We start from the raw sequence: 576716 nt of genomic DNA, 5'->3' as shown, positions 1-576716 counted from the left end.
TGGAGGCAAGTCCTTGCCTCCCCACACCAGACAGTAATCCTGTGTACTGCATGAACTGCAGCTGCTAGGGCTTCTGTGCACTTCTGCAAGACTTCCTTCGTGCACATCCTAGCCCATGTCCCCAGCACTCTGTCCTGCATTGCTGCTCGCTGAGTTGGACTCCGACTTCGTGGGACCCTCTTTTGTTGTGCTGAGTCGACTGTTGTGCTCAGATCTTCTAAACACCTGTTCAGGTACTTCTGCGGGTGCTGCCTGCTTCTGCATGGGCTCTCCGTGTTGCTGAGTGCCCCCTCTGTCTCCTCCTCCAAGGGGCAACCACCTGGTCCTTCCAGGGCCCTGGCAGCATCCAAAATCTTTAACCGCAACTCTTGCAGCTAGCAAGGCTTGTTTGCAATCTTTCTGCGTGGAAATAACTCTGCATCCTCCAGCACGCCGTGGTACATCTTCTGACCAAAGGAGAAGTTCCTGGAACCTTCCGTTGTTACAGAATCTTTGGCTTCTTCCACCCAGAGGCAGCCCTTTTGCACCTTCATCTGGCGTTTAGTGGGCTCCTGCCCCCCCTGGACACTTGCGTGACTCTTGGACTTGTTCCCCTTCCTTTGCAGGTCCTCAGGTCCAGGAATCCGTCTTCAGTGTTTTGCAGTCAGTTGTTGTCCTTGCAGAATCCCCTATCTCGACTTTACTGTCTTCCTGGGGTAGTAGGGTAACTTTACTCCTACTTTTCAGGGTCTTGGGTTGGGGTATCTTGGACACCCTTAGTGTTTTCATACACTCCCAGCGACCCTCTACACAGGTCACTAGCCCTGGGGTCCATTCATTGTTCGCAGTCCACTTTTGGTATATATGGTTTGTGTTGCCCCTTGGCCTATTGTCTCCTATTGCATTCTATTGTGTTCTACAGTGTTTGCACTACTTTTCTAACTGTTTACTTACCTGATTTTGGTTGGTGTGTATATTTTGTGTATTTTACTTACCTCCTAAGGGAGTATATCCTCTGAGATACTTTTGGCATATTGTCACTAAAATAAAGTACCTTTATTTTTAGTAACTCTGAGTATTGTGTTTTCTTATGATATAGTGCTAATTGATATAAGTGGTATGGTAGGAGCTTTGCATGTCTCCTAGTTCAGCCTAAGCTGCTCTGCTGTAGCTACCTCGATCAACCTAAGCTGCTAGAACACTACTAATCAACTAATGAGGGATAACTGGACCTGGCACAAGGTGTAAGTACCACTAGGTACCCACTATAAGCCAGGCCAGTCTCCTACATTTATGTCGGAAAGTACCATCTTTCTTGGCATGTTACTCCCAATTTCTGCCTGTTTGTCAGTAAGTTTTGCCTGTCTCACTGGGATCCTGCTAGCCAGTACCCCAGTGCCCATAGTTTGTGGCTTAATGTGTGTGTTGTCAGTATGCTTAACTGTGTCACTGAAGTTCTGCTAACCAGAACCCAGTGCTTATGCTCTCTCCACATCCAAATTAATCACTGTAGTTTAGTGACTTCATATTCCAATTCCAATTGGCACACTGGACCCCCCCTTTTAAGTCCCTAGTATATGGTACCTAGGTACCCAGGGCATTGGGGTTCCAGGAGATCCTGTATACCATGGTGCAAGGGGACCAGTGTAAAGAAATGGGTAGTCCATGCTCATAGCTGCCATATTTGGCAGCTGCTCATGTGATGTGCCACTCCAGGCCTGTGGTTAATTATAGTAGAAATTGGAACTTGTGTTCCCATTTCACTATGGAATGAAAAAGGGTACAAGTCTCAGAATTCATCGTGATCATCTGGCCTGGATCAGCAAATTATAAATGGATATGGGAAACTTGGCAGGACTTTGTGATTAGAAATGGTCTTCCTCATGAATCTGACTAACACCTACCGGTCCTATTCAAAAATGGCTAGGCAGTTTGTAATGTGTATATTGCAGAATGCATCATACATGCAGGTCTAATGTACCCTTATGACGATATGAAGCTGTTCCAAGTAACTTAACAGATACCTTGCAAGAAATATGACATGGAGTGACTGTCACTGTCTGAGCTGATAATGTTGAACTAACACACACGCCCTGCTCTAATGGCACATCTAGGCCCATTGCAGGTACAAAGATGCACTATCCTGAGGCACTCAATGAATAAACTCCATTGGATGTATTCTACAAAGTGTCCCTGGTGCACAACAGGCATATGAACCCGCTCAGTGCACCCCAGGGTACTTATGTATTTCAGAACGATTTGTAGCATTTGTGCTGCTCTTTCCATAATAGCATAGTCCTATGAAAATGAGGGAGCCCCACCATATATTAGATGTGGGCAAAGAGGCAAAGAAGCTGTCAGGAGGCACACCAACAGTGCGCCACATAAAAGTTGGGGCACTGTCAGTTTGCCCATGGTGGCAGTCCCCTGGAGGGGAGAAAGGTGCACACCCTTGATATCCACTTGCAGGCGGGTGCAGTCACTCACTGCACCCACCTGCAAGGGCATCTTTAACCCCCTTAAATGTGCATACAGGTTGATGACTGAAAAATGTTACACAGAGCTGCTGCTTTAAGGCCGGTCTGCTCCTCACTTGACTGCACTGCCCCCAGGGCAGGACAAGTTTGTGGCTGCCCTGGGAGCAGCTGATTTAAGGTAATAGGGCACACGTTCTCTGTTTGTTCATGGCACACCTGCTTTAGCTCTGGCATGGCGCTAAGAGAGAAGAGGCACCCTATATGTAATAAGGCCTTAGATCTCATTGTGCGCTGCAGCACTCATCTGTTCCTCTTGACCCACATAATGCAGAGACTACCTATCAAGTACTCACTCAATTAGTATGGACATATCAGTATCACAGAATGTGTGGGTGCCTTGCCTTCAGGTCCCTCAGCCATGTTGCCTGAGGTGGTTTCAACAGTGCAGCAGGATGGCAAAGGATCCTGCTTGGATGTGAGGCTGACTCAGAATGACCATTCAATGGATTCCTGCCCCTCCATGTATTGAAGGGGGTGGGGCATGGTTCTCCCTACTGAATAAGGATGAAATCCAGAAACACATGTTTGGGCCTGATTCACAATGGGCCCTAACACTTGGAATTCTCATTGTGGAGATTCTGCCCCTAACACAACGACTCCCCATGACTGAGGGGCCTCTGTCACTATTGCAAAGGCCATTTATGAATTAGTCCCTATGGCCCTCATTCCGACGCTGGCGGTTTGAAACCGCCAGGGTGGAGGGCAGAGGAAGCACCGCCAACAGGCTGGCGGTGCTTCCTGGGCCATTCTGACAGCGGCGGTAAAGCCGCAGTCAGAAAAGGGGAACCGGCGGTTTCCCGCCGGTTTAACCCTGGCCCAGGAAATCCTCCATGGCGGTGCTGCTTGCAGCGCCGCCTTGGGGATTCCGACCCCCTTCCCGCCAGCCTGTTTCTGGCGGTTTACACCGCCAGAACCAGGCTGGCGGGAACGAGTGTCGTGGGGCCCCTGGGGGGCCCTGCACTGCCCATGCCACTGGCATGGGCAGTGCAGGGGCCCCCTAACAGGGCCCCACAAAGATTTTCAGTGTCTGCTTTGCAGACACTGAAAATCGCGACGGGTGTCACTGCACCCGTCGCACCCCTGCAAATCCGCCGGCTCCATTCGGAGCCGGCTTCCTCTTTGCAGGGGCTTTCCCGCTGAGCCGGCGGGCGATCTTTTGGAGATCGCCCGCCAGCCCAGCGGGAAAGTTAGAATGACCGCCGCCAGGGTCGGAATGACCCCCTATGTGTCTAGGGTTAAACAACACTACCTGCTACAACTTTGGTGAAACACTACAGTCTGCTTTGATGTAAGTGCCAAATGTGGACCGCATGTACCATAATGCAAAGGGGGAAACTGTGCTGAGATGGGATCTAGTGCCAGATGTATCGCAGTCGCAGCTATGTAGAAATGCTTTTTGCGAGTCGGATCCGACTCGCAAAATGCATTTCCGACTCGCAAATAGGAAGGGGTGTTCCCTTCCTATTTGCGACTCGCAATGCAATTCATTGTCATCACGGTCGCAAATGAAAGCGCAGTTACCATCCACTTGAAGTGGATGGTAACCCAGGCGCAAATGGGAAGGGGGTCCCCATGGGACCCCTTCCCCTTTGTGTCTGGAAAAAAAATATCTTTTTTCAGAGCAGGCAGTGGTCCAATGGACCACTACCTGCCCTGAAAAATACCGAAACTAAAGGTTTCGTTTTTTTTTTTTAAGTGCAGCTCGTTTTCCTTTAAGGAAAACGGGTTGCACTTTGAAAAAAAAAAACTGCTTTATTAAAAAGCAGTCACGGACATGGTGGTCTGCTGTCTCCAGCAGGCCACCATCCCCGTGAGTGCCCATACTCACAATGGGGTCGCAAACTGCGACCCACCTCATGAATATTAATGAGGTGGGTCTTTGCGACCCTATTGCGAGTAGCAGAAGGTGTCTGGGACACCTTTCTGCATCCCAAATTGCGACTTGCAATTTGCGAGTCGCAGGGACTCGCAAATCGCAAGTCGCAATTTGGGAATTTGCTACATCTGGCCCCTAGTGTGTTCCTAAACACTCTTCCCTTCCTGAATTAAACTTCCTGTCCTTCTTTCACATGTTTTCAGATTTTACACTTATTAAACCTTGTTTTCTGCCCGGAGTACGGAATCTCTGCCCCAAGTGTAGAGCCTACACCTCGGGTGCGGAGAGTAGGCCCCAGGTGTGGAAACTCTGCACTCGGGGCAGAGATTCTGAAAATGGCCCAGAACCCAATGTTTTCATACAGTTAAATGACAAGGAGGAAATACAAGGCAAGAAGTTCATGACAGGAAGCTGCAGGCAGCCATTTTATGGTTATTCTGAATCATCCTCACCTCCAAATAAGATCCTGTGCAACCCTGCTGCTCTGTTTATCCAAACTGCCCCCAACACGGCTGAGGGACGTGATAAGAAGGCACCCTCTTTCAGTGAAAGTGAATTGCTGAGTACTGCAGCTGGTGGGCGTGTACCACTGGTGGTCCAGAACATGTTGCAAGTGCTGGGAGCACTTGAAACGCTGGGACCATCTCAAGGCTTACGAATTATTGAGCCAGTTCTCCCATCCTCATGTGCACAGGCTCACCTCATGTGACTGTACAGGAGGATCCTGGCTGACCCTCCATTCCCAGCTGGAGGAATATGAGCAGCAGGTACCTTGTAAGTGTATGGCCTGCATTACGTGTCTGGTAGTATGATGTGAGTGCTGACAGAGCTGTATCATCATGTGTCTCCTGTCACTGTTTGTGAGAAAGTAGCCTCTTTCTAGCATGGTTAACCCCACTTTTGGCCTGTTTGTGAGTATAGGTCAATGTATTTTGATTGTCTCACTGGGATCCTGCTAGCCAGGACCCCATTGCGCATAGTTTGTGGCCTAATGTGTGTGTTGTCAGTAGTGCTTAACTGTGTCACTGAACTTCTGCTAACCAGCTTATGGTCTCTCTGCTTCCAAGTTAGTCACTATAGTTTAGTGACTTCATATTCCAATTCCAATTGGCATACTGGACCCCCCTTCTAAGTCCCTAAAATATGGTACCTAGGTACCCAGGGCATTGGAGTTCCATGAGATCCTTATGGGCTGCAGCATTTCTTTTGCCACCAATAAGGAGCTCAGACAAACCCTTTCACAGGACTGCCACTGCTACCTGCTTGAAATAGTGCCCACGCTATTTCACAGCCATTTTCACTGCACTTAAGTAACTTATAAGTCACCTATATGTCTAACCTTAATTTACTGAAGGCTAGGTGCAAAGTTACTAAGTGTGAGGGCAACCTTGCACTAGCAAAGATGCCCCCACGCTGTCCAGGGCCAATTCCTCAGACTTCGTAAGTGCGGGGATACCATTACACGCATGCACTACATATTGGTCAATACTCTAAGATATTTTTGGCCTTGTGTCACTGAAATAAAGTACCTTTATTTTTGGTAACACTGAATATTGCCTTTACTTGTGTATAAGTACTATGTAACTATAGTGGTGTTGCAGGAGCTTTGCATGTCTCCTAGTTCAGCCTAAGCTGCTCTGCCACAGCTACCTTTAACAGCCTAAGCTGCTAGAGCACTGCTACATTTCACTAATAAGGGATAACTGGACCTGGTTTAAGGTGTAGGTACCCAAGGTACCCACTACAAGCCAGACCAGCCTCCTTCACTGTTCACATAATCTGAGAAATTGCTGCAGCACTTACAAGGCCAGTGCCTCATTGGAGCACATTGAATGCACTAACCAGAGTGCATCCTGGGACATGTAGTCTTCTGAACACAACTGGGCAAAAGACCCTCACAGTTTCATTTGAATTAATAAATGCACTGCCATGACTAGTGAACCAAGGGCCTTATAGCTACTGTGTGCAATGGGAAAGGAATGGGCCAGAAAATGTCGAGTGTGAGAATGAGAAGCCTTTGGGTGTTGGATAATGAAGCATGCAAGCCTTTTTTGTGTGCTTTATCTGTGTAAAATATTATATCATGTGTCTTGGAGTAAAGGCTGACTTTGGGATACTTGTCTCACTGAAAATCGTACCAACATTTCCATGGGGGATCAAATGCAAATATCTGCCCAACAGTGGCTCATATGTTATTTGTAATGTCTTGCTACCTGTACTAACTATGCAAATGTGCCAACTAGGGCAGAGCACCAGCAAGCAGTCTTGACATGCTGAATGTTGTACTTGCCATGAAGTTTTTCTTATGTTGTCAGGGATATTCCAATACTAAGATTCACATTTTAGCAAAGGTCATATCCTAGGTTTTGTTTGTATAGGTAAACCCAATCTAGCTATTGTATGGTATCAGACCATGCTACGCATGTGATGGCATTTGATACTATGTGTAAGATTGTTAAGACTGCACATTACAGGATGATAATAGATCCATGCTGGAGTGTGGACATATCCATCCAGACTATGGCCCTCATTACAACCCTGGCGGTCGGTGTTAAAGCGGCGGTAACACCGCCAACAGGCCGGCGGTAAAAAAAATGGGATTACGACCACGGCGGAAACTGCCAGCATAGACAGCCACTTTCACACTCCGACCGCCAGGGCGGTAGCAACAAACACTGCAGCGGTCACCACCAACAGACAGGCGGAAGACAATGTACCGCCCACCCTATTATGAGAGGCCAATCCGCCACCTTTTCCGGGGCGGTACCAACGACATCAAAAGCATGGCGTAAACAGTACACTGAAGGGGAACCATTCACCTTCTGACACTCCATGAAGAACCAGGACGCCATGGAGCCCGAATTGCAGGTCCTCCCCATGTTGGTGTATCTACTAATACACCAGGAAGTAGAAAGAAGACAACGGTGAGTACAGGAGAGGGGTGGAGGTAAAAGAGTTACACACACATGTGGCACGCAACACCCCCACCCTCACCCACAATACCATACACACTAACACATCCAACAACAAGACAGTCACCCCCTGGAAGAATGCAAGGACAAAAAGAAATGAGTTCAACCAGTGATATTTTGGAACAATCAGATATAGCAAACGAATCAAAATAAATCAGCATATACAAATATTTACATATGTACAGAAGGCCGTACACTGTCCTTTGTAAATGTCCGTGGACCAGTGGTCCAAAAAATCATGGGCAAAGCCCACACATGACACCTGCCTCAAAACAGAGAGAACACTGCAGGGGCATCAGGTCGAAAAACACAGGCACCTCAGGGGGAAGAGGAGGGGGGGCACCTCAGCCGGAAGTTGCTACTATGCCACTGCTCCTCGAGGGGGCTCCATGCCCACAGCGATGTCCTGGGGAGTGCAAAGCCACAGTCTCTCAAGTCTCTATAGTTGGTGGTTTGCCCACAGCTTGGTCGTGGGGAGTGCAAAGCCACAGTCTCTCAAGTCTCTCTAGTGGGTGGTTTGCACACTGCTTGGTCCTGGGGAGTGCAAAGTCACAGTCTCTCAAGTCTCTCTAGTGGGTGGTTTGCCCACTGATTGGTCCTGTGGAGTGCAAAGCCACAGTCTCTCAAGTCTCTCTAGTGGGTGGTTTGCCTACTGCTTGGTCCTGGGGAGTACAAAGCCAGTCTCTCAAGTCTGTCTAGTGGGTGGTTTGCCCACTGCTTGGTCCTGGGGAGTGCCAAGCCACAGTCTCTCTAGTGGATGGCTTCTCCTCTGGTTCTGGAGGGGGCTTGGTGCCCACTGTGCTTCATCCTGCCAAGGATTGGGGGAGTGGATGCCTATCTCCACTGGTTCTGGAGGGGGCATTGTGCTCAATGATGCTGCACCTGGGGTGTGGCAGTTCCCATTCCCTCACCAGGGTATCTCAGCCACGAGATGTGCAGGGAACAGGTAGCATGATACTCCATGGAAGAAGAGCCACACTCCATCCTGCGGCGACTTAGGCTGCAAACTGCTGGCAGTGCCATTGCTGGTGGTGGTGCCTCATGTGGTGTGTGTAGGGTCCCGGACGTCACCTGCAGCCTCGGACGGCTGCCCACTGGGGATGCTGCTGATGTCTGATGTTGTGGCACTCGCTGGGCACGCGGCGGTGGCTGCGGCGGTGTCTGCGGCGGAGATGCTGCCCGTGGTGCAGGTATCTGTAGTAGTGGAGAGAGACACCAGACCGTCTCCGGCAGCTGATCACTGTGGAGGGTGCTGGTGACTGTCGTGGCAGCAGCAGTGCAGGGGGTGGTGCAGATGGCGGGCCAGGTGGCAGTGCAGGTGGCGGTGCAGATGGCGATGCAGGTGGCGATCGTTGCAGCGGTGCTGACAGTGGTACAGGTTGCTGCCCTTTCTGGGGAAATGGTGGTCACCAGCCCCTCACCAGGAGTCTTCATGCCCTGAGGTGACTTGCCCTTGCTTTTGTGTCCCTTCCTCACCTTGGTATTCGATGCTGGGACCTTGGCACTGTCCTCTTTGGGTTTGGATGAGGCCTTGCTGGGTGGGTGGTGCGACTTTTCCCTGCTGCATGCCGGCCCCTTCTTAACCTTGGCAGGTGGCGGAATCAGGTGGTCCTTAGCATCTGTAGGTGGCACACTGGCAGCCCTGACGGGTGCCCCTTCGACCTTCCCAGACTTGCAGGGACCACAGCGGATGTGGATTTGGTGGCTGAGGTGCTGGCCTGGGATCTAGACATTCTGGCCCTAGGGGAAGGACGGGGGAGGGGAGATGTAGGGAAGAGGTCAACGCTAGCTAGGAAAAGTTTTTTTGACACACTGGGACAGGAAGATGGAGGGGGTTTGGAAGTGGAGGAAGAGGTAGTGGTTGTAGGAGGTGTACGTCTGCTGAGTTTGGGTGAAGGTGCATGGGCTGGAGGCTGTTGTGAGGTTGATGGCTGTTGAGTGGGTGTGTGCCTGCGTTTGTGTACTTTGGGAGGAGGGCTCACAGACACACTGGGAGACGACACAGGGGACGTGTGAATGGTTGTGGGGGTGGTGATTGCACGTGAGGGGTGTGTTGTGATGGGCTTGATGGTGATGGAGGCTGTGGCTGATGATGTAGTGCATGCAGGTGTGAGTGTAGACGATACTGGGAGGGAGGTGGAGGAAGAGGAGGAGGGTGACACAATGGAGGCAGTGGATGTTGGTATGTGTGCATGGGTATGGTGCTTGTGTAGGATAATGTGTGGTGCTTATGTTTTCCTGAGCCACTTTTGTGTGTTGATGTGTGTGCATGCTGGTCTTAAGGTGTGCTTGGGATAGGCTGAGGTAGAGGGGATTGGGTCTGGGTAGTGGAAGTTGGAGGGGGGAGGCTGGACACAGGGACAATGGCTGCCATCAGTGCTGAGGCCAGAGCCTGAAATGCTCTCTGTTGGGCCGCCAAGCCAGAATGAATGCCCTCCAGGTATGCATTTGTTTGTTGCAAATGCCTCTCAACACCCTGGCTGGCATTCAGAATGGTTGACTGCCCAACAGTGAGGGATCTCAGGAGGTCCTCCTCACTGAGGGTAGCAGGGCTGACTGCGGCAGGGCCTGAGATGCCTGGGGTGAAGGAGTTGCCCACCCTTCTGGGTGAGCGGGCATGGGAAACACACGGAGGGGCTGCTGGGAGGGCGGCGCTGGTAGGGGGGTGGCAGCTGTACCTGTTGTTGGGGTGGGCACAGGGGTGTCCACCACTGCCAGGGAGCTTCCATCAGAGGAGGAGTCACTGTCACTGGTATCCCCTCCTGTCCCCGTTGTGGAGCTCCCCTCGCCCTCCGTCCCACTGGTGGCTTCACCCTCTGTGGATTCACCCTCATGGGCCATGTGGGATGCAGCCCCCTTCGTCGTCGGTGCCTCTACTCCTCTGCCAGATGATGCTGATGCACACAAGGACAGGGTGACAAAACAAGAAGGGGGGATAGACAGAAGACAAACATGGTCAATGCCAGCAACACCAATACCGTTGGCGTACACAACACACACTGAGCTGCCCTAAACACTAGGCCATGCCCAACCACTCACTAAGGTAGTCACCAGCCCATGGGGTACAATGACTAATGCCAGCACCTGCACACCTGACACCCACAGGAGCCTGCACAGTAGTAGTTGGCCACTTGTGCCATTGGGGTAGGGGTGCTTCAGAGCCTGCAAACAAGGGACCTACCCTGCCATGATCGTCCTGGCCTAGGGGCACCCACAGCCCACATCACTCACCCAGCTGTTTCCTAAAGCGCGCAAAGTCATCTTTCTGAGACTGCACTCACCCCCTTGTGGCTGCGGTGATGCCGTCAAGTGCCCATCCAATTTCGGATAGGCCACCGCAAGGATACGGAACTGCAGGGGGGTCATGGTGCAACGGGCACCCCTTCCACATTGGGCGGCCAGCCCCAGCTGGGCCTCCGCTGGCTTCTTAGTCCAGCGGCGCAGGTCCTCCCATTTCTTGCGGCAGTGGATGCTCTGCCTGTGTTAGACCCCCAGGGTCCGCACCTTCTTGGCGATGGCACACCAAATACCCTTCTTCTGGTGGACACTGACCTAGAGGGTAAAGAAAACGGAAATTGTAATTATTCACCTGTCGGGACCGTCATACTCATTGCCCACCAGTTACCACCCATGCCCTGACGCACATACAATGACCACCTCTCATGCAGCAGTCAGGGCAGGACGCCTTAGCCCCCCCAAACATGTGCCTCACATCCACACCACTCCAAACAGGTATTGCCCACGCATCATGCTCACAGTGGACTCACCTGTTTGTCTGGAGGACCGTAAAGTAGCGTGTACTGGGGAGAACCCAATCCACCAGTTTCTCCATCTCGTCCGCAGTGAAGGCAGGGGTTTTTTCCCCAGACACTTGAGCCATTGTCTCTTCCAGACACAGGTCACAGCAGCACTTGCAGTGTAGGTCCTCTCCTGTTGATGGTCAGGTATCAAGTGAGTGAATGGGTAGAAAATAGCAGTGATGTCCACGGCGGTGCGTACCGTCACCGCCGGTGTACATCACCATTGGCTCCTGGAACCCATAGTGCCCAATGAGGGTCTTCGACCGCCTCTCGCGACGCTGCACAACGTCAGCGCAGTTATATCATTTCCCCTTGTCCCTCCTCACAGGTCAGGCAGCTGCCATTTCAGAGGGTCACATGGCATGGCACCTAACTGCGTCACAGCACAGATTGGCACATATACTGAATCTCGGTTTCACACACTGCTCCTGTAACTGCAATTCAGACACAGTTGTGCTATCTATGTGGTAAAGGAACTTCTACTCACCGTTCTCCTCCATAGGGTACTACCGCTGAGGCAGATGATGAGATGGCGGCATCCTCCGGTGTACAGACCCCTGGTGGACCTGTCGACAATGGAGGACAAACACATCATAATCACATACAGACTTGATCGTAGCACAATCCAAGAACTGTGTGCCCAATTGGAGCCACACCTGATGTCAGCTATCCACCATCCCACAGGTATCCCCCTCTAGTGCAGGTCCTGGCAGTTCTCCATTTCCTGGCAAGTGGCTCCTTCCAAACTACAGTGGCCATGGCATTAGGGATGTCTCAGCCAATGTTCTCTAACGTGTTCACCCGAGTGTTGTCTGCCCTGCTGAAACATATGCGCAGCTACATCGTGTTCCCCCCGGTGGAGGATTTGGCCACAGGGAAAGCTGACTTCTATGCCCTGGGACATATCCAGAAACATAATTGGTGCCATTGATGGTACACATGTGGCATTTGTACCCCTACGCAGAAATGAACAGGTGTACAGGAATAGAAAAAGCTATCATTCCATGAATGTGCAAATGGTGTGTTTGACGGACCAGTACATCTCCCATGTGAATGCCAAATATCCTGGCTCTGTGCATGACCCCTATATCTTACGAAATAGCAGCATCCCTTATGTGATGGGCCAACTCCAGAGGCACCGGGTGTGGCTAATAGGTGAGTTAAAGGTCCCCACACACTATGAGTATGTGTCTGGGTATGGGGGTATCCCTAAGGGTTAGTGTGTGTCTAACAGGTATCCCTCGATATTTGCAGGTGACTCTGGTTACCCCAACCTGTCATGGCTACTGACCCCAGTGAGGAATCCCAGGACAAAGGCAGAGGAATGTTACAATGAGGCACGTGGGAAGAACTAGGAGGATTATTGAGAGGACATTTGGCCTCCTGAAAGCCAGATTCCGGTGCTTCCATCTGACAGGTGGATCCCTGTACTACTCACCCAAGAAGGTGTGCCAGATCATCGTGGCATGCTGTATGTTGCACAACTTGGCACTGAGATGCCAGGTGCCTTTTCTGCTGGAGGATGAGCCCGGTGATGTCCTTGTGGCAGCGGTGGAGCCTGTGGACAGTGAGGAAGAGGAGGCAGAGGAAGAAGATGTTGACAACAGAACAAACATTATCCTGCAGTACTTTCTGTGACACACAAGTAAGAGACTGAAACTCCTCTTCACATTTCAGTATACTTTAGGACATTGTACATGGCAGCCTCTTACCCTCTGTCTATGGCCACTTACTGTTCCCTTTGGGTTTCCTTTTTGCAGATCTGGGTACCCCATTCTGGCTTCTGCTATGTGTACTGCTGCCCAACAACTGTCATACATTGGTATGAGTAACTGAACATATACCTTGCAATGCTTTGCTAATGTTGTACTAATACATTTGTGAATCATCAGACTGACTCCAGATTGGTATTTGTTTCAAGGATGTTTATTTAGGTGCTAATAAGTATAGGGGTATGTTCAAGTGGCTGGGGTGATGGTGGAGGACGGTCCATGGTAGAGTCCAGTCTATTTGTATCACAGGTGCATAGTCCAAGGGGGCATAGGAAGGGAAGCAATGGCAGTTCAAGGTGGACAGGGTAACAGAGTGGGACAGAAGGGTGACAATCAGGAGAGTCCTATTTCCTGGCAGGGGTCTTGGCAATGTTCTCTGTCTTCTGCTTGGATCGCAGGGACCGTTTTCGGGGTGGTTCTCTTTCTGCAGAGGGTGGGGTGCTGGTGGCATGTTGCTCCTGTGGCGGTGCCTCCTGTCCACTAGCGCCGGCGGAGGTGGAAGGCTGTTCATCGGTTTGACTAGTTTCAGGGGCCCTTTGTTGTGCCACTGCCTCCCTCATGGTCTTGCCCATATCAGCCAGCACCCCTGCTATGGTGACCAGGATGATGTAGATTTTTGTGAGATCATCCCTGTTCCCCGTGTAGTGTCCCTCCTGCAGCCGCTGGGTGTCCTGAAAGGTGGCCAGTACCATGGTGGTATGCTCCCATGATGTTTGAGAGTGCCTCGTGGAGGGTAGGTTCCCTGGGCCTGTCCTCCCCCTGTCGCACAGCAGTCCTCCCAGCTTCCCTGTTGTCCTGTGCCTCTGTCCCCTGAACCGTGTACCCACTGCCACTGACCCCAGGTCCCTGATCGTCCTGGATTAGTGGGATTGCCTGGGGTCCCTGTAGTGGTGGACACACTGCTGATTGATGTGTCCTGGGGACAGTGGCATGGGCCCGCTGGGTGGGTGCTGTGGTGGTGGTTCCTGAGGGGGGAGGCTCTGTGGTGGGTTGGTACTTTGGCAGGGTAACGGACTGTCCAGAGGTCCCAGATGGGCCAGGTTGGTCATCGTGATCTAGGCATGCAGAGCTGCTGTCATCACTCTGGGCCTCTTCTGGGGGGGGCTTGGAAGTTGCTGGCAACTCCTGTCCGGTGACATTGGGTAGGGGTCCTCTTGGTATGCAAATGCATTGTTATTGTATCTGTGTGTGCCATCTTGTGCAATGGGTGTGTTTCCCTTATAGAATTGAGCTTTCCCTGTCGCCTTGGCCTTGTGTGAGTGCTGATTTTGTGGGCTGGGTGAGTCTCTCTACTGGGCATGCTGTGGTGATGGGTGTCCATGCAGTCCTGTGATGGGTGTCCATGCATTGTTGTGGTATGCAGGGCTTGGTATTGGGATGTGTGGGTTGTGATGGTGGAGTGGATGTGATGTGATGGAGTGACAGGAGTGAGGGTAAGGGTATGTGATAGCATGCAGGTAGGGTGGGGGGAACAAGTTGTTAAGATTTGCCTTACCAGAGTCCAGTCCTCCTGCTACTCCTGCAAGGCCCTCAGGATGCATGATCACCAAGACTTGCTCCTCCCATGTTGTTAGTTGTGGGGGAGGAGATGGGGGTCCACCGCCAGTCCTCTGTACTGCTATCTAGTGTCTTGAAACCACAGAATGCACCTTCCCCGCAGGTCATTCCACCTCTTCCTGATGTCATCCCTGGTTCTTGGATGCTGTCCCATGGCGATGACCCTGTCAGCGACTCTCCGCCATAGCTCCATCTTCCTTGCAATGGACGTCTGCTGCACCTGTGATCAGAATAGCTGTGGCTCTACCCGGATGATTTCCTCCACCATGACCCTTAGCTCCTCCTCTGAAAACCTGGGGTGTCTTTGAGGTGCCATGATGTGGTGTGAATGATATGTGTGAGATGATGTGTGGAGTTATGTGTTGGGATGTATAATGTGATGTGCGTGGATTGTGTATGAGTGATGGTGTTCTGTGCCTCTGAGTGATTGTGTGCTCTTTGCTTGTCTCTCTGTGCTCGGTCCCTTTTTTTTTGGTTGTAAGGGATTGTGGGTAATGTCGGTGTGTGTTTTATAGTGGTATGAGTGTGAGGGTGTGGTGTGTGTATGAGTGTCAGGTGTGTGTATTTTGAACTGTGCCATGTGGTGTGGTTTTGTAATTATGTGTGCATTTAGAGCGTGGCGGTGTGTACCACCAATGGTTTACCACGGTTGAAAGACCACCGCATTGATTCGTGGGTTGTGATATTGTGGGCGTATTCCTGTTGGCGTGACAGTGTGGGTTTTGCTGTCGCCAGTTTAACACTGACCTTTGGTGTGGCAGACTTGTGTGGGTGTCTGTATTGTGGCAGTATTTTCTTTGTGGGTCATAATACCCATAGTGGAATACCGCCGTGGTCACGGTATGTTGGTGGCCGTCGGCACGGCGGTAAGCAGGATTTACCGCCAGGGTTGTAATGAGGGCCTATGTGTCATCTCCACTTGTAGAATGACATTGGAAGATGTCTATGTAGCATAATTAGGAAACACTGATTGCAATCAGTACAGAGGTGTATACTTTCCACAATTGTGACAGACGTCAATGTGTGAGTTATTTCAGAACATCACAGTGAAAGTATACATACATTTTGGCTCCAAGACACATCTAATTGGTTCGTAACATTAAAGGAGAACAACGTCTACATTTGCTTCTTGTACTTACATGCTATGTTATGAACTATACACCAACTACATAAGGTTTTCCCTTCTATTTCAGTGGACCTAGATGGCCAGGAGCACTAGGAACAGGACCAGGGACAGAGCAGGGCATCCACAGGACGTTGGCGGGTACAGCATCTTTCCTGCACTGAATAAGAGGAAGATAAGGAGGGGCCTGGAACTTTTTTACATCATCTGGCAGGGGTAGTGCACCCACCTGGACAGAAACTACAACATCTCCAAGGGACCGGGTGGAGGCTGAAGGCATTGCAGGGGGGACACTGATCTGAACACCTCTGGTTGACAGGGGAGAGAACTTGTCTCTCCCTCAACACACAAGAAATGGACACAGCTGAGGTGTACCCAGAGTAGGCCTTATCACCAATTGGGCCTTCCACCAACCCCTGCCTACCTCTTGAGCACCCATAACATTGGGGCTTCCAGCTGCACCCCCTGCCCATAGTCTCCCTCCAAATGGCTATCCAGGAGACAAGAGGGAAATCTCTTCCACTGACACCCCACGCCCCTCCTGTATGACCCAAACTCCTCCCTATATTGTCACTCCTACGGATGTATCCCAAAAAGTGATGGTAGCATCCGAGGGGGAGCTGGAGATGTCACTTCAGATCCTATTGCAAAACAGTGAAGAACTGCATAAGTTCCAAGAAGAACATGCTTGAGACATGGCCACCCTCAATGCCAACAAGACTTCCCCCTAATACACTTTGCACCTCTTGTACTCCTCATGTTTCACAATTCCGTGGGGTGTCTGGTCCTACACAGGCCAGCCACGAGGAGGTCACAGAGACAGAGGATATCCTCATCATACAAAAGGAGAATGACCAGGATGACCAGTGACTAAGCCATGTTTGGACAGTGAACAATTTCTTTACTCCTTGCATATGAACTGGTTACCCATATGTTTCCTAATGTGTTTGATGTATTTTGTCCTGACCCTCCAAGTCCCCTTGCCCATTCTGTGTGAAGACCATTATTTGATTTATTTTCTTCCTTTCCAGAGGACAATTATTTAATTGCATTCATTTTTTTTAATTAATATAAAAAATTGTTTCTTTATAGTCTCTCTCTCCTGTGTAGTTCTTTGTGCATGCTAGATTCAAAGTACAGAAGTATACGTCTGGAGAGGTTTAGCTATGCTTTAAAACATGATACAGTTGTACACAGATGGTTCTACTAATACACATCTTACCCACATTTATAAACATGTAACCTACAACAAGATTAACCAATTGACCATCATCAACTATCACTCAACTCATTTAAAATGTGGAATATATCTTTTATTTACAGAGTGTAGTATAAACATATATTCCAGTGATCGTGGGGGATCTCTCTGGCTACTTCTCAATTGTGGAAGTGAGGATCGCTATGAGTAAGTTTGTTTCCTGGGGTACTGAGGTGCTGGTGGGTGTAGTGCCTGTGCAGGTGGGGAAGGTGCTTGTACAGGTGGGGGAGGTGCCTGGACAAGGGGGTGATGGTGGCTATACAGGTGGTGGAGGTGCCTTTGCAGGGGATGATGGTAGCTGTAAAGGTAGGGGACATGACTGTACAGGGGGCAGCGTTGATCGTGACGGTACAGGTGCGGGACGTGACAGTGCAGTGGAGGGCATGTTCAAGGAGAGTGGTACCTTTAAAGATTGGGGTGTGCCTGCACATGTTTTGGTACCAGGGTCTGAGAGTGACATAGTGCAGGTAGATGTGTTGGCTCCCCTCCGTGTATTGACTGTGAAGGCTGACTTGGTATCAGTTTCATTATTCCCTCCATCATTTTCATAACCAATGTCTGGTTTCTTGCACTCTCTTCCCTATGTGTGGCCATGATGTAATTTAGCTTTTGGAGTTGGTGCATGTGCTGTAGTGAGTCTGAAATATCAGACAGAGTAGTCACTATGGCACAAAGGTTCTGCCTGATATCAGGCTGCTGTTGGAAAAAAATCCTCATCCCACTGTATACCATGAACATCTGCCAGCCCCTCCACATGGCATGCCTTGGATGCGACTGCCTGGTCCGTCAGCAGAGGGTGACAGGTCGGAAATTGTTGGGGGGAGGTTGATGCCTAGGGGCTAACTGCTCCTCACCGGGGCTGGCAGGTCCCTCAGATGGTTGAGAGAAGGTCTGGGAGGCACTGTCATGGGAGGAGTGTGTAGGGGAACTACCACATCTGACATGGATGTGAGGACTGAGAGGAGGTGATTGCTGTGTTGGGCTAAGTGAATGCTGTGTCTGGATGGCTGACTGCTGGGAATTGGTAATCATTGGGGATGGAATGGGAGGCACTATGCTGGCCAGAGCAGGTGTGGGCTTAGATGTTTTGCCCAGTAGCCAACAATGGTGAGCAGGGAATCAGCCTCATTATCCATTGCAAACAGTGGCAGATCTTCTTCGTCCTTCTCTACTTTCTCCTCCTTCAGTTGTGCATTTCTTGCAGCTGACAAGGCTGCATAGAAGAGCAGTGGGTTCTCCCCTTGTATTGCCAGTCTCCCGCCACCGGTGGATGGTCCTACACCCGACGCAATTCATCATCCTCAGCACCTGAGAGACAGAGGTTGCCACAGGCTAAGTATTTGCCTAAAAATATCATGTGGTGCAAAACAAGAGTTGAGTCAAATGATCATTCCAATCAAAGGATGTTCCACATGTGATCCGGTTTGTGTACACCTACATATGACAACTCTCACTGTAGCACTGAGATGTTCAATGCAGATGTGCAATGCAAAAGCAAACTTACCAATTCCAGGCACAGCTCTATGTGGTACTTAGATCCCTCTTGATGTAAGCTGCTGGACCTGGCTCCTCGAGTGTGTAGCAGATGATGTGGTACTCCATCCAGAAGCTTGAGAAGGAAGTGACATCATACTTAATCTACTACATGAATTGTAAGTGAACATGCACACTTGACACACACATCACTGATTAAATTGGGGACATTTTACACACCAAATTTAGATGCAATGCAAAAAGTGGCTATATTTTCTAATGCCCTTCCACATGGATTTGTTTATTGTGCACGAGTAGGGAATCAATAATCTACAACACTATGGCACATATTTATGGTCTTTTTGCGCTGTTTTAGCATCATCTTACTTGACACTAAAACGGGGCAAACAACTCCATATTTATATTTTGACGCTAGACCTGTCTAGCATCAAAATATTGTAGTTAGCTTCATGTTGTGGATGCAGCAAGCTACCTTGCGCTAATTAGATGCAAGATAGGCATTCCCGTCCACAGCATGATGCTAACCCCCTATCGCCTTATTAGTACTCTGGTGCAGAAATGCCTCGCACGAAGTAGGCGGACCCAAATAATGGCGCTAAGTCTGCTCAGCACCATTATTTAACGCCTGGGTCAGACCATGGAATGGGCCCACAGAGGGCCCACAGATGCCCACCCCAAGCCCCAGCAACACCCCCACCCACACCAGAGGGACACTATGGGATGGGGGACCACATCCTGGGTAAGTATAAGTAAATATATACATATATTTTTATATGCCATTAGGGGACCCTTACATGGGGGCCCCTGCCTGGCACTGGGTCTTATGGCCTTGCCCAGGGGACACTGGTCCACTGTGCTGGCAATGGGGATGGTGGGCATGACTCCTGTCTTTACTATGACAGGAGTCATTTTGGGTGCTAGAGTGTCAGAAGTAGCACTAGGCTGGTTAGCGGCATATTTATTGCCGCTAACCAGCCTAGCGTCAATTCTGTCCCACTAGTGCCTTTTTCCCTACACCCATTTTATTAGACACTAGCCATTCCTTAGCGCTTGCATGCGCCATTCCATAGATATGGTGCCCGGCTGCCGCTATGAAATGGTGCTAAGGATTTTGACACAAAACTGTGTTAGAGCAGTTTTGTGTCAAAAGGCATAAATATGCACCTAGGTGTTATGCTTACCTGACTGATGGATGGCAGTGGGTTCGACTGCTGCAGGCAGGATGTCTCCTAAGCCCCTGGATGGTGTCATCTGTATCACTGAGGTAGTCCTGCCAGCAGCTGTATTGTGACACACATGTCCATATTTAAATGAAAATAATGATGGTATTGAGTCTACATGTATATATCATAGGTGTAGACCAATGATGTGCAAGTTATGGGTGGGGGGAGCACATGTGGACCTCCTGACCATTACATGTGGCCCCCTGGTCAATAGCAGCACTGGGCAGCTGTTAATTCAGCATGGTCCTGATTTCAACCAGGTATCACATTGACAGGCAAACATGTAATTGAAGGTTACTGATAGTTACCAGAAGGAAGTGACTAGGGTGTCCTATACTGCCTACCTTTGGACACACCTTCATCTTTAGGGGCATCATGCATCATAAGTATTATGTGGTCTCTTCAAATTACTAAAGGAGTTTTCCACAACACGCAGACATGTTTCACCTTTGCACATCAGATTATGTCAGTGCATTGCAGAGTACAAGTTTGATATGTAGAATTATCAACCATGATTTGGGTACAATTCATTCCTCTACCCCCCACCTGGGACAATATTGCCCATTGCAGACTTGGAGGTCAACCATTTATGTTGTGCACTCTTTTGCTGGCCTGTGTTCCCATTATACATGAACAACATCATGGTCTGTTTTACCCGATACTGGATAAGGTTTTGTACAGCACACATCCTTAAGTACTGTATTTCAAGGTTTGCTTATATGAGTTTGTGGAGGAAGATGAGGCAAAGTGAAGATGAACATTTGGCTAGGATACAGTTTGGTCAAGGGGAAATGCTCGGATGATCCCCACCTTTAATGGTTTCATGTTGTGCATTCAGCCACCAGATGTCTATTCTACACTTCTTCTACACCCACCTTACCAGCTACAACCAGACTCAACCCCACCAACCGAAACCGTGCTGGCATCAGCACGGCCCTCATCCACAACAATTGCCTCCCTGATGGTACAAGGACCTCTGCTCCAGTGTGTGACTGTATTCCTGATGTAAGTGTCAATAAAAGGGAAAGGTCACCAGACTCAATCAATAAATGTTGATAATATGCAACTTGTCACATTTGTACGCACTTGCATCTACATGCCAACATTAATGGTAAGTGAATGAGGCACAATATCTCTTGCCATTTACCAGTGTTAAGTGAATGAAGCAGCAGTGATGGGACACTTTTTGGGAATGAGTAATTGGAAGTTGCCATTTCCATCACAAAGGATTTTGGGACTTTTAGTGCAATGAACTAAATGAGACACAGGAGGGGCTAACTCACCAAGCAAATTACACATACTTGGAACTACATCCATGTGCATATTTGTAGCGTATTACAGACATTGATCATTTAGTGTCATTATTAGGATCACCAAATAATACCGAGCACCACAATGAGGTAATCACTCACGGGCAGTCCACGGAGCAGGTGGGGGTGGATGGAGGAGAGAATGTCCCTCTCAAGTGGGGTAAATTGGAGGCAGGGTCCAGTTTGTTCACCTCAGAACTCTGGCCACATCTATCCTGATGTACTTCTACTCACACTCCTCTTCTCATCCTGCCACTTTTCATAATTTCCTAATATCTGTGTGTAAGGACTCGCACTCACACAAACACGCTTCTTGCTGCTCCTTCACAAAATAAATCAGCATGTATGAAGATAGATGAAATGTGTCATGAATGCGTTTACAGCACTGCACTTCCCTGTAACTTGTGAGGAAAATGATTTTCCGTCTGAAGACCGAATATTACATTGCATGTTTGTTTATATTAATAAAACCAAGTGTTGTCCCATTTGTGAACTGTGTGCCAAGCAGTTTATGGAGACTTCAGAAGTGTTTGATGACTCATCACCAGCATGTGTCTGATGACTCATCACCAGCACAGCATCCTCACCCTTCATGATTGATGACTCATCACCAGCATGTGTCTGATGACTCATCACCAGCACACCACTCTGTAAATAGAACTGCCAAGGTGTTTCCTGTGCTTGGCTGTGAGTCTTCCTTCACTCGCAGGTGTTCCCGGGTCAGCTGGAGTTCTGTGATTCTTTCAGGAGTCGTCTTTTCAGTGCGAGGCTTCATCAGAGCTTCCCTCTCTGGAGCGGATTACCTTCACAGCGGCTGGAGAATTTACCAGTAGTATTCCATCTACCTCAAATAATCAAAACATTCCAGGAGAAGTCGTTTTGTGAGTAATTCCCCTCTTGTCTCCCTATTTTCAGCCTTCTTGAGTTTAGTGACCTTTTGGTCCATTATGAAAGACATTCATCAATGCTGAGAAACCTGTGATGGAAGACTATTTTCCAAAGACAGCTTGAGAAGTATTTTCAAAAGCAGCATTGAAGTTAAGTGTTGTAAACTCCTGAAAGCCTCACTTGATATCTATGCAAACTTAAACATTTATTCTGGTTGTTTTGGAGCAAGTCTATTGTGTGAAAACGAATAACATAAGACAAAATAATAAGTTTGATATGATTGTGAGTTACAAAAGCGTACTTAATAGTTGAGCAATCGAGTGCTAGTAATTATTGTGACTTTGCTGAAAGACTAGGTGATTGCCCAATCAAATGATAATAATTATTGCTATTTTGCTGAAAGACTCTGTGATATGTGTAGTTCTTTTGCTTTTGATTTGTTTTTGGTCTTAGAATTCCTGCACCAAGCCCTGAGGCAACTTTCTTAGAACAACAGTGACGCTCCTTCATGAACCAGTGTTTTGTTTCTCTTCCCTTCCCAAATCCCTGTTCCCTATCCAGAGGCTATTCACTCATTCCCTGTTCATTTCAGATACAAGAGAATAGTGTTTAGAGGTGAAGGTTTTATTCTCTTCACTCCTGAGGAACCTAGAATTCAGGTGACTGGACATGGTCTTGTCACTGTGTCTGTATGGACATCCTCCCCCAGTGCAATGACAGCCATGGCCAAATGCTGCTTCAGAGCTGCCTTCTCCTTGGCACTGCTGCTATAGGAGGGAGATTATGAAATCTATGAACTTGCATATCATGGTGGTCTCCACCTCTGTATAATTTGTCTCCCTCCTGAGGAGTAGCATGTCTTCAGTTTTCCCAAACATAGAGCAGGCAGGCTCAGCGTTGCTGTGGATAGACCTGAGCCTTGAATGTGAGCTGCTTTTCCCTGTTTTCTTTGGTGCAGGCTTTCAGGCGGTATTGATAGCATTCAGGTTAGTGGAATTACAATCGTTCTGCCCCGTGTGCGGATTCTTCACCCCAGGGGCACAGATTCCATCCTCGGTGCAGAGATTCTGCCCTGAGTGTGGAGAAACAGCCCCAAGTGTGGATGTAAAGCTACTACTTGTTAATACCCTTTGTGAACACCAAAAGTCATAAACTTAGACATTTGGTCTGAGTTTAGACTAAAAGTCTAACTTTACCTTTGTGAATCGGGCCCAATTTGTACAGTATTTGTGCAACACTTCAAACATAAATAAAGTGAAAACACCACATGAAAAGAATTCCACACCACGTTAGAAAAATAGTACTTTCTTTAATAAATAAACAAAACCAATTCAACATGTTTTTGTGAAATATACCACCAAAAAAACAAGAGTCCACCGTGGATATCTAGTCGCGCTGAACTGGGACAAAGTCACAAGTTCAGACTGATCACAGTGTTGTGTGGGCTGGCTAAAGGGACCAGGCTAAGCCCACTGAACAAAGTACTTTAGATCCTAATTTGTGCAATGTTACAATTATCCATGCTAAAAATGTGTTGTGCAGTCAAAGCAATGTGTTGATTACAAGATGTAGCAAGGCTGCTTTGCGAGGGCCTGTATCGTTATTGAGGGTCCCATTGACAGGGCTTGCGATGCAAAGTTTGGTGTTGAGAGTGTGGCACACAGTTGAGGTGATGTGTTGGTTCTGAAGAGCTGCAAGGCTGTGATGCAGAGTCCATTGTCATGGCTACTGCTGATGAGGGAGACAAGTGCCTCTGCAGAGGATGAATTACGCAGTCATGGGTGATGCAGAGGTTTTGGAGGGCTGTGATGTGATGCAAGTCTTTACAACAGGTCCACTCCATGAAGCAGCAATGATACATCAGTTCTGCTCTGGTTTGTGCCATACGGCTGAGTAAATGAATTGGTTTGCCGGTAAGCAGCCCTAGGCCCACTTCCAAAGTTCCAAGTCAAAGGTGGCATCACTTGGCAGGGTAGATCCACAGGTCAAGAAGTGTAATGAAGTGGTGTGTCTAAGGTTCAATATCTATACACAGCTATGTCTTTGAAATGAGAGGAAGTTTTAGAGACTTGCCTTTGAAGTACACAGGTGCCTTGCCTTCTTGGCTCCAGACTAACTACAGGGGCATGCAGCCCTTTACGTGGAGACAGGACACAGCCTATTCAAATTTAAGTGGGATTGGGCCCAGCTCTCCCTCCCATCCTGCTACACCTAAGTTATCCATTGTGCTTGGCTGTCTAGAAGGAATACACAAAGCCCGATTGCCAGCCACACCCAGTCATATAACCCAGAGACAGGTTACAGACACCAAATGGATTGTGCAAGAAAATGCCAACTTTCTATAAGTATACAAAACATTGATGGATGGAATGCTTGAAATAATCTCAGCCACTGGTAATCACTCAGGCCACATCCCAATCCATTGTTATTTTCCATGCTTTGCACCCCAGTTCAAACCAAGCTATATGCAAAACTTGTTAGTTAACCATAAAAATGCGAACTGAAGTGTTGGCAGTTCACTTTCCAGGTGAAAGGGATTTGGGGAAGAGAGAGAAAGAGAGGTGGGGAGATGGATGGCAAATCCCACACTTGCCAGTTAGACTGTTGGGGCTCACCTCAGACCAGAAGGATGCAACTTAACAGTGGCACCTTGCTGTCTCCTTAAAACTTGTGTTCACTGGAGAAATTATACGTATCAGGGGATAAGAAGGAACATATCAGAAATGCATAATAAAACAAGTCAAGAACATCAATTCTTTCTGTTGATAAATCATTCACTTACCCCTGCCTTTATAATCGGAGTGTACTCTATTAATGTCATAGAGCAACAAATATGAATTGGACAGACAGAAGTGAGATAATATTGTTTCAAAGAGTAAGTTCTCTGCTAAGTTCCCAAAATGTAGGGAAAGTTTGAAATGTACGCCGTTTTTGGGAACAGTGCACTGACCATTGGGTACAGTGCATGGACATTCTCTTTTCCGGGATGTTGACTTGATGGTTCTAAAATGAATGACACGTGCTTCCTTGTATTTTCAGGAGCTTGGATGCAAAGAAGAAGCTGATTACTGAAGAGAAGAAGTTCAGAATAAATAGGGCTGGAACTGAGACAAGAAGATCAGGTGAGGATGTGGGCAGAAAGAGGGATTACACAAGGCCAGGGACAGGCACAGGGCTCCACTTTCTGAAATGAAGAATAAGTCAAACAAGGGCATGGTGACTGGTTGCAGTATTCTTTATTGCTCCCCAATATGGCTGCCAAATTTCACTATCTTGGGAAATCTCAGATCTTGCATTTCAATGGCAATTGCTGTTTACCCTAAAGGTGGAAAGAGGCCATAACTGAAGGCTTCTCATGAGCATAATATGGTCTTTTGGTTTATATGGTCCTGTGATGTAGTGGGTGGCTAAGAAGGACGATAATGGAATATGTAAAGAGATTTTCAAGTGGAGGGGAGGGTGTGACTTAGGCGTTCAAACAGAGTATTGGTGACATGCAGAAAGCAGGGGAAACATGAGATAAAGTGCCTTCTCTACTTTACACTACAAGTAGTAGACTGTTATTTGGTCTGGGATGGCCAGTTAGGCAGAGCAAGCTCTAACAGTACTCCTTCCCAAAGGTTGATTGACAGGATGGGGATTTGTAGGGTAACGAGCATGGAATTGGCAGGCCGGACAGAGGGCATGGACATTATTAGCTGGTACCCACAAACAGTAGGCAGGGGAATAGCCTTTCCAGTCTATTGGATTGTATATTTTCCCTGTACTCTTTGAAATAAAGGATGCACCTAACTTCAATTTCCTCCAGATTTGATATGTGAGTGGGGTAAGTGGGATCAGATTGGGAAGGTAGTACATATGGTTTCAGGAGGGTCATATGGAATATAGGGTGAATTTGATACTCATCAGTCAAAGTCAGTCTCAAGGCTACTGGGTTAATTAGTGTGTTTAATTTAAAAGGACCTCTATGACAAGGCTATGACTTCCTGAGACCTTCCAAACTAAGGTTCTTTGTAGCTAGCCAGACCTGATCTCCTATAGCATAAGGAGGTGTGATTTGCTAGTTTCAATCAGTCTCTTGTTTCTTGAGTTCTTTGGAATGTAGCAAGTTTCTATTAGCCAGTGTCCTAGTTTGTTGCAAGGTCCGAAGATGGGCATCAGCTGCTGATTTGACAGAGTTAATAGATAGCCTTTCTGGAAAGAACCTAGAGTGTTGCACATGGTTACAGAAAACAGGGGAACCACTTGTTGCAGAGTGTACACTATTGTTGATTGTGAACACAGGAATTGGCAGGACCTGCAACCAATCACTGGTCAAGAGGATAATAAACATCTTAGACATTTTTCAATAGATTGATTGACTCTTTATGTCTGTCCATTGGTTTGTACTTTATAGGCTGACAGACTGTGATCAATTTGAAGAGTTGTGCAGCTCTTTTGCAAGAATGTTGCCACAAATTGGGGCCCATGATTGGAGATAATAACCGAAGGCAACCCATGGCGTCAAATTAATTTGAGAATGAACACTGCCGCCAATTCTTGTGATGAGGCTAGTTTCTATAATGGAATGAAGTGGGCTATTTTGGAGAATACATCTATAACCACTAACAAGGTGATATATCTATTAGTTTTAGGAAGGTGAGTGACAAAATCCATGATGATTGTATCCCATGGTTTGCAATGGACAGAAAGTGGCTATAGAAGGCCTGCTGAAGGAGTATGGCGAACCTTACTGCATCTACAAACAGGACAAGATTGAACAAAAGTCTGCACATCACTTGACTGAGTGGCCCACAAAAACCAGCATGAGTACAATTTCTTTTTTATTAACTCTCCTGGGTGACCAGCAAAGGGAGCTGAATGACACCATTGCATTATTTTTAGTCTCAATCTAGGGACTGGCAGAAATATCTGAGAATTATGATAAAAATGATCATTGTGAACAGAATTGGTCCCTTCCCCCATTCACAGAATCGGATTTAAAGACTTGGTGGCCTCCCTTAGTTTGTCTAATGCGTGTTTAATCTCCCAGCTCTCTGTTTTTTGCTCTTTGTCAATATGTGAAAATCAGTTGTAAAGTCAGAGGTACTAGGGGGCATATTTATACTCCGTTTGCGCCGAATTTGCGTCGTTTTTTTCGACGCAAATTCGACGCAAAACTAACTCCATATTTATACTTTGGCGTTAGACGCGTCTAGTGCCAAAGTTCATGGAGTTAGCGTAATTTTTTTGCGTGAACACCTTCCTTGCGTTAATGATATGCAAGGTAGGCGTTCCCGTCTTAAAAAATGACTCCGATGCTATTGCGTCGGATTTATACTCCCGGGCAAAAATGACGCCCGGGAGTGGGCGGGACTAAAAAACCTGCATTTGCGCCGGAATTTAGCGCCTGGGTCAGGGCAGGCGTTAAGGGACCTGTGGGCTCAGAATGAGCCCAGAGGTGCCCTCCCAAGCCCCCAGGGACACCCCCTGCCACCCTTGCCCACCCCAGGAGGACACCCAAGGCTGGAGGGACCCATCCCAGGGAAGAAAAGTTAAGTTGTGGTAAGTTTAAAAAAAAAAAATGTTTTGTGGCATAGGGGGGCCTGATTTGTGCCCCCCTACATGCCACTATGCCCAATGACCATGCCCAGGGGACAGAAGTCCCCTGGGCATGGCCATTGGGCAAGGGGGCATGACTTCTGTCTTTTCTAAGACAGGAGTCATGTTAATGGCGTCTGGGCGCCCAAAAAAAATGGCGCAAATCGGGTTAAGACGATTTTTTTGCCTCAGCCTGACTTGCCCCATTTTTGGACGCCCAAACGCCATTTTTCCCTATGCCGGCGCTGCCTGGTGTACGTGTTTTTTTTTCACGCACACCAGGCAGCGCCGGTCGACTAACGCCGGCTAACGCCATTCAATAAATACGGCGCCCGCATGGCGCTTCAGAATGGCGTTAGCCGGCGCTAATTTTTTGGGCGCAAAACTGCATTAGCGCAGTTTTGCGTCAAAAAGTATAAATATGGCCCTAGGAGTAGGTTTGAAAATTCTGGAGAAGGAGTCTGCTTTGGCTTGCTTCACCCCAGAGCAGTATGTGATTACAAAATCATATTAATTAAAAAAAAAAGGACCCACTGCATTTGCCTAGGGGTAAGAGCTCTGGCAGAATGGAAAATTGTTCATTTTTATTGTTAGAATAAATTGCTGACACAAGCCATACTTTTAGAAGAAAGTGTCTCCATTCCCGGAAGGTTAATTTTATGGCCAGTAGTTCTCTTTCTGTGATTGTGCAATTCAGCTCTGTTGGAAGTAATTTCTTCAAAAATTATGCTATGGGGTACGTTTGTTCAGAGTCTTTGTCTCTTTGAACGAGCACTCCACTGTAGGAGGCTGGCCTGGCTTTTAGTGGGTACCTTGTGGTACTTACACCTTGTGCCAGGTCCATTTATCCCTTATTAGTAGATTAGAGGTGTTCTAGCAGCTTAAGCTGATAGAGGTAGTTATAGCAGAGTAGCTTAGGCTGAATTAGGAGACATGCAAAGCTCCTACCATACCACTTATATCACTTAGCACAATATCATAAGAAAACACAATACTCAGAGTTACTAAAAATAAAGGTACTTTCTTTCAGTGACAATATGCCAAAAGTATCTCAGAGGATATACTCCCTTAGGAGGTAAGTAATATACACAAAATATACACACACAAACCAAAATCAGGTAAGTAACAGTAAGAAAAGTAATACAAACACTGTAGAACACAATAGAATGCAATAGGGAGAAACAGGCCTAGGGGAAAAACAAACCTTATACTCCAAAAGTGGAATGGGAACCACAATTGGACCCCAGGCCTAGTGTAGTGTGTAGAGGGTCGCTGGGAGTGTAAGAAAACACTAAGGGTGTCCAAGATACCCCACCCCAAGACCCTGAAAAGTAGGAGTAAAGTCACCCTATTACCCCAGAATGACAGTAAAGTCGAGATAGGGGATTCTGCAAGGACAACAACTGACTGCAAAACACTGAAGACGGATTCCTGGACCTGAGGACCTGTAAAGGAAGGGGACCAAGTCCAAGAGTCACGCAAGTGTCCAGGGGGGCAGGAGCCCACTAAACCCCGGATGAAGGTGCAAAAGGGCTGCCTCTGGGTGGAGAAGCCAAAGATTCTGCAACAACGGAAGGTGCCAGGAACTTCTATTTTCGACGGAAGGTGTCCCACAGCGTGTTGGAGGATGCAGAGTTGTTTCCACGCAGAAAGACCGCAAACAAGCCTTGTTAGCTGCAAGAGTTGCAGTTGAGGATTTTGGGTGCTGATAGGGCCCAGAAAGGACCAGGAGGTCGCCCCTTGAAGGAGGAGACAGAGGGGCGCTCAGCAACACGAAGAGCCCATGCAGAAGCAGGCAGCTCCCGCAGAAGCACATGAACAGGCACTTAGAAGATCTGAGGATGACGGTCGACTCAGAGCAACAACAGGGTCCCACGATGTCGGAATCCAACTCAGCGAGTTGGGCAATGCAGGACGGAGTGCTGGCGACCTGGGCTAGGCTGTGCACAAAGGAAGTCTTGCAAAAGTGCACAGAAGCCCGAGCAGCTGCAGTTCACACAGTACACAGGATTACTGTCTGGCGTGGGGAGGCAAGGACTTACCTCCACCAAATTTGGACAGAGGGCCGCTGGACTGTCGGGGATACTTGGACCCAGCTCCTGTGCTCGTCAGGATCAGAGGGGACCCAGAGGAACAGTGATGCAGAAGTTAGGTGCCTGCGTTGGCAGGGGGAAGATTCAGTCGACCCACAGGAGATTTTTTCTTGGCTTCCAGTGCAGGGTGAAGGCTGACAGCCCTCAGAGCACGCACTACCAGGAAACAGTCGAGAAAGCCGGCAGGATGAGGTGCTACAATGTTGCTGGTAGTCTTCTTGCTACTTTTTTGCAGTTTTGCAGGCGTCCTGGAGCAGTCAGCAGTCGATCCTTGGCCGAAGTCGAAGAGGGAAGTGCAGAGGAACTCTGGTGAGCTCTTGCATTTGTTATCTGGTGAGATACCCACAGGAGAGACCCTAAATAGCCCCCAGAGGAGGATTGGCTACAGAGAAAGGTAAGCACCTATCAGGTGGGGTCTCTGACATCACCTGCTGGCACTGGCCACTCAGAGCTGTCCATTGTACCCTCACACCTCTGCATCCAAAATGGCAGTGATCTGGGACACACTGGAGGAGCTCTGGGCACCTCGCCTGGGAGGTGCTGGTCATGGGAGTGGTCACTCCCCTTTCCTTTGTCCAGTTTCAAGCCAGAGCAGGGCTGGGGGGATCCCTGAACTGGTGTAGACTGGCTTATGCAAGGATGGCACCATTTGTGCCGTTCAAAGCATTTCCAGAGGCCAGGAGAGGCTACTCCTCTCAGGCCCTTCACACCTATTTCCAAAGGGAGAGGGTGTAACACCCTCTCTCAGAGGAAATCCTTTGTTCTGCCTTCCTCTGACCAGGCTGCCCAGGCCCCAGGGGGGCAGAAACCTGTCTGAGGGGTTGGCAGCAGCGGTAGCTGCAGAGGAGACCCTGGAAAGTTAGTTTGGCAGTACCCGGTCTCTATGCTGGAGACCTGGGGATGCATGGAATTGTCCCCCCAATACCAGAATGGTATTGGGTTGACAATTCCATGATCCTAGACATGTTACATGGCCATGTTCGGAGTTACCATTGTGACGCTACATATAGGTATTGACCTATATATAGTGCATGTGTGTAATGGTGTCCCCGCACTCACAAAGTCCGGGGAATTTACCCTGAACAATGTGGGGGCACTTTGGCTAGTGCCAGGGTGCCCACACACTAAGTAACTTTGCACCTAACCTTCACTAAGTGAGGGCTAGACATATAGGTGACTTATAAGTTACTTGAGTGCAGTGTAAAATGGCTGTGAAATAACGTGGACGTTATTTCACTCAGGCTGCAGTGGCAGTCCTGTGTAAGAATTGTCTGAGCTCCCTATGGGTGGCAAAAGAAATGCTTCAGCCCATAGGGATCTCCTGGAACCCCAATATCCTGGGTACCAATATACTAGGGAATTATAAGGGTGTTCCAGTGTGCCAATGAGAATTGGTGAAGATAGTCACTAGCCTGCAGTGACAATTTTAAAAGCAGAGAGAGCATAAACACTGAGGTTCTGGTTAGCAGAGCCTCAGTGATACAGTTAGGCACCACACAGGGAACACATACAGGGCATACTTTATGAGCACTGGGGTCCTTACCTGCAGGATCCCAGTGATACATAGGCAAAAACAAACATATATACATAAAAAATGGGGGTAACATGCCAGGCAAGAAGGTACTTTCCTACATCTACCTACTGCATATTGTGAAGCATCTGTTTCCACAAGTTATGACAACTCTTGGTCTGGGTGTTGTCACACCGGGGCTGTAGTAAATCAGCTTTTCAATTAGTTGAAAGCCTGATTGGCAACCAAAGTCCAATGAAATGAGACCCCTTTTTTAGTAAAATCATGATTAGGGTTACTATGTCTGAAACCTCTGTGTTGCACTGTCAATAAAAATGGGTGAAGCCCAGCAGATTTTGGGCATCTTTAACACAAGTCACGTTGATCATATAAGGATTGCTTCCACTTTATGTTTATCCATCTGAAGCCCATCAGGGACTATGAAGAACCCCAAGAAATCCACCTAAGTCAATTGCAAAAATTATTTTTCCATTTTCTTGTACAAGTTGTTTTCACATAATCTTTGCAACACAGTTTTGATATTATTGAGACATTAATTATTGGTAAGGGCAAGTAGGTACCAACACTTAGCAATAGGCCACATTCCCCCACTAGGTCTAGTCAAGGTCTCAATAAATTAAGCCTTGCTCAACACTTGGAAGCTTAGCCCACGAGTAATTAGGCTTAATTTAGGAGACAGGAGCATATAGCATTTAATATCAACAAAACAATACATGAGTATAACACAACACAGAATGTAAATCTGACACCAATTTATAACAATAGGAAATGTTTTTATCTTTAAAATGACACCAAAACGACTAAGATCCGATGTAGGGAACCAGAGATATGAATTTTTAAAGATTAAAAATGAAACTAGCACTTAGAGGCAAATAGTGTTCCAAAGGTTCAAAAAGGTTGTGCTGGACTGGAACAAAGGCAAAAATTCCTGCTGCCTGTGATGTAACACTTTTACACTTACTTCCAGAAACGTTTCTTGATGCAGGCAAGTAGTCCACAGCACCAGCAAAGGATTCAGAAACTCTGGTTTGCCTCTTGGGGTCTGGGACTACAGCACCCACAATGCACCTGGTCAATCCAAATACAATCCAGGTGAAGCTTGCCAGCTGGAGTTATCCTTATTGTTGATGTCATAGAAAGCCCTTCCAGTACTTTTCTACCTGTTTCTGATCTGGGAGTCTACTCTTAATCCTTTAAGACAGGCAAAATCCTTTTGTTGTGAAGCCTTGTGTGTACATCAGGTGTAGTCCTTATGAGTGCAGTCCTCTCTTGAACAGTCCAAGGGTCCAGCAAGGCAGTCCTTCTTCTCCAGTTGTTTCTTATGGGTCTTTGGGGGTCCACAAAACAAATCATCATCAAAATACTTTATTCGATTGAATTCAAAAATCATAAAAGCAAATAATACTGATAACATCGATCAACAATCATAAAAGATAAAAGAAACACAGGATAAGTCAAGCCATACAAAAAGATAAGAGACATATAACAGGTTTCATTACAAGAAGTTAAATGAGTTATCATGAGAAGCAATATAAAATCAATAAAACATATGTTTGAAACAGAAGCTATTATCTTGGGTAAAATACTTGTAAAAGTTAAAAGACCTCACTGGATTACCTAATAGTGTGATCTAGCCTTGATCACTGTGCATAGATATAAAGCTAATCCATTACAGATCATGATTGATGGGAGGGACAAGAGGTAAATAAAGGCTGGGCGACATTGTTTAAAATGCATGGATTTTAAAAATGGGATCACAAACACTTTCCTCAAATCTGAATAAAATTTGTAGAAAAAAAGTATGTGCATTGTACTTTGATCAGACACTGAATCACAAGGACATTTTTCCAAAGCTAAAGTCCAGTCATTAATAAGCGGAAAGCTAACAAGACGGGGTTCAATACATTTTTTAAATATGGTTCCATGCCATCTATTTGTTGCAACATAAGGTTCCACCTTACGCTAGGTTTCTTTACCTCAGTAGCCCATCTCAAATCAGCCAAATGAGTAAGGCAAATGTTTTTCAAGTCTTTCCTAGAGATTGTTTCTATTTTATCTGGAGTAAAATATAGCTCAGAATGGCCCAACTCTGTGAGAAAATTCTTCATGTAATTCAGCCATGGGATTTTCAACGAGTGAGTTAATGCTAGTGCATCTTCTATAATGGCCCTGTTCAGCCTAGCAGTGTCAGAAGTCCATACTTTATGCCATAATAAGATTGGTTGAGTGCGAATTAAGTCTGTGAGGTATGTTACCCCCATTTCTATATGGCATACCAATGTTGAGGTAGATTTTTGAACACTTAAAATAGCCTTTAAAAAATCATTTTCAGCTAACTGTAAGGTATTACAATTCCTGTATCCCCAGAAGCACATTTTGCAGTGTACAATGTTATCATGTCCTTAGGGGTCGCTCTACCAACCTTTTTAGATTTTTTTTTTATAGCCATAATAGTTTTTGTAAATAACAATTTCCTCGATTTTATGGCTTGTGACCATATACCTTTATTATCAAACATGATGCCTAAGTGTGAAAAGGTTCCTGTATCATCTAGTTTCGCACTTTTTAACATGATCTGGGGTTTCTTTGTGGAATTTCTACCACATGTCATTGAGAAGGTTTTAGAGTGGTTGTTTCTAAGGCCTAAGGCTACCATATAATTATCAAAAGTTGTTAATAGCCGCTGCAAAGCTACTGGAGTGCGGGCCATCAGAACGGCATCATCCACATACAGGAGTGCTGGGATCTTTCGAGAACCAACTTGTGGGAGATCACTGCAAACGTCAGACAACACCCCCTCTAATTTGTTAATGTATAAAACAAACAATAAGGGAGCTAAAACACAGCCTTGACATACCCCCGCTTAATGGGAAAAGCTGAGGTACATTCCCCCTGAGGCCCATAACGCACCCTGGCATTAGCTCTGGCGTATAGTTCCCTAATGAAATAAACTATTGTTGTATCTACCCCCATGTCCAATAAGATAAGCCAACATTTGCTGTGAACCACACAGTCAAATGCTGAAGTCAGGTCAACAAACACAAGATATAAGGCTCCTGCCTTGGCCTTCGTATATTTACCAAGTATAATGTCTAAATTCAGAGCCTGCTCCATGGTCCCTATCCCAGCCCTAAAGCCATATTGCAAGTCCGAAAGAATATTATTATCTTCCGTCCAATCTCGTAGCCTATTTAGAACAATGCATCCAGCAATCTTTGCGAGAGTATCAAGCAGAGAAATTGGGCGATAACATGCAGGGTTTTGACGATCTCCTTTTTTAAAGATTGGAACAATAATTAACTCAGCCCAGGTCGGAATAAAGGTTGTGGCACAACAGGCACGTAAACCCTGTGTCAGTAATGGACCCCATAATGAAACATTAGACTTGTAGATATCAATTGGGACTCCATCTGGGCCTGGTGCTTTTCCACTTTTACTAGCGTTAATAGCGGCAGTAACCTCATTTAAACTAAATGATGGAGTGATGGGGTAAAAATCTAGTCTAGGGGGATTTAATTCCAAGGCCAAGTTTTTTAAGGAGTATATATCGGAATAAAAAGTGACCCAATCCTCTTCCATGATGGCTATTTCAATTGTTGTTGACATTCCAACACATAAGAGGGTAGCGTTCACGATTTTTCAGAATTTGACATTGTCATTCTGAAGACTTGCGTCATGAAGAGAGTGCCATGCCTCATTTTTTTAATTCTGTTTCCTTTTTTTTATAGCCTTTTTATACTCCTTCCTCCGAAGTCTTATTCCATGTTTGTCAGGATTTTGTCTTTGTAAATACTGTTTTAGATTCTTATGGGCTTGTGTGCATTCGCTATCAAACCATCCTTTATCTACCTGAGGTCTAGGTTTGCCAAAACTAACTGTAAGGGACTGTTTTATTCCGGTGGTGATTGTGTTGAAAGCTTCAATACAATCCTGTGGACTGATATTGTCTGATAGACAGGTTTCAAACTCGTTGGTGAATTTATTCATTAATTGTTTCATAAAACCTATAGGTTCAATCTGTGACCACCGAATAGTGTAACCATTTCTTGCTCCCAATTCAATGTTCACTACCTTCTCTACTGATTCATTGTGTTTGGTTATAGCTTGTGGCAATGCAGCTTAGACTTTGAGGATAATGGTCACTAAACATGATATCTTGAATTTTATACTCAAATAAATGGAAAAGAAAATTATTGGATACTAATATAAAATCAATTATTGTGTTGGCATGTCTGCCATTAAAAGTGGGTTTTAACCGTGATTTACTATAATTTCAACTATTACACAAAAGAAGGTCGAATTTAAATAGTGCTTCGTTCAAAAGGTTACCATAATAATTATGTATAAAATGGAATAAATCATTATCTCCACCTGTGCCGAAAGAACAAGATTTCTCAACAGTTTGAGGGCACAGATGTGTATTAAAATCACCCCCCCACACAATAAAAGTCTATTTATGCGATGAGTTACATGCTCGATCCAGGTCTTCCTGCAAAAGCTTGAGTACAGATAAAAATCTTTGTTGAGGGACATTGTTGTAAAAGTTAATAATCACCAGTTGTGCCATATTTTTTAGTTCACATATAATCAATTGATAAAACGTATTAGAAATTAAGCTAATGTCCTTGATTAAATCAAACTTATTAGAGATGAAAGTGCACAGAGCACCTTTTGCCCTACCCCGTGAACAAGGAACTGCGGGGGTATGAAATGTCCTTAAACCGTTTATGTGAATAGGATCCACAGACCAAGTCTCTTGTAAGCACACCCAAGAAAAAGATAAAATGTATTCTATCCAGTCCTCATTCTTAATTTTAGAACGCAGACCTGCCACATTCCAAAATAAAAATAAAAAATCCTCTCTCCGGGGATTAATACCCTGTCCCACAAGAGAATGTTTTATTACTTTATTTTTTAGTGGGAAGATGTTAATCTCTTTGTGAGGAAAGGAAGTTGATGCAGAGAGGATCGATTGGACAGGAAGTCCACTTGTTAGCACTTCATCATTGACAATTTGTCTCGGTGATGATTCCATGTCCATCCGTTCATCTCCGATACTCTCCACCAGACCATCGCCACCCTTCAATAGGTCAGGGACTGGGGTTGTCAATATGCTTAATCATACCCGCTCCCTGATCTAATGGTAGTCAATCAACTTCTTCCGAGCAAAGAGCGTGGAATCTGTTCTTAGTAGGAATCTTGTAATATCTCTCAGACCTGCTTATTTTTTTTTCATGATTAGGACCAAAACGATCATGACCTAGATTACAGTTATAAAAAAAAACAGAGGGAGCAGTACAATGCCGTGGTCCGTGATCTGCCGCGGGCTTAGGTTTCTCAGAATGTCTTCGACCAGTTTTGGGGTTTTGAACGAGAGTACCACAGAGTCACCCATTTTACCCTTCTAACCATCTTAATATCCTTAAAGAGTGCATCTGTCATGCCAGATTTCATACGAGTTCCTATCCAGTTCAGGGATTTGTTCCTCAAAGCTGTCCATGATTCCCTGTGATCCCCGGATAGGGTAGGAACATTTGCGAGGACTATCACGTAGGGAGTTGCTGCAGGAGGAAGATCTAATATATCTCTTGATGTTGGGGAAAAATCCCGGGAAGGTTTCAATCTGTTCGGTAATTCCCATCTGTTTGTCTTCGCTTTTAGATATTGGGGACTTCTGGTGCTAGCTGATGGTGTACAAGAGTCTACGTATCTTTGGGTAGTCTGAGGAATGAATGGTGGCTGTTGATGCTCTATTGGGGAATTAGAGTTACTGGTTGGGTCTGTATCGCCACAATGTTGAGTAGTTGCAGCTGTTGAGCTTGCAAACTGTGCCTTCATTAAGTTGAGCATTAGCTCCACATTTTCCTCCAATTGAGTTAAATGATTTATCACTAGGTCAAAAGATAACGTAACTAGATGTTCCAAGGCTTTAGTGGTCTCTAGGGGGTTGGTTTTCACTTTCGCTGTAGGTTGTTTATTCTTCTGACCAGATTTTATGTTCTCACAAACGATTTGTACGTATTGCGTGGATTACATGTGTTGAGCTCCAGAAGTACTATGTCTGATATTGTCAGGTGGCTCTTGACTGAAAACTCTGTCCTTCCTAACTAGTTTGGGTTTCCTTATACGTTTAGGTGAGGGTGGATGCTCGTCAACGTCTGAAATAGAATCGATTATATCTTGGATACATCCATTTATACCTTTAGTTTGAATTCCACTTTCCAAGAACTTGGCCGGTTTTGGAGAGGTTATTGCTTGCGGGAGAGGATTAGGAAGTCCCGACGGGCCCTTCTGAATTAGTATCTTTTCCTCGACATTAGTAATCTGTTTATCAATTGTCCCCATGGCTCCTGAGATAAAATTTAATATTGAGGAATGATCTTTCTGAGAAGTAGTATCTTTTGCACTAGGTTGCTTCCTTTTACCCATTCTTATCAATTATTTAATCCTAAAAAGGTTCAAGCAGTAATGCTCTAAAAACGCTCCTTGCTAATAAATAAAAATGAAGGACTAACACAGATAAAACGATCTCTATATAACTATGGCAGTACAAGGTTAAGAATAAAAATTGCCTTCTCACGATGCTAAGAGTTTGTTTCTCAGGGTCGCCAATAAAAATGCAAAGTTAAACACCATGATGCAAGAAATCAAGATAGAAAATACCTGCTTCAAGGCCTGATAACCAAGTCCAGTGGTCGCAGAGGGAATATCAGGGGGTGGCCCAGCCCAGCCTCTGCCAGGCGCTGCCATACGAAGGACGGGCCCGCCCTTGGCCAGGGCTTTGCCCGGGTGCCTCCTGCGCGCGTCCCGCGAAGCGCGGGCGCGTCCAGAAGTTAAATGGGCTCTCCGGCCCTGCCCCTTTCCTCGGTCGTCAGCAGCGCGCCACCAATCAAGTTTCCGGAATCTCTGAGTTGCTCCTTGGGATGTTGGACTACAATTCGCACAATCCCCCTAGTGAAATCCCTAAAAGTTCACTGAACTCTGTCCAGCTGGGCTCTTCTGGCAGGAGTTGATGCAGGGGACTCTTGGGAGCTCCTTTATACCTGTCGCTTACAGGGAGTCCACTCCTGAATCCTTTAGGCAAAGTTTTCTTTTGTGAAGCCCAGAGAGTGCAGCAGGTGCAGTCCTTGTGAGTGAAATCCTTCGGGTTGCAGACAAGGGGTTCACCAGGGCAGTCCTTCATCTCCAGTCTTTTCTTCCAGCAGGGATCTGAATTGTCGGGCAGCTCTGCCATATTTCTCCTTGGTCCTGGGTTGGCAAGTAGGGTGGACCCCCTGCCCAGCTACACTGGGGTCCCTAAACCTACATGCCCTACTATATACTAGGGATTTATAGGTAGACTGTCAGAGCCAATTATGATTAGGCCTAATTTGGACATACCATTTTAAGTAGAACCCAGGCCGTGGGACTGGATAGCAGTGCCCAAGGCACACTCAGAGTCAGAAAACATCAGTATCAGTGAAAAATGGGGGACAAAATGTGAGTGGGCTTCTGCAGTCTTCCCACTTTTCTCACAGATATAGATGATGTGCTCCTGTTCAGACTGAGAATAAATCAGGATGTCTTCTATGCAGACAATCACAAATATGTCTAAAAACTCCTGTAAGACCTCATTGATAAAAGAAAAATGTATAGCCACTGGGGTGTTACAAATGCCGAATTACGTGACACAATATTCAAAAAGGCCATACTTAGTCTAGAAAGCTGTCTTCCACCCATCCCCTTTACGGATGCAAATGAGATGATATACTCCACGCAGGTCTAGTTTTGTGAATATGGTGACTTTTCATATCTGATCCATGAGTACAGGCATCAACGGAAGAGGATATATTTGTTTTTATTGTAACTTTGTTGACTACCCTATAATCAATGCAAGATTGTAGTTCTCCACTCCTTTAGGGCACAAAGAAGAAGGGAGAAGACACCAGTGAAGTGGAATGGTGAATGAACCCACAGGAAAGTTAATGTAGATAGTGCTTTAGATGTTTGGTCTCTTTTTCTGCCAGGGTATATATTCTGCTACACAGTAAAGTAGACTCAGGCACTAATTCTGTTGGACAGTTGAAACTGCAATGATGAGGCAACATTCTAGCATTTACCTTGTCAATCACATCAGCGAACTCCTGATAGTCCCTTGGCAGGGATTACGATTTCCATGTCAATTATACTGCACATGATAAAGAAGTTATGCCATCTGAAGCTTCTTGGTAGCAATGTTGGAGACAGTGTTGAGAGCCCAAAGTTACTGTTCTAGCCGATCAATCTATCTTGGGGTTTTGTTGCTGTAACCAAGGAATCCCTGAAATAGTTCAGAACGTTGGTGTGTGAATAAAATTGAAATTAAGACTTTCTGAACGCCCATTGTTACATATTAGTATGACCGGTTGAGAATGAAAAGAGATTAAGCCTGACACATCTACTGCCCTCACAGGTTTTGGATGTTGGATTTCTAAGGATCATGTGGAGGAGATATCAAGAAGGTTTCAGGTCTCCACAGAGTCCATCAGTATAGGGGTAACTTTTTTAATCTGATTATTTACAACTATTGTTACTGTGATGGTGAAATGCTTAGGAATTCTCATGATCACATGACCTAACATCTGAAGTTGTTTTCCTAGATGTCCTTGACGTATCAACCTCTTCCCTCATTGAGTCTTTTAGTTTTCTGACAGTTTCTGAAGTTTCTACCAAAGCCACAGGCTTCTTGGGTGTTTTCGTATTTATGGGACACTACCTGGAAATGTGACCTCCTTTGTCACAGTATAAACATAAGTTTTGTTTGCATCTTATTTCCTTTTCTTATTGCATAAGGGGATGGTGAACTCCCCCTATCTGCACTGGTTCAGTACTTTCTGAAGTCTTACTTTCATTGGTTCATTTTTCTCCCTGAAATATCAAAATTCTTGTGGTATCACCTTCAGATTTCTTGCCCTTTCTTTCTCCCAGTCGATTGTCAGCCTTTACCACTAAATTAATGAATTCAGAGCAATCATCCATGGGATCTTCAATCTGTGTGAGAACATCTTTTAACTTGTTACAACAACCAAGATAGAAAAACAACAGCCTTTTCTCTACGGTCCAATTTATTTCTGACACTACTCTATTAAAGGTTGTGATATATGTCAAAATGTATTTGTTTCCTTCTCATAAGTTCAGCAACTCATTGTCACTGGACTCTATTAAAATGTGCTTGGTGAATAACATTTGCATTCTTTCCTTAGAGACTGGATCATTCGTATCTACCAATGGAACAAACCATGTAGGTGCATTCCCTGCCAAATGAGAAATTGTGCAAGGCAGCAGGCCTGTACATAAACTGAAGATGGCATTGGTTCATGAAGACACTAAGGAAGTCATTCTGACCTCGGCGGTAAAAGGCCCTTACCGCCGGTCAGAAGTCCGCCATACTACCGCCGCGGCCGCGGTAGACCGCCACGGGCATTCTGACCACCAACTGTGAAACCGCCAAAAATCCGACATCCAAGGAAGGCCGCCACATCAGCGGGCTGCGGAAAACTGGAGATGACCAAACCTCCACCGTCACGCCAACACAAACACGCCCATGCCATTCTGACCCACGAATCCACGCGGCGGTCTTTCAACCGCGGTATTCCATTGGCGGTACACACCGCCGCGGTCAAAATACACACACAGCTCCAAAACACTGCCACATTGGACAATTTGAAATACGCACACCTGACACACATACAAACAACGCTCCCACACATCCAATCAACTATAAAACACACACCCACATCACCCACAAACCCCCACTAGTTGGAAATCGGAGCGAAGGCGAGAGCGAGAGCGAGAGATAGCGATAGCGAGCACAGCAATAGAAAACCCCAACACACACAGGAACACAACTTCATCACCCACACCACATCTACGCACACATCACCACATATCACCACGCACATCACCACAAACACCACCCCACACCTCATCCACACCACCCCATGGCACCCCAAAGACACCCAAGGTTTTCGGACCAAGAACTCCGGGTCATGGTGGAGGAAATCATGAGGGTTGAGCCCCAGCTCTTCGGCACACAGGTGCAGCACACCACCATAGCAAGGAAGGCTGAACTATGGCAAAGGATCGTAGACAGGGTCAACGCTGTGGGACAGCATCCCAGAAATCGGGAAGATATCAGAAAGCGATGGAACGACCTACGGGGGAAGGTGCGCTCGATGATCTCCAGGCACAACATCGCTGTGCAGAAGACTGGCGGCGGACCCCCACCCACCCCACCCCAATTCACAGCATGGGAGCAAGAGGTGGTAAACATCCTGCATCCTGATGGCCTCGCTGGAGTACAAGGAGGAATGGACTCTGGTAAGTAGAATCTCAACTACTTCACCCCCCCCCAAACACCAGCATGCCAACCCCCCCCACCCCCAATCTCACCCCCCAGCACATAACCTCCCTGCCAATGTCTCACCAGCACAACCCACCCTAAACAACACCAACCCCTGAATGCCAACACAAACCATAGACAGCCACCACCAAAGCATGACCATTGCACATACCCATACACCCCCCCCCAAACCCTCACAACACCTCCCACAAGGGAATCCCAGCACTGGGGGACAAGGGCACCCAAAATGCACGCCATGGCACACACAGATACAATAACCATACTCCTTTACCCCTGCAGGACCCGAACGACAACACACCGCCACGGAGGGTCCAGAGATGTCCATCCCACCCCCAGAACAGGCCCCCAGCGAGGACAGCAGCTCTGTCGACCTAGAACCTGACGACCAGCACGGACCATCGGGGACCTCTGGACAGTTGGTTCCCCACACACAGACACAGGCCACAGCAGACCCAAACCCCTCTGGGAACACCAGCACAGCTCCCACCCAGCGGGCCAATGCCTCTGTCCCGCGGACGAGTCAATCAGCGGTGTGTCCGCCACTACAGGGCACCCAGGCTGACCCAACACCCCAACAACAACAGGGACCTGGGGGCAGTGGTAGTGGGCACACCGTCCAGGGGACAGAGGCCCGGGGAAACAGGGCAACTGGGAGCGCTGCTGTGCGACAGGGGGGGGAGGACAGGCCCAGGGAACCGACCCTCCAAGAGGCCCTCACCACCATCATGGGAGCGTATCATCACTCCCAGGAGACGATGGCGACGGTACTGGCCAGGTTCACCGAGATCCAGGCACAGCGGGAGGAACGGAACATGGGGTTCAGCAATGAACTCCGGGCCATCGCTACCGCAATGGGGACCATAGTCCAGGCCCTCAACCGCATTGAAACCACATTGCGGGACCATGTGGCACCGCAAAGGGCCCCTGTCACTAGCCAGGAACAGCCTACCACCTCCGCCGGCGCTAGTGGTCAGGAGGCCCCCACAGAACGACGGGCCACCAGAACCCCACCTCCTGCTGAAGAACAACCACCCCGCAAGAAGAACCTGAGATCTCAAAGGAAGACAGAGTAGGATGCCAAGACCCCCGCCAGTCTAATATCCCCCCGGATGTCATTCCACTGTCCCACAGTGTCACCCTGTCCAACCTTGAACTGCCCCTGCTCCATCCTTCCACTGCCATATGAACAATGCACCTGTGCGACCGAGAACTGGACTCTGCCATGGACATAACTCCACCCTCACCCTTCACCGTTTTAATATCATGTACCAAAATATAGCACTAAAAATAAATCACTCATTGCACATAAATCATTCTGGAGTCAACCTGTATTATTTACAAATGTATAACACATTACTTATCAATAATGTTCTGTTATATATGTATGGACAACATACCGATGTCAATAAGCATTAGTCCATGGGCTAACCAGGCAGAAGTCACGCAGTGGGTTATACAGCACTGAAAAGGGAAGGGAAAAGTAAACTTCAGCTTAAAAGAACTGGGGGGAAATACACAAAGTAAAGATGCAGGGGGCATTCACTAAATGGTAAATGGCGTGGGTGATTCCTACCTGTGTGCTACTGAAAATACTGTAGGATAACTCTGTCCCTGTTGTCTGGGTCATCCTCTTCGTCTTCCTCCTCTTCACTCTCCGCAGGCTCCACAGCTGCTTCAACACCACCATCTGGACCATCCTCCTGCAGGAAGGGCACCTGACGTCGCAATGCCAGATTGTGAAGCATACAGCAGGCCACGATGATCTGGCACACCTTCTTTGGTGAGTACATCAGGGATCCCCCTGTCATATGTAGGCACCTAAACCTGGCCTTCAGGAGGCCAAAGGTTCTTTCAATGACCCTCCTAGTTCGCCCATGGGCCTCATTGTACTGTTCCTCTGCCCTGGTCCGGGGATTCCTCACTGGGGTCAATAGCCAAGGCAGGTTGGGGTAACCAGAGTCACCAATTATCCACACACGTTGTCTCTGTAGCTGTTCCATCACATAAGGGATGCTGCTATTTCGCATCACATACGCGTCATGCACTGACCCAGGGAACATGGCATTCACATGGGAGATGTACTGGTCAGCCAAACAGACCACCTGAACGTTCATCGAATGGTAACTTTTCCTGTTTCTGTACACCTGCTCATCTTCTTTTGGGGGTACTAAAGCCACATGGGTCCCATCAATGGCACCAATTATGTTGGGGATATATCCAAGGGCATAAAAATCACCCTTCACAGTGGCCAAATCAACCTCCTCAGGGAATACAATGTAGCGCCGCATGTGTTTCGTCAGGGCAGACAACACTCTAGACAAGATTTTTGAAAACATAGGCTGAGACATTCCAGATGACATGGCCACTGTTGTCTGGAATGAGCCACTTGCCAAAAAATGGAGGACTGACAGAAGCTGCACTAGAGGGGGAATTCCTGTGGGTTGGCGGATGGGGGACATCAGGTCTGGCTCCAGCTGGGCACACAGTTCATGTATAGTGGCTCGGTCAAGTCGGTATCGTAGTATGATGTGGCGTTTTTCCATTGTCGACAGGTCCACCAGCGGGCGGTACACGCGAGGATTCATCCTTCTCCTCGCAAGTCCCAGCGGAGGGTGCCTAGGAAGGACAACATGGAGCACAGAGTCAAGCAAGTCACAGGTACGTTCACCACTGCATGCACAGTACACGAAAAGGTATGGATGGCTATGTTTGGATGTGTGACAATGCAAGGCCTAGGCCTGTGTGACGCAGTTGAAATTAAGCCATGTGGGCCCTTGAAATGGCGGCTGCCTGACCGGTGAAGTGGGACAATGGGATGTGAGGTCAATGCGCTGGCGTGGCACACCGTGGCGGTAGGCGGTCGAAGACCGCTATACGAAACCGCATTGGTTAACATTGAACCCTATGGGATTCAGGAGCCAATGATGATGTGCGCCGGCGGTCGCGGTACGCACCGCGCGGTACGCACCGCCGCGGGCGTGACCGCCATTTTCTATCTGCCTAATCACTCGATACCTGATCATCCACAGGAGAGGACCTATACTGCAAGTGCTGCTGTGACCTCGGTCTGGAAGTTACAATGGCTGCTGCGACTGGGGAAAGGGCCCCTGCCTTCACGTCTGAAGAGTTGGAGAAACTAGTGGATGGGGTCCTCCCCCAGTATGCGCTACTCTACGGTCCTCCAGACCAACAGGTGAGTACACTGAGTGCACATTGAATGGGTTATGCCTGTGTGGAGTGGGGTGGATGTAAGTTTTTGGGGTGGGGAGAAAATGAGGACTGCAACGCACGACAGATGAGAGAATGGGCCACATGGCAAGGTTGGGGAGGGGGGGGCATGTACTCCAAACATGCCGAAATTTCACGTATTCTCTTTCCCACCCTGTACATGTCTAACAGGTGAGCGCCCATCAGAAAATCGACATTTGGCGTGCCATCGCCAAGGAAGTCCGGGCCCTGGGGGTCTACACCAGACGGGGCACCCACTGCCGCAAGAGGTGGGAGGACATCCGCCGCGGAACCCGTAAGACCGCCGAGTCACTGCTGGGGATGGCCTCCCGACCTAGGAGGGGTGCCAGTCGTACCCTGACCCCCCTGATGTCCCGGATCCTGGCGGTGGCCTACCCTGATTTGGATGGGCGCTTGAGGACATCACAGCAGACACAAGGGGGTGAGTACCTGCACATTCTGCTATCCTTAAGCGCAGTTGAGGCGTCTGGGTGGGGGAGGAGGGCCGTGGGTGACACTAGGCCAGGGCGCTTTCTGTAGTGTAGTCCCCTCCCTTAGACATGGCCCTGTGCCCCCGCCCCCCACCTCTGTAGGGTGCCAAGTACAGCTATCCATGGTCCTGCATCACCCATGTGCGCGTCTGTTGTCCCTAGACCTGTTGGCCTAGTCAGAAGTACTGAGTAGTGTACCCCAATTTTGCGGCTTAGTGCATTAGGCACCTGTGTCTGTCCTCTCTGCCAACGGTATTGACAAGGCATACACTCAACTTTGTATTATTTCTCCCCCCACCCTTATTCTTTGTCTTCTTGTGCATCAGCATCATCAGGCGGAGGAGAATTGGCGTCGGAGCACGAGGGAGCTGCAAGTCACAATGCCCCGGTGGGCACTGGAACAGACACCGAGGGCACCAGTGATCCGGAGGGCGAGGGGAGCACCACAACGGGGACCGGTGAAGACACCAGCGACACGGACACGTCCTCGTTTGGGAGCTCCCTAGCGGTGGCGACAACATCCGGGCCCCCCGCCTCCACAGGTACAGCCGCCAACCAGCGCTCCAGCTCCGCCCTCCCAGCAGCCCCTCAGCCTTCGCTCCGTGCCCGCTCGCCCAGGAAGGCGGGCGTCTCCTTCGCCCCAGGCACCTCAGCCCCTGCCCCAGTTACCCCTGCTGCCCTCAGTGCGGAGCTCATTGACCTCGTGAGGACGCTCATTGTTGGGCAGACTACCCTTTTGAATGCCATCCAGGGGGTGGAAAGGGAGGTGCATCGGAGCAATGCCTACCTGGAGGGCATTCATTCGGGTCAGGCTGCCCTTCAACGATCGTTCACTGCTCTGGCCTCAGCACTGACGGCAGCCATTGTCCCTGTCTCCAGCCTCCCTCTTCTAACTGCCTCCACCCTTTCTCTGTCTCCTGTCCCTCAGCCTATCCCATCCACACCATCAGACCAGCCTGCACACACCTCAACACCCAAGGCCAGATCATCCAGACACAAGCACCACAGGACATACAAGCATTCACCCCAGCAACACCCAGATGCAGACATTCCAACAGTCACTACCACCTCTGTGTCCCCCTCCTCCTCATCTCCCTCCTCCCTCCCTGTGACGTCTACACTCACACCTGCATGCACACCACCATCAGCCAGTGCTTCCATCACCAGCACACCCTCCACTACAGTCCTCACACGTGCAGTCACCACCCCCACTGCCATCTACACGTCCCCTGTGTCCTCTCCCACTGTGTCTGTCACCCCCTCTTCCAAGACACATAAATCCAGGCAGACACACAAACAACAGCCAACCACCTCACGACAGCCTACGCCTCAGTCACCTGCACCCAAAGACAGCACACCTGACTCTCCTACAACCACATCCTCTTCCTCCACTTCCATCACCACTACTCCTACCCTTTACCTTGGTCCTAAGAAATGTTACCTCTCTAATCTTAACCTCTTTCCCTCCCCTGACCCACCCCCTCCATCGGTTAAGAGTCCCAAGAGCACCTCAGCCACCACCAGCCCAGCTTCGAGTGTCCAAGTGGTGCATGGCTTCTGGAGTCCACCCTTTGGCGGCAGTGACACTTCACTGAGCAGCAAGGGGACATCCAGCCCACCCCCAGGCAAGAGGACACGTAAACTGAAGGGCCGCTGTGAGAGGACTGAGACGGCTGCCCCCAAGGAGCCAACAACGGCCACTTCACCTGCCACAACAGCCAGGGGAGGCAAGGGCCCGAGAGCCCCATCTAAGGAGCGAAAGGGCAGCAGGGCGGAGAGGTCATCCATCAGGAGCGCGGAGCTGGAGGGCCCCGCAAGCCCCATCCCGCCTGCAAGGGACGACAGCAAAGGGCCCAGGACTCCGTCCCCGAAGGGGCCTGCCACTGCACAGTCGGAGGGCGAGTGATCAGGGTGTCCAGCCCAGGTCTGGCTCCCTAGACTTCCTGGAAGAGCACCGCTGAAGAGGGCCCCGCCGTGCAGAAGAGCACCGCTGAACAGGGCCCCGCCGTGAAGACAGGCACCGCTGAAGAGGGCCCCGCCGTGAAGACAGGCACCGCTGAACAGGGCCCCGCCGTGCAGAAGAGCACCGCTGAACAGGGCCCCGCCGTGAAGTCAGGCACCGGTGAAGAGGGCCCCGCCGGGAAGACAGGCACCGCTGAACAGGGCCCCGCCGTGCAGAAGAGCACCGCTGAACAGGGCCCCGCCGTGCAGAAGAGCACCGCTGAACAGGGCCCCGCCGTGCAGAAGAGCACCGCTGAACAGGGCCCCGCCGTGAAGACAGGCACCGCTGAACAGGGCCCGCCGTGCAGAAGTGCACCACTGAACAGGGCCCCGCCGTGAAGACAGGCACCGCTGAACAGGGCCCCGCCGTCTCAAGCACCGCTCCGCTGGGCCCTTCCTGTCAAGCACCGCTCCGCTGGGCCCCGCCGTCTCAAGCACCGCTCCGCTGGGCCCTTCCTGTCAAGCACCGCTCCGCTGGGCCCCGCCGTCTCAAGCACCGCTCCGCTGGGCCCTTCCTGTCAAGCACCGCTCCGCTGGGCCCCGCCGTCTCAAGCACCGCTCCGCTGGGCCCTTCCTGTCAAGCACCGCTCCGCTGGGCCCCGCCGTCTCAAGCACCGCTCCGCTGGGCCCTTCCTGTCAAGCACCGCTCCGCTGGGCCCCGCCGTCTCAAGCACCGCTCCGCTGGGCCCTTCATCTCAAGCACCGCTCCGCTGGGCCCCGCCGTCTCAAGCACCGCTCCGCTGAGCCCTTCCTGTCAAGCACCGCTCCGCTGGGCCCCGCCGTCTCAAGCACCGCTCCGCTGGGCCCTTCCTGTCAAGCACCGCTCCGCTGGGCCCCGCCGTCTCAAGCACCGCTCCGCTGGGCCCTTCCTGTCAAGCACCGCTCCGCTGGGCCCCGTCGTCTCATGCACCGCTCTGCTGGGCCCTTCCTGTCAAGCACCACTCCGCTGGGCCCTTCCTGTCAAGCACTCCCCAGGATATGGCAGTGGGCAATCCAACCACTGTAGAGACATTGAGAGACTGTGGTTTTGCACTCCCCAGGATATGGCAGTGGGCAATCCAACCACTGTAGAGACATTGAGAGACTGTGGCTTTGCACTCCCCAGGATATGGCAGTGGGCATGGTGGCCCCTTCGTGGGTCTGGCGTCGTGGACTCATGTGGCTGAGGTGCCCCCCCTTCCCTTCCCCCTGAGGTGCCTGTAGTTTTGTCATCAGATGCCCCTGCAGTGTTCTCTCCAAAGGACTCAGGTCTCGTGTGTGGGCTTTGCCCTTGTGTTGCTACACTTTGGCCCACGGACAAATCGTTACTACGTAAAATGTGCAGGACTGATTTCTGCAGTTGTCCACTGCTGTGTATATAGACTTTTTAAATGTAAATATTCTGACTAGTTGACCAATACTTATCGGAGGCTATTTTGGACATAAATATTTATTGACAATTTTGAAATGTCATTGCATTTTTTACGGGGGTTTGGTTGGTGTCACTGTGACTTGTTGCTCTGCATTGGTGTGTACAGATTGGGGGAGGGGGTTGCATATGTGTGTGCCCCTAACCTTTCGTCCTCCCCCCTCCCGTGTGTCGTAGGTGCTGTACTCACCGTTGACGTCTGCGCCGGAGTTCGTACTCGTGGTAGATGAGCAGGTAGACGAGAGCAGGTATGATGTTCAATTCGGGTTCCATGCTGTTCTCCGTACTCGTGGAGTGCGTAGAGGTGAGCGTTTTCACATTCGTAGTCTGTTTCCGCCGTGTTTTTATCGGCGGGGCTCCCGCCCCGGAAAAGGTGGCGGATTGGTGGGTCATGATAGTGTGGGCGGTACATTGTCTGCCGCCTGGCTGTTGGCGGTGACCGCCGCGCTGTTTGTCGGTCCCGCCGTGGCGGTCGGAGTGTTATTGTGGCGGGCTGTGTTGGTGGTTCCCGCCAGGGTCAGAATTCCATTTTTTGGACCGCCGGCCTGTTGGTGGTTTGGCCGCCGCTTTATCACCGACCGCCAGGGTTAGAATCACCACCCCCTAAATTTGTGGCTACCCCCTCTAAGCATTCTTGAGCTGTAAGAGATATGGGTGATGGGGTTAGAACAATTAAATTGACTCTCTACTGAACCAGTTGCTTGCCCTATAGACAGGTTAACACTGTCAGAAATACTAAAGATAGTGGGTCATATGGCTGGTACTCTGTCTATGGGAGTATCACCAGACCTACTCCCCAAGGATCTTTTCTGGGTCTTCTCTTGGCAGGTTTTAATCATAATGAATGATTTTCTGATTTTAAACATTACACTTCCACTTATGAAGTTGTTGGGGCTTTGGCAAATTGCTCCAAAGATGGTCTAGATTCTACCCCTTTATGGTTTGAGGGAGACCAGCAAAAGGGGTACCCTAATCCATCCTCCATCGGACAGATTAATTATCATTAGCTTGGCTTTCTGTCAAAGTCCACTCACATGAAGTACCAGGCTCCACGGGGGCGAAGACTGTGCACCCTATCCCCTGTTAGTCAACCCTCAACACTCAAACTGAAAACATGCCTTGGTGGTTCATCTTCCAGGGGAAAGGGGGTTAGGGAAGTGAGAGAGGTGGAGAGATTTTACCTGCCAGCTGGAATCTTGTGGCTCACCTCAGATCTGAAGGACATGATTTGACTGTGTCACCCTGTTGTCCTCTTATAACTTAACAAAACAAGTCAAGAGCATCCATTCTTTCCATTAACAAATCATTTACTTACCTCTGCCTTTATACTTGAAGTTTACTTTATTATTTTCAGAGAGCAACTGTTGACTTGATGGTTTTAAAAATAATGACACTGCCTTGCTTGTATTTTCAGGAGCCTGGATGCTAAGGGGATCATGCTGATTCCTTTAGTGAAGAAGTCCTCTGATGACTGGAGCTGATTCACGAAGACCAGGAAAGAAGTTGGGCTGGAAGAGTGATTAGGGGAGGATAGGGATAGGCACAGGGCTCCACTCTCTGAACTGGAGAGTAAGTCAAGCAAGGGCGTGGTGGCTGGACACGGTATTTATATACCACTCTCCAATATGCCTGCAAATCTCACGACAGCCTGCGATTTTGTGAGATCTCTCATCTTGCATTAAAATGGCATGTGGTTTACCCAAGAGGTGCAGAGGGGCTGAAACTGAGGGTTTCTTGTGAGCATTATATGGCCATTCAGTTCATATGGTCCTGTGATGTGATGGACGGGTAAGAAGGGACATGACAGGATATGTAAAGATATTTTCCTGTGGAGAGGAGCATGTGGCCTAGGGGGTCAAACAGAGTATTTGTCAAATGCCTAAGGCAGCGTAAACAGATTAAATGAGATGCCCTCGCTACTGTAAACCAAGGATTGTGGACTGGCATGTTGTCCGGTATGTCCACATAGGTGGCACAAGCTCCTACAGGACTGTTTCCTACAAGACTGATTTGCATTTTGCATCCAAACTGAGGTGGCATTGTGGGCAAAAAACAATAGATTAGGATGCACTCTGAATGATTGCCACTGGCTCCAATTATTACAAGCATTCCATCCATCCCCTAGTTTTTTTTTAGTTTAACTTTCTAAAAGTGACATTTTGAGAATTGCAAGTTAAAATCTGGCTTTATTATAAGTTAGGATTTTGAGTTGTGATTCCAGAGACACAAAACATGAAGGGGTTACTTGTTCCTATTTGGAAACTACACTTACAAATATAGTAAGGTAATTCCAATGTTATCCTACGAGAGAAGTAGGCCCTGCAACAGTGAAAAATGAATGTAAGATTATTTCTCTACCAGGACATATAAAACCTAAACGTGCATGTCTAGCTTTATAAATACATTGCACCCTCCCATTTGGGCTGTCCATGGCCTACCCTGGGTGACTTATATATATTAATAAGGAATTCATAATGAAGGTTTAGGCCTAGCAAATGTCTTACCGTGCCTTGTTTTAGGAAAGGAGCACAAGCACTTTAACGCTGGGTAGCAGTAATGAAGTGTTCAGAGTCCTAAGGCCCTAAAAAATTAAGTCAGCAAAAACAGGAGGTCTGAAGGCAAAAAGTTAGGGAAAAGGCATGCCATGGATACCTGGTCTAGCACTAGATATCTGTATCATTTATAATTGTTACATATTTCCTTAGATTATTAAACTAATTGTTATTTCTTTAAACCTTAATTAATTTAGATGTAACCTAAGGTGAGTTTTGGTGCACATATCAACCAAAACCATCGCCATACAGCAACCAACAGTCTTCTAGACCCCTACTTCAGTGGTTGATCCCCTTACTTCCTTGCAATTGACAAAGTTCACTAGATGGCCCACAGATAAATGCAGCAGCAACGGGATGTCCAACAGCCATGATGTGTCCTCCTTCTGCAGTTCAGTGGTAGGCCCAGGTATTCCCTAGTTCTGGGAGAGGGCAGAGAGTTCTTACAGCTAGATAGATGCCTCAAAAACAAGTATCCTCTGTAATGCCTTAGCATTATCAAGAATTCACAGAGCCCCATCTTCTAACTAGCCAAGTCATCATCATCATCATCACCATCTTTACTCGACTATATATATAATCATAAAAGCACACAAAATAAAACCAATTCAATAAAATATATTTTTTAGGAGAGCATCAGTGAATCAACTTCAAGATATACATCTTCAGCCTGCACTGTTTTCAAACAACCGAATTCCAGTAGCCAATGCATAAATCCATATAGTGTCAGCAAAGGAAATAAAAACACTTAGAATACATAAGATAACATCTACAAAAGAGAGTAAAATGCAAAAAGTGTCTGATCAGATTGACTATTCCAAGGGCAAACACCTAAGTTAAAGCTATTAAACTGGCCCAATCGGATGCACAACTGCTAGCATATGAACCCTGTTGAAAGCGAGTCGGGAGAGCCCTTTTCAAGGTACAAGGCACCTTTCAAGCAAGCAACAGCTCCCAACAAAGTGTTTATGCAGGTCTAAACCCTCCCTGACTTCACGCCTGTTTTCCAGAAACAATTTCTTCACATGTCATTTATAAGGTTTAAAAGTATTGGAAGACATTTAAAAGAGGCTTGACAGCCCTAATGACACCAAAGTAGATTTGACATCAGAAAACCAAATTACACTAAGGCCCTTATTGCAACTTAGGCAGACATTAAAAACCTGATGACTAACACTTGCATGGGGGTTTGACCAAAGTGAAAGCCAGAGTAAGAGAGGTGCCATCTTTATAAGATCCGAAAAAACTGGGAGATTACGTTCCTCATCACACCTCATACAGGGTCACAAAGGAGAAAGGAACAGTAGAAGGCAAGGCAACAATTGTCTGATTGCACAAGATGTGAATTATCATAGCTCCAGATCACTGTGCCATACAATGCTATCTGTACACCATGCCTTTTATATATTATATATATTTATTATAATAATGTAGGTTCTAAGGGCTTACTTCCAATAACCCTTGAGATAAATAACAGAGCATTCTGGCAAACTTTTTGACTCCTAACCAACAGCTATGGGCCTCATAAACTAGATGTATCAAAGATAACACCTAAATAGGGTACTTTGGAGACCTTCAGCAATTTTGTCTCATCAATAGAAAAGGTTCACCAAGTATGTTACATTGCACTGTTTTCTCGATGGAGTACACAAGAAGGACCTCTGGAATATAGAACATGGGGGCTTATTTGCAAGTCCCTTGCGCCACCGTAGCACAATTTTTTCTGAAGCTACGGTGACTCAGAACAGTCCCCGACCCCATGCCATATTTACAAACTGCCGCAATGGGACCATTGCGCAAGTTTTTAAACCCTTGCACCACATTATACCTGTGCAAGGTATAATGTATGCAGAGGAGGCATTCCCCTGCAAGGACTCCCTTAGGAATGGCAGTAGAAAAGCGTGTAGATTTCACTCTGTCATTTTAGCATCATTTCTTAAAGCCTGCTCAGGGCAGGTGTTAAAGTGATGCTGTGATTTGTTCTATGGGCCTCCCAGAACTTTGCTAGACTAGTGTCAAAATATTTGACGACAGTCCAGCAAAGCACCTCAACGGCGTCAGAAATTCTGATGCAGCTGTGCTAACGAGCGCCATGGTGCACTGTCTTGTAAATACAGTGCTACTATGATGTTGTTAGGGGGGTGCAGGGCAATGCAGCAAACTGGCACATAGTGAGCGATGCACCAGTTTCTTGTAAATGAGGCCCAAAGAGTCTTAAGGTGGCTATTGATCATATCAAGAACATAGATCTGCCACCACAGGTCAGTCTGTACTCACCTTGCTGGCCTGGCTCAACCCAGTTTTTTCTCTAAATGGCTCTAAAGGTACTCCTTGCTTCTTCCAAAAATGTAAGTGCTACAATGGTAAATCAAAGCAAATAATTGTGAATTTTGCCCAGTGTTACTAAAGAGCTACGGTTAAATCCATAAAATAACATCCATTCCACTGTCTCACAATATTCTTGAGCAAGTCAAGATGGGGCAGAACGTTACCTTACACATTTTGGGGTGATAAGATATTTGACAAATTCTCAGGAAATAATTTTACTGGTTCTAAGGCCAAAGGACAAATCAGTCTATTGCTCTGACCATATTCATGGCTATTTTCAGGAAAAAATGGTTCCTACATGGTTTGTAGGCAGAATATCTATTGTAGGTCCAACATCGCAGTCCTTTAAATCACCTCTCGCATTCTTCACAGTCAGTCCCCTTTCTCGTTCTTCTGGTTTCCGTATCATTTTGAAATGGTTGAATGACGATTTAAGAAGCTACATCCCTTATCACCCCTAGCCTCTCACTCACTTTTGGATGCTCACTTAGTCTGCACCCCAAATGTTTTTAAAACCACCTAACAGTGACATTAAGGGGCATATTTAAGTGCCTCTAGCACCATCTTAGCACCGTCGTAGCATAATTGTTTTGATGCTAAGACAGTGCTAAGGTGAGTTTTCTGCCACGCCATACTTACAAAGTGGCGCAATACATGCATTGCACCACTTTGTAACTCCTTGTGCCACATTATGCCTGCGCCAGGCATAACATATGCAAGGGGGATGTTCCGGCACTAGGAGGCATGCAAAAATGGTGCAGTGAAATTTAACAGATTTCACTGCACCATGTTTTGTGTCATTTTTGACACCTGCTCAGAGCAGACATTAAAATGACACACTGATAGAAACCTATACGCCTCCTTGCACTTTGCTACACTAGCGTCACTGTTTTTGACACTAGTATAGCAAAGCGCCACAATAGCGTCAACATTTTTTATGCTATTGTACTAATGGTCACCATGATGCGCTGTATCATAAATATGGTGCAACCATGGTGTCGTTAGGTGCCGGTAGAGGGGCACAGAAAAAGTGGTGCATCTTAGCTGATGCGCCACTTTTTCTTAAATATAGACCTAAATGCTTTGTAGGCCAGCAAGAAATAAATTGTAATGCTTCGTCTTTGCTAACCACCCTATAGAGGCGGTGTGGGCAAGGGTCACTTGATACCCTGGTCCAATGTACCAAGTAGTGCACTGCTGGAACAACACAGCAATATCAGTGTATTTCCTTTTACCAATGTCCCAGCAACCAGTTGTTGGAGCAGGGGTGGGTTGCAGAGGAATGGTTGCCAGTCAAAATGGGTTACATGTAGACATACTTAGGGATTGTGGTTGCTGGAGTGTGAATGTGACCGAGTCACTCATGGTGGGGGTATGCTGTTGGTCAGTGTCAAATAGGAGTTGAGTCAATCGATGTTTGGAGTTTAGTGCTCTTTAAGTGCTGTACAGAGGCTGGTAAGAAGGGACCTTGAATGTGTTCTGCACGGAGTGTGCCACTGCCACAGCTGGAACACCCATGGTGCCACAAAATGTTTTGATGCTTGCATTTTAGAGGGTAGATGTAGAACAGAGATGGACATCATTGTAGGGGGGATTGGAGAAATAAATTGCCCTTTGCCCCTTCAAACGGACATGTTTGAGTTTTCATTTGTATTGGTAGAGAGAGGGAATGAGTGAAGAAAATTATAAGCTCTTGGGGACTGATGCAGAGTCTTTAAAGGTTGGAATGGCTTGTGAGAAGTCATTTCAGCATGGCAGGCTAATCATTGACCAGGTTTGCAAATCATTTGCAAATTTGAATGAGGCTAGGAAATTCAGAAATTGAAGTTTAGCCCCCATTGTTATTAGGAGATGCCTGAATACCTTGAAACTCTATCTTCCCTCTATCCAGTTAAACTACCGTACTGTACCTTAACAACAGCAATGGAGGGTCCTGGGGCACCTTCCTTCAAAAATATGCTCCATATGCCTGCCATCCATGAAAGGAATGGACTGGTGTATTTTAGCAGGAGGCTTTCTCAAACATATAGGAGGAAACTTCATTAATGCATAGCATATTCTTTTCTATCGTCCTAATGGGTGACTTTCTCTGACTATCAGCTTCACTAGCAACCTGCAGGACTGTCCTGTTTTAGAGTTTGCTTTTTGCTGTGTTTGAGATAATTTGTGGTGGAAGGTGGTTTATAGGGTTTAGGTGTTCTGCAGATTTAAATGATTGGCTTTCAGGACCAAAGCTATATTATTTAACTGAGAAAAGCCCATCACCCATGAGGATGAGAGTTAAATAGGCTGACCAGTGAGCCATTGAAGGCACAAGTGCTCATGCACCCAGAGAACAAGAACTTGCCTGTGGTCTGTGTGATGGGACAATATTTGTACAGACTTCCAATTGGGAAATGGCTACATAGCATAATTTTTACTACATAATACAGTTTTAGGAACTCCCTACCATTACAAATATTATTAAGGAGGAATATAAACATCAACAGTGATTTAGCACCAAAACAACATAATTATGTCCTTTATTGAAGTTGGGTAGCCATATTCAACCTGATTCCAGTCACCATTATCCAGAATAAATTAATTGCAAGCACCTTCTACAACATCCATTGATCCTCCTGAAGCATAATGGTGACCATAACTAATTGTAATAATTGTAAAAAAGGAAATAAAACTTTATTAATTCAACAAACCTTTCAATCTATCTTTCACTGTTCTAGAGTTTAGTGGTGTAGTTTCTCATTTCTTTACTGTAATCAAAACTTAACAGTAGATGAAGAGGTTAAGAGTTGAGAATGTGCTATTCAAAGTGGTGCACAGTGGCCATTGGTTGTTAACTGGCCCATCAGGTTTTGGACCTGTCCTACAGGTATTTTCTTGGAACTCATCCTCTTATTGAAGTTCTCCCTTAAATAGAAATAAGGGAACAAAATCTTAAGGAGAATGTGATTTCCTTAATATAAAATTATTGGCAAAGTAGAAGAAATGTTGCCATGCAGGATTGCTCTCCTAAAGATTTAAACTTTTCCACTACACAACATGTTGATGAGTAAGTCATGAGACTGTGAAATCCACAGTCATGACTCCACCACACTTATAATCTAGTAAACCTCAGTACACCATCAATAAGTCACACATCACTTGCCAACATAAGAGAACATGCCACATGCCAAACCTTTTTTCACTATGTCATAAATACCTCTGTTGTGTGACCTTCATTTTGAGATATACTTACTTGAGAAGTAGATAAATGATATATAGAGAGATGATCAACATCTTTGGTGTATCCAGGTAAAATTTCACATAATGCCATACAGTTTTTTCAACTTTATGCTGTTAATACAAAATGTAGTTTGCTGGTATCTTTTGCAACACTTTTGACACAAGCGTACAGTTCACGTTAACACCATATTTATACTCCTGTGCAAAAATGGTGCACGGGAGGGAGAAGGGGTCAAAAAATGGTGCAAAGCTTGCTTTGCCCCATTTTTTAACACCTGGGTCAGGGCAGGTGTTAGGGGACCTGCAGGTCTATTTCCATGGTGGAACACCATGGGATAAGCCCACAGGTGCCCTCCTCAGGCCCCAGGGACACCCCCACCCACACCAGAGGGACAGTGGAGGATGAGGGACCCCATCCCAGGCAAGTACAGGTAAGTATTTTATTTTATTTTTTAAAGTGCTATAGGGGGCCCTGAAATGGACCCCCATACATGGCACAGGGTGGATGAATTTGCGACAGAAAATGACTCTGGGCAGGTTAGTCATTTTTTTTACTCTAATGTGCCTAACATAATTTTTGGGTGCAAAACCCCCTTCTTCCATACCACCAGCCCCACCGACTAACGTCATTTTTTTTTTACACTAGCCTACCCTTTGCACCGGCTTGCACCATTCCATAAATATGGTGCCCGGCTGGTGCACAGAAATGGTGCAAGCCGGTGCTAAACTTTTTGGTGCAAAACTGTGTTAGTGCACTTTTGCCCCAAAAAGTATAAATCAGGGACAAAAGTCTTGTGAGATACCAACAGAAAACTAGCTTGAGCAGAAAAATTCTCTTGGCAAAACAGTTTCTAAATAAAGGACTCACTTATTTGCAAAAAATACATTATTTGCTTAGTGCAAACTATCAAGATATTCATGAATTTGAAACCAGCTAGATAAATGATTCAACCTCTATTTTCAATATTTACTAAAAATCTAATTCTATGGTGATGTTAGATTTTCTATTGATATTTCAGAAAAATAACTTACCTTTCCTATGACTGAAGCTCCTGAAGGCTAATTTGTGTTAGCCTGCTAGCAGCAGCCCTTGACCTTAAAGAGGTGTGAGGACTGCTCACAGAGCAGTACAATGGGATTGTGCCTCTTGCAAGATACCATTTACGGTGTACCCAAGAACTTCAGTAACTTGAAAGGGACCTGTCCTTTCACAAGTGAATGTAAGGTATGAAATGAGGAAATAATTCCTTTGTTCCTAAAGTCATACTGGCACCAAACCCAGTGGGAAAGAAGCTACCCTTAAAACCAGTTTTAAGTGGTGACCTTAAAGAAGTGGGTACTTATTTTCTTGAGCACAGTTATGTTATGTTATGTTATGTTATGAAGGGGCAGGTTGTCCAAGGCTCTGGGTGGGCACACAGGCTCTGCACAAGGGAGAATGGCTCTCCCTAACTTTACTTTTGCCACTAACTTGAACTCTGGGTTTTTTGCAGTACACCAGAGAGTAACTGACAAAAAAAGTGTTTTGGTTTGCCCCTAGGGACTTTTAGCCCATTAGTTAGGGAGGAGTTAGGAGGCACCCTCCTCCACTAGCTAGGGACAGCAAAAAAGAGGCCACCCCAAGGCCCCCTCCTGATAACACTTTCTGAACCTATGAAAGAGCAGAATAATGCCTACATCTGCTGTTTCAGACCAGTGAAGAGACCTGAAGGGCTGGACCTGCTCCTACATGTACTCAGGACAAAGAACTGGACTCTGTGGTAAAGAGGCTAAATTGACCTCATCTGTGGCTACAGGGACACCGCAAACTTCAAGAGGCTTTTTCCCTAAGGTTCCCACCTGGCCACTTGCAACTGAACATGGACTGGGCCCTGCTGGTGGCCTCTGCTGGAGTGAGCGTTGACCCCTAAATGCTGTCCCTGAGGTCCTGAGATCACTGCCTATGTCTAACTGAACGTTTTGGATTTCCAGCTGCTAGAGGACCAGAGCCAAGCAATAAACTGAGCTGGCTAGGGCACAACTTTCTCCGGCTAAAGAAAGTGGTTCCTCCTGCTTGGAGCTTTTCCACAGCAGTAAATCTGTTTGAAGAGGCCCTCAGCTACTTGTGGTCAGCTTGCTGCCTCTGTTTCCTACTCCCTGTCGTTTAAATCTGTGCCCTACACCTTCCCTACAACCCTTGATAGAGCGTTCCGTACTAATAATTTACCTGTATTTGGACGCTCTTTAGGCCGATGAATCTTTTGGCTAAGTGGGACTCTCGGCACCCTTTCATCGGTCAATTTCATTAAATCAATAATCAATAACGAACATAAGCAATACCTTGATCAACATAACACTTAACTATTAATCCAGAATACATTTCGGCGAACCCTGACCTTTCAGTCAGGAAATAACCACACCAGTTTATTCAAAGTTAGTGAATTTATTTCCCTATATTAACAAAGCTAGCACAATATAGATGTGTCTCAACACCAAATGATAAACATAAATGAACATTAATAGCTGTCCATAGCGGCGAAACAGGTGCAATCTATGTAGCATTTGAATAACAAGGCATTCAATAATAGCAATGCAAATCACTAATACGATAATCTGTAATGAACTAATTGCATACATTTAGTCAGCATAACAAGGTCTCAAATTGCATCGTGCAACAAAAGGAATCCTCATCTAACCTCAAATTAACATCGGCATGTGGGGCTTCATGCGAAAACAATTTAGTTACATTAATTTGGAAAAACTCCTAACTAGGGATCTTATCAAAACCAGCAGTTGGTTACCTAAAAGAAACACAATGCAATTTTACAATTTCCTTTCATATTTACCAATTACGATCAGCATACAAGGAAGTCTTCGTCTCACAGGTACCGTTTCTCGATCAGCATGGGACGGGGCAAAGGGGCAAGGTGGACGGGGCAATTGCCTCACGGCGGCAAGGTAAAACTACTACTTCATGCAAGGGATTAAAGTTAAAGTCTCTAGGGCAAGAATCATTTAAAGTCTCTTTCTCTCAATTAGAGAAAGCATCAAAGTCTCTTTCAAAATGGCGTCGCAGCAAAGTGGGCCATAATAGCTACGGAATGGCGCAATGTCGGGTAATAGCTGGTAATGGCTGTAATGGCTACTTTCTTCTCGTGCACCTGGTTTAAATAGACAATAGTTCAAATCCAGTAGGGTCTTCCATTGGAGGGTTCATAGGTTGGCTTCAAATTGTCCAATCAAAAACAACAGTTCTCAAGCTTTTACTTAAGCATACATTATCCTTGGAGACGAGTACGCAAGTTGCAACATTTTATACCAATTAACTCACTTTCAGAGCTTCCATTGTCCGCACCTGCAGACTGACCTTGGAGTAAAGAGAGAAGTATGCCAGGCTGGCACGAAACCTTAAGATAAGCATGTGAACGATCTCAGTGGAAAAGTACAGCTTCAAGCAAAAATACACGTTTATTAGCACATTGGAAAAACACGAGCATCTAAACCGTGAGACCAGGCAACTAGGCCGAAGCCTGCACTAAAGTAATGCTAAGCTAAAACATTTCAAACAAGCAAATCGTAGCACACGTTTATGATTATGTTGGATTAATGAAATTCTAATACACCACGTTATATAAAGCACGCTTATAAATGTTGGCAAACTACTCTGAGGGCACATTTTGTCCCCGTACAATCTTTATTAGTTTGGTTAAAGTCACACATGATTATTGCAGCACTACGTTTAAGCGTCAATAAATGAAAATCTTCATTTTCTGCTTCATCAATCCCTCCTCTGATGACTACTTGTCATCACACAAACTATTCCCACAAATTTTATTCCATTAAAATTCTGTCAGTTCTCTTTTCCTTTTAATTCCCCTAGTTTTCGCTTTGTAATCTTCTGCCATTCTTTTCATCATTTTCTCTTCCTTCCTTCTTTTAATTCTTTCCATTATCATTATTATTCCCCTTTTTATTCCCCAAATTCCAAAAATGCAAATTAGAACTATTAGAATTCCCTGTATTATTTTTAGCAATATTCCATTCCAAATGCCCCCAATCCAATTTCCCACTGAAGCAAGTCCTTTTCCAACCTTCTCCCACACTCCTGGTTCTTTCAGTTCCTTCAAATCTGCACTCTCTTTTGTTAGATTAGCAAGCATAGTTTTAATCTTCACACTGTTGTCGGGAATATACGTACAACAGTGGCGCGCACCAAGCATTTTGCAAACGCCGCCATCCTTTGCTAAAAGAATGTCTAAAGCAAGCCTGTTTTGAAGAGTCATAGCTCTTTCCGCTGCAAGTTCAGCATCTATCAGGATTATAGCACCTGAAAACTTTGTCAACATGTTATCTACTATAGTAGACAACTTTCTTATTTTAATGGAATTCAACACAACTCCTAATGAAGGAATCATGGCTCCAAATATATCTCCTACCACAGCAGCTGCGGTCTCTCTTTTCTGGATACGATGGGATCCAGATGTCTTTTGAATCATCGATAGGTCATCCAGTTGATAAACCTTTGGGAACACTATACCCAAATAACATCTCCCCCACCATCCCTTTGGAAGACGATAATAGGCATTATACCCACAAATGTAATATACACCTGGTATGACAGGGTCAAGTCCGTTCATCATGAATGTCCATTTGGCCTTAAAGATAAACGTATGTTTACACTCACTCGCTCCTACAAAAATATTGTCATAATAATATTCACCTCTATATATACAAAATTTCCCTACATGCCAAGCATCTAAAGCTATTCTCCCTTGTGTCTTTATTGCGGCAAAATCATAATTATCTACTGAAGTCCTCTTGTGTAGCTCTTTTTCTAATTTCGCATTCATTTGTGCCCTTCTATCATCTGTGCGATCTAAAAAGCTTATTTCTACTGCAGAGAGCGAGCAGGTAAGGTTTTCCCTATGAGCGTGAGCCGTTTCAAAAGGTTGCATTGGCTCGAAAAATTCCCTCATTATTTTAGCATCCCAATCTTTAGCAATCTGGCTTAGCTGCGCTATTATAGGAACATATGCAAAGGTAACATCATAATTTGAGTAAAAATACTGTATGTTAGTTTGACCATAAAATCTAGACATTACTATACTACATGTAATCCCATATGTAAGAGGCATGTGGTGATAAGTCACCCCTTCCTTTACTGATGTTGGTATCTGTGTACACACATAACAATCTTTCGCATCCATAGTCTCAACATATTCTGTTAATAAGCGATAGAAAACGTTATACGAAAGCTCTTTCTTATCATGCAAGTGTCTCTCATCTAATTCTAGTCTTTTCAGTGCAGTTAGTTCAGTGACAGTAACAGGAGCAAAAGTAGAAGCATCAATTCTCTCATCCTCACCCTTTCCATGCATTGTAAGCACTATTGCCATTATTATTAGTACAAATGTAATTATCAAGCCTATACACGCATATTTACAATATCTCTTTCTACTGTTTTGCGTCATGATCTGTATAGAATCAGAGAGCTAGAAGCACCTATAAAAGAAACGATTTAGCAATTCAGTTACAAAGCTGAACGAGCGCAATGTTCACACAGTTTTCTTCAAGAGGCCAGGCACTTATCGGTTAGCAGCATTTGTCTCAATTCGGCAATAACTCAGTCTTTTATCAGTTCAGCAAAAGTCTCATCCGGTTTAGCAATGTCTCAGCTGGTTGTTTGTATCACGTTGGATTGTAGCAAGCAATATCATTTATTACCCTTTCAATCGACAGAGTCCATAAAACTTTTCTTTTCTATTGGTATCTCTTCTTCTTCGTTCTCGAGGCTAAGAGATACAAACTCGTCAGTCCAATCGTCATGAACTACATATGCCCATTCGGGACCGGAATATCTTCTGTTCGGTATCCTTTTCCTTTTCAATTTTGCTTCTCTTTTCGATTCTGCTTCGCTGGTACTTTCCACTTTTGTCAAGTCTTTTTCTTCACTCGGGGATGGTACCACGACAGTTACTTCTTTTCTTTTCTCTTTCACTTTTGGCCTTTCTCCGTCGTTCAAACTTTCTTCAGTTCTTAGTTTTACTGGTGATATACTTAGTCTCCTCTTTGCACCATGTCCATTTGATGGACCTGCGATCTTTTCTGTGGAAGCTTGAACCTTTTCGTTCTGTTCTGCCTTGTCCCCTCCTTCTGGGGAGTCAATCACGTTCTCTTTTTCTTTTTCTGTATCGTCTGCTTCTGGGAAAGCCCTCCTCTTATCAGGCTCTCCTGCTTTTTCACCTTTTTCGAGCCCTTCGTCACCGTTACTTTCTTCTTGCTCTTTATCACTTTCAGCTGCTTCAGGTTCCTTGTCACCTTCAGCTGCCTCAGGCTCTTTGCTACCCTCAGCTGCTTCAGGCTCTTTGACACCTTCAGCTGCTTCGTCGCTGTCTGAACTTTCTCCTTGGTCTCCCCCAAGTGAGTTGGTCTCTTCGTCCTCAGAGAATATCTCTCTCTCTTCCGTTCCTGCCTGTTCGCTTTCAGTTCGGTTTTGCTTTGTCTCAGCACTCAGCACTGTTTTATCAGGCACTGGCAGTTTTAGCGCTTCAACTTCCTCATCTGTGGGACACAACACTTTCTTTGTGTGACTGGCGTGAATCCAGTTGGGAACCCCCGCACACTTCACAGCGGTAGTTGTCGTCAGGATCACTTGGAAAGGGCCTTTCCAACAGGGTTCCAGACACGACTTCCTCACGTGCTTCTTTACCACGACCCAGTCACCTGCTTTCAGTGCGTGTCCTGGACCTTGGATCGGTGGCAAGGTGGTTGCTTCCACCTGGTGAGAGAAAGAGCGAACCACGTCAGCCAGACCCTTGCAATAGTCTAACACCATATCATCTGTAATATTCAAAAGCGCGTTTGCAGGAACTGCAGGAAGTCTCATAGCCCTGCCCATGAGAATTTCATGCGGAGACAATCCAGTCTTTCTATCAGGGGTGTTTCTCATTGACATTAGCACTAAGGGCAATGCGTCAGGCCATTTCAAATTTGTCGATGCACATATTTTCGCCATTCTTGATTTCAGTGTACCATTCATCTGCTCCACCAGTCCTGATGCTTCAGGGCGATAGCTACAATGTAGCTTTTGCTCAATGTTCAGCGCTTCGCAAAGTAACTTTATCACCTCGTTATTGAAGTGACTTCCCCTATCTGATTCTAAAGAGATCGGGAATCCGAAACGTGGTATTAACTCCCTCAACAATAGCTTTGCAACTGTAAGACTGTCATTTCTACGTGTGGGGTATGCCTCAATCCAGTGACTAAAAATGCACACAATCACCAACACATACTTCAGACCTCCATGCACAGGCATCTCAATGAAGTCCATCTGCATTCGACTAAACGGGCCACTGGCCCTGCCAATGTGGCTCGCATTCACAACTGTTCCCTTTCCTGGGTTCATCTGCTCGCAAGTGACACATCGATGGCAAACTGCTTCTGCAGCTTGACGAAATCTGGGGTTAAACCAATCAGTTTTGAAAAATCTTATCATGGCATCTCTCCCTAGGTGAGCTTGCCCATGATAGAACCGCGCAAGCTGTGATAAGAGACTATTTGGCAAAACAAATTTTCCCTCATTTGAAACCCATAACTCATCTGGTCTCTTTATACATTGTGATTTAATCCAGGACTCTCTTTCATCCTCCCTGACGTTATTCTGTAATGCTTTTAATTCATCTATTGTATCTACAACCTTCAAGGCAAATGCTTCAGCTGGTTCGAGTTCTGGTTCACTTATCGAATTCCATTCATCTCTGTGTAATATACAGTTCAAGGCACAAAATCTTGCAACTTGATCCGCATATGCATTTCCCAGAGAAACATAGTCCTGTCCTTTTGTATGAGCACTACACTTTACCACTGCAACTTCGGCTGGCATTTGAATGGCGTGTAACAATTCCCTTATCCTTTCTCCATTTTTCACTGGGGATCCTGAAGAAGTCAGGAAACCTCTCTGTGACCATAGTTGTCCAAAGTCATGCACAATCCCAAACCTGTACTGACTATCAGTGTAAATGGTGACTTTCATCAATGCAGACAGTTGACATGCTCTTGTAAGGGCTACAAGTTCTGCTACTTGTGCAGAATAGACTCCTTGAAGCCACCCCGCTTCCAAGACACCTGTTACAGTACATACGGCATATCCTGCTTTCAAAATTCCCATCCCATCTCTTAGACATGAACCATCAACGAAAACAATTTGGTCATTTTCATCAAGCTTAGTATCCTTAATGTCAGGTCGAGGTTTTGTGCAAAATTCAGTCACCTGAAGGCAGTCATGCTCGACGTCTTCGGCGTTCTCAATTTCAGCATTTTCTCCTGGAAGCAAGGTTGCTGGATTCAACGTAGTGCACCTTTTCAGCTGCACATTCGGTGAGCCCAGAATTATCGTTTCATACCTTGTGAGTCTTGCTCCAGTCATGTGTTGCGTTCGGGAGCGGGTCAAAAGTATCTCAACTGAGTGAGGGACCATGACTGTTACTGGGTGTCCCATCACTATTCCTTCACTCTGAGTGAGGCTGATACCAACTGCTGCTACGGCGCGCAAACACCCTGGAAGTGCTGCTGCGACCGGATCCAAAGTAGCTGAAAAATACGCTACTGGTCCGTTTATGCCACCATGGGCTTGAGTCAAGACAGACAAAGAACATGCATCACGTTCATGACAAAACAATGTGAAAGGCTTTGTGTAATCAGGCATACCTAAAGCTGGAGCCCTACACATGCATTCTTTCAACTCAATGAAAGCATCCATCTCGTCTCCTTTCAGCTCAATTTCATCCAATGCGTCCTTCTGGGTCAATTTCAGTAAAGGCTTTGCTAGAGTCGAGAAGTTGGGAATCCACTGGCGACAATAACCCACCATTCCCAAAAACTTCCTCACCTCCCTCCTTGTCTTTGGTGGACTCATTTGAAGTACACTTGTTATTCTTTCCTTCATTATTCTCCGTGACCCTTTCTCTATCTGGTGACCCAAGTATTTCACTTTCTTCTGACAGAACTGCAATTTGGAAGGAGACACCTTATGTCCATTCCTTCCCAAATGGTTCAACAGAGCAATGGTATCGGCTGTGCAGCCACTTTCTGTCTTTGATGCAATCAGTAAGTCATCGATGTACTGTACTAGGGTTGACTCGAATGGCAATTCTAACTCTTCCAAATCTTTCTTTAAGATCTGATTGAAGATTGACGGTGACTCAGAAAACCCTTGAGGAATTCGACACCAACTGTACACTCTGTCTAAGAATTTGAAACAAAAGAGGAATTGGCTGTCCTCATGAAGAGGCAGCGAAAAGAACGCTTGTGACAAGTCGATGACTGAGAACCACTCGGCATCGCAAGGGACTTGAAACATTATCACAGCTGGATTCGGTACGACAGGGCAACACTTGACTATGATGTCATTTATTTTCCTCAAATCCTGCACAATTCGGACCTTTCCACTCGGCTTTATTAGTCCCATGATTGGTGAATTACATGGACTGCTCAACACTTCTTTCAGTACTCCCTGCTTTACAAATTCGTCAATAAGTTGGGCAACTTTCATGAGGGTGTCTTGTGCCATGTGGTATTGTGGGGTCTGGGGAAAAGTTGCATTGGGCTTTACAGTCATTTTCACTGGTTCCACTCCCTTCATCAATCCCACCTCTTTCCCTGTCATATCCCACACTTCCTTTCCGACTGTTTCCCGTAATTCGGCTGGAATATCTTCTTCAGTTATCATCGGGAAAAGGCAAATCAGAGGATACTCTTCATCGACAGTTTCCATCTCATCCCCCTCTACACTGTCCTCTTCTTCCCCATCACTGCTCGTCTGTATTTTTATTCCCTCGTTCGAACACATAATCGAACAACCCAATTTGCACAACAAGTCTCTCCCTAACAGTGCTATCGGGCTTGAGTCACATACCACAAACTGATGTACCCCTTGATAGTTACCGATGCTGACTGGTACCAGATCTGTTATTGGGTTCGTCAGGTGCCTGTTTGCTACTCCCACCACTTGAACTGTCCTCCCTGAGAGTGGCAAATTTGGTACTTCAATGCTCTTAACAGTTGAACGTGTTGCTCCTGTGTCAACCAGGAATGAGACACGATGACCCATTACTCTTCCCTCCACGTACGGACCCTTTTGATCAACTTCCAAGGATGCTGCAAGCACACAATCTCCTTCTTCTCCTGAACTTTCACTCTCCCACACATTGTTTATTCCACTCTCACTGTGTAGTGGGAACTGTTGTACGGTGCCATTTGTACTCATTACCTGACCCGAGACCTGTGGAGGAACCATCACTTGCTGCTGACTCATTGGTGCCAAAGGTATTTGCTGATTAGGTACCATGGGAAACTGCTGTTGCATTGGCTGCATTTGCGTCACCTGCATACGAGGCATCTGCATCTGCTGCGGCTGCATAGGTTGTAATCCCTGCAACTGATTTACGGTCTGAAAATTTGGGTTTGGACCTCTCATTTTCGGTCCCCTCATTGTCTGAAATGCATTGACATCATTGTTTTGCTGACCAACACCTGCACCTGCACCTTCCTGCACCACCATCGGGCACTCGCGTTTCCAATGACCGACAATTCCGCACACGTGACACAGCATCACCTTCTTCATTGCCTGCACACCATTCACAACAGTGTTCCAATCCGGACCATTATTCACAAAACCTCCTCTGCCTCTGGCCTGTGGCTGAAACGCCATGTTTCCCTGCAACTGCGGCTGCGGTTGCGGTACCTGCTGTTGGAACCCTTGCAACCCTTGCAAACCTTGTAGACCTCTCTGAGCTGCTTTAAGTTGCATCATCATCACTCTCTCCTTCAACCTTTTCTGTTTCACTTCAATTTCGTCACTACAGTATTTCGCATAATTCAACACTTCATCAATAGGTTTCGATTGCCAACAAATCAAATGCGACTTTATCATCTGACTTATCTCTGGTCTCAGCCCTTCCACAAATCTGAACACAAAATGAAGCATGTCCTTCGCCTCTATTGTTTCCGTGCCGCTGTAATTCTTGAACGCCTTCAACAACCTCTCATAGTAACTATGAATCGACTCTTTAGCCTCTTGGGCAGTTCGATCGATCTTCTGCCAATCCACATTTTTCGCGGCCACCTTCGTCTTCAAATGCTCAATCACCTTATAGTACAGGCTCATCACCATAGGTGATGGTGCACCCGTATCCCTGTCTCTCTCTGGTTCACTTGTCGGCCAACCTACAGCTCTTTTGCAATCCTCCCACAAATCTGCCGGAACCACAATCTCAAAGAGAGTGTTCAGGTCTTCCCAGAGACATTTTGCAAGCTTCACAAACCTGTCAGTCTGTTGATACCATTCAATCGGTTTCTCTCTCAGTTTAGGAAAATCATCCGTAAAAGACTGAATGTCGCTTCTGTGCCATGGTACATGTATTAACTTTCCCCCTGCTGTCTCCCTCATTGGTAACATGGTTACTGCATCACTACTCTGTGGTCTTTTCTCGTTTAGCTCTGGGACACTGTCTTTCCTTTTTTCCTTTCTCTTTACCCATCTGCTTTCCCATTTGTCTAAGCACCTCCACACTTGTGCACTCTGCAACAATTCTCTAAGGTGCGCCTTCATGCCTGCTGACCTCATGTGTTCAAAATCTGTGGTCCCAAAATCCAATCTGTAGCTCCTGCTCAAGTGTTTTGTCTTGTCTATATCAACCCCGTTTTTGTCAGCTATTTCTTGCAAGCTTCTATGTACCTTGTTCACTTCCTTCGTAATCCTGGGACATAGATACCTCAGCTCTTCTTCCGAGTAGGACTCTAACCTATTCACACCCATAGTCCCTTCCACCAATTCTTGTGCTTCCATGTTCAACCTGACCCTATTCAGATAGTCTTCTCCCTTCCCACTGGCTGAGCTTTGTGTGGAATTCAGACTGTTGAACCACTGTGTCAGCTGTTGCGCATTCAACCCCATAAGTGTAGCATTTACATCGACTGCCATTGATGGTTGCGGCAACTTTTCAGTATTCGATGACAGCGGTATCACCAGTGGGGGACTTGACCTCACCAGTGTTGACTGAGCACATATGGGACTAAACTCCATCAAGGACCCAGATCCATTTGGCTGAGCCGCTATAGGGGTTATCCCTGGAGTGTTTTCTATGCACCTCCTTTCGGTCCCATTCTGCAGCATTGATCCCTGACCGCTCATACCTAAGTTAAGCTGACTGTACAGAGGTACCGGTGGACCTACAGTAATGGGTAGCGATATCGCATCTGGGTTTTGTCTATTTCCCATGTTCTGAGGCATGTTCATTCCCACACTATGGGTCATCATTGCCGGCATGCCCATCTGACTCCCCGTCATCTGAGCATGTGCTGTCCCCCCCTGCATCTGCTTTTGAGGCATCAAAAACTTTGTTGATTCGGCTTGTGCCAATGTCGGGTTGTGACCATTCTGTACTCCCCTTACGGTTGGATCTAGAATCATTCCTGCACTGTTGTCACTGCTGTAGTATCCTGGCATCTGCGGCTGATAATTTTCTGCTGGTTTCAACATGGGCACATCTGGATATATTCTCCTAACCTGCGGTATCTGCGGGGTGAACAGTAAACTCGGGTCCTTAGACCCCGACGATGCTCCTGAACTCTGAGTTTCACTGTTCTGTACCGGTGCCGGAGGGGCGGAACTGGTACTTGGACCTTGTCCACTCTCCGCATAAGGTGGTGGACGGTCGTTCAGCAATTGCATTATTAACTCCTCATCCTATAACTCCTCTTCTCTTCTCAACTTTTCCTCGTCCTCTCTATCCTTGGAACACCTCCTGTTTGTCTTACAGGTAGCTTTCTTACCTGTCTCCTCTTCTTCCTTAGTAATTGCGGGAAACAATTTTTTCCCCTGCAATACATCTGACCTCCACACCTTCTGTGCATTATCCCACCTAGCGTCCGCTAGTGTCTTTTCTACCTTTCTTATCCTGGTCTCAAACTTATTTTGCTGTTGCTGTCTAGCCATTAGTTCCCAAATTGCTAGAGCCTCAAACTGGGCTGGCCTTGGAGGCACCTTCATGTCGTACATCGCGAATCTCAAATTCTCTAGAATTCTTATATTGAATGTTCCATGGATCGGGAATGCTACGCTCCCATGTTTCTCTGTCAACTTGTGCCATTGCTTTAGCCAAAGGCACGGAGCTACCCCCTTTTCCTCCATTACAATGTAAGCTGGTGTGCCTTCGGGCGGCGTCTCCTCTCCTACGCTCGCTTTAATGTAAGACTCCCCCTTCATCGCACTCTTGAATGCTTTAAAAAATTTCATTTTCTCGTCTTTTATTTCACAAAGTTTGTAATCAATAGGTGACTTTAGTTCCCGGAATACTCTTCGCTTGCCTTTCCCCTTCCAATCGAGCCCCACGGACTGCGTCCAATCCGTGCGCGACCCTTCTCTGCAACCAACCTATCCCAGCGCGGCTCCTAGTGACGTCACACTCACACACACTGCGGCTGACAAAGCCTCGCGGCTAGTCCTCCTTCACTCAGCTCTTTTCGTAACGACTTCTTGCATGTATCGCGAGCTACCAAAAATATAAAACAGATCTGTCGGTTTACTACAGGAAGGGTAACACAACCGCTTCAGGACCTTAGGGATTTTTCACTAGCCTCGGCAGTTATTCCATCTTTCTCGGTCCCCACTTTCGCAAGCAAATCTGACCCGCAGACCTACTCTCAACTTGTCAATGATCTATTCTAGTGCACTTAGAATTTTGTCAAAGCCCGAAGTCGAAGTTTCTTTCACTCCCTTAACACACGTACCGACTCGTTGACCACGCCCGATCAACCTACTAAACCGCCCAGACCACAACATAAAACAACATACTCCGGAGTCTCTTGACCTCGCAGGGCCCGTCTCAACAACAACAACCACGTGGACCTTTTTCTGCACAAAGCGCCACACGCACATGAAGTTCGACGACTTCCCTACTCTCACACTCGGAGTCGCACCTCCGCTATCTTCTATGAAGTTCGACGACTTCTCTACTTCTACACTCGGAGTCGCACCTCCGCTATTCTCTAAAAAAGAAAAATCCTCGCAACCTTTTCACACACTCTGCGGCAATAAGCTGTGCAAGCGCAAAATCCTAACTTCACTCATACCATCACTAGTACCGCCAACGCCGATTCCACACCTCCATTCTCTCCATTCGCAAGCTCCGAGATCCCGGGAAAGTCGCGGTGGACCTAGCCCATCATCATTTTCCCAATCAGTTTTATCCAAGAAAAATCTAATTCAACTTCTCGAGTGGGGTCTCAAAGGGCGTAACCGTTAATTCAACACCATGTACTTTAAGAGTACAGGGTCCCAAAAGGCGAAACCGTCCTCTGCTACCATCTACTGATAGAGCGTTCCGTACTAATAATTTACCTGTATTTGGACGCTCTTTAGGCCGATGAATCTTTTGGCTAAGTGGGACTCTCGGCACCCTTTCATCGGTCAATTTCATTAAATCAATAATCAATAACGAACATAAGCAATACCTTGATCAACATAACACTTAACTATTAATCCAGAATACATTTCGGCGAACCCTGACCTTTCAGTCAGGAAATAACCACACCAGTTTATTCAAAGTTAGTGAATTTATTTAGCTATATTAACAAAGCTAGCACAATATAGATGTGTCTCAACACCAAATGATAAACATAAATGAACATTAATAGCTGTCCATAGCGGCGATACAGGTGCAATCTATGTAGCATTTGAATAACAAGGCATTCGATAATAGCAATGCAAATCACTAATACGATAATCTGTAATGAACTAATTGCATACATTTAGTCAGCATAACAAGGTCTCAAATTGCATCGTGCAACAGAAGGAATCCTCATCTAACCTCAAATTAACATCGGCATGTGGGGCTTCATGCGAAAACAATTTAGTTACATTAATTTGGAAAAACTCCTAACTAGGGATCTTATCAAAACCAGCAGTTGGTTACCTAAAAGAAACACAATGCAATTTTACAATTTCCTTTCATATTTACCAATTACAATCAGCATACAAGGAAGTCTTCGTCTCACAGGTACCGTTTCTCGATCAGCATGGGACGGGGCAAAGGGGCAAGGTGGACGGGGCAATTGCCTCACGGCGGCAAGGTAAAACTACTCCTTCATGCAAGGGATTAAAGTTAAAGTCTCTAGGGCAAGAATCATTTAAAGTCTCTTTCTCTCGATTAGAGAAAGCATCAAAGTCTCTTTCAAAATGGCGTCGCAGCAAAGTGGGCCATAATAGCTACGGAATGGCGCAATGTCGGGTAATAGCTGGTAATGGCTGTAATGGCTACTTTCTTCTCGTGCACCTGGTTTAAATAGACAATAGTTCAAATCCAGTAGGGTCTTCCATTGGAGGGTTCATAGGTTGGCTTCAAATTGTCCAATCAAAAACAACAGTTCTCAAGCTTTTACTTAGCATACATTATCCTTGGAGACGAGTACGCAAGTTGCAACATTTTATACCAATTAACTCACTTTCAGAGCTTCCATTGTCCGCACCTGCAGACTGACCTTGGAGTAAAGAGAGAAGTATGCCAGGCTGGCACGAAACCTTAAGATAAGCATGTGAACGATCTCAGTGGAAAAGTACAGCTTCAAGCAAAAATACACGTTTATTAGCACATTGGAAAAACACGAGCATCTAAACCGTGAGACCAGGCAACTAGGCCGAAGCCTGCACTAAAGTAATGCTAAGCTAAAACATTTCAAACAAGCAAATCGTAGCACACGTTTATGATTATGTTGGATTAATGAAATTCTAATACACCACGTTATATAAAGCACGCTTATAAATGTTGGCAAACTACTCTGAGGGCACATTTTGTCCCCGTACAATCTTTATTAGTTTGGTTAAAGTCACACATGATTATTGCAGCACTACGTTTAAGCGTCAATAAATGAAAACCTTCATTTTCTGCTTCATCACCCTTGATATGTTGTTTTGTCACTACCCCTCCCTTCTACCCTCAATGGCCCGCTGTGCTTCCACTACCTCTGCTTGCCCTTCATGAGCTGTTGTGCTGCCACTTCCCCTCAGGTGTGTCCTGTGTATGTTCACCTATTTGTCCCTGCCCTATCTCAATTCCTTCCACTGTCCACATCTACACTCTTCAGCCCTCCATGACCCTCTCTTTCCTCCTGACCTCCATGGTATTTTGTGCTGACACTGCCTTTCCTGCTTGCCCTGCATGGTCAGCTTGCTGCCCTTGCCTCCACGCCCTCCAGTGCCACCTCCCTCCTACCCTCCATTTTCTGAGTGTGTGCCCTTACCTAATGTCTCCTGCCCTTCATTGTTCACTGTACTGCCACTGCTCCTGCCCTCCATGGCTTGTTGTGCTGCCACAGCCTCTCTAACCTGTCCTGCATAGTTGCTCTGATTCTCCTGCCCCTCTGCCTTCGATGGTCTGTTGTTCTGCCACTGCGCCTCCCTCCTGCCTGTGTGGTCTGTTGTGCTGTTACTGTCCCTCCCACCTGCACCTTGCTTCCTTGGCCCCTGCTCCCTCCCCTCTGCCATCTGGTGTTGGAGTCCATGCCCCTGAACAATTGATTATTTCTTGAGCAAGTTACTTAGAAGTTTTGCACACTTCTATATTTGGGATCTTTTTCCTTTGACAGTCATCTGGGGAGACTTATTTGTTATTAAGTTATTAAGTTCTCCCATATTTTCATTTACTGCAGTTTCCTGTGTAGGAAATGCTTGTATCTTTACAGCTTTAATTACATCTAAATGACGTTCAGGTGTGCCCCACTTTTGTCATACATACGAATGTTAGCACCCTAGTTGTTCATTAGATTACTGATGGAGGCTGCAGTACAACACTGGGGAAGGATGGACAGGCTGCTGCTGCTACTCCAAGTGTATGTTTTACTCAGTATGTCAGACTTTTTTGTTCTTATATGGCTGAGGATCATAGATTGAATTTACAAAAAATATGCTCTCATTTTAGATTTTGGAGCACATTCCATAACCTGTATGCAAAACAGTTTTCTCTCAGACATGGTTAATCATACACAATCAGAGGATCAACATTTAACACAGGGTGAAATCACCTTGGAATTCACCACCATTTTGAGTAATTTACACTTTTGACTAAGGTCCCCAGGTTTTGGCTATTAACAAGATCTGAGTGTTGGAGCAATGTTACACTTGGATTTTGTGGACAGCCAAGTATTAAATTTACATTAAAGAGTAAATTACCCAGAAGTGTAAGTTACCCAAGTGAATCAGGCCCATAAGCGTTTAAGTATGCTACTGCACGTTCAAGAGTTTACAAAAAATATTTCATATGAAATAAGACAGCTTTCAGTTTTGTATGCAAGTATTGTCTTATATGTTCTGGACTTTACATCATCCTAAATATTTTGTACTGTAACTTGGGACTCAGAAAGGAGCCACTGACTATCACATATGGATGTGATTATTGACGTAACCAAAATGTTAACGCTTTGCGCGTAGCCAATTATTTTAAACATTACTACATGCTATTCAGTTAAATGAGTACAAAGCAATTGAAAATCATCTTTTTGTCAGACAGATGCTCCCTTTTTTCACTGAAGTACTTGAAAAGTCAATGTGTGCCTGGTTTCTCTATTTTTGAATCTGGCAAACTTATATTTCTCGCTTTGCGGCAAGAAGTGGCTGATAAAAATGTCTAATGGTGCTTTTTCACTTACTCACGTCACATTATTGGCAAACTAATTGCTATATGTCACTGTCGTGCAATTCCATTTTAAATTGTGCAATGCTGCACAAGTGAAATAAAATACATATGAGGTGCAGTGACTTGTGGGCCTAAAGCCTAATACAGAGATTGGAAAAACAGTAATGCCTTCACTAAGGCCTGTTTTAGTGTTGTGATGTCAAATGTAATCGTTTTTAATATGTAAACATGGTTTTACATTACATTAGTCATCTGTAAGTGCCTGAAGCAGCACATCCCAGCTGTATAATTCTCATATTTAAATTATGTGGAGCTGTGTCAACTTATATTTTTGAAATAAATATTGTAAGCTGAAATGACATGTTTTCTGTGGAAGTGGCAATTTCTACTGTATAAGTCGGTATAGTTTCAAACCCCAGTCTTTTACAAGTTTGTCGTGGAAGCACTTGGCTACAATATAATGTCTTTTTCATGCAATCTGTGTGTGCCTTTATCATAAAGGGTTTTCAGAATGACATTCTGGCAATTTAGAGAACAGCACAAGCAAATATTTGTATTTGTCAGTACACGGTTTTTGACACGGAATTCCATCTGTATACCATTAACCTTTTATTTTTTTCATGCTGATCTACTGTATTCAAGACAGTGTGACTGGATATTGCCTTTGTACCACACTTTAAGAAACGTTTAATGGCCATAAGCGTGCCGGATATAGACATCCCATTGACCATAAATCCAATGGAATGCCAATGTTTTGCTTGACTCACTCCTTCAATGCATCCTTAACTGTGGCTAGCATTGTTCTGCGCAACTCTGACTTAGGGACCGCGAAATTGCACCTTTAAATGTTGGACCCCTCCTTTGAACCCATCAATGACAATAGGAGGAAGTCAAATGCCAACATTTTGGGCAGCGTTCCTTTGAATAAATGGGCTATTGGACATTGGATGTTTTGGGTGGTCTTTGAAATTCTTGCTGAACAAAGTCCTTATGGAACTGTAATTTTTTGCTTGAGCAAAAACCAACTTCTGTGAACATCATCTGCCTGAAGGTCCCAATAAACCTGAAATACTTGAGGAGGTAACGTATTGTAGCGTTTTGTTTTATTACTTCTATGTTAATATTAATTAATTTAAATGAATTCACATGTTTTACATTAAACTAATTTTAATTCACATTTGTTTTAAGTAATACAATTGAGGAATGTTGATATTTTCCATTATGAAGATCACCGCCAACAGGCTGGACGTTAGTATTAGTAACTTTACAGTTGTAAAATGAGTCGTAAAATACTTCACCCCTTCATATCAAGTCGCGGAGACTCTTAAGTCTAAGTCTTCACTTGGAAATGGTGATTAACAAGGTAGTGAAGATTTATACTTAGGTGTAGGAGTAGATATACATGTAAATACTTCTACTCATATACATTTACATTTGTGAATTGCGCCCGAAGTGGCAGAGTGGTGGAGAGGGACTGTTGTCTACTGCGGTTACAGTCCATTCTCCCAGTGAGAGCTTGACGAAGCCAGTGACAGTATCTTCCACAAAAACGGTTGATGCTTACTGAGCCAGAGTGCCATTAGGGGTCAGGTCTTCTCTAGCCCAGAGTAAGCAAAACCTCATTCAAATGAAAGTCATATCATGTTCAACTTGTTCTGTGATGAGGTGACTGGTGGTGAGAAAATATGGAGGGCTGCTAGGCTGTCAAGGATGGCACTCAGGGCCTCGGCCTCTGAAATTAAAGCAGATAGAGGATGATCACTGGGTCAGATGTGTGAGAGTGAACAATGAACACAAAAGCAAAAGGTTTCCAGTTATGTCCTCGCTTGTTCCTATAATAAAGAGTTAAATGATGTAGGAGGCTGGCCTGGCTTGTAGTGGGTACCAGAGGTACTTACACCTTGTGTCAGGTCCAGATATCCCTTATTAGTGTAGAAGAGGTGTTTCTAGCAGCTTAGGCTGATAGAAGGTAGCTATGACAAAGCAGCTTAGGCTGAACTAGGAGACATGTAAAGCTCCTACTATACCATTGGTGTCATATGCACAATATCATAAGAAAACACAATACACAGAAGTACTAAAAATAAAGGTACTTTATTTTTATGACAATATGCCAAAAGTATCTCAGTGAGTACCCTCAGTATGAGGATAAGATATATACACAAGATATATGTACACAAACCAAAATTATTCAGATAATATCAAAAGGAAGTAATGCAAGCAATGTAAAATTAAAGTAGATTGCAATAGGAGCACATAGGTATAGGGGCAACACAAACCATATACTCCAAAAGTGGAATGCGAACCACGAATGGACCCCAAACCTATGTGAGCTTGTAGAGGGTCACTGGGACTGTAAGAAAACAGTGAGGGTTAGAAAAATAGCCCACCCCAAGACCCTGAAAGGTAGGTGTAAAGTGCACCTACTACCCCCAGAGAGCACAGAAGTTGTGATAGGGGGATTCTGGAGGAAGAACAAACACCAGCAACGCAACAACAGTGGATTTCCGGACCTTTGTACCTGTAAGACAAGGGGACCAAGTCCAATAGTCGCGACAGTGTTGAGAGTGGGCAGAAGCCCAGGAAGTGCCAGCTGAGGGTGCAAGGAATCTGCCACCTGTTGGAAGAAGCTTGGAGTTCTGCAAGAAAGAAGAGGACTAGGAACTTCTCCTTTGGAGGATGGATGTGCCACGTCGCGCTGAAGCTTGCAGAGGTGTTCCCACGCAGAAAGACCACAAAAAAGCCTTGCTAGCTGCAAGGGTCACGGTTAGGGTTTTTGGGTGCTGCTGTGGCCCAGGAGGGACCAGGATGTCGCCACTTGGAAGAGGAGACAGAGGGGGCACCCAGCAATGTAGAGAGCCCTCACAGAACAGGCAGCACCCGCAGAAGTACCTGAACAGGCACTTGGAAGAAGAGTGAACCGGAGTCCACCCGAAGTCACAAAAGGGAGTCCCACGATGCCGGAGGACAACTCAGAAGGTTGTGCACTGCAGGTTAGAGTGTCGGGGACCCAGGCTTGGCTGTGCACGAAGGAAATCCAGGAAGAGTGCACAGGAGCCGGAGCAGCTGCAAATCATGCAGTAACCAGCAATGCAGTCTAGCGTGGGGAGGCAAGGACTTAACTCCACCAAACTTGGACTGAAGAGTCACTGGACTGTGGGAGTCACTTGGACAGAGTTGCTGAGTTCCAGGGACCACGCTCGTCGTGCTGAGAGGGGACCCAGAGGACCAGTGATGCAGTCTTTTGGTGCCTGTGGTTGCAGGGGGAAGATTCTGTCGACCCACAGGAGATTTCTTCAGAGCTCCTGGTGCAGAGAGGAGACAGGTTACCCCCAGAGCATGCACCACCTGGAAATAGTCGAGAAAGCCGGCAGGATGAAGCGATACAACGTTGCTAGTAGTCGTCTTGCTACTTTGTTGCGGTTTTGCAGGCGTCCTGAGCAGTCAGCGGTCGATCGTTTGGCAGAAGGTGAAGAGGGAGATGCAGAGGAACTCTGATGAGCTCTTGCATTCGTTATCTGGTGAGATCCCCAAAGCAGAGACCCTAAATAGCCAGAAAAGGAGGTTTGGCTACCTAGGAAGGAGGATTGGCTACCAAGAGAGGTAAGAGCCTATCAGAAGGAGCCTCTGACGTCACCTGCTGGCACTGGTCAGTCAGAGCAGTCCAGTGTGCCACAGACACCTCTGTTTCCAAGATGGCAGAGGTCTGGGACACACTGGAGGAGCTCTGGGCACCTCCCCTGGGAGGTGCAGGTCAGGGGAGTGGTCACTCCCCTTTCCTTTGTCCAGTTTCGCGCCAGAGCAGGGCTGGGGGATCCCTGAACCGGTGTAGACTGGCTTATGCAGAGATGGGCACCATCTGTGCCCATCAAAGCATTTCCAGAGGTTGGGGGAAGCTACTCCTCTCCAGCCTTCACACCTATTTCCAAAGGGAGAGGGTGTTCCACCCTCTCTCAGAGGAAGTCCTTTGTTCTGCCTTCCTGGGCCAGGGCTGCCTGGACCCCAGGAGGGCAGAAACCTGTCTGAGGGGTTGGCAGCAGCAGCAACTGCAGTGGAGACCCCGGAAAGGCAGTACCCGGGTACTGTGCTAGAGACACGGGGGATCATGGAATTGTCCCCCCAATTCCAGAATGGCATTGGGGTGACAATTCCATGATCTTAGACATGTTACATGGCCATGTTCGGAGTTACCATTGTGACTCTGTACATAGGTAGTGACCTATGTACAGTGGACGCGTGTAATGATGTCCCTGCACTCACAAAGTCCGGGGAATTTGCCCTGAACGATGTGGGTGCACCTTGGCTAGTGCCAGGGTGCCCACACACTACATAACTTTGCACCCAACCTTCACTAGGTGAAGGTTAGACATATAGGTGACTTATAAGTTACTTAAGTGCAGTGGTAAATGGCTGTGAAATAACATGGACATTATTTCACTCAGGCTGCACTGGCAAGCCTGTGTAAGAATTGTCAGAGCTCCCTATGGGTGGCAATAGAAATGCTGCAGCCCATAGGGATCTCCTGGAACCCCAATACCCTGGGTACCTCAGTACCATATACTAGGGAATTATATGGGTGTACCAGTATGCCAATGTGAATTGGTCAATTTAGTCACTAGCCTGTTAGTGACAAATTTGGAAAGCAGAGAGAGCATAACCACTGAGGTTCTGGTTAGCAGAGCCTCAGTGAGACAGTTAAGCATCACACAGGGAACACATGCAGGGCACATACTTGTGAGCACTGGGGCCCTGCCTGGTAGGGTCCCAGTGAGACATAGACTAAAACAACATCTATACAGTGAAATATGGGGGTAACATGCCAGGCAAGATGGTACTTTCCTACACAACCCCCCCCCCCCCCAAACGAAGGACAATAAGACTAGCCATGACCTGATGAGTCTTCATTGTCTAAGTGGAAATATCTGGAGAGTCCATCTGAATTGGAGTGGGTACTCCCAGGTCTATGTTCCACTGTATAGTCCATTCCCTGTAGAGATATGGACCACCTCAACAATTTAGGGTTTTCACCTTTCATTTGTTTTAGCCAAAGTAGAGGTTTGTGGTCTGTCTGAACAATGAAGTGAGTGCCAAACAGGTATGGCCTCAACTTCTTCAGTGCCCAGACCACAGCAAAGGCCTCCCTCTCTATGGCAGACCAACGCTTTTCTCTAGGGGTCAACCTTCTGCTGATAAAAGCAACTGGTTGATCCACAGAGGGAGATCTGTCACTAACTGACTGGACTCTAACAACCTGGCCTCCAGGAACAAAAACACCCCTACTATGATGGGAGCTTCGATTACTAACAGCATTACTAGGTGGTCTGCTAGGGGGCAGATTTGGAACAGAACCCTCCCCACCTTCCTCAAGGAAATCCCCTGAGTAAGAGTGGGAGCCATCTATTAACTTCTCATTTGAAGTGCCTGCTTGGGACTCATCAATCACAATAAGCATGTTATATAGAAACTCTTTTGTGGGGTTCTTTCCTATCACTAAACCTCTATCTAGGCAGAGACTCCTTAGGCTCTTGCAATTCAAATTGTCATAGGTAGTATTGACCATTTTAAGAGCAGACTCTACATCAGACATGATAGAAGGTTTAGAGATAGTGAGAAGAAAGAAAAAGTTTCAGAACTTTTTAAAGAACAGAGAAAAAAACGTTTTCTAACTTTTAGAAACTTTTAGAAGTTTAGAGAAACTTTTCAGAATTTTGTAAAAAGTTTGAGAGAAGAAAAGCACAACTTTTTGGTTAGGTGTACATACACTGAACTTGTTTTGTATATTATTCTCTTATGAAAAGTACACAATGACAAAGTGGTAAGTAGTTACAAGTACTTATCCCACCGCTGCACAACCAGTGTAGGAGGCTGGCCTGGCTTGTAGTGTGTACCAGAGGTACTTACACCTTGTGCCAGGTCCAGTTATCCCTTATTAGTGTTGAAGAGGTGTTTCTAGCAGCTTAGGCTGATAGAAGGTAGCTACGGCAAAGCAGCTTAGGCTGAACTAGGAGACATGTAAAGCTCCTACTATACCACTGGAGTCATATGCACATTATCATAAGAAAACACAATACACAGAAGTACAAAAAATAAAGGTAGTTTATTTTTATGACAATATGCCAAAAGTATCTCAGTGAGTACCCTCAGTATGAGGATAAGATATATACACATGATATATGTACACAAACCAAAATTATGCAGATAATAGCAAAAGGAAGTAATGCAAGCAATGTAAAATTACAGTAGATTGCAATAGGAGCACATAGGTATAGGGGCAACACAAACCATATACTCCAAAAGTGGAATGCGAACCACAAATGGACCCCAAACCTATGTGAGCTTGTAGAGGGTCACTGGGACTGTAAGAAAACAGTAAGGGTTAGAAAAATAGCCCACCCCAAGACCCTGAAAGGTAGGTGTAAAGTGCACCTAATACCCCCAGAGAGCACAGAAGTCGTGATAGGGGGATTCTGCAGGAAGAACAAACACCAGCAACGCAACAACAGTGGATTTCTGGACCTGAGTACCTGTAAGACAAGGGGACCAAGTCCAATAGTCGCAACAGTGTCGAGAGTGGGCAGAAGCCCAGGAAATGCCAGCTGATGGTGCAAGGAAGCTGCCACCTGTTGGCAGAAGCTTGGAGTTCTGCAAGAAAGAAGAGGACTAGGAACTTCCCCTTTGGAGGATGGATGTCACACGTCGTGCTGAAGCTTGCAGAGGTGTTCCCACGCAGAAAGACCACAAACAAGCCTTGCTAGCTGCAAGGGTCACGGTTAGGGTTTTTGGGTGCTGATGTGGCCCAGGAGGGACCAGGATGTTGCCACTTGGAAGAGGAGACAGAGGGGGTGCACAGCAAAGTAGGGAGCCCTCACAGAACAGGCAGCACCCGCAGAAGTACCTGAACAGGCACTTGGAAGAAGAGTGAACCGGAGTCCACCCGAAGTCACAAAAGGGAGTCCCCCGACGCCAGAGGACAACTCAAAAGGTTGTGCACTGCAGGTTAGAGTGTCGGGGAGCCAGGCTTGGCTGTGCATGAAGGAAATCCTGGAAGAGTGCACAGGAGCAGGAACAGCTGCAAATCACGCAGTACCCCGCAATGCAGTCTAGCGTGGGGAGGCAAGGACTTACCTCCTCCAAACTTGGACTGAAGAGTCACTGGACTGTGGGAGTCACTTGTCCAGAGTTGCTGAGTTCCAGGGACCACGCTCGTCGTGCTGAGAGGGGACCCAGAGGGCCAGTGATGCAGTCTTTTGGTGCCTGCGGTTGCAGGGGGAAGATTCCGTTGACCCACAGGAGATTTCTTCAGAGCTCCTGGTGCAGAGAGGAGGCAGGCTACCCCCAGAGCATGCACCACCTGGAAACAGTTGAGAAAGCCGGCAGGATGAAGCAATACAAGGTTGCTAGTAGTTGTCTTGCTACTTTGTTGCGGTTTTGCAGGCGTCCTGAGCAGTCAGCGGTCAATCGTTTGGCAGAAGGTGAAGAGGGAGATGCAGAGGAACTCTGATGAGCTCTTGCATTCGTTATCTGGTGAGATCCCCAAAGCAGAGACCCTAAATAGCCAGAAAAGGAGGTTTGGCTACCTAGGAAGGAGGATTGGCTACCAAGAGAGGTAAGAGGCTATCAGAAGGAGCCTCTGACATCACCTGCTGGCACTGGCCACTCAGAACAGTCTAGTGTGCCACAGACACCTCTATTTCCAAGATGGCAGAGGTCTGGGACACACTGGAGGAGCTCTGGGCACCTTCCCTGGGAGGTGCAGGTCAGGGGAGTGGTCACTCCCCTTTCCTTTGTCCAGTTTCACGTCAGAGCAGGGCTGGGGGATCCCTGAACCGGTGTAGACTGGCTTATGCAGAGATGGGCACCATCTGTGCCCATCAAAGCATTTCCAGAGGGTAGGGGAGGCTACTCCTCCCCAGCCTTCACACCTATTTCCAAAGGGAGAGGGTGTTACACCCTCTCTCAGAGGAAGTCCTTTGTTCTGCCTTCCTGGGCCAGGGCTGCCTGGACCCCAGGAGGGCAGAAACCTGTCTGAGGGGTTGGCAGCAGCTGCAGTGGAGACCCCGGAAAGGCAGTTTGGCAGTACCCGGGTTCTGTGCTAGAGACCCGGGGGATCATGCAATTGTCCCCCCAATGCCAGAATGGCATTGGGGTGACAATTCCATGATCTTAGACATGTTACATGGCCATGTTCGGAGTTACCATTGTGACGCTGTACATATGTAGTGACCTATGTACAGTGCACGCATGTAATGGTGTCCCCGCACTCACAAAGTCTGGGGAATTTGCCCTGAACGATGTGGGGGCACCTTGGCTAGTGCCAGGGTGCCCACACACTACGTAACTTTGCACCCAACCTTCACTAGGTGAAGGTTAGACATGTAGGTGACTTATAAGTTACTTAAGTGCAGTGGTAAATGGCTGTGAAATAACGTGGACGTTATTTCACTCAGGCTGCACTGGCAAGCCTGTGTAAGAATTGTCAGAGCTCCCTATTGGTGGCAAAAGAAATGCTGCAGCCCATAGGGATCTCCTGGAACCCCAATACACTGGGTACCTCAGTACCATACACTAGGGAATTATATGGGTGTACCAGTATGCCAATGTGAATTGGTAAATTTAGTCACTAGCCTGTTAGTGACAAATTTGGAATGCAGAGAGAGCATAACCACTGAGGTTCTGTTTAGCAGAGCCTCAGTGAGACAGTTAGGCATCACACAGGGAACACATACAGGGCACATACTTGTGAGCACTGGGGCCCTGCCTGGCAGGGTCCCAGTGACATATAGACTAAAACAACATATATACAGTGAAATATGGGGGTAACATGCCAGGCAAGATGGTACTTTCCTACAAATCACAGTGAGCATATTGAGCTGAATATGTTCCACTCCAGCAAAGACTGAAAACCCATCCTATCCCATTTATAATATAGAAAGGTTTTTGTCCGTTCATTTAGTGGAATGAATAAGATGAGGGATGTAATGAGGTGTGGCCATGAAGTGTAATAAGCAGTCCTTTATGAAGGGCTTGTCCTATGGCCTAATGCAAGTTGACTATAATATTATGCCTGACAAAAACTTAACAGAGGTTGTTTTATAAAGGAAATAACCAAAATGTGCAAGAACCAATACATTTATTTAACAGTTTATACCGCATTCTTATTTTGGGTTTTCGACCACTTATCTCTTGGCATGGTTTCCCCTGTTATTTTAGCCTCTGACCTCCTGTTTTTGATCCTGTGCTGAGTTTTGTGTTTGCTGGTTTTAGGAGTCTGGGCACTTTACCACTGCTGATCAGTGCTATAGCGCAAGTGCTCTCTCTCTAAACTGTATTGGTGATTACCTAGTAAGTGCCTATTATAGTGCACTATATGTGTCCAGGGCCTGTAAATCAATTACTACTAGTGGGCCTGCTGCACTGATTGTGCCACCCACATGAGTAGCTCTGTAAACATGTCTCGGACCTGCCACTGCAGTGTCTGTGTTGGCAGTTTAAAACTGCCATTTTGACCTGACAAGTGCACCCACTTGCCTGGCCCAAACCTTCCCTTTTACTAAATGTAAGTAACCCCACAGGTAGGCCCAAGGCAGCCCCATGGACGGTGTGCAGTGTATTTAAAAGGTAGGACTTGTACTGCTGTGTTTTACATGTCCTGATAATGAAATACTGCTAAATTTAGTTTTCACTATTGCAAAGATTATCTCTCCTGAAGGTCAACATGGGGATTGCCTCGAAATATCTTTGAAATGTAATTTTCCAAAAACTGCAGATTGACATTTGCAGTCTGGGGTCTCTGAACTCACAATTTAATAATACATCCTTTGGTGAAGTGGTTTTTAAATTGTACGTTAGAAAATACCACTTTTAGGAAGTGGGCATTTTCTTGCCTGACCATGCTGTGCCTCTGCCTGTCTGTGGAATACACATGGATCAGAAAAACAGTTGGGCTGTTTGTGAATTCACTCTAGACAGTCACACAAAGGGAGCTGATGTGTCTTCCTGAGCTACAGTGGTGGGAGGAGCTGACTCTTGCGCCTGAACAGGACAGTGCCTGTCCTTACACAAAGCAGTCTCCAACTCCCTGGAGTGTGTCTGGAGTCAGGGGAGGAAGGACCGGGCCTTGTGCCTTACAAAGACTTCTCATTGAAGTTTGCCTACTTCAAAGACAGACATGGGTATAATACTGGACTCTGATCCTATGAGTGAAAGGACTGGAATTTGCTTTCTAAATCCTGCTTTCCAAGGTACTCCAAGGGCTTAAGTTGTGCTTGCCTCCTGTTAAGAAGTCCCAGGAGCATCAAAGACTCCTTTGCTGAGAGCCCTGTCCCATCAAGTGATGCCAATTCCAGCTTTGGGCCCTTGAAGGAGGAATTTGTTGCTAGAAGAAGAAAATTCACGCATCAACTCACAGCGTAATTCCAACGCAACATATCGCTGTAAGGATTCAACACATCGCCACTGCTTTCACTGGAGCATGATCCCCGCTTGATGCATCAACCAATGCAGGTCCCAGCTTTCCATGGCAGTTTGTCAGAAGAACCACTGCTGCATGAGTTTTGAGCACTGCGTCACTGAAGTCTGTGATACACAGCCCTGACTCCGATTCAGCACCTTCTTCATTGCTATGAGATTATCGCATCACAGCTTGATGACACCACAGTAAGGAACCGACGCTTCATGCCACAAACAACTCAACACTTCCCTGTGGCATTAAGTAACCAATGCATCACCTCCCCTGTCTAGCAGTAAGGAACTGACACATCACTTCCCCTGCGGCCTTCATCATCTTTCTTTTTGATGCATCTCAGTTACTTTGTCTTGGTCAAGTGCCTCATTCATTTCAAGGAACTACAATTACACTTAGGCGGTCATTATGAACCTGGCGGTTCGGCCCGCCATGCCGGCAGTGGCGGCTGAAGCGGCCAGCTGGCATGGCTGGCCGAACCGCCACATAATAAACTGGTTGACGGCCGCCAGCGGCAGCAGTCACCCACCGCCATGCTGCGCTACCCTGCGGATAATGTTTCATATGCTGCCAGCCTTTTCCTGGCGGGATATCCCACCAGGAAAAGGATGGTGGAAGGGGTGCCCCTGCACTGCCCATGCACTTTGCATAGGCAGTGCAGGGGCCCCCGTGCAGGCCCCCGTTGCGCATGTCGCAGTGACATGCGCAACAGGTGCTGCTGCCTTAATCTTTTACAAATTATATCTTTGCTTGTGTATGTTGGATTTTTGTTGATTTGACCTTGCTTTATTCAGATAAATATTGGCTATTGTTCTGCACCGGTGTGGAGTACGTTTGCAGCGTTTTCACTATGTTACTGGGTGTGTGTACAAATATGTTGGACCTTGCTTCTGAGATAAGCCGGACTCCTTGTGCCAAGCTACCAAGGGGGTGAGTATGGGTTATCTTAGCTGGGTGACTCCTTTACCCTGACTAGAGTGTGGGGCCCTACTTGGACAGGGTGCAACCCATTGCCAACTAGACACCCCATTCCTAACATTGGGCCATTAGCAATAATGAGTCTGACATGGTATTCTTCTGAGAAATTGTTTCAATTTTTATACATTGTTCCAGCAACCAAGTCAGCTGCAAAATACTGCCACATTGTTTTCTCCATCATCTCCTACAAACTAACATTTTTCATACACTACATACCCATAATGAAGGTGTTTTAGCTAAAAAAGGTTGTAAAAGCCACTCGCTTCAGCAAAAAATGAGAATGTCTGATCCATAATAGACATGCTTTGTATTTAATGTTTGGTGCTATATTCCCAGAGTATTTTCTTCAGATAACCGGTATAACACTAGACATACTCTGTGAGTAACTAGAAAGTTAGGCACCAAAACCCTACATGCTAGGAAAGCAATTCAAGAGTGCCAGTTAAAGACAGGACAACGGCAGGTAGAATCAGAGGGCTTAGTAGCTGCCAGGGGGAGGGTTCAATAACATCAGCGAGGACCAATGCCTCAAATGGAGAAAGGGACTACAAACATCTAATGGGTCAGGCCATGAGCTACCACAGAAAAATCTACAACGTACGTGGAGTGACTTTCCAGAAGTGAGTAAATGATGGTGCCTGTGTCAGATCCACATAGGGATCACCCCCTCACCATGTGATGGGAAGCTCCAAAGCTGAGGGTGAAGAAAACACCCGGCCTCCTTCTTCCAGCTCAACTGTACAGTAGCACAAGAAAAGCAAGTGGGTGGGAACAGAGAACCTCAAATTTGTCTGAAGACACTAGCAGATATTCACAGAAGCAGTGGACAGACTCTCAGTAACTGGTGAAGGAGTCTTTAACTAAATGCTTTATTCCCTTTTTCAACACATCCTCATTACAGTCCAGTCAGCAGGAATTAGGCAGCTACATTCAGTACTCGTCTATCAAAGCTTTGATGGACAGAGCAGCTGTTTCATTGCTCTCACTTCTTTGAAGCAGACTCTGCTCTATTAATCAATTTAAATAAAATTGTTTTTGCCTTCAACACTGATACCCCATAGGACCACAAAGCAAACATTTTCTTTACATTTACATCTATTTAAAAAAAGCTCACTAATATTTTTAGATCTACCCTTGAGGCAGTGTTAGTTCCTTTGACAGCCTCATGTTTTCCAAAAACATTCAGAATAACAACCCATATTTCCATTGGTCTGTCCAAGTATCATTCACATGTTGCTACCTACTACCACAACATAAAGCTTGGGGTAGTAGGTCAACCCATTTCTTCCTTTCACTATGTTGCACTGTAAAGGAGACATTTTTCTGGTTCACTTATACAAAGCTATCTAACAAAGAGTTCATTTTGACATCAGAGCTGGTGTGTCTGGGTTTCTTGGTCAATCTTTTATGCTAATGTATTTTTTTTTTTTTTTTGCCATTTTTTGACCTTGCATATGTTTTCAAAGACATTTTAAAAAAGAGGAATAGGAAATAAAAAAATGTTTATGGATTACTTACCTAAACAAGCTAAGGCTGCTTAAAACGTTTTCATATGCTGCTACTGCTTAGCAGTAGCAGCTCAGGCTCAGTAGCTCCCTCATCTGCCAGCTTTGGAACCACATCAAGCAATGTGTGGTATATTTATTATTATATTATGCAGCGCAGCAAGTCACCTTTCTGTGCTGAACTATGTGATAGGAAAAGGGCAGAAATGTGCTGTACTTTACATTGTATGGCTCATTCCTGGCTTTTCCCCATGGTGGCGCACAATGTGCTACCTAGCGTCAATGCAGGTAACCTTGTACCATGATTCAAGGGGGCCTGCGCTGAAAGCAGGATTCTCTTTGTGCAGGAAGGGGTACCTTAGTGCACAAAAACAATCCGCTGGGACTTACTCCTCCTTCAATGTGTGCTGAAGAATACAGCACAAATAAAAATAGGAAGTAACAAGGAGAAATACATTTTTTTAATTTTGTTACGCCTCACCTGGGGAAGTGTAGGTGTATGACACATTCCCAGGTTTACACATGATGGTAAATTTTGGAATGCACCAAAATCCGTGGTTGAATGCGTGGGAACACCCACACTCCACCCATGAAATGCCTTTCAAGGGTAGAGTAACTCAACAAAGCGATTTGTGCTGCATTGCATTATTCAAGATTTATCAAGTTAGGTAAGACCACGTAAAGTGCCTTAAGGATTGCATAGCTCTTGCACCACGTTGCACAGTGATATGTATTTGACAAAATAATTATACTGGTTCTAAGACCAAAGGACAAATCATTCTGTAGCATTGACCATATTCATGGCTATTTTCAGGAAAAAATGGTCCCTACATGGTTTGTAGGCAGAATATCTATTAGCAAGCCACATGTTCCAACATCATAGTCCTTCAAATCGTCTCTTGCATTCTTCCCAGTCAGTCCCCTTTCTCGTTCTTCTGGTTTCCGTAACATTTTGAAATAGTTGAATGACAATTTTAGAAGCTACATGCCTTATCACCCCTAGCCTCTCACTCACTTTTGGATGCTCACTTAGTCTGCACCCCAAATGTTTTTAAACCCACCTAACAGTTACATTAAGGGGCATATTTAAGTGCCTCTAGCACCACCTTAGCACTGTTGTAGCATAATTATTTTGATGCTAAGGCAGTGCTAACGTGGGTTTTCTGCCACGCCATACTTACAAAGTAGCGCAATACATGCATTGCGCCACTTTGTAACCCCTTGTGCCACATTATGCCTGGGCCAACCATAACATATGCAAGGGGGACGTTCCGGCACTAGGAAGCATGCAAAAATGGTGCAGTGAAATTTACCAGATTTCACTGCACCATGTTTTGTGTCATTTTTTACACCTGCTCGGAGCAGACATTCAAATGACACACTGATAGAAACCTATAAGCCTCCTTGCACTTTGCTACACTAGCGTCACTGTTTTGATGCTAGTGTAGCAAAGCGCCACAATAGCGTCAGCAGTTTTTATGCTATTGTACTAATGGCCACCATGATGCGCCGTATCATAAATATGGTGCAACCATGGTGTCGTTAGGTGCCGGTAGAGGGGCACAGAAAAAGTGGTGCATCATAGCTGATGCGCCACTTTTTCTTAAATATAGACCTAAATGCTTTGTAGGCCAGCAAGAAATACATTTTAATGCTTCGTCTTTGCTAACCACCCTATAGAGGCGGTGTGGGCAGGGGTCACTTGATACCCTGGTCCAATGTACCAAGTAGTGCACTGCTGGAAAGGCACATCAATGTCAGTTTATTTCCTTTTACCAATGTCCCAGCAACCAGTTGTTGGAGAGGAAGTGGGTTGCAGAGGAATGGTTGGCAGTCAAAATGGGTTACTTGTAGACATATTTAGGGATTGTGGTTGCTGGAGTGTGAATGTGACCGAGTCACTCATGGTGGGGGTATGCTGTTGGTCAGTGTCAGATAGGAGTTGAGTCAATCGATGTTTGGAGTTTAGTGCTCTTTAAGTGCTGTACAGAGCCTGGTAAGAAGGGACCTTGAATGTGTTCTGCACGGAGTGTGCCACTGCCACAGCTGGAACACCCAAGGTGCCACAAAATGTTTTGATGCTTGCATTTTAGAGGGTAGATGTAGAACAGAGATGGACATCATTGTAGTGGGGACTGGAGAAATAAATTACCCTTTGCCCCCTCAAATGGACTCTTTTTGAGTTTTCATTTGTATCGGTAGAGAGAGGGAATGAGTGAAGAAAATGATAAGCTCTTGGGGACTGATGCAGAGTCTTTAAAGGTTGGAATGGCCTGAGAGAAGTAATTTCAGCATGGGAGGCTAATCCTTGACCAGGTTTGCAAATCTTTTGCAAATTTGAATGAGGCTAGGAAATTCAGAAATGGAAGTTTAGACCCCATTGTTATTAGTAGATGCCTGAATACCTTTAAACTCTATCTTCTCTGAATCCAGTTAAACTACCATACTGTATCTCAAAAACAGCAATGAAGGGTCCTGGGGCACCTTCCTTCAAAATAATGCCCCATATGCCTGCCATCCATGAAAGAGAGGGGAACCGGTGTATTTTAGCAGGGGGCTTTCTCAAGCATATAGGAGGAAACTTCATTAATGCATAGCATATTCTTTTCTATCGTCCTAATGGGTGACTTCCTCTGAGTATCAGCTTCACTAGTAACCTGCAGGACTGTCCTGTTTTAGTTTGCTTTTTGCTGTGTTTGAGATCATTTCCGGTGGAAGATGGTTTATAGGGTTTGGGTGTTCTGCAGATTTAAAAGATTGGCTTTCAGGACCAAAGCCATATTATATAGCTGAGAAAAGCCCATCACCGATGAGGATAAATAGGCTGACCAGTGAGCAATTGAAGGCACAAATGCTCCAGCACACAGAGAACAAGAACTTGCCTGTGGTCTGTGTGATGGTACAATATTTGTACAGACTTTCAATTGGGGAACAGAACAGAATTTTTCCTACATAATGCGGTCTTAAGAACTGCCTACCATTACAAATACTATTCAGGAGGAATATACATCAACAGTGATTTAGCACCAAAACAGCATAATTATGTCCTTTATTGAATTTGGGTAGCCATATTCAACCTGAATCCAGTCACCACTATCCAGAATAAATTTATTGCTAGCACCTTCTACAACATCCATTGATCCTCCTGAAGCACAATGGAGACCATAACTAATTGTAATATTTGTAAAAAAGGAAGTACAACTTTATTAATTCAACACACTTTTCAATCTATCTTTCACTGTTCTAGAGTTTAGTGGTGTAGTTACACATTTTGTTACTATAATCAAAACATAACAGTAGATCAGAGGTTAAGAGTTGAGAATCTGCTATTAAAAGTGGTGCACAGTGGCCATTGTTTGCTAACTGGCCCATCAGGTTTTGGACCTACCCTACAGGTATTTTCTTGGAACTCATCCTCTTATTGAATTTCTCCCTTAAATAGAAATAAGGGAACAAAGGGCCAGATGTATCAAGGTTTTTTGCATTCGCAAACGGTGCGAATGCCCGTTTGCGAATGCAAAAAGCCAGTTCAGAATGTATGAAAGACATTCTGAATGCAATTTTAATGAATCGCAAAAATAGCGATTCCTTAAAATTGCGACCCTGTTTAGAGAGTCGCAAATTGCGACTCTCTAAATAAGAAATCGCAAATAAGGATTCCTTCTTTGCGATTTCTTAGCTTTTCTTAGCCATTCCTAAATGCGATTTGGGCATTTAGGAATCGCTATTTACCACCAGGTTGAACCTGGTGGTAACCATGTGCAAAATTAAAAAATGTATTTAAAATGCATTTTTAAAATGTACATGTACAGCACACATGCCCTTTTGGCATGTGTGCATCTTACATGTCCCCCCAAACAATTTTGGGGTGCAGCAGAAGGGGCCTTAGGCCCCCAGCACCCTGGGGTTTTGCATTTCCAAAATTGCGATTTCTGGTTAAGAAATCACAATTTTGGAAATGCAAAATATTTGCAGATATGGGCCAACAGGCCCATAGGTGCGAATGGGGACAGATTCTCTATTTGCGATTCGGTAATAGCATTTACGATTTTTAAGAAATCGCAATTACCGAATCGCAAAAATCATACATACCTTTTTGCATTTCTGAAATAGCAATTTCTTAAAAATCGCTATTTGAGAATCGCAAATCGGTTGTATGATACATCTGGCCCAAAATCTCAAGGAGAACATGATTTCCTAACATCAAATGATTTGGGAAAGTAGGAGAAGAAATGTTGCCATGCAGGATTGCTCCCCTAAAGAGTGAAACCTTTCCACTACACAACATGTTGATGAGTAAGTCATGAGACTGTGGAATCCACAGTCATGACTCCTCCACACTCATAATCTGGTAAACCTCAGTACACCATCAGTAAGTCACACAACACTTGCCAATTTAAGAGAGCATGCCACATGCCAAAGCTTTTTTCACTATGTCATAAATGCCTCTGTTGTGTGACCTTCATTTTGAGATATACCTACTTGAGAAGTAGAGAAATGATATATAGATAGATGATCAACATTGTTGGTGTACCCAGGTAAAATGTCACATAATTCCACACAGTTTTTTCAACTTTATGCTGGTAATAGAAAATGTAGTTTGCTGGTATCTTGTGCAACACTTTTGACACAAGCGTACAGTTTACGTACAAAGGGGCATATTTATACTCTGTTTGCACCGAATTAGGGTCATTTTATTTTACTCTAATTCAGTGCAAAACTAACTCCATATTTATACTTTGGCGGTAGACCCATCTAGGCGTTCCCGTGCAAAAAATGACTCTATGGCCTTAACGCCATATTTATACTCATGTGCAAAAATGGTGCACGGGACGGAGAAGGGGTCAAAAAATGGTGCAAAGCTTGCTTTGGCCCATTTTTTAACACCTGGGTCAGGGAAGGCATTAGGGGACCTGCGGGACTATTTCCATGGTGGAACACCATAGAATAAGACAGCAGGTGCCCTCCTCAGGCCCCAGGGACACCCCCGCCCACACCAGAGAGACAGCGGAGGACGGAGGACCCCATCCCAGGTAAGTACAGGTAAGTATTTTATTTTATTTTTTAAAGTGCAATGAGGGCCCTGAAATGGGCCCCCATACATGGCACAGGGTGGATGATTTTCCGTCAGAAATGACTCTGGGCAGTTTAGATGCTCAATGAAGGACCACACACCAATTATAAATACAATTAGCTTTACTAGAATTGCAGGTAAATGTAGGCATTTAGCACATTAACAATAGTAGAATAAGAATAGCAATGAAAAGCATCTATTTATATATAAGTACACTATAAAGAGCATCTATGCATATATATATAAGCAAAGAGTTCATTGACAGATATAAGTTTTGATTAACTGTATACCAAAATGCATCACACTACGATGTTCAGGAAGCAGAATATAAATGAGTTGAATACTTCAGATAAGCTTTGATTTACTGCACACCAAAATGCATGTTTCAGTTACTGTAGCAGGTTCACACTACGAGGTTTAGAAAGCAAAATATACACAAGCTGAATACTTCAGGTTATAAACACAGTGCAAGCATAAATAATCAGTCATAATAATAGAGCAGAGAAACAAAGGCCTTTCATCCCTGTGTGGAACTTAACTTAGTCCACGAAATGCTGGGAAGCCCTCTACCGCCTGCTTGGACCTCTCTCCCCCTCAAGCATCATGGTCAGCAAAACAGGGAGGCAGCGCTGGGCCATGGCAGCTTTCACAACTCCATCTGCGAGCTTCCAGTCCCTCACCCACACTTCAGTGCTTAAATAACTCGAAGCTTGGATTCTATCTCTTTCTGGCATTTTTCAGCTATGTTATCAGCACTTGGCTGCTCTGCCCTTCCCCAGCCTTTGTTTTCATTCCATCTTCTCCCTGTACTCTCGTTCTCAAGGTTGAGACGGAGTCTTCTACACAAACAAGCTTGAAAATAATATCATGAACTTTTCCACATGGTTCGGGGGGGTTTCACCAGGCATCACGCCCATCTACACTGCTCAAGCTAATTAACCCTTCGCGTCACAATGTCTTCCGCACCTTTGCCTATACTGATCACTCCACCCCTTAGATGAGCGTGATGCATGGTGAAACGGATATCATTTACTTTGACATTCCGCTAGCTAGGTTGCTACTAATACTGGTCAGCGTTATTCTAAGCACCTGCATCTTAGTATAAAGCTGTTTTGTGCATACATATAGTCTACATAGTATAGTCATTAGCGTAACACAAACAATCAATAACCAAATTAGCTGTTGTAACACTATATTTAGCGTCTTCATAGCTCCTAGTGCCCAGCCTAAGAAGATGTCGTACCAATGATGCTCAGTTATTTGCTGGATGCATGAAGCAGTGTGTATAATCTGTTTAGCATTTATGGTCATTAGTATGGCTGTATCCTTGGTGTATTTAGCTGCCATAACAAATTTAGCAAAGGAAACTTGTGTGTAGTGCCTGATTGCCTCTAATCTGGGTAGCTTAACAACAAGCGAGATGTTCCACTCTAACTGCGCATGCATTTGCATCTGTAATGTGGTTATGGTGAACTTAGTCGGTCGGTACAAGATATGAGTGCTTATGTCAATAATGCTGGTAATATTGCGCATACACATTACTTGCTCTCCGGTGGTTTGTATAAATCCGTTAATAAGTAAGGGATGATTAATGACATAACATATGCTCTCTGTCCCTATCTGATATAAATCTGTGCCATTCAATAGGATAAGGTAACCATTCACATTCTACCGGTATTGTGTGAAGACATGAATCTAGCACCCGTCCAGTGTGGGTACATACCCACCCCTTAGACCAATCTGCACATCTAGTGGGATCTACAGTGTGATTTGTTTAATCAATCCACTTTTTGTCAGTGTGAGGTATCCACCATTCTTTTACTTATCACTACGGGGAGCAATATAAAGGAGCACCATATGTCAGGAGGAAGATCACTTCTTGCTATATCAAAAAGAGCATAACACAATTCTTCCTCACAGTGAAATTGTATGGGCTTTACCCATATTTCTTCAGGCAAATGCAATTGTTGTCTCCAATATTCACCCTGAAGCTGTCCCCATTCTGCTTTAAAGTCTGCATACTGTTGTTTAACAATGCTTTGCCATAGTATGCACTGGATGCCCTTGGACACTGCTTGTGTGTTTTAAAAGCTTTATTTTTTTTTCTTCGAATTGTTCATAAGTGAAATTATGCCATTGCCAATTGCGATACAACGCACGCAGGACTTTCCATACTTCTTGTGAGTGTGTGGGCCCCCATTGAGAAATTACTTTTATGGCCTCTCCTGTACTATATCCTATAGAAGATAGCTTATTCCTAATGGCTTCAACATCAAAAGAATTCAGGGCCCCTACCCCGATTCCGGTGGCCCCAGCTATCAAGGACCCTAGATCTCTTCTAATGCGTAACTTTGGCAAGGGCCATAACTGTGATGTCCATGGTGCACATAATGGATCATACTTTGAGACATTCCCCTTGGCAATATTTATCTGTAACACAATACGATGAATTATGCTTGCATGCAGAGCTTGCTTACACCCTATTCTATATCGAACTATAGAAACGTTGCTTAAGTTACTAATCATGCGTCTTTGTGTTACATAAAACATGAAGGCTGGTGGTTTGGAGTATCGAACTCCTTTGGTTTCATAGTTCATTGTAACGACCACCATGTGTCCTGGTTTCACAATATTTACATATCATGTTTAGCATACAACTCAAAGCCTGTACTATTGCTGGCGTCCCCTGCACCTCGTTCAGTCCGTTGGCATGTCGGATTTGCTGTCCAGTTACCTTCCAGGTCACAGCTTTGGCTACCATCCACTTGCCTCCAGGTACCTCCACGTTGCAAAGTGAAACATTTCCCTGGTCATCAGTTACGTTAGCGGCTTGAGGTGCACAAGTGACATGAAGTGTCAGGCGGTACCATCTGTGAACCATGCATTTTGCTGTTCTTTTTCGGTGAGTTGTTCAAAAGGCGGGGCTGTCTTAAATGGGGAGGATTCCATTTCAGAGGGCTCTGGCGCAGGGGCCATTGCCTGCAAGTCCGCTGCCCCTGGCTTATCGTCTTATCGTCTTGTAACTTCGACAATATCATGAACTTTTCCACGTTGTTCAAGGGGGTTTCACCAGGCATCACGCCCATCTACACTGCTCAAGCTAATTAACCCTTCGCGTCACAATGTCTTCCGCACCTTTCCCTATACTGATCACATATGGATGTGATTATTGACATGACCAAAATGTTAACGCTTTGCGTATAGCCAATTATTTTAAACATTACTACATGCTATCCAGTTAAATGAGTACAAAGCTCCCTTTTTTCACTGAAGTACTTGATAAGTCAATGTGTGCCTGGTTTCTCTATTTTTAAATCTGACAAACTATTATTTCTTGCTTTTTGGCAAGAAGTGGCTGATATACAGGTCTAGTGGTGCTTTTTCACTTACTCACGTCACATTATTGGCAAACTGATTGCTAAATGTCACTGTCGTGCAATTCCATTTTAAATTGTGCTATACTGCACAAGTGGAATAAAATACATATGAGGTGCTTTGACTTGTGGGCCTAAAGCCTAATACATAGTTTGGAAAAACAGTAATGCCTTCACTAAGGCCTGTTTTAGTGCTGTGATGTCAAATGTAATCGTTTTTAATATGTAAACATGGTTTTACATTACATTAGTCATCTGTAAGTGCCTTGAAGCAGCTCATCCCAGCTGTCTAATTCTCATATTTAAATTGTTTAAAGCTGTGTCAACTTATATTTTTAAAATAAATATTGTACGATGAAATGCCATGTTTTCTGTGGAAGTGGCAATTCTACTGTATAAGTCGGTATAGTTTCAAACCCTAGTCTTTTACAAGTTTGTTGTGGAAGCACTTGGCAACAATATAATGTCTTTGTCATGCAATCTGTGTGTGCCTTTATCATAAAGGGTTTTCATCATGACATTCTCGCAATTTAGAAAACAGCACAAGCAAATATTTGTATTTGTTAGTACACGGTTTTTGACACGGAATTCCATCTGTATACCATTAACCTTTTGTGTTTTTCCATGCTGATCTACTGTATTCAAGACAGTGTGACTGGATATTGCCTTTGTACCACACTTTAAGAAACGTTTAGTGGCCATAAGCGTGCCGGATATAGACATTCCATTGCTCCACAAATCCAATGTAATGCCAATATTTTGCTTGACTCACTCCTTCAATGCATCCTTAACTGTGGCTATCATTGTTCAACGCAACTCTGACATAGGGACCGCGAAATTGCACCTCTAAATATTGGACCCTTCCTTTGAACCAATCAATGACAATGGGAGGAAGTCAAATGCCAACATTTTGGGCAGAGTTCCTTTGAATAAATGGGCTATTGGGCATTGGATGTTTTGGGTGGTCTTTGATATTATTGTGGAACAAAGTCCTTTTCGAACTGTTATTTTTTTGCTTGAGCAAAAACCAACTTCTTTGAACATCATCTGCCTGAAGGTCCCACTAAACCTGAAATACTTGAGGAGATAACGTATTCTAGCGTTTTGTTTTATTGCGTCTATGTTAATATTAATTAATTTAAATGAATTCACATTTTTTACATTAAACTAATTTTACTCCACATTTGTTTTAAGTAATAAAATTGAGCAATGTTGATATTTTCCTTTATGAAGATCTCCACCAACAGGCTGGAAGTTAATATTAGTAACTTTACAGTTGTGAAATGAGTCGTAAAATACTTCACCCCTTCATATCAAGTAGTGGAGACTCTTACGTCTAAATCTTCACGTGGAAACGGTGATTAGCAAGGTAGTGAAGATTTATACTTAGGTGTAGGAGTAAATATACATGTAAATACAGTATATCTACTCATGTACATTTACCATTGTGAATTGCGCCCGAAATGGCAGAGTGGTGGAGAGGGACTGTTGTCTACTGCGGTTACAGTCCATTCTCCCAGTGAGAGCTTGACGAAGCCAGTGATAAAATCTTCCACAAAAACGGTTGATGCTTACTGAGCCAGAGTGCCATCAGGGGTCAGGTCTTCTCTAGCCCAGAGTAAGCAAACCTCAATCAAATGAAAGTCATTTCATGTTCAACCTGTACTGTGATGAGGTGACTGGTGCTGAGAAAATATGGAGGGCTGCTAGGCTCTCAAGGATGGCACTCAAAGCCTCGGCCTCTGAAATTAAAGCAGATAGAGGATGATCACTGAGGTCAGGTGTGTGAGAGTGAACAATGAACACAAAAGCAAAAGGTTTCTAGTTATGTCCTCGCTTGTTCCTATATTAAAGTGTTAAATGACAGTGAACATATTGAGCTGAAAATGTTCCACTCCAGCAAAGACTGAAAACCCATCCTATCCCATTTATAATATAGAAAGGTTTTTGTCAGTTCATTTAGTGGAATGAATAAGATGAGGGATGTAATGAGGTGTGGCAATGAAGTGTAATAAGCAGTCCTTTATGAAGGGCTTGTCCTATGGCCTAATGCAAGTGAACTATAATATTATGCCTGACAAAAACTTAACATAGGTTGTTTTATAAAGGAAATAACCACAATGTGCAAGAACCAAGACATTTATTTAACAGTTTATACCGCATTCTTATTTTGGGTTTTCGACCAGTTAGCTCTTGGCATGGTTTCCCCTGTATTTTCGCTTCTGACCTCCTGTTTTTGATCCTGTGCTGAGTTTTGTTTTTGCTGGTTTTAGGACTCTGGGCACTTTACCACTGCTGATCAGTGCTATAGTGCAAGTGCTCTCTGTCTAAACTGTATTGGTGATTACCTAGTAAGTGCCTATTATAGTGCACTATGTGTGTCCAGGGCCTGTAAATCAATTACTACTAGTGGGACTGCTGCACTGATTGTGCCACCAACATGAGTAGCTCTGTAAACATGTCTCGGACCTGCCACTGCAGTGTCTGTGTTGGCAGTTTAAAACTGCCATTTTGACCTCGCAAGTGCACCCACTTGCCTGGCCAAACCTTCCCTTTTACTAAATGTAAGTAACCCCACAGGTAGGCCCAAGGCAGCCCCATGGACGGTGTGCAGGGTATCTAAAAGGTAGGACTTGTACTGCTGTGTTTTACATGTCCTGATAATGAAATACTGCTAAATTTAGTTTTCACTATTGCAAAGATTATCTCTCCCGAAGGTCAACATGGGGGTTGCCTCAAAATATCTTTGAAATGTAATTTCCCAAAAACTGCAGATTGACATATACAGTCTGGGGTCTCTGAACTCACAATTTAAAAATGCATCCTTTGGTGAAGTGGTTTTTAAATTGTACGTTAGAAAATACAACTTTTAGAAAGTGGGCATTTTCTTGCCTAACCATGCTGTGCCTCTGCCTGTCTGTGGAATACACATCTGGATCAGGAAAACAGTTGGTCTGTTTGTGAATTCACTCTAGACAGTCACACAAAGGGAGCTGATGTGTCTTCCTGAGCTACAGTGGAGGGAGGAGCTGACTCTTGCGCCTGAATAGGGCAGTGCCTGTCCTTCCACAAAGCAGTCTCCAACTCCCTGGAGTGTGTCTGGAGTCAGGGGAGGAAGGACAGGGCCTTGTGCACTACAAAGACTTCTCATTGAAGTTTGCCTACTTCAAAGACAGAAATGGGTGTAAGTACTGGACCTCTGATCCCACAAAGTGAGACCACTTCTGGACCAAGGGCATTGTGCTAGGAAGAAGGGCTTGATGCTGTAGGACGGACTGCCACTCTGCCTGTTGCTTTGTTGTGCTGGCCTGCTGCTTCTGTCCTGGGAGTGAAAGGACTGGAATTTGCTTTCTACATCCTGCTTTCCAAGGTTCTCCAAGGGCTTAAATTGTGCTTGCCTCCTATTAAGAAGTCCCAGGGGCATCAAAGACTCCTCTGCTGAGAGTCCTGTCCCATGAAGTGATGCCAATTCCAGTTCTGGGCCCTTGAAGGAGGAATTTGGTGCTAGAAGAAGAAAATTCACACATCAACTCCCAGCGTAATTCCAATGCAACACATCGCTGTAAGGATTCAACACATCGCCACTGCTTTCACTGGAGCATGATCCCTGCTTAATGCATCAACCAATGCAGGTCCCAGCTTTCCATCCCAGTTTGTCAGAAGAACCACTGCTGCATGAGTTTTGAGCACTGCGTCACTGAAGTCTGTGATACACAGCCCTGACTCCAATGCAGCACCTTCTTCATTGCTGTGAGATTATCGCATCACAGCTTGATGACACCACAGTAAGGAACCGACGCTTCGTGCCACAAACAACTCACCACTTCCCTGTGACATTAAGGAACGAATGCATCACCTCCCCTGTCTAGCAGTAAGGAACTGACACATCACCTCCCCTGCGGCCTTCATCATCTTTCTTTTTGATACATCTCAGTTGCGGAAATCCACAATGGGTATTATGACCCACACTGAGACTTCCGCCACTATACAGACACCCACACAAGTCCGCCACCCAAAAGGTCAGTAATAAACTGGCGATAGCAAAACCCACACCATTACGCTAACAGAAATATGCCCACAGTATCACGACCCACGAATCAACGCAGCGGTCATTCAACGGCGGTAAACCATTGGCGGTACACACCGCCGCGCTCAAAATACACACACACTAACAAAACTACACTACATTGGACAATTCAAACTACACACACCTGACACACACATACACACACCACACCCACACACTCACACCACTATAAAACACACACCCACATTACCCGCAACCCCTTACACCAAAAAATTTGGAAGAAGCAGAGAGAGAGAAAAGCAAAGACCACACCAGCATCCAGAGGCATACAACACCATCACTTATACACCATCCACGCACATCACACCACACACCCCAATGCATCACCCAAACACATCACATCAATCATCACCTCAAACATCACTCACACCACATCATGGCACCTCAAAGATACCCCAGGTTTTCTGAGGAGGAGCTCAGGGTCATGGTGGAGGAAATCATCCGGGTAGAGCCACAGCTATTCCGATCACAGGTGCAGCAGACATCCATTGCAAGGAAGATGGAGCCATGGCGGATAATTGTTGACAGTGTCAACACAGTGGGACAGCATCCAAGAACAAGGGATGACATCAGGAAGAGGTGGAACGACCTATGGGGGAAGGTACGTTCCGTGGTATCCAAACACCAGGTAGCCATACAGAGGACTGGCAGTGGACCCCCACCTCCTCCCCCACATCTAACAACATGGGAGGAGCAAGTCTTGGCAATAATGCATCCTGAGGGCCTCGCAGGAGTAGTAGGAGGACTGGACTCTGGTAAGTCATATCTTTACTATTATATCCCCCTCACCCTACCTGCATGCCATCATATACTCCCACCCTCACCCTCACTCCCATGACTCCATCTCCCACACACCCCACCATCACGCCCCACCACTCCCACAACCAAGCCCTGCATGCAGCAACAATGCATGGACACCCATCACAGACATGCATGGACACCCATCAACAAAGCATGTACAACAGAGAGACTCACCCAGGACACACTATCACCACTCACACAAGGGCCAAGGCGATAGTGCAAGCACAGTAATAGAGGGAAACACACCCATTGCACAAGATGGCACACACAGTGAAAATAACAATACATTTACACCCCAACATGACCCCTACCCAACGTCACCGGACAGGAGGTGCCAGACATATCCAGTTCCCCCACAGAAGAGGCTCACAGTGACGACAGCATCTCTGCACGCCCGGATCAAGATTACCAGCCTGGCCCATCAGGGACCTCTGGACAGTCGGCTCCCCTGCCACAGTCCCAGGCCACCACAGAACCTCCCCCCTCAGGAAACACCACCACAGCACCCACCCAGCAGGCCCATGCCACTGTCCTCAGGACACGTCAATCAGCAGTGTGTCCACCACTACAGGGACCCCAGGCAACCCCACAAACCCAGGACGATCAGGGACCTGGGGTCAGTGGCAGTGGGCACACAGTTCAGGGGACAGAGGCACAGGACAACAGGGAAGCTGGGAAGACTGCTGTGCGACAGGGGGAGGACAGGCCCAGGGAACCGACCTTCCATGAGGCACTATCAAATATCATGGGAGCATACCACCATTCCCAGGAGACCATGGGCACGGTACTGGCCAAGGTTCAGGAGACCCAGCGGCTGCAGGAGGGACAATACATGGGGATCAGGGAGGACCTCACCAACATGTACACCATCCTGGTCACCATAGCAGGGGTGCTGGCTGACATAGGCAAGACCATGAGGGAGGCAGTGGCACAACAAAGGGCCCCTGACACCAGCCAAATAGAGGAACAGCCCTCCAGCTCCGCAGGCGCTAGTGGACAGGTGGCCCCCCACAGGAACAATAGCCCACCAGCACCCCACCCCCTGCAGAAGGAGAACCACCCCGCAAATGGTCCCTGCGAACCAGGCAGAAGACAGAGAACATTGCCAAGACCCCCACCAGGAAATAGGACCCTCCTGATTGTCACCCTTCTGTCCCACTATGTCACCCTGTCCACCTTGAACTGCTATTACTCCCCTTCCTATGCCCCATTGGACAATGCACCTGTGATAACAAGAGACTGGACTCTACTATGGACCTTCCTCCACCATCACCCAGCCCCTTCCACATACCCGTATACACATTAGCCCCTAAATGAAAACACCCTTGATTCACAAACCAATCTGCAGTCAGTCTGATCTTTCACAAATGTATTATTATAACATTACCAACAAATATCAATGTAAATGTTCATTTGCTCATACCAATGTATGACAGTTGTTGGGCAGCAGTACATATAGCAGAAGGCAGCATGAGGTACCCAGATCTGAAAAATGGAAATCCAAAGTGAACTGTCAGTGTCTATGGACAGAGGTGAAGAGGCTGACCTATACAATGTCCTACAGTATTCAGAAATGTGAGGAGCAGTTACAGTCTCTTACCTGTGTGTCACTGGAAGTACTGCATGATGATGTTCGTTCAGTTGTCAATATCTTCTTCTCCTTCCTCCTCTTCCTCACTGTCCACAGGCTCCACCGCTGCCACAAGACCAACATCAGGCCCATTCTCCTGCAGAAAAGGCACCTGGCGTCACAAAGCCAGTTTGTGCAACATGCAGCATGCCACGATTATCTGGCACACCTTCTTCGGTGAGTAGTGTAGGGAGCCACCTGTTAAATGGAGGAACCGGAATCTGGCCTTCAGGAGGCCAAACGTCCTCTCAATAATACGCCTAGTTGGCCCATGTGCCTCATTGTAGCGTTCCTCTGCCCTTGTCCTGGCATTCTTCACTGGGGTCAGTAGCCATGAGAGGTTGGGGTAACCAGAGTCACCTGCAAATGTCTAGGGGTAACTGTTAGGCACACACTAACCCTTAGGGACTACCCCATACCCAGACACCTACTCATACTGTGTGGGGACCTTGGGCTCACCTATTAGCAACACACCGTGCCTCTGGAGTTGGCCCATTACATAAGGGATGCTCCTATTCCTCAAAATGTAGGCGTCATGCACAGAGCCAGGATATTTGGCATTCACATGGGAGATGTACTGGTCCGCCAAACACACCATCTGCACATTCATCGAATGGTAGCTTCTTCTATTTCTGTACACTTGTTCATTTCTGCGGGGGGGAGACAAATGCCACATGTGTACCATCTATGGCACCAATGATGATGGGGATTTGTCCCAGGGCATAAAAGTCATCTTTCACTGTGGGCAAATCCTCCACCTGGGGACACACGATGTAGCTGCGCCTGTGTTTCAGCAGGGCAGACAACACTCTAGTCAACACGTTAGAAAACATTGGCTTAGACATCCCAGATGCCATGGCCACTTTCTTTTGAAAGGAGCCACTTGCCAGGAAATGGAGCACTGACAGAACCTGCACTAGAAGGGGGATTACTGTGGGATGGCGGATAGCTGACATCAGGTCTGGCTCCAATTGGGCTTGGATTGTGGCACGATCAAGTCTGTAGGTGATAATGATGTGTCAGTCTTCTATTGTCGACAGGTCCACCAGGGGTTTGTACACCAGAGGATGATGCCATCTAATCATCTGACCCAGCGGATGTGGCCTATGGAGGAGAATGGTGAGCAGAGGGTCATGTAGGTTGCACAAGTGTGTTTGCAGTAATGTGAGTAAATCCGTGTGTGGCGTAGTTTTCCGTGTATCTGCCAAATTGTGCTGTGACACAGTTAGGTGCCATGCCATGTGCCCCTCTGAAATGGCGGCTGCCTGTCTTGTGAGGAGGGACAAGGGGAAATGAGGTAACTGGGCTGGCATTGTGCAGCGTCGCGGTAGGCGGTCGAAGACCGCCGAGCAATTCAGCATTGGTTATTATTGGGCCCTATGAGTTCCAGGAGCCAATGACAATGTACGCTGGCGGTGACGGTATGAACCGCCGCGGGAGTGACCGCCATTTTCTATATGTTCACTCACTTGATACCTGACCTTCAACAGGAGAGGACCTACACTGCAAGTGCTGCTGTGACCTGAGTTTGGAAGCAACAATGGCTCGAGTGTCTGGGGAAAGGGCCCCTGCCTTCATTGCAGAGGATTTGGACAAACTGGTGGGTGGGGCCCGCTACTCTACGGTCCTCCAGACAAACAGGTGAGTACACTGTGAGAATGATGCGTGGGAAATGCCTGTTAGGAGTGGTGTGGATGGAAGATACATGTTGGAGGGCTGCATGTGAGGATGATGAGTGTATGTGTGTCAGGGCATGGGTAGGAACTGGTGGGCAATGAGTATGGCGGTCCGGACGGGTGAGTAATTTCCTTTCCTCATGTACCTTTCCTCTAGGTCAGCGCCCACCAGAAGAAGGGTATTTGGCTTGCCATCGCCAAGGAAGTGCGAACCCTGGGGTCTATCATAGACGGAGCACCCACTACCGCAAGAGATGGGAGGACCTGCGCCTCTGGAGCAAGAAGATGGCGGAGGCCCAGCTGGGGCTGGCCTCCCAACGTGGAAGGGGTGCCCATTGCATCATGACCCCCCTGATGTTCCAGATCCTGGAGGTGGCATATCCAGAGTTGGATGAGCGCTTGAGGCCATCACAGCAGCCACAAGGGGGTGAGTACAGTGTCATTAAGCTGACTTTGCACGCTTTATGAAGTGTCAGGGTGGGGGATGTGGGATGTGTGTTCCCCTACGCCAGGGCGAACTTAGCAGGGTAGGTCCCTTGTTGGGCAGGCTCTGAGGCACTCGAACCCCAATTTTTTTTGTGGGCATCTACAACTGGGCAGGCTCCTGTGGGTTCCAGGTGTGTAGCAAATGGTGTTAGGCATTGTACCCCATGGCTTAGTGAATTTCCTAATTACTGCTAGTGCATGGCCTAGTGCATAGATCTGCTCCCTGTGTGTTGTGTCCACCAACGGTAGTGGTGTTGCTGGCATTGTCCATGTGTGTTTTCTATCTTTCCCCCCCTTCTTGTTTGGTCACCCTGTCCTTCTGTGCATTAGCATCATCTGGCGGAGGAGCAGAGGCACAGGCGACAGAGGGAGCTGCATACAACATGGCCCTGGAGGTTGAATCCACGGAGGGTGAAGGCACCAGTGGGATGGAGGGCGAGGGGAGCTCCACGACGGGGACAGGAGGGAATACCAGCGACAGCGACTCCTCCTCCGATGGAAGCTCCTTGGCGGTGGCGGACACCTCTGTGCCCACCCCAACAACAGGTACAGCCGCCACCCTCCCTACCAGCACCGCCCTCCCAGCAGCCCCTCAGCGTGTTTCCCGTACCCGCTCACCCAGGTGGATGGACATCTCCTTCTCCCCAGGCACCTCAGGCTCTGCCCCAGTCAGCCCTGCTGCCCTCAGTGAAGAGGCTATTGACCTCCTGAGATCCCTCACTGTTGGGCAGTCAACCATTCTGAATGCCATCAAGGGTGTCGAGAGGCATTTGCAGCAAACAGATGCATACCTGGAGGGCATTCATTCTGGTGTGGCGGCCCAACAGAGAGCATTTCAGGCTCTGGCCTCAGCACTGATGGCAGCTACTGTCCCTGTGTCCAGCCTCCCCCCTCCAACTTCCACTACCCAGACTCCTACCTCAGCCTATCCCAAGCACACCATCAGACTGGCATGCACACACATCAACACACAAAAGTGGCTCAGGAAAACATAAGCACCACACATCCCACAGGCACTCACACAAGCACCATACCCATGCAGACATTCCAACATCCACTTCCTCCATTGTGTCCCCCTCCTCCACGTCCTCCATCTCCCTCCCAGTCTTGTCTCCACTCACACCTGCATGTACTACATTATCAGCCACTGCCTCCATCACCAGCATGCCCTTCACTACACACCGCTCATGTGCAATCACCACCCCCACTACCATTCCCACGTCCCCTGTGTCCTCTCCCAGTGTGTCTGTAAGCCCTCCTCCCAAAGTACACAAATGCAGGCACACACCCACTCAACAGCCATCCACCTCACAACAGCCTCCAACCCATGCACCTTCACCCAAACTCAGCAGATGTACACCTCCTATAACCACTACCTCTTCCTCCACTCCCACACCCCCTCCATCTTCCCATCCCAGTGTGTCAAAATAACTTTTCCTAGTTAACATTAACCTCTTCCCTACACCTCCCCCGTCCTTCCCATAGGGCCAGGATGTCTAGATCCCAGCCCAGCACCTCAGCCACCAAATCTGCATCCGCTGTGGTCCCTGCTAGTGCAGTACGGTCTAAGGGGGCACCCGTCAGAGCTGCCAGTGTGCCACCGACAGAAAAGAAGGACCACCCTATTCCACCACCTGCGTAGGTCAAAAAGGGGCTGGCTTCCAGTAGGGGACAGTCACACCACCCACCCAGCAAGGCCTCGCCCAAACACCGAGTGGACAGTGCCAAGGTCCCTGCAGCGACTGTCAAGATGGGGAAGGGCCACAAGCCAAAGGGCACGTCACCTCTGGGCGCGATGTCTCCTGGTGAGGGGCTGGTGACCACCATATCATCAGGGATGGCAGCCACATGCACCACAGTCACCACCGCTGCTCCGACTGCCACCTGCACCGCCACCTGCACCGCCACCTGCACCGCCACCTGCACCACCGCTGCCACAACGTCAGTCTGCAGCATCCTCCCCAAGGATCAGCCATCCAAGGCTGCCGGAGACGGTATGGTGTCTCCATCCACCACAGCAGTCACTTGCACTACGACCAGCATTGGCAGCATCTCCGCCACAGACACCGTCACCTGAACCACCATCAGCACCGCCACCTGCACAGCCGATGCTACTCTGTCAGACGTCAGCCCCATCCCCAAGTGTGCAGCCGTCAGAGTCTGCAGGTGATGTCCTGGACCCTGGACACACCACTTGAGACACCACCTCCAGCACTGACACAAACCAGCAATTGTCAGCCTAAGTCGCCGCAGGATGGCGTGTGACTCTGCCTCCATGGAGTATCATGCTACCTGTTCCAGGTACATCGCGTAGCTAAGACACCCAGGTGAGATGAAGTCAACTGCCACACCCCAGGTACAGGTACACTCGGCACAAAGCCCCCTCCAGAGCCAGTGGAGAAAGGCATCCACTCACCCAGTCCTTGGCAGGTTAAAGCACTCTGGGCATAAAGCCCCCTCCAGAACCAGTGGAGAAAGGCATCCATTTGAGAGACTGTGGCTTTGAACTCCCCAGGACCAAGCAGTGGGCAAACCACCCACTTGAGAGACTGTGGCTTTGCACTCCCCAGGACCAAGCAGTGGGCAAACCACCCACTTAAGAGACTTGCGAGATTGTGGCTTTCCACTCCCCAGGACCAAGCAGTGGGCAGTGCACTCCTTTGAGAGACTTGCGAGATTGTGGCTTTGCACTCCCCAGGACCAAGCAGTGGGCAGTGCACTCCTTTGAGAGACTTGAGAGACTGTGGCTTTGCACTCCCCAGGACCAGGTAGTGGGCACGGAGCCCCCTAAAGGAGCAATGGCGTCGTACCATCATCCAGCTGAGGTGCCCCCCTCCACTTTCCCCTGAGGTGGCTGTTTTTTTTTTTTACCTGATGCCCCTGCAGTGTTCTCTCCGTTTTGAGGCAGGTGTCATGTGTGGGCTTCGCCCATGCTTTTTGGGACCACTGGTCCACGAACATTTCATGGGACAGTGTACGGACTTGTGTACTTGCTGTAAATATTTGTGTATACTGATTATTTGCTGTTCTTTTGATCTCTCTGATTGTTCCAATATTACACTAGTTACACTCATTTTGTTTGGTCCTTGCGTTCTTCCAGGGGGTGACGGGGTGTATCTGTGATGTTATTGGATATGTGTGTGTATGTTGTTGTGGGTGGGGGGTGGGGGTGTTGCGTTCTGCGTGTGTGTGTCACTCTCTTTTCCCTCCTCCTCTCCCCTGTGTGCTAGGTGCAGTACTCACCATTGTTGTCACTGCCACTGCTGCCTTCTTTCCACTTCGTGGTGTATTAATAGATACAGCAACATGGGTAGGATCTGCAATTCGGGCTCCATGGCATCCTAGTTCTTCCTTGGGTGTTGAGAGGTGAGTGATTTCCATTCTGTGTACTGTTTCCGCTGTGCTTTTGATGGCGTTGGTACTGCCCAGGAAAAGCTGGTGGATTGGTGCCTTGTAATAGTGTGGGCGGTACATTGTCTTCCACCTGTCTGTTGGTGGTTACCGCCGCGGTGTTTGTTGCTACCACCGTGGCGGTCAGAGTGTTAAAGTGGCTGTCTGTGTTGGAGGTTTCCACCATGGTCGTGATCCCATTTTTTTTACAGCTGGCATGTTGGCAGTATTACCGCCACTTTCACACCGACAGGCAGGGTTGTAATGAGGGCCTTAATCTTTTACAAATGATATCTTTGCTTGTGTATGTTGGATTTTTGTTGATTTGGCCTTGCTTTATTCAGATAAACATTGTCTATTGTTCTGCACCGGTGTCGAGTACTTTTGCAGTGTTTTCACTATGTTACTATGTGTGTGTACAAATATGTTACATCTTGCTTCAGAGATAAGCCGGACTCCTTGTACCAAGCTACCAAGGAGGTGAGCAGGGGTTATCTTAGCTGAGTGACTCCCTTACCCTGACAAGAGTGTGGGGCCCTACTTGGACAGGGTGCAATCCACTGCCAACTAGACACCCCATTCCTAACATTGGGCCATTAGCAATAATGAGCCTGACATGGTATTCTTCTGGGAAATTGCTTCAATTTTTATACATTGTTCTAGCAACCAAGTCAGCTGAATAATACTGCCACATTGTTTCTTCATCATCTCATACAAACTAACATTTTTCGTAGACTACATACCCATAATGAAGGTGTTTTAGCTAAAAAAATGTAGTAAAAGCCACTTGCTTCGGCAAAAAATGAGAACGTCTGATCCATAATAGACACGCTTTATATTTAATGTTTGGTGCTGTATTCTCAGCGTATTTTCTTCAGATAACCACTATAACACTAGACATACTCTGTGGGTAACTAGAAAGTTAGGCACCAAAACCCTCCATGCCGGGAAAGCAATTCAAGAGTGCCAGTTAAAGACAGGACAACAGCAGGTAGAAGCAGAGGGCTTAGTAGCTGCCAGGGGGAGGGGTTGATAACATCAGAAAGGACTAATGCCTCAAATGGACAAAGGGACCACAAACATCTAATGGGTCAGGCCATGACCTCCCACAGAAAAGTCTACAAAGCACGTGAGGTGACTTTCCACCAAACCTGTTGATCTTTTGTGGTTGGGGCTAGAAGTGAGTAAATGATGGTGCCTGTGTCAGATCCCCATAGGGTATAACCCCCTCATCATGTGATGGGAAGCTCCAAAGTTGATGATGAAGAAAACACCCGGCCTCCTTCTTCCAGCTCAACTGTACAGTAGCACAGGAAAAGCAAGTGGGTGGGAACAGAGAGCCTCAAATTTGTCTGAAAGCACTAGCAGATATTCACTGAAGCAGCGGACAGACTCTCAGTAACTGGTGAAGAAGTCTTTAAATGCTTTATTCAGTTTTTCAACATATCCTCATTACAGTCCCGTCAACAGGAGTTAGAGAGCTACATTCAGTACTCCTCTATCAAAGCTTTGATGGACAGGGCAGCTATTGCATTGCTCCCACTTCTTTGAAGCAGACTCTTCTCTATTAATCATTTTAAATAAAATTGTTTTCGCCTTCAACATTGATACCCCATAGGACCACAAAGCATACATTTTCTGTACATTTAAATCTATTTAAAAAAAAAGGTCATTATTATTTTTAGATCTAACCTTGAGGCAGTGGTAGCTCCTTTGACAGCCTCATGTTTTCCAAAAACATTCAGAATAACAACCCATATTTCCATTGGTCTGTTCAAGTGTCATTCACATTTTGCTACCTACTACCACAGCATAAAGCTTGGGGTAGTGGGTCAACTCACTTCTTCCTTTCACTATGTTGCACTGTAAAGGAGACATTTTTCTGGTTCACCTATACAAAGCTATCTAACAAGGAATTGATTTTGACATCAGAGCTGGTGTGTCTGGGTTTCTTGGTCAATCTTTTATGCTAATGTATTTATTTTTTTATTTTATCATTTTTTGACATTGCATATGTTTTCAAAGACATTTTAAAAAAGAGGAAGAGGAAATAAATAAAAAATTATGGATTACTTACCTAAACAAGCTAAGGCTGCTTAAAAGGTTTTTATATGCTGCTACTGTTTAGCAGTAGCAGCTCAGGCTCAGTAGCTCCCTCATCTGCCAGCTTTGGAACTACATTAAGCAATGTGTGGCATATTTATTATTATAATATGCAGCGCAGCATGTCATCTTTTTGTGTTGCACTATGTGATAGGGAAAGGGCAGAAATGTGCTGTACGTAATATTGTATGGCACATTCCTGGCTTTTCCCCATGCTGGCACACAATGTGCTACCTAGCGTCAATGCAGGCACCCTTGTACCATGATTGAAGGGGGCATGCGCTGAATGCAGGATTGTTTTTGTGCAGGAAGGGGTACCTTACTTCACAAAAACAATCCCCGGGGACTTACTCTTCTTTCAATGTGTGCTGCAGAATGCAGCACAAATAGAAATAGGAAGTAACAAGGAGAAATACAAATATTTCACTTTGTTACACCTCACCTGAGGAAGTGTAGGTGTATGACACATTCCCAGGTTTACACATGATGGTAAATCTTGGAATGTACCAAAATCCATGGTTGAATGCGTGGCAACACACACTCCACCCATGAAATGCCTTTCAAGGGCAGAGTAACTCAACAAAGCGATTTGTGCTGCATTGCATTACTCTAGATTTATCAAGCTATGGAAAGACCACGTAAGGTGTCTTAAGAATTGCATAGCTCTTGCACCACATTGCATGGTGTAAGAGCGATGGAAATCTTTGATACACATGGCCCTGTGTATCTGTATTACTTTAGTGTGATACAGCTGCCTTGAGCTCTAGCCCATATTAGGAAGATGGATCCTACTATGTGCACAGAGTACTTTTAGGTGTCACAATCTCCTAGCCTAACCAGGTTTATTTATTTAGTTATTTTTGCTGAAGGTAAGGACAATAACGCAAGCCCAAGTATAGATATCCTATATCCAAACTTGATGCCAACAGCACACGTATAACAGTTATAAACATTCCTAATAAAAATCATCACACATATAGGCCCTCGTTATGACTTTGGCGGTAAAAATCGCCTACCGCCGTGGCAACAGCCGCCACAATACCGTCGCCATGGCTACCATCCGTCTGCCATATTATGACCACAGCTGGATTTTCGCCACAAGAAGGGCAGAAACCTGGTTCTGGCCATACTGCCGAATGGCGGTAAGGTGGCGCTGCTACCACCAGCAGCGCCACACCAATAGACCCCCGCCAGCCATATTATTACAAATAATACGGCCTGGTGGTGTTCTGCTGGCGGGCGCTGCTGGCGGTAGCAGCGCCCCATCCCGTCTCCTGCCAGAGGACCCCTAGATCCAGGTAAGTCGGATCTCCAACAGGGGAGGGGGTGGGGGGGTTGTTTGTGTGTGGGGGGGTGTTTGCATGTATGTGTGAGTGTGTGCGTGAATGTGAGTGTGTGTTTAGTGCTGATTGCATGCGTGTATGAATGTGTGTGAGTGCATCCACGTATGGAAGTGTGAGGGGGTGTATGTATGGAAGTGTGAGGGGGTGTATGTACTGGAAATCGTATGTTTTGATGTGTGCATGAATGTGTGCGTGAATGGATGAATGCATGCGTGCATGTATGTGTGAATGAGTGTGTGTGAATGGGGGGCGTGGATGTAGGGGGTTGGCGGGGTTTGGAGAGGTATGGGGGGGTGGGGGCCTCCTATCAGTGACAGAGAAGGAATTCCCTGTCACTGATAGGGCGTACCGTCATGGTTTTCGTGGCATTACGAAAGCCATGAAAACCATGGCAGTAGGCAGGACATAATACCTCTGGCGGCACAATGGTGGCCGCCGGCATGGAGATGGTTATCTCCAGCCCTGCGGTCACTACCGCCATGGCGGTCGGAGTGGTACATTGGCGGGTTGGCTCCAGCCTGTTGGTGATACTACCTCCACATTAACACCGACCGCCGGGGTCGTAATGACCCCCACAGTGTTCTTGGCTGACTCATTTTCCTTTAGACACATGTGGAAACAAGCACTACTGAAGCATCTTTTCTTTTTACTATAAATTGTGATATCTGCAAGGTGTGTATGTGTGATCATTTATCCTTATTAAAACAAAACAGTACAATTAGTAAAATTAAAGGTTTAAAGGATTCATGTTCCCCTAAAGAGTGTAGCAAACAAAGTAGAAGGTCTAGGACAGTATCACATGAAGCTGAACTCTCAAGTTACCAAGTTACAAGCATGAGTAGTTCATACAGGCTGGAATATTTTAATTCCATGCTGGGATTTGTGGTCCTGGCTAATCCATTATAAAACCACACCTAAAGGTCCAGGAATTTAAAGATAATTCATTAACAGAATAAGCTACTCATGATTGAAACCGGGAAACTGAAGAGCTCTGCATACGGTGAGCTCCGGAAGTGCTAATTTAAGGCAGGTGTCTGCCACCGTTTTGGGTTGGCTATTTTGTGAACGGCTGGAGGAGTGGTATTTTTCCACCTGAGACAGTGGTAAAAGGTTTCTTATTATTGGACATTTAAATGAATGTGTTGTTTTTGGCTAGAAGCATAGTAGAATGTGACGATCCATCTAAATAATATATGAGAAAGAATTACAAATACATATCATACTGTATCATAGCAACAATATGAAAACTTAAAAGGCACAGCATAACAAAACAGCCAAGACAGGGTGCAACACAATTGTAAACAAAGCAGCAATTCAATGATATAAGGCAGCACACAAACACAACGTCACTGTACATGACATAACACATCACCACCACACTGAAAACAACTTAAGAAACACAAACATGTACAAACATTCTTCTCACATATTGCTAGCTTGAGGCATCTTTTTTATAATAGAATAGAAAATGATATTAGCATCAAGTTCTTTCTTCCGTAGCCTTGTTGGAAAGAGGAGTATTGGTAAGGGTGGGTAGGTACCTACACTTAGCAATAGGGCACAAACCCCATCTAGGTCCAGTCAAGAACTCCAGAAGCTCTGAGTTACTCCTTGGAAGTTAGGACTACAGTTCCTAGAACGCACCTGGCCAGAATCCTCAAATGGCCACTGGACGCTGGCCAGCTGGGTTCGTATTGCAGGACTTGATGCAGAGGACTCAGGCCAGCTCTTCTGTACCTGTAGCCTACAGGAAGTCCACTCCTGGAGTTGCAGAAGCAAGGCAAAGTCCTTTTTTGGTGAAGCCCAGAGTGTGCAGCTTGTGCAGTTCTTGTAAGTGCAGTCCTTCACATGCAGACCAGAGTTCAGCAGCTTCTTCTCCAATATCTTCTTCCAGCAGGGATCTGAATTGTGGAGCAGCACTGCCATATATATCCTTGCTTCAGGAATGGGAACCAGGGGGGTACTCCTGTCCAATGGAGTGCAGATGACACTGTCTGTGGAGACCACTTCCTGTAAAGTGTGGCAAAAATCAATCCCAGAAAGAAACATTCTCCAAAAATTCAACATGGAAAAAATTCAACCTTGGAGGTTAGATCTGGTTGAGGCCACCACTGTTGTGGCAAAGTCTCCCTTAGGACACCCCTTACAGCCCTTCTCCTAACCTAATTATTGGGGCTCCCATCTGTCTGGGGAGCTGGAAATGGGGGTGGTCCAGTTTCTGTCCCAAGGGTCTTTCCCTCCTTTTGAAGACCAGTTTGGCTACTCTTCCCCCATCCTGCTCTGCCATCTGCTGCAGCAGTTTTCCTCCCTCAGTTCTCCTCCCACTCCTCGCTCTCAATCCGGGCCACTTCACACCTCACTAAGGTACCTTTGCTCAGGCTGCCAGAGGCGGACCTATCAGGAAAGGGCAATACTGGCCTGAATTTGGTAACTTTCAGGAAACGTTCTAAAACTCTTTCTCTGTGCTAGTTATAATAAATGCAACCTTGCCAGGTTGTTGGATTTATTATAACATTTCAGTTGGTACGAAACTTGCTATATTTAGCTCATCTCTACTGAACATAGGACTTTATTATTTTAAAATAAAGTTTTCCAGTGTTATCCTATGGAGTTCATTGACTACAATGGGGAAAATACATTTGGCTGTTTTTCCCTCACCAGGGTTTATAAAACATGTCTTACAAAGTCCCTGCTTATATTTATGCTGCATCCAACACTGGGGGCACCTAGGGCAGACCTTAGGAGTGACTTATATGCAAACACCAGGTAGCCTGAGACTTTGGAAGTACTTTTAATTCGAACATCGAATTTGGGATCAATTTTAACCTAAAAGCAGCCAGAAAGGCAGGCCTGCCTTTACAATGACACTGGACCTACGGGTACACAAACTATACTGGTGTCCTTAAACCTACATGCCCCACCCTGCATTAGGGACTTATAGGTAGGTTGTAAGAGCCAGTTATAATTAGGCCTAATTTGCATATACCATTTTAAACACTGCACTGGCCCTGTGTCTGGTTAGCAGTGCCCAGGGCACAGTCAGAGCCATAAGACCTCTTTATCATCCAAAAATGAGAGAAAAAGTGAGGGGGGCTTCTGCAATCAGCCCAGTTTTCCTATAACCCTCAATTACTTCTAAGTTCAGGGAAAAAAGTTTGGTGATCCATCCACATATCACAGAAATAAGAATAATAGGGGACAGCTTTTAATTGGACTTTCTTTAAATAAAGTAAAACATGAAACACCACAAAAATGTCTCAGTCTCTTTCATTGACAGTTGCAGTGGCTCAGTGCTGAACTCAGAACTTATTTTTTCATTTTAAGAGGTGCACATATTTAACTTAGAATTACCCTGGATTAAGGGATGGTCTTGATACAGCAGTGCTAGGTAAAGGAGAGAGGCAATAAACCACTGCTCAGTGTTTCCATTGTGTGCGTGCTGTAGTTCATGCAGTAACCTAGAGTAATTCTAAGTTAAATATATTCACTTTTGTAAGAAATCGGGTTACTAATTGAAGAAGGCGAAACCCTGCTCAAGCAGCAACGACAATCTTTCTAAGGGTGAAGTCACAAGCAAAATCGAATTCATCCTAAGCTCAACCCTCGGGCAGCTTGGCACAAAAGCATTCAGGCTTAGTTCAAAGGCAATATGTAAAGTATTGGTACAACACTTCAAACAGTAACACAGCGACAGCACACCACAAAAGGAACCCACAACTGGTTAGGAAAATAGAGTAGTTTTTAATAAATAAAACAAGCACTAAACACCAAAAAACCAATCAGTAGAACCGGAGCTATTCAATTTTAAAGATTTAAGTAAAAATAGTACCACAAGGTTCAAAGCGACAACTGTGGATTTTTGGTTGCATCGGACCGAGACAAAGACACAAGGTCAGACCAACCACGATGTAGTGCAGGACAGCTACAGGGATCCTGTTATGCCTGCTGGACAGAGAACCTTAAATCCTGGTTTGCAGAAAGTTGTGAGGATCCCCTTTGAGAATGTGCTGCGCAGACAAAGCAATGAATATGTTCTGAGATGCAGTGAGGTTGTGATGTGAGGGCCTGCATCATCCTCGAGTATCCTGTAGACAAGGCTTTCAGAGAGAAGTCTGGCATCGAGGATGTGGTGTGTAATCTGGGCAATGGGTTGCTTCCAAAGAGTTGTTAGGTTGCAATGTGGAGTTTGGTGTTGTCATTGAGGCTGATGCCAACAAGGGATGTGAGGGCCTAAGCTAAGGATGTTCTGCTCAGGGTTTCATGGCACAGCAGAAGAGATGCATCATTTCCACTTGATCCAAAGAGACTGGCTTGAGAGCACCTTGAGCCTACTTCCCAGGGGCCAGGACTGAGGTGGCATTATTTGGCAGGGTAGACTCACAGATGACAGAGTACAGGTGCAAAGTTGTTGGAGACTTCTGAAACCTGAGGCTCAATTCAAGAGGCAAGCTAACCAGCCCTTTAAGTCACTCAGTGGTTCTGGGTTCAAGGGCTGTATATCCAGTCATTCTCACTGAGGCAGGAGAGAAGTAGGTCAGCACAGCAAGGTACTAGTCAAGCAGAGTGCAGTTTAATAGAGTGGCAGTTCATCTGCAACTCAGCAGTCCTTCTTCCTGGCAGAGTATACACTGGTCCAGAAGTGTTCTGTTTCGTTGGTGGCTGAGGTCCAGTATTAAACCCAGTTTTGCCTTTGAAGTGGGGGGAAGCTTCTAATGGTTTTCCTTTCAAGTCCTCAGGCATCCCGTCTTCCTTGTCCTGGCTCCAGACTAACTAGAGGGGGTATGCAGCCCCTTTGTGTGGAGGCAAGACACATACTGTTTGAGTTTAAGTGAGCTGCGCCCAGCTCCTTCCTCCCCTCCTGCCAGTGATGGTCCATTCAGGTGCACTTAAGCTCCCTATTGTGTGTGGCTGTCTAGGAGGAATACACAAAATGTAACTGTCAGCTACACCCAGTCATGTGACCCAGGTACAGGCTACAGACACTAAGGGCCAGATGTAGGTAGATATGGTTTTGCGACTCGCCATATGCAGAATAGTGTCCATGACACCATCTGCCAATCGCAAGGGAGTCGCAAAGACCCACCTCATTAATATTAATGAGGTGGGTCACAATTTGCAGCCCCCCTTGTGATTCCCTGCACTCACAGGGATGGTGGCCTGCTGGAGACAGTAGACCACCATGTCTGTGACTGCTTTTTTAATAAAGCAGTTTTTTTTTTTTGTATTTCAGCCCGTTTTCCTTAAAGGAAAACGAGTTGCAATACAAACGAAAAAATGAAACCCTTTGGTTTCATTTTTTCAGAGTAGGCAGTGGTCCATTGGACCACTGCCTGCTCTGAAAAAATATTTTTGGCGACATTCCCAGGGGACCCCTTCCCTTTTGTGAATGAGTTAGCACCCACTTCACATGGGTGCTAACTGCGAATTGCTTTGCGACCGTGTTCGCGGTCACAAAGCAATTCTGCACCGCGTGCTTATCGCAAATAGGAAGGAAACACCCCTTCCTTTTTGCGAATTGCATTCCCATTTTGCGAGTCGGTACCGACTCGCAAAATGGGAATGTGCATCGCGATGCCCGTTTTGCATGGCGCAAACTGCGAATTTCGCAGTTTGCGCCATGCAAAACGGTTCCTACATCTGGCCCTAAATTGCTAAGGCAGAAAAATGCAAACTTTCTAAAATTGGCGTTTTAAAAATTGTAATTTAAATATGACTGCAGCTTGAGCTAGGATTTCACATTCCAATTTCACAGGCACCAAACATGAACTTACTGTTCCCATTTGGAAATTAAACGTATAATATATATTTCCAATGTTATCCTATGGGAGAGGCGGCTTTGCAGAAGTGAAACATGAATTTAAGAGTTTTTCACTACCTAGACATGTAAAAGGTAAAAGTACATATTCTATTTGTTCTAATTTGGTTTTCTGGTTTACAGAGTTATGCACTCTCTCCAAGCAGGATCCACAGTTCTAGTAGGGTAAGTCAAATACACACACTAAGTTAACCTGTGCTCATCCCCTGGTAGCTTGGCACAGAGTAGCCAGGCAATGTGTAAAGTATTTGTGCAACACTTCAAACAGTAAAACAGTGAAAACACCACACAAAAAGATACCACAATGATTTAGAAAAACATTTAATGTAATCAACAAACTAAGACCAAAAGGACAAAAATCCAATAAGTAGAAATTGAGTTATGAATTTTTAAAGAATAAACTTAACTGTAGTGCTTGTAAGCCTAAAGCACCAACTGGGGCTATGTGGGCATGCTAGACTGGGTCAAATCTGAAAGTACTAGTCTACCGAGATGGAACGTGGGTCGAATACAGGGTCCAGCCTTGGCCTGATGAAAAAGTACCATGTTTGCTATGATGTCATGGGAGTTGTAAAGAGAAGGGAAGGCAATGTGTCATTGTTAATCCTTAGGATGTAGGCTATGCATCCGTTCTGAGCTGCGCAAAGTCAGAGATGAGTCTTAAATGGAGGCAATGCGCTGCCCTTTTGGCAAAGCGATGTCCTTGATCCTTGCACCAGAGGCATTGTGTTGGTGTTGATGGATAAGTGCTGGTTCAGAGTGGCGCAACTGCGTTGATACGTTGGTTTTGACTGGAGCAGCACTTTTTACCCATTTCCAAGGGCCCAGGACTGGATTGGCACCACTTGACAGGGCAAGCCTTGCACATACCAGAGTCTAGATGCTGTAGGAGGTCAGCTGTAGGATTTTCGTGTCCCTGAGACTTCAGAAAACATGGGACCCGCCACCTGGCTTTTGGAATCACAAAGTGTGTTGGGCTCAAGTGATGTGGGTCCATCCATCTCACTCAATCAAGGAGAGCAGCAGGCAGCACATAAGCACAGCAAGGAAGCAGTTATTCCAGATCAGCAGTCCAGCAGAGTAGCAGTCCTTGTAGCAGTACAGAAGTCCTTCTTCCTGGCTGAGTATCTACAGGTTCAGAAGTGTACTGAGGGCCATATTTATACTTTTTGAAGCAAAACTGCGCTAACGCAGTTTTGCGTCAAAAAAATTAGCGCCGGCTAACGCTATTCTGAAGCGCCATGCGGGCGCCGTATTTAATCAATGACGTTAGCCGGCGTTAGCCGCCGGCGCTGCCTGGTGTGCGTGGAAAAAAACGACATACACCAGGCAGCGCCGGCGTAGGGGGATATGGGGCTTGGGCGTCAAAAAATGGGGCAAGTCAGGTTGAGGCAAATTTTTCGCCTCAACCCGATTTGCGCCATTTTTTTCGACTCCCAACCCCCATAGAAATGACTACTGTCTTAGCAAAGACAGGAGTCATGCCCCCTTGCCCAATGGCCATGCCCAGGGGACTTCTGTCCCCTGGGCATGGTCATTGGGCATAGTGGCATGTAGGGGGGCACAAATCAGGCCCCCCTATGCCACAAAAAAAAAAAAAAAAATGACTTACCTGAACTTACCTTGATGTCCCTGGGATGGGTCCCTCCAGCCTTGGGTGTCCTCCTGGGGTGGGCAAGGGTGACAGGGGGTGTCCCTGGGGGCATGGGAGGGCACCTCTGGGCTCCTTCAGAGCCCACAGGTCCTTTAACGCCTGCCTTTTCCAGGCGCTAAAAAACGGCGCAAAACGGCCGTACGTCATTTTTTTTGACCCGCCCACTCCCGGGCGTGAATTTTGCCCGGGAGTATAAATACAGCGCACATGCCTCGGAGTCAATTTTTTAGACGTGAACGCCTACCTTGCATCTCATTAACGCAAAGTAGGTGTCCACGCTAAAAAATGACGCAAACTCCATGGACTTTGGCGCTAGATGCGTCTAACGCCAAAGTATAAATATGGAGTTAGTTTTGCGTCGGAATTGCGTCAAAAAAAACAACGCAATTGCGGCGCGAACGGAGTATAAATATGCCCCTGAGTTTGGTAGTGTCAGAAGTCCATTTCTTATACCCAGTGGTGCCTTTGAAGTGGAGGATATTTCAAAGAAGGGCTTTGAAGTGCACAGATGCCCTCCCTTCCTGTCCTGGCTCTAGACTCACTACATGAGGTTAGGAATTCCTTTGTGGGGGGGACAGGACACAGCTTAATCAGTTGTAAGTGTGAGGCTGTGGCCAGCTCCTCCCTCCTATCCTGCCTGGGAATGGCCCATCAGTCACACCTAAGCTCCCTATGTGTGTGGCTGTCTATGGGGAATGCACAAAGCTCAGTTGTCACCCACCCCAGATGTATACTGGAGACACGCTGCAGGGGGCAGGGCTAAAGGCAGGAAAATGCCCATTTACTAAAAGTAGCATTTTCAAAATTGTAACAATAAATCTGACTTTACCATTAAATAGGATTTATCATTACATTCCCATAGGTACTAAACATGACAGATCTACATCCTTCCAATCAGGAGTTACAGCTTCTTAAATGTAATAAGGATTCCTATGTGTTATCCTATGAGAGGGTAGGCCTCATAGTAGTGAAAAACAAAGTTGGGAGATTTTCTTTACCAGGACATGTAAAACCTACCAGAACATGTCCTTCCTTTTAATCACATAGAACCCATACGGTGCACTTTAGTAGAGACTTCTAAGTAAATTACATATGCCAGTTAGGTATATAATTATCAAACCATGTTTTAGGGAGAGAGCACAAGAACTTTAGCATTAGTGGTTTGCAGTGGTAAAGTGCATAGAGTCCTAAGGCCAACAAAAACGAGATCAGCAAAAATGAAGGAATAAGGCAAAATGTTTTGGGGAGGACCACCCTAAGGCTGATAGTTATAACAATTTTGCACACTGCAAACTCAAACAAAAGGCACTTACTTGTTTACCACCAGTGCAGCTATTCATGATCCGGCCTCTGACATGAATAAGTATAGCAGATAGAAAAATTAGATTAAATGCATTGATAGCTGATGCGCAATGCTAGTTGTGACTGGGATAACTGCATTTCTTTTATCTCTCTTATGTATGTCATCAGTACAAGTAGTCATGTAAATATAGTGACTATCTTGTGTGTGTTTAGTTCCATACTTGTACAAATGAATACAACTATTGATTCTGGCTTTGAGTCTAATGCAATATGTTAGTCTGAGGTAATGGAAACAAAGGGGGTCACTGGTTTTGGGAGATAGTGTCAGGGGACAGAGTCTCAGAATGCACCAATACTCAGAAAGATAATGGACTTGGAGCAGGAGTGGCATAGCAGGTAAGAAGTGGAGGTAATCAGGCAGACAAAAGTGACAGAACTCAGAAAAAGATACACCATGAAACTGGCATGCTTGCTGTGCCTTGTGAATCCTACCTTGTTCTATCAGTTGCAGTTTGCAGGTACCACCTCTGGCAGCACTGGAGCTGTGATGCAGCTTGATGCTGTCCCTGTACCCTGCAGAGTCCCATCACTAGCAGCTCAAGTCTTACCCCAGCTTGGATCTTTAATGTAGCTCCCATAATAGGTAATGGGGTGCTTCAGAAGCTGGACAATAGAGCTAGGTCTGAAATGCCAGACATGCTTTTGAAGGCATTAGAATGTGTTTTTTTGTTAGGTAAGAGGAATACATTACAAGAAACATTCCAGGATCTCAAGTTGTCCCATGTCAGGCATAACACACTGCTTAATTAAAAAAAAAAAGCAATAATAAAAATACATGCAGACTTGTAATGCTTTTTCTAAGAAATCAGCTACTGAGGATGGTGGATGACAGGGTTGCCAAATAACAAGGCAGAAAGTGTAACCAAGCAAAGCAGCCTTGTTATTTGGCAACCCTGTCATCCACCATCCTCAGTAGCTGATTCCTTAGAAAAAGCATTACAAGTCTGCATGTATTTTTATGATTGTTTTTTTTTTTTTTGATTCTCTTCAAGCTTTGCTCGCATTCATGTGACGAACTAAATGAGACATTCTTTTTTGTCAAGTCTCTCAATGGCAGACTCCCAGTGGCAATATCTTGTCTGTATCATGAGCTGGCCATGCCAAGGAATGAATATAACATGAAAACATTGTATCTGGCACTTGCAGTTGACAATACTTGCACTTTAGCAGGATCAGGTGTCAGACCCCATCAGAAAAGATATGCCCAAAGAACTTTAGGTTTGTTTTATTGAATTCACATTTCTCAGCATTCAAGGTCAAACCTACATCAACCAGTAACTGATGAACTTGCTTGAGAGCTTTGTCGTGCTCCATCTGTGTAGCTCCAAAGACTCATATGTCATCACTAAAAATCTCTGAAGTTGAAGACACACCAAAACTCAGGCCCATATTTATACTTTTTGACGCACAACTGCGCCAACGCAGTTGTGCGTCAAACATTTTGCCGCCGGCTAACGCCATTCCAAAGCACCATGCGGGCGCCTTATTTATTGAATGACGTTAGCCGGCGCTGCGGACTGGTGTGCGTCAAAAAAAATGACTCACACCAGGCAGCGCCGGCGTAGGGGAAAATGGAGGTTGGGCGTCAAAAAATGGGGCAAGTCAGGTCTGAGGCAAAATTCAGGCCTCAACCCGATTTGCGCCATTTTTTTTTGACGCCCAACCTCCATTGACATGACTCCTGTCTTAGCAAAGAAAGGAGTCATGCCCCCTTGCCCAATGGCCATGCCCAGGGGACTTATGTCCCCTGGGCATGGTCATTGGGCATAGTGGCATGTAGGGGGGCCCAAATCTGTCCCCCTTATGCCACAAAAAAAAAAACGAAAAAAAATACTTACCCCAACTTACCTCAACTTCCCTGGGAGGGGTCCCTCCATCCTTGGGTGTCCTCCTGGGGTGGGCAAGGGTGGCAGGGGGTGTCCCTGGGGGCATGGGAGGGCACCTCTGGGCTCCTTCTGAGCCCACAGGTCCCTTAACTCCTGCCCTGACCCAGGCGTTAAAAAACGGCGCCCATCAGGCTGGGCGCCGTTTTTTAAGGCCTGCCCCCTCCTGTGCGTCAAAATGACGTCAGAGTATAAATATGGGGCACAGGCCTTAAAGTCATTTTTTGGAAGGGAACGCCTACCTTGCATATAATTAACGCACGGCTGGTTCCCCCTTCCAAAAAATGACGCATATGGTGGAACTTTGATGCCCGCGGGGTCGGACGTCAAAGTATAAATATAGGGCAGGGTTTGCGCCGATTGAGCGTCCAAATTTTTGATGCACATTCGGCGCAAACAAAGTATAAATATGCCCCTCAGTCTTTTATATTGAAATAGACCAACATGTGTAGTAAAGGCTGTAATGTACCTTCGATTCTCCTTGAATTCCAGCTGATGAAATCCTTATTTAAATCAAGGTGAGTGAAGACTTTCGCACTAATCTCAGCGTCACAAAGGCTCATTAAAGAGCTAATATTGTATATTAATTTGTAAAAAACATTGTTTTTTAATTTAAAAGAGGGAGGTGCAGTGCTGTGTGAGTTATGTATGACAGAACCCTCTTGAAGGACTCCGTAGAACTGTGATGTAAGTGTTGGAATGTGGTGAAGTCAATGCAGGTTTAGAATGCTGACTTTGAAGTTACACACAGACAAATAATAATGTATAATATACAGCTCTGTGTGTAGCATAGTTGTTGGCAGGAAAGCGGCCTTGGGAACTCGCTACAAAAGGAAGACAATGGAACATTCCATCCTTTTCTCAATAGCAACACAGAGAATACACATAGTTTATTTCTCAAAAAGAAAAATGTGTTTAAAAGACTTTGGATTCTGTTACAGAATGAAAGCCTTCACCCACCTATGGGTGGTATGCTTCATCTTGGGGCTCTTCCTCACTGGCACTGAGATAGAGTGCAGTGTGGGCCATAACCCTCGTGAAGTGGATCCCTTGAGATGCAACTATTGAAGGATGGTCCTCTTTGAGGAGTAGTGTGGGTTTTAAATCAGATGCAAATTTTGATTTTTGTTCCCATTGGTTAGGTGTTAAAAGATGACACATTGGTCAATTCAACCCAACAGGAGAGGTCAACATGTTTCTGCCTCATTCTGGTCCAGTATTTGTGGCAGAATGACGTGTAATGTCGGATTTTGCATTAAACCTATTTGAAATTACTGACCGCTGTCTTCTCGCTCCCCCCTTTGCTTCCACCTAGATGGTGTAAACCGATCCATGCAGTAAATGACTTAATTTCTGTTCCCAATTACTTAACAATGAGTGTCACATGGTTAATTTGCTGAATTGAGCTACAGGTTTTCAAAGGACAGTACCCCACTAGCCACATAAAATCCCTATGCAAGCACACCAATAAGGTCAAATTTTATTTTATAGTGAATTTGTAATGGTTCACCCTGTACCAGCACTAATATTTTGACATGACTTACACTGAGCTTGTCACTGCTTCGGCATTAATACTATGTAACTACCTTGCACTAGGCAGGTCAGATTACATACTTAAAGTTAGTTTGCAACTGCCTTATTTTCTGCAATGCTAGCATTATGACTATGTTTGCAGTACAATATTGAACTGACATTTTTATTATTACTATTAAAGTTTGCAACCACCACATCATGAGTAACATGTCCTTTCCATGTACCAAATAAGAACATAGCACTCCACTATATTTTTGACTACCTAGCTTGCTTATGCAATCTCTGTACGCAGCATAGAGATCCAGCCTTATTTGAGTTGGGTAAGAATGTGGACCAGTCCCAAGAATGAGACGGTGTGTGCTGTGTTCAATTATCATTTACACCGTGTGATTCACTTCTTTACCTGTTGTGTCATGAGTAAGGGTCTCACAAACATGAAGGTGGACTAAGCTGTACATCTAAATCACTAAATTATTAGATGTCTTATGTTTCAAATGTTGGATTCCTTTTACCATTTATATCTGGACAATCACGTCTTCTCCAGCCCATTGATATTACCTGCAGCAAATTAACACTGGTTTGGTATAAAAAAAAAAAAATCATTATCAAAGGGGTGTCAGTTGTGAAGAATGCCTACACTCCTCTTCTTGTCTTTTAATACCTACCAACCGGGAACAAAATAAAACCGGAGTCCACCAAGAGTAGTTTTAACATATTCTCTTCATTTTTATTTCACCTCCGTATAAGTCCATATGAAAGATAAAACCTACCACTAGATTACTCCACTCCACTCCCAGGTTGTAGACGAAAGGGCCAGTTTTTAGTATTGTTTGTAAATAATGTTGAAAAGTCTGCTGGATCCAGTGTATCATAACCCCAGAAATGTAGGGTCAATTTTCCTAAATTAATTAAAAGGGGGTTGCTGTGCTTTTGCATCCCTCAAGCTCATTCTTAATACTGTTGGTGGGGCCCCTGTCCTCCTGGGGCAACCACAAGAAAGAAAGAAGGAAGAATGTATATAAAATTAAGCAGACTGGGCAATATGGGATGCTCTCTCCATGGAGCAATGAACATTTTTTTCGTTTTGAATCTCAGGTGTCTGTGCCCATCAGGCACTTGAGTGCTTCCTGTGTTGGAAGAAGCCAGTGAACTCACTCTGGGCTTCACCAGCTGGATTCCTGCATGGCCGACACTCCTGGTTGTCAGCACGGGATCCAGCTGCTGTGTTCTCCTCCTAGTTCCATGCAGGTAGGGTGATGATTCGCTGGTGGCTGCCTCGCTCCCCTCAGTCATGCACAAGGAATAGGGGCAAGCTCACCATCACAGCGGGGCACAACGGTGCTTACCTTTCCTTCTTTGTTTTATGGGCCCCAGGAAGGGTTCCTGGGCCCGATTTACAGCTTATGCGACGCAATGGTGGAGGCCCCTGGGCTGATTGGGTCTGGGGTGGAAGCCCCATGCACACCCCCGCTCTGGAAAAAAATAATTAAATAAATCTTGTGCTGCTGTATTTAGAAGTAGCTTCAGTGGCGGCCCATGTGCTCCTGGTTTCAAGCAGGGGGGGTCAAAGGGCACCAAACTTTGAAAGTGAATATTTCCTGCCCCATTGGGCTGATATCCACTATTGTGGGTGCACTTTGCTCCTGGTTGTGAGCCCTAGCCACGTGAAGCCTTTTCTGCAGGCCTCTTGGCCTTTAAGCTGACACACTTTGTAGGGAGCTGGTTCCAATGGTTCCCTGCACCAGTTTTCCTCTTTTTTCTTTGGCTCTAGTGCTCCTCTAATCCTGCTGGGGCACAGAAGTCCAGCTCTCCCCATTTGGTCTTTAAGGGGGTCATTCTAACCCTGGCGGTCCAAGACCGCCAGGGCTAAAATGACGGGGGCACCGCCAACAGGCTGGCGGTGCCCCGCTGGGCATTCTGACCGCGACGGTTCGGCCGCGGTCAGAAGTGGAAAACCGGCGGTCTCCCGCCGGTTTTCCGCTGCCCAAATGAATCCTCCATGGCGGCGCAGCAAGCTGCGCCGCCATGGAGGATTCGGACACCCCATACCGCCATCCTGTTCCTGGCGGTTCTCCCGCCAGGAACAGGATGGCGGTATGGGGTGTCGCGGGGCCCCTGGGGGCCCCTGCAGTGCCCATGCCAATGGCATGGGCACTGCAGGGGCCCCCGTAAGAGGGCCCCACTTTGTATTTCAGTGTCTGCTTTGCAGACACTGAAATACGCGACGGGTGCCACTGCACCCGTCGCACATACCCACTCCGCCGGCTCCATTCGGAGCCGGCTTCCTCGTGGGGAGGGGTTTCCCGCTGGGCTGGCGGGCGGCCCTCTGGCGGTCGCCCGCCAGCCCAGCGGGAAAGCCAGAATGGCCTCCGCGGTCTTGGCGGCTCCCTCCAGGCGGGCGGCTCCCGCCGCCCGCCGGGCTCAGAATGGGCCCCTAAGTGTTGTAAGGGAACCTCAATTGTCCTGGAGAGACCCCCTGGTCCTGAGGTCAGCTTTGGGCAGTCCTTAGTCTATTGCAAAATCAGGGGGTCTATCCATCCACCTTTCCATGGTGTTGCCACTTTCAAATTCCAGTGTCCAACTTGCATACTCAACCTTGTGCAAGTGTTTTTAATTTGGAGGTGGAATGTACTAGATGCTAGGCTCCCCTGTCAATCCTAGGGCTCCAAATCATCCCTCCACTCCTGTCCTGCACAGCATGGTGGGATAGTTCAATAGGGCTGGTTCATTCACTGTGTTCTGTGGAGGGCACCCGCAGGACACAGAATTTTACTGCCTGCAGGAGTGCAGGCACGGAATGCAAGTGTGCTTCCACCTAACAAGAGGATTTAAAATACTTCCGCTGGATGGAGGTCTGAGGGGGGGGAGGCATGACCCCCCTTGCATTTTTAAAAAAATGGCCCACAGGAGGGGGCTCTATGAGGCCCAAAAGGCCGGGGTACTTGGCATGCTCCCCATAAAAATAAAGGCTTGGGGAAGGGGCCCTGGAGCCACAAGGCTTGGGGATGTAGCCTGTGCAAACCTTTCCCTTAAAAAATAAAGGCCCAGGGGGTCCTGTGGGGTGGGGTTCACGTGGCCTGAAAAGGCTCAGGTAGGTAGGTTGTGCACCCCTCCCTTTTTTTGACATATCAACCCAGGGGGATGAGATCTGCCTAAGTGCATCCCGGGCTCTGGTGCAACGGGGATTGATTGCCCATGGGCTGATCGCAGGCCGCACCTGGCCGAAGACCGTGCCCTGCGGGGTGTTGGCAGGCCACAAAAGCTATGCACGGCAGTGGTCATCTATACTTATGGTAATAAAATATTACTTTATGTTTAAAAAAACCTGGAAATTAATTGAAAATAAACGTAGGCTAAATTGACGTTTTAGTTAGGTGACGTTTTAGTTAGCTGATTTAGTCAGTGACAACGTAATGTTTTAAACTAAAAAAACACTGCAATTCACCAGTTATAGTTATCTTTAGATCATGCCCTTAGGTAACTATAACTTGCACCCTCGCAATGCACAGCTAACTACCCCACATATATCATTCAGGATGTGTTCTATAACATCATTGATTACATCACTTTATCATTTTAAAAGACATAATTGATGACAACACTGTGCAAGAAATATATTCTCAACATGCGGTATATCTCATAGAAAACGAAGAAAAATATTATTATCACTATTTGGAAAGTGAGACTGTATGTTTAGGGTATCCAATACGGGTTAGAGATGTATAACACATGTAAATGGAGCATTTCAAGTGGATCCCCTCGGGAGCCCCCTTTTGTCGAACTCATTTCTCGCCAAACGCATTCTTTGTAAACAATTCGCTTTATGTCCACTGTATTCACTAAACTGTAACATTGTACCTTTTTTTCAAGTAGCGAAGCGGGGCTGATTTCTGCGGATGAAACAACGCTTGACGCTGTCCACGCACGTACTACTAAAATTCATTTTAAAGACACTACAGCCAACCGCTAAAACTGCTTTCCGTTCAGGAAGTCATTATTTTGAATTAATTCCCAACAAAACTGTCCGGACACCGTTTTTAACAACGGAGCTATTAAATGGCAGATGAAACTGGAGCGGAATAGATAGAGCAAAAGGACGCATGTGAAACAGAATGTGTCAAAGTAAGAAGATATAGGGGGTTATTCCAACTTTAGAGGAAGTGGTAATCCGTCCCAAAAGTGACGGTAAAGTGACGGATATACCACCAGCCGTATTACGAGTCCATTATATCCTATGGAACTCGTAAAACGGCTGGTGGTAAATCCGTCACATTTGGGACGGATTACCACCTCCTCCAAAGTTGGAATAACCCCCATAATTTAGCAATTATTGTTCAATTTATCGGTACATCTATCGGCGAGAGTTGTCGTTTGGTGTGGCGTTCTGCTTTCTGCAATTATGTTGTCAGCCTATATACTTTTCTTCACATATGCTATATAGTCAAATTACAAAGAAACACCAGGGATGAGTTATTAACTGGTATGTGTGATTTTTAAAGGCTATAAGAACAGAAGAGAAAAACATCGCACTCACGTCTTCGACTAATGGCTTCTTGCAGGAAAACGGAACACAATTTCAGGGTGACCACACCCTCGAGCACCGCTTGGTATCATGAAACCATGAACTTGCAGAGAGAAGTATGGGGAAAACAATTTTTGAAATTATGGAAGAACAATAAGTTTAGTGAATCGAGCTGTTTTTAGTACTCGATTGCTTATTGTTTGAAATGTAAATCACACATATTGCTGTTGCGCAAATAACCTATATAGTATTGGATTTTCTACCCGAACAATTACAGTGTATTTAATATAAATCAGATGTATTAATCTGACTGCAAAATTAACAAAAAGAGTTAGATAGAGCAGAAAATCAACAGAGCAAAACTCAAATTCTAGTTAGGAGTCTAGCAAACCAGCAACTGCATTATATAGATAAAGTACAAAGGGGGGGTGTTGCAGGAGCACTTATTTTGTTGACTTTGATCGTTAAATTAATGTTGCTACTCAGCCCATAAGCGTAAGTAGAATCTTTTAGTATGAAAGCGAGTTAAACTGTTTACTTCGATTAGGTTTTAGGAGAGATGGCTCTAGAGCATGGGTACTCACAAACTTTTTCGCAGGGGCCAAAAAGTTTGGTCTGTGACATGCTTGGGGGCCGCATTGATGCCAGGGTGGTGGCGGTCGGGTGGGGTGACTAGGGGGATTGGTGGCAAGGTAGGTGTAGGGGAAGCAAAGGATATACATCTAGTGGGTGAATAAAACCATGGGAAACCTGAAAACCTGGAACTAATCCCGGCTTACTCTCTTTTCCAAATGTTGTGATCCTAGGCAATTGTTTAGTGTCACTTTCCCTCCTTTTTCTGCATTATCACATTTAATATGACCTCGAAATACATGATTCATGGTGTGCACTGCACAAAACCTGCTTCTATGTTTGATTTAACCCCTTCGCTGCCAGGCCTTTTCCCCCTCCTGTGCCGAGCCTTTTTTTGGCTATTTGGAGCAGTTCGCGCTTAGGCCCTCATAACTTTTTGTTCACATAAGCTACCCATGCCAAATTTGCGTCCTTTTTTTCCAACATCCTAGGGATTCTAGAGGTACCCAGACTTTGTGGGTTCCCCAGAAGGAGGCCAAGAAATTAGCCAAAAAACAGTGAAAATTTCATTTTTTTAAAAAAAATTGGAAAAATGGGCTGCAGAAGAAGGCTTGTGGTTTTTTCCCTGAAAAGGGCATCAACAAAGGGTTTGCGGTGATAAAATCACCAGCTTCCCAGCTTTCAGGAACAGGCAGACTTGAATCAGAAAACCCAATTTTTCAACCCAATTTTGGCATTTTACTGGGACATACCCCATTTTTACGATTTTTTGTGATTTCAGCCTCCTTCCAGTCAGTGACAGAAATGGGCATGAAACCAACGCTGGATCCCATAAACCGCAACATTTCTGAAAAGTAGACAAAATTCTGAATTCAGCAAGGGGTAATTTGTGTAGATCCTACAAGGGTTTCCTACAGAAAATAGCAACTGAAAAAGAAAAATATTGAAATTGAGGTGAAAAAAACATCAATTTTTCTCTAAGTTTTACTCTGTAACTTTTTCCTGCAATGTCAGATTTTCGAAAGCAATATACCGTTACGTCTGCTGGACTCTTCTGGTTGCGGGGATATATAGGGCTTGTAGGTTCATCAAGAACTCTAGGTACCCAGAGCCAATAAATGACCTGCACCCTGCAGTGGGTTTTCATTCTATGCCGGGTATACAGCAATTCATTTGCTGAAATATAAAGAGTAAAAAATAGCTATCAAGAAAACCTTTGTATTTCCAAAATGGGCACAAGATAAGGTGTTGAGAAGCAGTGGTTATTTGCACATCTCTGAATTCCGGGCTGCCCATACTAGCATGTGAATTACCGGGCATTTCTCAAATAGACGTCTTTTTTACACACTGTCTTACATTTGGAAGGGAAAAATGTAGAGAAAGACAAGGGGCAATAACACTTGTTTTGCTATTCTATGTTCCCCCAAGTCTCCCGATAAAAATGATACCTCACTTGTGTGGGTAGGCCGAGCGCCCGCGACAGGAAACGCACCAAAGCGCAACGTGGACACATCACAGAAAACAGACCTGTTTTTAGCAAAGTGCCTACCTGTAGATTTTGGCCTCTAGCTCAGCCGCCACCTAGGGAAACCTACCAAACCTGTGCATTTCTGAAAACTAGAGACCTAGGGGAATCCAAGATGGGGTGATTTGTGTGGCTCGGACCAGGTTCTGTTACCCAGAATCCTTTGCAAACCTCAAAATTTGGCTAAAAAAACACATGTTCCTCACATTTCTGTGGCAGAAAGTTCTGGAATCTGAGAGGAGCCACAAATTTCCTTCCACCCAGCGTTCCCCCACGTCTCCCGATAAAAATGATACCTCACTTGTGTGGGTAGGCCTAGCGCCCGCGACAGGAAACACCCCAAAGCGCAATGTGGACACATCACAGAAAACAGACCTGTTTTTAGCAAAGTGCCTACCTGTAGATTTTGGCCTCTAGCTCAGCCGCCACCTAGGGAAACCTACCAAACCTGTGCATTTCTGAAAACTAGAGACCTAGGGGAATCCAAGATGGGGTGATTTGTGTGGCTCGGACCAGGTTCTGTTACCCAGAATCCTTTGCAAAGCTCAAAAATTGGCTAAAAAACACATGTTCCTCACATTTCTGTGGCAGAAAGTGCTGGAATCTGAGAGGAGCCACAAATGTCCTTCCACCCAGCGTTCCCCCACGTCTCCCGATAAAAATGATACCTCACATGTGTGGGTAGGCCTAGCGCCCGCGACAGGAAACGCCCCAAAGCGCAACGTGGACACATCACAGAAAACAGACCTGTTTTTAGCAAAGTGCCTACCTGTAGATTTTGGCCTCTAGCTCAGCCGCCACCTAGGGAAACCTACCAAACCTGTGCATTTCTGAAAACTAGAGACCTAGGGGAATCCAAGATGGGGTGATTTGTGTGGCTCGGACCAGGTTCTGTTACCCAGAATCCTTTGCAAAGCTCAAAAATTGGCTAAAAAAACACATGTTCCTCACATTTCTGTGGCAGAAAGTTCTGGAATCTGAGAGGAGCCACAAATTTCCTTCCACCCAGCGTTCCCCCACGTCTCCCGATAAAAATGATACCTCACTTGTGTGGGTAGGCCTAGCGCCCGCGACAGGAAACGCCCCAAAGCGCAACGTGGACACATCACAGAAAACAGACCTGTTTTTAGCAAAGTGCCTACCTGTAGATTTTGGCCTCTAGCTCAGCCGCCACCTAGGGAAACCTACCAAACCTGTGCATTTCTGAAAACTAGAGACCTAGGGGAATCCAAGGAGGGGTGACTGGCGGGGCTCGGACCAGGTTCTGTTACCCAGAATCCTTTGCAAACCTCATATTTTGGCTAAAAAAACGCATTTTCCTCACATTTGAGTGACAGAAAGTTCTGGAATCTGAGAGGAGCCACAAATTTCCTTCCACCCAGCGTTCCCCCAAGTCTCCCGATAAAAATGATACCTCACTTGCGTGGGTAGGCCTAGCGCCCGCGACAGGAAACGCCCCAAAGCGCAACGTGGACACCACCAAAATTTTGGAAGAAAACAGAGGTGTTTTTTGCGAAGTGACTACCTGCAGATTTTGGCCTCTAGCTCAGCCGGCACCTAGGGAAACCTACCAAACCTGTACATTTCTGAAAACTAGAGACCTAGGGGAATCCAAGGAGGGGTGACTGGCGGGGCTCGGACCAGGTTCTGTTACCCAGAATCCTTAGCAAAGCTCAAAAATTGGCTAAAAAAACACATGTTCCTCACATTTCTGTGGCAGAAAGTTCTGGAATCTGAGAGGAGCCACAAATTTCCTTCCACCCAGCGTTCCCCCACGTCTCCCGATAAAAATGATACCTCACTTGTGTGGGTAGGCCTAGCGCCCGCGACAGGAAATGCCCCAAAGCGCAACGTGGACACATCACAGAAAACAGACCTGTTTTTAGCAAAGTGCCTACCTGTAGATTTTGGCCTCTAGCTCAGCCGCCACCTAGGGAAACCTACCAAACCTGTGCATTTCTGAAAACTAGAGACCTAGGGGAATCCAAGGAGGGGTGACTGGCGGGGCTCGGACCAGGTTCTGTTACCCAGAATCCTTTGCAAAGCTCAAAAATTGGCTAAAAAAACACATGTTCCTCACATTTCTGTGGCAGAAAGTTCTGGAATCTGGGAGGAGCCACAAATTTCCTTCCACCCAGCGTTCCCCCAAGTCTCCCGATAAAAATGATACCTCACTTGCGTGGGTAGGCCTAGCGCCCGCGACAGGAAACGCCCCAAAGCGCAACGTGGACACCACCAAAATTTTGGAAGAAAACAGACCTGTTTTTAGCGAAGTGCCTACCTGTAGATTTTGGCCTGTAGCTCAGCCGCCACCTAGGGAAACCTACCAAACCTGTGCATTTCTGAAAACTAGAGACCTAGGGGAATCCAAGGAGGGGAGACTGGCGGGGCTCGGACCAGGTTCTGTTACCCAGAATCCTTTGCAAAGCTCAAAAATTGGCTAAAAAAACACATGTTCCTCACATTTCTGTGGCAGAAAGTTCTGGAATCTGAGAGGAGCCACAAATTTCCTTCCACCCAGCGTTCCCCCACGTCTCCCGATACAAATGATACCTCACTTGTGTGGGTAGGCCTAGCGCCCGCGACAGGAAACGCCCCAAAGCGCAACGTGGACACATCACAGAAAACAGACCTGTTTTTAGCAAAGTGCCTACCTGTAGATTTTGGCCTCTAGCTCAGCCGCCACCTAGGGAAACCTACCAAACCTGTGCATTTCTGAAAACTAGAGACCTAGGGGAATCCAAGGAGGGGTGACTGGCGGGGCTCGGACCAGGTTCTGTTACCCAGAATCCTTTGCAAAGCTCAAAAATTGGCTAAAAAAACACATGTTCCTCACATTTCTGTGGCAGAAAGTTCTGGAATCTGGGAGGAGCCACAAATTTCCTTCCACCCAGCGTTCCCCCAAGTCTCCCGATAAAAATGATACCTCACTTGCGTGGGTAGGCCTAGCGCCCGCGACAGGAAACGCCCCAAAGCGCAACGTGGACACCACCAAAATTTTGGAAGAAAACAGACCTGTTTTTAGCGAAGTGCCTACCTGTAGATTTTGGCCTGTAGCTCACCCGCCACCTAGGGAAACCTACCAAACCTGTGCATTTCTGAAAACTAGAGACCTAGGGGAATCCAAGGAGGGGTGACTGGCGGGGCTCGGACCAGGTTCTGTTACCCAGAATCCTTTGCAAAGCTCAAAAATTGGCTAAAAAAACACATGTTCCTCACATTTCTGTGGCAGAAAGTTCTGGAATCTGAGAGGAGCCACAAATTTCCTTCCACCCAGCGTTCCCCCACGTCTCCCGATAAAAATGATACCTCACTTGTGTGGGTAGGCCTAGCGCCCGCGACAGGAAACGCCCCAAAGCGCAACGTGGACACATCACAGAAAACAGACCTGTTTTTAGCAAAGTGCCTACCTGTAGATTTTGGCCTGTAGCTCAGCCGCCACCTAGGGAAACCTACCAAACCTGTGCATTTCTGAAAACTAGAGACCTAGGGGAATCCAAGGAGGGGTGACTGGCGGGGCTCGGACCAGGTTCTGTTACCCAGAATCCTTTGCAAAGCTCAAAAATTGGCTAAAAAAACACATGTTCCTCACATTTCTGTGGCAGAAAGTTCTGGAATCTGGGAGGAGCCACAAATTTCCTTCCACCCAGCGTTCCCCCAAGTCTCCCGATAAAAATGATACCTCACTTGCGTGGGTAGGCCTAGCGCCCGCGACAGGAAACGCCCCAAAGCGCAACGTGGACACCACCAAAATTTTGGAAGAAAACAGACCTGTTTTTAGCGAAGTGCCTACCTGTAGATTTTGGCCTGTAGCTCAGCCGCCACCTAGGGAAACCTACCAAACCTGTGCATTTCTGAAAACTAGAGACCTAGGGGAATCCAAGGAGGGGTGACTGGCGGGGCTCGGACCAGGTTCTGTTACCCAGAATCCTTTGCAAAGCTCAAAAATTGGCTAAAAAAACACATGTTCCTCACATTTCTGTGGCAGAAAGTTCTGGAATCTGAAAGGAGCCACAAATTTCCTTCCACCCAGCGTTCCCCCACGTCTCCCGATAAAAATGATACCTCACTTGTGTGGGTAGGCCTAGCGCCCGCGACAGGAAACGCCCCAAAGCGCAACGTGGACACATCACAGAAAACAGACCTGTTTTTAGCAAAGTGCCTACCTGTAGATTTTGGCCTGTAGCTCAGCCGCCACCTAGGGAAACCTACCAAACCTGTGCATTTCTGAAAACTAGAGACCTAGGGGAATCCAAGGAGGGGTGACTGGCGGGGCTCGGACCAGGTTCTGTTACCCAGAATCCTTTGCAAAGCTCAAAAATTGGCTAAAAAAACACATGTTCCTCACATTTCTGTGGCAGAAAGTTCTGGAATCTGGGAGGAGCCACAAATTTCCTTCCACCCAGCGTTCCCCCAAGTCTCCCGATAAAAATGATACCTCACTTGCGTGGGTAGGCCTAGCGCCCGCGACAGGAAACGCCCCAAAGCGCAACGTGGACACCACCAAAATTTTGGAAGAAAACAGACCTGTTTTTAGCGAAGTGCCTACCTGTAGATTTTGGCCTGTAGCTCAGCCGCCACCTAGGGAAACCTACCAAACCTGTGCATTTCTGAAAACTAGAGACCTAGGGGAATCCAAGGAGGGGTGACTGGCGGGGCTCGGAGCAGGTTCTGTTACCCAGAATCCTTTGCAAAGCTCAAAAATTGGCTAAAAAAACACATGTTCCTCACATTTCTGTGGCAGAAAGTTCTGGAATCTGAGAGGAGCCACAAATTTGATTCCACCCAGCGTTCCCCCACGTCTCCCGATAAAAATGATACCTCACTTGTGTGGGTAGGCCTAGCGCCCGCGACAGGAAACGCCCCAAAGCGCAACGTGGACACATCACAGAAAACAGACCTGTTTTTAGCAAAGTGCCTACCTGTAGATTTTGGCCTGTAGCTCAGCCGCCACGTAGGGAAACCTACCAAACCTGTGCATTTCTGAAAACTAGAGACCTAGGGGAATCCAAGGAGGGGTGACTGGCGGGGCTCGGACCAGGTTCTGTTACCCAGAATCCTTTGCAAAGCTCAAAAATTGGCTAAAAAAACACATGTTCCTCACATTTCTGTGGCAGAAAGTTCTGGAATCTGGGAGGAGCCACAAATTTCCTTCCACCCAGCGTTTCCCCAAGTCTCCCGATAAAAATGATACCTCACTTGCGTGGGTAGGCCTAGCGCCCGCGACAGGAAACGCCCCAAAGCGCAACGTGGACACCACCAAAATTCTTGAAGAAAACAGACCTGTTTTTAGCGAAGTGCCTACCTGTAGATTTTGGCCTGTAGCTCAGCCGCCACCTAGGGAAACCTACCAAACCTGTGCATTTCTGAAAACTAGAGACCTAGGGGAATCCAAGGAGGGGTGACTGGCGGGGCTCGGACCAGGTTCTGTTACCCAGAATCCTTTGCAAAGCTCAAAAATTGGCTAAAAAAACACATGTTCCTCACATTTCTGTGGCAGAAAGTTCTGGAATCTGAGAGGAGCCACAAATTTCCTTCCACCCAGCGTTCCCCCACGTCTCCCGATAAAAATGATACCTCACTTGTGTGGGTAGGCCTAGCGCCCGCGACAGGAAACGCCCCAAAGCGCAACGTGGACACATCACAGAAAACAGACCTGTTTTTAGCAAAGTGCCTACCTGTAGATTTTGGCCTGTAGCTCAGCCGCCACCTAGGGAAACCTACCAAACCTGTGCATTTCTGAAAACTAGAGACCTAGGGGAATCCAAGGAGGGGTGACTGGCGGGGCTCGGACCAGGTTCTGTTACCCAGAATCCTTTGCAAAGCTCAAAAATTGGCTAAAAAAACACATGTTCCTCACATTTCTGTGGCAGAAAGTTCTGGAATCTGGGAGGAGCCACAAATTTCCTTCCACCCAGCGTTCCCCCAAGTCTCCCGATAAAAATGATACCTCACTTGCGTGGGTAGGCCTAGCGCCCGCGACAGGAAACGCCCCAAAGCGCAACGTGGACACCACCAAAATTTTGGAAGAAAACAGACCTGTTTTTAGCGAAGTGCCTACCTGTAGATTTTGGCCTGTAGCTCAGCCGCCACCTAGGGAAACCTACCAAACCTGTGCATTTCTGAAAACTAGAGACCTAGGGGAATCCAAGGAGGGGTGACTGGCGGGGCTCGGACCAGGTTCTGTTACCCAGAATCCTTTGCAAAGCTCAAAAATTGGCTAAAAAAACACATGTTCCTCACATTTCTGTGGCAGAAAGTTCTGGAATCTGAGAGGAGCCACAAATTTGATTCCACCCAGCGTTCCCCCACGTCTCCCGATAAAAATGATACCTCACTTGTGTGGGTAGGCCTAGCGCCCGCGACAGGAAACGCCCCAAAGCGCAACGTGGACACATCACATTTTTTCATTGAAAACAGTGCCTACCTTTAGTTTTTGGCCTGTAGCTCAGCCAGCACCTAGGGAAACCTACCAAACCTGTGCATTTCTGAAAACTAGAGACCTAGGGGAATCCAAGATGGGGTGACTTGAGGGGCTCTGACCAGGTTCTGTTACCCAGAATCCTTTCCAAACCTCAAATATTGGCTAAAAAATGCATTTTTCACACATTTCGGTGACAGAAAGTCCTGGAATCTGAGTGGAGCCACAAATTTCCTTCCACCCAGCGTTCCCCCAAGTCTCCCGATAAAAATGATACCTCAGTTGTGTGGGTGGGCCAGGTGCCTCCAACAGAATAAGGCCAGAAACTTGTAGAGATACAGGGGATAGTACTGCGAGTTTATAAGGACATATTCTTTTATACATCTTTAGACTGACTCTGCTTTGGGGACCCACATAGGTGAGGTGTCATTTTATTTGGGAGACTGAGGGGAACACTGGGGAGTAGGAATTTTGTGCTGGAGTGGTGATCGTACGAAGAAAAGTCAGGAAAATATGCTTTTTTTAAGCACATTTTGAGGTTTACAGAGGAGTCTGGGTAAGAAAATGTTGGGGGATCCACGCAAGCCACTCCTCCCTAGACTCCTTGGGGTGTCTAGTTTTAAAAAATGTCTGGGTTTGGTAGGTTTCCCTAGATGAAGGCCGCACACAGGACCAAAAACATAGGTGCCCTCTCCCCCCCCAAACACAGGTAGTTTTGTAATATATCGTTTTGATGTGCCCACATACGTCCGTGATGTGCCAAACACTAAAATTTTGAAAAGAAACACACTTAGGTTATGTGAAAAAGACCCCTCACCCACCAACCAAGTTGGTGGCATGCTTCATCATCGGGGTCCCACCTGAGGCACCTAGCGTGTCATAGGTGTGCTGCGACGCCTGATTACAGCGGAGCAGGTTTGGTCATTTTTACCACACATACTGGTTGGATTTGGCACGAGGGTGAGTGATGGTTCAGTGGATCAAATTTTACTAACAAGAGCTTTCACAAAAATGAAAAGCACTGTTAGTAACTGAAAGGCAAAAAACTGAACCAATGACTCACAGCTCGTGAGCTGTAAAGCCGCGACAAGGCACCAACCGCTTTACAGTCCATTCACACAACTTTCATACATGACACACACAAGGCCATTCACACCGCCAGCCACGGGCCCAGCACATTACAACACTCACATCGACAGACAGCGCCACTCAAGGGCCCATCACTTACATACGCCCACATGCCTGATACAACAATCACACCAGCTGATGGGAGTGTGTGGACTGGTGTTTGGCTTGCAGTGTGTTGCAGTAGCCAACATCAAGTCAATATGTACAGTCTCAGCCAAGCCCCACTCCACACACAATGGCATCATATTTTTTTTTTTTTTAACAGAGGAACCCCTAACTAAGTAGAAAGAATTACAAAACAACAAACACAAAAGCTCTAACTAACAACATGACAGAAATGCTAACCATGAAACTAAACACATGAAAATACAAAACAGACATGAGTTTACACTCATGGTTGTTCCCAGAAATTCTTCTGGGTGTGGTAATTCTTAAAACAAGCACCGACACACAGCCCAGGCTTTGAAGGACAATCTGGGCAGTACATTCGAGACTCCCTCCGGATACCTCTTCGAAAACACACTCTACATTTCTTAGCTGGAAAGTCTTTTTTGGGTGTGGGAGGAATGTGCTCAGCAAAGTGGCGATCTTTCAATCTAGCCACATCCTCCACCACTGCTTCTCTAGGAACTCTGGCCTGTTCCACCACAATAAGGCTCTCTATCACTGACTCCTGAAATTTCACAAATGTCATCTTTGAGTCTGGAGACCTATCCCTAAACACAATAAAAGCATTGAAGGTTGCTAAGTGGAAGAGGTGAAGTGCTAACTTCTTATACCAAACATAAGACTTACGAATAGCAGTATAAGGTTCCAACCTCTGGTCAACTCTATCTACACCTCCCATGTGCTTATTATAATCTAAAATGCACACAGGTTTGCGCACTTCAGCAACCTGGCCCCAAACAGTCACAGGGGAAGTACTCTCATCATGGATGGTACTTAGCATGTAGACATCCCTCTTGTCTGAAAATTTCAAAGCTAGCAGCTCCTCGTTCCGCAAGGCACAGCACTGTCCCCTCTCAAGTTTTTTACAGACAAGCTCCCTTGGATAGCCTTTCCGGTTAGAACGGATTGTGCCACAAGCAACTGTGTCCACTCTAAACAATTCCTTGAACAACTGCACACCAGTGTAGAAGTTATCTACATACAAATGGTGACCTTTGTTGAACAGTCGTCTACCAAGATCCCACACTATTTTCTCAGTAACTCCAAAAGTGGGAGGACAACCAGGGGGGTCAATATTGGAATCCCTACCAGTGTACACACGGAAACTATACACATATCCTGTCCTACTTTCAGACAGCATATACAATTTAATTCCATATCGTGCCCTTTTGCTAGGAATGTACTGCCTAAAAACCAAACGACCCTTGAAGAGGACCAAAGACTCGTCCACACTTATCTCTTTGCCTGGAACATAGACCTCCGAAAACCGATCTACAAAATGATCAAGGACAGGCCTAATCTTAAAAAGACGGTCAGAATCTGGGTGATCTCGTGGCAAGGCTAATGCATTGTCAACAAAATGCAGCATCCTAAGAAGAAGCAAATACCGATTACGACTCATGGTAGCTGGAAATATAGCTGTTGCCATCAAGGGACTAGTAGACCAATAAGAAGCCAGTGACGGCTTCCTTATCAACCCCATCAAAAAAGTCAAACCCAAAAACTTTTTTAGCTCCTCCAAATTTGTGGGAATCCACTGGGCAGCTCTAGAGTGTGGCCTAAGTCTAGCAGCGTTGTCCCTCAAATGCTGCTCCGCATACAAATTAGTCTGCTCAACAATCTCTTCCAAAAACACATCATCCATGAATAACTCAAAGAAATTGATAGGCATAAAGTTCTCTGTATTGGCGTTACACCCCGGGAGACCAGTAAAGGCAGGCAACTCTGGCTGCTCCATGTTTGGGGCAACCCAGACATCAGGTCTTCTAACGGGAAACCTTTCAGCCCCAGGTTGCTGCACTATTGGCACATCAATGTCCTCCTCTAAAACAGAACCTTCATCTGCACTGAGTGTGGCTTCATCATCAGAAGATTCCCCTCCAACAGAAACATCACTGCCAGAATCTCTGACTTCCTCCTCTGCCTCAGATGCAGAGTCCGTCTCATAGTCATGATCAGACTGTGACTCAAAAAGCATACCAACCACCTGCTGAGCGGTCATCCTGCGGCTAGCCATGATCTCTCCTGCTAAAATTAACTGGACAAATTCACCACCAACAACCAGCACTGTGTAAGACAAGTAACAAAGTGTAGCTTTGTTAGTAAGAGTTACAAACTCAAAAACTATACCGCTCACTTGCCTGAAAAAGCTTGATTCACCAGCAACTACACAGCAATCACCAATGATATCCCACTAAAAAGAAAGAAAGAAAGGCAAATTAGAAATAAGACACAACAAATATCATTGTGCACAAACCTAAGGACAATTTCACACACAATCCTGCATTTAGTACACCCCCTACAAACATGTCATTCATGCATGGCAACAATACTCCTTTGGAGTAAATTGTTTTTACTTACCTAAAACATGCAACTGTGCAAACTGCAGGTCAACCACCGCCAAAACCGCAAGGAGCCACAGCAAATAAAGCAAAAGCTTTGAACTAGAACAAAAAGGAGGACATTTTTTTTTATCACAAATGCAAAGACTTCTTCAGTTGACAAACACCCCACCATCAAACATTTTAGAAATTGGTGCCTAAGTGGATTCTGTCATAGGGGCAGATGGGCCTACTAAAAAAATAGGCCTGTCTGCCCCAAGGAAGCCAGAAAATACCTTTAGTACTGTGTCCCCATGGAGAGCGACCCTTGCCAAAGGGGACAGCCCTCAAACAAAAAAAAACAAAAAAAACACACACAACACTATCCCTGGTGCCTAAGTGGCTTCTGCCCCCTTGGGGGCAGGTGGGCCTAAGAAAATAGGCCCATCTGCCCCCAGGGGGTGTAGAAATGGCCAACAGGTCAATGCCCCCCTTGGGGGGGCGCCCCGTGACCAAGGGGACGCCCCCCCACAAAAATAAACACATAAAAAAAAATCCCTGGCGTTCTAGTGGTTTCTGCCCCCCTTGGGGGCAGATCAGCCTAAAAATAATAGGCTGATCTGTCTCCAAGGGGTGCAGAAATGGCCTGGGTACATGTGCCCCCAAAGTGGGGGGCGACCCTTGCCCAAGCCCCCCCCCATCCACTAACACACACACACACACACACTATCCCTGGTGTCTACGTGGCTTCTGCCCCCCTTGGGGGCAGGTGGGTCTAGAAAAATAGGCCCATCTGCCCCCAGGGGGGGCAGAAATGGCCAACAGGTCAATGCCCCCCTTGGGGGGGCGCCCCGTGCCCGAGGGGACGCCCCCCCACAAAAATAAACACATTAAAAAAAAATCCCTGGCGTTCTAGTGGTTTCTGCCCCCCTTGGGGGCAGATCAGCCTAAAAATAATAGGCTGATCTGTCTCCAAGGGGTGCAGAAATGGCCTGGGTACATGTGCCCCCAAAGTGGGGGGCGACCCTTGCCCAAACCCCCCCCCATCCACTAACACACACACACACACACACACTATCCCTGGTGTCTACGTGGCTTCTGCCCCCCTTGGGGGCAGGTGGGTCTAGAAAAATAGGCCCATCTGCCCCCAGGGGGGGCAGAAATGGCCAACAGGTCAATGCCCCCCTTGGGGGGGCGCCCCGTGCCCGAGGGGACGCCCCCCCACAAAAATAAACACATAAAAAAAAATCCCTGGCGTTCTAGTGGTTTCTGCCCCCCTTGGGGGCAGATCAGCCTAAAAATAATAGGCTGATCTGTCTCCAAGGGGTGCAGAAATGGCCTGGGTACATGTGCCCCCAAAGTGGGGGGCGACCCTTGCCCAAGCCCCCCCCCTTCCACTAACACACACACACACTATCCCTGGTGTCTACGTGGCTTCTGCCCCCCTTGGGGGCAGGTGGGTCTAGAAAAATAGGCCCATCTGCCCCCAGGGGGGGCAGAAATGGCCAACAGGTCAATGCCCCCCTTGGGGGGGCGCCCCGTGCCCGAGCGGACGCCCCCCCACAAAAATAAACACATAAAAAAAAATCCCTGGCGTTCTAGTGGTTTCTGCCCCCCTTGGGGGCAGATCAGCCTAAAAATAATAGGCTGATCTGTCTCCAAGGGGTGCAGAAATGGCCTGGGTACATGTGCCCCCAAAGTGGGGGGCGACCCTTGCCCAAGCCCCCCCCCATCCACTAACACACACACACACACACACTATCCCTGGTGTCTACGTGGCTTCTGCCCCCCTTGGGGGCAGGTGGGTCTAGAAAAATAGGCCCATCTGCCCCCAGGGGGGGCAGAAATGGCCAACAGGTCAATGCCCCCCTTGGGGGGGCGCCCCGTGCCCAAGGGGACGCCCCCCCACAAAAATAAACACATAAAAAAAAAACCCTGGCGTTCTAGTGGTTTCTGCCCCCCTTGGGGGCAGATCAGCCTAAAAATAATAGGCTGATCTGTCTCCAAGGGGTGCAGAAATGGCCTGGGTACATGTGCCCCCAAAGTGGGGGGCGACCCTTGCCCAAGCCCCCCCCCCCCATCCACTAACACACACACACACACACACTATCCCTGGTGTCTACGTGGCTTCTGCCCCCCTTGGGGGCAGGTGGGTCTAGAAAAATAGGCCCATCTGCCCCCAGGGGGGGCAGAAATGGCCAACAGGTCAATGCCCCCCTTGGGGGGGCGCCCCGTGCCCAAGGGGACACCCCCCCACAAAAATAAACACATAAAAAAAAATCCCTGGCGTTCTAGTGGTTTCTGCCCCCCTTGGGGGCAGATCAGCCTAAAAATAATAGGCTGATCTGTCTCCAAGGGGTGCAGAAATGGCCTGGGTACATGTGCCCCCAAAGTGGGGGGCGACCCTTGCCCAAGCCCCCCCCCATCCACTAACACACACACACACACACACTATCCCTGGTGTCTACGTGGCTTCTGCCCCCCTTGGGGGCAGGTGGGTCTAGAAAAATAGGCCCATCTGCCCCCAGGGGGGGCAGAAATGGCCAACAGGTCAATGCCCCCCTTGGGGGGGCGCCCCGTGCCCAAGGGGACGCCCCCCCCACAAAAATAAACACATAAAAAAAAAACCCTGGCGTTCTAGTGGTTTCTGCCCCCCTTGGGGGCAGATCAGCCTAAAAATAATAGGCTGATCTGTCTCCAAGGGGTGCAGAAATGGCCTGGGTACATGTGCCCCCAAAGTGGGGGGCGACCCTTGCCCAAGCCCCCCCCCATCCACTAACACACACACACACACACACTATCCCTGGTGTCTACGTGGCTTCTGCCCCCCTTGGGGGCAGGTGGGTCTAGAAAAATAGGCCCATCTGCCCCCAGGGGGGGCAGAAATGGCCAACAGGTCAATGCCCCCCTTGGGGGGGCGCCCCGTGCCCGAGCGGACGCCCCCCCACAAAAATAAACACATAAAAAAAAATCCCTGGCGTTCTAGTGGTTTCTGCCCCCCTTGGGGGCAGATCAGCCTAAAAATAATAGGCTGATCTGTCTCCAAGGGGTGCAGAAATGGCCTGGGTACATGTGCCCCCAAAGTGGGGGGCGACCCTTGCCCAAGCCCCCCCCCATCCACTAACACACACACACACACACACTATCCCTGGTGTCTACGTGGCTTCTGCCCCCCTTGGGGGCAGGTGGGTCTAGAAAAATAGGCCCATCTGCCCCCAGGGGGGGCAGAAATGGCCAACAGGTCAATGCCCCCCTTGGGGGGGCGCCCCGTGCCCAAGGGGACGCCCCCCCACAAAAATAAACACATAAAAAAAAAACCCTGGCGTTCTAGTGGTTTCTGCCCCCCTTGGGGGCAGATCAGCCTAAAAATAATAGGCTGATCTGTCTCCAAGGGGTGCAGAAATGGCCTGGGTACATGTGCCCCCAAAGTGGGGGGCGACCCTTGCCCAAGCCCCCCCCCCCATCCACTAACACACACACACACACACACTATCCCAGGTGTCTACGTGGCTTCTGCCCCCCTTGGGGGCAGGTGGGTCTAGAAAAATAGGCCCATCTGCCCCCAGGGGGGGCAGAAATGGCCAACAGGTCAATGCCCCCCTTGGGGGGGCGCCCCGTGCCCAAGGGGACACCCCCCCACAAAAATAAACACATAAAAAAAAATCCCTGGCGTTCTAGTGGTTTCTGCCCCCCTTGGGGGCAGATCAGCCTAAAAATAATAGGCTGATCTGTCTCCAAGGGGTGCAGAAATGGCCTGGGTACATGTGCCCCCAAAGTGGGGGGCGACCCTTGCCCAAGCCCCCCCCCATCCACTAACACACACACACACACACACTATCCCTGGTGTCTACGTGGCTTCTGCCCCCCTTGGGGGCAGGTGGGTCTAGAAAAATAGGCCCATCTGCCCCCAGGGGGGGCAGAAATGGCCAACAGGTCAATGCCCCCCTTGGGGGGGCGCCCGTGCCCATGGGGACGCCCCCCACAAAAATAAACACATAAAAAAACATCCCTGGCGTTCTAGTGGTTTCTGCCCCCCTTGGGGCAGATCAACCTAAAAATAATAGGCTGATCTGCCCTCAAGGGGGGCAGAAATGGCCCTAAAAGACATGCCCCCCAAAGGGGAGCGACCCTTGCCCAAGGGGGCGCCCCCCCATCCACTACACACACAATCCCTGGTGCCTAAGTGGCTTCTGCCCCCCTTGGGGGCAGATGGACCTAAAAAAAATAGGCCGATCTGCCCCCAAGGGGGGCAGAAATGGCCAACAGTTCTCTGCCCCCTTGGGGGGGGCGCCCCTTGCCCAAGGGGGCACCCCCTCCCAACATACCTGCACAGAAAATATAATTCCCTGGTGATCCAGTGGTTTCTGCCCCCCTTGGGGGCAGATCCGCCTAAAAAGTAGGCCAATCTGCCCCCAAGGGGGGCAGAAATGGCCGTAACTAATTGCCCCCACAAGGGGAGCGACCCTTGCCCAAGGGGCCGCTCCCCGCCAGCAAGAAACACGAGCAAACAACAACAAAAAAAAAATCCCTGGTGTCTAGTGGGCATTCCTGCTGCCCGATCGCAATGCGATCGGGCAGCAGGAATGCTCAAAGAGACACCGGGGGAAAGGAAAAGCCTTTCCTTTCCCCCGGTGCCTCTTTAGCCCAAACCCCCCACCCACCGGGAAGAGGAACTCACCTCTTTCCTCGTCGCCGCACAGGAAGCAAATGGCTTCCTGTGCGGCGAAATCCCCATAATGAAGTCAGCGCGCGATCGCGCGCTGACGTCATTATGGGGGGGTGGGGGGGTCGGGGGTGGAAGGGGAAGGGCTTCCCCTTCCATCCCTGACTTTGGGGGGGTGGGGGGAAGCACACAGAGGGAGCGAGAGCGCTCCCTCTGGGCTGTGTGCCGAGGACGTAGTGGTTACGTCCTCGGCACAGCAGCACTGTGCCGCGGGACGTAACCACTACGTCCGCGGCACAGAAGGGGTTAATAAACTATAACGTTGTTTATGTATGATAGGAACCCAGGCCACCCATAAAGTGCAAATACCAAGTGACTTGCCTCTTTAATTTACTATTGGTGGTGTTCTCAAGGTAAGGGAAATAATTAATGTTTCCAAATTTATGTTTGAAAACTATCACTTTAAAATGAATACATCTGAATGCACTGATAAAATAAATTGTACTAAGGCGAAAAGATTCTGCATGTTAACTAAATACACTTAATTAATTTTGAAGAGACTGTCTTAGTTTTACACTTATGCTGCAAGATGTCTTTAAAAATGAAGGAGTTTCTAAAGTTAAGTGCAGGAGTCCCTAGTTACTTCCTTTCTTTAACACCAGTTAAGTTTGAAATAAATGATTGTGTGTGTATTTAATATTTTTGTTAGTGCGGAGTCGGAGTCGAGCAAGCAGCTGCCCAGTGCTCCTGTTGCCCCAGGGGCCGCATGTAAAGGTCAGAGGGGCCGCATGAGGCCCGCTGGCCGTACTTTGAGTATCCCTGCTCTAGAGTTTCACCACAATTAGTTTTAATGATCTGCCTCCATGTTCGTACAAGCATCGCATGAACAAATTTTAATCAGGGCAGAAGTGACGCTGGTGGAAATGGGGGATACCTTAAAGGTGTTTTAGACATCTCCAAATAATCGCTTTCCAAATCATAAAACAGAAGAAGAATCCTTTGGGCTGCACACTCTTGACTGACCCGCGTTTATCACAGGTAATTTTAAATCTGCAGGCCACGGGGAAAGTGGGTGTAGCCCAATACAGCAATCGGCGCTCATGAGGCCAAGCACATGGTGACAAACACTGAGGCCCATATTTATACTTTTTTAGCGCCGCATTTGCATCGTTTTTTGACGCAAAATCGGCGCAAACTTACAAAATACAATTGTATTTTGTAAGTTTGCGCTGCTTTTGCGTCAAATGTGGGCCTGACAGTTTTCATTCTTCATACAAACACTGCTTTCTTGGAGTACAGGCACATAAGCATACACTTGTACATATTCATAATTAAAATCATTGTGGCATTGTAAGAACAGGATGAATTACATATGAGAATCCAATAACGGATATGCATAAATGTAAAACTTGATTGGATAGATCAACAACACACTTGTGATGGTTTTATTCTGGCAAATGTGGAGTATGCAGATTATTTTAGATTATCATGGTAAGAAGGCCTCTTTGAAATGAATTTGGGAAAATAACAAGACTAGGCTGTTGCAGACTATCTAAGGTAAACTAAAGTTTAATGTGATTTGTGGAGACTGGCTGTGCCCCAGTAGAGGCTAATAGAGCTGTTTCTGATGACCCAAACAGAGGGGGCCAGTGTTCAAGAGTGTGTGTGTGGGGGGCATTGTCCTACTATCAATGACGAGGAGGAGAAGGATAAGTGCATCCCGGGCTCTGGTATAGCAGGTTACTAGATGCTTTTAATGAATAAGCCGGCTTAGCTTGATTTTCATTTTGGTGAGGTATTGGTGCTGTGACTGGAGAGCCTTGCACGTGTCCAGCTAGGAAAGTCTTTGACCTGCAGGCACAAGCCAGGGCAGTGGCATCACAGGGCTGGGCATGATGAGAGTTCTAAGTGCTGAATAAGTTTCCATTTGGGCGTTTAAGCTTTGGCCCAGGGTGGGGTCGGCGAAGCTAAGATGTGTGTGAAAATAGTGCTGTAAATGTACTTATTCAGTAGCTGCGATATCAAGAATGAAGTAATATTGTCAAAGTGTGTTTATTGCTTCACTAGCTCCTTCGATGTACCCCAGAGCGTGTACATCGCTCCATTTTCAAATTTCATCAGCTGCCACTGGACTCATCCAAGTTAAATTGTAAAGATCTAGTACTTCAACATCTACAAGGCCTAAGGTACCTTGTCAACTTGAGATCTGGGGTATCTGTGTTTTTCCTACTTAGGGGTGGACAGGTAGTTAACATGTTGATGAGTAAGGAACCTTAAGGCCTTTGGCATATTACAGCAGGTTGGGGTTAACGCTGTATGCAGAATTCCCTAGAAAGCATTTTAGGATATGTTGGCCCTGAAGAGGACATGATGTTTGCAATGGTCTGGTATAACAAATGCTAACTATAGCTGTTGAATTTTAAGTACTTTATTGTAGTAATCAAAGCTACCGTTGCTAACAATGATGCTGTATTTAAATTTAAGAATTAAGGTGTAAGGGAAGAAGAAAGGAATAGAGATTGTCTTGACAGAGTGGCCATCTCCCTCCTACAATACTATTTACAAGCCAGAGCAGTGTAGTGGGGCTTAACTTGGATCTTTTGTCCAGCCAAGTGTAAGGAACTTAAATAATATTCTGCACCTAAGTAGATTATTATGTGCAGATAAATTTGCAGCATGGGAATGCACATGCCATATATCTCGCCACAGTATCTGCTTTGATTGGTGTCCAAGAAGAGCATTTCCATTCCTTTGGTTTCGAACAGTGTTTTTGTGCTTGAGAGCTAAGCACATAACAGCTCTACCGAGACACACACTGATTTCTGCACACAAAAAGAGTAATAGTTTTTTTGTGAAATGAATACAAGATTCAAAGGTTTAGTTTGTGCAACCTTTAGAAACGCATAGGTGGTTATGAAATGTTTCTCAAGAGCAGGATGGGGAAGACAAAGCTAGATAACAAGTGAAGTCCTAAGGTATTTTTGGAGTAGAATCTGGTCATTTTTAGTGTTTAATGGGCGTGATTTACACGTTAGAGATGGTGGGTTGCGGACTTCTATCTAGGTATCTTCTGTCACTCAGTCAGCTTGTCTCCTAAACCTACTAATGTCTGAGAACTACATATCAGAGGAGTACAGAGTAGATATTGATAGGTGAACTATTTAGCTGCCAGGATGCTTGCACACCCATTTTTCTGGGGCTATTAGACTTCCCCTGAGGTTGTACAAATCTTCCTAGGTGACATAGTTCAGAACAAGGCTAAAACTCTTATCGTAGAGGATTTGTGGTATACACAATTCTTCAGCCTTAATGATGATACTAAGGCCCAGATTTATGCTTTTTGACGCAAAACTGCGCTAACGCAGTTTTGCCTCAAAAAGTTTAGTGCTGACTAGCGCCATTTTTTAACATCACCCGGGCATCATATTTATATTATGATGCTGGGTGGCACTAAAAGTAGGTTAGAGTCAAATTGTTTGATGTTAACCATTGAGCCTTGTCGTAAGACAAAATGAATTTAATGCTGGAAAAATGACTCTAACCCTGTAGGAGGCTGGCCTGGCTTGTAGTGGGTACCAATGGTACTTACACCGTATGCCAGGTCCAGTTATACCTTATTAGTAGAGTGTAGTAGTGATCTAGCAGCTTAGGCTGATAGAGTAGCTATAGCAGAGCATCCAAGGCTGAACTAGGAGACATGCAAAGTTAATGCAATGCCACTTATATCATACAGGTACTATATCATAAGAAAGACAATACTCATAGTTACCAACAATAAAGGAACTTATTTTAGTGTGGGGTGACAATTCCATGATCTTAGACATGTTACATGGCCATGTTCGGAGTTACCATTGTGACGCTGTACATAGGTAGTGACCTATGTACAGTGCACGCGTGTAATGGTGTCCCCGCACTCACAAAGTCCAGGGAATTTGCCCTGAACGATGTGGGGGCACCTTGGCTAGTGCTAGCGTGCCCACACACTACGTAACTTTGCACCCAACCTTCACTAGGTGAAGGTTAGACATATAGGTGACTTATAAGTTACTTAAGTGCAGTGGTAAATGGCTGTGAAATAACGTGGACGTTATTTCACTCAGGCTGCACTGGCAGGCATGTGTAAGAATTGTCAGATATCCCTATGGGTGGCAAAAGAAATGCTGCAGCCCATAGGGATCTCCTGGAATCCCAATACCCTGGGTACCTCAGTACCATACACTAGGGAATTATATGGGTGTACCAGTATGCCAATGTGAATTGGTAAATTTAGTCACTAGCCTGTTAGTGACAAATTTGGAAAGCAGAGAAAGCATAACCACTGAGGTTCTGGTTAGCAGAGCCTCAGTGAGACAGTTAGGCATCACACAGGGAACACATACAGGGCACATACTTATGAGCATTGGGGCCCTGCCTGGCAGGGTCCCAGTGACACATAGACTAAAACAACATGCATACAGTGAAATATGGGGGTAACATGCCAGGCAAGATGGTACTTTCCTACAAACTACAGCTGCTGCCACCCCCACAGACAGGGTTCTACCCTCCTGAGGTCTGGGCAGCCCAGTCCCAGGAAGGCAGAACAAAGCATTTCCTCTAAGAGCAGGGTGTTACACCCTCTCTCTTTGGAAATAGGTGTTAAAGGCTAGGGAGGAGTAGCCTCCCCTAGCCTCTGGAAATGATTTGATGGGCACAGATGGTGCCCATCTCTGCATAAGCCAGTCTACACCGGTTTAGGGATCCCCCAGCCCTGCTCTGGCACGAAACTGGACAAAGGAAAGGGGAGTGACCACTCCCCTGACCTGCACCCCCCAGGGGAGGTGCCCAGAGCTCTTCCAGTGTGTCCCAGACCTCTGCCATCTTGGAAACAGAGGTGTCTGTGGCACACTGGACTGCTCTGAGTGGCCAGTGCCAGTAGGTGACGTCAGAGGCTCCTTCTGATAGGCTCTTACCTCTCTTGGTAGCCAATCCTCCTTCCTAGGTAGCCAAACCTAATTTTCTGGCTATTTAGGGTCTCTGCTTTGGGGATCTCACCAGATAACGAATGCAAGAGCTCATCAGAGTTCCTCTGCATCTCCCTCTTCACCTTCTACCAAAGGATCGACCGCTGACTGCTCAGGACGCCTGCAAAACCGCAACAAAGTAGCAAGACGATTACTAGCAACCTTGTATTGCTTCATCAAGCCGGCTTTCTCGACTGTTTCCAGGTGGTGCATGCTCTGGGGGTAGCCTGCCTCCTCTCTGCACCAGGAGCTCTGAAGAAATCTCCTGTGGGTCGACGGAATCTTCTCCCTGCAACCGCAGGCACCAAAAGACTGCATCACAGGTCCTCTGAGTCCCCTCTCAGCACGACGAGCTTGGTCCCTGGAACTCAGCAACTCTTTCCAAGTGACTCCCACAGTCCAGTGACTCTTCAGTCCAAGTTTGGTGGAGGTAAGTCCTTGCCTCCCCACGCTAGACTGCATTGCTGGGTACCGCATGATTTGCAGCTGCTCTGGCTCCTGTGCACTCTTCCAGGATTTCCTTCATGCACAGCCAAGCCTGGGTCCCAGACACTCTAACCTGCAGTGCACAACCTTCTGAGTTGTCCTCCGGCATCGTGGGACTCCCTTTTGTGACTTCGCGTGGACTCCAGTTCACTCTTTATCCAAGTGCCTGTTCAGGTACTTCTGCGGGTGGTGTCTGCTTCTGTGAGGGCTCCCTTACTTGCTGGGCGCCCCCTCTGTCTCCTCCTCTAAGTGGCGACATCCTGGTCCCTCCTGGGCCACAGCAGCACCCAAAAACCTCTACCATGACCCTTGCAGCTAGCAAGGCTTGTTTGCAGTGTTTCTGCATGAGAACACATCTGCAAGCTTCATCGCGACGTGGCACATCCATCCTCCAAAGGAGAAGTTCCTAGTCCTCTTCTTTCTTGCAGAACTCCAAGCTTCTTCCAACAGGTGGCAGCTTCCTTGCACCCTCAGCTGGCATTTCCTGGGCTCCTGCCCACTCTCGACACTGTCGCGACTATTGGACTTGGTCCCCTTATCTTACAGGTACTCAGGTCCAGAAATCCACTGTTGTTGCATTGCTGGTGTTTGTTCTTCCTGCAGAATCCCCCTATCACGACTTCTGTGCTCTCTGGGGGTAGTAGGTGCACTTTACACCTACCTTTCAGGGTCTTGGGGTGGGCTATTTTTCTAACCCTCACTGTTTTCTTACAGTTCCAGCGACCCTCTACAAGCTCACATAGGTTTGGGGTCCATTCGTGGTTTGCATTCCACTTTTGGAGTATATGGTTTGTGTTGCCCCTATACCTATGTGCTCCTATTGCAATCTATTGTAATTTTACACTGCTTGCATTACTTTTCTTGCTATTACCTGCATAATTTTGGTTTGTGTACATATATCTTGTGTATATATCTTATCCTCATACTGAGGGTACTCACTGAGATACGTTTGGCATATTGTCATAAAAATAAAGTACCTTTATTTTTAGTACTTCTGTGTATTGTGTTTTCTTATGATATTGTGCACATGACACCAGTGGTATAGTAGGAGCTTTACATGTCTCCTAGTTCAGCCTAAGCTGCTTTGCCATTGTGAGAAAGTAGCCTCTTTCTAGCCTTGTTACCCCACTTTTGGCCTGTTTGTGAGTGTATGTCAGGGTGTTTTCACTGTCTCACTGGGATCCTGCCAGCCAGGGCCCAGTGCTCATAGTGAAAACCCTATGTTTTCAGTATGTTTGTTATGTGTCACTGGGACCCTGCTAGCCAGGACCCCAGTGCTCATATGTTTGTGACCTATATGTATGTGTTCCCTGTGTGATGCCTAACTGTCTCACTAAGGCTCTGCTAACCAGAACCTCAGTGGTTATGCTCTCTCTTTACAAATTGTCACTAACAGGCTAGTGACCAATTTCACCAATTTACATTGGCATACTGGAACACCCTTATAATTCCCTAGTATATGGTACTGAGGTACCCAGGTTATTGGGGTTCCAGGAGACCCCTATGGGCTGCAGCACTTCTTGTGCCCCCCATAGGGAGATCTGACAATTCTTACACAGGCCTGCCAGTGCATCCTGAGTGAAATAACGTCCACGTTATTTCACAGCCATTTACCACTCCACTTAAGTAACTTACAAGTCACCTATATGTCTAACCTTTACCTGGTAAAGGTTGGGTGCTAAGTTACTTAGGGCCTGATTAGGAAACTGGCGGACGGCGGAGGCCGTCCGCCAAGGTACCGCCGCTGAATGACCGGGCGGCCATTTAGACATTTCCTCTGGGCCGGCGGGCGCTCTCCAAAAGAGCGCCCGCCGGCCCAGAGGAAATGCCCCTGCAACGAGGACGCCGGCTCAGAATTGAGCCGGCGGAGTTGCAGGGGTGCGACGGGTGCAGTTGCACCCGTCGCGTATTTCAGTGTCTGCTTAGCAGACACTGAAATACTTTGCGGGGCCCTCTTACGGGGGCCCCTGCCGTGCCCATGCCATTGGCATGGGCACGGCAGTGGCCCCCAGGGGCCCCGCGGCACCAACTACCGCCATCCTGTTCCTGGCGGGCGAACCGCCAGGAACAGGATGGCGGTAGGGGGTGTCAGAATCCCCCATGGCGGCGCAGCAAGCTGCGCCGCCATGGGGGATTCTAAGGGCAGCGGTAAACCGGCGGGAGACCGCCGGTTTGCCTCTTCTGACCGCGGCCGAACCGCCGCGGTCAGAATGCCCAGAGTGCTCCCGCCGACCCTGGCCCCGGCGGTCTTAGACCGCCGGGGTCAGAATGACCCCCTTAGTGTATGGGCACCCTGGCACTAGCCAAGGTGCCCCCACATCGTTCAGGGCAAATTCCCCAGACTTTGTGAGTGCGGGAACACCATTACACGCGTGCACTATACATAGGTCACTACCTATGTACAGCGTCACAATGGTAACTCCGAACATGGCCATGTAACATGTCTAAGATCATGGAATTGTCATCCCAATGCCATCCTGGCATTGGGGAGACATTTCCATGATCCCCCGGGTCTCTAGCACAGAACCCGGGTACTGCCAAACTACCTTTCCCGGGGTTTCACTGCAGCTGCTGCTGCTGCCAACCCCTCAGACAGGTTTCTGCCCTCCTGGGGTCCAGCCAGGCTTGGCCCAGGAAGGCAGAACAAAGGACTTCCTCAGAGGGAGGGTGTTACACCCTCTCCCTTTGGAAAAAGGTGTCAAGGCAGGGGAGGAGTAGCCTCCCCCAGCCTCTGGAAATGCTTTGATGGGCACAGATGGTGCCCATCTCTGCATAAGCCAGTCTACACCGGTTCAGGGATCCCTCAGCCCTGCTACTCCGGCTCCTGTGCACTCACCGAGGATTTCCTTTGTGCACAGCCAAGCCTGGGTCCCTGGCACTCTAACCTGCATTGCGCGACCTCCTGAGTTGTCCTCCGGCGACGTGGGACCCTCTTGTGCAACTTCGGGTGAGCTCCGGTTCACTCCACTTCGTAGTGCCTTTTCCGGCACTTCTGCAGGTGCTGCTTGCTTCTGAGTGGGCTCCTTCTCTTGCTGGGCGCCCCCTCTGTCCCCTCACGCAATTGGCGACATCCTGGTCCTTCCTGGGCCACAGCAGCATCCAAAAACCCTAACCGCGACCCTTGCAGCTAGCAAGGCTTGTTTGCGGTCTTTCTGCACGAAGACACTTCTGCACGACTCTTCACGACGTGGGACATCCATCCTCCAAAGGGGAAGTTTCTAGCCCTTGTCGTTCCTGCAGAATCCTCAGCTTCTACCATCCAGTGGCAGCTTATTTGCACCACAGCTGTCATTTCCTGGGCATCTGCCCACTCCCGACTTGATCGTGACTCTTGGACTTGGTCCCCTTGTTCCACAGGTACTCTCGTCAGGAAATCCATTGTTGTTGCATTGCTGGTGTTGAGGAAATTTGATTTTTAATACGATCGTATCGACCCGCCATTTTGTGGCCCGCCGCCATTTTATGTTGCCTTCACTCAGGCAGCACAGCGAACGAAGTCCATTCTGCCTTTTCTGCTTATTCTGCAACATGGTGTTCAAAACAGCCTTCTGCCTCTATCTTTACAAGGCTGGTATTAAGGTCTGACCGAGTACACTAATCCCTGTCTGGTTTTCTAATCCTTGTTTCAACTATCTGTAGGCTCACACTATTTTCCGCCGATCTTATCTTATCGTCTGGCCTTCGCTGTCCTTTGCTAGTATTCTCTCATTTCACAACTGTCCTCCAAACGCACACAAACTTATCACACCACATGCAACTTCGTTGTGGATCGGTTAATGAATTAGTTCAAGGGAGGGGTGACAAACACAGCTGGAGGGGAGGCAACCTTAAGTCACTTGATACTTTGTTTTCCAATTCCTTCTATTGGTGCTGTCTTGTTTTCCGACATTTCTATTGGCTCTGTTCTATCTTTATATTATTCTTACTGGCTCCTTTCTATGTGTTCTGGGAGTGTATGTAGTTAATAAATGGTTTTTATACGGTATATAAGATTGTGCGCCACAAAGTAAAGTGGCAGTCTCCTGAGAACATACCTTGTGTACTTCTTGGACAACTGTACTAGCTGCAGCTAATAAAATCTGATCTTTTACGCCTGACAGAGTGTCCCGTGTCTCTGTTAGTTGAGGCAGGTGAATCCAAGGAGATTTCAGGCGTACCCTGCGCCGCCAGGCCCATAAGGTTCTGGTTCTTCAACTGGCGCCCAACGTGGGGCCGCTTCAGCGGTACCGGTTCTGCCTGAAGGTCGTGAGGAACCCCGCAAGAAAATTCTGGAGGAATCGCGAGCCACGTCAAGCGACCCCTGTATGTCGAAGTGGTCCGAAGGTCTTTTTCAGCGCGGTTACTCCTTCCTGACGGCTACTGACGACTGCTGCCCTGACTGCCGCCCTGCCTTGGCCCTTTCTTTGATGATGTATGGTAAAGCGAGACGATAGACGGGCCTCTGTTGGTGTAAGAAGACATCCTTAGTTAAGTATTTGGTGGGTCGCGCCCACAAATTTTGGTCTTTGTTTTGTCCTTAGGTCCTTAGATTTGGCCATTGCAGTGGCCAAAGCCGAGGGGTAAGTGCATTTGTGCTGTGTAAACTGAAAGTTTTACCCCCTTGATGTTTGTGAACAGCCAGTAAAAATCGTGAGATGTCTGGTCTGACTAAGTTTGGAAAACTTTGTTGCTTTGGTTGTAATAGGGACTCCCAGCTTGAGGACTCCTGTCCGATTCCTTCGGTTGGAACTCCCACATATGAGCTCTATTCTAAACATGGTGTTGGTCCTATTGCCTTTAATAAGACATGGACCCGATATACAAAGAAAGATGGTGTTTTAAAATGGCCAGAAAATGGTAGTTTCGAAACTGATGTGCTAGATAATTTAGAAGCAACGTTATTTAAAAGAAAAGCCCGGCCGGCAATGTTTGACTCTTTTCGCCTTTGGCGTAAGGAAGCCAAACAGAGAGAAATTAAACAAGCGAAACGAGATAGGAAAACACAGGGAATGACGATTATACAGGCTGCTCAGCAATTCAAAGATGATGAAATAGATAATGCAATGGAAATTTCAGACAGACAGCATCGAATGGCAATAGATAAATGCTATCCGACGTTGCCTATCTCTTCCCTTGATAAGAGAAAAGATTTTGAGGAAGATCCCTTAATGTCCCACTTATTGAAATTGCCTCCGCCCTATGTACAAGGTGCTAATGCACCCCCGATGTTACAGCCTGTTCAGCCGCCAGTTGTGCTTCCGCCTGCTCCAGCTTTTCCACATTTGCCTCCTCAAGTATTGCCTATGCCAGCTTTGCCTTTAACTCCTTTGCCTTCTGCTCCTTTGGCAATTCCTAATGCTCCTTTAGTTAATTCACCTAATACCTTGTCCCCTATCCTTATGTCAAATTCTCCATCTATGCGTAAGCGATTTGCAGATACTGTCTCTGGTCTCTTATCACCTTTCTTTGAAGCTTTAAATGTGTCTCCAGCTTTTTCTCGAAGACAGTCTCGTAGTCAATTCCCAGACTCCGAAGAGCGAGAAAAATTGGACTCACTTGCTTGTAGATGGATCAAGAAGGGTCCCCAATATAGTACGTCTGATATTATGTCCACCTTTCTGCAATGGAATGCACCTACGCAGAGATATGTTTTTAAAGGTATGTGCGATACTCTCGCTAAAGAATGGGAGGATATTAATTTGGGTTCGGTCCCACAGGATCTGTTAGATGTTCAGGCTGACTTTGACAAAGGACTTATTGTGGGTCCTAAGGTTGAAAACGCTGTCAGAACACTTATTTCTTTCAGATCCCTACTGTTCTCACAGACTTTTCCTGATTCTGATCCTTCAGTTAGGACAGCACTGAAAAACTATCCCATGAGAGAGGTTTCTCCAATATGGAAGGAAGAAGTTGCAGCAGCAGGTGCTAATCCAGCTATTCCTGCGCATTTTCAGCGCATATGGATACATGTCCCCTGGAAAAGGTCTGAAGTTTTAGCACTTAAACAGTCACTACCAGATCCACGCAAAAATCCTGCTGGTTACTATAAAGAGTTGTCGCAAACAGTTGATGCATGTACTATGAATCTAGCAGATATTGACATGTTGATGGGAAATGTAGTTCCACAGACAATATGGGCTAAAATTCGTAGAGAGGATCACGCTCAAGAATTAGGCGGCGATTGGAACGCTATTATTGCCGCAGATAGAGGTCAAGTAGGTGGTGCATAGCCCGACGCTTTGATCTCAGAACTCCCTGGTAGGATTATTACATTAATGAAAACAATGATGCCTGTTTTGAGAGTTAATTGGGATAAGCTAGCAGCATGTAAACAAAAGAAAGATGAAAGTGTTTCCGATTTCTTTACCCGATTCGAGGAGACATTCATTGATCACAGTGGTCAAGATATGGCTACAGAAGGGGGACAGCGATTATTTGTGGATAAGTTCGTATATAACTTGCTTCCTGAACTATCACACAAGCTAAAAGACTCCGAGAGTTCATGGGCAGTTTCTTCTTCCGCCCAGATATTGGCTACTGCACAATATTATGAAAATAGAGACAAAGAAGAAAGGGAAAAACAAGAGAAAAAGACGAAAGAATTAAAAACTAAAGTTCTCTTGCAACAGGCTTATCCTCCTCGTTATGTTCAGCCTCAGTTTCAACAGCCTCCGCAGTTTCAGAGGTTGTATCAAAAGCCTGAACCATTCATTCCAAGACCTTTGCTAGGTCCCAATCAATGTGCTTATTGTAGGGAGGAAGGTCATTTTAAGAACAGTTGTCCGGCATTGTTGCAGCGTAATGGAGCAACATCTGCTTCACGAGGTCGTGGTGGTCCTCAGTCAGCAAATAGAGGTAGAGGTCGAGGTGTGTTAACCCAAGAGCAGCGTTCTTTTGTTCCTCCAAATTCCGGAAATTACTTTGACCAGCAAAATGTTAGGTCTACACAGTATTACAGTGAGGATCAGTATATTGAAGGAGGGAATGAAAGTCTTCATTTTGAATAGGACAGCCATGGACAAAGTAAGGGGGTTACGTCAATTCCAGTGGATCAGAATGGACCTTATGTTAATGTCACTACAATGGGTGTTTCAGAGCCATTTCTTTTAGATACTGGTGCCATGAGAAGCTCTATCATTCATTCTAAACTCCCTGGCGCACCTTTGTCTGGCTTAACGAATGTATCTGTAGGATTTTCTGGCGCCCCTGTTCGCAATCCAGTTTCTTGCCCTTTGCCTGTTTCAATAGGCCCTTATGATTTAGAAGCTCCGCTTCTTCTGACGAATGGTTGTGGTGAAAATCTGTTGGGTTTAGATCTATTAAAAAGAATGCATGCTACGATATATTGTTCACCTTCTGGTGTATACCTCACTCTAGGACAGAAAATGACTAGTCCAATGTACTTATCAAAAGATCAATTCCCACCTGAATTGCTTTCTCTTCCCGAAACGCTTTGGGCTACGGGTCCGAATGACGTTGGTTGTCTTGAGATCCCACCTTATGTTGTTACTCTTAAGCCCAATGCTGAAATGCCACGTATTCCGCAATACAGAATCTCTACTGAAGGTGAGAAAGCACTTCTGGAAATTGTCCATGATTTGATTCAGAAGGGTGTGGTTGAGGAAACGAGAGGAAATACATGTAACAGTCCTGTTCTTCCGGTTCTTAAACGCACTGATCCTTCTCAGCCTCCTGTTTATCGTTTTGTAATTGATCTTCGGGAGGTAAACAAGATTGTCGTACCGCAGTTTCCTGTAGTCCCAGATATCACTGCTCTGTTGACGATGATACCTTCTACAGCGACTTGGTTTTCAGTTATTGATCTAAAGAATGCTTTCTTTAGTATTCCCATCGCCGAAGAGAGTAGAGATATTTTTGGTTTTTCCCTCGGAGGCCGAAGCTTCCGGTTTAAACGCGCACCTCAAGGTTATTGTGAAAGTCCCTCTATTTACAGTCAAGCTCTAAAATGTCATCTTGATGCCTTTTCCTTACCGTCCGGTGCCGCTCTCATTCAGTACATGGATGACTTATTAGTTGCCGCTGATTCAGAGGAGATTTGCAGAAACGTGACCGTTGCACTGTTGCGTCATTTGTTTGATCTGAATCACAAGGTTTCTCCTTCTAAATTACAATATGTCTGTCACGAGGTGACTTATTTGGGTCATCTCTTGTCAAAGGAGGGACGACGATTGACCCCCGAACGAATTCAGGCAATTGCACAAATGTCAGTGCCATCCACACAAAGAGAGGTACGTGCTTTTTTGGGCATTACTTCTTATTGTAGACAGTGGATTCCGAGTTTCTCTTTATTGGCTAAACCGCTGTTGGCGCTAACTTTAAAAGATACGCCTCAGCCTCTTCCGTGGACTGACGAATGTCAGAAGAGTTTTACTGATTTGCGTATTGCTTTGTGTTCTGCTCCTGTATTGGGTACTCCTGATTACAGTAAGCCCTTTACGCTCTATGTCCACGAAAGAGAGGGTTGTGCATTGTCAGTCTTAACGCAGCGTTTTGGAGATCAACAGCGACCATGCGCATATTTCTCAGCTACGTTAGATCCAGTAGCTAAAGCATTGCCTAGTTGTCTTAAGGCGACAGCGGCAGCAGCAATTTCTATTCGACAGTCTGCTGGAGTAGTGCTAGATAATACTCTCATTGTTATGGTGCCACATGCAGTGGATACTTTACTAAATAGGACAAAAACGCAGCATCTTACGAGTGCTCGGTTGTCCGGATATGAGCTGACGCTTTTGGCTAGTCACATACACATCAAACGATGTAATACCCTGAATCCAGCTACTTTGTTGCCTCTTCCAGAAGAGAGAGATGTCTCTGAACAGCATGATTGTTTTCTCCGTACTGAAGAAGAGACTAAGGGTAGAATTGACCTAAAAGACACGCCATTAGTGAATCCAGATGGAACACTATGGGTAGATGGTTCTTGTTTCAAGCTCCCGAATGGAGATACAGTTTCAGCCTACGCTATTACTACTTTGCATACGATTGTGGAGACAGCACGCATTAGACATAATTCAGCTCAGGCAGCTGAATTGATAGCCTTAACTAGAGCGTGTGTGTTATCCAAAGGAAAAAGAGTAAACGTGTACACTGATAGCCAATACGCTTTTGGTGTAGCGTTTAACTTTGGGCGCTTATGGAAGGAAAGAGGATTCTTTACTTCCCATGGTACTAAGATACAACATGGTCAATTAGTGACTGAACTTCTTGAGTCACTTACAATGCCTACTCAGATAGCGATCGTGAAGTGTAGTGCACACAAAAAGATTGTGGACGATGTTGGTCGAGGAAATGCATTTGCAGATGAGGTAGCGAAAAAGATAGCCAGAGACAACACAAGTCGAATGTATGTTGCAAGTCCCGCAAACTGCGTAAGAGAAAAGGGAATGTGTGAAGATACAGTAGAGAGTGTGAAATCAATTCAAGGAGAGGCTACGGAGAATGAGTTGAGAAAGTGGAAGGAAAGTACAGGAATGTTAGATGAGATGGGATGTTGGGTTGAATTATCAGAACATCAACGTTGGCTGTTACCAGATGCTTATGTACTACCTGTAGTTACTATGGCACATGGTCCAGCTCACCTAAGTGCAAAAGGAATATGTAGACTTCTGGCTCCAGTGTGGCAAAATGAGGGGATCCCAAAGTGTGCAAACAATGTAGTAAAACATTGTATTGTTTGCTTGATGTACAATCCGGGAAAGGGAACCCCAACTCCAGCAGGTCATTTTGCTCCTCCAACATATCCATTTGAGGTGTTGCAGATCGATTATATTCACATGGAACGATGCAACAACCTCAAATATGTTCTGGTGGTAGTATGTGCTTTTTCTAGATGGGTAGAAGCCTACCCTCTGAAGGACAATACTGCTTTATCAACTGCCAAAATACTTTTGAAAGAATTCTTCCCTAGGTTTGGTTTGCCGCGCATTGTCTGGAGTGACAATGGGAGCGAATTTGTGGGTCAAGTCATGCAAAAAGTTTGTGCAGGTCTTGGCATAAAACAGAAGTTCCACGCGGCGAATCACCCACAGTCGGCTGGTTTAGTAGAATGCTACAATGGAACCTTGAAGCTTAAAATTGCTAAGGTGCAAGCTAGCACAGGACTTAATTGGCCTGATGCTTTACCATTGGCTCTTCTGTCCACCAGAACAGCAGTACACTCTCGTTTGGGGCTTAGCCCTTACGAAGTGATATTTGGTCGCCCAGCTAATGTATGGGGAGTTCCTCGCCCTAAAAAATACTCAGACTTGCCATACCCGATGTTGATTGACTACTTGCATGACCTTACAACTAAATTGCGTGTTCTTCATCAACAGGTTCAGAGTGCTCTACCAGAGGCTTCCACAGACCCAGGTCATTCCATCCGACCAGGTGACTGGGTCTGCACGAAAAATTTCCAACGACAGAGAAATTTGGAGCCCAGATGGAGAGAGCCACGCCTGGTTCTTTTGACCACAAGAACAGCAGTTAAAGTCGAAGGAAAGAAAAACTGGGTGCATGCCGTGCACTGCAAGAAAGTGCCTTTGCCCTTGCCTTTCGATCAGTGGGTCCGTAGAGGCATCAGTGACTCTGAAAGTGAGAAAGTTCCGCAATTTGTACCATTCAGTGATGCGCGTCTAATTGGAACACTTTCTGAGAAAGAGGACGACGACATCCTTCAAGAAGCAATACCATCGCATCGTCGCTTGAACACGACAAATCCAGGAACATTGTTTCAAAACCAGACTGCCTCTGGACAGGAACGCTATAATTTGAGACCAAGACCAAAGAACTTGTAAATTTCTCTCCTATGTAGTACTCTATCCCGGTTGCAGGGTCACGGTAGGAGTCTTAGTTACGACCTGAGTAAGTGGCAATAGGCCTGCAGGACCTCACAGTGTCATAGGACGGTAGATAATCGTGACTACAGTGATTGAGGAAGATTGCCGTGAGCATCCACTTAGAAAGATGGAGGCTACATTAGATAAAAGAGAAAGTAAAAATGTAAAGAATAATTGTAAAGAAATATATAGTCATTGTAGTATTGCTCTATGCGTCATTATATTGTTGTGTATTCTTTTGGCATCTGTAAACTGGATCATTATTACTCTGCAGCAAAAAGTTGTCTCTTCTCCTACCTCTACATCTTCTTCTACTATCTCTCCGCACCTATTTCACACTCTTCCCCAGCATGAACTCATCAGAAGAACTGAATACTTTAACAATTCCTTCGTCCAGTTGTTACATCAACATCAGTTAGTGATCAATACAACTGACTGTTGGGTGTGTGGACTCATACCACATACGGTAGAAAAAGGAATGCCATATTTAGTTCTTCCATTCTCCTATGAAGGTTCCGCTTGGGCTTATTTTGTCCTTTTCAATAATGCATATCAAAGTAAAATTAAACAACCTGTCAGTTCACATAGTGTTGGTTCAGATTTCAGTCATAGTTTATTGATAAAGGGAATGGTAGCTATGGCTAAAATCATGGAAAAAAGTGAAGCTTCCATAGATGAAAGAAAAGCATATACCAATTGGAACATAACTAATTACATTTCCAGCCTCAATGATAAGGTTAAGCAAGGAAAATCTCCTCCGATACGGGTCATACCCCAACAAGGAAATTTCTGTCTGCAAATAAATGGTAGAACTCCAAACACCGGACAAAGAGAAAGTTTATGTTCCCATACATATGTTTATTCAGCCCTGAATTCACCGCCGTTAGTACCATCTCAAGGTACATACTTCGTTTGCCACGATAGGGCTTATACATGGTTGCCAGCTGATTTCTCTGGTACTTGTTATATAGCCTTTCTTCTTCCCCCTACATACACCGCTCCTGCGAACCATCATAAAAATAGATATGGCAGAGGGATTGTGGATCCGAAAGACACAGCAGGACAAGAGGGAGGAGATTTCCTCAAAGGATTTCTTCCCTTCTGGGGTCCAATGGCCAACAGCAGAAATATAAGGCAATTGGTTCGTGTCGTAGAAACCACCATAGACATCACTGTAGGAGCTTTAAGTAACATTACAGCTGAACTACAGGCTGATCGTCTTATGACCTTGCAGAACCGTGTTGCCTTAGAATTTGTTCTTGCGGACCGTGGTGGAGTATGCAAATTGATCGGATCAAGTTGCTGTATTTTCATACCTAATGACGCTCCGACAGTATACCAAGCTATCTCTAAGTTACACATAATCTCCGAGTCGATTCATCAGGACGAAGGAGATTGGTCCTTTTCAGAGTGGTTTTGGGGATTACTGTCCAAATGGGGTTGGAAGGTATTGACATTCTTTGGAGTAATTTTAGCTTTTATATTCTCTTGTTGTCTTTGTATGCACTGCGGTCCTGCCATCTGCAACCTATGTGCTACTGCATGTATTCCCAAACCCAAGTCACAAAGAGCAGAGAATATCAAAATGATGGTACAGCAACAGCTTGATGACCTCATGGCCATAGACATCGACTCAGATTAACATGAGTTTGTGTATCTTGCCTGAGTTCTGGCAAAAGGAGGGTCTGAGGAAATTCGATTTTTAATACGATCGTATCGACCCGCCATTTTGTGGCCCGCCGCCATTTTATGTTGCCTTCACTCAGGCAGCACAGCGAACGAAGTCCATTCTGCCTTTTCTGCTTATTCTGCAACATGGTGTTCAAAACAGCCTTCTGCCTCTATCTTTACAAGGCTGGTATTAAGGTCTGACCGAGTACACTAATCCCTGTCTGGTTTTCTAATCCTTGTTTCAACTATCTGTAGGCTCACACTATTTTCCGCCGATCTTATCTTATCGTCTGGCCTTCGCTGTCCTTTGCTAGTATTCTCTCATTTCACAACTGTCCTCCAAACGCACACAAACTTATCACACCACATGCAACTTCGTTGTGGATCGGTTAATGAATTAGTTCAAGGGAGGGGTGACAAACACAGCTGGAGGGGAGGCAACCTTAAGTCACTTGATACTTTGTTTTCCAATTCCTTCTATTGGTGCTGTCTTGTTTTCCGACATTTCTATTGGCTCTGTTCTATCTTTATATTATTCTTACTGGCTCCTTTCTATGTGTTCTGGGAGTGTATGTAGTTAATAAATGGTTTTTATACGGTATATAAGATTGTGCGCCACAAAGTAAAGTGGCAGTCTCCTGAGAACATACCTTGTGTACTTCTTGGACAACTGTACTAGCTGCAGCTAATAAAATCTGATCTTTTACGCCTGACAGAGTGTCCCGTGTCTCTGTTAGTTGAGGCAGGTGAATCCAAGGAGATTTCAGGCGTACCCTGCGCCGCCAGGCCCATAAGGTTCTGGTTCTTCAGTGTTGTTGTTTCTGGCAGAAATCCCCTATCACGACTTCTGTGCTCTTTGGGGAACTTAGGTGCACTTTGCACCCACTTTTCAGGGTCTTGGGGCGGGCTATTTTTCTAACCCTCACTGTTTTCTTACAGTCCCAGCGACCCTCTACGAGCTCACATAGGTTTGGGGTCCATTCGTGGTTCGCATTCCACTTCTAGAGTATATGGTTTGTGTTGCCCCTATCCCTATGTGCTCCCATTGCATTCTATTGTGACTATGCATTGTTTGCACTGTTTTCTATTGCTATTACTGCATATTGTGGTATTGTGTACATATATCTTGTGTATATTTGCTATCCTCATACTGAGGGTACTCACTGAGATACTTTTGGCATATTGTCATAAAAATAAAGTGCCGTTATTTTTTGTATATCTGTTTATTGTGTTTTCTTATGGTATTGTGCATATGACACTAGTGGTACTGTAGGAGCTTCACTCGTCACCTAGTTCAGCCTAAACTGCTCTGCTAAGCTACCATTTCTATCAGCCTAAGCTGCTAGACACCCCTCTACACTAATAAGGGATAACTGGACCTGGTGCAAGGTGTAAGTACACCTTGGTACCCACTACAAGCCAGGCCAGCCTCCTACAGCCATAGCTACCTTCTATCAGCCTAAGCTGCTAGAAACACCTCTTCTACACTAATAAGGGATAACTGGACCTGGCACAAGGTGTAAGTACCTCTGGTACCCACTACAAGCCAGGTCAGCCTCCTACATAGCTGCAGAGAAAAACCCCAGAGAGGTGGTTTGGCAGTACTGGGGCTCCATAGTGGAGCCCCCAAGATGCATGGAATTGGCTCCCCAATAAAAGATTTGGACTGGGGGGATGTAGGAGGATGGCCTGGCTTATAGTGGGTACCTTGTGGTACTTACACCTTGTGCCAGGTCCAGTTATCACTTATTAATAGATTAGAAGTGTTCTAGCAGTTTAGGCTGGTAGAGGTAGCTATAGCAGAGCAGCTTAGGCTGAATTAGGAGACATGTAAAGCTCCTACTATACCACTTAAATCATATAGCACTATAACATAAGAAAACACAATACTCAGAGATACTAAAAATAAAGGTACTTTATTTTAGTGACAATATGCCAAAAGTATCTCTGAGGATATACTCCCTTAGGAGGAAAGTAATATGCACAAAATATACACACACAAACCAAAATCAGGCAAGTAACAGTTAGAAAAGTAGTGCAAACAATGTAGAACACAATAGAATGCAAAAAGGAGAAATAGGCCTAGGGGCAACACAAACCATATACTCCAAAAGTGGAAAGCGAACCACAAATGGACCCCAGGCCTAGTGTAGTGTGTAGAGGGTCTCTGAGAGTGTAAGAAAACACTAAGGGTGTCCAAGATACCCCACCCCAAGACCCTGAAAAGTAGGAGTAAATTTACCCTACTACCACATAAAGACAGTAAAGTTGACATAGGGGATTCTGCAAGGACAACAACTGACTGCAAAACACTGAAGACAGATTCCTGGACCTGAGGACCTGTAAAGGAAGGGGACCAAGTCCCAGAGTCACGCAAGGGTCCGGGGGGGCAGGAGCCCACTAAACCCCAGATGAAGGTGCAAAAAGGCTGCCTCCGGGTGGAAGAAGCCAAAGATTCTGCAACAACAGAAGGTGCCTGGAACTTCTCCTTTGGTCAGAAGATGTCCCACGGCGTGCTGGGGGATGCAGAATTGTTTCAACGCAGAAAGACGGTAAACAAGCCTTGCTAGTTGCAAGAGTCGCAGTTGAGGATTTTGGGTGCTGCTAGGGCCCAGGAAGGACCGGGAGGTTGCCCCTTGGAGGAGGAGACAGAGGGGGCACTCAGCAATACAGAGAGCTCATGCAGAAGCAGGCAGCACCCGCAGAAGCACCTGAACAGGCACTTAGAATATCTGAGGACAACAGTCGACTCAGAGCAACAAAGGAGGGTTCCACGACGTCGGAGTCCAACTCAGCGAATTGGGCAATGCAGGATGGAGTGCTGGGGACCTGGGCTAGGCTGTGCACAAAGGAAGTCTTGCAAAAGTGCACAGAAGCCCGAGCAGCTGCAGTTCACGCAGTACACAGGATTACTGTCTGGTGTGGGGAGGCAAGGACTTGCCTCCACCAAATTTGGACAGAAGGGCCACTGGACTGTCGAAGACACTTGGACCCAGCTCCTGTGATCCACAGACCACGCTTGTTAGGATGAGAGGGGACCCAGAGGACCGGTGATGCAGAAGTTTGGTGCCTGCATTAGCAGGGGGAAGATTCAGTCGACCCACTGGAGATTTCTTCTTGGCTTCCAGTGCAGGGTGAAGGCAGACAGCCCTCAGAGCAAGCACAACCAGGAAACAGTCGAGAAAGCCTGCAGGATGAGGCGCTACAATGTTGCTGGTAGTCTTCTTTCTACTTTGTGGCGGTTATGCAGGCGACCTGGAACAGTCAGCGGTCGATCCTTCGCAGAAGTCAAAGAGGGAAGTGCAGAGGAACTCTGGTGAGCTCTTCCATTCGTTATCTGGTGAGATGCCCACAGGAGAGACCCTAAATAGCCCACAGAGGAGGATTGGCTACAGAGAAAGGTAAGCTCCGATCAGGAGGGGTCTCTGACGTCACCTGCTGGCACTGGCCACTCAGAGCTGTCCATTGTGCCCTCACACCTCTGTATCCAAGATGGCAGAGGTCTGGGGCATACTGGAGGAGCTCTGGGCACCTCCCCTGGGAGGTGCTGGTCAGGGGAGTAGTCACTCCCCTTTCCTTTGTCCAGTTTCGCCCCAGAGCAGGGCTGGGGGGTTCCCTGAACTGGTGCAGACTGGATTATGCAAGGAGGGCACCATCTGTGCCCTTCAAAGCATTTCCAGAGGCCAGGAGAGGCTACTCCTCCCAGGCCCTTCACACCTATTTCCAAAGGGAGAGGGTGTAACACCCTCTCTCTGAGGAAATCCTTGGTTCTGCCTTCCTGGGACCAGGCTTCCCAGGCCCCAAGGGGGAAGAAACCTGTCGGAGGGGTTGGCAGCAGCGGTAGCTGCAGTGGAGACCCCGGAAAGTTAGTTTGGCAGTACCCGGGCTCTATGATGGAGACGAGGGGATGCATGGAATTGTCCCCCCCAATACCAGAATGGTATTGGGGTGACAATTCCATGATCCTAGACATGTTACATGGCCATGTTCAGAGTTACCATTGTGACGCTACATATAGGTAGTGACATATATGTAGTGCACACGTGAAATGGTGTCCCCGCACTCACAAAGTTTGGGGAAATTGCCATGAACGATGTGGGGGCACCTTGGCTAGTGCCAGGGTGCCCTCACACTTAGTAACTTTGCACCTAACCTTCACCGTGTGAGGGTTAGACATATAGGTGACTTATAAGTTACTTAAGTGCAGTGAAAATGGCTGTGAAATAACGAGGACGTTATTTCACGCAGGCTGCAATGGTAGGCCTGTGTAAGAATTGTCTGAGCTCCCTATGGGTGGCAAAAGAAATGCTGCAGCCCATAGGGATCTCCTGGAACCCCAATACCCTGGGTACCTAGGTACCATGTTATAGGGTATTATAAGGGCGTTCCAGTGTGCCAATGAGAATTGGTAAAATTAGTCACTAGCCTGCAGTGACAATTTTAAAAGCAGAGAGAGCATAAACACGGAGGTTCTGGTTAGCAGAGCCTCAGTGATACAGTTAGGCACCACACAGGGAACACATATAGGCCACAAACTTATGAGCACTGGGGTCCTGGCTAGCAGGATCCCAGAGACACATATCAAACATACTGACAACATAGGGTTTCCACTATGAGCAATGGGGCCCTGGCTAGCAGGATCCCATTGAGACAGTAAAAACACCCTGACATATACTCACAAACAGGCCAAAAGTCAAAAGGGGTAACAAGGCTAGAAAGAGGCTTCCTTCCTACAGGGGACAATTCCCTGATCTTAGACATGTTACATGGCCATATTTGGAGTTACCATTGTGAAGCTACATATAGGTATTGACCTATATGTAGTGCACACGTGTGATGGTGTCCCCGCACTCACAAAGTCCGGGGAAATGGCCCTGAGCTATGTGATGTGGGGGCACCTTTGCTAGTGCAAGGGTGCCCTCACACTTAGTAACTTTGCACCTAACCTTCAGCAAGTGAAGGTTAGACATGTAGGTGACTTATAAGTTACTTAAGTGCAGTGAAAATGGCAGTGAAATAACGTGTGTGTTATTTCACTCAGGCTGCAATGGCAGTCCTGTGTAAAGGTTTGTCTGAGCTCCCTATGGGTGGCAAAAGAAATACTGCAGCCCATATGGATCTCCTGGAACCCCAATACCCTGGGCACCTAGGTACCATATACTAGGGAATTATAAGGGTGTTCCAGTATGCCAATTTAAATTGGTAAAAGTAGTCACTAGCCTATAGTGACAAATTTAAAGGCAGAGAGAGCATGAGCACTGACGTTCTGATTAGCAGAGCCTCAGTGACACAGTTAGGCACTACACAGGTATACACACTCAGGCCACAAACTATGAGCACTGGGGTCCTGTCTAGCAGGATCCCAGTGAGACTGGCAAATAAATACTGACATACATGTAAAATTGGGAGTAACATGCCAAGTAAGATGGTACTTTCCTACAAACCTGTTTTACGACACGTAAACATGTCGCAAAATGGAAATGCACCTTTTTTTACCCGCAATAGCATCAAATACAAACCCTAACAGAGAAAACAGTGCAAAGGAGAGGCAAAATGGAGCCAGAAATCCAGGAGAGACATCAGGGTGACCCAAATCAACCAGGAACCAGCCTGGAGGACACAGACAAGACTCAGGCGAGGGAGAAATAAAAGAGAAAGTGTTGTTTCAGTGCGGAGGAGCACGAAATACTGGTGAGAGAGGTGACGGAGCATCAACATCAACTCTTCATCACCTCCTAATTGCCAATTGGCAGAAGAGAGGCAATCTGGCAGCATATAGTAGACAAGATTAACTGTGTGGTAGAGGCGAGGAGAACCGTAACAGAGTGCACGAAACGCTGGCCTGATTGTATGTGAAGGACAAAGAAAAACATGGCAAGGAACAAGAAGGCAGCACTTCAAACTGGAGGTGGTAGTCCAGCACAAGAAGGGAACTCGGGCGAGATGGAGGACATGGTTGCAGCGGTCATCCCGGAGGAACTGGTCACTGGGATGGCAGGACAGTACAGCGCAGACTACCAGGAAACACCACACGTGCAGGGTAAGTTGCATGGGGGAAATTAATGTTAAATTGTCAAGTGCAAGAAAAGGGAGGCACATAGGACTCACACAATGCATGTCAAAGGAGCGCAGAGGGACGCATTGCACATGAAGCAAGTTTCACCATGCTGACGTAAGCTACACATGTACCTAGGCCTTCGTAGTGCCATGCACCACGACACACACACAAACTGGACATATGTCAATCACCAGGCCTAAATACCTACATGTACACATGCAGCACATGGGATGGATGGCATGTATAATGACTGTGCCGCTGGTTGTGGCATCACAACATCCCTTGCATATAGTCATATTAACCCTACTCACACAACCAAGACTTCAGAGACTAAGTAGACAGTCAGTACCATTCCTGAGATTACGTCATGGTGGTGTCCCTTGCAGTAACACCTTGCAACTGCCTTGCCTCATTGCCCAAACACGTGTGGTGTACCTCACAGCACACAATTCATTCCAACCATCTCAACAGTACTCAGACATGTGCCGGTAGCACCACCACCATGCACATTGACAACACATCCACATAATGCAGCCACCATACCATCATGCAGTGAGGATGACCCCTGTGGGAATAGCAGGCTGGTCCTGTATCACGGGAAACATGCCACTACCTAGACACCAAACTGGTGTAGTGTGGAACCACACATCTTGATGCTGAACATAAATGTGCCACTACAGTAAATATGTACCACAGATAGCAAACTGTAGGTCACAACAGTTAAAGGCTGAGTCCACAACTACTCTGCCACAACCATGTGAGACACAGGAATGGGGAACTAAACACACACATACAACACATGGTGTGTGAATGTGAACATAATGGTGTATAATTCCACATTGCCGGGTGGGGGATGGTGCATGGCAAGTCTAGTGTTGGTAAGTCTGCCAGTGAGGTGTACCCTTTGCGGTTGGCAGTGTACCCTTTGCGGTTGGCAATTTGGTATTCAGGGTGGAAATCTGTCTGCTTATGGTAGCTCTGTATGACACTTAGCACCACATTGTTGATGGATCAAATAGAGTCAGTGCCAGTCTTGGGGTGCACTGGGTGTGACAGGACATGGTGCACTTAGCCCTGCAAATCAGGCAGTGGGCAGGGCATGGGACCCCCTTCACTACCCATGCCAAATGCATGGGCTATGCAGGGGCACCAAGGGGCACACCACATCACCACCAACCTTTGAATGGAAGTTTCACCGCCATGCAAAGGCTGGTCGAAAATGGGAACAGACCTGGAGTGTAGCATTGAACGTAATACTGGTGTCACAAGACAGGTGGCATTGCCAGTCTGTAAGCTGCTTGAAACCTGCCAGTGCCAGGCCATTGGCCCATGGGGCATTCCCCATTGACAACAGTTGCCACTACTACCTACGCTGTTGGGGGTGGTCATATAGACAATGGCAATCAGGTGGTCATAGGACTGTCACATTTCTAATGAGGGACCAGTATGACTACCTGCAGAATCACCATCAAACTAGTTTGAGGCCCTGACCTAAGTTTAACACCAGTTAACTGGCTATGTCCATAAACTCTTTTACCATCAGGCACTGTCACATGTATAATGAAGCACACAGCAAATAATTATACCCATGCTGGCCATCCCTGGATCTACCCCTGTGCCTGTGTCAAATTAGCTGCACTGCCAACATGGTGCATCTCTTGTATCATACTGCAAGGATGGCTGCATTGAGGGGGAAATCATAGGTGTGTAGGAAGGCGCACCTACCTGCACAGACAGAAGATGAAATTTAACTTTGCTAGGTCCATTTGTGCTGTGCAATGTAACACACATACACATACATCAACATGAGGAGCTATGAAAGGAAAAAACAGCATAGTGTCCTGGCAATGCCATCCTTGGGGTGGTGAAAGGTTTCAATACCGCATGGGTGTATGTGAAACATGTAAGACTGGGACAGGGGCATATTGCCATGTGTGGTGCAGTGGATTGAGTACTGCAACACCCATTACAAGGCCCCACCATGCAAATGGCTGCACAGGGAGGGTTGAGAATGACAAGATGGTGTCAAGCCACAAAAAGGATATACATCACACCTAGTAGATATGACACAGCCGATTGCACCACCTGAGCTTCCCCTCATCTGACACTCAGGTGGGGCAAAGGGCTGATAGACTGTAACCGTGATGTACAGGAACAATGTTTGGGAAACAAGATAAAAATTAGCCTCCAATAGCAAGTCAGTGACGTGACATAACTGCCACAACACAGAAAGATTGATTTTACTCCATCTCATTGCAAAGGATGATGGCTCTCCTTCTGATCTGCCTGTCATGGAGTACCCTGATGACCTGGATGACCAGCTGACAACCATCAGTCAAAAGACCCTCCAAGAAGTCCTCGAATTCTGCCGGGAACTGGGAGTCCACATCTCCAACCACTGAAGTATGTGTGGCTCCCTCTACTTCCCCACCACTACCATCAAGGGCAGAGGAGACACCACACACATCGGAGGATTAAGATGTGGAACAGATCATTTTCACCCATAAAAGTTCCCGATAGCACCAGCCCATGCCACATGGCCATTGTTTTGCTTTGTCCTGTGCTTGAAATCATACCCGTGTTAGCACAGTTGGATTTTTGCACTCTTCAAAGATACACTGTTGACCTGTCTACTATGGACTGTCATTGTCTCTCACCTACAAATTGGCAAATCATGTTCCTCCTCACTTAACAACTCTTCATCATGCACGTCCCATGATATGTCTCTCAACCCTGGACTTGTATTGTGTCACAATTGGATGGATTTTACTAATCGGTTCACTGACCTGGACATTGTAAATATTGCACTACGACGCCTGTAAATAAACACATCCTACGCAAACAGCATGTCTTTGTGTATTGTGACACATCTACCAAGCTTAGGAATTGTGATGAGTCTAACCATGCCATTAGTCACAGAGTGTCAGTACAGGAGTGCAGGAATATGGGGACCCATATCTACACACAAGGTTCCTACATGTTAAACAACAATGTTTGTCTTATCCCCTACAAGCAATTCACTGAGTATGTCAAAAATGTAGAACACATGTATGCTTCACTCACCACATACAGCAGGAATGGCTGTGAAACAGTTATCTGCAATATCGTCAGCTGGGAGTACCAGTAGAATGCATTGGTGTGAAACAGAGGTACTTAACCTCATATGTAATTGCCACTGGTCCGTTTTGAAGGATAGCTTTTAAATTTAGGCTGTTTTCAGATGTGTCACAGTGCCCAACTTTCTTACACAACCCCCTAATACTGACAGCTGAATTACCACACTTACCTGTCCTATACACAGTACAAATTGTCACCTTGAGTGGTGGGTACACTGGATGGCAGATGCATAGACAAGTAGATGTGTCGTTGCTGCCAGTGTGACATATCAGTTGTAAACAGGTAAATGTAAAAATTTAAATTAGCACTTGTATAGCGCACTACTCACCCGTTAGGGTCTCAAGGCGCTGTACTCATACCGCTATGGAACCCCTCCTGGCTTTTCCCTGTGAGGCGCCCACTCCTGAGCACCCCCAGGGTGAAGCCAGGCATCCAAGCGCTGTTGGGGCCGTTGTGGAGATTAAGCAAGCTATTGCCCAGAGTTGCAGAGTGGGACCCATGAATTAGATTAGGCACTGAGGCGAGAATTATCTGGTCAAGGGGAATTGAGCCCAAGACCTGCCGAAGCGGGACTTGAACGCTGGTCTTGAGCCAGATCTCTGCTTCAGGATCTGCCGCTCTAACCATTGAGCCACACTTCTCCCTGGTGAAGAACATGTCAAGAGAGGGATATGGAGGCAGGACGGAATCCGTAGGCCAACACACAATTTGCACCGTGTACCCATGGGAAGACCCTGAGACACAAGCACATGACACAAAAAGTAAAGGAGTACCCAAAAATATTTATTAATCATGAAACTAAACTAAACAAATCAAGAAAACCTTTCCTAAACTAACCTATTCTAGCTACACTTAACCAACAACTAAAGCTAAGCACCCTATGCTAAACTTACCTAACACATTTAACACCACACTCTAAACATTGGCCCCCCACCCTCCTTAAGTTACGAGACACATGCAGCACAACATATACTTATACTGCACATAAACTAACTACAACTAAAAAAATATGTACTTTAAAAAAAAACATTTATACACTTATATACCCCAACATGACCCACCACCTACTAATTAACATGTAAAAAGTAACCCCCCCCCCCAAATCCACGTATCCTATCTCAACTACATACCTACACTAACCTAACCCCCTAAAACCCACTAAAAACATTGATAAAAATTAGGAATGAGGGGACAGAACTGGGAGGTGACAATTCCGAAGACACTCACAGTTTGGCCTTCATGAGGTTTAAAAAAAAAAATTCAGGTCTTTGTATTGGCAGCCACCTCCTTCTCCAAACTGTTCAACCGTTGTAACACGAGGGAAACGTCCCTCTGCTGATTCTGCAGCATTTTAGGGTCTATGGAAGCAGGTGGTGTGGGCTGTTGCACCGAGGTCAAAGGTGTTGCAGTTGTGGGTGTTGATGTGGTGGCAGCTGTGCCCCCCTGCACTGCTGTGGAGCTGGGTCTCTTCTGTGTGGCCTCTGCCAGTGTGGGGCCTCCTTGTGTGAATACCCTCCATTCCCCCATTGTTTTCTGAGCACGATAGTAGCGAGCTATCCTCTGGAACCCAGATTCCATTGCCAGGATGTGGCAGTACAGGATTGCCATCTTTTAGCTTACACTTCTACATCTAATTACACATGCATTCCAACTCACATGCCAGAAAAGACAATGGCCCTGATAAATGTCACAGCAACGCTGCCCGAGCATCATTTCCTTGACACCAAAGCGATGCAAAATAAGAAAATTAACCCAACACATGGAGGTGTGCATTGCTTTTGCTTAATATGTAATAATGCTAAGGCAGCACAAACTTTACCTAGATCAGGCCCAAACGTCCTCATCATCTGTGTCAGTTTTGAACCATACATCACCAGTAACTTGAACATGTTATTGGGGGGATGGGATGATGTTAGTAACCATAAGGGGTCAAGGCTGATAGGTACATATGAAAGCCGGATCAATATGACTGTCACCTACACTGTGAGCATCACACCTATCTACAAATTTGGTATCCCTCCTCCCCTATGCCTAAGGGGGGATGGCCATGCAATCCATCATCTCAACTGTCCTGGTCATCCACCAAGGCTTGCCCAATCATACATGGAGTCAGGGAGTGGACCATATGTTAGGAGGGCTGACAACTAGGAAGCTGGTATCCATAGGTCTATCACATCTACATTCATGTGTCCAGGTGTAGGCACCCATCAATACCTGATCTTCCAATACAATTCCTTACACACCCATTTCCATGCCAGTACACGTTTGGCCTTGACCTGCTGTGAGAAAGTAGCCTCTTTCTAGCATGGTTACCCCCAATTTTGGCCTGTTTGTGAGTGTGTGTCAGTGTGTTTTTACTGTGTCAGTGGGATCCTGCTAGCCAGGGCCCCAGTGCTCATAGATAAAATCCTATATGTAAGTGTGTTTTGCCTGTCTCACTTGGATCCTGCTAGCCAGGACCCGAGTGCTCATAGTTTGTGGCCTCATGTATATGTTGTCAGTAATGCTTGACTGTGTCACTGAGGCTCTGCTAACCAGAACCTCAGTGCTTATGCTCTCTCTGCTTTTAAATTTGTCACTGTAGGGTAGTGACTTTGTTTACCAATTTCAATTGGCACACTGGACCCCCCTTATAACTCTGTAGTATATGGTACCTAGGTACCCAGGGCATTGGGGTTCGAGGAGATCCATATGGGCTGCAGCATTTGTATTGCCCCCCCATAAGGAGCTCAGACAAACCCTTACACAGGACTGCCATTGCAGCCTGTGTGAAATAGTGCTCACTCTATTTCACAGCCATTTTTCACTGCACTTAAGTAACTTATAAGTCACCTATATGTCTAACCTTCACTTGCTGAAGATTAGGTGCAAAGTTACTAAGTGTGAGGGCACCCTTGCACTAGCAAAGGTGCCCCCACATAGTTCAGGGCCATTTCCCGGGACTTTGTGAGTGCGGGGACGCCATTACACGCATGCACTACACATAGATCAATACCTATATGTAGCTTCACAATGGTAACTCTGAATATGGCCATGTAACATGTCTAAGATCATGGAATTGTCCCCCATTCCAAATCTGGTACTGGGGAGCCAATTCTATGCATCCTGGGGGCTCAACCATGGACCCCCAGTACTGCAAACCAGCTCTCTGAGGCTTGCACTGCAGCTACAGCTGCTGCCACCTCACTGACAGGGTTCTGCCCTCCTGGGATCTGGGCAGCCCAGTCCCAGGAAGGCAGAACAAAGCATTTCCTCTGAGAGTAGGGTGTTGCACCCTCTCCCTTTGGAAATAGGTGTTACAGGCTGAGGAGGGGTAGCCTCCCCCCAGCCTCTGGAAATGCTTTGAAGGGCACAGATGGTGCCGTCCTTGCACAAATCAGTCTACACCAGTTCAGGGACTGCTTGTCCCCTGCTCTGGCGTGAAACTTGACAAACGAAAGGGGAGTGGCCACTCCCCTGTCCATTACCACCCCAGGGGTGGTGCCCAGAGCTCCTCCAGTGTGTCCCAGACTTCAGCCATCTTGCTTTGCAAGGTATGGGGGCACTCTGGAGGGCCCTGAGTATCCAGTGCCAGCAGGTGAAGTCAGAGACCCCTCCTAATAGGTCCATACCTGATATGGTAGCCAATCTCCCTCTCAGGGCTACTTAGGGTCTCTCCTGTGGATTCTCTTCAGATTCTGCTTGCAAGTTTCCTTCAGGAATCCTCTGCAACACCTCCAGGAACTGCTGTAACAGCAAAAAAGTATCCACAAGGGATAGTTTTCCTCTGCAACTTCAGCTCCAGTCAGCAACTGCAACAGTTTCCATGGTGTGCATGCTCTGAGGACTTCCTGTCTTCATCCTGCCACAGAAGGACTGAAGAAATCTCCCATGGAGTGACGGAGTCACTCCCCTGCTCCAGCAGGCACCTTCCAAGAGGACGACCAGTACCCTTGGACTCATCTCACAGTGACGAGCATGCTCCTAAGGACACAGAGGGTGAACATTATAGACATTGAGTCTCATGAGGTCCTGCTGATGCAATTTGGAGGAGGTAAGACCTTGCCTTCCCAGAGAGCGACTGTAACCCTTTGTACTGCATCTTCTTCACCTCCTGTGGCCTCTGTGCACTATTTGCAAAATTCCTTCATGCACTGCCTGGCTCAGGTCCCCAGCACTCAATCCTGCGATGCTCAACTCGCTGAGTTGTTCTACGGTGGCGTGGGACCTTCCTTTGTTGTGCTGCATCAACCGCATTTTGCACCTCCTTTGTACCCATGTCCTGGGACTCCTGGGGGTGCTGGTCGGCATCCTGAGGGCTCTCTAAAGTGCTGAGACCCCCCTCTTCCTCCTCACACAGAGTTGAGGCCCCAAGGTCCCTCCTGGGTCCATCCAGTGCCATTTTGATGCAAAACGCACTTTTGTCATAACCAAGGCTTGTTGGTGACTTCCAAAACAAAATCACGTCTGCATCCATCTTCATATTGTTGGACATCCTTTGCATCATGGAGGAACCTGCTTGCATCTTCCTAGGGTGCATTTCTGCGGTCTCGACTAGCCATGAACTCTTCTTTTGCTTCCTCTTCTGGGTTGGCAGGGGCTCCTGTCCTTCCTGGAACTTCTTTCAACTTCTGGACTTGGTCCCCTTCTTTTGCTGGTCTTCAGGTCCAGGAATGCAGCAGTTGTTGTTTGCAAACTTGATTGGTTACTGCATAAACCCAATCACAAAGTGTAGCGTGTCCTAAGGAAACTTGCAGTACTTTTCTCTGGCTTTATCTGGGCCCTGGGGTGGGGTAATTTACTTACCTGTACTGTATTCTTACTCTCCCAGCAATTCTGAACACACTACACTTGTCTAGGGGGGAATTCATGATTTGCATTCCACTTTCTTAGTATATGGTTTGTGTTGCCCCTAGACCTATTTTCTCCCATTGCAATCTATAGCATTTCCAATTGTTTGCATTGTTCTATGACTATTTACTTGTCTAATTTTGGTGTCTAGTGTATATATTGTGTATAATACTTACCTCCAGAAGGTTTATTGTCTCTAAGATATTTTTGGTACTGCGTCACCCAAATAAATACCTTTTTTTTTGGTAACACTGAGGATTGTCTTTACTTGTATGTAAGTACTGTGTAAGTATAAGTGGTATTGCAGGAGCTTTGCATGTCTCCTAGTTCAGCCTACGCTGCTCTGCTATAGCTACCTTTATCAGCCTAAGCTGCTAGAACACTACTACATTTCACGAATAAGGGATAACTGGACCTGGTATAAGGTGTAAGTACCCAATGTACCCACTACAAATCAGGCCAGCCTCGTACAGTGACTCTTAATGCCAACCGCAAAGGATATACTGCACTGGCAGTCTTACCATCACCAGACTTGCCCATGCACCATCCCCCACCCATCAATGTGGAATTATACACCATTATATTCACAGTCATACTCCATGTGCTGTATGTGTGTGTTTAGTTCCCCATTCCTATGTGTCTCACCTGGTTGTGTCAGAGTAGTTGTTGGCTCAGCCTGTAACTGTTGTGACCTACTGATTGCTATCTGTAGTACATATTTTCTGTAGTGGCACATTTATATTCAGCATAAAAATGTGTGGTTCCATACTACACCAGTTTAGTTGATCTGGGTAGTGGCATGTCTCCAGTGATAAAGGACCAGCCTGCTATTCCCCCAGCACCTATTAGATTATTTTCCCTGCACCCAGGGGCCATCCTCACTGCATGATGGTGTGGTGGCTGCCTTATATGGATGTGTTGTCAATGTGTGGGGTAGTGGTGCTACTGGCACATGTCTGAGTACTGTGGGATGGTTGCAATGAATTGTGTGCTGTGAGGTACAGCACACGTGTTTGGGCAATGACGCAAGGCAGTTGCAAGGTGTTACTGCAAGGGATACCACCATGACTTAATCCCAGGAAAGGTACTGACTGTCTACTTAGTCTCTGAAGTCTTGGTTGTGTTGGTAGGGTTAATATGACTATATACAAGGGATGATGTGATGCCATGACCAGAGGCACAGTCATTCTACATGGCATCCATCCCATGTGCTGCATGTGTACATGTAAGTATTTAGGCCTGGTGATTGACAGATATCCAGGTTGTGTATGTGTTGTGGTACATGGCACTTCCAAGGCCTAGGTACATGCGTAGCTTAAGTCAGCATGGTGCAACTTGCTTGATGTGCAATGTGTCCCTCTGCTGACCTTTGACATGCATTGTGTGAGTCCTTTATGCCTCCCTCTTCTTATACTTGACAATTGAGCATTCATTTCCCCCATGCAACTTACCCTGCACTTGTAGTGTTTCCTGGTAGTCTGCGCTGTCCTGCCCTGAGATTCCAGTGACCAATTACTCCGGGATGACGGCTGCAACTATCTCCTCCAAGTCCTCTTGTGGTGCTGGACTACCACCTCCAGTTTGCAGTTTGCCTTCCTGTTCCTTGCCTTTTTTTTCTTTGTCCTTCGCTTACAATCATGCAGGCATTTCTTGCACTCTGTTACGGTTCTCCTCACCTCTGCCACACTGTTAATCTTGTCTACTATATGTTGCCAGTTTGCCTCTCTCCTGCCAATTGGCAATTTGGAGGTGACGAAGAGTTGATGTTGATGCTCCTTCACCTCTCTCACCAGTATTTCGTGCTCCTCTGAATTGAAACAACACTTTCTCCCTTTCTTTTCCATCCCCCTGGTCTTGTCTGTGTCCTCCTGGCTGGTTCCTGGTTTCCTGGGGTCACCCTGGGGTATCTCCTGGCTTTCTGGGTCCATTTTGCCTCTCCTTTGCATTGGTTTCTCAGGTAGCATCTGTATTGGATGCTAAGGTGGGTAAAAATGGTGCATTTCTGTTTTGCGACATGTTTACGTGTCGTAAAACGGGTTAGAGTCATTTTTTAGGCATAAGCGTAATTTTGCCTTACGACATGGCACAATGGTTAATGTCAAAAATGTGATTTGATTTTAACCTATTTTTAGCGCCACTCAGCGTCATAGTATAAATATGACGCCCGGGTGGTGTTAAAAAATGGTACTAGTCAGCTCTAAACTTTTTGAGGTAAAAACTGCGTTAGCACAGTTTTGCGTCAAAAAGTATAAATCTGGGCCTTGGTGTGCTGTTTTGAATGCCAGTCATTCACTCTGAATGGATTATGAAATAGAGAGTTAATCTTTCATCAAAGAATACTACAACCAAAGTGTACCCTCCGTACATCTGGTAGTAGAGGGCCTAGCACCTGTCTAAAACATTCTACAGTAACCCTTTCCTCTCTTTAAAGGTATCAATAGAGGCCTTCCTGTCTGTAAACCACTCATTCCTACACCATGTTCTCTCATAGGACATACCTTTGAGCATAGGTAAACTACTCAGTAGACCATTTTACTCTCAACCTACAAGTGCTGTAGACCTATTATTAAAGACTTGGAATGTTATGATAACTGTTGGACCTGACCCATTTTGCAGCCTGTCGTCTCGAACCCTCAAGAGCGGGGCACTCCTTCTGCGCTTTGCAGAATTCCTCCGTGGTTGGCTCACCCTCAACTTGCCAGCCAGCAAGCTCAAGCAGGAAACCCAGGGCAGCAATGTCCTCCCCAGTTGGCTCATGGGCCTCCTTCTCAGGGAGCCAGTCAATCACTGCGGGAACCTCTGGGACCAGTATCCCTCACCACTTGCCCCTCTCCTTGGCAGCTGTTTGGGCAATTGTTCCAGGCTCCAGACACCCTTGACTCCCTTCTCCGGCAGCCATGGACCTTGTGGTCATGGAGACCCACTCAGGCAAACCTAACATCTCTAGGTGAGACCTGAGCCATACCTCCTTCCAGGTAGTGTGCTCAAGGCCATTTACTAACAGACATGGCAGGACTCACAGCTACTTTCAGAGTACCAGAGACCCCCCCACTCGAAGGGAACCAGAGGCACCGATAATTGACTCTCAAAATTGTCAGCGACTATGACCTGGTGGAATGTATTGGGGATGACCTGCTCTGCTGACACCAGTTGACCCCTGACAGTAGTCATGCTGGCTCCTGTGTCACGCAGAGCCTCCACCCTTGGCCAATTAATTGTGACCCACTGCTTATACTTGCAAGTATTTGCAGGCATGTGGGCTTTTGGCAACATTTCCTCATCTCCCAGGGGCACTAGGGTTACCTCTTTCTGACCCCCGAAGCTATCTGGGACTACCTCCTCCCTGAGCGCTACGCTAGCCAACCCAAGTGTCTGCCCTCCAGTGGGGGGCTATGCCCTATTTGGACACGTGGAGTCGCCCTTCTAGTGACCATACTTAGTGCACTCCAACCATTAGGGTACAAATCTCCCTTTCTTTTTGTCAAAGAACCCAGGCTTCTTTTCAGAATTAGGTTGGGACTAGTTGCCACTACCACCTGGGAATTATTTTGGGAGTCTTTTGAGAACGCCTTATTCTTAAGTTTTTTTCCCCCCTCTTTCTTCTGATGGGAACCCTGACCACCTTTGTGGCTGTCCTCCCAGATACCTTTTTGGACACCCTGGTGCTAGCCCAAAGGTCCGCCTCCTCAGCAAGCTTCCTACAATCAGTCAACTTATTGTCAATCAAGTGCTGGCACAACTCTGTGAAGCAAACACACCTCTGCCTTGCCATGCCCCATTGTGTCCCCATCATCCTTAGTCATGTTTTGCATTGCAATAGGTGGGCACCCTCTCCCCTCCCGAGCCACTTCTACTCCCAGGTTTTGCCATTGCCCTCACTCCCAGTAGCCTCCCCCTTCCATATGGAAATCTGGAACACCATTCTGAGGCACTCATCATGAGGTGCATGGCGGTGTCCTCCATGATTGCTCAACTACCCCAAAACGTACATTGGTAATGACCAGGATATTCCCTTCTTCTTTGCTCCTGTCGTGAATGCCCCCCACCCACGTGCCTTTGAAGACTGTGAACCACCTACCTCTTCTGCCTCAATCTGCAATTATTTTGTCTTCACTTCATCCTGGTGTGTGACCCTCCGTCCATAGGGTCCAAGCTGCTCTCCATTATTACCTCTTGGGCTCCCTGTTAGAGGCTCTCTGGAGCATCACTTCTGCCCCTCATCGGGGGAGTTAGGCATGCTGCTATTGCAGCAGGTATCCCCGCTCATGTTAACAGTTAGGGACACCTGTCCCACCCCTGCTCGGTGCTGCCTTGCTGCCTTGTTCTCCACTCACCACATTGAGACCTACTTCTGCCTGGGAGCTATTGACTGTGACTTTGCTTTTTTAATATTAATTGTTTATTGAGTTTTTACAAATTGAAATATAATAAAGACAAATTATCACAGACAAAAGGATACCAGTGAGGCTCTGGCCATTTAGCCACCTACGCCTTCCAGAGAATCCTTCCAAAACTCCTTGCGGAGAGACGGTGGTTCCCTCCCCTCCTCGCGGGGCCCTCTTTATCATTTAGCCCTTGTGTAAACAAATAATGATTAGAATCAGTAAAGTGAGGATAAAAAGTATAATTATTTAAAAATGAATGGTTAAAAAGATCCTGACTTAACTAATCTAATACTTAAATAAATTTTCAGAAGCGGTGTTGCTAGGGGATTAATTTTACCCCCAAAACCTCCTGCCAATGAAACCAGAATCCCACTTTCCCGTTTTGATTTAGCATACTTTTTTTGCAGCTTGTCTGTAATCCTTTGGCTCTAAGGACATGTATCTCACCTTCTTTAATGTTTTCTTAACTTGTTATTTCATGACCTCCTCTCCTCCGTAGCCTCCTTTCTTTTTCAATTCTGGTCCCACAACATAGCTCACATTATTTATAAATGCTTCCCATTCAGCACATGAGGGCAAGCTGCTATAAGACGTTTAAAACTCAGCCTTACATGCCTATGAAATAAAAAAACCATTAGTCTTTTTACTCTTCTTGCGGCGCAGGTCTGTTTGAAATTCTGTTATGTCCGTTTCCTCTCTAGTAAGGCCACGTTGTGTCCTTATACAGAGCCATTCCATTATTATTTTTCTAACTCTGCGATTCTGTTCATAATGATTTTCATTTTTATCCATCGTGGTCCTTCCTCCTTAGGCAGCTGAAGTTATGCAGAAGCCGATGGAACCATCCTAATGAAAATATTACTGTTACACTAGGGGGGTCATTATGACTGATGCCGCCCGCCAAGATCTGACTGCCATGCGGCTGCACCCCGCCACGGCCATTTGGAGATCCCCGCCGGCCCAGCGGGGATCACGGCCGCAACATAGGAGCCGGCTCCAAATGGAGCCGGCGGTGTTGCGGCCATGCGACGGGTGCAGTTGCACCCGTCGCGCTTTTCACTGTCTGCATAGCAGACAGTGAAAAGCTGCATGGGGCCCTGTCAGGGGGCCCCTCCACTGCACATGCCAGTGGCATGGGCAGTGCAGGGGCCCCCAGGGGCCCCACGACTCCCCGTTCCGCCAGCCTTTTCCTGGCGGTGCAAACCGCCAGAAAAAGGCTGGCGGTCGGGGACTCGTAATCCCCTGGGCAGCGCTGCAAGCAGCGCTGCCCTGGCAGATTATCACCGCCGGGGCAAAAGTGGCGGAATACCGCCAGCCCGGCGGTGCGACCCCGGCGCTTCCGCCGCGGTTGTAATCCGCCTGGAAGCACCGCCAGCCTGTTGGCGGTGCTTCCATCATTTTAGCCCTGGCGGTCTCGTACCGCCAGGGTCAAAATGACCCCCCTAGGTGTGAAAGCTGGCATTCCTTATTTTAGCAAGAAGTGTGTCCATCATTCTATCTGCACCTTGCTCCCTTCCTTAATCTGGTGACATACATTCCTGAAGTAGTGAAATATTAAAATTGCACATTATATATAACATTCAACTTTACAGCTTTTCTTAAACGAGTCGTCATCCTATACATGTATGACAACCTCAAGTTTAAAATCGGATACACTCGTCCTGGAAGACCCGATTATATTCATCCACTACACAGTAGTCTGCTTTACTTTCTTCTGCTATTTTGTGATCACAGAAAGCTCGAGCTTGAAGAATGCAAATTGGCAATCCGTTCCAATTAAAGTCAAATTAGAATACTGCGGAATCACTCACAATCTCGGCATAGCAAAGGTCCCTGAGGCACGTAGAGCAAAATTCACAGATACAACCCTTCTAGGGATCACATGTATCACGTCAGTGCCTCTCTGTGTCAGAACTGGAGTTAAATCATCAGAAATAGATGATTGAGTTCAGCAAATGTGTCGTTCATGAACAGAAAAGTATCACTGCAACACAAGAACGTAAATATTAGAAAATGTGTAAGGTCTAAGGGAAAGAAGCTCAGAAACACTGGATTTAGATCTAGTAATGTAGGAAATAGCTCCCACCTTGTACAACATACTCCCTCTCTCTAGTTGTCTACGTAGTGGAGCTTGCAAAATGTAACCATGTTTTCTGGAAGAAATATATCAAGGAATTTAGAAAGATCATCAGGTTGGAATTTCGGATACTAAGGGGCATATATGAGGAAAGTGGTGCTGCACCTAGTGCAGCGCCACTTTCTTTGCACCCCTTAGCGCCCCCCTACTGCTACCATGTGTGCGCCGTATCTAAGATACGGCACACCATTGCGCAGGGTAGAGGGCAATAGCATCATTTTTATTGTGCTATTGATGTACACTTCAGGAGTAGTGCCAAATATTGGTGCTACTCCTTTAGAGTATATTGGGACCCATTATAAATATTGAAAGCCCCCTTTTAACACCTGCTCTGAGCATGTGTTAAAAGTGCCATAAAAAAAGGTTGGAAGGACATCTCTTAGATTTCCTTGTGCCATTTTCTCGGTCTCCCTAATGGGGGAACACCCCCTTTGCATAAATTATGCCTGGTATAGGCATAATGTAGTGAAGAGGGTTACAAAGTGGCGCAATTCATGCATTGTGCCACTTTGTAAATATGGCGCGAGGATTTTTGCTAATGTGGTGCAAGGTGGCACTAGAATCTGATAAATATGCTCCTAAATTGGTCCACAATCTCTGCATCAAGGTGTGGTTCATTGGGACAGAAAATTCCATGACTTAGTGGGCCTGGAAACAACAAAAGCACTGTGTATGGAGAAAAATGTAAAATATGCAGTGGGTGGGCAATGACGAATTATGATTAACTAAAAAGAATGGCATAACAAAAGTAGTTATCATAAGACACTGTTAGTAATATTTGGCTTGAAAATAGGGTGTTACGCATTCTGCATTCATGGGGAAATGTGTTGATACATTGAAGTCATTGTTTTGAATAGCTTGAATCTCCATACTTTCACTTAAAACTCCTCAAAAAGGTAGTGTTAGACTTGACATCATTGGCATGGTCTCGCCTAACTTTTTGCCTCTACTTCCCAGGTTGCTTCTGTGAGCTGGACTCTGTTTTTGCTGTTTTGTTTGCTCTGGACACTATACCACAGCTGACCAGTGCTAAAGTGTAAGTGTTCCCTGTTTAAATGATATGTGTTCATTGGCTTATTCATGATTGACATATTTGATTTACTAGTAAGTCCCTAGTAAAGTGCACTAGAGGTTCCCAGGGCCTGTAAATCAAATGCTACTAGTGGGCCTGCAGTACTGGTTGTGCCACCCTTCTTAGTAGCCTTTAAACATGGCCCAGACCTGCCACTGCAGTGTCTGTGAGTGCAGTTTTAAACTGCCAATTCGACTTAGCAAGTGTACCCACTTGCCAGGCCTAAACCTTCCCTTTTTATACATGTAAGGCACCCATAAAGTAGGCCCTAGGTAGCCCCATGGGCAGGGTACAGTGTATGTTAAAGGTGGGACATGTACTTATGTATTTTACATGTCCTAACAGTGAAATACTGCCAAATTCAGTTTTCACTGTTGCAAGGCCTATCTCTCTCATAAGTTAACATGGGGGTTGCCTTTACATTTTATTAAAATGCAGATTCCCTTTGGGGCAGATAGACATACGGAGTTTGGGGTCTCTAAACTCACAATTCAAAAATACATCTTTTATTGAAGTTGGTTTGTAGATTTTGTGTTTGAGAATGCCACTTTTAGAAAGAAGGCATTTGCTTGCTTAATCCATTCTGTGACTATGCTTGTTTGTGGATTTCCTATCTGGGTCAGTTTGACAGTTGGGTTGTTTGCACCTCTCCTGTAGACAGTGACACAGAGGGAGCAGTGGTGTAGCCTGCATATCCTGATGGGCCATCTGGGCTGAGGGGAGGGGAGGAGTGGTCACTTACACCTGAAGGGGCTGGGCCTGCCCTCACACAATGTAGTCTCCAAACCCTTGGTGTGTGTCTGGGGCCTGGCCTGGGCAAGGCAGGATCTTGAATACAACAGAGACTTCTCTTTGAAGTAGGCCTACTTTAAAGGCAGAAAGGGGTATAAGAAGAGCACCCAAACCCCCTGAAAATCAGATTACTTCTGGAACCAAGAGGAACCTCTGCCAAGGAGAAGAGTTGGAGAAGCTGGAGGAGGAGTACTGCCCCTGTGCATGTGAATGTGCTTTGCTGGGTTGGCCTGCAGTAGCTGATTCTGCCTGAGAGAGGACAACGACTGACTTTTGTGTGACTTCCCACTGGTGAAGAATCTCCAAGGGCTTGAAATAGAGCTTGCCTCCTGTTGTTGAAGTCTCAGAGACAACAAAGACTTCTCTCTGCCAGCACTTGGGCTTTCTGCTGAGAGTCCTGCCTGCCAAGTGGTGCCCTAACCTCTCTCTGGGCCCTTAAAAGGTGTAGTTGGTGGAAAAGGACAGAAATCCAAGCAAAGACTGCTGTGCAGGGAAACGTTTGACACACTACCTGCTTGGCGGCTGAAAAACAACATGCCCCTGGCCTCGCGGCTAAAATTGACACTCCACCTGCATTGTGCCTGGGAGATCGACGCAACGGGCTAGAGAAACAATGTGCAACACCCGCAGTGGCTGCTGTTAACGATGCAATCCCCCACACAGCGTGGTTTCTTGACACCGTGCAAATGGATTCCAAAGCAACATCGCTGGGCACGGAAAATCAAAGCAAAGCCTGCCCGGATCCGAGGTGCCTATCCGGAACAATTCACCGCTCTCTTGCGGGAGAGAAGAAATGAAGCACGCCGACCGGACCGGAGGAGGAATGATGCACACCCTCGCTTGCGTGTGAGAAATTAACGCATCACTGGCCTTTTTCGACTCACACTCACTCCTTTGGCTTTATGTTGATGCTATCCAGGCATGCTAACAACATTCTCACTGTTTTCTAAAGGATTTAAGACTCTTTTGCTTTTAAAATTAATAACTTGACTTGTGTATGTTGGATTTTTTGTCATTTTGGTCTTGTTTTGTTTAACTAAGTAGTAACTATTTTTATAAACCTGTGTTGTGTCATTTTGCAGTGTTTCCACTGAGTTACTCTGTGTGTTGGTACAAATACTTTACACGTTGCTTCTGAAGTCTGCCTGCTCGTGCCAAGCTACCAAGGGAGTGAGCAGGGGTTAAGTGAGAGTGATTCTCCTTTACCCTGACTGGAGTGAGGGTCCTTGCTTGGACAGGGGGTAACCTGACTGCCAACCAAATACCCCATTTCTAACAGATAGTGTATGCAGTAGTCATTAGTGCAGATATTTTACTCAGTACATCTGTGGAGTAGGAGAGTCATCCAGGAATATTGTAATTTAACCATCATTGGTCATCAATGGCACATCACAGATTAACTAGTTTGTGATTCTTGCTCTGGCTTCAGGACTGAGTCATGACCCACCTTAAAAATCCATGACTGCTATGAGACCAGCTGACTCATGCAACAATGAGTTGCCAGCAAGTAGTGTAACAATGTTTTTTCTTTAATCAGAGAGACTGTCCTGGTTGTAGGAAAAATATTCTGGGTGAGTCAATTAAATAGTTGTTCAAGAAAAGTGTCATATTCTGTATCAAGGGACAAAATTCTGTGTGACTTCATGACTTCTGTCGGCATTACAAACCCAAGCAGAGGGGTTTGATCCTATAAAGCCTGAGTGGAGGGGATAAAATAAAGCAAAGCACGAAACACATAAGACTCCCCACCATCAATTGATTGACTGCGATCAAGTACTTAAAACAGCACCCTAATCCTGTGTGTAATAATGTATTGTTTACATTTCATTACTTAATTTACATCACCTTCTTAATTACACAAAAATGCCTTGTTATTTGTATATACATGTTCAAAAATCCTTTACAGAGAAAAACACATATTCCAGAGAATCGCATAGGGATTCCCCATTCCCAAAGCAATAAAACAGTACATGGCGCTGACACTAAATCAAAGAAGATTTTTTTACATTTAAGCACCCAATGTCCAGTGTCTTGAAAATGCTAACCCTTGAACAAATCGCAGGTTTTGCTGAAACCAGATCACTGGGAACCCAAATCATGTAATAAGGAGTCAATTCTAAATGTGGTGTGTGTCCTTTCCTCCTGGTCCCGATCCCCTTACTCTTTTCAAACATTTTACTGAGTCCTGTTTCTGTTGTGCATAGTTTCATAATCATAAATGCCTCCTGTCCTAACAGAGACCTGTTGTTGCCAGATTTTACTTGTCTTAAAATGGTCCATCGTACATCTGACACTGTATGCCCACTTGCAGAAAATGTTGGACTACAGGCACTGACGTTTTTTGCCACTTTATTCTGGATTTATATTGGCTAATACAGTTTCGTATTTCCTGGCTAGTTTGGCCTGTATGATTATGAAACTACGCACAACAGAAACCGGACTCGATGAAATGTCTGAAATACATAAAATCTTTGAGAGCACACTACATGCCCCAAGTACTTATAAAACGACATTGGTATACCTCCAGATACACCAGCCAAAAGGTCGAAACGAGATTTCTGGTAAAACGACAGATATTGACCTGATCATTCTCATATTTATTTCCTCACTAATTTTTAGGTACTGGGTGGGCACAACACTTATTACATTTGGGCACCTCTGCTTCAACTGTGAGTTTGACTATCATTTTGAGGCATCTAACAAAATGAAAACTATAAGTTCCAGTAAGCCTTGTGCCACTCAGGGAGTTGGCATCACCACTCACATTTGGACTACAACTCCATTTTACTCTTGATACCGACAAGCTGACGTCATAGCTGTAGGAGGCTGGCCTGGCTGATAGTGGGTACCAATGGTACTTACACCTTGTGCCAGGTCCAGTTATCTCTTATTAGTAGAGTAGTAGTGTTCTAGCAGCTTAGGCTGATAGAGGCAGCTATAGCAGAGCAGCCAAGGCTGAACTAGGAGACATACAAAGCTGATGCAATACCACTTATATCATATAGGTACTATATCATAAGAAAGACAATACTCAGTGTGACTATAAATAAAGGTACTTTATTTTAGTGACAATGTGCCAAAAATATCTCAGAGGATATACTCCCATGGGAGGTAAGTAAAATACACAAAATATACCCAGCAAACCAAATCAGGTAAGTAAAACAGTCAGAAAGTAGTGCAAACACCTTAGAATACAATAGGATGCAAGAGGCCTAGGGGCAACACAAACCATATACTAAGAAAGTGGAATGCGAACCACAAATGGACCCCTAGGCTAGTGTGGTGTGTGGCGGGTCGCTGGGAGTATAAAAAAACACTAAGGGTGTCCAAGATACCCCACCCCAAGACCCTGGAAAGTTGGAGTAAAGTACTACTATTTTGCCAGAAACACACTAAAGTCATGATAAGGGATTTTGCAAAGACTACAACAGACTGCAAAGCACTGAAGACGGATTCCTGCACCTGAGGACCTGCAAAGGAAGGGGACCAAGTCCAAGGGTCGCGAAAGTGTCCAGGGGGGCAGGAGCCCACTAAACCCCGGATGAAGGTGCAAAATAGCTGCCTCCATTTGGAAGAAGCTGAAGATTCTGCAACAACGAAGGGAGGTAGGAATTTCTTCATGCAGAAGATGTCTCACGGCATGCTGGAGGATGCAGAAGTGTTTCCTTGGCAAAATGCTACAAACAAGCTTTGCTAGCTGCAAGAGTTGCAGTTACAGAAAAAGGGTTTTGCCCGGGCCCAGGAAGGACCAGGATGTCGCCACTTGGGAGAAGAGACAGAGGGTGCCCTCACCAATGTGGAGAGCCCATGCACAAGCAGGAAGCACCCACAGAAGTCCTTGAACATGGGTTCAAGAAGACTGAACATGGAGGCTGTCTCAACACTGCAAAAGGAGGTTCCACGACATTGGAGATCACCTCAGGGAGCAGAGCATCGCAGGACAGAGTGCTGGGGACCTAGGCTCGACTGTGCATGAAGGATTTCTTGAAAATGTGCACAGAAGCCCTTGTAGCTGCAGTTCACGCAGTGCAGAGGATTACTGTCTGGGGAGGGGAGGCAAGGACGTACCTCCTCCAAATTTAAACAGTTGGACCACTGGACAGTCTGGGTCACTTGGGTCCACCACCTGTGTTCCAGGGGCCATGCTCATCAGGATGAGGGCGTCCCAGAGTACCGGTGGAGCTGAAGTTTGGTGCCTGCTGAAGCAGGGGGAAGATTCCATCGACCCACGTGAGATTTCTTCATGGCTTCCAGTGCAGGGTGAAGGCAGGAAGCCCCCAGGGCATGCACCAGCAGGAAACAGTCGAGACAGCTGGCAGGATTAGACGCTACAATGTTGCTGGTAGTCGTCTTGCTACTTTGTTGCGGTTTTGCAGGCGTCCTGGAGCAGTCAGCGGTTGATCCTTGGCAGAAGTCGAAGAGGGAGATGCAGAGTAACTCTGGTGAGCTCTTGCATTCGTTATCTGAAGAAAAACCCACAGGAGCGACCCTAAATAGCCCTCAGAGGAGTATTGGCCACCTAGTCAGGTAAGCACCTATCAGGAGGGGTCTCTGACGTCACCTGCTGGCACTGGCCACTCAGAGACCTCCAGAGTGCCCTCACACCTCTGGAAACAAGATGGCAGAGGTCTTGGACACACTGGAGGAGCTCTGGGCACCAGCCCTGGGGTGGTGATGGACAGGGTAGTGGTCACTCCTGTTTCCTTTGTCCAGTTTCGTGCCAGAGCAGGGACTGGGGATTCCCTAACCGGTATAGACTGGCTTATGCAAGGAGGGCACCATCTGTGCCCTTCAAAGCATTTCCAGAGGCTGGGAGAGGCTACCTCTCCCCAGTCTTTAACACCTATTTCCAAAGAGAGAGAGTGTAACACCTTGCTCTCAGAGGAAATGCCTTGTTCTGCCTTCCTGGGACTGGGCTGCCCAGACCCCAGGAGGTCAGAACCCTTTCTGTGGGGTGGCAGCAGCGGTAGCTGCAGAGAAAACCCCAGAGATCTGGTTTGGCAGTACCCGGGGTCCATAGTGGAGCCCCGGGGATGCATGGAATTGGCTCCCCAATACCAGATTTGGCATGGGGGGACAATTCCATGATCTTAGATATGTTACATGGCCATATTCGGAGTTACCATTGTGAAGCTACATATAGACTTTGACCTATATGTAGGGCACGCGTGTAATGGTGTACCCGCACTCACAAATTCCGAGGAAATGGCCCTGAACTATGTGGGGGCACCTTTGTAAGTGCAAGGTTGCCCTCACACTTAGTAACTTTGCACCTAACCTTCAGCAAGTGAAGGTTAGACATATAGGTGACTTATAAGTTACTTAAGTGCAGTGAAAAATGGCTGTGAAATAACGTGTGCGTTATTTCACTCAGGCTGCAGTGGCAGTCCTGTGTAAAGGTTTGTCTGAGCTCCCTATGGGTGGGAAAAGAATTGCTGCAGCCCATAGGGATCTTTTGGAACCCCAATACCCTGGGTACCTAGGTACCATATACTAGGGAATTATAAGGGTGTTCCAGTATGCCAATTGAAATTGGTATAAGTGGTCACTAGCCTATAGTGACAAATTTAAAGGCAGAGTGAGCATAAGCACTGAGGTTCTGGTTAGCAAAGCCTCAGTGACACAGTTAGTCACTATAAAAAGGTATACACATTCAGGCCACAAACTATGAGCACTGGGGTCCTGGCTAGCAGGATCCCAGTGAGACAGGCAAAAACAAACTGACATACATGTAAAAATGGGGGTAACATGCCAGGCAAGATGGTACTTTCCTACACAACACCCCCCTCAAACAAGGGACAATAAAGTTAACCTTGCCCAGATGAGTCTTCTTTGTCTAAGTGGAAATATCTGGAGAGTCTATATGCATTGGAGTGGGCACTCCCAGGTCTATGTTCCAATGTATAGTCCATTCCCTGTTGGGAGATGGACCACCTCAACAATTTAGGGTTTCATTTGTTTAAGCCATAATAGAGGTTTGTGGTCTGTTTGAACAATAAAGTGAGTACCAAAGAGGTTCGGTCTCAACTTTTTCAAGGCCCAGACCACAGCAAAGGCCTCCCTCTCTATGGGAGACCAAAGCTTTTCTCTAGGGGTCAACCTCCTTCTGATAAAAGCAACAGGTTGATCCTGGCCCTCAGTGTTAAGCTGTGTTGGCACTGCCCCTACCCCTGATTCAGAAGCATCAGTTTGAACTATGATTTTTTTTAGAGTAACAAGGGTTTGTTTGAGCTCATCAAAAGCCTTTTGACAGCTAGCTGTCCATCATACCTTTATAGGCATCTTCATTGATGTGAGGTCTTTAAGAGGGGTAGCTATAGTGCCATAATTCTTTATGAACCTTCTGTAGTACCCTGTGAGGCCTAGGAAGGCTCTCACTTGAGTTTGAGTTGTAGGGAGAGCCCATTCCATAATGGTATGGATCTTCCCCGGCAGTGGTGCAATCTGTCCCCCCCTACCAGGTGGCCCAGAAAAAAACACTTTCCCCTGCCCTATCTGGCACTTTGAGGCCTTGATAGTGAGGCCTGCCTTTTGCAGGGCCTCCAAAACTTTCCACAGGTGGACCAGGTGATCATCCCAGGTGGGGCTAAAGACAGCAATATCATCTAGATATGCTGCACTAAAGGATTCCAATCCTTGGAGGACTGTATTCACCAGCCTTTGAAAAGTGGCAGGTGCATTTTTCAATCCAAAGGGCATAACTGTAAACTGATAGTGCCCTCCAATGGTTGAAAATGCTGTTTTTGGTTTAGCATCTTCTGATAACTTAATCTGCCAATACCCTGCAGTTAAATCAAAAGTGCGTAGATACTTGGCAGAAGCCAGTGTATCTATAAGCTCATATGCCCTGGGTAAAGGGTGAGCATCAGTTTTCGTTACTTGATTGATACCTCTATGGTCCACACAAAACCTCATTTCTTTTTTTCCATCTTTACTATGAGGTTTTGGGACAAGCACCACTGGGCTAGCCCAGGGGCTCTCAGAAGGTTCAATCACTCCAAGATCCTACATTTTCTCTACCTCTTGTTTAATACAGTCTCTGACATGGTCAGGCTGCCTATAAATTTTACTTTTGACAGGTAAACTGTCTCCAGTGTCAATTGTGTGCTCACACAAGGTAGTGGTACCTGGAATTAGTAAGAAGATGTCGAAGAACTGGACAAGGAGGTTTATGCAGTTGTCCTTCTGCTCAGCAGTAAGGCAATCTGCTAATACAACTCCCTCCACTAAGCCATAAGCTTCAGTGGTGGAGAAGAGGTCAGGGAGAGGGTTACTCTCTTCCTCTTGCACCTCACCTATGGCCATGAGCAGGGTTAAGTCAACCCTGTCATAGTAAGGTTTCAGGCGATTGACATGAAGCACCCTAAAGGGGCTTCTGGCAGTGCCCAGGTCCACCAAGTAGGTGACCTCACCTTTCTTTTCCACAATGAGATGGGGTCCACTCCATTTGTCCTGGTGTGCTCTTGGTGCCACAGGGTCCAAAACCCACACCTTCTATCCTGGGTGGTACTGAGTCAGGACCTCTTGGCTGGCCTGAAGGTTTTTACCTACCTCTTTCATGTACTCAGCCATCCTTGATCTGAGGCCAAGTACATAGTCCACAATGTCTTGTTTGGGAGCTTTTAAAGGTTGTTCCCAACCCTCCTTCACAAGAGCAAGGGGATCTCCTACAGGTCCAAAGAGGAGTTCAAAGGGGCTGAAGCCCACTCCTTTCTGGGGTACCTCCCATTAAGCAAAAAGGAGCCATGGCAACAGGGCATCCAATCTCCTCCTGAGTTTTTCAGGAAGTCCCATGATCATGCCTTTGAGAGTTTTATTCAACCTCTAAACCAATCCATTTGTTAGTGGATGATAAGGGGTGGTGAACTTGGAGGTAACACCACACTTCTTCCACATTGCCTTGAGATATGCAGACATGAAGCTACTACCTCTGTGTGATACCACTTCCTTAGGGAAACCCACTCTGGAAAATATTCACAGGAGGGCTTTTGCCACTGCAGGAGCAGTATTGGTCCTTAAGGGTATATCTTCAGGATATCTAGTGGCATGGTCCACTACCACAAGGATAAATCTATTTCTTGAAGCTGTTGGAGGGTCAAGGGGGCCAACAATGTCAACCCCTACCCTCTCAAAGGGTACCCCAACCACTGGGAGTGGAATTAAGGGGGGCTTAGGTGTGCCACCAGTCTTGCCACTGGCTTGGCAGGTCACAGGAGCGACAAAACTCCTTGGTGTCCTCTGACATATAAGGCCAGTGAAACAATGGAACCAGTATGTCCCAAGCTTTACTCTGGCTCAAATGCCCAGCCAAAGGAATGTCATGTGCCAAAGTCAGAAGAAACTTCTTATACTGCAAAGGGATGACAAATCTCCTGGCAGCTCCAGGCTTAGGGTCCCTTGACTCAGTATAGAGAAGGTTATCTTCCCAATAGACTTTGTGGCTATCAGCGACATCCCCATTCTGCTGTTTGGCAGCTTGCTGTCTTAAACCCTCTAGTGTAGGTTAAGTCTGCTATGCCACACTCAGCTCTTCGCTAGAAGACTCCCCTGCACCAAAAAGCTCAGCAGTGTCTGCTGCTAGCTCATCTGGTGTAGGTTATACACAGGGAGAGGATTCCTCTTCCTCAAAAGGGGAATCTTCTGGAGAGGGAGGGATAGTGGGCAAGGATTTACCCTTTCTACCCCTAGCTTTTGGGAGCATTTGGTCCATTTGTCTAGGATCCAAGTTTCCATGTCCTCCTTGCTTCTGAGCTTGAGCCCTTGTGAGAGCAAAGATATGCCTTGGAATGCCCAGCATTGCTGCATGAGCTTCCAACTCCACTTCAGCCCAAGCTGATGTTTCCAAATCATTTCCTAGTAAGCAGTCTACAGGTAAATCAGTGGCTACCACAACTTTCTTTGGGCCAGTAACCCCCCCCCCTCCCCCCGGTTGAGATTCACAACAGCCATGTGGTGGCTAAGAGTGTTGTTATGAGCATCAGTCACTTGGTACTGCTGACCAAGTAGGTGCTGTTCAGGGGCAACCAGTTTCTCTATCACCATCGTGACACTGGCTCCTGTGTCCCTGTAGGTCTCAACCTCAACACCATTTATTAGGGGTGGTTGCTTTTACTTACCCATATTAGGGGAGACAAGCAACCAAGGTGGCAAAATCAATACCACCATTAGAGACTAAAACAGCCTCTGTGGTCTCTCTAACAAGGCCAACCCCCACTACATTACCAATGATGAGCCCAGCTACAATCTTTGACCAGCTATTTGTAGTGTTCTTCCCACCACCACTGGTATTACTAGGGGCACTAGTGGACGCAGTTGGGGTTGTGGTGGTGGGAGCCTTGGTGTTTTTCTTTGGACAAGTAGAATCACTTGCCCAATGGCCTTTACTTTTACATGAATAACACCATGGCTTCTTTCGATTGTGTGAAGGGGATTTGGACCCACCTCTCCCAGAGGATTTTTGTGGGGCCTGATGAAGACTCAAAAATTCTTTTTACTTTTTGTCCCCACCCTCATCATGAGACTTACCATCCTTCTTCTTGCCAACCTTGTCACCACCTGTATGAGCTTTTCCGCTCACTGTTGTTCTGATCCATTTGTCTGCCTTCTTGACCAATTCTTGGGGAGAGGTCAAATCAGAGTCTATCAAGTACTGATGCAACAAGTCAGACACACAATTATTCAAAATATGCTCTCTCAAAATTATATTATACAGGCTTTCATAGTCAGTCACTCTACTGCCATGTAACCATCCCTCCAAGGCCTTCACTCAACATACAAAGTCTGTCCAGTCTTGAGAGGACGCTTTTCTGGTATCTCTGAACCTTATCCAGTATTGTTCAGTGGTTAAGCCAAATACATCTAATAGTGCATCTTTCAAAACTTTTTAATTGTTGGCATCACTCTCCCTGACAGTAAGGAGTCTGTCCCTACCTTTGCCAGTGAAAGATAGCCACAATATAGTAGCCCACTGCCTTTGAGGGACCATCTGTACCATACAGGCCCTTTCAAGTGCAGAAAACCACTTGTTTATGTCATCCCCCTCCTTGTAAGGGGGGACATTCTTATGCAGATTTCTTGAATCTGTTTCTCTAACAGGATGACTATCAAGATTGCTGCTGTTGCTGCCACCATGGGGAACTAACCCCAACGCCTGTCTTTCTCTCTCTACATCTAAAGACTCATCATCTAAGGCCAACTGCTGCTGTCTTAGCTTCAGGCTGGACTCTTCCAACCTCAGCTTTCTGAGTTCCCTGTCTAGGGTGTTATCCTCCTGGTGGGAGGTTTTGGAATTCTCTGGCAAAGAGGTAATGTAAGAGTTTTCAGAAGTGGACCTTTCTCTAACTACCTGAACCCTAGTGACCTGGCCTTTTGGAGTGAAAGGTGCACTACTAATGTGTGACCCCCTTCCACTACCAGCTTCACTAGGTGGCCTGATAACTGAAAGGTCTTTGGAAGTACCCTCCTCAGAGTCCTCAGGACCCTCCCCTGATTTTACCTAGGTGCCCCCCTCCTCTGCCTCCTGATCTTGGGTTTGACCAGTCTGACTCTTGTCACTTTCAAGGAGAAGGCAAAGAAGGAGATCCTTAGTAGGGTTCTTACCAATCCCCAAATTTCTATGCAGAGATCCCTCAAACGTTTAAAGTTTAGATTATCATAAGTTGTTTGGGAGTGGCCTCCACCACAGACATGGTGAAAGAAAGAGGTTAGGAGTAAGGGAGAAAGTTTAGAATACTTTTAAAGAAAAGAGAAAAATGTTTTCAAACTTTTCTGAAACTTTTTAGAAAGTTTTTAAAATGAAAGTAAGACTGTTAAGGTTACTTGTGTATATTTCTAAGTATTTGGAATATGGTTTTCTTATGAAAAGCACCAATGACAAAGTGGTAAAGCAGTTACAAGTACTTATCCCACCATTGCACCACCAACGTACGAGGCTGGCCTGGCTTATAGCGGGTACCAATGGTACTTACACCTTGTGCCAGGTCCAGTTATCCCCTATTAGTAGAGTAGTAGTGTTCTAGCAGCTTAGGCTGATAGAGGTAGCTATAGCAGAGCAGCCAAGGCTGAACTAGGAGACGTGCAAAGCTCATGCAATACCACTTATATCATATAGGTACTGTATCATAAGAAAGACAATACTCAGTGTTACTAAAAATTAAGGTACTTTATTTTAGTGACAATGTGCCAAAAATATCTCAGAGGATATACTCCCTTAGGAGGTAAGTAAAATACACAAAATATACACAACAAACCAAATCAGGTGAGTAAAACAGTCAGAAAGTAGTGCAAACACTGTAGAATACAATAGGATGCAATAGGCCTAGGGGCAACACAAACCATATACTAAGAAAGTAAAATGAGAACCACGAATGGACCCTAAGCTAGTGTAGTGTGTGGAGGGTCGCTGGGAGTGTAAGAAAACACTAAGGCCCATATTTGTACTTTTTGACGCAAACCAGCGCCAGCGCAGGGTTGCGTCAAATAATTTACCTCTGGCTAACGACATTTCAACGCGCCAGGCATGTACCTTATTTATGGATTGATGTTAGCCGCCGCTGCGGGCTGGTCAGAGTAAAAAAAATGACTCTAACCAGGCAACGCCGGCGTAGGGAAAAATGGGGGTTGTGCGTAAAAACATGGTGCAAGTCAGGTTAGAGTAAAAAAATAATGGCTCTAAGCGGACTTGCTCCATTTTTTGATGCACAACCCCCATTTGCCTACACCATTGAAATGACTCCTGCCTAAGCAAAGACAGGAGTCATGCCCCCTTCCCCAATGACCATGCCCAGGGGACGTCTGTCCCCTGGATATGGCCATTGGGCACAGTGGCTTGTAGGGGGGCCCAAGTGAAGCTCCCCGTGCCACTTTTAAAAAAAAGAAATACTTACCTCAACTTACCTGTACTTACCTGGGATGGGTCCCCCCATCCATGGGTGTCCTCCAGGGGTGGGTGAGGGTGCCAGGGGGTGTTCCTGGGGGCAAGGAAGGGCACCTGTGGACTGCTTCCATGGTCAGAGACCATGGAAATGAGCCCACAGGTCCCTTAACGCCTGCCCTCACCCAGGCGTTAAAAAACGGCACACATCAGGCTGGGCGCTGTTTTTTAAGGGCCACCCCCTCCTGTGCGTCAAAATGACTTTGGAGTATAAATAAGGCGCACAGGCCTTAAAGTTAGTTTTTGGACGGGCACGCCTACCTTGCATGTCATGAACACAAGGCGGTATCCCGCATCCAGGAAATGACACACACAGAGGAATTTTGACGTCATAGTCTAAATATGGTGTAAGGTTTGCGCCGAATTTGCGTAAAAGTTTTTCGATGCAAATTTGGTGTAAACAGAGTATAAATATGCCCCTAAGGGTGTCCAAGATACCCCACCCCAAGACCCTGGAAAGTAGGAGTAAAGTACTACTATTTCCCCAGAAACTCACTAAAGTCGTAATAAGGGATTTTGAAAAGACCACAACAGACTGCAAAGCACTGAAGACGGATTCCTGGCCCTGAGGACCTGCAAAGGAAGGGGGCAAAGTCCAAGAGTTGCAAAAGTGTCCAGGGGGGGCAGGATCCCACTAAACCCTGGATGAAGGTGCAAAATGGCTGCCTCCGGTTGGAAGAAGCTGAAGACGAAAGGCGGTAGGAAGTTCTTCTTCGTGGAGAAGATGTCCCACGGCATGCTGGAGGATGTAGAAGTGTTTCCTTGGCAAAATACTGTAAACAACCTGGCTAGCTGTAAGAGTTGCAGTTGAAGAAAAAGGGTGCTGCCCGGGCCCAGGAAGGACCAGGATGTCGCCACTTGAGAGAGGAGACAGAGGGGCCCCTCAGCAACGCAGACAGCCCATGCACAAGCAGGAAGCATCCACAGAAGGCCTTGAACACGGGTTCAAAAAGACTGAACATGGCGGTCGTTTCAACACTACAAAAGGAGGTCCCATAACACTGGGGATCAACTGAGGGAGTTGAGCATCGCAGGACAGAGTGCTGGGGACCTAGGCTCAGCTGTGCATGCAGGATTTCTTGGAAATGTGCACAGAAGCCCTTGTAGCTGTATTTCATGTGGTGCACAGGATTACTGTCTGGAGAGGCGAGGCAAGGACTTACCTCCTCCAAATTTGGACAGTTGGACAAGTGGACAGTCTGGGTGACTTGGGTCCACCACCTGTGTTCCAGGGGCCATGCTCATCAGGATGAGAGGGGTCCCAGATTACTGGTGAAGCTGAAGTTTGGTGCCTGCTGAAGCAGGGGGAGGATTCCGTCGACCCACAGGAGATTTCTTTGTGGCTTCCAGTGCAGGGTGAAGGCAGGGTGAAGGCAGGCAGCCCCCAGAGCATGCCCCACCAGGAAATAGTTGAGACAGCTGGCAGAATTAGGCGCTACAATGTCGCTGGTAGTCTTCTGGCTACTTTGTTGCAGTTTTTCAGGCGTCCTGGAGCAGTCAGCAGTTGATCCTTGGCAGAAGTTGAAGAGAGAAGTGCAAAGAAACCCCAGTGTCTTCTTGCAGGTTGTTATCTGAGGAAAAGCCCACTGGAAAGACCCTAACTAGCCCTCAGAGGAGGATTGGCCACCTAGTCAGGTAAGCACCTATCAGGAGGGGTCTCTGATGTCACTTTCTGGCACTGGCCACTCAGAGACCTCCAGAGTGCCCTCACACCTCTGGAAATAAGATGGCAGAGGTCTTGGACACACTGGAGGAGTTCTGGGCACCACCCCTGGGGTGGTGATGGACTGGGGAGTGGTCACTCCCCTTTCCTTTGTCCAGTTTCGTGCCAGTGCAGGAACTGGGGGTTCCCTAAACTGGTGTAGACTGGCTTATGCAAGGAGGGCACCATCTGTGCCCTTCAAAGCATTTCCAGAGACTGGGAGAGGCTTCCCCTCCCCAGCCTTTAACACCTATTTCCAAAGAGAGAGGGTGTAACACCCTCCTCTCAGAGGAAATGCTTTGTTCTGCCTTCCTGGGACTGGGCTGCCCAGACCCCATGAGGGCAGAATGCTGTCTGTGTGGTGGCAGCAGCGGTAGCTGTGATGAAGACCGAGAGGTTGAAACGCGTTGGTGGTGTCCTTTTACACTTTTTTGGATAAAAGCAATAAAACTCTCCTGGAGTGCAATGAATCAATTGTTTGACAATTGTTGGTATTGGATATATATATATATATATATATATATATATATATATATATATATATATATATATATAGATATATATATATATATCTATATAGATATATATAGATATATATATATATATATAAATATATATATATATATATATATATATATATATATATATATATATATATATATATATATATACACATATATGTGTATATATATATGTTGAGGTGGTATTTTATATGATTTTGTTTGATGAGACATTTAGGGTTTAATTCAAGTTATGCTTATTGTTTATACTCATTTTCTGTACTTTCTCTCTACTTACAAAATTATTATTATTGGTACGCTGGAACTTGTTGATTACAGTTGTGTTATCTCTTATTTTGTGAGGGAGTAAAGTATAATGTTGTAATATGTGTAGGCTCAGCTTGCCATTTTTAACATGATTTTGGAAGTAATGGCCCTTGTGCTGACACGCTCAAGTACATTGTTGATGAATGTTATGGTAACCTTTCTAATTCCTTTTTGAGTTTCTGGGTTTCTATATCCTTTGTGACTTTAAAGAATTTAGGAGGCAATAATGGTGGGTACTTTTAACATGTAAAGGTCCTTTGATTTTTTGAATATCTTTATTTGAGTATAGATATACAATAATAAAAGAGTGTATCCTTGTAAAGGTCCTTTGTTGATTTCACTTTTTGGCATTTTATTGTTTCCATTGTGGAGGTATGTGTAGATCTCAGTTATGGTACCGTTTCAATTCTATTTCCATAAGCAAATATATATTGGTAGATAACATTCTGTAATACTTACATGCTAATTCACATGTGGATGTTGGATGGAGTACTCTCTGTTAGTCTAGTATTACAATGCAATGAGTTGGTTTGAATAGTTTATTGGATTTAATGGTGTGCTGCTTACGATGCTATACGCTGCAACTGTTTCTCTGATTTTGGTCTGCTGCTACTGATCGTTATGCCATGTTGAATGATGGATTATTGTTGTTAGGAAAAGGCAATGTATTGAGGGATATTAAGCGAGCACATATTGCATTTACTAAGAGATATTACATCAGATCTTTCCCTTTTTCTAACTAGATGCAGAAGACACATTTACATTACTTGGATAAGGTATATATGACTTCCTTTACACATGTTTTTTTTAGTTCTGATTTGATGTACCCTTGTGCACAAGTGGATGGAAACATTGTTTGGGGTTTATTGATATCTGGTGACATTTTTGTCATATGCATAGGAGATGATAATATTTTCCTGAACTTTGGGTTTCCCTGAGTTGCTGACTATGGATTATTAATATATATGTAACTTTTTTTTCACACTAAGTGTATTTTTTACTTTTTTGGATTGGTGGTGGGAATTTAAAAGGCCTGCTATCACTGATGTCCCCTGGTTAACTAACCCTCCCCCAACACATCCGCCCCAGCAAACCCCTTGTCATTGTTAAAACACCAAACAGGTTCCTTCTATTATGTTAGGGGTCATAAGAACCCCGGCCATATTTATTCACACATAAATACACAACCCATGTATCTTTATGAACAGTAACCCACATTTGTACTGTTGGATTACAGGAATTAATGCCTAGACTTAACAGAGACACTAATACAGGCATTTTGCTAAACAATAACTACATTTTTTGTTTCTGTGCATCCTCAAAATACAGTACAAGTGAGGTCATAACTGGTCCCAGTGTTCTTTCCTTTTAACTCCACCACCTAATAAAACTGGATATGGGTGGGTCCCTACTTATGGGGTCCCCCCCAGCCACCTCCCATAAAGGGATACTCCTGTGAAAGGATCCCATCTGCCCACTGGGATACCTACCTCGGGCACCACCTACACGCATCATTTGAGATGAAGTCGCAGGCATTTGTGCCATAGCAATGAAACACGTGTTGACTCAGGCTCAATATGTATATGGAATTACAGGGGTTTTGATTACAAGAAGTCCTTTGGATAAAATCTGAAGGTCATAATAAAGAATCTTGGAATACACTATTGGACTATTATGATTTTGGATGGCTTGGGAGTCTTTTATTGATTTATGTTTTTATGTTTTGTGCCACAGACTGTTCTTATGCTCCTTTGTATCTGTGTGTTTAACTGGATATAGCTGTCACAAGAGGAGGGGATGGACAGCTGAGGCTTTTTCCCTGGTCCTCACACTTTCAAACAGCCCTGCAGCCACAGTGAATAATGTCTTCATCTGTGTTCAAAGAGAGATCTTTTTCTGGAGTGTGCAGAGCAGAACATATAAAATGTAGCTGGGTGGTAGGAAGAACCAGAGCATCATTGCATCTCAAAATCTAGCACAATCCTTTCTTTTTCAAGCTCACCTTTCTCTGGGTACCATTTACCTTGTGATGTTTCCAGTATGAGGAAAAGCATAACAGACACAAAGTAGAGAGGAAATAGTAATACAAAGGTTGTTGCTTCTTGGACCAAACCAGCAAATGCTGACCCCAGGGCTGCCTGTCCTATGACTGGACAGTAACTACTAGCAGCATAAAAGACCTGTGCTTCACCTACGCTGCTCTGTCATTCAACTACCCATTGCACAATTGTCAAAATGCTACAGATGAGTGTGTGTGATAGAGTGGTCCACACTGAAACACAGAGATTGAGTGTTTTGGTCAGAGAAAAAAGAGATTGTGGGTCTGTGCAGCATGTAGTGCTCCCTTTGTCATGGGTTGTATTGAATAAGCATATGTTTGTGTACATTTGCATGCTTGTGAGTTTGTTTATGTAATAATGCCTTTGTTCTACAGATTGTGTTAAGATACTTGCAACCTACTCCCACACACAGCAAAGTAAAAACACAAGCATTGCTGAGGCACAGAGGGGTGACTTTGTTGAAAATATTCAATTTTCTGCTACTTTTGTCAAAGATTTCATGAATGAGAACCAGAATGAGGCCCCACTTGAAAGATTTGCCCGGACCCACAAAATCTTCTGACATCTGGGCTTAGGACCACGTCCTCGTTTCTTCATTATTCTTGGACCTGACATACTTGGTGTGGCTTTACCTAAACATTTTATCTTCCATCCTCCTGTATTTGCTGGCATTGTTTTTTCTGGCTTCTGGACTCTCCACACCTTACCACTGCTAAATGGTGTTAAAGTACTTGTCTCTCTCCTTTAAAACTTGTAACATAGGCTTACACCCAATTGGCATATTTAATTTACTTGTAAGTCCTTGGTAAAGTGGTACTATATGTGCCCAGGGACTAAAAACTAAATGCGAGTATTGGGCCTGCAGCATTAATTCTGCCACCCTCTTTAGTAGCCTTTTTTACACGTCTCAGTCCTGCCAATTCGATCTGGCAAAATAAACCTTTTTCCAGGCCTAAACATTCCTTTTTAATGCATATAATCATCCCAGTATAGGCTTTGAACATCCCAGAGGGTAAGGTCCGGTGTACATAAAAAGTTGGATTTACATTTACATTTTTGTTGCTTTGGTAGTGAAAAACTCCTAAGTTAATCGTTTGCTAGAACAAGCTCTACCCCTCCCATAGGATAACATTAGGTTACCTTACTACATTTAATAAGTGAAAACCTAAAATTGGGAGCAGGTGGTTATTTTCAGTTTGGTGTCTAAAACATTGTAATTAAACTCTTTAGTGGTATAGTTGGATGTAATGTCATAATTCTACAAAAAAAATCACTTTTGGAAAGTTGTCATTTTCTTGTTCTTACCATTTGGCGCTTGCAGCCTGTATCCAGGTTCACATGACTAGGGGTAGCTGGCAGTTGGTTTTTGTGTATTATTCCCAGACAGTAAGAGAAAATGGGCTTTAGTGTTGGCAGGATGGGCTATGTTTGACTTGATGTGGAGTGGAGCTATCACCTACTACACTCCTACTTCAAAGTGGGCACCAGGAATAAATAATAAACCATCACACCCAACCCTTCAGTACACTTCTGGACCTGTAGAAGGCTCAGAAGGAATGCTGTGCTGCACTTTAAGGAAGACTGTCACTCTGCTGTTCTGCTACACTGCTGTCCTGTAGTTCGAGTTTCTCACAGTTCCTGGCAGTGGGTCAAAAAGGTAAATAATAAAATAAAAATAAGTAGTCAGCCATGTATTCTCTGCGCTTTCCTTTTTGGCAGTCCCAGCACGAGCCTTGGAGCCTCAGCCAACTCCCCTTTACCACTCCAGATGGTGCTGTCATGCTGCTTGATAATTTTAAACAGCACAAGAGAACACCAGGATTGGTTTAAGGCAGGATGGCTCAATGCTACTTTACGCACTAGGGACCTGTGTCTTCTCTACACCCAGCTGTCTAAGACAGCCTGGGTTGGAGAGTTTTAAAGTGTGCATGTCATGCTGGCCGTTGTAAGACAGGCAGCCAGCCAAAGTAACAAGCTCACTTTAAAGAGGAGTGAGCACCACCATTCCCTTGCTGCAAATCAGCAGCAACGGCCCTTCCCTGCCCTGGCTCTTGGCTTAGGCTGAGAGCAGCAGTGAAAAATAAAATAGTAAAATTTCATTTTATTACTATCTTATTTTTCATCTTTGCTGCTCTTGCAGCCGGTGGCAATGCTCCTCCACCCAAATGGATGAATGACCACTGGACAAATACATTTTTATTGCTAATGTCTCTGTTTTCAGAAGGGATGGAGGAGACCAAGGCCCATATTTATACTTTTTTTTGTGTTGCATTTGTGCCATTTTTAGATGTAAAAGCGGTGCAAACTTACAAAACACAATGATATTTTGTAAGTTTGCACCACTTTTTCATCACAAAATGGCGCAAATGTAGTGCAAAAAAAAAAAAGTATAAATATGGGCCCTAGACTTTACAATTATTTGACTGTTTCACTAACCATTTTCTCAGATGGTAATGTTTGCTGTATGTTTCCAAAAGCTCCAATTAGCCCTGGAGGATATGTACTCCAGTTGATTATGGTACTAGACTATTGTAATCAAAACATTATGGGGCATATTTATACTCCATTTGCGCTGAATTTGCGTCATTTTTTTATGCAAATTCAGCACAAAACTAACTCCATATTTATGTTTTGACGATAGACACGTCTAACGTCAAATTATTGGAGTTTGCACCATTTTTTAGATGCATGAACCTACCTTGCATCAATGAGATGCAAGGAAGGTGTTTCCGTCTAAAAAATGGTGGTAACCCTATAGCCCCATATTTCTCCCCATGCTAAAATGATGCACAGGTGGGAGGAGGGGCTAAATAATGATGCAAAGCTTGCTTTGCACCATTATTTAACGCCTGGGTCAGACCAGGCATTATGGGACATTTGGACCCATTTCCATGGTTAAACATCATGGAATGGATTCGCAGGTGCCCTCCTCAAACCCCAGTAACACCCCCACCCACATCAGAGGGACACCGGAGGATAGGGGACCCCATCCCAGGTAAGTAGGGTAAGTATGGGTACGTATTTTTTTTTTAATTAAAGTGCAATCGAGGGCCCAACTTGGGGAACCCTGCATGGCACAGGGTGCAGTGGCCATGCTCAGGGTCACGGGTCCCCAGTGCCGGCCTTTGGGGTGGTGTGCATGACTATGGATGGTTTTACATCAGAAATTGATGCTAGGCTGGTTGGAGGCCTTTTTTTGCCTCTAACCAGCGTAACGTCATTTTTTGGTGCAAAACCCCATTTTCCTATACCGCCACCCCCACCCATCTAACCTAATTTTTTTTATGCTAGTCCACCCTTCGCACCGGCTTGTGCCATTCCATAAATGTGGCGCCCAGCTGGCACCCAGGAATGGCGCAAGCTGGTGCAAAACGTTTTGATGCAAAACTGTTAGTGCAGTTTTGCATCAAGAAGTATAAATATGCCGCCATGTGACATAAATACCACGTCCTAAATATGTTTAACAAAAATATCGCCCCATTTTAGTTAGTAATGAACAATCTACACCCAATGAGACAATATTTTCAGTTGATAATTAGGACCCATTATTTCTGACAGATAATGCTTTTGTAATAATGTTCTGACATATGACCCTGTAACATCCAAACACCCCACCCAAGAGCTTTCGATAGTAGCAACTAATTAAGAATTATCTGATTTGCTTTGTTGTTTCACAAACCTGAGAACGCTTTTTCAGCAGCAATAAATTACGCCATAAAATCATTATCACTCAATGTAAGATTGCAACCCACAGGATCTCAGATTTGTATTCTCAAACTTGGCTGCTAGCATGAACGTACGCAAAAGAAACATTTTACTGTTTTTGATCATGTAAAACACACTATAAAAAGAAAACGCGCGTTTTCAGTTTTCGGTAACGGTCCCGAATTATACTGGATTAAAAAAGAAAAGGCAATTTTTAAATAAGATAAAAAATGTGTGCAGCAGCAGACCTATAGCATTTGACTGTGTTCTCATTGTAATTACTGGATTTATGCTTTAAACGTGCACTGGGTGCATTAGAAAGTGCGAAAGATGACGTTTACCTGTCCAAGAAAATTCTTGGAAATTTTAAGGTACATGATAAAACAGTACAGCTAACACTAAACACTCTATTGCAGTGGCGGCAGCTATGACTAACAAACTGTAGCTTCAAACTCTTTTCAAACTACACATTAGTAAACCGTATCCACAATAATCCCATTTTATTACCACTTTTGCAAAATGTGACTATATCAAATTTGTAGCTGAGAATTTGTGAAAAGCCAAGCCTATTGATGTGGAGTTCAATGGGACGTCAGTGAAAATTTACAGTCTCATTTACAAGAATCTGATGCATCGGCATTGCTGCGTCAGATTTCTTGTGCCCCCTTATGACGCCATGGAAGAGTTGTATTTACAATACAGAGCTCCATGGCACACATTTTCACAAAAGTGTCAGAAATTCTGATGCAACTGTCGATGCTAAACTAACGCATTGCTAGAGTAGCGTTGTAAAAATGCATTAAAAAAATGACGCTGCTCTAGGTAGTTTTGCACCAACGCATCTGACGCATCTGTTGGCACTAAACTCACCCATTGCTGCACTAGCATCCAAAAAATGACTGTGCTCTAGCAATGTGTGAGGAGACCCCCATAGAGAAAAGCCCTGCATCAATTTTTATTCCTGCTCTGAGCAGGCAGTAAAATTCTGACACAATGAAGTTGCAGGATGACGCAGTGAAATGTAAATTTGACTGTCTAATTTTTGCATGGCTTTTCCTGTGGGAACGCCTGCTCTGCACACATACTTGGGGCAGGTATAATGTGATGCAAGGTTTTACAAACTGACGCATTGGGCCCAATGTGTTAGTTTGGAAATCTAGAGCAGTATGGAGCATTGCTAGTGCCACTGCTGCGTCAAAAAAAAATGACACAACTGTGCTGCAAACACTGTGTAAATGAGGCCCTAAATTTGGCTTTTGTCCCTGGTGTTACCAGAACCCTGCGGTGTAAACCATTTCCAGCTACAATGTTATATTAGTTATGGATTCGTATGTAAGTATGTATTTCTGATGCATCTGTTGGCTCTAAACTAATGCACTGCTGAAGTAGCGTTGTAAAAATTATGCTACTCCAGCAATTCAAGGAGACTCCCATTTGAAAAACCCAATTTTACACCTCTTCTGAACAGGCAGTAACATTCTGATGCAGTGAAGTTTTGTAATTAAACAGTAAAATGTTCTAAACTTCACCTCATCAGTTCTGCATGGCTTTTTGCCTGGGAGCACCTACCCTGCATACATTATACCTGGGGCAGGTATAATATGATGCAGGGCTTTACAAACTGGCACATTGGTAAAAAAAATGACACTGCTTTAGCAAAGCGTGGGAACTCCCATAGGGAAAAACCCTTCATCAATTTTATCCCTGCTCTGAGCAGGCAGTAAAATTCTGACACAGTAAAGTTGCAGAATGACTCAGTGAGATGTAAATTTCGCTGTGTTACTTTTTGCATGTCTTTTCCCATGGGAACACCTACCCTGCATACATTATACCTGGTGCAGGTATAATATCATGCAAGGATTTACAAACTGATGCATTGGGCCCAATGCATCAGTTTGTAAATCTGGAGCAGCGTAAAGCACTGCCAGCGCTACTGCTTCATCCAAAAAAAGATGCAACAGTGGTGCAAAGGTCTTGTAAATGAGGCCCTTAGTTTTGCCTTTGTCCCTGTGTCATTCAGAAACCTGCAGTGTAAACCATTTCAAGCTACAATGTTTTATTACTTACATATATATATTTATGTGGTATCTATCTATTATTAACCTTGCAGAAAGGTAGAAGAGCACTGCACAGGACTGACGGCAGTGCTACAACCAGAGATCAATTCTATTCGGGAGCAGGGAATGGAATCTGAAGGGTGATGGACTACTTATAGCATCAAAACATAGGGGGTCATTCCGACCCCGGCGGCCGGGGATGCGGGAGCACCGCCAACAGGCTGGCGGTGCCCCGCAGGGCATTCTGACCGCGGCGGTTTGGCCGCGGTCAGACAAGGAAAACCGGCGGTCTCCCGCCGGTTTTCCGCTGCCCTGGGAATCCCCCATGGCGGCGCAGCTTGCTGCGCCGCCATGGGGGATTCCGACCCCCTCACCGCCATCCTGTTCCTGTCGGCTCCGACCGCCAGGAACAGGATGGCGGTGAGGGGTGTCGTGGGGCCCCTGGGGGCCCCTGCAGTGCCCATGCCAATGGCATGGGCACTGCAGGGGCCCCCGTAAGAGGGCCCCACTTTGTATTTCAGTGTCTGCTTTGCAGACACTGAAATACGCGACGGGTGCCACTGCACCCGTCGCACATACCCACTCCGCCGGCTCCATTCGGAGCCGGCTTCCTCGTGGGGAGGGGTTTCCCGCTGGGCTTGCGGGCGGCCCTCTGGCGGTCGCCCGCCAGCCCAGCGGGAAAGCCAGAATGGCCTCCGCGGTCTTTCGACCGCGGAGCGGCCATTTGGCGGCTCCCTCCAGGCGGGCGGCTCCCGCCGCCCGCCGGGCTCAGAATGAGCCCCATAGTCCTCTTGAAAGAGGTGTATTTTCATTTCTTTCATAAATTGAAGAAGGGTGGGAGCAGTCCTGAAGATTTAGGGTTGTTGTTACAGATCCTCAGGGCCAGATTCACATAGGTAAACTTACACTTCTGTGAAAGTTTACAATTGTTTGTCATTCACAAATGTATTTTGCTAGGAGTATCATTATGACTGCGGAGTATCTGCAGATAAAAGGAAATGACTGTCCTATCATTTTATGTGTGGATTCTCCACGTGTAAAGATACTACTAATAAATAACTTTCTAAAAAGGAATCTGTTGGAAGTGGATTATTGGTAAGGGCAGGTAAGTACCTACACTTGGCAAAAGACCACTAACCCCGACTCGGCTCAGTTTGGTCTCAATAAATTAACCCCATCTCAACCCTTTCTAGTTTGGCTATGAGCAACAAGGCTTAACTTGGAAGACAAAGGTCCACAATTAAGAAAAATGACGCACAACTGTGCTAGCGCAGTTGTGCATCATTTTCTTAACATGAGCTAACGCCATCCCCTAGCACCATCCATTCGCCATAATTAAGAAATTATGCACAATGTCGCTAAGGAATGGTTAGTGTAAAAAAAATTACGTTAACCATTGTGACATGCCATAAGGAAATATGACGCTGATGCTGCAAAAGTGGTGCTAGACCATTTTGCGGCACGTAAATATGGTGCAAAAGGGTTAGCACCACATTAGAATTAAAACAAAATGCACAAGCAGGAAAAAGTGCAATTTTAAGAGAAGATGGAGTTTTCAGGACAGGAGAGATCCCAGGGAGATCCCAATCACCCAAATACCAGCTAGGAGGGTCCAGAAATGTTCCAGGAGAAGAAGAGAAAGTGCAAGTGTCATTTTAGTGAGGAGGAGCATGACATCCTGGTCAGAGAGGTGACGGAGCACTAACACAAACTCTTCATCACCTCCGAATTGCCAGTTGGTAGCAGAGACGCAATATTGCAGGAAATAGTAGACAAAGTCAACAGCGTGGCAGTGGCAGAGGTGAAGAGGACTGCCACTGAGTGCAAGAAGCATTGGAACGATTGCAAGGGCAGGACGAAGGAGAAAGTGACCTGAAACTGAAAGGTAGCACTGCAGACTGGAGGTGGCTGTCAATGACTCCACCCATTGCACATTGTCAAAGCCCCTGTGCCTACACAACATAGATATCAGAGACTAGGACAGAAGTCAGGGGTGGTGTCAGTGTGTAGTCTACGGTCAAAATGCTTCCCTTCCTCCTTGTTGCATTGCCTTTACTCATGTGTGCTGCATCTTGAAACACACATTTAAATGTCACCTTAGAAAAATTAGCTTGTGCATGTGCAGGAAGGGAGACCTCCCATTACATGAACAAATTATCCCCTCAAGGCAGGCACCCCTTCATCATGCTGCAACACTGCCTGTGTTGGTGCAGGGAGAACAAATCTGTGCAGACGTAGGGAGATTTGCAGGGCTGAACCATTCAAGTAAACATGGCACATCCCTGCATATCTAAAATGGTGCAATGTAGTGCAACACATATTGCTGCTCCCCTGAGCTGTTCCACATGAGGAAAATCTGTCCTAAAGCTTGCAATCTGTGAAACACAACCCATACGGGGGAACCCACAACAACTCAGGCGCAACCATATGCACCATTTGGGAATGGCCACGCAAACAAAACACAGACAACACATGGAGCATGTCTGTTAACATCATGTGTGCAGCTGTACAAGTAGCTCCAATCTCACCATCTGACAAGATAGTGGCCCAGATCAAACAGAAAATCATGGTGTGTGGTGCTGTGCCAAATTACACAGCATTACACACCGTCATTTTCAAAATGCAGGGATGCGCCATATTTATAAGAATACTGCGCACTCTTGTGTCCCCCCCCACGCAAGCGGTAAACTAGCTCTTATGCGCCAACTCAGACACTGTTTCCGCCCGCCGGCCCAGCGGAATGCTGTTTATATGGCTGGCGGGGTCTTCAAAGTGCTGGCGGTCAATGTTCCGACCGCCAGCACCAAACTCGGCAGGATTTCCCACTGAGTTCGTAATGAGGGTCATAGTGTTGTCAATAGTGCTGTGACAAAGTTGTTGTCGACCGGCATGCTATTTACATTAACAGCTGCTCTGACACCTACCATGCTAGACACAAATGACTATGTGGCCAGCCATTCCATTTCCTAATACCCACAAATCCATGCCAGCACATGTTGCCCCTTGTGCTACAAGCAAGCCATTCTCAATGCTCAACATTCCAACAGACATGATGCCATCATTCTTACTTCAATTATATCATATGATTATTCAGGCAAACCATTACTTATATCATTCCACACATCAGACTGACTCACACCAAGCCCTGGATTGGCATACATGACGCACAAGATTACACTTACTGGCTGCATCTGGGTCTTCAAATCGAGCCACCTCACCAACAGTGTAGAGTGGAGGTCCACCTGCAAGACATGAATGGAAAACATTGCTTAGAGATATTTGTACATATCAGTTAATGGAAAACATTGTTTGCTCTCCACTTGTTAGGCTGAGTGAGCAAGCCATCCTAGTGGTAGATCAGAGCAACTGACAAATATCTATGATCTGTCAATCACACCTAGTCTCAGATAATGGAGACCCAGGCACCTAGAAGCCATCACTTTCCCAGACACTCCTGTGGTGCTTTTCACTGCACCATACATACATGCCATAGTCATGCAGGTGTTTGTTAGCTCTACACCTCCATGACCACATGGGACTGCATGACACTGTATACTGCACCTGAGGGCATGCAATAGTAGTTGTAGTGGCCACCCCATTCTGACACCCATAGCATTTAAACCTGCCCCAGTGGTAGTAGAGATCTACCTCTTTGTCACCGCAAACTGACAAACAACTGTCAAGGGATTGTGTGGGTATTCCGAAGTGTTGAGAAATACCATGATACATCCTTGTCTGAAGATACTAATATGTGTGTGCCATCAAAAGGCACACACACAAGCAATAATGCCATGGGAGTTTACTCATGTTTAAATAGTTGTACCTACGTGCACCTTGACTGGTTTAAATTACGGACTTATTGCCAATAGTGTGTGGCAAGCCATTGTTGGCATGGTATACCATTATTTGTCCAGGGAGGGATAAGAACATGCGCATAGACATATGCCTCAACACAAACACACTTGCTCTGTGGTTAAAGGATGAATATGTTGGTGCAGGTTTCTGAGTAATGTGCAGATGCAGGACAGCCTCATACTGTCAGTAAGATGTGGCAGGCCTGTGGTACTAAATCAGCACATATGTGTGTGGTAGGTGACATATTTTGGGGTGTATGTGATACACAATGTTCAGGAAGAGGAAAGTGCTAGTAGTCTGGACCCAGTGCGTAGTCAAGGTCCCTTACATGGCCTTGGCCAATGACACAAAGGGGTATATTGAACGACAGTAGTGCAGCACGAAGTGTATCACTACAGTCCTTGTGGCCCTCAGTTCATCCCTTGCCCTCTCCATGTGTGCGCCTAATGAGAATTAAGGCATAGCATGATGCAGGTAGGGTCCAACTGCTTCTATTTATGTGTAGGAAAATGATGTACTCAGCAGAAATTGCAACAAAACAGATCGTCATAACTTCTGCTGAGTACATGGGTGCCCATCTCATACATTTATATGTCCCAATATGACACCTGCTATCAACAGCCGTTCAAAGTGCATGAAATATGGAATTTAGGTATTTCTCATTTTTCTCAGAGGCTTTTACATTTGCCTCCAAACAGGTTTTGGGTTCCCCTCTCATACATGAGGCATGGAGCAGGCCTCATGTTCTTCTGCTCAAAACCAAGTTGCCTTATGCATGCATCACACACTTTGTAATGGTTGTGCAGGGAAGATGGCACATATGCCCTGCCTTGGCTTCATTAATGTACATTAGAACAGCAGCCCAAGGTGGCACTGGGGCTCTTCATACAGGTAACATCTGAAATGTCCAGATCCTTAATCATGACATGCAGCACTCAAACGTATCAGCACCTGTCATACACATGCAAATAATGGACTTTGTATGGAAATGGGATACTTACCAACTGTCACATCAATCTTGATGCCCAGGTGATCCAGCATGCCTTGCTCCCTTCTCATGAGGTCATCCCAGCGGTGTTTCAATTGATGGTCATTCCTTTCTGTAGCAAAAACTCTTGTCAGTTGGTAGAGCACCTTGTCCCACTGCAACTTCCTGGCCACTGTTGGGTAGCCCTGTATGACACGGCCACTCAGTATCACCATCTTGGGGAGACAATGTTGTACCAGCCAAATGAACCCCCACAGCTCATCAGCCAACATCTAGGCCATCCTCCGTTTCCCTGACATAATGTACTGCAAATGCGATTTCATCACTTCCTGGGCTTGTGCGTCACGTTTCCGATCATGCATTGTTTTTTTTGGTGAATGACAGTCATGCGTCATTTTTTTTCCGTTGTGCGTGAAAAGGCCTGTGGACATTCAGTGGCTAGGAGTCTTTTAGCTTAGGAGAAAAGTATGGTATGTGAGTATGCGTGTACATTTTTGACACATGATGGTCATGTGTCAAATTTTTCCTCATTTTGCATGAAAAGACCTGTGGACATGCAATAGACACTTAGGGGGTCATTCTGACCTCAGCGGTAAAATGCCCTTACCGCCGGTCATAAGACCGCCATAACACCGCTGCGGCCGCGGTCAACCGCCACGGTCATTCTGACCCACAACGGCCAAACCTCCAAAAATCCGTCCTCCACTGCAGCCCGCCACATCTGCGGGCAGCGATAAACTGGAGATGACCAAACCTCCACCGTCACGCCAACAGAAATACGCCCATGCCATTACGACCCACGAATCCACACGGCGGTCATTCAAACGCGGTATTCCATTGGCGCTACACACCGCCGCGGTCAGAATACACACACATCACCAAAACACAGTCACATTGGACAATTTGAAATACACACACCTGATACACATACACACACCACTCCCACACAATCAACCAACTATAAAACACACACCCACATCACCCACAAACCCCTGCGACCATAATTACTGAGAGAAGGAGAGAGAGACACAGCAGACAATCCATAGCAAGACACACTGAGGCACACTACACCATCACACACACCACATAGTAGCACAAAGCACCACTCACCAACATACTCCTCATCACATACACCACCCCATGGCACCCCAAAGGCACCCACGATTTTCGGACCAAGAACTCCGGGTCATGGTGGAGGAAATCCTAAGAGTGGAACCCCAGCTCTTCGGCTCGCAGGTGCAGCACACCAGTATAGCCAGGAAGGCGGAGCTATGGCAGCGGATCGTGGACAGGGTCAACGCGGTGGGACAGCATCCCAGGAATAGGGAGGACATCCGCAAAAGAAGGAACGACCTACGGGGGAAGGTCCGATCGATGGTCTCCAGGCACAACATCGCGGTCCAGAAGACTGGCGGCGGACCCCCACCCACCCCTCCCGAATTTACATAGTGGGAGCAAGAGGTCTTGACCATCCTGCATCCTCAGGGCCTCTCTGGAGTAGCCGGAGGAATGGACTCTGGTAAGTCCCATCTCAACTACTATATCCCCCCCACCCCACCAGCATGTCAACCCACACCCCCACCCTCACCCCCAACCCCCCAGCACACATCCTCCCTGACAATGTCTCACCAGCACAACCCACCCATCCCAACACCAACTCCTGCATGCCAACACAAATCATGGGCACCCATCACCTAAGCATGACCACTGCACTAACCCCCCCCCCACTAACTACCCTCACAACACCTCCCTCAAGGGAATGCCTGCACTGGGGGACAAGGGCACCCATAACACGCACGCTATTGCACACACAGAAACAATAACCAAACTCTCTTACCCCATGCAGGACCCGAACGACAACACACCAGCCAGGAGGGTCCAGAAGTGTCCATCCCACCACCGGAACAGGCCCACACTGAGGATAGCAGCTCTGTCGACAGTGAACCTGATGACCAGCCCGGACCATCGGGGACCTCTGGGCAGTCGGTTCCCCTCAGGCAGCCACAGGCCACACCAGACCCGACCCCCTCTGCCAACACCAGCACAGCTCCCACCCAGCGGGCCCATGCCTCTGTCTCTAGGACAGCTCAATCAGCGGTGTGTCTGCCACTACAGGGCACCCAGGCTAACCCAACACCCCAACAACAACAGGGACCTGGGGGCAGTGGTAGCGGGCACACCATCCAGGGGACAGAGGCCGGGGGAAACCGAGCAGCTCGGAGGGCTGCTGTGCGACAGGGGGGGGAGGAGAGGCCCAGGGAACCCACTCTCCAAGAGGACCTCACCACCATCATGGGGGCCTACCACCACTCCCAAGAGACGATGGCGACGGTACTGGCCAGGTTCACGGAGATCCAGGCACAGCAGGAGGAACGCTACATGGGGTTCAGGGAGGAGCTGAGAATCATCGGGACCGCAATGGGGACCATCGTCCTGGCCCTCAACAGGATAGAAGACGCGTTGCGGGACCATGTGGCACCACACAGGGCCCCTGTCACTAGCCCGGACCAGGAACAGCCTACCACCTCCGCCGGCGCTAGTGGACAGGAGGCCCCAACACCACGGCAGGCCACCAGAACCCCACCTCCTGCTGAAGAACAACCACCCCGTAAGAGGAGCCTGAGATCCAAAAAAAAGACAGAGTAGGATGTCAAGACCCCCGCCAGCAGGACATACCCCCTGAACACTTCCCACTGTCCCACATTGCCACCCTGTCCAACCATGAACTGCCTCTGCTCCATCCTTCCACAGGCAAAAGGACAATGCACCTGTGAGACTGAGAACTGGACTCTGCCATGGACATTACTCCACCCCCACCCATCACCCTTATAATCACATGTACCAATATCTAGCCCTGTAAATAAATCACATATTGCACACAAATCAGTTTGGAGTCATGCTGTATTATTAGCAAATGTATTACATATTACTGTTCAATATCTGTTCTGTCAATTAGTGATGACAACATACCAATGTCAATACGCTGTAGTTCATGGGCAAACCAAGCAGAAGTCAGGCACTGCGTCATACAGCACTGAGAAGGGAAGGGAAAATCAAAAATTACCCAAAAATATCTGGTGGGAACTACAGAAAGTACAGATGCAGGAGGCTAGAAGCAATTGGGAAATGGCGTGGGTGATTCTTACCTGGGTGTTACTGGAAATACTGTTGTATCACTCTGTCCCTATTGTCTGTGTCGTCCTCTGAGTCTTCCTCCTCTTCACTCTCCACAGGCTCCACGGCTTCTACAACACCACCATCTGGACCATCCTCCTGCAGGAAAGGCACCTGGCGTCGCAAAGCCAGGTTGTGAAGCATACAGCACGCCACGATGATATGGCACACCTTCTTTGGTGAGTACATTAGGGATCCACCTGTCATATGCAGGCACCTAAACCTGGCCTTCAGGAGGCCAAAGGTTCGCTCAATCACCCTCCTAGTACGCACCATGGGCCTCATTGTAGCGTTCCTCTGCCCTTGTCCGGGGATTCCTCACTGGGGTCAGTAGCCACGGCAGGTTGGGGTAACCAGAGTCACCTATTAGCCACACACGTTGTCTCTGTAGCTGCTCCATCACATAGGGGATGCTGCTATTTCGCATCACATACGCGTCATGCACTGACCCTGGGAACTTGGCATTTACATGGGAGATGTTCTGGTCAGCCAAACAGACCACCTGGACATTCATCGAATGATAATTTTTTCTGTTTCGGTACACCTGCTCATCGTCTTTTTGGGGTACCAAAGCCACATGGGTCCCATCAATGGCACCAATGATGTTGGGGATATGTCCAAGGGCATAGAAATCACCCTTCACTGTAGGCAAGTCACCCTCCTCGGGGAAAATGATGTAGCTCCGCATGAGTTTCATCAGGGCAGACAACACTCTGCTCAAAATCTTAGAAAACATAGGCTGAGACATTCCAGATGACATGGCCACTGTGGTCTGGAATGACCCACTGGCCAAAAAATGGAGGACTGACAAAACCTGCACCAGAGGGGGAATCCCTGTGGGTTGGCGGATGGGGGACATCAGGGCTGGCTCCAGCTGGGCACACAGTTCATGGATAGTGGCACGGTCAAGTCTGTATCGAAGTATTATATGGCGTTCTTCCATTGTCGACAGGTCCACCAGCGGTCGGTACACGCGAGGATTCCTCCTTCTCATCGCAAGTCCCAGCGGACGGTGCCTAGGAAGGACAACATGGAGCACAGAGTCAGCCAAACCACAGGTACGTACAGACAGCTTGCACAGTTAAAGAATGGCAATGGGTTGAAAGGCGTGTATGTGTGGCAATGCAAGGCCTAGGCCTGTGTGTCGCAGTCAAAATTAAGCCATGTAGGCCCTTGAAATGGCGGCTGCCTGACCTGTGAAATGGGACAATGGGATGTGAGGTCAATGGGCTGGCGGGGCACACCGTGGCGGTAGGCGGTCGAAAACCGCGGCGCAAAGCCGCATTGGTTAACATTGAAGCCTATGGGTTTCAGGAGCCAATTACGAAGTGCGCCGGCGGTCGCGGTACGCACCGCCGCGGGCGTGACCGCCATTTTCTATCTGCTTAATCACTCGAGATTGTCCCTGTCTCCAGCCTCCCTCTTCTGATTCCCTCCACCCAGTCCCACTCCCCTGTTCCTCTGCCTATCCCATCCACACCTACAGATCAGCCTGCACACACCTCAACACCCAAGGGCAGCTCATCCAAACATAAGCACCACAGAACACACAAGCATTCACCCAAGCAACATCCAGATGCAGACATGCCAACAGTCACTACCTTCTCTGTGTCCCCCACCTCCTCGTCTCCCTCCTCCCTCCCTGTGACGTCTCCACACACACCTGCAAGCACACCACCATCAGCCATTGCACCCATCACCAGCACACCCTCCAGTACAGTCCGCACACGTGCAGTCACCACCCCCACTGCCATGTACACGTCCCCTGTGTCCTCTCCCAGTGTGTCTGTCACCCCCACTTCCCAACCACACAAACGCAGGCAGGCACCCAAACAACAGCCATCCACCTCACGTCAGCCTCCAGCCCAAGCACCTGCACCCAAAGACAGCACACTTGACTCTCCTACAACCACATCCTCTTCCTCCACTCCCATACCCACTCCAGCTACCCTTCCCATGGCTCCAAAGAAAATTTTCCTCTCTAAACATGACCTCTTTTCCTCACCTGACCCACCCCCTCCATCCCGTAAGAGTTCCACAAACACCTCAGCCACCACCAGCCCAGCAACTCCCAAGAACGTCGTGCCTGGTTTTTGGAGTCCGCCCTTTCCTTGGGCAGGGACATCGTCCAGCAGCAAAGGCACAGCCAGCCCCCCCCCCGGGAAGAGGAGCAAAAAACTCAAGGGCAGGCGCGACAGGCCTGATACGCCTGCCCCCAAGGAGGGTAGCCTTACACCGTCACCTGCCACATCGGGTAAGGGAGCCAAGGCCACGGACAGTCTGCCAAGGAGGGCAAGGGCAGCAAGGAGCAAAAGGCAGGGAGCAGCCGACCTGGCCATGAGGGCCCCACCAGCCCCATTCCGGGGGTATCGGGGGAGACACAGGGCCCGAGGGCTCCATCACAGGAGGGCCCCGCAACGGAGAGGTCCGATGCAGACTGAGCGGCAAGTATTGGCCAGGTGTGGTTCACTGGAAACACAAGACAGGCACCACTGAACAGGGCACCGCCGTGAGAAGCACCGCTGAACAGGGCACCGCCGTCTCAAGCACCGCTGAACAGGGCCCCGCCGTGAGAAGCACCGCTGAACTGGGCCCTTCCTGTCAAGCACCGCTCCGCTGGGCCCTTCCTGTCAAGCACCGCTCTGCTGGGCCCTTCCTGTCAAGCACCGCTCCGCTGGGCCCCGCCGTCTCAAGCACCGCTCCGCTGGGCCCTTCCTGTCAAGCACCGCTCCGCTGGGCCCTTCCTGTCAAGCACCACTCCGCTGGGCCCTTCCTGTCAAGCACCGCTCCGCTGTGCCCTTCCTGTCAAGCACCGCTCCGCTGGGCACCGCCGTCTCAAGCACCGCTCCGCTGGGCCCTTCCTGTCAAGCACCGCTCCGCTGGGCACCGCTGTCTCAAGCACCGCTCCGCTGGGCCCTTCCTGTCAAGCACCGCTCCGCTGGGCCCTTCCTGTCAAGCACCGCTCCGCTGGGCACCGCCGTCTCAAGCACCGCTCCGCTAGGCCCTTCCTGTCAAGCACCGCTCCGCTGGGCCCTTCCTGTCAAGCACCGCTCCGCTGGGCCCCACCGTCTCAAGCACCGCTCCGCTGGGCCCTTCCTGTCAAGCACCGCTCCGCTGGGCCCTTCCTGTCAAGCACCCCTCCGCTGGGCCCTTCCTGTCAAGCACCGCTCCGCTGGGCACCGCCGTCTCAAGCACCACTCCGCTGGGCCCTTCCTGTCAAGCACCGCTCCGCTGGGCCCTTCCTGTCAAGCACCGCTCTGCTGGGCCCTTCCTGCCAAGCACCGCTCCGCTGGGCACCGCCGTCTCAAGCACCGCTCCGCTGGGCCCTTCCTGTCAAGCACCGCTCCGCTGGGCCCTTCCTGTCAAGCATCGCTGGCCCATTGGCAGTCCCGGTTCTGTGTCGGGCAGGCCTTCACGACGCACTCTGCCCACCATGCCTCCTCCATGACCAGTGGTCTCTGTCATCCACTTGAGAGACTGTGTCTTTGCACTCCCCAGGATGGCACAGTGGGCAAGCCACCCACTGTAGAGACTTGAGAGACTGTGGCTTTGCACTCCCCAGGATGGCACAGTGGGCAAGCCACCCACTGTAGAGACTTGAGAGACTGTGGCTTTGCACTCCCCAGGATGGCACAGTGGGCATGGAGGCCCTTCGTGGATCTGGCGTCGTGGACTCATGCGGCTGAGGTGCCCCCCCTTCCCTTCCCCCTGAGGTGCCTGTTTTATCTTTTTGTGATGCCCCAGCAGTGTTCTCTCCAATGGACTCGTTCTCGTGTGTGGGCTTTGCCCATGTGTTGCTGCACATTGGCCCACGGACATTTGGACTTTGAAAGACTAGGCCGGACTTTTGCTACTTGTATGTATATAGTTCTAGATGTGTATTTATTATTCATATATTGCTAAGATCGCTATACTTTATTGTTGCAATAATATAGTTCTACTTTTACATTCATTGCCTTTTGTCTTAGCTTTTGTGGGGGGGGGTTGGGGGTGTCACTCTGACTTTTTATATGCATAGGTGTGTAGGTATTTCGGTCAGGGTGAGGGTGGGGGTGGGTGTGTCGCGTATGTGTGTGCCCGTAACCTTTCCTCCTCCCCCCTCCCCTGTGTCGTAGGTGCAGTACTCACCGATGTCGTCTGCGGCGAGGTTCGTGATCCTGGAAGAAGAGCAGGAAGGCAATGGCTGGGAGGATGTGGAGTTTGGGTTCCATGCTGTTCCGATTCCTCGTGGAGTGTGTCGAGGTAAGCGTTTTCCATTTGAAATGTCTGTTCCGCCGTGTTTTTATCGGCGGGGCTCCCGCCCCGGAAAAGGTGGCGGATTGGTGAGTCGTGATAGGGTGGGCGGTACATTGTCTGCCGCCTGCCTGTTGGCGGTGACCGCCGCGCTGTTTGTTTGTACTGCCGTGGCGGTCGGAGTGTTAATGCGGCGGATTGTGTTGGCGGTTCCTGCCAGGGTCAGAATTCAATATTTTTGGCCGCCAGCCTGTTGGCGGGTTGGCCGCCGCTTTAACACTGACCGCCAGGGTCAGAATGACCCCCTTTATTTGAATTTTAAAAGTCCCCTTAAGTAACAGATACCACAAGTTTGGTATCAAATTAATTGTTATAATAAATCCCACAACTTCCACTTGTTGGATTTAATATAACTTGTTCAGGTAAGGAGTTTTAAACTTTACCTGAAAAGTTGCCAACTTCAGCATTCAGTGTTTTTGCTGCTTTGCTCTGATTGGCCAGGCCGCCTTGATGAGGTGTGAAGTGGCCTGACTCAACACAAAGAGATGTGCCTGGGGGAGGAGATCTTCCCTCAGTAGATGGGGAAGCAGGAAGGGGGAGGGCTGCCAAACTGGTCTTCTAAGGCAGGAAGGACATATGGAGCAACCCAGTAGCACCCTCATATCCTCCAAACCCAGACAATTAGGTGCCCCCTTGATTAGATTAGGAGAGGGCAGGAGAGGGGTGTGTTTATGATTTCTAGCCACACCAGTGGGTGGGCTCGGCCAGATGTAACCTTCAAAAATCACTTTCAGCCATGATGTATTTTTGAGGAATGTTGCTCCCTGGGATAGATTTTTGCCACACTTCCCAGGAAGTGGTCATCACAGGGGGAAGGACCTTGCCCCTGATTGGAGAACCAGGACCCCCCTGTTTTTCACCCAGGAGGAAGGATAATACTGGCAGACCTGCACCCACACCTCAGTTCCCTACCGGATACTTATCAGATGCCAACAAGGAAGAACTACAGAAGAAGAAGGACTGCCCTGCTGGACTCCTGGCCTGCACCTGGACGCTGCACTCTGGAGGCTGCACCAGCTGCACACTTGTGCTTCACCACAAGAAGAACTTTGCCTTGCTTCAACTGGTTCAAGGAGGGGCTTCCTGTTGACTACAGGTGAAAACTTGCTAACCAGAGTCCCCTGCATCAACTCCTGAAAAAACACAACCAGCTGACCACTGTCCAGTGCCAAAAAGGAGTTCGCGCCAGGTGCATTCTGGGAGTTGTAGTCAACACCCTCAAGGAGCATCTCAGAGCTTCTGGAACCTTGGGGTGAACTGTGGACCTCAAAAGAACTTTAAAAGAACATCTGGAAAAAGATCCAGAAGTTTGGAGAAGTTTGGAGATCTTTTGGAAAAAAGCTCCATAGAGGGACCGACCCACCGCAGCAACTCTAGCTGGCTTGCCTCAACTGTGTCCCTGCCTGACTTGCAGGTTCGTCCCGGTGAAGAAAGTCTCCAAAAAAGTGACTAAGTCCGAAAGTAGGAAGTTGACCGGGACCTCACAGGCAGTGTATCCGAAGAGGGCTCCAAGGACGTCGGATCAAGAAGTCAGGTTTGCCCTGGCCGAAGGATTTTCACCTCGAAAAAACCGACTACATCCGAAGGTAAAAATCTCTAACGAGGGCTCCCACAACGCCTATCTGAGGAAGAGTTCCAGGAGGTCAGATTGGACTGGCACTTTTGTCCCACTGAAGAAAATATCCAGGGAAACAACTAAGTCCTAATGTAGACTTTTGACCGCGGCCTCCTACGGGCTGTAGCCGAGGCAGGCTTCATCACAGTAGGCCTTAAACTTTGACTTTGTCGAGGTGCGACCAGATGACCAGATTGGCACTTTTTGTTTCTATGCGCTAGAAAGCATTAATTCTTTAAAAATTCATATCTCCAGTTCCCCTTATCCGATTTTATTCGTTTTGGTGTCATTTTAAAGCTAAAAATATTTCCTATTGTTATTAATTGATTTTGCATTTTTAAACTGTATCCTGTGTTTTATTTAATTCATGTTTTGTGATATTTGAATGCTTTACGCTTTGTCTCCTAATTTATGCCTTGTCGCTCGTTGCCAAGTTAACAAGGGTTGAGCTAGGTTTAATTTACTGAGACCTAACTGGACCTAAGTGGAGGTTAGTGGCCTACTGCTAAGTGTAGGTACTTACCTGCTCTTACCAATAACCCATTTTCCAACATGTACATCATGTATGTTTTTAGGACACATGCCACCTCAATATTCAGGTAACACTGTCAATGACTACAGACCCCACATCCCAATAGTGAATAAGTCAGACAGATATTATGCATTGCAGACAACATAATCAGTGAACAGTACCTAATAATCACTGAATGTATAGTTGGATCAGCTGGTTCCTGGAGTGAACATCTTCACCCTCATCATCCTCACCATCACTCTCATCCCCTCTCAGATGATGCAGGTCTGGATATACAACACCCTCCTCCTTCAGTAGGGGGATAGCTTTCCTCACATCCACGTTGTGCAGCATGCAGCATGCCACCACTATTCTACACATCTTCTCAGTGTCAAAGCACAGGGAATCCCCAGAGAGATGGAGACAACGGAATCTAGCCTTCAGGAGACCTATAGTGCGCTCTATCACCCTCCTACTACGTCCATGGGCCTCATTGTAATTCCTCTCTGCATCTGTCCTAGGATTTCTCACAGTTGTCAGGAGCCATTGTATGTTGGGATAGCCAGAATCACCTCCAAAAGTGTTAGAAACAGGACTGTAACAGACTGCCATTACTTTCAGACAGCCTGGGTGTCAGCTACATCCAAAACCAGTGTCATACACACCCACCTATGAGTCATCCTCTGTCCCCTTGTAGTTGATCCATCATGTAGAATACTGCTGTTCCTCAAGACAAAGGAATCATGGGCTAATCCTGGAAACATGGCATTCACATGTGATATGTACTGGTCTGCAGTACACACCAATTTTGTGTTCATTGAGTGGAAGTTCTTCCTGTTCCAGTACACCTGTTCATTCACTCTTGGGGGGATGAGAGCTATGTGGGGGCCATATATGGAACCTATCACATGGGGAGTGTTAGCAAAGGCATAAAACTCAGACTTGGTGGCAGGGAGATCAGCCCTTTGGGGAATCCTCCCAGACGTAAGTCCCTCCCCCGGAACCCTATGCCCCTGTTCCCTGAGGTGCTTGGCTGCCCCATTGATGTCCCTTTATGGTGGAGTACCATATGCACAAGTGGGAGTCAAGTTCGGGCCATTTGGTCCCTTCAGCCTTGGCCTTATTTGGACATTACATTTTCTACATTTATTAAAGTTTGAGTGTCCAGTGTTGCTGCTGGCACACTCTGGAGACGTAGTTCATTGTTTCATTGTGGGGGTGTGGTGTGCACATGTGTGTACTTTGGGCAGGTTGTATTGGCCTTGTGGCGGGTAAGTACCTCTTGTTCTGGTGTGGTTGGCTTGTGATGGTGTGAGGGGTTGGGGGTGCATTGCAGGGTGGTTGAGGTCTGTGTGTAATTGTGCCCTTTCTTCCCTTGTTTAGTAGGTTGTGGTACTTACCATCGTCGTCTTCGTCGGCGGTCACAGTCGTGGAGGTATATGGCAAGGAGCAGCACCGGCATGATTTCCAATTCTCTCTCCATGTCTACTTTGGCTTGTTGTGTGTGCCTACGGTGAGTGTTTCCTTTTATTTGGTTCATTTCTTCCAGGCTTTGCGTGGTGGTGGTTCCGGTCCCGGAACTGACAGCGGTCTCGTGCTTCATTATTTGTTGGGCGGGTGAGGCCTTTCCGTCGGCCTGTGAGCGGCCTCTTTCATCGATGTCGGCACTTCTCTGCTGGTAGTGAGTATTTTTCACGCTGGCTGTTTTGTATGTGCTTCATTATTTGGCGGTCCGGACCGCCAGCCTGTTGGAGTTATTTACAGCCACCACCGGCGGTGCGGTCTTTCCCGCCATGTTCATAATGACCACCGTAGTTCCCAATGCATCTTAGTTGCAGGATATGGTATGTACATGTGTCATTGAAGGTTGTTATGTGTCATGTGCGTGTAAAGTAATGTGTATTGTTGTTTCAGTAACATATGACCATAGTGGTATGTTCAAGGAATGTGAAACCTCATATTACCATCTTCCTGCATGGACACATGTTGGACATTGACAAATGAATGTGTAGTCATATCAGTGCCATCTATGTTTCTGTATGTTGGAATACCTGTGAAGGTAATTTCTTTCAGTCACTGATATAGTGATACCTATGCCCTTACAGTAGTGGTAGGTTGCCTTTTGTTCCGACTCCTATAAACATTACCATGTCTGAGTCAAAACACTGGTACATGTGTGCTGAGATTTGTGTATATGTGTGCATGCAACCAAGTAGGCACTCACATGTGTCCACATCATGTTTGTTATGACTGTCACATACAATGGCATACCACTGTGTAGCAGTGTTGTAGTCTTGCATAAATGGCAGCCTAATCTTCATCACTACTGTGGGAGTTTGTATGGCAACACAAACCCATGGCTGCATGTGAAGGAGCAGGTTTACGGAGCTCCACTTTACTCAAAGCACTGTGCACATGCTTAAGGCCCCTGACAATGTCATAAGTTAATGTAGCCAGAGCAGCGGTGTTAGGGTGTTTTGAGCAGGGATCTAACCTCTTCAGGATTGCTATTCAGCAGAACAATGCACACTCCCATGCAGACAGACACATGCTCAATTATGATCAAACATACAAGGATATTATATTTTCCTCTGCGGTGCTTGATGTCAGCCTTCCCTTCTCATGTACAGAGGACTGGGTACTTGCAAGTGTAGGATATGTCTCATCATTTCATGTCCTTAGTCATTTCCATGGCAGCTTGGTTAGGGGTTATACATCTGTTGTGAATTCTATTTTGGGAATGTGCCAGGGTACACATGGGGTTATCTGCCACTGCCTCCTGTCATGTTTGGCATGCAATAGGCAACTACCAGGTTATGGTAGTGGCAGACATGACTGGGTTATGTACTGACCTGGCCACCCTCTCTGCAGGTATGTTGGATGTTCACATGTAGACATTGATGTGTTGCAAAGTCTGTATTGGTCTGTGTGTGTTCCTTCTCCATGTTTTTCCACATTACTTGTCAGGTATGTATTGTCTCCTACATTGCTCCCATTCTTTAGGCTGCTTGCACTTTTTGGACACACCTTCTATGGCAACATTGTCTGGCCATTCAGGGACAGGGTGCAACATGTGACTTGTGTAAACTGCAGATGTACACATCTTCTACTGATAGATGAATGTTACCGCCCCATTAACGTTTTTTGTGAAATATTATAAGCGCCACGCAAACATGACATTACACCTGCCACAGCACTTGTGGTCTCCAAGTGACCGCCCATGTTGTATTTGCAAGTATTTGTGGCTATCTCTCAGCTGTCCATCCACATCCTCCATTGAACATGGGGTTGCATTTCTTCCAGCATGCCACAACCTAGGTAACTCTTACCATGACTGAATGATGTTGAGATGTGAAATCATCTCAGTGCTGTGTTTTCATTATCCAAATGCAACATAAATGCATACTTATATTCTCATTAATTTTTTTGATGGGTCTCTGACATACTTTTTAAATTGCTGGACATAGTTGCACACCCCACACCTGATTGTCATGCTGGAGCCCAAAACATTTATGGGATAATTTGTAACTGTTGCTACCTTGCACTTGTTCTGGCATGTGAGTGACAATGAGTAGTGTATATTGCTATATGCTGTGTGATGCTTTTATACAGAGCATACTAGGTAACCATGCTGACACATGTCAAGCATTGTTGGTACTAGCAAACTCTTTGCTGCTTAGTACATTCACCCGTACATCAGTCTTCACATGTGCAGTCTTCACGTGTTTATCTGGAATTGCTGTAGGCATCTGTCAAGACAGCAGATTTGTGTGGAAAGTGTGCATCTTATGTAACTAGGGAGTGTAACACACTCTGCCTAGATTCCGCCCAAACAATTATTTGGTGGTGTATTGTCCCATTTAATTCTTAGATCCTGACAGTGGGTCATGTGTTTAGGTAGTGGTTCACCACCCATAGTTGCTTAATTTGTCTGGCAACCCATACCGCACTTCACAGCCAAAGTGAGGTACAGTCCAGCATGTGTCTGGGTTGTGCCCAATGGCAGTGTCAGGACATAATCCCATGGATACACTGTGCAGGCTCTGCCTCTAACATTGGTTACAATCCCTGTACAATTACTCAAGGTCCATAGTTACCAATGATGCCCCCCTCTTCTCATTCATGCACCATGCAGGCTAAGCAGCAATCGCCCTAAGATGTGACAGTGTGCAGTTCCTACATTACTTATGTACCGCTTGATCACAGCCCCTACCTTATGTGTGTCCACCTTGCATACATCCTGGTAGGGGAGGTGTTGATGTGGGGAAAGGGCTAGGAATTAGCACCTTGTCCACTTGACGGCACAATATATTTTGTGGTGCATGGATCTAGGCCTTCAGGAATCACATGGCCATGAATTGCATGTCACTGACATGTGAAATGGAGGAAGTAGACCCTCTTACATGTTGCTATCATACTTGTAACTATTGTGTTTCTTACATGCTCCCTGACGTTTGAATTACATTCCAATGGTATATGTAGTGGAGAATGAGTAGACCAAGGAGATTCAGGTGCAAAGTATTTTATTTGTGCTGATAACAATGTGATGATGATAGTCCAGAGACTATGTATAAAAGTTCTGTATTATGTGGAGTCTTCTGTGAACTCCTGCAGCAGTGTCCTGTTTTCCCCCTGCAATTTAGCTGCTTCATCATAATTCTCCTCCACGTTGGGGACGCAAACCTGTTCATCCCAGGGAACATTTGTTCTTATACATATACTATTGAGGATTGTACATGCCAGTATGATTTTACATACCAGTGGTGGAGCATACAAGAGACTTCCTCCTGTCAGGGCCAGGCACCTCAACCTTGATTTCAAAAGTCCAAAGCTTTTAGAATCTTTTTTGTTAAATAGGTGGATAACGGTAAGCTGTGGCAATTTTCGATCTTCTCCCTTCCTTTTGCCATGTGGGATTTCCCAGGGCTCATCTTTAAGCCCTACCTTGTTTAACCTCTACGTTGCACCTTTGGCCGACATCATCCGATCGTTTGGGTTTATCCTATTGTAGGAGGCTGGACTGGCTTGTAGTGAGTACCAAGGGGTACTTGCACCTTGCACCAGGCCCAGTTATCCCTTATTAGTGTATAGGGTGTCTAGCAGCTTAGGCTGATAGATAATGGTAGCTTAGCAGAGCAGCTTAGGCTGAACTAGGAGACGTGTGAAGCTACTACAGTACCACTTAGTGTCATATGCACAATATCATAAGAAAACACAATACACAGTTATACTAAAAATAAAGGTACTTTATTTTTATGACAATATGCCAAAGTATCTTAGAGTGTACCCTCAGTGAGAGGATAGGAAATATACACAAGATATATATACACAATAGCAAAAATATGCAGTATAGTCTTAGAAAACAGTGCAAACAATGTATAGTTACAATAGGATGCAATGGGGAAACATAGGGATAGGGGCAACACAAACCATATACTCCAAAAGTGGAATGCGAACCACGAATGGACCCCAAACCTATGTGACCTTGTAGAGGGTCGCTGGGACTATTAGAAAATAGTGAGAGTTAGAAAAATAACCCTCCCCAAGACCCTGAAAAGTGAGTGCAAAGTGCACTAAAGTTCCCCTAAGGACAAAATAGTCGTGTTAGAGGGAAAATGCAAGGAAAACACAAATCAGCAATGCAACAACGATGGATTCCTGACTGAGGGTACCTGTGGAACAAGGGGACCAAGTCCAAAAGTCACAAGCAACTCGGAGATGGGCAGATGCCCAAGAAATGCCAGCGGTTGGTGCAAAGAAGCTCTTACTAGGCTGAAGAACTGTGAATACTGCAGGAACGACAAGGGCTAGAGACTTCCCCTTTGGAGGATGGATCCCCCACGCCTTGGAGAGTCGTGCAGAAGTGTTTTCCCGCCGGATGGACGCCAACAAGCCTTGCTACACGCAAATCGTGCGTTTTGCGTTTTTGGACGCTGCTGGGGCCCAGGAGGGACCAGGAGGTCGCAAATTGGACCTGCAGAGAGAGGGGACGTCAAGCAAGACAAAGAGCCCTCACTGAAGCAGGTAGCACCCGGAGAAATGCCAGAAACAGGCAATACGAGGATGCGTGAAACGGTGCTCGCCGAAGTTGCACAAAGGAGTCCCACGTCGCCGGAGACCAACTTAGAAAGTCGTGCAATGCAGGTTAGAGTGCTGTGGACCCAGGCTTGGCTGTGCACGAAGGATTTCCGCCGGAAGTGCACAGGGGCCGGAGTAGCTTGCAAAGTCGCGGTTCCCAGCAATGCAGCCCAGCGAGGTGAGGCAAGGACTTACCTCCACCAAACTTGGGCTGAAGAGTCACTGGACTGTGGGGGTCACTTGGACAGCGTCGCTGGACTCGAGGGACCTCGCTCGTCGTGCTGAGAGGAGACCCAAGGGACCGGTAATGCAGCTTTTTGGTGCCTGCGGTTGCAGGGGGAAGATTCCATCGACCCACGGGAGATTTCTTCGGAGCTTCTGGTGCAGAGAGGAGGCAGACTACCCCCACAGCATGCACAAGCAGGAAAACAGTCGAGAAGGCGGCAGGATCAGCGTTACAGAGTTGCAGTAGTCGTCTTTGCTACTATGTTGCAGGTTTGCAGGCTTCCAGCGCGGTCAGCGGTCGATTCCTTATCAGAAGGTGAAGAGGGATATGCAGAGGAACTCGGCTGAGCTCATGCATTCGTTATCTAAAGTTTCCCCAGAGACAGAGACCCTAAATAGCCAGAAAAGAGGGTTTGGCTACCTAGGAGAGAGGAAAGGCTACTAACACCTGAAGGAGCCTATCACAAGGAGTCTCTGACGTCACCTGGTGGCACTGGCCACTCAGAGCAGTCCAGTGTGCCAGCAGCACCTCTGTTTCCAAGATGGCAGAGGTCTGGAGCACACTGGAGGAGCTCTGGACACCTCCCAGGGGAGGTGCAGGTCAGGGGAGTGGTCACTCCCCTTTCCTTTGTCCAGTTTCGCGCCAGAGCAGGGGCTAAGGGGTCCCTGAACCGGTGTAGACTGGCTTATGCAGAATTGGGCACATCTGTGCCCAACAAAGCATTTCCAGAGGCTGGGGGAGGCTACTCCTCCCCTGCCTTCACACCATTTTCCAAAGGGAGAGGGTGTCACACCCTCTCTCAGAGGAAGTTCTTTGTTCTGCCATCCTGGGCCAGGCCTGGCTGGACCCCAGGAGGGCAGCTGCCTGTCTGAGGGGTTGGCAGCAGCAGCAGCTGCAGTGAAACCCCAGGAAGGGCAGTTTGGCAGTACCAGGGTCTGTGCTACAGACCACTGGGATCATGGGATTGTGCCAACTATGCCAGGATGGTATAGAGGGGGCAATTCCATGATCATAGACATGTTACATGGCCATATTCGGAGTTACCATGGTGAAGCTACATATAGGTAGTGACCTATATGTAGTGCACGCGTGTAATGGTGTCCCCGCACTCACAAAGTTCAGGGAATTGGCTCTGAACAATGTGGGGGCACCTTGGCTAGTGCCAGGGTGCCCTCACACTAAGTAACTTTGCACCTAACCTTTACCAGGTAAAGGTTAGACATATAGGTGACTTATAAGTTACTTAAGTGCAGTGTAAAATGGCTGTGAAATAACGTGGACGTTATTTCACTCAGGCTGCAGTGGCAGGCCTGTGTAAGAATTGTCAGAGCTCCCTATGGGTGGCAAAAGAAATGCTGCAGCCCATAGGGATCTCCTGGAACCCCAATACCCTGGGTACCTCAGTACCATATACTAGGGAATTATAAGGGTGTTCCAGTAAGCCAATGTAAATTGGTAAAAATGGTCACTAGCCTGTCAGTGACAATTTGGAAAGAAATGAGAGAGCATAACCACTGAGGTTCTGATTAGCAGAGCCTCAGTGAGACAGTTAGTCACTACACAGGTAACACATTCAGGCACACTTATGAGCACTGGGGCCCTGGGTTACCAGGGTCCCAGTGACACATACAACTAAAACAACATATATACAGTGAAAAATGGGGGTAACATGCCAGGAAAGATGGTACTTTCCAACACAACCCCCCCCCAAACGAAGGACAATAAGACTAGCCATTACCTGATGAGTCTTCATTGTCTAAGTGGAAATATCTGGAGAGTCCATCTGCATTGGAGTGGCTACTCCCAGGTCTATGTTCCACTGTATAGTCCATTCCCTGTAGGGATATGGACCACCTCAACAATTTAGGATTTTCACCTTTCATTTGTTTTAGCCAAAGTAGAGGTTTGTGGTCTGTCTGAACAATGAAGTGAGTGCCAAACAGGTATGGCCTCAACTTCTTCAGAGCCCAGACCACAGCAAAGGCCTCCCTCTCAATGGCAGACCAACGCTTTTCTCTAGGGGTCAACCTTCTACTAATAAAAGCAACAGGTTGATCCTGGCCCTCAGAATTAAGTTGTGATAGGACTGCCCCTACTCCTAATTCAGATGCATCAGTTTGGACATAGAATTTTTTAGAGTAACAAGGGCTTTTCAGGACAGGTGCAGAGCACATGGCCTGCTTCAGCTCCTCAAAAGCTTTCTGACAGTTTGCTGTCCATAATACCTTTTTAGGCATTTTCTTGGATGTGAGGTCATTAAGAGGGGCTGCAATGGAGCCATAGTTCTTAATGAACCTCCTGTAATACCCAGTGAGGCCTAGGAAGGCTCTCACCTGAGTCTGAGTGGTAGGGGGAACCCAATCAATAATTGTTTGGATTTTCCCCTGAAGTGGTGCAATCTGTTCCCCACCAACGAGGTGTCCCAGATAAACCACCTTACCCTGCCCTATCTGGCACTTTGAAGCCTTGATAGTGAGGCCTGCCTTTTGCAGAGCCTCCAAAACTTTCCATAGGTGGACCAGGTGATCATCCCAGCTGGAGCTAAAGACAGCTATATCATCCAAATATGCTGCACTGAAAGCTTCCAGCCCTTGCAGGACTGTGTTCACCAACCTCTGAAAAGTGGCAGGTGCATTTTTCAAACCAAAAGGCATTACAGTAAACTGGTAATGTCCTCCAATGGTCGAAAATGCAGTCTTAGGTTTAGCATCTTCTGACAATTTGATCTGCCAATACCCTGCAGTCAAATCAAAAGTGCTTAGATACTTGGCAGATGCCAGTGTATCTATAAGCTCATCTGCCCTGGGTATAGGGTGAGCATCAGTTTTGGTTACCAAGTTGAGACCTCTATAGTCTACACAAAACCTCATTTCCTTCTTTCCATCTTTAGAATTGGGTTTTGGTACCAGTACCACAGGAGAAGCCCATGGACTGTCAGAGTGCTCAACCACTCCTAGTTCCAACATTTTCTGAACTTCTTGCTTTATGCAGTCCCTGACATGGTCAGGCTGCCTATAGATCTTACTTTTGACAGGTAAATTGTCTCCCGTATCTATAGTGTGCTCACACCAAGAAGTGGTGCCTGGCACAATGGAGAAGAGTTCTGAAAATTGTCCTAGGAGATTTATGCAATTATCTTTCTGCTCAGCAGTAAGACAATCAGCCAAAACTACACCTTCCACAAGAGCATCTTGTTCTGTGGAAGAGAAGAGATCAGGTAGAGGATCACTGTCTTCTTCCTGTCCCTCATCTGTTGCCATGAGCAGGGTGAGATCAGCCCTGTCATAGTAGGGTTTCAGGTGGTTGACATGGAGCACCCTAAGGGGACTCCTGGCAGTGCCTAAGTCAACCAAGTAGGTGACTTCACCCTTCTTTTCAACAATTGTGTGGGGTCCACTCCATTTATCTTGGAGTGCTCTTGGGGCCACAGGCTCCAAGACCCACACTTTCTGCCCTGGTTGGTACTGAACCAAAACAGCCTTCTGATCATGCCATTGCTTCTGGAGCTCTTGGCTGGCCTGAAGGTTTTTACTGGCCTTTTTCATGTACTCAGCCATCCTTGATCTGAGGCCAAGTACATAATCCACAATATCCTGCTTAGGAGCTTTTAAAGGTTGTTCCCAACCCTCCTTTACAAGTGTGAGTGGACCCCTAACAGGGTGTCCAAAAAGAAGTTCAAAGGGGCTGAAGCCCACTCCTTTCTGGGGTACCTCCCTGTAGGCAAAAAGGAGGCATGGTAGAAGGATATCCCATCTCCTGCTGAGTTTTTCAGGGAGACCCATAATCATGCCTTTGAGAGTTTTATTAAATCTCTCCACCAGTCCATTTGTTTGTGGATGATAGGGTGTTGTGAACTTGTACGTTACACCACACTCCTTCCACATGGCCTTTAAGTATGCAGACATGAAATTGCTTCCTCTGTCTGATACTACTTCCTTTGGGAAGCCCACCCTGGAAAATATTCCCAGGAGGGCCTTTGCCACTGCAGGAGCTGTAGTGGTCCTTAAAGGAATAGCTTCAGGATATCTTGTGGCATGGTCCACTACCACTAAGATAAACCTATTGCCTGAAGCAGTAGGAGGGTCAAGGGGGCCAACTATGTCAACCCCTACCCTTTCAAAGGGAACCCCAACCACAGGTAGTGGGATAAGGGGTGCCTTTGGAGTGCCACCTGTCTTGCCACTGGCTTGACAGGTTTCACAGGACTTACAAAATTCCTTTGTGTCCTCAGACATCCTAGGCCAATGAAACAATGGTACCAATCTGTCCCAAGTTTTCATTTGACCCAGGTGCCCAGCTAAGGGAATGTCATGTGCCAGTGTTAGGAGGAACTTTCTGTACTCCTGAGGAATCACTAATCTCCTGGCAGCTCCAGGTTTAGGATCCCTATGCTCAGTGTACAAGAGGTTGTCCTCCCAGTAAACTCTTTGAGAGTCACTGACATCCCCATTAGCCTGTTTGACAGCTTGCTGTCTGATACCCTCTAATGTGGGACAGGTTTGCTGTGCCACACTCAGCTCCTCCCTGGCAGGCCCCCCTTCACCCAAAAGCTCAGCAGTGTCTGCTTCCAGCTCCTCTGGTGTAGGTTCTGCACAGGGAGGGAATTCTTCTTCCTCAGAAGTTGAATCCACTGTAGAGGGAGGGATAGTAGGAAGTGGTTTGCTTCTACTAGCCCTAGCTTTAGGGAGCACTTGGTCCATTGTTCCAGGATCCAAGCTTCCCTGTCCTTTTTGCTTTTTGGCCTGAGCCCTTGTCAAAGCAAAAATATGCCCTGGAATGCCCAGCATTGCTGCATGGGCCTCCAACTCCACATCTGACCAAGCTGATGTCTCCAAATCATTCCCTAATAGACAGTCTACAGGTAAATCTGAAGCTACCACAACTTTCTTTGGACCAGTTACCCCCCCCCAGTTGAGATTTACAACAGCCATGGGGTGGCTTTGTGTTATGTTGTGAGCATCGGTTACTTGGTACTGGTGTCCAAGTATGTGTTGTTCAGGGTGCACCAGTTTCTCAATCACCATTGTGACACTGGCACCTGTGTCCCTGTAGGCCTGGACCTCAACACCATTTATTAGGGTTAGTTGCTTGTACTTCTCCAAGTTATGGGGGCAAGCAACCAAAGTGGCTAAATCAATAGCCCCTTCAGAGACTAAAGTAGCCTCTGTGGTCTCCCTAATCAGACCAACTCCAACTAAATTACCAAAAGTGAGCCCAGCTACTCCCTTGGATTGGCTATTAGTAGGTTTGCTCCCACCACCACTGCTATTAGTAGGGACACTAGGTGTAGCAGTAGGGGTTGTAGTGGTAGGAGCTGTGGTGCCTTTCTTTGGACAACTGGGATCTGTTGTCCAATGGCCTTTTATTTTACATAAATAGCACCATGGTTTATTTTCCTTGTTCTGATTAAAGGAGGATTTGGGCCCACCACCCCCACCAGAGTGTTTTTGTGGGCCTGATGAAGACTCATTTTTAGATTTGTCCCCACCCTTGTCTGAAGACTTACCATCCTTCTTTTTGTTGCCATCTTTGTCACCCCCTGTATGAACTTTTCTGTTCTCTCTTGTTCTGACCCATTTGTCTGCCTTCTTTCCCAATTCTTGGGGAGAGGTCAGATCAGAGTCCACCAAGTACTGGTGCAACAAATCAGACACACAATTATTAAGAATATGCTCTCTCAGGATTAAGTTATACAGGCTGTCATAATCAGTAACTTTACTGCCATGTAACCACCCCTCCAAGGCCTTCACTGCCTGGTCAATGAAATCAACCCAGTCTTGTGAAGACTCCTTTTTGGTCTCTCTGAACTTTATCCTGTACTGTTCAGTGGTTAAGCCATAACCATCCAGGAGTGCATTCTTAAGAACTTGGAAATTATTGGCATCATTTTCTTTCACTGTAAGGAGCCTATCCCTACCTTTTCCACTAAATGATAGCCATAGGATAGCAGCCCACTGCTTTTGAGGGACATCCTGTACAGCACAGGCCCTCTCAAGTGCAGCAAACCACTTGTTAATGTCATCCCCCTCCTTATAAGGGGGAACTATCTTGTGCAGATTCCTGGAATCATGCTCTTTTGCAGGATGACTATGGGGAATACTGCTGCTGCCACCATGGGTATCTAAACCCAACTTCTGTCTTTCCCTCTCTATTTCTAAAGACTGTCTATCCAAATCCAGCTGTTGCTTCTTGAGCTTCAGTCTGGTTTGTTCCACTCTCAATCTATTGAGCTCCCTTTCTAACAATCTGTCATCAGGGTGGGTGGGAGGGACATTTCTAGATACAGAGGTATGATGGGAATGAACAGAAGGAGACCTGTCCCTTACAGAGGGCACCCTAACAGCTTGGCTACCAGCATAATGTGAGAGCACATCATCAGTATGATGTGATTCAACCTCTGTACCAACTATGCTAGACTGTCTAGTAATGGGCAGGCTGAGAAGTTTCTTTCCTGAACCTTTTCCTGGGGGAGTCCCTGGATCAGATTGAGAACCATTAGCTACTTTTTCTACAGATTGGGCACTTATGGCCTTATCCTGTACTCTAAGCATATTAATTAACAGTTCTAAGGAAGGATTCTTCCCTACACTCAAACCTCTCTCTATGCAGAGACTCCTTGCTCCTTTCCAGCTAAGGTGATCATATGCAAGTTTGGACAGTTCAACATTTTTTCCTGTGCCAGACATTTTTTAGAGAGAGTTAAAGTGATAGAAAAAGAGAAAAAAGTTTTCAGAACTTTTTGGAAAGACAGAAAAAACTTTTTAAACTTTTAAGAACTTTTTGAAAGTTTAGAAGTACTTTTCAGCACTTAGGAAAGAGTGAAAAGAGGAAATGCAAAACTTTTTGGCTATGTGTATATACACTGACCTTGTTTTGTATATTTTTCTCTTATGAAAAGTACAATGACAAGAGTGGTAAGTAGTCTCAAGCACTTATCCCACCGCTGCACAACCAATGTAGGAGGCTGGACTGGCTTGTAGTGAGTACCAAGGGGTACTTGCACCTTGCACCAGGCCCAGTTATCCCTTATTAGTGTATAGGGTGTCTAGCAGCTTAGGCTGATAGATAATGGTAGCTTAGCAGAGCAGCTTAGGCTGAACTAGGAGACGTGTGAAGCTACTACAGTACCACTTAGTGTCATATGCACAATATCATAAGAAAACACAATACACAGTTATACTAAAAATAAAGGTACTTTATTTTTATGACAATATGCCAAAGTATCTTAGAGTGTACCCTCAGTGAGAGGATAGGAAATATACACAAGATATATATACACAATAGCAAAAATATGCAGTATAGTCTTAGAAAACAGTGCAAACAATGTATAGTTACAATAGGATGCAATGGGGAAACATAGGGATAGGGGCAACACAAACCATATACTCCAAAAGTGGAATGCGAACCACGAATGAACCCCAAACCTATGTGACCTTGTAGAGGGTCGCTGGGACTATTAGAAAATAGTGAGAGTTAGAAAAATAACCCTCCCCAAGACCCTGAAAAGTGAGTGCAAAGTGCACTAAAGTTCCCCTAAGGACAAAATAGTCGTGTTAGAGGAAAAATGCAAGGAAAACACAAATCAGCAATGCAACAACGATGGATTCCTGACTGAGGGTACCTGTGGAACAAGGGGACCAAGTCCAAAAGTCACAAGCAACTCGGAGATGGGCAGATGCCCAAGAAATGCCAGCGGTTGGTGCAAAGAAGCTCTTACTAGGCTGAAGAACTGTGAATACTGCAGGAACGACAAGGGCTAGAGACTTCCCCTTTGGAGGATGGATTCCCCACGCCTTGGAGAGTCGTGCAGAAGTGTTTTCCCGCCGGATGGACGCCAACAAGCCTTGCTACACGCAAATCGTTCGTTTGGCGTTTTTGGATGCTGCTGGGGCCCAGGAGGGACCAGGAGGTCGCAAATTGGACCTGCAGAGAGAGGGGACGTCGAGCAAGACAAAGAGCCCTCACTGAAGCAGGTAGCACCCGGAGAAGTGCCAGAAACAGGCACTACGAGGATGCGTGAAATGGTGCTCGCCGAAGTTGCACAAAGGAGTCCCACGTCGCCGGAGACCAACTTAGAAAGTCGTGCAATGCAGGTTAGAGTGCCGTGGACCCAGGCTTGGCTGTGCATGAAGGATTTCTGCCGGAAGTGCACAGGGGCCGGAGTAGCTTGCAAAGTCGCGGTTCCCAGCAATGCAGCCCAGCGAGGTGAGGCAAGGACTTACCTCCACCAAGCTTGGGCTGAAGAGTCACTGGACTGTGGGGGTCACTTGGACAGCGTCGCTGGACTCGAGGGACCTCGCTCGTCGTGCTGAGAGGAGACCCAAGGGACCGGTAATGCAGCTTTTTGGTGCCTGCGGTTGCAGGGGGAAGATTCCGTCGACCCACTGGAGATTTCTTCGGAGCTTCTGGTGCAGAGAGGAGGCAGACTACCCCCACAGCATGCACAAGCAGGAAAACAGTCGAGAAGGCGGCAGGATCAGCGTTACAGAGTTGCAGTAGTCGTCTTTGCTACTATGTTGCAGGTTTGCAGGCTTCCAGCGCGGTCAGCGGTCGATTCCTTATCAGAAGGTGAAGAGGGATATGCAGAGGAACTCGGCTGAGCTCATGCATTCGTTATCTAAAGTTTCCCCAGAGACAGAGACCCTAAATAGCCAGAAAAGAGGGTTTGGCTACCTAGGAGAGAGGAAAGGCTACTAACACCTGAAGGAGCCTATCACAAGGAGTCTCTGACGTCACCTGGTGGCACTGGCCACTCAGAGCAGTCCAGTGTGCCAGCAGCACCTCTGTTTCCAAGATGGCAGAGGTCTGGAGCACACTGGAGGAGCTCTGGACACCTCCCAGGGGAGGTGCAGGGCAGGGGAGTGGTCACTCCCCTTTCCTTTGTCCAGTTTTGCACCAGAGCAGGGGCTAAGGGGTCCCTGAACCGGTGTAGACTGGCTTATGCAGAATTGGGCACATCTGTGCCCAACAAAGCATTTCCAGAGGCTGGGGGAGGCTACTCCTCCCCTGCCTTCACACCATTTTCCAAAGGGAGAGGGTGTCACACCCTCTCTCAGAGGAAGTTCTTTGTTCTGCCATCCTGGGCCAGGCCTGGCTGGACCCCAGGAGGGCAGCTGCCTGTCTGAGGGGTTGGCAGCAGCAGCAGCTGCAGTGAAACCCCAGGAAGGGCAGTTTGGCAGTACCAGGGCCTGTGCTACAGACCACTGGGATCATGGGATTGTGCCAACTATGCCAGGATGGTATAGAGGGGGCAATTCCATGATCATAGACATGTTACATGGCCATATTCGGAGTTACCATGGTGAAGCTACATATAGGTAGTGACCTATATGTAGTGCACGCGTGTAATGGTGTCCCCGCACTCACAAAGTTCAGGGAATTGGCTCTGAACAATGTGGGGGCACCTTGGCTAGTGCCAGGGTGCCCTCACACTAAGTAACTTTGCACCTAACCTTTACCAGGTAAAGGTTAGACATATAGGTGACTTATAAGTTACTTAAGTGCAGTGTAAAATGGCTGTGAAATAACGTGGACGTTATTTCACTCAGGCTGCAGTGGCAGGCCTGTGTAAGAATTGTCAGAGCTCCCTATGGGTGGCAAAAGAAATGCTGCAGCCCATAGGGATCTCCTGGAACCCCAATACCCTGGGTACCTCAGTACCATATACTAGGGAATTATAAGGGTGTTCCAGTAAGCCAATGTAAATTGGTAAAAATGGTCACTAGCCTGTCAGTGACAATTTGGAAAGAAATGAGAGAGCATAACCACTGAGGTTCTGATTAGCAGAGCCTCAGTGAGACAGTTAGTCACTACACAGGTAACACATTCAGGCACACTTATGAGCACTGGGGCCCTGGGTTACCAGGGTCCCAGTGACACATACAACTAAAACAACATATATACAGTGAAAAATGGGGGTAACATGCCAGGCAAGATGGTACTTTCCTACACCTATCCTCCTATGCTGATGATACTCAGCTTATAATCCCGATTGCACAACCTTGGGAGGAGGTTGCGGACCGGTTCAGCAATTGCATGCAAAGTATAAGCAATTGGATGAAGAAAAACTGGCTGAAAATGAATGGCACTAAAATGGAAATTCTTTGCTTTGGGCCGGCAAGAAAACTATGGAACTCACTCGGGTGGCCAGTAGACTGTGGGAGTCCACCAGCACTGACCGCGGTCAGTAGGAATCTGGGCGTTTTCTTTGACAACCACTTGTCTTTCAGAAATCATATCAATCATACTCTGAAAATATGCCTTTGGCTGATCAAAATGCTTCGCAAATTTTTCCCTTACCTTACGCAGGAATGGAGAGTCTCGGCGGTCTTAGCACTAGTAATGTCGAAAGTTGATTACTGTAACGCCCTACTCCTTAATGTGGATAAGACATCGATCAACAAGCTGCAAATGGCCCAAAATGCAGCAGCCAGAGCAATTTTAAATTTTCCAAGGTGGAAATCAGTTAGCGTCAGTCTCAAGAAACTACACTGGCTTCCAGTGTCCCAGCGGATCATTTTTAAAGCACTATGTTTAACCCACAAAGCAATTCATGGAATAGGTCCCAGGTATCTCACCACCAGGCTTTGTTGGTATGCTCCCAAAAGAAACCTGAGGTCCGCTAAAGAATTTAGAATTCAGGTTCCTCGCACAAAGAGAGCAAGATGGGGGGACAAAGCTTTCACGGTGGCTGCTGCTAAAGGTTGGAATTCATTGCCACTGAATATTAGGCAAGAACCAGCCTATTTGAGGTTTAGGAAACTGGTCAAGACCTGGCTCTTTCCTCGATAGTCTGTTTTTTTTTTTCTGCCTCACTTTTCTTTTGGTAGCATTCTGGCAGGATTGAGAGGGGTGGGATGAGGGTTGGGTTTGTTAGATTGTTTATTTCCCTCACCTTCTACTCTTTTTTAGCGCTTCGATGCTCCTGGTGAGTCGGAATGCGCTTTACAAATACCACATACATACATACAAATGTCCTCTCTACCACATTGCGGGTTCTTCTGTGCCCTTCGTTACATGTACGCTCTTCCACCATTGTGGGATTGGAAAATTGAGTCATTACCCATGGCTGTATGCTGTAACATTAATCGGCTGCAAAGGAATGTGAGAAGATGTGTTGGTAAAGCTTGATAGTGGTTTGGAATATACCATGGCAGCTGTTAGTTGTAGGTGGCGTGGTGACTCTGACTTGCTTGTGGTATAGTGTGTGTTCCTGTTCTTGTGAAATGGTTTCATATGTCTGTGTTGATGGACATGACAATCTTGGTCAGGAATCTGAGAATTTTCATATAGATTCCACACTGATGGTTAAACAATTGAAAAGGTATGTTGTGTAGTGTAGTCCATATTTGAGGCAGTGTCCTATTGTTGGATGGAACCTACCACCTCCTTGCACCACAATTGTGCCAGATGTAAAGACACCATTGTAGCCCTACAAAGCCAAATTGTGCTGTCCATGTTACCATGTGGCACTATGCATGCAGTGCGACACTTAGGGACATATGTACGAACACTTTTACCCATAGACAAAGAATGGGTAAAAACCCTTGATACATATGGCCATTAGTGATCCTTTGTGGCAGATGATGGTTGTGCCAGCCATCAAGTGTACGAGGGTGTGAATCAGACATTTGTAGGATGATCTAATTTGGTGCAATAGTATCTCCTAGCTTCCAATACTTGATTTATCACAGACACTTTCAACACATGCACAGTTCAGGCATTGGCAGGGGGCATACCTATTTTTCCCATGGGTCCCTATGTGTGGTGCATGTAAGGTCAAGTATGTCATCTATACTCCTGCCGACTCCTACTATGGCATCCATGATCTTTACAGTTTTGCACACACTCTGCACCATGGTGGAACATTTCTAGTATATGGAACAGGCACGGTGGTGTTAGGGGGTTCTAAGAGGCACACTTGAAGTGGTACTGGAGTAGGCGCTGCCCTATTTCGCATGATTCTGCCCCATGGTCTTTCATGGCAGGTTAATTTGTGTTCCTATGTGTGCGACACAATGCAGCAGACAGGTGAATGTCAGTTATGTGTAGACGATATATAGTTGGTAATGGCACCACTTGGGTGGCATTTGATATAGGTGCTGCCAGAGGCTTGCACGCTATGATTTACGTGAGGCTGTGCCTATGTGTGACTTTCTTTAAATGACCATGGCCTATGCCTTTGACATATCTGAGCTCTTCTTTGTTTGGTGTAAAGTGTGGGGGATCTGTATTTAGTTGTCAGCCAGTGGACTCTTGTAGTGGTTTGTGGGCAGCTTCTGTATGCAAAGGGGACATAGCTCCACCTGTCCACACATGATGTGCCAGTAAGGTTGAGGCTGTGTTATGTACATGCCGGTGTATGTGTTTGTGATGTGAAATTATTGTGGTGTAGTGTGGTATGTTGCATATGTTTTGTTGCCTGTACGTCTGCATTTCCCTGCCCATGTGTATTTTGTGTGGTGTGTGTCTTGTTTGTCCTACTTGGTTGGTGTGTTGGGTGTGTACTACTATGGTGGCTTACCTACGAGTAGGCCATTGCCATATTAGCCATCCTGGAACCACTCGTTGATAATGGAATGGGGAAATATGTAGGCATCATCAACGCTGCAGGGGTATTTCGCTAGGATGTTAGTGAAGAGTCCATGGTGGTCCACAATGGCACATTGATCAAATGGGTGAGCTTTCTTATTCTTATATAGATTTTCGGTTGCTGCAGGTCGCACCAGTTGGACATGGTGCAGTCCATTCCACCCAGCACATGTGGGAACCCAGCAATTTGGTGGAAACCTTGCTTGGTCTCCTTCTGCAGTTGCTGGATGTTTGGGAAGCAGATGTGGTGGGTTGTGAGGCGTATGATGTATGTGTCCAGGGCCTTAGGTAGGAAGACCAAGAAGAATGGCTGGGAGATACCACCCACTTGTGCGCCCATTAGCTGAAAAGATTCAGACGCCAGCATATGAAGGACAGTGAGAAGTTTTGTCATAGGTGGAATACTTGTAAGAGTATGCACCCTTGCTGTGATGTGTGGCACAATGTGGTGCAGCAGGAGTACAATTGACTCCCAGTTCAGTCAGTACATCCTGATGATATCTTTTTCCCTGAGGCCAAAGATGATTGTCTGCTGTCTGAAGTTCCTCTTCCACCTTCTGAGCTGCCTTTGTGGAGGTTTTGGGGCTGCTGCAGAGGTGGTGGAGGGGCCTGCTGCCTTCGCTAATGTTTGCAGCATGTGTGCAGCTGGAGCAAAACCACATACACGTTTTTCTGGGGGTTGCAAATGCTCCTTCTGTGTGTTTTCCTTGACTGGTGATGTGTGGGACTTTTTTTAATGCCTGTTCTGACCAGGAACTACATTTTACTGCTAATCAGACTTGCCGTCATATTTGCAATCCGCTTTCTTGGTATGGGTTGTTTTTGCCTTGAGAGGTAAATATGGCGCTAGAGAGCTAGCGTCATTTTTAGGATGGGAACACCTTTATTTGCATCTCATTGTCACAATGAGACATAGGGTGGGTTGGCGCTTCCTAAAAATGAAGCTAACTCCAATATTTTGACGCTAAATGGGTCTACAGTCAAAATAGAAATATGGAGTTCAGTTAGTGCTGCTTTACTGTAAAAACAAAATGACGCTAAGGTGACACTAACGTTCCATAAACATGGGCCCAAGTGTGTAAAGCATTCAAGTATCACAAAATGGTAATAAAATAAAACACAGGATCCAAAACCTATTTATAAAAATAGGAAATATGTTTATGTTTAATTTGACACCAAAACAAATAAAATAGTATAAGGGGAACTGAAGATATGAATTTTTAAACATTTTTTTAGTGCTTAGAAACCACGGGGCAGATTTATGAAAAGTGGCTCAGCGCCGAAGGCAGCGCCACTTTCCCTGCACCCCTTAGCACCCCCTACCGCCACCATGTGTGCACCATATTTAAAATACAGTGCACCATGGCGCAGGACAAGAGGCAATAGTGTCATTTTTTATGACACTATTGATGTACTCTGCAGGAGTAGTGCCAAAATATAGGCGCTAATCGTGCAGAGTACACAGGGGCCCGTTCTAAAGAATGAAAGACCCCTTTTAAGGCCTGCTCTTGAACAGGCCTTAAAAGTGCCATAGTAAATGGTGCAATGAAATCTCATAGATTTCCCTGCACAATTTTACCTGCTCTCCTAATGGGGAACGCCCCCTTTGTATACATTATGCCCAGTGCAGGCATAATGTAGCGCAAAGGGTTACAGAGTGGTGCAATGCATGCTTTGCACCACTCTGTAAATACGGTGCTGGATTTTGGCCTTGTAGGGCCACATAATTTTTTTATTTTTTTATTATGTTTATGTGGCACAAAGTGGAGCTAGGGGCCTAGAAATATGCCCCTAAAAGCACCACTCAGAATATTTGGTCGCACCTTGACTGGGGCAAAGTCAAAGTTTCAGGTCAACCGTGATGGAGCCCTGTTCAGCTACAGAAAGCGGGAGGCCTTGGTCAAAAGTTTACCTTTGGACTTAGGGGCATATTTCCAAAAAATTATGCACACCTGCGCTAGAGCAGTTGCGCGTTATTTTTATTAACTCAAACTAGCATAATTTCTTAGTGCCATCATTGCGCCATATTTATGAAATGAAGTAGGATGGTGTTAGTGAATGGATAGTGTAAAAAAAAAGCACTAACAGCTGCACAATTCCATAAGGAAAAATGACGTTAAAGCTGCAAAAATGGCGCTACAATGTTTTGCGGCACAAAAACATGCGAAAGAGTTAGCGCAATTTCAACTCCTCATTAGCGTCAAAATAAAATGCAAAAGCAGGAAAGAGTGTAATTGCAACAGAACATGGAATAACCAGGACAGGACCCACTCCAGGGCGACCCCAAACACCCCAGTGCCAGCCAGGAGGGTACAGAGAAATCACAGGAGAAAAAGAAGAGAAAGCACAAGTGTTGCTTTAGTGAGGAGGAGCATGATATCCTGGTCAGAGAGGTGATGGAGCATCAACAACAGCTATTTGTCACCTCCAAATTGCCAGTTGGTAGGAGAGACACAATATGGCAGCAAATAGTGGACAACATAGAGAGTGTCGCTGAGTTGAAGAGAACTGTCACTGAGGGCAAGGAGCACTGGCACGATTGCAAGTGCAGGACTAAGGAGAAACTTGACAGGAACCGTAAAGGCAGCACTGCAGACTGGAGGTGGAAGTCCTGCACCACAGGAAGACCTGGATGAGCTGGAGGAGATGGTTGCAGCAGTCATCCCGGAGGAGCTGGTCACTGGAATCGCAGAACAGGACAGTGCAAACTACCAGGAATCACCAGAAATGAAGGGAAACTTGCAGGGGGAGATAGCTGGAACTCCACTAATGACCAAAGGGGGAGGCACATGGGTCACACTCAGTGCATGCTAAAGGGTTGCATCCGGACAAATAGGCACTGAATCAAGATGCTCCATCCTCAACCAAGCCACACATGTACTGACACTTTGGTTGTGCTACGCACTCCAACATATACACAACGTCAACATAGGCCACTCACTATGGCTATACTCCACCATGTAAATATGCACCACATTGATTGGTAGGCACATGCAAATAGTGTGGTTGTGGCTGTGCCATTACAACACCAATTGCAGATATCAAAGCCCCTGTACCAACACAACGTAGACATCAGAAACTAGGATGTAAGTCAATACCACCCAAAGGGTGGTGTCAGGGTGGGGTATTAGGCCACAATTGTTTCCTACCTCAATGTTGCATTGCCTTTACTCATGTGTGCTCCATTTTGCAACACACATTGAAATGCCATCTTTGCAAAACATGCTTGTACATGTGCAGGAAGGGATACCTCCCAACAGATGAACACATCATAACATCAAGGCAGCCACCCCGTCATCATGCTGCAACAATGCCTGTGTTGGTGTAGGAAGCACTAATCTGTGCAGGCGAAGGAGGAATTGCAGGGCTGTACTGTATACAGGTAAATATGGCACATCACTGCGTATCAAAACTGATGCAGTGTAATGCAGCGCATCTTGCAGCTACCCTGAGCCATGCCAAATGAGGAAATGTCTGCCCTAGAACTTGCAACCTGTGGAACACAACCCATACTGGCTGAACCCACAGCAACTGACACACAAACATATGGCTCATACCGGAATGACCACAAAATAAAATGCATACAATATATTGTGCATGTATGTGAACATCATGTGTGCAGCTGAACAAGTGGCTGCAATCTCACCATTTGAAAAGTTAGAGGGCTAGAAGAAGCAGAAAATGATGGTGTGTTGCTGTGCAAAATTAGGCAGCATCACACACCATCATTTTAAAAAGGCAGGGATGCACCATATGCACTAGAATTCACTGCTTCCCTGTACATCTCCCTGTGCAAGTGGTAATCAGATGTTGTTCGCCAGTCCACCCTAGCACCATAGTGCAAGGATGGCTGCATTGAGAGGGAGAACGTAGATGTGCAGAAAGGAACACCATCCTGCACAACAACAACATGAAAGTGTGATTTGCTCTTACTCTGTGTGCTGCATAATGCAGCACACATAGTAAAAGCAAGAAATGCAGTACAAATGTAAGCATTACTGCTAGAATTTGCCATGCTATACCCACCCAAGGGCTGGTGTAAGATATTGGGCCAGCACCCGGATCACAAATAGACAAAAATCTGAGGCAGTGTCAAAACGCAATGGGTGCTGCCATGGTACGCCCACTGGAAAACCCATTACACACACTTTCCATGTAAAGTGTTGGGTGTGAAGGGGCCATGTATACAAGGTGGCATCAAGGCACATAAAGTGGCTTTATGCCACCTAGTACATACAGGGCAGGGCATTGTGCCACCTGAGCCTTGCCAAAAGTTAAACTTTCACCCAGGTGGCATTTGGGGCACCTACATAAACCCCAAAATACCTCGGAGCGTATTCATGAGACCCAAGGGCCACAGGAGCATCACTTTTTGTGATGCTCCCATGGTACAATGCTCTGTGCCGTATTTACAAGGTGGCGTTAGGCCACTTTTTGTGCATTAAGGCCACCCTGTAAATCCGGCCCCTTCACACCTATCACTTTATGTGGAAAGGACGTGCATTGTGTGTTGCTGTGGGCATGCCACAGCAATACTCATTGCATTTTGATGCTGCCTCAGATTTACGAGTATCAGTGAACCTGAGGCAGTTCAAAAATCTAAGGCCATCCCAGGGGTGGTGTCAGCAAGGCGCAACGAGGAAGTATACTTGTATTCCCCTTGTTTTTTCATTTCTATGTGTGCTCGCCATGAGTGACTGTGTATGTGCAGGAACAGTCACCTTCTCACAGATATACAATTAAACCTTTCAACACAGACATCCTTGCACAGTGGTGCAAGGATGCCTGCGTTGGTGCTAGGCAGCTCTATGTAGTGCCATCGAAGGGGACAACACAGGGGTGTGCCATATGCAAATGAATACAGCGCATTCCTGCATTGTGAAATTGACACAGCTGGCGCTCCGTCATATTCCATTACAAGTGAGCTTGACCCATGTGTGATGCACAATGCTACCTATAAGTACAACCACAACTTTGGGTCAATGACATGTCACTGAGCCTCCATTGGCAAATACATGATGTCCCATGTCAATGACCAACGCAATCCAATATTGGTTTTATGCTATCTCATTGCAGAGGATGATGGCTTATCTCCTGCCGACCTGGTCTGTCCTGGAATTTCCTGATGACATGGATGACCAGTTGCCAATCCTCACTGAACAGACCCTCCATACACCACCTCCAGTTTCAGGGAGGACACATACATTGTAGGGTCTCCACATGAACCACCCAGCCACCAACACACACCACCAGCCAGTACTCACACAGCCTTGGACTCTGAGGACCCAGAGATCAGCTTTCAGATGACAGTGGTAAGAGTCCAGCGGGAGCTGGCAAAGTAGGTTCAGGTGAGGATGGAGACCATGGTAGGCAACCTAACGGGACTGTTCATGTGCCTCAGTCCAAATAAGGACAGCTCAACTGCCATCAGAAGCACCAACTCCCCACTACGTGGACTCCACCAGTCTCTAGCAGACATAGCTGCTGTCATGAAGGAGAAGCTACAATAAATGCCCTCCCAAAATGCCAGCAGCATGCAGAATACCCTGGTGTCCGTACAGCAGGAAGGGGCCTCCCTCAGGGATAACATGGCTGCCTACTACAGTGAAGTTGTTGCAGTCTTAAACAATCAGCAGTTCCTCTTTGCAGCAGTGATGCCTTAGGTGTTGCTACTATTGACAGCTTCCAAGTCCTTTGACTCCACATCTCTATCATCTGAAGTGTGTGTGGCCTCCTCTACCTCTGCAACAGCATCAACCATGGCACAGGAGGCACCACACACATCAGAGGATGAAGACAAGGAAGGAATAACATTGACAAGGAAAACCACCTGATAGCACCAGCCTGTGCCACATGCACAGTTTCTCCTTAGTTCTGGGCTTAAGATCTTCTCAGTGTTTTGACACTATGAACTGTGCCCTCTTCACCTAACCACTGTTGAAATGTCAGCTATGTGCTTTCATTGTCTCTACAATACCAATTGGCAATGTTATGCACTCCTCACTAATGCACACTACTCCTAACCATGTCTCATGACATGTCCCTCAACCCTGGACTCCGATTGTGCTACGTGTGGCAAACGATGACTCATGGGATCTGTGCAATGGATATTGTATAAAAATTAAAATAACAATTACACCTGTAAATAAAACACCTGGTACAGATGTAGCATTTCTACGTTTACTGTGATCCATCTACTCAGCTAAAAGTTAGCATTGTGTCAATCCATGTCAATGTGTACAGAATATAAGTACATGAGTGCATGACTGTCAGACACTAAGCCACACACTACGATCAAAACAAGAGAAAGCTGAATGATGATGTTGTCAGTCACAATTAACTTACTGTGTATGCTAAATGCTTTGTAACCCATATCCTTTGAAGTAAACATACTGCATGTATGACCCCACCAATGACAGGTGAAGTACCATATTAACCTGTCCAAGATAAAGATTACATACACATTGTGAATGGCTGGAATGCAGGGTGGCAAATGTATGCACTAATAGACAAAATATAGCAGCCATTCTAACATCTCCTTGGTCATTGGGATGAATATGGGAAATCTGGGTAATCAAAACAGTAAGCATACTCTAGGCCATTCCCCCAAATTGGCAAGTGCACTCATGAAAAGCTCCAGACGCAATCAATTACAAACAAATTAGGCTAAGGTGAACAGGATTTACTTTAAAAACATTAAGCAAAGGAAAACCTAAACCTAAAATCTACCCTATTCTAAGCTAACCTATACTAACTATCCTTATTTTAAAACTATACCTATCAAACCTATTCTAAACTTATTTTACACATGTAACACCACAATCTAAACACTGGCCCAAACCCCCTTTAAGGGATGAGATCCAAGTAGGACAACATAAACTATGACTACATATGTAATAACCACACCTATGGCCTAAACAAATATATATATTTTTTTCTTTTTTTTTTTATACACACATACCACAACATGACTCCCCACCCAACCAACAGCACTAAAATAATGTAGAAAAACCTACCCCTGCTACACTTAACCTGACCTTTGCCTACCCTACACTAATCTAAGACTACACATCTAAAACCCTATGTTAAACTATATACAACAGTAAAAGGGAGGATAATGAACTGGGAGGTTGTATGATACAATATTAGTTCACTTCCTGCTTTTCTTTAACTTTTTCTTTATGTATCACAACAACTTGGGGTCCTCTGAGGCATCCTCCTCCTATTTTGTCACTCTGCTCAAAATCTCCCCAATGTCCCTTCTCATGCCCTGCTCAAAATGGCTTAGGACTACTGCTGCAGGTAGCTTTACTGGTGGCTGTGTGATGACTAGTGCAGCTGATGTTGGGGGCCTTGGTCCAGCTGTGGCCCCCTGCAACCCTGATGACTTGTCTCCAGTGTCCTTTTGTGGCTGTGTTGAAGGTCCTACATGGAGGAAGGCACACCATTCCTCAGATGTTTTTTCTCTTCGGAACCTCCTGACCATTCGGCGGTATGCGTCATCAACCTTCATTATGTGGTGGTGTCATTCAGCCCTCTTATGGAATGCTTGCCTCTGTGCTTCTGTCATATTGGCAGCTGAAATATGAGGAGAAGCAAGCATCAGTATCAGCATTTGGTGGAGGTTGTACATACATATAATATATACTGCAACTGCAGATAACACATACAGTCCAACAAACATTCCTCAAAAATGACTTACTCCTCAGCTATGACTATTTCCTACCAGCCATCATCAGTATCATGTACATGTCACTGGGATGACAGAAATCTATTTAGAAACAACAGGGCCCAGAGCTGAGTGGACAAAATTGTCCACAATCAACATGTGTGTCTTTTAAGTTGTGAGGATCACGTGCCCCAACAAGTCTGGATTTCTTGTGTCCCTGTGCATAAGGGGGGCTGTGCATGCATTCCTTTACCTCGACACACCTGGTGAAACATCACGGCTTGCCCAAACATCATGGAGGCAAGGTGTGGGCAATACGATAGGGGGTCAGGTAACTTCCTACCTGCTATTTTAAGGTTTGGTAAATCAACGTTAATGTGTCCTGTTGTAGGACATGGCCTGAGCATACGTAACAAAGGGACACGGCATTGCCCATGATGTGCCCACATGTACAACTGGTTGAAACTTCCCAGAAAGTCTGGCTTTAAGCCTGAGCTGCACATCAGAGTTGTCAACACATTACAGAACTGAAGCCCCTACCGTATGCTTTGTAGTGCTTAATGTATTAAACGGAACACACTTGGTGGCTGTATAGGTGCCCTTAGGCCCACAATGAGTTTGGCACTGCAGTGAGTGCTGCAAGAGTATCCAAAAACATTGTACATCATTCTCACATGCTTGTCAGACATCATCAAAGTACAAGACATGCACACAGAATTCACACCATATGCATATGTGGTGGCAGGACCATGTTGTAAAAACTGCTTGAGATCTGGTGTGGGAAGAATCATAGACTTTTCACACAACCATCTAGAGGTTAGTTGTCTTCTAAATGTGTACACTACTGATTGTTGTGCAGCACAATATGGCTCCTTGCAGTACTATAGACTCATTATATCTGAAGAATACTGAGGCACCTGTAGTGTATGTGTCTCCTACATATGCCCCCTAGAGACCTTTGCAGATATCACCCACATCTGTACTGTCTTGTCAGTAAGTGTAAGCTATGTGTGGCACACTGTGTTGACAATGGTGCTGTGACAAAGTGGTTGTAGACAGGCATGCTATGTACATAAACAGCTGCCCTGAGACCTATCATGGTAGACACCAATGAATAACTGGCCAGTCATAATAATTTCCATTTCACACAATTGCATGCCAGCACACATTGCCCCTTGAACTACATGCCAGCCATTTTCATTGTACAACATTCCAGCATACATGATGTCACCATCCATTCTCCAATAATATCAGATCATTGGTCAGACAAAACCATCCTCATAGCATTCCACACTTCAGACTGACTAACACCAAACTCTGGATTAGCACCCATGACGCACAAGATGACACTTACTGGATGCATTGGGGTCTTTAAACCACGCAACCTCTCCCATGGTGTAGGGTGCAGGTCCACCTGCAAGACATGGATGGAAAACATTGCTTAGTGTAATTCACACATATCAGTCAATGGACTACATTGTATAGTGTTAGCTTGTTAGGTTCAGTGAGCACGTCATCCTAGTGGTAGAGCAGAGCAACTGACAAACATTTAAGATCAGTCAATCATACATAGTTTCAGATAATGTAGACACACAAACCTGCAAACCATCACTGTCCCTGATACTCCTTTGGCGTTTCTCACTGCACCATTAATACATGGCATTGTCATGCAGGTGTCTGTCAGCTCTACACCTCCATGATCATATGGGACTGAATGACACTTTATATTGCATCTGAGGGGCATGCAATAGTGTTGCAGTGGCTGTTCCATTGTGACACCCATAGCGTTTGAGGCTGCCTCAGATGTTGTAGACATCTACCTCATTGTCACAGCAAACAGACAAACTACTCCCCAGGCACTGTGTGGGTATTCCAAGATGTTGAGGAATGATGTGATGCATCCTTCAGTGAAGTAAGTAATGTGTGTGTGCCATCACAAGGCACATGCATGAGCAATAATGCTATGGGTGTATACTCATGTGAAGTTAGTTATACCTACCTGCACGTTGACTGATTGGAATCATGGATGTATTGTCAGTAGTATTTGGCCAAGCATTGTTGCCATGGTATACCATTATTTGACCAGGGAGGGATAAGAACATGGGCATAGAAATTGCCTCAATACAGAAACACGCTCTGTTGTCCAAGGATGCATTTGTTGGTGCAGGTTACTGGGTAATATGCCAGTGAAGGAGCAGGTGCAGGGTAGCCCCATACTGTCAGTGAGAAGTGGCAGGCCTGTAGAACTGACTCTGCACAAGTGTGGTAGTAGACATAATATAAGGTGTATGTGATACACAAGGAACTAGAACAGGGAAGTGCTAGCAGTCTGGACTAAGTGTGTGGTCAAGCTCCTTTACATGGCCTTGGCCAATGACACAAAGGGGCCAATAGAACAACAGGGGTGCAGCACCAATTGCATCAATACAGTTGTTGTGGCCATCAGTGTACCCCTTACCCCGACCATGTGTGCGGCTAATGAGACTTAAGGCACAGCATGATGCAAGTAAGGTCCAAATGCATCTATTTATGTGGACGTAAATGATGTACTCAGCAGGAGTTGCAACAGATCCTCACGACTTCTGCTGAGTACATGGGTTGCCCATCTCATACATTGTTATGTCCCCATACCACACCTGCTCTCAGCAGCCATTTCGAGTGCCGGTATAATTGAACTAAGAGATTTCTCATCATATTCAGTGGCTTATACATATGCCACCCAAACAGGTTTTGGGCCCCTCTTCCATACATGATTCACAGTGTAGGCCTAATTTGGTGCTGCTCATTACCAAGTTGCCCTATGCATGCATCACAACACTTTGTAATGGTTGTGCAAGAAAAATGGTACATCTGCCCAATATCGGCTTCATTATTGTACATCTGACTTTCAGGCCTAAGGTGGCACTGGTACTCACCATTCAGGCAGAATACGACATGTCCACATCCACAAGCATTACATGCAGCACAAAACCGTATCTGCAAATGTCATGCATATGCAAAAGTAAGGACTTTGAATGGAAATGTGAGACTTACCAACTGTTCCACCAATCTCAATACCCAGATGATCCAGCAGATCCTGCTCCCTTGTAACCAGATCTGCACATCGATGTTTGAGTTGGTGATCGTTCCTTCCACTGCCAAAGATCCGTGTGAGGTGGTGAAGCACCTTGTCCCAAGCAGCAGCCGTGCCTCTGTGAAGTAACCAAGGATTACGCGGCCACCCAGTTGCAGCATCAAGAAGGAGGTAGTGCTGACCAGGCGAGATGAACACCCCCAGCTCATCGTCAGACATCTGCACCATCCTCCTTTTCCCAGACATACTGCAAATGCAGTTCACCCAAAACAAAAAAATAAACAAACGCTAACACCTAACCAAACTACCCTAACAACTATACTACCCAAGACAAACACCCCACAAAACAGAGACAAATATAGCATAATTACACTACAAAAGACACCTTTAAAGACAACTAAGAACAACACCTACAAGACACAGCACAATAAACACTACAAACACTCTAAAAACACCAATCCACCTAGAACAACAGCTCCACACACCCTCACATAGTCACAGACAATAAGACTGTGAAGTGAAAGTAAACTCACTGTACCATGTTTGCAGACAGGGTGTACTGTTTCATCACTTCCTGGGTTTGTGCGTCACATTCCCAGTCATGTGTCGTTTTTTTTTACACATTACAGTCATGTATCTTTTTCTCACCATTAGCACGAAAAGTCCTGTGGACGAGCGATGGACGCTCAGAGGCTTGGCGTCTTTTACCTGAGCGGTATTTTATGGTATATGTGTATGCGGGACAAATTTTGACACATGACAGTCATGCGTTGTCAACACCAGGACAGTGCGCACTCTACAGGCGACTAGAATGCAAAAACCCAATACTCTCAAGATAATGTAATTTATGCATTGTGCTGATAAGATATTGTTTAACCTTTTGCATTGCAGAATTCAATCCTGAAGACTCATTCTTAAGGTGCTTATAAATACTGTTCATTTGCAATGTATTGCTGCAGGCTTTCAGAGTGAGTCAGGGTGTGGTCCCTTTCCAGGGCCTTCTAGAAGCTTTCCCTGCAGCATGCCTGGGTGTGGTTGTGGGCTGGGTCGAGAAAAGGGAGCCAACCCAGCTCCACGTGCTCACCATTCAGAGGTCCCGGTGCAGAGCAGCAGCAACTTCCTGAGCTCCCGCGTTCCGGTGGCCTACTTTGATTTTCCAGGCCTCGCCCTTTCACTCGGCTGGGTGATCCTTGATCAGGGCGGTAAGACGGAGGTCGGGCTGGGCCCCCGACTCTGTGTCAATGACGCTCAAATTCTTGGGCATAATTCTTCGTGCTAAATAATTTGTTCTTGCGTGTGCAAATGTGCGTTTTGGACTTTTCATGACATTTGCATTCTGGCATTCGAATCGGCAAGACGCGCGATTCTTTCCTTGCGCTTAATTCATGATATTCATTGTGCGCTACCATTTCTTGGCAGATACATGGTGGCCTTCGAATCGGCAAGACGTGCGATTCTTTCCTTGTGCTTAATTCATGATATTCATTGTGCGCTACCATTTCTTGGCAGATATATGGTGGCCTTCGAATCGGCAAAAGGCGCGATTCTTTCCTTGTGCTTAATTCATGATATTCATTGTGCGCTACCATTCCTTGGCAGTTACATGGTGGCCTTCGGATCGGCAAGACGTGTGATTCATTTCCTAGTGATTTAACTCTTGAAACTCATTGTGCGCCACCATTTCCTTGGCAGTTTCATGGTGGCATTCGAATCAGCAAGACGCGCAATTCTTTCCTTGTGCGTACTTCATGATATTCAATGTGCGCTACCATTTCCTTGGCAGTTTCATGGTGACATTCGAATCGGCAAGACGAACGATTCTTTCCTTGTGTATAATTCATGATACTCATTGTGTGCTACCATTTCCGTGGCAGTTTCATGGTGGCATTCGAATCGGCAAGATGCGCGATTCTTTCTTTGTGATTAATTCATGAAATTCATTGTATGCTACCATTCCCTGGCAGTTTTATAGTGGCGTTCGAATCGGCAAGACGCGCGTTTAGCTTCCTAGTGATTTAACCTTTGATATTCATTGTGCGCTACCATTCCTTGGTAGTTACATGGTGGCATTCGAATTGGCAAGACGCGCGATTCCTTCCTTGTGTTTAATTTATGCTATTCATTGTGCGCTACCATTTTTTGGCAGTTACATGGTGGCATTTGAATCGGCAAGACGCGCGATTCTTTCCTCGTGCTTAATTAATGTTATTTACTGTGCGCTATCATTCTAAGGCATTTACTTGATTATATTCGAGTTAACAAGTCGCGTGATTTATTCCTTGAATCTACGTTGTGTTATTCATGGTGCACAATCCTTCTATGGTGTTTAATACTTATATGAATATCTGCAATGTGCGCAATTCACTTACCAATGTTTTGAGAGAATACAAAAAAGACCAGAGTTCTAGATGTAATGCTGTGTGTTCCTGAGATGTATTCTCAAAATAAGATTCATATGATGGTTCGGAAATTACTCAGATTGTTTCCTGATTTTCATGCTAAAGAAAGTACTTGAATCTGAAAGTTTTATCTAACCCCTCTTGTTTTCTCCCACAGGTATTCAGTCATCTAAAAGCCTAGTCATTATAAGATTTATTCTTAGGTTGTTGATATATTCAGAATAACGATGCTTAGAGTCATAGCATAGTATTGATTTCATGAGAGGTTATTTTGATGTTTGTGTGTTTTAACCTTTTGCTTCCTACAGGTCTCCTTCCCAGCTGTTCCCTTCCTAATCCCCTTTTCCCCACTTGGACTCTCTTAGACTCTGTGACAAATCTAAGCAGAGTATTGGAGCTATCTTGTGGTGGAAGTGTTGGGAATGTGCACAGACCCCGAGGATCTGGTGACTCTAACATGCGTGGATTAAAGACCACGTTATGTTCAGAGGCATGTGTATGTGTAATTGCCACTCAGGGCCCAGGCGTCATTCTACTAATGTTACAATGCGTATTTGATGCGTTTCCATATTTTTTTTAACACATGACAGAATTGCGTGGATTTTTGCATTGTAGGCTGTGAGTGCACCCTGATTAACTTAACATGTCACATGGGCTGTGCAACAATGTTGTATATGTGATACGGCAACATGTGCATAACTCTCCAGTAATGTCATTACGGTGACAATGGTATGTTGAACCTATAGGTTTTGTTAATGAATCTGCTGCATGCGATTACTCATACCTTGTGCATATGTGCATGTGTAGCTACAATGTGTCCACACACATGTTGCCACATGTCTGTTATGTGTGTACATATGTGTATACTTATTAGTGGGTGGACTAGATTTTTATGTCTGAGATACAAATGTACACATACCTGCAACACAATATCTATGGTGGCCTATGTCCAACACAAGGTAAAGCATGTGACAACCATGACAATTTCTACTCACAGTATTCAGTGGACTTGGACTGCATTGACATCATGTAAACCCCGGCAATTTGCATGTGCATGTGTGTCCGCTCCGTTGTGTGTTATTAGAATTTACTTCTTCATGTTGCTCTGCAACATGTGTGCCATTTGGTCCCCCATGCATTTTAATTGCAGGAGATGTTATGTACACGTGTTGGTGAAGGTTGGTATATGCTGTGTGTGTGTATAGACATGTGTTGTGTAATTTATGTAACATATGATGACAGTGGTGGGTGCATGGGATGTGAAACCTCAAATTACTATCTTCCTGCATGAACACATGTTGGCATTTGACAAATGCATGTGTTGTCACATCAGTGCCACCTATGTTTCTGTATGTCGAAACCCATGTGAAGGTCATTTCTTACAATCACTGATCTTGTGATGCCTATGCCCTTGCTTTTGTGCTAGATTACCTTTGGTTCAGAATCCATACACATTACCATGCTTCAGCCATTACATTGGTACATGTCTGGTGAGATATTTTGGCATATGTGTTCATGCCACCAACTAGGCACTCATGTATGTCCATATCATGTTTATTATGACTATCACAAACAAGGACATACCACTGTGTAACAGTGTTGCAGTCTGGCATAGATGGCAGTATACTCATCATCACAACTTTGTGAGGTTGTATGCCAACACAATCACATGGTTGCATGTGAAGGGGCAGGTTAATAGAGCTCCAGTGTACTCATCCCTTTGTGCACATGAATCAGGCCTCTGAAAATGCCATATGTTAATGTAGCAAGAGCAGTGGTGTGAGGGTATATTGAGCAGAGACCTAGCCTCTTCATGATTGCTACTCATCAGAACTATGCACACTCACCAGCAGTCAGATACATGCATAATTGTGGTCACACATACCAGAATATCACATTGTCCTCTGCGGTACTTGATGTCAGCTTTCCCCTCTCATGTACAGAGCTCGGGGCTTGCACATGTGGGACATGTGCCATTATTTGATGTCCTTAGTTGTTTTCTTGGGCATCTTGTTGAGCTTGTATATCTGTTGTGACTTTAACATTCAAAGTGTTCCATAGTATAGGTGGTGTTGTTTGTCACAGCCTCCTGTCATGGTGTCATGCGATGGGCAATTACCATAGTATGCTAGTGGCCAACATGACTGGGTTATGTACTAACCTAGTCACCCTCTCAGAACATATGTTAAATGTTGACATGTAGACACTGATGTGTTGTACAGTCGGTATTGGTCTATGTGTGTCCCTTCTCCATGTATCCCTGCCCTAGTGGTCAGGCATGTATTGTCACCTGCATTGTTCCCTTTCTATAGGCTACCAGCACTTTTACACACCTTCTACTGCAACATTGTCTGGTCATACAGGGACATGATGCAACATGTGACTTGTTTAATTGGAAGATGTACACATCTCCTTCTACTGGCCACTTCATAGTTACGGTTCCATTGACGGTATTCGTGAAATGCAATGAGTTACACACACACATGACATTACTCCTGCCACAGGACGTGTGTTGTCTCCATTTTACCTCCTGTGTTATATTTGCAAGTGTCTGTGGGTGTCTCAAAGCTGTCCATCCACAACCTCCATTGAAAATTAGTATACATTTCTTCCAGCTTGCCACAACCCAGGTAAGTCTCACCATGACTGAATGATGCTGAGGTGTGAAATCATCTCAGTGCTGTACTGTTCATTTGCCAATTGCAACATACATGGCTAGGTCTGCTCTCACTCTGTTTGGTGTTGTGTCTCAGACTTTTTTCAACATTGCTGAACATTGTAGCACACCTCACACCTGATTGCGATGTTGGAGGCCAAAACATGTATGGGACAATTTTTAACTGTTGCTATCAAGCACATGTTCTGTCATGTGAGTGACAATGAGTGGTGTGTATTGCTTTGTGCTGTGTGATGTAGTTAAACACAGCATACAAGGTATACATGCTGACATGTCAAGAATTGTAGATACTGGCAAACCCGTTAACTGTGCACCTGTACATCAGTCTTCACATGTTTGCCTGGATTTGCTTTAGGTATGTGTCAAGACAGCAGATTTGTGTCAACTGTGCATCTCATTTACATAGTGAGTATTAGACACTCTGCCTACTTTCGATCCAGATAGAAATATGGTGGTGCATTGTTCCAATAAATCCATGGATCGTGACTGTGGGTCATGTGTTTGGATAGTGTTTCTGCACCCATAGCTAATTATTTAGTCTGGCAACCCATTGCGCACTCAACATTCAATATGTGTGTGCAATACGTGAGGTACAGTCCACCATGTGCCAGGGTTGTGCCCAGTGGCAGTGCCAGGACACAATCCCATGGATACACTGTGCAGGCTCAGCATCGGACATTGATTGCAATCCCCGGACATTTACTGAAAGACCATAGTTACAAATGATGTTCCACCCTTGTCACACATGCTAGCGCGCCTAGTCCTTAATAAATAAACTTACCAGGGGACGTGTATAGTCAATGAACCTTTTGATTCGCATGGAGTATCCTAGCTAGGGTATGGTTGGTACTCTTATAATCAATACACAGCTCAATAAACATTAGTCATCATCAGCAATGAATGAAAAGAACACAACACCCCATGACCCTCCAGTCAAGAATAACCAGAACTTGTTATACGTTTTAGTGATTTTATTTCCCTATTTGTTACAATACTAAATCATGAGATTAATTCAAAGCAATCCAAATCAAATCAAAAAGAATTTCATTTTAGTTTATTTTAAGGTGCCAAAAACATAATCTAACCAAAACTTGCATCAAAACATATTCTAATGCATTAGTAAAAATCAATAGAAAGATCAAAGGTAATAAGTCTTTCCTATTCATAGAGTTCGGTAAAACATTCCATCGATCATTTGTCTCTAAATCTGTCTGTCGTCATATAAGGAGACCCTCATCTAATCCAGATTAGCATCAGCATGTGGGACTTCATGCAAAAACAATTTAGTACAAGACTTTTCGAAAAATCATCTAACTAAGAAAACTATTAGACAGCGCAGTTGGTACCTAGAAAGAAAAGGTGCAATATTATATTCAGTCACATTGTCATATGTACCTATCCTCTATATGGATCAGCAACAGAGTCAGTCTTCATCTTCAGGTCATCAGTCAGTCAGCATCACATCAGGCTCTCAAGAGTATGAGCCCAATGACAGAATCTTGAATCGCCTTTGTAATCTTGCAGTCTCATTCCCAACATCTAGCATCTGCGTCTAGCATCTGACATCTCTCTCCGTCTGTCTGTCGTCTCTCTGTCACGTTGTTATATCAAAGTTACCCAAACTATCCCCCAATTTCCAATTGGTCAAATAATCACAAGTTATGACTCTACCCAATAGTTGTTTTATTCCAAATCTATGTATTCAAATATTTCACAGTTCTCATGTCCTTGATTGGTCCGCTCTACGATGTATTCATCATCCGGCTCGTCAGGTATCGAAAATGTTGCATCTTCTTCTCAAGTCAGTGCCTTCATTGTTCCAGTCCTGTGAAAGTACACTCAGTGCACTTTACACTCTTAAACATTACAATTCTAGTTCCATCATCTTCTGTCCGTCGGTTCACATAGAGGTTTCAGCTAAGCAAATTTTATTAAACAATGAGCAGTTCACGGTTAGTTCAGCTTGTCAGCATTTTCCATTAAAAACAAAGAAATACAGCTCCTGCATGAGGCCTGGCAAAAAAAAAGGCCAAGACATTAGCTACGGTAAGGCCTAACATCATTGCAAAACATAGGTTATATCTCTCAATATGACACATTACTTGTAGGAAAGTACCATCTTGCCTGCCATGTTACCCTCATTTTCAATATATGTATGTTTGTTTTTGCCCAAGTGTCACTGGGATCCTGCTAGGCAGGACCCCAGTGCTCATAATGTATGCCCTGTATGTGTTCCCTGTGTGGTGCCTAACTGTATCACTGAAGCTCTGCTAACCAGAACCTCAGTTTGTATGCTCTCTCTGCTTTCTAAAATTGTCACTGCAGGCTAGTGACTAATTTTACCAATTCTCATTGGCACACTGGAACACCTATATAATCCCCTTGTATATGGTACTGAGGTACCCAGGGTATTGGGGTTCCAGGAGATCCCTATGGGCTGCAGCATTTCTTTTGCCACCCATAGGGAGCTCAGACATTTCTTACACAGGACTGCCACTGCAGCCTGAGTGAAATAACGTGCATGTTATTTCACAGCCATTTTTCACTGCACATAAGTAACTTATAAGTCACCTATATGTCTAACCCTCACTTGGTGAAGGTTAGGTGCCAAGTTACTTAGTGTGTGGGCACTCTGGCACTAACCAAGGTGCCCCCACATTGTTCAGGGCAAATTCCCCGAACTTCATGCAAAAACAATTTAGTACAAGACTTTTCGAAAAATCATCTAACTAAGAAAACTATTAGACAGCGCAGTTGGTACCTAGAAAGAAAAGGTACAATATTATATTCAGTCACATTGTCATATGTACCTATCCTCTATATGGATCAGCAACAGTGTCAGTCTTCATCTTCAGGTCATTAGTCAGTCAGCATCACATCAGGCTCTCAAGAGTATGAGCCCAATGACAGAATCTTGAATTGCCTTTGTAATCTTGCAGTCTCATTCCCAACATCTAGCATCTGCGTCTAGCATCTGACATCTCTCTCCGTCTGTCTGTCGTCTCTCTGTCACGTTGTTATATCAAAGTTACCCAAACTATCCCCCAATTTCCAATTGGTCAAATAATCACAAGTTATGACTCTACCCAATAGTTGTTTTATTCCAAATCTATGTATTCAAATATTTCACAGTTCTCATGTCCTTGATTGGTCCGCTCTACGATGTATCCATCATCCGGCTCGTCAGGTATCGAAAATGTTGCATCTTCTTCTCAAGTCAGTGCCTTCATTGTTCCAGTCCTGGGAAAGTACACTCAGTGCACTTTACACTCTTAAACGTTACAATTCTAGTTCCATCATCTTCTGTCCGTCGGTTCACATAGAGGTTTCAGCTAAGCAAATTTTATTAAACAATGAGCAGTTCACGGTTAGTTCAGCTTGTCAGCATTTTCCATTAAAAACAAAGAAATACAGCTCCTGCATGAGGCCTGGCAAAAAAAAAGAGGCCAAGACATTAGCTACGGTAAGGCCTACCATCATTGCAAAACATAGGTTATATCTCTCAATATGACACATTACTTGTAGGAAAGTACCATCTTGCCTGCCATGTTACCCTCATTTTCAATGTATGTATGTTTGTTTTTGCCCAAGTGTCACTGGGATCCTGCTAGGCAGGACCCCAGTGCTCATAATGTATGCCCTGTATGTGTTCCCTGTGTGGTGCCTAACTGTATCACTGAAGCTCTGCTAACCAGAACCTCAGTTTTTATGCTCTCTCTGCTTTCTAAAATTGTCACTGCAGGCTAGTGACTAATTTTACCAATTCTCATTGGCACACTGGAACACCTATATAATTCCCTTGTATATGGTACTGAGGTACCCAGGGTATTGGGGTTCCAGGAGATCCCTATGGGCTGCAGCATTTCTTTTGCCACCCATAGGGAGCTCAGACATTTCTTACACAGGACTGCCACTGCAGCCTGAGTGAAATAACGTGCACGTTATTTCACAGCCATTTTTCACTGCACACAAGTAACTTATAAGTCACCTATATGTCTAACCCTCACTTGGTGAAGGTTAGGTGCCAAGTTACTTAGTGTGTGGGCACTCTGGCACTAACCAAGGTGCCCCCACATTGTTCAGGGCAAATTCCCCGAACTTTGTGAGTGCGGGGACACCATTACACGTGTGCACTACACATAGGTCACTACCTATGTGTAGCGCCACAATGGTAACTCCGAACATGGCCATGTAACATGTCTAAGATCATGGAATTGTCACCCCAATACCATTCTGGTATGGGGGGACAATTCCATGATCCCCCGGGTCTGTAGCACAGAACCCGGGTACTGCTAAACTGTCTTTCCGGGGTTTCCACTGCAGCTGCTGCTGCCTACCCCTCAGACAGGTTTCTGCCACCCTGGGGTATGGGCAGCCCAGGCCCAGGAAGGCAGAACAAAGGATTTCCTCTGAGAGAGGGTGTTTCACTCTCTTCCTTTGGAAATAGGTGTGAAGGGCTGGGGAGGAGTAGCCTCCCCCAGCCTCTGGAAATGCTTTGATGGGCACAGATGGTATAGGTGCTTACATCTTTCAGTAGCTAAGCCTCCTTTCTTAGTAGCCAAATCTCCTTTTCTGGCTATTTAGGGTCTCTCCTCTAGGCTGTTCCTCAGATAACAAATGAAAGAGCTCACCAGAGTTCCACTGCACTTCCCTCTTTGACTTCTGCCAAGGATCGACCGCTGACTGCTCCAGGACGCCTGCAAAACCGCAACAAAGTAGCAAGACGACTACCAGCAACATTGTAGCGCCTCATCCTGCCGGCTTTCTCAACTGTTTCCTGGTGGTGCATGCTCTGAGGTCTGCCTGCCTTCACCCTGCACTGGAAGCCAAGAAGAAATCTCCCGTGGGTCGATGCAATCTTCCCCCTGCCAACGCAGGCACCAAACTTCTGCATCACCGGTCCTCTGGGTCCCCTCTCATCCTGACGAGCATGGTCCCTGGAACACAAGAACTGTGTCCAAGTGTCTCCCACAGTCCAGTGGCCCTTCTGTCCAAATTTGGTGGAGATAAGTCCTTGTCTCCCCACGCTAGACAGCAAACCTGTGTTCTGTGTGATTTGCAGCTGCTCCGGCTTCTGTGCACTTTTCCTAGACTTCCTTCATGCACAGCCTAGCCTTGGTCCCCAGCACTCCGTCCTGCATTGCCCAACTTTCTGAGTTGGGCTCCGACATCGTGGGACCCTCCTTTGTGACTCTGAGTCGACCGCTGTCCTCAGGTCTTCTAAGTGCCTGTTCCGGTACTTCTGCTGGTGCTGCCTGCTTCTGTGGGGGTTCTCTAAGTTGCTGAGTTCCCTCTCTGTCTCCTCCTCTAAGGGGTGACATCCTGGTCCTTCCTGGGGTGCAGCAGCACCCAAAATCCTTTTACCACGACACTTGCAGCTAGCAAGGCTTGTTTGCAGTATTTCTGTGTGGAAATACTCCTGTATCCTCCAGCTCGCAGTGGGACATCTTCTGACCAAAGGAGAAGTTCCTGGCACCTTCCGTTGTTGCAGAATCTTTGGCTTCTTCCACCTGGAGGCAGCCCTTTTGCACCTTTATCCGGGGTGTAGTGGGCTCCTGACCCCCCTGGACACTTACGTGACTCTTGGATTTGGTTCCCTTCTTTTACAGGTCCTCAGGTCCAGGAATCCATCTTCAGTGTTTTGGTAGCAGTTGTGGTTCTTGCAGAATCCCCTATCACGACTATACTCTCTTTCTGGGGTAGTAGGATAAATTTACTCCTCCTTTTCAGGGTCTTGGGGTGGGGTATCTTGGACACCCTCACTGTTTTCTCACAGTCCCAGCGACCCTCTACAACCTACCATAGGCCTGGGGTCCATTCGTGATTCGCATTCCACTTTTGGAGTATATGGTTTTGTGTTGCCCCTAGGCCTATGTCTACCTACTGCATCCTATTGTGATTCTACATTGTTTGCACTACTTTTCTTACTGTTACTTACCTGTTTTGGGTTTGTGTACATATAATTTGTGTATATTACTTACCTCCTAAGTGAAGGCATCCTCAGAGATACTTTTGGCATATTGTCACTAAAATAAAGTACCTTTATTTTTAGTAACTCTGAGTATTGTGTTTTCTTATGATATTGTGCTATATGATATAAGTGGTATAGTAGGAGCTTTGCATGTCTCCTAGTTCAGCCTAAGCTGCTTTACCATAGCTACCTCTAACAGCCTAAACTGCTAGAAACACCTCTACTCTACTAATAAGGGATAACTGGACCTGGCACAAGGTGTAAATACCACAAGGTACCCACTATAACCCAGGCCAGCCTCCTACATTACTACATTAATTTTGTAAGTTTTTCTATATTCCATGTATGCTAGTCATTTCATAGTACATTCGTGAAATCTGGTGGATAATCTCCGAGGTCACAATTTTCAAACGTGCACATACATTTTCTACGTTAACCAGTTTCTAAGAAACTCATTATTAGAATACATAAACACTCATTAATAACTTTTAATTAAGTCATTTTGCGTTAGCAATCCCTCCTCTGATGACTAAATATGTCATCACACTACTTATTCCTTTTACCATTCACAATTCTGTCTCATCAGCATTTTGACTTCTTCTTAAATCTTCCCTATAGATTCTTTCTCTGTTTCGTTCTTCCCTCTTCTGATTATTTTGAGACCTTTTCAATTTAATCTTTTGGCACAATTTACATAATCCCTATATTCCTAATATACAAGCAATTGCAATCCATATTACCTGTATAATTTTTAGAAGCACCCCATTCCAAATTTTACTAAGCCAATTTCCCACTGAAGCAAATCCTTTTCCTACCTTTTCCCACACACCTGGTTCTTTCAATTCCTTCAAGTCACTACTTGAGTTAGTCAGGTTAGTAAGTAAGTCTCTTATCTCCTTACTATTGTTAGAAATGTATGAGCAGCAATGCCTAGAGTTAATCATTTTACAAACTCTGCCGTCCTTCGCTAGCAGGATGTCTAAAGCAGAACGATTTTGAAGTGTCATAGCTCTATCCGCAGCAAACTCAATATCTATCAGAAGTATTGCCCCTATAAAATTTGTCAGCATTTTATCCACAATAGTAGTCAATTTTCAAATCTTGATCGAATTCAGGATGACTCCCAATGAAGGAATCACTGCACCAAATATATCTCCCACTATCGCAGAAGAGGATTCTCTCCTCTGTCTCTTATGATATAATTCAGTCAATTTCGGAAATCTTTTCAAGTCCTCTATCTGGTAAATCTTTGGGAACACTTTCCCGCAATAACATGTTCCATACCATCCTCTTGGAAGATGGTAATAAGCATTAAGTCCACAAATATAGTAGATACCTGGAATTGCAGGGTCCTGACCATTCAGCATAATAGTCTATTTATTCTGAAACAAAAACAGATGTCCACATTCCCTCGTTCCCAAAAAATAAAGTGTCAGTGCGCAATTTTGGCCTATATACACAAATCTTCCCTACATGTAATACATCCAAAGATAATTTTCCTTGTGTCTTAATTGCAGTGTAAGCATAATCATTCATGTAAGTTATTTTCTCTAAGCCTTTTTCTAATTTTCTTTGTAATGCTTTTCTCCTATCGTCAGTATGCCCTAAGAAGCTTTTCTCTGAAGGTGTAAGCAAGCATGTCAAATTGTTTTTATGAGCAAAAGCAGTCCCAAACGTTAGTGTGGGGTCAAAGAATCCTCTAACCAATGCTATGTCATGGTCCTTAGCTACTCTACTCAGATACCTAATGATAGGGACAAACGAAAACACTACATCATAATTGGAATAAAAATACTGAATATACTCCTGATCATAGAACCTTGTTAGTAGCAGACTACAACTTATCCCGGAGGTTAATGGAAGACTATGGTACGTAACTCCTTCCTCTACTGACGAAGGAATTCGCACACCCGAGACAATCCCTTGCATCCATCATCTCAACATACTCACTCAACAAACAATGGAAGACGTTAGAAGAAAGGTCTCCTTGAGCATTAGCATAATCATGCAAATATTTTTCAGCTGACTTAAACTTCTCCAAAGCCTTTAGGGTAGAAGTTTCAAAAGCAGTAGTATGGATGGCTCCTTTCGCATCAAGAACAGACATACCCATAATCACTACAACAAACAAAATCCCACACATAATTGCCAATCCAGTGTTCATATATTTACAGCGTTTAGCATCCCTAATCTGATTATTGAACTCAGCCATGATCTGTAAAGAATCAGAAAGCAGAAGTAACTTAGAAAAGTGCAGCAAAAATAAAAAATAAACAATTCTTCTTTCAGCAGCTCACTTTCACATCCAGGAACCCTTCTCCTTATCAAAATTGATTAGCAGCTTGTCACATCCGGTTTTCAAATGTCAAATCAGGTTATCAATGTCTTTTCCGTCTTTTCCAGTTGGCTTTCAACAGTCTCTTTTTCTCAAAGTAATTCTTCGATAATTTTCAACAGCTCATTTCCTTTGCTTATCTTCAGGTTACATCAAAATATTGACTCGGAACGTCCCTATTAAAACAAAAAGACATAAACTTGTGCTGCCATTCGTTTGTAGCTGCGTATGCCCATTCAGGACCTGCGTATCTTCGACTTGCTATTCTCTTTCTTTTCAACTTTGGATCACCACTCAATTCTCCTTCACTTAATTCTTCTTTTCTCGTATTATCTACTTCTTCCACTATTGTTTGATCAATAATCACTTCCTTCCTTTTCTCTACTTGTGACTCAGGACAATTATCTCCTTTCCTCAAACCTTCTGTCAAATGTTTCTCAAGATTGGACTCGTCTCCTTTTCTTTTTCTATGGTATTTTCTCTTGATGAACCTGCAACAGGCTCAGGAGGAGTCAAATCACCTAGGTTTTGATCCAACCTCTACCCTTCTTGGTCTGGCACTTGCTCTGTTTGTCTCTCAGAACCGTCTACTTCTGGGTGACCCCCTGCTGTTCCAGGCTCCCTGCTGCATCCATCGGGATTGATTTTTCAGCACCCTCCTGTAATTCTTCACTTTTGTCTCTTACATGGGTAATAGAACCATCTTCCACAAGTTCTCCTTCAGTTTCAGGCTCTCCCTGCTCCTTTTCTGGTTCAGGTGCTGCAACTTGTTTCACGATTGTTGGTGCTCTCAACAATGCTTCTTCATGATCCAGTGGACATGCCACTTTCTTTGTGTGATTCGCATGAATCCAGTTCGGAAGTCCTGCACACTTTACTGCTGTCGTAGTCGAGATCACCTGGTAAGGTCCCCGCCAACGAGGCTCCAAACACGTCTTGACCACGTGCTTGCTAGCAATGACCCAATCGCCAGCTCCCAGGTTGTGCCCAGAATCGTGAATTGGTGGCACGGTGGTGGCCTGCACCTGCTGCGAGAAAGAGGGAACCACATCAGCCAGACCCTTGCAATAGTCCAACATCATATCATCTGTATTATTGACAAGTGCATTGGTTGGAACTGCTGGTAATCTCATTGCCCTGCCCATAAGAATCTTGTGGGGTGACAGTCCTGTCTTCCTGTATTTCTCATTGACATCAACACCAAAGGCAATGCATTTGGCCATTTCAAATTTGTAGCTGCACACATCGTGGCAATTCTTGATTTCAAAGTACCATTCATCTGTTCCACTAGTCCTGATGCTTCAGGGCGATAGCTACAATGTAAGTACTGCTCAATGTTTAGTGCTGCACACAAAAGTTTAATCAACTCGATATTGAAGTGCGTTCCCCTATCTGATTCTAAAGAGATCCAAAATCCAAAGCATGGTATCCAGTCTCTAAGCAGCAGCTTTGCTACTGTGAGGCTATCATTCCTTCTTGTAGGGTACGCTTCAATCCAGTGACTAAAAATGCACACAATCACCAACACGTATTTCAAACCACCACATGCAGGCATCTCAATGAAATCGAATTGCATTCTGCTGAATGGACCTCCTGCTCTTCAAATGTGGCTCAAGTTTGCCACGGTCCCTTTTCCCGCATTCAATTGCTGACAAATAACGCAGTGGTGACATACTGCTTCTGTGACTTGTCTAAACTTGGGGTTAAACCATTAAATTTTGAACAAACGAACCAGGGCATTCCTCACAATGTGTGCCTGACCATGGTAGTATCTTGTCATTTGTGATAACAAACTATTTGGCAGAACCATTTGACCTTCTTCTGATACCCATAGCTCGTCCTGTCTCTGCACGCATTTCATTTTTAACCACGATCTTTTCTCCTCCTTCTCAACATTACTTTGCAAATATTTGAACTCAAGCATAACTTGTACATGAAGTGTCTTCTTCAGACATCAACTCCCACTTGTCTTTGAACGAAATACAGTTCAATGAGAAAAAACCTTGCGACTTGATCCGCATATCCATTTCCCAGGGACACACAGTCCTGTGATTTCAGATGTGCAGTGCATTTTACCACAACAATTTCTTCAGGTAATTGTATTGCATTCAGCATTTATTCTTTCACCATTTCTCACTGGTGAACCAGTAGAGGTCAGGAAACCTCTTTCCGACCACAATTGACCAAAATCATGAACAATTCCAAATCCGTATTGGCTATCTGTGTAGATAGTGACGCTTAATCCTGCAGACACATGTCACGCTCTAGTAAGAAAACCCAGTTCTGCTACTTGTGCAGAATATACCCCTCGAAGCCAAGAAGCTTCTAAAGTACCTATAATTGTGCACACAGCATAGCCTGCTCTCAATGTTCCTGTATCATCTCTGAGACATGAACCATCAACAAAGACAATTTGATCATTTTCTTCCAATCGAGTATCTCTGATGTCAGGTCTTGGTTTTGTGCACAACTCAGTTACCTTGAGACAATCGTGCTCAAAGTTTTCCTCCTTTTCAATTTCAACAGTATCACTTTTAAGTAATGTTGCCAGATTCAACACTGTACATCTTTTCAATGTTACGTTTGGAGCACCTAAAATGCTCGTCTCATACCTTGCCAGTCTGGCACCAGTCAAATACTGTGTTTTCGTCCTTGTCAGTAAATTTTCAACCGAGTGAGGTACTATTACCATTAGGGGATATCCCATCACTACTACTTCACATTGTAAAAGGCTTTGACCAACTGCGGCAACTGCATGCAAACAACCCATTAAGGCTGCTACAACTGTGTTCAAGGTAGAGGAAAAATAGGCTACAGGGCGATCAGCACCTCCATGGACCTGTGTCAAGACAGACAAAGCACATGCATCACGTTCATGACAGAACAATGTGAATTGCTTTGTGTAGTCAGGCATACCCAACGCTGGAGCTCTGCACAAACTCTCTCTCAACTCAGTGAACGCGTTCATCTGTTCATGGTCTAACATTATGGGATCAGTGACATCCTTATGTGTCAGTTTTTGCAATGGCTTTGAAATCTCAACAAAATTTGGGATCCGTTGACAACAATAGCTCACCATTCCCAGAAACATCCTGATATCTCTCTGTGAAATCGGGGGACTTCTCTGAAATATCATAGTAATACGTTCTCTGGAAATTCTCCTTGACCCTTTCTCAATTTGGTGACCCAGATATTTCACTGACTTCTGAGAGTACTGTAATTTCAATTGTGACACTTAATGACCAAACTTTCCCAAATGATTCAATAGGGCAATCGAGTCATACTTACACTCGTCCCTTGTTTTGGAGGTAATAAACAAGTCATCATTGTATTGCATCAAAGTCGATTGAAATGGTAATTCCAATGACTCCAGGTTCTTTTTCAGGATCTGGTTAAACAAGGATGGTGACTCTGTGTACCCCTGAGGAAGTCCTTACCAACTATAGACTCTGGCCCTCATTCTGACCTTGGCGGGCGGCGGAGGCCGCCCGCCAAAGTCCCGCCGTCAGGTTACCGTTCCGCGGTCGAAAGACCGCGGCAGTAAATCTGACTTTCCCGCTGGGCTGGCGGGCGGTCGCCTTCAGGCCGCCCGCCAGCCCAGCGGGAAAGAGGCTTCCACGATGAAGCCGGCTCGGAATCGAGCCGGCGGAGTGGAAGCTGTGCGACGGGTGCAGTTGCACCCGTCGCGTATTTCACTGTCTGCGCAGCAGACAGTGAAATACATTTAGGGGCCCTCTTACGGGGGCCCCTGCAATGCCCATGCCAGTGGCATGGGCACTGCAGGGGCCCCCAGGGGCCCCGCGACCCCCCCTACCGCCATCCGGATCCCGGCGGTCGGACCGCCGGGATCTGGATGGCGGTAGGGGGGGTCGGAATCCCCTCGGCGGCGCAGCAAGCTGCGCCGCCTTGGAGGATTCAATGGGGCGGCGGTACACTGGCGGGAGCCCGCCAGTGTTGCCGGTCCGACCGCGGCTTTACCGCCGCGGTCGGAATCCCCATTGGAGCACCGCCGGCCTGTCGGCGGTGCTCCCGCGGTCCTCCGCCCTGGCGGTCTTTAACCGCCAGGGTCAGAATGACCGCCTCTGTCTGTCCAAGAATTTGAAACTAAAGAGAAACTGACTATCCTTATGAAGAGGCACAGAAAAGAAAGCCTGCGACAGATCAACCACTGTGAACTATTCTGCATCGCATGGAATCTGGAACATTATTACTGCTGGATTTGGCATCACAGGACAACATTTGACCACTATGTCATTTACCTTCCTCAAATCCCGCACAATTCGCACCTTTCCACACAGCTTTTTCAAACCCATTATCGATGAGTTACATGAGCTGCTTAGCACATCTTTCTAGACTCCCTGCTTCACAAAGTCTCCAATTATCTGTGCTACTTTCATCAGGACATATTGTGGCATATTGTACTGTGGAAGCTGCAGAAACAATACAGTTGGCTTCAAAGTAACCTTAATTGGTTCCACTCCCTTGATCAAACCCACTTCTTTGCCTGTTAGATCCCACACATTTTCCTGCACTGTTACCTGCAAATCTGAATGAAGCTCTTTTACTGTAAACATTGGGAAAAGCTCAATCAACGGGTACTCTTCAGTGGTAGTGTCATTTTCATTTTCTGGAGTTAGTTCTTCTTAATCATAACTATTTGTCTGAATTTCTATCCCAGCAGCTGAGCAAGAGATCGAACATTTAGGGGGTCATTACGACCCTGGCAGCCGGCGGTAAGTTGGCGGTAACACCGCCAACAGGCTGGCGGTGTTCCGCCAGCTATTATGACCGTGGCGCAATAGCCACTGCCATACCGCCGGCCCCTCCAAATCCCCAAGGCAGCGGTGCAAGCACCGCTGCCATGGGGATGATGAGTCCCTGACCGCCAGCCTGTCCGTGGCGGTAAACACCGCCATTGAAAGGCTGGCGGAAAGGGGACTTGGGGTGCCCCTGGGGGCCCCTGCACTGCCCATGCACTTGGCATGGGCAGTGCAGGGGCCCCCAGGTATAGCCCCGTCGTGCATTTCACTGCCCGAATTTCGGGCAGTGAAATGCGCGACGGGTGCTACTGCACCCGCTGCACATCAGCATTGCTGCCGGCTCTATTACGAGCCGGCAGCAATGTTGATGTGACTTTTCCGCTGGGCCAGCGGACGGTAACACGTCAATGGCGGTATTCTGACTCCCACAGCCTCGGCGGTCTTTTTAAAAGACCGTCCAGGTTGTAATGACCCCCTTAGTCTTGCACAATAGGACCCTTCCCAGTAGGGATACTGGACTGGAATCACTGACTGCAAACCTATGCAGTCCCTGAAAGTTGCCAATCTCAAATTGTATTGGATCTGTGATCGGATTTGTCAAATGCTTATTCGCTACCCCCACAACCTGATCTGTTCTTCCTGAAAGAGGTAAAGTCGGAACTTCTACACTTCTCACTGTGGAGCGTGGAGCTCGTGTGTCCACCAGAAATGATACCTTGTGACCCATCACTCTTCCCTTCACAAAAGGTTCCCTCTGATTTACCTCTAGGGATGCTGCAAGCATGCATGGCTCCTCATCCAAACTATCACTCATCCAATCATCGTTTATTTCATTCTCACTGTGTAATGGATATTGGTGCATGGTGTTATTACTTCTGTCTTGTCTCTGACCCTTGACCTGTTGAGTAAACATAACCTGTTGCTGCTCAACCGGGGCTTGAGGTATTTGCATTTGCTGTCTAGGTACCAGAGGAACCTGCTGCTGCATTGGTTGTAACTGTGTCAACTGTACACGAGGCATTTGCACCTGCTGCATGGGTTGAAAATTCTGCATCTGATTCACATTATTCTGAAAATTTGAATTAGGACCCCCTAATATTTGGTATTCGTACCTTCTGAAATGTATTGACATCACCAGTTTGCTGAACAACACCTTCCTGCACCATCGTTGGACACTCCCACTTCCAGTGTCCCACGGCTCCACAAATGTGACACGGTAACATCTTCTTCGTCCCTTGCACATCATTTTGAACCACTACAGTACTCAGATCTGGACCATGATTTATATTGACTCCACAACCCCTACCTCTCATCTGAGGCTGGAACATGACAGTTCCCTGCTGCTGTGGTATATGCTGAACTAACGTCCCTTGCACTCCTGTTTGAGCTGCTTTAATCTGCATTACCATTGCTTTCTCCTTCAACTTTTTCTGCTTCAACTCAATCTCATCACTACAGTATTTTGCATACTGCAACACTTCATCAATTGGCTTTGCTTGCCAACAAATCACATGATTCTTAATCATCTGACCTACTTCAGGTCTCAATCCTCAAACCTGAACACAAAATGCAACATGTTTTTTGGGTCGATCGCTTCCTTGCCACTGTACTCCTTGAATGCCTTTAACAATCTTTCAGAGCATGCACGTATTGATTCCTTTACCTCCTGCACTGTCCTTTCAATCCTTTGGCAATCAATATTTTTAGGCAAAATTCTCGTCTTCAGAAATTCAATCACCTTATAATAATGCTTCATTACTTCAGGAGATAGTGCACCTGTAGTCCTGTCCCTTTCTGGTTCACCCACAAATCAGCTGGAACTACTATTTGTAGTAAAGTATTCAGGTCTTCCCACAAACATTTTGAAAGCTTCACAAATCTTTCTGTTTGCTGGTACCATTTCACCGTTTTCTCCCTCAATTTTGGATAATCATTTGTGAACTACAGAATTTCACTCCTGTGCCAAGGAACATGAACAAACTGCCCTCACTGGTAAAATTTTCACTGGATCCTTATCTTTCTGAACACTTTCAGACCCTTCTTGTGAGTCTTGTTTCCGTTTATCCTTCTTCTTCGCCCATCTGCCTTCCCACTTTTCTAATGCTCCCCATATTTGAGCACTTTGCAATAATTCCTTGAGATGTGCTTTTATTCCAGCTGACCTCATGTGTTCAGAATCCTTTGCTTCAAAATCTAACCTGTAACTCTTTTTCAAATGTATTGTCTTTCCAATTTCAATATTGTGTTTTTCTGCTAAGTCTGCCAATCTCTGATGTATCTTGCCCACCTCTCACGTGATCCTTGGACATAAGTATCTCAGCTCCTGTATAGGATACCAACCTATTCACCCTCATTGTCCCTTCAACTAGTTCAGTTATTTCTGTACTCAACCTAACACAATCAATCTGCTCTTCGCTTTTGGACATATTCTGTGGAGTGTTCAAACTATTTAACCACTCATTCAACTGCTGTGCTGTCAATCCTTGTAACGTAATGTTGCTCGCATTTGATGGCACCTGCTGCACCACTGCACCTGGAGGGTGCGGAATCAGGAGCTTCAAGCTCTGACTTACACTCCGACCATTTACAGCATTGAGAAGTGTGACTAGTGGACTAAGATCCATCAGTGGCCTGGATCCATCAAAAGTCTGACCCATGGAAAAAACTACCTGCACATGTTCTCTCACCCCCCCTCCTCATGAGATTCTGTGACATTTCACCGTGTTCTCCAGTGTTTCTTCTGCGCAAACAATGGCACCGCGGGACCAATAGTAATCTGCAGTGATATTGCATCTCGGGCTGCTCTAGCTTCTGCATTCTGTGGAAGAGTTACTCCCATACTCTGATTCATTACCGGAGTCAAATCTGACTGTGTACCTGTTATTGGGGTAAACCTCAGCATAACCTGTGGCTGTGCCTGGGGCATTAATATCGGAGTTGGCTCAGTCTGGAAGAGTAATTGTCCTGGAACCACTTGTTCTGTAGGCACCACTAAGTTTGAAGTTGTCTCAAGAATTGGTACTTCAGGATAAATTCTCTGTATCAGTGGCGGATGCATCTGTGCTTGGAATACCAAAGCAGTCTATTCATAAGGAGTACTCTGCACCACACCCTGTACTTGTTCATTATCAACCTGCACTGGACTCACAGTCCCCATCGCCTGTGCTGGGGCAGTTGGAGATGAGCTAGTACTCAGACCCCTGTCATATACCACATTTGGTGGAGGTCGGTCCCTTAGCTTCTGAGTGATAAGATCCTCGACATCTGAGTCTTCCTCTATGATGGGAGCCGTTTTCACCTTTTTACTCCCAGATGAACTCTTATCACTTTTGCTATTCTCATCTTTCCCGTCCATCCCAACTTCCCCTGTGATAGCAGGAAACAACTTAACATCCTGCAAGGTCACTATCCTCCACTTCTTCTGTTCTCAATCCCATCTTGCTTCTGCTAGAGACTTCTCTACTTTCCTTATTCTCCTCTGAAACTTTATTTCCTGCTGCTGTCTCGCTATCAGCTCCCAAACTGCTAATGCCTCAAACTGTGCCAGTCTCGGAAGAGCTCTTGTTTCATACAACGCCATTCGTAACTGATCTAATATTCTCATATTAAATGTTCCATGCTCAGGAAACGCTAAAGCTCCTTGTTTCTCTGTCAATTTACACCATTGCTTCAACCAAAGACACAGCGCAACACCTCGCTCCTCCATCACAATATAAGCCGGAGAATTTTCCGGTGGGGTAGGCTCCCCCACTGTTGCCTTAATGTATGTATCTCCCTTTAGGGCACTCTTGAACGCTTTGTAAAACTTCATCTTCTCCACTTTTTAGATCTTCAAATCAAATCAGAAAATGACTTTTACTCCCAAGATTCTTTCACCCACGTTCTCATCCAATTGCCTCTCACAGATGGCTGCCAACCTGTGCGCGACCCTTCTCACTATCTAACCTATCCCAGTGCAACTCCAATGATTTCACGCTCACACACACTGCGGCTGACAAAGTCTTGCGGCTCGTCCTCCTAAACTTCAATTCACACAAAACGAATTCAAATGATTGCGAGCACTAACCAAACCAATAACCAAAACAAATCTGCTGGTTTACTACAGGAAGGTAACACAACCACTGCAGAGACCTTACGGATTTTGATTGATGGCCCTTTCGCTCCTACAGCTATTTCTCTTTCTCAGTCTCCCACGTTCGCAAGCAAAATTTGACCCGCAAATTTTACTCTCAACTGATAAATGGGTTTGTCCTGGTGCACATAGGACTCGCTAAATCTCAATTGAATTTTTTTTCCGTTCACTTGAACTCTCACACCAACTTGTTGACCACGCCCGATCAACCTACTAAATCATACAAATTACAACATACAAGCAAGTGTCTCCTACACTTGTCACTGTACTCCGGAGTCTTGGACCACACAGTTGCTGTACATCAACAACCACGTAGACAATTTGTGAGCACAAAGCGATACACACATATGAAGTTCGATGACTTCCCTACTCTCATACTGTGAAGTACACACACTCCCGTCTACTTCAACTGGAGTACGCAGACTCCCTATTTTCCCTCACGTACATCACAATTCACCTGCGATTTGCATAAGCTGTGCAAGGGCAACCTATTCCTTTCACTCTAATCACTAGAACGCTGAGAACATAACCAACTCTACTTACAAAATCCAGGATCTGGGAAAGTCATTTCTGGGCTTAAGGGGACATCATCTTTGCTAAAATTGCAGTTTCAGAAAACAAAATCCAAATCTCAATAATGAATAATTAACCAAACTTAAATTACCAACATAACCACCTTACTAGTTCTCCAAGGAAACTAACCATCAAGCTGCTACCAAAAACTGTTAGCGCGCCTAGTCCTTAATAAGCAAACTTACAAGGGGATGCGCATAGGTCGATGAATTTTTTTATTCTTTTGATTCTCATGGAGTATCCTAGATAGGGTATGGTTGGTACTATAATGATCAATACACAACTCAATAAACATTAGTCATCATCATCAATGAATTCAAAAGAACACAACAGCCCATGACCCTCCAGTCATGAATAACCACAACTTGTTATACGTTTTAGTGATTTTATTTCCCTATTTGTTACCATATTAAGTAATGAGATTAATTCAACGCAATCTAAACCAAATAAAAAGGAATTTCATATTAGTTTATTATAAGGTGCCAAAAACATAATCTATCCAAAACTTGCATCAAAACGTATTCTAATGCATTAGTAAAAATCAATAGAATGATCAAAGGTAATAAGTCTTCCCTATTCATAGAGTCCAGCAAAACAGTCCGTCAATCATTTGTCTCTAAGTCTGTCTGTCGTCATATAAGGAAAACTTCATCTAATCCAGATTAGCATCAGCATGTGGGGCTTCATGCAAAAACAATTTAGAACAAGAATTTTGGAAAAATCATCTAACTAAGAAAACTATTAGACAGCGCAGTTGGTACCTAGAAAGAAAAGGCACAAAGTTATATTCAGTCACTTTGTCATATCTACCTATCCTCTGTCTGGATCAGCAACAGAGTCAGTCGTCGTCTTCAGGTCATCAGCCAGTCAGCATCACATCAGGCTCGCAAGAATATGAGCCCAATGACAGAATCTCGAATCAACTTAGTAATCTTGCAGTCTAACTCCCAAAGATCTAGCATCTGCTTCCAGCATCTTATCTCTCTCTCCATCTCTCTGTCTGTCATCTCTCTGTCACGTTGTTATATCGAAGTTACCCAGACTATCCCCCAATTTCCAATTGTTTAATCAATCACAAGTTATGACTCTACCCAATAGTTGTTTTATTCCAAATCTATGTATTCTAATATTTCACAGTTCTCATGTCGTTGATTGGTCTGCTCTACGTTGTCCTCATCATCCGGCTCATCAGGTATCGAAACTGTTGAATCTTCTTCTCCAGTCAGTGCCTTCATTGTTCAAGACCTGGGAAAGTACACTCTAGTTGCATCATATCCTGTCCGTCGGTTCACATAGAGGTTTCAGCTAAGCAAATTTTATTAAACAATGAGTAGTTCACGGTTAGTTCAGCTTGTCAGCATTTTCCATTAAACACAAAGAAATACAGCCCCTGCATGAGGCCTGGCAAAACTAGGCTAAGACATTAGCTAAGTTAAGGCCTACCATCATTGGAAAACATAGGTTATATCTCACAATATGACACATTACTACATTCATTTTATACGTTTTTCTATATTTCATGTATGCTAGTCATTTAATAGTACATTTGTGAAACTGGTGGACAATCTCCGAGGTCACAATTTTCAAACATACACATGAATTTTCTATGTTAACCATTTTCTAACAAACTCATTATTAGAACACATAAACACTCATTAATAATTTTAAATTAAGTAATTTTGTGTTAACACACATGTACCATGCAAGCAAAGCTACTATCACCATGAGTTGTGACTGTTCTGTTCCTACATAGCTTGATATCCGTTTGCCAACAGCCCTTACCTTCTGTGTGAACCCCTTGCATACATCCTGTTAGGCATAGTGTTGTTGTGCTGAATGGGTTGTGCATTAACACCTTGCCCACTTGATGGAACAATATATGAAGTGGTGCATGGTGCACTCAAATTACAACACTAACGAAACAACACCACATTGGACAATTCAAACTACACACACCTGACACACATACACACACCACACCCACACAACTATAAAACACACACACACTTTACCAAAAACCCCTTACAACTCAAGAAAATTGACAACTGAGGAAGAGACACCCACAGAATCAGAGCCACAGAACACCATTGCCCATACACCATACATGCACCTCACAGCACACAGCCCAACACATCACCCCACACACCCTCACACACACACCACTCACACTACACCCATGGCACCATAAAGACACCTCAGGTTCTCTGAGGAGGAGCTAAGGGTCATGGTGGAGGAAATCATCCAGGTAGAGCCACACGTATTCGGATTGCAGGTGCAGCAGACAGCCATTGCTAGGAAGATGGCGCTATGACGGAGAGTTGTGGACAGGGTCAACGCTGTGGGACAATACCCCAGAACAAGTGATGACATCAGGAAGAGGTGGAATGACCTACGGGGGGAAGGTGCGTTCTGTGGTTGCAAGACACCAGATAGCTGTACAGAGGACTGGCAGTGGACCCCCACCTCCTTCCCCACAACATGGGAGGAGCAAGTCTTGGCGATCATACATCCTGAGGGCCTGGCAGGAGTAGCAGGAGGAGTGGACTCTGGTAAGTCAAATCTTTACTACTCCCCCACCACCAGCATGCCATCACAAAATCCTAGCCCTACCCTCACCACATCACTCCACCATCTCACATATACCCCACCATCACAACGCACCCATCCCAATACCAATCCCTGAATGCAACACCAATGCATGGACCCCCATCAGAGACCTGCAGGGACCCCCATCACCACAGCATGCACACTAGTGACAATCACTTAGCCAGCCAAATCACAACTCACACAAGCCAAAGCTGCCTTGGTAATAACAACCATAGAGGGGACCATACCCATGCACAAGATATCACACGCAGAAACAATAACACTGCATTCACATCCCGCAGGACCCCCACACGTCATTGGAGAGGAGGTACCAGCAATATCCATTCCCCCAGAAGAGGTCCACAGTGATGACAGCAGCTCTGCACGCTTGGATCAGGATGACTAACCTGGCCCATCAGGGACCTCTGGACAGTCGGTGACCCAGGCACAGTCCCAAACTACCACAGAGCCTCCCCCTCAAGAAACACCATCAGAGCACCCACCCAGCAGGCCCATACCTCTGTCCCCAGGACACCTCAATCAGCAGTGTATCCACCACTACAGGGACCCCAGGCAACCCCACAAACACAGGACGATCAGGGACCTGCGGCAGTGGCAGTAGGCACACGGTTCAGGGGACAGAGGCACAGGGCAACAGGGAAGCTGGGAAGACTGATGTGCGACAGAGGGAGGACAGGCTAAGGCAACCGACTCTCCACGAGGCACTCACCAACATCCTGGAAGCATACCACCATTCCCAGGAGACCATAAGCCAGATACTGGCCAAGTTGCAGGAGGCCCAGTGGCTGCAGAAGGGACAGTTCCTGGGGATCAGGGAGGACTTGAAGGACATCCACACCACCCTGGTCACCATTGCAGGGGTGCTGGCAGACATGGCCAACACCATTGAGGGAGGCAGTGGCACACCAGCGGGCCCCTGACACTAGCCAAAATGATGAACAGCCTTCTACCTCTGCTGCTGCTAGTGGACAGGAGGCCTCACTACACGAACAACAGGCCACCAGCACCCCTCCCCCTGCAGAAGGAGAACCACCATGCAAAAGGTCCCTGCGATCCAGGCAGAAGCCAGAGAACATTGCCAAGACCCCCACCAGGAAATAAGACTCCCCTGAATGTCAACCTTGTGTCCCACTATGTCACCCTGTCCACTTTGAACTGCCATTGCCCCACTCCCTATGCCCCCTTGGACAATGCATCTGTGATATCAATAGACTGGACTCCATCCTGGACATTCCTCCATCATCAACCCAGCCCATTGCAATACCCCCTACACTTATTATCACAGAAATAAACACCATTGGAACTGATACAAGTATGGAATTTGTCAATTTATTGAAAAATGTATTAGTTTAACAAGCTGTAAACATTGCAATTCAAATGTACAGTTATATATACATAGGTATGACCTGTAGTGGGCAGCAGTAAACACACCAGGAGCCAGAGTAGGGCACAGATATCTGAAAATAGAGATGCCAAAGGGTACAGTAACAGCCATAGATTTAGGAAAATCTGGCTGCCATGTACAATGTCCAACACAAATCTGCAATGGAAGGTAAAGTCACAGTCTCTTACCTGTGTGTCACTGTAAGTACTGTGGAATAATAGTAGTTCTGTTGTCCACATCCTCTTCCTCTGCCTCCTCTTCGTCACTGTCCACAGACTCCACCGCTGCCACACGACCATCTGCAGCCTTATCCTTCTGCAGAAAAGGCACCTGGCGTCTCAAGGCCAGGTTGTGCAACATGCAACAAAGATCTGGCAGACCTTCTTGGGTGAGTAGCACTGGGATCCACCTGTCAGGAAGAGGCACCGGAATCTGGCCTTTAGGAGGCCAAAGGTGCGCTCAATGATCCTCTTTGTTTGCCCATGTGCCTCATTGTAACTTTCCTCTGCCCTTGTCCTGGCATTCCTCACTGGGGTCACTTGCCATGAAAGGTTGGGGTAACCAGAGTCACCTGTAAATATCAAGGGATACCTGTTAGCAAGACACTCACCATTAGGGCCAATCCCACACCCATATACCAACAGACACTGGGTGGGGACCATGGGCTCAACTATTAGCCACACCCTCTGCCTCTGGAGTTAAGACATCACATATGGGATGCTGCTATTCCTCAAGATAAAGACATCATGCACAGAGCCAGGATACTTTGCAATGATATGGGAGATGTACTGGTCCGCCAGGCACACTATCTCTCACAGAGTGAAAGCTCTTTTGATTTCTGAACACCTGTTCATTTTTCTGGGGGGGGGGGGGACAAAGCCAATATGTGTACCATCAATAGCACCAATGATGTTGGGGATATGTCCCATTGCATAGAAGTCATCCTTCATTGTGGCCAAATCCTCCACCTGGGGGAATACGATGTAGCTGCGCATGTGTTTCATCAGGGCAGACAACAATCTGGTCAGGAGGTTTGAGAACAAAGGCTGTGACATCCCTGATGCCATGGCCACTGTCGCTTGGAATGAACCACTTGCCAAGAAATGGAGCACTGACAGGACCTGCACTAGAGGGGGGATACCTGTGTGTGGCGCATAGCTGAAATCAGATGTGCCTCCAATTGGGCACACAGCTCTTGCATTGTGGCCCTATCAAGTCTGTAGGTTAGGATAATGTGCCTGTCCTCCATTGTCGCCAGGTTCACCAGGGGTATGTACAAGGGGGTATGTCTCCATCTCCTATTCATCCTCAGCGCTTGAATTGTAGGGTGAAAAACGGTGAGCAGAAGGTCATATTCAAACATTTACTCAGATTAATATGCATTGCATTTTTTTTATAGAAACTTAGGGGGTCATTCTGACTCCTGCCGGCCGCGGTATGCCGCCGGTTTCCCATTTCTGACTGCGGCTGTACCGCCGCGGTCAGAATGCCCAGGGATGCACCGCCACCCTGTTGGCGGTGCATCCGCGGTCCCCGGCCCTGGCGGATTTTACCGCCAGGGTCGGAATGACCCCCTTAATGTGAATGTGTAGGTCCGTTGATGTGCCTATGTCTGCTGTGATGCAGTTAGGTGCCATGGACTGTGCCCCCCTGAAATGGCGGCTGCCTGACTTGTGAGGAGGGACAAGTGGAAATGAGGTAATTCTGCTGACATTGTACACCGTTGCAGGAGGCGGTCGACAACTGCCGTACAACACATCATTGGTTATCATTGGGGCCTAAGGGTTCCAGGAGCCAATGGTGATGTACGCCGGCAGTGACAGTACGCACCGCCGCGGACTTGACCGCCATTCTCTATCTGTTCACTCACTTTCTACCTGTCCTTCAACAGGAGAGGACCTACACCGCAAGTGCTGCTGTGACCTGTGTCTGGAAGCGACCATGGCTTGAGTGTCTGGGGAAAGGGCCCCTGCCTTCACTTCCGAGGAGTTGGAGAGACTGGTGGATGGGGTCCTACCCCAGTTCCCTTTACTCTATGGTCCTTCAGACAAACAGGAGAGTACACTGTGAGCATGATGAGTGGGGCATGAATGTATGGAGTGCTGTGTGTGTGAGCCTTGTGTAGGAGGGGGGGCTGAGGGGTCCTGGGCAGAGTGCTGCATGTTTGGTGGACAATGTCTGTGTGTAAAGGGATAGGAGGGCCATGAGTATAACAGTCTGGACGGTATGATTAATATATTTTCTTATGTATCTTTTTCTGCAGGTCAGTGCCCATCAGAAAAAGGGTATTTGGGGTGCCATCGCCATGGAGATGCGGACCCTGGGGGCCTTTGACAGGTGGAGCACCTACTGTTGCAAACGGTGGGAGGACCTTCGCCGCTGGGCAAGGAAGATCGTGGAGGCCAAGCTGGAGCTGGCCTCCCAACGAGGAAGGGGTGCCCGTCGTACCCTGACCCCTCTGATGTTCCGCATCCTGGCGGTGGCCTATCCGGAGGTGGATGGGCGCTTGAAGGCATCACTGCAGCCACGAGGGGAGAAGTACAGATTCAGAATCATGAAGTTGGGCGCGTTAAGGTGTTACCTGGGTGGGGGATGTGGATCTGTGGTGCCCCTAGACCAGGGCGAACATGGCAGCGTAGGTTCCATGATGGGCAAGCTCAGATGCACTCCAACCCCAATAATGCTAGTGGGCATCTACTACTGGGCAGGGTCCTGTGGGTTTCAGGTGTGCAGCTAATGGCGTTAGGCATTGTACCCCATGGCCTGGTGACTTCCTATGTAACTGGTAGTGCATGACCTAGTGCATAGAGCTGTTCCCTGTGAGTTGTGTTCGCCAACGGTGGTGTTGTTGCTGGCATTGATCAAGTGTATCCTCTGTCTCCCCCCTTTTTGTTTTGTCACCCTGTCCTTGTGTGCATTAGCATCATCTGGCGGAGGAGCAGAGGCACCGGCGACAGAGGGAGCTGCATCCCACATGGGCCTGGAGGCTGAATCCACCAACGGTGAGGGCACCAGTTGGATGGAGGGTGAGGGGAGCACCACGACAGAGACAGGAGGGGACAATTCTGACAGCAACACCTCCTCTGATGGAAGCTCCCTGGTGGTGGCTGTCACCTCTGTGCCCACCCCAACTGCAGGTACAGCCGCCACCCCCGTACCAACACCACCCTCCCAGCAGCCCCTCAGTGAGTTTCCCATGCCCGCTCACCCAGAAGGGTTGGCATCTCCTTCACCCCAGGCACCTCAGGCCCTTCCCCAGTCAGCCCTGCTTCCCTCTGTGAGGAGGCTATTGACCTCCTGATATCCCTCTCTGTTGGGCAGTCAACCATACTGAATGCCATCCAGGGTCTAGCAGGGCATTTGCAACAAACAAATGCATTCCTGGATGGCATTCACTCTGGCATGGCAACCCAACAGAGAGCATTCCAGACTCTGGCCAACTCACTGATGGCAGCCATTGTCCCTGTCTCTAGCCTCCCCCCTCTAACTTCCTCTACCCAGTCCCATTCCCCTCAACCCCAGCCTATCCCAAGCACACCTTCAGACCTGCATGAACCCAAATCAATACACAGAAGTGGCTCAGACAAACACAAGCACCACACGTCATCTCTCAAGCACCATCCAGATGCAGACACACCAACATCCACTGCCTCCACTGTGTCCCCCTCCTCCTCCTCATCCACCTCCCTCCCAGTTGCATCTCCACTCACACCTGCATGCACTACATCCTCATCCACTACCTCCATCACCAGCACACCTATCACAACACACCCCTCACTGGCAGTCACCACCCCCACATCCATGCACACGTCCCCTGTGTCCTCTCCCACTGTGTCTGTGCCCCCTCCTCCCAAAGTACACAAACGCAAGCACTCAGGCACCCAACAGCCATCCATCTCACAACAGCATCCAGCAAATGCACCTGCACACAAACACAGCAGACAGACACCTCCTACAACCACTCCCTCTTCCTCCACTCCCAAACCTTCACCCTCTTCCAGCCCCAGTGTCCCTAAAAGGCTTTTCCTCTCCACCCTTGACCTACTCCCAGCCCCTCACCCCCGTCCTTCATTTCGAGCCAGGGTGGGCAGAAAACAGCCCAGCATCTCATCCACCCAGTCCACGGCCACTGTAGTTTCTACAGCTACTGCAGGTGTGAGAGGCTCCAAGGAGGCACCTGTCAGCACAGCCAGTGTGCCTGCACCACCTGCCAAGGGCAAGAAGGGACCAACAGCAAGCAAGGGCAGGAAGGGGACACCAGCCAGCAAGGGGAAAGAGAGAACACCAGCAAGGGCAGGAAGGGAACACCAGCTGGCAGAAGCAAGCAAGGAGGCACCACCATCTGCCAAGGGCAGGAAGGGGACAACAGCTGCCAAGGCCAATGTAAAAGGAACAGACGTTGCAGGCAGGATGGATCTGGTGCCTGGGGCTGGAGCAGCATCTGGGCAAACAACTCCAGCCATGGCACTTCAACTGTCCAAAGCTGCAGGGGAAGAGCTGGAGCCTCCTCCCACCACTGACAGCACCCCCACATGCACTGCTGCCATCACTGCCACCTGCACCACCATGAGCACCACTGCCAGCAGCAGCAGCCCCAATGGGCAGCCGTCCAAGGCTGCAGGGAAAGATCTGGTGTCTCCCCCACCACTGACAGCACCGCCACCTGCACCGCTGCCAGCACTGCCACCTACATCGTCAGCAGCACCACTGCCAGCAGCAGCAGCCCCAGTGGGCAGCCATCCGAGGTTGCAGGGGAAGGGATGGTGTCTCCCCCAACCACTGACAGCACCGCCACCTGCACCGTCACCTGCACCACCACCTGCACCACTGCCAGCAGCAGCAGCCCCAGTGGGCAGCCGTCTGAGGCTGCAGTTGAAGGGCTGGAGCCTCCCCCCACCACTGACAACACTGTCGCTAGCCCCGCAACTACCATCTACTGAGCAGCCGTCACCGCTGGCGAACAGTGTGTAGTCATGACTACATGGGCTGTAGTGCGTCCTGGCCTCTGCAACACCTGTAGGTGTGACACCCAGGTGAGAGACTGTGACCTTACACCATCCAGGATCAGCATCATGGGGCACAAGGCCCCCTCTAGAACCAGTGGAAGAAGGCATCTACTCACCCCCTCCTGGCCAGGATAAAGCACACTGGGCACAGGGCCCTCTCCAGAACCAGTGGAAGAAGGCATCCACTGCCCCCCTCCTTGCCAGGGTGAAGCACACTGGGCACCAGGGCCCCTCCACAACCAATGGAAGAAGGCATCCACTGACCCCCTCCTTGTCAGGATGAAGCACACTGGGGACAAGGCCCCCTCCAGAACCAGTGGAGAAGCCATCCACTTGAGAGACTGTGGCTTTGCACTCCCCAGGACCAAGCAGTGAGCAAACCACCCACTTGAAAGACTGTGGCCTTGCACTCCCCAGATCCAAGCAGTGGGCAAACCACCAACTTGAGAGACTGTGGTCTTGTACTCCCTAAGACATTGCAGAGGGCATGTAGCCTCCTTCAGGAGCAGTGGCGTTGTGCCATCTTCCGACTGAGGTGCCCCCCCTTCCTCCTGAGTTGCCTGTGTATTTTCAACCTGATGCCCCTACAGTGTTCTCTCTGTATTGAGGCAGGAGTCAAGTGTGGCCTTGGCCTATGTGTTATGGCCCTGTGGGCCACAGACATTTTGGAGTGGGCATTGTCCCTCCATTTGTATATATTGTACATACTGTTTAGTGCTTTAAGGACATATTTATCAAAGTTTTTAATATTCCACTCACTTTAATCAATTCCTTTTGTCCTTGCATTATTCCTGAGGGTTATGGGGTATATATGTGATGTTGTTGCATCTGTTTGTGTGTATGGTGTTGGGGTGGGGGTGTTGCGTGTGTGTGTCACTTTCTTTTTCCTCCCCCCCTCCCTTGTGTGCTAGGTGCAGTACTCAGCGTGATCGTCTTCGCCGTTGTTCGTCTTCCTGGTGTAGGAGGAGAAAGACCAGCATTGGAAATATGTGCAGTTCGGGCTCCATGGCGTTGTGGTTTTTCCTTGAGTGTCGAGAGGTAAGTTGTTTCCCTTCAGTGTACTGTTTCTGCCGTGCTTTTGATGGCGTTGGTTCCGGCCTGGAAAAAGTGCCGGATTGGTGTGTTATAATACAGTGTGTGGTACATTGTCTTCCGCCTGGCTGTTGGTGTTTACCGCCACGGTGCTTTTGCTACCACCACGGCGGTCAGAGTGTTAAAGTGGCTGTATGTGTTGGCAGTTTCCACCATGGTCAAAATTCCATTTTTCTTACCGCCAGCCTGTTGGCGGTATTACAGCCGATTTATCACCAACCGCCAGAGTTGTAATGAGGGCCTATGTGTACAAGTTTTCAACAATGTGGTGTCTCCTAGAAACTCCTGCAACAGTGTTCAGTTGTTCCCCCTCCAAATTAGCTGCTCCATCGTCTTCCTCCTCCTGCTCATTGGGGATATCAACCTGTTCATCCTAGGGGCTATTTGTTCTGACACAGATGTTGAGCAGGATTGCACATGCCAGAATTATCTTGCAAACAAGTGGTGGGGCATACAAGAGGATTCCTCCTGTCATGGCCAGGCACCTGCACCTGGATTTTAGGAGCCCAATTGTCCTCTCCACAACATTGTGAGTTTTCCTGTGTCCCTCGTTGTAGGCCCACTCTTCCACCATTGTAGAATTGGCAAATGGCGTCATCTCCCACAGCTGAATGCCGTACCCTTGATATGCTGCAAAGGATAGAGAGAAGATGTGTTGATAAGTGTTGATAGTGGTTAAGAACATATCATGACAGTTGTACTTTTTAGTTGGAATGGTGACACAGACTTGCTTGTGGTATAGTGTATGTTCCTGTTCTTGAGAAATGGCTTCAATGGACTGTGTTGATGGACATAACAATTTTGGGTAATGGCTCAAGGGCCTGAGAATGTTTATGTTGATCTCAAAATGATGGTTATGATTTAGGTAAATGTGTTGTGTAGTCCATATTTGCAGCAGTGTTCTATTGTTAGATGAAACATACCACCTCCTAGCAGCACAATGGTGTCAGATGTTGAAACACCGTAGTTGCACCACAAAGCCAGACTATGCTGTTTGTGTTACCCTGTGGCACTATGCATGCAGTGTGACACTTAGTGACCCTTTGTGGCAGATGAGGGTTGTGCCAGCCATCAAGTGTACGAGAGTGTGTATTACACATTAGTAGGATGTTGTGATTTGTCGCAGTAGCATTTCCTAGTTTCCAATACATGATTTACCACAGACACTTTTTACACATGAACATGGCAGGCTTGGGAGGGGGCACAGCTATTTTTCATTTAGGACCCTTATTACGGTGTATGTAAGGGTAGGTATGTCCTCTATACTCCTATTGAGTTCTACTATGACATCCATAACTGTTAGAGTTTTTCACAGACTCAGCGCCATGGTGAACCATTTCTGGTATTCATAACAGACATGGTGGTGCTAGGGGGCAGTAGGTGTGCATGTGAGGTGGCACTGGAGTAGGTGGTGCCCAATTTCTCATGATTCATCCCCATGGTCCTAAATGTCAGATACGTTTGTGTGAGACACAATGCAGCAGACAGGTGTATGTGCACACTACAGGTATGTCAGGTATATGTAGATGATATGTATTTGGTTATGGCACCACTTGGGTGGCATTTGATTTAGGTTTTGCTAGAGGCTTGCACACCATGGTTTATGCGGGACTGTACCTCAAAATGACTATGACCTATGCCATTGACATGCTTGTGCACTTCTTTGTTTGGTCTAATGTGTGTGTGTGAGATCTGTATTTAGTTGTCAACCTGTGGACATGTGAAGTGGTTTGTGAGCAGCTTCTGTATGCAAAGGGGACTTGGCTCCACCTGTCCACATGTGGTGTGCCAGTCAGGGTGTGGCTGTGTTATGTACATTTGAGTGTCTGTGTTTGTGACGGTCAATGTATGTGTGTAGTGTGACATGTTGCATATGTGTTGTTGCCCTGCCCATGTGTATTTAGTGTGGTGTTTGTCTTGTTTGTCCTAGATGGTTGTTGTTGTTGTGTGATATGATTGGTTTGGTGGCTTACCTATGAGTAGCCCATTCTCGTACTGGCCATCCTGGAACCGCTCGTTGATGGTGCAATGGTGCTAAATGTATGCATCATGGACGCTGCTGGGATATTTTGCAAGGATGTTGGTGAAGAGCCCACAGTGGTCCACTATGGCCTGCACATTGATATAATGTGTGTGCTTGCGTTTCCTCTACAGGTGTTCTGTTGCTGTAGGTGGCACCAGTTGCTCATGGGTAGACTCCATTGCATCCAGCACACGCAGAAACCCAACAATTTGATAGAAACCATGCTTGGCCTCCTGCTACAGATGCTGTGTGTTTGGGAAGCAGATGTGGTGGGGTGTGAAGCACAGGATAGCGTCCAGGACCTTTGGTAGAAAAGGTTATCTTATCTGAAATGATCCAGATGTGAGCACATGGAGGACGGAGCAGAGTTTTGTCATGGGTGGAATGTTATTGGGAGTTTGCTCCTTTGCCTTGATGTGCAGTGCAATATGGTGCAGCAGGCGTACAATGGACTTCCGATTGAGTATGTACATCCGGACCACTTCTTGTTCCCTCATTCCAAGGATGGTTGTGTGTTGTCTGAAGATCCTCTCCCTCCTTCTGTGCTGTCTTTGTGGCTGCTGTGGTGGTGTTTAAGGTTGCTGCGGTATCAGTAAATCCTCAGTTTCTATGGATCCCCCTCTCCAGGTTTTAGGGGTCTCGAAGTTGGTGACACCCGCACAATCAGCAGACTTCATTATGGAGAGTTTCCTGGAGACGCAGAGCTCTCAAAATGGCAGCCGCTGAGAGTCAAGGTTGCCACTCTAGTGTTGCGGCTGCAGGAGCTCTTGTGGTAAACTGAGTGATGTGAAGTGGGGGCGCAACCGCTGAAGTGGCGCACTTCACTGACAAGATTTTAAGAGGCAGAAGCCTTCCTGGAGAAGTTGTACATTTGTTTTCCTGATTCATTTATTGCAGTCGCGCAAGTATTCTAAGAGAGAGAGAATGAATTCTTAAGAGTTCCGGCTTCAAGCCATAGAAACCTTCACATCCTAGAATATTTGTTTTAGTCATGAGAAAATAGTAAAGAGCGGGAAGAACTGTATTTTCAAGAACTTTCGTTTTCTGTCCTGTTAAAAAAATTGTGAAGAACAGTTATTCATAGAGCATTCGTTTAGTCCTGAGAAAACAGTGCAGAGTAGGAAGAACAGTTATTTCATGAGAAAACTGTAAAGAACAGGAAGAGCAGTTATTTCAAGAACAATTGTTTTAGTCATGAGAAAACTGTAAAGAACAGGAAGAGCAGTATTTTCAAGCACATTCGTTTTAGTTATGAGAAAACTATGAGGAGCAGGAAGAGCAGTTATTTCAAGAACATTCGTCATGTGAAAATTGTGAAGAACAGGTTTTCTCCTAAAATACTCATTTTCAACCAAATCCAGTGTGCTGAAGAAGAGGAAAAGAATATGAAAACAGAAATTGTATAATCTAATACCCAAAAACTCCACAAGTAAAATGTCATTGCAATTTTTGCCATTAATGGCAAACACAGAAGAGAAGCTAATGCCTCTCTACACTGGGGTAGGTCACACTAAAAGTCACCTTTTATAAAGAAAAGATTAATCCTAGTTAAAAGGAATACAGAAGGCAGGAATTAGTCAGAGAGTATTAATGTTTTGCTTTATCTTACAGCTTGAGTAACATACCACTGAGTCCTCAAAAAACAACAGGCGAGGTGATAGACGAGCACAGAGTAGAGGATGAGGAAGTCTCGTCTTTCATCCCCAACCCCTTTCCCCTCTAAGAGTTTTTAAGTCTCCAGATAGGAGTATAGTTGGAGACTGAGAACTTTAGAGAGACATTAGGTTCAAGGCGTCATTCTGCTCCTGTGAATATTTACAATACATAAAGCTTGTGACATGCGGTGGTCGTGGAGGGATCTGCTGTCTTCGCAGACGTCTGCGGCATGTACCAAGCTGTAGTAGTACCATTTCTATGTTGTCCTGGACGTTTCCAAAGCTACTTCTGTGTGTTTTCTTTGAGTGGTGGTGTGTGAGCCCCTTTTTAACGCCTGGTCTAAACAGGTGCTACAATTTGACGCTAATCCGACTTAGTGCCATTTTTTTAGCCCGTTTCCCTGGTTAGCATCGCTTTTGCATCAGTAGGTAAATATGGAGGTAGAGGGCTACTGTCTTTTTTATGAAGGGAACGTCTTCCATGCATTTCATTGTCACAGTGAGACGCAAGGTGATTTGGCACTCCCTTCAAATGGTGCTAACTCCTATATTTTGAAGTTAGACGGGTCTAGAAGCAAAATATAAATATGGAGTTATTTTTGCACCGCTTTAGCATCAAATTAAATGATGCTAGAGTGGCACAAACATTTCATAAATATGGGCCTTAGTCTTTTTCTTGAAGATTTTCTTGAGCGGGACGAAGTCACCAATCCGATCTGATTTCCCTGTAGCCCTCTTCAGATAAGTATCGCAGGAGTCCTCGATGAAGAATTCTACCTTCGGACTTAGACGATTTTTCAGGATGGAAATCTTCATCGGGCCAAAGCTGAATCTAGAGCCGACGTCCCTGGTTTTTTACGTTCAGATTTTGTCACTTTTTTTGAGTTTTTTCTCTCAGACATCAGATGACACTTCACAGCAAGCTGATTTTGAATCAACATCATCGGATTGCCTTTTCAGGAGCCCCCGGGGAAATCCTGGAATCCTGGGGTTCTGGAGCTTTTCAGGGGATGAACCTGCAAGTCAGGCTGGGTCGCAGTCAACGTTTGTCAGCTTTGCTCACAACGGTGGGTCGGTCCCTTTATGGAGCTTTTTACCACACTAAGTAGGGCCCTAGCCACTGTGGGAGCAGTGACTGTTCTGAGGCTTATTGACTCTGGGTATCTGGCGGCATGGTCAACAACCACCAAAATGTACCAGTTACCCAAGACAGTAGGTGGGATTAGGGGACCAACAATGTTAATCAATCAATCAATCAATCAATCAGTTTTTATAAAATCCCCAATCCCCACCCTCTTGAAGGGAGTCCCAACCACTGGTAGTGGTATCATGGGAGCCTTTGGCTTGCGCCCTACCTTGCAACTGGCCTGGCAGGTGACACAGGAGCTGGAAAACTCTTGAAATGGTTGGCATGCCTGTTCCTGGTCTTGGTCTGCCCCAAATGTCCAGTTAAGCGAATCTCCATGGCTTAGTGTCAGGAGGAACTCTCCATACTTCTGGGGTACCACCACTCTCCTGGTTGCCCCTGCTTTGGGGTCTCTTCCACAGTGGAAAGAACTCCATCCTCCCAATAAACCTTGTGGGACCCACTAACATCCCCATGTTCTTGCCTGGAGGCAGGCTGCCTCTGGCCGTCAAGAGTGGGACACTCTCTTTGTCCCTGGCACAAACTTCTCTGGTGGGCCCACCTGACCCTTGCAATTCTGCCAAGTCAGGCAGAGCTTTCAGGGGAATGGTCCCTCCCTCAGAGGTCATTTTCTCTCCCTCAGGACTGGATTCCTCCTGAACCTATGTACATGGTGGGGCTAGAAAGTCAGAACCAGTGCCCTTTCTCTAGTTCTTGGAGGCTTGACCCATTGTTCCAGGGTCCAAGTGACCCGCACTTCCCTGTGGTGCTGCCTATGACCTGGTCACAGCACACACCCATTCTGGGAGGTCCAGCATCTATGCATGGACCCTTCTTTCCACCTGTGACCATTCAGATGCTTCCAGATCATTTCCCAACAGACATTCTAATGGGACGGCAAGAGCTACTGCTACATGTTTAGGGCCAGCACACCTCCCCATTCCAGGTTCTCCATGGCCATGGCATGGAGTTTGGTTCAGGTGTCTGCATATGTCACTTAGTGGAATACCCCCAGTTAAGGCCTGCTCTGGAGAAACCAGTTTTTCTATGACCATAGTCACACTGGCTCCTGTATCTCTCGGAGCCTCCACCCCAGTCCCATTGGCTTTAGGCCTCTGCCTATACCTCTCCGTGCTTGGAGGTAAGGTGGTCATAGTTGCAATGTTCCCCCCACCCATAGACACTAAGGGGACCTCTGTGTATCCTGATCCCAGCACTGGGCCATCTACCACCCCATTACCTACACTACCAATACCATGGGACTGCCTACCAGTGGAGGACTTCTGGTGGCAGACAGCATCCCCTTTTTTGTGTCCAGGCTGGTGACACTCAAAACACTTGCCAGACTTAGGAAGCTTGTGAAATGTTCCTGCCTGAACAGGATCATAATGATTTCCCTAGTATCCCTTCCCCTTAGAAGTAGCATGTCTCGGGGCTCCCCCACCCTGAGAAGATTTTGAGGACTCTTCCGGGGACTCCTTGGATTTTTTATTATCTTTCTCTTGGTTCTTCTCCTGAGAGTAACAATGCCCTCCCTTTTTCCGATCAAAGCCTAGGGGTTTCTGATTAACTCTGGTTCTCAACCAATCATCTGCTGCCTCTCCCTGCTCTCTGGGGTCGGTCAACTTACAATCAAGTAGATACTGTTGTAGCTTCTCTTGTGCACAATTAGTTAGAAGGTGCTCCCTCATCATAAAATTGTAAAGATCTCAAAAGTACTTATCTTGTTGCCCTGTATACAGCCCTCCAGTGCCTTAACTGAGATGTCCACAAAGGCAACCCAGGACTGGGCAGCTGTTTTCTGGGTGTCCCTAAAATTTAGTCTGTACTGTTGTGGAGTCAGACTCAAACCTCTTAGTTAAGCACCTCTTCCTACTAGGGTATGAGTCTGCTTCTTCCCCACTTAGGGTCAGGATCCTATCCCTCCCAGAAGTGGGGACAAACTCCCATAGGAGTAAACCCCAATATTGAGGCTTACCCCTTCTCATCTGGAGGGCCCTCTCAAAGGCCCCTGGCCATTTCTCTATGCCATTCTCTCTACATAACCAGGAACAACCCCCTTGGGTAGTCTGAGACAAAGCCCTCCCCCCATGGACATCTCAGCTTCTCTGTCGCTGCCACCATTTTCCCGTGCCTACTTTTTTTCTCCAGGGCCAGCTTTTCTGCTTCCAAAGCAATGCATGCCAGCTGTGCTTCCACCTCTCTCACTCTAAGGGACAGGTTTTATCCTTCTGAAGGGACTCCCACCCTCCAACTAGGTTTGGGTATGGGTCTGGTGACTGTGTGAAGTGAGGACCGGTCTGCCTTGTGCTCACTATTGTTCAAATGCCCACCCTCCCCTGAGACATTGGAGCTGGCATCTTCCCCTAATTCTTCCCCCCCGGAGCCTCCTATGTGCCTAGGTCTCGGGCCTCAGCCCAAGCTGGCAGGGATTTAATCAACACATTTTTCCTGAGGTTAGTGGCTGCAGGCAACCACCTCTCAGTACACAACTACCTAAGCTGGACTACTGTCATTTGGAATAGGCTAGCCTGATCAAGCTCCATGGTTTCCTAGTTTTTTGTCATACAAAAAACTTTACGCAAAAATTGGAATCACAAATTTAGAAAAATCACAAAAATGCAATAATTGGCATTATCCCAAACTAAAAATTTAAAATTTTTTTGCTCTTTTAAAGGATTTTTCATATGCTTTACTAAAAACTGTAGTGTGATACTGAACACAGGTACTGAATCCCACCACTGCCACCAGAAATGTTGGAAAGTGGATTATTGGTAAGGGCAGGTAAGTACCTACACTTAGCAATAGGTCACTAACCCCCACTAGGTTCATGTAGGTCTCAATAAATTAAACCCAGCTCAACCCTTGGTAGCTTGGCAACAAGCAACAAGGCTTAACTTAAGAGACAAAGGCAGTCATTATGAACATGGCGGGATACACCGCCGTCAACCATGCTGACGTTTGACAGAAGACCGCATCCTGCCATATTCCGACGTATTGAGCCTCACCGCCATTGATGGCGGTGAGGCCCGCCATGCTGGTGGTTGGTGGCGGGGGTGGATGCTGCTCCACCCGCACCGCCACGTCAGTCCATACACTGCCACGCCTAAAAATTATGCAGTTAGAGGCATGGCAGTATATGGAGACGCAGTGATGCCGGCGGAGCAGCATCCAAGGAGCCCGTTCCCTCCTGGAGCAGCATAATGGAACAGGTAGGTGCTGCCTGAGAGGGAAGGGGGAGAGGGGTGTTTGTTTGAGTGTGTGAGTGCATGGGGGTGTGCGTGAGTGTTTGTGAAGGGGGATGTGTGTCTGCATGTATGAATGTGTGTGTGCATGTAGGTGTATGGGTGCATGAGGATGTGGGGGGTTGGAGTTTGGGGGGACCTGTATGTTCGATGGTGAGGGGGGACCTGGGAGGCATACATGGAGATTTGGGGGGGAGAGTTGGGGGGTCGCTTTTCAAGGTTCGGGGGTTGGGGTCAGTGCAGTTCTAGGGGCTTGGGGGGTGGGTGGGGGTAGTAGAACAGGGGGCTGGCGTGTCACATACAGGTGACAGGAATGTGAATTCCTGTCACCCGTATGCTTTCTGCCAGGGATTACCTAGCGGGGTATTACACCAGGAAATCCTTGGTGGAAATAGGATCAAAATCCAACCGCCAGTCCGGCCTCCAACCCCAGGTTGAATGTGCCTACCGTCGGCCCGACAGTCGATTCTGGCCTGGCAGTGGGTAGTAGTGAACTGGCTATTACCGCCATGTTCATAATGACCACCAAAGTGTTTAAAGCATTCATGTATCACAAAACAGTAATAAAATAAAACACAGGAAAAAGTTTAAAAATCCAAAACCAATTGATAAGAATAGGAAATAATTTTAGCTTTAATTTGACCCCAAAACAAATAGAATTGGATAAGGGGAACGGGAGATATGATTTTTTAAAGAATTAATGTTTTCTAGCACTTAGAAACTAAAAGCGCCTCGCAGGATATCTTGTCGCACCTCAACCCAACAAAGTCAAAGATTCAGGCGGACCGCAATGGAGCCCTATTCGGCTAACGCAAGTGGGAGGTCTCGGTCAAAAGTTTACCTTGGGATTTAGGGGCATATTTATACTCTGCGCCGAATTTGCGCCAAAATTTTGGACGCAAATTCAGGGCAAACCTAACACCATATTTATACTGTGATGCCCGACCCCGCTAATGTCAAAAGTCAGCAGTGTGCATCATTTTCATGGTCTCTGACCATGTAAGCAGTCCACAGGTGCCCTTCCCTGCACCCAGGGACACCCCCTGCCACCCTCACCCATCCCTGGAGGACACCCATGGATTAGGGGACACATCCCAGGTAAGAAGAGGTAAATATATATTTTTTTATTTTTTTAAAGTGGCATAGGGGGGCCTAACTTGGGCCCCCCTATATGCCACTGTGCCCAATAGCCATGCCCAGGGGACAGAAGTGCCCTGGGCATGGCCATTGGGCGAGGGGTGACTCTTGTCTTTTCTAAGACAGGAGTCATTTCAATGGGGGTTGTGCTTCAAAAAATGGCGCAAGTCCGGTTAGAGCCATGATTTTTTACTCTACCCTGACTTGCACCACCCCCATTCTTCCCTACGCCTGTGCTGCCCAGTTAGATTCATATTTTTTACTCTAACCAGCCCGCAGCGCTGGCGAACATCAATCCATAAATAAGGCGCACACCTGGTGTGGTTTGCGTAAAAAAAAAGTATAAATATGGGCCTTGGTCTTTTTCTTGAAGATTTTTTTCAGCTGGATGAAGTCACCAATCCGATCTGACATCCCTAGAGCCCTCTCCGGATGTGCGTCGCAGGAAACCTCGGTGAAGAATTCTGCCTTCGGACTTAGGTGATTTTTCAGGATGGAAGTCTTCGTCCAAGCCAAAGCTGAATCTTGATTTGACATCCCTGGAGCCCTCTTGGATAAGCTGTGTGGGAATTCCCAGTCAACTTTTTACATTTGGACTGTGTCACTATTTTTGAACTTTTACTCTCCGAAATCGGCCGACCCTCTACAGCAAGCGGAATTTGAGTCAATGTCATCGGATTGCCTTTCCAGGAGCCCCTGGTGAAATCCTGGAAGTCTGGGGCTCTGGACCCTTTCAGCGGGATGAACCTGCATGTCACACCGGGTCGCGATCGATGTATGTCGGTTTGACTCACGACAGTGGTCGGTCCCTTTGTGGAGCTTTCTACCAAAAGTTCTCCAATCTTCTCCAAGTTTCTTGATCTTCTTCTAGAAGGTCTTTGAAGGTCCTTTAGGAGTCCACAGCTCACCCAATGTTCCAGAGGGACTGAGTTGCTTCTTGAGGGCTAGGACTTCAACTCCCAAAATGCACCTGGCTGAAACTCATAAATGACCACTGGACAGTGGTCTGCTGGTCAGTTTGTTCAGAATTTGATGCAGGGGACTCTGGTTAGCTATTTTTCACCTTTAACAAGCAGGGAGTCCCTTCTGAAACTAGTTAAAGCCAGGCAAAGTCCTTTTTGTGGTGAAGCCCAAGAGTGCAACTGGTACAGTCCTTCAGAGTGCAGTGTCCAGGTGCAGGTCAGGGTTCCAGTAGAGCAGTCATTCTTCTTCTGATGTTGTTCTTTATAGGGATATGAGGTTTGGGTGCAGCTCCACCAAATGAATCCTTGCTCCTCGGGTGAAAAGCAGGGGAGGTCAACTGCCTAATCACAGGCAGGCCACTACCCCCATGGATGACCAAAAATCAATCCCAGGAAGCAACATTCTTTAAACATCTGAAATGTCAGCAACTGAATTTTGGAGGTTAGGTCTGGCTGAGCCCACCCACTGTTTTGGGTAAAAAACCTTCACACACTCCTCTCCTAATCTAATCAGGAGGGCACCTGGTTGTCTAGGGTTGCAGGAAATGGGGGAGGTCCTGAGCTGCTCCAAATGGTGTTCCCTCCTTTGAAGACCAGTTTGGCTGCTCTCCCCACCATCCTGTTTCACCATCTGCTGAGGCAGATCTCCTCCCCCAGGCACTTCCTTTGTGTTCAGCCCAGGCCACTTCACACAACATCAAGGCAGTCGGGCCAGGCTGCCAGAGGCTGTCCAGTCAGAGAAGGTCCCTACAGAGCTGAAGTTGGCAACTTTCAGGTAGACTTTTACAACTCTTTCCCTGGACTAGTTATATTAAATCCTGCAATGGAAGGTTATGGGATCTATTCTAGCAACCAGTTTGATATAAATCTTCTTGCTCATATTGGGACTCATTCTAATAATTAAAATAAAGTCTGCCCATTTTAGCCTAACGGGCCCATTCACTACAGTGAGGGAAAAACTAATTTGGCTATTTTACCTTGCCAGGACTTATAAAACAATTTTTATCCCTGCTTCTAGTTACAAAGCACCCAACCCTATGGGCACTTAGGGCACACTTTAGGGGTGACGTAGATGTATAAATAAGGTAGTTTAAGACTTTGGAAGCACTTTTAATTCCAAAGTAGAATTTGCATATAACTTTAATTTAAAAGCAGCCAGCAAGGTAGGCCTAACTTTAAATACACACTAGGCACCTCAGTAGTGCACCTATGGGTGCACTGCCTAAGCTGGGGTCTCGAAACCTATATGCCCTACCATATACTAGAGACTTAAAGTTAGGTTGATACTGCCAATTATAATTAGCCTAATTTGCATTTCCACTTTACACAGAGTAGTGGACATGGGACTGGTAAGCAGGACCCAGGGCACAGCCAAGAGTCAGTAACCACCAGTATCTGTCCAAAAGGTTTGGGGATGAAAAAGTGTAAGCTTACCTTTGGGCATTTTGCCCTGTTTGTAGAGATGGAGAATTCCAATGGCTACTTTTTAGGGGCGAGCGCAAAGTGCTCTATCCCCTGTAGTAATCTCTCTTAGGGCTTCCAACCAGGCCCATGTCACGTCAGTCACTTTCACTGGTTTGTGGGCTTGCCTTTTAAAATCTGCTTACTTTCATTTGTCATGCCTTTTCCAGTGTTTAGCCCACCTACACAGCACCGGGAAACTACTAAAAACACACGAGGCTCGATGTTTTCAGCATGGTTTCCGGACTATTTTATCTGTTTTTTTTCCAAACTGCGCGATCGTGCTGGGGTTTACATAGCACGATCAGTCTCAGTTTTTACGTTTTTCAGTTCAATTTAATTCAAGCTTTATTTCGGCACATGTACCATAAAAGCAACAAATACAAACATAACAACAAGATCACAAGAACATATGTAAAAAGGGAATAATAAATCATCACAGTAACAATGGTGGGATCTTCACACTAAAAAAAACATTCCACGTTTTCAACATCCGAAATGTAGAAATCCCACGCCAAGAGTCTCTATCGGGTATAAGTATGTCTTGTTTACTTGTCATTTTGAGAATCTATAGGTGTTGGACCAAAGTTAGATTCTCAAACAAATAACACAAGATTAGACTTGGGCAAATACATATAAAAGTTCACAAAATCTATGAATCTCCTCCCAATATTAAAACATTTAGTATAATTAAAACATGTATTTAAATCTGAAAATTGAAATAATAACAATCGTAGACACATTCGCTACCCTTAAGAACATATTCTATCAATTTATGAAACCTGCTCTGTTCCGCCAGATAGCTGCTAAAAATGTTGCTACAGTACACGCCACCAGCCTATGGGTGTTTGTACTACAAATCCTAAGGGCCGAATGACGGTCTCTGATCCCCAATGTCTTACAAAGAGGTCTTATCCAATGGGCCCATTGCGTTTTAAATGCTGGACAGTAGAATAGAAGATGACTAATAGTTTCTCTAGTGTTGGGCAAGAATTTGACAAGCTAGTAGATTGCTTCCATCTAGCGGTAAGATCGCGCACTGGTAAAGATCCCAGTCTAAGTCTGAGATGAAGCATGTGCCACTGGGTGTGTAATAGTGTCTAAAAAATGCTCAAACTCATAGTAACACTTGAGAGATAAGAAGCTGTCTGTCATGCTACCCGACGGGACAGCTGCTAGAGTTAACATATTTACATTTTCCCAATATGCGTCCTTCAACATCTGGGGAGCATTTTTTGGAAGGTGCAAGGGGTCCGCCCAGTAGGACCCCAGCCCGAGTTTTAAAAAAAACGTTTTTACATTCTTGCACCATGGGATTTTATCAACCTGAGGATCTCGTAAAAGCTCTATTAGCCATGCCCTATAAGGTTCTAACTCTACTGAGGACCAAATCCGAATCCAATATTGGAGCGGTCGCAAAGCTGCAAGATCCATAATTGAGTGCAGATTTAGGTCCATTTGGATGGGCAAGGTTGGAGAACTAGATGGAACTTTTAGCAGGGCTTCAATAAAAAGATTTTCTGCTCTTCCTATGTCATGGAACTTAACATGCCCCCAGAGCTCAGCGCCATATAAAATACCTGCTCTAGCTTGCATTTTATAAATATCCATTGCGGGTGTGATGGAAAAGGTGGTCGTTTTAGCCACAAATCTCAAAATGCCTCCTGTCTTTTGTTTCAGGGACATACCGGACTTTGACAAGTGTGATGTCCAGTTATGGGAGTTGTCTAACCTGATTCCCAAATAATCAAAATCACTGACACATTCAAGGACCTCACCATCGAGGACTATTATTTTTTAGCCTAAATTTTGGGTCATTGAATATCATACATTTAGTTTTGGTGCAATTTATTTGTAGGACGTAGTCCTTGCAAAAATCCGATAATTTTTCCAAAAGCCTAGATAATCCAGAATAAGAATAAGAGCAGGGTGTCATCAGCAAACAGCAGGCGTAGTGTCTTGATACCACCAAATTTCGGTGCGTCATTTTGGATATCAAGCAAATATGGGATACATGCATTTATAAAAAGCAGGACAAGGGTTGGAGCTAACACACATCCTTGTCTAACACCTTTCTGCAGGGGAAACTCATCAGGTAGCTCTCCATCCCTTCCCCACCTTACTCTGCCAAAGCTGCGTACCGTTCCCTAATCAAATGTAGCAATGGGCCGGAACTCCAATTTTGGCCAAAGTCTCCCACAATTTTCACAATCGTGCTGCATTTTACATAGTGCGTTTGTGTTACATTTTTTAATTTTTTTAATTTGTGTGGCAAGAAAAGTCAGGTTAGGAGTTTACAACGCTAACAGCTAATAGAGAACATCTCTTCCAGATAAGCAAGGGTGCTGATTCTGATGGCTTTGTAAACAATGCAGCTAGTCATGAAGGGTGTGCATAGGGATGAGCAGAGCCAGTGCAGTGCCATCAGAGTGGTAGAGATGTGAAGTGATCAAAAGTATCCTTTTCCAAATTTGTAAAAAGCATGGGAGAATCTTTGTAAATGAAGCAACATTTTTTTTTTTTTTATTGCTGAGAACTGCAAGTTTACATTTTATACTGCTCATTATGCTAGTTGTTTTAAGATTTTTTGTTTGCTTTGTTTCCCCTTTAAATCACTGTTTTCATATGATATGTTGCTTTGTTGCCTTCTTTATCACACAAGGATACTTTGCCCTATATTTCAGATCATGTATGCAAACACTGCATTTTCCTTAAGGGGCCTGCGCTTCGGGGGATTTGCTTTGGGAGAGCCAAGCCTTGTGTTTTCGTACGGATTACCGTGACCTCACAGCAGTGAAGACGAGTTTGATTTCTCACTGCTTTGTTGTTAAGCTACAGAATAGCTTGATTTGGAGAAGTACGTTGTTGACATTGATTTATTATGAAGACCCATATAAAAATATCAGTTTCTGTATTGTGCTCGTGCACTCTTCTGCTTCCCGTTTTAATGGTTCTCTTTCATTTTTTGTAGCGTTTTAAAATGAATTTTATTCTTTCTTTCCTCTCTTCTCCCGAGAAGCTCCCTTTGGTGAATTAAAGGCAATTAAAGAGAGAGACCAAGATAGTCTATTGTTATCTGTCTTTCTCCTGAACACATTCTCAGCTACTCTGTCAAATAATATGGCAGCAGGTTGCCCACTCATCCATCTATGTGTAGCATTGTCTGGATTTCACTTTATCAATCAGCAATGCTTCAGAGGCTGAAGATTATTGCATTATCTGCGAAAATTGGTATGTCAGAGTTCTCAATCAGGAAATTGATGAATAGGCAGGGGGAATAAAAGTCAGTTAGCTTTACAGGTTTCCTTTTTGTCATTATTCAGTACCATAAAGCGCAATCATATGAAACCGTGCCTTGCAATAGTTGAAAATCCTGCTTGTAAGAATGATCCAATCTGCAACATATGCAATGCAAGAAAAAGGAGAGGCTCCCCAGTTGTATCTCTTGTTTTAAAGTGAGATGCATGAATCTGTCAGTCAAACTGTGAATGGAAAGAAGATGAAATCGTGCGGTTGTGGATAATTACATGCAATTGTGGTACAGATTAGGCTGAATCCAAATGAGATAATGCAGTCATTACACAATGACCACTGTTACCGGGTCTGAGGAGAAAGATCGATTTGATTTTCACGCAGATTCAGGCGAAGGAGGTGGACAAATTCCTTGCACGGACATTGATACAACAAATTGCCAGAACAGCCACTAAATACTGATGACATGACTAGATTGACCATTTGTTCTTTCCCTGGACAGTCAACAGACTCCTGGTTGCGCCCGAGGGGCTAGAAGAATAGAAAGAACAGAAACTGGAGAATAAGCCTGGCTATTAGATGCATCTTTCATTTCAGTTCCTGCCACTGCCTTCATAGCTCCCTTAAGCTAGAAGTTGATTGAGAGGCACACGCAGTGCTTAATTTGTAAATTAAAACGTGCCGGTGCTCAAAGTCCTCCTCTGAAACACGCGGCTGCTGCATTTAAATGTGCGGCAGGGAATACTGAGGCAGCGTAACCTTGAAGCCATCTCTGGCCTTTTTAATCTATTTAAAGCCACTCCCTGCCCCTTCAGCGCACTCTAGCAGCTTTCTACTTTCTTCCTTTGTGACGCTTTCACGTTTTTCTCTTCCCCCATCTTTCCCAAATGTGTCTTTTGCTTTCCGCAAATGCTTGAGGCAGAAGAATAAGCCCCGGCCCTGAAAAATAAGTGTCGGTGCTCAGCACCAGAAACTACAAGCACAAATTAAGCACTGGGCACACGGTTAGCAAAGGGTAAGCGAAAATTTGCAGGTGCAACCTCTGGGTATCTATTGATTGACGTCTGTGGTTTCCTGTGAATGCAATATGGGTTTCAAATGAGTTTCATGGCAATGCAACTAGAGTTGAACAGGTGAACATTAGGGAGACAGAACATAGGCATAGATTTATGAAGCTCTAGCACCACATTAGCATCATTTTGTTTACACTAATGTGGCGTTAGGCTTCCAAAATTGCTGCACCATATTTGCAAAGTGTTGCAATACATGCATTGTGCCACTTTGTAACCCTTTGCAACACATGATGCATGTGTCATGCATAATATATGCAAAGGGAGCATTTCCCAATTAGGGGGACTGCAAAAATGTTGCAGTGGAATCTAAAAGACTGAACGGAGGCATTTTTTGCGGCTACTTTTAACTTCTGCTCAAAGCAGGCGTTAAATGGGACCACACCATTGGTTACAATGGGCCCCTATGTACTGTTCAGGATTATCGCCAAAGTTTTGGCACTAAACTTGAGCAGTACATCCAAAGGGGGATATTTATACTCTGTTTGCACCGAATATTATGACGCACAATCGGCGCAAACCGTGCACCATATTTAAACTTTGACGCCCGAGTCCACGAACGCCAAAATCCCGCCGTGTGCGTCATTTTCTGGATGCGGGAAACTGCCTTGCATTAATGACATGCAAAGTAGGCGTTCCCATCCAAAAAATGACTTAAACACCTGTGCGCCTTATTTATGCTACTGTGCAAAAATGACGCACGGCCGGGAGGCGGAGGCGGAAAATGACGCACAACCCTATTTGCGTAAAAAAATAATGCCTGGGTTAGGGCAGGCGTTAAAATGGGGCAAACACACCTGTATTTAATGAAACCACACAGAAGCAACAGCAGAGCTCCAAAAGGAAGACATGTAGGTGCTTTTCATCCAGCATGCACGCAGACGCAGAGCACAGGACCAACAACAGCAGCTTCCACAACACCAGCAGGGACCCCAAAGGCAACGCACAAAGCAGGAGAGGATATTCCGCACCAGGACAACCCTTATGGGACTCCACCAACAAGACATCATTCAGAGGTACAGGCTGAACTGGCAAGCCATTCAGCAGCTGCTGCGCAACATTGAGCCACAGTTGGCACCCAGCTTGCAGACACCCCGCACCATTCCACCAGAAACCAAGCTGCTAGCTATACTCCACATATTGGCAAGTGGCTCCTTTCAAACCACTGGCGCCCTGGTTGCTAGGATCTCACAGCCATCATTCTCTGCCTTCCCACCCAAGGTACTGGATGCCATCATCTCACTCACACCACGCCACATCTGCTTCCCCAACACACAGCAGAAGCAGCAGGAGACAAAACAGGGGTTTTACCAAATTAATGGCTTCCTACACGTCCTTGGTGCCATTGACTGCACACATGTACGCATTGTGCCAACAGCTGCAACCGAACATCTATACCCGGACAGGAAGCACACACACTCCATCAATGTGTAGGCCATTGTCGATCACCGGGGATTGATCACCAACATTGTGGCAAAGTATCCTGGGAGTGTACATGATTCATTCATCTTCCGTCACTGTACCAGCAATCAACACTTCCAGGATGGATGATATGGAAATTGACTACTTGTTGGTAAGTACAGAAACCTACCTATGTACAGACAGCACAGCAACCCTCTAGGACACACAACACATACACCACGACATCGACATGTGGACAGGAATACACTGAGGTTGTGACAGCGCTAGGCATGTTTGATATCTTCACCCAATGGGAGACACACCTAGGGACAAATGACCGTTCCAAATAACAACTGATGCCACTCCACAGACACAAGGGAACAAATTAAAAACAACACAATGACAAATACATGGCCCCAACTGGCAGTACATCTGGGAAGATTAAACTTTCAATATCACATCAATAACACTCAATCCAACACCCTTCAAATCAATATGTACTGTGTAAGGGGTGTGTAATGTATTTTGCTGCAGGTCAAACACCATGACACACATAGCATGATGATGAGTACAATGAAGGTCACGTACAATCATTGAGGCCATTACAATATCTCACATCACTCCTGCTCCCACATTGCCCACTACCAAGAAGCAAGTGGACTGTGCGAAGAACACATCTTGATGGGACAATATTGAAAGTGCACATTCCTACACATACGCATAGCGACAAATTAACACACACACAACAGATGTACTGCCATACGGACCTTTTGAAACTCTAAATGACAACCTCGCAACCAATTTAGCCATAGGAACCTGAACTTGTTCAGTAGTATAGGAACACGTAACAACCTGAGTTGACTTGGCAAGGGCAGAGAAATAGGTCTGCAGTGAACTTGTCACACATGTGAAACTAGTGTGCAGTCAATTGTTAACACATTAGTGCTTACAACATACGGAGATGTTTTGCACAATGTCACCTTGCAAAATCTAAGGGTCTCACTGATGATCCAATTAATCTATTCCTAATTTCAAATTGTATGGGATGTCTAGGGTACATAGATGCATCCGTGTTACCACCACTGTCGAATTGACTCTGTGTATGCAACTATCATCTCACCCCCAGTTAAGACACAGGGACACCTGTATCACAAGTCACAGTGCAAGGGAGTACACACTCTACTGCAACTCTCCAAAAATACTGCTGACATCCGGTCAACAGCCAAACACCCATTCAGATAAGGAAACAACCCAATACTGATGGTACATCCTAGAAGCCTAGCAATCGACACAGTAACACAAACACCAATGAGTCACAGACAACACAAGAGAACTACTGCCATGCAAGGTGCTATTTATGGGGCAAGCTACATCAACATGTTCTCACTCATTTTCTCTTTCAGCTGATCGGGGGTATGGGATCCAGCCACAGATTATAACACCATTCGGCAACCCAAGCACTGCATCAGAGCATGCCTATAATGAGGCACATAGGAGGACACGCACCATAGTCGAGAAGACCTTTGACATCCTGACGTCAAGATTCAGGTGCCTCGACATCACCGGAGGCAGCCTTCTATACTCACCAGAAATGGTATGCAAAATAATTTTGACCTGTGCATTCCTGCACAACATATGTGTAAGAAGGAACATTCCCCATTTGAACTCAACCCACAAAAGAGGAGGAAGAGAAGGATGCTGGCCATCAACATGAGGGGGACCATCCAAACACAGCAGCAGGATTGCATCAGAGACAACAGATTGCACAACATTTCTTTTAACCCTACTCACCCATCACCACTGTCTTACCATATGTAAATAAACACCTATTCTAATCACCATATCATGGTCTGGAAAATCATTTTTGCATTACATTATCTCTAACTTTCAGCTTCAGAGTGTAGCCTCATGGAGCATTGCTGAAATACCGATTTGGACACAGAACATTGGTAAACTAGTTAGATGCGTATTAATGTACAGCCACATTCACTCACACTGTAAATGACATGTATCCTGTACATGTCACATTTGAAGGGCAATAGCAGAGTACCACACCTATTTCACACATTCATGTTGGCAACAAGTTTAATTTCAGCATATGGCACACAACTAAGACACCATCAGTCAATAATGGAAAAAATGCATCATACATTAGACAGTGGATGTGCTCTTGCATTAGTAACAGGAATGTATGACAAGACCCTTGACAGCAGTAACTGTTACATCACCTAACTTTGCAAGGACAATGTGTGACTAGATTTCCTTAAAAGCAGCCATAGCACAAGTGCCCCAGGTATGACAAGCATTGCTCACATGACATCCCCTGCACATGTCAGCCCATGTCCTAAGTCCTGTCACACCCATGTTCCCGGTCTCACCCCACCCGTCTACAGAGCTCCCTGGAATGGTAATATGTGTACCCACATAATCCCTCCTCTATACACTCCCAGACTCACAATCTAAATCCAGTGTGCTTTCCCCTTTATTATGGTATGCCATAGTCATTGTACTTCTGTCTGCATGGAAGTCATGTTAAATAATGCACTGGCTTGTAGTTTCTAAGACCTGTTATCACTTGTACAGTGATTCCCATGTGAAAGGTACTGTTGGCCCTTTGAACTTGAATCTCACATACAGGACTTGTGAGAGACTGATGATGCACACACCTGTGAGCACCTCCATGGAGACCAGCCATTTGAACATGCACTGCCCTTGCAGATGCTTGGAACAGCATAGAAGCTGCCATTTTATCTATAACACTGTTATGCCTTGCCGTTTAACTCAGCCGTGTAACACAGACCTTGGGTTAATGTCTTACCTTCCAAAACACAGGACAAACACAGTTTTCCATTTCAACTGTCTTGTTCTTCCTTTGACCAATCTCAGTCTGACCACTGTGTATTTACCTTGTGAACTGTCTGGATCCTGATTGACCCTGCATCCTGTTAGCCTGACTGGCTCCTGTCTTTGCGTTACCCTAAAGGTTCCTTGTGGCTACATTTGCATCATAGTTGCTTTCCCAACCCTCATATTCCTCCTGGGGTATTGTGTCAGGTGGGTCTACAATTCATACTCAAATACATTGTAAAGCATAATCAGTTTATTTATCGTACCATGGGTGGGAACTTGTCTCCAAATACCCGAATCATGGCCTATCCTTTGTCTGGGTCTCATGCATGCATGACTGACAAATTGTGACAGTGTACCATGGCTGTATACAGGGATTGGGTATGGTGCCTCCAGCAGAACCAACAACGTCAGATAATGTGCATAAAATGTCTACACATGTTAGGACCCTAACAGTCCACACGTTGATTCACATTGCTCCCAACAGATTGATGGGGTGTGCGTGGTGAATGGCTGTGAGATTAATCAGCACAGAGGCAATGATGTCCCCAGATGCAGTGGGAATTTTAGAGGCCAACCTGTGTACAAATGTTGTGATGACACCTGCCGGTACAATAATCCTGAGATATTAACTGTATCAGCACACCAAGGTTGCCCTGCTGACAGTCTCATAACATGTCTGCAGTGACAGGGTTGGACCATCCCTATGTGTGTTCTCAAATCCTCATTGGCTTTACTTCTATATATCTGCGAACAATATTTTGTAGATACTGGCAATGGCGCCACAGACTCATGACTAGACCTGCACATAACTGTGACAACATAGATCCCAATAATTACACAGGTGAAACATTGGCCCACATACATGACCCAGACACCTCTGTGCATTTGACCACTGAAAATAAGTGAACACGTGCTGCTTGGTCTGCTGGTCCTCCACTGCCACAGGAGAGACATGGCTCCGTTATATGACCTCAACTGTGGCGCAACATTACAAATGTGGGTTATCTTTGGTTCTCCGTGTCACAAACACGGTACCCACATAGTATGCACCTGTGCCTGACTCATGGTGGGTTAACAAACAATTGTCTAGGAAGTAGTATCCAACATTCCAGGACATGTGATGGCCAAGTTTTGGACCATTGACGTGAACAACCTTCTGCTATCTATCCAGTGCATGCTTTGTCGTTTGTGGTGTTGATGTTACAAAGAAACTAGAAAGTGCACACAGGAGTTGTTGCTTCATGTATGACTAATACATGTCCTCTCTCATTTCCACACTGACTTGGATCTGAGGGTTGGACACAATGACTTCACATGCATACAAGCATATTTGCTACAATGCATCTTGTGATGGTCACACAGTGGGTCAACAACAATAGTAGTAGCCAAATCACACACATTGACCCATAGCCATTGAGTTACTGTACTTATGTGTGTCGCCTTGCTATCCTCTCTTGACGCCAAACATGCCCAAATTGGGTAATACATATTTGTAGCCCACACGTTTGGCCATCTATTGCGTCAGTGAAGAGTGAAAATCCTGTACACCAAGTAGAAGATCATGGTCCGCAGTAGTATGATCTGTCACATGTGGCCATACACCATAAAGCCCAAAGTGGGTGCAATCAGCCTATCTCTATATTGTCACAACTGTATGTACCATTAAAATGGAAAAATGACCCAAACCCAGTTTATGTCAGAAAGTTTGACGCATATGTGTCAAAAAATGACGCACATGCATCTAAAAATGACGCTTATTCTTAGAAATATGACGCACAATGCCCTGAAACATCCATTGGCCCTGAGTGGTATTTCCCACACTGTACCCCCAGAAATTGGTTAAGTTGGAAACATTTTTGAACCATGTGGATGCAGGTTTAATCCTACTCATGTGCGTCAAAACAAATTGACGCGCAGACTGTAAGCGTCATCATATTTTGACGCATAACAATAAAACGCACTGCATTTGAGGCAGGAAATGATGTAATAGGATATCCTGTTTACAGAATTGGTACAGTGGGTGTACTTTCACTTTCACTTTGCAGTCTGTGATATTTCCTAACTGTGTGGCTGTGTCTAGAATTGTCTCTCTGTGCATTTTGTGATTTTGTCTCCAGTGTGGTCTATAAATTGTCTTTTTGTGTTTCATAACTGTCTGTGTTATCCTGTCTGAGTGTTTTTGTGGTCATTTGTGTTGTCAACATGTGTCTTTGTTGTGTTGGGAGTCTGCTGTGGATAGTGGTAGTTTGGGGATAGTTGGGCTGTGTTTGTTGTTTTTTTTGCATTTTTCCTGTCCTACTTTCTCTCTATTCTCCTTTATTCCCAGTTATCCCCTCTTTATTTTTCTGAGATAATGGTGGGTAGGCCTCGTCTTGGCAGGATGGAAGAGGAGGAGCTGGGTGGGTTAATTTGGCTGGTGTGCCATTTCCTACCCCTGATGATTGAGGCACGGAGGCTCCGGTAGGCAAAGGTGTTGCACCATCTGCAGGGGATATACAACACACCACAAAATGACCACCAGATGAAGCACCACTGGGATGACCTTGTATCCAGGGAGCAAGATCTGCTGGACCACCTGGGCATTGTGATTGGTGGCCCTGTTGGTGAGTACAAATCAGGGTAATGTGCACGGTTAAATGCTCTGTAGTGACAGTAGCTGATTTTTGCATAATCTGCCGGCAATGTTTTTGAACATGTGGAATGATAGTGAAACATACAGGGCCATATTTCTACTTTTTTAGCACCGCATTTGCGAGCTGTTTGTGCAGCAAGAGCGGTGCAAACTTACAAAATACAACTGTATTTAGTACGTTTGCGCCGCATTTGAGTCAAACAGCAACACAAAAGTGGTGAAAAATATGTTTAGCTATGGGCCACAGTTGCCTGTGAGGTGTAGAAATTTCCGACACATTACCTTCATTTGTTGATGTAACAGCTACACTAACTTTATGAACACAACAGGAGCCTGATAATTAGTGCAGCCTTCACGTCAATTGATGATGGCAATGTGGCGCAAACATATGTTTCATGTGTGGTTGGTGAATCTGTCAGGAAACAGATCATGGAAATCCCAAAATATTTCAGAAATATTGTGTCCCTCCATTGTTTTCGGATACATGTCTGAACTGGATTTGGACACATACGTAACAAGTTATAGCTGCGCTCAGCTAACATCTTAGACTGATATTTGGAGTTTGTAGTGCCACATTTCAATTAGGGATGGCTGGCAAAAGGTATGCACATGGGTACATATCTCTATGGTTGGTGAAACTCACCATAGCTGTGGCACATCAATTGAAGAAAATGATACAAATTGAGGGGTAACAACTGTCCCTGGCCCTCTGTACATTGTACCTGTGTGTCTACAATTGGTCTTAGTCACAATGTCTGCGTGACTGGTATTGCATTCCTCACAGAAAGTGGCTTTGGATGTCTCTCATGGATACACATGATAAGAGAAATACACTCCATGATTTTGTCTGCTCACTAATGGAGGAGCATGTTTGCCACCACATGATAGGGCCACTGCATGTGAGCAGATATGTGTGTATCACTCACTGGAGTCCCCGGATCTGTACATGTTTGCAGTGGTATGTAGGATCCAGTGTCATCATGTCTGAGAGGCTTTACTTTCTGAGTTCATATTACACGTAGTATTTGTATTTTGAATTGTTGTACAGTGCGCAGACATTGAGCACATTTCTCCCTTCCATGCCTTTCAGGTGTACCGGCACCCTACACTATTGGAGAGGTGGCTCGATTTGCAGACCCAGGCCTCTCCAGTAAGTGCTAATATTTATGTTCTGTGTTGTTTAGCTGATGATGTGTGATTTACTCCTGTGTGTTAGACAAACAGCAAGGTGTGATACGCTGGTCAATCTTTTTTTGTTCCATGAGTGGAATATCATTTTATCACCATGTCTGAGTTGGCCAATCCTTATCATATTGTCATATTTTGGGATTCTAGGTCAGTCCTGTAGGCACGGAAATGTCAATAGGGATGAGTCATGTGGATAAAACTTGAATCTGAAAAAGTGGCAGTGGACCATATTAGTGAATTCGTCAGTCAGTTAGACCCTGATTCTCCCAGAATAGAGATGCCAAAGTCTTAGCCACAGACTTCAGCTTCCCTATTCACTAATGAACATGTTTGACTGTATGTTAAACTTCCTAGCAGCATGTAGCTCCACATGTAGTGCTACGAGTATGAAGCACTTGAGTACAATGGCCTAAGTTTGCCTGCAGCTCATGGCCAGAGGTGTGCTTGCATCTATCTGTTTGTTGTAAGTCATGGCTTACTGGTAGTAAATGATGTGGACAAAGGTATGCATTTCCAAAGATAAGTGTTGATGGGATTGTCCAAGGTTTGGGTGTCTCTTATCTGGTGTTACTCCTTACCTGTGGTGTGCCAAACCCATGTACAGCTTTCCAAATCTTCCTGGGTGTCCTTGTTGTTAGAAATTATTAGTTGATTATCCACCCCACCCCCCCCAGACACAGGCGTAGTGTTGGGAATAGTGCACCTAGGACTGATGATCCAAGTTTGGTACACAACATGTAAATCAGTAAATCACTTGTCCAAACCTAGGGTACCCACTCATGATTTGCACATGCTTTCTATACTGGCAAGTCCATTTACAACTCACAGATTTTGTGGCCCTAGATTGCCATCCAGTACATAGAAATGTGTTGGCCTGGCAGTGGTGGATGATATGCAGCATGATTTTTACCTGACAACTGGCAGAACTATGATGCTAAAATCATTCCAGTTGTTACCCATCTTGTAGGGTTTCGGATGGGCTATTTGATAATAGGACATTTGTAGGCTGGCTTGCCATGTTCTTCCTCAGGGACTGTCAGTGATCTGTATGATGATATAGGCTGTTACAGATACATTAGATGTAATGTCTGATTTACTTCTCGAGCCATTTCACACAATGCAGTACCTAATGTTTGGTTTTCTATTTGTCTTAACAGCTGCAAATATGACTCCCATCCAGATTCGTGAGTTTCAACGCCGGGCAATGCAATACCGCCACATTCTTGATGTTGATTCTGGGTACCGCAACATGGCAAGAAGATATCACCATGAAAGAGCCTTCGGAGCATGGAGGGCAATTGCACAAGGAGGACCTTCCATGTCTACCACAGCCACCACCACCAGCACCACCACTATCAGCCAGGTGGCATCAACAGCAGTTGGGACCTTTGCGGGACCATCAACTGCAACAGCTCCAGGAGCAGTCACAGCAACACCTGCCCCGCAGCCTACAGACATTGACTAACAAGGGCTCATACTTCCTCGGCTGGCACCCAGACCACACTTGCTGCAGCCATAGACCCTGCAGCTTTTGCAGAGATGCAAAAGAACTTGGACCGTGTTCTACAAAAGATGACCAGACTGCAGCAGGAGGTGGTACAGGTCAACCGGTGGGTGCGTGCCATTAAAAAGACCCTGAGGAGGGCCAACCTATAGGCATCAACGCGGACATGATTCCTTCCCCTCCCTCCTCTTTCCTGGTTCTTAAACTTTGTGGGTTTAGGGGGCTTAGTTTTAGGTTAGTATAGGCTGTTTGTTTAGTTAGTAGTAGTGGGTGGGGGGTGGGGGTTTCAGAATATTTCTACAGTTTTTTATTATGTGTGTAAGGCAATGTTGGGTTTTGGTGTTTAAAAAAAATAAAAAATAACAAAAAAAGTACAAAAGAAAATTTACAAAACAATATATGTTTGTTTAGTATAGGATAGTATGTGTTTAGGTTAGTATCTGTTGTCCTCCATGTGTCCCGTCTAATAAGGGGGGTGGGGGGTTGATGTTTAGATTGTTTCATTAAATGTGATAAGTACGTTTAGCCTAGATTAGTTAGGGACAGTTGTGGGTAATGTGTAGTTAGAGTAGATTAGGTTAGGTAAGGTGTTTCGCCTAGTTTTAACTTCTGTTTTTACTATTTAATAAGTATGTAGGTAACCCTTTACAGTATAAGTCAAATGCTTGTACATCAGGACCTTGCCATGAGTGAACAGTGTCTCTTTTGTATTTGATTTTGTTTCCCATGCTGCAACCATATCCAAACTGAGCTGTTACATTGGCAGCTACCCCAAAGCTACTTAGCTAAGATTCAGCCATTCATTGCACCCACTACTCACGGTTACTATGGATCCCAAAGTGTGGTTATTTTGTGATGTATGTTTTCAATGTCACATACTGTGCTACCAGATTTGGTATTGGGGGCACTGTGTTAAGTCTGCCTGCAGCCTGATGTCCAAGCAAATCCTTATAAGGTGAGTGGTAGTATGCTCTCTTGTAGTGTAGTATACATAGCTCACACATATCGTTTGTTACAATGTGCAGCATGGTTACTTATTTGTATGGAAACTCATACACATCCCTTCAGGCAGTTTGGTGTGTGTTAGGTTAAAATTGGGGCAAATGTCAAATACAAATGTTTTCACTTTCAGCAACAATTGAAGGCAGTATTTTCTGGCTTAGACATCCCTTGAGGAACCGTTATTCTGTCCAACACAGCATTATACAGTATAGTTTCTATTTCCCTCAGAATTAACCCTCAGGAAGGGCAGATGATGGTACAATCCAGGCACTGTGCATAGTTATCAGCCCACAATATTTCAGGGCAGTTGTATTGACAATCTATAATCATTGACAGGAGGCAAACATCACTGATCTACCGCACGGTTGATTTGTCACATTACACAGAGACAAAGGGGTTGTGTAAGTGCTATTTATTTTAAAAGTGCTATATGTACATTGTCCATGATTGTGAGTCCATTATTGTGACATCTTCCATTGTGATCCTACACAAGTGCAAAAGGACATGTCATTGGACATGCTGGGGTGAAGTGTCAGACAGTGCAGAGGGACAGAATTTGCCAATGAGTTAGTGAGAGACAATCACAGGGCAGGCTGACAAGATAAACAGTGGGTTGCAGAACAGTGCTTGAGTACAGTTGTTGCAAGACTGGCATGTTACAATGCAGAGGACCTTGCTAATAGGCGGCCATGTGGCTGGGACTAGTGCTACCGGGTACACTTATGTGTGAAGGTGATCTGTTCCAAATCTTCATCTTCTGATGTGTTTGTAGTCTCATCTGCCCTTGGCAGTGGTGGTTGTGAAGGGGCAACACACACCTCAGTGTTTGAAGACGTGGAGTCAGACATCCCGGTAGCTGCTAATGGTGGGGGTCTTAAGGGCAGTACTGCAGCAAGGAAGATTAGCTGGTTCTTAAGAATAGCAGCCACATCATGGTGGTAGGCAGCCAGGTCGACCCTGAGGGGTTCAATGTTGCATTCATGCACGCGTTGACAGGATTGCTGTTGTAGGTGTTGGGTCAACCGTATTACGGCTGTGCTGATTACCTTCAAACTTTTTTCATCTTCCTGCAAGATAGTTGTTCGCCCTTGCATAGCTGCTGTCTGTTCTTCCGTTGACATCATGCACGAACGCAACCCCTCTAGGCTGGCTGCCATCTTTTCCATCCCCACCCGCACCTCCTTGGCCAGCTCTCGCTGTACTCCAACTACAGTTCTCTCAAAGCTGGGGCCAGTGTCGTCAGAGTACTCAGCTGTGTTGGAGCTGGAAGGTTGTACAATTGGTGTTGTGGGTGTGTCCTTTGTGATGGCTGCTAGTTCTGTGCTCCTCCTTGTGACTGATGGTGGAGTCTGGAGGGTTCCAAGGACCTCTTGGAGGGTCTGCTGGCTGATGTTTGTCAGCTCGTCATCCATGTCATCAGGGTGGTCCTGGACAGGCATATCTGCAGGAGATCCATCGTTCTCTGCAATGAGATATGGTAAAATTAGTGTGTCAGTGTTGTGGGCTTTGTAATATGACATCCCTGCCTTCCGATTATTATCACATTGTGATCTTGGTTCCTGTTCATTGTTCCTGTCTTTCAGATTGGCATTCACCCAGGCCTATGCCCCACCTGCATGTCACATGTATTGTGGTCAGTTTGTGGACTTGTCAGCATCATATCCTCTAGGCGTTGGTTCTGACCAATTTGTGAATTGCTACCTTCTTGTCCTACTCAACCTTCTGTCTACTTCCATTCTCATAGTGAGGCCTTTCACTGGCTGTGGGTGCTCTGATGGCACTAGCACCACACTTAACAATCTGGACCTGCCCAGTCTCTGATCTTTCACATCCACCTATATGTAGTTTAGATGTAGCATATACTACGTATAGCATTGTTATGGCACGATATGGATGTCAGCATTGGTAATGTGTACTGCTGATGTTGTGGAATGTGTGGTACATTGGATCGCACTGATAGTCGTAGCAGTGTCCTATTTCCTCCTCTGACTGTGCTGGTGTATTTCTGTGAACAGTTACATGTGTCCTCCCCCTCAATGCTGTTGTCTGAGCAGTCTGACATTTGGGTTGATGCATGGTGTCATTGCAGCTATAGTGACCCAGGCACAGGGTGGACCCTGACATATGCAGCATGGGTATGACATTAGTGCTGTGTGCCTCCTAATGTTAATAACAATGGGTGAAGTTTGTGGCAACTTTTGGCAATCATAGTTGACAGGATTGGAACATTTGTCTTTATTTCAGGGGATTGATAACATTGTAATCCTGAGCCCTCTAATTTGGGTGTGTATGATCCATGGGGACGTTACTGCCATTAGCTAGCAGAGGTGGTAGTGGCAACTGTTGTCAATGTTACATTCCACTTGCAGGTATGGCCATAGGTTGTTAATTGGGCCCTAGTTAATGTAGGTAGCATACTGGCTGATGTGTGACAGCTGGCAGTTTTATGTTGTACCCTGCCCTCCTGGCCTGGCTTAACCTGTGCAACATCCTTGGCATGGCAGCATACCCCCATGCAAAGGTTGTTGGTGTTGTGTAGTGGTGTGCCCCAGGTTTCCTCAGTACGGGCTGTGCCCCCGTTCCATGCCCCTTTACCAATTCCACTCCCTGAATATCATGACTTACATGCATTGTGTAGTAGGTATGTCCACCCCCCGGTTGCAGTTAACATTAGTGCATTTTAATTCCCCATGCGACTTACCCTGCATGTGCCTTGTCTCCTGGTAGTCTGCACTGTCCTATCCTTGAATCCCTGTGACGATCTGATCAGGGATGACGGCTGTGACCATCTCCTCCATGTGGTCCAGGGGCTCCTGTGGTGCTGGACTCCCACCTCCAGTCTGCAGTGCTGCCTTCCTGTTCCTGGCCATCTTTTCCTTGGTCCTTTGCTTGCAGTCATGCCAGCGTTTCTTGCACTCGATGACTGTTCTGTGTACTTCTGCCACACTGTTGATCTTGTCAACAATTTATTGCCATATTGCCTCTCTCCTACTGATTGGCAACTTTGAGGTGACAAACAGTTGGTGCTGGTGTTCCGTCATCTCTTTTACCAGAATTTCCTGTTCCTCTGCACTGAAGCCACACTTTCTTTTCTTCTTCTCCCTGCCCTGGGTCTTGTGTGGCGTGCCTACAAAAATTAGAATACATTATGTGAGACACTAGATGATAAATATAATGAAGGGACAAAGAGCCTGAAGTATGTTTCCTGGCTTAGGATGGTCTTCTGTATGTAGTTGGACAAGCAATCATTGGCCTGATTTACTAGGTGTAGGAGGCTGGCCTGGCTTATAGTGGGTACCTTGTGGTACTTACACTTTGTGTCAGGTCCAGTTATCCCTTATGTTGCTGGTAGTCTGCTTGCTACTTTGTTGCGGTTAGATAGGCGTCCTGGAGCAGTCAGCCGTCGATCCTTGGCAGAAGTCGAAGAGGGAAGTGCAGGGGAAATCTGGTGAGCTCTTGCATTTGTTATCTGGTGAGATACCCACAGGAGAGACCCTAAATAGCCCACAGAGGAGGATTGGCTACAGAGAAAGGTAAGCACCTATCAGGAGGGGTCTCTGACGTCACCTGCTGGCACTGGACACTCAGAGCTGTCCATTGTGCCCTCACACCTTTGCATCCAAGATGGCAGAGGTCTGGGACACACTGGAGTAGCTCTGGGCACCTCCCCTGAGAGGTGCTGGTCAGGGGAGTGGTCACTCCCCTTTCCTTTGTCCAGTTTCGCGCCAGAGCAGGGGTGAGGGGATCCCTGAACTGGTGTATACTGGCTTATGCAAGGAGGGCACCATCTGTGCCCTTCAAAGCATTTCCAGAGGCCAGGAGAGGCTATTCCTCCCAGGCCCTTCACACCTATTTCCAAAGGGAGAGGGTGTAACACCCTCCCTCAGAGGAAATCCTTTGTTCTGCCTTCCTGGGACCAGGCTGCCCAGGCCCCAGGAGGGCAGAAACCTGTCTGAGCGGTTGGCAGCAGCAGTAGCTGCAGAGGAGACCCCATAAAGTAGTTTGGCAGTACCAGGGCTCTATGCTGGAGACCCGGGGATGCATGGAATTGTGCCCCCGAAACCAGAATGGTATTGGGGTGCCAATTTCATGATCCTAGACATGTTACATGGCATATTCGGAGTTACCATTGTGATGCTACATATAGGTATTGACCTATATGTAGTGCACAAGTGTAATGGTGTCCCCGCACTCACAAAGTCCGGGGAATTTGCCATGAACAATGTGCCTAGTGCCAGGGTGCCCACACACTAAGTAACTTTGCACCTAACATTCACCAAGTGAGGGTTAGACATATAGGTGACTTATAAGTGACTTAAGTGCAGTTTAAAATGGCTGTGAAATAACGTGGATGTTATTTCACTCAGGCTGCAGTGGCAGTCCTGTGTAAGAATTGTCTGAGCTCCCTATGGGTGGCAAAAGAAATGCTGCAGCCCATAGGGATCTCCTGGAACCCCAGTACCCTGGGTACCTAGGTACCATATACAAGGGAATTATAAGGGTGTTCCAGTGTGCCAATGAGAATTGGTAAAAATAGTCACTAGCCTGCAGTGACAATTTTAAAAGCAGAGAGAGCATAAAAGCTGAGGTTCTGGTTAGCAGAGCCTCAGTGATACAGTTAGGCACCACACAGGGAACACATACATGGCATACTTTATGAGCACTGGGGTCCTGGCTAGCAGGATCCCAGTGACATATAGGCAAAAACAAACATACATACAGTAAAAATGGGGGTAACATGCCAGGCAAGATGGTACTTTCCTACACTAGGGAATTATCCTGGTTTAATGCATCCTTAACAGAACCTTAAGTAAGGTAATAATGTATTTAAGACTTTCTCAAACCTGTACAAATCCCTTATTAAATCAGAGTCAGCTCTCATCACTTAAGATCCCAATGAACCCACTGGAACCTTTAATAAATCAGATTAATGGGTAAGAATATTTGACATTAATATCAGGATCCAGTATTGCATGAAAAAATACATTTAGGAAACACGTCTAAACAGCAGAGGGACTTGAAGAAACTAAGCAGAACATATATATTTTGATATTGTTTATCACTAAACAGGTAGACCAACTGCATAAGTCAAAAGGAACAGTAGTACAACATTGCCCAACACAGCTGTCAAAGCACCTTTGATGAATGAGTGGCCAACCACTTGTACACTAGTACTGCAACTATGAAGCTAAGATATTTGCAGAAGTATTTGTGAAACCATGGCAGATAGGTTTACTTTCCAGACCTGATAACTCGAATAAATGGCAGTCACATAAGCTGGTTGTCCTACAGTAGATTGTATTGTTCAAAGATTTTTCTGGACATCAGCCAATGCATTCATGTTGCTAAGATATGCGGAAGCGTCTTACCTTATTTGGCTTATTAATGTTAGTTGAAAATGGGACGCTTTAGAGGTTCGATGGACCTTTTGAATCATTTAAGATCATCACACCCTAAATCCATGCATGTCATAAATATCATCAAACCCCCCAAAAACTTTTTGTGAGTCAGTAACTTTCACACGTCATAGCCCATTAGGTCATGAATAACCACGCCTTTTATATAATCTAGAAAGTTTATATCCCTAGATTAACAATGCTAGTATCACAAAAGTTAGCCTCAAAACCACATGATATAAGTATAAAAACAACACTAGTTGACCAAATCTTCTAAAGAATCTCAACTTGACTAAAGCATTAATAACTAATCCCTCTAAAGCCAAAGTACAAACCAACAATAAGAATAAATGCGCAATGGAAATAACATATATTTGAATTCAGCAATTGAGTAACAGCAAATAGCAATTTTGTTAGATGGAGGATACCTCACTAACTTCAGATTAGCATCAACATATTGGGCTTCATGCTAAAGATTTAGTCAACTTGAATTTGGAAAGCTTCTAACTATGGCTCTATCAAAAGCAGCAGTTGGTACCTAGGAACAAAAGACAAATCAACAATAAAGGCATAAGCAATCTGCAAGCTGTGATAATCTTCGTCAGGCAGACATCAGTTCATTTGGCAACAGGACATGTAAAGGGGAAATGGTTCATAATCTCTGACTCTAAGCTCTCCGAACCCTTAGAAAGCAATGTCTAAGGTACACAGCAGTTAGCATCAGCAAGTCTAAGCAAATTAAAGTTAAAGATCAAAATTCTCTAAATAAGAGAATCAAAGGCGCATACACCCCATCAGTTATGAATTCGGCATTAGAATGCAATAACAAGCTATAATATTGACTACAGTAGTGGCTATAATAATAGGTCATACCTCTCAGGTGGTCCAGGTAAGTTAAAGTTGTCCCACATTGTCATTGGTCAACGAATCATGCAATAGCCATTAGTCCAATAAAATTAGTATTTCAAATCTAAAATATAACTAAACAGTCTTTCACATGTTGATGATTGGCTCCACTTCTTCTGCGTACATCGATTGACTCATCAAGAAACAATTTTAATATCCTTCCGTCCTTCACTCAGGACATCCATTGTTAGTTCTTGAGAACATTGCTTTTTCACACTTCAAATTAACATTTGTAACAGATTAGAACATTCAGGATTCCACACATATTTCCTCACAAAAAAACATTTTGCTACTACTATGATTTGGTCAACCTTCAGTTAGAACAATACATCTTTATTATTCACTAAACTTGAGATCATATTTTATTCTGAAATGGCACTTCTAATAATAGGCAGTGCATTAGTAAGGCCAAGACCTCACTAACTTGAGGCCTACAGTTAATTTAAGCAAATACGTAGCATTTAATCGTAAGTATAACACACTACTACACATTTTACATTCATATATGTTCTGAATAAACATTAATATGCTTTTAGTAAAACATTACATAGCATGTGGCAGCCATTCAAGTGGACGCATTTTCGAGTTGCACATTATTTTCTATGTTAATTCCTTTTCTATGTAGATTTAAATTACATGAAATATGTATTAGAATTAATTTCAGTCTCACAATCCCTCCTCTGATGACTAAACATGTCCTCACTTACATTCCCCCCCAATTTATTTTATTTTATTTTCAAAATTTGGTCTCCTTTACATTTTTATTTCTTGTTTCCCTTTTCGAATTTTCCCTAAACAATTTTTCCATTCTAATTTCTTCCCTCATCTGATCCATTTTCAATCTTTTCATTTTAATCACATTATATAGTTCATGTATTCCCTGTGCTCCAATCAGGCAAATCTGAATAATCAAAATCACTTGCATTATCTTCATTAAGATCCCTTTTTCCCAGGTAGCCAAGCCAATTCCCACAGAAACAATTCCTTTGCCAACATTTTCCAATAAACTAATAATAAATTGGCATACTGCGCCCCCCCCCCCCCTTATAAATCCCTAGTATATGGTATCTAGGTACCCAGGGCATTGGGGTTCCAGGGGATCCCTATGGGCTGCATCATTTCTTTTGCCACCCATAGGGAGCCCATGCAAAGGCTTCTAGAGGACTGCGATTGTGACCTGTGTGAAATGGTGCATGCACCCTTTCACTGCCATTTACAATGCACCAGGTCACTTATAAGTCACCCATATTGCAGGCCTTCTAGCCCTGAAGGATGGGTGCAGAGTACCTGTGTGTGAGGGCACCCCTATACTAGCAGAGGTGCCCCAACAACCTCCAGGACCATTTTCCCGGACTTTGTGATGTGGGACACCATTTTACGCGTGCATTGGACATAGGTCACTACCTATGTACATCTTCACAATGGTAACTCTGAATATGGCCATGTTTGGTATCAAACATGCTGAAATCATATCCCAAGACTTTTGCAAGCATTGGTTGTATAATTGTATGCACTCTGGGGGCTCCTTAGAGGACCCGAAGTACTGCCATTAAGCCTTCTAAGGTTTTTCAGGCAGCTTCAGCTGCTACCACCTCACAGACAGGTTTCTGCCCTCCTGTTGCTCAAGCAGGTCGAGCCCAGGAAGGCAGCACAAAGAAGTTCCTTTGGGAGAGCTGTGTTACACCCTCTCCATTTGGAAATAGGTGCTATAGGCATGGGAGGGGTAGCCTCCCAGAGCCTCTGGAGATGCTTTGAAGGGCACAGATAGTGCCCTCCTTGCATAATAGAGTCTAAACCAGTTTGGGATGCCCCAGTCCCTGCTCTGGTGTGAAACTGGGCAAAGGAAAGGGGAGTGACCACTCCCCTGTCCATCACCACCCCAGAGGTGGTGCTCAGAGCTCCTCCAGAGGGTCCCTGGCTTTTGCCAACTTGGATTCCAAGTTGGCAGAGAACTCTGGGAGCACCTGAGTGGCCACTGCCAGCAGGTGACATTAGAGCCCTCCCCTGATAAGTGCTTACCTGTGTAGCTGACCAATCCCCTTTCAGAGCTATTTAGGGACTCTCTCTTGGGTGGTTCTTCAGATTCGGATTGCAAGATTCTAGCAGGAATCCTCTGCATCCTTTACTTCACCTTCTTACCGTTGAAACTGCATCTGAACCCTCCAGGAACTCAACAAACTGCAACAAAGAAGCAAAGATGACTTCTGCAACATTGTATCTTCAGCTCTTGCTAGCAACTGCAACTGTTTCCAGTTTGTGCATCCTCCAAGGACTGTCTGTCTTCTGCCTGCACCAGAATAAAGAAGGAATCTTCCTTGAAGTGAAGGAGCCACTTCCCTGCTTCAGCATGCACCCCTCTGCAGTGATGGCTGGTGGCTTGGGTCCCCTCTCCTGAAGAATTGCGTGGATCCAGCAACGCAGGTGGTGGACTGAAGTGGTTGGTGAAGCTAAGAGCTTGCCTCACCACGCACGACAGTATCCCCTTGCACTGCGTGTTTTTCAGTAGCCAAGGCTTGATGGCAACTTTCCATGAAGTTCTTCGTGCACTGTACAGCACCAGCCCCCAGCACTCTATCCTGAAATGCACACCCTCCTGTGTAGTTCTCCGGCAACGTGGGATCCCTTTCTTTAGTGCTGCATTGGCCTTCTTATGCACCTTCGTTGTCCCCATGCTGTGGGACTGCTGTGCACACTGCCTTGTCTTCTGAGGGCTCTCCATGTTGCTTAGAGCCCCATCTGTCTTTCCTTCCTGGGTAGAGTCCACCAGGTCCTTCCTAGTCCCGGGCAGTGCCATTTTCTGCAACCAATGAGCTTTGGGTGTGCCAAGGCTTGTTGTCAGAAATCAGTGATACACACCCGAATGCAATCATCCATCCAGCATGGGACATCATCTGCACCAACCAGGAACCCACATCTGTCTTCTTGGGTGTAGTACTGACTGTTGTTCTTCACCAGTGGTTCTTCTTTTGCACTTTCATCTGAATTAGCAGGGGCTCCTATACTCCCTGGACTCATCAGTGCTTCTTGGACTTTGTCCCCTCTTTCCACAGGCCTTCAGGTCCAGGAATCCATTGTTTGTATCTTACAGTCTCTTCTGGTTCTTGCAAGATCTTCTTTCTTGTGTTCTTGTGTGTTCTGGAAAGTTACTATGATTTACCCCTGCTTTCCGAGGCTCTGGAGTGGGTTCTATTACTTACCTATGGTATTTTCTAATTCTCCCAGCGTCACTCTACACACTACACTTGCGTAAGTGGGAAACTGACTTTCTCATTCCACTTTCTTAGTATATGGTTTGTGTTCCCCCTGGGCTTATATCTAACGATTGTGATTTTCACTATTTGCACTGTTTTCTAACTTTTTTTTACGGATATTTCTGCATACTAGTACATATAATTTGTGTATTACTTACCTCCTAAAGGACTGTAATCTCTATGGTAGTTTTGGTATTTGTGTCACCAAAATAAAGTACCTTTATTTTTATAAAACTGAGTATTTCCTTTCATGTGTGCGAGTACTGTGTGACTACAGTGGTATTGCATGAGCTTTACATGTCTCCTAGTTAGGTCTTGGCTGCTCATCCACACTACCCCTAGAGAGCCGGGCTTCTAGACACTGTCTACAATTCACTAATAGGAGATAACTAGACCTGGTATAAGGTGTACGTTCCTTAGGTACCCACTACAAACCAGTTAACAAGGCCTCTAATTTCTCTACTATTATTAGATAAATTCGAGCAACAATGTTGTGGACTAACAATTTACAAACTCCGCCCTCCTTTGCTAAACGGATGTCTAACACAAGGTGATTCGAAAGAGTTGTAGCTCTTACCGCAGCCATCTCTGTATCCATTAGGACAATGGCTTGTGAATACCCTGTCAGCATGTTGTCCGTAATAGTAGACAACTTTCAAATCTTTATGGAATTCGAAGCAACTCCCAATGAAGGAATCATTGCTCCAAATATGTCTCCACCTATGCCAGAAACCAATTATCTCTTCTGTCTGTTATGATGTAATTCAGTCATTTTAGGTATTTGGTTTAAGTCTTCAAGTTGGTACATTTTTGGGAAAACTACCCCCAAATAACATGTGCCATGCCATCTTTTAGGAAGACTGTAATACACATTTGGTCCACATATGTAATAGACTCCTGGAACTGTGGATCCTGTCCATTTAACATGAATGTTCACTTATTCTTAAACAAAAACACATGCCTGCATTCACTTGTTCCCACAAACATTGAATCAACTCTAGATTTAGGCCTATATTCACAAGGCTTTCCCACGTGTTGTGCATCTAAAGCTAATTTCCCTTGTGTTGTTATGTCACTAAATGTACAATCATTTCCTGGTGTTCTTATCACTAACCCTTTGTCTATTTTCACCTTTAATTCCCTTCTTCCTCAGTGTGCTCTATGAGGCTTTTTTCTACTGGTGACACAAAGCAGGGAAGGTTATTGCAGTGCACAAAAACCATTCCGAATGTCAGCGTAGGTTCAAAGAATCCTCTCATTATTACTATGTAATTGTCCTTAGCTATTTTGTGCAGATATCTAAATGTAGGAACAAACGAAAACACAACATCATAATTGGAATTTAATTATTGGATATACTCCTGGTTATAGAATCTTGTTAGTAACAGACCACAACTTATGCCATAAGTAACAGGCAAACTATGAGAGGTCATTCCTTCCTCGACTGACGCAAGAATATGTGTACAAACATAACACTCAATCACATCCATTGGGTCAACATACTCACGACGTAAGCGATAGAAAACATTAGAAGAAATCTTTCCTTCTGTGTCATCTATATGTAGATATTTTGCATCTAACCTAAATCTGTCTATTTATGAGAGTGTAGTAGTTGTTTCTACAGCTGAGGTATGGTTGGCCACATTCTGTCAAGAACAGTCACGCCTACAATCAGCACCAAACACAATATCATGCATACAATCGCCAAACAAATATCCATATATTTACAGCACCTATTCTTTCTACCGTGCTGGTTATGGTTACTCATGATCTGTAAAGAATCAGAATGTAGAAGCAAGGAAAAATGTATAGCTATGCAGCAAAAATCAAAAAACAAAACTCTTCAGTCTTCAGCTATTATGTACAGTTTTCAGTCTTTCTTCCAGGACCCTTGTCAAAGGTAGGTAGCTTTGTCAAAATTCAGTTTAGCAGTTTGTCAAATCAGGTTATCAAAATATATTTTCCGGTTATTTTTTTAAAAAGTCCCTTTTTCACTTTTCTCAAACTTAAAGGTTTACACCAGTTTAGCTCATCAGTTTCCTTCACGTGCCAAAATATTGATCTCCGATATCTCGATGAAAACTAAAAGACAAAAATTCCTTCTGTCACTCACTGGTAGATACATGCATCCATTCAGGACCCGCATACCTGCGATTTGCAACTCTCTTTCTTTTCAACTTTTGATCTCCACTCAATTCTCCATCACTCAAATCTTCCTTTCTTGTTGTATCGACTTCCACCTCGATAGTTGTCTCTGTAAGTGCTTTCTTCACCTTTGGTTGTGATTTCAGCCACTTATCTCCTTTCAATGGCCCTTTTTCCCCTGCCCTTTTCAGTGCTGGACTTATAGATTCCCCTTGATCTGCAATATCTTCTTTTGACGTACCCGCAAAAGGTTCTGGGAGAGTCAAATCATTTTGGCTTCGATCCACCTCAACTCCTTCCCCCCTGGGGTCTGTTGTTTGTTCTTCTTGTCTTTTAAGACCATCTGCTTCTGGGAGAGCCCTCCTCTCACTCAGTTGAGGTTGGTTGTTGTCACTGTCCTGTATCTTTTCCACTTTGTCTCTCACAGGAAGGTATACGTTGGATGCGGTCTGCTTGGGTACAGTCTTTAGTTCTCTTTCTCCTCTTTCCAATCCTGGAGTGTGTCTAGACATTGTTGGTATTCGCAACAACTCTTCTTCATTGTCCAATGGACATGGTATTTTCCGAGTGTGGCTGGCGTGGATCCAGTTCGGATGTCCAGCACACTTTACAGCTGTTGTTGTGATCAACACTATGTGGTAGGGACCTTTCCACCGAGGCTCCAAGCATGGCTTCCTCACATGCTTTCTGATCACAAACCAGTCTACTGCTCTCAGGTTGTGCCCTTGGACTTGAGACGGTTGCACTGTGGTTGCTTGCACCTGATGAGGCAAAGAGTGTACCACATCAGCCAGCCCTTTGAGGTAGTCCAACACCTTATTATCTGTAATGTTCACAAAAGCATTTGCAGGGACCACAGGCAACCACATTGCTCTGCCCATGAGGATCTTGTGCGGCGACATTCCTCTTTTCTTGTTGGGTGTATTTCTCATTGACATCAGAACTAACAAAACTGCTTTAGGCCATTTCAGATTTGTGGACGTACACACTTTTGCCATTCTTGATTGCAAGGTACCATTTATTTGTTCCACAAGTCCTGATGCTTAAGGGTGGTAACTACAGTGCAGTTTCTTCTCAATGTTTAATACTGAACATAGCATTTGATTGCTTCATTGTTGAAGTGACTTCCTCTATCTGATTCTAAAGAGACTGGAAACCTAAAACATGGTATCAGCTCCCTAAGCAGTAACTTTGCTACTGTTAGACTGTCACTTCTTCGTGTAGGGTAAGCTTCAATCCAATGAATAAAGATGCATACAATCACTAACACATATCTCAATCCTCTGCACATCGGCATTTCAATGAAATCCATCTGTATTCTGCTAAATGGACCTCCTGCTTTTCTAATGTGGCCCATGTTGACCACTGTTCCTTTTCCCACATTCATCTGCTGACAAACAACACACGCATGGCAAATTGCTTCAGCAAACTGTCTGAACTTTGGATTGAACTAGAACTGTTTAAAGGTTTGAACCATTGCATCCCTTCCAACATGTGCTTGACCATGATAATATCTAGTCTTTTGAGTTAGCAAACTATTTGGCAAGACCACCTGTCCTTATTCTGAGATCCACACATCATCCTCCCTCTGGACACATTTCATTTTAACCCATTCACTCTTCTCATCTTTAGGTACATTGTCCTGCAGTGCTTTCAATTCTCCCATGATATCTACAACATGCAAAGCATAGCTAGAGTGTATTTCACTGTCATCAGGTAACAGTTTCCATTTCTCTTTGAATGATATACAGTTCAATGAGCAAAACCTTGTGACTTGATCCGCATATCCATTTCCCATTGAAACAAAATCTTGAGATTTCAGGTGTGCTCTGCATTTCACCACAGCAATCTTTTCGGGCAACTGAATAGCTTGTAATAGTTTGTGAATTCTCTCACCAGTTCTCACTGGTGAACCAGAAGAGGTCAGGAAACCTCTCTGTGACCACAATTGGCCAAAGTCATGGACTATTTCAAATTCATACTGACTGTCTGTATAAATGGTGACTTTAAGGTGTTCTGAAACATGGCACACTCTAGTAAGAGCTACCAGCTCTGCCTCTTGTGCAGAGTGCACTCCTTGAAGTCAAGATGCTTCTAGTATATCTGAGAGAGTACATATGGCATATCCTGCTCTTAATACGCCTGTGCTATCTCTCAGACAGGAGCCATCAACAAAGACAATTTGGTAATTCTCTTCCAAACAAGTATCTCTAATATCGGGTCTTGGTTTGGTGTACAATTCAGTTACCTCTAGACAGTAAGGTGATTGTGTTAAGCACTGTACACATTTTGATTGATACATTTGAGGACCCCAGGATGACCGTTTCATATTTAGTCAAGCTGGCACTGGTCAGATATTGCATCTTGGTTTGGGTAAGTAAAACTTCAATAGAGTGAGAGACCATGACTGTTAAAGGGTGTCCCATCACAATGCTCTCACTCTGAGTGAGGCTGAGTTTGAATGCTGCAACTAAATGCTGACAGCCTGGTGAAGCTGCTGTTTGGGTCCAAAGTAGCTGAAAAATATGCTACTGGGTGATTTACACCGCCATGCACTTGAGTCAAGACAGACAAAGAACAGGCATCACACTCATGACAGAACAACATGAAGGGTTTTGTGTAATCAGGCATGCCCAAAACTGGGGCTTGACACAGACTCTCTCAATGCCATAAACACTTTCATACAGGCTTGGTCCAACACTAGAGGATCAGTATCCTCTTTGTGAGTCAGCTTCTGCAAGGGTTTGAAATGACTGAAATTTTTTTAATCCATTGTCGGAAGTAGCTCACCATTTCCAAGAACATCCTAACATCTCTGTGAGTGGTTGGAGGATTCATCTGTAATATAGCTGCAACTCTTTCTCTGGATATTTTCCTAATTTGTTTCTCAATTAGGTGACCTAAGTATCTCACTTCCTTTTGGCAGTACTGTAGTTTAGCTAGGGACACTTTATGTCCATTCTTCCCTAAATGATTCTGCAAGGCAATAGTATTGTTCTTGACTTCATCTTTTGTTTTGGACGCAATCAACAACTCATCAATGTACTGAACCAAAGTTGAATGTTAAGGCATTTCTATTGACTCTAAATTATTTTTCAAGATCTGATTGAAAATGGATGGTGACTCTGAGAACCCTTGTGGGATTCTACAGCAATAGTAGACTCAATTTAGGAATATGAAACTGAAGAGAAATTATCTATACTCATGAAGAGGAACGGAAAAGAATGCTTGTGACAAGTCAACTACAGTGAACCATTCAGCATCCCATGGGATGAGAAACATAATTACTGAAGGGTTGGGTACCACTGGGCAACGTTTAACTACAATGTAATTTACCTTTCTCAAATCTTGAACAATTCAAAACTTCCCACATGATTTGTGCAATCCCATTATTAGTGAATTGCATGGACTGCTCAGCACTTCTTTTAAAACACATTGGTCTACAAATTCGAAAAATATTGCTGCCAGAGCTTCAATTGTTTATTTTGTCATGTGGTACTGAGGAATCTGGGGAAAAAAATGTATTTGGCTTAGCTGTAACTTTAACTGGCTCAACTCCATCTCTTTTCCTGAAAAATCCCACACTTTCTTCTTGACAGTTATTTGCAAATTGGAAGCAAGATCTCTCACAGTGAAAACTGGAAAGAAACTAATCAGAGGGTATTCCTCATTCACTGTGTCACATTTTGTCTCTGTGAGTAAGTCATCTTCATCATCACTGTTTGTCTGAATTTCAATCCCATCATTTGAGAAAGTAATCGAACATTTTGTTTTGTACAAGTCCCTTCCCATTAGGGACACAGAGCTCGAGTCACAAACTACAAAATTGAGTAATCCCCTAAAATTGCCAATTTTGACCGGGACTGGTTCTGTAATTGGGTTCGTCAAATATTGGTTTGTTAGTCCTACAATATGGACTGTTTTCCCTGATTTGGAACTTCTGCAGTTCTCACTGTAGAGTGTGTAGCTTTATCATAGGGACCTTTCTGATCCACGTCTGGTGATGCAGCCAACACACATTCTTCTTCATCCGAACTCTCACTCACTGTGTCATTGTTTATTCCATTCTCACTGTGTAGGGGAATTGGTGTACTGCATTATTATTATGATTAAACCTTTAACCTGTGACCAGCTGAGAAAGCATCACTTGCTGCTGTTCCATTGGGGCTTGAGATATTGGAGTTTGCTGTCTAGGTATCATTGAGACTTGAGGTTGCATCTGTTGTGTCTGTGGTATCTCCAATTGTGGCAACTGCACATGCTGCATGGGCTGAAAACCTTGCATCTGATTCATATTGTTTTGAAAATTTGAATTTGGACCCTTCATTTTTGGTCCTCTCATGTTTTGGAAAGAATTTACATCACTCGTTTACTGACCAAAACCTCCCTGACATACCATCGGGCACTCCCGTTTCCAATGCCCGAGGCTTCCACAAGCGTGACACAGCAACATTCGTTTCATTCCTTGCACTTCGACTTGTACTACTACCATGCTCAAATCAGGACCACAATTTATACTCCTCATTCCTCCGTGACCTCTACCTCTGCCTTAATTTTGAAACAGCACATTTCCCTGTTGTTGCTGCTCTGTAAAACTTCCCTGTAACCCTGTTTGTGCTGCTTTAATCTGCATCACCATTGCATTTTCTTTCAACTTCCTCTGCTTCTACTCAATTTTGTCACTACAGTATTTTGCATATTGCAATACCTCATCAATAGGCTTTGCTTGCCAGCATTTTGGGGTCTCAGTCCTTTGACAAATCTAAACACAAAATGAATCATGTCTTTCGGTTCTATTGTTTCTGTACCATTGTAATGCTAATACGCTTGTAACAATCTCTCATAGCAGGCATGTATGGAGTATTTCGCCTCCTGAGCTGTCCTATCTATGTGCTGCTATTCAATGTTTTTGGGCAAAATCCTTGTTTTCAAAAATTCAATCACCTTATAGTAATATTTCATTTCTTCAGGAGATAGTGCACCAGTTGCTGGATGTCTGTCGGATTCCTTTGTTGGTCAATCGATACTCCTCTTGCATTCCACCCATAAGTTTGTTGGGACTATTATCTCTAACAGAGAGTTTAAGTCTTCCCATAGGCATTTTGAAAGCTTTGCAAACCTATCTGCATGTTGGTTCCATTCTACAGGGTTCTCTCTCAGTCTAGGGTAGTCATTTGTAAATGACAGAATGTCACTTCTGCTCCAAGGGATAGGAACAATGTTACCTCCTGGAATTTCTCTCATTGGTAATATTTTTACTGGGTCCTCAGCCCACTGCATATTTGCAGGTAAGGTTTCAGAAGCCCTTTTCCTTTAATCTCTTTTCTTCACCTATCTGCCTTCCTATTTTTCTAATGCTCCCCATGTTTGAATGCTTTGAAGCAATTCTCTAAGGTGCGTTTTTATTCCTGGAGTTCTCATGTGTTCAAAATCTTTTGCGTCAAATTCTAACCTGTAACTTCTCTTCAAATGTTTAGTTTTGTCAATGTCTATATCATATTTATCTGCTATCTGTGCCAATTTATGATATACCATGCACGATCTTTTTGTAATTATTGGGCACAAGTAATGCAGCTCATCCTCTGTGTATGACTCAAGTCTGTTTACCCCCATTGTTCCTTCGATTAGTTCCTCTGCCTCCATACCAAGTCTACCATAATTTAGGTAATTCCCTCCACTAGATTAGCTTTGAGAACTACTCAGCTTTTCCAACCACTCAGTTAATTGTTTGGCTGTCAAACCTGTATTCAAATGTTGTTGGACTTAGCATTTGGCAACTGCTGTAAGGTTATATTTGGAGTCTCTGGTGTCACTAAGCTCATGTTAGGGCTTATGTATGACCTCGCCTCAGTATTTGGAGGAGATCTGTAAGGACTTAAGTTTATTAATGGTCCTGCTCCATCATGTGTTGGTTTCATGGCGGATATTAATCTGGCATTCTCTTCAAGCCTCTCTCCAGACAAGTTCTGGTTCATGGCTCTCTGTCTACTAGTTTCGCTGTTTCTCTGTGCAAACAATGGTATGACTGGACCAATGATAACTGACACTGCATCTGGACTTGGTCTGACATTTGGGTCTCGTGGGTGCATTATTCCTGTGCTCTGACTAATCAGTGTAGACATCTCTGTTTGTAATCCTGTTATAGGGCTATACCTTGGAATCGTCTGTGAATGCACTGAAGGCATTAAATGCGGAGTTGACTTTACCTTAACCAATGCTGGTTTCGGGTAAACGTCTCCTGTTGGCACTATTAGGTTTGATGCAAAATCTATAATGGATACATCTGGATAAATTCCTGGAATATTTGACTGTGGCAATTGATTTTGAACTGCTGAAGGAGTAGGTCTACTAGGACTACTCTGTATCTAACTCTGTGTTGTTTCCACTGCTGTCAGTGCTGTAGGGTCTACATTAGTGTTTGAGCCTTTCTCATGTCCTTAACAGCTGTAAAATGAACTCATTATCATCTGAGTCTTCGTTGAGATTCAAAGACTTTCTAGTCTCTGTCGATCTCTGCTATTTGCCTCAGAAAGACCTGCATTCTTCTTTCTGGTAATTTTTCTCATTTCGTTTTCATTGTCTTGTGTAATTGCAGAAAACAATTTAATTTCCTGTAAAATCTCAGATCTCCAAAAGTTCTGGTCATTATCCCATCTGGCTTCTGCTAGTGTCTTTTCAGACTTTCTCGTCCTTCTCTCAAACTTTAACATCTGTTGCTGTCTAATTACTAGTTCCCAAATTGCTAACACTTCGAACTGTGCTGGCCTGGGAGGGTGTTTCAAATTATACAATACCCTTCTTAACTTCTCTAAAATCCTCAGATTAAATGTCCCATGGGTAGGAAATGCTAAACTCCCATCTTTTTCTGTCACTTTGTACCAATGTTTTAACCAAAGGTATGGTGTAGCACCCTGCTATTTGAATACAACATATGCGGGTGTAACTTCTGGAGGAGTAACTTCCCCTATTGTCACTGGAATCTACACATCTCCTCTTATGGAACTCTTTAATTTCATCTTTTCAAATTTATGCTACTTTCAATCAAATCAGGAAGTGACTTTTAATCCCAAAATCTCTTTCCCCGACCTTCTCAACCAATGACGCTTCACGGTTGTCCACCAATCCGTGCGCGACCCTTCTTACTAACCAACCTATCCCTGCACTTCTCCAATGATGTCACACCCACAAGTACAGCGGTTGACAAAGTCCTGCGGCTTGTCCTCCTCACTTGGGTTAACCCTGTTAAAAAGGAGGTCTTTGGTTGGCAGTTAGGTTACCCCTTGTCCAAGCAAGGACCCTCACTCTAGTCAGGGTAAGTCACACACAATCCAAATTATCCTGTGCCCGCCCTCTGGTAACTTGTTACTGAGCAGTCAGGCTTAACTTAGAAGGCAATGTGTAAAGTATTTGTGCAATAAATCATGCAATAACACAGATTAGCACCACAGAAATACACCACACAGTGTTTAGGAAAATATATGATATTTATCTGGTTAAATGCAGGTCAAAATGATCAAGATTTGATAAGTACACATTCAAATATCACTTCAGAGAATAATAAAAACAGTCTTTAGTCTTTAAAAAGCAACAAGTGTCTCTTGCAAGCACAATGTACCTGGTTTGCGTTCCAATTCTCTACAAGGAACCACAGAGGAGGAGATGCATGGGAAATGGGGAGGTGTGCGCCTATTTCGCCAGCTCACACAGACAATAGATAGATCATTTTCCACGCAGGGAAGGCTTTGCTTTGATTTCTGCCACGCAAACTTGGATCCTCTTCGGGTTGTGGGATTTTCGGATGCCCCAGGGATGATGTTGAGAATTCCTGGATGTGCAGGATGATATCACAGGAGATGCGTCGATCAAAGGGTGTTGCGTGGAAATTTCTGTTGCACGGCAGGCGCCTCGTGGATTCTTCTCACAGAAAGTTGGTCCGTGTCGTTCCAGTTCGGCTTTGCGTCAATCTAGTGGGCTGTGCGTTGAAGTTCCAGTCCCAACGCTGGGGCTGCATCGATCTCCTCTTGGGGAGCTGGGCTGCGTTGTTCCAGTTTGGCATGCAGTAATTTTCTCACTGCGATGTAGGCTGTGCACCGTTTCTGGCATGCTGTACATCTAATTTTTGCCGCACAAGGAGTTCTTTGCAGGAGGAAGTCTTTTTGGTCCTGAGACTTCACGGAACAGGAGGCAAGCTCTATCCAAGCCCTTTGAGAGCACTTCTCAGCAGAGCCAGAGGGCAGCAAAGCAGCAGGGCAGCAGTCCTTTGCAGAAAAGCAGTCAGGTGAGTCCTTTGGGCAGCCAGGCAGTTCGGCTTGGTGGGTTGCAGGGTCTGGTTCAGAATTTCTTCACCAGTGGTATCTTGTCCAGATGTGTCTGAGTTGGTAGGCTCAGAGGCCCCATTTAAATACCCAAATGTGCCTTTGAAGTCAGGAAGACTTCAAAGAGTGGCTTAGAAGTGCACCAGGTCCCCTTTCTGTTCCATCCTGTCTGCCAGGGTCCCAGAAGAGGGTTTGGCAGTCCATTGTGTGAGGGCAGGCCACTGTCCTTTCAAATGTAATTGTCAGGCCCTCCACCCTCCCAGCCCAAGAAGACCCATTCAGTATGCAGATGTGTGCAGGTGTGACTGCGCATCCTGTGTTTGGGGTTGTCTGAGTAAAATGCATGAGGGAGCTGTCAAGTAACCTAGCCGGACGTGGATTGTAAGGCACAGAAGGATTTAAGTGCAGAGAAATGCTCACTTTCTAAAAGTGGCATTTCTAAAAAAGTAATATTAAATCTAACTTCACCAGTCAGCAGGATTTTGTATTACCATTCTGGCCATACTAAATATGACCTTGTGACTCCTTTCAGATCAGAATCTACCACCCAAACAGTATATGAGGGTAGCCCTAATGTTAGCCTATGAAAGGAGCAGGCCTCACAGCAGTGTAAAAATGTATTTAGTAGTTTTACACTACCAGGACATATAAACTGCACAGGTACATGTCCTGCCTTTTGTCTACATAGCACCCTGCCCTATAGGTAACCTAAGGCCTACCTTAGGGGTGACCTATATGTAGAAAAAGGGGAGTTTAAGGTTTGGCAGGTACTTTTAAATGCCAAGTCGAAGTGGCAGTGAATCTGCACACACAGGCCTTGCAATGGCATGCCTGAGGCATGGTTAAGTGGCTACTTATGTGGGTGGCATAATCAGTGCTCAGGCCCACTAGTATCATTTAATTTACAGGCCCTGGGCATATGTAGTGCACTTTACTGTGGTCTTACAGGTAGATTAAATAAGCAATTTGGTATGAACCAATGTCACTGTTTTTTCAGGGAGAGAGCATATGCACTTTAGCAGTGGTTAGCAGTGGTAAAGTGTGCAGGGTCCTAAAACCAGCAAAAACAGTGTCCAAAAAGTGGAGGGAGGCAGGCAAAAAGTTAGGGGTGACCACCCTAAGGCTATCAGGTCTAACACACACCAAACTAATGCAAAATTATTGCGGGCAACAAAATCCAAAAACCCAAATTTGTCTGTATGCTGCAGGTGGGATAAGACAATCAATTCAGAAACCTTACAGATTTTTCACTGACAGCTTTCATTCTAGCAGCTACTCTTTCTCAGTTTTCCTGATTCACAAGCAAAATTTGACCCACAAATTTTACTCTCAACTGATCAGTGGGTCTGTCCTGGTGCACATGGAACTCGCCAGATCTCAGCCGAAAAGACCTTTCACTCACCTTAACATGCACTTTCGAGTTTGTCAAACAGCCCCCTAGTGACATACTATACAGACAAACTACAACAAAACCCAGGGGCATATTTATACTCTGTTTGCACCGAATTAGTGTCATTTGTTTTCACTCTAATTCGGTGCAAATCTAACTCCATATTTATACTTTGGTGCTAGACCCCTCTAGCACCAATTTATGGAGTTAAAGTCATTTTTTGAAAGTGGAGACCTACTTTGCCTTAATGAGATGCAAGGTAGGCGTTCCCGTGCAAAAAATGACTCTATGGCCTTAATGCCATTTTTAGGGGCATATTTATACTCTGCGGCATATTTATACTCTGTTTGCACCGAATTAGTGTCATTTCTTTTTACTCTAATTCGGTGCAAAACTAACTCCATATTTATACTTTGGTGCTAGACCCATCTAGCACCAAGGCCCTGATTTAAACTTTTTGTTGCACCGCATTAACGTCATTTTAGGACACAAAAGTGGCACAAACTTACAAAATATTGGCCCTTATTTATACTTTTTGCTGCAAAACTGCACTAACTCAGTTTTGCACCAAAAAGTTTAGCACCGGCTTGGATCATTTCTGTGCACCAGCCGGGCACCATATTTATGGAATGGTGCAAGCCGGTGCAAAGGGTAGGCTAGAGTTTAAAAAAATGACTTTAGTCGGGTGGGGCTGGCAGTATAGAAGAAGAGGGTTTAGCACCAAAAAATGGCTTTAGGCAGGTTAGAATAAAAAGAAATGACTCTAACCAGATTAGCGTCATTTTATGGTGCTAAACCTACCATGCCACATGACTACTGCCTTCGAAAAGGCAGGAGTCATGTCCACCACCCCAGTGGCCAGCACAGAGGACAGGGGTCCCCTGGGCATGGCCATTGCACCCTGTGCCATGTATGGGGACCCATTTCAGGGCCCCCTATGGCACTTTCAAAAATAAAATGCACTTACCTGTACTTACCTGGGATGGGGTCCCCCATCCTCGCAGTCCCTCTAGTGTGGGTGGGGGTGACCCTAGGACCTAGGGAGGGCACCTCTGGGCTTATTCCATGGTGTTCCGCCATGGAAATAGGGACACAGGTCCCCTAATGCCTGCCCTGACCCAGGTCTTAAAAAATGGGGCAAAGCAAGCTTTGCCCCATTTTTTCACCACTCCTCCCTCCCTTGCACCATTTTTACATGGGAGTATAAATATGGTGTTAAGGCCATAGAGTCATGTTTTTGCACGGGAACGCCTACCTTGCATTTCATTAAGGCAAGGTAGGTTTCCACTTCCAAAAAATGACTTTAACTCCATAAATTTGGTGCTAGACGGGTCTAGCACCAAAGTATAAATATGGAGTTAGTTTTGCACTGAATTAGAGTAAAAATAAAAATGACGCTAATTCAGTGCAAACAGAGTATAAATATGCCCCTTAGCGTCAAAAAATGATGCTAATCTGGTCAGAATCATTTATTTTGACTCAAAACTGCCTAACGTCATTTTTTTTTAATCTAGCCTACCCTTTGCACTGGCTTGCACCATTCCATAAATATGGTGCCCAGCTGGTGCTAAAAAATGGTGCAAGCCGGTGCAAAAAGTTTTGGGGCAAAACTGCCTTAGTGCAGTTTTGCACCAAAAAGTATAAATAAGGCCCCAAGTTTCTCATACACATTTTAATATACTCTGGAGTGTTAGACCTTGCACGATCCGTATACCAACAACCATGTGGACAATTGTTTTGAGCACAAAGCGCCACACACATGTGAAGTTCAACGACTTACCTACTCTCACACTTTGGAGTATGCAAACTCCCTAAACCCTCACAAACATCACAATTCACCTGCAGTATGCGTAAGCAGTGCAAGCGCAAAACTTTTCCATTCACACTGTGACTAGAACACCGAGAACATCCTCAAACAAGTATAGGCAAACTCCAAGGACCTGAGAAAGTCATCCTAGGCTTTTAGGGACACATTTTCTCTCTACTTTGTATCACTGAATCTGAAAATCTTAACCAAATTCTTAAATCAATTTCTATCTCTTAATCCCTTGCACAAGGAATTTATGGTGATCTCTTAAAGAGACAAACCATGCTCTGCTACCATTTCTGTGGGAGTGACTTACCTTATTTGCGTTATTAATGTTAGTTGATAAGGGGACACTTTAGAGGATCGATGGACCTTTTGACTCATTTAAGACGTTCACACCCTAAGTCCATGCATGTCATAAATATCATCAAACCCAACAATAACATTTTTTAGAGTCAGTAACTTTCACACGTCATGGTCCATTATGCAATTTAGAAAGTTTATTTCCCTTGATTAACAATACTAGTATCACGTAAATTAGTCTCAAAACCACTTGATATAAGTATAAAAACAACACAGGCTGATTGAATCTTCTAAAGAATCTCAACTTGACTAAAGCATTAATAACTAATCCCTCTAAAGCCAAAGTACAAACCAACAATAAGAGTAAATGTGCAATGGAAATAACATACATTTGAATTCAGCAATTGAGTAACATCAAATAGTAATTTTCTTAGATGGAGAAAGCCTTACTAACTTCAAATTAGTATCAGCTTCATGCAAAAGATTTAGTCAACATGAATTTGGAAAACCTAGTACTATGGCCCTATCAAAAGCAGCAGATGGTACCTAGAAACAAAGGACAAATCAACAATAAAGATATTAGCAATTTGATACAACTTTCCTTATGGATCAACAAGCTGAGATTATCTTTCTTAGGTGGATATCAGTTCGATCAATATTGGCCATGGGACATGTAAAGGGGTAATGGTTCAGAAACGGGGAATCTGAGCTCTCCGAACCATTAGAAAGCAATGTCTAAGGTAGACAGCATTTAGCATCAGAACCTCTAAGCAACTTAAAGTTAAAGATCTAAATTCTCTAAGTAAGTGAATCAAAGGCGTGTACACCTCATCAGTAATGAAATTGGCAGTAGAACGCAATAACAAGCTATAATATTGACTATAATAGTGGCTATAATAATAGCTCACACCTCTTGGGTGGTCAAGTTAAGTTAAAGTTGTCCCACCTTGTCATTGGTCAAAGAATTGTGCGATAGCCATTAGTCAAATAAAATTAGTATTTTAAATCTAAGATGCAGATAGACAGTCTTTCACATGTTGATGATTAGCTCCTCTTCTTCTGCGTACATCATTCGACTCCTTAAGAAACAATTTTAATATCCTTCTGTCAGTACATCCATTGTTAGTTCCTGAGAACATCGCTTTCCCACACTTCGAGTTAACATTTGTAACAGTTTAGAACATTAAGGTTTAAACACATTTCCCCACGAGAAAACATTTTGCTACTACTATTATTTGGTCAACCTTCAGTTAGAACAATACATCTTTATTATTCACTAAACATGAGATCATATTTTATTTTGACATGGTATTTCTAATAAGAGGCAGTGCATTACTAAGGCCGAGACCGCACTAACTAGAGGCCAACAGTTAATTTAAGCAAATACATAGAATTCAATTATAAGTATAATAACACACTACTACAAATTTCACATTCATATATGTTCTGAATAAACATTAATATGCTTTTAGTAAAACATTACATAGTAGGTGGTGGCCATTCAAGTGTGTACATTTTTGAGTTGCACATTATTTTCTATGTTAATTCATTTTCTATGCAGATTCAAAATACAAAATACATGAAATATTTATTAATAATAATTGCAGCGCTCACAGATACAAACAATAAAACATGATCATGGCTAATCTGAGACAATAAGCACCAACAATTCTCAAAGGTAAGTGATGGAAAGTAGGCACTCATAGATCTGTGTATGTTCACGTTTCCAAAAAACACCATTCACCTTAAATGGATATTTTTGCATGTAAGTGCAATCAAGGCAACGCATTGGAACTATGAAACTATATTGATATATTTAATGAAGTTGAAAAAGGTGTTGGTTTGCTTTGATTTTTACTATATGCCCTGATACATTGACAGTTAAGAAAGGTTTCAAAACTCTACTCATAAATAGGCTGGTCTTCGGTGATAGCTTAATCTCCTTAATATGGTAGAACATTGTGGGGCTGACGTTCTTTTCATTAAAATTGAGATAAATAACTGACACATTATGTTATGTTATAGGATTTGTTTACCAAGACAAATACCTAAAAAGGCGTCCTGGCACTAGGGGAGAGGAAGGGATCTGAAAAGGAAGAAAGGGGCAGTTGAACAGAGAACGAATTTGAAAAGAAGAGCTTATCACCTAGGCACAGAATTCTTACTGTGACTTATGCCTGTCAATGGAGATCCACAACTGTAGCCTGTGAAGGAAGGGGGTCTCACATTGAATGTGGCATTGGATGACATAGGGTGGTTGCAGATATGCCGAATGGTGGTGGTAATTTTCTTCAATCAGCTCGGGTTGGCACATGCTCTCTTAGGAAGAGTAAATTGGACAGAGAAGGAGACATATAAGTGAAGCTTAGATACACCATTTTGCTCTTCTGTATCATACAGAACTCTGAACTACATTTTTCTGTATGGAACCTTGCTGAAACAGAACCTGTGTCCATGTACAGTAATACAGGGCAGGGACAACGTGGGAACTTTGGTCTCATTAGCTTAGGTCACCCATCACAGCAGAGGAACCCCTTTACAATGACTCTAATCTGCCTTCTGGTTACTGAATTAATTGAAATGGAAGTGGAAAGAAGGATGCCTGACGGATGCATTACTATGTGCCCAGTGAGGTAATGTGCACAGGTGGCTACAGCTTAGCTCTGGGTTTCTGAAACTGGTACACCTTTCTGAGTGCTAGAGATGCTAGACTTTTGCTGTCCCTCAAGGTCAAAACGGTTCAGGTCCTGATAAGGTTTGCTTAGCTACTGTTGGAGCTTCAGTCCTAGGTCTGGAAAATGTTGAAGACCCTGAGGACAGTGATAACTGAATCCACATAGAAGAAACTAGCAGACCTCAGTAAGTAGACATTTTGGCTGCTGACCTGTCAAGAAGAGGGGAAAGACTTTCCAACTTGAACTTCTTCCCATCTGAACCAGTGTGGACTCCTATGGAGGGGTTTTGTGGTAATACAGATCCACCCCCACAAGCCACAACACCCGTACAGAAGCTTGCCAGTTCTGCATGAAAACAAAATTGTGTTGGATCAGATCTTCATGCAATATGATTGTGCATTTGTCATACCTGTAACTTACTCTCATTTACAAATGCAAGATGAGAGGGAAGGTCTGAATGCTGAATTATGATACTAATCCATTTGTAGATGAACAACCCCTGACCAATTGGAAGTGGGACAGGAGAGAACGGCAGGATCTTAAGCTCTGTCCAAGCTTCTGCTAGGGTTAAGGCTTGCAATCCCATTAATATCTGGCAGAGAATTTCACTGTTGCTCTAGCCATAACTTCCTATTCCTGTGCAACCTGCAACCAGTAGTGCCCTCCTTCTAACATACACAGTCTATAGCTCTTGCGTCCCATCACCCAACATCATACCTCCCGCCTCCCATGTAAACCATTGCCTACAGGTCACCCTTCCTATGAGTTCTGATCACGTCAGTGAGCCGAGCGATGAGGAGAGAACGTTGGAGACCTGAGACTGTATCGCCGCTTCTGTGGTAATGAGTGATTGACTGTCTGGCTACCTATGTGAGTGTACATCTGAGTGGACATGTCTTAGAGGCTGAAGATGTGTACATGACCATATACTTCAGTGCATGTGCCGACCCACTTTTAAATGGCTTCAGGATAGCGTGTGGATTTTGTGTCTATGGCAAGATTATGCCTTTCCTTGAAATAATTATGTCTCAAACTTGATATGTGTCATATTTGTATGAACAAATGTGTCTTTTCCTGAGAAAATGGTGGCCCAGTCTTGACATATTATACATTCGACCTCTTCCTGTTAGAAATATTGCCTTAATTAGACATAATGGGCTTTCTCTACATGATTTTGGCACTGTATGGAACAATGATTTCCCAGATGTGACATACTTCCATTCCTGATGGTATCATGGCTACTCCTTGCACAATGATCCTATATGTTTAACATTGTGGGCAGCATTTGTGGTATGAAAGAATATTGAGGACAAAAATATACATGGGCTAAAATATTCTACCAAAAACATCAGGATTAAAATATTGAGAAGGAAAGTGTATATAGATAAGAATAGAGTTACTATTCTTAGCTGCATATGTATGTACCTTGAAAATTACTTACCTTCATGATATATTGTCCATCAATATTTTTTGCCACAAAATGTTATCGCAGTGATATTCTGTGGTTGATATTCCAGTGGGATACTGGGCAGAATACTGGCTACCCCTACTGTAATGGGAGTAGGGGCATCCTATATATGGTGGGCATTATTTTCAATATTCCGGTGAATGTTAATTGTGGACATCTTTGACATAAGGACCATTGATGGCAACGTCATGGATGGCTCTATTACAAAAATGGTGAAAATACCTGCCATTAATTTGGCATATCCTGTGGTTTATGATAGCAGTAATAAGACAAGAGAGGTAGAATTTGTTATTGAGACAGAGGCTCAAGTTAGAGCTTGGTGAAATGACAAGGTGTTATTTGTCGGCCAAACATATTTTAACTAACATTTAAGACAAAAATACAGTTTTTTGAGTGAGGAGAGCTGGGATTTCTTTAAGCAGAAATACAGCTCTTGTATTTAATGATGAATGTTTCGTAGTTTCAGAAACCCATGAGCTGATGTTACAGAAAAATTAATTGGATTTCAGAATCATAATTAAATCTGAAACTTGAAGCATAATTCATGCAAAGTTTAATAGGCTTATTTCTGATTGTGTTTGGTATACAAGTCCACTTGCTGCTTTGGGTCCTGCGTTATGACTCACGTGATGGTGTTTCATCCATCATCTGTAAAGTAAACACATTCTTTGGTACTACTCTTTCTACCTGGAGCTTGAGCAGATAATAATAGTGTAATCTTTTTGCCTTTGAGGCTCTAAGCTCCATACAATAATGCAGAACTGTTTTATGTCTATATTGGCTTTGTCTAGCACTTCGTGCCAGATCTACAAGAATGTGGTGCATTGGTCCCAGATGCACCACCTTTCTTGTACTGCCCCTGCCCCATTTAACGACACCATGGTTGTGTCATATTTACAATAGAGCACACCATGGTGTTCGTTTCCAAAATAGCGTAATAATTTAAGACGCTATTTTGGCACTTTGCTGGATTAACACCAGAAATGTTGCTAGTGCAGAAAAGATCAAGGGAGGCCCACAGGTTACTATGGGCCCATCACTTTAATGCCTGCCCGGAGAAGGTGTTAAACATGATGAAAAAAATGTTGCACTGTGATGTTGTAGATTGCACTGTGTCATTTTTTTGTGGCTTTCCTGCGTGGGAACACCCCCCTTGCATACAATATAACTGGCGCAGGTATAATGTGGGGCAAGGGGTTACAAAATGGTGCAATGCTAGCATTGCCCCCCTTTGTAAATATGGGGTGGGGAAGTGGCCTCCTTAATGCCACACTAGCGTGAATAAAATGCCTCCAGTGTGGCGCAACGAGGCACAAAAGCCTAGTAAATCTGGCCCTTAATATCTATGAAATGTGATTCTCACAGTGTCCAGTTGAAGCACGTTTTCACCCATATTATGTCTGACCTGCCAAGATCAATACATACAGTGTTAATATATTTTAGGCAATTATTTTTTAAAGTGCTCAATAAGGTCAGACAATCGAAAAAAACCTCCCTATTAAAATGGTTCCAGTTTTAGACCAATACATGATACATAATTGAATTAGGTAATATTTATTAAAGTAAATCAAGGATAAATGTTAATTCCTGGAATTTATCCTATAAAACATCACACTGTTACAATAATTCACATCATAAATATAAAATATATAAAATATATAAAATCCCCAGTAAAACAAATATCAGTTTAACAAGTTTTTACAAAGTCATTGACATATTGTTGCAGTAGTTGTCAAAATCTTAAATCAAGGTCTGTACAAAGACTATAAGTTCACAAGTAGCTGAATTAAAAATGTGCAGTGCTTTACAGTAATGTCCTAAGTCTGACATAAAGGAACAATCCACCTCTTCCGGAGTTGTGAATAACCTGGGAAAAAAAAACAAAAAAAAAGGAGATGATCTAGTGTATTATCTGTGGACTCGCAAGCAGGGCAATCCTTAGCTGGAGAAGCTGTTGAGGACCATTTACTGAAAAAACGTTTAGTGGTAAACTACCCAGCCTGAACATAATATAAAGGTTTTTAGCAAGTGTTAGAGTGATGTTGTCCATAAAGGTTTCACATTTTGGGGTACATTTGAAGTTTAAAAAGCTATTAAAATCCCTTCCTTACTTTCAAATATCCATTTACTCATATTTATGGACCAAAAGTACTCTTACATACTTTACTAGCATCAAGTGCAATGTTATCAGGCACGCCCACATATCTCTCAATTTCAAGTGGTATTTCCATAATTTTACAACTTAACCAGGGGGTTATATAGCCTATATCAGAGGCTAAGAACTCTTTGAGTGAATCCCTGTGATAACGCATCCTTTTATGTTAATTTATTACACATTAGGACTCGTTTTAGGCCAATGAATCTTGTGACCCAGTTGAGAGACACCGTAGGACGAGACAGCTGATCAATATGTCAATAAATATATCAATAATGTCATCAATATTTACCACAACAATACACTTCACTTTGGTAAAAGACATTAATCAAAATTAGCGACGCAACCATGACCTTTCAACCATGAATAACCACACCTTTAATAGAATTTTATTAACTTAATTCCCTATCAGTTACAATCTACGAGCAAAAGGGTTAATCTCAATACCAAGAAGCATAATAGCATAGTCATGTGGCAACTGTGATAAGATTTCATTAATGCAAGAATCACAAATATTAGAACATAACACAGCGTAAACATAGATCAAGATAACAGAATTTTGAACACACGTCAATTCAACATAGCATAATGTCAGTCGTTTGTCTATTTGCGTCAGTTTAAGTGAACCCCTGTCCCAACCACTGATTAGCATTAGCACGTTGGGCTTCATGCGAAACAATTTAGAACACCAATTTGGAAAAACATCTAACTATGGTCTCTAACAAAATGAGCAGTTGGTACCTAGAAAGGAAAAGCAAACAGACAAATTACAAATTGCATTGTCATCATTACCCTCCAAATATTAGGTCAGCACTCAGGATCAGTCTTCGTCTTCAGGGCATCAATCTAAACGCCATCAATCAGGACTCAACTAAAGGGCATAGGGGACACTTCCCTCAAAAGGAGGAGAAGTGTAAGAATGGACAGTCTATGGATGAGGATGGTTTAATAAATCTCAAAGTCACCAAACAGAGTGCCACAGTTTCTGGATAAAATCAATAGCATTCCCTACCTAGTTCTAACAACCCTTCTGTGACATGGTTTTTTTTCCCTTTTTCGTAGTACATTCCCCCAAAATTCTATTGGACATTTACTATACCCCACTATCTTCAACCTATCCAATTTAACATTAGGTAATTCCAATTGTCACCCCACATTAGTTCATCACATTTTGATTGGTCTCCATAATTGACGTCTTCCGAGGTGGCACATTTGGAGTTACTTCATCCTTTGGCATCTCTTGGCACGTCCTTTGGTCAGCAGTTTTTGTCGTTCACTGGTCTAAGTGACCTTGTACATAACATTAATCTACACTGTTTCAATATGTTTATACATTTATTCCAGGGCACCAAAAATGCGCCTGAGAACGGAAGCACAAAGATACATTCATCTTCCAAGTTTGAAGAAAAAGAACATTTGCAGGGTCATGGCCCTTTGTGAGTCAGCACACTGGAAAACAGAAAAATGCATTTAATATGAGAGCTGGGCAACTAAACTGTAGCTCAGGCTAACTTGAGGCTTACAAGGAATTTCAATACGGTTTCATCAATAACAACGTTAATATAAGCTTAATTGAATCTAATATAAACTTTTTATCCATCATTATTAGTTTGCGTATACATTGGTGGCCATTTTACCGTAGTCACAAATCAGATGCGTGTTTAGGCAAGTTTTCTATTATTACAGTTTTCTATGCAGTATCGTCACACATTAATATAGATATTCTGCTCTAATATAAGTTATATAAATCTACGCTCTCTCAGTCCCTCGTCTGATGACGCTCGTCATCACACAAAACCTCCCTCTTGACCCCTCATTTTAATTTTTCACTTTGCGCATAATGCGCATTTCAACATCTTGTCCCTTGTGTGAGCTTTCCCAAATTTAATTGAACATTTTCTCTCTTTCACTTTCTTCATTTCTCCTGGTTCTTTTGGTCCAATTTCTTTTAATTGTATCATTGATTTTGCATGCTCCCCATGATCCTAAATGACAGGCCAGAACAATTAATAGACCCATTAGTATTTTAGCAAGTACCCCATTCCAAATGTTGGTAAACCAGCTCCCTACTCTGGCAATGCCCTTTCCAAATTTCTCCCAAACTCCGGGTTCCTTCAAATCTACACTATCTCTAGTTAGGTTAGTAAGCATATCTCTAATCTTTTTACTATTGTCCGGAAGGAACGAGCAGCAATGGCGCTCGTTGAGCATCTTGCAGACCCCTCCACTCTTTGCTAAAAGAATGTCTAAAGCAAGCCGATTTTGAAGAGTCATAGCTCTTTCTGCAGCAAGTTCAGTATCCCTCAGGAGTATAGCCCCTGTAAAATTTGTCAGCATGTTATCCACAATAGTAGACAACTTTTGGATCTTCATAGAGTTCAAGATAACCCCTACTGAAGGGATTATAGCTATATATCACCAATGACAGCAGCCACTGATTCTCGTTTTTGTCTAGTATGTTGTAATTCAGACGTTTTAGGTATTTGTTTTAAGTCATCAATTTGGTAAATCTTTGGGAAAACTATTCCCAAATAACATGTCCCATACCATCCCTTAGGGAGACGGTAATAAGCATTAAGTCCACATATGTCATAGATCCCAGAGATCGCTGGATCTTGTCCATTCAGCATAAATGTCCACTTACTCTGAAACAAAAACACATGTCTACATTCACTCGTTCTCACAAACAAATTGTCCTGCTCAGATTTTGGCCTATATATACAAAGCCTACCAACATGTAGTGCATCTATAGCTAATTTGTCTTGTGTTTTGATTGCGGTGTAAGCATAGTCATTTGCATATGTGCGTTTCTCTAGCCCTTTTTCTAATCTTTCTTTCAAAGCTTTGTGTCTATCATCAGTGTGATATAAAAAGCTTTTCTCTACAGATGATAGTAAGCAAGTCAGATTATTGCAATGTGCATAAGCAGTTCCAAATGTAAGCGTTGGCTCAAAGAATCCTCTAACTATTTTTATATCATGTTCCTTAGCTAGCTTATTCAGGAATTCAATCACAGGCACAAAAGAAAACACAACATCCAGATTTGAATAAAAGTATTGTATATGCTCTTGATTATAGAATCTGGTTAATAGCAAGCTGCAACTTATCCCGTAGGTTAGCGGAAGTCTATGATAGGTAACTCCCTCTTGTACAGATGAAGGAATCTTTGTACACACATAACAATCTTTCGCATTCATAGTCTCTACATACTCATTCAGCAAGCGATGGAAGACATTAGTAGAAAGTTCCCCCTTTGAATTAGTTCCCTCATGCAAGTGTCTTGCATCTTGCTCAAATTTCTCCCACGGTGTTAATGTTGTAGTTTCAGGTTTTGAAGTAGCGTTAATAGTCTTTTCCTCCAACAACGGCATTCCCACAATCACACCTACAATTATTATTGCACACACAATACCTATTATAAGGCTTGACCAACCACACACCTTAGTCCCCTTGTTACTACCTCTGTTATAAGCCATGTATGTATAGAATCAGATAGCAGAATAACAATCAATTAGAGGATGATTTAGAACTCTATTTTTTTTTCTTCTTCTTTCTTCTCTTTGCGTGTATTTACAGCGTTTTCACTCGCACCAGGACCCCTTTGGTCAAATCAGGTTAGTAGCTTGTCGTAATCGGGTTTCTCAAAGTCAAATCCGGTTTTAATGTCACATTCGGTAATCTATAAGTCTCTTTTCTCAGTTTTCAATTTTGATTTTTAACCAAGTTTTCCTTTAAATCAGTTCAGGTACCGTAGTATTGGCCTGGTACTTCTCGATCATAACAGAATGCTAGGAATTCTTTTTGCCATTCAGATGTTGTAGCATACGCCCATTCAGGACCTGTATATCTTCTGTTTGCGACTCTTTTTCTTTTCAACCTTCGTTCACCTTGCTGTTCTCCTTCACTTAGGTCTTCCACTCGGGATGTATTGGTCTCCTCTATTATTGTTTCATCTGGTATGTTTCTTATTCTTAAGAGTGGTTTCTCTGGCCAGTTATCACCCTTATGCGTCTTCTTTCGATGTGTCTTTTCAGGTCGTTGGACAGCACCCTCCTCTTGTGATATGGTGTTTTGGCTTGATGGACCTGCAAATGGCTCAGGGGATGCTGGAGTACTTTGATCTCTTTCTATTATTTCTCTTTCTTCTTCGTCTGGATCTGTAACGGGGTCAAGTTCTAACCCGTATCCGTCTACTTCTGGGAGAACCTCTCCTTGACTTAGTTCTCCTGCCGCCTCTACTGAGATAGGCACTCTGTCACCTCTCTCGAACTCACTCACTGGTCGAGGGACAAGGATGTTCTCAGTGGGCTCTCCTGCAGTCTCAGTTCCTTCTTGGCTGTTGTCTGGCCCTGAGACTTCTCTTTCTGGAACTTTTGTGCCGGAAACTTCAAGTTCCTTGTCAGTTGGGCATGTTACCTTCTTTGTGTGACTCGCATGTATCCAATTTGGAACTCCTGCACATTTCACAGCAGTGGTTGTTGTCAAGATTACTTGATATGGCCCTTTGCAACGTGGCTCCAAACACGTCTTTCTCATGTGCTTCTTGACAACCACCCAGTCACCGGCCTGTAGGGTGTGACCTGGATCTCCAATCGGTGGCAATGTGTTAGCCTCTACCTGGTGAGAGAAAGAGCGAATCACGTCAGCCAAACCTTTGCAGTAGTCCAACACCATATCATCTGTGATATTCACTAGAGCATTTGCAGGTACTGCTGGCAACCTCATAGCTCTGCCCATGAGGATCTCATGTGGTGATAGTCCTGTTTTCTTATCAGGAGTGTTCCTCATTGACATCAGCACTAAGGGCAATGCATCTGGCCATTTCATATTGGTAGCTGCGCACATCTTTGCCATTCTTGATTTCAGAGTACCATTCATTTGCTTTACTAGTCCTGATGCTTCATGGCGGTAGCTACAATGCAACTTTTGTTTGATGTCTAGTGCTGCACACAGAACTTTAATCACCTCATTGTCGAAGTGTCTGCCCCTATCTGATTCTATAGAGACCGGAAACCCGAACCTTGGTATCAATTCTCTAGGTAGCAGCTTTGCAACTGTGAGGCTGTCATTTCTACGTGTGGGGTAGGCTTCAATCCAGTGACTGAAAACACACACAATCACCAACACGTACTTCAGTCCTCCACAAACAGGCATTTCAATGAAGTCCATTTGCATTTTGCTGAACGGACCACCAGCACTCCCAATGTGGCTCAAAGTTACCACAGTTCCTTTTCCAGCATTCATCTGTTGACAGATGATGCACCTGTGACAGGTAACCTCTGCAGCATGTCTGAATTTTGGGTTGAACCAATCGATTTTAAATGACCTGATCATTGCATCTCTCCCTAGATGAGCTTGTCCATGATATAGCCGGGCAAATTGTGACAGAAGGCTATTTGGCAAGACTAATTTCCCCTCCTCTGAAACCCATAAATCATCAGCCCTCTGTGTACATTGCATTCTCTGCCAGGAAAATTTTTCCTCTTTACTGGCACGACCCTGTAATGTTTTTAACTCATCTAGGGTATCTACCACCCTTAATGCAAGGTTCAAACATGTGTCATTTTCAGTTTGCAGTAACAATTCCCATTGTTCTTTCAACGATATACAGTTCAATGTGCAAAACCTTGCGACTTGATCTGCATAACCGTTTCCCATGGACACAAAGGGGGTCATTCTGACCCTGGCGGTTGAAAACCGCCAGGGCAGAGTGCTGCGGAAGCACCGCCAACAGGCTGGCGGTGCTTCCGGGGGCATTCTGACCGCGGCGGTAAAGCTGCGGTCAGAAAAGGGAAGCCGACGGTTTCCCGCCGGCTTCCTGCTGCCCTAGGGAATCCTCCACGGCGGCGCTGCAAGCAGCGCCGCCATGGGGATTCCGACCCCCTTCCCGCCAGCCTGGTTCTGGCGGTTTTCACTGCCAGAACCTGGCTGGCGGGAACGGGTGTTGTGGGGCCCCTGGGGGCCCCTGCAGTGCCCATACCACTGGCATGGGCACTGCAGGGGCCCCCTAACAGGGCCCCACATTGATTTTCAGTGTCTGCGTGGCAGACACTGAAAATCGCGACGGGTGCAACTGCACCCGTCGCACACCAGCAACTCCGCCGGCTCCATTCGGAGCCGGCTTCCTCGTTGCTGGTGCTTTCACGCTGGGCGGGCGGACGGCCTTTTGGCGGTCGCCCGTCCGCCCAGCGGGAAAGTCAGAATCACCGCGGCGGTCATTTGACCGTGCTGCGGTGTTCTGGCGGGGGAACTTTGGCGGGCGGCCTTCGCCGCCCGCCGAAGTTAAAATGACCCCCAAAGTCTTGTGACTTAACATGAGCATTGCATTTCACCACGTCAATTTCAAAAGGTAACTGAATTGCATGTAACAAATCCTTTATATGTTCACCATTTTTCACAGGAGAACCAGAAGAGGTCAAGAGGTCATGAAACCTCTCTACGACCACAGTTGGCCAAAATCATGTACTATTCCGAATCCATATCTGCTGTCAGTATAGATAGTGACTCTCAGGTTCACAGCTGCGTGGCATGCCTCAGTAAGGGCAATCAATTCTGCCACTTGTGCGGAAAACACTTTCTCGAGCCAGGAAGCTTCAATGATACCAGCTATGGTACATACAGTGTAACCAGCCCTCAGTGTTCCGACAGAATCTCTCAAACAAGATCCATCGACAAACATGATACAATCATTTTCTTTCCGCTGTGTGTCTTTAATATCTGGTCGTGTTTTGGTACATAATTCTGTTACCTCAAGACAATCATGCTCAAATTCTTCCTCGTTATTAATTTCAGTATTCTCAGCAGGAAGTAGAGTTGCCGGATTCAACACAGTACATCGTTTTAGTGAGACATTAGGTGACCCCAGTATGATTGTCTCATATTTGGTAAGACGGGCATTTGTCATGTGCTGAATTTTAGTTCGAGTCAACAACATTTTAACTGAATGTGGGACCATTACAGTTAGCGGGTATCCCATGACTATGCCTTCGCACTGTGTAAGGCTCTGACCAACTGCTGCAACTGCGCGCAAACAACCTGGTAAGGCTGCTGCGACGGGGCCAAGCTAGCTGAAAAATACGCTACAGGGCGATTTGCACCTCTATGCACCTGTGTCAAAACAGACAAAGAACAAGCATCACGTTCATGACAAAACAGTAGAAAAGGCTTTGTATAGTCAGGCATACCTAACGCTGGTGCCCTGCACATGCACTGTCTCAGGTCCATAAATGACTCAAGCTCTTCTTTCGATAAAGCTATGGTATATGGCTCATCCTTGATTTCTTTGCCTGTCAGTTTTATCAAAGGTTTTGAGATGATCGAGAAGTTCGGTATCCACTGGCGACAGTAGCCCACCATTCCCAGAAAAATCCTGACATCCCTTTTTGTTGTTGGAGGGTTCATCTGCAATATGGCTGTTATTCTTTCTTTTGATATTCTCCTGGACCCTCTTTCGATTAGATGCCCTGAGTATTTCACCTCTTTATGACTGTACTGCAACTTCTTGGGTGACACCTTGTGTCCATTCTTTCCCAAATGATTCAGTAAAGCAATGGTATCGTATTTACAGTTATCCCTTGTTTTGGATGCAATCAGCAAATCGTCGATGTACTGCACTAAAGTCGAGTTAAAAGGCAGCACTAAGGATTCTAAGTCCTTTTTCAATATCTGATTGAAGATAGACGGTGATTCAGAAAACCCTTGAGGGATTCTGCACCAACTGTACACCTTATCCAGGAATTTGAAACTGAATAAAAACTGAATGTCCTCATGAAGAGGTATCGAAAAGAATGCCTGTGACAGGTCTATAACGGTGAACCACTCAGCATCACATGGGACCTGAAACATGATCACTGCTAGATTGGGCACTATGGGGCAACATTTGACCACAATCTTGTTTATTTTCCTCAAATCCTACACAATTCGGACTTTCCCACAAGGCTTTTTCAGACCCATTATCGGTGAATTGCACGGACTGCTCAAAACTTCCTTCAGGACACCCTGTCTCAAAAAATCTGCGATTATTTGTGAGACTTCAATGAGAACATCTTGTGCCATATGATATTGAGGCACCTGGGGAAACACTGCATTTGGCTTCACCTGTACTTTAACAGGTTCCACGCCTTTTATTAGTCCCACTCCCTTTCCTGTCAGGTCCCACACTTTCTCTGTTACTGTTCCCTGTAGTTCGACAGGTAGATCAATCATGGTAAGCATTGGGAACAAGGTAATTAAAGGATAATCCTCATTTGTCGTTCCTGTCTCTTCTTCTGAAAACTGACCTTCGTCTCCCTCATCGTCGCTATTTGTCTGTACTTCGATTCCATCATTGGTACAGGTAATCAAACTTTTTGTCTTGCACAATAAGTCCCTTCCCAGTAGGGATACTGGACTTGAATCACAGACTACGAACCTATGTAGCCCCTGGAAGTTGCCGATCTCAACCTGCACTGGATCTGTAATCAGGTTTGTCAGATACTGATTTGCTACTCCGTCCACCCTTATAGTACGTCCTGAAAGTGGTAGTTTTGGAACCTCTGCACTTCTGACTGTAGAGCGTGTAGCTCCGGTATCAACCAGGAATGAAACCTTGTGACCCATCACCTTCCCTTCTACATAGTGTCCCCTTTGATCTACTTCTAGAGACGCTGCGAGCCTGCATTCTTCACTATCTGAGCTATCATCTGACCATTCTCCATTCATGCCATTTTCACCTCGTAATGGGAATTGCTGTACTGTATTATTTTGACTCATTACCTGACCCGTGACCTGTTGAGGAAGCATCACCTGTTGCTGTCCCATCAGAACCATTGGTAATTGCATTTGCTGTCTAGGTACCATGGGAACCTGCTGTTGTACTGGTTGCATTTGCGCTGGCTGAAAACGTGGCATTTGCATCTGCTGCATGGGTTGTACCCCTTGCATCTGTACCAGGTTATTTTGAAAATTTGGGTTTTGATGTCTCAGTTTTGGACCTCTCACATTTTGCAATGTACCGACATTAGTGCTTTGCTGAACAACACCATCCTGCACCACATTTAGGCACTCCCATTTCCAGTGCCCCACGCCCCCGCACGCGTGACATGGTGACATCTTTTTCGCCCCTTGTATGTCATTTTGAACCACAGCGGTATTCAAGTCTGGACCGCGATTCACAAACCCACGACCTCGGCCTCTCGGTTGCGCCTGAAATACACCATTCATTTGCGGCTGCCGCTGTATCATCTGCTGGACTCCATTTCCCTGTATTCCTGCCTGTGCAGCCCTTATCTGCATCACCATCACTTTCTCTTTCAGCTTTTTCTGCTTTCACTCGATTTCGTCACTACAGTATTTTGCATACTGCAGCACTTCATCAATCGGCTTCACTTGACAACAAATCAAGTGATTCTTAATCATCTGGCTAACTTCTGGCCTTAGCCCTTCAACAGATCTAAACACAAGATGGTTCATGTCCTTCGGCTCAATAGTCTCAGTACCACTGTAGTGTTTGAATGCCTTTAACAATCTCTCATAGTAAGCATGTATCGATTCCTTAACCTCTTGTGAGGTCCGGTCAATTTTCTGCCAATCAGTCACCTTCGGCGACACCTTTTGTTTAAAAAACTCAATCACCTTATGATAGTACTTCATCACCTCTTCAGAGGGTGCTCCGTTCACCTTATCCCTTGCCGGCTCCTTCGTTGGCCAATCTACCCCTCTCTTGCACTCGAGCCACAAATCAGGCGGAACAATGATCTCAAACAAGGTATTCAAGTCTTCCCAGAGACACTTCGCAAGTTTCACAAACCTATTGGTTTGCTGATACCACTCGATCGGTTTCTCTCTCAATCGGGGATAATCATTGGTAAAAGATAGGATGTCTCCTCTGGTCCACGGTACATGGACTAAGACACCACCAGCTATTTCTCTCATGGGTAATATTTTTACTGATTCTGTATCGGGCGAGGCCTTGGCTTGATTCGACCCTGGACTGTCACCCTTTTCTTTATCTCTCTTCTTTGCCCATCTGCCTTCCCATTTTTCCAATGCACCCCAAATTGCGCACTTTGCAGTAATTCTTTTAAATGTGCCTTCATTCCCGCAGACCTCTTGTGCTCAAAATCTTTTGAATCAAAGACTAATCTGTAGCTTCTTTTCAAATGTTTAGTGTTTTCAATATCAATATTGTATTTAACTGCCAGGTTTGCTAATCTCTGATGCACCTTGCCCACTTCTTTAGTAATCTTAGGGCACAGGTATCTCAGTTCTGCTTCAGTGTATGACTCCAATGTGTTTACCCCCATCGTACCTTCCACTAATTCAGCAGCTTCCACTCCTAATCTTACAAAATTTAGGTAGTCATCTTGCCCTACCTTTTCCAGTTCCACTGCAGTCACTGTAGTCTTTTGCAAAGTGTAAGTCTTTTCTAACCATTCGTTCAGCTGTTGTATCGTAAAACCCTGCAGCAAAATGTTCCCTGCATGTATCATTGGCGACTGTGAGACGTTCGTACTCATCGTCTGTGGGGTTAAACCCCTAGTCCTGCTTGACGCATTGCTTCCAAGGGTGCTCCTACTGGGCTAAGGTCTATTAAGCACCTCGGCTTTTCGACTGCTTGTTATCCTGGAGCCATTATCTGTGGAGTTCCTATGGGCCCTCCTCTTATTATATCCTGGGTCATTACTCCCTGATCACATGCACCAGGTTTGCCCTGTGCTTATAATGGCACTGGTGGACCGACAGTAATTGGCACTGATATGGCAGCAGGTGTCTGACCCGGTCCCAAACTTCGTGGAGCAGTAACCCCAAAGGTCTGATCTTCTGAAGCTGGGGCAGGTATTAACGGAGGACCCGCTACTGGGTTATACCACGGTATCAGTTGTGGCCGTGGCTGAGGCAGCAATTGCGGAGTTGACTCAATCTGCACTAACTTTGATTTCGTATATATCGGGTCTGGCGGCACTATCAGATTTGTAGTAGTCTCAAGTACTGGTACGTCTGGATAGTTTCTCTGTATCTGCGGTGGAGGTTGCAACTGTATCTGCATGTCTGGCGCAGTGGGTACACTGACACCATTCTGTATCGAAGTCGTATCACTAGTCTGTACCGTATCAGCAACTCCCTTCTCCTGCGTCTGGTTCCCAGGATCCATGCTAGTGCTTGGAACACTGTTGCTCACCGCATAAGGTGGCGGGCGATCATGTAATAATCGGTCCATGAATTCCTCATCGTCTGAATCGTCTTCCTCTTCCCAAGGTCTCTTATTCTCTTTAGCCTTACTAGAGTCGTTATCTGTTTTACAGGAGGCTTTCTTTCCTTATGACTCTTCTCCTTGAGCTATGGCGGAGAACAATTTTAATCCGTCAACAATCCCTTGTCTCCACATTTTGTTCTCGTTATCCCACCTAGCTTCTGCATAGGATTTTTCTGCCCTTTTCAACCTTCTCTGAAACCTTTCTTGTCTATGTTTAAGAGCCATCAAGTCCCAAATCGCTAAAGCCTTATATTGAGCTGGCCTCGGAGGTGGTTTTTTGGTACTTAACATCCACCTTAAGTTCTCTAGCACCTTCGGATTGAATGTCCCATGTTCTGGGAACACTAGACATCCCTCTTTTTCTGTTAATTTGCGCCATTGTTTCATCCATAAACAAGGCGCTGCACCCTTTTCTTCCATAACCAGGTAATCTGGAGTACCCTCGGGCGGTGTAGGCTCCCCATCAGTTGCCATAATATATGCGTCTCCTTTCAGAGCGCTCTTAAATGCTTTGACAAAATTAATTTTGTGATTTTTCTTATTTGTTTTATCGAAAAGTGACTTAGTTCCCAGGACACTCTTCACCCACCTTTCTCAACCTATTGCCTCTCACAGACGGCAGCCAATCCGTGCGCGACCCCTCTCGACAACTGAGCTATCTCAGCGCAGCACTACTGACGTCACACTCACACACTGCAGCTGACAAAGTCTTGCGGCTCGTCCGCCCCTCACTGAATTCACGCAAACGAATGCAAAATTACTGCGAGCACCTTTAACAACAATACAAATCTGCCGGTTTACTACAGGAAGGTTAACACATTTGCTTCAGAACTTTACAGAGATTTCACTTGAAGCCTCAGCCGCTACTCTCTTTTTCTCAGTCCCCGCATACGCAAGCAGAATTCGACCCGCAAACTCTACTCTCGACTTGTCAATGGTTCGTCCTAGTGCACTTTAGAACTTGCCAAATCTCCATCGAAGGTTTCACACATGCATTTCAATTCAAACTCGACTTGTCAACCACGCCCGATTGACCTATTAAACCGCACAGATTACAACATAAACCCAAGTGTCTCATACACTTGTCAATATACTCCGGAGTCTTAGACCACGATGGGTCCGTACATAAACAACCAACCACGTGGATAATTTTGAGCACAAAGCGCCACACTCATGTGAAGTACGCCTACTTCCCTACTCTCATACTGTGGAGTACGCCCACTCCTACTAAAACAACATTTACCTAGCCTAATACACACAGATTTCGCAATCACCTGCAAAAAGGCATAAGCTGAGCAAGCGCAAAAACCCTATACCACACATACTATGATGCTGAGAACATTCCCAACTCACTTAGGCAGGCTCCGAGATCCCGGGAAAGTCATGGTGAACTTAGAAACCCATAATACCTCCGATTTGCATTATAACAGAAAAAAAACCAATTTAAACAATGATTCTCCGTCCTAGGGCCCCAAAGGGCCAAACCGTCCTCTGCGACCAGAACTGATAACGCGTCCTTTTATGTTAATTTATTACACATTAGGACTCGTTTTAGGCCAATGAATCTTGTGACCCAGTTGAGAGACACCGTAGGATGAGATAGCTGATCAATATGTCAATCAATATATCAATAATGTCATCCATATTTACCACAACAATACACTTCACTTTGTTAAAAGACATTAATCAAAATTAGCGACGCTACCATGACCTTTCAACCATGAATAACCACACCTTTAATAGAATTTTATGAACTTTATTCCCTATTAGTTACAATCTACGAGCAAAAGGGTTAATCTCAATACCAAGAAGCATAATAGCATAGTCACGATGTGGCAACTGTGATAAGATTTCATTAATGCAAGAATCACAAATATTAGAACATAACACAGCGTAAACATAGATCAAGATAACAGAATTTTGAACACACGTCAATTCAACATAGCATAATATCAGTTGTTTGTCTATTTGCGTCAGTTTAAGTGAACCCCTGTCCTAACCACTGATTAGCATTAGCATGTTGGGCTTCATGCGAAACAATTTAGAACACCAATTTGGAAAAACATCTAACTGTGGTCTCTAACAAAATGAGCAGTTGGTACCTAGAAAGGAAAAGCAAACAGACAAATTACAAATTGCATTGTCATAATTACCCTCCAAAGATTAGGTCAGCACTCAGGATCAGTCTTCGTCTTCAGGGCATCAATCAAAATGCCATCAATCAGGACTCAACTAAAGGGCATAGGGGACACTTCCCTCATAAGGAGGAGAAGTGTAAGAATGGACAGTCTATGGATGAGGATGGTTTAATAAATCTCAAAGTCACCAAACAGAGTGACAGAGTTTCTGGATAAAATCAATAGCATTCACTACCTAGTTCTAACGACCCTTCTGTGACATGGGTTTTTATCCCTTTTTCATAGTACATTCCCCCAAAATTCTATTGGACATTTACTATACCCCACTATCTTCAACCTATCCAATTTAACATTAGGTAATTCCAATTGTCACCCCACATTAGTTCATCACATTTTGATTGGTCTCCATAATTGACGTCTTTGGAGGTGGCACATCCGGAGTTACTTCATCCTTTGGCATCTCTTGGCACGTCCTTTGGTCAGCAGTTTTCGTCGTTCACCGGTCTAAGTGACCTTGTACATAACATTAATCTACACTTGTTTCAGTATGTTTATACATTTATTCCAGGGCACCAAAAATGTGCCTGAGAACGGAATCACAAAGATACATTCATCTTCCAAGTTTGAAGAAAAAGAACATTTGCAGGGTCATGGCCCTTTGCGAGTCAGCACACTGGAAAACAGAAAAATGCATTTAATATTAGAGCTGGGCAACTAAACTGCAGCTCGGTTTCATCAATACGAACGTTAATATAAGCTTAATTGAATCTAATATAAGCTTTTTATTCATCATTATTAGTTTGCGTATACATTGGTGGCCATTTTACCGTAGTCACAAATCAGATGCATGTTTAAGCAAGTTTGCTATTATTACAGTTTTCTATGCAGTATCGTCACACATTAATATAGATATTCTGCTCTAATATAAGTTATATAAATCTACGCTCTCTCAACTGTATAGACACGTCTGCAGACAAAATTCAAACCCAGTAATGTTCTTAACCAAGACCATCCATAATGTTATTCAAAACAATGAAAACACTGGCACACTTTGAGGCAATCTAAAGCATGATCTTATAAATATAAATGAATTGTGTTACCTACATAAGAGGGGTAACACCACCACTTCCCAATTGTTTTAGCCAAGACGTGCTCCTACGAAACATTTGGCACAATAACCTGTAAGAAAGGTGAAACAGACCTGCTCAATGATATTTTAAACTTTTTCAATGAAGCTGATGTAAAATGCTGTAATAGAATTAGATGTTTTGTAGTTTGCAATGTCCACTTGAGTGTGTCACTTTAAGAGAATGGCCCATTAGTTGTGTGGCCTGCACAAGTAATGGGTCCATATTGGTCCTTCATTGGGAACCAAACACCCCATTGTATCACTTGGCTCTCTCAGAGTGGTGAAACAGTTCGGCCCAAGGCTTACTCAAGGGAGGTGGTATGTGATAGTAATCACCATTCGTGGGCAGACAATAATAACACTCAATAAATGATTGTCCAGTATATGCCTTTAATTAAAAAAATATACATAAGGTTGATGGAGAAACCGCTAGATGACTTTTGACCCTCCAAACGGGGTCCAGACCATCACACCACATGTCAAATTATCATCATTTTAGGAGTACATACAATGATCAAAAATAATGCTGTGTAAATGCTCTTCTTAGGGTCAATAAAGCATATACCTTTCGATAATAATCACTGTTGGCATTATGCCTTCAATAAAGCATTTAAACGTGACAGTAAAGCACATACTTTTTAATCAGCAATCACTGTCCATAATAATTTGTAAATAAAGCTTTTAAAAATGACAATAAAGCTTATACCTTTTGATTAGTAATAACTGTCAACATTATTTTTGAATAAAGCATTAACAATGATCCTTATATGTGTCTGTGTACATTCTTGATAAAAGTATAGCATTGAAAATGCAATTATAAAAATAACCCCCTAGAGGGCATTACACCTTGATCACAATATCTGTGACCATAGACTTTGCCCAAGGTGGCATCGCATCACATGAAAACTCATATTAACCAACTCCAGGCCACAAGGACTGCAGCACAGTGTTTGCACCCAGAGGGCTCTGCACTGCCAGCTGAAGAGTGCATGGTCCGGCCTGGTGAGAGCTTAAAATGTCTTTGAAATCCTGGGAGATTATTCCTTTAAAGTCCCACCTAACTTCACCACAGAGTGAAAATTAGCAGACTTACGGTAAAAAAAAAAAAAAACAGGCAAGCCGTGCGGGGCAATATAGGGTGTCCCTATAGAGCAGTGAATATTTTATTAGCAGCTCTCCTGTTGAGTGTGGGAGAGACGCAGTCTTTGTTTTTCTTTTTGCCATCAGCTTCACGCTCTACAGCCTTTCTTTTTCTTGTTCTTATGGGGTTGCCCTGTCTTACTTGGGCACCTCAGCATGCTCATTCTGCTGGGCAGCCCATGGAACTCACAGCTGGCTGCCCCTGAGCTGGCTGCCAAGCAGCTCACACTCCTGTGTGTGGCCGCAAGAGCAACCACTTGCTCTTTCCCTGCCTGCTTCTGCAAGTTCTTGTGAGGTGGCCATGTGGGAGTGTGGTAAAACTCCCCTTCAGGTTCCATGACTAGCAGGGCAAAGGGATGGGATCCTGCGTCCCTTTCCACACATGGAGCGAAAAGTGTGATGGTGCTCCCCTGATGCTTCATCTTCTTGGGGACAAGGAACCAGGTCCTGGGCACCTCCTAGGATCCTGAAAGCGCTGGGATTAGTGCAACGGCACATCCTGATGTTTCCAGCCTTGAGGGTCTGGAGATGGGGTCCCAGTCCCTCAAGTATAGCTCTGGCCTGATGGATGGGGTCCCCAGGACCTCTGGAGCAGTGGTGAGGGTCCCCACATATGTCCGGTCCCAGCTCTGTTTTTTTTTTTTTTACTAGGCTCCTTTCCCTGTGGCAACCCCTGGCCCACCCTGGGGAATAAAATTCGCCAGCAGTGGTGCTCCACGCACTCCAAACTCACTCTGGGCCGGGGACAGTGGCCAGAATCCTTCTTGTCTTACCATCTCAGGCCTCGGTGGGCATTTTTGCTTGGCTGTGGTCTTGTTGTGCTCTTGGTAGCATGCCCTAGCCAACTGGAGCACTTTATTTAGGCCTCCTGGCCTTAAAGGTGATAAACTTTGTAGGGAGCTGGTATCACAAGATCCCTACAATAGCCTTTCTCTTTGTTTTCATCTAAGCCTCTCCCCCCACTTGGTGCAGCAGCCCAGTCTTTCCTCCAACTAGTCCTCATGGTGTAGGAGGAACAGCTTCCCTAGTCCTTCAGAGAGTTCCACTGGTCCTGGGGTCAATTTGAGTCAGAGTCCAAAATCCAGATGGCCATCCTAATGGCCATCCTGATTGGTTCATCCTGCCAATTCCAGCGTCCAGAAGAAAAACACACCTAAGAGAATGCTCTCCCATGCACCTGACCTTTTAATTGGGGGTGGTAGGTTTTAGTAGAGATAAACCTGTAGCTTATCCAGGGGTCCTACATCACTTCTCCTCCCCTTTATGAACCTACCTTCACAGCCTTCTGGGATATTTCAAAATAGTGTCACCCAGGAGTCACTTGCCACATCTGCTCTTGGACTTCACCTCTGCCCCTCGCTGACCCCACTGCCATGGCCTTTCCCAACACATTTTCAAAGGGAGCCTCCTTCTGTGTTGACTTCAGAGGTCTGGGCTCCTTCCTTTATTAAGTGGTCTTGGGCAGATCCATTCTTGGATCACTGTGACAGCTGGCTGAACGATGTGGAACATTCAACCCCACTCCTTTCCTCTTCAGTAGCTGAGTTAAGCACTGTTAATTGTTCCCTCTGTGTGGAGAAGCTTTTGTTCTTGCTGCTTGAGAGAAATATAATTAATTTGGCACAGATGGGTGACAAAAGGCCGGGACTCTGATCCTAAGCTGAGCCAGATAAATATGGCATTCCTGGATGACCCATAAGCTTTACAGAAATGTCTTTAGACTTTGTAGAATTGATCTTTTGCACACAGGTCACGCTTTAAATCAGTACATCTCTGGTGTCTGTAGGCCAAAGGGAAGCAAAGCTGCACACTAAGGTAGCCGTCACTATAGGTGTATAATGGAGTGTCACTACTGACAAGATTGCAAACCACACTGACTTTTATTATGTGTGTACACTCACGTTGTGAGGACTATCCCAGGTCACTACCCAATCCTGCAGAGTTCCCTATGTGCCAGGCTCCCTGGGTACAGTTACCAGGCTGTACATGAAAGGAGTCTCCCATACGCAACCCCTACGTGTGCCCACTCAAGTGCACACATGTTCACGTGTAACCAGCCCAGTACCCCTTACCCTAGGTCACCTCAGTGACTTTGTCTTAAAATGCGGACACTGGTGGTAAACCCAGGCAGGCCATCTAACAAGAGTTTACTGTGGGTGTGTCACAGGTTTTGAGACTCAGCTACTGTAAAAAGGTCACCTTGCAGGTGGTCAGAAACCAGATTTGATGAGCAAAACCTATTTCTTTACAGTTGCACAGAGTGACCCCAAAATAATTAAACTTTCTTGACCCTTTCCAATTGCATCTTATTCATTCTAAACTTACAATGAAAAGATTTCTGGGGATTAAACATATTTTTTGTTTTCACTGAATCACTTTTTAACCTATATCCATTACGAAAAGTAATGGATCTCTTTAGTTCAGTCCCATGGGAGGGGGTTTAGAAATCAAACTTGTGTTATTAACTTGCAACAATGCTAAAATCTACTATCTGCGAGCTTGGTTGAGTCATTAATATCATTGTCTAAAACATAAACAATACCACATATATAAAGAGGGGAAAAATGTGTCCACGGACGCACCCTATCCGGATACCCCACATGCAATTTAATTATTTAATAGTCCCCATTTTTCACCCACCTGACTTAGGCGTAGTTATAAATATGCAGTCGAATAATAACCAACAGAGGTGGTTCTGGGACACCAGGAGAGTGCAAAACGTTCCACAAAGTCGGTCGATTTAGGAACTTAGGGGCATATTTATACTTTTTGATGCAAAACTGCACTTGCGCCATTTCTGAGCACCTGCCAGGCGCCATATTTATGGAATGGGGCAAGCCGGCGCAAAGGGTGGGCTAGCGAAAAAAAGTGACGTTAGCCGGGTGGGGGTGACGGTATGGGGGAAGGGCATTTTGCACCCAAAAATTACTTTAGGCTAGTTAGAGGCAAAAAAAATGCCTCTAAACAGCCTAGCATCATTTCCTGATGCAAAACCATCCATATCACATGACTCCTGTCTCAAAAAAGAGAGGAGTCATTACTACCACCCCAATGGCCAGCAGAGGGGACCAGTGTCCCCTGGGCATGGCCATTGCACCATGTGCCATACAGGGGGCCCCAAGTTGGGCACCCAATGGCACTTTAATTTAAAAAAAAAATACTTACCTCTACTTACCTGGGACGGGGTTCCCCATACTCCGGTGTCCCACTGGTGTGGGTAGGGGTGTTCCTGGGGCTTGAGAAGGGCGCCTGTGGACCCATTCCATGGTATTTAACCATGGAAATGGGTCCACAGGTCCCCTAATGTCTGGTCTGACCCATGCGTTAAATAGTAGTGCAAGCTTTGCACCATCATTTATCCCCTTCTCCCACCCTTGCATCATTTTAGCATGGGGGCATAAATATGGGGCTATGGGGTTAGCACCATTTTTTAGATGGGAACACCTACCTTTTATCTGAATGACACAAGGTAGGTTCACGCATCTAAAAAATGGTGCAAACTCCAATATTTTGATGTTAGACAGGTCTAACGTCAAAATATAAATATGGAGTTTGTTTCACTCCAAAAATTTGGCGCATATGGAGTATAAATATGCCCCTTATTGTTATGCTAATCATAGCCTTAAACTCAGCCTGCATATCATTCAGGATGTGGTGTTTTTTCGTCCAATCATGAAGCTTTCAGAGCATGTGCTTACAAAAATATGTCCTGAAGAGTTATCGGCCTGAAGTTTGCTGTGATATCCCTCTTCCATTTTTTATAGGTAGTGACAATCGCTGTTTCCTTCCTTGATACTGCTATATTGGTACTAGCCATTATGACGTTTGAAAAAATATTTATGCAGGGGGCCAGACATTAGGTTCAGGTATGTAAATTTCCCCAGGAATGTTTACTGAGCCCCAGCTTTCATAGTCATTATTGCATTCATGCTGTCTTGAGGCAAGAGACTCAACTGTTTAATTTATTTTTACTAATATTATTTTTTTACCCAGTGAAAAGGTTTATAATTTTCCCAAATGTCAAAAGATAAATTGATTTCTGAGTCTAAGTAGAGTTCACTAAAATGCGCTTCCCTTACATCAGGTGAAATCATGAAATCCATCTGACTGATGGAGTTTCTAGTCCTGTGTGCTACAGTGTGCTGGACTGACAGATTGTCAGTTTTCTCTCGAGCTTCAAGCGAATTAGATTGATCCCGCACCCTGCGGTAATGTGCTTTTATAAGCTCATCTCAATTCCCTGATTAGCTCTATTTCACGAGTTCTGATTGCAAATATCAAATTAACTTTGGCTTTTCCGTACTCCTTTTTACCAGCAAGGCTGCTTTTTTGTTGTTAAGGTAAACAACAGTCATAATGAAAACAATCCTCTAGTGGTTCTTTACAAGGGGAATTTTCATGCTTTTCCAGAGCGGCAAGCACGCATCCATGTAGTTCCAAAAACATTTTTGGGATTTTCTCACCATAATAATGCCATTTCACGCCTCTATGAATATTGTAATTATTGGAAAGCATTGCCTTTCCATGCCGTTTGTATTAGATTCGTATTCCCAGATCCCATTTAAAGTTAAAGCAAGAACATGACTACTGTGTCTTCAAAGGTAAACCGGCGGCTTGAATCTAATTTTACATAATGTATTTTATTCTGGTAGCTACCGCGCTCAAATGTGTATGTCCTAGTAGAATCAGAGGCACTAAGGGCCATATTTATACTTTTTGACGCACAACTGCGCCAACGCAGTTGTGCGTCAAAAATGTTACCGCCAGCTAACACCATTCCAACGCGCCAGTTGTGCGTCAAAACTTTAACCGCCAGCTAACTCCATTCCAACGCGCCATGCGGGCGCCTTATTTATGGAATGACGTTAGCAGGTGTATGGGAAAATGGGGGTTGTGCGTCAAAAAATGGTGCAAGTCAGGTCTTACCAGAACTTACCTTTCCTTCCCTGGGATGGGTCCCTCCATCCTTGGGTGTCCTCCTGGGGTGGACAGGGGTGGCAGGGGGTGTCCCTGGGGGCAGGGGTGGGCACGTCTGGGCTCCTTCCGAGCCCATAGGTCCCTTAATGTCTGCCCTGACCCAGGCGTTAAAAACAATGCCCATCAGGCTGTGCGCCATTTTATAAGGCCCACCCCCTCCTGTGTGTCAAAATGACGCCAGAGTATAAATAAGGCGTACAGGCCTTAAAGTCATTTTTTGGAATGGAATGCCTACCTTGCATTTAATTAACGCAAGGCAGGTTCCCCCTTCCAAAAAATTACGCACATGGTGGGATTTTGACATCCGCGGGGTTGGGCGTCAAAGTATAAATATGGGGCAGGGTTTGCGCCGAATGTGCATCAAATTTTTTGACGCACATTTGGCGCAAGCAGAGTATAAATATGCCCCTTCGTACATTACATGCACTAAGCTAACTTGCGAAAGCCAGAACCTTTGAATGAACAGCTGCAGCAGTCCACCTCACTACAGATGTAGAGCACAAAACAACCAACTCGTAATCTTCCTGCTCAAAAAAGGGAACCCAGATTTACACAGGGTTCATAAGAAATATTAAACCATCTCGTCAACACAACACTACTATCAAACATATCACCCTCCAAAAATGCATCAGAACTTGTAGTGTAGGGATTCTTTACAGAAGGACAAATTGCAACTGAAAACATTGATTCATCTAATTGATGGACCCTACTCCAGAGTTCTCAGAATCCCCAGCAGATCTAAGGAATTAATATCTAGTGATGAATCTTACTTCTGAGGGAAATTATTATCCAGGTTGTCAGTTTCCAGAGAGGTCTGCCAGCTTTAGAAGAGGTTGATTTACAATGTTTGGAGAGACTGATCTATATAATGGCTTTAGTGCCTAAGTCTCATGAAAACCACATACTTGGAATCCATCTTTAAATGCCCCCCTCCCTACCCCCAGCTGGGGTCCTTTATCTTAGACTTCAGACTGGCTACATTAAATGATAATATATGTATCAATGGTCTGTTAGACCTGGCAGTCTTAGGGTGGACCTTCCCCCACTTTTTGCCTGCCTTCCTCCATTTTTCTGATCTCGTTTTTTCTGGTTTTAGGACTCTGCGCACTTTACCACTGCTGAACAGTGCTAAACTGCTTGTGCGTGCTCTGTCCTCTAAACATGATAAAATTGGCTCCTACCCAATTGGCAAATTTAATTTACCTAGAAGTCCCTAGTAAAGTGCACTAGATGTGTCCAGGGCCTGTAAATTAAATGTTACTAGTGAGCCTGCAGTACTGATTGTGACACCCACATAAGTAGCCCCTTAACCATGTCTCAGGCCTACCATTACAAGGCCTGTGTGTGCAGTTTTTACTGCCACTTCGACTTGGCATTTAAAACTACTTGCCAAGCCTTAAACTGCCCTTTTATTGCATATAAGTCACCCCAACAGTAGTCCCTAGGTAACCGATAGGGCACAGTAAGTAAAAGACAGGACCAGTACTTGTAAATTTTACATGTCCTGGTAGTGAAAAACAACCAATGTTGTTTTTTACCATAGTGAAGCCTGTCCCTCTACAGGGCCAGCATTGGGAATTTCCTTATATACTTCTAAGTGGTAATTTCTGGTCTGAAAGGAATGACATTGTCATGTATGGGATAACCTCGTTGGTTCACTTCTGCATGGTTCTGCTATTTGCGAAGACTGATCTAAATCTACTGTTTTCTTTTTCTTTTAGGTGTTACCTGTATAAACATGACTTTGGTCCTGATGATGACCCTTTATTGATTGGTTCTCTTTTTGGGGTCGAAACATCGACATTAATTCTTGTGGATTATTTCAGAATGAAATGAGTGACTTCTGGACACCTGCACTAATGGGGTCCCCAAGAAGTTCACTCCTTCTTGTATATATTTTTAACCACAAACTTTATATGTTGTAGATAACACTTGGCACTTTACATTTTCACACTAATCACGTTTTACTGGACCGTTATCTTGGGAGCACCTTATTATGGTAAGTCATGTTAATAATTGAAATAACTGATATGTTTAGAAGTTCCTTCGACCTTTTGGGTTTACAAGGTTCTTTGAAAAATAAATTATTGCTGTGGGAGTGAAGGGCCACACTCCTCCCTTGGGGCCATACATTTCTCAAAAGGGTCATTTACCAGGATCCAGGGGTTACTGAGTTTGCCTCATTGTCTTTATGTACTTTTAGCAAGTAGGCATTTCTCTGCACTTACTGCTCTTTGTGCCTTACAGCCTGTCTCTAATGTATGTCTCGTCTATGCTGGTTGAAAAAGTCCTTATGCATTCCACCCAGACAGCCATAAACACAGGACACCCAGCTGCATCTGCATTCTTCTGCATACAGATGTGTCTTCCTGGGCACTTCAAAGGCTAGTGGCCAGTCCCCACACAAAGGACTGATAACCCCCCACAGATCTCCTGGCAGACAGGACTCGTTGAAAGGTAACTGATGCACTTCAAAACCACTCTTTGAGGGCACTTACCCCAATACAAGTCAGTATATCTCAAACAGATTCGACATAAGCCCAGAATTATTTCCATATCCTGCAGTATTTCTGGAAAACAGTTCCCCCTGTTCTGTGTTTAACATTACAGAAGGTGTGTGGGGACTTTGATTTAAATTGAATTGCAGACCTAGTAGGCGATAAAGTTTGTTGGTCCAGCATCACAAATCCTTCCATTAAATAGCTCTTTCACAATACCAACTTGACTAAATTGAAAGTCTCTGAGGGTGAGTCTTCCACCGAAATCCGGTCATCTGTAATAAAGGAGTTGCAATTACGATGAATCCTAATCCAGCGTATGACCTTATTTAAAGAGAGTCAAGATCTTCATATAATTGTGAGAGTAGTATACAGACCTGAGTCATAGAACTCCTCCTCTTATATTTGTCTTTGACTTCAGAGTCGGAATGTTCATTAGAGATTATCTCTGTAGCATTCGGAGTTAAAGAATTTCCATCCCATCCAGCCACACTACTGTACAGTCAAGTATTAGACAGCCATCACTCTTTTATCACTATCAGGTCCTTTCCCCATTCCAAAAGGGTTTCATTCGAGGGTTGTCATGCCCTCGCCCTTCCTGGTATTTGTTATTATGCGTGCCCAAGCAGTAGTATAAGAACTTTTACAAGGGATTTAAGGACAATTACTAGGTGCTATGAGATACAGAAGCTGTGACACCCCGAGGACCTGTGGCGCCCCACTTGCGTACCATGGTCAGAGCGTCGGTCCGAGTCCTGGACAGCCGTTTCTGCCGCGGGCCGCGCTTTGAGACGCGTTTCGGACCATTTCCTATTTTTTGTTCCACAGCGTGACCAGTCAATCTTTCTTTGGGTGCTGCTTCGTGCTGCACCCGCTTTTTGCCCTTATAATCTCTCTTACCTATTCTTTCTGTCTTTTTTCTTGTTTTCTCTTTCTTTATGGATTTCCTCTTAGCCATCTTTTCTTTGTCCCAGGAGTCTTTGTTTCCTTCCCTGCATGCTTTGCTTCTTTTTTTACACCATGACTATTTTTCCATTCACTCAAATGTGGCTTTTCCCAATTCAAGATGGTGTCTTTAGAAATTCCTGCGTGTCACTTCCTGTTTTCCAGTATATAAGCACAGTTGGTCTTCTGTTCCTTGCGTTGCAAACACTTCCGTTCTGGTGGTGCTCCTCGCTCCTGTTTCCGGTGATTTTTGGACTTCTCCTGTTTTTTCTTGGCTGCAGTATTGTTGTTTCCAGTTTATATTAGGCTTCTCTTTTTTCTTACCTCCTTTCCAGGAGTTCCTTGCTTATGAGGTTTTTCCCGGACTGGGTTTTTTCCTCTGGGACTCCTTCTGGATGTCACTGTCTGCTTGGTGTTGCTCTATCAGCAGCACCGTGGCTACTGGAAAGGGTCACCCTTACCTTGGTCAGCCCAGAACCAGCAGGAGACCAGGTAGTGCCTCGAGATTGACAAACAATTGCGGTAAGAGGCATTCAGATCGTGACAGAAGCAACCCCATGATAGTTTATCATTTGACAATCCATACACCTTTGAAAAATGAGAGGTCAACAATCCTTTCAGTTCCCTAACCTGTCCTCAATGGTCTCAATAAGGGCTTCATTAATAGCTGGAGCAACCAATCTAGCTGTTAGAGTGTCCTTCTAATACTTTTTTGTCATACAGCGTCCTCATTCTCCAAATTAAGGACACTTAAGGGACCACACGTTATATTAAAATATAAATGTAACCATTTGACCATCAGCTGGTGCATTATTGGCCTCTCTGGCACTGTGTATCATGATGCACGTATCAGTTACCCTACTGAGGCTAGTTTCTGTTTTCTTATTCTCTGAAATGCTACAGGGAGTTTGTTTCCTATATAGCTGCTTGTGTGATTTTAAAATGGGCGATGGTACTAGTTTTGTCTCTGTTAACATCAAGCAGTATCTCCACCTTTTTTATCAAGCCATCTATCTCACTCAGTGTAGGTTTCACCTTCATGCCTCCTTATTTTCTTGTTCCTAATTGATCCTTGTGGACCCTCAATAACATTTCTCTTCCCCATTATTTCCCAGAAAATGGGAAGACCAGCCAAAGATAAGCTAAAAAACCTTTATCACTTATAGTTAGTAACACTAACAATAACGTTCACCCCCGCCATGCACTGCTAAAGACTCGCATATAAGATCACTCATGACATTGTTTATGACATCACTAATGACTTCATCCAATCTTCACTTTCCGGTATACTGGTCTATAAATTACTGTGGCATTACCGGCCTGCCAGTAAGTACAAAAAAGCTCAGGAGAATATCAGCCATCTTTACTGCCATCACAGATTCAACTACCTGAGGTGGTTTGCATTATGTGCAACATTGACCCTATACCATACCTTTTAAAGCTAGCATAGTTCACATTGCAACCAATCACAGATATATAGGAAAACCTTGTTGCATTAAGTACAGTGTTCAATCTACATATAACTGTTCAGAGAAAGCCAAGTTCTTAAAATAGTGAGCATCAGTTCCAAAACAAATGACCTACTACAGAGAGCTTTTGCCTATATCCAACACCAGAAAATCACTGAACCTACATTGAGAAATGAAGTTGATATAAGTAGAGAAATGGTTACTGTAAACAGTGCTTACTCTGTAGAGAGAGTTTAATTTATACCACACTGAGTGTAAACAGTAGAACTTCCATAAGAAACACACCACAGAGAAGTAAAAAGAGTCTACTAAGAACAATGTACATGCTACGCAACAGTTGTAAAAAAAGACAGTATTTGCTAAAAATATCCAAGATCTGAAGGTGCTAAACTTCCTGCTACCTGCACCCTTTACACTATCATGACAACTTTACCAATAGTCCATCTTCTCAAGCAAAACAAGCACATGTAATTTGGTTAGTATCTTGTGTACACAGACTTCTTATTTATGTAGAAAATGTCATGCTGACACTGTTCTGTGAAATAAATAGCCAAGGCTGCTTACAAAAGTTAGTATCTACTACGTAGAATCTCACTCCTGTAGAAAACATTTTCTGCAGAAGCAAAAAACTTTTGTTGAACATAATGTAGTAGTTAACTCCCATCCTCGCCTGCACTTCTGATTACCCCATATATTGCAGCACTCATGACATCTTTGATAACATAATTGACCATATAGATATAATGTTTGAAGTAACATTTTCACAAAAAAGTGCATAGCTGGTGGTAGAGTTACAGTTGCCTTAGGGTACGAGTTACAGCTACTTAAGATAACTCTAACTCTACCTGGTCAATTTCTATGATTTTGTGCAAGTAAAATATGAACCCTAACTATAATGTCCCTGTAACCTTAGTTTTTTTTAAATTAATTTCCAAGGTATTTTTTAATTCTATTTCCTAACGTGATGTCCCTGTAACTTTTTTTTTGTCAGTGAATGAATATATACAGATAGTTATAATTGGGACATAGTTTCTATAGAAAAAGCATTTTTTGTTTTGCTAATAACTTTGGCACCACTTGGTGAATCTTCACAAAATTTCCCCACAATATACAATACTCAATTCAGTATCTGTCTGGAACGTTTTGAGGGGATCTGTTAAGTAGGAGCTGAGAAACAGGGGAGACCCCAAAATGCTTTTTCCCCATGCATTTTTCAAAGTGAATTTTGAACAGAAATGGCGCCCCAACCACTAGACAGAATTACACCAAATTTAGCAGAAAGGTAGCTCTTGGTCAGGAAAGCAACCTTTTTGTTATTTGATGTAAATCAATTCAGTAAATTTTGGGAAACTGAAGAAAATCCACATTTGTATAAATGGGGACATGAAGGCTCTGTGAACCCTCCTGATCTTGTGTTGAGATCTGATTGGCTGCCAATATTTCAACAAAGAAGTGTTGACAGCCATGTTATGACTCAGCTTCAGCTGAGTACGAGACAAAAAGATTGAAAAAAGAAAAGAGGTCAGGGTAGGGACACCCTGATCCCTTAGCTCTGGTGCTGGGGTCCCAGAGGGCCCCACCAGAGCAAACATTTTTTTATTTATTTTTTACTTTTGGCAGGAGTTGATCTGTTGAAAATGTCTTTAAAAACAAGTGTGGGCTCCCAAACTTCTTTAAATAAAGCCCCTGGGTGGGTCAGGTCCCAGGGGCACTGACATTTTGAATGGGGGAGGCACAGCTCTGGGGACCACCACCTCCCCAAGGCTATCAACTAGGTAAATGCCGGAGGCTTCCCAGCCCCTCCACAGCCCCGGGTACTGCCACCTCCTGAGGGCTATCACTTAAATAAATGCAGGGGGGTTGCCTGGCTCCCCTGCAGCCAAGGGCCTTCCACCTCCCCAGGGCTATCCCGTAAGTAGATACAGTGGGGCCACTCAGCCCCCCTGCAGCCCCGAGGACCACCATCTCCCTGGGATGAAATAGATTAAGAATGCAGGGAGGGCTGCATGGTGCCCGCAGTCCAGGGGACCGCCATCTCTCCAGGGCAAAATACAATCTGTATGCAGGAGCTGTGCAGCCCCCTGGCAGCACCATGGACCGCCACCTTTCCAGGGCTAAATACATCAAGAATGTGGGGTCTGTCCACCCCTCTACAGGCCTGGGGACCACCACCTTCCTTGAGCTAATTAGAGTAAAAATGCCATGGGGTCATATGCCTCCTGCAGCCCCTGGGACTGCCACCTCCCTGGGGCTAACTTGGTCAAGAATGCCGGTGCTGTGTGCCTCCACCAAAGCTCTGAGGACCACCACCTCCCCAGGGCAAAACAGATTAAGAATGTGGGGAGCCGTGCAGCCACCCTGCAGCCCTGGGGACCACTACCTCCCCAGATGTGTAGAGGTTTGAGGAGGCCATACAGCCCCCCTCGAGGAGCTATAGATGGCCCTGGGGAACACCCCCCCCAGGGCCAACTCCTAATACATGCCAGAGTGCCCACCCCTGGGACATAGCTGTTTGCCCTGACTTGGTGAGAGTTTTGACAGCTCCCGCCAAGTCAGAGCAAACAATCTGGTCCCAGCAAGTGAGAGGTGTCAAACAGCTCTCACTTGCTGGAAAGCAGAGGGTTTCTCTGTTTCCTGCCAGAAGAGATGCTGGCAGGGAAACAGGAAACAATTGCTCTCTTGGAGATGCATCTTAACAGTTCACTCTCTCTGACAGCAATTATGGTTTCCACAGGAGGCGGGGAGCTGGCTAGAACCGTGGGGGCATTCAGACTCCCCCAATGGTCCCCAATCATTTTGACTGGGTGCCTTAGGGGGTACCCAGATGAAATGGCCGGGCCCTAGGGATGGGTCCAAGGCGCTGAGATAGGCCTAAATAGGTGATCTGCAGCCACCGCACTCCCAAAAAATAAGAATGTTTAGGACAAGCTCTGAGGGATGGGGTCCCCAGGGCCAAGAATGGACTGGGAGGGGGGCTGTGCAGCCCCATCTACCCCAAAAAATAAAATGTTTACGCTGGGCCCTGGGGATAGGGTCCATTGGGAAAGAATTGGCCCAGGTAGGGGGGGCAGAACGGCCCCCCTCTCCCACAATAAATTAGAAGACTGGACCCCAGGGGATGGGGGCCCCCAGGGCCAAGATTTGCCAGAGGAGGGGGGCCAAGTGGCCCTCTCCCCCTAAAAAATATTGACACCAGGCCCCGGGGGATGGGGTCCCTGGGGCTGAAATTGGCTAGGGGAGGGGTACCACATGACCTCCCACGGAATTGTAGTGGGCACTGGAAAATAGGGTCCCTGGGGCTAAAATTGGCTGGGCGAGTGGGGCCACATGGTCCTGCAGCCAACTCCCAATGCAAATGGGCAAAGGCCCTGCTCAGCATGGGTTTGGGTGGTTAAGGGGGTTGGCCACAGGGACTGGCTGCAGACCAGGTCCTATGATCAACCACACCGTACATGGCCTTTGGGTGTGTGCAATGCAAGATTGGGTTATTCTAGGAGGTTGGCCGCAGGGCCTGGCTGCAGGTGAAGACCGTGCGTGCGGTGGTTGGATTAACATATAGTAATGAAAATTACTTCACGTTAAAAAAAAAATCAAAGGTTACATGGAGGTTATAGTTCGGAAATAGAATTTTAAAAAATCATGGAACTTCACTTAAAAAAACAAAGGTTAAAAGAACGTTACAGTTAGGCTCACATTTTAAACATACAAAGCCATAGAAATACACCAGCTATAGTTATCGCAAGTAACTATAACTCATGCCCCTAGGTAACTATAACTTTCACCCTCCCCATGCACTGCTAATTACTTCACAAATTACGGAACTCATGACATCGTTGATAACATCATTGATAATATCAATGTAGTATTTGCAGTAAAATGTTTGATGTAAAACTGTGCATGGTGATGGCACTAGTTATACTTACTTTAGGGCACAAGTTATAGTTTTCTGAGACAACTCTACCTATTAAGGGTGAATTTCTATGGTTTTGTAAGTTTAAAATGTGAGCCTAACTGATTTAGCAAATTTGAAAATCACATCATCCTACATAGGTACTAATACAAGGTACTAATTAGAAGGTCTCATTACTATGAACAGATTCTACCCTAATGAGTGCCCATGTTTATCATAATGTGAGGCAGATCAATTTTAAAATAATTTAAAACAATATTCCACCACCACATATACTTGCAGTTTTCTCAAGGCATTAATTAAAAGTATCTCAAAGGATAATGATTAAGGGAGGAAAATAGTCTAAAAATGTATGTATAGTTATTCTTCTGTGATAAAGCCTACTAGTATCTTGCTATTCAATTTCAAATATATTGTGATTCAAGGCAGCATAGTTTGACTTCTCTGTTCCCACCTCAAATGCTGCTGGGCACCAAATCTACAGCAAAGTAACTTAAGCCAGATTTGTAGCTGTTATGAACCTCTTCAAAGTGACTAGTTACGGGATAACTATGATCCCAATTTCTGATGACATGCATGTTTGAAGAATTCTTTTGTGTATCTGCAGGATTGTGCTGCCCACATATACTTTTGGGCATGTGCATCTCAGAACGAATACCACAAATTTGCTTTTACAGTGGAATGTACCTTGCATCTATATATGGGATTATATATATATATATATATATATATATATATATGTATATATATATATGGGTTTTTGACAGGGACATTACCATTTCAGTTATGTTCACTCCATGTTGCCACCCTTTGCATTTACGGCATTTCTTAAACCCTCTATTTTAGGTTAGCCAATTCTGTGTTGTTCTTGCTTCCGGACAACTGCTTACTAGCTCCTCTCATAGATTTGATCCTTCTGTATGTTAGTTGGGGTCTACTCTGTACCATATGCCCAATCCTTGGGTCACTTTTGATTAAATGCCAATGTTTAAAGAGTATAGGCCTGATTTAGATCCTGGTGGATAAACTACTCTATCACAAACATGGTGGATATACTGTCCACTGTATTACAATCTCCATAGGAAACAATGGTATTGTAATATGGCAGATGGAATATCTGTTATGTTTGTGAAAGAATATTCCCTTCAGTGAAAATCTAAATCAGGCCTTATATGCCTGATCTGTGCATGTTCAATACAGTATCCCATAATCATTCTTACCTCATTCTTTTACAGAGTCTCAGGAGTCTATTTGGAAAATAACAGAGATTTTTGTGATTTCATATTGGCCCTATGTTGAGCTGTCTCAATTGTGTCATGACTGTATCCTCTTTCTACAAACCTTTCTGATAGGTGTACTTGAGCTTGTTGTAAATCTGTTTACTCACTGCAGCTATACCTCATGTGTAAAATTTCAGTGTACGGAATATTAAATTTGAGTTTATTTGGGTGGCAGCTATTAGCATGCAATGTTTTATTATGTATATGTCATAGTGTGGATTTTCCCATCTTTTACATATACAGTCAAGTCTAAGACGTGGACTTGTTCAGTGGTATTGGTACTGCTAATGTGTAGGTTCAAATTATTGTCAATGATTCACTCAGTAAAAGCTTTGGTGGGTCCCTCGCTGCCCTTCCAAATGATAAATAAATTGTCAATGTATTGGGTCCATGAGCCACATTTCTGTCCTTTCTTTCTCAAAAGTGTGTTGGAGCACCTGCTCCTCTTAACAGCTCATATGCAAATTTGCATAGCTGGGAGCAAAGCAGGTTCCCATCGCTGTCCCCCAATTTGTCTGTATAATAGTTTATCAAATAGAAAATAGTTGTTGTTCAAATACCAGTGAATCACACATAGCAACATTTTAGTACGTTTGAACATTGTTATTGGCCTAGAACTGAGGAACTCCTCAAAATCACTCATACCATTATAATGTGAAGTGCTGCTGTACAGAGATTTCACATCGATCATTATCAGAACATAATCTTTTTCCCAGGATATATCATAAATTATTTTCAGTAAACCTCCTGTGTCTTGGATGTACAAAGACAGATTGAACACATACTCTTGTAAGAGAAAATCTATATACCTTGAAGTACCCTCAAAACGCCCACCAATAGCAGAAATAAAAGGCCTGCCTGGGGGAACAGTGATATTTTTGTACCTTTGGGATGAGATACATCACAGGTGTACTGGTATTCCTCTTGTGGTAGTAGTCCATCTTTCCTCCACTACACCAGTTGTCTGCGGTACACTGTCTTAATCCTTTTATTCTCAAGGCTGGACATCTTACAGTTGCATCCAGCATTGCCCAATTGCCTCATGGCTTCCGCGTTGTACATAGCCATGGGCCAAAGTACAATATTTCCACCTTAATCCACTGGCTGATAACCACATTTTTCTTGATCTTTTATCTGTTGATCAAACCAAAATGTTTCCTTTGTAAGTTTGTCATAGTTTTCTCTTTCTTATTGTTTGTTTTGGTTTGCAAAACCTTAAGATTCTGGACCATTAACACAGAAAATGTCAATTGTGTCCCTTGGCACTGAAAATATTAACAATGAAGGTGGTTTAGGAGGAGCCGGTGTGCTGTCATACACATCAAGTTCTTGTGCTTCAATTATGTCTTGCTCTGTAGGCACCCCTATTTCAATTCTTCCGGTTTCTCTCTCTAATTGTTCAAGTTCAATCATAAATTGTATATCTGATATTATCAAATTAGTTGATTGTGCAGACCCTCTCTGGTTGGTCTTGTGTGCGGCCTGTTGCTTGTTAACATAGTATTTCCACAACTTCAGCTTCCTTATAGATTTCAACAAATCAATTCTTAATTGGCCATAACCAAAAGTTCTTGGTGCACAGCACGAAAGCCCTAATGATAAAATACTCTGTCCTTCATCCGTCAGTTCCAAATCCGACAAGTTCACAATGGTTCGGGATTTCTCATGCTGATTTCTTGGTTTGTTGTGTCTATACTTTGCACTTTGTTTTTCGTCTACATTGTCTGTTTTTCCTTTTCCACCTCCCTTTGGATTTCTTTTGCAGTTCAGTCTTGGTTGGCAATTCAGTGTCCTGTCTAAGCACAACAAATGCAGTTCCTCAGCCACCGTGGAGACTGTTTGACCCATACTAGTCTTGCTTGATGGTCCCTCTTTTGGATCGGTCTCCACCTCTCAGCTGAGTCCTGTACTAGATTCTTCTTCTTCAGCTGATGATGTTTCCATACATTCTATGGCTGGGGGGGTCAACCTGAGAGAGGGGTCCTGTGGGCCACCTCCTCTTCAGTATAAAACAATATTACTTGCAGGTCCTGACCAACCATGGGGGGAAATTAAGGCAAGCGCAGGTAACCATGCTTTCTTGTTTTGTTTTTTAATCTTCCAATAGAATCACGGATTCTTTGAGAATTTGTGGGAACATTTTTCATAAAACAGAGTTTTCGGCCCCCTGCAATGTCCCTGTGGGACACCACCACCAGGCCTAGGGGCTCACTGTATTCCTACACTGATCCCTTGTATTTTTTTTATTTTTTACATTTTTCTTCGGTCAGCCCAAGTCAGCCCAAGTCCCAAGGTGACTGCCAACAATTTCTGGTTGAAGTGTTGGCTGCCAATCAGATCTCACCATGAGATCTGTTGCATTCACAGACCCTCCGTGTCCCTAGCTATCTTAATTTGCTTTTCCTTTAATAACTCCAAAACTACTGAACGTATTATGCACCAAATTACAAACACACTCTTTCTGGACCAAGAAGTAATTTTCTACCAAATTTGGAATAATTCTGTTCAGTGGTTTGGGCTGTACTCGTGTCTAAAATCTCTATGGGAAATTGCATTGGGAAGATGAGTTTTGGGCCCTCCCTTTTTTGAGTCCCATGCTACATAAATCACCTTGAAACTTTCTAGACAGCAGATGAAGAGAGTGACAAACTACTTTTAAAAATGTTGTGATGATTCATCAAACGGCACCAAAGTCATTAGCAAAACATACAACACTTAGCCCACGGAGAGTAGGTCCTAACCATTACTACCTACTGCATGTAGTACATCATCTCATCATGTACAAACTAGACACATTAATGGCAGTGTTGAGCATGACAATCAGCAATATGCCATTCTCTAGGGGGTGGTTGTGTATTGACAGCAGTGAGGCACACCTATCTGGGTGGTAGTGATGCACTGGGAAACAGGGCTTGGTTGTGGACCTGCCACAGAAAGGGCTACTGCTGCTCCAAATAGCTGTAGTAGTGCATTAGACACAGGGACTTCATAAAGAATGTTAGAATTTGTTAACATTAGTCTAATCAGTTTACACTCTAAAAAGGGGGTAAGGCTGAATGTGAGTGATATGCGCAGGATGTGTGCCTATTTGTTAGGAGAATATGCATGCTATTGGAGCAGAGTGTGCTTTAGTAGTGTTTTATGATGTGGTTGAAAGTTGAAGGGTTTTGGTTCTTTCTTGGCTTGATATTTAGATTTTCTGTAGCGAGAAGTCCTTAAAAGAGGTCAGGATGCGTTATGGCAAGGGTATGTTTATTGAGGGGGTAAGAGAGATGTGGGATTCTAGTCTGCTTCCAAAGGGATCATTTGCACCCCTATCCTGGAAAACTTTTCTTTCACCCCCCTCTCTTGTTGTCACTTCTTTTTCATGTCACCAAAGTTACTGCTAAGCCTGCTACTAAGCAGATTTCTCCATCAAGAAATGGTGTGTGCCATCCTTGTGTCAATTTTGCCCTGGTGTAGGTGGAAATCTACATCTGCGGAAATTGCCACTCATAGATTCTCCTACCTGACAAAGACCCCAGGGGGAATAATACAGTTTACTTCTAACATGATTCCTCTGTGAATTCGTAAATGATGGCATTTTCATTCATAAACTTATGTTTACAGCCCAAAAAGGCTTTGTAAAATGCCCCTATATTATTTTTTAGGGTGGAGCCCACAAGCTCTTTGTCCCTGTTGTAATCTCTCTGTGGGCTTTTAACCACACCCATGTCACAGCCATCACTTTTGTTGGTGTGTGATCTTTTGTTTCAAAATTCTCTTGATTTCATTAGTGAAAGGCATGCATACATCATGCCTTTTCCGGTGTTTGGGCATCCTCGAGAGCACCGGCCAACTACTGAAAACATACGAGGCTCCATGTTTTCCGTATGGTTTCTGAACTACCTTTTCTCTTTGTTTCGTAGGCAGTACATTTCGCTGGGCAGTAATTGAGTGCTTTTCATGACTACCAGTTTAATTCTATTATTTATCCTAGTGCTCCTTCATGAATTCAAGGATTTATACAGTGCGATTGCGCTCGTATTTTTTTTTTTTTTACTAGGCAAAAGCAAAACCGGATTGGTATTTTTTATGTGAAATTGTGTTACTTTTCAATCTCAGTTTATGTGGCAAGAAAAGTCCAGTTAGGAGTTTACAACGCTAATCGCTCTAACTCGACTGTACTGTTTTGAATGGCAAATATTCCACCTAGGTGCAGATGTTCTTTCCTTTTCACGTACAGTTTGCTTTGGGTCTCTGTGGCTCACTTAAGAGTCAAATTCTTAAAGGATGAGCTCCTGGTGGTTTCGTAGGACCCAGCATCATGTTTTTGTGCGCTAGCTGGTATAAAGAAGATCAATGTATTAGAGTGCTAGGCACTCTAACCTCTCAGGCTCTATGCAACTCTTTTAGCAAATGTTATTGATGCTTAAAAATTGTTATGTGGGTTACATTCTTTTTTAAACTAGCCAGATATTTGTCAAATTTCGAGGCCACTTTAAGCAAACCTTGCACCAGGACAAAAAGAGAGCTAATATATTCTGCATCAAATCATGGGCTCAGTTTTGCCATACTGCAAAATGGTTTTGTCATATGGAGTAGGAAAACTAGTGTACTGGAGTACCAGTTATGAAAGCAGTGTACATGATGCAACCTGGATTTGCACCCTTTTGTCCTGACGGAAACGGTAATATGGCCTGAGGTCTCCCCCATGCAGACTTCACGCCAGACGTCATAACACAGAAGGTGTATGCGACTCCACCCTCAGTATAAGGCCATTTTTAAAATAATAGACTTTCGCTGTACACAAAAGGAAAGGCCACATCCGACAGTGCCCGAGCTCCACTCCATATCTGTGACAAGTTGTTTGTAAACATCAATATTTTTCTTATTCTTGCAGCAGTTTCACTTAAGTTTAAGGCTGTGCTTTTTTGTTTTAATGTGGTTTAAACAGATTTGCTCATGTGTGCCATGCTTTGCAGTTCAGTACAAAACAAAGCTACATGACATATGCAACATCAGCAGCGTCATCGAATTACTAATGCATGTAAATACCACCAGTGGTAAATATTCTGTTGGTAAAAACACCAGTGGCCCCCAGCAGCTAATCCAATGCTGCTAGGACTAGAAATTACCACCAGCAACAAAATACCTCATTTATTAATCTATTCATGGTTGTGATATAGTGCCCAGCTGCACAAACCACTCCTCCAGAATCACTTGCCTGTCCGCAGGACACACATAACCCACGCTTAACATGGATGGGCCCTCCTTTTGTAAGACCACCACAGACATTATCTTATTTTAAGTGCTATGTTAGAGGATGTTCAGGCTGTCTTTTATTTTCTAATAGGAATTATTTGTGGTAATGCACTTACCAACAGCAGTAGAAAAAGTAGTGCCTAGGTATGTTAGATTCTCCTCGTAGTGGAGGAGATTTCTCCCAGTGCTATGCTGTGATGAGGCAGGGTGTGCGACACTACAGAAAGCCAACCATATAAAAATATCTTTCATGACCACTTGTAGCCAATAGCAGAGCAGTCCACGCGTCCGAGCTCTTTCTTTAGATGTGAACGTGCACAATGCTAATAGCTCTAACTCGAGCAAACGCGATACCCATTGCATTGCAAATGTTTTTTTAATCTTCCTACCACCCTGATGTTGAAGATCGTCAAACAAACAATGCGAAATATCCAACCCTCCTGCCATAACTGTCTGGTAGGACAAAATATCTGTGCAGGCTATTTTTAGCTACGCCAATGTAGTAATCAAAGTAACAAAAACCGTCCCCTGGTTACCTTTGTGGTCTGCAAATGTGTATTATCCAGAAACACAAATTATATATAAAAAAAAAAAATTAATGAAACATTTCTTAACTTCGGCTGTTAAATCTTGAGCTGGAATAGTTGTTGACTTTATGGGTCACAACATGGAAAAGGGGTATGAATTTTAAACTGCCTGTGTTTCTTTAGTAAAACCTCTATGCCAGACAAAGGGAAGAAGCGCCACGTCCCTGATAATAAAAGGATGTATAAAATATGTAGATTTAAGGTTTGATTAAGGAGCAGTTGTGGAAATGTGTGTGCCGTTTGAGAACCATATAGAACAACAGGTGTTTCTAGTGAGTAAAGTTTCATATTCTATAAGTATGTGCATTCTTAAAGAAACAGTGGGCCTCATTTACAACATTTTGATACAGGGCAGTGCTGCAAGCAATCATGCTGCGCGGACCTGTATCAAGACAAAAGAGCAGGAATGCGCCATATCTACAAGATACAGCGCATTCCTGTCATTTCCCTCTGTGCTGGCACACAAACTGCTGCTATGCGCCAATGCAGGCACCCTTGCACCATGGTGCAAGGGTGCCTTTGTTGCAGGGATGATTGTTTTTGTGCAGGAAGATACACCTTGCTGCACAAAAACAATAATGAGTCGTGTTTTCCTCTTTCTATGTGGGTTGCAAAATGCAGCATACATAGAACGAGGAAAACGCCAGGAGAAATAAAGATATTTCTCACCTTTGCACCACCCTTACTTCACTCCTGGGGTGGCATAGGCTTTTGATGCATTCCCAAGTTTACAAACCTTCTAAATATGGGAATGCGTCAAAATGCATTAATGTTTCGTGGAAACACCGGTCGCGGCTCGCACCATGCGAAAAGGGGGGGGGGTGCAGGGGAAGGGGTGGGAGGGTCCGGTTGGTATAAAAATGTTATTTAAAAAAGCACTTACCTCCTCCATCGCGCCGCTCCTCTCCTCCGACGCTTGCAGGCAGGCAGAGGCTCTGGGTGGGAGCAACCAGACAGGGTAATCCCAGGCAGACAGGAGAGAGCCTACTGCGTATGTGTGTTCGACCAGCCCAAGACAGCTGCCCAAACACACATGCGCTCTGAGGGGGAGTACTGAGCACTCCTCCTCACTCCTCGTCACCCCATTATAAGAAAAACTGTTTATTATTGTTTCCTTGTAAAGGTTTGTAGCTGCCGCTTCTGGCAGGGGCCGATGCTCCTCCACCCTAATGGAGGAGCCGCCCCTGGGAAACACCCACACCCACAGAAAAGCTGTCCTGATGCAAAACAAGGCAACACAGTCACTTGTGCTGCATTGTCTTAGTCCATATCTAGAAGGCCATGAAAAGCCACACAAAGTGGCTTAGTGTGGCCTTGTAGATATGGATCAGCATGCTTGCGAATAAGCCCCAGTATTTTGTAAAAAAAATAAAAAATACAATGGTCTATGCAAGCTTGTCATGACCTTTAAGCACTGTAGCCAGTGAGGCACTGTTTGTCATAGTTGTAGCTTAATTTCATTACCCTTTACTTTACAGAAAAACAGCCTCCACTTCATATTTCACTGTCTGTGTTTTGAAAGAGAACATGGTTTAGTTACCTTTGCAAAGGTTATCTCGCAGAGCGCCATTTCTTTTCTGCTCGTGCTACTCATGAAGCTGCTGACATTTAGACGTTTACTTATTTGCACCTGAGGCTTGTATGTTGCTTCCTCCTCTGTGTTAAGCGCGTTGCAAACTGCTCTAGAACAAGGTAACGCTACAGCAAAGTAGAATGAAGACTCAGGTGACCCAAGAGTGAGGTTTCCTCTGGAAAAAATGTTAGAAAATCTAAAAACGAAACAAGAGGGCGTGATGTTTAGAGTTTGCCCACATAAAAAGATATTCATGTAAGGTGCTTACGCATATCGATTGAGATGTCAACTAGTTTTTTAAGACCGATTATGCTGCCAATATTTAATAAAACATGATGTGTTCCCTATATTTAAAAGCTAAGACATGGTATATTTTTTTTAATATTTACGTTGCTGTTGAATTTGCTCACACGCATGTCCCCGGTGCATTTAAATCCACCGCTGCTCTTAGCAAATACACTATGAAATCTGGCAATGCATTCGTTAAATGTACACTTAATTCAGTGTTGCTTTCTACATCTTGAAATGACGGGTCAGGAAAATGTCATTCAAGATACCTTAATATGCATGGCACATGAACCCTTTCTTTGCTTTCAAGTGTTACAAATGTGCCTCTTTCGCCTCTGTGACATGCGCCACATTCCTACACTCCCCTAACCGACACTTTACTGTTTTTTGTTGCTTCTACCCTTTGTTGTTTTCGTTTATAATTGCCCCTAAAGAAATGTGTGATCAGAAAACACAAGAATACATATTTAGACAAAGGTCACCATGATCCTGAATTTCGACATGGATGAAATTCCTTTGTGCTATGTTGCTGGCTACACTCAGAGGCATAGCTTCCGGTGGGGGCTGAGGGGCTCAGGGGAATGCTATACCCCCCTGATAAATTTATTTTTTGATAAATAGTTCGGTGCAGGTGCTTACAATCGGGCATAGTGAGGTGTTTATCGGATTTCAGCAGGAATTTATGTACACACAGGCAAAAGCACACACACACTCCCTTCCTCTCTCTGTTTGGACAGACTTCAAAAGTGTTGGTTAATTCACAAAAGGATGTGCTTACTCTCACTTAGGGGCATATTTATACTCTGTTTGCGCCGAATGTGCGTCAAAATTTTTGACGCACAATCAGCGCAAACCCTGACCCATATTTATACTTTGACGTCCAACCCCGCGGGCGTCAAAGTTCCACCATGTGCGTCATTTTTTGGAAGGGGGAACCAGCCTTGCGTTAATTATATGCAAGGTAGGCGTTCCCTTCCAAAAAATGACTTTAAGGCCTGTGCCCCATATTTATACTCTGATGTCATTTTGACGCACAGGAGGGGGCAGGCCTTAAAAAATGGCGCCCAGCCTGATGGGCGCCGTTTTTTAACGCCTGGGTCAGGGCAGGCGTTAAGGGACCTGTGGGCTCAGAAGGAGCCCAGAGGTGCCCTCCCATGCCCCCAGGGACACCCCCTGCCACCCTTGCCCACCCCAGGAGGACACCCAAGGATGGAGGGACCCATCCCAGGGAAGATGAGTAAGTTGGGGTAAGTATTTTTTTTCGTTTTATTTTGTGGCATAGGGGGGCCTGATTTCGGCCCCCCTACATGCCACTATGCCCAATGACCATGCCCCGGGGACATAAGTCCCCGGGGCATGGCCATTGGGCAAGGGGGCATGACTCCTGTCTTTGCTGAGACAGGAGTCATGTCAATGGAGGTTGGGCGTAAAAAAAAAATGGCGCAAATCGGGTTGAGGCCTGAATTTTGCCTCAGACCTGACTTGCCCCATATTTTGACGCCCAACCTCCATTTTCCCCTAAGCCGGCGCTGCCTGGTGTGAGTCATTTTTTTTCACGCACACCAGTCCACAGCGCCGGCTAACGTCATTCAATAAATAAGGCGCCCGCATGGCGCTTTGGAATGGCGTTAGCCGGCGGTAACATTTTTGATGCACAACTGCGTTGGCGCAGTTGTGCGTCAAAAAGTATAAATATGGGCCTTAGTACCCCTACAAATATGTATCCCGCTCCCTTTCCGTGACTCTTAAGCCCTCTTGTGTGCACTGCTTGTCGTATAATGTATTTTAACATTGTGTGCTAGCCTGATTGTTGTGAAATCTGAAGCTCACCCCTCCCTCCAGCATTACTGACCAAGCTACGCTCCTAGCTACACGTAGTGTGTCTTGTATGATCATCGCCTTTCTTAGATCTAGCAGGATTGAAACACTATTTACTATGCGCATTCAATGTAATGGTTACATAAACATGCGCGTAAAAACAGATCTTCTAGAAAATATTGTGAAAGTAGATTTTAAATTAATGTCCATGTGCCAGCCACACATCACTCGGGGCGAAATTGAGTTGACCACAACCTTTAGTTAAGCTCAGTGCTTAATTTGTGCTTGTAGTTTTCGATGCGGCACCGGCACTTATTTTTGAGGGTCGGCACACATTTTTCTGCCTGAGGCATTTACTGCCAGAAGAAACACATGGGTAAGATGGAGCAAGAGAAAAACGAAAAGGCGTCACAGTATAGGAATATTGCTTCGCTTGAGAACAGCCAGAGGAGCGCATTTGTAATGGGAGAGAACATTATTTTCAAAGTGTAGCCTTTCACATCAAACACACTAAATACTAGAGTAGATCATGTGAGGGAGGGTGGAAGGGGGGGCAGTATAGACCTTTTATTCCCCTGCCCATTTCCTTGGTGGGTTGGATAACCTCGTGGCTGGGTTTTAGGGCAAGGGTCCACCTCTTCTGCCTCTGTCACATTCCACAGCAACCCGAAGTAAACTGCAGCAGGTAGGGAGGTTTCAGAGGACGAAATTGAAGGGAAGGGAAGGGATAGATTGAAAGCAAGTGATCAGAGAAGGACAATTGAAAGAAGGAGAGAGAGAGATAATAGAAGCATGGAAAGAGAAAGATTGCTTGAGGAAATGAAAGGATCTGGGTTGATAATGTTTGCTGGGCTGCTTTTAGTTCCCCAGTCAGGCACTGGGTGGAGGAAAGATCTGACTGAGGATTGGCACTAAAGTATTAATGCTTTGGATCTCAAAACGGTATCTGCCCAGTATATTGCAAGTGCTATACGGCTTGACAGTTTTATGACATCCGCTACATTGTTTTGCCACTACGTCACAAGGTAAGAATATGCAAATATGATAATATACTTATCACAACATTGTAGTCATGGGTCAATGCTCTTGAAGCAGTGTCACCTATATTGATGTTGATGACCTCAATGAAGTGTCATACAACCCTCCAACTAGACACGTGGCTTTACGAGCATCAATTGTTGAAAAACCTATTCTATAACAGGTTATGGGCAATGAGACTTCAAAAAGACAGTCAAATGATGCAGGATCTGCCTACCCTTTTTCTTTTGTTAAGTGGATGCATGGTTCTTTTCAGCAAGACTGCCATTGGTTACTCTCCATTCTCAAACAAATAAAAATGGAAATTGGACTAAAAATTACTATCTGCTCTTCCAAGTGCCTTCGGTCAGCAACTTCCTCATGTTGGTGAATCAGTTTTGTGAATCATCTAGAAATATCACACATTTCAAAGTCTCCACATTCCATAAGTCTATAGATATTGTTAGAAATGGGGTTTCTGGTTGGCTAGGGTATGCACCTAAGCCATGCAGAAACCACCCGCTCTAGTCAGGGCAAGGGAGTTACACGTCCTAGATAACCCCTGCTCACCCCCTTGGTAGCTTTGCACGAGCAGTCACGCCTATCCCAGAGGCAATGTGTAAAGTGTTTGCACAACACACACAACACACGTGACACACTATTCCCACCACAAAGGAAACACAACACTAAGTTATATACAAATAAACTGTATTGTGCACATTATTAGACTAAAAACGTATCATTAATACTCTGCTACTCAAGCAGTTGTCAGAATGTTACACAATACTGTTACTCTACAGAAATCAGGATTATTCACATATAACACACAGGTTACTCATTATTCTGCAACATAAGCAGGAGGCAGGAGAACATTACTATAGGAATGCACTTGTCATGATAGTATCATAAATGCCCATCCCAGGAACATTAGAACACATATGGCAAGTACCAGCATACCATGCCCATAAAAGGAACATTAGTAAATATGTGGCAAATTATTAGCAACCCATCATCAGAAATGCCCACAAAAGGAGCATCAGAGAGCACAAGGGCACGTCAGAAAAACATATGATCACTGTATTTCTGCAAAGTCAACCTTATGACTGCACCACACATCTATATTTATAAAAGGGGCAGTAATCCTAACCCCAGAGGTAACATACAAGAGCTCTGGTGCTGCTAGTACTGAGGGGCACAGACAAGCCCTCCGTGGGACAGAGCCTCAGTTGAGGCCTCTGCCCCTCTCGTAAAACAAGGCCCTCTCTAATCAGAGCTGCCACCAGAAAATAGCAGCCACATAAATTAGGTCCTGGGGAGTGTGAAAACAAATAAGGGGGGGAAGGGGCAGCTCACCACAAAACTGCTACCCTGTTCTAGATGTCTGGAGCCCTCCTAGGCTTGGAGTCATGTCACCCGGCACTCCCGCCAGGCCCTGCCGATGCATGGGGCTCCAGTACCTAGCTCCCTGGCCAGCTCAAGAGCTGGGCTGGTCTTCTGCCCTTTGCGGGCCACACAAGTACCCAGCAACCTCCTCGCCTCCTGCTGACACAGTCAAGGGGTGGCACAGGCAGCGGCAATCATCAGACCATAAATGTTGCCTATTGGTGCCCCGGGGGGCACCCAGCTCTATGATCTTCGCCCCAGGGGCACCTTTCCCAGCACTCCTGTGCCCCAGGGGCTCCAACAAAAGAGCACGTGTGCTGGATTTCTTTGATCCACCCAGGTCACAGTGGTGAGCCTAACTCCCGGCACACAGACAAGTCGTTCCTCTCACTCCTCGTCCTAGATAAATAAAAAGCACTTGTGTGGCGCACGAGATAAAGCAGGTACAGCACTCACCAGGTGTTTGAAGGAATAAAGCCAGACGCTCCCCAGTTACTTAGTAAATGAAGAAAAGTGCTTACCAAGTGCTATGCTCTAGTACAGGAGCTTGTAAAACCCAGCGCTGTCCCCCGCTGGTAAATAATTGGTTGAAAAGGGCAGGGGCAACAGTACCCATCCTCTGGAGACACTAAAAGAAGCACAGGTTGGCAGAGCCCAGCAACAGGCTAGCACAAAGGGTTGCAGAAAGTGCCAGTTCCTCCAAGTGACCCAGCAGGTCACAGGTCAGCACAGCAGCAGCAGTCCAAGGCTGTTCCTGGTGAGTCCCTCCAACAGCATTCTGTGTTCAGTTCCAAGGATGTTTCTTGTCCAGCATGTTTCCAAAATGTTCCCAATTGTGAGGAAAAAAACCCTGTACTTATTCTCAGTTTTGCAGTAGTTTAACAAAGAAGGGGAGAGGAGGTTCCAACCAGTTACAACTGGTTCTGGGCGTGCCCCTCTCTCCTCCAGCACAGGTTTCAAACATCAGTTGGGGGTAAACAAGCCCTTTGTGTGAGGCCAGGGCAGAGCCTTTACAGATGAATGAGTGCCCCGCCTCCCCCTTCTCTCAGCCCAGAAAGACCATTCAAAATACAGATGCACCTCTGTGAAACCTCCACCCTCCATGTGTACAGATTGTCTGCAAAGTATGCACAAAGCCCAACTGTTACACAGCCCAGACGTGGATTTGAGTCAAGCTGCAAAACACTGTCATAAGCACAGAGAAATGCTCACTTTCTAGAAGTGGCATTTCTGTCATGATAATAAAAAATCTACACCAGAAAGCAGTATTTCTTACTACCATTACTATCATACCAAACATGTCCACTCTACCCCTCATAAATCGGACAATACCCCCTAGACACAAGGCAGGCCATTTCCAATGCAATCCAATGAGAAGGCAGAAGTCACGGCAATGAGGAACCAAATAGGCAGTTTGTCACTACCAGGACAGGCCACGCAACCACGCGCATGTCCTGCCTTCTACATACACAGTACCCTGCCCATAGGGCTAGCTAGGGCCTGCCTTAGGGGTGACTTACATGTAGTAAAAGGGGAGTTCTGTGCCTGGCAAGTAGATTTAGATGGCAGGTCCCTGTGGCAGTAACTGCTCATGCAGGCCAGGCCCTGTGTACAGGGATACCACTGTACAAGGGACTTACAGGTAAATTAAATGTGCCAATTGGGTATAAGTCAATCATACCAACTTTAGAAGGGAGAGCACCTGCCCTTTTTATTTTAACTCCTGTGTGTAATTGCCTTCAACACCTATCTGAGTGAGATCACTACCGTAAGCGCTGGGAAGCCTTAGGGCAGCCATGCGCTATATAAATTAAATTAACAGAACACTTTAGCACTGATCAGCAGTGATAAAGTGTTTGTATTCCTAGAGCTAACAAGAAGAGGTCAGGAAAAATAGGAGGAAGGAGGCAAAAAGTCTGGGGAAGAACCTGTAAAAACTGCCAGGTCCAATAGCGGTATATCTTATTGACAGACTGTCCTTCCATATTGTAATTGTAATTTATATAGCGCTTACTACCTCTGATGAGGCATTGAAGTACTTTTCAGTGATTAGCATTCTATTCCAGAATCCAAAGTGTTAGTGGTGAATTAGTATAGGGAAATATATAATATTCATTTGAGCGGTGGACATATGAGTCTGTTAATTTGATCGGATAGGATAAAGTAGGGATAGAGGAAGGAAGTGTCTAGATAGTGTTGTGTGTGAGTTCATATGAGTTAGATAAAATTTGGCATGAGTTTAAGGAGGTATAGAGGATGGAAGAGTCTAGAAAGGGTTATTAGGGAGATCTTTGTAGTAAAATGAGGGTTGGGATGAGTCAAAGAAGGGATATAGGAGGGAAAAGTTTGGAAAGTGTTATTTTGGAAATCATCGTGGTAAAATGAGGTTTGGGGTGAGTTAAGAAGGGATAGAGGAGGGAAGAGTCCAGAAAGAATCTTAGGGAGATCTTACTAATAGAACGTATTTTGAGATGAGGCATAGAGTGGGGCAGGTTGTGCGTCAAGTCCGGCAGGTTGTGCGTTGATTTTTGCTGCACACAGAGTTCTTTGCAGAGATTAAGGGCCTCATTCCGACCCTGGCGGTCTAAGACCGCCAGGGCCGCGGGCAACGGAAGCACCGCCAACAGTCTGGCGGTGCTTCAGTGCCCATTCTGACCGCGGCGGTAAAGCCGCGGTTAGAAAAGGGGATCCGGCGGTTTCCCGCCAGATTTCCCCTGGCTGGGCTGAACCTCCATGGCGGCGCTTCAAGCAGCGCCGCCATGGGGATTCCGACCCCCTTCCCGCCAGCCTGTTTCTGGCGGTTTTGACCGCCAGGAACAGGATGGTGGGAACGGGTGTCGTGGGGACCCTGGGGGCCCCTGCACTGCCCATGCCACTGGCATGGTCAGTGCAGGGGCCCCCTAACAGGGCCCCAGCATGATTTTCACTGTCTGCATGGCAGACAGTGAAAATCGCGACGGGTGCAACTGCACCCGTCGCACCCCTGCAACACCGCCGGCTCCATTCGGAGCCGGCCTCTGTGTTGCAGGGCCTTTCCCGCTGGGCCGGCGGGTGCTCCCTTGGCGGGCGCCCGCCGGCCCAGTGGGAAAGTCAGAATGGCCTCCGCAGTCTTCTGACCGCGGAGCGGCCATTTGGCGGTTCCCGCCGCCCGCCCGGGTCAGAATGACCCCCTAAGTCTTTTTGGCCCTGAGGCTTCAGGAAACAGGAGGCAAGCTCAAGCCATGCCCTTGGAGAGCACTTCTCAGCAAAGCCAGAGGCCAGCAAGGCAGCAGGGCAACAGCAAGGCAGCAGCCTTTACAGTAAAATAGTCAGGTGAGTCATTTGGGCAGCCAGGCAGCTTCTCTTAGCAGGTTGCAGGTTCTGGTTCAGAGTTTCTTTCCCAGGAGGTATCTTGTCAAGAAGTGTCTGAGTTGGTAGTGTCGAGGACACAGTTTATATACCCAGATGTGCCTTTGAAGTGGGGGAGACTTCAAAGAGTGGCTTAGAAGTACACAAGGTCCCCTTTCAATCCTGTTTCTCAGGATCCCAGTAGGGGGTTTGGCAGTCCACTGTGTGAGGGCAGGCCACTGTCTTTTAAAATATAGGTGTCAGGCCTTCTACCTACCAGCCCAGGAAGACCCTTTCAGTTTGCAGATGTGTGCAGGTGTGACTAAGCATCCTGTGTTTGTGGTTATCTGGGTGAAATGAACAAGGGAGCTGTCAACCAGCCCAGCCCAGACGTGGATTATAAGGCACAGAAGGATTTAAGTGCAGAGAAATGCTCACTTTCTAAAAGTGGCATTTCTGAAACAGTAATATAAAATCTAACTTCACCAGTCAGCAGGATTTTGTATTCCCATTCTGGCCATACTAAATATGACCTGTTTACCTCTTTCTAAACAGAATCTAGCACTCAAACAGTTTATGAGGGCAGCCTCAATGTTAGCCTATGAAAGGAGCAGGCCTCACAGCAGTGTAAGATGCATTTTAGGAGTTTTACACTACCAGGATATATAAACCACACTGGTGCATGTCCTGCCTTTTACCTACACAACACCCTGCCCTGTGGCCTACGTTAGGGGTGACATATATGTCGAAAAAGGGAAGTTTAAGGCTTGGCAAGTACCTTTAAATGCCAAGTCGAAGTGGAAGTGAAACTGCACACACAGGCCTTGCAATGGCAGGGCCTGAGGCATGATTAAGGGGCTACTTATATGGGTGACACAATCAGTGCTGCAGGCCCACTAGTAGCATTTAATCTACAGGCCCTGGGCATATGCAGTATACTTTACTGGGGACTTACAAGTAAATTAAATAAGCCAACTGGGTATGAGCCAATGTCATCATGTTTTAAGGGTGAGAACATATGTACTTTAGCCCTGGTTAGCAGTGGTAAATTGCACAGAGTCCTTAAACCAGCAAAAACTGTCTCAAAAAGTGGAGGAAGGCAGGTGAATAGTTAGAGGTGACCACCCTAAAACTGTCAGGCATAACACACAGGCTATGCTCAAGTAGCTGAGGAAACAACTGAAAGCACATTTGAGTGCAGGTCCCCACCAAAAAGAACAGCACATGCTTCAGAATGAAGGAGGCAATCTAGGTGGGATTTAGAGTAAAGACTCAAACTAAGGAGGGACAGATAGAGAGCTCACACCTTGGAAGCATAATGAGAGAGTAGAGTAGCACGCCCGCCACCTGAGGAGAGCAGGGGTAGGTACAGAACTCTAGTTGAGTGTAGGAAAGTACCATCTTGCCTGGCATGTTACCCCCATTTTTCACTGTATATATGTTGTTTTAGTCTGTGTGTCACTGGGACCCTGCCAGACAGGGCCCCAGTGCTCAAAAGTATGTGCCCTGTATGTGTTCCCTGTGTGATGCCTGTCTCACTGAGGCTCTGCTAACCAGAACCTCAGTGGTTATGCTCTCTCTGCTTTCCAAATTTGCCACTAACAGGCTAGTGGCTATATTTACCAATTCACATTGGCATACTGGTACACCCACATAATTCCCTAGTATATGGTACTGAGGTACCCAGGGTATTGGGGTTCCAGGAGATCCCTATGGGCTGCAGCATTTCTTTTGCCACCCATAGGGAGCTCTGACAATTCTTACACAGGCCTGCCAATGCAGCCTGCGTGAAATAACGTCCACGTTATTTCACAGCCATTTACCACTGCACTTAAGTAACTTATAAGTCACCTATTTTTCTAACCTTCACCTGGTGAAGGTTGGGTGCAAAGTTACCTAGGGCCAGATGTACCATCACGGCCCATTGCGATTCGGTAATAGCGATTTTTAAGAAATCGCTATTACCGACTCGCAAAGGGCCATGTATCACATTTGCGAATCGGTAATAGCGATTTCTTAAAAATCGCAAATGCTATTACCGAATCGCAAATTGCGATACCGGCCCCATTCGCAGCTATGGGCCTGTTGGCCCATAGCTGCAAATTTTTTGCATTTCCAAAATTGCGATTTCTGAACCAGAAATTGACATTTTGGAAATGCAAAAGGCCAGGGTGCTGGGGGCCTAAGGCCCCCTCTCCAGCACCGCAATTTTTTTTTTTTTAACATATAAGGTACACACATGCCAAAAGGGCATGTGTGCTTTACATGTTCAATTTAAAAATGCAGTTTTACTGCATTTTTTAATTTTGCACCAGGTTACCACCTGGTTGCAGATCATGGTATTTTTCATGTGCAAAATGCCGTTCTGCGAAAAATCACAATTTGCGATTTTTTGCAGCATTGCCTTGCAACCTGGATTTTGCTAAACGCAAATTGCGATTCACAAAATCCAGGTCGCAACGCAAAAAATCGCAATTTTTGCGATTTCTACTTTGTGGTCTGCGAATGCCTTTCATGCATTGCAGACCACTATTTTGCACTCGCAAATGGCCGATTTTACCGTTTGCGAGTGCAAAATATTTTCATACATCTGGCCCTTAGTGTGTGTGGGCACCCTGGCACTAGCCAAGGTGCCCCCACATAGTCCAGGGCAAATTCCCCGGACTTTGTGAGTGCGGGAACACCATTACACGTGTGCACTGCACATACGTCACTACCTATGTACAGCGTCACAATGGTAACTCCGAACATGGCCATGTAACATGTCTAAGATCATGGAATTGTCACCCCAATGCCATTCTGGCATTGGGGGGACCATTCCATGATCCCCCGGGTCTCTAGCATAGTACCCGGGTACTGCCAAACTGCATTTCTGGGGTCTCCACTGCAGCTGCTGCTGCTGCCAACCCCTCAGACAGGTTTCTGCCCTCCTGTGGTCCAGGCAGCCCTGGCCCAGGAAGGCAGAACAAAGGACTTCCTCTGAGAGAGGGTGTAACACCTTCTCACTTTGGAAATAGGTATGAAGGCTGGGGAGGAGTAGCCTCCCCCAGCCTCTGGAAATGCTTTGATGGCCACAGAGATGGTGCCCATCGCTGCATAAGCCAGTCTACACCAGTTCAGGGATCCCCCAGCCCTGCTCTGGTGTGAAACTGGACAAAGGAAAGGGGAGTGACCACTCCCCTGACCTGCACCTCCCAGGGGAGGTGCCCAGAGCTCCTCCAGTGTGTCCCAGACCTCTACCATCTTGGAAACAGAGGTGTCTATGGCACACTGGACTGTTCTGAGTGGCCAGTGCCAGCAGGTGATGTCAGAGGCTCCTTCTGATAGGCTCTTACCTCTCTTGGTAGCCAATCCTCCTTCCTAGGTAGCCAAACCTCCTTTTCTGGCTATTTAGGGTCTCTGCTTTGGGGATCTCACCAGATAACGAATGCAAGAGCTCATCAGAGTTCCTCTGCATCTCCCTCTTCACCTTCTGCCAAAGGATCGACCGCTGACTGCTCAGGACGCCTGCAAAACAGCAACAAAGTAGCAAGACGACTACTAGCAACCTTGTATCGCTTCATCCTGCCGGCTTTCTCGACTGTTTCCTGGTGGTGCATGCTCTGGGGGTAGCCTGCCTCCTCTCTGCACCAGGAGCTCTGAAGAAATCTCCCGTGAGTCGACAGAATCTTCCCCCTGCAACCGCAGGCACCAAAAGACTGCATCACTGGTCCTCTGGGTCCCCTCTCAGCATGACGAGCGTGGTCCCTGAAACTCAGCAACTCTGTCCAAGTGACTCCCACAGTCCAGTGACTCCTCAGTCCAAGTTTGGTGGAGGTAAGTCCTTGCCTCCCCACGCTAGACTGCATTGCTGTGTACTGCATGATTTGCAGCTTCTCCGGCTCCTGTGCAATCTTCCAGGATTTCCTTTGTGCACAGCCAAGCCTGGGTCCCCGACACTCTAACCTCCAGTGCACAACCTTCTGAGTTGTCCTCCGGCGTCGTGGGACTCCCTTTTCTGACTTCATGTGGACTCCAGTACACTCTTCTTCCAAGTGCCTGTTCAGGTACTTCTGCAGGTGCTGCCTCCTTCTGTGAGGGCTCCCTGACTTGCTGTATGCCCCCTCTGTCTCCTCCTCCAAGTGGCGACATTCTGGTCCCTCCTGGGCCACACCAGCACCCAAAAAGCTCTACCACAACCCTTGCAGCTATCAAGGCTTGTTTGCAATCTTTCTGCATGGTAACACCTCAGCAAGCTTCATCGTGATGTGGGACATCCGTCTTCCAAAGAAGTCCCTAGCTCTCTTCTTTCTTGCAGAACTCCAAGCTTCTTCCATTCAGTGGCAGCTTCCTTGCACCCTCAGCTGGCATTTCCTGGGCTCCTGCCCACTCTCGACACTGTCGCGACTATTGGACTTGGTCCCCTTGTCTTACAGGTACTCAGGTCTGGAAATCCACTGTTGTTGGATTGCTGGTGTGTGTTCTTCCTGCAGAATCCCCCTATCACACCTTCTGTGCTCTCTGGGGGTAGTAGGTGCACTTTACACCTACCTTTCAGGGTCTAGGGGTGGGCTATTTTTCTAACCCTCACTGTTTTCTTACAGTCCCAGCAACCCTCTACAAGCTCACATAGGTTTGGGGTCCATTCGTGGTTCGCATTCCACTTTTGGAGTATATGGTTTTTGTTGCCCCTATACCTATGTGATACTATTGCAATCTACTGTAACTTTACACTGCTTGCATTACTTTTCTTGCTATTACCTGCATAATTTTGGTTTGTGTACATATATCTTGTGTATATAACTTATCTTCATACTGAGGGTACTCACTGAGATACTTTTGGCATATTGTCATAAAAATAAAGTACCTTTATTTTTAGTACTTCTGTGTATTGTGATTTCTTATGATATTGTGCATATGACACCAGTGGTATAGTAGGAGCTTTACATGTCTCCTAGTTCAGCCTAAGCTGCTTTGCCTTAGCTACCTTCTATCAGCCTAAGCTGCTAGAAACACCTCTTCTACACTAATAAGGGATAACTGGACATGGCACAAGGTGTAAGTACCTCTGGTACCCACTACAAGCCAGGCCAGCCTCCTACATTGGTTGTGCAGCGGTGGGATAAATACTTGTAACTACTTACCACTTTGTCATTGTGTACTTTTCATAAGAGAATAATATACAAAACAAGTTCAGTGTATGTACACCTAACCAAAATGTTTTGCTTTTCTCCTCTTAAACTTTTTACAAAGTTCTGAAAAGTTTCTCTAAAACTTCTAAAGTTTCTAAAAAATTAGAAAACGTTTTTTTTCTTTGTTTTTTAAAAAGTTCTGAAACTTTTTCTTCCTTCTCACTATTTCTAAACCATTTACGACCATGTCTGTAGAAGACTCTACTCTTAAAATGGTCAATACTACTTATAACAATTTAAATTACAAGAGCCTAATGAGTCTCTGCTTAGATAGAGGTTTAGAGATAGGAAAGAACCCTACAAAAGAGTTTCTATATAACATGCTTATTGTGAATGATGAGTCCCAAGCAGGCACATCAAATGAGAGGTTAATAGAAGGTTCCCATTCTGACTCAGAGGATCTCCTTGGGGGAGGTGGGGAGGGTTCTGAACCAGATCTTCCCCCTAGCAGGACATCCAGTAATGTTGGTAGCAATGGAGGTTCCCATCACAGTAGAGGAGTCTTTACTCCTGGAGGCCAAGTTACTAGGGTTCATTCAGTTAGGGACAGATCCCCCTCTGTTGTTTCCAATTACTCTTCTGTGCCCAAGCATTCCCAACCCACCCACCCTGAGGATAACTTGTTAGAAAAGGAACTCAAAAAGTTGAGGGTTGAAGAGACTAGACTGAAGCTTAAACAGCAACAGCTGGCCTTAGATAGGGAATCCCTAGACCTGGAGAAGGAGAGACAGAGATTGGGGTTAGAACCCCATAGTGGCAGCAGCAGTATTCCTGACAGTAATCCTGTTAGAGAGCATGATTCCAGGAATCTGCACAAGATAGTCCCCTCTTACAAGGAGGGGGATGACATCAACAAGTGGTTTTCTGCACTTGAGATGGCCTGTATGGTACAGGGGGTACCTCAAAGGCAGTGGGCTGCTATATTGTGGCTATCTTTCACTGGAAAGGGTAGGGATAGGCTCCTTACTGTTAGAGAAAGTGATGCTAACAATTTTTTCAGTTTCGAGGGATGCACTCTTGGATGGATTTGGCTTAACCACTGACCAATACAGGATTAAGTTCAAAGACACCAGAATAGAGTCCTCACAAGACTGGATAGACTTTGTTGACTGTTCAGTGAAGGCCTTAGAGGGGTGGTTACATGGCAGTAAAGTTTCTGGCTATGAAAGCCTGTAAAATCGTATTCTGAGAGAGCATATTCTGAATAACTGACTTGTTACACCTATATCTAGTGGACTCAGATCTGACCTCTCCCCAAGAATTGGGAAAGAAGGCAGACAAATGGGTCAGAACAAGAGTGAACAGAAAAGTTCATTCAGGGGGTGACAAGGATGGCAAGAAGAAGGATGGTAAGTCTTCTGACAAGGGTGGGGACAAAAGTAAAACTGAGTCTTCATCAGGCCCAGAAAAATCCTCTGGTGGGGGTGGTGGGTCCAAATCCTCTTCCAATAATCAACTTAAACAGCCTTGGTGTTATTTGTGTAAAGCCAAAGGCCATTGGACAACTGATGCCAGTTGTCCAAAGAAAAACACCAAACCTCCCACTACCACAACCCCTACTGCAAATTCTAGTGACCCTAGTAATAGCAGTGGTGGTTGGGGCAAACCTACTAATTGCCAATCCAAGGGAGTAGCTGGGCTCACTTTTGGTAATTTAGTTGGGGTTGGTCTTGCTAGGGAGACCACAGAGGCTGTGTTAGTCTCTGAGGGGGGCATTGATTTGGCCACCTTGGTTGCTTGTCCCCTTAATATGGATAAGTACAAGCAACTTCCCCTAATAAATGGTGTTGAGGTCCAGGCCTACAGGGACACAAGTGCCAGTGTTACCATGGTGATAGAGAAACTGGTGTTCCATGAACAACACCTACTTGGTCAGCAGTACAAAGTGACAGAGGCTCATAACAACACTCTTAGCCACCCCATGGCTGTTGTGAATGTCAACTGGGGGGGGTTACTGGTCCAAAGAAAGTTGTGGTTGCCTCAGATTTACCTGTAGACTGTCTACTAGAGAACAATTTAGAGACATCCGCTTGGGCAGAAGTGGAGTTGGAGGCTTATGCAGCAATGCTGGGCATTCCTGGGCATGTTTTTGCTTTGACAAGGGCTCAGGCCAAAAAGCAAAAAGGACAGGGTAACTTGGATCCTGGAACAATGAACCAAGTGCTCCCCAAAGCTAGGGGTAGCAAGGGTAAATCCCGACCCACTATACCTCCCTCTACAGATGATTATCCCTCTGAGGAAGGAGAATTTCCTCCCTGTGCAGAATCTTCACCAGATGACCTGGCAGCAGACACTGCTGAGCTTTTGGGTGGAAGGGGGCCTGCCAGGGAAGAGCTGAGTGTGGCACAGCAAACCTGTCCCACATTAGAGGGTCTTAGACAGCAAGCTGTCAAACAGCAAAATGAGGATGTCAGTGACTCACATGGGGAGAACAACCTCTTGTACACCCAGGCAAGGGACCCAAAACCTGGAGCAGCCAGGAGATTGGTCATTCCCCTGCAGTACAGAGAGTTCCTCCTAACTTTTGCACATGACGTTCCTTTGGTTGGGCATTTGGGCCAGATCAAAACATGGGAAAGGCTTGTCCCCCTGTTTCACTGGCCTAGGATGTCAGAGGACACAAAAGATGTTTGCAAGTCTTGTGTGACCTGCCAAGCCAGTGGCAAGACTGGTGGCACACCAAAGGCTCCCCTTATTCCACTACCTGTGGTTGGGGTCCTCTTTGAAAGGGTAGGGGTTGACATAGTTGGCCCCCTTGACCCTCCTACTGCTTCAGGCAATGGGTTTATCTTGGGGGTTGTGGACCATGCCACAAGATATCCTGAAGCAATTCCTCTAAGGACCACTACAGCTCCCGCAGTGGCAAAAGCCCTCCTGGGAATCTTTTCCAGGGTGGGTTTCCCAAAAGAGGTTGTATCAGACAGGGGTAGCAACTTCATGTCTGCATACTTGAAAGCTATGTGGAAGGAATGTGGTGTAACCTACAAATTCACCACTCCTTATCATCCACAGACTAATGGACTGGTAGAGAGGTTTAATAAAACTCTCAAAGGTATGATAATGGGACTCCCTGAAAAACTCAGGAGGAGATGGGATGTCCTGTTACCTTGCCTCCTTTTTGCTTACAGAGAGGTAGACCAGAAAAGAGTGGGCTTCAGCCTCTTTGAACTCCTCTTTGGACACCCTGTAAGAGTTCCACTAATAATTGTGAAGGAGGGTTCGGTACAACCTTTAAAAGCTCCCAAACAGGACATAGTGGACTATTTACTTGGCCTAAGATCCAGAATGGCTGAGTACATGAAAAAGGCCAATAAAAACCTTCAGGCCAGCCAAGAGCTACAGAAGCAATGGTATGACCAGAAGGCTGTTCTGATCCAGTACCAACCAGGACAGAAGGTATGGGTACTGGAGCCTGTGGCCCCAAAAGCACTCCAGGAAAAATGGAGTGGACCCCATCTAATTGTTGAGAAAAAGGGCGAGGTCACCTATTTGGTAGACCTGGGCACTGCCAGGAGTCCCCTTAGGGTGATTCATGTCAACCGCCTGAAACCCTACTAAGACAGGGCTGATATCACCCTGCTCATGGCAACAGATGAGGGACAGGAAGAAGAGAGTGACCCTCTCCCTGATCTCTTTTCCACCACTCAAAATGATGCTTTAGTGGAGGGAGCAGTTTAGGCAGATTGTCTGACTGCAGAACAGAAAGACAACTGCATAAATCTCCTTGGACAATTTTCTGAACTCTTTTCAACTGTGCCAGGCACCACATCTTGGTGTAAACACACAATTGATACTGGAGAGACCATGTCAGGGACTGCATAAAACAAGAGGTTCAGAAAATGCTTGATCTAGGAGTGGTTGAACCTTCTGAAAGCCCATGGGGGAATCCTGTCCACTCAAAAGATGGAAAAAGGGAGATGAGGTTTTGTGTAGACTACAGAGGTCTCAATCAGGTAACAAAAACGGATGCTCACCCTATATCCAGGGCAGATGAGCTCATAGATACACCGGCATCTGCCAAGTATCTAAGTACCTTTGATTTGACTGCAGGGTATTGGCAGATCAAATTGGCTGAGGATGCTAAACCTAAAACTGCATTTTCACCTATAGGAGGGCACTACCAATTTGCAGTGATGCCTTTGGTTTGAAAAATGCACCTGGAACTTTTCAGAGGTTGGTGAACACAATCCTGCAAAGGTTGGAGGCTTTTAGTGCAGCATATCTAGATGACATAGCTGTCTTTAGCTCCACCTGGGATGAGCACCTGGTCCACCTATGGAAAGTTTTGGAGGCCCTACAAAAGGCAGGCTTCACTATCAAGGCCTCAAAGTGCCAGATAGGGCAGGGAAAGGTGATTTATCTGGGACACCTGGTAGGTGGAGAACAGATTGCACCACTGCAGGGGAAAATCCAGACAATCATGGATTGGGTTCCCCCTACAACACAGACCCAGGTGAGAGCCTTCTTAGGCCTCACTGGGTATTACAGGAGATTCATTAACAACTATGGCTCCATAGCAGCCCCACTTAATGATCTCACTAGTAAAAAGATGCCTAAAAAGGTATTGTGGACAGCTGGCTGTCAGAAAGCTTTTGAAGAGCTCAAACAGGCCATGTGCTCTGCACCTGTCCTAAAAAGCCAATGTTACTCCAAGAAATTCATTGTTCAAACTGATGCATCTGAATTAGGGGTAGGGGCAGTATTATCACAACTGAGTTCTGAGGGCCAGGATCAACCAGTTACTTTTATCCACAGAAGGTTGACCCCTAGAGAAAAGCGTTGGTCTGCCATTGAGAGGGAGGCCTTTGCTGGGGTCTGGGCACTGAAAAAGTTGAGGCCATACCTGTTTGGCACTCACTTTATTGTTCAGACAGACCACAAATCTCTACTTTGGCTAAAACAAATGAAAGGTGAAAATCCTAAATTGTTGAGGTGGTCCATATCTCTACAGGGAATGGACTATACAGTGGAACATAGACCTGGGAGTACCCACTCCAATGCAGATGGACTCTCCAGATATTTCCACTTAGACAATGAAGACTCATCAGGTCATGGCTAGTCTTATTGTCCTTCGTTTGGGGGGGGGGGGGGGTTGTGTAGGAAAGTACCATCTTGCCTGGCATGTTACACCCATTTTTCACTGTATATATGTTGTTTTAGTCTAGCAGGGCCCCAGTACTCATAAGTATGTGCCCTGCATGTGTTCCCTGTGTGATGCCTAACTGTCTCACTGAGGCTCTGCTAACCAGAACCTCAGTGGTTATGCTCTCTCTGCTTTCCAAATTTGTCACTAACAGGCTAGTGACAAAATTTACCAATTCACATTGGCATACTGGTACACCCATATAATTCCCTAGTATATGGGACTGAGGTACCCAGGGTATTGGGGTTCCAGGAGATCCTTATGGGCTGCAGCATTTCTTTTGCCACCCATAGGGAGCTCTGACAATTCTTACACAGGCCTGCCACTACAGCCTGCGTGAAATAACGTCCATGTTATTTCACGGCCATTTACCACTGCACTTAAGTAACTTAGAAGTCACCTATATGTCTAACCTTCACCTGATGAAGGTTGGGTGCAAAGTTACTTAGTGTGTGGGCACCCTGGCACTAGCCAAGGTACCCCTACATCGTCCAGGGCAAATTCCCCGGACTTTGTGAGTGCGGGGACACCATTACACGCGTGCACTGCACATAGGTCACTACCTATGTACAGCGTCACAATGGTAACTCCGAACATGGCCATTTAGCATGTCTAAGATCATGGAATTGTCCCCCAATGCTATTCTGGCATTGAGGGGACAATTCCATGATCCCCCGGGTCTCTAGCATAGTGCCCGGGTACTGCCAAACTGCCTTTCCGGGGTCTCCACTGCAGCTGCTGCTGCTGCCAACCCCTCAGACAGGTTTCTGCCCTCCTGGGGGCCAGGCAGCCCTGGCCCAGGAAGGCAGAACAAAGGACTTCCTCTGAGATAGGGTGTAACACCCTCTCCCTTTGGAAATAGGTGTGAAGGCTGGGGAGGAGTAGCCTCCCCCAGCCTCTGGAAATGCTTTGATGTGCACAGATGGTGCCCATCTCTGCATAAGCCAGTCTACACTGGTTCAGGGATCCCCCAGCCCTGCTCTGGCACAAAACTGGACAAAGGAAAGGGGAGTGACCACTCCCCTGACCTGCACCTCCCAGGGGAAGTGCCCAGAGCTCCTCAGTGTGTCCCAGACCTCTGACATCTTGGAAACAGAGGTGTTTGTGGCACACTGGACTGCTCTGAGTGGCCAGTGCCAGCAGGTGATGTCAGAGGCTCCTTCTGATAGGCTCTTACCTCTTTTGGTAGCCAATCCTCCTTCCTAGGTAGCCAAACCTCCATTTCTGGCTATTTTGAGTCTCTGCTTTGGGGATCTCACCAGATAACGAATGCAAGAGCTCATCAGAGTTCCTCTGCATCTCCCTCTTCACCTTCTGCCAAAGGATCGACCGCTGAATGCTCAGGACGCCTGCAAAACCGCAACAAAGTAGCAAGACGACTACTAGCAACCTTGTATCGCTTCATCCTGCCAGCTTTCTCAACTGTTTCCTGGTGGTGCATGCTCTGGGGGTAGCCTGCCTCCTCTCTGCACCAGGAGCTCTGAAGAAATCTCCCGTGAGTTGACAGAATCTTCCCCCTGCAACCGCAGGCACCAAAAGACTGCATCACTGGTCCTCTGGGTCCCCTCTCAGCACGACGAGCGTGGTCCCTGGAACTCAGCAACTCTGTGCGTGATTTGCAGCTGCTCCGGCTCCTGTGCACTCTTCAAGGATTTCCTTTGTGCACAGCCAAGCCTGGGTCCCCGACACTCTAACCCAACAGGCCGGCGGTGCTCCCTTGGTCATTCTGACCGCGGCGCTTTGGCCGTGGTCAGAACGGGAAAACCGGCGGTCTCCCGCCGGTTTTCCACTGACCCTTAGAATCCTCCAAGGCGGCGCAGCTCGCTGCGCCGCCGAGGGGATTCTGACCCCCCCTACCGCCATCCTGTTCATGGCGGGAAAGCCGCCATGAACAGGATGGCGGTAGGGGGGGTCGCGGGGCCCCTGGGGGCCCCTGCCGTGCCCATGCCCATGGCATGGGCACGGCAGGGGCCCCCTAACAGGGCCCAACTAGGCTTTTCAGTGTCTGCGATGCAGACACTGAAAAGCGCGACGGGTGCTGCTGCACCCGTCGCACGCCTTCCACTCCGCCGGCTCGATTCCGAGCCGGCTTCCTTGTGGAAGGCGCTTTCCCGCTGGGCCGGCGGGCGATCTGAATCAGATCGCCCGCCGGCCCAGCGGGAAAGTCAGAATACCCCTCGCGGTCAATTGACCGCGGGGCGGTATTCAGGCGGATTCCGACGGGCGGGCGGCAACTGCCGCCCGCCTAGGTCGGAATGACCACCATAGTGGCTAAAGAGGAAAGTGAGATCTGCGCATAACCATTTTTTCACCTGCTAGCCCACTGGACCGAAGGAATTGACCCTGGCCAGAGGAGGGATCCTTTGAACCAGAGGACATAGCTCTTGCAGAAGACTGCATATGGCACAGAGAAGAAGATCTGAAGAGGAACTTAACTTACATGCAGCATTGTGTGAGAAGATGGGAATGCTATGTTAGAGAGAAAACAGCCAACATATGCCCGATACTGCAGAAGGGCCTGTCAGGGACCATCTATGTGCCATGGGTTCAGATGGATAAAGAAGGTCTAAGGACCAAATTGCCAAAATTGCTGGATGTGGCTAGGAAATGGATCTCACGCTTTGAGAAGAACACTAAGGGAAATAAACCTAGCAATAGGCGATGTCAAAAGTCTGCTAAGTAGAACATCTTCACTGGAAACTAAAATTGACACTGTAGAATCAGATCTCGCTCTGCTACACATAGATCACCGAAAACTTGCCAATAAAGTGATATCAGCAGAACAAGTTCTTGAAATGATGCAACCAGAAGTTCAAACCATTGAAGTTTGAACTGCAAACTCTCTCAGACCATGTACAACTGCTGGAAGCGTGTATTAAAGATACAGAGGGGAGATCCCATAGGAATAATGTCTGGGTGGTAGGCCTTTCAGAAGGGTTCGAGAGCCAAGATGCACTTTCCTACATGGAATTGTGGTTACAGGTACTGGTTCTGGAAGCAACCCAATTAAACTTTTTCTCAATCCAAGAAGCACATCAGATGCTATCGCTCCCACCTGGCTCAAACCCTCAACCCAGGGTTGTCCTCTTCTTACATTTTTGAGATAGGGACATACTCCTGCGGGAGACATAACTTCTCTCAGAAGTGCAAATAGATAATGCCAATATAATGTTCTTCCCAGACTACACCCTTGCGGCGCAATGGCAAAGAGGCTCCTTCATCGCAGGTAAACGCCTACTACGGGAACTGGACCACCGGCATTTCGCTGCTATTCCCAGCATGTTTGTGAGTTGTGGCAGAAGGTACAACCCCCTTCTTTGCATTACCTGTAGACACATGGAGTTGGTTGGAAATAAATGATCTTGATAATTCAAAACCCTGCACTCCAAACCAACAGCTCAAATGCCCTGGACCTCACCCAAGATCTAGCCACACTTCTACAGCAGCACCAGACCTACAACCATTCATCGTGGAGCGTTGCCTGGCACTGAGAGAAGATATTGTCCTCATTGACAAACTGGGCTGATCTAGCCCACAAATCAAGAGACAGCATTCATCCGACCAGGAGAGCTTGGCTGCAACATGGCCCTAAGGAACAGATTCCATCCCTCCACCGGATGTCACCCTACAATCAGAAGACACTGTCATTTAACCTCCTCCCCCTCTATGACTCACTGCTAATACAGCTATTTTTGACCTGAGCACCATCATGTACTGCCCTGTTTGACCTAATTCGCATTGCACACAGTGCCTATATCCACAAGATCTGATTACCCAGGTTAGTCATCAATGCTGATACATACTTGTACAAGGTGGCTATACCAATGCAGAGACTGAACAGGAATGAAAATTCGAGCTACCTAAACATGATTTCCTGGAGACGCAAACACCCAACCTCACCATGAACACTGGGGGTGGTCCCTTCCTTCCCCTTGGAGCTACCTACTGTATTAACCACACCTAAAGACCTACCTGCTACCTCTTTTCCCTCCCTATTAGTGTTATCTATTTGTTTGGGTGGCCACTGGTTTTTGTGCACTGCCCTTTTGGTATTTGCTATGTTAATGTTTGTTGTTTTTATTATACCCTACTTAGCACTACAACGTAGACAAATCAAATTCCCTAACCTACGCATTACTAATAATATGTTGCCCCTCAACCTGCACGCTATACAGAGTATCTCTTGTTTAGTTTGATAAGACACTATGACATCCACTAAAATACTGACTTGGAATGTGCATGGCACCCACTCCCCTTGTAGACAGTATGCACTGTACGCATACCTCCAGAGACATGCTGTACATATTACCATACTGCAAGAGTCCCATCTGATTATTTCAGAAACTTCTAAGCTTAAACAGGGTTGGCAGGGTCAGATATACTCCACTATCTACTCTTCCTATGCTCGTAGGGCCCTGATATGAATTTGTGCTGGGGTCCCATTCGCCATGGAAGATATAGGGGGTCATTCTGACTCCCGCCGGCCGCGGTAACCGCAGGGCCGGCGGGAGCCACCGAATGACCGCACCGCGGCGGCCATTCTGGCTTTCCCGCTGGGCTGGCGGGCGACCGCCAGAAGGCCGCCTGCCAGCCCAGCGGGGAAAGCGCCTTCAACGAGGAAGCCGGCTCCGAATGGAGCCGGCGGAGTTGAAGGCGTATGACGGGTGCAGTGGCACCTGTCGCGATTTTCAGTGTCTGCTATGCAGACACTGAAAATCTTAGTGGGGCCCTGTTAGGGGGCCCCTGCAGTGCCCATGCCATTGGCCCAGGGGCCCCACGACACCCGTTACCGCCAGCCAGGTTCTGGCGGTCAAAACCGCCAGAACCAGGCTGGCGGTAAGGGGGTCGGAATCCCAGCGCCGCCATGGAGGATTCCCCAGGGCAGTGGGAAACTGGCGGGACACCGCCGGTTTTCGGTTTCTGACCGCGGCGGTACAGAATGCCCATGGATGCACCGCCAGCCTGTTGGCGGTGCATCCTCCGACCCCGGCCCTGGCGTTCCTTGACCGCCAGGGTCGGAATCAGGCCCATAGTGATAGATCCAGAAAGCAGATATATGTTTGTAATAGGACACCTACATGGCCACCCACATGGCCAACATAACCTCATTGGTAATATATGCCACCAACACTGATCAGACCTCCTTTTTAAATCAAATATTTGGTATTCTATCCTGTGAGAGGGCACTCCTTGGTGCTGGGAGAGGACTTCAACAGTATCCTAAAAGTAGCGTTTGATCACTCCTTCCCTCCATTCCCCTGCACAGCAGCAACCTTCACCAGCTGGTTGCACAAATGAACCCTCCTTAACACCTGGAACACTCCAAATCCATCCACCAGGGTTTATTCCTTCTAATTGGCCCCACAATGGCTCCATGTGCGAAAGGACCAGTTGCTTTGCACTCCTAATATTGCATACTACGTAACGCAAACTGATTAACTGGCATGCACCCATTCAGATCATAACCCTAAATTCATGCACCTGGACTGGGACACTGATCCTCCCACCTCGTGCCCACATGGCGGGTACAACCAGTGGCACTTGAGGATCTAGCCTTCTGAGAACCAGTCAAAACACACGATAGCCAACTATTTCAAAGTTAACAAGAGATCTGTAACCACACAATCCACAGAATGAGATGCCTTTAAGGTGACCTGTCATGTCACTGTATGGGGCTGACCTGGAACCTGTGCAAAAAACTAGCCAGAGAGGTAACATCAGTGGAATGGTGACTATTGCAACTTGAGAATGAGGTAGTGCAAAACCCATTTCGACATCAGACAATTGCTGAGGCTCAAAAAGAGCACGCTGAGCTTTTAGAGCGATTATGCTGTTTAAACTATGGGGCACACTCTGCCAAGACACATGCCACAGCTGACAAGACTGACTCCCTCCTGGCATGGCGGATATGACAAGCCAGACACCAATGGCTGATAGAGGCATTGCGTACTGAGACAGGGACATTAATATACACACAAAGAGAAATACATTACAAATTCCATCAACACTACACTGCTTTATACCGCTCTGACACAAAAATCTCCTTAGATGTTATCAACTTCTACCTGTCTGCAATGCCCTTGCCCCAGACTACACTGGAAAAACAATTGGAACTTAATGAACCCCTCGCATAAATGGAGGTTCAAACTGTCATCAAAGCCCTTGCCACAGGAAAAACACCTGGCCCAGATGGATCACCATCAAAATTCTACAAACATATGCCACATTATTGGTGTCCTGCTTACTCAAAACCTACAGGAAAGCACTAACAACCACACACATACCTGACTCACTGTGCGATGCCTTTGTGATCTCCCTTCCTAAGCACCGTAAAGATCTGACACACCTCAATTCATATAGACTACTGGCATTCTTGAACTCTGATTTCTACTAGTCCCTACCTTGGTCCATGGGGATCAAAATTGTTTTGTACCCTCTCAAACTACATTACTCAATTTACCATGTTTATCCCAACTCCTAAAACACACCCTATAGCAGTGGCCCCAGACGGCATGGCTGGTACTCAATCTGGCTAAGGCATTTGACTCACTAGAATGGCCCTTTCCATTTCAAATTCTATAGAGGATGGGACTAGGTACCCATTTCACAAACATGGTTGGCTTACTATACACCACACCAAGGGCCAGAGTGCGTACGGTACCCTTGATATCCACCCCTATCAATATTGAAAGAGGCCCAAAACAAGGATGCCCCCTCTCCCTTCTCCTTTTTGCCCTAGCCGTGGAACCTCTGGCCATTGGTCGCTTTACACAGGGGCAGGAAGAAGGCATATCCAAGGGTTATGTGGATGACCTTCTCATTTACATGAGCAACATTTCTTATCTCCCCACATCCATCACAATCACTCTTACCACATTTGCAACATTGTCCGGTCTTTGGTAAATTGGGTTAAATCCTGTATATTCCCATTCCTTGGTGACACGCCCGGTCCTGGCCCAGTCCTCACCACTCCGTCATTTCGTTGGCAATCAGACACCTTCTGATACCTTGAGATTCAGACTTACCACTTAGATAGTGATCTGATGGACGGAAGCCTAATGCATGCTGTAACCTCCCTAAAATCCCAGATGACTTTTTGGAAGAACCTACCCTTGTCTGTGACAGGCCAACTTGCCCTCTTGAACATGGTAGTTCTACTTCACCTACTCTAATGTTTTGTAAACTTGCCTTTTACGTCATTCTTTTATTTTTTTGAATGAACCATCCATGAGTTTATCTGGCACAACTCTCAATGTAGGGCAGCACTAACCAAACTTTGTGGAGCCATGGACCTGGGTGGGTTTTGCACTCCCTAACTTCAAAGTCTAATTCCTAGCAGCTCAGCTACAGTGGATATCTGGTTAGCTAGCTGCCTGAAACCTGCAGGATAAGGTCACATTATCCTAACCTTGGAAACTCCCGTACATACTTCATTTGTTCCACCTTTGTACACAACATGCAATTCCCACGGCCCCATTACTGCATGTGGCATTTCGCTGCTCCCCCAGGGATCTTTATCTCACCTGAACAAAGATCACATACTCACAGGCCATTGAATTAATACGGATGCCATGTGTCCATGCGGGACCTCATCTGTGGAGCTAACTTCAAGGCATGAGGTGGGAATCCACATGTTGGGAGACTTACATGAAAACCATAATCTCCTCTCTCACGATACCTTGAGGGAAATAAATAGCCTACCTCCTGGGGGTCTCACACTACTTTGCTCCATCATCAGTGCACTGGGGGAGTTATGGGGCGAATGACTCTTGAACCTCAAACACATCTCACAATGAGGTATCTACATGTGTTTGGCACCAGCAGGCACTTGATGCACTGTCTAGCAGAATCCCTAAGACAACACACTTCCACACTACTCACATCACTCTGTGCCCCTTGGGAAACTGATCGAGGCACATTGTACACAGATAAGCAATGGTCCAGCCTGCTGGAAACCCATGCAACACCATATTTCACCTTATTCAAAACTAGTTTATGCAACTTGCCTCCTTAACACCTGCTAAAATCAATCAACATTTTCATTGAACTGACGCAGTCTGCTGCATTGTCACTCAATAAATGCAAACATGCTTTGCATGCTATGGTCCTGCCCAGCCATACGGAACTACTAGGAGGTGGTAGGGAAACGACTGCAAGACTGAGTAAACCATACTATCCCACTTACATGGGTTTCCTGTGTGTTTAGGTTGTTCCATAGAACAAAAAATACTGTGTTACAGTGAGATTTCAAGACTTAGAATCCATACTAGCTAAGAGTCACCATCTGTAAACAGAGATCACCAGATCCGCCCACCTGGGAAGCCTGGTTACAATCAATGATGATCTGGGCACAGGTAGAGTGCTACCCTTTGCAGGGAACACTCCCTCATCCTCTGAAAATACCCCATTGCCACTAATTGGAATACAATACTCGCAGACCTACACACACCTCTATCTGCCATGCCTATGCATGAGCCTGGTGAAACGTTGAAAGACACTTCAGATACGGAAGAACAATCATCCTCACTTAGCTAGCCACAAACATAAGTCCAATCTTCAATGGAACTTAGGCCCATATTTATACTTTTTCAGCACCTTATTTGCGTAATTTTTTTATGAAAATCGGTGCAAACTTACAAAATACAAATGTATTTTGTACGTTTGCTCTGCTTTTGCGTCCAAAAATTACGCAAATGTGGCGCTAAAAAAAGTTAAAATAAGGGCCTTAATCCGTACACTAACTAATAGTTCTAATGAATGGCCATTAGCTGCCTACCCATACTTTACAACACAAGCCCTGCCGGATGTTTAGATACTCATCCACATATAAGTGACAGTGTGCTTGATAAATAAATGCATACAGCACCCTTTCAACTCTCCCTCCCTCTTTTTATTTTCAATATTGCTTTTTTTTCCACTCATTCATTTCTTATGTAACTGCCTCTGTTATAGATCTCTTACAAAGTGGTTGAATTGTTATGTGACTTGTTAATGCATATAAAGGATCTGCTGATACCATATAAATGCAGACACAATTTATATAAGCCTGCTTAAACATTATTATTCCTGACAGAGCTAATGACTAACAATTTGTGTAGATTATCTAACATATGAGATGAAATGCTGCACTGACACGCCATGTGTATGTTACCTCGATTACTTATCATGCAAGTATATGGCAATTGTACTGATATGTAAAGTATCCTCAAAGACTCAAATAGAACTTCAAACAAACATGCTACAATATAATTGTTAATACTGTTAAAGCATTGTAATTCAAATACTAAATAAAAACAGATTCAAACAAAAAAAGTTATCTTATCGGAGAACAGACTGACACAGTGTTCGCATGAACTCACATCCCAGCAGTCACACTGACGAACACCGAGCATGACGGGCCACATTCAATTTGTACAGGCACCAAATATGGATGGCTCTGAGGGAAATGTTCCCTGACTGCCCGATATAGGATGATTAATGATAGATACCTTAAAACCTGGTGAGACCCCAACTGACTTTCTTGATAGGATGAGGAACGATGAGGACAAGAGACAGGACAGTCATGGACCGATACAGGCCCCAAGGTCATATTCTTTTACAATATCCCCAAAATAGGGCTGCCCACTGGAACACAAAGTGGTTTGGACAGGTAATAGGGTTAGATACTAAACCCTAGTGGGAGAGACAAGCTCATATAATACATTATCACAAAAAGAAACAAGAAAAGGGCAGGGAAAGACAGGATCAAGCTCAGAGAGACATCTCTAAGCTGGTCAAACTCAAAATGAAAAAGATAGCACTCAAGGGGATCGCGTTGGCTGCAAGCGTGCAAATGGCCCCAGCTCTGAAGGGAGTTACACCGCAAAACCCCAGACTAGTTCCAATGGCACAAACCAGTGAGGTTGGCAGGCAGCCAGCCAGATCATACAGAATGTTACTAATGCCACAGAACGGTCCACATGACCGACAGATGATGGCTAAAAGCATCTCATGAGTAGACGTCAATGAGTCGGGCCAGGCCCCACAAAAGTTCCATCCACAAAACCTAGCCCAGGGAGACCTGAATGCACCTTATACTCAGCTGCAGGGAAGTCAGACTACTGTCGCACCACCGCAACAAGGGTCAGATAGTTGGAACAACACATAGCATCAGCAACCACAGACAGGGAACCCAGCCCAACAAGGACCAGTGCCACAACTGCAGCAGGGGAGGGGGAACTGTTTGGGGAAGTAATGCCTTCACACAAACGCAGAACCCAAATATGCAGTAAAACTTAATACTCCCAATGCAAAGTATCTATTTCACTCACACTTTACAATTCACTGTACGAGAACTCAAAAGAAGGACAAATGAGACAACATTAGAGATTCAAGCCATTACATGCGTTCAGGAAACTCAGGGCTGCTGTACGTGTTCTGTCAATCAGGTTTCCTCACTAGAGTCTGCCAATCAGGGTGCTGGCAGAAGCCTAGGCATCGCTCTGCTGCTGATCACCCTGGTTGGAGATGGCTGGCCACACCCCAGGGGGATTGTAGTCTGATGAAAGGAGGCAGGATGGCTCCCTGACCAGTGCTTAAAAGCAAGCACCCAGGTCCCCGCACCCATAAGTAAACTCGTATGAGATCCAATTATCAAGTAGAAAGGTCCCCATTCTCAGGCATCAAGGCAGGGACCAAAATGTCCTTGTGTTGTGTGGCCCCAACAGCACCCCCAGAAAACTAGCAGCATCCAAACAAATGGAGGCCCCTTTTTAGTTCCAAAATGAAACTGTATTTCAGTGTTAGATGGCAGGTTGCCTGTGCTCTTGGGACCCTGTAACCTCAAACAGCACACACACAAAGTGCACAGATTATGAAACACCAGTCTTCACAGTCCATTACCATCATTTGGGCAAAATTAGAAGAGTTTGTGGCCTTGCACCTGCCTCTCCATGTAGCTTTACCTTTGCCTGGCCCTCTCCCTCACAGTTTTCCAAATACAGCTGGGAAGCACAGGCCGAAATATAGTGGGAAAAAACATGGTCCAAGGGAGAGAGGGGTGCGGGGTGAAAAACAGAGTCCGAAAAGATCCATCACAGCTCCGAGCAGAATAGAACTCAGAAATATATTCATTCTCATGTCAGTCCAACCAGTCAGCCAACACACAATACCTTACCCACATCAACTGGAGGGAGTCATAATCCCAGTCTCAGACACCACAAATCAGGGGCACATGGAGGCCACAGAACAACTTTCCAACCTCCTCTGGTTAACAACCAAAATAATAGATCATGCGAAGGTCTAGGGAAACGCCCAAAGACCAATAAATAAAAAAGAAGCCCAAGGCTGGCCCAAAGAAGCCTTTAGAAACAGGGTGTAGTCAAGACATCTGGTGCCACTAGGGAGGGTCACGTTGTACCCCAGATGCCGGGACTAGAGGGGCACACATGTGACCTCAGGGCACGTTGCAATCACTGACCAACATTCAGTGCAACACTCCTCCTCTTTATACATCCCCTTGTGGGTCGAAAACACCGTCTGCACCAATAGCTCCCCATGCACAAATTAGGTTACTGGAGGGCTGGCAAGGCCCACAAATTACCAATAAATAATGAAAATTACTGATATGCTCATGAGAGTACCCAGTAAAAAGTGCTTTACCACCATACACCTGGTCAGGCACGGAAAAGGGGGAGGACCAACAATCCATAATATTAATACGTTCATGAACAATAACCATTTATTTTTCAAATTCAGTACTCCGAGTGGTACCTCTTTCCAGTGCCTTACTAAAATTATGAAAAACACAGGAATTAATAGGAAATAATTGACATTGACATGTAAGGATGCAATGTTTTCCAAAACAACAAACCAAACAGGTTTGTAATCGAGCCTCTAAGTGCACCACCTTTACAATGGGCCATCACCTCTTCAGCAATCACATAATCCCAAAAGGATCACCTTACTGCGACCCGCATCATTAACTTTTTTCTCTAACTGTACCACATCCAACAGTCCCAAATCAAGAACTACAAACTGATGTTCAGAAAGTTATGTATTTTTGCACATGTGTACATTCTCTGTTTATTATGGGTACTCTCCCATGTTACTCATAACTACACTGAACACCGCATCAGCATTTCACACACTGCACAGCGCCCTCTTATACAACACATGATATTAGCACAAGACCGCAGTGCAGTCCAAGACATCAGCCATGTCATTTTACGTCTGTTTGCTGATACCACATGCAGTAGGCAAGGACTTTACTTGTCTCAAGCAGTAACCCCTGACAAAGCAAAATGCCTTCTCTACCTCTGCCTAAATAGGATTAGGACCAAGATACAACCCCACAGAGTGGAACCCCACAGGGAAGTAATATATCTGACGCGGTTTGAAACCAATCCCACAGCACCTTACCTTCTGATTGAGCCTAGCAATATCTAAACTGAGGTAGATAGGATTTGCAGAAAGGGCGCTAGAGGAGTGGACACTATTTGGTCTTGAGACTTTCCAGAAAAGAGGTTCTTGGAGATAGCAAAACCACCAAATCAGAGAACAAACAGGTCCATTCCTGCTTCCCTCTGTGGTCCAAGGGTGGCCCTTAGCATAACTGGAGCTGTCTTTGTTAACAACACATGGACCAAAATCACAGAGTTTTAGTGTGGGGCCATCCACCTTGATGATATGAAGGGAAATGAGTCTCCTTTGGAGGGATGAATAACAGCATAGATAGCTCTTGTCAGGAAATCTGGATAGGTATACATGGATAGAAAGGAAGGGGCAACCCCTAATTGTATGGAAACTCACACTGAATTCCTTATGTTTCAGAGGAAAAGGAACCATTCCGCTGGGTACGAATGAAAACTGTGGCACAATCCTGCACATTCTAGACATGCAATGGGGCACCTCCATTTTAATGGACACTTACTAGAAATGATGTGAGTTTGCCTACACTCACCTTGCCACCAGATGGTGTTGCCTCTGCCCCCTCATCACCATACACACCCTGACTCTGGTCATTCCCAGAGAAGATCTGTCAGACCTGTACCAACACCCACTAAGGAAGAAGAGGACTCTGTTTCATCAGACTCCAGAAAAAAGAACTGCTGATTATTTTGGCTGGGCTCAGTAGAAGGTCCATACCCTTCTTCAATGTGCAGGTAAAAGTGAACGCTGGCTGTTTGCAGCAGGTGGTAAATGCACAAAATGATGACCAGTACTGAGCTCTGCCTCATGGTGATGCAACATTGGTATGTGTTGGACTTGATACGCGCAATAGAGGGTAGGGTGTGTGCGAGTGTCGATGCATCATGCTGCACGTTTATACCAGGCAATGATATAAACAGTGGGACTCTGACTCTTGCCATCCAAGCATTGCACTGATTACAAAAAGACATGTAAAGAGAGGGGTCCCACTGAGTAGGAGTGGTTACAAAACTGGTTCTCCTGGCTCCCTCGGTGGCTGGCGGTCTGTGCACGTTATTGTTGCCTGTTTTCATATTGTTACTGTTCTTGTGTGGTTTCCTGCTAGTGGGCGTTTCCTGCTGTAATAACACAGTCCTCAAACTGGGTAAAATGCAGGTAGCTAGGGAAGTAGTAATGGACCAAGAACAACATGCCTCCAATAATGTGACTGTCATGAAGTATGGGTAAGATGGTGTAGTTAAAAATTCAACTAGTGGTGGGAACGTTAATGTTGGAATAGTCAATATTGATACACAGAGCAATACATTAATATGCAAGAACGAAGTCGCATCACAGCTATTAAATTCACCCCTCATGAACTCTCATCAACCCGGCACAAAGGTATATGGTCTGGCAGGCTTTGAGACATAGGCCTGAGGTTACAGATTGATAGGTCAGAGGTGGGGTTGCATGAAGCAGGCAGATAAATGCTTAAACAGAAATCATAGAGCAGTCACACAGATATTTGCAGTGACACCACAATGGTCTGAGGAAATTGGCCCCAATAAAACACACATGGCAAGAGGAGTGCACACACTCCCCAACATACCATAAAGTTAGATGCCACATGAAGCTAGGAACACTTTGCCAATCAGAACACAGCACACACACCAACACATAGGGGGTCATTCTGACCCCAGCGGTCTAAGACCGCCGGGGCCAGGGTCGGCGGGAGCACCGCCGACAGGCCGGCGGTGCCCCGCAGGGCATTCTGACCGCGGCGGTTCGGCCGCGGTCAGAAGAGGCAAACCGGCGGTCTCCCGCCGGTTTACCGCTGCCCTTAGAATCCCCCATGGCGGCGCAGCTTGCTGCGCCGCCATGGGGGATTCTGACACCCCCTACCGCCATCCTGTTCCTGGCGGTTCGCCCGCAGGAACAGGATGGCGGTAGGGGGTGCCGCGGGCCCCTGGGGGCCCCTGCCGTGCCCATGCCAATGGCTAAGCAGACACTGAAATACGCGACGGGTGCAACTGCACCCGTCGCACCCCTGCAACTATGCCGGCTCAATTCTGAGCCGGCGTCCTCGTTGCAGGGGCATTTCCTCTGGGCCGGCGGGCGCTCTTTTGGAGAGCGCCCGCCGGCCCAGAGGAAATGTCTGAATGGCCGCCGCGGTCTTTTGACCGCGGTGCGGTCATTCAGCGGCGGTACCCTGGCGGACGGCCTCCGCCGTCCGCCAGGGTCAGAATGAGGCCCATAGTGACCACACGCCCCTCAGGCCGGACATCTGGACACAGTACTCGCTGGCCCACATTGTATCCATTGAAGGATGAGGTCCACCTGAATTTGTTATCAGGACCTTATTTATGATTCCATGACAACTCTCTACATTCTTCACCTCAAAAGCGATGATGTAATTTTTTTTTGTACCTAAGGAAATGTATAAAACACTGCGCAAAACAAATGTACTTTAAGACAGCCCTCAGAACCTGGTTCTGTGACTAATCTCCTGGCTGTAATATTTAATTAAACAACTGTTCCTGCTTTGCCAAACACCCTGTGTCTTTCATTTGTTTCAAGGTAAATTCACATTCGAGTAACACATTAGTGGTATTTGAATACTTTTTCGTCTTTCTTTCTATGGTGAGATTAAAGCAATAAATATATAGAGACATAATTACATAGAAAAGGATATATAGAATGGTAGTGCATAAAGTTCCATATGTTCAGCTAGAAAGTTAGAAATTGAGACATTCAAAAGTTACTGCATGCTAAAGCCAAATTAATTGTTATTTTTATATTTTTTCCGTTTATATAATAATTATGTTTTGTTGTTTTCTTCAATATTTCACTAGTGAAGCATTCATAGATACAGTCATTATGATCATAATTATATATTTGTGATAGATAAATAAAATAAACATAGTTATAAGTATCTAATCAAATAACTTCTATGAAAACTATGTAGTGACCTATATACATGTTAAGCATAAAATAATGTATAAAAATATATTTTTATATAACTACATATGTTAACCATAATAATATATACATGTGTTTAGCAGACCAAAAGCAGACCAAAAGAATATCTATATATTTTGAAACCATAAGTAGTATGTATATTTGAACAAAGAAATGCACATATCTAAATACATATATATAATCAAATTAAACATATTTACATGCACAGACATATGCTGCACATTTGTGTTTGAGTGTGGTGGTTATGTAGGAAAGAGCAGCTCGTGTGTAGTCTTCTGAAGATAAGATAGTTATCTGTGGTTCTTATGTTTCGGTGTAATGAATTCCATAGTCTGGCTGCTTGAACAGAAATAGATGTACCACCCATGTTTTTTTCCTGTAAGCTGCTGTTTTGAGACGAGGTGCCAATCTTGAGCAGTGGTTCCTTTGTTGTATGTGTAGGAGGCTGGCCTGGCTTGTAGTGGGTACCAAGGGGTACTTACACTCGGTACCAGGTCCAGTTAACCCTTCTTAGTGTAGAAGAGGTGTTTCTAGCAGCTTAGGCTGATAGAAGGCAGCTATAGCAGAGCAGCTTAGGCTGGGCTAGGAGATATGCAAAGCTCCTACTATACCACTGGTGTCATATGCACAATATCATAAGAAAACACAATATACAGATATACTAAAAATAAAGGTACTTTATTTTTATGACAATATGCCAAAAGTATCTCAGTGAGTACCCTCAGTATGAGGATGCCAAATATACACAAGATATATGTACACAATACCAAAAATATGCAGTAATAGCAAAAGCAAGTAATGCAAGCAATGTAAAGTTACAGTAGATTGCAATAGGAGCACATAGGTATAGGGGCAACACAAACCATATACTCCAAAAATGGAATGCGAACCACGAGTGGACCCCAAACCTATGTGAGCTTGTAGAGGGTCGCTGGGACTGTAAGAAAACAGTGAGGGTTAGAAAAATAGCCCACCCCAAGACCCTGAAAAGTAGGTGTAAAGTGCACCTGTAATCCCCAAAGAGCACAGAAGTTGTGATAAGGGGTTTCTGCAAGGAAGACCAACACCAGCAAAGCAACAACAGTGGATTTCCGGACCTGAGTACCTGTGAAACAAGGGGACCAAGTCCAAGAGTCGCAACAATGTCGAGAGTGGGCAGATGCCCAGGAAATGCCAGCTGAGGGTGCAAAGAAGCTGCCACCGGATGGAAGAAGCTTTGGTTTCTGCAAGAACGAAGATGACTAGGAACTTCCTCTTTGGAGGATGAATGTCCCACGTCGTGAAGAAGCTTGCAGAGGTGTTCCCACGCAGAAAGACCGCAAACAAGCCTTGCTAGCTGCAAGGGTCGCAGTTAGGGTTTTTGGATGCTGCTGTGGCCCAGGAGGGACCAGGATGTCGCCACTTGGATGAGGAGACAGAGGGGGCGCCCAGCAAGTCAGGGAGCCCTCACAGAAGCAGGCAGCACCCGCAGAAGTACTGGAACAGGCACTTGGAGGAGGAGTGAACCAGAGTCCACCCGAAGACACAAAAGAAGGTCCCACAACGCCGGAGGACAACTCAGAAGGTTGTGCACTGCAGGTTAGAGTGTCAGGGACCCAGGCTTGGCGGTGCACGAAGGATATCCTGGAAGAGTGAACAGGAGCCGGAGCAGCTGCAAATCACGTGGCACCCAGCAATGCAGTCTAGCGTGGGGAGGCAAGGACTTACCTCCACCAAACTTGGACTGAAGAGTCACTGGACTGTGGGAGTCACTTGGACAGAGTTGCTGAGTTCCAGGAACCACGCTCGTCGTGCTGAGAGGGGTCCCAGAGGACCGGTGATGCAGTCTTTTGTTGCCTGCAGGGAGAAGATTCCATCGACTCACGGGAGATTTCTTCAGAGCTCCTGGTGCAAGAAGGAGGCAGGCTACCCCCAGAGCATGCACCACCAGGAAACAGTCTAGAAGGCGGCAGGATAAGCGATACAAGGTTGCAGTAGTCGTCTTTGCTACTTTGTTGCGGTTTTGCAGGCGTCCTGAGCAGTCAGTGGTCCATCCTTTGGCAGAAGGTGAAGAGAGAGATGCAGAGGAACTCTGGTGAGCTCTTGCATTCGGTATCTGAAGAATTTCCCAAAGCAGAGACTCTAAATAGCCAGAAAAGGAGGTTTGGCTACCTAGGAAGGAGGATAGGCTAGTAACACAGGTTAGAGCCTATCAGAAGGAGTCTCTGACGTCACCTGCTGGCACTGGCCACTCAGACCAGTCCAGTGTGCCAGAAACACCTCTGTTTCCAAGATGGCAGAGGCCTGGAGCACACTGGAGGAGCTCTGGGCACCTCCCCTGGGAGGTGCAGGTCAGGGAAGTGGTCACTCCACTTTCCTTTGTCCAGTTTCGCACCAGAGCAGGGCTGTGGGATCCCTGAACCGGTGTAGACTGTCTTATGCAGAGATGGGCAGCATCTGTGCCCATCAAAGCATTTCCAGAGGCTGGGGGAGGCTACTCCTCCCCAGTAATCACACCTATCCCCAAAGGGAGAGGGTGTTACACCCTCTCTCAGAGGAAATCCCTTGTTCTGCCTTCCTGGGCCAGGGCTGCCTGGACCCCAGGGGGGCAGAAACCTGTCTGAGGGGTTGGCAGCAGCAGCAGCTGCAGTGCAAACCCTGAAAAGGCAGTTTGGCAGTACCCAGGTGTAGGAGGCTGGCCTGGTTTGTAGTGGTGCCAAGGGGTACTTACACTCTGCACCAGGTCCAGTTATCCCTTATTAGTGTAGAAGAGGTGTCTAGCAGCTTAGGCTGATAGAAAAGGGTAGCTTAGCAGAGCAGCTTAGGCTGAACTAGGAGACATGCAAAGCTCCCACTATACCACTAGTGTCATATGCACAATATCATAAGAAAACACAATACACAGATATACTAAAAATAAAGGTACTTTATTTTTATGACAATATGCCAAAAGTATCTCAGTGAGTACCCTCAGTATGAGGATAGCAAATATACACAAGTTATATGTACACAATACCAAAATTATGCAGTAATAGCAATAGAAAACAGTGCAAGCAATGTACAGTCACAATAGATTGCAATGAGAGCACATAGGTATAGGGGCAACACAAACCATATACTCTAGAAGTGGAATGCGAACCACGAATGGACCCCAACCCTATGTGAGCTTGTAGAGGGTCGCTGGGACTGTAAGAAAACAGTGAGGGTTAGAAAAATAGCCCACCCCAAGACCCTGAAAAGTAGGTGTAAAGTGCACCTAAGTTCCCCAGGGAGCACAGAAGTCGTGATAGGGGAATTCTGCAAGGAAGACCAACACCAGCAATGCAACAACGATGGATTTCCAGACGAGAGTATCTGTGGAACAAGGGGACCAAGTCCAAGAGTCACACTCAAGTCGGGAGTGGGCAGATGCCCAGGAAATGCCAGCTGTGGGTGCAAAGAAGCTGCCACCGGATGGTAGAAGCTGTGGATTCTGCAAGAACGAAGAGGACTAGGAACTTACCCTTTGGAGGATGGATGTCCCACGTCGTGCAGAAGCTTGCAGAGGTGTTCCCACGCAGAAAGACCGCAAACAAGCCTTGCTAGATGCAAGGGTTGCGGTTAGGGTTTTTGGATGCTGCTGGGGCCCAGGAGGGACCAGGATGTCACCAATTGCGTGAGGAGACAGAGGGGCACCCAGCAAGACAAGGAGCCCACTCAGAAGCAAGCAGCACCCGTAGAAGTGCCGGAACAGGCACTACAAAGAAGAGTGAACTGGAGCTCACCCGAAGTCACAAAAGAAGGTCCCACGAGGCCGGAGGACAACTCAGGAGGTCGTGCACTGCAGGTTAGAGTGTCCGGGACCCAAGCTTGGCTGTGCACAAAGGAAATCCTGGAAGAGTGCACAGGAGCCAGAGCAGCTGCAAATCACGCGGTACCCAGCAATGCAGTCTGGCGTGGGGAGGCAAGGACTTACGTCCACCAAACTTGGACTGAAGAGTCACTGGACTGTGGGAGTCATTTGGACAGAGTTGCTGAGTTCCAGGGACCACGCTTGTCGTGCTGAGAGGGGACCCAGAGGACCAGTGATGCAGTCTTTTGGTGCCTGCGGTTGCAGTGGGAAGATTCCGTCGACCCACTGGAGATTTCTTCGGAGCTTCTAGTGCAGAGAGGAGGCAGACTACCCCCACAGCATGCACCACCAGGAAAACAGTCGAGAAGGCCGCAGGATCAGCGATACAAGGTTGCAGTAGTCGTCTTTGCTACTTTGTTGCGTTTTGCAGGCGTCCAGAGCAGTCAGTGGTTGATTCCTTGGCAGAAGGTGAAGAGAGAGATGCAGAGGAACTCTGATGAGCTCTTGCATTCGTTATCTAAAGAATTCCCCAAAGCAGAGACCCTAAATAGCCAGAAAAGGAGTTTTGGCTACTTAGGAAGGAGGATAGGCTAGCAACAAAGGTAAGAGCCTATCAGAAGGAGTCTCTGACATCACCTGCTGGCCCTTTCCACTCAGAGCAGTCCAGTGTGCCAGCAGCACCTCTGTTTACAAGATGGCAGAGGTCTGGAGCACACTGGAGGAGCTCTGGGCACCTCCCAGGGGAGGTGCAGGTCAGGGGAGTGGTCACTCCCCTTTCCTTTGTCCAATTTCGCACCAGAGCAGGGCTGGGGGATCCCTAAACCAGTGTAGACTGGCTTATGCAGAGATGGGCACCATCTGTGCCCATCAAAGCATTTCCAGATGCTGGGGGAGGCTACTCCTCCCCAGCCCTGACACCTTTTTCCAAAGGGAGAGGGTGTAACACCCTCTCTCTGAGGAAGTCCTTTGTTCTGCCTTCCTGGGCCAAGCCTGGCTGGACCCCAGGAGGGCAGTAACCTGTCTGAGGGGTTGGTAGCAGCAGCAGCTGCAGTGAAACCCCGTGAAAGGTAGTTTGGCAGTACCCGGGTCTGAGCTAGAGACTCGGGGATCATGGAATTGTCTCCCGAATGCCAGAGTGGCATTGGGGTGACAATTCCAAGATCTTAGACATGATACATGGCCATGTTCGGAGTTACCATTGTGACGCTATACATAGGTGGTGACCTATATATAGTGCACACGTGTAATGGTGTCCCCGCACTCACAAAGTCCGGGGAATTTGCCCTGAACAATGTGGGGGCACCTTGGCTAGTGCCAGGGTGCCCACACACTAAGTAACTTAGCACCCAACCTTTACCAGGTAAAGGTTAGACATATAGGTGACTTATAAGTTACTTAAGTGCAGTGGTAAATGGCTGTGAAATAACATGGACGTTATTTCACACAGGCTGCAGTGGCAGGCCTGTGTAAGAATTGTCAGAGCTCCCTATGGGTGGCAAAAGAATGCTGCAGCCCATAGGGATCTCCTGGAACCCCAATACACTGGATACCTCAGTACCATATCCTAGGAAATTATAAGGGTGTTCCAGTATGCCAATGTGAATTGGAGAAATTGGTCACTAGTCTGTTAGTGACAATTTGGAAAGCAAAGAGAGAGCATAACCACTGAGGTTCTGGTTAGCAGAGCCTCAGTGAGACAGTTAGTCATCACACAGGGAACACATACAGGGCACACTTATGAGCACTGGGGCCCTGGCTGGCAGGGTCCCAGTGACACATACAACTAAAACAACATATATACAGTGAAATTTGGGGGTAACATGCCAGGCACGATGGTACTTTCCTACACAGCCCCCCCCCCCAAACGAAGGACAATAAGACTAGCCATGACCTGATGAGTCTTCATTGTCTAAGTGGAAATATCTGGAGAGTCCATCTGCATTGGAGTGGGTACTCCCAGGTCTATGTTCCACTGTATAGTCCATTCCCTGTAGGGATATGGACCACCTCAACAATTTAGGGTTTTCACCTTTCATTTGTTTTAGCCAAAGTAGAGGTTTGTGGTCTGTCTGAACAATGAAGTGAGTGCCAAACAGGTATGGCCTCAACTTCTTCAGTGCCCAGACCACAGCAAAGGCCTCCCTTTCTATGGCAGACCAACTCTTTTCTCTAGGGTTCAACCTCCTGCTGATAAAAGCAACAGGTTGATCCTGGCCCTCAGAATTGAGTTGTGATAAGACTGCCCCTACCCCTAATTCAGATGCATCAGTTTGGACAATTAATTTTTTGGAGTAACAGGGGCTTTTTAGGACAGGTGCAGAGCACATGGCCTATTTCAGCTCCTCAAAAGCTTTTTGACAGTTAGCTGTCCACAATACCTTTTTAGGCATTTTCTTTGAAGTGAGGTCATTAAGAGGGGCTGCTATGGAGCCATAGTTCTTTATGAACCTCCTGTAATACCCAGTGAGGGTCTGAGTTGTAGGGGGAACCCAATCTATGATAGTTTGGATTTTCCCCTGAAGTGGTGCAATCTGTTCTCCACCTACCAGGTGTCCCAGATAAACCACTTTCCCCTGCCCTATCGGGCACTTTGAAGCCTTGATAGTGAGGCCTGCCTTTTGCAGGGCCTTCAAAACTTTCCACAGGTGGACCAGGTGATCATCCCAGGTGGAGCTAAAGACAGCTATATCATCTAGATATGCTGCACTAAAAGCCTCCAACCCTTGCAGGACTGTATTCACCAACCTCTGAAAAGTGGCAGGTGCATTTTTCAAACCAAAGGGCATTACTGTGAATTGGTAGTGCCCTCCAATAGTCGAAAATGCAGTTTTTGCTTTAGCATCCTCTGATAACTTGATCTGCCAATACCCTGCAGTCAAATCAAAGGTGCTTAGATACTTGGCAGATGCCAGTGTATCTATTAGCTCATCTGCCCTGGGTAAAGGGTGAGCATCAGTTTTGGTTACCGGGTTGAGACCTCTGTAGTCTACACAAAATCTCATTTTCCTTTTCCCATCTTTGGAATGAGGTTTTGGTACAAGTACCACAGGAGAGGCCCATGGACTTTCAGAGTGCTCAACCACTCCCAGTTCAAGCATTTTCTGAACTTCTTGTTTTATGCAGTCTCTGACATGGTCAGGCTGCCTATAGATTTTACTTTTGACAGGCAAGCTGTCTCCAGTATCTATAGTGTGCTCACACCAAGAAGTGGTGCCTGGCGCAGTAGAAAAGAGTTCAGAAAACTGACCCAGGAGATTTATGCAGTGGTCTTTCTGCTCAGCAGTAAGACAATCTGCCAAAATTACACCTTCCACTAGAGCATCTCGTTCTGTGGAAGAGAAGAGATCAGGGAGAGGGTCACTCTCTTCTTCCTGTCCTTCATCTGTTGCCATGAGCAGGGTGAGATCAGCCCTGTCATAGTAGGGTTTCAGGATATTGACATGGAGCACCCTAAGGGGACTCCTGGCAGTGCCTAAGTCAACCAAGTAGGTGACTTCTCCCTTTTTCTCAACAATAATGTGGGGTCCACTCCATTTGTCTTGGAGTGCTCTTGGGGCCACAGGCTCCAAGACCCACACTTTCTGCCCTGGTTGGTACTGAATCAGAACAGCCTTCTGGTCATGCCATTGCTTTTGGAGCTCTTGGCTGGCCTGAAGGTTTTTACTGGCCTTTTTCATATACTCAGCCATTCTGGATCCTAGGCCAAGTACATAGTCCACTAGGTCTTGCTTAGGAGCTTTTAAAGGTTGTTCCCAACCCTCCTTTACAAGTGTTAGAGGACCTCTTACAGGGTGTCCAAATAGGAGTTCAAAGGGGCTTAAGCCCACTCCTTTCTGGGGTACCTCCCTGTAAGCAAAAAGGAGGCAAGGTAACAGGACATCCCATCTCCTCCGAAGTTTTTCAGGGAGTCCCATTATCATTCCTTTGAGAGTTTTGTTAAACCTCTCAACCAGTCCATTTGTTTGTGGATGATAGGGTGTGGTGAATTTGAATGTTACACCACATTCCTTCCACATGGCCTTTAAGTAAGCAGACATAAAGTTGCTACCTCTGTCTGATGCCACCTCTTTTGGGAAGCCCACTCTGGAAAAGATTCCCAGGAGGGCCTTTGCCACTGCAGGAGCTGTAGTGGTCCTTAGAGGAATTGCTTCAGGATATCTGGTGGCATGGTCCACTATCACCAAAATAAACCTATTGCCTGAAGCAGTAGGAGGGTCAAGGGAGCCAACTATGTCAACCCCTACCCTTTCAAAGGGAACACCAACCACAGGCAGTGGAATTAGGGGTGCCTTTGGGGTGCGACCTGTTTTGCCACTGGCTTGACAGGTGACACAGGACTTACAAAATTCCTTTGTGTCCTCTGACATTCTAGGCCAATGAAACAAAGGAACAAGCCTGTCCCATGTTTTCATTTGTCCCAAATGTCCAGCCAAGGGAATGTCGTGGGCTAGAGTTAGGAGGAACTCTCTGTATTGCAGGGGAATAACCAATCTCCTGGCAGCTCCAGGCTTTGGGTCCCTTGCCTCTGTATACAAAAGGTTGTCCTCCTAGTAAACTCTGTGAGATACACTGACATCCCCACTTTGCTGTTTGACAGCTTGCTATCTTAGACCCTCTAGTGTGGGACAGGTCTGCTGTGGCACACTCAGCTCCTCCCTGGCAAGTCCCCCTCCACGCAAAAGCTCAGCAGTGTCTGCTTCCAGCTCCTCAGGTATAGGTTCTGCACAGGGTGGAAATTCTTCTTCCTCAGAAGTTGAATCCTCTGTAGAGGGAGGGATAGTAGGTAGTATTTTACCTTTACTAACCCTAGCTTTAGGGAGCACTTGGTCCATTGTTCCAGGATCCAAGTCACCCTGTCTTTTTTTGCTTTTTGGCCTGAGCCCTTGTCAAAGCAAAAATATGCCCAGGAATGCCCAGCATTGCTGCATGAGCCTCCAACTCCACTTCTTCCCAAGCTGATGTCTCTAAATTGTTCCCTAGTAGACAGTCTACAGGTAAATCTGAGGCAACCACAACTTTCTTTGGACCAGCAAACCCCCCCCCAGTTGAGATTCACAACAGCCATAGGGTGGCTAAGACTGTTGTTATGAGCATCAGTCACTTGGTACTGGTGACCAAGTAGGTGTTGTTCAGGGTGGACCAGTTTCTCTATTACCATGGTAACACTGGCACCTGTGTCCCTGTAGGCCTGAACCTCAACACCATTTATTAGAGGCAGTTGCTTGTACTTATCCATAATAAGGGGACACGCAACCAAGGTGGCCAAATCAATGGCACCTTCAGAGACTAACACAGCCTCTGTGGTCTCCCTAACAAGACCAACCCCAACTAAATTACCAAAAGTGAGCCCAGCTACTCCCTTGGATTGGCTATTAGTAGGTTTGCTCCCACCACCACTGCTATTACTAGGGGCACTAGGTGTAGCAGTAGGGTTTGTAGTAGTGGGAGGCTTGGTGCTTTTCTTTGGACAACTGGTATGAGTTGTCCAATGGCCTTTTACTTTACATAAATAGCACCATGGTTTCTTTACTTGATTAGAAGAGGATTTGGACCCACCACCCCCACCAGAGTGTTTTTGTGGGCCTGATGAAGACTCATTTTTAGATTTGTCCCCACCCTTGTCTGAAGACTTACCATCCTTCTTCTTGCCATCCTTGTCACCCCCGTATGAACTTTTCTGTTCACTCTTGTTCTGACCCATTTGTCTGCCTACTTTACCAATTCTTGGGGAGAGGTCAGATCTGAGTCCACTAGATATTGGTGCAACAAATCAGACACACAATTATTAAGAATATGCTCTCTCATGATTAAGTTGTACAGGCTTTCATAGTCAGAAACTTTACTGCCATCTAACCACCCCTCCAAGGCATTCACTGAATGGTCAACAAAGTCTACCCAGTCTTGTGAAGACTCCTTTTTGGTTTCTCTGAACTTGATCCTGTACTGTTCAGTGGTTAAGCCATAACCATCTAGGAGTGCATTCTTAAGAACTGTAAAATTATTGGCATCACTTTCCTTTACAGTAAGGAGCCTATCCCTACCCTTTCCACTGAAAGATAGCCATAGGATAGCAGCCCACTGCCTTTGAGGGACCCCCTGTACAACACATGCCCTCTCAAGTGCAGCAAACCACTTGTTAATGTCATCCCCCTCCTTGTAAGGGAGAACTATCCTGTGCAGATTCCTAGAATCATGCTCTTTTACAGGATTACTATCTGTAATACTGCTGCTCTCACCATGGGGACCAAACCCCAACCTCTGCCTTTCCTTTTCTAAGGCAAATGCGTCCCTGTCTAGATCCAGCTGTTGCTTTTTAAGCTTCAGGCTGGACTCTTCCACTCTCAATCTATTGAGTTCCCTTTCTAACACTCTGTCATCAGGGTGGGTGGGTTGGGCATGCTTAGACACAGAAGAATGGTATGAATGGACAGAGGGAGACCTGTCCCTAACAGATGGCACTCTAACAACCTGGCCTAAAGGAGTGATATTCCTACTGTGATGAGAGCTCACATTAGTACCAGCCATGCTAGGTGGCCTGCTAAGGGGCAGGTTGGGAAGGGTCCCATCTAACACTTTTGCTGGGATTACCCCAGAATCAGAGTGTGAATCATCAGCTAATCTGTCACCTGATGTGCCAGCTAAGGTCTTATCATTTTCAATGAGCATATTTACCAACAGTTCTCTAGAGGGATTCTTCCCTACCCCTAAACCTCTATCAATGCAGAGACTCCTTGCACCTTTCCAGTTAAGGTGGTCATAAGCATTGCTGGTCAGATCCAGAGTTTGACCTGTACCAGACATGATAGAAAAAGGTTTAAGGGACAGAAAAAGAAAGAAAATGTTTCAGAACTTTTTAAGGAACAGGAAAAAAAAACTTTTCAACTTTTAAGAAACTTTTTGAAAGTTTAGAGGTACTTTTCAGCACTTAGCAATAGAGTAAGAGAAGAAAAGCAAAACGTTTTGGTTAGGTGTACATACACTGAACTTGTTTTGTATATTTTTCTCTTATGAAAAGTACAAAATGACAAAGTGGTAAGTAGTTGCAAGTACTTATCCCACCGCTGCGCAGCCAATGTAGGAAGCTGGCCTGGTTTGTAGTGGTACCAAGGGGTACTTACACTCTGCACCAGGTCCAGTTATCCCTTATTAGTGTAGAAGAGTTGTCTAGCAGCTTAGGCTGATAGAAAAGGGTAGCTTAGCAGAGCAGCTTAGGCTGAACTAGGAGACATGCAAAGCTACCACTATACCACTAGTGTCATATGCACAATATCATAAGAAAACACAATACACAGATATACTAAAAATAAAGGTACTTTATTTTTATGACAATATGCCAAAAGTATCTCAGTGAGTACCCTCAGTATGAGGATAGCAAATATACACAAGATATATGTACACAATACCAAAATTATGCAGTAATAGCAATAGAAAACAGTGCAAGCAATGTACAGTCACAATAGATTGCAATGAGAGCACATAGGTATAGGGGCAACACAAACCATGTACTCTAGAAGTGGAATGCGAACCACGAATGGACCCCAACCCTATGTGAGCTTGTAGAGGATCACTGGGACTGTAAGAAAACATTGAGGGTTAGAAAAATAGCCCACCCCAAGACCCTGAAAAGTAGGTGTAAAGTGCACGTAAGTTCCCCAGAGAGCACAGAAGTCGTGATAGGGGAATTCTGCAAGAAAGACCAACACCAGCAATGCAACAACGATGGATCTCCAGACGAGAGTATCTGTGGAACAAGGGGACCAAGTCCAAGAGTCAGATTCAAGTCGGGAGTGGGCAGATGCCCAGGAAATGCCAGCTGTGGGTGCAAAGAAGCTGCCACCGGATGGTAGAAGCTGTAGATTCTGCAAGAACAAAGAGGACTAGGAACTTTCCCTTTGGAGGATGGATGTCCCACGTCGTGAAGAAGCTTGCAGAGGTGTTCCCACGCAGAAAGACCACAAACAAGCCTTGCTAGCTGCAAGGGTCGCGGTTAGGGTTTTAGAATGCTGCTGTGGCCCAGGAGGGACCAGGATGTCACCAATTGCGTGAGGAGACAGAGAGGGAGCCCAGCAAGACAAGAAGCCCACTCAGAAGCAAGCAGCACCCGCAGAAGTGTGGGTACAGGCACTACGAAGAAGAGTGAACCGGAGCTCACCTGAAGTCCCAAAAGAAGGTCCCACGACGCCGAAGAACAACTCAGGAGGTCGTGCACTGCAGGTTAGAGTGTTGGGGACCCAGGCTTGGCTGTGCACAAAGGAAATCATGGAAGAGTGCACAGGAGCCGGAGCAGCTGCAAATCACATGGTACCCAGCAATGCAGTCTAGCGTGGGGAGGCAAGGACTTACCTCCACCAAACTTGGACTGAAGAGTCACTGGACTGTGGGAGTCACTTGGACAGAGTTGCTGAGTTCCAGGTACCACGCTCGTCGTGCTGAGAGGGGACCCAGAGGACCTGTGATGCAGTCTTTTGGTGCCTGCGGTTGCAGGGGAAAGATTCCGACGACCCACAGGAGATTTCTTCGGAGCTTCTAGTGCAGAGAGGAGGCAGACTACCCCCACAGCATGCACCACCAGGAAAACAGTTGAGAAGGCCGCAGGATCAGCGATACAAGGTTGCAGTAGTCATCTTTGCTACTTTGTTGCGGTTTTGCAGGCGTCCAGAGCAGTCAGCGGTCGATTCCTTGGCAGAAGGTGAAGAGAGAGATGCAGAGGAACTCTGATGAGCTCTTGCATTTGTTATCTAAAGAATTCCCCAAAACAGAGACCCTAAATAGCCAGAAAAGGAGGTTTGGCTACTTAGGAAGTAGGATAGGCTAGCAACAAAGGTAAGAGCCTATTAGAAGGAGTCTCTGACGTCACCTGCTGGCCCTGGCCACTCAGAGCAGTCCAGTGTGCCAGCAGGACCTCTGTTTCCAAGATGGCAGAGGTCTGGAGCACACTGGAGGAGCTCTGGGCACCTCCAGGGGAGGTGCAGGTCAGGGGAGTGGTCACTCCCCTTTCCTTTGTCCAGTTTCGCGCCAGAGCAGGGCTGGGGGATCCTTGAACCGGTGTAGACTGGCTTATGCAGAGATGGGCACCATCTGTGCCCATCAAAGCATTTCCAGAGGCTGGGGGAGGCTACTCCTCCCCAGCCTTGACACCTTTTTCCAAAGGGAGAGGGTGTAACACCCTCTCTCTGAGGAAGTCCTTTGTTCTGCCTTCCTGGGGCAAGCCTGGCTGGACCCCAGGAGGGCAGAAACCTGTCTGAGGGGTTGGCAGCAGCAGCTGCAGTGAAACCCCGTGAAAGGTAGTTTGGCAGTACCCGGGTCTGAGCTAGAGACTCGGGGATCATGGAATTGTCTCCCCAATGCCAGAATGGCATTGGGGTGACAATTCCATGATCTTAGACATGTTACATGGCCATGTTCGGAGTTACCATTGTGACGCTATACATAGGTAGTGACCTATGTATAGTGCACACGTGTAATAGTGTCCCCGCACTCACAAAGTCCGGGGAATTTGCCCTGAACAATGTGGGGGGACCTTGGCTAGTGCCAGGGTGCACACACACTAAGTAACTTAGCACCCAACCTTTACCAGGTAAAGGTTAGACATATAGGTGACTTATAAGTTACTTAAGTGCAGTGGTAAATGGCTGTGAAATAACGTGGACGTTATTTCACTTAGGCTGCAGTGGCAGGCCTGTGTAAGAATTGTCAGAGCTCCCTATGGGTGGCAAAAGAAATGCTGCAGCACATAGGGATCTCCTGGAACCCCAATACCCTGGGTACCTCAGTACCATATACTAGGGAATTATAAGGGTGTTCCAGTATGCCAATGTGAATTGGTGAAATTGGTCACTAGCCTGTTAGTGACAATTTGGAAAGCAAAGAGAGAGCATAACCACTGAGGTTCTGGTTAGCAGAGCCTCAGTGAGACAGTTAGTCATCACACAGGGAACACATACAGGGCACACTTATGAACACTGGGGCCCTGGCTGTCAGGGTCCCAGTGACACATACAACTAAAACAACATATATACTGTGAAATATGGGGGTAACATGCCAGGCAAGATGGTACTTTCCTACACCGGGTTCTGTGCTAGAGACCCGGGGGATCATGGAATTGTCTCCCCAATGCCAGAATGGCATTGGGGTGACAATTCCATGATCTTAGACATGTTACATGGTCATATTGGGAGTTACCATTGTGACGCTATACATAGGTAGTAACCTATGTATAGTGCACACGTGAAATGGTGACCCCGCACACACAAAGTCCGGGGAATTTGCCCTGAACAATGTGGGGGCACCTTGGCTAGTGCCAGGGTGCCCTCACACTAAGTAATTTTGCACCCAACCTTCACCAGGTGAAGGTTAGACATATAGGTGACTTATAAGTTACTTAAGTGCAGTGGTAAATGGCTGTGAAATAACGTGGATGTTATTTCACTCAGGCTGCACTGGCAGGCCTGTGTAAGAATTGTCAGATCTCCCTATGGGTGGCAAAAGAAATGCTGCAGCCTATTGGGATCTCCTGGAACCCCAATACCCTGGGTACCTCAGTACCATATACTAGGGAATTATAAGGGTGTTCCAGTATGCCAATGTGAATTGGTAAAATTGGTCAGTAGCCTGTTAGTGACAATTTGTAAAGCAGAGAGAGCATAACCACTGAGGTTCTGGTTAGCAGAACCTCAGTGAGACAGTTAGGCATCACACAGGGAACACATACATATAGGTCACAAACTTATGAGCACTGGGGTCCTGGCTAGCAGGGTCCCAGTGACACATAACAAACATACTGAAAACATAGGGTTTTTACTATGAGCACTGGGCCCTGGCTAGCAGGATCCCAGTGAGACAGTGAAAACACCCTGACATATACTCACAAACAGGCCAAAAGTGGGGGTAACAAGGATAGAAAGAGGCTACTTTCTCACAGTATGCCTTTTGTGATTTTATTTCTGATCAAACTTGGTTTTATTCATGTATTGCTTTGCAAGTGATACAAAGCAGCATGAAGGCCGATCTTCTGGCAACTGGTAACCAATGTAGTGCCTTCAAGGCAGGGGAGATTTTGGCTTGTTGATGTACAAGTAGGGGTAGTCTGGCAGCAGAGATCTGACTTCACTGCAGTTTTCTCATAGTTAATAAAGATGAACTATGGAAGAGGCCAATGGAATAATCAAGTTTAGACAGTAAAAGAGAGGTAGTAGCTTTGAACTTCTGTGGAAATGGTAGGTGGGTGTAGTTGCATCACAGAGTTTCCATAGTGTAGTAATGAAGCTTGTTCTTGCTAACCTACTCCTATTCATTGAAAATTTGGAGTCTATGGTAAATCCAAGAGTTCTTACTTCTTTAGTCACTTAAGGAGGTGGTCCCAGATCTTCAGGCCAGGCACAGAGTGGGTCATATTTTCAGTTTGGGAGCATTCAATTTGAGATGGCTTTATGTCATCCATTGATCAATGGCTCTAAGGCAACTGAAGAATTTTTAGTTTCCAAAGTCTTTGGGACTTTTCAGTTTAAGAAGTATTTGTGTGTCATTTGCATAGTTATAGCATGTGTGTTGAAATTCATTGCTCAATGCCAGTAATGATTTCATGTAGATGTTGAAAAGCAAGGGTAAGATAACAGAGCCCGGTAGGACCCCTGCTCTTGTGAAGTGCAGTTTGGATGAGAAAGGTGGAGTATAGATGATGAGATATGCTCTGTTTTGAAGGTAGGACATATGCAGTTGAGAGCAGTCACCTCTATGCCGGCTTGGTAGAGTCTTTGTATTAGAGCGTCATGCTAAACTGGGTCAAAGGCAGCCTTAGAGGTCCAAGAGAATAAGTGCAGCGAACCTGTTCCAGTCTACCATGTTTTTAAGGTCATCCCGTATGGTGATGAGGACAGATTCTGTGCCTCTTCCAAGGCAGAATCCTGTCTGGCAGTCGAAAAAGTATGGAGTTATCTTCAATGAATTGTGTCATTTGGGCATATACTGCTCTTTCCATCAGTTTGCCCAGGAAAGGCCCGTTAATGATCATTCTGTAGTTTTTGGAGTCATGCAGTTTTACGTTTGTTTTGTTTAAGAATGAAATCATGTGTGACTTTAGTAGGTCTTCTGGAAAGAGTCTCGTAGTTAAAGAATTACTGATGATTTTTCTTGGTGGAGTGGTACAGAGGTAGCTCAAAGAATGTTCTTGAAGATTTGTGGTGGAAAGGGCAGCCAGCTGGCCTGCTTGCTTTGACCAGATCCAGAAATTCACTTTGTGATATTTGTTTGAAGGAATGCAGAGGCTGGGTTAGCCTACTTTTATAGTCAATTTTTGGAAAGGGATTGGTGCTGGTGGTTTTCCTTTGTGTTAAACAGGAGTGCAATATGTCTGCTTTAGTTGTGTAATGATTTGCTAGTTTGTTAGTGAAATCTTGAGTCATTGTTATAAACTCCTGTGCATTTAGATTTACGAAATAAAGTGAGAATTTCACAACATTCTTTATTTGCACATATAGCATTTTGAATTCTGCCTGAACAGTACCCTTTTAGCTTTTTTGATTGTTGGCTTGTTTATTCTGTTAAGTTTCTGTAGGTGAAGTTTGCCTTGATTACTATTTGTTCTGAGCCACATGTGTAGCAGCTTTGCATGTCCAAGATGAGCTCATGAATAGGACATTAAGCAAGGATTCCAGGTGTGGCCAGTGACCCAGGGCCCTCATTTCTTGTAGGGGACTTCTCTTCTCCTCACCAAACCTGCCAGGAGGTGCATCTGCAAAGTGCAGCTGTAAGTGAACAGGGCCAGTCATGTGCAGAAAAGCGCTCCCTGATTCTCCACAGCCTTGGACATTAAGCAAGGATTCCAGGAATGATCATTGCCCCAGGGCCCACATTTGTTTTAAGGGACTCACTTTCCCCCATCAACCACGCCAGGAGGCACATCCACATAGTGCTGCTGTAAAGGAACAAGGTCAGCCATCATGCTTCTCCACAGCATGGAACGTTAAGCAAGGATTCCAGGGGTGACCAGTGCCCTCAGAGCCCTCGTTTATTTTAGGGGACTCAACTTCCCCCCACCAAACGTGCCAGGAGGTGCATCGGCAGAGTGCAACTGTAAGGTGGCGGGATAACCATGTGCTGAAAACTGCTCCCTATTCTCCCCGCAGCGCAGGACGTTGAGCAAGGAGTCAGGGGTGACCAGTGCCCAAGGGCCCTCATATGTTGTAGGGAACTCCACTTCCCTCCACCAAACATGCCACAAGGCACATCTGCAGAGTGCAGCTGTAAGGAGGAAGGGCCATCTATGCACTGAAAAGCACTCCCTGCTTCCCTGCAGCGTGGGACATTAAGCAAGGATTCCAGAGGTGACCAGTACCCCAGGGCCCTCATTTGTGTTAGGGGACTCTACTCCCCCCACCAAACACTCCAGGAGATGTATCTGCAGAGTGCAGCTGTAAGGGGACAGGGCCAGCCATGCACTGAAAAGCACTCACTGCTTCCCCGCAGCATGGAACATTAAGCACAAATTTCAGGGGTAACCAGTGCCCTAGGGTCCTCATTTGTAGTAGGGGAATCCACTAACCCCACAAAACGCACCAGGAGACACGTCTGCAGAGTGCAGCTGTAAACGGGTGTGTTCAGCCACACACTGAAAAGGTCCCCCTTCCTTCCTACAGCACAGGACGTTAAGCAAGGATTCCAGGGCACTGATTTGTTTTAGAGGACTCAGCTTCCTCCCACCAAACACACCAGGGGGTGCATCCACAGAGTGCAGCTGTAAGGGGGTGGTGCCCGACATGCACTTAAAAGTGTTTCCTGTTTCTCCACAGTGTGGGACGTTAACCAAGGATTTCAAGGGTGACCAGTGCCCCAGGGAACTCATTTGTTATGGGACGCTCTACTTCCCCCCACCAAATGTGCCAGGAGGTGCATTCACAGAGCACAGCTGTGTGGCAGGGAGCCAGCCACGTGCTGAAAAGTGCTACCTGATTCCCCCCAGTGCAGGACACATGCAGGCTGTGCTCGGGCAAAGCCTTTGCCAAGAGAGGGCCCATTCTGCACTTAATAGTTCAGGGCGGGCTACTCCTCCTTACTCTCGGGCATGACATTGTGAGACACATCGGTTGATGTAATTTGGTGCTCTCAACCAGGTATGTAGATGCCCTTTCCTGCTGTGATGGTGTTTGTAAACCTTTTGAGACTCAACTAAATGTCACAGACATTTTCTCTTAAACCTCGGCAGGCTTTTGACTTTTCTTGCGGCACTTATTTCTTGACTGGTTATGCACCTCGTCCTGAAGAGGAGGGGTGCTTTCCACCTAAGTGGCATAAGCAGCCTAATGGGCATGTGTCTCTAGCTTGTTGGACAAATACGACATCCTGTTATTGGAGGGACAGTTGCTTTCCTGCTATTGCAAAGGGACCTGGCAGCTTGCTGATCTTACTGCCTCAAATTATTTGAAGGTGGGGCAAAGAAAGGTGGGCACCTCTGGTGTCTAGTCCCCCCAGTCTGCCCCTTGGGAAGTAACCATTGAGAAGTTTCTTTCACAGGCAGTGAGTGTGGTAAGAAAAGAGGTAGAACTACCTGAGAGAAGGCTGTCTATGACTAGGGAGGACTACCCTCTGACTTCCTCCGATGCAAGTAGCTGTCTAGAGAACCCCAACTATATATTTTGATCCATGTACCTTGTCAGCTGCACACTGTTAGAAACCGGGTTCCTGTTTGCTAGGGTAAGCACCTCAGCCAGGCAGGGACTCCCACTCTAGTCAGGGCAGGGGGGCTACACACCCAAGATAACCCCTGCTTAACCCCCTTGGTAGCTTGGCACAAGCAGTCAGACGTATCCCAGAGTATAGGAAGGTAGCCTCTTTCTAGCCTTGTTACCCCCACTTTTGGCCTGTTTGTGAGTATATGTCAGGGTGTTTTTACTGTCTCACTGGGATCCTGCTAGCCAGGGCCCAGTGCTCATAGTGAAAACCCTATGTTGTCAGTATGTTTGATATGTGTCACTGGGATCCTGCTAGCCAGGACCGCAGTGCTCATAAGTTTGTGACCTATAGGTATGTGTTCCCTGTGTGATGCCTAACTGTATCACTGAGGCTCTGCTAACCAGAACCTCAGTGTTTATGCTCTCTCTGCTTTTAAAATTGTCACTGCAGGCTAGTGACTCATTTTACCAATTCTGATTGGCACACTGGGACACCCTTATAATTCCCAAGTATATGGTACCTAGGTACCCAGGGTATTGGGGTTCCAGGAGATCCCTATAGGCTGCAGCATTTCTTTTGCTACCCATAGGGAGCTCAGACAATTGTTACACAGGACTGCCACTGCAGCCTGAGTGAAATAACGTCCACGTTATTTCACAGCCATTTTACACTGCACTTAAGTAACTTATAAGTCACCTATATGTCTAACCCTCACTTAGTGAAGGTTAGGTGCAAAGTTACTTAGTGTGAGGGCACCCTGGCACTAGCCAAGGTGCCCCCACATTGTTCAGGGCAATTTCCCCAGACTTTGTGAGTGCGAGGACACCATTACACGCTAGCACTACAAATAGGTCAATACCTATATGTAGCTTCACCATGGTAACTCCCAACATGGCCATGTCACATGTCTAGGATCATGGAATTGTCCCCCCAATACCATTCTGGTATTAGGGGGACAATTCCATGCATCCCCGGGGCTCCAGCATAGAGCCCGGGTACTGCCAAACTAACTCTCTGGGGTTTTCTCTGCAGCTACGGCTGCTGCCAACCCTCAGACAGGTTTCTGCCCCCCTGGGGCCTGGGCATCCCAGTCCCAGGAAGGTAGAACAAAGGATTTCCTCTGAGAGAGGATGTTACACCCTCTCCCTTTGGAAATAGGTGTTAAGGGCCTGAGAGGAGTAGCCTCTCCTGGCCTCTGGAAATGCTTTGAAGGGCACAAATGGTGCCCTCCTTGCATAAGCCAGTCTACACTGGTTCAGTGATCCCCCCAGCCCTGCTCTGGCATGAAACTGGACAAAGGGAATGGGAGTGACCACTCCCCTGACCAGCACCTCCCAGGGGAGGTGCCCAGAGCTCCTCCAGTGTGTCCCAGACCTCTGCCATCTTGGATGCAGAGGTGTGAGGGCACAATGGACACCTCTGAGTGGTCAGTGCCAGCAGGTGACATCAGAGACCCCTCCTGATAGGTGCTTACCTTTCTCTGTAGCCAATCCTCCTCTGAGGGCTATTTAGGGTCTCTCCTGTGGGTTTCTCACCAGATAACGAATGCAAGAGCTCACCAGATTTCCTCTGCACTTCCCTCTTCGACTTCTGCCAAGGATCGACCGCTGACTGATCCAGGACGGCTGCAAAACCGCAACAAAGTAGCAAGAAGACTACCAGCAACATTGTAGCGCCTCATCCTGCCAGCTTTCTCGACTGTTTCCTGGTGGTGCATGTTCTGAGGGCTCTCTGCCTTCACCCTGCACTGGAAGCCAAGAAGAAGTCTCCCGTGGGTCGACGGAATCTTCCCCATACCAACGCAGGCACCAAACTTCTACATCACCAGTTCTCTGGGTCTCCTCTCATCCTGACGATCATGGTCCCTGGAACACAGGAGATGGGTCCAAGTGTCCCTGACAGTCCAGTGGACGTTCTGTCTAAATTTGGTGGAGGTAAGTCCTTGCCTCCCCACGCCAGACAGTAATCTTGTGTACTGCGTGAAATGCAGCTGCTAAGGCTTCTGTGCACTTTTGCAAGACTTCCTTCGTGCACAATCTAGCCCAGGTCCCCAGCACTCCGTCCTGCATTGCCCAACTCACTGAGTTGGACTCCGACTCCGTGGGACCCTCTTTTGTTGTGCTGAGTCGACCGTCATCCTCAGATCTTCTGAACACATGTTCAGGTGCTTCTGCAGGTGCTGCCTGCTTCTGCATGAGCTCTCTGTATTGCTGACCGCCCCCTCTGTCTCCTCCTCCAAGGGGCGACCTCCTGGTCCTTTCTGGGCCCTGGCAACACCCAAAACCTTCAACCGCAACTCTTGCAGCTAGCAAGGCTTGTTTGCGGTCTTTCTGCATGGAAACAACTCCAGCACACCGTGGGACCTCTTCTGACCAAAGGAAAAGTTCCTGGCACCTTTTTTTGTTGCAGAATCTTTGGCTTCTTCCACCCAGAGGCAGCCCTTTTGCACCTTCGTCCGGGGTTTAGTGGGCTCCTGCCCCCGCTGGACACTTGCGTGACTCTTGGACTTGGTCCCCTTCCTTTGCAGGTCCTCAGATCCAGGAATCTGTCTTCAGTGCTTTGCAGTCAGTTGTTGTCTTTGCAGAATCCCCTATCTCGATTTTGCTGTCTTTCTGGGGTAGTAGGGTTACTTTACTCTTACTTTTCAGGGTCTTGGGGTGGGGTATCTTGGACACTCTTAGTGTTCTCTCACACTCCCAGTGACCCTCTACACACTACACTAGGCCTGGGGTCCATTTGTGGTTCGCATTCCACTTTTGGAATATATATGGTTTGTGTTGCCCCTAGGCCTTTTGTCTCCTATTGCATTATATTGTGTTCTACAGTGTTTGCACCATTTTTCTAACGGTTTACTTACCTGATTTTGGTTTGTGTGTATATTTTGTGTATATTACTTACCTCCTAAGGGAGTATATCCTCTGAGATACTTTTGGCATATTGTCACTAAAATAAAGTACCTTTATTTTTAGTAACTCTGAGTATTGTGTTTTCTTATGATATAGTGCTAAGTGATATAAGTGGTATAGTAGGAGCTCTGCATGTCTCCTAGTTCAGCCTAAGCTGCTCTGCTATAGCTACCTCTATCGGCCTAAGCTGCTAGAACACTACTAATCTACTAATAAGGGATAACTGGACCTGGCACAAGGTGTAAGTACCACTGGGTACCCACTATACGCCAGGCCAGCCTCTTACACAGAGGCAATGTGTAAAGCATTTGCACAACACACACCACACTAGTTACACAATAAATACACCACAAAGAAAACTCCCTAACAAGTTATATAAAATAACTTGCATTGCATAAAACACCAGTAATACCCTGTTACCTAAGCAGTTGTCAGAACATTACAAAGCTTACTAGTACTCTGCGAAAGCAACCAGTAGTCAGGTAAACACATAGGTTACCAGTATTCTGCAACACAAGCAGTAGTCAGGTCATCATTATCACCAAAAGTGTTCATAGAATGAAACATTCCCATATTAATAATTATCATTATCACCAAAAACGCAAGTCATTCTAAACACATTACCATGAATGTCGAGACATCATCATAAATGCACATAAAAGAGAAACATTCCCATATTGCACAGGGCAATGGAACATTACTGAACCTGCCAGTTGGCCCTTCAAATAGTACTTTGTCCTTCTATCTGCAGAAAGCATGACATATATATAAATCTTTAAATACAACAAGGCAGCCTGTAATGAAGAAGGCACAACATCCCCCACAACAGCCACCCATATGTTATTATGGTGCTCCTGCACCTATTTGATACATCATGTGGTAGTTGTGATAGAGCGAACCGTAGTAACAATTTACCTGTGTTCGGACGCTCTTTAGGCCGATGAATCTTTTGACCAAGTGGGAACTCTCTGTACTCTTAATCGATCAGTCACATCAGATCAATAATCAATAACGTACATAAGCAATACCTTGATCAACATAACACTTAATGATTAATCCAGAATACATTTCGGCGAACCCTGACCTTTCAGTCAGGAATAACCACACCAGTTTATTGCAAAGTTAGTGAATTTATTTCCCTATATTAACAAAGCTAGCACAATATAAATGTGTCTCAACACTAAATGATAAACATAAATGAACATTAATAGCTGTCCATAACGTCGAAACAAGTGTAATCTATGTAGCATTTGAATCACAAGGCATTCGATAATGGCAATGCAAAGCACTAATACGATAATCTGTAATGGGCTAATTGCGTACATTTAGTCAGCATAACGAGATCTCAAATTGCATTGTGCGACATATGGAATTCTCATCTAACCTCAAATTAGCATCGGCATGTGGGACTTCATGCAAAAACAATTTAGCAACATAAATTTAGAAAAACTCCTAGCTAGGGCTCTTATCAAAATCAGCAGTTGGTTACCTAAAAGAAACACAATGCAATTTTACAATTTCCTCTCATATTTACCAATTACGATCAGCATACAAGGAAGTCTTCGTCTCACAGGTACCGTTTCTCGATCAGCATGGGACGGGACAAAGGGGCAGGGGTGAACGGGGCAATCGCCTCACGGCGGCAAGTTAAGACTACTACTTCATGCAAAGGGACAAATCAAAGTTAAAGTCTCTAGGGCAAGAATCATTAAAGTCTCTTTCTCTCGACTAGAGAAAGCATCAAAGTCTCTCAAAATGGCGTCGCAGCGAAGTGGGCCATAATAGCTACGAAGTCTACAAAATGGCGTGGTGTCCAAAATGGAGAGCGCTTTCCTCTCGTGCACCTGGGTTTTATAGACAACAGTTCGAGTCCAGTAGGGTCTCCATTGGAGGGTTCATAGGTTAGCTTCAAATTGTCCAATCAAAAACGACAGTTCTCAAGCTTTTACTTAAGCATACATTATCCTTGGAGATGGGTACGCAAATCGCAACATTGTCTCCCAATTAGCTCACTTTCAGAGCCTCCATTGTCCGCACCTGCAAGTCGACCTTGAATTAAAGAGAAATATGCCATGCTGGCACGAAACTTTAAGATAAGCATGTGAACAGTTTCTGTGGAAAAATACAGCTTCAAGCAGAAATACACGTTTAATAGCACATTGGAAAAGTACGAACATCTAAACCGTGAGACCAGGCCACTAGGCCAAAGCCTCCGCTAAAGTAATGCTAAGCTAATGCATTTCAAACAAGCAAATCGTAGCACACGTTTATGATTATGTCGGATTAGTGCAATTTTAATACACTACGTTATATGAAGCACGCTTATAAATGTTGGCAAACTACTCTAAGGGCACATTTTGTCCCCGTACAATCTTTATTAGTTCGGTTAATGTCACACATGATTATTTCACACTACGTTTATGCGTTAATAAATCAAAACCTTCATTTTCTGCTTCATCAATCCCTCCTCTGATGACTACTTGTCATCACACAAATTTAGCCCACAAATTTTATTCCATTAAAATTCTGTCAGTTCCCTTTTCCTTTTAGTTCCCCTAGTTTGCGCTTTGTATTCTTCTGCCATTCTTTTCATAATTTTCTCCTCCTTCCTTCTTTTAATTCTTTCCATAATCATTATTATTCCCCTTTTTATTCCCCAAATTCCAAATATACAAATTATCACTATTAAAATTCCCTCTATTATTTTTAACAATATTCCGTTCCAAATTCCCCCAATCCAATGTCCCACTGAAGCAAGTCCTTTTCCAACCTTCTCCCACACTCCTGGTTCTTTCAATTCCTTCAAATCTGCACTTTCTTTTGTTAGATTAGCAAGCATAGTTTTAATTTTCACACTATTGTCAGGTATATAGGTACAACAGTGTCTTGCACCAAGCATTTTGCAAACACCACCATCCTTTGCTAAAAGAATGTCTAAAGCAAGCCTATTTTGAAGAGTCATAGCTCTTTCCGCTGCAAGTTCAGCATCTATCAGGATTATAGCACCTGAAAACTTTGTCAACATGTTATCCACTATAGTAGACAACTTTCTTATTTTGATGGAATTCAGCACAACTCCCAATGAAGGAATCATGGCTCCAAATATATCACCTACCACAGCAGCTGCGGTCTCTCTTTTCTGGATACGATGGGATCCAGATGTCTTTTGAATCATCGATAGGTCATCCAGTTGATAAACCTTTGGGAACACTATACCCAAATAACATCTCCCCCACCATCCCTTTGGAAGACGATAATAGGCATTATACCCACAAATGTAATATACACCTGGAATGACAGGGTCAAGTCCGTCCATCATGAATGTCCATTTGGCCTTAAAGATAAACGTGTGTTTACACTCACTCGCCCCTACAAAAATGTTGTCATAATAAGATTCACCTCGATATATACAAAACTTCCCTACATGCCAAGCATCTAAAGCAATTTTCCCTTGTGTCTTTATTGCAGCAAAATCATAATTATCTACTGAAGTCCTCTTATGTAACTCCTTTTCTAATTTCGCCTTCATTTGAGCCCTTCTATCATCTGTGCGATCTAAAAAACTAATTTCTACTGCAGAGAGCGAGCAGGTAAGATTTTCCCTATGAGCGTGAGCCGTTTCAAAAGGTAGCATTGGCTCGAAAAATTCCCTCATAATTTTAGCATCCCAATCTTTAGCAATCTGGCTTAGCTGCGCTATTATAGGAACATAAGCAAAGGTAACATCATAATTTGAGTAAAAATACTGTATGTTAGTTTGACCATAAAATCTAGACATTACTATACTACATGTAATCCCGTATGTAAGAGGCATGTGGTGATATGTCACCCCTTCCTTCACTGATGTCGGTATCTGGGTACACACATAACAATCTTTCGCATCCATTGTCTCAACATATTCTGTTAGTAAGCGATAGAAAACATTATACGAAAGTTCTTTCCTTTCATGCAAGAGTCTCTCATCCAGTGCTAGCCTTTTCAATGCGGTTAGTTCAGTGACAGTAACAGGAGCAATAGTAGAAGCAGCAATAGTCTCATTCTCACCCTTTCCATGTATTCCAAGAACAATCGCCATTATTATTAGTACACATGTAACTACCAAGCCTATACACACATATTTACAATATTTCTTTCTATTGTTTTGCGTCATGATCTGTATAGAATCAGAGAGCTAGAAGCACCTATAAATGAAACTATTTAGCAATTCAGTTACAAAGCTGAGCGAGCGCAATGTTCACACCGTCTTCTTCAAGAGGCCAAGTCACTTATCGGTTAGCAGCATTTGTCTCAATTCGGCAATAACTCAGTCCTTATCTGTTAAGCAAATGTCTCATCCGGTTTAGCAATGTCTCAACTAGTTGTTTGTCTCACGTTAGATTGCAGCAAGCAATATCATTTATCACCCTTTCAATCAACACTGTCCATAAAACTTTTCTTTTCTATTGGTATCTCTTCCTCTTCTTCGTTCTCGATGCTTAGAGATACAAACTCGTCAGTCCAATCGTCATTGACTGCATATGCCCATTCTGGACCGGAATACCTTCTGTTCGGTATCCTTTTCCTTTTCAATTTTGCTTCTCTTTTCGATTCTGCCTCGCTGGTACTTTCCTCTTTTGTCAAGTCCTTTTCTTCACTCGAGGTTGGTACCACGACAGACACTTCCTTTCTTTTCTCTTTCACTTTTGGCCTTTCTCCGTCGTTCAAACCTTCTCCGGACCTTTGTTTTACTGGTGATATACTTAGTCTCCTCTTTGCACCATGTCCATTTGATGGACCTGCGACCTTTTCTGTAGAAGTTTGAACTTTTTCGTTCTGCTCTGCTTTGTCCCCTCCTTCAGGGGAATCGATCACGTTCTCTTTTTCTTTTTCTGTATCGTCTGTTTCTGGAAAAGCCCTCTTCTGATCAGGCTCTCCTGCTTTTTCACCTTTTTCGAGCCCTTCGTCACCGTTACTTTCGTCAGGCTCTGTATCACTTTCAGCTGCTTCAGGTTCTTTGTCACCTTCAGCTGCTTCAGGCTTTTTGCTACCCTCAGCTGCTTCAGGCTCTTTGTCACCTGCAGCTTCTTCGTCGCTGTCTGAACTTTCTCCTTGGTCTTCCCCAAGTGAGTAGGACTCTTCGCCCTCCAACAATATCTCTTTCTCTCCTGCTTCTGCTTGTCCGCTTTCAGTTCGCTTTTGTTCTGTCTCAGCACTCGGCACTGTTTTATCAGGTACTGGCAATTTCAGCGCTTCAACTTCCTCATCTGTGGGACACAACACCTTCTTTGTGTGACTGGCGTGAATCCAGTTGGGAACCCCCGCACACTTCACAGCGGTGGTTGTCGTCAGGATCACTTGGAAAGGGCCTTTCCAACGGGGTTCCAGACACGACTTCCTCACGTGCTTCTTTACCACGACCCAGTCACCTGCTTTCAGTGCGTGTCCTGGACCTTGGATCGGTGGCAAGGTGGTCGCTTCCACCTGGTGAGAGAAAGAGCGAACCACGTCAGCCAGTCCTTTGCAGTAGTCTAACACCATATCATCTGTAATATTCAAAAGCGCGTTTGCGGGAACTGCAGGAAGTCTCATAGCCCTGCCCATGAGAATTTCGTGCGGAGACAATCCAGTCTTTCTATCAGGGGTGTTTCTCATTGACATTAGTACTAAGGGCAATGCGTCAGGCCATTTCAAATTTGTCGATGCACATATTTTCGCCATTCTTGATTTCAGTGTACCATTCATCTGTTCCACCAGTCCTGATGCTTCAGGGCGATAGCTACAATGCAGCTTTTGCTCAATGTTCAGCGCTTCGCAAAGTAACTTTATCACCTCGTTATTGAAGTGACTTCCCCTATCTGATTCTAAAGAGATCGGGAATCCGAAACGTGGTATCAACTCTCTCAATAATAGCTTGGCAACTGTAAGGCTGTCATTTCTACGTGTGGGGTATGCCTCAATCCAGTGACTAAAAATGCACACAATCACCAACACATACTTTAGACCCCCATGCACAGGCATCTCAATGAAGTCCATCTGCATACGACTAAAAGGACCGCTTGCCCTACCAATGTGACTCGCATTCACAACTGTTCCCTTTCCTGGGTTCATCTGCTGGCAAGTGACACATCGATGGCAAACTGCTTCTGCAGCTTGACGAAATCTGGGGTTAAACCAATCAGTTTTGAACAATCTTATCATGGCATCTCTCCCTAGGTGAGCTTGCCCATGATAGAACCGCGCAAGCTGTGATAAGAGACTATTTGGCAAAACAAATTTTCCCTCATGTGAAACCCATAACTCGTCTTGTCTCTTTATACATTGTGATTTAATCCAGGAATCTCTTTCATCCTCCCTGACATTATTCTGTAGTGCTTTTAGTTCCTCTATCGTATCTACGACCTTCAAGGCAAATGCTTCAGCTGGTTCGAGCTCTGGCTCACTTATTGAGTTCCATTCATCTCTCAGTAATATACAGTTCAAGGCACAAAATCTTGCGACTTGATCTGCATATGCATTTCCCAGAGAAACATAGTCCTGTCCTTTCGTGTGAGCACTACACTTTACCACTGCAACTTCGGCTGGCACTTGAATGGCATGTAACAATTCCCTTATCCTTTCCCCGTTCTTCACTGGGGATCCTGAAGAAGTCAGGAAACCTCTCTGTGACCATAGTTGTCCAAAGTCATGCACAATCCCAAACCCGTACTGACTATCAGTGTAAATGGTGACTTTCATCAATGCAGACAGTTGACATGCTCTGGTAAGGGCTACAAGTTCTGCTACTTGTGCAGAATAGACTCCTTGAAGCCATCCCGCTTCCAAGACACCTGTTACAGTACATACAGCATATCCTGCTTTCAAAATCCCCATCCCGTCTCTTAGACATGAACCATCAACAAAAAGAATTTGGTCATTTTCATCAAGCTTAGTATCTTTATTGTCCGGTCGAGGTTTTGTGCAAAATTCAGTCACCTGAAGGCAGTCATGCTCGACGTCTTCAGCGTTCTCAATTTCAGCATTTTCTCCAGGGAGCAAGGTAGCTGGATTCAACGTAGTGCACCTTTTCAGCTGCACATTCGGTGAGCCCAGAATAATCGTTTCATACTTTGTGAGTCTAGCTCCAGTCATGTGCTGTGTTCGGGAGCGGGTCAAAAGTATCTCAACTGAGTGAGGGACCATGACTGTTACTGGGTGTCCCATCACTATTCCTTCACTCTGAGTGAGGCTGATACCAACTGCTGCTACGGCGCGCAAACACCCTGGGAGTGCTGCTGCGACCGGATCCAAAGTAGCTGAAAAATACGCTACTGGTCTGTTTACGCCACCATGGGCTTGAGTCAAGACAGACAAAGAACATGCATCACGTTCATGGCAAAACAATGTGAAAGGCTTTGTGTAATCAGGCATACCTAAAGCTGGAGCCCTACACATGCATTCTTTCAGTTCAACAAAGGCATCCATCTCATCTCCTTTCAGCTCAATTTGATCCAAAGCATCCTTCTGGGTCAGTTTCAGTAAAGGCTTCGCTAGAGTCGAGAAGTTGGGAATCCACTGGCGACAGTAGCCCACCATTCCCAAGAACTTCCTCACCTCCTTTCTCGTCTTAGGCGGACTCATCTGAAGTACACTTGTAATTCTTTCCTTCATTATTCTCCGTGACCCTTTCTCTATCTGGTGACCCAAGTATTTCACTTTCTTCTGACAGAACTGTAATTTGGAAGGAGACACCTTGTGTCCATTCCTTCCCAAATGGTTCAACAGAGCAATGGTATCGGCTGTGCAGCCACTTTCTGTCTTTGATGCAACCAGTAAGTCGTCAATGTACTGTACTAGGGTTGACTCGAATGGCAACTCTAACTCTTCCAAATCTTTCTTTAGAACCTGATTGAATATCGACGGTGACTCAGAAAACCCTTGAGGAATTCGACACCAACTGTACACTCTGTCTAGGAATTTGAAACAAAAGAGAAATTGGCTGTCCTCGTGAAGAGGCACAGAAAAGAATGCTTGTGACAAATCGATGACCGAGAACCATTCGGCATCGCAAGGAATTTGAAACATTATCACAGCTGGGTTCGGCACTACTGGGCAGCATTTGACTATGATGTCATTTATTTTCCTCAAGTCTTGCACAAGTCGGACCTTTCCACTTGGCTTTATTAGTCCCATTATTGGTGAATTACATGGACTGCTTAACACTTCTTTCAGTACCCCCTGTTTCACAAATTCGTCAATGAGTTGGGCAACCTTCATGAGGGTGTCTTGTGGCATGTGGTATTGTGGGGTCTGGGGAAAGATTGCATTGGGCTTTACAGTCACTTTCACTGGTTCCACTCCTTTCATCAATCCCACCTCTTTCCCTGTCATGTCCCACACTTCCTTTCCGACTGTTTCCCGTAATTCAGCTGGAATATCTTCTTCAGTTATCATCGGGAAAAGACAAATCAGAGGATACTCTTCATCGACCGTTTCCATTTCATCCCCCTCTACACTGTCCTCTTCTTCCCCGTCACTGCTCGTCTGGATTGTTATTCCTTCGTTCGAACACATGATCGAACAACCCAGCTTGCACAATAGGTCTCTCCCTAACAGTGCTATCGGGCTTGAATCACATATCACGAACTGATGCACTCCTTGATAGTTACCGATGCCGACTGGTACCGGATCTGTTATTGGGTTCGTCAGGTGCCTGTTTGCTACTCCCACCACTTGAACTGTCCTCCCTGAGAGTGCAAATTTGGTACTTCACTACTCTTAACAGTTGAACGTGTCGCTCCCGTGTCCACCAAGAATGAAACACGATGACCCATTACCCTTCCCTCTACGTACGGACCCTTTTGATCAACTTCTAAGGATGCTGCAAGCACACAATCTCCTTCCTCTTCTGAACTCTCACTCTCCCATACATTGTTTATTCCACTCTCACTGTGTAATGGGAACTGTTGTACGGTGCCATTTGTACTCATTACCTGACCCGAAACCTGTGGAGGAACCATCACTTGCTGCTGACTCATTGGTGCCAAAGGTATTTGCATTTGCTGATTAGGTACCATGGGTAACTGCTGTTGCATCGGCTGCATTTGCGTCATCTGCATACGAGGCATCTGCATCTGCTGCGGCTGCATAGGTTGTAATCCCTGCAATTGATTTATGGTCTGAAAATTTGGATTTGGACCTCTCATTTTCGGTCCTCTCATTGTCTGAAATGCATTGACATAATTGTTTTGCTGACCAACACCTACACCTGCACCTGCACCTTCCTGCACGACCATCGGGCACTCGCGTTTCCAATGACCTACAATTCCGCACGCGTGACACGGCATCACTTTCTTCATTGCCTGCACACCCGTCACAACAGTGTTTAAATCCGGACCATTATTCACAAAACCTCCTCTGCCTCTGCCTCTCGCCTGTGGCTGAAACGCCATGTTTCCCTGCAACTGCGGCTGCGGTTGCGGTACCTGCTGTTGGAACCCTTGCATCCCTTGCAAACCTTGCAGACCTGTCTGAGCTGCTTTAAGTTGCATCATCATCACCTTCTCTTTCAGCCTTTTCTGTTTCACCTCAATTTCGTCGCTACAGTACTTCGCATAAGTCAAAACCTCGTCAATCGGTTTAGACTGCCAACAAATCAAATGCGACTTTATCATCTGACCTATTTCTGGTCTCAGCCCTTCCACAAATCTGAACACAAAATGAAGCATATCTTTCGCCTCGATCGTTTCCGTGCCACTGTAATTCTTGAACGCCTTCAACAACCTCTCATAGTAACTATGAATCGATTCTTTAGCCTCTTGGGCAGTTCGATCAATCTTCTGCCAATCCACATTTTTCGCGGCCACCTTCCTCTTCAAATGCTCAATCACCTTATAGTACAAACTCATCACCATAGGTGATGGTGCACCCGTCTCCCTATCTCTCTCTGGTTCACTTGTCGGCCAACCTACAGCTCTTTTGCAATCCTCCCACAAATCTGCCGGAACCACGATCTCAAAGAGAGTGTTCAGGTCTTCCCAGAGACATTTTGCAACCTTCACAAACCTATCAGTCTGTTGATACCATTCAATCGGCTTCTCTCTTAGTTTGGGAAAATCATCCGAAAATGACTGAATGTCGCTTCTGTGCCATGGTACATGTATTAGTTTTCCACCTGCTGTCTCCCTCATTGGTAACATGGTTACTGTCTCGCTGCTTTGTGGTCTTTTCTCATTATGCTCTGTAGCACTGTCCCTCCTCTTTTCCTTTCTCTTTACCCATCTGCTTTCCCACTTGTCTAAGCACCTCCACACTTGTGCACTCTGTAGCAATTCTCTGAGGTGTGCCTTCATACCTGCTGACCTCATGTGTTCAAAATCTGTGGTCCCAAAATCCAACCTATAGCTCCTGCTCAAGTGTTTCGTCTTGCCTATGTCAATCCCGTTTCTGTCCGCTACTTCCTGTAAACTTTTATGTACCCTGTTCACTTCTTTCGTGATCTTTGGACATAGATACCTCAGCTCCTCTTCCGTGTAGGATTCTAACCTATTCACACCCATATTCCCTTCCACCAATTCTTGTGCTTCCATGTTCAGCCTCATCCTATTCAAGTAATCTTCTCCTTTCCCACTGTCTGAACTTTGTGTGGAATTCAAGCTGTTGAACCACTGCGTCAGCTGTTGCGCATTTACCCCCATCAGTGTAGCATTCACATCGACTGCCATTGATGGTTGCGGCAACTTTTCAGTATTCGATGTTAAAGGTATTATCAGTGGGGGACTCGACCTCACCAGTGTAGACTGAGCACATATGGGACTAAACTCCATCAAGGATCCAGATCCATTTGGCTGAGCCGCTATAGGAGTTATCCCTGGAGTGTTCTCTATGCACCTCCTCTCTGTCCCATTCTGCAACATTGATCCCTGACTGTTCATGCCTAAGTTAGGCTGGCTATACAGAGGTACCGGTGGACCTACAGTAATGGGTAGTGATATCGCGTCTGGGTTCTGTCCATTTCCCATGTTCTGAGGCATGTTCATTCCCATACTATGGGTCATCATTGCCGGCATGCCCATCTGACTCCCGTCATCTGAGCATGTGCGTTTCCTCCCTGCATCTGCTTTTGAGGCATCATAAACTGAGTTGATTCAGCCTGTGTCATTGTTGGATTGTGACCATTCTGTACTCCCCTTACTGTTTGTTCTAGAACCATTCCTCCACTATTGTCACTGCTGTAGTACCCTGGCATCTGCGGTTGATAGTTTTCTGCTGGTTTCATTATGGGCACATCGGGATATATTCTCCTAACCTGCGGTATCTGAGGGGTGAACAGTAAACTCGGGTCCTTAGATCCCGATGGTGCTCCTGAACTCTGGGTTTCACTGTTCTGTACCGATGCCGGAGGGGCAGAACTGGTACTTGGACCTTGTCCATTCTCTGCATAAGGCGGTGGACGGTCGTTCAGCAATTGCATTATTAACTCCTCATCCTCTAACTCCTCTTCTCTTCTCAACTTTTCCTCGTCCTCTCTATCCTTGGAACACTTCCTGTCTGTCTTACAGGTAGCTTTCTTACCTGTCTCCTCTTCTTCCTTAGTAATAGCGGGAAACAATTTTATCCCCTGCAATATATCTGACCTCCACACCTTCTGCGCATTATCCCACCTAGCATCCGCTAGTGTCTTTTCTACCTTCCTCATCCTTGTTTCAAACTTATTCTTTTGTTGCTGTCTAGCCATTAATTCCCAGATTGCTAGAGCCTCAAACTGGGCTGGCCTTGGAGGCACCTTCATGTCATACATCGTGAATCTCAAATTCTCTAGGATCCTTATGTTGAATGTCCCATGTATCGGGAACGCTACGCTCCCATGTTTCTCTGTCAGTTTGTGCCATTGCTTTAGCCAAAGACACGGAGCTACCCCTTTTTCTTCCATTACAATGTAAGCTGGAGTACCTTCGGGCGGCGTCTCCTCTCCTACGCTCGCTTTAATGTAAGACTCCCCCTTCATCGCACTCCTAAATGCTTTAAGGAATTTCATTTTCTCGTCTTTTATTTCACAAAGTTTATAATCAATAGGTCACTTTTATTCCACAAAATTTGTAATCAATAGGTGACTTTAATTCCCGGAATACTCTTCGCTTGCCTTTCCCCTTCCAATCGAGCCCCACGGACTGCGTCCAATCCGTGCGCGACCCTTCTCTCCAACCAACCTATCCCAGCGCGGCTCCTAGTGACGTCACACTCACACACACTGCGGCTGACAAAGCCTCGCGGCTAGTCTTCCTTCACTCAGCTCCTCCCGTAACAACTTCTTGCATGTATCGCGAGCTACCAAAAACTAAAACAGATCTGTCGGTTTACTACAGGAAGGGTAACACAGTCGCTTCAGGACCTTAGGGACCTTTCACTAGCCTCGGCCGCTATTCCGTCTTTCTCAGTCCCCACGTTCGCAAGCAAATCTGACCCGCAGACCTACTCTCAACTTGTCAATGATCTATTCTAGTGCACTTAGAATCTTGTCAAAGCCCGAAGTCGAAGTTTCTTTCACTCCCTAACACACGTACCGACTCGTTGACCACGCCCGATCAACCTACTAAACCGCCCAGACCACAACATGGATCAACATACTCCGGAGTCTCTTGACCTCGCAGGGCCCGTCTCAACAACAACAACCACGTGGACCTTTTTATGCACAAAGCGCCAGACGCACATGAAGTTCGACGACTTCCCTACTCTCACACTCGGAGCCGCACCTCCGATATCTCTATGAAGTTCGACGACTTCTCTACTTCTACACCCGGAGTCGCACCTCCGCTATCCTTTAAAGAAAAAAATCCTCTCAACCTTTTCACACACCCTGCGGCAATAAGCTGTGCAAGCGCAAAACCCTAACTTCACTCATACCATCACTAGTACCGCCAACGCCGATTCCACACCTCCATTCTCTCCATTCGCAAGCTCCGAGATCCCGGGAAAGTCGCGGTGGACCTAACCCATCATCATTCTGTCAATCTATTTTATCCAAGAAAAATCTAATTCAACTTCTCGAATGAGGCCTCAAAAATGCGTAACCGTTAATTCAACACCATGTATTTTAATAGTACAGGGTCCCAAAAGACGAAACCGTCCTCTGCTACCATCTACTGATGGAGCGAACCGTAGTAACAATTTACCTGTGTTCGGACGCTCTTTAGGCCGATGAATCTTTTGACCAAGTGGGAACTCTCTGTACTCTTAATCGATCAGTCACATCAGATCAATAATCAATAACGTACATAAGCAATACCTTGATCAACATAACACTTAATGATTAATCCAGAATACATTTCGGCGAACCCTGACCTTTCAGTCAGGAATAACCACACCAGTTTATTGCAAAGTTAGTGAATTTATTTCCCTATATTAACAAAGCTAGCACAATATAAATGTGTCTCAACACTAAATGATAAACATAAATGAACATTAATAGCTGTCCATAGCGTCGAAACAAGTGTAATCTATGTAGCATTTGAATCACAAGGCATTCGATAATGGCAATGCAAAGCACTAATACGATAATCTGTAATGGGCTAATTGCGTACATTTAGTCAGCATAACGAGATCTCAAATTGCATCGTGCGACATATGGAATTCTCATCTAACCTCAAATTAGCATCGGCATGTGGGACTTCATGCAAAAACAATTTAGCAACATAAATTTAGAAAAACTCCTAGCTAGGGCTCTTATCAAAATCAGCAGTTGGTTACCTAAAAGAAACACAATGCAATTTTACAATTTCCTCTCATATTTACCAATTACGATCAGCATACAAGGAAGTCTTCGTCTCACAGGTACCGTTTCTCGATCAGCATGGGACGGGACAAAGGGGCAGGGGTGAACGGGGCAATCGCCTCACGGCGGCAAGTTAAGACTACTACTTCATGCAAAGGGACAAATCAAAGTTAAAGTCTCTAGGGCAAGAATCATTAAAGTCTCTTTCTCTCGACTAGAGAAAGCATCAAAGTCTCTCAAAATGGCGTCGCAGCAAAGTGGGCCATAATAGCTACGAAGTCTACAAAATGGCGTGGTGTCCAAAATGGAGAGCGCTTTCCTCTCGTGCACCTGGGTTTTATAGACAACAGTTCGAGTCCAGTAGGGTCTCCATTGGAGGGTTCATAGGTTAGCTTCAAATTGTCCAATCAAAAACGACAGTTCTCAAGCTTTTACTTAAGCATACATTATCCTTGGAGATGGGTACGCAAATCGCAACATTGTCTCCCAATTAGCTCACTTTCAGAGCCTCCATTGTCCGCACCTGCAAGTCGACCTTGAATTAAAGAGAAATATGCCATGCTGGCACGAAACTTTAAGATAAGCATGTGAACAGTTTCTGTGGAAAAATACAGCTTCAAGCAGAAATACACGTTTAATAGCACATTGGAAAAGTACGAACATCTAAACCGTGAGACCAGGCCACTAGGCCAAAGCCTCCGCTAAAGTAATGCTAAGCTAACGCATTTCAAACAAGCAAATCGTAGCACACGTTTATGATTATGTCGGATTAGTGCAATTTTAATACACTACGTTATATGAAGCACACTTATAAATGTTGGCAAACTACTCTAAGGGCACATTTTGTCCCCGTACAATCTTTATTAGTTCGGTTAATGTCACACATGATTATTTCACACTACGTTTATGCGTTAATAAATCAAAACCTTCATTTTCTGCTTCATCAGTTGTCACCAGCCTTGGCTACTGGGCCCTCTGCCCAGCTACCTCCATAAATACGGTATTTAAGAAGTCACCTCCCAACATTATAGAGCCTCCTGCGCTCTGTTTCTGACCGAGGCAGTGAGCTGAACAAAAAGGGGCTTAGCAGGTACAGGACTTCCGTTGAGGTTTTTCTCCCCGACCTGCCAGCCGTAATGTACTGCCTCGATCAACGCTGCCAGGACAACCAGAGCAGCTTACCCACAGTAAGGAATGGAGGGGGGAACCCTCTCTGGGTCCCCAGTGTCGGAAGGAAGTTCAGGCAGTCACCCACCACCACGTGGGAGTCACTACTGCCAGCAGCGGCTTCCTCTTCAGCCAGTCACACTGTCAAAGCGCGTCCGGAGCCCTCCAGAGCCTCCAGGACCACTCCCCTTGTTCCTGGTGAGATTGCCCTGGTAGAGGAAACTTTCTTAGGGCTCCAGCTGTCAGCTGGCCTGGAAAGATTATAAAATGAGTCTTTAGAACCACAAATATACATTATGTAAGGCTGCCTGGGATTATTTAGCTCAAGCCTGGGAAATGAAAGGCACAGCACTCTTTTCTATCGGGTGATTAATGGGTCCTGTTTTACTAAGCCCTCAGGACTCGCATTACGCCATCATATCTCGGCGCAGCAGTGGGTGGAACATTTTAAGGGCATTTATGATATAGGGATACTGGATGGTAGGGTGGCTCAGACATGCTTTCCGCTGGGAAGAGTTAATGTGGTGTTCACACTTGAGGAAGTTTATCAGGGTATCCATGCTCTATCTTTTAACAAGTAAATCTAAAACATGCGTGTTCACACGAACTTGGGTATGAACATCTCAGAAAAAACAACAATCACATGAAACTAATTTGAGCATAATATGATGCCCTCGAATCAATGACCATTATAAGGTTTTTTAGTCCTGGCATTATTCGTCCCAGCACTTTGCTTGGAGTTCTTACAACTTAAATAAATATGAATTCCTTGTTTTTTACCCTTACCCTTGTCTTTTTTCTTCTCTTCCCTAAAATGCAGCTCAACACAGGTATTCTACAGTACCTACCATAAGGTATGCACAGATTATTATTAGTAAGTCTCTCCCTTCCCCCTTTTTTCGAATTCTACTACTCATGGACACAGTCGGCTCACAAATGTGTTTGATTGTGGTATTATATTTCAGTTATCAATGTCCCTATTACTATGTGGCTGCCCATCTGAGAGAATTAGCAATTCCAGCATTACCCTAGGCAACCAGTACCTAATCCCCTTTTTTTCCCAATCAATATAATAGAGTATATGTTCCTTTTATCCTAACACATTTTCACATATCTGTTCCCCAGGTCATTCCTGTCTGAATAAGACTTTTGTATTCCTCATGATGGGTTGAAATGCTGCCAATATTTAAAAAGACAGACCTTGGCATTATTGGTTCTATAAGGGATATTGTCCTTAAGATACATTTCTTGGAACATTTAGCTGTGGCTGTCTTTATATTTGTATCAATACCCCAACTACCATGTAATATGTTTTACTCTGGTTGTTTTTTCCACCATCTTTTTGCCTTCATGATGGTTTTTTCTATAATAAAAAACCCTATTGGAACAATAGAAATCAGCTTGGTACTGGTTGTAATATGATTTAACTTGCATGTGCTGAACAGTATCAATGGTACTGGTATGCACATTTGTAATTGATTGAAGGACCTGATATGTTTCTATCTTTTAACAAATCAACAAAGCCCTAGGTCCGTATGGTACACCCTTTGACCTATTTCGGAAAACATTCATGTCTGGGGCCCAGTTCCGACCTTTGTTTTAAATGCTGTGGTAAAGGAGGGAGCCCCAATCCCATGGTCCTCTGCTATCATTCTCCCAATATTTAAGAAGAAAAATAAGGACAATCCACAGTTCTATCACCCAATATCAATACTTGTGTAAAAGTCCTGGGGAGGATTCTGCGAAATAGGCTTTCGTTGTGGGCAGACAAAAACAGTATATTTTCTGAGGCCCAGCATTGTTTCTGGCTGGGCAAGTTTTACCGACCAGTGCTTTAACCTATACTTAATAATAATTAAGTATACCCCTGCCCAGCCTGCCTCATTTCATTTAGTGTTTATGGACCTCACGTCTGCATTCAACAGGGTAAACCAAAAACCATAGCAAGCTCTATGATTTGTGCATTCTGATGGGGATGGACCCAGAAATTGTATCTCCTCTCTCGGATCTCCATGCTAGTACTTCTGCTGCGGTGAGGTATTCTCAGGGGGCAGAGATCTCAAAGCTTCTTGGTACTAGCAGGGGAGTTTGTCAGGGTTTCATACTTGTGCCATTTTTATTTACCCTTTACTTCAACGGTTTGAAAAAGCTCTTGTGTCAGCGCAGGCTGACTGCCCCAGGGGGGGAACGAGATTGTTGCTGTTCTTGTGGTACACCAATGATATGGTGCTTAAGGCACGCACAGCGGTGGGATTGCAGTCTTTGTTGGACAAATTGCTACCTATAGGGATAGTTTGGACTTAGCAGTTAACTTTTCCAAGTCACATGTCTAGATATTTGGCCCATGATTCACATGCTTCAAAACCTTCCGGGTATGGAAACATACCTTGGCTAAAGTCCCTGCCTTCCCCTATCTGGGTGTACTGTTTGATGCCAACATGAGCTGGAACCCCTTGGTTGAGGGTAAGACTTGTGATCTGGTCAAGACTACAGGGGTGGTAGCCAGGTTTGCTCAGAGGATGGGCTCATGGTCACTGGTTAATTTAGTTAAGTTCTTTCAGTCTAAATGCACACCTAAGGTTTTATATGGCAGCTACGTTTGGGACTACAGGTGGGTGGTGAAGATTCAAACTGCAGTAAGCATGTTTCTGAGGCATATCATGCAGGTTCCACATAGTGCCCTGGTGTTCTTGCTTCACAAAAAGTTTTGCCTTCAATACATCTGTGATCTTATAGTTCTCAGGCCTCTGCTCTGCTGAGTTAGAATATGGACCGGGTGAAGGCCCCCAGCTAAACAGGTTGATCCTGTTCGATTGTTTACCTCTTGATCATACATATAAAATCCCCTGGGTAGAGTATGTGAAGGTGGCCCTGACTAACCTGGGGATGGTGGGCATGTTCTATAAGCATCACTCCCTTTGTCCATCAGAGAAGAAAACGTTAACTGACTTGTTTCTTGAACATGCTTCTATGCATTCTGATCAGGTAGAGCTTAGGAAACCTATGGTTCAGGGTCATCTATTATTCAAATCTGCCCAGGGAATGTAGCAATACCTTTCCCTGTTATCCCACAAAAGGGACAGATTTGTGATGGTTTGATTTAGGTTCAATTTGCTACATCACCTCTTAGACTTCCCTAGTGGCTGGTCCTGTCCAGACACCATAGGGCCCTGTGGCTGTGACAATGGGGGTCATTATAAATTTAGTGGTCTTGGGACCACCATGATGGTGGCAGAGGTCATACCGCCAACAGGCCGGCGGAGAAGACCACCAAATTATGACCATGGTGGTCTTCACCACAGAATGCAACCAATCCACCGCCAGCGCGGTCAGCTTGCCATGGATGGTGGTGGCCACTTTCAGGCCAGCATACACCATGTTCCCACAGGACACATAATGAGGCTGCACACCACCAATGTTTCTACCGTGGTCTCATCACCACGGAAACCGTGGTGGAAACCAACTCTATAAAAGGAGGCACTCACCTTCTGGAACACATACCTGTCTGGAGCCGCCATGGAACCTGAACTGCACGTCCTCCCACTGCTCCTGCTCACACAACGACTCAGGAACCAGTGACGACGATGACCACAACAATCGTAAGTACACTTCCCTACCTGAAACACTGTAGGGAAAAGGCAAAGTACACACACAACATACAAATCCAGGATGGATGGCGACAGCGACACACACACGTCACCTCACACACACATATGCACATTCACACACAGACACATACGCACACTCACACACACTACACACACCACGGCCAACACACAAGTACAATACACACACCAACCCTCAGACACACAGCACCAGCACAGTCAAACACACCAATACACAACTCCACTGAATAACACAACTACACCACAACCTCAACAACACAAAAGCTTTGGCAAGCAACCACAATGCATACCTCCATGTGACACTACATAATACAACAAAATGTAACACCACCTGACAACTAATACGCACAATCTCACAACCATACAACGAAGCATACATCATACTACACAAAACACACCATACAACGGTTCTGATATACCAATCACCACACACGCATGCACACACTACAACCACACAAGAGCACACAATACTACCAAGAACACATGTCAACTCAAACAATTCACACAATATCAACATACATGCATGTACCAAACATAAACATGTCCTACACACACTACACAGCCATAACAGCGGGACACATGCCAGGGCCACACTCACACATGCTTCCCAGACACAACTGCTAGCACAACTAACACACACACGTCCATCAAACACATACCAAAGCAGGCAAGACAATAATAGCCATGTGAAAGAAAGGCAGGACAAAAATATGACCATGGAACCAACAACTGGTTGGCCCAGATATAGTTCAAGAATAAAATAACTATATGCACGATTAAAGGCCATAGGCCAGACCAAACAGCAATGTGCATAATACACAAATGGCACATTTGTGTGTCCCTACATGACTCCTGACTGCTATCTGACCTCCACAGGGTAGGGGCATCAAGGAGGCAGGCAGGCATCTCAGGGATGGGGGTGCTGAGGGCAGATTGGACTTCAGTTTGGGAGTGGGTCTTTGGGCTTGGGCTTGGGAGGGGGCCTAGGGGGAGGTTTAGGGGTGGTCTGACAACACTTGGGAGGGGTCAACTTCTTGGTAGGGGAAGGGGCATGGGTACTAGCAGGGGGTAGGGGAGGACTTGGAGGTGGAAGGGCTGAACTTGGGGAGGGACACAGACCATTTGAGGGTATCACAGGGTGGGAGAGAAGTAGGGAAGAGGGACAGCTCCAAGAGGAACACCTTTTAGACACACAGGGTGGTCATGGCAAAAGGGTTTGGGAGTGGAGGTAGATGGAGTGGTTGTAGGAGGTATCTTGGTGGATGTCGTGGGTGCATGCTTGTTCAAAAACTACTTGTGGGTCCTGGGTGTCTGTTGGGTGGGTGAGTGCGGGCGTTTATGTGTCATAAGAGGAGGGGAGGAGGTGCAGGGAGATGCCATGCTGGATGGGTGACAGTCTGTTGGGGTGGTGTCTGCAGGTATGGAGGATGTGCTGCATGTGGGTGTGTCAGTGTTTGTGGTATCAGAAGATTTGGTGATGGGTGGATGTCTACAGGTCTGCTATTGTGCTGACTGTAGGTAAGTTAGGTGTAGTGGATGGATCAGTGAATGTTGGTGTGGTGTTTGCAGGTGTGTCCAGTGTAGTGTCTGTGAAGGTGGCAGTGGTGGGGGGGTCTGTGTAGGTAATGGATGTTGGTGTGCCTGCAAGTGGGCGTTGTTCGTGTGTATGCTGGTTGGTGGGTTTTGTGGTGCTTGTGTTTGTCAGCTGTAGCCTTGGATCTTGAGGTGGGTGCATGCTTGTCTGTCTGTGTGCTTTGGCTGGGATGGTAAAAAGGGCTCTGGGATTGGGAAGAGGTAGGTGAAGGGGGATGGAAGACAAAGGGTGACTGGCTGCCATCAGTGTGGAGGCCAGAGCCTGCAAGGATCTCCGTAGGCCAGCTCGCGCACCGTGAATGACTTCCAGGAACGTATTACTCTGTTGGACTTGAGTTGCCAGTCCCTGGATGGCATTCACAATGGTCGACTGACCCACAGCGATCGACCTCAGGAAGTCAATAGCTTCCTCACTGAGGGCAGCAGGGCTGACAGGGGCAGGGGCAGAGGAGCCTGCAGTGATGGAGACACCTACCCTCTTGGGTGAGCGGAAACAGACAACTGCATTGGGAGCTACAGGGAGGGCAGTGAGAGTAAGAGGGGCGGTGGACAAAGATAGTGCTGGGGTGGTCCCAGAAGGGTCCCCCACCACCAGGGAGTGTCCACCGCAGGAGGATTCCAAGGATGATGTTGAAGATCCAGTCTCCCCTGTCGCACTCCCCTTGCCCTTCGAGCCACTGGGTCCCTCGCTCTCACTGGTCAGCACTCCGGGTGCCATGGCCTGCAGCATCCCCACTCGCCTGTGCCCCGTCTCCTTCACCTGCCGATGCTGATGCACACAAATAGACAGAGGGAGTGAGGAAGAAAGAGTGAGAGGGAGGGAGAGGGCTAACATATTCTTCACATACACAGATGTCAACATTCACATCTGCAGGTATACATCTCCTGCCCAGGCTATCTCTGGTGCTAATACAGATATTCTACATCATGTCACAAAATGTCACTATTAGTCCCCTCTGTATGCCAACCTTCACACCCCCATCTATATCCATGTAAGGTAGTATGGCTGGAGTCATGCACATTATCACCAGCTAAGCAATGCTTGCATGCACATCATGCACTGGCTGAAGTACAATGACTACCTAAATCCTGATCACACCTCTCCATACTCCTATCACCCATTGGAATTGCAGGCGACTGAACAAAACACATCAGGCCTGTACAGTAACCACACTTGATCAGTCCATGTCCATTGTAATGCCCATTGATAGAGAAGACTACTCGCCTCGCAGACCACACAGCACCTGACTGTCACATAACATGACTGACCTAACACTCTGTACAGAAATGCCAATATTGATCTTATATCTGATGTAGCCACTACAAGTTGGACACCCATACAGATGACATCTGATGTTTAGACTACAAGTATGGGGTACAGGCATGTGATTATTAGGAACCAATCACAAAGGAAGATCCGCAGGCACAAAACACATATGTACCACAACTATTCATACATCTAAGTGCATCTACAATGCCCTAAATAACACACATTACACATCCAAAGTCAATCACTGATTGCAGTGTCACGACTGATGTACTTCATGAACCCCCATATTACATCATATGTGTAGGAGGCTGGCCTGGCTTATAGTGGGTACATGATGGTACTTACACCTTGTGCCAGGTCCAGTTATCCCTTATTAGTAGATTAGTAGAGTTCTAGCAGCTTAGGCTGATAGAGGTAGCTATGGCAGAGCAGCTTAGGCTGAACTAGGAGACATGCAAAGCTCCTACTATACCACTAATATCATATAGCACTATATCATAAGAATCACAATACTCAGAGTTACTAAAAATAAAGGTGGTACTTTATTTTAGTGACAATGTGCCAAAAATATCTCAGAGGATATACTCCCTTAGGAGGTAAGTAAAATACACAAAATATACACACAAACCAAAATCAGGTAAGTAAACAGTTAGAAAAGTGGTGCAAACACGGTAGAATACAATTGGATGCAATAAGCCTAGGGGCAACACAAACCATATACTAAGAAAGTGTAATGCGAACCACTAAGGGACCCCTGGCCTAGTGTAGTTTGTAGAGGGTCACTGGGATTGTAAGAAAACACTAAGGGTTTCCAAGATAACCCACCCCAAGACCCTGAAAAGTAGGAGTAAAGTGACACTACTTCCCCAGAAACACATTAAAGTCGTGATAGGAGATTCTGCAAAGACCACAACTAACTGCAAAGCACTGAAGACGGATTCCTGGACCTGAGGACCTGTAAAGGAAGGGGACCAAGTCCAAGAGTCACGAAAGTGTCCAGGGGGGGCAGTAGCCCACTAAACCCCGGATGAAAGTGCAAAATGGCCGCCTTTGGATAGAAAAAGCTGAAGATTCTGCAACAACGGAAGATGCCAGGAACTTTTTCTTGGCTCAGAAGATGTCCCATGGAGTGCTGGAGGATACAGAGTTGCGTCTTTGGAAAAAGACAGCAAACAAGCCTTGCTAGCTGTAAAGGTTGGGGTTGAAGAAAAAGGATGCTGCCCGGGCCCAGAAAGGACCAGAAGGTTGCCACTTGGAAGAGGAGACAGAGGGGGCGCTCAGCAACACAGAGAGCCCACGCAGAAGAAGGCAGCATGCGCAGAAGTAATTGAACACAAGTTCAAGAAAACTGAGCACAGCGGTCACCTCAACACTACAAAAGAGGGTCCCACGAAGCTGGTGGTTAACTCAGTGAGTTGAGCAATGCAAGATGGGGTGCTGGGGACCTGGGTTGTGCTGTGCACAAAGGATTCCTTGCAAAAGTGCACAGAAACCATAGCAGTTGCAGTTCACGCAGTACACAGGATTACTGTCTGGAGAGGGGAGGCAAGGACTTACCTCCACCAAATTTGGACAGTTGGACCACTGGACAATCTGGGTCAATTGGGTCTACCACCTGTGTTCCAGGGGCCATGCTCGTCAGGATGAGAGGGGTCCCAGAGAACCGATGACGCTGAAGTTTGGTGCCTGCTGGAGCAGTGGGAAGATTCCTTCAACCCACGGGAGATTTCTTCTTGGCTTCCAGTGCAGGGTGAAGGCAGATAGCCCCAAGAGCATGCACCACCAGGAAACAGTTGAGAAAGCTGTCAGGATTAGGTGCTACAATGTCGCTGGTAGTCTTCTTGCTACTTTGTTGCAGTTTTACAGGTGTCCTGGAGCAGTCAGCGGTCGATCCTTGGCAGAAGTCGAAGAGCGAGATACAGAGGAACTCTAGTGAATTCTTGCAAATCGTTATCTGAGGAAAAGCCCACAGGAGAGACCCTAAATAGCCCTCACAGGAGGATTGGCCACCTAGAGAGGTAAGCACCTATCAGGAGGGGTATCTGATGTCACCTGCTGGCACTGGCGACTCAGAGCCCTCCATTGTGCCCTCACACCTCTGGATTCAAGATGGCAGAGGTGTGGGACACATTGGAGGAGCTCTGGGCACCCCACCAGGTGTGGTCATGGACAGGGGAGTGGTCACTTCCCTTTCCTTAGTCCAGTTTCGTGCCAGAGCAGGGGCTGGGGATTCCCTGAACCGGTGTAGACTGATTTATGCAAGGAGGGCATCATCTGTGCCCTTCAAAGCATTTCCAGAGGCCTGGAGAGGCTACTCCTCTCAGGCCCTTAACATCTATTTCCAAAGGGAGAGGGTGTGAGACCCTCTCTCAGAGGAAATCTTTTGTTCTGCCTTTCTGAGACTGGGCTGGCCAGACCCCAGGAGGGCAGAACCCTGTTTGTGGGTTGGCAGCAGCAGTAGCTGCAGAGAAAACCCCAGAGAGTTGGTTTGGCAGTGACCAGGGTCCATGCTGGAGCCCTGGGACAGCATGGGATTGCCACCCCAATACCATATTTGGCATGGGGGGACAATTCCATGATCTTAGACATGTTACATGGCCATATTCGGAGTTACCATTGTGAAGCTACATATAGGTTTTGACCTATATGTAGTGCACACGTGTAATGGAGTCCCCACACTAACAGAGTATGGGAAATTGCCCTGAACTATGTGAGGGCACCTTGGCTAGTGCCAGAGTGCCCTCACACTTAGTAACTTTGCACCTAACCTTCACCAAGTGAGGGTTATAGGTGACTTATAAGTTACTTAAGTGCAGTGTAAAATGACTGTGAAATAACGTGGACTTTATTTCACTCAGGCTGCAGTGGCAGTCCTGTGTAAGATTTGTCTGAGCTCCCTATGGGTGGCAAAAGAAATGCTGCAGCACATAGGGATCTCCTACTAGGGAATTCCAGTGTACCAATTAGAATTGGTGACAATGGTCACTAGCTTGTAGTGACAATTTTAAAGGCAGAAAAAGCATAAACACTGAGGTTCTGAGTAGCAGAGCCTCAGTGACACAGTTAGTCACTACGCAGGGACACACATTCATGCCACAAACTATGAGCACTGGGGTCCTGGCTAGCAGGATCCCAGTGAGACAGGCAAAAACAAACGGACACACAAGTAAAAATGGGGGTAAAATGCCAGGCAAGATGGTACTTTCCTACAATAGGCCACATACCATTCCACATGACATGCAGTTACAGTAGCTGGACTTCACAACATGATAAAACCACCTTCACCCACACCATTCCTGACATGTGATAACCTGTACCTAAGGCTAGACAATACACAAGTCAGACAAAAATGACATGTACGCCTACAGCACACATGGACCTACACGACTGCCATTGCAAGGCAACAGATCTCACTACTACATAGGGCAACTTCTGGAATGATCAAACAACTAAAAGTTCACATCACTATCTCCTAAGTCATACAAGACCTTATCCTGTCCAAATCACCCACATCAGCTAGGCCAAGAGTAGCAGTCATTATCCCTCTCCATCAGATGTGACCCCAAGTAACCATTGAGACATGATCTAGACTGCAACTAAGCAACGTTGTACTGTGATTGGTAGGGCATTGGCATACATGGCATATACACTGCATTTTCTCAAAGGCGAGATCTGCCTTGGCACTTACCACCTCTAGCACAATCCCACTGGGTTCAAGGTAATATCCCCAGAAGTCAAGCTCATTGAAATGCATGATAAGGCCAACTATGCCAAAAAAGACACCCAAATCAAATTGTCCTACTGTTGCTACCTTCACATCCCCCATGGATAAAAGAACAGACAATGGGGATACAAATACCAAGCCATAAGCACAGTCCTACACCGGCCATATCTGTGGTGTAAATGAGATAGCTGCCTCACATGGAGTCTATACCTGTACCAGTACTAGATGCCTATAGTCCCTGTACCAAAAATGAGAGTCAGCCTGTTACACATACAGATGATCAATATAGATGGGAGTGGACAGACACCTTAGAGCCACTAATTCTCAAATGCTGATGGATGGACCTGGCCATATGCAATGGGTAGGGTGAGGCACAACCTCACAGCCATAGAAATGACAGGAATGAGGTACACATGTGCCAATTTCATTTGACCACGTTCACATGCAGACATGGAGATATCTTGATACAGGATATGTTAATCTACTGAGAGAAAACCATGAAGCCACATCTACAACTACTCATGTCCACTAGTCTACATTCATGTTGCACTTGCTACATTGTCACAGAAGCTACTGTGAGGCAGCAAACACCATACAACCAGATCCACCCCACATGTGGCTGCTCTGCTGTCCTTAAACACCCATCCACCTCAGTAGGCCACCACCAAAATGCAGGCAAATGGGGGGGGGCAGGGTCCGACCGGCACCAGCTGGACATCCCCAGCTGGACCTCTGCAGTCTTCTGGGACCAGTATCTCAGGTCCTCCCACCTTTTGTGACAGTGGGTGCTCCACCGACTGCAGCCCCACAGGGTCCGCACTTGCTTGATGAGGGCATGGTAAGATCCCTTTCCTCTGATGGGCGTTCACCTTGATGGATGACACAGACAAAAGGAGAAATTCATGTACACTAGCACCATACCAACAGGAGTGGACATTACACCTGTCACAGCAAGTGCCCACACATAGCCACCCTCTCTGCTCACACACCTTCATTTTATGCAGTCTGTATCCATAAACTCCCTCACCAGTACACATACCTGAATCAATGTCACATGCAACCCCTATCACACATGACTGTGGCATTGGACTCGCCTGCTTCTCTGGTGCTCCGTATAGCTGTTCATATAGGGGTAGGACCTTCTCCACCAGCTTCTCCAGCTCTTCCGGTGTGAAGGCAGGGGCCCTATCAGCTGCAGGATGTGGCATGATGACTTCCAGAGGCAGTACACAGCAGCTCAGGTTGTGGAGGTCCTGCTATCAACAGTGTCAACAGTCAAGTGAGCAATGCTGCAAAAAAAGGGCAGTCACAGCCTCCACATATAAGACCGTCACCACTAGCAGTCATCGCCACTGGCCTCAGTCCACCACAGGCAGCAAAGTAAACCAATGACAAGTTGCATGAAGGTTTGCGAACGCCTACGGCCATGACAACATTCGCCAGGGACTTAGGTCACTTCCAACTGTCCCCTACAGCAGGACAGGTGGCTGCCATTTTGTGCACATATAAACAATGGATGTACCAATATAAGTGCCCCATATACATATTTGCCTAAATGGTGGTGTAAGCCTATGTTGTGCCACTATGGCAATGCTTCAATTTGTGGCATTCTAGACAGAATGACATGATGTGGCTGTATAATTGTCGATAGCCTTGCTAAGATACTCGGAGGCACATAGGCGAGGGCTATATATTGGTAGTTTCCAATAAGTATTGTTTGATCAGTATAGGACAGCTCAGTCAGTCACATATGTTCAATTACACATGTGACATATGTCCTATACAACTTACATGTACGCCATGTACACCAATGTGCAGCAATGAGGGTGCCCAGTGCGCATCAGCATGGTCGTTATTGTATATGTCAGTAGTGCAATGCATTCCCTAGAGTGTTGGAAGTGTGCTATTTTAAAATATGTTCCTTACATGTGCCTACTGCTTTACTCATTGTACATTCTCTCTTCTCAACCTTGATATCTTGCAATGAGGAGATTGAGACAACTACCAGTGTACCGTCCATGAGTTGACCTTGCAAACTTAGAGGATAGGCATGTAATCCAGACATATCATCTGAATTGTCAGACCATCAAGGATCTATGCACACCGTTGGAGCCAGATCTCTCGCCAGCCATAGGCAATCCCTCCCACAGTACGTCTTGTCAGTGCTACACTTTCTCACCAGAGGCTCCCTTCAAAATACAGTGGCCCTAACAGCAGGGATGTCTCAGCTCATGTTCAGTCTGGTGTTGAAGGATGTACTATGTGCTTTGTTAAATCACCTGGACAGCTACATTAGGTTCCCCCAAAGTGTAGACTTGGCCTTTGTGAAGGCAGACTTTTGTTATATGGGACACATTCTTCATGTGTTAGGGGCCATTGATGCTATCCATGTAGCCCTGGTCCCTCCCAGTGCCAATGGACAAGTGTATAGTAACAGGAAGAACTACTACTCCATTAATGTTCAGGTGGTATGTCTTGGAGACCAGTACATCTCACAAGTCACAGCCAAGTTTCCAGGACCTGTGCATGACTCCCACTTTTTGAGGAACAGCAATGTTACATTTGTGTACACAGGGGACACTGTCTACCCACCTTCCTTGGCTGTTGACACCAGTAAGGTACCCAGCCACGGAAAGGGAACTCCGTTTCAATAAGGCCCACTGGAGGACGAGGCGTGTATTCGAGTGAACATTTGGCCTCCTGAAGGCCAGATTCACATGCCTGGACCTATCTGGAGGTGCCCTCCTCTACTCGACCCAAAAGGTATGTCTAATCGTCATTGCCTGCTGCATGCTCCACAATCTAGCCCTGAAACCTCAGATACCATTGCTAGCTAAGGGGAGGCAGTTGGCCCAGTGGCTGGAAATGCTGAAATGGCAAGTGATGAGGAGCCAGAGGAGAAAGGTGCAGCTGACTCGAGGACTGAGCTCATCAATCAGTACTTCCAGTGACATACAGGATGTTGAGTTGGGTTTTTCAAGTCTTGTCTGTCCACAATATTTGGTGACAATAGTCCTCCTGTCTTGATTAATCAGTGGGGGTGTAATGTGGTCCTATTCCAGTGTGTGAGTTGTGGAAGCTCACTGATAAAAAGTAAAATGCACAGTGTTTCAGCTCTAACTGTGTTCTTACTGCAGTTTCCTACATTCACTTCTCAAATGGACAGACCAGTATTGAGCTATGTTTGCTGCATTCTCCTGTTCTCATGTCATTCCATCCACTGACTGTGATATTTCGATCTGTGCATCTGCTACCTATTGCTAGAGGCACTCATAGTAATTGGTAAATTATTACATAAATGTGGGTTGGACATGAAAGTTTGCTGGTAACGTGATTGGTGTCAATATTCTGTGACTGCTGATGTATTGGTTACATCTTGGGGGTTCTGGTTATGAGGTATACTACACGGGCTACAACATCTATGACCTGTATATGTGCTTTGTGTGGCACCATGCCTTCCATCCTGATGATACTCACTGTCATGATCTTATTGCAGTTTGGAATACTGATTACACTCTTGTGTGGTCCTGGATTTCTACCTCTCTGACATCTGTCTTGGGACATATCTGTTGTACTGTGTTTCCCGCTGAGGGTGCCTCCCTCTGCTGTCCATTGCACTTCCTGTTCGATGTAGGGGGGCATTAACAGACCAGAGTTGGCAAGCATGACAATTGTTAATGTTTTATTAAAGACACATAGGCCCTCATTATGACATTGGCGGTAAGTCCCGCTTACAGCCATGCCAACAGCAGCCAACATACCGGCACCGCGGCGGATTACTGCTACCCATATTATGACACACACATACCAATACGTTACTATACAGACACATACAGAAGTCCGCCAGCCCAAAGGTCAGTGATAAATTGGCGATACCAAAACCCACACCGTTACGCCAACAGAACTGTGTCCACAGCATTATGACCCACAAATCACTGCGGCGGACATTCAACAATGGCAAACCATTGTCAGTACATACCGCTGCCCTCACAATACACACAACCTAACAAAACAACACCACATTGGACAGTTCAAAATACACACACCTGACACATACACACACCACACCCACAACACTATAAAACACACAAACACAATACCCACAACCCCTTACGATGAACAAAGATTGCCAACTGAGAGAGACAGACCAAGAGCACCCACAGAACCAGAGTCACTAAACACCATCACCCATACACCATCCATGCACCTTACAGCACACACCCCAACACATCACCCCACACACCCTCACACACACCACACACACTACACCCATGGCTCCACAAAGACACCCCAGGTTCTCAGAGGCGGAGCTAAGGGTCATGGTGGAGGAAATCATCTGGATAGAGCCACAGCTATTCGGATCACAGGTGCAGCAGACATCCATTGCTAGGAAGATGCAGCTATGGCGGAGAATCGTGGACAGGGTCAATGCCGTGGGACAGCACCCAAGAACAAGGGATGACATCAGGAACAGGTGGAACGACCTACGGGGGAGGTGCATTCCGTGGCAGCAAGACACCAGATAGCAGGACAGAGGACTGGCGATGGACCCCCACTTCCTATCCCACAACTAACAACAATGGAGGAGCAAGTCTTGGCAATCATGCATCCTGAGGGCCTGGCAGGAGTAGCAGGAGGAATGGACTCTGGCAGGTCAACTCTCACCCCCTACCTGCGTGCAATCACATACCCCCACCCGTGCCCTCACCCCCATCACCCCACCACCTCACATATACCCTACTATCACAACCCACTCATCCCAATGCCAAGCCCTGCATGTAACACCAATGCACGGACCCCCATCACAGACCTGCATGGAGACACAACACTAAAGCATGCACACTAGTGACAATCACCTAGCCCACCAAATTTATACTCACACAAGGCTAAGCTGCCAGGGAAATAAGAACTAACACACCCATGCACAAGATGGCACCCACAGAAACAATAACACTGCATTTACATCCCCACAGGTCCCCATCCAACGTCACAGGAGAGGAGGTGCCAGCAACATCCAGTCCCCCCAGAAGAGGCCCACAGTGATGACAGTAGCTCTGGACGCCTGGATCTGGATGATCAACCTGGCCCATCCAGGAACTCTGGACAGTCGGTAACCCAGGCACAGTCACATACCACCACAGAGCCTCCCCCCTCAGGAAACACCACCACAGCACCCAACCAGTGGGCCCATACCACTGTCCCCAGGACACGTCAATCAGCAGTGTATCCATCACTACAGGGACCCCAGGCAACCCCATAAACACAGGGCGATTAGGGACCTGGGGTTAGTGGTAGTGGGCACACAGTTCAGGGCACACAACAACAGGGAAGCTGGGAAGACTGCTGTGTGACAGGGGGAGGACAGGCCCAGGGAACTGACTCTCCAGGAGGCACTCACCAACATCCTGGGAGCATACCACCATTCCCAGGAGACGATGGGACAGATACTGGACAAGTTGCAGGAGACCCAGCGGCTGCAGGAGAGACAGTACCTGGGGATCAGGCAGTACTTGAAGGACACCCACACTGCCCTGGTCACCTTTGCAGGGGTGCTGGCAGACATCGCCAACACCATGAGGGAGGCAGTGGCACACCAACGGGCCCCTGACACTAGCCAAAACGATGAACAGCCTTCCACCTCCACAGCTGCTAGTGGACAGGAGGCCCCACCCCAGGAACAACAGGCCACCAGCACCCCACGCCCTGCAGAAGGAGAACCACCCCACAAACGGTCCCTGCAATCCAGGCAGAAGCCAGAGAGCATTGCCAAGACCCCCACCATGAAATAAGACTCTCCTGAATGTCACCCTAGTGTCCCACTCGGTCACCCTGTCCACCTTGAACTGCCATTGCTCTACTTCCTATGCCCCCTTGGACAATGGACCTGCGATACCAATAGACTGGACTCTACCCTCGACTTTCTTCCATCAGCAACCCAGCCCATTGCAATACCCCCTCCACTTATTAGCACCTAAATAAAAACCCTTGGAACAAATACAAGTATGGAGTCTGTCAATTGATTGAAATATGTATTTGTTTAACAAGCCGTAAACATTGCAATTCAACTGTGCAGTAATGTATACATAGGTATGACCTGTAGTTGGCAGCAGTCAACACACCATGAGCCAGAGTGGGGCACAGATATCTGAAAATGGAGATGCCAAAGGGTACAGTTAGTGGCCATAGTAGTGGGAAAATCAGCCTGCCATTTACAATTTCCAACACAAAACTGTCAATGGAAGGTGAAGTTACAGTGTCTTACCTGCGCATCACTGGAAGTACTGTCCTATGATTGATGTTCTATTGTCCTCATCCTCATCCTCTGCCTCCTCTTCATCACTGTCCTCTTGGTCCACTGCTGCCACATGCCCATTTCCAGCCTCATCCTTCTGCAGAAAAGGCACCTGGCATCTCAAGGCAATGTTATGCAACATACAACGTGCCACGATGATCCGGCACACCTTCTTGGGTGAGTAGCACAGGGAACCACCTGTTAGATGGAGGCAATGAAACCTGGCCTTCAGGAGGGCGAAGGTTCTCTCGATTATTCTTCTTGTTCACCCATGTGCATCATTGTAACATTCCTCTGCCCTTCTCCTGGGATTCCTCACTGGGGTCAGTAGCCATGAGAGGTTGGGGTAACCAGAGTCACCTGCAAATATTGATGGATACCTGTTAGACAAACACTAACCCTTAGGGCCAACACCATACCCATACACCAACATATACTGGGTTGGCACCATGGGCTCACCTATTAGACACGCCCCAGTGCCTCTGGAGTTGAGCCATCTCATGTGGGATGCTGCTAATCCTCAGGATAAAGGCATCATGCACAGACCCAGAATACTTAGCATTGACATGGAAGATGTACTGGTCCGCCAGGCCCACTATCTGCACATTCGTGGAGTGAAAGCTCTTTCGATTTCTGAACACCTGTTTATTTTTCTGCGGTGGGGACAAATGCAATATGTGTACCATCACTAGACCCAATAATGTTGAGGATATGTCCTATTGCATAGAATACAGATTTCACTGTGGCCAAATCCTCCACCTGGGGGAAAACGATGTAGATGCGCATGTCTTTAATCAGGGCAGACAACACTCTGGTCAGCACTATTGAGAACATTGGCTAAAACATTCCTGCTGCCAAGCCCACTGTCACTTGGATAGAACCAGTTGCCAAGAAATGGAACACAGATAGGACTTGCACAAGAGGGGGGATCCCAGTGAGATGACGGATAGCAGATATCAGGTCTGGCTCCAATTGGGTACACAGCTCTGTGATTGTGGCCATGTCCAGCCTATGGGTGAGGGTAATGTGCCTGTCTTCCATTGTTGCCAAGTCCACCAGGAGTCTGTACACGGGGGGATGTCTCCATCTCCTATTCATCTGCAGCAGTTGTACTCTAGGGGCCAAAAAAGTGAGCAACTGGTCAGTATTCCACATTTCCAAATTGTACACTGTATTACAGATTGTGACAGTAACAGTATGTTTTTGGATAGGCTCAAATGGTGCCTATGTGTACTGTGGCGCAGTTGGGTGCCATGGCCTGCGCCCCCCTGTAATGGCGGCCGCCTGTCCTGTGTGGATGGACATGTGGAAGTGAGGTAATGTTGCTAACATTGTGCGCCGTTGCATGAGGCGGTCGAGTCCCGCCTTGCAACTCCTCATTGGTTATCATTGGGCCCTATGGGTTACAGTGGCCAATGGTGAAGTACGCTGGTGGTGATGTTACATACTGCCGCAGATGTGACCGCTATTTTCTATCAGTTCTCTCACTTGCTACCTGACATTCAACAGGAGCGGACCTACACTGCAAGTGCTGCTGTGACCTGTGCCTGGAACCGACCATAGCTCGAGTCACTGGGGAAAGGGCCCCTGCCTTCACCACGGTGGAGTTGGAGAGACTGGTGGATGGGGTCCTATCTCAGTACCAATTGTTGTATGGGCCTCCAAACCAACAGGTGAATACACTGTGAGCCCAATGCATGGGGCATGAATGAATGTAGTGCTGTGTGTGAGGGCCTCATGTAAGAGGGGGGGTTTCTGGAAGGGTCCTGGGCAGCGTGCTGCATGTATGGTGGGCAATGTATGTGTGTAAGGGGATGGGAGGGCTATGGTGGGCCATGAGTGTAACAGGCCGGACGGTATGGCTGATCCCTTTTTCTATGTGTATTTTTTTGCAGGTCAACACCCATCAGAAAAAGGGTATATGGCGTGCCATCATCAAGGACGTGCGGACCCTGGGGGTCTAAGGCAGGCGGAGCACCCACTGTCACAAACAGTGGGAGGACCTGAGACGTTGGGCACAGAAGACAGCGGAGGCCCAGCTGGGGATGGCCTCACAATGAGGAAGGCGTGTCCGTTGAACCCTGTCCCCCCTGATGTTCTGCATACTGGCGGTGACCTATCTGGAGCTGGATGGGTGCTTGAGGCCATCACAGCATCCACAAGGGGCATGGTGGGGTGGTCTACGGGTGGGGGATATGGGCCTGTGGATGCCCCTAGGCCAGGCGGGACTTTGCAGGGTAGGTCCCATGTTGGGCAGGGGCTGATGTACACAACCTGCTACAAAGCTAGTAGGCATCCACTACTGGGCAGGGGTCTATGGCTGTCAGGTATGCTGCTATTGACGTTAGGTATTCCTGTCCTTGGGCTGGTGATTAGCATTGTGACTGGTAGTGCATTGCATAGTGCGTAGGCCTGTTCCCTGTGTGAGTGTGCTGTGTACGGGGAATAGTGTTGTTGGGGCAGCCAATGACCAAGTGTATCCTTTGTCTCTTCCCCCCCGCTTTTAGCCCCACATTTAGACTTTTTTACACAAACCAGCGCCGGCGCTGGTTTGCGTCAAATATTTTACAGCCGGGTAACGCCATTCCTACGCACCATGCAGGCAAAAAAAATTACTCAAACCAGGCAGTGCCGGCATAGGGGAAAATGGGGGTTGTGCGTCAAAAAATGGTGCAAGTCAGGTTTGAGGCAAAAATCATGCCTCAAACCGGACTTGCACCATTTTTTGACGCACAACCCCCATTGAAATGACTCTTGTCTTAGCAAAGACAGGAGTCATGCCCCCTTGCCCAATGGCCATGCCCAGGGGACTCCTGTCCCCTGGGCAAGGTCATTGGGCACAGTAGCATGTAGGGGGGACCAAATTAGGCCCCCCAATGCCACTTTAAAAATGTTTAAAAAAATTACTTACCTCAACTTACCTGTACTTATCTGGGATGGGTGCCCCCAACCACGGGTGTCCTCCAGGGGTGGGCAAGGGTGGCAGGGGGTGCCCCTGGGGGCATGGAAGGGCACCTCTGGACTCCTTCCATGGTCAGAGAGCGTGGAAGTGTGCCTACAGGTCCCTTAAAGCCTGCCTGACCCAGGCGTTAAAAAACGGCGCACATCAGGCTGTGCGCCGTTTTTTAAGGGCCACCCCCTCCTGTGCGTCAAAATGACGCTGGAATATAAATAAGGCGCACAGGCCTTAAAGTCATTTTTGGGGCAGGAACACCTACCTTGCATTTCCTTAACGCAAGGCAGTTTCCTGCATCCAAAAAATGACACACACGGAGGAATTTTGACATCCGCGGGCTCGGGCTTCAAACTTTAAATATGGTGCACGGTTTTCGCCGAATGTGCGTCAAAATTTTTGACGCACATTTGGCGCAAACAGAGTATAAATATGCCCTTTAGTTTTGTCACCCTGTCCTTATGTGCATTAGCATCATCTGGTGGAGGAGCACTGGCTTCGGCGACAGAGGAAGTTGCATCCCACATGGCCCATGAGGCCAAATCCACCAACGGTGAGGGCACCAGTGGGACAGAGGGCGAGGGGACCACCACAGTGGAGACAGGAGGGGACAGTTCTGACAGTGATGCCTCCTCCGATGGAAGCTCCCTGCTGGTGGCGGACACCTCTGTGCCCACCCCAACTTCAGGTACAGCTGCCACTCCCGTACTAGCACCACCCTTCCAGCAGCCCCTCAGCGAGTTTCCCGTGCCCGCTCACCCAGGAGGGTGGGCATCTCCTTTGCCTCAGGCATCTCAGGCCCTACCCTAGTCAGCCCGACTGCCCTGAGTGAGGATGCTATTGACTTCCTGCAATCCATCTCTGTTGGGCAGTCAACCAGAGTGAATGCCATCCAGGGACTGGCAGGCCATTTGCAACAAACAAATGCATTTCTGGAGGGCATTCACTCTGGCATAAAGCACAACTGAGATCAATCCAGGCTCTGGCCTCCTCCCTGATGGCAGCCATTGTCCCTGTCTCTAGCCTCCCCCCATCCAACTTCCTCTACCTAGTCCCATTCCCCTCAACCCCAACCCATCCTAAGCACACATTCAGACCAGTATGCAGCCAAGACAACTCACAGGAGTGGCCCAATCAAACACAGGCACTCACACAAACACCATCCAGATGTAGACATACCAACATCCACTGCCCCCACTGTGTCCCCCTCCTCGTCCACCATCCTCCCTGTAGCGTCTCCACTCATAAATGCATGCACTACATCCTCATCCACTTCCACCATCACCATCATGACTATCACTACACACCCCTCACTGGCAGTCACCACCCCCAAATCCATGCACACGTCCCCTGTGTCCTCTCTACTGTGTCTGTGCCCCCTCCTCCCAAAGTACACAAACAGAAGCACTCAGACACCCAACAGCCATCCACCTCACAACAGCATCCAGCCCATGCACCTGCTCCCAAACACAGCAGACAGTCACCTCCTACGACCACTTCCTCTTCCTGCACTCCCAAACCTTCACCCTCGTGCCCCCCCAGTGTCCCTAAGAAGCTTTTCCTCCCCGCAATTGACCTCTTCCCTACCCCTCCCCCACTGCCCTTCACGTCGGGCCAGGGTGGTCAGAACCCAGACGAGCACCTCAGCCACCCAGTCCACCGCCACAGTAGTATCGGCAACTACTGCAGGTGTGAGAGGCTCGAGGGAACCAGCCATCAGCACTGGCAGTGTGCCTGCACCAGCTGCCAAGGGGAAAGGCAAGGAGGCACCACCAGCTGCCAAGGGGAAAGGCAAGGAGGCACCACCAGCTGCCAAGGGCAAGGGTAAGGAGGCACCACCAGCTGCCAAAGGCAAGGGCAAGGAGGCACCACAAGCTGCCAAGGGCAAGGGGCCTGCCCCTGCAGGCAGGAAGGACAGGAGGCGTGGTGCTGGGACTGATTCTGAGCCCCCAATACCATCCATGGCGGTTCTGCCGTCCGAGGCTGCAAGGGAAGGGCTGGAGCCTCTCCCCACCACTGGCATTCCTGACACCAGCACCTCCACCAGCACCCTGCACCACCACCAGCACCATCACCAGCACCGCCACCTGCGCCGCCACCAGCACCACCACCAGGACCACTGCCAGCACCACTGGCAGCAGCAGCAACGAGAGTGGGCAGTCGTCCGAGGCTGCAGGGGATAGGCTGGAGACTCGCATTACCACTGCCAGCACCGCCACCTGCACCGCCACCAGCACCACTGCCAGCACCATTTGCCACCAGCAGCAGCCACAGTGGGCAGCAGTCCAAGGCTGCAGGGGAAGGGCTCGAGCCTCCCACCACCACTGCCAGCACTAACATCAGCACCACCACCAGCACTACCACCAGCACCACTGCCAGCAGCAGCCCCAGTGGGCATTGGTCCGAGGCTGCAGGGGAAGGGCTGGAGCCTCCCACCACTACTGCCAGCACCGACACCAGTACCACTGCCAGCACCGCCACTGCCACCACTGAGCAGCCATTACCGCCGGCGGGCAATGTGTATTCCTGCCTCCATAGATTGTAGTGCATCCTGGACCCTGCAAATCCTGTGGGTGTGACACCCAGGTGAGAGACTGTGACCTTGCACTCCCCAAGTGCTGCATCACAGGGCACCAGGCCCCCTTCAGAACCAGTGGAAAAAGCCATCCACTCACCCCATCCTTGCCAGGGTGAAGCACACTGGGCACCAGCCACCCTCCAGAACCAGTGGATGAGCCATTCACTCACCCCATCCTTGCCAGGATGAAGCACACTGGGCACCAGCCCCCCTCCAGAACCATCGGATGAGCCATCCACTCACCCCAACCTTGCCTGGATGATGCACACTGGGCACCAGGCCCCCTCCAGAACCAGTGGAAGAAGCTATCCACTTGCCCCATCCACTTGCCCCATCCTTGCCAGGATGAAGCACACAGGGCACAAGGCCCCCTCCAAAACCAGTGGAGAAGCCATCCACTTGAGAGACTGTGGCCTTGCACTCCCCCGGACCAAGCAGTGGGCAAACCACCCACTTGAGAGACTGTGGCCTTGCACTCACCCAGGACCAAGCAGTGGGCGAACCACCCCCTTGAGAGACTTTGGACTTGCACTCCCCATAACCAAACAGTGGACAAACCATCCACTTGAGAGAATGTGGCATTGCACTCTCCAGGACCAAGCAGTGGGCAAATCACCCACTCGAGAGACTGAGGCTTTGCACTCCCCAGGACCAAGCAGTGGGCAAAGCACCCAATTGAGACACTGTGGCCTTGCACTCCCCAGGACATCGCACAGGACATGTAGCCCCCTCCAGGCCACTGGTGTTGTACCATCTTCCGTCTGAGTTGCTGTAGGAAAGTACCATCTTGCCTGGCATGTTACCCCCAATTTTACTGTATGTATGTTTGTTTTGCCTATGTGTCACAGGGATCCTGCTAGCCAGGACCCCAGTGCTCATAAGGTATGCCCTGTATGTGTTCCCTGTGTGGTGCCTAACTGTATCACTTACGCTCTGCTAACCAGAACCTCAGTGTTTATGCTCTCTCTGCTTTTAAAATTGTCACTGCAGGCTAGTGACTAATTTTACCAATTTTGATTGGCACTCTGGAACACCCTTATAATTCCCTTGTATATGGTACTTAGGTACCCAGGGTATTGGGGTTCCAGGAGATCTCTATGGGCTGCAGCATTTCTTTTGCCACCCATAGGGAGCTCAAACAATTCTTACACAGGACTGCCACTGCAGCCTGAGTGAAATAAAGTCCATGTTATTTCACAGCCATTTTACACTGCACTTAAGTAACTTGTAAGTCACCAATATGCCTAACCCTCACTTGGTGAAGGTTAGGTGCAAAGTTCCTTAGTGTGTGGGCACCCTGGCACTAGCCAAAGTGCCCCCACATTGTTCAGGGCAAATTCCCCAGACTTTGTGAGTGCGGGGACACCATTACATGAGTGCACTACATATAGGTCAATACCTATATGTAGCGTCACAATGGTAACTCCGAACATGGCCATGTAACATGTCTAGGATCATTCTGGTATTGGGGAGACAATTCCATGCATCCCCGGGTACTGCCAAACTAATTTTCCGGGGTCTCCTCTGCAGCTACTGCTGCTGCCAACCCCTCAGACAGGTTTCTGCCCCCCCCCGGGCCTGGGCAGCCTGGTCACAGGAAAGCAGAACAAAGGATTTCCTCTGAGGTAGGGAGTTAGACCCTCTCACTTTGGAAATAGGTCTGAAGGGCCTGGGAGGAGTAGCCTCTCCTGGTCTCTGGAAATGCTTTGAAGGGCACAGATGGTGCCCTCCTTGCATAAGCCAGTCTACACCGGTTCAGGGATCCCCCCAGCCCTGCTCTGGTGCAAAACTGGACAAAGGAAAGGGGAGTGACCACTCCCCTGACCAGCACCTCCCAGGGGAGGTATTCAGAGCTCCTCCAGTGTGTCCCAGACCTCTGCCAGCTTGGATGCAGAGGTGTGAGGGCACAATGGACAGCTCTGAGTGGCCAGTGCCAGCAGGTGACGTCAGAGACCCCTCCTGATAGGTGCTTACCTTTCACTGTAGCCAGTCCTCCTTTGTGGGCTATTGAGGGTCTCTCCTTTGGGTATCTCACCAGATAACAAATGCAAGAGCTCACCAGAGTTCCTCTGCACTTCCCTCTTTGACTTCTGCCAAGGATCGACCACTGACTGCTCCAGGACGCCTGCATAACCGCAACAAAGTAGCAAGAAGACTACCAGCAACATTGTAGCGTCTCATCCTGCTGGCTTTCTCAACTGTTTCCTGGTGGTGCATGCTCTGAGGGCTGTCTGCCTTCACCCTGCACTGGAAGCCAAGAAGAAATCTCCAGTGGATCGACGGAATCTACCCCCTGCTAACGCAGGCACCAAACTGTCCTCTGGGTCCCCTCTCATACTGACGAGCGTGGTCCCTGGAATACAGGAGCTGGGTCCAAGTGTCTTTGACAGTCCAGTGGCCCTTCTGTCCAAATTTGGTGGAGGTAAGTCCTTGCCTCCCCACGCCAGACAGTAATCTTGTGCACTGTGTGAACTGCAGCTGCTCGGGCTTCTGTGCACTTTTGAAGGCTTCCTTCGTGCACAGCCTAGCCCAGGTCCCCAGCACTCTGTCCTGCATTGCCCAACTCGCTGAGTTGGACTCCGACATCGTAGGACCCTCTTTTGTGGCTCTGAGTTGACCATTGTCCTCCGATCTTCTAAGTGCCTGTTCAGGTGCTTTTGCCAGTGCTGCCTGCTTCTGCATGGGCTTTCTGTATTGCTGATCACCCCCTCTGTCTCCTCCTCCAAAGAGTGACCTCCTGGTCCTCCCTGGGCCCTAGCAGCATCCAGAATCCTCAACCGCGACTCTTGCAGCTAGCAAGGCTTGATTGTGGTCTTTCTGCATGGAAACAACTCTGCGTCCTTCAGCACGCCTTGGGACATCTTCTGAGCAAAGGAGAAGTTCCTGGCACCTTCGTTGTTGCAGAATCTTTGGCTTCTTCGACCCGGAGGCAGCTCTTTTGCACCTTCATCCGGGGGTTAGTGGGCTCCTGCCCCCCCCCCCCCGGACACTTGCGTGACTCTTGGACTTGATCCCCTCCCTTTACACGTCCTCAGGTCCAGTAATCCGTCTTCAGTGTTTTGCAGTCAGTTGTTGTCCTTGCACAATCCCTCATCTCGACTTTACTGTCTTTCTGGGGTAGTAGGGTAACTTTACTCCTGCTTTTTAGGGTCTTGGGGTGAGGTATCTTGGACACCCTTAGTATTTTCTTACACTCCCAGCGACCCTCTACACACTACACTAGGTCTTGGGTCCATTTGTGGTTCACATTTCACTTTTGGAGTATATGGTTTGTGTTGCCTCTAGGCCTATTGTCTCCTATTGCATTCTATTGTGTTATATAGTGTTTGAACTACTTTTCTAACTGTCGCTTACCTGATTTTGGTTTGTGTGTATATACGTTGTGTATATTACTTACCTCGTAAGGGAGTATATCCTCTGAGATACTTTTGGCATATTGTCACTAAAATTAAGTACCTTTATTTTTAGTAACTCTGAGTATAGTGTTTTCTTCTGATATAGTGCTATATGATATAAGGGTACAGTAGAAGCTTTGCATGTCTCCTAGTACAGCCTAAGCTGCTCTGCTATAGCTACCTCTATCAGCCCAAGCTGCTAGAACACGTCTATTCTACTAATAAGGGAAAACTAGACCTGGCACGAGGTGTAAGTACCACAAGGTACCCACTATAAGCCAGGCCAGCCTCCTACAGGTACCCCCCCTTTCCCCGTCCCCCTGAGGTGCCTGTGTATTTTCGACCTGATGCCCCTGCGGTGTTCTCTCCGTGTTGTTGCAGGAGTCAAGTGGAGCCTTGGCATATGTGATGTTGCCCTGTGGCCCACGAACATTGTGGACTGGGCAGTGCCCCTCCATTTGTATATCTGTATATACTGTTTTGATTTTGGAGCACGATTTTCTACACTTTTATCTTATTACAATCACTTTAATCAATTACTTTCGTCCTTGCATTATTCCTGTGGGGTACAGGGTGAATATGTAATGTTACTGAATCTGGTTATGTGTATGGTGTTGGGGTTGGGGGTATTGCGTGTTGCATGTTTGTCACTCTCGTTTTCCTCCCTCCCTCCCCTGTGTGCTAGGCGGCAGTACTCACCCTGGTCGTCTTCGCCAGAGTTGGTGTTCATAGTGAAGAAGGAGATAACCTGCAACTCAGGCTCCATGGCGGCGTGGTTCTTCTTTGCGTCTCCAGGGATGAGTCCTTTGCCTTCTGTGCACTGTTTCCGCTGTGCTTTTGATGTCATTGGTACCACCTCAGAAAAGGTGTCGGATAGGCCTGTCATAATAGAGTGAGTGGTACATTGTCTTCTGCCTGGCTGTTGGCGGTTACCGCCACAGTGATTGTTGCTACCGCTGTGACAGTCGGTATGTTAAAGAGGCTGTCTATCTGAGGGGTTTCTGCTGTGGTCATAATTCCATTTTTGTTACCGAGTTACTGCCAGCCTGTTGGCAGTATTACCGCCGCTGTATCACAGACTGCCAGGGTTGTAATGAGGGCCAAATTCAGTAGCTGTGTTCCATGGTATTTATTGTGCATATCATGATAATGATAGTCAAAATAAAGGTGCATATATGGACAAAATTGGTGATGAGTGAGGTCATGGTAGATGGAATCATTAGAGTAGGTGCTACAGCAGTTGGTTGCACAGGTCCAATGTCCATGTGCCTTTGGAAAATGGTAATGCCTCAGAGCAGTCAACAGGGTGTATCAGTGGCACACAAGTGAGACAAATCAGGAGACGCTCACTTCCTGGCAGTGGGTTTGGTGTTGGGATCTGCTCCCGCCAGATGTCTGGGTGGGCGTCCACGTTCGTGGGTGGGGGTTTATCAGCTTCAGATGGAGGGGTGTTCGAGGCCTGTTGTTCTCCTGGCAGGGACTCCATTCCATTAGCTGCCACTGATGGAGATGGCTCAGATGTTTGGTTGCTCGCGGAAGGGGACGGATGTTGGGTGAAAGAAGCATGCAGGGTAGTGTTGATGTCCCTCAGCATCCCTGCAATGGAGGCCATGGTGGCATTGTGGGCCTGTCACTGCTGCACGACTTCCTGGTGGTATTCCCTCTGCAGCCTTTGGTTTCCTTCAACATGGTGATAATGTGGCCCATCCTGTCCTAGGATTGCTGGTATGCTCCCAGGACTCGGGAAGTGGTTTCCTGGTCAGTTGAGTTCCTTGGGCACCCCAACCTCTGTCCCACAGCTTCCTTTCCATGCCCTCGGCCCCCAGGTGCCTTTGCCCCTGGCACAGTGTTCCCACTCCCAGTATCTGCTGGACCTTCATTGTCTGAGGTGTGAGCGTCGACTCAGGTCCCTGTACTGTGGGACACACAATAGTTTGAACAGTCCATGGGACACAAGTTTGGGGATGAAGAGGAAGCTGTGATGTTGATGTCACAGGCTTTGGGGTGATTGATGTGGGCAGGGTGAGGCAGGAAGTCGTAGACTGACCAGGTGTCCCAGATGGGCCAGGTAAGTTGCCAGTGTCCAGACATCCAGGTGTGATGTCCTCACCAGGGCTTTCAGTCTGAGGAGGGCCGGCAGTCTCTGGTATCCTCTCCATGGTGGCACTAGCAGGGGTACCTGTGAATGGAGTGAGAGACAGAGTGAAATATAGCAAGTTTGTTTGGTAATCTCTTTATCAGATGCATGTAGTGCCTTTATATGATTCCCAGCAATGAGAATGACAGATGTTGCACAGCATACCATTGGTGGTACATAGTGGTCTATGACATGTGTACCATACTTCATGTTGGATGCTGTCATTTAGGTTTGGTACATATAGCACTGCGGATGGTTCAGTTACTGTCTGATACTTCACATGACTGATCAGCACAGTTACCTAGTGACTAGTCAGGCTTGCTAGATGTCACACGAAATGCCTGGTCATGGCACCATGGTGTCTTAGTCTGAGGAGAGTATGTGAATATGGAATCTTAAATGTCTTGTCTGTGCATGTTGTGCATGTGCATGGAGTCTGCCATCTTCCTTTCCATACCATTGTCATTCCATTTCAGGGTTGAGGTTCTGGATTAAGGGTCATTTGGATTAGTAACAGAGCTGTAGCTGTGTTTAGCCTTGTTTGACATTGTGTTGTGCCATTGCATTGCTGTCACTGCCATGTAATGTTCCTCAGTTGTACCATCTAATTGGTATAGCTAGTACAATAGTCATACACGTAAGTGATGTGACGTGCACATTCCAGGTTTTCACGTAGATGGGCGAGTGCATTGTGGGAGTGTAGGAGGCTGGCCTGGTCTGTAGTGGGTACCTTGGGTACTCACACCTTATACCAGGTATCCCTTATTAGTGAAGTAGTAGTGTTCTAGCAGCCTAGGCTGATAGAGGTAGCTATAGCAGAACAGCTTAGGCTGAACTAGGAGACATGCAAAGCTCATGCAATACCACTTATGGTTACACAGTACTTATACACAAGTAAAGACAATACTTAGGCCTATATTTATACTTTTTGACGCTAAACTGCGCTAACGCAGTTTAGCGTCAAAAAGTTTAGCGCTGGCTAACGCCATTCTGAAGCGCCATGCGGGCGCCGTATTTATTGAATGTCGTTAGCCGGCGCTAGCAGACCGGCGCTGCCTGGTGTGCGTGGAAAAAAACCACGTACACCAGGCAGCGCCGGCGTTGGGGAAAATGGCGTTAGGGCATCTTAAAATGGGGCAAGTCAGGTTGAGGCAAAAAAATCGCCTCAACCCCATTTGCGCCATTTTTTACGACGCCCAGACGCCATTTAAATGACTCCTGTCTTAGTAAAGACAGGAGTCATGCCCCCTTGCCCAATGGCCATGCCCAGGGGACTTGTGTCCCCTGGGCATGGTCATTGGGCATAGTGGCATGTAGGGGGGCACAAATAAGGCCCCCCTAGGCCACAAAAAAAAAATAAAAAAATAAAAAAATACTTACCTGAACTTACCTGAATGTCCCTCGGATGGGTCCCTCCATCCTTGGGTGTCCTCCTGGGGTGGGCAAGGGTGGCAGGGGGTTCCCTGGGGGCAGGGGAGGGCAGCTGTGGGCTCATTTTGAGCCCACAGGCCCCTTAACGCCTGCCCTGACCCAGGCGTTAAAAAGAGGCGCAAATGTGGGGTTTTTTGCCCCGCCCACTCCCGGGCGTGATTTTTGCCCGGGAGTATAAATACAACGCATTTTCGTCGCAGTCATTTTTTTAGACGGGAACGCCTACCTTGCATCTCATTAACGCAAGGAAGGCGTTCACGCAAAAAAATGATGCTCATCCCTCATACTTTGGCGCTAGACGCGTCTAACACCAAAGTATAAATATGGCGTTAGTTTTGCGCCGAATTTGCGTCGAAAAAAACGACGCAAATTCGGCGCAAACGAAGTATAAATATGCCCCTTAGTGTTACCAAAAATAAAGGTAGTTTATTTGGGTGACACAGCACCAAAAATATCTTAGAGGCAATACTCCTTCTGGAGGTACGTATTATACTCAATATATGACGCCAAAATAAGGCAAGTAATTAGACATAGGATAGTGCAAACAATAGGAAATGCTATAGAATGCAATGGGAGAAAATAGTTCTGGGGCAACACAAACCATATACTGAGAAAATGGAATGCGAATCACGAATTCCCCCCTAGACAAGTGTAGTGTGTGCAGAATCGCTAGGAGAGTAAGAATACAGTAAATGTAAGTAAATGACCCCACCCCAGAACCCAGAAAAGCAGGAGTAAAGTACCTCAAGTTTCCTTAGGACCCACTACACCTCGTGATTGGAATTATCGCAATAACCAACCAAATCTGCAAACAACAACTGCTGGATTCCTGGACCTGAAGACCTGCAAAAGAAGGGGACCAAATCCAGAAATGAAAAGAAGTTCCAGGAAGGACAGAAGCCTCTGCCAAGCCAGAAGAGGGTGCAAAAGAAGAGTCCCCTGTTGGACGAAGACTGAAGGAATGCACCCTAGGAAGATGCCAGTGGGTTCCCATGGGATGCAGAGGATATCCCATGATGTGAAGATGGTTGCAGATGGTAAAACATCCTGAACAACTAGGTCTAAACCACTACTTGCCTGAACCACTACTGCTAAACAACTAAAAGGTCTCTACAACTAAGTACTGAACAACTACCGTCTAAACACCAATTGTGCCTGAATAACAATTGCCTGAACAACTAATATATATATATATATATATATTCTAACCAACTAATAAACCATAAAAAACAAAAAGAAAACCTTACCTTAAAATTAGTTGTTCAGGCAATTGTTATTCAGGCACAATTGCTGTTTAGACAGGATGTTACAGCAGTTCCTGGAGCAGGCTGCTGTTGACCTGAGGTCAGAGGATGAAGTAGTAGTTGCAGAGGATTCCTGCCGGAAACTTGCAAGTAGAATCTGAAGAGAACCCACAGGAGAGACCCTAAATAGCCCTGAGAGGGGGATTGGCTACCTTATCAGGTAAGGATCTATCAGAAGGGGTCTCTGATGTCACCTGCTGACACTGACCACTCAGAGCCCTCCAGAGTGACACCACACCTTGCAAAGCAAGATGGCTGAAGTCTGGGACACACTGGGGGAGCTCTGGGCACCATCCCTAGGGTGGTGATGGACAGGGGAGTGGTCCCTCCCCTTTTGTTTGTCCATTTTTGCGCCAGAGCAGGGGGCAAGGGGTCCCTGAACCGGTGTAGACTGGCTTAGGCAAGGAGGGTACCCTCTGTGCCCTTCAAAGCATTTCCAGAGGCTGGGGGTGGCTACCCATCCCCAGCCTGTAACACCTATTTCCAAAAGGAGAGGGTGTAACCTCCTGTTCACAAAGGAAATGCTTTGTTCTGCCTTCCTGGGACTGAGCTGCTCAGACCCCAGGAGGGCAGAACCCTTTCTGTGAAGTGGCAGCAACTGTAGCTGCAGTGCAAGCCTCAGAGAGCTGGTTTGGCAGTACTGGGGGTCAATGGTGGAGCCCCCATAATGCATCGAATTGTCTCCCAATACCAAATTTGGAATGGGGGGACAATTCCATGATCTTAGACACCTTACATGGCCATATTCGAAGTTAACATTGTGAAGCTACATATAGGTATTGACCTATATGTAGTGCATGCGTGCAATAATGTTACCGCACTCACAAAGTCCCGGGAAATGGCCCTGAACTGTGTGGGGGTACCTTTGCTAGTGCAAGGGTGCCCTCACACTTAGTAACTTTGCACCTAACCTTCAGCAAGCGAAGCTTAGATATATAGGTGACTTATAAGTTACTTAAGTGCAGTGAAAATGGCTGTGAAATAATATGTGCGTCATTTCATGCAGGCTGCAGTGGCAGTCCTGTGAATGGGTTTGTTTGAGCTCCTTATGGGTGGCAAAATAAATGCTGCAGCCCATAAGGATCTCCTGGAACCCTAATTCCCTGGGTACCTAGGTACCATATACTAGAGACTTATAACGGGGGTCCAGTGTGCCATTTGAAATTGGTAAATGAAGTCACTAGCAACAGTGACAATTGTAAAAGCGGAGCGAGCATAAGCATTAAGGTTCTGACTAGCAGAGCCTCAATGACACAGTTAAGCACTATACAGACACACACATTAGGCCATAAACTATGAGGACTGGGGTACTGACCAGCAGGATGCCAGTGAGACAGGAAAAAACATACTGACATACAGGTAAAAACGGGGGTAACATGCCAAGAAAGATGGTACTTTCCTACAGGGGGTTCGTAGTGATAGTGTTAGACCTGACAGCCTTAGGGTGGTCACCCCTAACGTTTTGCCTGCCTCCCTCCACTTTTTGGACACTGTTTTTGCTGGTTTTTAGACTCTGCGCACTTTACCACTGCTAACCAGTGCTAAAGTGCCTATGCTCTCTCCCTTTAAAACATGGTAACATTAGATCATACCCAATTGGACTATTTAATTTACTTATAAGTCCCTAGTAATGTGCACTGTATGTGCCCAGGGCCTGTAGATGAAATGCTACTAGTGGGCCTGCAGCACTGATTCTGCCACCCACGTCAGTAGCCCCTTAACCGTGTCCCAGGCCTGCCATTGCAAGGCCTGTGTGTGCAGTTTCACTGCTACTTCGACTTGGCATTTAAAAGTACTTGCCAAACATAAAACTCCCCTTTTTCTACATATAGGTCACCCCTAAGGTGTGCCCTAGGTGACCCCTAGGTCAGGGTGCTCTGTGGGTAAAAGGCAGGAAAATAACCTGTGTAGTTTACATGTCCTGGTAGTGTAAAACTGCTAAATTTGTTTTTACACTACTGTGAGGCCTGCTCCCTTCGTAGGCTAACATTGGGGCTTCCCTCATACATTATTGAAGTGGTAGCTGCTGATCTGAAAGGAGTAGGAAGGTCATACTTAGTTTGGCCTGAATGGTAATACAAAATCCTGCTGACTGAAGAAGTTGGATTTACTATTACTATTTTAGAAATACCACTTTTAGAAAGTGAGCATTTCTCTGCACTTAAATCTTTCTGTGCCTTACAATTCACGTCTGGCTGGGTTTAGTTGACAGCTCCTTGTGCATTCACTCAGACACACCCTAAACACAGAATACTCAGCCTCACTTGCATACATCTGCATTTTGAATGGGTCTTCTTGGGCTGGGAGAGTGGAGGGCCTGCTCTCACACAAAGGAATGCTACACCCCCTACTGGGTCCCTAGCAGGCAGGATTGAACCGAACGGGGACCTGGTGCACTTCTAAGCCACTCTTTGAAGTCTCCCTCACTTCAAAGGCACATTTGGGTATAAAACAGGGCCTCTGCCCTACCATCTCAGACACTTCCTGGAGAAGAAACTTGTAACCAGAACCTGCATCCTGCCAAGAAGAACTGCCTGGCTGCCCAAAGGACTCACCTGACTGCTTTCTGTGAAGGACTGCTGCCTTGCTGTTGCCCTGCTGCCTTGCTGTTCCCTGGCTGTGGTGAAGAAGTGCTCTCCAAGGGCTTGCATAGAGCTTGCCTCCTCTTCCCTGAAGTCTCAGGACCAAAAAGACTTCTCTCTTGCAACTGGACTCCTTGTACTGTGAAAATTCTACGCACAGCTTGCTAAAAATGACACACAGCCTGTTCCGCGATGAAAAATTCACAGCACGCTGAACCGGGACTACGCCGCTCGACTTCGCAAGGAAAAGATCGATGCGGCGCCTGCAGTGCGACTGGAACTTCGACGCACGGCCCGCCAGATTGACGCACAGCCGACCTGGGACGACGATGCCTGACTTCCAGAGGGGAAATCAACGCAGCGCCTGCCGTGAGGGAGAAATTTCCCTGCATCGCCCACCAGAACGATGCAGAGCTTGCCAACAAGCCCAGGATTCCACGCACAGAACCCAGGGCATCTGAAGACCCCGCAACCCAAAGAGGATCCACGACCGAGCACCGGAAATTGACGCACAGCCGTCCCTGCGTGGAAACGAAACGACGCAACGATGGGTGCGGCCCGACAAATCAATGCAAACCCCTTTGTTCCACGCTTCTCCTCCTCTGCAGCTCTTTGCAGAGATTTTTCACTCAAACCAGGTACTTTGTGCATGAAAGAAACTTTGTTTGCTTTTAAAAGACTTAAGACACTTTGGGGGTGATTCTGACCCCGGCGGTCTTAGACCGCCGGGGCCAGGGTCGGCGGGAGCACCGCCGACAGGCCGGCGGTGCCCCGCAGGGCATTCTGACCACGGCGGTAAAGCCGCGGTCAGACCGGCAACACTGGCGGGCTCCTGCCAGTGTACCGCTGCCCTGTTGAATCCTCCAAGGCGGCGCAGCTAGCTGCGCCGCCGAGGGGATTCCGACCCCCCCTACCGCCATCCAGTTCCCGGCGGTCCACCCGCCGGGAACCGGATGGCGGTAGGGGGGGTCGCGGGGCCCCTGGGGGCCCCTGCAGTGCCCATGCCACTGGCATGGGCACTGCAGGGGCCCCCGTAAGAGGGCCCCTACAAGTATTTCACTGTCTGCTTGGCAGACAGTGAAATACGCGACGGGTGCAAATTCGATTACGAGCCGGCATCCTCGTGGGAAGGTCGTTTTCCCCTGGGCTGGCGGGCGGCCTTTTGGCGGCCGCCCGCCAGCCCAGGGGAAAACTTGAAATACCCGCCGCGGTCTTTTGACCGCGGCGCGGTATTTTGGAGGGCGGAATTCTGGCGGGCGGCCTCCGCCGCCCGCCAGAATCAGAATCACCCCCTTTATATCACTTTTCAGTGATATCTTTACATTTTCTTATTGCATCTTTGATCGTTTTTTACGTACAAATATCCAGATAAATATTATATATTTTTCTAAACACTGTGTGGTGTATTTTTGTGGTGCTATATTGTGTTATTGTATGATTTATTGCACAAATACTTTACACATTGCCTTCCAAGTTAAGCCTGACTGCTCAGTGCCAAACTACCAGAGGGTGGACACAGGATAATTTGGATTGTGTGTGACTTACCCTGACTAGAGTGAGGGTCCTTGCTTGGACAGAGGGTAACCTGACTGCCAACCAAAGACCCCATTTCCAACAGATAGTATTAGCCATTGCTATTCGTGCCTTTGCCATGGGCTGTGTAGACAGTTGGGCTGGGTGGAGGTGTAGCATGCAGGAGAGGGGCAATAGGTGAATGGGTGGAAGGTGTAGTGAGCAATACAGCACATTAGTGAGTATTTGAGTGGTGAGGAAGTATGCAGGACAAGACAATTGTGTGACATGGATGTTGTGGGTACTTTCCAGAGTCCAGTCCCCCAGGTATTCCGGTCAGGCCCTCAGGTTGCAGAATGTCCAAGACCTCCGCCCAAGATATGAACTGTAGGGGAGGAGGTGGAGGTCCACGGCTAGTCTTGTGCACAGTGATATGGTGTTGTGATGCCATGCATCGTACATTCCCACGTACGTCATTCCACCTCTTCCTGATGTCCTCCCTTGTGTGTGGATGGTTGCCTACTGAGTTGACTCTATCAACTATTCTCTGCCACAGCTCCATTTTCATGGAAATTGATGTTTGATGGACTTGTCCTCCAAACAGTTGTGGCTCTACCCTGATAATTTCATCCACCATGACCCTCAACTCGTCTTCTGTGAACCGTGGCTGCTTTTGTGGGGACATGGTTGTGGTTTGTTGACTATGGGGGGGTGTTATGTGTGCAAGGGTGCAGCAATGGGTCATTGATGTGGTGTGGGTAGTGTGTTGTGAGTGATGGACAGTTGTTGTGTTTGTGTGTGCTTGTTATGTGTGTATTGTGTTGGTAGTGCAGTTGTTTGGTGTGTGCTGAATGAGATGTGTATGTGTGCCTATAGTGCTCTCGGTGTATGTAATTGCCATTTTTGTTGCAAAGGATGTGGGTTGTGTGTGGGTGGTTATATAGTGCAGAAAGTAGGTGTGTCTGGTGTGTGTCTGTGTGTCAGGTGTTAGGTATACAAACTGTCTAATGTGCTGGTGTGTTCTGACAGTAGTGGTTTCTGACTATGGCAGTTCGCACTGCCAATGATTTTCCACAATGGAAGTACCACTGTGCTGATTTGTGGCTCGTAACCTGGTGGGTGAATTTCTGTCAGCCTGGCAGTGCTGGTGGTGGGACCGGCTCTTCCCCACCCTCCTGTGTCATGGCTGTGACGGATTTTTGGTTGTTTTTGTTCAGTTTGTTACTCTTAATGTGGCGGTCGGAATACTGTTAACAAGCCAGTCTTTTGGCGGGCGTCACTGTGGTGGTCTTCCCAAAAGACCGCCAAAGTCATAATACAGTCCAAGGGTAGGTCGCTCCCCCTGCCGCTGCAGCTCCTCCAGGTTCCTGAGTTCCTGAGACCCACCCCACAGTAAGTACCCCCCACCTCCCAGCCCCTCGTTCTGCCCCGCGCTACTCACCCTCTCTCCTGCTCCTGCTTCTTTTCCTCTTTCCTTCTTCTCTGTTCTTCCTCCTCGCTCCTCATCTGTATTCTTCTTCTGTACTCCTCTTCTCCCCGTCTTCTCTCCTCTTCTCTTCTTCCTCATCTTCTGCTGTGGTATTCTGCACTCTGTTTCTTCGTTTTTTGTATCTCCCTCCGTGTTCTTCTGTGTTCTTCTGTGTTCCTCTGTCTTCTTCTGTCTTCCTCTGTCTTCTTCTGTCTTCCTCTGTGTTTTTCTGTCTTCCTCGGTGTTCTTCTGTCTCCCTCTGTGTTCTTCTGTATTCTTCTCTGTTCTTCTGTCTTCCTCTGTCTTCTTCTGTCTTCCTCTGTGTGTCTTCTGCTCTTCCGGTCTTCTGCTCTTCCGGTCTTCAGTCCTTCCGGTCTTCTGCTCTTCTGTTCTTCTTTTCTTCTGTTCTTCTTTTCTTCTTGTCTTCTTGTCTTCTGCCTTCGGCTCTTCTGCCTCCTCCGTCCTCTTCTCCCCGTGCCTGCTCTCCTGCTCCTGCCTCATCCCCCTCCCCCACTCGCATCCCCCCCTCTATCTCCCCTATCTTAATATGGCGGTCGGAATACTGTCAACAAGCCAGTCTTTTGGCGGGCGTCACTGTGGTGGTCTTCCCAAAAGACCGCCAAAGTCATAATACAGTCCAATATGTCTCCACAGCATACCATACATTTTTAATTACTGTGTAAATATTTTATTGTCCTCAGAAAGTGATTCATCTTCCACTTTTGAAAGCTCTGAACTTTGCCCAAGCTCCTTGGGAGCTTATATATCTGCAGATATTGCCAAATGTGCACTTTATTTCTGCTGTCTCAAGTTTCTTATGTGCTGCTGTAAGATCTAGAGGCTCTAGGCCAGACTAATTGTTTTGGCTTCAGAGCTTTATTTGCTGTTTTAATGCTGTTGATTTTACTTTTTTTTACTTTCCTAAAGCTGGTATATGAATGTAAATATATGTTTTATGCTCTTTAAGGATTGTGTTCACAATCAAATAAAGATTTCCATGATGATGAGTCCATGAATTTTATAATTTGATCCAGCTTACTCCGGGCTCCTCTTAGGTGTGGGGTAAAGTATTTGTAAGCTGTCAAAAATACCTTCTGATATTTTGTTTTGACATGGAAATCATGACTTGAATAGCAAATCAGGTTTTATATTAGACATTCAAGTGGAAGCTGAATCAAAAAGTAAAGGTTTACATGAAAAAGTGGTAATAGATTGTGTAAATGAATACATTGCATCCCAATAATCACACATAATAAAACAAAAAGTATAATAAGAGGTATATTTTATAAATTGTACAGGCCTTTATTTACATGTAGGAGGGGAGCATCCAGTCCCCATCCCCAGGCCAATTTGGCCCCTGGGATCCCATCATCCAGGGCTCCTTTTTATTGAGGAGTGGGGTACGTAGACCTCCTTCCTAAGCCGTATTTGGTCCCAGGTAGCCCATCCCCCAGAGGGTCATTGCTTAATTAATTAATGGGGAAGGGGGGCATGCAGCCACCCTCCATGGGCCTATTGTGGCCCTGGGTATCTCATCCCCCAGCAATCAGTCATTTTGTGAACGGGGAGGAGGCACACAGCAAACCTCTCAAGGCCGATTTATAACCCCATCTTCCAGGTCCAGCCACATTAACAATGAGGAGGGGGACATGCAGCTTGTGGGGCAAGGCCAGGAAAGTGGGGGTACCTTGGAGCCCACTCAGGGCACCCACTTCCTCCTTTCTTGGGGTAGGTGTGTATCCACAATGACCCTGTAGCCCCAGCTCACCCCCTGCCTCCAGAAGGAGCTGGAATTGCTCCTGCCTACATGGACCTGCAAAACATGCTGCTCCCTGTGGGTGGAAACAATTTTCTCATCGGTTTTCTGGCCGGCTGTGAAACAGATAAAAAGTCTGCTCCCAGCGGTCGGGACTATTTTTCCTACTTCCGCCGGATGGGAGAGGACTAGGGGCCTGATTTTGATGTTGGCGGTAAAGGTACCGCCATTAGCTTTTCAGCTGAAATCTTGGCTGTCACTGTTATGGTCTGCCTGCCATATTTAGATGTTGGTAGTCTCATAGCCCAAAGCCTACATTTGAACCGTCGTCTCTGCCAAAAAATATCGCCCACTTCAATGGCGGGAGAGGGAAAAGTGGATGCTGGTGGGACCCCAGCTACCCTTCTCACTGTGCTGATTTGAATGTGCCTTACTGCCAAGAAAAAAGTTGCGGCTTGACTTCCACTTCTGAGTTGCTGGAATGGGTTGGGGGGAGGATTTGAAACTCCCCGATCCACCTCTATCTTCGACTGGACACGACTGGACAACACCTGCTGTCACTGCTGCCACTGATCCATGGAGAAAACACAAATCCCCTATTGCTGAACTCGAAGGTAGGGACACCACATTGCCAGTGTACGTTGGGTGAACGTTGTGACATGCATATATTGGGGAGGAAAATTGTGTGTCACATGGCTAGGGACACACAGGCACAACATGTATGTCACACACCCACACACACAACTGGCATTGTTGTGTCATCATTCATTACAAACTGAATGCTGGCACCACAATGATGGTACACTTTCATTGGACAATGGTGTCCGTGTGTGCCCATTTTAAGGGGACCTGTACGGGTAGGTTTGTGCTATCTGTTGTGTGTCAGTCAGTATGTATGTCTGTGTGGATTGGCTGTTTGAGTTGGAAGGAGCTGGAGTGGGTGGAATGGTTGTGTCTGTATGTGCGTCACTTGCATGTGAGACCAATGTTGTTGTGTATGTTGTGTTGTGAGTGTTGCTGTGTGGCAGACATGGTTGTGCTGTGTGTAGCTGTGCTTGGGTGTGAGTGTGTTTGTGTAGCTGAATGTGTAGTTGTGTTGGTTGCTGTGGTTGTGTCCTATGTGGATGCAGTGTCAATGATGTGTGTATGTTGTGTCGTGGATGTATGTGAATGTGTGTTTTTGGCATATATGGGCTGTGTTGTGTTGGAATGGCAATGGGATATTGTGTGAATGTGGTGTGTTGTGTAATGTATAGTGCAGAGATAAACATATGGATAAGGAACACTGTGTGTCACTTACCTCTATTCAATAGCCCCTGCCAGTGTCCGAAGTCTATTGGGTCCTGCTGTCATCTTCCTCTGTCGGAAATCAGTTGTCATTCCACTGCCTGCAGAGCTGTAACATCTAAATACAGTAGGCAGACCACCGTTGACTTGACGGTCTTTTTGGGACCACCGTTAATGCCTCTTGGCGATGGCACCACCAAGATCTAAATCAGGCCCTTAAGGTTTTCTCTCACTTTGCTAGAGCTTGTGAGGCAGCCCTTGGGGATGGCGTTCCCAGGGCCATTAATGGCTCCAGAAAGGGGGCCACATGCCCCCCTCACATGTTTTTGCCATGGCTGGGCACCGGGGGGAGTCCCTGGAGCCAAAAATGGGGGCCACCCAGCCCCACTTCCCCTTAATTGTATGGCTGGGATCCGGGGGTGGCATTCCCTAGTGCTGAAAGCTGCCCAAGGAGGAGGGCTGCATGCACACCGTTCCCCTAAATTCATATTAAAAATTCCCCTTAAGATCTGAGGGCTAATTAAAAAAAGAGGCACAGGAGACTGCCCTTTTTTATCATTAGATTTTGCTCTAGATTTGTGGATCCACAGCAACATCACTGCAAAAAAAAAAAAAAAAAACTATTTTTTAGCCCCCCACTGTGTCTTTGTGGTACCCACCACCAGGCCTAGGGGATCATGGTATTCCTACCCTACCCCCTTCTTTTTTATTGGTGTGGTTTTGTGAACTCGGGCCGAGGCCCATGTCCCAACATGGCTGCTAGCACCTCCTGTTTGAATTGCTGGCCGCCAATCAGATCTAACCATGAGATCTCTCGGATTCATGGATCCTGCACATCCATAGATATATTTACATATTTTTTTTCTTTAATAACTACAAAACTACTGAATGGATTAACACCATGAATGGATTAACACCAAGTTACAAAAAGCACTCTCTCTGGACCTGGATCTAGCTTTCTATTTAGTGATTCTGATTTTAGTCATGTTCAAAATCCCTATGGGAAATTGTATGAGGAAAACTAATTTTGGAGCCCCTTCTTTTTCTTGCCCCTACTTTATGAAATACCTAGACACTTTCACAAAAGCAGCTGACATGACTGGGGTAGTTCTACTGTATATGTGAGGTCCTGTTTCAGATTGTAGGGGACTAAAACATGTAGGTCTACCATTTTATATTCTTTTACTACATTTCCTAGGCTCCTTGCCTAACATTTTCTGCCTAAGTTGAGTAATGTGTATGCTAGATATGCAGGGGTGTTTCTGATGGCTTTGAGAAATGATGTGTCTGGTTTGGAAGACTATGTGGACCTGAATTGGCTGCCATGTAAGTTATTTTTGAGCCTAGTAATTTAGTCAAATTTCTTCTGGCTCTTGATAGGGTGTTCTGCATTGTTTAGTATGCTCCATCCCTGTCAAAGAGGACCAAGGCTTGCACTAAATATTTTAGTTTTGAGCTTGCAAAATGTTTGTTTAGTAAACTTTCCTTACAGTAAAGAATTCATTGCCCTCCCTCAGTTGCTTCTGTATTTATGTTGGTCTCTTGCTCAGCGAGTTGCTAGTTCTCCAGTTACCTGCAGTGACCAGTGATATATAAAGTCCATCTGAAGAGGAAGCAGGATTTCTCAGACATTCATTTAATTGTATTCCATCTGAGCATTGTGTCATCTTGTTGCAGGTTAGCACTTGATAAAATAAACCTAAAAGCATTTAGCATAACCAGGTGAAGTTTACACAGGTTACCAAGTGAGTGCGTGCAAGGGAGATTCAGTCCATGAAGAGGTATCAGAAGATATATGCTCCTTCTCTTCCTGACAACGCTGGTGTAAGCTGCATCTTCTTTGCTGTGCACACTGAGAGATGGCAGAGGCCAATTGAACCTTGGCAGCCACTGCACATCAGTGAAAGGGTGCAGCATGGTCCAAATAAGTAATATGGTTAATTAAAATATCTTGCTGTTCTCAGCACTGTCCAAATCTTCTTGTGCATTGTTATCATACAGTGGACTCACCGATAAGTGCACCTTTTCTGACCATGAAATGCAACTAAATTCATAAGGAATTTCAGGTGCTTTTCGGTAGAGAGCTTATCAGTTATAAAAATGGGTGGCTAGATTTGTTTATCAAACGGTTCAGTCTGGAGGCCTGGCATGAAAAGCATGGGATTCTATGGGTCAGAAACACAATCAGGCGGATGGACCTCAGGGCTGAAGGTGGGCAGACAGCAGACATGGCTTTTTTGCTAGGGACAAGATGGAGCAGTTCCTGCCTCCTACCCCCTCACACCTATATACCCCGCACACACATACACATACTCAAAGGATGGGTGCAGATGTGGCACATGACCCTCCCCACCCCAGAGAGTGAGTAGGGGCGAACTACCTCTTACCAGCAACAGCAGAAGATTGATTAGACAAGGCTACTTTCAAAGTAACCTATAGACAGAGCCACTGTAATCATGAGGCAGTGGTGGACCAAAATATGTGGCAAGGTTCAGTAAATTATGCACAAAGAAAAGGCAAATTATATACTGTAATGTGGCACATTTTAGGATAACATCACATAATTTTTTTGTCATTTTTACATGCTTTAACACTTCCTGGGGATTGGTTGCACCTCATTAGTACTAGTTCAACATTAGTTCAACACCCAAATATAGCAATGAGATGCACTCTTCTTCTTCAGTGGGCCAGGGCTCTGGTATTACCAGCAGCAGAGCTCACACTGAAGGCATGTGAAGGAAGGAAAAGAGGGTAGTTGCTGGCTTTGAAAGGTGTAATGAGATGTGCACATCTGTACAGGCCATAGTCCTCCTGTCTTCAAGCATCGAATGCCAGAAACTGAAAGACAAGCCACGGTCTAGAGGAAATACTGAGGAATCCATGAATGAACACACCTGTCAGGTCAAAATGGGCAGTGCTAAGCAATCTATGCAAGATCTTTGCACCAAGATCTAGCTTCCTATGGGAAAATGCATGAGGAACACACATTTTGGGATGCCCCTTTTCTCTGCCCCCACTTTCCAGATCACCCCTGAAACTTTCAAAATAGCAGCTGAACTGACTGTGGTATTGGATTTGAAAATGTAATGAAGATTCTTCAAGCAGCACCAAGGTTATTAGTAAAAGAAAAAATGCTCTCCCTATGGAAACTAGGTTTAAACTATAACTACCTACTGCCATATATATATATATATATATATATATATATATATGTATATATATATATATATATATAGTTTCTTAAAGTTACAGGGCTGCTATAGTTATGCTCATATTTTAATTCTGTGGAACCATAGAAATTCACCAGTTTGTGTCAGCAGGCCGGAAGTGTCAGAGCGGTTGGGGGAGGCGGCGGCGTGCGACGAAGGTCCCTTGGCAGGAAGCCGGGACTGCGGCTGTAGAGGGGCCGGCAGCAGCTAACACGGAGACACTTTGGTTTTCGGCCCCTTCCGTAAAATTCTACATTACTTATATTTTATCTGCGCTCGATTTCCGTCAGGATTTCCCGTCCGAGGGGCTGCAGCTCAGGGACAGAAGGTAACGCAGCCCCTCATCTGCACCCGCCGGAGACTCTTCTGCATACCTCTGCGTGCGTACTACTGCCCGAATCAGGCGGGAGTCTCCAGGTTCTTAAGGAAAAGCTTTATTTTGGCGCTCTCCCACTCGCCCGCTATAACCTGCCCCTGCTTCTCGTCCCGCCTGTTGCGCTCCCCGCCGTGAGTCGTGAGTCACTGAGAGGGAAGTACTGGGATCCGAGCCCGCAGGTAGTGCAAACCCGGGAGCAGGGGAGGGGGCAGAATCAGGAACCCACCCACCCCTCCCGCTGCAGCCTGCGCAACAACACCGGCACTGGAGCCTGCAGCCCCCGCCGAGGGGATCTCAGTGTGGGGTACGGCGAGAGGGGCAGGGCCTTGGGGGTATCGGAGGCATCAGAGGTATCGGAGCAGCAGCAGCCCCGGAGTTGAGTGAGCCCGGGCGGAATAAGTGCAGGCGCTGGGTGGGCGGGTGTGCACCGCCACAAGAGGAAGTCTCCCGCTAGCGAAAACTAGGAAAACTAGGAAGTTATCCTGTTATCCTGTTCTATTTTGGAAAGAGGAAGGAACCGAGGGTCCCGACAGGTAAAAGGAAAAAGGAACGGAAGTAGCGCCTCGTGGCCTGTGTGTTGCGGAATCTCCCTGATAGTCACTGGGAGTCATTACCACGAAGGCAGAGAATGCTATGTTCTGGCTGATGCACCTTCGCAGTGGATTCAAACGGGGAATAAATCGAGATAACCGGCTGACGTGTATTGTTGTGGAGGCACTTTGATAAATAGGCAACCAGTCGATTCATTGAGGAATACTTCCACTAGATAATTGACGACCCTGCTGTTCCCATCATGTCCAAACTGAGGTCCTCTAAAATGGCTACAAATAATGACTCGAAGACCTTGGATAACTATCTGTTTAAAGTAGTTAGTAAAATTAACAAAGATAGGAGATCATCATTAAGTAGGGTTAGTCCAGAAACATCTCCCATAAGGCAGTGCTTACCCCCTACATCAATGTCTCAGAGTGTCTCGACTATTTCCAACAATGAGAACGATTTAAATATTGATGTTTCTGTGGTAGAGCAGGCTTGTTGTTCCGAACCAATTCAAGTACAGGATTGGACATTACCATCAAGATCTCCTCTTATTCAATCTCCCACTAGGAGAGCGGTACGTGCCTGTAGGAAGGGGCCTGTCAAGAAAGCAGGGTGTCGGAAGCCAAAAAAAGCTGGCCCAACAGCTACCAATAAGGGAAATGTCCCTGAGTCCACCAATATTATTGAGGGGACTAGTCTGCACTCAAGTCAAATTGATCTTCTGGTTGCAACTCTTGAATCTAAATTGGAAGCATTGGTCAGTCCCCTGGTGGCCAAGGTAGAATTAGTGCTTCTTAGGGTTACTAGACTGGAGGGCCTTGTAGAATCTTGCCTGACTCGGTCTACTGTTCCACTGAGTACCCACTTAGACTCAATAGGCTCTATGGATAACCGCTCAGTGGGTTCAGTTACACACTCTATAGTCAGTAATAGGGTGGAGGGCTTGGGGGTTACTGTTCAGGCCCCACCGACTGTAAGTGTGTCGACTGCCTCATCCTCGTCTACATCGTTAGTAGGGTCGGCTAGTGTACAAAATACATCTAGTCAACCACGATCAATACAAAGGAGTACTCAGGACTCTATACGAGGGTCAGTCATTGATAGAAGAAGTATAACTAGGCGACATAATTCTATTAATCTCCCGCCAGAATGTGCACCATATATTGTGGTTCTAACAAATGTCCCAGAGGTTGATATGTGCTTGAATGGTTCTGGGGTAGAAACGTATCCTGCTCTCAAAAACAAGACGCTTGCTTGGTTGAATAAGAACTGTGGATTTCCTTGTGCCCTTGCAAATGACATTTTATTTACCCGCAGAGTTAGCTGGATTGGTAATGGCCCTAAAAATAGAGGTGGAGACTGTATTATTATAAATTTTAAATACCCACAACACGTGGCAACAGTGCTTCTGAGAGCTGCAATTTTGCCAACTCTAGAAAATGCGGTTCTTGCTAGACCGCTTGGCTTCTTTTATAATTATGGGGCCAATATTCAATGTCGCCCGTTGTATGTGCAAGGGCAATGTTCAAATGAGAACGGAAGAGGTATGGATGTCTGTACCCCGAATGTATTTGTGAATATGTCCCGGTCTCAAATTAGGGGGGAGTCAAGTCGTCATCAGCTGAATTACAGGCAGACCGTTAACACTTTACCTCTTCACAATCGGTTTGCTGCCTTATCCTCTATGGAGGAAAATGATTGACTGCCAAATGTCTTGGGAAATTCTTCCCAGTCTTCAGCATCGTCCATCAGGATTGCCACATGGAACATTGTTGGCTTAAAGATCAAGTCTGGGATAGCCGAATGGGAAAGGACACTAAAATCTTTTGACGTCATTGCTTTACAAGAGACTTGGGATCAAACGAATAGCTTTTCCCTAGATGGCTTTTGTCATTTTTGCATTCCAGCTACAAATAGTGTGGCAGGAAGACCTAAAGGGGGTTTATTAAGCCTTTTCAAACTGGATATGAAAGGCATTTTAACTCAATGCCCCTCGGGCTCAGTAAATTGTCTAATTGTTGAGCTTTCCACCCAGGATAAGGGTAAGATTATTTTTATAAATTTTTATAATTTGCACGCTAATGATTGCACCAGTCAAAACTTGGATGACTTGGATACATTTTTGTCAGTCTATAGTATAAATGTTAATACTTTTGAGGTAATATTATTAGGGGACTTTAACATACATCCCTGTACCCTACCCTGTATTAGGAGGGATGAGGAAGGCCCTCCCTTTTCCTCAACTGCTCATCCAGAACATACCAGGCAGGGGGATTATCTTGAGCTTTTCCTCGCTAAATGGAACTTATATGAGCCTGGCTGTGGAGATGGGAATAGTAGGTCCCCTGTGTTTAAGGGCAAAGAAAATGGTACTATTATAGATTACATTTATTTGTCTTCCTTTTTGTTAAATAGTGTTTTCAATTATTGTACTGAGGTGTCAGTTTTTAGTGATCATAATCCTGTTGTACTTGTTTTTAAGAATACTGAAGTGATTTCTCTAAAATTAGTTGCAGAGCGTGGGGGCTTGAACCTTAAAGTCAAAGACCAGAATCGTAGATTGAAGTGGACAAAAATAGTCCCTGAAACTTTTTTTCAGGAGGTCTTATCTAAAGTGGAGGATGAAATCTCTACATGTCTAGCGGAAAATCCAGATCCCAAGGAGGTTATAGTAGCATTTGATCAGATTTGCTTAGAAATTAATCGTAGTCTCCAGGCTAAATTTAGCCAGAAGGCGCTAGAGGGCAATAGATGGTTTGATAAGGAATGCTCTAAAGCACATGGTGTATTAATAAAGGCATTAAAAACTATTCCTAAAGATCGATTAAAAATAATAAATGCTAGGAAAGTGTATAAAAAAAATATTCTAGAGAGGAAAAGGACTCTGAAAGATAATGCCTTGGCCCAACTTTTGGATCCAGATACCCTAAAAAACAGTGGTTTATTCTGGAAAATAATAAATCAGCCCTTTCTTTCTGATGAAACTAACACTCCTTTAGAGGCAAATATTCCAGATGAGGGTTGGATAAAACACTTTAGTCAGATATACTCTAATATTGGTCCTCCTGGTGGAATTTTAGCAGATGAAGTTGGGGAAATCTCCCCTGACAAGGTTGCAGTTATTTTTTCAGTCGCAGATGTTGAAAGGGCTATAGACTTAACCACAAAAAACAAAGCCCCGGGCCCAGATGGGGTACCTGGGGACGTTTGTAAAAGTTTTCCAAAATGTTGGTCTAAGGTATTATGCAAGGTTTTTAATAATCTTGCATTTGATAAAATCCCGCCTTCTTGGAAGAAATCTATAATTATACCAGTGTTTAAAAAGGGTAATAGGCAAGACCCATCTTGTTACAGGCCGATTTCACTGATTGATTCCTCAGTGAAAATTTTAGGTCGAGTTATCTTAAATAAATTGAACGATTGGTTAACAGAGAAAGGGGTCCTAGCAGATGTGCAGTATGGTTTTAGACCCAAAAGGAGTACTATAGATCAAGGCCTGAATTTGTATTTATTAATAGAGAAATACACGAAGGCGAAGGAGGGTTCCATGTATCTGGGGTTCATGGACCTCTCGTCAGCCTTTGATCTTGTAAATCGATCTAAATTATGGAAAATCTTACTTGACATGGGACTGGACAAGGCTCTTGTTAACCTCTTAGTAGATTTACATACTGACCTAACAGCTTCTGTTAGAGTTACTACTGCGGGGCGATGCACTAGCCACTTTAACTCAGAAAGGGGAGTCAGGCAGGGGTGCATTCTGGCTCCCCTCCTTTTTACTATTTATATGAATGCCTTGGAATCCACACTAAAAGATGCTACCCAGGACACCCCACGGATAGGAGAACTCGGTATTCCGGTTCTCCTATACGCGGACGATGCTGTCCTGCTTTCTCGTACTGGTGTTGGTCTTCAACGATTATTGGACGCCTTTGAGGTTTTTATGACTTCCCTGGATTTAAAGATTAATGTTAAAAAGTCCCAGATTATGATCATGGGTAAGGGTAATAAAAATAAACTCCCCAAAATTTTTACTTGTGGGAGGCAAGAACTGTGTAGAGTAGCAATATTTCCATACTTAGGGATCACTTTCGATGAGAAAGGCTCTTGGGGCCCCCAGATAAAAAATAGAAATGTTGCCCTTGCAAAGTCGTCTTCTGCTCTTCGGGGTTTTATGAATAAACTCGGGGCGAGGCCAATTGTTAGTTTGCTAAAAATGTATTAAGCAAAATGCCTTGCAATAGCAACGTATGGAAGTGCGATATGGGGCCATTGCTCTATGGAAAGTATACAGATCACGGAAAATACATTTCTAAGATCGGTTCTCTCTCTTCCCCAGTCTACTCCCACACACATTGTCCATACTGAATTGGGTGTGGGCTATATTTTAGACTTGATCAAACTGGCCCCCGTTCTAGCCTGGCTAAAGATTTGGCTGAATCAAGAAATTCCGCTCAACCATTCCATTTTAAAAGATTGCCTGCAGCTGGATAAAGTAAATAAAATAGCGTGGCTAGTTTATATCAAAAATTGTTTTGTTAGATTAGGGAGATCGGATCTTTTTTATTCCCTGGAATCAATAACTGTTAAAGATATTGGATTGATTAAAAGCATGATGAAAGATCTGTTATGTTTAGAAAGAGAACAAGTTGAATATGAGAAACCATTGGTGCGGGCCAGTATCATTTTGAGTACTTATGTGGGCCCTGAATTATATTTGTCTATTGTAAATCAACCCTTGCACCGGTTTCTACTCACACGCTTTCGGTTTAACCTGATCCATCTAACTCTTGGCCATTTTCAAACCTGGTCTCTTCTGGAAAAAGGAACGCCATGTAATTGTGATAATTTTTCGATCCAGAATACAATGCATTTTATGTTATTCTGTGATCATTACGCGGCCTTAAGAAATAAATTTTTGTTCCCAATTTTAAAGGAGGAGGGGTTTATACAGGTTAAACCTGCCCTCTTGTTCTTACAGTTATTGCAGACCCCTAGGATTATGTCCCATGTTGCTAGTTTTTTAGTGGGAGCTGTTAGGGTTAAGAAAAAGAAGTTCGCCATCAATCCGATTATTTTATTGTAATGAATTGAGTGATTAATTAACTTCTTATAGGAAATGTAATTTCTGCGAATTTGGGAGAATATTAATGATTCACGTTAAATGATGTTTCTAGGATGTTTTACTTTATTGACCCTCCTCTTAAACATTGTAGATAATATGAATTGTTGATTGCTTGTAATTCTTGATTGTTCTGTTTTTATGCCTTTTTATGATATTTATTTATCGAAATAAAGTACTTTGACTGACTGACACCAGTTATAGTTAGAGTTACCTCAAGTAACTATAACTCATGCCCTAAGGACTCTATAACTTGCGCCCTCGCCATGCAGTTTTTCATCAAAATTATACTGCGAATACTACATTGATTTTATCAACAATGTTATGAAAGATTACATGAGTGCCGTAATTTGTGGGGTAATAGGCAGTGCATGGCGAGGGGGCGAGTCATAGTTACCTTAGGGCATGGGCTATAGTTACTTGAGGTAACTCTAAATATAACCGGATGAATTTCCATGTGTTTCCTATGTTTAAAATGTGAGTCTAACTATAACGTCCCTGAAATCTTTGGTTCTTTAAGTGAGTTACTATGCTTCTTTAAAAATTCTATTTCCTAACTATAACATGCTTGTAACCTTTGTTTTTTTCAACGTATAGTAATTTTAATTACTATACATTAATCCAAAAACTGACATGCAGAACGAAGGCCCTGAGGCTAACCCCCTATAAGCACCCAACCTTGGACCATGGATGGATTTCACCCGTGCACAGGGGAGGTTTCCCGCAAGACCTTGCCAGCAGACAGATCCTGCAGCCAATACCCCATACCCACCCAAACCCATGCAGTGCACATCCCTTTGGCTGTGCATGTTAGAAGTTGGCGGTGGCTTCTCTGGGTGTTATAATAGCTGTGAGAGGGGTAATTAGGGGTGAGATTGTCTGTCAGATTGTCTGTCTGGGTGTGAGTGTGCATACATCAGTGTTTTAGTAGGTGTGTCAGTGTGTGCAGGGTCTGTGAGTGGGTGCATGAGAGTGTCAGTGGGTCTGTGAGTGGGTGCATGAGTGTCTAAGTGGGCCTGTGAGTGGGTGCATAATTGTCTGCATGAGTTTGTGGGTGGGAGAAATTCATTGAAAGTGAAAAAGAGGGAAAGAAAGTGAGGCTTTAATATCTCATATACTTAGAATGAAATATTTGTGTTTGATTTAAAATAAAAAATGTATTTATTATTTTAAATGAACTATAATTTTTTTTATAAAAAAAAAAAGAGAGAAATGAGTCCAGCTGGACTCAAATCCCCAAAAATCAGTGTGAAGGTCTGCAACCTCCACACTGAGCTCTGTTTTTTTTTCTAAAGATTTGTTTTTTTTAGCCCGTTATGGGCTACCTGGGTCCACGAGCGCCCCTATTTATGTAGTTATTGATTAATATTACTTTTTTAAATAAAAATATATATTTTTAAATAAAAAGCCCTTACGAACTACCTAGCACTGCAGGGGATGGCTTAAGGCTTCGCTCACAGTGCCATTGCTTCCGCAATCACAGAGCTCCTTTGACCACAGCTCCATGCTTGCTGAAGCATTTCATCTCTGCAACCACCACTAGGCAAAAAAAATAAAATATATACATTGCCTGTATCTTTGGCACCGTTTGATGAATCTTCACAAAATGTTCCACAAAGCGTGTGCTGGTGATTCTTGTTGTACGTGGGAAGTTTCAGGATGATCCATCAAGATGATGCCAAGGAAAAAGAAGGGTCAAAAATGTGAATTTCACATGTTAATTCCCATAGGAGAATTTAACACGACTACAGCCTGAACTGTTGGACAAAATCATACCAACTTTGGCAGAAAGGTAGCTTTCGGTATGCAGATATGCGTTTTATTATTTGGTATAATTCCGTCCAGTAGTTTAGGAGTAATTTAATTTAAGGAAAACCAAATTTGTATATCTAGGGCAGTGGTTTCTCTGCAACTACTTTGCGAATAATAACAGCTTGTGCAGAGATCTGCAGAGCTCTGATTGCCTGCCAACACTTCAACCAGAAAGTGTTGGCTGTCACCTTGGGATTTGGCTGCAGCCACGTATGAGAAAAAGAGTGAACAAAAAAAATGGTCCGGGGTAGGGACACGCCGACCCCTTAGCTCTGGTTCTGGGTCTCCAGTAATGAGCACCCTGCAAGCACCAGTGACACACTGGAGCTGCTCTCCACCTAAACTTGGGAACTACCCAGAGTTCTTTCTTCTGTTTTGCATAATTTATGTGTCACTCTAACCTTTGACTTACACTGGGTGCTCACCTGTGTCTTATACTGGGAGCCCCCTTGTATCTGGACAAAGCTTAACCTCTCTGAAGAGATGTAATGACATTGAAACATGTGTCAGGGGATGCTTTTGCTCATTGCAAGTTGGCTTGGATGGTATTCTACCATTCCAAAGCTGTATTACTGTGCCTGGAGAGGTGAAAGGCTTTTGTCAGATTACAGCTCAGCAAGGATGGCACTGGGCCAATCCTATGCTTAAAGATTTTGCTGTACGAATGGCAAAATACTTTGCCACTCTCTAGCTCAACATGGATGGCACTGTGCCAATCCTCCGCTTAAAAACTTTGCTAGAAAAACAGACATTTGAGGTGAGCAAACCTAGAGTGTTGCAAGGTGCACCTAATCTTGGGAGCTCCCTCTTCTGACACACACACACAAATACATATATATATATATATATATATATATATATATATATATATATATATATATATACTGGAAGATGCAGGATCACAAGAAAACAACAGCCAGCCAGGGCAAAAATCTGGATCCCAAAGGATACAAAGAGCCACAAGAAAATGTAATATCCAAGAAAGAAGTGACTCAAACAGATGATCTCACTAAAGAACAAAAATATATTTCTACTACAACGTTTCAGCTTCCGCCTTCCTCAGGTAGTACAAGATGGTTTGCTCAGTGGCTGCAAAGCTGACACTGGTGGATTTTCAAAAAGCATCATGAGTGAAGATTCCAATTGGAATGTGGAATCAATGCAGTCCTGTGAACTCTTCAGATATGCAGAAATCAAGTTGTATTGTCAGTGTTGTTCAGTCCATTTGGATGCAGTGATTTTAAACGGTACATCCAGAAATTTTCTATGATGTCCAGTAGTTCTTCCTTTAAAACATGTTCCACAGGGAAAATCTTCAAATCTGACAGTAAATGGTCCACAAGGTTAAAATGGTTGGCTACAGGCTGGTCAAGTTTCTTGTTAATTATTGCCGATTTGTGGTTCCTGAATCGTGTACAGAGGTCATTCACAGTTTGACCTACATATTGTTTTTTACAGCTTTGACGTTGGCACTGAATCACATAAATAATGCATCTAGAGCGACATGTAAGATGCTGTCTTATTCCATAGGTCCTTTTTGTAACAGAGCTAGTTACTGATGATGTTTGTAAAAGGTATTCACATGTGTTGCACCTTTTGGAATCACAGTAATGAACTCCTGCATTTGTTACAGCTTGCTTAAGTTCAGCTCTCACAATAAGTGATCGTAAATTGGGAGCTCTGCGGTAAGCAATGACTGGCGGTTTTGGAAAAAGCTTTTGCAATTTTTCACAAGTAGATAGTAAGGGAAAAGTTGTTTGTATTATATTTCTGTAGTTGGGAGCTGATGAAATATAATATACAGAAATATAATGCAAACAACTTTTCCCTTACTATCTACATGAAAAGGCTGGCAGAAAGGGGATTTGCGGGGCCCCTGGGCATGGGCAGTGCAGGGGCACCCTGCCACGACCCCGTGCAGCTTTTGACTGTCTGCTATACAGACAGTGAAAAGCGCGACGGGTGCAACTGCACCCTTCGCACGTCCGCAACACCGCCGGCTCCATTTGGAGCCGGCTCCTGTGTTGCGGCCGAGATCCCTGCCGGCCCAGCGGGGATCTCCTGATGGCCGCGGGGGTGCGCCGCATTGGTGGCCACCCGGCGGTCAGACCTTGGGGGGCAGCTGAGTCGTAATGACCCCCATAGTGTCCCTGCAATTAAGTCCCCCGTGGGCAAGGCTAAGGGAGGCCTGCCCACTTTTGTATCAGTAATGGCAAAGGGGGTGGATGTGCGTGTTATAGATACATCTTCATACTTTCAGGTCCTCTTCTTGAAACTAGCTGAGTTATTCGATGTGTTGTTGATTAATTATTATGATAACATTTTTGACCTCTCAGATACTAGTGTGATTGACCACCTCGAGACAATGATACATAAGGCAATGAATACAAGTAAGAAGGATATGAGAATAATATGGTTTGGGGATTTTAAAGCTCATTTATGTGAACCAGAGTATCTAGACTGTTGTGGGCTTCTTGATGAATACGACTGACCTATGCAGCATTTCAAACACTCTCCCTATGGAAATGCACTTAATTGTGTTATAGCCGCCAACTTTTTGCTTTTCTCAACACCAGTAGTAGAGGGGGTTCCAACGTTCATAAGGGGCGATGCCCATACTACAATAGATTTTATTATTTATTCTAGAGAAGTCACCCCTTTTGTTGGAAAGTTTAAGGTGATGCTAACTTGCATTAGTGACCACAATCCTTTAACTATAGAAACAAGTCTGGGTTCGAATAAGGACTTAAAAGCAACAGAACGACATTCAGCTATGAAGCTTTCTGCTCGGAAAGTTTTGACTCTTAGATGGGGAAAAATAGATGGTGATAGCTTTTTTAGAGACTTAGGCCCTCATTACAACCCTGGCGGTAAATTCCGCCACAGCTATTACGACCCACAGCTCAGAATCTGCCAAAATCCAGACATCCACACAAGTCTACCACACCAAAGGTCAGTGATAAACTGGCGATAACAAAACCGACACCGTCACGCCAACAGGAATACGCCCACACTATCACAACCCACAAATCCACGAGGCGATCTTTAAACCGCGGTATTCCATTGGCTGTACACACCGCCACGCTCAAAATACACACACATTTACAAAACACTACCCCAATGGACAAATCAAAATACACACACCTGATACACATACACACACCACTCCCACACACCCAATACAATATAAAACACACACCCACATTACCCACAAACCCTTACTACCAAAAATGTTGAAGGTGCAGAGAGACAGAAAAGCAATGACCACACCAGCAGACTGAGGCACACAACACCATCACTCATACACATCCACGCACAAAACAACACACGCCCCTAAACATCACCCCACACATCACAACACACCACCCCACACATCACCCACACCACCCCATGGCACTGCAAAGACACCCCAGGTTTTCTGAGGAGGAGCTCAGGGTCATGGTGGAGGAAATCATCCGGGTAGAGCCACAGCTATTTGGATCACAGGTGCAGCACACCACCATAGCTAGGAAGATGGAGCTATAGCGCAGAATCGTTGACGTGGTCAACGCAGTGGGACAACACCCAAGAACACTGGATGACATCAGGAAGAGGTGGAACGACCTACGGGGTGTTCTGCCTTCCTACTTATCTCGTATCAGAGCTTACAGAACATCTCTGCAATGCACTTCTGAGTTCAAAGAAGACCATTATTGTTGTTAATTCTTCCCCACCCACAAGTTCTTGAGAGACGAATTATTAGATTTCAAGCACAAAAGTAGTCGCAGCAAGAAAACAAAATATATCACAGTACTTCTCAGTTGCAATGTACACCGCAGGTTATATATATAAGATATTCAATGCAAAGCAAAACAAATTAAATTCTTCACCGTGTGAGACCTATATACAGCTTCATTTTTCTGGGGTCTGCAAGTTGATGACTCCAGTCAACTGCGAGAAAGAGATTATCTACCCACACGGGAGACTGGCAACTGGCGCCAAGTTCGAGCCTGAAGTCAAGCAGATTAGAATCTAAGGGGGTCATTCTGACCCCGGCCGGCGGTGGAAGCCGCCGGCCTGGCTGGAACCGCCAGAATACCGCTGCGCGGTCAAAAGACCGCTGCGGGTATTCTGGGTTTCCCGCTGGGCTGGCGGGCGACCGCCAGAAGGCCGCCCGCCAGCCCAGCGGGAAACACCCTTCCATGAGGATGCCGGCTCCGAATGGAGCCGGCGGAGTGGAAGGGGTGCGACGGGTGCAGTTGCACCCGTCGCGATTTTCAGTGTCTGCATGGCAGACACTGAAAATCTTTGTGGGGACCTGTTACGGGGGCCCCTGCAGTGCCCATGCCACTGGTATGAGCACTGCAGGGGCCCCCAGGGGCCCCACGACACACCATGACGCCATCCTGTGCCTGGCGGCCAAAACCGCCAGGAACAGGATGGCGGTATGGGGGTCGGAATCCCCATGGCGGCGCAGCAAGCTGCGCCGCCATGGAGGATTCCCCAGGGCAGCGGAAAACCGGCGGTACACCGCCGGTTTTCCGTTTCTGACCGCGGCTGTACCGCCGCGGTCAGAATGCCCAAGGGAGCACCGCCAGCCTGTTGGCGGTGCTCCCGCGGTCGTTGGCCCTGGCGGATTTTACCGCCAGGGTCAGAATGACCCCCTAAATCTCTGAAGCCCCGAGTCATCCTTACAAAAGCGTGCCCCCTCCTCTCAGACTCGGGAAAACTACGCAAGCCTTTGGAGACTGCCCTGATCTCCTAGACTTCCCCTCTTCCAAAGCCTGAGCAGAAAGGAAAACACCAAATGTACTCTCTCTTATCAGGTCTAGTCTAGTGTGAAGAAAACAGCTTGGTTCATCTTGTGGAAAAACGCAGCTTGGAAAAATACAGCTTGGATTCTCAACTGCAATGTCTAACTCCACGTTAAAGGCAATAGGCAGCTAACCTAAATACCAAATGTAATGTCTAATGTCATGTCAAAGCCAATAGGCAGCTGAGCTGAATACAAAATGTGATGTCTAATATCATGTCAAAGCCAATAGGCAGCTGAACTGAATACAGAATGCAATGTCTAATATCATGTCAAAGCCAATAGGCAGCTAAACTGAATACAGCATGTCAAAGCCAATAGGCAGAATACAGAATGTAATGGCTAATGCCATGTCAAAGCCAATAGGCGGCTAGGCTGAACAAAACATACACTGTGCTACTGGTGAACATTGAGCAACTAATATGCGCAGTGGTGAAACACAAAGTCTTTGGTCAAACACAATTAATAGCATCACACAGGGGAAGGTACGTTCTGTGGTCTCAAGACACCAGATAGCAGTTCAGAGGACTGGCGATGGACCCCCACCTCCTCCCCCAGAACTAACAACATGGGAGGAGCAGGTCTTGGCTATACTGCATCCTGAGGGCCTCACAGGAGTAGCTGGAGGAATGGACTCTGGTAAGTCAAATCTTTCACTACTTCAGCCCTCACCCTACCTGCATGCTTTCACATAGCCCCACCCTCGCCCTCACCCCCATCACTCCAACTCCTCACATATGTCCCACTATCACAAACCACACATCCCAACACCAAGCCCTGCATGCAACAACAAAGCATGGACACCCATCACCAATGCATGGCCACTGCACATACCCACACACACCCCTAAACAATTATCACACAAGGTCCTACACAAGAATGCAAGCACTGGGGGACAGGGTCACCAACCCATTGCACACCATGGCACGCACAGATACTAAAACTATGCCTTTACACCCCTGCAGGACCCCTACCCAACGTCACCGGACAGGAGGTTCCAGACATGTCCACTCCACCCACAGAAGAGGCCCACAGTGATGACGGCAGCTCTGTCCAACTGGATCTAGATGACCAGCCCGGCCCATCTGGGAACTCGGGACAGTTGGTTCCCCTCACACTGGCACAAGCCACAACAGAGCCTCCCCCCCTCTGGAAACACCAGCACAGCACCCACCCAGCAGGCCCATACCTCTGTCCCCAGGACACGTCAAGCAGCAGTGTGTCCACCACTACAAGGAACCCAGGCTAACCCACTACCCCAACAACAGCAGGGACCTCAGGGCAGTGGCCACACGGTTCAGGGGACAGAGGCCCAAGAACACAGGGGAACTGGGAGGGCTGCTGTGCGACAGGGGGAGGACAGGCCCAGGGAACCCACTCTCCACGAGGCCCTCTCCAACATCATGGGAGCCTACCACCATTCTCAGGAGGCGATGGCAACGGTACTGGCCAAGTTTCAGGAGACCCAGCGGCTGCAGGAGGAACAGTATTTGGGGTTCAGGGAGGAACTCAAAAACATCAATACCACCCTGGGCACCATTGTAGGGGTGCTGAAGGAACTCGTCAACACCAGGAGGGACACTGTGGCACAACAAGGGGCCCCTAACACTAGCCTGGACGATGAACTGCCCACCACCTCCGCCGGCGCTAGTGGACAGGTGGCACTGCCACAGGACCACGACACCAGCACCCCACCCCCTGCAGATAGAGAACCACCCCGCAAACGGTCCCTGAGATCCAGGACAAAGATTGAGAACAATCCCAAGACCCCCGCCAAGAAATGTGACCACCCCGATTGTCATCCTTTTGTCCCATTTTGTCACCCTGTCTATCCATCAAGTGCCCCAGCTCCACTTCCTATGCCCCTTTGGACAATGCACCTGTGAGACTAATAGACTGGACTCTGCCATGGACATTCCTCCGCCATCACCCCTGACCATTTTACAACTTCCTCCACTATTTAGCACTTAAATAAACACCCGTAAATCACAAAACTATCTGGAGTCTGTCTGTGCTTTCAAAAATGTGTATTTGCCATAACTGTGGAAAAATGCTATATCCATTGTATTGTCAACATACCGATGTCACACAGCTGTAGTCCATGAGGAAACAAAGCAGATGTCACACAGTGGGACCCAAATCTGTGAAATTGAAAGGGAAAGTGACAACTCAGGGTCCATACACTGGGTGAAAGTGACAGACAGATGAGAGGTAGAACAAGGGTATCAGATGTAGCAGGCAGTGATGTCTTCTTACCAGTGTCTCACTGGAAGTATTGATGAATCACCACGTTTCTGTTGTCAATATCCTCTTCTTCTGCTTCCTCGTCTTCACTGTCCACAGGCTCCACAGCTGCCACAAGACCTCCAGCTGGACCATCCTCCTGCAGAAAAGGCACCTGTCGTCACAAAGCCAAGTTGTGAAGCATACAGCAGGCCACGATGATCTGGCACACCTTCTTTGGTGAGTAGAATAGGGAACCCCCTGTCATATGGAGGCACCTAAAACCTGGCCTTCAGGAGGCCGAAGGTCCTCTCTACAACCCTCCTAGTTCGCCCATGGGATTCATTGCAGCGTTCCTCTGCCCTTGTCCTGGGATTCCTCACTGGGGTTAGTAGCCATGACAGGTTGGGGTAACCAGAGTCACCTGCAAATGTCGAGGGACAACTGTTAGACACACACTAACTCTTAGGGACATCCCCAGACCCAGACACCTAGTCACACTGTATAGGGTCCATGTCCTCACCTAATAGCCAAACACAGTGCCTCTGGAGTTGCCCCATCACATAAGGGATGCTGCTATTCCTCAGAATGTACGCGTCATGCACTGAATCAGGAAACTTGGCATTCACATGGGAGATGTACTGGTCGGCCAAACACACCATCTGCACATTCATCGAATGGTAACTCTTCCGGTTTCTGTACACCTGTTCACTCCTGCGGGGGGTACCAAGGCCACATGTGTCCCATCAATGGCAACTATGATGTTGGGGATATGTCCCAGGGCATAGAAGTCACCTTTCACTGTAGGCAAATCCTCCACCTGAGGGAACACGATGTAGCTGCGCATGTGTTTCAGCAGGGCAGACAACACTCTGGACAACAAGTTTGAGAACATAGGCTGGGACATCCCTGAGGCTATGGCCACTGTTGTCTGAAAAGACCCACTTGCCTGGAAATGGTATACTGACAGCACCTGCACTAGAGGGGGGATACCTGTGGGATGGCGGATAGCTGACAGGTCCAGCTCCAACTGGGCACACAGTTCATGGATTGTGGCACGATCAAGTCTGTAGGTGACAATTACATGTCGCTCTTCCATTGTCGACAGGTCCACCAGCGGTCTGTACACTGGAGGATGCCCCCATCTCCTCACCTGCCCCAGCGGACGTGCTCTATGGAGGAGAACAGCGAGCAGAGTCAGCCAACACTGAGGTACGAAAACACAACTTTATTCCACACATTTTTTACACCGCTATGTGCCTGTCTTAGTGTGCATGCAAGGCCTAGATATGTGTGACGCATTTAAAAATATTGCCATGTGGCCCCCTGAAATGGCGGCTGCCTGACCTGTATGGTGGGACAATGGGATATGAGGTAACTGTGCTGGTGTTGTACACCGTCGCGGTAGGCGGTCGAAGACCGCGGCGCAATCCTGCATTGGTTAACATTGGAACCTATAGGTCCCAGGAGCCAATGACGAGGTACGCCGTTGGTGATGGTACGCACCGCCGCGGACGTGACCGCCATTTTCTATCTGTTCACTCACTTGATACCTGATCTTCGACAGGAGAGGACCTACACTGCAAGAGCTGCTGTGACCTCAGTCTGGAAGAGACAATGGCTCATGTGTCTGGGGAAAGGGCCCCTGCCTTCAGCACGGAGGAGTTGGAGAAATTAGTGGATGGGGTCCTCCCCCAGGACACGCTACTCTACAGTCCTCCAGACAAACAGGTAAGTACACTGTGAGCATGCTGTATGGGCAATGCCTGTGTGGAGTGTTGTGGATGAAAGATAGGGGGGACAATGATACATGCATGAAATGACTGACGGTGAGTGGATGTGCGTCATGGCAAGGGTAGGGAGGCGGCCCAATGACTGTGACGGTCCGGAGGGTTATATCTTCTCTTTTTCCCCTGTACTATTCCTGTAGGCCAGCACCCACCAGAAGAATGATATTTGGCGTGCCATCGCCAAGGAGGTCCGGACCCTGGGGGTCCAGCACAGACGGAGCACCCACTGCCGGAAAAGATGGGAGGACATTCGCCGCTGGAGCAAGAAGACGGCGGAGGCCCAGATGGGGATGGCCTCCCAACGTGGGAGGGGTGCCTGTCGCACCATGACCCCCCTGATGTTCCGGATCCTGTCGGTGGCATATCCGGAGTTGGATGGGTGCTTGAGGACATCACAGCAGCCACAAGGGGGTGAGTACACTCTCATTCAGCTGACTCAGCGTGCATTGGAGGCGTCTGGGTGGGGGAGGTGGGCTGTGGGTTCCCCTAGGCCAGGGCGAGTTTAGTAGGCAATGTCCCTTCGTAAGGCAGGCCATGTGGCACCCCACCCCACCAGTGTTTAGAGTCAAGTACACCCAGTCAGGCTCATGTGACTTCCATGTGTGCAGCAATTGGGCATAGGCCTTGTACCCCATGTCCCTGTGATTAATTAGGGAACTCAAAGTTCATGGCGTAGTGCAGAGGGCTTCTGTACCTGTAGTCTCCGTCAACGGTAGCGGTATTGCATGCACTGAACATGTCTTTCTTCTGTCTTCCCCTCCCTTTTTGTGGTAACCCTGTTCTTGTGTGCAATAGCATCATCAGGCGGAGGAGCAGTGGCACCTGAGCAGGAGGGAGTGCATCCCACATGGCCCTGGAGGGCGAGACAACAGAGTCTGAAGACACCAGTGGGACGGAGGGCGAGGGGAGCTCCACGGCGGGGACAGGAGCTGAGACCAGTGACACGGACTCCTCCTCTGATGGGAGCTCCCTTGCGGTGGTGGGCCCCTCTGTCCTCCCCGTGTCTACAGGTACAGCCGCCACCCTCCCTACCAGCATAGCCCTCCCAGCAGCCCGTCAGCGTGTGCCCTGTGGCCGCTCACTCAGGAGGGTGGGCATCTCCTTCGTCCCAGGCACCTCAGCCCCTGCCCCTGTCAGCCCTGCTGCCCTCAGTGAAGAGGCCATTGACCTCCTCAGATCCCTCACTGTTGGGCAGTCTACCATTCTGAATGCCATCCAGGGTGTAGAGAGGCAGTTGCAACAGACCAATGCATACCTGGAGGTCATTCATTCTGGTCAGGCAGCCCAACAGTGAGCTTTTCAGACTCTGGCCTCAGCACTGATGGCAGCCATTGTCCCTGTGTCCAGCCTCCCCCCTCCAACTTCCTCCACCCAGACCCAAACCCCTGTACCTCAGCCTATCCCAAGCACACCCTCAGACCAGCACGCACACAGCTCAACACACAAGGGAAGCTCTGGCAAACATAAGCACCACACATCCCACAGGCAATCACACAAGCATCATACCCATGCACACATAACAACATCCACTGCCTCCACTGTGTCCCCCTCCTTCTTGTCTCCCTCCTCCCTCCCTGTCTCGTCTCCATTCACACCTGCATGCACTACATCTTCAGCCACTACATCCATCACCAGCACACCCATCACCAAACACTGCTCACGTGCACTCAAAACCCCCACTACCATTTACACATCCCCTGTGTCCTCTCCCAGTGTGTCTGTGAGCCCACCTCCCAAGGTACACAAACACAGTCACACACCCACCCAACAGCCATCCATCTCACGACAGCCTCCAGCCCATGCATCTTCACCCAAAGTCAGCAAACGTACACCTCCTACAACCACTACCTCTTCCTCCACTCCCATACCCCCTCCATCTACCCGTCCCAGTGTGTCCAAAAAACTTTGCCTGTCCAACCATGACCTCTTCCCCTCACCTCCCCCACCCCTTCAGTCTCCTAGGGCCCGCCTTTCCAGGTCCCAATCCAGCACCTCAGCCACCACATCAGCGGGAACAGTGGTGCCAGCAGTAACTGGCTTCTGGAGTGCGCCAAGCAGCAGGGAAGCCAGTGTGCCAAGGAGCCAGACCACGGACAGTCCCCCACCTCAGAAGCATAAGAAGTTGGCCACTGCCCGGAGGCAGCAGGGCAAAACACCTGCCACCAAGGGCTCTCCTAAGAGTACAGTTGGGAGTGGGAAGACAGCTGGGCCACCGTCCAAGGTGGGCAAAGGGCACAGAAAGAAAAGTAAGTTGCTGCAAACCTGCACGGCGGACAAGACCGTTGCCAAGGACACCGCCACCACCAGCACTGCTGCAAATACACCGCCACCACCAGCACTGCTGCCAAGGACACCGCCACCACCAGCACCGCTTCACAGGACACCGCCGCCACCAGCACTGCTTCACAGGACACTGCTGCCACCAGCACGCTCACTGAGCCACCCACTAGCACCTCAGGCCAATGAGCGCCAAAGCTCCGACGCTACTGAGGCTACCACGAGCAGGATGAAGCACTCTGGGCACAAAGCCCCCTCCAGCATCAGTGGAGATTCACATCCACAACCTCAATCCTTGGCAGGATGAAGCACTCTGGACACAAAGCCCCCTCCATAACCAGTGGAGGAAGGCATCCACTACCTCTGTCCTTGGCAGGATGAAGCACTCTGGACACAAAGCCCCCTCCAGAACCAGTGGCGCATTCCATCCACTACCTCAGTCCTTGGCAGAATGAAGCACTCTGGGCAAAAAGCCCCCTCCAGAACCAGTGGAGACTGTTATCCACTTGGGAGACTGTGGCTTTACACTCTCCAGGATAAAGCAGTGGGCAAACCACCCACTGGAGTGACTTGAGAGACTTTGGCTTTGCACTCCCCAGGATACATCAATGGGCATGGAGCCCCCTCGTGGATCTGGCGTCATGCACTCATCCGGCTGAGGTGCCCCCCTTCCCTTCCCCCTGAGGTGTCTGTTGTATTTCTATCTGATGCCCCAGCAGTGTTCTCTCCATTTTGATCGGGTATCTTGTGTGGGCCTCGCCCATCCATTTTGGGCCCAGTGTTCCACGGACTATATAGGTGCAGTACATGGACTTGACATCTTGGTGTATATAATTGTAAATAGTGTATATATATTTTTGAGTACTGGATTTTAATTGATTGCAATCGTTACAATCATTTCCTTTTGTCTTTGCATTCTTCGGGGGGGGTTGAGGGTGTAAATGTAATGTTGCAGCATGTATTAGTGTGTATGTTGTTGTGTGTGAGGGTGGGGGTGTTGCGTGTTGCATGTGTGTGTCACTCTCTTTCCCTCCCCCCAGCCCTCTGTTGTAGGTGCAGTACTCACCGTGGTCTTCGCCGCCGGTGTTCGTGCTCCTGGTGGAGGAGCAGGAAGACAAAGGCAGGTAGTATATGGAGTTCGGTCTCCATGGCGTCCTGGTTCCTCGTGGGATGTGTAGAGTTGAGCGTTTCCCTTTCCAAGTCCTGTTTCCGCTGTGTTTTTGTTTGTGGTGCATCCACCTCGGAAAAGGTGGCAGATTGGCCTGTTGTAATTCTGTGGGCGCTACATTGTCTTCTGCAACGTTCTAGTATCAGCAAAGAAAGAGGACCTCGATGGTTTAATCATGTATGTACCTGTTAACGCGTCCCTTTATGATAATTTGATACACATCAGGACTCGTTTTAGGCCAATGAATCTTTTGACCCAGTTGAGAGACACCTTAGGACGAGATACCTAATCAATATGTTAATCAATACATCTATGATGTCATCAATATTTATCACAATACATTTCACCTTAGTCAAAGTCATTAATCAGTTCAAAACGCTACCATGACCTTTCAGCCATGAATAACCACACCAGTTTAGTAGAATTTTATAAGTTTATTCCCTATTGATTACAAATCTATGAGCAGATGCGTTAATCTCAAAACCAAGAAACATAATAGCATAGTCACGATATGGCAACTTTGGTAAGATTTCATTAAAGCGAGAATCACAAATATCAGAACATAACACAGCGTGAACATATATCAATTTAGCAGAGTGTCAATAACCCATCAGTTCAACAAAGCATAATTTCAGTTGTTTGTCTATTTGCGTCAGTTGAGAAAACACTTATCCTAACCACTGATTAGCATTAGCATGTTGGGCTTCATGCAAAACAATTTAGAACACCAATTTGGAAAACATCTTAACTATGGTCTCTGTCAAAAGTAAGCAGTTGGTACCTAGAAAGGAAAAGCAAACAGACAAATCACATAGACATTGTCATAATTACCCTCCAAAGTTTAGGTCAGCACACAGGTTCAGTCTTCGTCTTCAGGACATCAGTCAATCGCCATCTGTCAGAACTCAGCTCTGGGACAAAAAGGCCACTTCCCTCATAAGGAGGTAAAGTGTAAATGGGCAATCTAAGGACAAGGATGGTTTAAGTAAAACCAAGTAAGTCACCAAACAGAGTGACAAAGTTTCTGGATAAAATCAATAGCATTCCCTACCTAATTCTAAATGGCTCCTCGTGCCATGGGTTTTTATCCCTTTTTCGTGATACATTCACCCAAAATTCTATTGGACATTTGTTATACCCCACTATCTTTAACTTATCAGAAAACACATGAGGTCACCTAACTCTTCACCCCATATTATTTTACAGACATTTTATTGGTCTCTATAATTGATGTCTTCAGAGGTGGCACGTCAGGTATGATTTCATCTTTCTGTAATTCTTTGCACATCTTTTGGTGAGTAGCTCCCTTGTCATCGCCGTTTTGAATGACCTTGTACATTACATTAATCTACACTGTTTCATTTTGTTTTAACATTATTCTACAAGCAAGGAAAAGTCATGGGAACGGATCTAGCATGGTTACATTCGTCTTCTAGTTTGGAGAAAAAAACAGACGGGGTCATGTCCTTTTGTGAGTCAGCACACTGCAAGATAGAAAAATAAATTTAATATGAGAGCCAAGCAGCTAAGCTTCGGCTCATGCTAACTTAAGGCCTATGAGGATTTCAGCACAGATTCAATAACGCAATCATTAGTACAAACTTATTTAAACATAATATAACATTTTATTCATCATTATTAGTCTACGTATACATTGGCGGCCACTCCCTGTGGTCACATTTCAGGTGCATATTCAAGCAAAATTACTAATACAGTTTCTATACAGCATTATCACACATTAATTCATAAACATTTCATGTTAATATAGATTATATAAGCTACGCTCTCTCATACCTCTTCCCTAAAAACTTAAAGAAAATAACCAATATTTTCCCTCAAGACCGATATGCCATCAAAATTGCAAGAAAGAGATACAAGGATGCACATGTTGGTAGAAAGATTGAACTGAGAGGGTCTGCCTGGGAGGAGCTGATTGATGCAAGTAAAAACAGAGACACAACTGCTTTCTGGCAAGTGGCCAATTCACCAATATTGAATGATAAGGCTATAATGACTGTGGACACTGTTATCCCAGCCCAAGTTTGGGTGGACCATTTCTCGAAAATATTTATTATAGAGAATAATGTTTCACAAGATGATATGAACTGTTTTATGGCAATAAGAAATGCTTCGATAACTGTGGCTTTTAGTAGTACAATAGACGTAGCTGATGTAAAACAGGCTATCCGAGACTGCCCCTCTGATAAAGCTCCTGACCCAGATAGAATTCCAGCCGACCTATACAAAGAGCTTCCTGACATTTGGGGACCATTGCTCACTAATGTCTTGAGATCTGCCATGACAGGTCCTTTAGTAGATACTTGGAGAGAGGCGATTATTGTCCCGATTTTTAAGAAGGGGGACAGGGCAAACCCATCATGTTATCGCCCAATCTCCCTTTTGGATAGCTCATTCAAGATATTAGGTCGAGTGATTTTAAATAAGCTGGAAAACTGGGCAATGGAGACTAATTGCTTGTCAGAGGTGCAGTTTGGGTTTCGCCCAGGGTTGGGTAGAGTCGAACAGACACTTAACTTGACTTTGAGAGTCCAAAAATACACGAAAGCAAAAAAGGGCTGTGTACACCTAGCGTTTATGGATCTGTCCTGTGCATTTGACACAGTTGACAGAGAGAAATGATGGACGGTCATGTTAAATATGGGGGCGGATAAAGACATAATTGTTTTACTCAGTAGACTTCATGCCTGTACTTCGGCACGAGTCCGATACTCCCAGAAGGGTGATCTAACAGATACATTCTCTTCATTAAAGGGGATCAGACAGAGCTGTGTGCTGGCTCTCTTTCTTTTCCTTCTCTATATAAATGGGTTGGAAAAATTTCTCTGTGAAATGGGGAAGGATTTGCCACTTATTAATAATTCCCCAATCCCAGTACTTCTGTACGTGGATGATGCCGTACATATTTCAAGTACAGCAAATGGTCTCCAAATTTTATTGAATGCTTTTAATACATTCATGGGAAACCTTGGTCTTAAAATCAATAGATCAAAGTCATTTGCGATGAAGAGCTGGCTAAAGTTAGCAAAAACTAAATAATTCATCTTGGAAGGGGAAGAGATACTCAAAGTCCCACATTTTACGTATTTGGGGGTTCACATTGATGTAAATTTTAATTGGAAATTTTTAGAAAATGTACGTTTAACACAATTTCAAAGAGCCATAGATGCTGTTTTTAGATGTTCAAAAAAACTGGGGCATAAACCCAGCAAAGAGATGATGATTGTTTTTATTAGTAAATGTCTCTCTATTGCGACATTTGGAGCAGGGGTCTGGGGTTATGCTGAATGCTCGAGCCTCCAGGTTGCTGAAAATAAGTTTTTAAGGAGGTTATTAGCAGTCCGCAATCGACCTCAGTAACGTTTTGTCACAAAGAAGTGTGTTTGAGAGGTATATCCGACTACATAAAGCTCCAACCTGTATTATTATGGTTACAAATTTGGTCAAATCCTAAAGCCCACTTATGTAGAACGGTGATCCAGGACTACCTTTCATTTTCATGATCAATGGACATACCTTGGCTAAGATACGTACACTCCCTTTTTTTCTCTCTTGGGATAGGGGAGCTTTTCCTCATGCCCGATCTTCTGGGAAGGCGGGATATCAAAAGGGTAAAGGAAATATATTGGCAACAAATTCATGATTCTAAGCTAATTACAGTCATAGATCGAAATCAGGAGAGGAAGTAGTCACAGCAACCACACCCAATGTTATATTTGGTTACTACCAGTCGTGAGCGACAAAGGATCCTACTTACCAGGCTACGTTTGAATATATTACACTATTTGGTAGCATTTCCTACCCGCAGAACTTGGTTGAAGAATCACAATGCTGTTGTGATGAAAAAACACCCCAAATCACTTTGCACTTTATACTTTTTTGTACTGTTTACGATACTCCAAGAAAAAAGTTTTTACGTCCTATTTTTTTGTCTAAAGGTATTAGAACTAGCCATCTTGCCTTCTCTCACCTATATAATTTGGGAGAGGTAGAGACAATACAGGCTGTGCTAAATTACATATATGCGGCTTTTGGCATTCAAAACTTGTCTTAATAATGTTATTTATTAAATGCTCAAGAAATTCTAAGTGTGTATATATTCGATGTCTTTTATGGTCTATACGAACCGAATAAAGTATTGATGATGATGCTTCATATCTTTAAATTCCTAATTTTATATATGGGAAAAGAATCCAATACTATACATCCATTTTACTTTTTGTTCCTTCTCACAACAATATTGGCTAAGTGCCCACCAACGAGAGATACTATAATTCATGTTATGGATGCCAAAATAGATGAACTACAAGCTACTATTGATAATGTTGATGACTTACAAGTTGAAAACCACTCAATTTAGTTATCTACATTATTTACACATTGATCAATTACATGTTCCAAAATATATTTTTACAGTTCATCCCCTTTATAAATGTACCAATTGTTCTTCATCCATATTCAACCCATATGTTATCTTGGTGGGGAGTTGAATAATATATTTGCTCTCAAGTTGTCTTAGTTGTAATGTCCTATGTCCACCTTGTTCATTTTTGTTTATTTGTGCCAAGCCAAAAAAAGTTATACTTCTCCAATTTGTTGTATGATATTTGTTATGTCTAGCAACTGCATAGTTCCGAGTGCTAACAGTCTTACTTATGACAAAAGAGTTGCACACCTGAAGCCATCTTGATTGAATAGAACTGGTAAAACTTAAAACATTTAATTTAGAAAGGAATTGCTTAAGGGGATTCATTTTGTCAAATAAATTATCGTTAGTACTGTAGAAAGAAAAATTATGACACATTTTAAGTGAGTTCTCAAATATTTTTTCTCTTCCATTTCCTTAACGCATTCTGACATGTAGACTGAAACATGCACTTTCAACATAAGCACTGCCAGTTAACTCCCTGGTGATCAGCAGTTTCCTACAGCATTCTAATGAGCAACTAGAGTGCTAACATTCTGATTTATGAAAGACGTGTAGCACATCTGAACGCCATCTTGATGGAATTGAAGTGGAAAACTGTGAGCATTTTCTACTGAGGATACTGCAGTAAATGGGGAGATTAGGGAGCTTCATAAACAATATTTCTACCAAGATGTCCACCAGAGGGCAAAGAGACCAAAAGTATCACAAATATCACCCAAATGTACCCCAAGTGTAGCCTAATGACAGAAGTGTGCAAAACACAGAAGTTGCGCTGCATCCAAAGCAGCACCACTTTTCTTGTGCCCTTTAGTGCCCCCCTACTACCATCATGTGTGCGCTGTATTTAATATAGGGTGCACCATGGAGCAGGGTACAGGCAATAGTGTCAACATTTTTGATGCTATTGATGTACTGTGCAGGATTAACACCAAAAGCTCTGGTTATACAGCAACATTCTCTCCCCTAAGTGTAACATAAAAACAAGTGATCAATTGTATAAAAAAAAAATCAAGATAGCAAATCAATTAAAAATGTGTTGTTGCTGTATGAGAACTCAGAGAACATGTCCTCATTTTAGTTTGTTTTTTAGAGCACCTTCCCTAATTTCAATGGGATTGAGACCCTCCCATTTTTTAATTTCTAAAGGGTATGATTTAGGTATTACAGTTTTGATTACAACAAGCTGACTTCAATCGTGCCACACTTCTTGTAAAAAATATAGAATGTTAGGAATCTAGTTGTTCATTACAGTACTATGGGCAGGAAGATGTAAGTGGTATGGCCTCAGAGAGCTATGTACAAGGAGGAAGGTGCAGGGCCAACAAGTTGACCACACTGGGCAGGTGCGAGGTTCAGTGGCAGCACAACGGACAGCAGTGGAAAGGGGACAAGGGCAACAAACCAGCCATGTAGGACACACAAAAGAGGCTGTGATTATATAATGGACCAATAAGGGCAGAAGGTAGAGACAGTGGCAGTACAACAATACATATCAAAAAGGCCAGTTCAGACAGGAGACTACACATGGTTTTTAAGCCCAACAGGCTTTATTTTATCTGTTTCTCGACTAAAAATCTCCTATTTTTCAATGTAAGTCAATGGCCACCAAGCCAACCTTATAAGGCAGGTGTCAGGGTTTACAGCAGCACAATATACCACACATGGCAAGAGGGATAGCAGTGCAGCACGCCGGACCATGGAAAACATTAGAGAGAGCACAGGGTCATGCACATGGACAACAGAGAGCAAAGGGGAAAGAAGCAAGGGCTGCAAGCTGACCAGGACAAACAGGAGGGACAGTTGCAGCATAATGGACCATGAAGGGCAAGAGGGAGGGGGCAGGGGCACAACAACAGGCCAGACAGGGCAGGAGGGAGGGGATAGGGGCCAGCACATGGAAAACAGACTGGAAGGTGAAAGGGGGCAGGCTGGAGCAGCAAGCTGACCAGGGATGACAGGCAGGATGGGTACTGGAAGCGCAACACACCATGAAGGGCAGCAGTGAGATTATAATAGCATACACACAGACAATGGAGGGAAGGCAAAAGGGGGTCAGGAGCAGCAAACTGATGACACAGGGCAGGTGGGAAGGGCTGTGGCAGCTCAGAAGGCCATGCATGGCTTGTGGGAGGGTTAATGGCAGCACAATGGCCATGATGGGCAAGAGGGAGGGGCTGAGGGCCAGTGGCAGGGGCATGAACAAAGTACCATGGAGATCAGAAGGGATTTGTAGGGGCTGGACACAGACAAGGCCTTCGTAACAGATCACGCAAGATAGGCAGGAGGAGCAGTTGTAGCAAAAAGGGCATGGAGCACTTTCTCCCTCTGTCTCAAGCCTTTCTGTTGTGCCTTTCTTGCTCAGTTTTGATCCATTCTGTTTTTGGAACCAGCTCCACTGCATCAAGGCTCCCGCTGTCAACACCAGGACAGTGCGCACTCTACGGGCGTCTAGAATGCAAAAACCCAACACTCTCAAGGTAATGTAATTTATGCATTGTGATGATATGTTATTGTTTAACCTTTTGCATTGCAGAATTCAATCCAGAAGATTCGTTCTTAAGGTGCTTATAAATACTGTTCATTTGCAATGTATTGCTGCCGGCTTTCAGAGTGAGTCAGGGTGTGGTCCCTTTCCAGGGCCTTCTAGAAGCTTTCCCTGCAGCATGCCTGTGTGTGGTTGTGGGCTAGGCCAAGACTCTATAAAAGGGAGCCAGCCCAGCTCCACGTGCTCACTATTCAGAGGTCCCGGTGCAGGGCACCAGCAACTTCCTGAGCTCCTGTTCCGGTGGCCTACCTTGACTTTCCAGGCCTCTGTTCTTCATTCTACAGTGGTGATCCTTAGTCAGGGCGGTAAGGCGGAGGTTGGGCTGGGGCCCCGATCCCCGTAATCGAAGGCGCTCAAATTCTTGGGCCTAATTCTTTATGTTAATAACATTTTGCTCTTGCGCGTGTAATTGTGCATTTAGATTTTTCATGGCATTTGTATGCACGCATTCGAAACGGCAAGACACGTGATTCTTTCTTTGAGATTAATTCATGTTATTCATTGTGCACTACCATTCCTTGGCAGTTTCATGGTGGCATTCGAATCTGCAACACGCGCGATTCTTTCCTTGAGATTAATTCATGTTATTCATTGTGAGCTACCATTCCTTGGCAGTTTCATGGTGGCATTCGAATCGGCAACACACACGATTCTTTCCTTGTGATTAATTCATGTTATTCATTGTGCGCTACCATTCCTTGGCAGTTTCATGGTGGCATTCGAATCAGCAACATGCGTGATTCTTTCCTTGTGTGAAATTCTTGATATTCATTGTACGCTACCATTTCCGAGGCATTTTCATGGTGGCATTCGAATCGGCAGGACGCGCGATTCTTTCCTTGTGGTTAATTCATGATATTCATTGTGCGCTATGTATAAATAATGTGATTTACTGTGCGCTACCATTCAAAGGCATTTCCTTGGTAGTATTTCGAGTTGACAAGTCGCGTGATTTATTCCTTGAATCTACATTGCATGATTTCATGGTGCACAATCCTTGATGGGGATTAATACATATATAAAAACCTGCAATGTGCGCAATTCACTTTTCAATGTTTTGAGAAGAACACAAGACCAGAGTTCTAGATGTAATGCTGTGTGTTCCTAATATGTATCCTTAAATGGAGATTCGTATGATGGTTTAGAAATTACTCAGAGTGTTTCCTGATTCTCATGCTAAAGAAAGTACTTGAATCTGAAAGTTTTATTTAACTTTTCTTGTTTCCTCCACAAGTATTCAGCCATCTAAAAGCCTAGTCAGTTTAGGACTATTCTAAGGTTGTTTATGTTTTCAGAATTCCGAAGCTTAGAGTAATAGCATAGTACTGATTTCATGAGGTGTAATTTTGATGTGTTTTTTTTAACCTTTTGCTTCCTACAGGTCTCCTTCCCAGCTGTTCCCTTCCTAATCCCCTTTTCCCCACTTGGACTCTCTTAGACTCTGTGACAAAACTAATCAGAGTATTGGAGCTGTCTTGTGGTGGAAGTGTTGGGAACGTGCACAGACCCCAAGGATCTGGTGACTCTGACACCCACCTTGCTACCCTCTCTCTCACTCTCTCTTTCTCTCTGGCCTCAAGTTTGTTCAGGTTGAGTATCATTTACCTTATGTAATAACTCATTTTATGCATTCTCTTGCTGTTTTTGACCAATATTTTGTGCCTCTTTCCCTCTGTATTTGATCTGTGTGATTGTGTATTTTTTCCTCTTTTTTCATACACTTTGTTGTGCATTTCTCCTTTTATTTTGTTGTGCCATTCCCTCTGTTTCTCACCCATTTTGTTGTACCTTTCTTCCTCTGTTTTAATACATTTTGTTGTGACTTTTTCCATCTGTTATGATCCACCCTGTTTTTTAATTGATCCTGTGGTGACTTTCTTTCTGTTTTTTGGTGCATTTTCTTTGCATCTTTGCCTTTTGCTCCTGTGCCCTGTTTCCCAAGCTCCCTCCTTAGTGCTCCTTACCTGATTTTCTACTTTTCTGCCTCGTGCCTTCCTTACCCCTCACATCCCCGCCCACTCCCATCTGCATTCCTCCCCTCCCAGGACCTACACAATGGTGGTCGTTGTGCAGAGTCACAGTGGACTAAAGGCAAGCCATTTGTGCCTGTCTGCGATTGTACCAGGAACCCTGGTCTTCTCCTGATACACGACTACCCCACCAAGTTTTTGACATCCTAGACCTCAGCTGCGTTCCAGTCACTTCTGCTGTGATGGGCTACACAACACAGAAGGTGCCTTCACCTTTTACTCCTGTCACTTTGCCCGCCTCACCACTCTCACATCCACATCTCTCATACCCACCAAGACTCCACAAACAGCGACCAGCACACCATCCATGCAATTAGGCCCTCTACCCTTATCCCACACCCCACACCTAAACTCTAATGCATGCTCCACAAAACTTGCTTGCTCAGCAAACACACCACAGAGATCTGGGACTAGTTGGACAACCATACCCCAGATCTCCTCTTCCTCATGTACACATGGTTGAACCCAGTATCAGCACCAAACATCACCACTGCCATCCCTCCCAGATATAAATCATCACACAAGACCGTCAACAAAGACTAGGAGGAGGAATCACCATCATCTTCAAGGACACCACCATCTGCACCACCTCCACTGTCTCAGATACCTACTACATGTAGCACCTATGCTTCAAGCTACGAATCACAGGCAACTTCACCATGTGCGTCATGCTGGTCTACAGACCGCCAGTAACCTGCACCAGTTTTACCAGCAACATCACATACATTGTTGCCCTGCTAGTATTTGACTCCATTATCATCATCCCCTTGAGAGACTTCAACTTTTACTTAGAGCATCTCACCAACACTGATTCAGTCACCCCACTCAAAATCCCTGGAATCCTCAGACTCACCCAACACGTATCCAACCCCACCCACACGGACAGATTCATTCAGGACTCTGCCTTTACCACATCCAATGACATAATGATCAACAAACAAACACCTATCACCTGGACCAACCAAGCCCTTGTCAGCTTCAATATCAACATTCCACACCACTGAAGACCAACCTCCAAAGGATGACCCACCACTGCTGGGAGAAAATAGCGGAGTAGGATTGGGCTTTCACTCTGTCCAAGAATTAGCCCAATCATACCGGCAACCTAGCAATAGACATCAATAACTTCAACAACTGGATCACTGCCTGTGCCAACACTCTAGATTCCTGAAAAACAAATCCAAACAGCAAGAACATGAATTCAGATGAGCTGGTGCATGGAGTAACTTAGCGTGAGCAAGCTTGGTCAATAACATTAGGGGGTTGTGAGTCTCATATTACCAAACAAGATACATTGGGCCATATTTATACTTTTTGACGCAAAACTGCGCTAACGCAGTTTTGCGTCAAAAAAATTTGTGCCGGCTAACGCCATTCTGAAGTGCCATGCGGGCGCCGTATTTATTCAATGACGTTAGCCGGCGTTAGCCGCCGGCGCTGCCTGGTGTGCGTGAAAAAAAATGACGTACACCAGGCAGTGCCGGCGTAGGGGAATATGGAGCTTGGGCGCCAAAAAATGGGGCAAGTCAGGCTGAGGCAAAATTATCGCCTCAACCCGATTTGCGCCATTTATTTCGACTCCCAACCCCCATTGACATGACTCCTGTCTTAGCAAAGACAGGAGTCATGCCCCCTTGCCCAATGACCATGCCCAGGGGACTTATGTCCCCTGGGCATGGTCATTGGGCATAGTGGCATGTAGGGGGGCACAAATCAGGCCCCCCTATGCCACAAACATTTTTTAAAAAAATACTTACCTGAACTTACCTTAATGTCCCTGGGATGGGTCCCTCCATCCTTGGGTGTCCTCCTGGGGTGGGCAAGGGTGACAGGGGGGGGTCCCTGGGGGCATGGGAGGGCACCTCTGGGCTCCTTCCGAGCCCACAGGTCCCTTAACGCCTGCCTTGTCCAGGCGCTAAAAAACAGCGCAAAAGCGGCTGGACGTCATTTTTTTTTACCCGCCCACTCCCGGGCGTGAATTTTGCCCGGGAGTGTAAATACGGCGCACATGCCTTGGAGTCACTTTTTTAGACGGGAATGCCTACCTTGCATATCATTAACGCAAAGTAGGTGTCCACGCTAAAAAATTACGCAAACTCCATGGACTTTGGCGCTAGACGCGTCTAACGCCAAAGTATAAATATGGAGTTAGTTTTGCGTCGGAATTGCGTAAAAAAAAACGACGCAATTCCGGCGCAAACAGAGTATAAATATGCCCCATGGTATACCCAAATAAAATAGGTCAGGCAAAGGCTGCTGGCTAGAGTAATTAAGAGTAGAGTTAGTCCACACAGGGCCACAGTGAGATAGTCTGGACTTGTTAGTCTGCTCAACCTTAGTTTCTCAGCAATGTAGGGGATAAAGGCCACGGAGGGCAGGCCAAACACTAGTGTGGGACGAACAGGGGCCGACTAGGCTGGGAGAGGCAGCACTTTGTGATAACCCATAAGTCCAGTCCTGCAGATTCTCAAAGAAGATGAGGACACACACTGGATGCTCACAGTCAAGGTCACCAGCTTAGAACCCATGCCCAGATACATACTTTGGGCATCAGCTGACAGGTATACCATAGCATGTGTGCCTAATGGTTCTAAGACAGAAGAAGGGCAGTTGCAAGTTTGCTTACTTCACTCAATAAGTACAGCACACTATCAGTGGATTAAGTGTTTCTTATATAACAGGTACAGCTGGGCATAATGAGTGCAAGGTTTCCTTCTCCACAGAACAAGTAAAACACAGTTGTTTGAGTGCAAACTTAAGTGTCTTACAGAAAAGATAAATCCATATTTTTAGTTTACACTCCCTGCAAAAAAAGTACAGCACAGCAGCAGAAGTTCAAGCCTCTCTCACAGAGCAAGTAGAGTGCAGTTCTTGCATGACAGCAAGAAGCTCTCACAGAAAAGGTGCAGCAGGGCATCAGCAGTGAAAGCTTCTCTCGCCATTAACAGGTGCAGCACAATAATGGCAGTATAGGTTTTTCTCTTTGACAGAAATGTTCTAGCACTACATTGGAAAAACAATTGTACTATATTTATCATATACAGCGCAGTCTCCTTCAACAGTGAAAGCACCCTTTCTTTTTTGATGATGTGTATACTACAGTATGGTTGTGTGAATTAGTAAGTACAAGGATTGCTGAGTGAGTAAGTGGGTAAATGTGGATGAGTAAGTGGGCATGAGAACCACTGTATCTCTACGTGAGTGGAGGCGAGGGTAGAAGGATCGTGGAGTGAGGTGGTAGGCAGCTGGGGATGTCAGAGGTGAGACAGCTCATTAATTTATGTTTGGACACATATTGAATTTGTGTAGATGGATACATGGGTGACTAGCTGTCTGTGGGCGAAGAATGCATGTTAAAAGATGATGCCTGTGTATTGATGGATATTGTTGCAAAGGTGAACAATGGTCAGTTTGTGTGTTAATGGGTGGATTAATGGTCACTTTGTATAATATGCATATGTGTATGTCTATAGTGTGTGGTTGGATGTATGTATGGATAGATCATGCTAGCATGTGTGCATGTGTTCAGATGGTTCCATGTACCTTGATGCTGCTTCATTGGAGCTGCTCTCCGTGGCACGTAGTGAGCTGTAAAAAAGGGCTTTTGACCTTGCAGGCCACTTACATCTGTCTGTTGGACAACAGAGCACTGTGAATCACTGTGGTGGGACAGCACCTACATCTAATACCATTCAGAATCCTGATACCACAAAATGACTGTGGTGTTGGCTTTTGTGAACTTTTGTGTCATACTATATTCTTAGAATATTCAGAATGTGACAAACATGATGTCTTTCATATGGAATTCTAGCTGTGACACTGCTCACCTGTAAACCCTATCAGAAAAGATCAAAGCTTAAAGAATAGAAGTGAGCCATCTCAGAATAAAGTATAACATGCAGTAGCACTGAAAATAAAGGGGTCACATGCACATTCCAAGAAGTGAGCTCTCAAAAACAAGGTTCAACATGCAATAGCCCTGATATAATGGGGTGACATGCACATTCTAAGAATTGGGCAATCTCAGGAAAATGAGTCATCTCAGAAAGAGGTATAACATGTTACAGCATAAATAACAAAGGGGGCGACATGCACATTCCAAAAATTGAGCCAGTGCAGAATGAGGCATAAAATGTGTGAGTAAAGGTATCAAAATGGTTGATATGCATATTCTAAAAAGAGAGCCATCTCTGAATGAGGTATAACATGTGATAGCACTGAAACTAAAGTGGTGACATGCAAATTCCAAGAAATATGCTGTCTCAGAATGAGGTACAACACACAGAAGCACTGGTAACAAAGGAGGTGTCATGCACATTCAAAGAAGGTAGCCGTCTCTGAATGAGATACAACATTGAGTAGCACTGGTAACGACTGGTGTGATGTGCACATTCCAGGAAGTGAGCTGACTCAGGATGCGGTATGACATGTGGTAGCAATAATAACATAGGGGATAACATGCACATCCTAAGAAGTAAGCCATCTAAAAATTAGATATAGCGTGGTAGCACTGGTAAAATATGGGATGGCATACTGTAGGAGACTGGCCTGGTTTATAGTGGGTACCTAGTGGTACCTACACCTTGTGCAGGTCCAGTTATCCCTTATTAGTAGATTAGAAGTGTTCTAGAAGCTTAGGCTGATGGAGGTAGCCATAGCAGAGCAGTTTGGGCTGACCTAGGATACATGCAAGCTCCTACTATACCACTTATATCACTTAGCACTATATTATAAGAAACACAATACTCAGTTTCTAAAAATAAAGGTACTTTATTTTAGTGACAATATGCCAAACGTATCTCAGACGATACACTCCATTAGGAGGTAAGTAAAATACACAAAATATACACACAGACCAAAATCAGGTAAGTGAACAGTTAGAAAAGTAGTGCAAACACTGTGGAACACAATAGAATGCAATAGGAAACAATAGGCCTAGGGGCAACACAAACCATGTACTCCAAAAGTGGAATGCGAACCACGAATGGGCCCCAGCCCTAGTGTAGTGTGTAGAGGGTGGCTGGGAGTGTAAGAAAACACTAAGGGTGTCCAAGATACCCCACCCCAAGACCCTGAAAAGTAGGAGTAAAGTTGCCCTACTACCCCAGAAAGACAGTAAACTCGAGATAGGGGATTCTGCAAAGACAACAACTGACTGCAAAGCACTGAAGATGGATTCCTGGACCTGAGGACCTGCAAAGGAAGGGGACTAAGTCCAAGAGTCACACAACTGTCCAGGGGGGGCAGGAGCCCACTAAACCCCGGATGAAGGTGCAAAGGGGCTGCCTCCGGGTGGAAGAAGCCAAAGATTCTGCAACAACGGAAAGTGCGAGGAACTTCTCCTTTGGCCAGAAGATGTCCTACGGTGCGCTGGAGGAGTCAGAGTTGTTTCCACACAGAAAGACTGAAAATAAACCTTGCTAGCTGCAAGAGTTGCAGTTGAAAGTTTTGGGTGCTGGCAGGGCCCAGGAAGGACCAGGAAGTCGCCCATTGGAGGAGGAGACAGAGGGGGTGATCAGCAACACAGAGATCCCAAGCAGAAGCAGGCAGCTCCAGCAGAAGCACCTGAACAGGCATTCAGAATATCTGAGCAAGACGGTCAACTAAGCACAACAAAAGGGAGTCCCACGAAGTCGGAGTCCAACTCAGCGAGTTGGGCAATGCAGGACGGAGTGATGGGGACCTGGGCTAGGCTGTGCACAAAGGAAGTCTTGCAAAAGTGCACAGAAGCCCTAGCAGCTGCAGTTGACGCAGTACACAGGATTACTGTCTGGCGTGGGGAGGCAAGGACTTACCTCCACCAAATCTGGACAGAAGGGCCACTGGACTGTCGGAGACACTTGGATCCAGCTCCTATGTTCCAGGGACTATGCTCGTCAAGATGAGAGGGGACCCAGAGGACCGGCGATGCAGAAGTTTGGTGCCTGCATTAGCAGGGGGAAGATTCCGTCGACCCACAGGAGATTTCTTCTTGGCTTCCAGTGCAGGGTGAAGGCAGACAGCCCTCAGAGCATGCACCACCAGGAAACAGTCGAGAAAGCCAGCAGGATTAGGAGCTACAATGTTTCTGGTAGTCGTCTTGCTACTTTTTTGTAGTTTTGCCAGTGTCCTGGAGCAGTCAGCAATCGATCCTTGGCAGAAGTCAAAGAGGGAGATGCAGAGGAACTCTGGTGAGCTCTTGCATTCGTTATCTGAAGAGAAACCCACAGGAGAGACCCTAAATAGCCCTCAGAGGAGGATTGGCCACCTAACCAAGTAAGCACCTATCAGGAGGGGTCTCTGACGTCACCTGCTGGCACTGGCCACTCAGAGGCCTCCATGGTGCCCTCACACCTCTGCATTCAAGATGGCAGAGGTTTGGGACACACTGGAGGAGCTCCGGGCAGCAGCCCTGGGGTGGTGATGGACAGGGGAGTGGTCACACCCCTTACCTTTGTCCAGTTTCATGACAGAGCAGGGGCTGGGGATCCTTGAACTGGTGTAGACTGGTTTATGCAAGGAGGGCACCATCTGTGCCCTTCAAAGCATTCCCAGAGGCCAAGATAGGCTACTCCTCTCAGGCCCTTTACACCTATTCCCAAAGGGAGAGGAGGTAACACCCTCTCTCAGAGGAAATCCTTTGTTCTGCCTTCCTGGGACTGGGCTGCCCAGACCCCAGGAGGGCAGAAACCTGACTGAGGGTTGGCAGCAGCGGTAGCTGCAGTGAAAACCCTGGAGAGCTAGTTTTGCAGTACCCCAGGGTCCATGCTGGGCCCCGGGGATGCATGGGATTGGCACCCCAATACCAGATTTGGCATGGGGGACAATTCCATGATCTTAGACATGTTACATGGCCATGTTTAGAGTTATCATTGTGAAGCTACATATAGGTATTGACCTATATGTAGTGCACACGTGTAATGGTGTCCCCACACTCACAAAGTCCGGGGAAATTGCCCTGAACAATGTGGGGGCAGCTTGGCTAGTGCCAGGGTGCCCTCACACTTAGTAACTTTGCACCTAACCTTCACTAAGTGAGGGTTAGACATATAGGTGACTTATAAGTTACTTAAGTGCAGTGTAAAATGGCTGTGAAATAATGTGGACATTATTTCACTCAGGCTGCAGTGGCAGTCCTGTGTAAGAATTGTCTGAGCTGCCTATGGGTGGCAAAAGAAATGCTGCAGCCCATAGGGATCTCCTGGAAACCCAATATCCTGGGTACCAAGTACCATATACTAGGGATTTATAAGGGTGTTCCAGTGTGCCAATTAGAATTGGTAAAAATGGTCACTAGCCTGCAGTGACAATTTTAAAAGCAGAGAGAGCATAAACACTGAGGTTCTGGTTAGCAGAGCCTCAGTGATACATTTAGGCACCACACAGGGAACACATATAGGCCACAAACTGTGAGCACTGGGGTCCTGGCTAGCAGGGTCCCAGTGACACATATCAAACACACTGACAAACAGGGTTTCCACTATGAGCACTGGGGCCCTGGCTAGCAGTATCCCAGTGAGACAGTAAAAACACCCTGGCATATACTCACAAACAGGCCAAAAGTGGGGGTAACAAGGCTACCTTCCTACACTTCTCTCACATTCCAGAACTTTCTGTCACCGCAATGTGAGGAAAAGGTGTTTTTTTGGCCAAACTGTGAGGTTTGCAAAGAATTCTGGGTAACAGAACCTGGTGAGAGCCCCACAAGTCACCCCGTCTTGGATTTCCATAAGTGTCTTGTTTTAAAAAATGCACAGATTTGGTAGGTTTCCTTAGGTTCCGGCGGAGCTAGAGGCCACAATCCACAGCTAGGCACTTTGCAAAAAACAGCTCTGTTTTCTTTTGGAAAATGTGATGTGTCCACATTGTGTTTTGGGGCCTTTCCTGTCGCGGGCGCTAGGCCTACCCACACAAGTGACGTACCATTTTTATCAGGAGACTTGGGGGAATGCTGGGTGGAAGGAAATTTGTGGCTCCTCTGTTCCCAGAACTTTCTATCACCAAAATGTGAGGAAAAAGTGTTTTTTTGGGCAAACTTTGAGGTTTGCAAAGGATTCTGGGTAAAAGAACCTGGTGAGATCCCCTCAAGTCACACCATCCTGGATTCCCCCAGGTGCCTAGTTTTAAAAAATGCACAGGTTTGGTAGGTTTCCCTCGGATTTCAATGTAAAATTGTGATGTGTTCATGTTGCGTTTCCTGTCGCGAGCATTAGGCCTACCCACGCAAGTGAGGTACCATTTCTATTGGGAGACTTGGGAAAATACAGAATAGCAAAACAAGTGTTATTGCCCCTTGTCTTTCTCTACATTTTTCCCTTCCAAATGTAAGAAAATGTGTAAAAAAGACGTCTAGTTAAGAAATGTCCTGTAAATCACATGCTAGTGTGGGCACCCCGGAATTCAGAGATGTGCAAATAATCACTGCTTCTCAACACCTTATCTTGTGCTCATTTTGGAAGTACAAAGGTTTTCTTGATACCTATTTTTCACTCTTTATATTTCAGCAAATTAATTGCTGTATACCCGGTATAGAATGAAAACCCATTACAGGGTGCAGCTCATTTATTGGCTCTGGGTACCTAGGGTTCTTCATGAACTTACAAGCCCTATATATCCCTGCACCAAGAAGAGTCCAGCAGACGTAACGGTATACTGCTTTAAAAGATCTGACATGGAAGGAAAAAGTTACAGAGTAAAACGTGGAGAAAGATTGCTGTTTTTTCACTTCAATGTCAATATTTTGTTATTTCAGCTGTTATTTTCTGTAGGAAACCCTTGTAGGATCTACACAAATTACCCCTTGCTGAACTCAGAATTTTCTCTACTTTTCAGAAACGTTTAGCTTTCTGGGATCCAGCATTGGTTTCACACCCATTTCTGTCACTAACTGGAAGGAGGCTGAAAGCACAAAAAATAGTGAAAATGGGGTATGTGCCAGTAAAATGCCAAAATTGTTTTGAAAAATGAGTTTTTCTGATTCAAGTCTGCCTGTTCCTGAAAGCTGGGAAGATGGTGATTTTAGCACCGCAAACCGTTGTTTATGCCATTTTCAGGGAAAAAAACACAAGCCTTCTTCTGCAGCCCTGTTTTCCCTCTTTTTGTGAAAAAAACGAAATTTTCGTTGTATTTTGGCTAATTTCCTGGTCTCCTTCAGGGGAACCAACAATCACTGGGTACCTCTAGAATCCCTAGGATGTTGGGAAAAAAGGACGCAATTTTGGCGTGGATAGCTTATGTGGACAAAAGGTTATGACGGCCTAAGCGCAAACTGCCCCAAATAGCCAAAAAAGGCCTGGCACCTGAGGGGAAAAGGCCTGGCAGCGAATGGGTTAAAGTCTAAAAACGCATCCTACTTACTTTTCTTTTACTTACCTTTATGCAAATAATGATTTCATCACTATCTTGTTAAATGAGGACGGTGCAGTTCTTAGTTCTAGGACTACAAACGGTCTGCAAATCTTGGTGGAGGCTTTCTGTGCTTTCATTAATATTTTAGATTTTGAAGTAAATAACTACGTCTTTTAGCCTGATTGGTGGTCCTCATAGTATACAAACAAAGGCTCACACCATAGACGGGATTTCAGTCGTTAAAGTTGAAAATGTTAATTCATTGTAATTCTTCTTTGATTTGACACGTTTTATATTTTTATATCGACTTTAAGAGCGCAACACTTCTCTAGAGTTGTGAAGCTCTTTTTTCGTTTTTCAGCTAAATTGGTTCATATGACTGTCAGGGAGCTGCTTCCCTTTATAAGGCTACATGTATTCCGATGGGGGGTATGTGCGGAGGGAGTATAGGGTTATTCCAACCCTGAATTAATTCAAAAGATCAAAAATGGTTTCTTGCGGATACTCCTTGGTGTTTCCTCAAAGCACTTCAACATACAACTGGCATGCTGAGGTTGAGGTGAATTATATCGAAGACGACATAAACCTGACCCACTAATGTTATTGCTTGATATCTGGTAAGCATCAGAGACAGTTTTTGAAGACTGATTTGATATTTTGCTAACGCCTAATACATGTCTCTTTTTCAAATATGGTTTTAACGAATGTCATGGTAATGCCCATCGATTGGGATCTGCAGTAAATTAATTTTCTATGGTACCTGCATGCAATTTATAATTTAATGTAACATTTTCAAAATTTGCAATCCAGATTACATGGCGCTTTACATTTTTAGTAGCATTTTAGTCGCATTCACCCAGCAAGGAGCATGTTTTTCAGCTCTTCCAATTTGCTCCTGTATTAATCAGTGTCATAAAATCACCCCTCACTGGATGCTATTTTGCACATTAAATTCTACATGGCGATCACATTTTTAAGGGTCAATCCTTTGAACTGCTAACATCAGAACCCATAAGATGGGTTTGATCTATTTGCAACAACTACGATTTTGCGAAGTTTGTAGCATTGTCATAGGTTTCATTAGATGTTCTTTAAAATTGAGGAAAATATATATTTTTGTTGCACTTAAGAACTGGTAGTCTTGGGACATTTAATGTATAAGAACATAGGGCCTCATTCCAAGGTTGGCGGGGTGACAGTTGGCCTACCAGCTCTGTGGAGAGAAGACTGCCGCAGATCTGTTGGTCTTCCCCCAGGCTGATTACATGGCTTCCAATGGGCTGACCAGTGGAAACCTCTGAAATCATGGGTTTCCGCTAGTCAACCCAGGTGAAACCATGCAGTGGGTGAATGCCATTACACATAGGGTGCTGAAGCAGACAGTGTGCATTCCGAGGGTGCTGAGGAAGAGGGGGGGTCCCTGCACTGCCCACGACATGGCCCCCAGCAATGGGTTTCTGCCAGCCTTTTCAAGGCGGGGTACCCTCCATGAAAAGGTTGGCAGAAACTGGACTCATGATCATCACGGCAGGGCTGAACTCAGCACCACCATGGCTGACCATGAATCTGGCCTCCGCCACCCCATTGGTATCCTTGCGGTAGCAGCACTTCCCTGGCAGTCCGACTGCTAAGGTTGTAATGTGGTGGTCAGACCACATGGAGTACGGCAGTCCGACCTCAACTGCAAGGATGATGGTCTCAAGACCGCCAGCCTCGTAATGAGGCACGTAGTTTTAAGTTGTATTGTTGCAAGCTTTTTAACATTTAGGGAATGTTTAAGGATTTGGTTTGCTTCTTTGTTGACCACTCTCTCAATGTGAGTTTAAAGGAGGATTCTAAATGTTGCTATGGGAATTTTTTCATTAATGGTTATTGAAATTTTAATGTTTCCTTTCATGTAATGAGCTGTATATATTATGCCGTCTTGAACTTTTAGAGCAATTTTGCTGAATAAAGTTTAATTGACTAATTGACTGACACTGATGTAGCCGTGACAAGGATGGAAGTATATTGTGGTAATTTTAAGGCGAAATAACACCATCAGTGTAAAAATGCCATACTTTGTACAAAGCCTTCAGGCTGGCAGATAAGATTAGCCTTCCTCTCTCGTAATACACTGGGGGCCATATTTATTAAAGGTTTTGCACCCCTTTGCTCCCTTGAAGGGGACACATGGTGGAGCAAAACCGAAAATGAAGTTTACCAACCACACGAGGCAACCTTGTGTGGCTCTGCATGGCTTGCTAAATCTGGAGTAATGCAAGGCAGAGCAAGTTGGTGCCTTGCATTACTCTGCTTCAAGCAGGCATTCCATGGGTGGAGTATTAGTGTTCCTATGCATCCACCCATAGATGTTGGTGTATTCCCAGATTTACCATGAGTGGCAGACCTTCAAATGCATCAAAATGCTACTCCTTCCCACGGGCGGCAGAGGGGAACTATCTTTATTTCTCCTAGTATGTCCTCTTTCTATATGTGCTGCATTCTGTAGCACATGTTGAAAGAGGAAACAGCTCAAAGGATTGTTTTTGTGCAGGAAGATGTCTCTTCCTGTACACAAAAATCCTGCCTGCAATACAGGCACCCTTGTGCCATGGTGCAAGGGTGTCTGTTTTGGTGCTAGGCAGCCAAAAGTGTGCCAGCACAAGGAGAGATCAGGAATGTACCATCGCTTGATAGATATGACACATTTGTACCCATTCCTTTTCATGTAGTGCAGTGTAGCAATGTGTTTTGCTGAGTTGTATTGCATGAAAACATGATAAGTATTGCCCTTAGTCCTTTCCTCAAAGAATTCAGAATCCAGATGTTGTATCGAACCCATCTCAGTCTGTGTGATAGAGCTTACTTCTGAAGTCAAGAGGGTAACATGCCATCAGCTCTGTAAAGAGTGAGAGATTAGGGGCATGGTCTGGCCACAGGAAGATTGGCTACTGGGTAAAGGAGCTCTGCACACTGGCATGTGTGCTTCTGGACATTGGCGGAGCTGACGGGGCACTGGGGACACACTTTCTCCCTCCCCGCACCCACTTGGGAGTGGAGAGGGCCCTAGGATGGGGTGCGGCACCGCTGTGGGCTCATTGGCCCTTGGAACGGCATCTGGGTCCTGCAACAACGTGATGAGCCACAGGCTCAATTTCCTTCTCCCTGTCGTGGAAAACAGAGTCGCCAATGTGGCATGGCTGCTTGCCTCCTCAAGCGGATGAGGCCTTACACTCTTAGCCCTTGCAACGCCTTCTGGGTGAGTGACCACATGGCCCTACATTCTACTGAATGGCAGGGCCAGAGGGCATTACATGGCATAAACTCCCATCCTGGTGAGATACAACCCTGGAGAGCATGAGCACACACCAGGGCAGTGGCCAGCCACATCAGCCTCCACACCATCCCCCCTAAGCCCCAGGGGTCTGGAACAGACTAGCCCTCACCCACCGAAGTAACAGGGGTCACATCTCCATTTCGAGCATTGGGATGCCCCTTATGCCGTCAGGACCGAGGACCCCTGCAGGCAGCCCCAAGAACTGCACCATCATGTACCCAGACATCACCAATTGACCTTCTCCTCCCAAGCTGCTCTCAGCGACCAATGGATGAACCCTATGACCCAGAAAAGGGGCAGGACCTTTGAACGCCCACCAAGGTTCCAGGATTGCAGGTACACTGCCCTTCAAGCAGTGGCGGCCTTTACTCAGAACCAGTGCATGGACAAGTTGTGATCCACACTGAAGCCCCTACCCCTAACCTAATTTACAGCAGAGGGACCCAGCTTGGAAGTCATGGACTCCAAGATCACGGATCTGGCCACTGAATCTAAATTGATCCAGACGGACAGAGTGACAGAGTTTGACCACCGACTCACAGACGTGGAAGGCAGACTAGATGCCATGCGGGACAAAGACCAGGTACTGCAACAACTCAGGAATAAGCTTACAGACTTAGAAGAGAGGACCTGGAGGAATAATATTTGCTTCTTCAGATTCCCGGAACAAACTGACGGCACGGTCATCAGGGCCTTCCTCAGGGAACTTCTTCCTGGCCTCACCGGCCTCTGGTTCTTCCCCCCAAAGGAAATCCAATGGGCCCATGGGATTGGCCCCCCTCACAAAGACACCCCTTGGGAAACCGTGCCCCATCATAGTGTGCTTCCTTAGACACAAACAAGTGCACCAATTGCTATCTCCTGCAAGCGCTCATGGCCCGTACAATTTTGAGAGGCACAGAATCCGCATAGTGGCAGATTTCTCCTGAGAACCCAACAAGGAATGGAAAGCATTCCTGGCCCTTATACCTCACTTGTGGAATCTGGATGTCAAGTTTGGACAGTTTGAGCCTGCCAACATGTGGATAACGAATGATGGCAGGACCAGGGTTTTCTTCGACCCAACAGAACTGAGTCTATATTTGGTTAGCCTCACTGTCCAGCCCATGGACCATGTACCTAAGGATGTAACAACTACCTTCTCCTCCCAAGCCACTCTCCCTGACCTCTGGATCAACCCTATGACCCAGAAAAGGGGCAGGTCCTTTGAACGCCCACCAAGGTCTCAAGATGGCAGGGACACTGCCCTTCAAGCAGTGGCAGCCCTTACTCAGGACCAGTGCAGGGACAAGTCAAGATCACTATTGAAGCCCCTACCCCTCACCTAAATAAAGTGGTCATTACAATACTTGCCTGAGAACCTTCTTGGCGCTTACACAATGGATGCTGTGCTCTACTCGTCGGCTCTGTAGTGGATCCCATTTAGTTTTAGTGGGAAACAAGAGTTTAGCTTAGCCTTTTGACTTGAAGGCATGTGCAGCCGTCACCTAGTGGCTTTTAAGCTACTTAGCTTGCTCTGTTTTATCACATTTATTTACTTATTTCTTCCAAAATGGCTGCTATGTTTATAGTTAGTAAGTTTTTGTTTCATCTTATCAGTGTCACTCTATAAAGGTGTAATTGTCATTGTCAGCGTAAAAGTTAAATGAGATACGTAGGTATTCACATACAGTAACTTAATGTACCTTTTCAGGGAGTTGTTTATATAAATGCCGCCCCAAGCATGCCTTCTTATCTGTTGTTTGGTGTTAGAAATGGGGTGTTTGGTTGGCAGTCAGGTCACCCCCTGTCCAAGCAAGGACCCTCTCTCTAGTCAGGGTACGTCACACACAATCCAAATGAGTTTGTGCCTACCATCTGGTAGCTTGGCACTGAGCAATCAAGCTTAACTTAGAAAGGAATGTGTAAAGTATTTGTGCAATAACAATGTATAAAAACCACAAAAATACATCACACAGGTTTAGAAAAATGTAGAATATTTATCCGGATAAAATAAAGTCAAAACCTTGAAATATCACTTTGGAGATTGTTAAAAAGAGTCTCTTAAAAGCAGTGTTTTTTGCAACCACAAAGTACCTGGTTTGCGTCTAAATTATCCACAAGGGACCACAGAGGAGGAGATGGGTGGAAAAGGAGGAGGTCTGCATCGGTTTCTCCGGGCGCACACAGACAATGTGTCAATATTTTTCACAAAGCAAGGGCCTTGTGTTGATTTCTGGCGTGCAGACTTGGATCCTCTTCGGGTCGCGGGGTATTTGGACTCCCCTGGGATGATGCAGAGAAATCCTGGGCGTGCACGACAAAGTCACTGGAGCTGCATCGATCCTGTAGCAATGCAGGGAAATTTCTGTTACACATTGCCTCTGTGTAAGAGGCTGGCCTGGCATATAGTGGGTACCTAGTGGTACTTACACCTTGTGCTAGGTCCAGTTATCCCTTATTAGTAGTTTAGTAGTGTTCTAGCAGCTTAGGCTGATAGATGTAGCTATAGCAGAGCAGCTTAGGCTGAACTAGAGACATGCAAAGCTCCTACTATACCACTTACATCATATAGGTAGTATATCATAAGAAAGACAATACTCAGAGTAACTAAAAATAAAGGTACTTTATTTTAGTGACAATGTGCCAAAAATATCTCAGCGGATATACTCCTTTAGGAGGTAAGTAAAATACACAAAATATACACACAAACCAAAATCAGGTAAGTAACACAGTCAGAAAGTAGTGCAAACACTGTAGAATACAATAGGATGCAATAGGCCTAGGGGCAACACAAACCATATATTAAGAAAGTGGAATGCGAACCACAAGTGGACCCCTAGGCTAGTGTAGTGTGTAGAGGGTTGCTGGGAGTGTAAGAAAACACTAAGGGTGTCGAAGATACCCTACCCCAAGACTCTGGAAAGTAGGAGTGAAGTACTACTATTTCCCCAGAAACACACTAAAGTCGTGACAGAGGATTTTGCAAAGACCACAACAGACTGCAAAGCGCTGAAGACAAATTCCTGGGCTTGAGGACCTGCAAAGGAAGGGAACCAAGTTCAAGAGTTGTGAAAGTGTCCGGGGGGCAGGATCCCACTAAACCCCGGATGAAGGTGCAAAATGGCTGCCTCCGGATGGAGGAAGCTGCAGATTCTGCAACAAGGAAAGGTGCTAGGAACTTTTCCTTCATGCAGACGATGTCCCACGGAGTGCTGGAGGACACAGAGTTATTTCCTTGGCAGAATACTACAAACAAGCCTTGCTAGCTGCAAGACTCACATTTGAATAAAAAGGGTGCTGCCGGGCCCAGAAAGGACCAGGATGTCGTCACTTGGGAGAGGAGACAGAGGGTGCCCTGAGCAATGTAGAGAGCCCATGCACAAGAAGGTATCACCCACATAAGTCCTTGAACATGGGTTCAAGAAGTCTGAACACATCAGTTGTCTCAAAACTGCAAAAGAGGGTCCCACGACACCAGAGATCAACTCAGGGAGCTGAGCATCACAGGACAGAGTGCTGGGGACCTAGGCTTGGCTGTGCATGCAGGATTTTGTGGAAATGTGCACAGAAGCCCTTATAGCTGCAGTTCATGCGGTGCACAGGATTACTCTCTAGAGAGGGGAGACAAGGACTTACCTCCTCCAAATTTGGGCAGATGGACCACTGGACAGTCTGGGTCACTTGGGTCCACCAACTGTGTTCCAGGGGCCATGCTCATCAGGATGAGAGGGGTCCCAGAGTACCAGTGACACTGAAGTTTGGTGCCTGCTGAAGCAGGGGGAAGATTCCGTCGACCCACTGGAGATTTCTTCATGGCTTCCAGTGCAGGATAAAGGCAGGCAGCCCCCAAAGCATGCACCACCAGGAAACAGTCGAGAAAGCCCACAGGGTTAGGTGCTACAATGTCGCTGGTAGTCTTCTTACTACTTTCTTGCAGTTTTGCAGGTGTCCTGGAGCAGTCAGCGGTCGATCCTTGGCAGAAGTCAAAGAGGGAGGTGCAGGGGAACTCTGGTGAATTCTTGCAAGTTGTTATTTGAGGAAAAACCCACTGGAGAGACCCTAAATAGCCCTCAGAGGAGGATTGGCCACCTAGTCAGGTAAGCACCTATCAGGAGGAGTCTCTGACGTCACCTGCTGGCACTGGCCACTCAGAGGCCTCCAGAGTGCCCTCACATCTCCGGATCCAAGATGGCAGGGGTCTGGGACAAACTGGAGGAGCTCTGGGCACCACCCCTGGGGTGGTGATGGACAGGGTAGTGGTTACTCCCCTTTCTTTTGTCCAGTTTCGTGCCATAGCAGGGACTTGGGGTTTCCTAAACCGGTGTAGACTGGCTTATGCAAGGTGGGCACCATCTGTGCTCTTCAAAGCATTTCCAGATGCTGGGGGAGGCTATCCTTCCCCAGCCTTTAACATCTATTTCCAAAGGGAGAGGGTGTAACACCCTCTCTCAAAGGAAATTCTTTGTTCTTCCTTCCTGGGACTGGGCTGCCCAGACCCCAGGAGGGCAGAACCCTGTCTGTTAGGTGGCAGCAGCAGTAGCTGCAGAGAAAACCCCATAGAGCTGGTTTGGCAGTACCCGGGGTCCATAGTGGAGCCCTGGGGATGCATGGAATTGGCTCCCCAATACCAGATTTGGAAAGGGGGCACAATTCCATGATCTTAGGCATGTTACATGGCCATTTTTGGAGTTACCATTGTGAAGCTACATATAGGTATTGGCCTATATGGAGTGCGCGCATGTAATGGTATGCCCGCATTCACAGAGTTTGGGGAAATGGCCCTGAACTATTTTGGGGAACCTTTGCTAGTGCAAGGGTGCCCTCACACTTAGTAACTTTGCACTTTCAGCAAGTGGAGGTTAGACATATAGGTGACTTATAAGTTACTTAAGTGCAGTGAAAATGGCTGTGAAATAACATGTGCGTTATTTCACTCAGGCTGCAGTGGCAGTCCTGTGTAAAGGTTTGTTTGAGCTCCCTATGGGTTGCAAAGGAAATGCTGCAGCCCATAGGGATCTCCTGGAACCCCAATACCCTGGTTACCTAGGTATCATATATTAGGGAATTATATGGGTGTTCCAGTGTGCCAATTGAAATTTGTAAAAGTGGTCGCTAGCCTATAGTGACAACTTTAAAGGCAGAGAGAGCATGAGCACAGAGGTTCTGATTAGCAGAGCCTCAGTGACACAGTTAGGCACTACACAGACATACACATTCAGGCCACAAGCTATAAGCACTGGGGTCCTTTCTAGCAGGGTCCCAGTGAGACAGATAAAACACACTGACAAATAGGGTTTTCACTATGAGCACTGGGGTCCTGGCTAGCAGAATCCCAGTGAGACAGTAAAAACACATTGACATTATACAGTACTCACAAACAGGCCAAAAGTGGGGGTAACAATGCTAGAAAGAGGCAACTTTCTCACAAGTAACAAGGTCATATTTAGTGCACAAGGTACCCACTACAAACCAGGCCAGCCTCCTACATTACTCCTTTCAGATCAGAATCTACCACTCAAACAGTATATGAGGGTAGCCCTAATGTTAGCCTATGAAAGGAGCAAGCCTCACAGCAGTGTAAAATGAATTTAGGAGTTTTACACTACCAGCACATATAAACTACACAGGTGCTTGTCCTGCCTTTGGGTTCCCTAGGGCCTACCTTAGGGATGATTTATATGTAGAAAAGTGGGAGTTTAAGGTTTGGCAAGTACGTTTAAATGTCAAGCCAAATTGGCAGTGAAACTGAACGCACACACAGGTCTTGAAATGGCAGGCCTTAGACAAGGTTAGGGGGATACTTATGTGGATGGCACAATCAGTGCTGCAGGCCCACTTGTAGCATTTAATCTACAGGCCCTGGGCACATGTAATGCACTTTTACTAGGGACTTATAAGTAAATTAAATAAGCCAATTGGGTATGGGCCACTGTCATCATGTTTTAAGGAAAAAGCATATGCACTTTAGCACTGGTTAGCAGTGGTAAAGTGTGCAGATTCCTAAAACCAGCAAAAACAGTGTCCAAAAGTGGAGGGAGGCAGGCAAAAGGTTGAGGGTGACTACCCTAAGGCTGTCAGGTCTAACATTTGGGAACATGTCTGAATCAGGGGTCCTAGAAAGATCTGTATAAATACATCACAGACAGACATGATTATCAGAGGGATTTCTAACAGATGCCATCTACGCTATCTATGCTACGCATCGCCTTGATCCATACCAAAGCTTTGTGTCCTCCATGGAGTCTGATCTAGAGGCCTCATTCCAAGGTAACGAGGGTTGGGGGCTCTTCTCATAGACATGGTAGTGGCAGATTATGTTTAGCACACCTAGCTCTCTTTAGATTACAGATTAGGTTCATCATGCCAGGGTATTAGGGCCTATTTCACATCTGTTTCAGATTATATATTATTGCAAGATCGTGGGGGTCTTTGTATTCATGACTCTCATTTTTACCATACTGTTTCTTGCATTGTTCATTATCCTAATCTTTGCAGCCCATGCAATTTACAGTAGATTGCAGTCTTGTTAATAAAATCTATTGAAAACTTTACTGCATCTCCTTCATTGCCTGTGTGTGACAGACTTGTTGCTCATGTGAGAAAAGGGCAATCTCCGTTTAACCACAGATCCCCTGAGGTGTTGCACTCTTGAGTTCATGCACAAAGGCTGCCATAAATCACCTTTTACTGTTTGGGTTTTGGTGAGGTACTGCTTGTGAGCTGAGAGGGTTGGGCCGACAGTTGCAATTTGTTGTAGGATTGGCCTAGTCACCTTCAAATAAAAGGGCTGTCATTCCTAACCTAGCAGTCTTGCCTAGAGCAAGAGTCCAGCTATGACATGGCACCACCGACGATGGTGCTTAGGCACTAATTTACAGATACCCTGAGTATCTCTGTCTCACGTACAACAGGTACCCTAAGTACCATTATACTGAGACGTCCATGGTCTTGGGGAATATCCTCCTCAGCTGAACATCGAGCACCTAACTAAGATGTAGGTTGTTCGAACTCAAACTCTTAAAAGGATTTTCTCCCCACTTGGTGTTCCACTCTTTACCCATTACACAACATAGCTAACACCATTGATATTCCTGAGAATGCCAGACAAGCATTAACACCACACTTAGCAGCTAATGTCACATTTAGCCTAGAAGCTAGTGAAGCTTATCAAACAGAAACATGTTATTCTTGGGTCACCTTTCCACAGGAGGACCCCAGATCATTCACATTCCATACATACAGAATTGAAAACATACCACAACGGTACCACGCATACCAGTATCTTGAAATTCCGATTACTTATCAAGAACATCACATCTGGTTTAATGGCACCCTACCCACACATAATGCAACCTGTGAGATTAGGTCCCTTAGGTAATGAAGGACCAATGTGGCCTATGTTTGCCACACATACAACTCACCCCGGTATACAAAATATGTAAGCAGCGAATCTGCGCAATCTATACATTGAGCTAGAAACAATAAATAGACGGCTTGTTCAGTTCGTAATGCGAACTCTTAACACAACACCGGCGGATCCAGCACCACCAGCACCTGCTGGATTCCAATTGCCTACTACTGACATTAATCCACAAACAGTATGTTTTGACATGTGCAAAGTTCCCACAGAATGAGAGAAAATCCTGTTCTGGATAGCCCAGAAAACCAATCAGCTGGAAGCCGTTTTTCCCCATATGGGACCACAGGAAAAACATTGAATTCTCACAATGTGCTTGCCCTTTGGGATAGTTCCCTCAGTGGATGACTGCACCACATGGGGTACAGTCTTGGCTGCGATTTATACTACCAAACATGGTACCCAGACACTTGCCAATTTACCGGAAGTGTTAAAACAGATTCAGAATGAGCACAGGCCTGCACTAGCCCTACATTTGGGAATGAAACTGATGAGTAGCTTTGACGCAATCTCCTCATTAAAACTCAGTAATGATAAAGTGGAAGTGGTAGTGTTGGCCATATGCCAGCGGCTCTGAGAGATTCCACACTTGGAACAGGAGAAACAGATACCGAAATTGATTTCCGGTACCTATACCAGTATAGGATAGGATAGTTTGGGAGCCACACCAAAAAAGCCTGAAATACAGAGTACCACCCCTATGGAAGATACTAAGCAAGCACAGGAGAGTATGAGAAATAGAAGAAATATAAAAGCATCTGACTGATACACTGATTCACATTCCTCTCTTTTCTTTCAGGATACACCGGTTAGATGTAGTGAGAGAGTGGGCCGGTCAGAGCGACGTCCTGACTACATGAAACAGAAGAAAGACTCACCACAGTCTTCAGACAAAAAAGAAGATAAGTCCCCACAACAAAAGCCACACTTTAAAAAGAAAAAGGTGGCAGCACTGTCAATTAAAAATGTCAGTAAACTTGAGAAAATTGCTGAAGAACAAGACGTGTGCTCCAACACAGCTAGACAGTGCTACAAAAGTCATGATATGTGGCCAGAGTCTGAAAGATCATCTGGATGCAACAGCAACTAGGGACTTTTACAGCAGCCGAGACTGCGGACGGGCACGTTCTCCCACCCAACATGGTTTATGATTTAAATATCCAAATTGAGGGAGACATAGAGCGCAACATTATTGTGATATTCTGAGATGAATTTACTTGTGATATCCTGCTGGCCAAGAGAGACTGGCACCCAAGCACGCCCGTAAGCTGCCACATGGGGAAGATGTCATTTTGCCTTCTTTCTCTGAATCATGTTACAGAGGTGGTAAAACAAGCATGCGATGTCAACTGAGCTTTAGCGCAGGCACCTGCACTATATCGCAAACCATGTAGGTTGGGACAAGGATCCTCCTTGCATTGTAATACCTATAAGGTCGACACCCCAGCCTCAGTCATAATACTATGTCAAACACGAAGCCAAAACTCCAGTGAGGGAGAGCTCACTCAGCTCGAGTACCAGGGGGTAATTGAGCCCTGTGTCTCTGTAATGAATAGCCTGCTATTCTCCGATGCAAAACCTGACCATACATTCAGAATAGTCTTAGACGATAGACACTTAAATAGTCATGCATGTACATACGCAGTACAAAATTCACATAGCACAGTACTAATTAACAACATAATGTGTAAAAAATATAAAACAACATTTGATATCTCCAATGTTTTTTTGTTCTGCCAAAAATTTGCACACAAAAGTCGGTGCCTGAGTGCATTCTCATTTTGCTCACAAAAAAAACGCTTCTGCCATTTGCCCTAGGGCTACAAAAACAGCCCAGGGATGTTTTCAGCTCGTGTAACATCAACACTGCATGATAGTGATCCTGAGGCATTGTCCTATGTGGATGTAATCTATCTCACAGATGACAACCTCAACATTCACCTTGTCAGGGTCGATCAGATCATTCTAGGATTCATAGCCCTTGGTTCCAAATTTAATTTTTTTTAAACTAAAATAGCCTTTTCCAGCATATTTTTCCTGGGAAATGAGCTATCAAACAAGGACAAGAGCCTGGTCCCTCACTTTGTACAGAAATGTGCTCAACTCCAGCCTCCAAAAACCATCAAGAAACTCCAGTCTTTATTTGGTTTCTTTAGCTTTGGCAGAACTTACATTCCTGACTATGCACAATGTATCAAGCCACTCTTTGACTTAATACGCCCAGATTTTTCTAGCAGACATTGGACAGTAGAACACACCTGAATCCTTAGAGGATTGCAACAGGACATGCTAGAATCAAAACACTTACACACTGTGACAACATGACAAATTTGGTCATCAGAATAATTGCTGGTGCTATTGGGTTCACTTATGTCACCCTTAATGAAGGCGACACAGTGCCCAAAGCATATAAATCTAATTTATTTTCCAATACGGAAAAACGCTTTGCACCCACAGAAAAAATCTAACTACAGTACAGATGGCTCTCATTAAGGAGAGGCAACTTGCCGAAGGGAAACAAATTATTGTTGTGACCCGGTGCTAGTCTTAGAGGCCACCACCAAAGCTAGTGTTCCTAATGATAAAGCATTATATCCATGTTGGGTTCAATAGCCAACCTCCCTGACTGCCACCAATATTGATTACATCTTTGATCCAAAACTTCAAACACAAGAATTCCTCCAGTTCGAACAGGAGTACCCTGCACCTCTAGACATCCTACCACTTGACAGATATACTGTCATTTACAGCAATGGTTCAGCAGAACCAGCCGTAGGTACTAAACATCAGTACTCAGCCTCTTGTGCAGCCGTGAGCGGAATGATGAAGGATGGTATATTCCACCCTCACTATACTCACACTCGGACCCTGGGGGACTGCGCAACTCAGCTCGCTAAACGTAAAGCCCTTATATTAGCACTAGAACATACAAATACATACCAACTCACGTTGATTGTTTGGGATTCATATTACTGTGTCCAGTGCTACAATGATTATCTTAATCATTAGCGATTGAACGGGTTCCGAGAATCCAAAGGGAACACCATAAAACAAAGAACTCTGTGGGGGAGGGTGGCTGAGCTTAAGGATAAGCTACCTAGTGCTCATGTAGTCCATACATTGGGCCACTAATGTTTAGGAGTACAGGTTATTAGCAACACTTTGGCTGATGAAGCAGCCAAATCTGCAGTAGCTACGGCTTATGTTGCTGCAGCCAAGATTGGATAATGACATTTTGGCTGCTGTGAAAGCTTTGGTTAAAGGCAAACCTCTCCCAAAAGCATACCCTGCAGTTGAAGTTCTGGAGATCATCAACCAAGACCAGAGATTAGATCTCATCAAAGCAGTGCATGAGGGTGTCATCTCTGCACATGCTGGTATTGCGGCCACAATAACACTCTTACAGAAATGCTTCGGGTGGCCAGGTCTGTACAAGCAGACCAAAACAATATGTCCTTTGCTGTGACATTAGCCAGCAGATAAAGTGCTCAAACATCAAACGCCCTCCACAGACATCCTTTTTAGTATCCAACAGGCCACTACAATGTGTGTACCTGAACCATTATGGTCCACTTCACCCCGATGATGCATAGAAATTATTCTTAATCACTGTAGATTTTTGTTCTAGATTCCTGTGGGTATGACCACAGAGGTTGGATGATGCTAAATTTATAAAAGACTTGCTGATATTTAGCAGAACATATGTGGTTGCAGCATTTCATTCGGACTAGGGCCCTGCCTTTGCCTCTAAGGCATTCAGGGACACAATGGGGACGATGGGTATTGAACTCTATTACTCCTCACCCTGCTATTCCGCGGGAAATTCAGTTGTGGAGAGGGTGAATTAGGATCTAAAGTAGTCCTTCACAGCTAGAGTATTAGGTTCTGGCTGAAGCTCGCTTCATAGCCTATATGGGGTCCAGACACTACTGAATAATCTGGCAAGAATGTCCTTGGGAGGATGCACTACCTATAAGGTTCTCTTTGGGATACCTATATATGTACCAGATCTAGATGGCCCTGGTTTGCTCGCAGCAGATACACCTTTTGACATAAATGAACATCTCACTGTCTTACAGGAGCATCAGCAATTTTGTGATGATAATTCATCCACCAGTGCTGCCACCTTAGGAATGAGGGATTTGCCCACAACTTCTACTGGCTTGATTCCAAAAGTCAGGATCTGATTCGTGAGAAGATTGCTGAGAAGAAGGATTTCGGCCCAACACACAGAGCACAGGACCAAATCCTAGGAATACAAGGTTCCAGAACTGTCATTCTACCTCCACTACCTAGTTCCAAAGCAAACAGATTCATCTCCATTGATAATATATAATGCCATCATGTGACCGATCCTACACATTAGACCCAGAGGTCCATTGGGAAGTTCCTGGTACACTCTCACTCAAAGAAGAAACAACAATACTTTTGACCACAACAGCATGTACAACAATGCTACAAAGGCCTCCTTTAGCATGGGGAGGGCGGAAAATGAGCTTTTGCTATTTCCAGTTACTACTTCAACGACAACACCTGTCAATGATATGATGTGGTTGTCTTCTATTCCAACACCACACAAACTGATGACACTGTCTTATGTGAGCTTCAACGCAAAGTGGATCCTTCCACCAGTAATGCACCAGCTTCTGGTTATTTCATCGACCTTGATGATTTTTCCTCCACTTCATCCGCACCTGCTATTAAAAGTGTTTCAAAGACATGTAAGATGTACATATGGCTTAAAAATCACTATTCAGTTAATCCATTGAATTATCTGTAAATATTTCTATCATTGCTTGTCTTTCTATTATGGATTGGTTTTGTGACTGTTTTCATCTTGCTTATAAATGGTCATTATCTTCCTGAACTCTCTTCTGTCGAGCCAGTGGTTGAAGTTATCATTCCATTTCTTTCCTCCCATAAGGTCTAAAGAGACTTGTCCCTTGTGAACATTTCAGCAGTACCGATTCCTACTGAGGTCATTCAAATTCCATATGACTGATGTAATTACACCTGGTGTTGTTTCCGATGACTGGGATGTTTAAACAGTTGATTCCATGTCAGCTCAATTGAGGGATTACACTGTATTTGAAAGTGATGATGTGTAAACTAACACAAAGAAGAATGGGGAAATGTTCTGTTATAATAACTGGGACATTACTACCACACCATGCAAATAGACACATATCAGTAGTTAATTACACACAGTGGGAACACTGTTCAACTCCACCCTTGGGGAGTCCAAAACTTTATTTAGATAAATTCACATATTTTTCTGGGCATGACATTAAAAATGCAGAGTCATACTATTTGAAGTTACCACCTTTTAAAATTATAAATTTTTTGCTAACAAACACAAAATTGGTTTATTCAGATTCCTTTGTTTCCCGACTTGCAGTTGAAGGCTATGAATACTGGAAGAACGCTGTTGATATAAAGAGTATATGGGGAACACAAGATTGGCAAATTCAGGGAAGGGAAGTTTTATTTAGAGCGTGCCTTATACCTGTGCAAATGATCTTTTCAAATGACACAATTCAACAGACATCCTGTCTAGGGTTAGCAAAAATAAAATAAATTAATGAGCCCAGTATCCCTACACCAGCAGAATTCACCCATTGGCAGTCCTTCCTAAATACCACAGAGGATGAATGAGATGCAAAGGGTCAGACTGGTACCAAATATTCTTTACATTCCAGCGCAGGTGGGTGGTTAGTGTAGCCAGTAAACACAAATAGGTGTCAGGCGCGTTTTGTGAATTCCTCTGGGTTTCACGATTAGCTGACCGGACCCTCGCTTTGTCTAAGGTCTACACTCGGATATAGTTACTACATACAGTGTGGGTAAACTGTGCCAGCAGTGGTTACAGACTAACACCTTAGCAGCAGTTAAGGAACATCTTGATACTCTTTCTGAAGATATGGACTTACACAACTTCTTGTTAGGCCCAAGAAAGCCACTCTCTAAAAGATTCACTCATGCCATATACAATGTGATCTGGAAGCTTTCTCAAATGGAAGCTGCTGTTCGTTTAAGGCAGATTGATAAGGAAAATTTAGAAAAAGTTTTAGCTGTTGTCGATAATGGAACACTATGGGGGTCATTCTGACCCTGGCGGACGGTGACCGCCAGGGTCACCGACCACGGGAGCACCGCCAACAGGCTGGCGGTGCTCCCGAGGGCATTCTGACCGCGGCGGTTGAGCCGCGGCCAGAAAGGGTAAACCGGCGGTCTCCCGCCGGTTTACCACTGCCCTTGTGAATCCTCCATGGCTGCGGAGCGTGCTCCGCAGCCATGGGGATTCTTACACCCCCTACCGCCATCTGAGACCCGCCAGGAACAGGATGGCGGTAGGGGGTGCCGCGGGGCCCCTGGGGGCCCCTGCAGTGCCCATTCCCATGGCATGGGCACTGCAGGGGCCCCCATAAGAGGGCCCCGCAGAGTATTTCAGTGTCTGCTAAGCAGACACTGAAATACGCGACGGGTGCAACTGCACCCGTCGCACCCCTGCAACTCCGCCGGCTCAATTCTGAGCCGGCGTCCTCGTTGCAGGGGCATTTCCTCTGGGCCGGCGGGCGCTCTTTTGGAGAGCGCCCGCCGGCCCAGAGGAAATGTCTGAATGGCCGCTGCGGTCTTTTGACCGCGGTGCGGTCATTCAGTGGCGGTACCTTGGCGGACGGCCTCCGCCGTCCGCCAAGGTCAAAATGACCCCCTATGTCCAACAGGATGTATTCCCTTAATAACATAGGGACATATTCATATTCTATTTGCACCAAATTAGAGTCATTTTTTTAAACTCTAATTCGGTGCAAAACTAACTTCATATTTATACTTTGGTGCTAGACCCGTCTGGCGCCAAATTTATGGAGTTAAAGTCATTTTTGGGACTTTGAAACCTACCTTGCCTTAATAAGATGCAAGGTAGGCGTTCCAGTGCAAATAATGACTCTATGGCTTTAACACCATATTTATACTCCTGTGAAAAAATGGTGCGCGGGAGGGAGGAGGGTTCAGAAAATGGTGCAAAGCTTGCTTTTCCCCAATTTTTAACGCCTGGGTCATGGCAGGCGTTAGGGGACCTATGGGCCTATTTCCATAGTGGAACACCATGGAATAAGCTCACAGGTGCCCTCCCTAGTCCCCAGGGACACCCCCACCCACACCAGAGGGACAGCAGAGAATGGGGGACCCCCATTCCAGGTAGGAACAGGTAAGTACAGGTAAGTATTTTATTTTATTTTTTAAAGTTCCATAGTGGGCTCTGAAATGGGCCCCCATACATGGCATGGGGTGCAATGACCATATCCAGGGGACCCTGGTCCCCTGTGCTGGCCATTGGGGTGGTGGGCATGACTCCTGTCTTTTCTAAGACAGGAGTCATGTGGTATGGATGGTTTTGCATCAGAAAATGACTCTAAGCAGGTTAGAGTCATTTTTTTTACTCTATCCTGCCTAACGTAATTTTTTGGTGCAAAACCCCCTTCTTCCACACTGCTAACCCCACCCAACTAACGTCATTTTTTGGACACTAGCCTACCCTTTGCACCTGCTTGCACCATTCCATAAATATGGTGCCTGGCTGGTGCACAGAAGTGGTGCAAGCCGGTGCTAAACTTTTCGGTGCAAAACTGCGTTAGTGCAGTTTTGCCTCAAAAAGTATAATCAGGGCCATAGTGTCATTCAGAATGACATGTTGTAGGAGGCTGGCGTGGCTTGTAGTGGGTACCAAGGGGTACTTACACTCTGTACCAGGTCCAGTTATCCCTCATTGGTGTAGAAGAGGTGGAGGCAAAGCATTAAACAGTTGACAATAGGTATGGGGAAACGTAAGGCATCAGAACCCCCACGGGGAAGGAGAAAATCACAAAAAAACTCAGGAATGCAGGCGAGAATTGCACTATATCTGAAATCGATAATCTTATAGAGGAGGTAGAGTCATTATTAAGTAACAGGGCCACCCCTCGGGAAGGTCCTGATAAAAAGATAACCTCATATTACACAAAGAAAGCTGGAATAGGGAAAGATAAACCGATTGAGAGTGATAGCCAGCAAGAGGAAAATATATCCCCCGTTGTTAGGATAGTTAGGCCCAAAGATGATATAACTCGAGCCATACATCCAAGTACTGTAGAAAGTACCAGGAAGAAGGGCTATATGCAGAAGAGTGATATTGTGTGCTCTAACAAGTATGCAGTCCTGGCAGAAGCCGCTACCAATAAAGTGCAGAATGCACAAGAGGGGGAACTTGTGGATAAGCCAGACCAAACTATCCCATTAGTACAGTCAGCTATAGAGAAGATATCACTACCCAATCAAGATTCGGAAAATTACTTAAAATGCAAAACAAGAAGTTTAACGGATCTTTATGATCTACTTTCTGGATTAATCCAGGAAGTTAGGGAGTTAAAACTTGAAGTAAGAACCCTATCAGCTCTTGTGGAAAAGGGGGGATACAGGGAAACCCATAGAGTTCAGAGTGTAGAGGAGACTTCAATAGTATCATTACACGTACAAGGAAGACCCATATGTCCTCAGAGTTTGAATGCCCAGCCTAATTCTACCTCAACTATAGCTAAGATTCCATATCCATTACAAGGATGTGTGAGAGGGGTAAATGAGGGAAATATTGGATTGTGCAATCATTCCATAGGTAAGGCTGGAGTTTTACGTCAAGAATCAGGGAACTTCCTAAAGGAATCCCGGCTGGAAATAGGGTCACAAAAAGAAAAGGTGGAATTTACATCGAAACCCTATACCCTAGTACATAATGACTGTATCCCCCCCATCATACGGAGCAGTCACTCTGAGGGGAAAATGAGTCCTCCTAGGACTAATGTGTTTATTTGCTAAATGTTCCGAAATTGGCCCAAAATAGTATTGAAGATGAGGATTCCCTAAAGAATAAGCTTATACACTGGATCAGATATAAATGACACTGCCTATCCCTAATCCGCTCAGATATCATGAGGGCAGAAAGAATGCCAGGAGAGACTGGGAAGCAGGACGTTGTTGTACTGACATTAAAGGATGGAAGGTTAACTGAAGGTCTGATTGATATGGAACAGAGAACCAGTGCTCCCAAAATTAATGCTATGAGATTTAGCCCGGATCCATGCATTACCAAATCTACAGCGCAGAGGGGCAAATATAGAAATGGGGGAGCGCAAATGAGAAAAGGAGATTCTGATCTTGAAACAGTTGATTGACTAACCCAACTAGATCAGGTATATTTGGGACCGATTGGAGACCCAATAGCAGATGAGCCCCATGAAGGAAATAAATATCAAGCTACAGGGTAGGGAGCACAGGGGAGCATTTGCCTTGTAGAAAGGAATCAACCATATCCCAGAGCCCCATTTCCAACGACATGACCTCAGTTGGAAGGGGATTAGTCACTATGATTTCCTGGAATGTAGCAGGCCTAAAAAGTAAGCTTATAGATCCTGAATGGCAAGATTATATTGAACAATATCATGTTTGTCTCTTCCAAGAGACCTGGTTAAAGGATCCACCGCACAAATTGGGATACAAAGCCTTTTTTATTAGTGCAACTTCAGCAGCCAGAGGGAGGCCGTCAGGGGGGTTGGTTGCATGGGTGAAAATGTCCCTAAATACCGAGATATGTATACATGATACAGTGTCTGCGGATATCCTGTGGTTGGAATTGGGGTAAAAAAATAAGGTGCTATCCCATTTGTTTAATGTGTATATAAGGCATAGAAGATCAAATCAGGAGTCACTTGAAGTAGAAATATTAAATGGTTTGCTCAAAAAAATTCCAGTAGGAGAGACAATTATGAGAGGGGGCGATTTTAATTGTAACTACGAACCTATAATTGGCCTTGAACATCTAGCAGAAGACGAAGATCTAGTGAGAGCAATCCCCCATTTAACAATTGAAGAAACTGTCCCCGGTACGGTGGCTGCTTTGCAACTCATGGGCCTCACACTAAAGCATGGATTGAGGGCGTGCAATGGTAGAGTGGGCCAAGGTGGCCTTAACATGGATACTTTTCAGAGAGGCAATACAGCCTCAAAAATAGACTATATTATGCATAGCACGATTACATGGGAGAGAATAGCGACTTTCAAAATAGACAAGAGGAGGGAAAGTGATCATTTTCCGCTAGTAATCGAACTTAGGGGTCACCTCTTAGATCTGGAACATATGGAAAATGATAAGGTGGAGTTGCAACCCACTCTTAGTAACAATAGAAGGGCAGTAAAATGGCCGGCAATACTAGGCAATTCAGGTGTCATGACAAATATCTATAATATATATGCAGATCTTCTGGAACCTCATGTTCATATAAATTGTATTGACATCCCTATTATGGCCATTCACCAATCAATGAGTATTGTACTAAGACCCTATCTTACCAAACAGATACAGCAAAAGCATAAAAAGGGAAAGGAGCAAACCACCTCATCTAACCCCTGGTATACCACTGAATGTAGGGAGGGGAGAACATTATTGGTAGAGGCCCTAAAACAAAAAAAACCACTAGCCGTGCAACAGGGAAGGGCTGGCTACAAGAAAACACTGGCCATAGCTCAAAAAAACTGGGAGGACCAAAAATGGTATGATTTGCTAGAAGCAGCCAAACGCAATGACATTGTGGTTTTTTGGAAAATAGTTACTCACGGCAGCAAAGAGGAGATATTCAATACCGAACATAATATAGATCCCAATGCGTGGGTTAACCATTTTACATACCTTTATTCTGATCCCCCCAATCTTGATTCTTATCCTTCCCCGCACAAAGAACTACCCACCCGGGGCAATTTATCTGATATACAGTTCAGCTTGGAGGAAACGGTGACTGCCATTAAAGCGATTAAAATAGGCAAAGCCCCCGGTTTGGATAAGATCCCTGGGGATCTGTTCAAACATAGTATAGAAACCTGGGCACGTTATGTAAATTTACTAAGTAATGCTATAGCAAAGGGAGGTCCAGTACCTGAGACATGGAAAGGCGCTGAAATAATCCCAGTCTACAAAAAAGGATCTAGGGAAGACCCTGGGAATTATACGCCAATCAGCCTTATTGATGTCATGCAAAAAATGTATGCCAGGCAGTTGCTGAATAGAATAAGCTGCTGGATAGAAGAGAACAGTATCTTGACTATATATCAGGCAGGATTAAGACAGCAGACAAGTACCATCGACCAGGCCTTCAGGTTACTAGCAATAATGTGGAAATACACAAAACTAATGAAGGGTCATCTTTACATTGCATTTGTGGATTTGCGCACGGCCTTTGATCTGGTGCCAAGAGACTCACTATGGGCTGCGTTAGGGAAACAGGGTATGCCGGGGAGTCTCTTGTGCCAGATAAAGAGGTTGCACGAGGATACATATGCAAAGGTACGGTGGGGTCCAAATGGAGAGTTGACTGATCCAATACCCATCAAGAGGGGGGTGAGGCAGAGTTGTGTGCTTGCCCCAACCCTCTTTTCATTATATATTAATGATCTGGTAGAGTATCTAAAACAGAGTAACCATGACTCGCCGAGACTGAATGGAGACCCAGTTCCTGCCCTCCTTTTTGCATATGATACCATCTTTACTATCCCAAACTCCCATGGGTCTACAAACCCTATTAGGGATGTTTAGTGAATACTGTAGCTCAAAGGGGCTAGAAATAAACGCAAATAAGACAAAATATCTGACTGTTAACCCCCATAAAGCATTTAAAAGAAGCATCCTGATCAGAGGGCAGGAATTGGAACGAGTAATTTTTTTTAATTATCTAGGGATATTGTTGGATGCTAAGCTGTCCTGGACGCCGCATGTCAACAAAGCTGCAATTTCCTTAGCCCATAGTTCCATGGCGATTAGTAAAAATTACAAAAGCTCAAGAACCAGGATTGTTTCACCAGTGTTTGAAGTCTATAGATATAAAGTGCAGGCTGCTGCCTTATATGGTGCTGAGCTCTGGGGAATCACAAATTTAACCCCACTGGCATCCCAAGAAAACAACTTTATGAGGGGGGTATTGGGATTGCCTCCATCCACTCCACTGATTCCTCTTATCTATGACATAAACATGAAGCAAATAGGTAAATTGGCAGTCCTGAGGCCATTGCTCTATTGGTGTAGACTCTGGACAATTCCTGAACTGATCCATTATAGGCAAGTATTAATTGAGATACTGGACCTGGAGAAGCCTGTTTCCCTTCCGTGGCTCCACCACATAAGGTATTGATTCTATAACCTAGGGCTGAAATCTTATTGGGAAGAACCGTACTCACTTACATTACAATCCAAGATTCGACTAAAGCAAGTATATTGGGAGTTCTCTTTAACTAGCCCCTTTCACAGTAAGGACCTGGGTAGACTGACCTCAAGTTCTTTGGACATTAAACCAATACCTAGAGCTGAGGTATGGATAGATACAATCCAACCTAGGCCAGCAAAAGCATTATTTATGAAGTTTCGATATGGGATTCTTCAGATTAAGGCATTCACTATTAAATGGGGCCCCCAGAGTGAGAGAAATCACGAGGCGAAATGTGGGTTGTGTAATATGGAGACCATTGAAACAGTGGATCATGTTCTCTTAATCTGCAAAGCCTACGACAAACCAAGGAAAAAATGGATTCGACCTATTTGCAGGAACATAGGAATTAGAAACTAAAACGAAGCGGCTAGACTTTTAAGATCTAGTACTATTCCATTTGTCGTTTTTGGAATAAGCCGCTTTCTTTTAGCAATTTCATTTATCAGAGACAAGGCGGGCCTGAGGCTTTTGTAAGTCTAGCCCTGATAAACCCCTATAGATAAAGCTATGATGCCTGAAATGGCAAATGGGATTTCCTTCCTGCAAGCTAATTGACTCCGGATAGACATTATGTTTAGGATGTAATTCTAGCTAATTTATATATAGAGAGAATACAGATGGCCATTTTCGTACTTCAGGAGTATTTCTACACAGTTGTCAATTGTTACAAAATGGTTAAATAGCTTTCTATTGAAAGCCAATGGGATATTGGTAATACATTGGGTAGGACATAAATCATATAAATTCTTGGCCTTTTAATGTAAGGAATGATGATAACTGATTGTAATTTAATGTTTTTAGGAGTACTATTCTTTATCTATGTAATTATTTTTATAGTATTTATATGAATATTTATTATTTTATGATGATTATTGTGATGTTTTACCCTTTCATGGCTGACCGCCGAATAAAGATGTGTGCAAAGGTGTTTCTAGCAGCTTAGGCTGATAGAAGGTAGCTATAGCAGAGCAGCTTAAGCTGAACTAGGAGACATGCAAAGCTCCTACTATACCACTGTGTCATATGCACAATATCATAAGAAAACAAAATACACAGATATACTAAAAATAAAGGTACTTTATTTTTATGACAATATGCCAAAAGTATCTCAGTGAGTACTCTCAGTATGAGGATGCCAAATATACACAAGATATATGTACACAATACCAAAAATATGCAGTAATAGCAAAAGGAGGTAATGCAAGCAGTGTAAAGTTACAATAGATTGCAATAGGAGCACATAGGTATAGGGGCAACACAAACCATATACTCCAAAAGTGGAATGCAAACCACGAATGGACCCCAAACCTATGTGAGCTTGTAGAGGGTTGCTGGGACTGTAAGAAAACAGTGAGGGTTAGAAAAATAGCCCACCCCAAGACCCTGTAAGGTAGGTGTAAAGTGCACCTACAACCCCCAGAGAGCACAGAAGTCGTGATAGGGGGATTCTGCAAGGAAGACCAACACCAGCAATGCAACAACAGTGGATTTCCGGACCTGAGTACCTGTAAGACAAGGGGACCAAGTCCAAGAGTCGCGACAGTGTCGAGAGGGGCAGATGCCCAGGAAATGCCAGCTGAGGGTGCAAGGAAGCTGCCACCAGATGGAAGAAGCTTTGTGTTCTGCAAGAATGAAGAGGACTAGGAACTTCCCCTTTGGAGGATGGATGACCCACGTCGTGAAGAAGCTTGCAGAGGTTTTTCCCACGCAGAAAGACTGCAAACAAGCTTTGCTAGCTGCAAGGGTTGCGGTTAGGGTTTTTGGATGCTGCTGTGGCCCAGGAGGGACTAGGATGTCGCCACTTGGATGAGGAGACATAGGGAAAATTAACCTACTTAGCTTGCTCTGTTTTAGAACATTTCTTTAATTTTTTCTTCCAAAATGGCTACTATGTTTATAGTTAGAAAGATGTTTCAGTTTCACATTATCAGTGCCACTCTGTAAAGGCTTCACTATCAGCCTCAAAGATAAATGAGATACGTAGGTATTCACATCATGTACTTTCCCACTTTCGTGTAACAGTAACATAATGTACCCTTTCAGGGAATTTTTTGTATAATTGCTGACCCATGCATGCCTTCTTATTTATTGTTTGGGAACATGCCTGCCTCAGGGGTCCTACAAGTTCAGTATAAATACATCTCACAAAGACAAGATTATCAGAAGGATTCCAACCAGATGCAATCAGCTCTATCTATGCTACACGTCGCATTGATGCAGACCTAGCCTTTGTGTCCCCATGGAGTCTAATCTAGAGACCTCATTCCAAGGTAGCGAGGGTTGGGGGCTCTTTTCAAGGACATGGAACTGGCAAATTAGGTTAATCACATCTAGCTCTCTTCAAGTTAGAGATTAAGGGGGTCATTATGAACATGGCGGTAAACACCGTCATCCGCCGTGGCGACGGGGAACAGAAACCCGCCATATAAAGATGCCAAGAACAAAACCTGCCAAAATTTCTGTTTCCATCAGCCACCGCCAGGTCCTTGTCATCATAAATGCTGCACATCCCACCTCGCCACCGCCAAGCACACAAATCCCCAGCCCTCCAAATAATGATGCACAAATCACTGCAGCAGTTAGTGGATGCTGAATAACCATTGGCGGTACAGACCGCCACGGCCAGCAATGGGACCCAACAGCAAGAAATTCACACATTGGCAAGTTTGAAACCTACACACCTGACACACATACACAACACTATAAAACACTCACATACACACCCACAATCCTCAGCAACGCCAATAGGATAAGCCAGACTGACAACACTCACGCAGACACTGAACACCACAACACACACCATGGCACCCCCTAAGCACCCACGCTTCACAGAAAGGGAGCTAAGAACAATGGTGGATGAGATACTGAAGGTCGAGCCACAAATCTTCATGGCGCAGGTACAACACACACTCATCACCAGGAAGATGGAGTTATGGCAGACCATAGTGAATGAGGTCAACACAGTGGGAAACCATCCATGCACAAGGGACGACATCCGCAAGAGATGGAACGACCTGCATGGGAAGGTGAAGTCCATGGCATCAGGCACCACAGGTCTGTCCAGAAGACTGGTGGAGGGCCCCCACCTACACCCCCTGAATACACCGACTGGGAGGAAAAGGTACTGGCCATCCTGCACCCTGAGGGCCTCACTGGACTCACTGGAGGAATGGACTCGGGTAAGTCATCTACAATAAACCATATCCACCACATGTGTAATGTATGCACCACCCCACCCCTCCAACTACCACCAGCATCACACCCCACCATGCCTCAATCATCACATCCAGTCAGCTTGCATGCCCACAAACACACCAACAGGCCCACATCCTTCCCCCTGTTCACAGCCACCCACCCCTGCAAGGTATCACAATGGCACTGCACCACCACATCACATAGAAATTGCAATGGCAATCCCACTAATGGTCCCTGCATGGCCCAACAGGGGAATAAACTGCACAAAACAGGCCAGACTTGTGCACCCTCATCCGTATTAGTTAATGTAACATACATTTCCATTCCCCCCACAGGCACCACGACCCATGCCACCCTGACGGAAAGGTCAAGGAGTGCCTCGACCCACATGGACACAGAGGCACAACTCAGGACACTGGAGAGGGAACAGTGGACACTGAGGAGTACCCTGGTCTGTCACACAGTCTAGCAGCCCCACCTTGGACACCACTGACACCCCTTCCACCGAGGCAACATCTGCACAGGCCAATCGACCCCACACCAGTGTATCCAGGCCACAGATTGATGGAACACAGGTACAGAGGCCACAGTCTCCACTTACCAACAGGCAGGATGACGATGGCCCCAGTATAAGTGGTACCACCAGACACTGGCACAGGGGGCCAGGTCCTGGGAGCATACCACCATACCCAAGACAGGATCAGCCAAATCATGGCCACCATGGAGCAGAGTCAAAGGCTGCAGGTAGCACACCATAAGGAGGCCATGGAGCAGTGGAAACAACTTAATGCCACCATGGCCACTATTACAGGGTTGCTGCAGCACCACACCCCAAACCAGCCTGAGACCACCACAAACCAAGAAGCCCGTACCACTGCCCAGGACACTGACCAGCCATCAACATCAGCAGCAGCAAGCAGACTGGTGTCACTGTCTGAGGACACACGGGAGACCAGCACCCCTACCCATACAGCCCAGCACCAGCCACTCAAACGGTCCCTCAGACCCAGATATTCCACTGGAACACCTGCCAAGACCAAGGTACCCTCAAATAAGTGACTTTGACACGAACTGACTCCCAAGTGTGCTACTGTGCCACCGTCCTCCCCGGCCAATAGCAAATCAACAACCTACAAGATACAGATGGACCAATACCCACTGCCACCAATTGTTGAGACCATGTAGCCAGTATGGACATCCACCATCAGCCCACTCCCTATCACTGTAAAGAGCACCAATCCATCCTTGACAACTAATAAAACACATGTACACCAATTTTAATGTCCCCGTTATTATGTCGATTCAATTGTAGTTGTGAATGCATTTACCAGTAAATATAAAAATCATACCTTTATTACAGGAATGGCACCCCACTCACAACAATGTCAGGAGTGAACAGAAATGTACACCATGTTGTTCATCATGTCACATGGCACCTGAAATTAATGTAAAGGTGTCAATGGCTACAGACCCCACATCCGCCATAGTGAAAAAGTCTGATTGACATTATGCAGTACAGACAACATCATCAATGAACAGTACCTCATAGTCACAGGAAGTATAGTTCGATCAATTGGTTCCTGGAGTGAACATCTTCCCCCTCTTCATCATCACCATCACTATCAGCCCCCCTCAAAGGAAGCTGGTCTGGATATACACCACCCTCCTTCTCCAGTAGGGGGATAGATTTCCTCACAGCCATGTTGTGCAGCATGCAGCAGGCCACCACAATTCTACACACCTTCTCAGGGCCATAGCACAGGGTTCCCCCAGAGAGATGGAGGCAACAGAATATAGCCTTCAGGAGACCTATTGTGCGCTCGATCACCATCCTAGTACGTCCATGGGCCTCATTATAATTCCTCTCAGCATCTGTTTTAGGATCCCTCACTGGTGTCAGGAGCCAATGCAATTTGGGGTAGCCAGAATCACCTGCAAAAGTGGGTGAAACAGGACTGTAACTAACTACCCTCAGTTGTAGACAGCCTGACTGTCAGCTATGTACTGTAAAAGTATAAAGTACACTCACCTATGACCCATCCTCTGTCCCCTTGTAGTTGTTCCATCATGTGGCACACTGTTGTTCCTGAGGACAAAGGAATCATGGACTGATCCAGGGAACATGGCATTTACATGTAAAATGTACTGGTCTGCAGTACACACCAGTTGTATGTTCATAGAGTGGAAATTCTTCCTGGTTCTGTACACCTGTTCACTTCCTCTTGGGGGATGAGAGCTATGTGGGTGCCATTGATGGCACCTATCACATGGGGAATGTTGGCAAAGGCATGAAAATCTGACTTGATGGCATGTAGGTCAGCACTTTGGGGAAACTTCACATATGTCTGCAGGTTTTGTACAAATGTATCCAGAAATCTGGACAGGATAAGGCAAAACATTGGCTGTGAAAACCCTGCACCCCTGCCCACTGTCACCTGAAAAGAGCCCGTGGCCGGGAAATGGAGTACCGAGAGCACATGCACTTCAGTATTGATGGCATGCTGATTCCGATTTGCTGGTCTCAGTACAGGATCAAGTAATGCACCAAGTTCATGGATAGTAGCACAAGTGAGTCTGTAATTGAAAATTATGTGATGTTCCACCATGGTCTCCAAATCAACAAGAGGTCTATACACAGATGGGACCCTCCCTTGCCACAGAGGTCTGTACCTAAGAGGAGTAGAGAACACATGTGAGGGACAGAAATTGATTTGCACAACTTGTTGTGTATGAAACTGGTGTCCAACATGTAGGTTGCAGATAAGCAGTGTAGGATGTACAACTGGAGTGACATGTCTTAACTGACACATCTGGACTGTTGTGAGTAAATTGTCATTTGTGTAATTGAATGAGGGCTAGGGTCCATAGGGCCTGCATGGGGCCCATGACCTAAAACTATCTGCGTAGTACTTACAAAATGCCAGCCCCCTGTCATCCAGATTTGTAGCAGTGGAAGTGACTTCATACCGCTAGCGATTGTTGCAATGGCGTAAGGCGGTGTTCACCGACGTGCACCCATTCATTGGTTTACAAGGATGTCAATGGGGAATATGGGCCTATCATGATCACCGCCGGCGGTGACGGTGCACACCGCCGTGGAGCGTACGCCATTTTATCACCCCAGGTTCACTTGACCCCCAGATTCCGTGCATGCAAGTACTCCACTGTGTGTGCTGCTGTGTCCTGACTCAGGCTTCCCAAATGGCACGAGTCACAGGGGAAAGGGACCCGGCTTTCACCACGGAGGAGCTGGACAAGCTGGTGGACGTGGTTCTACCCCTGTATGGCAAGTTATGTGGGCGACCGGAGGTGCAGGTAGGTAGGTGGATGGGGTGCATGGATGTGTGTGATGGTGGTGGATGCCTGTATGCATGTGTGAACGATGTGTAACTGCACAGGCGTTGAATAGTTTAAAATCAGCGTGATTGAGGTGGTGGAATGATGTTGAACAGTGTCCGTCCCATAGGGGACATTTGACCAGCGGTATCAAATGGCATTGTCTGGCCTCTGTTTTTCTTTTCCGTGTCCCCCCTACAGGTCAGCGCCCATTAGAAGAGGGGACATTGCCAGGGAGGTGCAGACCCTGGGGGTCTACAACCGGCAGAGCACCCACTGCAGGAAGTGGTGGGAGGACCTGCGGCACTGGGCCAGGAAGTCTTGCAAGGCCCAGCTAGGGAAGTCCTCCCCACGAGGAAGGATTGCCGGTCAGGCCCTGACCCCCTAATGCGCTGCATTCTGGGGGTGGCATATCCAGACTTGGATGGGCGCGTGAAGGCTGCACAGCAGACACAAGAGGGTGAGTACTGAGACCAATTTATGCCTTCTTAATGGATGTCTGAGGGTGTTATATTATTTATGCTGTCTAGTGGCAGGTACTCTGACTGGTGTCTTATAGAATAGGGTCACCATGGGCAATTAGATGATAAGGGGCAGGTGTGCAGTTCCTTAGGTCCTTCTGTAATGTGGGAGATGGTTGTATACTAGGGTTGGGGCCACTAGTCAGGGGCATAGGCATGACTATAGGTGTAGGTGCTGCATTTTGGTATATTAGCTGGGTGAGAGTATGAGTGAACCAAATATGTACTTCAGTTCAGGAGTTAAAAAATTTCTCTCCTGTTTTTTCTACGCAGCCCTGTACTCTTGTGTTGTCTGTGTACATCAGCATCATCTGGTGACGGAACAGTGGCACCGACGAGTGGGGATGCAGCGGCCCACGGTTCCAAGGAGGCAGAGTCTACCGACGCCAAGGGCGAGGGGAGTACCATGGGGGAGACAACTACCACTGGAGGTAGTGACTCAGATACATCCTCTGAAGGGAGCTCCCTGGTGATGGCAGACTCTAGTGGGCCCGCCCATTCTTTGATATCCTCTGCCACGCCCCTACCATCACCGCCCTCCCAGTTGCACCCCACCCAGTTGCCTGTGCCCACTCACCCAGAAGGGTGGGCATCTCCTTCGCCCCAGGTACCTCATCCCAGGCCCCAGTCAGCCCTGCTGCCCTCACTGAGGAGGCTATTGACCTCCTGAGGACCATCTCTGTAGGGCAGTCAGCTATTGTGCATGCCATCCAGGGGCTAGCATCCCAGATGCAGCAGTACAATGCATACCTGGAAGGCATTCACAGTGCCATGTTTGGCCTATAGAAATCTTTTCAGGCTCTGGCCTCCTCTTTGATGGCAGCCAGTGTCCCTGGTTTTTCTGTCCCCCCTCCAACCACCTCTACTCCTTCCAGCACCCCACTCCCTTCACCCAAGCACACATTCAGACATCCATGCACACACCTCAACAAACAAAAAACATACAGAGAAACACAAGCATCACACTTCCCACCACAGGCATACACACAGCCAACATACAAAGGCACAGACAACAACATCCACTTCCCCCAGTGTGTCCACCTCTCCCGCCTCCCTGTCTGTTACCTGTACATGCACACTCACAAGAACTGCACCCTCATTCACTGTTGCTGGCCCCATTCTTTCAGTCACCACAACATCAGACATCCAGTCATGCACCCCAGACACCACACCTGCACTCACCATAACAACTTTGAGTGACACTTGCAGCACACTCACCAAACTTGCAGACACCCAGACAACATCCATTTACACTGGTAGCCTGTCTTGTCCCACTGTGTCTACCCCTCCTCCGCTCATTACACTCAGACGTCCCCAGACACCCACCTAACACACATCCATCACACCTCAGAATACTGTACAGGCACCTGCATCCACATCACGCATACCTACACCTCTTACAACCACTCCCTCTACCTCCACTCCCACACCTTCTTCCAGGTCTACCCCGACTGCCCCCAAAAAACTATTCCTGCCCCGTGTAGACCTTTTTGAACCCACTGGCCCACCCCTTCTTGTCCCTAAACGTGCTCCCCTCCTTGCCCTGTCTACCCCGTCCACCCCCCAGTCCACCCCTGTCTGCCCTTCCCATTCCTGAGCCCCTTCCCCAGTGAGCAAGAGGCCCCGTTCTGGCCCTGGTCCCTCTGCCACCCCCCGGTCCAAGCCCGCTCCCTCATCTTCCAAGGCCAAACCCCCTCCACCTCCCAAACGGAAGCCCAAACCCCCCTCCCAGATGTAAGTCCCCAACCCTCCACCCCCTTCCCTAGTTCCCTGAGGTGCCTGACTGCCCCATTGATGTCCCTTTATGGTGGAGTACCATGTGCACATGTGGGAGTCACGTCCGGGCCATTTGGGCCCATCAGCCTTTTTGAGTTGGACTGGCCAATGGCCTAATTTGGACAATCTGTTACAGGAGCTGTAATAAAGTTTGTGTGGCCAGTATTGGTGTTGGCACACTCAGGATACGTGGCTCATCGTTTCATGGTGGGGGGTGTTATGCACGTGTGTACTTTGGGCAGGTTGTCTTGGCCTTGTGTCGGGTAAGTACCTCTTGCTCAGGTGTGTATGGCTTGTGATGTTGTGAGGGGTTGTAGGTGCTTTGCGGGGTAAGGTGGGTATGTAACTGTGCCCTTTCATCCCTTGTTTGGTAGGTTGCCGTACTTACCAATATCATCAGAGATCATGGTCGCGGAGGCATATGGCAAGGAGCAGCACTGGCATGATTTCCAATTCTCTCTCCATGTCTGCTTTGGCGTGTTCTGTGTGCCTCCGGTAAGGGTTTCCTTTTATTTGGTTCATGTCTGCCTGGCTTTGAGTGACGGTGGATCCCGCCCCGGAACTGACGGAGGTCTAGTGCTTCATTATTTGTTGGGCGGGTAGGGCCTTTCCGTCGGCCTGTGGGTGGCCTCTTTCATCGTTGTCAACACGCCTCTGCTGGCGGTGAGTGTTTTTCAGGCTGACTTTTTTTTGTGCTTCTTTATTTGGCGGTCCAGACCCCCAGCCTGTTGGCGGTAGTTACCTCCACCACCGGCGGTGCGTTCTTTCCTGTCATGTTCATAATGAAGGCCTAAGTTCATCATGCTAGGGTATTAGGGCCTATTTCACATCTATTTCTTATTACATGTTATTACAAGATGGTGGGGCTCTTTGTATTCATGACTCTTGTTTTTACAATATTGTTTCTTGCTGTGTTCATTATCCTAATCATTGTAGTCCATGCAACTTACAGTAGATTGCAGTCTTGTTAATAAAACCTATTGAAACCTTTACTGCATCTCATACATTGCCTGTGTGTGACAGACTTGTTGCTCATTTGAGAAAAAGGGTAATCTCCATTTAACCATGATTCTTCTGAGATGCCCCTCTCTTGAGTCCATGTGTAAAGGCTGCCACAAATCACCTTTTACTGTTAGGGTTTTTGGTCAGGTACTGCTTGTGAGCTGGGAGGGTCGGGCCGACAGTTGTGATTTGTTGTAGTATTGGCCTACTCACCTTCAAATAGCAGTGCTGTCATCCCTAAACCAGAAGTCTTGCCTAGAGCAAGAGTCCAACTACAACAGCAGGGTGGGCCCAGCGCACCGAGTGCACAAGTTTAGACCCGCAGGTAAACAGCTTTTGGCTCTCCCGATGTTACCCCTCAGTTTAGAGCCAGTCTCAGAGTAATTCTTCTCTTTCTTTTGATTCCCCTATCTCCCTCCTCCTTTCTCCCTATCTCCTTTTCCTTTTCTCTTTCTGGTCTGATCCCTTCCCTGCACTACCGAGGGGGTCCCTATCTCCCTTCCCTCCTACTCTCTTCTTCCTTTCACTGACCCCTTTCGCCTCAGCTTCCCCCTGCAAACAGTACCCATCGCCACCGCTCCACACCCCTGTCACGCGAATGCCCACCACAAGTCTGGGGACCACCCTCCCATTGCAAACCATATCATGGAATGTTAATGGCCTCACTCATTATATCAAATGGAAGAAGGTCCTATCCTATCTGCAATCAAAATGAGCAGATATAGCCCTTCTACAGGAAACCCACCTTTCCCACTTAAAATCGGAGAAACTGCGCTGCAACTGGGTAGGCTGGGTGCTCTACAGCAGTTGTCCACCTCCGCCATGAGGTCTCACAATCAGAACACTTCTTACCGCTGTAATCTGCCAGTCTCTGGGTACCACCAGGTTTCAGCTTGTTCTGGATTGACCAAGGTTGGGGCGACCCTTTCCAGTAGCTACGGTGCTGCTGACAATAGAACACCAAGCATGCCGCAACCTCCAGAAGGAGTCCCAGAGGTAAAAAAACAAACTTGGGAAAATCCTCAGATCAAGGAACTCCTAGAAAATATATAAAGAAAAGAAAAAGTGAGGCACAAAAAGTCTGGAACAAAAACTGCAGACAGGGAAAAGCAGCTGAAGTCCAAAATCACAGGATACAGGAGCGAGGAGCACAACAGGAACGGAAGTGTTTGCAACACAAGGAACAGAAGACCAACTGTGACTAGATACTGACAAACAGGAAGTGACATGCAGGAAGTAATGAAGACACCATCTTGGTTTGGGAAAAGCCACATTAAAGTAAATGGAAAAATAGCTGTAGTATAAAAAGTAGGGAGCAAAGCATGCAGGGAAAGAAACACAGACTTGTGGGAAAGAGAAAATATGGCCAAGAAGAAACAAAAAAGAAAGAGAAAAAAGAAGAAAAACTGTAAGAAAACAGGTAAGTAAAACTAGGGGAGTAAAATGTGAGTGCAGAGTGAACCAGTCCAAAGGGAAAGTTTCAGGTTGCGCTGTGACTCAAAAAACAGGTCGCGATCCGAAAAGCGGGCCACAGCAGAAACGGCCATCCGAGATGTGGACCGCCGATCTGACCGTGGCCCGCAAGTGGGACGCCGCCAGTCTTCGCGGCATCACATCAGGGGGTTCTGGTTGAGTCAGAAAATGTGGGGTCACAATACTCCTTCATAGATCCTTACAATACAAAGTCCTTAAGGCCTGGTCTTATCCAGAAGGCCGTTACAGCCTCACCAAACCCAGACTTGATGACCAAACTTGTAATCAGGCCCCAAATTTAACAAATTGAGCTAAGCTGTTGTTATTGCATCAAAATAATTAAAGTAGAAGCAACCAAACTATTAACAAGTAGGTACAGTTGCAGAGGCATATCTTTGAAGAATGGGTCATCAACCACTTCAATCATTCTCCAAATGGTCCTGTGATGGGGCTGTATTTCAAACTCCAATATAGGTGGAATTACATATTAGGCCTACTTGAACTTCAGCTAGCCCAGGGGCTCTGCTGCTGAATGTAATAAAGAAAAACCTGCTTGATGTACTTCAATCTTTTATTAATGCTGAGAAAACTGCAAGGTCAGCCAGAAATGCAAAACAGAGACAGATTGGCGGAACTGTTCACACAGTAAAATGACGTGTGTGCCTATATGAGTCAACACTGTGTTTCATTGTTTGCTACTTGTTCAGTGCACTTGAACTTAGTTTTCATAGACAGTCAAAGGAGGTTTTAAGTTTGAAGTTCAGGATAATGTCAAAGGTGTCACCTGATGGCATAGAAGAACTTAATTGCACTGTGGCCTCTTGTTTTTTATCCTATTGGTGGAAATATTTTTGAGATGCAGCTATCTTACTTCCTGTTCCATTTCAGCATTGTGATGTATTTTGACAAGGAGTCATAGTTATACATACAGTTTTCTAAATTGATGACATGTTCCATAGGTAATTTATGAGTTCTTTGAGAAAAGAATACAAGTATGGGGAGTAAGAAAATATATTGTAAAGTTAGAGTCCAGTTGCATGTACATGAAGGCAATGACACTGGATTTATTTAATCTCTACCTGACTAGGGATACATATTTCAGATGAATGCCACATGCTATGTTATGCTATGTGTATTTGTAAAGGTCACTCTCATCTGGGAGTACTGTAAGCAGGATAAAATCTGGCCTGGCCTAAAGCTGGTGAGTAGGAGTATTTTCTAAGAGCCATGGCTTCAGTCTCTTGTAGAATCTGAGAATTGAAAAGGCGGCTCTGATGTGTAGTGGCAGGTCATACCAGGCTTTAGAAGTGATGTAGGAATAGGCCAGACTGCCTTCTTTGATTGTGTGTCCTTGGGATGTGTGTGAGTAGGAGTCTGGCAGAATGAAGGTGCCTGCTGGGTTTTTGTAATGAGATTTGGTTGTTGAGGCAGGTTAAGCCTGTGTTGTGCAGGGCTTTGAAGTAAGGGTTGGGTGTAAATCACAGAGATTCATTCTGCAGAATTCTGTGGAGTTACCTAAAACGTCCGCAAGATTCCCAGGAGTTCCCCCAATAGGTAGAATATATGCAGCTTACACTGCTCCTGCTGTAATTTAGGAGCAGTAACATGAGCAGCTCTGGAAGTCTGTGGAAATGGCACCATGCATTGCACATGCGCCCATTTGACATGATTTTGCTGCTGATAGAGCAGAAAATCTCCTCAAGCGGCAACCTCCTTTGACCACCCATGTTTAGAAAGTGGTGCTAGGGGACGCCATGTCTTGCTCACACACACAACATTGCATTTCATGGAGCCTCACCGAAGAAAACGAAATGCAGTCTGTGGAAAGTTGTTTAAGGAGGGAGAGTACTGTGGCCCATTTCTAGGCCCCTGGTAAATGGCTACTGTAATGGAGGCATCGAGGATTGGGTTGAGAGCTGAGCTGATGAGTTGAAGTCTTTTGGCAAAGATGAGGTGGGGGTAAGGGTCTGATGGGTAACTGGAGTTGATGAATGCATTGTGGTGGCAAATGTGTGGTTGTTCCATGGTTTTTTTAAGAAGTTTACTTAAATTATAGAACTTGCATTCATCACAAAGCAAAAGGATGATGGTGTTTCACAGTTTCAGGCCCTGGTATACCTAGGTTCTTCCACTGTGCTTTAGTCTCTTATAGGATGTGCTATGAGGAAGGTGAGCACAGGTTGCCTTCCCTTTCATAAAGGCAAGAACGCTATTGGAGGCAGAGATGGCATCTGTCCCAGAAAATGTTGTGCATGATACAGAGTGTTTGAATTTTTATCCAGTTTTTTACTAGGAGCCAATGAAGTGCTTTTAGTGACGTTGACATAACTAAATACATGTATTCTGACTGCTTCATTTTGCACTCTGTGAAGCCTTGCATTGACTTTTTTTGGGAGGCTGTTATAAACAACATCACAGGAGTCCAGGCATGAACTTGAGTTAGCAATATCGGTTATTAGCTTGTAGACAGTGACAACGTCTCCAAAAAAGTGAAATTCAGTTTCCTTACAGACAGAATGATTTGATTGATACAGTTGAGGTATGAGCCAAAAATGATCTTGAGATTTCTCACCTGCTGTGGTCGGTACAATGAGGAGCTTAGACTAAAGCGTCAGTTGAAAGGTGGTCATAAAATATCAACTCATCCAACAGTCTAGAAAGACTTCAGTGTTTGCATCATTCGAAAAGTGTAACTATTCATCTTTCTGTGGTTGATTTGCTACAGGCACATAGACCACATAAATTGTTGCGCAGTATTATGTTTGTTAAAATTAATCACTAACAAATTAATCCCAGTGCTGTACTTTATCAGTCTCAGCGTTTATCCTCTTCAATGTGTGAGCATTCAGTCCCACTGTAAGTTACAACAGTTCCTTCCTTGTACATCAGAGATTTGTAACTGGTCTACATTGCTCCTAATACTGATGAAAAATGTATTTGCATAACAAGAAAGATCTATAGTCTGTTTCTTGTGCTAAGATACTTTGTGGATTTGTGGATGTTTCTCGTACCAATATTTACTTACATGAGGTGTTTCACCTCTACCCAGGCCCATGCGCCCTAGCCAGAACCAATCAAAAAGTTCCATGTAAATCCTCCCCCAACCCCTTCCTTACCTACAATCACCCTATACCATTTTGGCAATAAAGAGCAAGGAGCCCAGAAAACGACCTGTACATCCCAAAGCTAAAGAACCAATGGAGTCAGGTTGTGAACCGAAAGGAACTGGGTGGGGGCAGGACATAAGTATTGGTACGAGAAGCAGGTTATTCAGACTAATTATAATTACAGGTAAGTAATGAATTTATTACTTCCTCAACCCTAATTCTTGTCCCAATACTTACTTGCATGAGGACATACCAAAGCAAGCTCAGAACACCCAGACTTCCCACAAAAAAAATATTTGTAAACCTCTGGATAATGCATAACAAATTTATTGCAAACCAAAATGTTAGACTTGGCATACTTGGCGTGGTCTCCCCTAACTTGTTGCCTCTGTTTCCCAGGTGATTGATATGTTTGGGACTCTGTTTTTGCTGTTTTTGTTACTCTGGTCACTTTCTGCTATCAAATGCTAAGGTGCAAGTGCTCCTATGTAAAATGAAAGAGTAATTGGCTTTCCATGATTGGCATATTTGATTTACTGGTAAGTCCCAAGTACAGTGCACTAGAGGTGCCCAGGGCCTGTGAATCAGATGCTACTAATGGGCTTGCAAGACTGGTTGTGACACCCACATGAATAGTCCTGCAAACATAGCTCAGACCTGCCACTGCAGTGTCTGTGTGTACAGTTTTGAAACTGCTAATTCAACTTGCCAAGTGTACCCACTTGCCATGCCTAAACCTTCCCTTTTCATATATGTAAGGCATCCCTAAGGTAGGCCCTAGGTAGCACCATGGGCAGGGTGCAGTGTATGTTTAAGGTAGGACATATACTAATGTGTTTTATATGGCCTGACAGTGAAATACTGCCAAATTTGGTTTTCACTGTGCAAGGCCCATCTCTCTCATAGGCTAACATTGGGGCTGCCTTCAAATGTTATTAAAGTGCAGGGTCCCTTTGGGAACAGATAGAAATAATGAGTTTGGGGTCTCTGAAATCACAATTTAAAAACACATCTTTTAGTAAAGTTTGTTTTTAGGTTGTGTTTGAAAAAGCCACTAGAAAATAGGCATTTTCTTGCTTAAACCATTCTGTGACTCTGCCTGTTTGTGGATTTCCTGCCTGGGTCAGTTTGACAGTTGGGCTGTTTGCACCTCTCTTCTAGACAGTGACACAAAGGGAACTGAGGTGTAGCCTGCATTTCCTGATTAGCCAGCTGTGCTGGGAGGGAGGGGAGGAGTGGTCACTCACACCTGAAAAGGCTGTGCCTGCCCTCATGCAATGGAGTCTCCAACCCCCTGGTATGTGTCTGGTGCCTGCCCTGGGCAAGACAGGGTCTTACAAACAAGAGAGACTTTCCTTTGAAGTTTGCCTTCCTCAAAGGCAGAAAGGGGTATATGTAGTGGACCCAAGACCCCTGGAAATTAGATCACTTCTGGAATCAAGAGGAACCTCTTCCAAGGAGAAGAGCTGAATAGCTGAGGAGAAGTGCTGGCCCTGCCTGTGACTGTGCTTTGTTGGGCTATCATGCAGTTGCTGCTTCTGCCTGTGAAAGGGGACGAAGATTGGGCTTTGTTGTGGATTCCTTCTTGAGAGGAATCTCCAATGGCTTGAACTGAGCTTGCCTCCTATTGTTGAAGTGTCAGGGCCATGAAAGACTTCCCCTGCCAGCACCTGGACTCTCTGCTGAGACTCCTGCCCTGCCAAGTGGTACCCTATCCAGTCTCTGGGCCCTTGTAAGATGAAGTTGGCAGACAAGAACTTAAAATCCAAGAACAAAACTCTGTGTGGGGAAATTTACGACTCACCTTCTGCAACACTGTTTCACGGCTGAAATCAATGCTCCACCTGCATCACAGTTGGGAGATCAACGCAACGTGGCTGGAAAAACAACAAGCAACACCCGCTTACAGAGGCTGATAACGACGCAAACCCCAAGCAGAGCAGTTTTCTAACACCGTGCCACCAAATTTTCCATGCATCGTCCCTGGGCATCAAAGTTAACCCGACTCTGCATTGGTCTGAGGTGCCCGTCCAGAAATTGACGCATCTTTCTCCTCCGAGGGAGAAAAACGCCACATTGCTGACCTGACCAGAGAAGGAAACGACGCATGGCTTCACTTGCGAGTAAGCAATCAACACTTCACTACCCTTTTCCGAGGCACGCTCACCTGTGTGGCTTTATTTTTTACGCTAACCAGGTACTTGTGTAACAACAGCATTCTCATTATTTTCTAATGATTAAGGCCCTCATTACAACCCTGGCGGTTGTTGTGAAAGCTGTGGTAATAACGCCAACAGACCGGCGGTAAAAAAAATGGGATCACGACCACAGCGGAAACCGCCAACATAGACAGCCACTTTAACACTCCGACCGCAATGGTGGTAGCAACAAACACCGGGCAGTCACCGCTAACAGACAGGCGGAAGACAATGTACCACCCACCCCATTACAACCTGCCAATCCACCAGCTTTTCCAGGGCAGTACCAACGCCATCAAAAGCACGGCGGAAACAGTGTTTTGAAGGGAAACTACTCACCTCTCAACACTCAAGGAAGAACCAGGGCGCCATGGAGCCTGAGTTACAGGTCCTGCCCATGCTGGTCTACCTCCTCATCCACCAGGAATATCAAAGGCGGTGGCGACGACCACGGTGAGTACTGCACCTAGCACACAGGGGAGGGAGGGAGGAAAAAGAGAGTGACACACACACGCAACATCCCCACCCCCACCCTCACCCCCAACACCATACACACAAACACATGCATCAACATTACATTTACACCCCGTAACCTCCTGGAAGAACTCAAGGACAAAAGGAATAGAGTCCAATCAGTGATATATTAGAAATAGGCAGATATACGTAATGAATATAAAAACAGTATTTACAAGAATTTACAATATCTACAGAAGGCTAGACATTGTCCTTTGCAAATGTCCATGGGCCACTGGGCCAAAAATCATGGGCCAAGCCTCACTTGACTCCTGCCTCAATACGGAGAGAACACTGCAGGGACATCAGGTAGTAAACACACAGGCACCTCAGGGGGATGGGGAAAGGGGGGCACCTCAGCCGGAAGAAAGAATAACGTCACTGCTCCTCAAGGGGGCTACATGCCCACAGTGATGTCCTGGGGAGTGCAGAGCCACAGTCTCTCAAGTGGGTGGTTTGCCCACTGCTTGGTTCTGGGGAGTGCAAAGCCACAGTCTCTTGAGTGGGTGCTTTACCCACTGCTTGGTCCTGGGGAGTGCAAGGCACTCAAGTGATTGCCATCTTCCACTGGTTCTGGAGGGTGCCTTGTGCCCAGTGTGCTTCATCCTGCCAAGGAAAGGGTGAGTGGATGCATATCTCCACTGGTTCTGGAGGGAGCCTTGTGCCCAGTGTGCTTCATCCTGCCGAGGAAATGGTGAGTGGATGCATATCTCCACTGGTTCTGGAGGGGGCCTTGTGCCCAGTGATGCAGCACTAGGGGTGTGGCAGTTCACATTCCCACACCTGGGTGTCTGAGGCACGAGATTTGCAGGGACCAGATAGTATAAAAATCCACGGAGGCAGGGCCAGACTCCATCCTGCGGCGACTAAGGCGTAAAACTGGTGGTAGTACTGGTGCTGGTGGGGATGCTGTCAGTGGTGGTGGGAGGCTCCAGCCCATCTCCCGCAGCCTCGGACAGACACACACTGGGGCTGTTGCTGCTGGTAGTGGTCCTACTGTCAGCGTTGCAGGTGGGGGTGCTTGCAGCGGGGATGCTGGCAGTGCTGGCCATGGTGCAGGTGCTGGTGTGTCCAACGGTGGAGGGAGGCACCAGCGCTTCTCCCGCATGCCTCGGCTCGCTGGCCACTGTGGATGCTGCTGCTGACAGTAGTGGTGGCAGCGGCAGTGCAGGTGGTGGTGTTTGTGGCGGGGATGCTAGCGGTGCTGGCCACAGTGCAAGTGGTAGGGCTGTCGGTTCTGATGGTGTCCACCAGGCCCTCACCTGCAGCCTGCGATGCCTGCAGAGCATTGCCTTGGCTTTTCTGCCCCTTCCTCACCTTGGCAGATGCTTTTGGGACCTTAGCTCTGGCAGGTGGAGTTTTGGAGAAGGCCTTGCTGGGTGAGTCGTGTACCTTGCCCTTGCTGCATGTTGTCCCCCTCTTCACCTTTGCAGGTGGCGGAATGGTTTGGTCCTTTGCAGGGGTCGGTGGCACACTGGCTGGCCTGACGGGTGCCCCCTTAGAGTCTCTGGGAGTTGCAGGTACCACAGTGGACGCTGACTTGGTGGCTGAGGTACTGGCCTGGGTTCTGGACACCCTGGCCTGAGGGGAAGGACGGGGGGAGGGGTAGGGAACAGGTCAATGTTTGCCAGGAAACGTTTTTAAGACACACTGGGGGGGAGGGTGTTGGAGAGGGTGTGGGAGTGGAGGAAGAGGGAGTGGTTGTAGGTGGTGTCTGCTGCGTTTGGGTGAAGGTGCATGGGCTGGATGCTATTGTGAGGTGGATGGCTGTTGGGTAGGTGGGTGCTTGCGTTTGTGTACTTTGTGGGGAGGGGGCACAGACACACTGGGAGAGGATACAGGGGACGTGTGAATTGTTGTGGGGGTGGTGACTGCTCGTGAGGGGTGTGTTGTGATGGGCATGCTGGAGGTGGTGATGGAGGTAGTGGGTGAAGATGCAGTGCATGCAGGTGTGAGTGGAGACGCTACTGGGAGAGAGGTGGATGAAGAGGAGGACGGGGACACAGGGGAGGCAGTGGATGTTGGTGTGTCTGCATGGGGATGGTGCTTGTGTGATTGCCTGTGAGAAGAAGTGTGGTGCTTATATTTGCTGAGCAACTTTTGAGTGGTGATTTGGGTGAATGCTGGTCTGAAGGTGTGCTTGGGATTGTCTGGGATTGAGGGGATTGGGTCTGGGTAGAGGAAGTTGGAGGGGGGAGGCTAGACACAGGGACAATGGCTGCCATCAGTGCAGAAGCCAGAGCCTGAAATTCTCTCTGTTGGGCCGCCATGCCAGAGTGAATGTAAACCAGGTATGCATTTATTTCTTGCATATGACTCTTGACACCCTGGATGGCATTCAGAATGGTTGACTACCCAACAGTGAGGGATCTCTGGAGGTCAATAGCCTCCTCACTGAGGGCAGCAGGGCTGACTGGGGCAGGGACTGAGGTGCCTGGGGCGAAGGAGATGCCCACCCTCCTGGGTGAGCGGGCACAGGAAACACGCTGAGGGGCTGCTGGGATGACGCTGCTGGTAGGGGGGGTGGCGGCTGTACTTGTTGCTGGGGTGGGCACTGAGGTGTCCGCCAGTGCCAGGGAGATTCTATCGGAGGAGGAGTCGCTGTCTGTGGTCTCCCCTCCTGTCTCCTTCGTGGTGCTCCCCGCGCCCTCTGTCCCACTGGTGCCCTCGCCCTCGGTGGATTTGGCCTCCAGGCCCATGTGGGATGCCGCTCCCTCTGTCGGCGGTGCCTATGTTCCTCTGCCAGATGATGCTAATGCACATAAGGTCAAGGTGACAAAACAAAAAGGGGGGGTAGAGACAGAGGATACACTTGGTCAATGCCAGCAACACCACTATCGTTGGTTTACACAACACACAAGGAGCAGCCATATGCACTAGGCCATGCCCAACCATTTACTAAGACAGTCACCAGTCCATGGGGTTAAATGCCTAACTCCATTAGCTGTACACCTGAAACCCACAGGACCCTGCCCAGTAGTAGACGCCCACCAATATTATTGGGGTAGGAGTGCTTCAGAGCCTGCCCAACAAGGGACCTACCCTGCCATCTTCGCCCTGGCCTAGGGGCACCCACAGCCCACATCCCCTACCCAGGTACCTCCCAATGCGCAAAGTCAGGTTTCAGATTCTGTACTCACCCCCTTGTGGCTACTGTGATGCCTTCAAGTGCCCATCCAACACTGGATAGGCCTCTGCCAGGATACGGAACATCAGGGGGGTCATGGTTCGACGGGCACACCTTCCTCGTTGGGAGGCCAGCCCCAGATGGGCCTCTGCCGTCTTCTTTGCCCGGCGGCTCAGGTCCTCCCACCTCTTGCAGCAGTGGGTGTTCCACCTGTCAAAGACCCCCGGGGTCTGCACCTCCTTAGCAATGGCACGCCAAATACCCTTTTTTCTGGTGGGTGCTGACCTGCAGGGAAAAGACAGCAAAAAAGGGAATTAGTCACCCGTCTGGGCTGTCAGAGTTATTGCCCACCAGATCCCACTATCCCCTGACGCACATACATTGACCACCTTACATGCTTCACTCTGGCCAGGACCCCTCTGCCCCCCCTTACATGTGGCTTACATACACACCACTCGATACATTCATGTCCCACGCATCATGCTCACAATGTACTCACCTGTTTGTCTGTAGGACCATAGATTAATGTTTACTGGCAGGAGTAGCAGGAGGACTGGACTCTGGTAAGTAATATCTTAACTACTTTATCCCCCCACTCCACCTGCATGCCATCACATACCACCACCCTTACCCTCACACCCATCACTCCATCACCTCACATATACCCCACCATCACAAACCACCCATCCAAATACCAAGCCCTGCATGCAACACCAATGCATGGACCCCCATCACAGACCTGCATGGACACCCATCACCACAGCATGCCCAGTAGAAAGACTCAACCGGCTGACTAAATCACCACTCACACAAGGCCAAGCTGACAGTGAAATCACAATCATACAGGGAAGCACACCCGTGCACAAGATGGAACACACAGATATACCTCACAGCCATCACCCCAACAACCCACAGATACCCCACTAACACAACCCACACATCCCAAAACCAAGTCATGCATGTAACAACAATGCATGGACAACCATCACCAAAGCATGTCCAGTAGAGAGACTCACTCATACCACAAAATCACCAATCACACAAGGGCCACGGCAATACTGCAAGCACAGGAGTAGAGGGTCACTCACCCATTGCACAAGATGGCGCACACAGATACAATAACTATGCATTTACACCCCAACAGGACCCCTACCCAACATCAACGGACAGGAACAAGACAGAGAACATTGCCAAGACCTCCGCCAGGAAATAAGACCCCCCTGAATGTCACCCTTCTGTCCCACTTTGTCACCCTGTCCACCTTAAACTGTCATTGCTCCACTTCCTATCCTATGCCCCTTTGGACAATGCACCTGTGAAACAAATAGACTGGACTCTGCCATGGACATTCCTCCACCATCACCCAAGCCCATTTTACAACCCCCTCCACTTATTTGCACAAAAATAAACACACTTCAATCACAAAACAATCTGGAGTCAGTATGTGCTTTCACAAATGTGTAATTGCAATATCTATGGAATATAGCAATGTCAATGTACTTGTTCACATACCAATGTAACACAGCTGTAGGCCAGCAGTAAGCACAGCAGAGTGCACAAAGTGGGACCCAGATCTGTGAAATGGAAAGCCAAAGTGACAAGTCAGTGTCCATACACTGAGTGAAAATGACAGACTTATGCTAGCTCCAACAATAGTATGAGATGTGAGAAGCTGTTACATCTTCGTACCTGAGTCTCACTGGAAGTATTACATGATGATGTTGTTTTGGTTGTACACATCCTCTTCTTCTGCCTCCTCTTCTTCACTGTCCACAGGCTCCACAGCTGCCACAAGACCACCATCTGGCCCATCCTCCTGCAGAAAAGGCACCTGCCATCGCAAAGCCAGGTCGTGCAGAATACAGCAGGCCACGATTATCTAGCACACCTTCTTCGGTGAGTAGTATAGGGATCCACCTGTCAAATGGAAGCACCGGAATCTGGCCTTCATGAGGCCGAAGGTGCGTTCTATAATCCTCCTAGTTCACCCATGTGCCTCATTGTAGCGTTCCTCTGCCCTTGTTATGGGATTCCTCACTGGGGTCAGTAGCCATGACAGGTTGGGGTAACCAGTGTCACCTGCAACTGTCGAGTGACAACTGTTAGACACACACTAACCCTTAGGGATAAGCTTATACTCAAACACCAGTGTCAAATGTATTGGGACCTTGGGCTCACCTATTAGCCACACCCGGTGCCTCTGGAGTTGCCCTATCACTTAAGAGATGCTGCTATTCCTCAAAATGTAAGTGTCATACACAGAGCCAGGATACTTGGCATTGACATGGGAGATGTACTGGTCTGCCAAACACACCATCTGCACATTCTTCGAAAGGTAGCTTTTGCGGTTTCTATACACCTGTTCATTCCTGCGGGGGTACAAAAGCCACATGTGTTCCATCAATGGCACCAATGATGTTGGGGATATGTTCCAGGGCATAGAAGTCACCTTTCACTGTGGGCAAATCCTCCACCTGAGGGGAAAACGATGTAGCTGCCCATGTGTTTCAGCAGGGCAGAGAACCCTCTGGACAACACGTTACAGAACATTGGCTGGGACATCCCTGATGCCATGGCCACTGTTGTTTGAAAAGATCCACTGGCCAGGAAATGGAGCACAGACAGGACCTGCACTAGAGGGGGGATTCCTGTGGGATGGCGGATAGCTGACATCCAGTCTGGCTCCAAATGGGCACACATTTCCTGGATTGTTGCACAATCAAGCCTGTAGGTGATTATGATGTGTCTCTCTTTCATTGTCGACAGGTTCACCAGGGGTCTGACACCGGAGGAGGCTGCCATCCCATCACCTGCCCCAACAGACGTGCCCTATGGAGGAGAACAGCGAGCAGAGAGTCATCCAACACTGAGGTATCACAATGTGTTATTTGCAGAAACGTTTGTAATTCACAATGTGATGGGATCTGTCTGTATTTCCGGCCTAGATAAGTGTGACACAGTATTTATCCATGCCATGTGACCCCCTGAAATGGCAGCTGCCTGACCTGTAAGGTGAGTCAAGGGGAAATGAGGTTACTGCACTGGCGTTGTACACCGTCGTGGTGGGCGGTCGAAGACCGCGGCGCAATTCTGCATTGGTAAACATTGGGCCCTATGGGTCCCAGGAGCCAATGACGATGTACGCCGGCGGTGATGGTTCGCACCGCCATGGACGTGACCACCATTTTCTAGCTGTTCACTCACTTGATACCTGTCCTTCAACAGGAGAGGACCTACACTGCAAGCGCCGCTGTGACCTGTGTCTGGAAGCAACAATGGCTACAGTGTCTGAGGAAAGGGCCCCTGCCTTCACATCGGAGGAGTTGGAGAAACTAGTGGATGGGGTTCTCCCCCTGTACACTTTACTCTATGGTCCTCCAGACAAACAAATGAGTACACTGTGAGCATGCTGCGTGGGCAATGCCTGTTTTGAGTGGTGTGGATGGAAGATTCATGGGGGGGGGGCTGAGGCCTGCATGTGCGGATGGTTAGTGTATGTGCGTCAGGGCATGGGTGGGAACTGGTGGGCAATGACTATGATGGTCCGGACGGGTGAGTAATTTCCTTTCCCACTGTACCATTCCTCTAGGTCAGCGCCCACCAGAAGAAGGGTATTTGGTGTGCCATCGCCAAGAACGTCCGGATCCTGGGGGTCTACCACAGACGGAGCACCCACTGCTGTAAAAGATGGGAGGTCCTGCCCCGCTGGAGCAAGAAGAAGGAGGAGGCCCAGCTGGTGATGGCCTCCCAACGTGGAAGGGTTGCCCGTCGCACCATGACCCCCCTGATGTACCAGATCCTGGCGGTGGCCTATCCGGAGTTGGATGGGCGCTTGAGGGCATCACAGCAGCCACAAGGGGGTGAGTACACTCTCATTTAGCTGACTCTGCGTGCATTACGAGGTGTCTGGGTGGGGGAGGTGGGCTGTGGGTTCCCCCAAGCCAGGGCCAACTTGGTAGGCAAGGTCCCTTGTTATACAGGCTCTGTGGCACCCCAAGCCCACTAGGGGTAAGAGCCATCTACACCTAGTCAGGCTCCTGTGACTTCCAGGTGTGCAGCAATTGGGCTTAGGCCTCGTACCCTATGGGCATGTGAATTGTATAGGAACTGTTAGTGCATGGCATAGTGCTGAGGGATGCTCCCTGTGTGTTGTGTCCGCCAACGGTAGTGGTGTTGCATGCATTGAACATGTTTTTCTTCTGTCTTCCCCCCCTTTTTGTTGTCTCCCTGATCTTGTGTGAAATAGCATCATCAGGCGGAGGAG

The sequence above is a fragment of the Pleurodeles waltl genome, chromosome 8, assembly GCF_031143425.1.
Source record: "Pleurodeles waltl isolate 20211129_DDA chromosome 8, aPleWal1.hap1.20221129, whole genome shotgun sequence".
NCBI lineage: Eukaryota > Metazoa > Chordata > Amphibia > Caudata > Salamandridae > Pleurodeles > Pleurodeles waltl.
This window is presented reverse-complemented; position numbering follows the sequence as displayed.